At 38.0% G+C, this 523,398-nt stretch overlaps 6 protein-coding genes and 1 pseudogene across 20 annotated transcripts; 3 read left to right on the top strand and 4 right to left on the bottom strand.

The window, feature by feature from the left end:
• Nucleotides 1–1,362: 1,362 nt before the first annotated feature.
• Nucleotides 1,363–25,369, top strand: LOC132117722 (rho guanine nucleotide exchange factor 19-like). Its single transcript, XM_059527037.1, has 16 exons — nucleotides 1,363–1,576; nucleotides 14,964–15,615; nucleotides 16,016–16,540; nucleotides 16,681–16,813; nucleotides 16,915–16,994; nucleotides 17,080–17,318; nucleotides 17,439–17,599; nucleotides 17,700–17,852; nucleotides 17,957–18,086; nucleotides 18,256–18,330; nucleotides 18,406–18,495; nucleotides 18,896–19,059; nucleotides 23,444–23,602; nucleotides 23,767–23,846; nucleotides 24,589–24,693; nucleotides 24,802–25,369. The coding sequence occupies exons 2-16, from the start codon at nucleotides 14,985–14,987 to the stop codon at nucleotides 24,957–24,959; spliced, it is 2,883 nt and encodes a 960-aa protein (XP_059383020.1). The 5' UTR covers nucleotides 1,363–1,576; nucleotides 14,964–14,984; the 3' UTR covers nucleotides 24,960–25,369.
• Nucleotides 25,370–35,245: 9,876 nt separating this feature from the next.
• On the bottom strand, nucleotides 35,246–42,975 carry LOC132118677 (uncharacterized). The gene is made up of 12 exons (XM_059528640.1): nucleotides 42,597–42,975; nucleotides 40,911–41,010; nucleotides 40,544–40,600; nucleotides 40,278–40,421; nucleotides 40,050–40,136; nucleotides 39,891–39,972; nucleotides 39,650–39,786; nucleotides 39,400–39,546; nucleotides 39,219–39,320; nucleotides 38,822–38,897; nucleotides 35,459–35,535; nucleotides 35,246–35,317 (listed from the first exon to the last, which is right to left on the bottom strand). The coding sequence occupies exons 1-12, from the start codon at nucleotides 42,683–42,685 to the stop codon at nucleotides 35,246–35,248; spliced, it is 1,170 nt and encodes a 389-aa protein (XP_059384623.1). The 5' UTR covers nucleotides 42,686–42,975.
• A 4,051-nt stretch (nucleotides 42,976–47,026) lies between these two features.
• On the bottom strand, nucleotides 47,027–50,253 carry LOC132118676 (uncharacterized; annotated as a pseudogene).
• Nucleotides 50,254–95,416: 45,163 nt separating this feature from the next.
• LOC132118181 (RING finger protein 223-like) lies at nucleotides 95,417–99,597 on the top strand. The gene is made up of 2 exons (XM_059527834.1): nucleotides 95,417–95,660; nucleotides 98,410–99,597. Exon 2 carries the CDS (start codon nucleotides 98,454–98,456, stop codon nucleotides 99,096–99,098), a length of 645 nt encoding a protein of 214 aa, XP_059383817.1. The 5' UTR covers nucleotides 95,417–95,660; nucleotides 98,410–98,453; the 3' UTR covers nucleotides 99,099–99,597.
• Nucleotides 99,598–102,824: 3,227 nt separating this feature from the next.
• LOC132118180 (tyrosine-protein phosphatase non-receptor type 11-like) lies at nucleotides 102,825–138,729 on the bottom strand. Of its 4 annotated transcripts, none has more exons than XM_059527832.1 (16): nucleotides 138,545–138,729; nucleotides 124,640–124,762; nucleotides 110,054–110,248; nucleotides 109,063–109,255; nucleotides 108,861–108,977; nucleotides 108,147–108,260; nucleotides 107,702–107,798; nucleotides 107,536–107,615; nucleotides 107,226–107,381; nucleotides 106,144–106,275; nucleotides 105,786–105,940; nucleotides 105,572–105,639; nucleotides 105,344–105,495; nucleotides 104,606–104,706; nucleotides 104,159–104,273; nucleotides 102,825–102,887 (listed from the first exon to the last, which is right to left on the bottom strand). In XM_059527832.1, exons 1-15 carry the CDS (start codon nucleotides 138,556–138,558, stop codon nucleotides 104,192–104,194), a joined length of 1,779 nt encoding a protein of 592 aa, XP_059383815.1. In that variant the 5' UTR covers nucleotides 138,559–138,729; the 3' UTR covers nucleotides 102,825–102,887; nucleotides 104,159–104,191. The 4 variants fall into 4 exon arrangements, with proteins under 4 accessions (XP_059383815.1, XP_059383813.1, XP_059383816.1 ...); XM_059527830.1 differs by lacking the exon at nucleotides 138,545–138,729 and adding an exon at nucleotides 131,594–131,769; XM_059527833.1 differs by lacking the exon at nucleotides 138,545–138,729 and adding an exon at nucleotides 131,589–131,726.
• Nucleotides 138,730–141,944: 3,215 nt separating this feature from the next.
• agrn (agrin) lies at nucleotides 141,945–424,904 on the bottom strand. 12 transcript variants are annotated; one of them, XM_059527817.1, is made up of 39 exons: nucleotides 424,471–424,903; nucleotides 423,158–423,419; nucleotides 352,128–352,148; nucleotides 306,488–306,526; nucleotides 268,987–269,202; nucleotides 251,362–251,586; nucleotides 243,873–244,100; nucleotides 232,231–232,437; nucleotides 210,847–211,068; nucleotides 203,753–203,953; nucleotides 202,927–203,127; nucleotides 194,211–194,353; nucleotides 193,973–194,078; nucleotides 191,921–192,019; nucleotides 191,073–191,237; nucleotides 190,294–190,437; nucleotides 188,636–188,760; nucleotides 188,444–188,549; nucleotides 180,628–180,987; nucleotides 177,500–177,625; nucleotides 173,737–173,864; nucleotides 171,225–171,339; nucleotides 169,449–169,568; nucleotides 168,869–169,216; nucleotides 166,401–166,593; nucleotides 166,083–166,298; nucleotides 165,422–165,651; nucleotides 161,788–161,922; nucleotides 159,291–159,381; nucleotides 158,481–158,645; nucleotides 158,202–158,313; nucleotides 153,853–153,969; nucleotides 153,274–153,457; nucleotides 152,714–152,801; nucleotides 151,763–151,786; nucleotides 149,775–149,807; nucleotides 147,383–147,607; nucleotides 146,127–146,230; nucleotides 141,945–144,339 (listed from the first exon to the last, which is right to left on the bottom strand). In XM_059527817.1, exons 1-39 carry the CDS (start codon nucleotides 424,669–424,671, stop codon nucleotides 144,182–144,184), a joined length of 6,183 nt encoding a protein of 2,060 aa, XP_059383800.1. In that variant the 5' UTR covers nucleotides 424,672–424,903; the 3' UTR covers nucleotides 141,945–144,181. The 12 variants fall into 12 exon arrangements, with proteins under 12 accessions (XP_059383800.1, XP_059383802.1, XP_059383801.1 ...); XM_059527819.1 differs by having other exon boundaries at nucleotides 191,921–192,016; XM_059527818.1 differs by having other exon boundaries at nucleotides 203,753–203,950.
• Nucleotides 424,905–473,361: 48,457 nt separating this feature from the next.
• LOC132118177 (transcription factor HES-4-B-like) lies at nucleotides 473,362–475,186 on the top strand. The gene is made up of 4 exons (XM_059527816.1): nucleotides 473,362–473,741; nucleotides 473,878–473,973; nucleotides 474,076–474,163; nucleotides 474,279–475,186. The coding sequence occupies exons 1-4, from the start codon at nucleotides 473,634–473,636 to the stop codon at nucleotides 474,860–474,862; spliced, it is 876 nt and encodes a 291-aa protein (XP_059383799.1). The 5' UTR covers nucleotides 473,362–473,633; the 3' UTR covers nucleotides 474,863–475,186.
• Nucleotides 475,187–523,398: the final 48,212 nt, after the last annotated feature.

The following is a 523,398-nucleotide window of genomic DNA, read 5'->3' as shown; positions in this document are numbered from 1 at the left end:
CAAAAATTATGTGCTTGAACAAGTTAGAAAGGTGAACAAGACAACACTAATGCTAAGCCACTGAAGCTCTGTGTTCCAGAGCTGAGAGCCAATGCCAGCTGGCAAAGGCTTCAGATCCTTAATCTTTGGTTAACACGTCCATGTAGGCAACTTCTGCCCCACTTTTCAGCTCTACTTTCTGCAGAAAATCTCTGGTTCTCACATTCCATTTAATTTGATCAAACCATCAAGCTTTGTGCGAGCAACCTGCCCTTATGAAACCCTTCACCAACCAAAAATGTCCCCGACTTCCACTAGTTCTTTAGTGGAATGGATCAAGCAACTCTGATTTATTAAAGTCAGAAGCAGACAGGTGTTCTGATAATGATTTGTCCCTAACCCCACCCACTCAAAAAACGAAAAAGAATCTCCATTGCCTCAGGCTCTTTGACTTTTTTTCTCTCTCTCCTCCTTCTCTACTTCATTTTTTTTTATTGTTATGATTGCTGTGCGTTCCTACTCTGTTCAGCCTGCAGGAAGGGTTGGTTGGTACATGTCAAGCTACTAAAGTATGCAACGTGGACAGCAGCCCTTTTGCTTATTAATTACTAACAGACTCCATGTTCTACATCACCTGCAGCAGAGACCCACAAAACCAAAGCTCTTTAATGTGCTTCCACTCTTGAATAAACTCATTTCTCAGTGCAAATGCATAAATAATCGGCCCGTAGATTAACATGAATAGGTTTTGTTTACCAAACAGTTCAATGATTTTTCTTTCTCTATTCTTTTTTTTGCTGATCTTCTAGACTTTCATACACGTGCTTGCTTGATAAACGACTCTTTCAGTTCTTCTAAAGTGAATAAATGAGGTGTGTAAAAGGGAGAGGAGCTAAAGAAGTTTTAAAGAGCATATCTGAGTGAGTTTCGGCATGCCCTCTCAGCTACTTGCTATCTTCAAACTGATACTTACCTAATTATACACACACACATGCACACACTCGCATGCATGGATATTCGCATACAGTCTTCTTCCCACCCTCTATCTCACGCCCCCACCAAACTAACCCTCCTAACCGACCGCCTGCTATCCACTTGCAAAGTACTGCTGTTGACACACAGGAATCCAGACCCACACACACACTCATGCTCGTTCTCCCTCATTGGCAAGAAGGACTCTCCTCTGAACCAGACGACAGCTTGTGCCTCTCTCTTTTTCCTCTGCTGGCAGGTGTTAGAAATAAAACCATAAATAAGAGTACGAGGGAGTCAGAGACAGCGCGAGAGAGCAGGACAAATGTCTATCTTCATTTGTTGCTAGAGAGAAAGGGAAATAGGAAAAAGGAACGATATGGAGGAGAAAGCTGTGATTTTGAGTAGTTAGAGTAGCTGTCATCTGCATTTTTGATTGAAGAGAACACTCGGATCATCTGGGCTCAAGCTGCAGCATTGTTGCTTGAGTTTGAGTGCAGCTGAGGGGAAACAAAGTAACCAAGAGGAACACAAGGCAGTCATGGACACTACAACACCTGGATGACTTGGACTTGCACACTGGAGTTGGACCCTATCCTGCCCACAGTCCACTGATACAAATGAGGTACTGTTTTTTTTCTTTCCCTTCTTAATCTGGAGATCTGTTGCATTTTAGATGATGTTTTGGGGAAAGACTGTATTTTGTGTTGCACTATGCATTGGAACAACAGTCTGAGACCACATTTAAAGTCTTGGATTCAGAATCTAATTTCCTCTAGGAAATAAATGAAAGTTTTAGGATTTTGAAAACAAAGAAACAATGCAATGAACAAGAAACATTTCAGATTCAGATTTCTAGGTCACTAATCAAGTACATTTGTAGCATTAATCATGTGAACTACTTTGTACAGTCAGATGTTCTTGCTTGCTGCCACTGAAGCTCAAGAATCTGTGTAGATCTTCTTTGGAGAACATGCAAATCAGGTTTAACACAAACCTGTGGAATTCATTCAGCTTGTTTGCTGCTGTCATATTAAAAAATATGAAATTCATATCAGTTTTTCAATCCAAGTTCAATCAAATTGTTGTTCATATGCAAATATTCCTAATAAATGAAATGCATTTGAATGAAACATATTATGTTTCTATTTTATACAGGTGATCCTCAAAAAATTTGAATATTGTGAAAGTTTTTTAAATTTTTTTATGTAACATTAAAAAAAAAGTGAAACGTTCATATATTCTAGGTTCATTACATGTAAAGTTAAACATTTAAAAAGGTTTATTTAAATTTTTTTATGATCAGAGCTTACAGCTCATGAAAGTCAAAAATCCAGTATCGCAAAATATTTGAATATAATATTTTTATTTTTAATAATAAAAAAATATTTAAGGATTTGCAAAACAGAAAAGTTATTTAAAGGTGCCATATAATGCATTGATACAACATTTACATGTTTCCCGGATGTCCCCAAATTGTGTATGTGAAGTTTTCTCAAAATACCCCAGAGATTATTTTTTATATCTTGTAGAAAATGCTACTTTTTAAGGTAATGCAAAAAAGTTAATTTTTTTTGTGTCCCCTTAAATGAAAATGAGCTGGTGTTCCCACCTCCCTTTTCAGACAAGTGTGGAGCTTCAAGAGCTCATGCTCTCGTCATACCACCGGTTTTACGGTTAACTGGTGGTGACCGTGTTACCGACCTCACATTGCTTCCAAATGCAATTTTTAATTACCACATTCCTATTTACACTCATTTTGGTAGCATGTGAAGGCAGCATTAGTGAAAACAGACAGAGAAAATGGTAGCTTTAGCAACATTAGCCTCACAGAGAGGCAAAACAAAATGAGGCATGATGCTTACTTTGTCTGAAGTCTGGAGATTTGTGCATGAAGTACTGGTATTGATCCCTCTTTCAGAAGCAATCTTTGCACAACTCTAGCTGAACTGACCTTCATTTAAATTAAATTTAATATATGCATTTAACAGACGCTTTTATCCAAAGCGACTTACATTGAATTCAAGCTAACAATTTTCTCTTAACATGTGTTCCCTGGGATTCGAACCCACAACCTTGAGCTTGCTAATGCAATGCTCTACCACTTGAGCTAAAATAACACTTTGTGAGGTAGCCCGGTGTAAAATCTTAGCACAAATGAATAGGACTTTTCCATTTTTTACAGGACATTTCCTTTGAAAATTAAATTTAACCACCATGTCCTCAGCGGCCTATGGAGACTCCTATGTTCGTTGGTGCATCCCAACACACAACACTTTTAATGGCTCTTTGGCACTGACATTGTACCTTCAGCAGCTACAGCACGAAACCATAACGGCGGACCGCAGCTTACCCAGGGCTGTGTATATGCTAATAGGGCATGTACACAGCGCCGAGTATGTCGTCATAGTCTGGAACTGCTCATGTGGAGAGACTGTTTATGATTTATTGGGATTATAAAACAATAAGTGGGTGGATTTTTACCATTATAGGTGAATTGTTTTCACACACTGTGGCCACACAACTGTGTTCAAACACCTTATAAAAGTGATTTTTGCATTCTATGGCACCTTTTAAAGTATGTTAATTTATGCACATACTTGGTCAGGGCTCCTTTAGCACAAACTCCATCATCAGTGATGTGTGGCATGGAAGCAATCAGCCTTTGGCACTGCTGAGGCACCTATTGAGCCTTCAACTCGGCTCGACTGTTTCTCTTCTTTCTCTTGAAAATATCCCATAGATTCCATTTGGGGTTCAGGTCAGGCATGTTGGCTGGACAATCAAGCACAGTCATATCATGGTCAGCAAACCATGATATTACCAAAAATTCAAACTAAAACCAAAAATCTCCTGGCAGATGGCTGCATTGCTTTTGTATTTGATAAAACACAAAACACCAGCAGACATCATGGCACCCCAAATCATCACTGACTTCAGAAACTTCTCACTGGACTTCAAGCAACTTGGATTCTGTGCCTCTTCTGTCTTCCTCCAGACCCCAGACCTTGATTTCCCAATGAAATGCAAAATGTACTTTTATCTGAAAAGAGGACTTTGGACCACTGAGCAACAGTCCAGTTCTTTTTCTCCGTAGCCCGTAGCCCAGGTAAGATGCTTCTTTTGTGGAGGGTGACACTTATTGTCTTCAAGACCATTGCCATTATTCCCCATTATACTCGTTTCAAAGAACAAGAGTTACCTCAAATTTAGTCTGTACAGATGGTCATTTAATGAAACTGAAATGTAAATATTCTAATATTTTGAGATACTGGATTTTTGACTTTCATTGAAGCCTTAATTATCAAAATTAAACCAAAATAACTTTTTAAATGTTAAATGTTACTTTACATGAAATTACTCTAGAATATATGAAAGTAAAAATTTTTGAATAGAAAACAAAAACCCATTTTTTTTCGAATGCATTTGTACATATGTTTGTATTTTTACTATATCAAAATGAGTATTATTTTTATTATTATTAATTAATACATTGTCACTAGTGGTACCAGATTTTGTTCCTGATGTTAGCTGTTTAAAGAAGTGGCTAAAGCTTTATTTTACTCTACTTTGTAATCTTACGGCTTCTTGTTTACTGGGTAAAACGGTGAATGTTTAAGGTCACTAAACGTATTATTATCATTTCTATCTGTCCTGCTGGGTTGGACTGCCAGACACTTTTTTCTTGCTTGAACAGATGCTCATGCATGAAGTATAATGTTTTGATTTGCCACTCATCACCTGCATAGACAAATCTCATGATACGCCTGGGATTTGGTCCAGTTTATAAAATCCTGGTAGAGCAAGCAGAAACACTGCCCTCCAGCCCTCCTAACAGACATCAAATCAGATGCAAATATGGCCATGCTGATTGCTTGCAAACTACTTAATGTTGCGTGCATAATAGTGCGAAAGATTGAGCAGGATATGAGCCCTGAATATTCTACTGCTGCAGGGAGCAGAGATGGTAAGTGTGCATGCGTGAGCTTCTGTTGATGTGAGGGGCAGGTGACTGCATGCCTGGACAAATGAGATCATTGTTGATATGCAGTAAAAAAGTAAAAAGTTATAAAATATGAATATTATATAAATAAAAATATAAATACAATGCCATGTGTGGAGCATGTGTTTTGGAGATTGTTTTCTTTTCTTTCTGAGCGGGAGGGTGCGACGTCCTCTTTATGACCTAGCACCTGTCTGATGGAAGGCTTTATGTTCTCCTCTACACTGCTGTGCGGGAATAGCAATTATCCCGGCTGCCCAGACAAAATTATTAAAAAGCTTAAACTGGCTTCATAACGTCCAAGTTTAGGTCATTTGCCTGGAAACTACGAAATCTTTTTAACATGAGTCATGAGTGAATGCCCACATGAGGATATGGGGAAAACAAAAGAAAGTATCAAGAAAGTATCATGTCACAAAACTCCCTGCCTTATTCATTCACTTCCAGTATAGCCTCAGAAACCATTGCCTGCATTTGTTTCGTAACGCCATTGGATGTGTAAGAGATATCCTTTTAATATTAGAGTGATTATGTCCCTCGAATATGGGTTATTTTTGAATGGAGTGAGATCAGGTGATTTTTGCATCCTTCATCTCCACTGATTAAAGTTCCGTGAAGGCAGTGAATTTGTAAGAGGGGGAGATTTTAGGATGTGTGTTTGAGCATGGATGGATCCCACAGGGTGTGGTTTGATGGTGCTTTGCTTTAGTTAACATGTTGGCAGATATGAAGATCAGAGACACAGTGGGGGCGGCCAGACCCTTCGAATATCTATCGTATCCTCGTATCTATCAGTGTGCAGCTCCACCAGCATGGCTGTGCCAGTCTGTGTGTTTATATGACTCATTGCATTCTCTTAGTTCTCAGCAGCTCATGCTGGTAGAGATAAGAACAGACTGGAGAGAGCAATAGATGGCACGGGAACTGAACTGGCATGTGTACAAGGAAAATACACTGTTTTTTTTTACTCTTTAAGGTCAATGATAAGATGTCATTTTTGTGTCAGATTAATTAATTGATTCAGAAATACATTGTGAGTACACATCTATGATGAGCATGTTTGTAATTTCTGAATTAAAATTAATGTAAATAAATGTCAGGATGATATAAGTGGGTATTATATCAAAGGAAAAAGTCAAATGAAAAAATTACATTTATTAGATTTCTGATCTGATTATGAAAGTAAAATGGTTGTGTTTCTTAGTTTTGTGTCTGTGTGTGTGTATATATATATATATATATATATATATATATATATATGCATATATGTATATATGTATGTATATATAAGTATATATATATATATGTGTGTGAGTGTGTGTGTGTGTGTGTATAACTTTTGTGTATTTATATGTAAAATGTATAGATATAAAATGTGTTAGTGTTTAACATTTATTTTGTAAATGCATAGATATAATTTATCATTATTATTAACTTATTTAGTTTAGTTATTAATTCATTTATTTGTCCACCAAAGCAAAACACTGGCACCACAAATTACAAATTATATTTAAATACAAAATAATAATAATAACTTAAAAAAAAAAGATTCCTTATATATGTAGATATTTTTAAATAATAATAATAATAATGATACACTCATTTGTGTACAATGTGTAACCAAAACATGCTTTTTACTTGGTCATAAATTTACTTTTTCTTTTAATGGTTACACACCATAACATTTTTAGAGACATTTTTACTTTATCATTCTTTTATGCCGTTGATCCCAATACCATGTTACATAAATATGGTAATAATTCGGTTCCATGGATTCAATTGTATTCAATTACCATGATACAACCATGGTACTTTTTGTCACTGTCATGTCAGAAATAGTATTTGTATCATTTGATTAAATGTAATGCATGCAATTACATAACACACCCTGATGAAGGCATGTAGCCGCAACGCGTAGGTGTACCTCTCACCAATTTCTAAAAAAAGCAAGCCAAGAATGTAATAAAGGCTTTTTAATTTTTTCACTGAGATATTCGAGTGCCTTGGAGTTCTTGTCTTCAGTAATGCATGCAATGTCTGAGATTTGCATTTCATTTTATTCCATAAAGTGCTCTCTTAACTCCTCCCATGGTCTGTCTTGTGTACGAAGCACCTGCCCCATCACCTGTCAGTTGGAGGCAACAGGCTGATTCTATATCTGCACCTACATGTACCAGAGTTTCAGTCTGTGGAAAAGAAAGCCATGCCACACCCAACAATATTCCATGTCCTTGTTCTTCGCGTGCAAATATTTTCTCTCCTCACTTACACTCGTTTAGCTTGCTGAATTCAGGTCAACAGGGCCACTCGGGTTAAAATGGGTGTCTAAAGCCCCTTCACTCAACCCTGTTAGTCTGACTGGCCTTAAAGGGCTCACCTGCAGAATGAACAGATGGTGACGGAGGAGGTTTGGGGAGTAATAAGAACAGACCTTGTTTGTGTGACTGCACGCTATTAGTGCCTCCCCCAATGGTCAGCACAGATAGGATGCAGACACACAAATAAGGCCTGTTCTTGTTTCGTGAGCTCAGACAGACCAGACTCTTTGTTTGTACTCTGGTACAGCTTACTGGGCAATTTAAGTGGAATGACAGAAGCGCAGTTATTTGGGGAATGTGGAAAGTGTCAGTGATCTTTATTGGGAGTGGGGGTCGACCATGATAATGAACTTGCTTTTCTTTGGCTCACAAAAGGCTTAATGGTTAACCATTTTTATAGTGTCCTCATTTTGCTTTTACAAAAGGCCATTGGATTTCAAGATATAAGATATGAAAGAAACAGGTTATGATTGTTGTAATGTGTTGGAAGGCACTAGCACTTTTTATTTGTCATTTGAAGGAACTTTCTATGGTTTTAAAACAGGAACATTTGTCTATAAAAAGCTAATAAATTCTTGAAAGGATGAAAGAATAAAAGAATGAAAGGAAGTATGGATATCTTGATATATTTTATGTACATTATTCTTGTACAAATGTATGTCAGTGCAAGTGTAAATGTTTTCTTTTTTTTTTGTGTGTGTTGCACATGTTTGTGTTTTCTATGAAAAGTGATCCTGAAAAAGCCAAGCCCTACAGGTATGTGTAAAAGGCTTTTTTCTTTCTTTCTTTTTTTGGGCTCTGCTCTGTGCACACCTGTTTAGTTACATAGCCTGCAGGCTTTTTCAGACTGGCTTGGACCTAATGTGAATAAAACAATTTGTACGTAATTTATTACATAGATTGACCTGAATACAATCTGTCAGAGAAAAACTTAAGAAATACCAGCAATGCAGGTATAATGTGGTAATTTCCAATGTTTTTTTAAATTGAAGTTTAAAGTTAAACAAAAAAATATATTTAAATAAAATATAGTATAGCACACAGTTTTTGTTTTTAGTAAATTAAATGAACCTTTATTTTTCCTTATTTATTTTGTATAATATTCATGCATTAACTATTTTATTTTAGTTATTACAGTGATTTATAGGACTATTACACTGCACCACTTTTGCATTAAAATGGTAATATCGGTGTATTAAAATGTCACAAACATATTGCAGCCTGCTGCATGGTCATTCTCAAAGTGAAAGCATTGTTGCGATCACATTTCAAAACAAGCTGCTCTGAGATACTAGTCTTTACCTGTCGATATAATAAAGCAGAGGGAGGGGGAGCGTTCAACCTGGCTTGGTTCACCTCCCGAACAGTGAGTGAAAGAAAACAGGAAGTTAAGTGTGAATCAGTGTGACGTGAATGGAACGGTGAAAGTAGGTCATCTTTGAAATGTGACAAATTTAACGGCACATTAAAGAACAGATTGAGCTGTATAAATCTTATAAAACATGAGCAGTGCTAGTGAATGTCATTTGTCAATTTTAGTTGTAAATCATGATACCATGACCTGACAAAGAGATGTTTGCAACTCATTTTACTTTCATAATCTGATGTATTTCCAAGTGTGAACTGTAGGGAGGGACTTATCCATTGATAAATAGGCGTTACACATCAGAATGGAGACAGACACAATGTGAGTTAGCTAAAACAATGCCTAAATACTAACGCCGATGGACAAGCAAACTATTTTCAGAAGAAGAGTAAGTTAATATGTTTCGATTTAATGATTAAGACAACAAACTATTTTGTCTTTGGAATAACATGCACTAAGGAATTGCTCACAATAACACAAAAAACATGCATTTGTTTGGGTCAATTTGATTTTGCTTGATTATATGCACTTTTATTAATGAAATTAGCTTTTATTTTATTTTTTAGAAGACTTTTTGCCCTTTTTTCCTTGTTGATGCTTTTTGGGTTATTTGTTGATCAGTAAACTGATGTAAAGGCCCTCTTGCAAAAAGTTTTCTATTAAATGAACATTAATAAGTAATGCTTACGATAAAAAGCATACGTGTCTATAATTAAACCTTAAAAGAGATTTGCCAGTGCCTAACCAAACCTATGCTGGACTTTAATGTGAAGCTGTGTGGTACATGCTTAAATATCCTTCAGATGCATTATTCAATCAGAACAAAATCAATGTAATAATAGTTCTTTGTTTCCACACTCAGCACTAGTGCTTGTGTACATAAAGCTCCTGTATTTGACTGGGTGTGTTTAGCATGGGAGGTATTAATGTCGAAAGAAGGTGAGTGCACAGATGTCCTAAAGAAGTGGTAACATTTTTCTTTAAGATGAGACCGTGGGGTTCAAGGTGGTCTAAAGAAGCTCAGCTTGTTAGAGTAATACCTTAAAGCATGCATTGTTACACCTATGGGCTTATCTCTCTGTTGGGTTGGAGAGAGGGTTGAGGGCAATCTCAATGCTTTGGGAACGTGAAAAGGGATTTCGGTGTATGTCTTGATGGAGTAGGTGGAGGAAGGCCTCGGGCACTTTGAGTGATCAGGCCCCACACCAAACACAAACAAAGAAGTGTTCTTCACCTCTAGATGTCCTCACCCACCCCATCAGAATTTTAATGATTCCATATATATACAGTGTTGGGAAGGTTACTTTGGAAATGTAATAGGTTACAGATTACAAGTTACCCTGTTTAAAATGTAATAGTAGTGTAACTTTTTCAATTACTTTATTAAAGTAATGTAACTAATTACTTTTGAGTACTTTTTGATTACTTTTCTAAATTTGTGAAAATTAAAGAATAATAAATAAAAGCATATACATCAACTTAAATACAGTTATCTAATAAGCATGTGACGTATTCTGTGTACTAAACTCCTGAAACATTGGTGTTTTTTTTTAAAACTGCTGTCTCTTTGTATATGATGATAGTTTTCTCAAAATAAGTAAAATGCACATTAAGTGACACAGAGCAGTTCTAGAAATTATGTTTATGTGCTTGTGTACTCCTATATTAAGACAGCAGAGGTTGAAAACACTGCGAGATTCAGTAGGCCTGTGTGTAGTAAATGAAACCATGTCTTTGCCATTAATTTAAAGGAGGGGCGGACTGGGAATAAAAATCAGACTGGAAAATCCAAACTCATACAAACAAATTCATGGACAAAACTATTTTTTTGTATGGACCTGACATAAAAAAGGTTTAAATCTTTAATTTGGGGACATGCAAAATAATTAAAAGTTCTCTCCTGAACTGCACCTTCACTTCCATTTTTCTCTTCAGGCTCTTTATTTTGCCCTGTTATCCATCTCTCTCATGACTTTAATACTCAAGATTGAACAAAACTATACTTTACAATACAATACTCTACAATACTATAATATATTTATAGAAAAATCCTAATACTGTACACGAGTCATGTTTTTCCCTTACAAAAATTAACCTTGCTTTTATTAGCCTATATAAAAGTAAAATAACCTTGTTTTTTTTTTTTTTGCAAATGGATTTGTATTTATTTTTAAATAAATACATTTGTAAAATAATTTTACATTTTTGGTTACCACAGTTAAACAATAGTAACCATTTTCTCTGGATTTATAGTTAAATATTAAAATGTTAATTTTCGTAAGGGTTGTTTTGTTGTCTGTCGTAGCTCCCCCTAAACCTATAAAAAAAAATCTGATTTTTTTTCAGCTAAATTCCTACTGTAACATTACAACAGATAATAATGATGTCCTTTATATAGTATTTTGAGTGATGACTGATGAGCAACGTGCTGCTGCTTGATTAAATAAATTTAAAAAACAAAGACAAAAAAGCATCTTTACAGATAAAACTGACCTGAAACCCTGAACAGTAGTTCTGCTTCTCTGCTCCAGCTGTACGCTTCCAAAGTCCACTCTCTCTCTCTCTCTCTCTCCCCCTCTCTCTCTCTCTCTCTCTCTCTCTCTCTCTCTCTCTCTCTCCCCCTCTCTCTCCCCCTCTCTCTCTCTCTCTCTCTCTCTCTCTCTCTCTCTCTCTCTCTCTCTCATTGATTACTCGGAGTCTGATCCAAACCGTTTGGCGGAGGCGCGGAGAGCGAGCGAGTCATGACTAACAATTCATGATTTATTAGAGATTTAATTATCAAATGGCGGATTCGCAAATGATCGCTTTAGTACATTCGGCGTGCAATTATACAATAACAATATTAAAATAGAGGGGCAATTGTCCCGGTTCTCCCGGTGTCCAGTCCGCGCCTGATTTCCACAGACACGCAGAAAGTGCAGGAGTTATATGTTGCATCTTTGGGGCTTAATATTTACAGACACTAGTCGATGTCATGTTTTGATTCAAGTGTACTGACCTACTTTTGATTTAGTCATCCAAAATGTGGCATATTCCGTCCGCGTTAGGCATTTCGTTTTTATGACTGGATTCTACGAACCAGACTGTGTTTCCGCATCCCGGAAATTATTAGGGCGGTATGTCTCAGAATAGCCAGAAAATAAATCAGTTAAATCTGTATGTATATGTGTGTAAATATTCAAATGTAATCCCCTTTGTAATCGTTAAAAATTTCATAAGTAACTGTAATTTAATTACTCATTTTTTCTTAGTAACTGTAACTAATTACAGTTACAATAATTTTGTAATTAAATTACGTAACGGCGTTACATGTAACTAGTTACTCCCCAACACTGTATATATATATATATATATATATATATATAATTAGATATAAATTTTTTTTTTCTAGAAAAATACTTTAACAAATGTGTCCATTATAAAGTAATCCATTATATTTAAAGAATAATAAACAGTCAAAATAGACAGTATTGGGGAAGCAAACAGAGCTGTTTAGAATTAGGTCCACAGTCTGACTAGCAGCTTTAAAAGTTAAGTATTAACCTTTTACAATAAAAGTGCTGTATATTAAAGCCACGTCATGCCAGGAAATTATTAAAGATCCAGTTCAGTTTAAAAAAGTGAAAATTCTTTCATTATTTAGTCATCATATTGTACTAAATCTGTATTGTGTTCATTTTCCATGGAACATAAATAGAGACTATTTGAATAACTGTTACACAGTACTTTTCCGTACTTTTCAAAACAACAATTCATCAACAAAACATTTAGGTTTGGAAAATCCAAACTCTTGACCAAAATGATCAAAACTTGTTTTGATGAAGTAATAAGTAAATACATTCACAATATTAAATCTTCAGTGAGCTATCTCTGTAATATTTGACTAATCATGTATACAATTTTTTTTTCTTTTACCCCTTTTGATTTTACTATCAAGATACAGCAGCTGAAAATGAGCTGACGTCTTTGAGTGTGAAAGGCAGATGCCATGATGCACCCTGGATCTCTCTGCCACAGGCCAATTCATTAGACCAACGGTGTCAGCCTGCTTCAGAGCAATATAACATACAAACATAAGCCTATGACACCACACTGTTAAACCCTAACGCAAACAAGCAAAAAAAAAAAAATCTAGAAATTAGGAGGGAAAAGGTTATTTGTGGTCTTTTTGGTGTTTTCATTGTGACATTGTGTATAGTTATTAATAAAAATTTATTTTATATGAGGACTTAGTGACAGCTATACACCATGAAAAAAAAAACTTTTGCTTTTTTCAAAAACAAAAAAATTGTTCTCATTGTTATTGCTGACATTGATGAATATGTACATATTTATGGAACCATGTGGTTGCTATCAGCTTCCATGTGCTTTTGCAGCATTGTTTTCTTTAATCATATACTGTAGCTACAATGAAGAAGATGGCAGTTTTCTATTCATTTGATTTGTTGACACCCTGACTTCCAGGAACCCTCCAAAATTACAGGGAGAATGTATACAACAAAGACCAAAACATAAGGAAATAACATGTTGAGAACATGGAAAATTACATGGTGGATTTTACAAAAAATTGTCAAATGGGTAAGACATCAATCTGAATGTATGGAATAACTGTATTGTAATGGGCTGTAAAATAGTGTATTATTCAATTTGTTTTATAGTAATAGCTACGCACAGCATTCACAACATTACTCCTGCTATTTGTACAGTACATTTAATTTGTGTAGCACAATAAAGGGTTTTGCAGTTATATTTTACAATGGTTCCCAAGTTTTGATGGCATTATTTGACATATATCTAAGTGACATGCGATATTTTAGCAAGAAATACCATAGGGCAAATGTTAGTTTGTTTAAAGCATTGCCTTGATAGCTCTTTGGATATTTGCGTTCATTGTCCATTACATGAGCAGAAAAGAAAAGTCATTTCAGAGAATTAATAATACTTTATAATAATAATAAATAAAGTAATTATATTTTAATAACAGATTACGAAGACATTAAATAAAGAATACTAACTGACAAACTGTTTTTTATTTCTGTGTTTGCATGTAAAGAATCCAGATTCGTTCCTTAAATCTCACATGTCCTGTGCACCTAACAGCATTCTCTATCTGGAGAAATAAAGAGACCTTTGTTTAGAGTAGGGAAAAGGTAACCATTTGTGCAGTGTTTGTTGTTCAGATGTGGGTATAGGTTTTATCAGTACAGAGGGTCAGATTGTGTTTTTGTGAGTATGTTTGCTTGTGGATCATGTCATGCAGTTGGTTTAGCTGCGTTAACATTCAGCTTAAAAGAGAAATTGAGAGGGGGGGAGACTGGTTATTTTGTGTTCTCTCTCAAAAAACAAAAAAACAAAAAAAATTGTACTACAGATATTGTTTGAGTGTTTCGAAGATTAACAATATATTGTTTCAAAACTATCACATTAAACAATGATTTATTCAGTTTTACATTATATTTTTTGGTTGATGATATGTTTACACATAAATTGCATGTAAGGTAGTCTAAGGCACCCAGGGGCAACCCAACTAGCATCCTTGGGTAGATTTTATCTCCAAGTTTAGAAAATCTCTCTCTTTAATTTATGGGTCAGTGAATAAGGCAGACGTGGGTCATCAGCACTGACAGTTTGCTGAGCCTTCATTGCTTTAATAGCCCAGGAAATGTCATAGCTCAAGCTTTCTCAGCCTTGCCTGTCCCTCAAGGCAAGACACTGAATACTAATAAGCGTTGCTTCTCCCATGACCCAGATTTGTTGTTTGGAAACATGGGAAATATGTATGAAAAAAAAACCTTTTCCAAAATGACCTTTTCAGTCAGGGTCTTTTTCATGAAGCATTCCATCTCAGATATAAGCTGCAAGCAAGACTAGACACTTGCCCATTATTATAGTTGGAGAGGCTGAAGTGTCCTCATGTGACTGCCTTGACATCTTCATGCAGAAGCTGCACTACAGCAGCAGTTTTGAGTAAGGGATCCAGCTGTAAATGATGTAGATAAGTATAGAGGATGAGGGCTGCATGCTGCGCTCTTTAATTAGAACAAAAAGATGCAGCGGTAGCGACTGAGCCAAGTCTGCCACGGGGGGAAGAGCAGAGCCTGTTCAGAGACACTTAACTTTACCCAGTGGAACACCAAATCCACTAAGAACTGCAGCGATGAGCCAAGCTTTACTGTGCATAAATCTGTGCTAGCACAACAAAAACATTGCCCAGAGGGATCTAATCCACTATGCTCAAATTTGGAGATGCAGCATCTGTCAAGACAATAGTTATAATACCTTACATTTTTTTTCTTAATATTATTGTTTCCCAATTTCTTTGCAGTGCGCATGTGCCTCCTAAGCCATGCTCCCCGGCTATGGATTCTCTCCTCTACTTGATTTCCAGCCTCACCTCCAAGCGTTCCATTGCAGAGGCGAGAGCTCTGACATGTGGTTCCCAGGCTCAGTTGAGACCCAGGCTCTAAGTGACTCTCGGGAAAGTAGGCCTCTCCTGCGACAGCATCAACACATTGCTGTGTGTCAGCAAGAGACGTTGGCCTTCATTGACCTTCAACAGCCAAGCGTTAATGGTGTCCAATCATGCACACCGGAAAACTGTTCCTCTCTTTGCTCCAAGCCTGACAGATGCAATGGAAGCAGTCCATCTGATTTTGCCAATAATGGGAGTACAGACACAACGCTGGACAATAATTTGACCAAGGATAGCAATAAGGTGGAAGGGGATCACGATCCGACGTGGACACCCATTACTGCCTTACCTGAAACAGTTTATGAAAAACCTGAACCAGAAGTTAAGGGACTCCGTTCTCGAGACTTGTTTCTGCCTCTGTCCTCTACATATGTACCCGAGAACAGGAACTCTTTGGAGCCTCAACAGCAGAGCTCCCCTTCTTCCCCCTTAGAGTTTCAGAGTTCTGACCCATTTCGCCCTCAAAGACGCACATCTTTGGGATCTATAAAGGAGAAGTCCATAAGTAAGTGCCGCTCTCATTTAAGTCTTGTTCCTACATTCCTGCTTTAAACAACAAATAGTTTGTCATAGTGCAGGGTTACTTTCACCTCTCAAAACAAGAGCTTTCTGATACAGGAGATTATTCTGCTGGTCTCTGGAGGCTACTAAATACAGTACACATTTTGAATGTGGGAGTCTCTACTAAAAGGTTGATGAATTGAAACATGTTTATATGATAAGGGTGACGTCCAAAATCTGTGCTGCTGACAGGTCTCCCACAAAGGCTGGGACCTACTGTACTAAAGTGATTGTGTTTGTTAAAACTAGAGATGGGTGTACAAGTGGATGGTTCCACTCAATATGCCTAGTAAATAATTGTCTATATTATATTTAGTTTTGCTTTTTGTACCTGATTCTAATAGGGCGTAAGATGAGGGTGTACTCTCCAGACACTATGAATGATGGGTCTCTCAGTAGCCCAGGTGTGGAGTGTGATTACATGCTTCCAACATCCTTCGAATCATTCGTAGAAGGAGGCCTTGGAATGGTGGGTTCTACCATACCCACATCCAGTAGTTCCAGCTCTCTCCCAGGGGTAGATGAGGACCTTTCTCTTCTTTCCTTACCAACGACTCCAAAACCTTTCTTAGATCCCCTTCAGGAGGGTGCCAGATTGGAGGTGGGTGTGAATGATGGGGGGAGGCAGAGGTTGGGCCTGGAGGACTGCAGGACTCTGAAAGACCCTGCCTTTAACAGTGTGACCTCGCTGCCTCTGTCCCGTTCTCGCTCAGCAGACAACGAGCGCCGGCGCTTCTCTGCTTCTGAGCTAATTTCTCGTCTTCAACTCTCCCAGAGGAAAAACTCTTTTACCCTAAAGCTAGGCAAGTCTCTTTCTGCTCGTGTGGCCTCCCGGGACCGCCACCTGTCTGGAAACCTCAGCTCAGACTGTAAGTGACTCATCAAGACTGATTAGCCTAATGAAAGACTTTATTGTTTAAGTTTTTTCCTGTGATGTCATCACACCCCAGTGCTATATTTTCAGCTCTATTCCTTTTGTATACTTTCTCCCTCCCTTGTCTGTTTGTAGACAAACCCAGTTCCAGACATCACTTCTCAGGGGGATCAAGTGACAGTGCGCCACATTGTCCAGTGGGGTCTGCACCACCTCTGCCCTCTGCTGACTGTAATCTGCCACAGCAAAGGAGAAGTTCTAAGCAAAGGTGGCTCTAAAACTCAGATAAAGATCAAAAGCAGTGAGTAGAATATAACCGTTAACATTTTAACATTTAACATTTAACATTTCTATTGTTTTTATTTTCAGTATGAGAAAGGTTTCCATTGATGAGGATGGAGAGAGTCCTCCTAGTAGCTCTAAACGCCTGTCACGCTTCTTGCCAAACTGTAAGTCCAAAATACAATAAATGTGAAATTTGATACATATACAGTATATAGTATTATTTACCAGTTTTCTCTTCCTCTCTCTCAGTAATCTTGTATCAGGAATACAGTGACGTTGCTATAAACAGAGATATACAAAGGCAGCAGGGGGCAGAGCCAGGAACCGATGAGGAAAGAGGAGACTCTGTGTCCACTGGCAACCTGTCTCCATCCAGTTCATTCCGCTCATCTCGAGGCTCCGCCTTTTCCCTTTGGCAAGATATTCCTGATGTTCGTTCCAGTGGACAACTTGACAACTTCAGCAATGAAGAGCGTAAACTACAGGAGGTGACTCCAAGATTCAGAAAGTCTGTTTTTATTTTTATTTTTTGGCGGGGGGTTATCAACCAACACATTTTGCTGAGAAAGAAACAATTCATTTTATCTTGACTTGTTTTCTCATTTCAGGCCAAGTTTGAGTTGGTGACGTCAGAGGCCTCATATATACGCAGCTTGTCTATTGCAGTTGATCATTTCATGATATCTCCTGAGCTGTGTGAGTGTCTTGGGGCACAGGAGAGGCAGTGGCTCTTTTCCAAACTGCCTGATGTAAAAGAAGTCAGTGAGAGGTGAATAAAGAATAACTAAAATTGTGCTTTTTTTTTTGAAAGAGTAAGCCTTCTTCAGAGATGCAAACTATCCCTATTTCAATTCTCCTCTTGTCCACAGATTTCTTCAAGATTTGGAGCACAGGTTAGAAGGAGACATTCTGCGTTTTGATGTGTGTGACATTGTTCTTGACCACTGTCCTGCACTGCGGAGGGTTTATCTGCCTTACGTCACCAATCAAGCCTACCAGGAACAGACCTACCAGCGGCTATTGTAAGCAGTCTTTTACTGTAAAACTGCTATCTAACAAGCATAACAATTATTGCAATATTGCTGTTTAAGAGGTTTATTATTTTGCTTTTTTGGTGTTTTCTTAGGCAAGAGAATCCCCGTTTCCCTGGAATTCTTGCCCGCCTGGAAGAGGACCCAATATGCCAGAGGCTGCCTCTTACATCATTCCTTATCCTTCCTTTTCAAAGGATCACACGCCTCAAAATGCTAGTGGAGGTATTCCATCATGCACATCCAAATGTGATAGTGATAGAGGGCACAGTCTCTATCTTTTAAATTTTGCACAGCTATCTTAAAAGTTGAAGACTCTTATCAAGCTTTAGAGCCAGGCTTACAAAGTTAATCAATTAAACTATCTTGTGGTAATGAACTGTGTCCATTATAGAATATCCTAAAGAGAACAATGCCTGGATCACGAGATGAGGACACTGCCACCAAAGCACTTAATGAGCTCAAAAAGGTGAGTAAAGTAAGAGAGGACCATGTTTTTGGAGTATATATGAAAATGAAAACTTAATCTGGTCTGTTTCACTAGATAATAAAGGAATGTAACTCCAGTGTGCAGTCCATGAAGAGGATGGAAGAACTAATTCATCTAAACAAGAAAATTCACTTTGAGGGGAAGGTATAACATTTAGCATTAATTTTAATGTTTACTTACATACGTACTGTACTGTATATCATATAGGGGCATCATGAACCAATTTTTATTTTTTTATTGAGGTGCGAGTGGCAGCACTGGCTCACTTTGTGCCATTCACAAAGTATGATGCGACCAATAGGGGATTTTTGACTACTTAGTTCTGTCCATAAACGTTTTGCAACTGAAAGGTGCATTTTGAGGGTCTAAATGTCACACAATAAACATCACATGACTAAATTTTATTAAAAACTTTACTTACAATAGTTATCAAGTATACAAAATAATTAATTGCTTTTGGAAGTTGCATTCAGAAATCAGTTTGAATAAAATGTTTTCATATTACTGGCTAGTCAGTTTATGTGTTTGTTTTCTTTTATTTTAGATTTTTCCTCTCATCTCCCAGTCTCGTTGGTTGGTCAAACATGGTGAACTGCTAGAAGTGGACACGCAGAACTTGAGTATTTCTGGGTCCAAGTTTAAACTTACCACTCGGCCCGTGTACCTTCACCTGTTTAATGACTGTCTTCTGCTGTCCCGAAGGAAAGAGTAAGTCTAATGGGAAAGGAAAAAAGATAAAATTATAAAACTAACAAATGTGTACTTTAAAGTGTTAGTTCACCCAAAAATTAAATTAGCTTGTGTTTTACTCACCCACGAAGCATCCTAGGTGTATATGACTTTCTTCTTTCAGACGAATCCAGTTGGAGTTATATTAAAGGGATGGTTGATTGTGATTTCACTTTTTTAATGTTAGTTAGTGTGTAATGTGGCTGTTGGGGCATAATCAATATCTGCAAAGTTGCAGCTCTGAGAGTTCAATGCAAATGGAGATATCGTCTTTTTAAAATTTTGTAGTTTAATGCCTACAAAAAACAGCAGGTAAAGGACTACAGCGAGCTTCTTCCCAGGTCCGTTATGTCCCAAACCCAGATAAACCCCACACCTGGGAACACGCAACAAAGGGGGCAAGGCCATGCTGTGCTGCTTTAGAGAAGAGGAAGAGAAAACTAGGGGTGCACGTAAAAATCTGTTCATATATGAATCGTGATTCTGTCTTCTAACGATTATGATATATAGCCCTTCTCTGCATCTCTCTCTCTTGCTCTCTCTCTCGTCAGCTCAGCTCCAAAAAACTGTTCCATTTATACACTTATTTTCACATAGCAATAAGATGCATTATACATGGACGTGCGTACGGTTGCTGTACTGTATTAAAGCTTTAATTAGAATAAAACCATATATTAAAAGCTAACAGAAGCAGTAGTATTTACAAACAACAGCATATCTAAAAGTATGAGACAACAACAAACAAACATACCATTAAGAGCTCTGCTTGCACAGGTTCTGTGCGATCCTCTTCATTGATATCCTCAATCTGGCTCAAACTGATAAGCAATATAGAGGACTTCATTGTTTACAATCAGTGTTGGGAAGGTTACTTTGGAAATGTAATAGGTTACAGATTACAAGTTACCCTGTTTAAAATGTAATAGTAGTGTAACTTTTTCAATTACTTTATTAAAGTAATGTAACTAATTACTTTTGAGTACTTTTTGATTACTTTTCTAAATTTGTGAAAATTAAAGAATAATAAATAAAAGCATATACATCAACTTAAATACAGTTATCTAATAAGCATGTGACGTATTCTGTGTAATAAACTCCTGAAACATTGGTGTTTTTTTTAAACTGCTGTCTCTGTATATGATGATAGTTTTCTCAAAATAAGTAAAATGCACATGAAGTGACACAGAGCAGTTCTAGAAATTATGTTTATGTGCTCGTGTACTCCTATATTGAGGCAGCAGAGGTTGAAAACACTGCGAGCTTCAGTAGGCCTATGTGTAGTAAATGAAACCATGTCTTTGCCATTAATTTACAAGAAGGGCAGACTGGGAAAAAATTCTGAATAATTCAAACTTATACAAACAAATTCATGGACAAAACTATTTTTTGTGTGGACCTGACATAAAAAAGGTTTAAATCTTTAATTTGAGGACATGCAAAATAATTAAAAGTTATCTCCTGAACTGCACCTTCACTTCCATTTTTCTCTTCAGGCTCTTTATTTTGCTCTGTTATCCATCTCTCTCATGACTTTAATACTCAAGATTGAACAAAACTATACTTTACAATACAATACTCTACAATACTACAATATCTTTATAGAAAAATCCTAATACTGTACATGAGTCATGTTTTTTCCCTTACAAAAATTAACCTTGCTTTTATTAGCCTATATAAAAGTAAAATAACCTTGTTTTATTTTTTTTTATTTTTTTTTGCAAATGGATAAATAAATACATTTGTAAAATAATTTTACATTTTTGGTTATCACAGTTAAACAATAGTAACCATTTTCTCTGGATTTATAGTTAAATATTAAAATGTTAATTTTCGTAAGGGTTGTGGTGTTGTCTGTCGTAGCTCCCCCTAAACCTATAAAAAAATAGGAATTTCTTTTCAGCTAAATTACTACTGTAACATCACAACAGATAATAATGATGTCCTTTATATAGTATTTTGAGTGATGTCTGATGAGCAACGTGCTGCTGCTTGATTAAATAAATAAAAAAAAAAGACAAAAAGGCATCTTTACAGATGAAACTGACCTGAAACCCTGAACAGTAGTTCAGCTTCTCTGCTCCAGCAATCCTCTCTTCCTCCCTCTCTCATCCTCTCTCTCTCTCTCTCTCTCTCTCTCTCTCTCTCTCTCTCTCTCTCTCTCTCTCTCTCTCTCTCTCTCTCTCTCTCTCTCTCTCTCGCATTGATTACTCTGAGTCTGATCCAAACCGTTTGGCGGAGGCGCGGAGAGCGCGCGCGTCATGACTAACAATTCATGATTTATTAGAGATTTAATTATCAAATGGCAAAAAAAAAAAAAAAAAAAAAAAAAAAAATTATCAAATGGCGGATTCGCAAATGATCGCTTTAGTACATTCGGCAGGCAATTATACAATAATGATATTAAATAGTGGGGCAAAATCGGCTGCCAGGTCACCGGGAATTGTCCCGGTTCTCCCGGTGTCCAGTCCGCGCCTGATTTCCACAGACACGCAGAACGTGCAGGAGTCATATATTGCATTTTTGGGGCTTTATATTAACATACACTAGTCGATGTCATGTTTTGATTCAAGTGTACTGACCTACTTTTGATTTAGTCATCCAAAATGTGGGATATTCCGTCCGCGTTAGGCATTTCGTTTTTATGACTGGATTCTACGAACCAGAGTGTGTTTCCGCATCCCGGAAATTATTAGGGCGGTATGTCTCAGAATAGTCAGTGCAATTTGGGAAAGAAATCAGTTAAATCTGTATGTGGATGTGTGTAAATATTCAAATGTAATCCACTTTGTAATCGTAAAAAAATTCATAAGTAACTGTAATTTAATTACTCATTTTTTCTTAGTAACTGCAACTAAATACAGTTACAATAATTTTGTAATTAAATTACGTAACGCCGTTACATGTAACTAGTTACTCCCCAACACTGTTTACAATACAACCGGAGCACATCCTGAGCTTGAGGGGCCGGGATGTTCAGACATGTTCTAGAGGTGGTTTAGAGAACTACAACACACTGAGCCAGCTGACCAATCTCAGCCCATCGCATATTTCTGAGTAAGGGGCTTCATAAAAACAGGAAATGATCGAGGCGTCTGTCAGAGAAGGGACATATCGGTATGGAATAAAGGTAAATTATGTGAAAAATAATGTTTTTTTTTTTTAAACGAAGCATTAACATGTTAGACTGCACCCCATAAACACAATCAAACCTAGAAAAAACCCAGTCAACAGCCAGGATAAAAATTATTCTGGCTATTCCAAGCTCTGTCATTGCAGTCAGTGGGTGTTGCAGTTGAACTGTCCACATGTTGCCAAATAAAGCTCACACATTCATAATAAAACATTCATGCTGCAGACGGATCCAGGGGATGAATAAAGTCCCCTGTAGTGAATCCATGTGTTTTTGTAAGAAAAATATCTAAATATCTAAAATATCTAATATATCATATTTCAAAAGTTTTTATACACTTTTCTCTCATTTATGTTATCTGTTATATGCAGATCCGTTCCGGCTGATGATGCAGTATGTAATATGCACAGAGAGTGCTCCTCTGAGACATGCTACTCGTGAGTTTGTTTATAGGAGCAAAGGAAGCAAAGTTTCTTTACTTTAGCAAAGAAGAACCAGTCTCTATTGGTTTATATGGAAATCCTGCAACATTTTTCTTTACAAATCCTCAATTTGTATTTCTAATTCATGACTGCCATTTTGTTTTGTTCTATCTCCACATTCGTCACTAATCACGTCTAACTGTTTCAGTGTATGACAGTCAGCATAAGTGAGAATTTTTTTTTTATCAGGTTTGAAATATGGATATTATTCTTACAAAATCTCATGGATTTGCTACAGGGGGCCTTTATTCATCCCTTAGAGCTGTCTGCGGCACATTTTATTATGAATGCGCAAACTTTATTTGACGACTTATGGACTGTTCAGTTGAAACACCCACTGACTGCAATGATATAGCTTGGAATAGCCAGAACAATTTTAATATAACTCCAACTTGATTCCTCTGAAAGAAGAAAGTCATATTTACATTTACATTTATTCATTTAGCAGACGCTTTTATCCAAAGCGACTTACAGATGAGGAGAGTGGAAGCAATCAAAAACAACAAAAAGAGCAATGATATATAAATGCTATAACAAGTCTCAGTTAGGTTAACACAGTACACCTAGCATGGGTCATATACAACTAGGATGCTTCGAGGGTGTGTAAAACACAGTCTAATTTTAATTTTTGGGTGAACTAACCCTTTAATGTCCAATGCAGTATCTGGATTCTTAAGCAAAACCAGCTAAAAACCTTGTTTAGATGATATTACTCTGCTACAAAATCTGTCCCCTTTCTACCCTGTCACAGCACGTGGAAATTTATGGTGTTTGTACATGCAAAGATTGAGGACCTCAAGGTGAAAGATCTAAGCCAGAAACTTCAGGGAATCTCAGGCTTCATCTTCTATCTGCAGTTATGTGAGGGCCAACAGTTAAAACACCAGATTCTGCTCAAGTCACCCACAGAGTGAGTACATTCACAGCACTCTCAAATATTAACATCCAAAATCCAGTCACTAAAAAAAAGATCTGAGCGTTCCTAGAAATTGAGCCACACCAGGAAATATGTCCTAACAGGATGCATAAAATGAAGTTTAAAACGGAGTCAAGAACATTTTGTTTTATATGTAGGAGCAGCAAACAGAGGTGGATAACAGCCATGTTTCCCTCCGTTCCAAAGACAGCTATTGAGCAGACCAATGAGAATGATGGTGTGTAATTTCTTTGTCTCCCTCCTGTCATGCATTTCAGATTTATCTACATTTAAAAGTTAAAGCTGTTATTTAAATGGTATGTAGAAAGTGAATTGTGGTTGGTAGCATTAGATGGATAATCACCAAGTTAGGCTGCAGTGTGTACCAGATTGTTCAGATACTTTATGATGAAAGTCAAAAGTTTGGCAATGTTAAAATAAGCAGTTTGGACTGTTCGGCCTAACATACAAAGTCATCAGTTATTTCACTGACATAACATTGAAAAAAAGTGGATTATACAGTTCTGCTCAAGAATATCCTGTTTACTTGTGAACTAAGTACCTCAAAAAGAAAAAAAAAAAAAAACTCTAATGAGGATTAGTTCACCCAAAATTGGAAATTGTCTCAGCATTTACTCACTATCATGTACCTGTACGACCATATGGATTCTGTTGAACAAGAAGTTTTATTTTTTTTAATATACCAATTCTAACTATTAACAAGTTGCTTATTAGCATGCCTATTATTAACATATTGGGCGTTATAAGTAATTAGTACTTATAAAGCAAATATTCTGCATGACCATATTTTACATCCCTAATCTTACACAACACCTAAACTTAACAACTACCTTACTAACTATTAATAAGCAGCCAGTTAGGAGTTTGAGGCAAAAATTAGTTACTTGTTTCGAGAACTGAACCTTAAAATAAAGTGTGACCAAAATATTTAAACTTAATGTCTGCATTTGTCTGTATAGATCTATCTCAAGTCCAGTGCATCAAGAGCTACCAGTCTCAGGAGCATGATGAGTTAACGCTGGAGAAGGCAGAAATCCTTCAAGCTGTAACAATTACAAGTGATGGTAAGGAAAATAACTTCCTCTGGCTACACTTAGTTTTTTCCTTTGAAAAAGAGAAGCTGGAGGATTGCAAATAACAGATAAATGACGCTTTATGTTTTCAATTCACAGGGTGGGTAGAGGGGATCCGGTTGTCGGATGGAGAGCGGGGCTGGTTCCCCAAAACTTATGTGGAGGAGATCACAAGCCGCAGTGCTCGTTTGCGAAACCTCCGTGAAAACATTCGCATTAAATGTGTCTCACAAAAATTAGAGGGAGAGACTCTCTGAGACCTTGAAGTATGGAACATAGTTTTACTTAAAGGGTTAGTTCACCCATAAATTTAAATTAGCCTCTGTTTTACTCACCCTAAAAAGCATCCTAAGGGTATGTGACTTTCTTCTTTCACACAATCATCCAATCGTAGTTATATTAATAATTGTCCTGGCACCTCCAAGCCTTTCAATGGGGGTAAACCATAGGGCTAAAAAGTGTTTATTACATTCTAAATATCGATATTTATCATACAGAAAAACATGGATTCGCTACAGGATGCCTTTATTCACCCCACGGGTGCTTCTCCACCCCAACTCCTTCCTGAAATCACCATATATGGAGCTGACAATGCCTAGTTTTACTATGCATAACCTCATCTGAATATAATTTCTATGCATATTCCCATTCACGTGACACCATATTTAACACCGTTAAAGGTTCAAGACATTAAGGAAATATGAGATATGGACTATAAATGCTATTTGTGCCATACACAATTTTTATTGCTAAAAATCATCCCTAGCTCTTCCTTGTTATTTTTTAGCATAAATATATAAAAATAAAAATCCCTAAAAACAAAACTGTTTAAAATAGTTGTCAGATAAATATTTTAGAATATAGTTTGTCTCATTCCTTTCCGGCCGAATAGTATTTCAATTGCTTTAAACTATTAAAATAACATTTAATTTATCCAGTTTTGCTGATAAGGTGAACATCTTTTAGTTTTTAGCCTATATTTATTGCAGTGTAAATAGAATTGTCTGACTCTGCGAGTCACTGACAAAGTAGCCTATTTTAAAAAGAAAACATGCAAATTACCATTTTCTTGTTGTATCCTTCAGATACAGTGGTATTTTTCATAATGTTGTAGAGTTAACTTCACACGAAATTAACACCTCCGTGGCAGCTGCGGTTGTACAGTAAGCTATTATCATTGGACCTATTCAAACCGGACAATGGAACATTCGATGACTGAATCCAGCAGTGTCCCCCATAATATCGAAGTAAGTGCACATCATCGATCATTGTTCTCACTAAAATATTTTCGCATAGAATGAGATCTGCAGTTTAGTTTAGATGAATTATTGTGCATCTTTAGCACTCCTCGCTGTCATTAAAACAGCGTGCAACAGGAAAAGTGATCAAGCGCATCCACTAAATATGTCTAAATTCATATAATTTTTGTTTAACTTCTGCATAATGAGTTCATGTATTTTCAGTGCTTATATCCACTAATGAGAGTGGAATATTTAATGTAAATGTGTATATTGAAATGAAAACAGATTTTAAAATCTTTCCTTACTTCATTACTTTTCTCACGCCAGGAAAAAGAGTGCGTACGCATGGTCTAGAATGTCCGTAAGGTGCGTACATATTTATGCCAAGTTTATTTTTGATAAATCCTGATATGTGCGTACAAAATTGCATATGCAATTTCAATGCCTATTTTGTGTGTACGCAACGTTTATAAATGAGACCCCTGAACTGTTGATAACCAACACCCACTTGGGAGGTTTGAAGGGGCCAGGTAATATTTCAGTATAACTCCGATTGGATTTGTCACATATACCTAGGATGGTTTGAGGGTGAGTAAAACACACATTTTTGGGTGAACTAACACTTTAAAGCATGTTGCATCTGCTTTAACAATCCAGAGTAAATTTGTACATCACTGCAAATTTGTGTGAATATTACTTGGCTAACATTTTAGCTTTATTAAGGTATGCTGTAAAAATCTAAACTATGCATTGCATTTATGGAGGATAAAAAGTACCACATGAAAAAAATCTATTAATTTATTAAACTGAAAATAATAGTGTAAATAAATCACTTTGCAAAGTTTTTCAAATGTAATTAAACATATTTAATTATTAAAATCATGGTTGAATATTAAGATAAAATAATGTATAAATTAAATTTTACAAATGATTTAAAAAAATTGTTTTACATATCTATTTTCATTTTAATGAATTATTGATTTCATCCTTATTTGATGCTACTAGTCCTCCTTAATCAATTGATCTATCGGTAAGCCCCACCCCATTAGTTACTGTTGCTCCCTCGAACAAACATACAGAGTTGCTCACTGTCTTAATGACATCTGTCATTGTGAAAACCTTGTCCCACTGTGTTTTTGCACAATTTAAACACAAAAGGACCACCATTCAACTGGGAATTAAATATTCCATGGACACTGGGTAACTCAAGCAAGGGTTTACAGATCACAATGCAAGCGGGAGAAGCCTCATGTCATGGTCGTCATGATCTCGGATGACAACATGCAGGATCAACACGGTTCATGTATTGCAGGGTACAGTTAAATTAGTGTACATTTAACCAGTTTAATATGGAGAGACATTGAAATGTAGACCTTCGTTTATGCTGAGCTGTTTTTGACCTACACTGTACATTATATGAGAACAGTTTGCTATTTAGACTTGTACGTTAGCATGGACTCACTAACTTTACCGTTAGCTAGTTTTAACCAGAGATACCTTGCTGAAGTACAAGATGACATTAATTTTCTGCTTGAGCAGCTGAAAATTGTATCTTAATGAGTGTATGACAACAAGAAAATGAAAGCTTTTTCTTCATTGGGATTGTTGTTGAATGCTTATGGACATTTTGCTTTGTTTTGTTTGGGTTTAGAAAATGTAATAAATTCTGTTGCCCATCCTCTCAGGATACCTGGAAAAAGTGTTACAAGTACCACAGGCAGATTGTTTTCTAATTGTTGTGGCATAAACACCATTAAACCAATGTGAGCTTCGGATCTTCCAATGTTTCTCTATGGTGCTGAAACCTAAAGATGTCCGAGTTCTGCACTCCGTGCAACTGATACTCGACTGCCATTGGCTCCTCTGTGTTCAAGGGGAGGGGCTTACCGATAGATCAATTAAGAGTTTTGCACTTCAGGATTTAAGTATCCCTAGCTCTTCAAGTGATATTACTTTGGTTACTTTCTATGGCTCGCTTGCAAAGAAATGCATATGTTGTTACTGCATGTAGTGTGCTGCGCTTTCTGACAGTCCATAGACGAACAATACTCAAAATACAGCTGTCCTAGGCTCACAATGTGGGTGGATGAAATCTGGATATGTCAGCTGTTGAATTGTTTAGCAAAATAACAAGATCCAATTTAAATGGGTTAGTTTTAGGTGGTATAGCAGCTATTTCACTCTAAAAGTCTAGAAGGACTTCTCTCTAACTTTCTGGGTTAAATAAAGTGCGATGTCTTGTTAGCAGATTCACTGAACAGCCACACAGTAAAGATAAACGCTCGCTTTTACTATTGAAAAATTTGAACAAAATTTTGGATTTTTTTTTAATGATGTTGCTGTTGCAAAATAAATATTAGTTTATTCCACTCGTCTTCTGTAGAGTACTGGCATAATAACAAGAAGTGTTTTCAAATAATGAGCATTATTTATGTCAGTGATACTCCTGTTTGTGTATTTGTTGTTTTGGTAAAGCAGATTTTGTGGGCAGTTTCTTTGTGGAGTACTGATATCCTGAGCATGTTAAATCACATCTGAAATATAATCCTTAATGGTGACTTTGTAAATAAATAAATAAATAAATGCATATATTCTAGCTGAAAGTGTCTCAAGGGTCTGTATGAGACCAATACCAAAAAAAAAAAAAAGCTGAGCTTTTCATTTGTGTGTAATGTTAACCTTACTGTAACCATGATTCCCAGCCACGTATGCACACAGCTACAACAAAGCATGCCTCATAAACATCAGTTTTATTCCAGGCTCACCTCATATCCCATAGGGCAATAAAGCAGTTGGGTAGCAGATAAACAGAATAGTTTCTTTGTCACAGCTGTGACAAAACCTTGAATGGTTTCCAACTGCTGTAAATCAGAGGTGAAAGGCTGCAGAAAAGAAGCCGCAGTTAGAGACAGATTTGAGACCGGCTGCAGAGGCCCAGGAATGCATTTCTAATTAAAGGCATTTATAATAGTAAAACATTTCGTATCGATTTTAAATAATGCACTGTACTTACAGTTTTAGTAGCAAAGTAGTACAAGTTTGCAACAATAATTAGCTACTGTATCTATCTAGCCCCTTTAGAAACTGAAAAAGTAGTAGTGCGTGCACACACACACACACACACACACACCTTGTAAATATATTTTTGCTATTTTATTAAAAAGTTAACATAGGTATATCGGTAACAATTAAAATTTTAACACTATATCAAATGATGAGATTTGTTGTGTTTTGAATCAAATCTTTATTTGTAAAAGGCAAAAAGTTGATCATACTGATTTCAAAGTTAAGGATTCATTAGTTTGAATATATATAATTGAACCAAACACACATCCCATGTATCGGTAGTCACGGCACATTTTTGGTTGTGACAGTAATGTTTTGGTAGCCACCACATAACATTGCAGAATTTTAAGTAGCATTCAAAAACACTACTAAAATACTAAAAATGTGCATAACCTTACAAAGATTTTATTAATTTCCCCAAAAATGATTATGTGTTCTCTTTTGTCAGTACTGAAACAATGGTGACATGCTTCGGTCATAATTGTTACAGTAGTTACAATTTTAGATACAATACTTTTGAGCACATCTCAAATATGCTAATCAGCACATGGTTAGCTATCACAGTTATGAACGGTTGAAACAATGGAATAAAATGCTTAATTTATTTCAGTATTGTTTTTATATTTGAAATTTAGGGGTTAAGGTTTATGACAACCATCTCCCAACTGAAAGTACCCAGTAATTGATTTTACGTATATTAAACACTGATATTTTAATATACCTCAGATTTCAGATATTAAAATAATTGTATCTCAGCCAATATTGTCATATCCTAACAAACCAAACATCAATGGAAAGCTTATGTATTCAGATTTCAGATGATGTATAAATCTCAATTTCGAAAAATGTACCCTTATGATACCCTATTGTTGTCCTGGGTCACACACACACACACACACACACACACACACACACACACACACATATATATATATATATACGTATCTATGTGTATGTTACTACTGTTACAGTTGCTAAATATATTGTATATAATATATAGGGCGAGACTTGGTTCGTTGGCTGTTGATTGGATGCAGGGAGATATTAATGTGAGCTTGTAGTCTAAGAAATGGACGGGGTTGAAGCAGACTAAATGAAGTGCATCAAACGTCACCAGAAAGAATGTCATATGAATGAATAGTTGACAATAAATAAATAAGATGCATTTAGAAAATAGATTTTCATGTCATGCTGACTTTTCCCTGCTACTGTAGCCTAAAGAAGAAAATGTAAATGACCTATGTAAAATAAAAGAAAAAAAAAAAAATAATGCTACTCTTATGAGTCCAATGTCCGATCTTCAGCAAAGTTACTAGACAATCTTCAGACCAAACCATATGAAAGTTATTGAATGGATTTTTGAGTCTTAAGGGGCATTTTTGGATATAACACTATACCAATGCCAGTGGCTAAAGGGAAATAAGGTGGAATCTTCTCAATGTATTTGTGTATTGAAATAAAATTTCATAATTTGCAATGCTACTCTTTCCTAAGGATACCTGCTTTAGAGCTGATCATAAAAGGCCCAAATTCATAACTCCGCAGCCTTTGGATTATTTGCATGATAACCATATTTCTGGCATATTGCATGTTCACCATTTTTCATTCTATTTGAATCTGTCTTTTTGAATTACAACAGCAGTTGGCAACACAACATAGCAGTGTCTGGAGCGGGTCCATATTTTGGCTAGTAGTCAGAAGGTTAAAAGTTTAAGTCCTACCTGGGGTGATGCTGAAGTTGTTACCTATGCTGTTGTAGACTCTGCATCACTCCGAGTGCCATGTTAGCTTATAGACAAAATAAGGGTTCATTGTGGCTACGTAATTGCTAAATGCAGGTATATTTTGTTTCCTTATCTTCTTATACTGTTCCATTAAATCGAACACCACAAGATGCCAGAACAAAACAGAATCCTTAACAAGCAGAATAGACGCAATGATTTACATAGCTATTGTACCCTGCTGCGATGCATGTCATGGGGTATGAGGCCATTTTAATGATTAGGGGATTTTGTGCCCTTTCTTTTCTGATTGTACAAACCATAGACTGTGGTACATACTGTACACAACACCACTGCCCTCCGCTGACAGTAACATGCAAATACACAGAAAGCATCCCAGGGCAGTCTATGGTAACCAACACCCACTTGGCTTGACGAGGAATATCGTAGGGTTGATAACCCATTCTTTTGAATTTTTTTCATCATACTATGATAGCCCTATGAAAATTAACCACAAAACTAAGGTTAATTTGTGGTGTGTGTGTGTGTTTTGTAGTATAACCATGGTTAATTTTCATAAGGGGAGGCTGAAAGACTTTGCATATTCCTTATTAGTCCACCAGTAGTTCACATAGTGCAACTCTAGCGATCTATGTAGAAAATTGTCGTGGAAACTAGCTTGTATAAACCGTAAGTGTGTAAACGTAACAATGATTTGAAAGACACGTACACCTGTATGATTTCGATGTGATGGACGGCATCTCCTGGAAAGACACGGGAATTTATTAGGCGCAATCTCACACTGAGTGAAGAAAACATATTTTGGACATGTACACTCGTTCTTGCGGTGCATTATGGGGTTTAATACCCTAAAGTGCGCTAGATTGTGAGCGTTATCGTTTCCGATACCAATAAAAATCACTGTTTCCATAAATTGTGCACGATATTATGTGTATGGGGTGAATTCATACACAGCCTATTGTCAGGGTCAATGTTTAAAAGTAGCCACTATTCATGTGAATCCCAAAAAAACCTTTCCACTGCATTTCATTGCTGTCATTAAAGGACCTGCTGAGATCATTTCAGTAATCGTCTTGTTAACTCAGGTGAGAATGTTGACGAGCACAAGGCTGGAGATCATTCTGTCAGGCTGATTTGGTTAGAATGGCAGACTTGACATGTTAAAAGGAGGGTGGTGCTTGAAATCATTGTTCTTCTATTGTTAACCATGGTGACCTGCAAAGAAACGCGTGCAGCCATCATTGCGTTGCATAAAAATGGCTTCACAGGCAAGGATATTGTGGCTACTAAGTTTGCACCTACAACCCGAATTCCGGAAAAGTTGGGACGTTTTTTAAATTTTAATAAAATGAAAACTAAAGGAATTTCAAATCACATGAGCCAATATTTTATTCACAATAGAACATAGATAACGTAGCAAATGTTTAAACTGAGAAATTTTACACTTTTATCCACTTAATTAGCTCATTTAAAATTTAATGCCTGCTACAGGTCTCAAAAAAGTTGGCACGGGGGCAACAAATGGCTAAAAAAGCAAGCAGTTTTGAAAAGATTCAGCTGGGAGAACATCTAGTGATTAATTAAGTTAATTGATATCAGGTCTGTAACATGATTAGCTATAAAAGCTTTGTCTTAGAGAAGCAGAGTCTCTCAGAAGTAAAGATGGGCAGAGGCTCTCCAATCTGTGAAAGACTGCATAAAAAAATTGTGGAAAACTTTAAAAACAATGTTCCTCAACGTCAAATTGCAAAGGCTTTGCAAATCTCATCATCTACAGTGCATAACATCATCAAAAGATTCAGAGAAACTGGAGAAATCTCTGTGCGTAAGGGACAAGGCCGGAGACCTTTATTGGATGCCCGTGGTCTTCGGGCTCTCAGACGACACTGCATCACTCATCGGCATGATTGTGTCAATGACATTACTAAATGGGCCCAGGAATACTTTCAGAAACCACTGTCGGTAAACACAATCCGCCGTGCCATCAGCAGATGCCAACTAAAGCTCTATCATGCAAAAAGGAAGCCATATGTGAACTTGGTCCAGAAGCGCCGTCGTGTCCTGTGGGCCAAGGCTCATTTAAAATGGACTATTTCAAAGTGGAATAGTGTTTTATGGTCAGACGAGTCCATATTTGACATTCTTGTTGGAAATCACGGACGCCGTGTCCTCCGGGCTAAAGAGGAGGGAGACCTTCCAGCATGTTATCAGCGTTCAGTTCAAAAGCCAGCATCTCTGATGGTATGGGGGTGCATAAGTGCATACGGTATGGGCAGCTTGCATGTTTTGGAAGGCTCTGTGAATGCTGAAAGGTATATAAAGGTTTTAGAGCAACATATGCTTCCCTCCAAACAACGTCTATTTCAGGGAAGGCCCTGTTTATTTCAGCAGGACAATGCAAAACCACATACTGCAGCTATAACAACAGCATGGCTTCGTCGTAGAAGAGTTCGGGTGCTAACCTGGCCTGCCTGCAGTCCAGATCTTTCACCTATAGAGAACATTTGGCGCATCATTAAACGAAAAATATGTCAAAGACGACCACGAACTCTTCAGCAGCTGGAAATCTATATAAGACAAGAATGGGACCAAATTCCAACAGCAAAACTCCAGCAACTCATAGCCTCAATGCCCAGATGTCTTCAAACTGTTTTGAAAAGAGAAGGAGATGCTACACCATGGTAAACATGCCCCGTCCCAACTATTTTGAGACCTGTAGCAGAAATCAAAATTGAAATGAGCTCATTTTGTGCATAAAATTGTAAACTTTCTCAGTTTAAACATTTGCTATGTTATCTATGTTCTATTGTCAATAAAATATTGGCTCATGTGATTTGAAAGTCTTTTAGTTTTCATTTTATTAAAATTTAAAAAACGTCCCAACTTTTCCGGAATTCGGGTTGTAAATCAACAATTTATAGGATCATCAAGAACTTCAAGGAAAGAGGTTCAATTCCTGTAAAGAAGGCTTCAGGGCATCCAAGAAAGTCCAGCAACCGCCAGGATCGTCTCCTAAAGAGGATTCAGCTGCGGGGTCGCAGTGCCACCAGTGCAGAGCTTGCTCAGGAATGGCAGCAGGCAGGTGTGAGCGCATCTGCACGCACAGTGAGGCGAAGACTTTTGGAAGATGGCAGGTGTCAAGAAGGGCAGCAAAGAATCCACTTCTCTCCAAAAAAAACATCAGGGACAGATTGATCTTCTGCAGAAAGTATAGTGAATGGACTGCTGAGGACTGGGGCAAAGTCATATTCTCCGATGAAGCCCCTTTCCGATTGTTTGGGGCATCTGGAAAAAGGCTTGTCCGGAGAAGAAAAGGTGAGTGCTACCATCAGTCCTGTGTCATGCCAACAGTAAAGCATCCTGACACCATTCATGTGTGGGGTTGCTTCTCATCCAAGGGAGTGGGCTCACTCACAATTCTGCCCAAAAACACAGCCATGAATAAAGAATGGTACCAAAACACCCTCCAACAGCAACTTCTTCCAACAATCCAACAACAGTTTGGTGAAGAACAATGCATTTTCCAGCACGATGGAGCAACGTGCCATAAGGCAAAAGTGATAACTAAGTGGCTTGGGGACCAGAATGTTGAAATTTTGGGTCCATGGCCTGGAAACTCCACAGATCTTAATCCCATTGAGAACTTGTGGTCAATCCTCAAAAGGGCGGGTGGACAAACAAAAACCCACTAATTCTGACAAACTCCAAGAAGTGATTATGAAAGAATGGGTTGCTATCAGTCAGAATTTGGCCCAGAAGTTGATTGAGAGCATGCCCAGTCGAATTGCAGAGGTTGTGAAAAAGAAGGGCCAACACTGCAAATACTGACTCTTTGCATAAATGTCATGTAATTGTCGATATAAAGCCTTTGAAACGTATGAAGTGCTTGTAATTATATTTCAGTACATCACAGAAACAACTGAAACAAAGATCTAAAAGCAGTTTAGTAGCAAACTTTTTGAAAACTAATATTTATGTAATTCTCAAAACTTTTGGCTACGACTGTACTGTCCTGAAAAGAAGAGGCAAACCCATAGGCTAAATAAAGAAAAGGGGTGACAGAGAGCATGACAAACTAGTAAATTAAAGGATTAGTTACCCTCTCTATCTGTTCTGTCCAATTGTCTAAAACTAAGTCATTACCAATTACTCATGAATCATTCAAAGATTGTTTGATGTCTTTGAAGAAAAAAAAGAAAAAAGAAAAAAAGAAGACAGCTCAGAGATATGAGACCCTGGAATTAATTACTAATTAAAACCATTTATAACATCACTTTTAAACATTTGGTATTCATTTTTTACATTTATACTCCCCACTTCAAAACAGATTTTTAGCAGATTTTATTATACTGTCTATTGAAGATACTTCTTCACAAGCAGTGAAGAGATTTGTTTCTTAGGAGTAAAATGCAACAGTAAAATGTTCATTCGTCATCAGCAGCTTTCATTGGGCACAATAGTTCACAGCCATTTTAATTTCCATCCGTCACATCCTCAGCTTCTGCGCTTCTTCGGTATCAGAGGTGGAGGGGTGTGATGTGGCAATGAATCTCCCACTTTATCAGGCTGTGGGAGATGGAAAAAAATATTTTAAATGTATTGTATCAGTAATTATTAGGATGCAGGCCCATTTCCGTCCTGTCGTAAACACTTAAGTTAATTGTTTCGCTGTAATGATCATTAGCTAAAATACAACGACTGTCTTGCCTGTTGTAACTGAAAGATCCAGCTTTGATAGTCCTCAGGGTAAGTACAGGAGACAAGCAGAGGCTCCATCAGTTCTCCTGGAAAACACATAATTTTAATCAGCTTGAAGATTACAACAGTTTAGAAAACACACTTGATGTTGAAAGTTGGTACTATGTGGCTTGAAATCTGTCAGCATGGTGCACAAAAGCTATGATGCGACATAAATCATAATTACCATATTTTTCATTAAAAAAGTGCCTTTAAAGGTCATTTACTATAACTTGGTGCCATTTCAAATCAATTTACTCTTTAACCATTTCAACAAAATTCAAGTGATAAGAGGAACGTACAGAAAATCCAGTCTGAGAGTGTTTATCATCACATGACTCTATTCTGAAGCTGAGTCACAAGCTTCTGTATGACTACCAAAGATCACTTGATTTGTGACTCTTATCTCAAAACATGAAATGTATCTAACTTTGGCTTTCTTGGGGTATATAAAAGATCAATACATCATAATATAGTATATCCTAAAATACCTCAGCAAACTAATGAGATAGCAAAACTAATGAGTAAGCCCATTGGTTTGGTGTTACGCAATAGTAATTTCTTGGTTCTCATGATAATTAATAGTGAAATGACTCATATGGCAGAAAATAATAGCATAGGTAAGTGCAAAAGTAGAGACCATTACCACATCCACCACTGAAGTCCAGCATGTGGTTAAAACGTTAACACAAAGTGACAATCTATAGCTAAATGTGCTTGTCAAAACAGAAGGGAATATTTTTCTGTCCCCCTACGAAGGTCTGTGGTTAGAAATACTGGCTCCATTCATTAGGGTCCAAGCACCGAAGGTGATTTTTTCTTTTGCCACAAGTCTATGGCAGCCCATAGAACCTCTTTGCCAGAAAGTTGTGAAATTTGGCACACTGATAGAGGGCAGTGAGAAAAGTTACCATAGCAAATTTGGAGTCTCTATCTCAAACTCTCTAGTGCCACCACGTCTAAACTTTCAAAATGTTTATGCTAATAACTGAACCGTAAACGACTAAATTAAGATTAAGATTTTTTTCCTCTGATTTCTTGACTCATGCCGAGTCGAAAAGACACCAAAATTAAAAAATGTTAAGGTTTATTTTTTTCGCTATTTTCAATTGTTCATAAAAACTACTTTTTCGAACTCATCCTAGGCCATTGAACCGATTGTCACGAAAATTGAACCAGATCATCTTCAGACCACGCTGGCAAAAAGTTATGGAATTCAAGTTGATTAGTCATACCGTTTTCAAATAGCACGTGAACGAATTCCACGAAAAGCATGCAAAAGTGGACGTGAGGCTATATCTCCGCAATGGTTTGGCCTATTGAGACCAAACTTGGTGTGTGTTATATCAAGCATGAACTGAGACTACCTGCAATGTTTCGGCGCTGTGCTTCCTAGTGGTCAGGAGATATAAAAAAATGCATATTTTTGCTTATAACTTCTGAATGCTTTGGCCAAAAATCACAACTGGTCTCTTTAGATTTGGTGCATCATGCAGAATCAAATGATAACCAGTTTTCCAATGTCAACAATTTTGGGTGTCGGCCATTTTGAATTATGTTCTAACATGCTGTATTTTATGAAAGCATTAGCGTATCTTTACGAAACTAATTACAAAATACCCTCATGGTACTCAAAAAGTTTGGGGGCACCGCCACCTTGTGGTCAAAAATTATGATGAAATTTTGAAAAATGTTAATAACACTTTTTCTTACATTAACCTATTGTAATCAGACTGATGTTGATAGATTCCTTGGATCATGATGAGAACACCGATACCAATTTTACCAATATTGGCTGAACTTCCTGTCCACCATTTTGAATCATGTTGACGACATACTTTTTCGAACTTCTCTTAGATCGTTGATCCGATTTTCACCAAATTTGGCTTGGATCATCTCCAGACCAAGCTGGCAAAAATGTTTGGATTTCGTGTTGATACACCAGACGTTTTTCGTTTAGCGCATGAACGAATTTGCTGGAAAGATGCCAAACTGCATCTGAGGCTGTATCTCTGCAAAGGTTGGACATATTTACATCAAACTTTGTATGTGGCATTGCCACTTCACACTGACCGTGGCACATCAATTTGGTAACAGTGTCACCTATTAAGTAATAAACCATTCATTAACCTTTGATTATGAAATTTCCAAAAATACTAATAACTTTTGATTGCATTAGCATATTGTAATGAAACTGGTCTCAAAATATTCCTTGGGCCGTGCTGACAACATACATACCAATTTTCGCAGAGGAAATCTGAACTCCCTGTCCATCATTTTGATTTATGTTAAAATCCTACTTTTTCTAACTCCTCCTCAACTGTTGGTCCAATTTTCACCAAAATCGAGTCAGGTCATCTCTAGACTGTGCTGAGAAAAAGTTATGCATTTCGTGTCGATTGACAGCACAGTTAAAAATTTTAGATATGGTGCCAAAATGAGTCTGAGACTATATCTTTGCAAAGCTTTGACATAATGACAATAAACTTTGTCTGCCATTGTCACCTCGCACAGAACACATTTAGATGATTTGATTACAGCGCCACCTATTGGTCAAAAGTGATAAGCCATTAAATCATATTACTAGAGGTTGAATTTATGATTTTTCAGCCATTTCAATTACAATCATCCTATAATTGCTTTTATTACTCGTTGCATGTGGTTTGTTGCTCCATGCCATGCTTAACTCCTAATTTTGCCACTGGAGTTTTTGGCCCTGTAATTGCTGCTTGGAGCTATATTTTTCATTTGGTTTTATACATATTAATTTATATACAAGTTACAGTTATGTCCAAGTGTTTCCTTGTGAAAAAGAGGTAGCATACTTTTAAAAAGAGTGTTATTATGCAGTGATACAGAAATTATATACTAATTTTAAAAGTTCAAACTCCATAACGTTTTAAGTCACGTAACAGCAAGTTAATTGCAATTATCTGAAACAATTTTCACTCAGAATTTGCTAGTAAATGTAACAAACATATAAGTAACACATTGAATTTAACTTGACATTTTTAAGTAGAATAACTGAAATAGCAAAGTCTTGCAAAACATACTCGAATGCTTTAGTATGTCAGGCAACACATCAAACTTCTTTAAAGCTCAACAAGATTAAAACTTGATTTAAAACATGTTTTAATGTTAAACATTTAATGTGACTATTTCAAAGTGCACTGTGTTTCACACAATTTGATTATCTGAATGTATTGTTTTTATATACTTAAAAATATAGATTTTAAGTACACTACAAGTGCTGATTAAATACAATTAAGCACACTTCTTTTAACAAGGGTAGTTTTGCAAAAATATAGCTGATCAGAAACATACATACTGTACCTGTGAGTTCAAACTCCAATCTGCCAGGTAATGCAGATCTTTCCATGGCTTTAATACTCTTCAGTGGCAGACGGCCCTTTAGTATAAAACAATAAAACTCAATAAGTGCTTTGATGTTGTATAAACAGTTTATTGTCACTTAAATGGAGGTCAAAGGATAATGATTCTGGTCAGAAGGTCTTTCAATATAGATGTATGTGATAAAGGAAAGTTACCCACTCTATTTTTAAAGGAACAGTATGTTTAAACTCCACTGTCAGCACTTTGTGACTTTTTAACTACGTTTATTTTTCAATCAAATAGGGTTCACCAACTGAGGCTGCCAAATACATTTCAATGGCTGCTGATAATGCAATGTTCTGTAGAGCTTATTGTTAAGTCAGCAAAATCTGCTTACTTCATATTTCACACGTACACGATGACAGTCCAGAGACAGAATGAGGAGGTCACATGGGAAGAGCACAAGCAAACGATCCTGAGGTCCGTGCAAACGCCGGTCCTGTTGTTTGAAAGAGGTCATTTTAGTGCCATGCTGAATTGCATGGACACCACAATCTATTTCTACTCTGTAATCTTACCTGTGTGTATACGTTGCTGATGTGCACCAGTGAAAGGTATCTGGGATAGCCCATGTGCTGAATGGGCGTCCCCTCCCATTGCAAGATGGGAGACCGCAGTAAGTACCTTTTAAGCTCCTCCCTCTTCCAGTTTTCATTACATGGCACCTGTAACAGTGAAAATAAAATGTAGAAGCAACATTTTTTAATGAGTTAGATCCTATATAGGATATATATTTCTGTATTAAAAAAAAGATTAAATAAGATCTACCAGGTATGAGAGAGCACTATGGGATGGGCTCAGCTGTTGCTTTAAGGATTTGCATCTCCTGTCCTCGATGTTCTCCATCCAGGCTTTTGTTTCAGCAGCAGTAGCACAAACGAAGATCTTTGAGTCCACCATAGGCCCTAGAGTATATCATAAATATACTTTAGGTGTACTATAATCAAAATATTTTGTGACCTCCAAATATTCATATTCAGGTTTCATTAAGTGATATTTTTGCTCTTACCGTTAATCTCAAACATATGTGGAGAACTGGTGTCCTGCTGTGAGATCAAACGCACCTGAATGGCTGAGAGAGGAAGAATGCCCTGTGACAAAACACAGATGTCAGTTTAGAGTATAGCTCATGCCATTAAATATTTGAGAATACTTATAAGAATCTTACCTCATAAATAAAATCATTATTAGAGCTGTCCAAATCGAGGATTAACAAATGGAAGGAAAATAAAACCAGATATCTTTCACTCATAGCCTGCAAATAAAAATAATATGCATTTAGTTGGGCATGCACATTAAAAATATTAATTTGGCACCAAACATTGAGTAAAATCTTTTTCAAAAGTCAGTAGCAGACTGGCACGTGTATGGTGTAGTATAATTGTTGAATTGTTACCTTTGTGTCTCCAGTGTGTAAATACACTGAAGATGAGTGGATAATGTCTCCATAGGTGTGTGGTGCCTGTCCTTCCCATTCTCTGATAGGCTGAGTGTATAGCCTATGATGGAGCTCCTTTTTCTTCAAGCTCCAAAGCACCAGCTGACAAACAGAAATACAAATATCACTTGGCTTTGTTATATGAAGAGCATGTAATGTTGATAAATGCACAGATCATTGTATTTATCATTATTAGTTTGTTTTTTAAACTGATAAAGACATACTTGTGAGTTGTTGTGTTTTGTTGTGTCCTTCACAGTAACAGAGACAGGATCTGGGTCCTTACACAGATGCAGATAAAGCCAGACATTGTATTAATCTAGATGTATATGAACCCATTACTTTTTTTATTTTGATACTTTAATGCACTTAAGCTAAACATCCCACAATGTTACTTCATTAAACAAAATGCTAACAATGCTATTTTCTTTCAAGCAAATGCCAGTCGGTTTGATATTTTGATTTTTAAGTGTCAAAATTTTTTTTCTTTTGTGGCCACTCTGTACTTTGCTTTGTTTTCTATTTGTCTGTGTTAATGTCTTTTGTGGAAACATAGCTACACCCTTTGTTACTTCCTGTTTACTGGCTTACCTCCTGCTTTGGGTGCTTCACAGAGGAACAGCGATGAGGACCTTCTTCTGTGCCATTCCTTGTAGAAAATTGGAGCCTGCTTTCAGCAAGACTCCAAATTCTGAAACAGCAGATGGCTAAAAACTGTCAAATCACTTTATCTTGCAGCATAACAGATGAGGATTAAAAAAATGGAATGCAAATTGTTGTGCAATCTGCACTGTGTGATAGATTTAGTGGGACAGAATTTTGGTCATGGCTGTTCCATACAAGAATCATGTTTGGCTGTTTTGCAAGTGAATCTTAATTAACTTTAAGGTTAAGCATGCTTTATTAATTTTTTTTTAACATTGAAGTTACATGGAACAATGATTTATCATTGTTATTTAATTTTTACTTTATTTTATTATAAATTATTTATTAATTGTATATATTAGCTTCATGTGGTAAAATAAAAAAATATATATATATTAGTTGTTGATTTTTAAGGTTCAGATCAGGTGAAAAAAATCTCCTTTATGTGATAGCCTCAATAATCTATATTTTAGCCTGAGTATAGTTTTCCATGAGTAAAAAAACAAAAGAAAACATGAAGGTATCCAATCTGGATACCACATATAACAAATTATCACCCCTATAGTCAGCATGAAGCCATTGCATTTATTAACAAAGAGCACTTTGACAAATATTTTATGAGGCTTGTTGCCTAAATGCTGCTTATTTCATTCCCAGACCCTCTGTTCCCACTGCTTTTACCCATGCTGCTTGCTGGGGAAGTGCCCAGACATAAGCAGTTTACTGTGGGTGGTGAATGACAAGCTGACACCCGCCATCTGATCCTTAATGTGCTCGACTCTATAAAATACACCCACAAAACACTTCCACAGGTATATTGCAAGACCACTGCCCACCTAAATGAGTGCTTTAACTTTATTATTACTCTAAACAGACAATGTTTTCACCCCGATGCATATTAACAAACTTTATTTCCACAGATTGGCCGTTGTCTGATCCCCGTTTTTCTGCTAGTTTGGCCACATAAAGCTTATGAGCTCTGATTAACTCCCACTCTAATCCCTACATAGTCACCTAATGAGAGGATTGAGGCTTCCAGCCCAGAGTAAGACACCAGACTGCTCAAACACACTTGGCTCCTTTAATTAGCTATACTAGTTGCATTAGTTCTGCCTCATTTGGTGTGTTAGAGGCTCTAATGAGATCTCAAGCTGCAAGTCTGCTGCCCATCCATGGAAAACACCACCATTGTGAGGGGTATAAAACAACTCAGACTTATACAAGAAGCTCAAGATGTTTCACACAGTTCACACAGATGTTTCACATCAGATACATTTCAGATGGATGGAATTGAAGCAGAAGAGTTTATGCTGAAAAAGGTGTCATTTTCTAGAAATAACTTGGTTGAAACCGAAACCGTCACATGTTTTCTCACTTTAAAGACCATTAGTCTTAAATACACTAAAATATAAACCCAACAAACATTGACAATGCTAGTGGATAGCCACTTCTGTTTTAACACGCACATGATTATGAACAACTATCCTACTAATTTCTTTTAAAATCTCTTGTGGTTTTCAAAATGTTATTTAACATTACCTAACTCTCTGAAAGAAGGAAGTTCTGCTAAGTATATTCTGCCTGCCCAAGAGCCTGGTTCCAACTAAACCGCATTTGCAAAGAAATTCTTACCCTGCATTGTCGATTTCCAGGAGTTCAATCTCTTCTGGGCCCACTTCATCAGTCCCCGTATGCCTCTGGGTCACACTGCAGCATCCCATAGCTTGTCTATACCTTACCTCTCCTTTCCACAAACACGTCTCCTCTAAACTACACACTGAGGGCCATCTGGTTACCCCCACACACCCCACACCCCTATAAGCAGGGTTCAAGAATGAGTTGCACAGGAGCCAGACATTTGAAAAGACACTGGATTGAAGCCGACAGATTCGAGTGAATGAAGAGGAGCAAGAGAGGTGTATGAAACTTTCGAGCCCAGCAGTTACACATAAATTCTGCACTATTCCTTCCTGTTGGTATCAGTGGTGACGCAGCAGCAGCCAACACAACTTCCTCACTTCACTCAGTTTCATCTGCGAGGGAACTTGAAAGCACTGAATATTTTGCTTTCGACTTTGATTTTACACATAGGGGATGAAAGCAGAATCAATAAAGCAAATCCCACTTAAGATGATTATGTCTAATGAAGTCAACACACAAGAGTAGGCAAAAAAATAGTCACAACAAAAAAATCCACAGGTGAGTTTGAAGACAATGTGTCTTTACTGGTATGGAGCATGTTAGTGAGTATAGAGGTCTAATCTGCATGGTGTTTGTTTTGTCGCATATGCCACAGATGGAGGAAGAAGGAGTGTCCTGTGGTTAAAAACACAACAGACAAAAAACCCAAGTGATTGTCTGAACTTCACTCAAAGAGAACATCAAATCACTTCTTTGAAGAAGTTATGGTAAACTGGTGAAAAAACAATTGATGGTGAAGAGCAGAAGCATCATATATGATTATCAGTTGTGAGGTAAGACAATGTAACCCCCCCCCCCAAATAACTTTTTATTTTTTAAGAAATACCTTTATAAACAAGGATATTAAACTGACCAATGCAACAAAAAGTTATATTTCAAAATAAATGTTAATGTGTCATGTGTAAATGTTCGTTTGAGAAGTGTATTCATCAGAGATTCCTGAAAAAAATAAAAAATAAATAAACCATAGTACCACGGTTTACATAAAATATTAAGCAGCACAACTGTTCAGTAGGAACAGGTGTAGGTTTTGAACGGAGTGTATTTTCACTTTGAGTTTCTATCTGTTGGCTATCAACGTTCCTATTTTACTCCTTTGAACCTACGTCTGATTTTGACATTCTCTTATATTTGCAATTCACCAAAATACACAACACTATTCACATTCATCAGATTAATTTGTTAACATACGTTTAACAGATTCACTTTAACTACATACACTGAAGCATTAACTCTTAAATGCGAAACTGATTCATGTGATATACTTCAGTCCATAACCAGGTGAACTGCATACGCAGCAATGTACATTACCTTTAAATCACACATGATATACCAGAAATCAGTTTCATTTCTTTCTCTTTGGCGATCCACCAAACAATTTGGAATGGTTCTCTTTCTTTGAGTAGTCCATTAGTTCAGTCCATATGCTGCCTGTATACTTGAAGCCATCCATTAACAATTTGCTTTAATTTTAGTCTGTATAGAGAGCAATCACACTATCCCTGACAAGCGCGCTGACAATAAAGTTCTTTTACCAACTATACGTCCCTTGAAGCAGAACCACGGATCGACGATGACAAGCTCTTTCTGTAGCTCCCTGGCTTAATAAAAGGAAAGACTCTTCTTCAACTGGTGATTCTAACACTTTATTTGCATGCTGGTCACATAAGATCACCGCATTGAACTGCTGGTTTCATCTGGTCAGAGGAGAACTGGCCCCATGACTGAGCCTGGTTTCTCCCAAGGTTTTGTCTCCATTCTGAACTCAGACAGTTCTGTCAGGCCAAAGAAGATGCTTACAAGAAGGGGGACAATGTCATGTATAAACAGACCAAATATACACTAGGAAAAGGAGATCAGAGTGGCAAAGAGGAATTATTCTGAAAAACTAAGGACCTCCAGCGACTCAATACACCATCCCCCAGCACTGTGGAGAGGGTGTTACACCAGACGGTGTTACACCAGCCTGTCTGAAATCCTGTGCTGACAGCTGGCCCCCATCTTCACACAGATCTTTAACAGATCACTGGAGCTGTGCGAAGTCACTTCATGCTTCAAACACTCCACCATCATCCCCATCCCAAAGACATCCAAAAATACCATTTCATTTGAGTCATACCAAGTCATTTGAAGGACATTACTGGACCCTCTTCAATTTGCCTACAGAGCAAACAGGTCAATGGGTGATGCAGTCAACATGGGACTGCATTATGTTCTGCAACATCTAGACAGACCAGGGTCTTATGTGAGGGTCCTGTTTGTGGATTTCAGCTCGGCTTTCAACGCCACCATCCCACCATCCCAGCACTGGAGCTCCTCAGGGTTGTGTTCTCCCCCAACTGCTCTTCTCCCTCTACCCCAACAACTGCACATCTAAAGACCCCTCTGTCAAGCTCCTAAAGTTTGCAGACGACACCACACTCATCGGCCTCATTCAGGATGGTGGCGAATCTGCCTACAGAGAGGAGGTTAAGGAGCTGGCTGTTTGTCTGATGCAGTCTCAACAATCTGTAGCTTAACACACTCAAAACAGTGGAGATGACCATGGACTTCAGGAGAAACCCCCCTGCACTCCCCTCACTCACCATCATCGACAGCACTGTGACTGCAGTGGAGTCATTCAGGTTCCTGGGAACCACTATCTCTCAGGACCTGAAGTGGGACATACACATAGACCCCATTGTTAAAAAGGCCCAGCAGAGGTTGTACTTCCTTCGCCAGCTGAGGAAGTTTAACCTGCCAAAGGAGCTGCTGAAACAGTTCTACTCTGCCATAAATGAATCCGTCCTATGCACTTCAACAACTGTCTGCTTCAGCTCAGCTACCAACTCTGACCTCAGAAGACTAAAGAGGATAGCCTGGACTCTTCTTTGAGTAAAATGACCATTAATAGGAACTCACGGTTGAATGTAACATAAAACAAATTACAAATCTTTGTTAAAATCTTTATTAATGCCAAAAAAGCTTATATTTACGTGTCTTTTTGTTTGATCTGGCAGCAATGTTGCCGAGATAATTCATACCCCTTCTATTATTCAAAATAAAAGACCTTGATTACCATAGCACAAATGCAATTAAATGCCATACAAAATATCAAAAAATGAATCAACACCAATCTAAATATTTTGGAAACTTAAAAAATGTATCAAATCATTAACAAAGCATATAGTCTCCATTACCCTTAATTGAAGAAGTTTGAAACAACCAGGACTCTTCCTAGAGCTGGCCACCAATCCAAACTGAGCAGCTGATAGAGAAGGGCTTTGGTTAGTGTGGTGACCAAGAACCTGATAGTCACTCTAGTTGAGCTCCATGATCATATGTTGAGATAGGAGAAACCTACAGAAGGACAAACATCACTCAAATTCTCCGCTGATCCAGTATTAATGGCCGTGTGGCAAGGGTCAAGACTCAACGCTCTCCTCAGTGAAGATACATAAAAACACACTTGGCATTTGCAAAAATGCACCTTAAGGAACCTGTGACTGTGAGAAACAAGATTCTCTGGTCTGACGAACCTAAGCATTAACCTAATTCTAAGCATTATGTTAGAAGGAAACCAGGCACTGCTCATCACTTGCAGAATACCATCCCAAAAGTAAAGTGTGCTGGTAGCAGCCTCATGTTGTTGGGCTGTTTTTCAGTGGCAGGGACTGAGAGACTCATCTAAGTAGAAGAAAAGCTCTGTGCACCAACATATTTAGATAGCCTTAATGAAAACCTAGTCCAGAGCATTCAGAACCTCAGACTGGGTAGAAGGTTCACCTTGTAAAAGGACAATGACCCTAAGCACACAGCAAGAGTGGCTTATAAACAACTCTGTGAATGTCCTTGTTTGGCCCAGCCACAGCCTGGGACTGAACCCAATCACATATTTCTGGAGAAACCTGAAAATTTGCATCTGCCCCCATCCAACCTGACAGAGCTTGAGAGGTGAAGAGGTGAGGAGAAGAAGGACAAATAAATGGCAAATGCTGATGTGCAAAGCTTGTTGCCTCAAACCTAAAAAGACGTGAGGCTGTAAATGTGCTTCAGCTAACTACTAAATAATTGTTTTTTTTTTTTCAATTGTTTTTTTTTTTTAAATACATTTATGAAGGTGACAATTCTGTTTTTGCTTTGTCATTATGGTGTATGGAGTGTAGATTGATGTGGAAAAAAAGCAGTTTATTTTGTTAAAAAAGCAGTTAATTTGGAAAAAAAATTAAAGTATATGAATACTTTTGCAAGAAACTACACTCACACAATATATATATATATATATATATATATATATATATATATATATATATTTACTAATAAACATACAACATTTTTTTTGAAAGTCATGTTAAACCTAAAATGAATGAAATGTAAACTTTGAAGGAGCATCCATTTGAATGGAAATGATGCTTCTGTTGATGAGGAACAACATTAGTCATAAGCAGAAAAAGCCCTTATAATAACAATTGGACTATATTTGTCATCAATCATCCATCATCTTCCTGTTCCTTTTCTTTGTTCTCTTTCATTTCTGTGCCCACAGTGTGGATGGAGTATGGCCCAGCCAAATGAATCTTGGATGTTTTTAGGTTGCAGCTCATGTGGTCCATTTTGTCTGTCTGGCAGCCTTGAGCTCTTTGTGTGGAGTTTAAGCCTTTGCTCAGGGCTGGTGTAGACAATGAGCTGATAGCAATTCTTACTGGTTGTGGAAGCATGTTGAGGTTGGATATCACTGCAAGATGTTGCCAGGTGCACTTGCTGAAGCTCAACATGAGAACGCAGGGGTTTAGACTGGTATGGTTGAGGCTGATGTGTCTCTTGAGCTTTGGATATCAGTGGCTTCTGGGATCTAGGTAAAGGTGCTTTCATTGGTAACTCCACAGTCTGCTGAAGTGGGATGGTATTGGTCAAAGCAGAGAAAGAGAGGATGACGGTGGAAGGGATGGGACATGTGGCTTGAGTTTCAAAATATTTGCTGGCCCTATTGGTTGATTTCCCTGTTTGTGTTGTATTGGCTACAGTTTTTTGGTGTTAATGTGGGTGGAGCTGCTCTTTTGGTGAAGGATTGAGGAAGGCCTGGTGGTTTTGTGCCTCTTTTTGGTTATCGCCACAGTCTCACCACTATAAAGCAATAGAAAATCTGTTTGACTGTTTAGCGGCAACAGTTTCAGTCAACAGCAAGACTTTTTGAAGATTTCCAAAGTAAGGTCTGAAATGAAAGGGTGTCATATTGTTGTCACACCTCCTTTTATCAAGTGCTGACAAATTTTCACAGCTTTCACACACATGCATTATTCAAACAAACTACAAGGCTCCATCTCATTTAGAATCACATTTAAAACACATTTGTTTGTACATAATTCATCTATATGTGGTTATTTTATTAAACAAATAACTCACCAAGTGTCTCTGTGACTGTCTGTGGTATCCCATCTTTCAGTACTTCACATTTAGTATGCAGGGCAGGATTACAATTCATCTCGAGCAACCAGACCTGCCCAGAACAAGCAGCTCACAATTGAAGTTACTTCCAGGACTTATGAAGATAAAAGGCGCCTTTTGTTAAAGTGACCAGATTTCTGTAATTAAATCATTTTGTAGTTAAGTGGTCAATAATGTCTATGTATATATGTATAATAGTGTGTGTGTATCTATGTACACACACACACACACACACAAATATATATATATATATATATATATATATATATATATATATATATATATATATGTGTGTGTGTGTGTGTGTGTGTGTGTGTGTGTGTGTGTGTATGCGTGTGTGTGTGTGTGTGTATGTGTATATATATATATATATATATATATATATATATATATATATATATATATATATATATATATATATATATATATATATATATATATATATATATATATATGTGGCCGAGTGGGTAAGTTCCCTCCCATGTATTAAGAATGACAGCCTATCAGAACATGGTACTATTTATTGTAGCTGGAATATCATCTTGTTCACAGTGGTGTGTAAGGCTGTGGCCTAATGGTTAGAGAGTTTGACTCTTAATTCTAAAGTTGTGGGTTGGGGTGATCGCTTCCTGCATAGAACGGGATTAAGACAATGCTGCTGTTTTGCTGTGTGTGTTTTGTGCTTTTGTTTTGTTCTTTCCATGCTAAAGCTGGTGGTTGAGGTTGTAGATGTTCCAATTTTCTTAACGCTATCCACCCATTCAAAGAATTACCAGCTTTGTGTAAGCGTGTTGGTGTGGTTTCTTTGGTTTTGGAGTTTGTCCTTTTATATTGTTTATTTAGTTTGTTTGGTTGTGCCATTGTATGATTTTTGTTTATTGTATGTTTTCTTTATTGATTTGTTTCTTGCTCAGTTTGATTTTTGGTTACTGTGTAGTTTACTTTCACAAACTCTGTTTTGTGTTTCTTTTTCTCTCTATTAAGTTACAATTGCCTGTCAACTGAGTATTGTTTATTGATAATTTAGGAATGCTGTCTCAAATCTGGCTCTAGTATAACTCTGTTTAGTGTATTTGATTAATTGTTTTCTTTTGTATTTTAGGCTCCTGAGTCGGAAGTCTAGTTGTTGTAGTTCACTTTGGATGGGTTAAATGCAGAGCACATGAGTATGGGTCACCATACTTGGCTCTATGTCACTTCACTTAATATGCTGATTTGTAATGTTGGAAACGGGTGTGCAGCTTATTATTTGGACCTGCTTTTTTTTCATTGATTATTTGATAAATGTACATTTTTGTGAAATGTGTATATTGTTACAATATACACTACTATTCAAAACTTTGAGAATTCGTTTCTATATAAGTATCAGCAAAAAAAATAAATAAATAACTTCAGCAGACTTTCGCCAGTAGATGGCAGTCTTACCCTATTCAAATTGCTGTTTATTTTACCCTAGGCTAATCACGTATATATATTGCCTATATTATAAATATGTTTATCATACTAATTTTTGCTATTGCTGTGGAGATGACAGTGTAAACACATGACGAGATGACATTTCACATTTCAGTGAAGAAGGATGTCAAGTACTGAATATTTCTAATGCAAGACTCGTGAAGCACTGTTATAGTTTGATGTGTCAAGTATTATCCAGTTAATGCTGTACAATGTAAATGTTGTTGGTTGTTATGTGTGAATCCATAATGGTCTGGTAACCTAGAGACCAGAATGTTCCAGGCCTGGGGATGCATGTTTACCCTGACAGTACACAGGTTGCCTGGAAACTGCTTGGCAGGGATTGAATTTAGGATGCTCCATAGGGGACAACCGGCCTCTGAACATCATGTTTGCAGAGAATCATGCCAGCAGTAGAAAACGATATCATAATTGTCTTGAAGAAACTAAGGAGATTACAGAAGAGATAAATAAAGACTTTCTATTTGTAATGCGTCTTACTGCATTCAGAGGATAATTCTGAAACTAATCTGCTGTGTCTGACTCTGTAAGCCTTTCGGGCTTCAAATACACTTATAAACACTCTTTTGTGTCTCACCTTGAAGTCCTTATCAATAAATAAGTCACAACCAATTAGGTCAAAGTAACCAAGTTTGCAGTCCAGCTTGGCTGTGACAGCTTGAAAACACGGGATGATGATGTGTTGCATCCTTTTCTGCAGAATGACAAAACATTAGGTTAGGACGCAGTTTAATTATTGATCTGTTTAAGAGTTGACATTTGCCTGTCAAAAAAAAAAAAAAAAAAAAAAAAAAAATTGGTATGTTTCGAGCTCCAAGATAAAATGCTGCCCTTCATTTAGCACATTTTTATTTTCCTGTTCAATTTCATCTTTCTCAATATATTTGATGAGCTTTGCTTTTAATATTTCATATACGCCCAAAACCATTGTTACCATGACAACAGTACAGCTGCATCCTTTCAAGCAACGTGAATAAATCTACATGCAGTTATTACTTTAAAAGATACATGTAGACATCCCTACTTAATCAGATTTACAGAGATTATCAGTTAATTACTATTGATTTTAACTTATCATATAAACCTATACAAATTATTTAAATAATTAAAATAGTTCTCAAACTCACTGTAAAAGGACCTAGAGCCTAATCTTTAGGCAGACCCTTCGGTAGCATACGTCTCATTAATGTATGTATTGAAGCGATCCATGGCCCAAACGGTCTCCTCTTTTAGTAGGCTGTGGAGAGGATTTTTCTTCTGCTTGTACTGAGACAAGAAATTGTAATGTCTTACAGCCTGAATAAAAGCAATATATATATATATTTTTTTTAATGAATTTAACATGAATGTTTATCAGGAATTTTTATAAAAAATTTAATGTTAAATATCATTATTTAGTAATATATTAATTTTATATTTAATAAATATAATCATTATATATAAATTGGATAATAATTTTTTTATTATTAATTAGTATTAATTTAACTAGTATTTAGTATTTTTTTTTACTGATTGCCGTGTTAATTTTGTGTACTCTTTAATACTGTTGATTTCTGTGAATTGCTTGCCATGCTGTTCTAACATCCTCAAAATTAAAAGGAAAATCTTTGTAGTGACAGAAACTCTCTCATGATCTGATCACTGCCTCCCTGCAGAGCCGGAGATGCCTGTTAGCTTGCTCTGTGGCATAGCTACTGTATTTTGTAATGCTGACTAATTTCTGATTGAAAAGTTTAGAATATAAACATCAAGCTCTTTTTGATTAATGCCTGTGGCCTTGGCCATGGATTCGGCAGGAATATAGGACACTGAAAGCATGATTCACAGCATGATTACATGTAATTGGAGTATTTGACCTTTTGAAATTTCAGCTTTACTCACTGTTGAACAATCCGAGCTTGTGGCAAATTGAAAGGTGACTTCCTGTTGGACTGCTGCTCTATTGTGTTCTGCAGTCGTTCTCCGTATGCGGTTGTGTCTTCTGGTGTCTGCAGTAGAAAAATAGCATGGCCTTGGTTAAGACCTGTGGGCTTGCAGATCCACATGCTGGATTTACCATTGCATATTCCTGAAGACCACATCAATTTTGCATTCATTTGCATTCATAAAGCGCGTTGAGTGCCTAGAAAAGCGCTATATAAAATGTAATGAATGAATGAATTCATTCATTCATTACATGCAGTACTGTGTTTATTTCCAAAGTTAGGAATCTACATATACTTTATATATTATACTTTAAAATCTAATTTATTTCTGTGGTGGTAAAACTACATTTTCAGCAGTCAATACAACAGTCTTTAGTGTCACGTAAAATGTCATTATTCATTAGAAGCTTATAAGTTTACAGTATATAGTAGCTGGTCTCTCATGGACCTACTGCAGTCTAAAGGCTAAAGAAAGTCCAAGACAAATACCAAAACTTCAGTGTGTCAACAATTATAAAACATTACAAATCATAATGTTAAAAAAAATATAACAACATCCCAGCACAAAAGTTTTTTTTTTGGAGGCCCAATTGCTTCCCCCAAAGTAGAAGAAGGGTCCAGGGCTCTTTGGATCTTTAGGCCACTTCTCTCTGTCCCTCTCAACAAGAGAGACACTTACTGATCATGTACACACAAGAAATACAAAGTAAACTTCACTTTCTTAATACATACAAATAATTCATAGTTATATATTGAGACAAAATTGGTTGTAAAAATGGTAATGATTCTTGTAAAAATGGTGAATGTCGTTACTTGTGTTGGCTGGGGCAGATTGAAGTTGCAGTTGTGGGAAACACCTGATCCGAGAAGGTGTTTAATTACTCTCACCTCCTCTTCCTGATCCATGAGTGCACGCCTGACTAGACTTAACTCTTACAGACTTAAAATCATTCTACAATTACTGTGGCATTTTAGCTTTAAAACTTATCGATACTACCAATACTACAATATATATTCAAATAGATTTTATATCAGTTATTAAACAGAAGTATCATTTTTTATATTTTTTCTTAAACAAGATATTCTACAAACGTAACAACACCACAATAATAATATTTACGAACATAATAATAATTATTAAATAAAAACATTGTAAATATGAATTTCATACAAAATCTATTTTCAAGCATCAATTTTATTATTATTAATATTATTATTATTATTATTATTATTATTATATGATATGATATGTTTTGTATTTTAAATGATTATAAGACCATATATTCTATTCCAAGTTACAAGTTATAATGCTTTATGGCTGCTCGTATAATCTTTCTTTTATTAGATATAAAGAAACAAATAATACTCACAATATATTAAATCCTATGCAAATAATATATGTATATTATCAGCATATTAACCTAATTTTGCCTCGTGGGGGCAGCCATCATGATCATTCAAATACTACTCACTAATATCCCCTAATAAATGGACACCATTTTTCATTGCTTTGCCGTTCTCATTTTCTCATCCCTATACACTTTTATACTACAGTACAGAGTCCATGATTGTCTCCCCATCTACAACACAAGCACTCTTACACACCTGGCAGGGCTCCCCCTGTATGTTTTACTCTGTGAGTGACCTGCCTCCTCCTCTGTGTCTCCTTGATCTTCTCCTTCTCCATTTCAGCTTCATTCACATGTTGTAGCACCATGACCTCGATCCCAGCATTCAGCGTACTGGCCTTCTCCTCTTCGTCTGATTGGACTGGGTCGTACATCGTCTGCTGTGAGTCTCCATAGACATGTGGTGTGTCCTGTCTCTGTCCAGCACCTGGCTCTTCTCCGTGCTGACGGGGCTCAAACCTGCTCTCACATGACATCACAGTCACTCCGCACCAAACAGCCCAGATCTACAGAGAAAAAAACTGATTTTCCAGCAGCAGTGCCCGACTGACCACTGTGAAGCCAGTGATCCAAAAAAAGGCAACATCAGGTATGCATGGCTACATATCAGCTTGGTATTTATTGTGGTGCCTGGGAGGAGTTGCTTGAGAAAATAACCTTGAAACTGCAGTATCAAAACAATTATTTGAGCTCTAGCACACATTGCAAACAATAATACTTTGGATTTATGGTAAATGAATACAATTAAAAAATGCATGATTAAAGACATAAAATAGTACACAGTACACATTACTATGAGGTCTGGGGTGGGGTTAAGAATTGTGCTATAATAACCCCTACAAACACAACTCATATATACACTAACACTTTAAACAAGACAGACATAGATGTTTGTGAAAGATGTCTTCTCTGATTTAGAGAGATGAACATTGTTAAATTATACCATATTTATTACATAAAAAATAAATGTATACTTTACTATAGGTAAGGGTGGATAATTTTACATGCTGATTATTATTCATGTAACAATAAATATTACTGTTAGCCTTTAGCATTCATTAATAACCATTGCTATATAGATTGAAACTTTGTCCAGTGCTTTTATTAATGTTTTTTTTCATGATTTTGTGAAAATGTAACACAAAATGCTATTCTGAATGAAATCGCATAGACTTCTTCATGTCTAGTTTTTGCATTTTTTATTTCATTCTGAAGGCTATATTGTTCTACAGATCTGTGTACTAGTGTCAGACGCTACTTTTTTTGATAAGAGTTGATGATACTGTGACGAGTGGGGTGGGGCCGAGAGACGTGGGAACAGGAGCGAGGCCAGGGTGGAGTGATTGGAGATGAGTGACACCTGCTTGACCCACCAGTCTCGAGTCCCACGGAGGAGATGGAGGGATATAAAACCGGAGCGATGACAGTGAAAGACGAGAGAGGACCAGGCCTGGGTTTTAGTTTGTGTTTTGCCTTTTATTTGTGCGCGTCAGTTGTCCGTGAAGGGCTGACGCGCTGTTTTGTATTTCTTTTGTCATTATTAAATCTTATTTGATTGTCCGCTGGTTCCCGCCTCCTTCTTCCCGATGATTATGGAGTTTTAATTCTTTACAGATACAAAACGTGTAAATGTTTCTTTTTCCATTTTCCTTACCAAAAGTGTTATCTTGTCCGTGGGCTTTTTTGATTACTGTCAGTTTAAGTGCCTGATATTGCTATGTTATGAAAAAAATTTAAAAAGAAAAATAAAAAACGAAAAAAAGAAAAATAAATAAACCAACATTAGTTATAATCTTTTGCAAATAAGATAAGATAAAGATATTGCTAGCCCTAAATTGCAATACATACAGTAAATATGCAATATATAATATGAATTGCTTTATTAACTTTCTTATGTATCAAATTAAGTACAGTAGGCCTAACTTAGCAAAGGTAAGTCCAAAGACGTTAATAATAGCTGGATCTGGCAACCTGGCGGAGGCTGCCCCCTCACCCCACCAGCGTCTCGCAGCGATCAGTTTTATACCACAGACTCCTAACATTCTTGCAAAAAACTGTCTAAACTGAATTAAACATGCAGACACTCATATGAGGAGTTTTAGACAGCAGAGACTAGATTAACTAGTCATTTAGAGAGAATTTATGGAGGACCGGACATCGGTGACCTAACTATTCAAACCAGGAAGAATGAGATTAGCTAAACAGCAACTATCAATTTAGGAAATAGAAATTGTATTAAACTTACACTGATTTTGGAGGTCACAAAATATGTTTATTCTTCCGTTTCTCTTTTTAAAAGTTTCTGTCTCCTCTGGGAACAACTAAACCAGCCGTGTTTGTATGATATGGCAGTCTATCATTGTTTACAGTTTATTCAGTCCATGTAGCTAGACTTTTGGAGCATGCTAATTCAATGCTCACCAAACTAGCCAGGCCAATGTAAACAACTGCTTGTTACCTAGGAAACGGGTGTCTTAGCAACTAAAGGCTAGAATCTCAGAACAAAAGCATCACTCCAAGAAATGATTCCCAACATTTCCAACCTAACACCATTCATTATTAATTGTCCTGCAGATCACTGTTTTGGCATTACAGTAATATGACAATGTAATGAATTGTGCACACTGATGCCATTTGTCTTATCTCTCTTAAGCTATTGTGTTTAATTAGTTGTAAAAATATATTAGCCATGTGGAAATTAGATCTATTGTGGGTTAAAATAAAACACACTCAATCCTTACTGGTTCTTCTTTTCTTATTTTGTTCTGTATCATCAAATATCTTAATTTCAACATGGATGGGTGTCCTATAAAAAATTCATAGGCAGTGAGATTCATTTCTTGGCTTGTATAAAGGCTTATTCATCTCTTTATGTTTTTTTTCTTCAGGGTTGTGTTATCATGAGCAAAGCACAAAGGTATACCATCAAACAAAGAACAAACCTTCAATAAATATCAAACCCAAACACACCTGTCTCTATGCAATTACTCTTAGAAAGATGCTAAACATGCAGATCTTCATTTACATTCAAATCAAGTGTTTGCTTTTTAACTTTTCTCTAATTTAATACAGTTTGTGCATTGCAAACATATTATCGGCATCAGTGTTGGGAAGAGAAATGTATTAGATTACAGATAACAAGTTACTATTACTACTACAATTACTATTTAAAATGTAAAAAGTATAGTAACTATTACACTTACTTTATTAAATGAATGTAAATGACTACATCTGATAACTTTTCTAAACTTCTAATGAATGTTTTCAACTGTTAATAATTTTGAAAGATTTAAAGCAGGCAGGTTTAACCTTACAGTACTCAACACTCTTTGCTGTCAGACTTTCAGAACCCTTCTTTGCTTGAATTAAGATTGTATTAATTTAATTTAATTTAAAAGCACAGCCACCACAAAATCCGACTTTAACACCTCTTTTTACTTTGAGATGATTCTAAGGTTAAATACAGATTTAAATCATAAGACAGGTTAATGCTGTAGCTATGATACTGTTTTTGAAATCTTTGCATATCTGTGACAGGGAACACTGGCATCTAACAAAGAAAATAGTTAATCTTAAAACATAAAGCATATAAAATAGGAAACAAGTTAAGCATGTGTCCTAAATTCCTGAATCCATGACATTTGGGAAAGAAATCAATCACATCTATATGTGTGTGAAAATATTCAGATGTAAACTCCTTTGTAATTGTTAACATTTTCTTAAGTAATAATGTGTAATTATTATATATAGTTTTAAAATTCTAAAAACGTTTTATTTCCAGGTTAAAATTAGATTTTGCAGCAGGGACAGAGATGTTAACCTTATTGTGCATACTTAGATTCTGTGAATGCAGATAAAGATTTATTAATGTTTTATATTTAGAGGTGCTAGTCATACTGCACATTTCAGAGTGCCTCCCAGAAAGTGTGGAAATGATTGTTCTTTAAAACAACCGACTTTGGCAGACACACCCAGACACCAGTGGCAGTTAACTGTAATCCCACTCCTGACACTCATTTGACGTTTCACGACTTCCAATATTTTCTGCTAGGTCTTGCTCAATGGGTAGAATTAATCCAGTGTGATCAAGAACTCCTGGAGGGAAGAACTGACTGCAATCAGTTCAAGAAATATATAGTTATACTTATTAGCAAGTTCTTATTATGAGGGTCAGTGAATAAAAAATTATATTTCCTTATTCTTTATAAATGCATACAAACTATTTCATTGTATAAAGTAAAGAAATAAACATTGCATTTTCTATCCTGTAAATATGTTTCCGACTGTCTTTTACTTCAGGCCACAAGCTCTTAATGCAGCTTCACGTAGTTATGTTAGTACATTGCTGGTTTCAGCCACACCTTGCCAGTAGGCTGCAATCTGACGCTGTGTACAGAGTGCTGTGTAGGGGGACAAAGAAAACAGGTTTGTTTTACAGCCATGTAACTCCCCTGGCTCACCATCTGCTTATGAGTATGTACGTGTGCGTGTTTGTGTGTGTGTGTGAGAGAGAGAGAGACTGTATATTTGTTTTTGGAGGACTGGCCTATTCCTCATCATTGCCACAAACCAGGAAGTACTGAATCGTTTACATACAGTAAACCATTGTGCACTTTTTTTTTAATCCTTCTAAAACTCACCGTTATTTTGAGACATGAGGAGTGGAAAAGAGAAGAGTGTGGAGGATTGTACAGAAGAAACAATGGATTTTTATGCCCTTAACAGTTGGTGAAAGAGTGATGTCATTGTGTTATGCCAACAATGACTTGTTTCTCAGTCATCAGAACTTGATCAACCGGCGTATTAGTGAAGTAAATGAGGGGTGACGTGGTTATTTTGTACGAGGAGGAGCATTAATGAGATAAGGAACACGAGGCACTTATAATTTCAGATACCGATACAAGCCCCCCAAAAAGTATCACTAAGGATTATCTTAAATTGTTTGCAATTGCTGAGAACAGAATGTCCTCAATAATCAAGAAAATGTGGTTAGGAGTTGTGATTAAAACCCTTTGCAAACTAATAGGGGAGTTCCCTATCAGTATGACTACTACTTATCCAGCCTAAAGCTATGTCACAGCCGTTTAAACACGTGTTCATCTTGACAGCCTGTTCTACTTCATAAGCAACCCTAGGTTAACCTCACCCTCTGTTGGTTGGAATCTAGTTTGACTACATCTGAGCAAGCACAGACCAGTGCTGGAATTCTCCACCGTGTTTCCGGCAATGTGGAATTCTCTTGTGATGTCACGCGATGGAAAGCTCTTCTGATGCCTTCACTTGAACTTATTCAACTCATTTTAATGCTCAAAAACATTTTGTCGTTTTATAATTGACCTAATTTTTTTTTTATCTGATGTTCTGATGTAATGTATTATAGAAGTAATGGTTCTGAAGGGGTAACTTAAACTAGGATCATAAGAAAACACCTGGCAAACGAACTAAATTAATATCTTTTTCAGCACAAATACATTAAATTCACCAAAAATGCCAGTAATATATGACATATATTAAACTGCAAAAATATTAAACCGCACAACTGTTTTCAACATACCAAAATTTAAATTAGATAAGATAAACATTTCTCATATTATAACAGTTTATTCGCTATAGTTTAGAAAATAATAATAAAATATGAGAAGAACTTGATAATGTCAGATAACTTTGATAGAAAGATATGTAATGGATTACAATCAACCAAAAATTATCCAGAAAAGTGTTAGTATGACATTATTTATTATTTAACTATCAATACTTTGTTGGGCCACCCGTAGTAATGCTTACATTTGTGTTCAGTCTGTGGTGTAAAAAGGTCACATTAGCAATTAAAGAAATAAACTTAAGCAAAACATGGTCAGGTCAAAGTGTATGAATAATATTTGCTCCCAAATTTTTTATCAATTTTACTGTTAGTCCACTGTATGAAGAATTTTTGGTTACAATATTTCACAGTTTACTTAATTTTGCTATCCTTGCTTAATTGACTGAATAATTTTTGGTTTGACAGTAGATAATAAGAAACGTCTCTTATGCATCAGATCAGCATATAAGTATAATTTCTGAAGGATCATGTGACACTGAACCTGAAATAATGGCCATCAGAAGAAAAAATTACATTTTAAGATATATACACAAATACAAAACAGTTTTAACTTGTAACACTATTTCACAGTATTACCGTTTTTAACTGTATTTTTGATCAAATAAATGCAATCTTTGTGGTATAAGAGACTTCTTTACATAACCATTAGAAATGTACATTCAGAAAATGAACAAAAGATCCTTTGTAATCCTAAACATGGTTATTTATAGTTTCTTTACTACTACTCCAACCAATGACAAAAGAGATTTAAAGGTCCTTCTATGCTATAGTTTAAAGTTGGGTGCCAAATGCTGCATTATAGCTGCAGACAAAACCCTCTGTGACAGACTTTCAGAGGTAACAGAAACGTCAAATAAAGGGCCATTGTGTAGGTTTTGTATCAGAACTTTATTGAGCCATTGTGTCATTTTACATTTCAACTTCAAATGAATCATTCATATGACCATTCACAGCAGTTTGCGTTTGAGTACATAAAGGTAGAAAGCTCTTTTATGTATCATTGTCCTGCTGTCCTTGCACCTCACTATGACAGGGGCCTCACTGGCAGTGTGCTTTCCACAGCAACACAATGAGGTCCTGGCAGAACAGGGCAAATTGAGGTAGTTAAAAAGGAGCTCTGTTCACATGTAACAGGATCTTGCTTTGCTCTGAGGCCAGGCATTCCGGTCGACCCACCGAGGAGTCACATGAACACAATGACCAGGCCAGATTTACTGACAGCCATTAACATACACCTTACCTGACCGCTGAAAACATGCCTGACTGACCTGATACAATCAAAAGAAATGTCTCAGACACACTCAGTTAAAGTTTTCAAGCGCTACAATTTATGTTATGTTCACTTTCGTTGCTCCAATCCGCATATTTGCAAATCAGCAGTTAGTTGGAAAGAAACTATTCAAAACATACTGTTACAAAGTGAACCCTGTGGGGTTTTTTTCCATGTGAAATTTAGTTACCATGGTAACATTGGAGGATCGTAGTGTTGGGTTATCAGCATGTGACAAAAATCCTTTTATCATGCCCATTTCTGATCTAGCTTTTTACTTGGGCCACGAATAGACTCTGTGTATTAATATGCATATTGTAGAAGCCTCATTTTTCAGTACATATCAGAAGAATTATGATGTAATTCCTTGAAACAAAATACAGTGTGCAAAAACATAAAATATACAAGTGCATGTCCCAGATGTCTTTCTTGCCAAGGCCAAATTACTTTTCTTGCGGGTTTTTTGCAGAAACTTTGACTCATAACACATGGAAGAGAATTGCAAAATATCAATCTTCCAGTGCAGGATTCACAGTTTCTCTATACATATAAAAATACGACCCATTAACAACATATGTGAAAACTGTTGGGAGTTATAGCCAACGTTTGCATCCTAATGACACCTTTCTTGATAAAAGTTAGCATGACAGGAGCTTGATTTGAATATGTTGATAGGAAAATGACATTTTCTTTATCCTTCTATCAAACACACTGAAGTTCTTCTTTCATTCGGTTGGTTGAGAGGACATTAGCATGTAACGGACGGCATTACCAGACAGTATTAGACACAAATTATTAGATCTAACCATGTCTGGTAAGACGCCCATCAACAGGCCTGGCTCAGTGACCTCACACCTGATAAAGAGGAAATGATGTTAACTCACCAAATTAAAATCATCTGAAAAATTTGCTAAAGTGCTCAGTTTGGTTTATGCCATAAAACGGTTCACAGCCAAAATTGAGTTCACAGCCAAAAAATGAACCTGCTAGGATTTCAAAAGGGACCTAGATTACGTGGTTATGTAAATGCGGGCAATAAAATAAAGGGAGACAGTGAGTGACAAATGAGTCCATTTCATAGATAAGCAAAGAATAAAAAAGTACCCCATATGAGCAAACATGGGTGTGGTTCAATTCACCCACCTTAAACAAACATTCAGTGCCTAAATGACTTTACAATCATTGCTTCAACCCACACATCATGCTTTAATGTATAACATGAATATAGAAAAAACTGTATTTTTTTTCCCTAAATAAATTTACAAGTGGCAAAGGACATTATTATTTAGATTCACATGTTAAATCAAACTACTAAGGTAAAGCTCATAAAAAATAGTATCAAAGACCTATCATAAAGATAATCTACTGCTAAAATTACATGTTTAACATGGACATCTGCCAATATGGTTTTCTGTGGGAAAATATATAGTCAGGGAAAAAAGACGGAGAGGAAAAATGGGAAGAAGGAGGAGTTGAGGATGTCATTATGTCTATTTTTAACAGGAGGGTTATGATGAGCTCATGTGTCAGTTGCAGGATGTGCCACGCAGGTAAAACGAGCTGGACCAATCACAGCTCACCTGCTATCACAAAAGCCACACTGAACATAAGAGGGGGAGGGGACAAGGAACTTTCAGCAGGTCTGGTTTAACAGTCAACCGACTGGTATTCTTTAACTAAGGCTGGGTGGGGTTCAGACGTCTGAAACACAAAATGGGACAAGGACATGAAAGAAACAAAGCCCTTCGAGTCTCTTCTCAGATAATTTCTAAAGGCTTTCATCTAAAGCAGCATGTCACAATTATGAACTTTCGAACTGCTACCACATTGTTTTCTAAATGGTTTCCCGTCAGGTATAAAGGTATGTTCCACGTCAGTTCTAGACTACACCAGGAAGTGCAGAGAGGCCGTTGTGGTTTCTGTGGAAACATGGCTAATGCATTCAGTATTTACCTAATTGCCAAACAAACACATGCTCTGATGTGGCTTTCTCATCCCAACGGTGGAAACAAAGACAAAACAATTGCTGTCAAAGCAATGGGTGATAAGAATTGCTACCATGACAACAGCATGGTAGAGTCTTTCCCATATCATATCACATAAGAGGACATGTACAGTAAGTTGCAAGTAGACTAGCATTATGACATTATACACTTGAGTGAACCAACATGAGGACTTACCCATGAAGCAATGAGGTCACCCAACAAACATCGTTACCAGACAGTGTTAGAAAACAGATAGACAGTCCAGCACTGTCAGGTAAGATGACTGCTAAGCGCCAGCGGAGAGGGTTAATATTTCCAGGACACTGACACAGAAAGATCTGGATCTGACGTTCGAGGACAGCCATCATCATCATTACCAGGCAGTATTAGAAAAAATAATGAAATCCAATGCTGCCTCGTAAGATGGAGAAGACTACCCAAATCATTCTTGATAAGCAGGGATAATCTCAGTGTGGTGAAATATATCAAGTGCCACACTAAAACACATTGCTGGAACTTAGTACTAACAGAATCAAAAACTACTAATTCCTTGTTTAAAGTTGGATTGGTAACGGCATCATTTGGGGAGTCAACCACAGAAACTACACTTAGAATCAACATGGGCTCTGACTCAGTCTGCCAACTGTCCCAGACAAAGGGTATGCCAGCAAAATAACCTGCTTAAAAACAGGTAGAGCTAGTACTGCACATGGCTTTGTTCGTTTGAAAACTGCATCTGAGGTGCAGAGTGGGCCACAGAGACAGTTAATAATTGCCCAAACCTGTTCTGACTGGTCTGATTTTACATCATGGCCAGGCTGGGAGGGCTGTTTGCTTTAACAATATAATGTTGAGACAACAAAATATGCATTTCTGCTAAACGGCGCCCCCTCAAACCCAACCCCTTTGGTTCTGAAAGCAACAAAGGCCTTGCTGGGTGGCACCGAAAGATTCGCTCATCCTCACAAAACAAAAACCCCAGGTGTTTTAGTAAGTGTGAGAGAAACGGTATGACTGCGAGTGTGGGAAGGGTTAACGGAATGCTAATAATAGTTGACGCATTGTGTGATGATAACAGCGTGTAGGAATGTTATTCCAGACTGACCTGCGACCAAATTCGGCATTGAGAAAGTCCTTCCTGTTTACTGAGTAACGTCTGCAGTGCACAAAGTGAGAAATTCCATCTTTGGCACACTGATAGTCGAATGTTCTTTCACAAATGTTAGCATAATGGCTAAATATTGGAAAGAACTGGTAAAATTACTGAATGACCTGATTTTAATGATAAAATAAAAGTAGATCAGACTTTTTTGTGTGAATGTGTAGTAGTAGTAGTTGTTACGATTATAATTTTCAAATGCCTAAAGTGGGAAAAACAAACTGAAAACCATGCTAATTCTTTAAAACAATTCCCACAAGCAAAAAAAGTGACAAAAGAACTGAATTTATAGATCTCGTGAGAAAATGAGGAATGAGGAGAGTTGTTAGAGGGAGCAGAAGAAGAGAGAATGGGAGGGAAAGAGAGAAAGAGAGTGCAGATGTAAGGGTAGAGAGATAGAGCGCCTGTAACCTTACCGTCATGGAAGGGACCCTGGTAAAGTAACAAAAAAAAGCAAGTAAGGTCGGAAATAAAGACAAAAAATTTCTCAAATTTCCAGCAAGTGCTTGAAAAGGCTTCTGCTTCCCCTTGCTCAGTCAGGACCCATGAAATTAAAAGCCCAAGCAGACCTGCTCTCCCAGACCGCAGCCTCTATTTGGTTAATCATCAGCATTATAAACCAGTGCAGCAGGCCTTCTGAGAAAGAAAGAAAAAGTCGAAGAGAAGAAGAGAGAGAGAGGGAAAAAAAGAACAAGTCAGAAGCAGAAAAATGTTTTAAGCACATACTTGAGGGTTCTCGTCTATCGTCAATGTCCGTCTGTGAGAATAGGTCTCCCCTGTTCTGTTTTTCTCTCTCTTTCCCTCACATTTCAGCTGCCGTCAGGTGCAGGTTTAACCTTTCCTGGCTGTCTGCATGGGTCTCTGGGTTGAGAGTGAGGTGTGATCAGGTAACCCTGCCCTCCTGGTTGGAATGTGACTCCATGCTGAAATGGACAACCTGAGGGGTAAACTAGGCTTGGCCTTAATCAATAGTTTGTGAAGAACAAAGACGAGGAAACCCTAAACCTTACTTAAAGGCGGGCCTTGCTAGGACGACTCTAATTGAGCTTCAGGTTTAAATGGATGTGTTGTTTCCTACATATAGGAAATAAGTAGTCGATATTTTCCCTGGTTTCTGAGTTTAAATTCGCCCTGAGGTCATGCAAAACTAGTATATTTGCTTGCTCAAAATTATTTCTCCTGATAGGAATAGGAAGTGGATATGGGTTATTTGCATGTGCAGCATTTGTGGTATTTTTTTGTCCAGAGTTTCCAGAGAATCCCTTTTAATATTTCAGAATAATTATGCTAAATGTATTTTTTTATGTAAATTAAATGTTTAAAAAAAAAAAAAAAGTAAATTAAATAAAACTGAAAAAAAAAATGCAAAGCTGCTTATAGACGGTGTTACATGAACACGCTTAACGTGCACTGAGGCAGATTGCTGCTCTTAAGTACACAAGTTCAATGTGCCTCACTTCCGTGACCTCTCACCCATGCACGGTAATTAATACGCCATTTTCTTCCCTCACACGGAGGAACAAATACTACAGCATGAACCCCTGCCCGCTTCCAGCACTAACGGCTCTGTGATAAAGGCTTCATCAGCCTCCAAACATGGAGATCTGTTACCTTTCCACATTGTACGGGGGAGAGCTTAGCTCTCATAATGCTTCAGCTGGGTTATAGAACTGTGACAAACGACTCATTCAGACGAGGTAATGAAATGGACTCATTTTCCTCCACCCACCAATCAAAACCCTCCACCTCACTGTGCATCCATTGTGCAGCCTAACCGACATTTTCTTTCCATGGCAGAAAAGTTTTACAACTTATTTATCAGCAATAAAGAAATGAAAGATGACATAAGCCTGCCTTCAGATGCGATATCAAGACTGTCATGTCAAAAGAAGAGTTATTATTAATCTAAAGCACTGATCGTGACTATAAAAAAAGAAGGATAAAAGAGCAGACGACAGCATAGTGTGTATAAGCTAATAGACACTTGTTTGCGTTTCGCATCAGAACCCGACAAAACAGCCATCATCATCTCGCTTCCTCTGAAATCATGCCAAAAAACACGCAAAGACGAGTCTTACTACAAACAGTCAGGTGAGAAAAATGCTATGAATCTTCACATGCTTATAGAATGAAGAAAATACAAAATAATTGCTGCTATTTTTCCCCTTTAAAATATGAAAATATTTTTAATAATTAGAAATAATTCACAACACCCTTCTATATCAACAATGGCCTTTTCGTCAGTCATTAGACATCAGCGAGCGTCCTTCTAAAGCTGTATTTTCACAAAAGTAGAGAGGGCTCCTAAGCCCCCTCTTTATCCCCTATGAGAAGTCTGGCGGTTTGCCTCTGCCTGCCCAAACTGGTCTATCCAGTCAAGGAATGACGGTTTGTTTCTATTGTGTTCCCTTTTTCTTTTCTATTTAAATGGATTGGAATATGATACAGATTATCAGAGACCCAACCAACTTAAAAAAAACAACCCCTTCCTGTTCTGTGTCACCTATGAGTTCTTTACTTTGTACTGTACAAACTGTAAATACCACTATGTGGCTAACATGACATGGTCTGTTAGCAAACAGGAACAAAACTAAGGGTGGGGACAACGAGCGCAAACATAAACTCGTGCAAACCACGCGATACAAAAAGACATGAATAATTTGAGCTGGAAAAAAGTTACCCGTTCCGTCCTCGAACCCATCCACTAGATACCAGACACACCACACTGCGTCAGTTTCGCCGCTTCACAAGCACGTCCTTTTCTTCTGTCTTCGACTGAACGACCCCCTTTAGATTTTTGCAACCTGAAAGCCGGGGAGGAGACCATCTTTAGATGGGAAATTGGATTCCCAACATGACGCTGGGCGTAGAAACGAACGAGTCTTTGTCTCCACAAAGACACTCATTGCTGGGAGCTCGAGGTGATGCTACCTGTTTAACCTCTTTGAGAAGAGAGACAGAATTTGTAAAGAGCTTGCTTTACATGTAACAGGCCCCCTCCACTCCCACAGGTGTAATTTTCATGCCACAGCCAATCTCCTTAGCCTCTAGCGCTTGCAGGTGTGTCCCAAACTCCATGATAGGTCAGTCCCGCCCCGGAGAGCCCTCTCCTACCACCTGCCCCCGCCCAACCTGCTTTTTGTTTATGATGTCATCTCCAGTTTTGCATGATTGCACCTTCTTTTCCTATTTCAGCAGAAATACTCCATTCATGTCTATTCTAAAACAGACTCACCTGATAAAAAAAAAACCAGAGAGAAATTACAAATATGAAACCATGGCCTGTACAATCACAGAAGTAAAACTAAGAAGCAAGTGCCCTTTGCTCGTTTCATATTCCCACACCCATCTGAACTGTAACCTCCGTCATATAAAACACAAAGACAACGAGTTAGACATTATGAGCCGAGGGGACCCAGGTAAACTCAGGGTTGTGGCTATATGTCATCTGGCCTTGAGGCATCTGGTCTAATCCACCGTCTACTGCAGGCTGGTGGGCCTGACTACACACTGGGGCCCAGCGTAATAGCTGGATTAGTTTAAACAATACAGACTGACTTGATACTAATCCTATGTCTAACAAACTGTCAACGAACGTCAGGAAAATATATCGTAATGGGCAAATATGGTCCCATTCTTGTGAGAATTCATAGCATTTAGCGTTATTGTGATTTTTGGCAAACTAACATTTATTTACCTATTATACATAATATACTTATTTATATAAAAAACACAAGCAAAGCTAAAAACACTAGATATTATATTATATTATTATGACCTACACGATCAGTTGCATGACTATGAGCAGACCTGTCTTTCAGGTATTCATATAATGGATAATGAGAACATTACCGACATAGGAACTGTCAGGGGCACAAAGGAGCACATCTTAATGATGTTGTTAAGGGGGTTTAATGGGCAAGTGACTCCTCAGCCATCACTGATTGTCTGTGAGCATCGTGCCGGAACAAAAGCCTGAGGTTTTTCCCATGATAACCCGATACTTCAAGGTGTTGACCTGCCACCTTTGCCATCAAGGACACATTAATCTCGTCAGACCAATCTGAACTAGAACTAAAAGCATAAAACTTTTACTTGTGAGAAACACAATGCGGTTAATTTTATGACATATATAAGAATCTGCACTATTGCACAAGTGAAAGATGCTATTTCGATCATTCATAAATCATGCGTGAGAACATGATCATTAGGATCTGTACTTGTAGAATTAAAAAAAAAAAAAAATAATTCTAACATTGATTGTAACATTTTCACTCCAATTGCTATATTGACAATAAGATCTATAATTCAAAATTACATTTTACAACTAAAAAAAAAAAAAAAATATAAGCATTTTTAATAGTGGTCTCAGACTTTTAGTTTTCACTGTATATTAAAAATAAACTAAAATGAACATGCCATGCTACATGCAAAATATAAATTATGAATCATATATTTTTTAGATGCAACTACAAATGCAAAGTACTGTTACCAGTAATTCATTGAAAGAAAATAGATTCAATGTAACTAGTTACTCATACGATGTTCTGTCTGATACAGTATTTCTTGATCAGTGGAGCAGAGAAGTGCTGCACTAAGCTAAATGGGGACAAAGGGCTATATCCATTAAGCGGCCGACTGCTCAGTGCTTCTCTCCCCTGGCTGTCCAGTGGCAAAGGCCCCCCTGTATGACTTGAAGGAAATTGTCCTGTCTAAAAGGTTTGCTTTGTTTAGCATTCTTTCATTTGCATTCCAAATGAGGTTTGAGAGTGAACTGGCCAGGTACAACCAAAATTTATTTGGGTAGAGATAGATATCAGCCATGGCTGTCACGCAAGGCTAGTGGAGGGGACAGACATCAGCTCCCTTTGCAGGAGATCCATGCAGCAGGCTGTAGGCACTGCCCTTCGACAAGAAGAGAGCAATCACAATGATACTGTATGTTCATCTATGCCACTATTTCATATCTTTTTCTAATGCTCGTCAATAACTTCTCATAGTAAAATGTAAGCATTGGCAGAAGCACATACACTTATTTACTTACACATGTTCTGTGCCTGATCGACAGCAGATGAACATAAACAATGTAAATGTATAGTCATGTGCTGTTTTCCATATTGGTTTGCATTTGGGAACCAGAACGAACACTGGGGATGAGTCACTCCTCACTGGAGGCAAACAAATGACTCACTTGGTTTAACTTCTTTCATTCTCTTGAAACAACTTGAATATCTCATTTATACAAATCAAACATTCCATGTTCACGACAACTGAACATAATTTTGTTATTCTTTACTAATAAATAAATAATATAAAATATAAATATTACATGAGAAATGTATCAGGCTACTAAAATTGTAATTGGCATGGTAACTGAAATTAGTATACCTAAACATGTTACATCAAATTACTAAAACTGTAATAAAGCAAAACAGAAATATATATATAAAAATGAAAAAAATTACAAAATGACAGAGAACTTAAATTCAAATTAAAACTGAAAATATAAAAATAAAAGCTAATTCCAAAAAAAAAAAACATTGTAAAAGGAATAATACTAAAATAACATGGGTACAAGCTAAACTCAATCAAAAACAATTAAATAAAATAAAAAAACCTGGAGGTTATGGTTATGCTAAATCATGTTAGCATATATACTGTTAATGTCTTTTGGCTATATTTTGGAAACAGTGAGTATTCGAATATTTTCAAATGTTTAAAGCATCTGATTTTTGAAAAAATATATTTCAGCTAAATACCAGTCTTTAGATGACCTTCGAATTTTCCATATAAATTCCTTTGTGCAAAGGTACTTGTGGTAACTGCTATGTTTTGGGATACATTAACCTAAGGCGCTCATGCTGTGTTGCGAGTTTGAGTCTGGCTTGCGTCATTTGTCTATCCTGCCAATCATTTGCATTGCACTTTCTGAGTCTTTATAAATAATAAAAGGCAAAAACTAAAAAAGGTAGCATGAATAAAACTAATAATATTAAAAAGCGCAGTGCTGCAAAATGATGTGTATTTTACCAGTCCATGTCTATCAACACCTGTTGTATGTTTTTATCTCTTTGTGTCTCTCGCTCTATTTGCTTTGCTTTTGTTTTTTTGCTAAGACCAACTCCTGTGTAATTATAGAGTTGTGTGTGTTGTCTTAGCAGGAAATGAGAGCTTAGTCCAGATGGACTCTTGTTCACTAAATCTTTTTTTTTTTTTTTACACAGTTCATAATATAAACCTGCTATGAAAACAAAACCTATCATAATGTCACAAATCTCTATAACTTCCCTTCCTGCGTCTTGAAAAGCTTCTTCACCTGTGGAAATTCACCAGGGGATGGAGGTTTTGAGGGAAGGCATAAACGAATAAGCAACCACAGCCTTGCTCTGACTTGCCAAGCATTACCTTCATTGGGTAATTGGCCTCTGGGGACCGTGGGTGTAGTGCATGTGTGTCACCGAGTCCATCTGTGTGTCCCCAAGGAGAAGTTGCCATAGGTGAAGGGAAAAGAGTCAGACCTACCAATTAATGATGCACTGTCCGTTTCACCACAACACACTAGTTACCACATCAAACTGGCCCCTGCTTGACCACTCATTCAGAACTGACAAAATGACTACAAATATTATCGGAAAAAGGGCATGAGAGTTTATCATTAACATCAGCATAAGTTTATTCAACTCTTTCACACAAATTGTTAGTTGAGCATGTACAAGGATATGATGCACTGACACAAGAAGTCTGCAGTCAAAAGTGTTTGAGGCAAACAGAAAGTTCTGAAGGAGCTGATGCAATTATTCTGCCCATTTCGTTGTGTTTGTGATCAACGTTACGAAAGAAATGTTGTCATATTAGACAGATGAAACAGAAACGGAAGCACTTCTCTCCATCCAAATGGATATTCATCTAAATTGGTTCACAAGTTTAAGTTGACAGTTTATTGAAACAGAAAATTAGCAGACTTCCAGCATAACTGTTTAAATATAGCAAGCATCTGATAACACAAATTTAATGTCATTTTTGTCCAGATGTGTGAATGGTGATAAAGGCATAAAAGACAAATCTGTCACACACACACACACACACACACACACACACACACACACACAAAATGGGCAACTATTGTTCCCTCAGTTGTAAGAAACCATAGTATACAAAAGTTCAAAGTTTTTCATATAATTTAATTAATGCATTAAATTAATCAAAAGTGATTATAATTACATTTATTAAGTATCATGGTAAGGTTTCCACAAAATTGTGAAGCAGCAAAACTTTTTTCAGAATTGAAATGTATCTTGATCACCATATTTCTGAAGGATCATGTGACACTGAAGATGTAAGTAATGGCTGCTGAAAATTCAGTCGGGCAACACAGGAATCACTCACATTTTACAATACATTAAAATATAAAACAGCTATTTTAAACTGCAATAATTCCTCACAATATTACTGTTTTTACTGTATTTTAGATCTAATAATTGCAGCCTTGGTGAAGATAAAAGATTTATTTCAAAAACAGTAAAAAACAACATACTAACCTAAGTTATTTTGGGTTTATTTAAAGGAGCTATGTGAAGGTTTTTACTTAAACAAAATCTTTCAGATAGAGTTTTCATTTGTACATGTACGAGCCAACCATGATGTAAAAAAAAGAATGACACCTCGACTTTCCACCACGGTTGCCTCTATCAGCCTGTAGGCTCAATTGTGTGTGGAGGAGTCAGGCCCGAATTGGCGTGAAAATTCACAAAATGTGACGTCATGCGTGTTCTTGTCTACTTGGGCTTACAACCGTACGGCACGCCAGCCATTATAGTAAGCAGCGGCAATAGTGTTTTCAAATGGACTCTGCGGATGGAAAGAATCGACCAGCCTCCAGCACAATTCAGACACCCACGGACACTCCTCGTAAGTTAAAAAAAAAAGAGCGTGCGCACTGAACGAGCATGAGACTGGCTGCAGTTCCTCTTATGGCCACTGGTGTCAGTAACGGTTAGAAATTTGAGAACCTACGCAATGCTCCTTTAATAGACGATGCCACAATAATGCAGAATTTGTCTTTAGACTCAAACACACAAGACAAAACAAACAGTCTAGGCTATCTTTTACAACTGCAATGCACTGGTTAATGTCAAATCAATATCAGATCAAAAAAATCCCATTTAGATTCAAAGCAACCCTAGTCCATATTATATTGACTCTGCACACACACATCCAACAAAAAGCCTCTCTTTCCTGGTATGACCCTCAACAGACCATCAAACACACCTGTGCTGGGCCTGTTTTATGTCAACTAACATAATGAGGGAAAAACAAGAGCGAAGGAGTTTGTTTGGAAAACGAGGCTGGCTGTTGTCCCACAGGTCTCTTCTTCCATTGTTTCGGCTAAAAGCCTAGTCTGCTCGCTCAGCTTTTAGACACAGACTGCATTGTCAGGCAATATATGCTTTTCAGGAGCCGATGCTACAAGCAACCATTAAAACAACTCCTACTATTACACACCTGCAGGCACAATCCTTTTAAGAGAGTGTTTACTTATTACATTATCACAGAATGTTGTGGGCAACATCAGAGCCCATTCTGCTCATTGATCCTGCGTGTAGGTCTCCATTTATTATGATAAGGGATCAATCGGATTTCAGGGTTCATGGCATGCTATGTGAATTTCAATGTCACAAACGTCCATGTTCCTTTATCCTTTTTTTCAACTTGAAAAGAGCTTGTGGGCACAGATGGAAGAGCAACAGAAGGGCTGATAATGATGCAAGATCTGTTTGCGAGACTGTCTGCCCACAGGGAGCTCTGATCATGGGGAGACAGAATCATCCACAGGCCCCTCTGGACCCGTTACCACGGAGGGAGCTGGATGTACGGGCCACAGTTATGTTTTATCAATCCTACCCAGATCAAAAGAGGCTCAGCGACATTTCAAAGTTGAGAATAAAATGGCAAAATGTGATTTCGAAGGATTTCAAGTACCAGAAAATGTGAAAACTTAAGAGAACATAATTAATCCACACTAAGGCAGGTGTCAAGAAACAGTTTCCAAATGAAAGTGATGAGTATCTTGAAGGAATCCTTGTTTTTAAAACCCCTTAGATATTTTCAGGAGAATGTAGCATGGCTTTATAATTTTTCTGTGAACAGAATTTGTATGACATCGCAAAAGGTGATCTCTTTAATCAGGGCTGGATCTCAGAGCGTGGAGGGAAATCCCAAGAGGTGCTGCTGCTTTCCTCTGGGTGATAGCAATATTCACAGCAGTGAGAAACAACTCCTGACACATGGATTCCCATTACAGACAGATGACAGATTTTGATTTGAAATCTGATGCCATTCAGATCAGCCTCCAAATCTGTTGTATAAATGACTGTTATTATGAATCTCAGCATGAGTCACTGATGAATCAAATCGCAGGGGAGTGCCTTTGACTCTTATGTGTATGTGATGAATGTGACATACACAATCTCTCCAAGGCAAACTTGATTTACATATGGATTATACAACTGCAAAGCTAAAGCATGCCTCGGGTTTTTAAAAAGAATACCGGATGAGTCATTTTCATGTGTAGGAAATTCATACAGCTCAACCAGCCCTTTATCGCCTGTGATTAAGACAGTTCAAAAGAGCAGAGAACTGAAGGGCCTAATTAAAAGTGATTTATAGATGTGATCTAGGAAAGAAACTTTGAAAATTTAGTGGAAATGGGTGAGCAACCAATTAGCACGGATGTCTCTGAACTTGAGCGGTCCACACAGAAATAGCTTTAGCAAATGAAAGATGGACGTCAGTGCAGTGCCTATTTGACTAACTAACTGAAAATATGTAGTGGAATTAGTGCAAAGTACTTTTTCTCCAGCAGTAAGTTATAAATTCTGTATGAGTTATGTACACACACACACACACACACACACACACACACACACACACACACACACACACACAAAACAGAAATATTACCAATAGTGTATTCATCCACAGAAAACACGAAACAACAAGCAAAGAATCAAAGTTCTTCTCATGCTGTTCACTGAAAAAAAAAAACTAGAAGATTTACTTTATTTTTATTTTGCAAGTTTAAAATTTAAGTACTGAATTAAGTAAAATCTACTTAAGTAAGGTAAAATTATCAAAGAAAATAAGTTAATTTAACATGGCCAGTTAGAGTTTGACAAGTCATTTCTACTTTATTTTAAGTTAAATCTGCAAATCTCAAGTACATTCTGGTTTTATTTATGGATTATAAACTTTACTATGAAAGTGAAAAAGTGAAGTGACATTCAGCCAAGTATGGTGACCCATACTCAGAATTTGTGCTCTGCATTTAACCCATCCGAAATGCACACACACAGAGCAGTGAGCACACACACACACTGTGAGCACACACCCGGAGCAGTGGGCAGCCGGACCTGCGGCGCCCGGGGAGCAGTTGGGGGTTCGATGCCTTGCTCAAGGGCACCTAAGTCATGGTATTGAAGGTGGAGAGAGAACTGTACATGCACTCCCCCCACCCACAATTCCTGCCGGCCCGGGACTCGAACTCACAACCTTTCGATTGGGAGTCCGACTCTCTAACCATTAGGCCACGACTTCCCAGCAGTGAATAAACACTATTATGACATGTGGTTCACTTATAAACATAATTAAACAAGCAGACAACTTGTTATCCTTTTTAAGTTAATAATGTCCACTCAACGTAATTATTACCCAAATGAACACAGAGACCTCAATACTTTGTACACCATACAAAATGATGGTAACAATCAGTAGATAATGTTTGAGTATTAATGGGTCATTTTGAGTAGAAAATTAACTCCAGGTGTCAGAAAGTAGTAAGTTACTAAACCTAACTTCAAAAGCAACCATGAAACAGTGTAAATGCAACTTGAAAACAGTGAAAAATGTAACATTTTTAATTATTCATGCCAGAGTGCATGATGGGAAAACAGGAACATAACTTTGAAAAACATAAACAATTCCAAATAAAATATACTTATAAGTTCAAATTTAATTTTTACAAGCTTAAATTGAGTACTAATAATATAGATTTTACTCTTTTTTTGTTTTAATTCTTGCCTGAACTAAATGATTTAATGTAGAAAATTACATTTGTTTTTATACAGTATTTACTTCACCAAAATCATTTTTATCACTTTTCTTAAGTATACTTTCCAAACAGCATACTTTATGTTCACCTGCTTTACATCATGCAAATCCTTTTTTTTTTTTTTTTTTTTTTGTGAATGGTGAGGAATCAAAGTCCAATGCTCTAAGCACCATCTGACACCATTCTCCAAATACTGTCTCTACGGGAGAGCTACACTGCAGCACATTTGCCCATATTAATAACACAGCACTATCAGAGGGCTGGGTAGTTTTATTGCTGTACAAATACAGCCCAGCAGGCCAGTCTGTCAATAAAGAGCCTGCTTATGCAACAGAAAGCAAAAGAGAGAGAAATTCAAGCTTCTTCAGCACCTTTAAACCTTAGATATTTTAGTAAACTCGAGTGCTTGACATACATTTTTTTATTTTTTTTGCAATTTAAAACAATTGAACAATCTAATTTCCAAGTAATGCAGTATGATCCAAACAATCCACAATGCAGTTATTAGTTAATTAATGTTTTATCAGAATGCTTTGCGTGCAGTTTTATGGCTCAGTGTTATGGAACCAAACCACAAGGGTTGAGACTGTGTTTTAATGACAGTAATATAGACTTGGTACACTGATCAAATTTAATCTTCACTAACAACACAGCAAATTCCCGTTGAACAACCCTGCCATGACCACCTTTACAAGGTGTGCCTACATGTTGTTGACATAGCTTTTAGCTTTTAAACTCTCCATATGAGCAAGCAGCTGTATGTGGATGAGGACATTTGAATATGGCAAGCCAAATTAACTTTTATTCATTCGCAGGATATGTATTCTTGATATCAACAATTCAATTTTCACTAGTAACAATGTTAATTCTTGATATCAACAATTCAATTTCCACTAGTAACAATGTTAATTCTTGATATCAACAATTAGATTTCTACTAGTAACAATTGCTATTTTTGATATCAACAATTCAATTTTCACTAGTAACAATGTTAATTCTTGATATCAGGAATTGTATTTTCACTAGTTAAATGTCACCATAGGCTTCCATTCAAATTTAATTGTTGATATCAAGAATTGCTTTCTTACTAGTTGAAATTCCGATTTCACATATCAGAAATACAATTCTTACTAGTAAAGACCTTTATTTTTGATATCAGTAATCACACGGCTACTAGTACCGACGTCCATTCTTGATATCAAGAATTGAATTGTTGATATCAACAATTACATTTTCACTAGTAACGACACGTATTCTTGATATCAAAAATGACGTCATCAGAAATGCAGAAATGCGTTTATCATATCAAAAATGTAATTACAACTAGTGATACACATAATTCTTGATATCTTTAACTTAATTGTTACATGTTAAAATTACATTTTCACTAGTAAAAATTGTTATTTTAGTTATCATGAATTCCTTTTTGGATATGTGCATAGCAATGAACTCCTTTTTGGATATGTGCATAATTTAATGACGAGTGCAACCCTTTATGAATGTTTATGGCGGATAAACGACAAGATACAGCGCAAAAAAGAGAACGGGCACATTCGATTGCCCTCTCATGAAAATAAAACGCTCCTGTAGGCTATTTTTAATAATTATTTTGTTTTTATTTTGAAAGGGACTACTTAACTCCGCCTACAAACGTATGGTAGTGTTTATAAAGGATGCAAAAAGACATGATGGTACTATCGATTTCTGTGGCGCAGGTGGTAATGCGCCAGCTGGCTGTGTTTTGTCGCGACGGACCCGAGTTCGATTCCGCCTTTTGCCGAGCTCTTCCTTTATCCTTTTCACGTCCCGTATCACATCGGAAAGTTATGTATTTTCAATAAAACTCAACGAAATGATCGAAAAGTGAAAAATAACGTGGATATTGTGTAAGGTTAGGTCTAGTTGTAGGAGCTCCGGAAAGTTAAGGTTTGGATGGCATTTAATTTCAAATTAAATAGCATCAGTGTGCATTGCATACATTAGAAATACATCGATTAAAATTAGCAACCAGACTTATGACGTTATATTACTTAACACTTATTTAAGACACTTTTTCGAGTATATATCGAAAGCAATTTAGATAGAAATGGCTATGTGGAATATGTGGAATATGTGTACTAGGAATTTGTTACGACATTCTAGTTCACCCAATAGCGGGCGGTGTTGTGCTAAATAGAGTGTGGTGCTGAAGTGAATGTTTCTAATCTTTTTCCGCTTTTATTTATACAGTTGTTTTTGTATTTATTATTGTTTTCAGCTGTTTGTCATGTATGAATTATTCAGAACGATTTTTTTTAATAAAACAGTTTTTTTTAACTGGTTTTTTTAATAACTGGTTTACTGGTTCTTTTACGCTCGACGTGATGACGTCATTGACGAAGACGTAATGGCGGCACGTCTATCAAACATTCTAATATATAAAGTCAGAAATCATAACTTTAGTGAGTTAAAAACCTCATAATCATGAAAAGTTTATAAGTAAGTTATGCAACAACGCACCCAAATACAGTAACAGCAATAATGTGCATATGAGGATATAAGTCTTGAAGATATAAAGTAAATAAATTAGGTGTCATCAGCGCAGAAACCACTATACATAAACCATTGCGATGTATTTGTTATTAAATGAACTTACGTTCCGCCAGATTGCACCTTCATTCAAGCCCTCGGTTTACCCGCGCTCATAATTTTAGCACAGAATCAGTTCAGAATCAATCACCAAAAGAATCAGTTCGGTTCAGACGTGCTGTGAGTCAGTTGGCTTCACGCTGAATCACGCATGCGCAGTATCATCAGCTCCTCTGTTCTCAAAACGGACACGTCCGAAAGAAACGGTTTTGGTTCAGTGTACTGATGATCTGAAAACCGATGCAACCGGTTCTTGACTCGAGAACGAGAATCACTCTAACCGGCACGTGCTGCAGTTCAGTATAATCAGCGGCTCTACTCGTGTTCATGTTCTGTTTACTACAAACTCAATTTGTGAATGTGTCATCATTAACTATAAATACAGTACACATATTTCATAAATCATCCCTTATTCCTATTAAACATAGAGTCTTTAGAGTTCTTAATTATTGTCCAACTTCCCTGAAACCCCCTCTGGCCTATTCATAACCTACAATATACAGATTAGAAACATTCATCTTAAAAAAATAAATTAATAATAATAATAATAATAATAATAAATAATAGTAAAATAATAAAAATATAATAATAATAATAATAAAAATACCTTTCATATGACAATACTGAAGAAACGGCTCTTTGCTACAATGTAAAGTAGGCCTAGTGAGTATGCAGCTTGTATAACAGTGTAACATTTACATTTATTTTCCATTCCTCTTGTCCACCGATGCTTCAAAAACCGGACAACATGTTATATAAAAATAATTCCTATAAGGACACGACTCATTCATGTAGCCAACGATATTCCAAAAAAAATATATATATTATTATCTTTGGAAGTAAGTGATCATCACTTGTATCCCAGGGGTTTTTATGAGCACAACAGGATGATAAATGTTCTTATAATTATGCCTATAAAATGAGTAACTCCAAAACGCTTTTGTATTTGAACACTAGGCCATATATATGTGCAGTGCCACCAACTTTGTCAATAAAACTTCATTATCTGTTATATATTTTTTTCCTTTAGTTGTATTTTTTATTTGATGTATTAGAAGAAAGTGTATAATAAAACCAAAAATAAACACCTGAAAAAGCGACATGAAGTTATTTTTTAAACTAAATAAATGCATTGTTCACTTTCCTTTAATTATGTGAATGACTTGTTGGCCAATAAAAAGAAACAGCATAAATTTATTTTTATTTATTTATTTTTTTACAATTAACAAAATGTTTTTAAATGAATCCAGCCATAATATAATTTTCAAGTTTCACTGACAAAAGAAATAAATAAAGGAGGAGCCGTTTCTGCACATGGATGTTCTTCTGCCATCTTTGGCCAATGCTGAAAAAGGAGGAGTGTCGAAAATCTCATTAATATTAATGATCTCATTACCATAGCTATTCTAACATGTAAAAATGGCATTTCTACATATCTGTAAACGTATTTTTACTAGTTAAAATGTTATTTAAGATATCAGTAATTCTATTTTCACTAGTTGTAAGGACAATTTCAGATATCAACTGCCTTTGTTGATATCAATACTTACTTTGTTACTAGTAAAAATGTGAATTCTTGATATCACCAATTTAGTTGTTACTAGTTGAAATGTTAATTCTTGATATCAGTAAATGTATTTCAACATGTTACAATTGTTATTTTTGATATCTGAAAAATAATTTCTGATATCAATATAATTTCTGATATCTAAAATGGCTTTCTTACTAGTAACAATCACATTCATGATATCAGAAATGAACATTGTCACTAGTGACAATTAAATTGTTGATATCAAGAATTAAATTGTTGATATCAAGAATTGACGTCGGTACTAGTAACCATGTGATTATTGATATCAAAAATAAATTTCTTTACTAGTAAGAATTGTATTTCTGATATGTGAAATCGGAATTTCAACTAGTAAGAAAGCAATTCTTGATATCAACAATTAAATTTGAATGGAAGCCTATGGTGACATTTAACTAGTGAAAATACAATTCCTGATATCAAGAATTAACATTGTTACTAGTGAAAATTGAATTGTTGATATCAAGAATTAACATGGTTACTAGTGGAAATTGAATTGTTGATATCAAGAATACATATCCTGCGAATTAATAAAAGTTAATTTGGCTTGCCTATTGGCATTCCCAGGTTAAAAATAATTGATATCAAGAATTAACATTGTTACTAGTTGAAATATAATTCCTGATATCAAGAATTAACATTGTTACTAGTGGAAATGTAATTGTTGATATCAAGAATTAACATTGTTACTAGTGGAAATGTAATTGTTGATATCAAGAATTAACATTGTTACTAGTGGAAATTGAATTGTTGATATCAAGAATTAACATTTTAACTAGTGAAAATTGAATTGTTGATATCAAGAATACATATCCTGCGAATGAATAAAAGTTAATTTGGCTTGCCATAATTTGAACTATTATCACAATAGCACAGCATATAATCTAATGATACACACACACCCACCACAACGTGCCAGACCAGCAAACATCCCTATACCTACGTATACATCATGACAAAAATCAGATCAAAGAAATGCTACATGCTATCAGTTTTGATCAAGTTTCACATTTCTGAATGTAAAAATTGTGATGGCATGGCTATGTTATGCCGGGATTGCACTAGGGGTTGAACGACTTCTGATTTTTTAAAGTTGACTTTTATATGATGGAAGTCGAGTCGAAGTCGACTCGCTGATGACATCATTAATGAACAAATAAGTCTGGAGCTGTGACAAACCCCTTATGCACAGCTATGGCATAGGACACAGCGAAGCACACATGGCTATTGCTCCTATATATACATGTGCCGGAATTCGGTAATTCGATGTATCACGGTAAAGGATATGCATGATATTGTTATCGTGGATACTTCTAAATACAGTGAATAATTATATATTACAAATTATTCCGAAATTGGAATGCATTTTAAGAATAATTTTCCCATCAACTGGTCAAAATGCACAACACAGCTGTATGCTGCTTGAATGAGCGTGTACCGCTCTGATGTAAAGAAGTGCATGAGAAGCACATGGGGGAACACGTAAGAGATGCGATGAATGAAAGCACATTCACTCTCTGAAAGCAGATGGCGCTAAACTACAGAAAATGCAGCCCTTTACCCTGGAAACCCCATAAATAAAGCAGCTGTGCTACTTTCTAGAACATATTTAAACAATTTTAAATAGCCATTCAGAGTTTGTGGATTCACTATGGTGTTTATCACAGCACCAAATACTTAAATATTTAGACTTAATAGGCTATTTATTTTCAAACTTTTTTTTTTTCATTTTAATCTAGACTACAACATGCCCTAGATATTGTTTGAAAGTGTTTTGATTCTTTATTGTTCATTCACACTTTATATTAGGGCTTCATTAGTTAACATTAGTTAATTCATAAGTTAACATAAACTGCCAACGGAAAATTCTTCTGAACATTCATTAAATCTTAGGTATTCCAATATTAAATAATACGCTGTTAAAATTTGAAAGTTGCAGCTGTGTTATTTAATGAGCTATCATGAACTAAGACTTGTATTTTTTAACAAAGATTAATAACTTCTGTAGCAAATGTATCTATTGCTCATTGAATGTTAATTGTTAACTAATGAGGTCTTATTGTAAAGTGATACCGATTGGTCTTCCTTTTGCACTTTAAGCTGTGTAAAACTTTATATAATTTTCTGTATTGATTTAAATGTTCAGTTATTTTTGTTATAAGAAAAAAGTTATTTAACCTGTTATACTGTATTATGACTATTTTTTAACTAAAATAAAATACCGTGATAATACTGTATATGTGATTTTAGCATTAGCAATTAATCGCAACAGGAAAATTCGATACTGGCATATCCCTGATCCTATAACAGCTATTTTTTTATATATGTTCTTTTGCCTTTGGGTCGTTTTATTTCACTTATAGCACAGTAAAGATTACATTTATATGAATAAATTAGTGAGAGCGATTGCGTGTGTGAATTATTTCTACATGGCAGCATCTCTCTAGTTGTAGTAACGCTGTGGGATTTAGTTATTAAGAAATATATGTTTGAACTTTCAGTTTCTAAGCTATTTTACTGAGAAATCACAGAAAAGTTTTGACATGAGTCTGCGCATGACGTACGAGCTACTGTCTGTAGCCTATGTGTGTGTGTTACAGTGCAGCAGCGCATTAGATTAGAACGGTGATTAATTTACCTGTACAATAAGCTGTTTAGAATATATTCTCCTGTTCAATATTGAGCAGCCAGTAATATAATCACACGTCTTGTGGAGCTATCAGAGTATACATTTATTTGTCATTTTAACTGTTTGGAAATGGAGCGTAAATGTGGTGTGAAGTCCTTCAAATATTTATTATCCTGTTGCGTCCTCTATAGGACCAGCGACTAGTCGACATCAAGCTTAAAGCATCATGGCAGAGCATTGAAGTCGACTAGTCGATTAGTCTCTGCAACCCCTTGATTGCACGGACTGTGGCACTACTGAAAAGAAACATACAAGGGCATCTGAAAATAAAAAGAGAAATGACCAGATGTCTGTGCAATGAAATAAACATTTTTCCATGAACAATAAGGGAAAGGATCCTAAATGCAGAAAGACACGACGTAGACAAAAGTTTAAAAGGACATTCTGGTCCAGGTTCATCAACACCTGTGAGCAAAAACAACATGACCTGTTCAGATGCAAAGCACAAGCAGGTGCAAGTTCTCAAGGTGTAAGAATATCATGACATGACCATACAATTCCAGTTTATGGCTATGAAAAACTACATCATGGATTAACATAAGCAGTAGAATTTATTTATACAATGTAGGCTATTCCAATGGCTTTATTCATTCTATATTATTAAAACGAATAAACTAAAACCATTTTGCTATATAACATATTCCATCTTCAGGATCAAATTAACATTTTACATTTTTCAAACATATGCATAAATCATGAGATAATACAAACCAGACGAAAACTATTTTTATGCATTTAATCATTTAAGATTCACTTAAGATTTAAGAATAATTTAAGATTTAAGGTTGCTAATATGAAACAAAAAGCAATACAATAAAGAAGATAACCACGGACAGCAATATTGACACCAAAAAGAGGAAGCACTACCATATTGTTGAGCACCTCAAGAACTTTCTAAAACCCCAGGTGACCTACCTCAGAAGAAACTCCAGAACCCTCCAACTCAAGGCCTTCCAAACTTGGATCAATAGCCACATGATACTTCACCACAATGTACTACAAAAATACATACAGTACATAAAAATCCAGAAAGCTATATGGTGACTGCTCTGAAATTTCTGAACATGTTAACCGTTTTCTACTCAGCTAACATATCTACTCTCTGCACAAGAGGGTGTACCACATGTGCGCGTGGACTCAAGCGGGGGAAATGATGTTGTTCGTCTAGGGTGGCTGGTTTGAAGAATGCACAAGTGTTATCACCGGAGGTTATGCAAGAATAGTTTGGTGGAAACCTTTGCCTGGTACAGTGCTAGGCCCCTGCTGCACGCGGCCAAGGAATCCTGCCCTGAAAATTCCTAATTGCCCTTGCTGAGCAGGAATCTGCCAGGCTCACCTAGGATGCACCACATAGGTTATCACACAAGCTTCTTTTTTTTATATATATTTAGTTTTGAACTAATTACCCTCCCTGAGTCTGAGGTCACCAGCTGAGGGGAGGTGTTAAAGGACATAAAAAGGATGTAGGATGCAGTTTCTTTATATTAAAAAAATATATACATATATTTTAGAGAGAAGCAGGGCTTAATTTGTGCCGGAACAAGCCGGATCCGGCACCTCTGAAATCGGATCCGGCACCTCATTTTGGCAGATCCCCCTCCTCCAGGGGTTGCGTTTCCGTATGGCAGACAGATATGTGCCGTGAAAAATTAACCAAAATTAATATCTCTATTATAATTCGTTATTATTATTTTAAATCAGAGGGTTTACAAATATTTAACCAATGATAAGTATTTAAAAAAGCTTGTCAGTAAAACTTCATTACGCCATTGGATCCTCTAGCTCTAAGCAAAACCTCGTCACTTCCCCCGCCTCCACTCAGATTGACGCGCGCGCACAGCCTGGAGGAGACAGATCTCCGCTTATTCGCAAAGCAAGGGTAAACACATAACTGTTTGAATAGTACAGCATTTTCTTTACTCAAACACCATGTCTGTAAAAGCTAATGTCTTTGTGTGTTTGAAGACTGGAGAAGTACGTTTTTTGCCATCTAGCCAAAATACTTTTGTACGTTTTGAATATCCTGTGCATAAGCGCTTTATCTTTTGTATCATGAGACATTGGCCAAGTTTACTAAAACAACAAGAAAAACCAAGCACCCATATAGCAACAATAAACGTTAAATAGCCTGTAAAAAGTGATGATAGCATATAATGTGCTGCATTTGCCTCAGATGTGGACAAAACACAGATCTCCTCAATCGCCGGCCAAAGACCTTCTTAACTCCATTTGAGCTTGTTTTTCATATAGCCTAATGTTAATTGCACGTGTCTGATACAACACAAACACTGACAACGCAATGTTGTTTGATTTTTCCCCCCTTTTATTTCCTTCCCCCTCCCTCTGTATTTTAGTAGAGTGTGCCATGAAACTGTTTTATTTGTCAACAACCATCAGACATCATATTGTGTGTATTTGGTTGCTTAAACTCAACAAACCACGAAAAATAACTCATATAGACTAATACTCGCAAGGCGGCTTTATACGCGAGCTTTGGATGTGACTGCGAGAGCACATAGCCTAATATAGCATGTGGAGCACGCGAGTACCAAATGGTTTAAAATACTTAAAAGGTGTGCAAATTATACCTTTTTGTGACAGTGCAACAATTACCCGATTAGTCAAGTCAAGTGTCAGTTCTGTCAGCTGTCCCGATCAAAATGCGAGTGAGTCTTGTATCGCAGCTTGCAGCAGGTGCACAGACAAGATGCGCTGACGTGAAGCGCGCTCCGAGAGAGTTTATATGTTTTCGAATGACTGATTGAATCTTGTTTGTGTGGATTTATTTTATTATTCAAACCTACAAGCTATGTTGAATAAATTCAGGGATTTAGCTCATTATAAACTTGAATGCTGTGAGATTTATTAAAACCACATAAATGTAGGACCTGAGTAAATATAATTATTACACAGAGATTTGAAAAATAAAATTCCACAACTTTTTCAAAACGTTTTTAGGCCTGGAAATAGTTGTTTTAAAATCGCATGGCATTTTCATGACCTTACAGACCCTAAATGCAACTGATGCACGCTCTTAAAATCACTCAAACTGGTCCAGCAATGTGATTGCGCGAATGTTCCGTTACCTCTCCCTCCTGTAATCACATGCCGGATCCGTTACCCCGCTTTGTTCCGGGACCTCGTAATTCACAAATTAAGCACTGGAAAGAAGTATGTGAAGAATTTAGAACTTTTTCCCACATTTAAACTGGAAAATATGAAAAATATTTTAAGTATTTCGGGTCAGATCTGCAAAAATGAAGTAAAAATCTGTTCTTCCTAAACAAAAACTTTCAGAAGAAACTTTGCAGACATTTAGAAAAAAGAAAACCGTTTTCTTTAGCTGCACATACACATACAAGAAAAGTAAAATAAATTGGAATTACACAATGAAATACACGCAGTGACTCTGAACACCTCCGTGTCAAGGGGTGGGGGTGGGTTACACTGAATGGTGGTAAGGTGAGGAAGACGAGTATCAAATACTCAGATGAAAGAGGCAGAGCAGATTTAGAGCCTTTTTGTTTCCGTGTGTTCAAAGGAAGCAGCTGCTGACTGCACAGGGCTTAGGTCCTATTCATCTGTAGGGCGAGACAGACGCAGTATCCTGAGGCACAGAAACACACACACCACACACTTCAAAGTCTATAGAGACACAAACTGCTGCGGTGTGGTAGACTCTACTCCATAACTCTGTCATTAGCTTCACACACAAGGCTCAGAGAAGCCGTGAGCTCGCCCAAAGACTGTACCGAATCAACATTTATCAGGCTGAGTATCCGTATGAATCTGAAGTAAAAACTATTTTGATTTAAAAATACACTACATGCATCAATATCAGCCCTTTTTTATCACTGGAAATAGTCGCCTATACCAATTTATGTCTTTAAAAAAGGGAGAAATGTCGAGAAATCATTGACAAAGTAAACACTGGGGTCATATGTCAACAGGTGACATGCAAGACTCACGCCCCCAGAGGTGGCCCAGCCATCCCCCAACTGCATTTCCCATTCGCTTGTTAAAATTCAAATATTCCCTCGGACGTGTATGTGTGTGCGTGTCTTCCTGATGCATAAGCCTCAACAAATCTTCAGTTAACATTTGCATCACAAGCAAATCACTATTGTGTGGTTATTTAGTATAAAAAGAAATGCCCTTATTTCACCAATTATCTGCATAAAACCATTAGCGTAGTCAAAGTCAAACACATACTGTGGGCTAAAAAAAAGGGAGAATAAGATGAAATGGCTAGTTATTTATTATTTTCTTTCTAAGTGTGTGACTTTCAATACCTCCCAAAAATGCACACTAGAACTCAAAGTTAGACAGGAATTAGGTCAGAAAGTGAAAGACTTTATGAAACTTTATGAGGAGTAGAGCTTGCGCTTTTATTTTCCTATTCAAAAACATTTGCATAGGTTGTCTAAGTGCATGGTGTTTGGTCTGAGCTCTCTTTGCCTGACTGATGCTTTTCTGATTCCCTGTGTGTAACCAAACCAACATGCAAAGCTCGCTTCAACAGAACTGAGCACTAGCTCCATGTACAGGAGTGTACTTGCACTGACAGCCAAGGTCATATATCTGTACCACCTGCTCATGACTGTTTGGCTTCCCTGCCACTAACACAACCCTGACTATCAGATGTTAGAGCAGTAGTTCGCAATGCAGCACCACTACAATTTATCATAAAAGAGAAAACAAAATTAAATTAAATACAATAATTTTTTTTTATAAATAATAAAATAAATATAAATAATAATAAATACTAATATACATAAAAACTATTAATATAAAATTAAATTTAATGGTATTATAAGCATTATTAATATTATACAAAAAGTAACATAAGAGTGTCCATGAGAAAAAAGGGGAAAAGAAATTGTTTTAAACATGAGACAAGTTTTCAGAAATGTATTTCTGGATTCTTCTTAATTTAATATGGTTTTAAAAAATATTTGTGCCATTTTTAAGAAATGTTTAATGACTCATCAACCATACAGAAGTAATACTTAGTCTTAAGTGTCAATTATATATAATAAATAAGCTTTCAATTGATGTATGGTTTATTAGGGTCAAACAATATTTGGCCGAGATACAACTATTTGAAAATCTGGAATCTGAGGGTGCAAAAAAAATTAAAAACTGAGAAAATCGCCATTGAATTTGTCCAAATGAATTCTTAGGAATGCATATTATTAATCAAAAATTAAGTTTTGATATACTTACAGTAGGAAATTTACAAAATATCTTCATGGAACATGATCTTTACTTAATATCCTAATGATTTTTGGCATAAAAGAAAAATCTATAATTCTGACCCATACAATGTTTTTTTTGGCTATTGCTAAAATATACCCCAGAGACTTAAGACTGTGCTCCAGGGTCACATATTTCCTTAAACCTTAAATTCATGTGAATTTGTATATATATATATACAGTGCCACTTGAAAGTTTGTGAACCCCTTGCAGAATCTGTGAAAATGTGAGTACCGTAAATTTAACAAAATAAGAGAGATCATACAAGATATTTTACATAAAATATGTTTACATTTAGTCTACAAGACAAAAAAAAGAAAAAAAAAGCTTAACTTATTAAAATAACCTCATTCAAAAGTTTGTGAGCCCTTGGTTCTTAATACTGTGTGTGGTTTCCTGGATGATCCACAACGTTTTTTTGTTTTGTGATGGTTGTTCATGAATCCATTGTTTGTTCTGAACAGTTAAACTGCCTGCTGTTCTTCAGAAAAATCCTCCATGTCCTGTGGAATCTTCAGTTTACCAGCATCTTTTGAATATTTGAACCCTTTCCAGCAGTGACTGATTTAGAGATCCAGCTTTTCACACTGAGGACAATTGAGGGACTCAAACACAACTACTGAAAAAGGTTCAAACATTCACTGATGCTCCAGAAGGAAACACGATGCATTAAGGGGGGTGAAAACTTTTGGAACTTAAAGATCAAGGTAAATTGTACTTAATTTGTTTTCTGGGAAACATGCAAGTATCTTCTGTTGCTTCTGAAGTGCAGTACTAAATGGAAAAAATATATATTTCTACAAAATAAAAAAAATCTTCATCCTATTCAAAGTTTTCAGCCCCCTGGCTCTTAATGCATAGTATTTACTTCTGGAGCATCAGTGAATGTTTAAACCTTTTTTAATAGCTGTGTTTGAGTCCCTCAAATGTCCTTGATCAAGACAGTACGTGCATTTTGTATGATCTCTCTTATTTTGTTAAAATTACTCACATTTACACAGATTCTGCAAGGGGTTCACAAACTTTTAAGTGGCACTGTATATATACGTACATATATACATATGGAAGAGGTGTGTTCTGACTGCATGCATGATTTGCCTTTGTGTATTTTTTAATAAAGTAATGCATAAGACAAGAACACATCTTGTGACATAGTTGCATTTTGCATTATTTTTACCTGCTGAATAGACCTACAACCCAGTTGAGAATCAGTGGTATTTATATATACTGTATATATATATATAATTTTTCTTTTTTTTCCCTTACATTGCTAATATGTACCAGGTCTGTGAGGCAACAGTAAAAAATGAACGGCAATGCCGACCACAGATTGCGCCGAGCTTCTGCTTGATTCCCCGAATGGCTCCTAATCTACAGACTCATTTAGAATGTGATTATTAGTGGACTGAGTTAACGAGGCCCATCTGCATCAGTACAACAGGACAGATGGTCCATAGGAGGACATCTCAATTATAGTGTACACTGAGGTAAAGAAAACACCTACCCAAGATTTACCACAAACTCCATATGATGTTGAACAGGTGTTTGTGCAGTCGAGGGAGATTTCTGCCTTATGTGAATGGCAATAAGCTTCAGTTCCACGTTACTTCAGGGATAAAACACAGCCCTCACAAATTCATATTTCTTTTACATTCAGCATCATGACATAAGTGGCACTCTGCACAGTACATGGAAACAATGGAGTGACATATCAGGGGAGAGCAGCAGAAGATAAAATAAGCACCCGTCCTGGGAGTCAATCCCATAAGGGCTTTCAGACAGCAAGAGTCATTGCATCAGTCGGTTCTGTGCTATGGAAACCAGGCCTCTCTGGCTCGCTCTATTGAGCAATGCACACACAAACACGAGTGACTACTACACAACACCATTGAACTATGTTAAACTGGACTTATTAGAAGCCAGCAGACATGACATATCAAGCAGTGCCAGCACTAACCTGCAGTGTGAGATGTTAAGCATTGTTGAAAACTATTTTAAACAACATTTTTCTCATGTTGTTTCTCATGTTGAAGGACTATATTATTTATCTCAGAGACAAATTATAGTAAAGCTGAATTACTAATCACAGAATCTAAAAAAAAAAAAAAAACACTTTTCCAGAAGCAATATGATCATTCAAATATTTCTGATGCATTTGGATTTCAATACAACTTACAACATCAACATCAAAATAATCTATCATTAATTATGCGAATTAGAAAATGTTTTCATAAAGCCTGTGGCAAAAATCACTCATTTACACATCTACATTTGGGCAGTTTAATATAGTCACATCTCCCGCAGATAATTTGCTCGATACTATAAATTCTGTAATCCATCCTCCATCATGTGGCCTGAAACTCTATATGACTTTTATTCAGTGGAACAAAATGTCAAAGAGGCTCATTTCCATACAATAAAAATGCAGGGTGATCTGTCAAGTTTACTGCAAGTTTGCTTGGTTAATTAAAAAAATATATTAGGTCTAAGTTTGAGCCACAGGGCTATATGAAAACTACAAAACTGTGCCCTACAAACAACGTTTCATCTAGGCCTCAAGTTAGCCAGTACTACAACTTAAAAAAAAAAAAAATAGTAAGAACAAAAGCCCTGTACTTTCCCTTATACATAGGGCATGCATATTTAAACCTACAATCATGAGTAAATAAATAGTCCATGAGAATACCTTTTCTTTTAGCCTTTAAATGTTATGCACCTAATATACTCAAAGTATTCATATAATAGGAATTCTAAAAATTCTCTGTGGGAATGGTAGACTTATATGGAGGTTTTATCAGTCACAAAAGTGTTTTTTTTTCTAACATCATCCTAACTCACAAGCAAATCACGTTTGAAAACAATCCTAGAACTTTATGACCATTCAAGCCACTTCGGTGACATTTAGAGATTTCTGGTCTCATTCATCAAGTGCTGCTGCAGGGTTTTGTATTTGTTTATTTATTTTACTCTAATGCTAAATGAGATTTGTGTATGCATATCAACACTTTGAATGCTGTGACTCACATAACTGAGGGCTGGTACAGGCATCAGATGACTTATGTACCAGAAGGTTTACTGTACCAGAGTCTCGACGACTTTTTCAGACGAGGGTGAATCAGGGCGGACATGACGCCATGCCATCAGCCTGTTCGAGGCGAGCTCCTCGCGCCGTTGTCATTACTCAGCAACAGCGCCTCCTTCTGGAAATGATTGGCATAACAGCGAATATAGCTATGTACAGTGTACTTCATTTACATTGACTCTTTAGTATCTGCCAGCTCTGGTATCTGCATGTCACCAACAACCACAAATATCAAATGTTAAGTATATATATATATATATATATATATATATATATATATATATATATATATATATATTCAAATGTTGTGTATTCAAAATTCTAAATAATAAAATTTTCAATGATGCTTTAAGGTGATATTCAGCATATTATAAATGTGTTTTGATCACTTTCATATTAATAGACATTGAAATTGTACATATAGCGTGTACCCACATTCTTGCTTGAAGACATTACAGTGGAGTTTACTTTTTATGTATTTATATTTATGAAATGTAAATTTCCCTGTATGTTTATGCAGAAACTTGGGTTTTTTCATATTTTCATGATTAATTTTAAAATCCAAAAAGAATATTTCTATATAAAATAAATGAAAGTCACATAAAACATTCTGGACAATCAAGGTACTCCAAAAAACATTAGCCTTCTCCAAAAAGAGATCTCAGTTTCAGACAAAAAAAAAAAAAATGTGTTAGTCCTACTTTTACATTTACAAACAAACAAATAAATAAATAATTGATATGTTGAAATGCATAACTGTATAAGCTATTTCTTTGACTTTGTAAAAAAAATAAAAATAAAAAAGAGAGTGTGAACACACATAAGATACACTAAAGAAGCACAAATCCTTACTCCCAGGATTTGATTTTTTATGAGGCTCCAACTTTCCAAAATGTTAATACATAAAGCACATATCATTTAAAAGTGGGACAGTGTTTTTAATAGTCTTTGCTGCAGTTGAAATGCTACAAATTATATATATATAACAGGTCAAGTTTAAATGACAATGTAACTTATGTTTTGTCGATGTCCTATTCTAAACTGATCACTGAAAAGCGCACGGGAACCTTCTGTTGCTATGGTTACCTAAAACCTACTGTAGGCTACTTCTGTTTGAGAATGTGTGTTTAGCACATTCTCATTGCCTTTGTGATTACAGAAATATTAGAAAATTCAAATATTTGAAAAATTATTAGTTTCCAGTAGATTACTTTATTACAATAACCCGACTGCTATAGTCAAATCAAAGTTATGAATACGTTTAAATGGCACAGTAGTATTAGTCCTTGACTGCATCAATGCTCCATCACCGACAGAGGGCGCTCTGTTAGTGCTCTCAGGTGAGGTTGCTATGATGACTTGTGGACGATTATGAATTTTTGTACTGTTTGTTTATCCTTTACATTGTTGGACTCTTGCCACGTAATAATTTGATTAAATATAAAATATTTACATGGCAGGTTAATGCATGATAGTGACGCTAAACTAATTCCCAGAGCCCTGGATTGCTCTTTTCAGAGATTACGGAACGACACCTGCACTCAAACCGGTTCATCTTGTTTTCATGAGCCTGGCTTGAATGTAGCACCAGGCAGTGAGAGATCTTGTGAAAACTGAACATGAAAACAACAACAACAACAAAAAACCTTTTAGGCCTGTGTAATGTTGATAAATCCACTGCTCAAACGATAGATATTTCCATGATGAGTTATGAAGCATTTTGAGCCAAACTGATTTGATCCAGGTACAGTCACTCATTGGTCTCAAGTAGTTTTCCTAAATCTTATCCTACAGTACAGAACCAAAAGCAGTCCATAATCCTCACATAACAGCAGACACAAGCATTTTCACTCCACTAGGCCTAAATGTTTCTTAGAGAGAGCAACGAACAAAAAAACAAAAACAAAAAAACAACAAACATATTCTAAGAATGATTCACTAACATTCCCAGTAGGTTTTGAAAACGTTATTTCTGAATGTGCACTGAAAGTTCAAAACACCCAGTTTTTAATGTGTTTGAAGGCATAAAGGGAATGTTCTATTGCATCATTTCATAATCAAACATAATGGAAATGCTGCTTTTGAATGTTCTCTGAACACTCTGGTTGAACATTGCATTTATGATGTTAGCCAGACTTTTGTAAATGTATGCTGGATTGTCAGCACTGCTCAGCTGCAAGAGAGGTGAATCTATACATTTTAACATACATTAAAGCTTGTGAAAGATGTGCACAGCTCACACACAAGGTCTCCATTATTACTTAAGAATATTTTATGCAAAGTGATTTCTGACTAAGGGTTATAAATGAACCAGTGTTACGAGCAATATTTACACAAAAAGTGACACTCTGTAAATGCCCCACATACTGTATGTGCAACTGCAAAACTGAAAGAAAAAAACTAAAATGTACTGTAAAGGTTGACTGTATACAGAGAGTTGTATATATATATACAAGATATATACAAGTACAGACCAAAAGTTTGGACACACCTTCTCATTCAAAGAGTTTTCTTTATTTTCATGAGTATGAAAATTGTAGATTCACACTGAAGGCATCAAAACTATGAATTAACACATGTGGAATTATATATGGAATTGTATACATAACAAAAAAGTGTGAAACAACTGAAAATATGTCATATTCTAGGTTCCTCAAAGTAGCCACCTTTTGCTTTGATTACTGCTTTGCACACTCTTGGCATTCTCTTGATGAGCTTCAAGAGGTAGTCACCTGAAATGGTCTTCCAACAGTCTTGAAGGAGTTCCCCGAGAGATGCTTAGCACTTGTTGGCCCTTTTGCCTTTTGTCTGCGGTCCAGCTCACCCCTAAACCATTCCGATGATTGCTCGATTTATATATATAGTATATATATGTGTGTGTGTGTGTTCTTGTTTATGGTACATTTTGGGGATAGTAAAACCTTTATTGAACCGGTTTGCATTGAAAATCCATGTCAAGGGTACCAATTCTGCCTTCATAAACAAATTAATTCTGTCTAATTCTACTTGTGTCCACTTCTTAAAGGGCCACTCATCAAAGTTTTTCCCAGGAACATAGAGTAATTGTAATACAACAGATAATAAGGCATCCATCAGAGGGTTTAAAATCCACAACCGTTTGGTTACTAGTCCAGATATTCAGGTTATGCCACCCCTTTACAGGCCATACCTGTGTTTGTGGTGTCTGTCCCTGTGCAGGTCTAGCTACTAGACCAGTTTGGGGGGAATTTTCCAAAAACTGACAAAACTGTACTTGTATGTGGTAATGCTGGAACTCAAGTGCAACTGAATTTGCAAAAAATAAAATAAAGATTTCACACATACTTAACCATTTCAAGTCTGCTACAGTTTTGAACATCATGAGTCATGGCAACAGTGAACCGGAACTGCATACATGACCATTTTTGTTTGTTTGTTGTGATTGTTTATCTAGTATAAAAACTGTAATTGTAACTGTGCAGTCTTTGTTAAAAAAACTAAATGAGGTCAAATATTAGTTCACCAAATAAAAAAAGGTAAAAAGATTGTAACAGTTAATATTATAATCAATAAATATTTTTTCTAGGTTTTAATATTTATCAATAATAAAAACTTTCTTTGTTGTTTTAGATCTGTGCCAGAAAGGGTTACCATCTGGAGGTCCTTCTGTTGAAGGCAACATCATGGCAGAGAGGTGTTGCTTGAATTTGGCCTTTTACCTCAGACCAGTATGGTTTTATTTATGTTAGTGAGCTTTGGGTGTAAGGCTGGTTAATGCTGACAGTGCTCCAGGCGCACATGTGGATATGGAGAGTGCATATGACAAAACATAATGATTTCTAGCTAGCATGTTATAATTGTTTTTTTTTTTTTAAACCTGACCTTGACCTATTTTTTATGAAAGTGTTTTAATAATATCCAATTTAAACTCATGTGCAATCCACATCTCTAGTAAATATCCCAGTGAGGCACTGGCATCTTTACTTGATGATAAAAGCAGTTACACCTGTCCTCTGCTGTCAGAAACTCAAGGGCATCTCAACGGAAATCTTAATGACGTCCATAATTATGTGGAGTTTCCGTTATAGTGTGGGGCAGGGTGACAGCCATTAGTTTTATTGTTCCAGTAAAGACTCAGGCTAGAATCTGTTTCAGAAACATCATGCAAATGTACACAAACACACACTCCCCCTCGACTCTGAAGTTGTCGATCCACATGCTGTTATTAGTTAGATTGGTTAGAACAACAAGTCCAAAGCAGAGTTTGTGTGGTTGACACATGCGGTCCATATAACATTTTCTCCATTATGAGATTGGCCTACTATATTATTATGTGGATCAGTGGATCACAAGACATGCCAAACATGCACCTTGGCTCTCACTCACTGAAACACATTTGGAGAACAGAGCTCTTAACTTTGGACCCCAAGGGAAATATTTAACAAGTGTAATTAATTTAGGTAATAAATTGTGAAATGAATGACTACAAGGAATGGATCATTTATCCTCATTAGAGTGAGAGTGTTTTTTTTTGTTTCATTAATAAAAGTGCACTGACTGTTAACAGCAGCTGATTGCTATTTTCAGACTATTTTTAGATTCAAGTCCAGGCAACTGCATCTTATCTCATCACTTGTATCATGTAATTAAATTTGGAGGCAAATACATAATGATTTTTGAAGGAGATGTAATAATTCAACACAGAATTGAATCCGAAACACGTTTAGATGGGTGGTTTCAGGTGACTGAAGATTTAAACAACAAGATGTTCCTGTCAACAATTCTGAGAAATAAATTGATTTTCTTGCATTAGAGGACGTTGATGTTACTCACCACTGATTTGAAGTCAGCTACAGAGCCTTTATTTAGCTCCATCAGTGTTTCTCAGGTAATTGGGCAAGCATTGTTGTGTGCTCATGCGACCATCAGAGAAGTATCGGTCATGCATTCTCCACATTCCTGTGGAATGAGGTGCAGAGGAATGACAAGAGTCTGAAAGGGGAGGACTCGATATATTGGGGATTAGGTTATATTAGATGAACAGATTACCATCAGTTTGGCTCATTCTTAGTACTTTGTTGTCGTTGTCTGTTTACTTCCTACGGGTCGACTCACATGATAGTATGAACAGTATTATATATATATAGTTCATGTATTGATTATTCTTTTAGAGTTTTTTGCTCTCTATGCGATTGGTTTTTGTTATTGTCATCTCAGATTTGTTATTGACAGATGTCTGGCTTTCGTATGGTGTAAACTAAATGTTTTATCATGTGGCATGCCTGACTAAACATGAACTTAACCAGCTCTTTTTGCCATAGTATTGCTCAATAACCAGTACAAGAGAGTCATCGGTTGCAAGTATTCCTAAATATTCCCATCTCATAAAGTCATAAAGCCAGTTTAACAAGTATAACAAGTTTAATGATGCTTTATTAATTTCTCCATTTCTTCCTCATAACAATGTAACCAAAACTAGAATGGCAAATCACAGTAAAAGTAAATGATACCTTGTGATTTTATGGTTGGCATTGTTTGTTTATCTAATGCTAACCAGTAACAAAAATCTTTAAAGACTCAAATAAAGAAGCACTAGCTCAGTTCATGAATACAATATCTTATAGAGGAGTTCATATAATAATTATCACGATAACCCACATATAAAAATGAGACAATGTTAGGATATAACCATTCATGTGTTAACCCTCGCTAAGGCTACAATCTTTCTTTTGCTGTTATATTAGCTTTCTCTGACTAGACCAACATTTAAAACTACTTACCAACTAGTTTCATATATTTTACTGAGCATCCCAAGTTATTGACATGAAGGCATGCGGGTTTACTAAAGATAAAATGATAAATTAAAATGTAAAATGCTCAATTGTATCGAAGTTTTGGTATTTCTGAAATTCCTGCAAGTCTAATGATGATACAAACCAATCAGATTACATAAAAGTATGCAGCATGCTGGGAAATGATCGGTGGAAGTCTGAACAACAGAGAAAGAAAAAAAGAGGATGTGCAGATGAACAGAATGAAAATGTTATACTATGAATATTCTTTCCTTCATCCCAACCCTCCGCCTCCCCCGTCTCTGGCACTCCCTCAAGGCCGTGTTATTGTTCCTGCCTATCAGTGTCATTTCCATAGTGAGTGCTGAAAGAGAGTGGATAGATTGAGGCAGGTGAGAGTGGACACGAGACACTCAGGAGTAGCGCAGCAGGCACAGGCAGCCCACCTGCGTTCAGCTCCACTTTTAACAGACTCCTGAGAGGAGAACACTACATTATCAAGAGGATTGCTGACAGCTCCAGTACTGATAATGCATTTGTGTCCTTAGGGAGGCGAAGTGATGAGAAGATAAAAGAGGGAACACTGGAACAGGGAGAAAACTAGAGCTCAAGTTATCAGAACAGGTAAGAACATGTGCAGTACTTGTCGGCCACATGTGGCAGTTCTTCGGCTGATATACGGAAGGGCAGCCGTTTGGAAATAGAACTGAAGTGAAGAAAAACTGGATGGGTTACTCAATGCCCAAAGGGATGTTAACTTTAACTGCCTCTTGTGGGATTCTAATCTTGTTTGAGAAGACCGGAGAATGATGTAGAGGAAGATTTACAATATTGGAGAGCGAAGTGAAGTTACTGCAAGTCAAAGTGGAGCACACAAAGTGTTCTCAGAGTTCTGGTAGAGTGTACAATTCATAAAATGCATAACAATATAATAAAAAAAATGTGATTATAAAACCAGACTAAAATAAAAAAACTTAGGGATCTGAAATTAAGAATAAATACAATTAAAAAAATCTAATTGATTTAAATACAAGCGAATTTAGGCATCTCAGTATTATAATGCACATTACAGAAAATGGATATTCATTTAGATTTTTGCGAAAAACATCAGGTGTTATTCTTAAACGTCTAGCATTAAACTATTAGCATTTTTAAAGTGCATGAGCAATTGCATATCCAATGTAGACTAATAAATATATATATATTAAAAGAAATTGACTGATGACTAGTATGGTAGCAATATATTGTGCACACTTAAAGGTTTGTACCTGTTTAAGTGTTTAAAGTATAATGCATATATCAATAGATTAAAAATGCATTTAAAATGTGAAATTCTCAGGGTTATTTTCAGTATTGATGTCAAAACAGACATGCAAATGAAATTAGAGAGACCAAAACCTAGGGGTCAACAGGGCTTTACTTAAACCGTTTATGACCTTTCCCAGACAAAAGCACATAGGCTGTGCATTAGCTTGCTAACTGCAGTTCTGTCCTTGGGCTTCAACCTAGACATTAAATCAAATTAGTGGAGCTACTTTCAAACCCCTCCCTATCTTCCCTAATGGCTCTTGTTATCAAACAGAGGGTCTGTAGATTTAAGAGTGCCATGTGAAAGTTCAAGCATCAGGGCCTGCTGCGCAAAGGGAAGGAGAATCAGGTCAAGAACATTGTCAGCCCTTAGTTTGTTTTGCCTGGGGATCAACGGAGGCGGTTGAGTTAATGAATAACCATTAACTCGTGCACTAATGGTGGTCAAACAGTTTTGCGTTGAAGTGGAGATCATGAAAAGAGATAGACAGAAAGGACTAGGGCCGCAGGTGTTCTTGAGGCCATGGCTCGGAGTCTGGGGGGTTTCACACAGTGCTGAGAGACTGGCTGCCTGGGCACCGACCTGTTGTCCAGGAATGCCAAAGCCAGACCAATATAATGGAGAACAAACAGGAGCATTGTGCAGTGCAGGGATGCAGAAAGAAACACACACACGCACACACATACAAATAGGTCTGCCCTGCAGGGCTTGTGAACAGGCCATCTGCTCTCAACCAAACCCCCACCTGAACCTGTGCAGGCACAAAACCACTTAAAAGAGAGGCTGGATTGGAAGCACATATTATTTAGCTCAGGATGGGCTGTGTGAAATACTTCACTGTATTATACAATGTAGAGTCACCTTGTTGATAAAATTCTTCTTGGCTCCAAATGCCAAGACTAGTGGAGCGATGACTTTTAGAGAGCCTTAGTGTGCTGAAAGGGTTTGTGAAGGACAGTTGTGCTGACATTGGCAGAATAAGGACAACAAAGCAGTCTGTGTCTTACTAACATTGTAAGCACGGGTGTTTGACCTTTACTAAACTTCTGTACATCCCTAAAGTAGATTATAATAAGAACCAAAAAGTTTTTACAGCTTAAAGCCACAGAGCCTTACAAACATTTATTCTCTAGCAAAAAAAAAAAAAGAAAAAAAAGAAAATGGTTGTTGATAAGACACTTATTTACTAAACCATTTTAAGAACTTTTTTATTATTTAGTTCTTCAGAAAAATATCTATGTACTGCTGTTTTAAAAAGCTAAAAAAAAAATCTGAGGAACCAATAATGCAAAATTAAAAAACACTCTTGATCTCTAAAGAACCACATATCAAATCAAGAACCCTATACACTCTTGAAAAAAAAGGTTCCAAGGTTTCAGTGATGCCACAGAAAGACCTTCCAGTTCTTAAATGAACCTTTTTTTCTTGTGTGAAGAACATTTTAATGACATAAAAAACACCAGTGTGTATACAGTGAAAATGGTTCTTTGCTGAACTCTAAAGTCTTTTTGCATCTTTAGAAAACACCAGTATATTTAGAAACCAGTATATTGGTCTGAAAAGCTATTAGAAACTAAAATCCAAAGAATAGAATAGCCACAATAATAATAATAATAATAATGATAATAAAACGGATTAAAAGGTTACAAAAACCATTTACGAACCTTTATATTTAAGAGGGTATGGTCTAAAGCAAGGAAATGCAGCAGGGCAAATGGTGTGAAACAAAACAACGCAATACAATTTGTAACAGTGAATACACAGTAACAAGTTTCTGTGTCGAACCGATGACCAACTCAAAGTACCAGTTAGTTTTTTTTTAAAGGGCATCATACAAAGGAATGACGAATAATCCATCTTTCTTGCTTGGACTTGTTCTGTGGCCCATTTCTGTTTGCACTGTAATGTCCATACAAATGTGTATTCTCAATGCTGTCCGCATGCAAACAATCATAAATCCCCTGGCAGTAAATGTGTGCTTCATAAGCTGTGCCCTAGTTTTGCATTAGAGCCTATGGAATTAATCTAGAAGTAATTTTGAGATGTTTGTCTTGCTTGTTCCAGTGAATCCACAAGAGGAAGAAAGTGGAAGACCATATTCCTGGGAAATGGAGCCGAGCCATGTGTTGTGGCACACCCAGGTGGTCCCGCTAGAAACAGACCTGGATAGGGTGAGCTCTCATCCCGAGTGCTCCATCTGCTTCAACACCTACGACAACGTCTTCAAAACGCCAAAACAGTTGGACTGCACTCACACCTTCTGCCTCGAGTGCCTCTCCCGCATTATGACCACCTCCATGGACCCCCAACACTCTAAAATCTCCTGCCCCTTCTGTCGCCAGCCCACTACCATCCCAAAAAGGGGGCCTCCGGCTTTGACCACCAGCCAGGAGGTGCTGTGTCGCCTGCCCGTCCACCAGCAGCAAGAAGAGCCTGTGTGGCTGGATGGGGAGAGACTGTGCTACCAACAGCCAATAGATGTTCCAGGCGTGCCAGCATTCTGCATCTGTGTCGATATTGGGGCCAGTGGACAAAGCGCCATATCTTCTTCCCAAACTCGACCGCGACTTGGGCTTCTGGAACGGCTGATGGATTGGAAGCGTTTGCTTCTCTTTATATTCCTCATGATGCTGCTGCTGGGGATCGTTCTGTGGCCCCTGCAGTGCATCGTCACGACGGGCTCCATGCGTTGTGCACCCCAGAACTTCCAGATATCTACTACCACACCTTCTTCTACTACAGTCAATGTATAGGTCAGACAGACACGTCTAGATGGATATTGGACTTGCTAAATCAAGATGACTGGTGTCAGTTTACATCCATACCTTTGTGCAAAGTCTGCTGGGTGCTAAAGGACTAAAGGCAAGCATGCAGCTGGACTGTGGTAAAGACTGAAGAACTGTTATTGGGATCATGTGAAGGAGCGTGACAAAACTGATCGATGATCAAAATTGATTTAACAAATCTTTACAAAACAAAAGCAAAACCGATACAAAGTGCAGTCACATTAGGGAAGTTCTGGTGCAGATTTGCAGTCTGTAGTGTAATGATGTAATTGAAAGTAACTTGTAAATTGTCCTATTGAAATGACTGGACTTTGCCCATGAGAAACAGTAAATGTTTCCGCAACTCAATCCAATTTACTTGTACATTTATGTATATATTTTATCTGATTGTATTACATTTCATGAAGAGTATCCTGTTTACAAAAAAATAAATCTTTGTTGCTGTGAACCGCATGAGGAAGTTCAAGGAATGGTGTCATGAAATGTTTTTCAGTTTTAATAGGTGCAATATTCATGATATCGCTGATAACTCAGGTTGGCAGACAAAGGAAAGGAAAAGCAAACAGGTTCACGTGGCCCTAATTTATCACTTCCTGCTCAGGGACGGTTAAACGGACACGCCTCAAAGAATAACCGCCTGAACCCTAAGCCCTGCGGCGACGAGTGCTCTGAAAACACTCACACCAATGTAAACTACTGCACTGTGTGTGTTTCTTAGGGATGCATTATCAGTTTCCTACTTCCAGGTGTATTTATATATATATATATAAAAAAAACATGTTATTAAACCCTAAAGAGAGAAGGAAATGATCAAGAGGGGATGAAATAAGGTAAAAAGATTTTTGGAGCAAGGTGAAATGAGTCAAAGACAATTAGTAGAAAGTTCCCAGTGTATGCTTTATTATGCAGTAACTAGTCCTGTATTGTTATTTGAGATGCAAGTCTAAACATCAGCTGTATCTTTCAGGGCAAAAGGCATTTGAGGCTGAACCAGTGCAATAGGGAACACAGTCTTTATCACACAAGGACAATCAGCACGACACAATTCAGATCAAACCTACTGATCACCAACTGAGATTATAAAAGCCCACCAATATAGTATTCAAGTAAATTTAAAAAGAAGACTTGAAAATTGTGATAATGCAAGCAGATAGCTTTATAACTGTTGATGTTTTGTATAATAGTAGAAGTAATAATAATAATAAAAAATTTTAACATCGTCATATGCTAAACGGCTGTGAATATTTCCATCACTGTATTAACGAACAAATGAAATGTACAGTTTGCAATAAATCAATAACTGACCCAATAAAACAAAAAGAAATGACTGATCTATAATGCAAAACACCACACTGATGGCAAATCAACAAAAAATATCCATTATATATATACCTCCAAACAAAAGGACATTCTGACAGCCATAGACACTATACCTTGCAGCAGTTCAAATTGAATTTCAAGTCTTAATATGCCATTAGATTTTTGACCTATTTTTACAGAGGTAAAAATAAAACCAATTTAAACAGCAGACAAACAGCTTTCAGATGCCAGTAGTACATTAATGTCACATGATCAGGTACATAAATCCCAAATTCATTAAATCAGTCAGTCATTCCAAGGACAATGATTATCATATGCAGTGACATAGCTTTTACTTCATGGATGGTCTGGCAAACTGGTTCTCTAGTATAAAACCCAAACATTTCATCCATTCAAGTGCAAAAAAAGCAGACCCAGGCCTCCATCTGAACATGTACGTTAGCCCTTCAGATCGTGACATCACAGATCCCCTCATGTGGCTGAAATTAACACCACATTCACAGTCAGACACTGATTAATCACATACATTATGCCCTGCTTTATCTAAGCCAAGATATACACTACTTTTATGTTTTCGGTCTGTAAGATTTTTTTATGCTTTTTCACCAAGGCTGAATATTTGACCAGACATAGGCTGCATATATGACCTCCAAAAATACAGCCAAAGCCAATTTAAAAAAAATATATATTATTGCAATTAAAAAAATGCTTTTTATTTTTTGTTTTAATCTATTTTAACTCATTCTAATTTATTCATGTGATTGCACAGCAGCCATTACTTCAGTCTTCAGTATCACATGATGCTTCAGAAAACATTCCAGGCTGCTCAAGACATTTTTTAATCATCACATAATGTTAAAAAAGTTTGTGCTACTTAATTTTTTGTGGAAAACCTGATACATTTTTTTCAGCATAACAGCATTTAATATAGAAAAATTTTCAAATAAATGTCTTTATTGTCACTTTTGATAAATGAATGCAACCCTGGTGAATAAAAGTATTAATTTCTTAAACAAAAAATAAACCCTTTCTGACCTGGTAGTGTACATATAGCATCTTATGACATCACTGCTGACCTCACCTAATAATAGCTATGTGTGGATTACGGCCATGTTTTAAATTACTTTTTTCGCCCTACACAAATCTATTTCTTTAATCTTAGCAGTGGGCCATCTGGCCTGTCTCCGTTTTAGCTAAAGTCTCCACCGAAATGCCATTCATGTCAACAGCTCGCTCGACATCCTGACGTATCCCTTCCATTGTAGATGTTCAATAACACCTAGTTTTTCAATTGACGTTTTTCATTCGAAAGGCCTCAGTGCAATCACAACCCGCTATTGAAGTAAAGAGCTTTATCAGGCTATTTATAACACAGCAATAAACACATACCCTGTTTATATGTGATAAAAGAGCTTAATGTGTCTCTTAGGAGAAAAATGTGGAATAATATAGTCAAAAATGCATTATATCAAAAAATGCCAGGCCTAGATTTCATAATCACATTCACAAATATCACACGATAAAATAGCACTAAAGGAATCATAGTTGCAAACAAAACGACTAGTAATAAACAAACAAAACCCTATCTAATAAAGGCTCACCTGATGCTTTCAGAACAATAAAGCCTATAGGCATACAAGGGAGGAGCCCGCTGATGAAGAGGCAGCCTGATTGGTTGATATGCCTTTGATTGACAGTAGCACTTGACTTCCTCCAACAGTTCATTTGCCTGGAGGCAATGCTCAATAAAAAAGCATCAAAGCAGAAGCTTTTATGAATATGATGCACAGGCTGCTAATTTGCACATACTGTATATATTCTACCACACTGTACCAAACAGCCCATTTAAAACACCTACTTACATAAGGTATCCAAATCATTGGTCGAACTTTGACCAATCACCTCCCATGTGCACTGAAAAGAAAAGAGGGGATCCTTGAGGCAGGATGGTGTAATTTTCTTCTTCTTATATCACTGTGCCACGAGCATCACTCAGCAGAGCGCAAATAACCACTGCTTGTGAGATACATATCAAAGGTCTTTGGTTACAGTAGACGACATCCAGTAGACAAAGCAAGGTCTGGAAACAGCCATAGACAGCATGGAAAGAGCGTAGCTTCATCCAAAGTTACGTCACTGAGTGTAAATATTCATATTTCATATATATTTCACACATGTACAAACCATCATGTAGCTTAGTGCAGTGTAGAGAGGCTTGTTAGACTAGAAGTGGGGAGAAAGCACCAAGTCACACGTCCTTTGCGGGAACAATTTTGGCTAGTGTTGAGGCACTTGGTTTTGGAGTGTGAGTTTCTCAGACGTAGTCAGTCAGGAAATGAAGAGAGGAGCAGTTGGAGATTTCGGTGGATTCTCTGCTGGTGCCCCCACCCCCCCAGTGCTGTAATCAGGTGCTTCTACACAGTACCTCTGCTGGAACTGCAAAGGAAAGAACGAGAACATTTAGAGATGCATTCTTTAAAAAGGGGTGCCACTTTTACACATATGTCTTGGTTCTTTTGCAAATGGTCAAATCTGATGCATTAGTTCAGGCAGTGGAGTCATTATCTCGTGTATCTACTGTACACTGGCTGCTATAGTTAATGATGTAGATGTCAGCAAGAAGCCAAATGACTTTTTTTTTTTTTTTTTTTTTTTTTTTTACAAAGGCTGAGTACCAAGTTGTCAGTATGGAAAGAGGAGGTAGATTGGACCACTTTATGGACACGTGAGTGTTTTAGATATGACTATGTAGATATGACTTTGCTATTCAGTCCATAACTAACTATTTTTTTACATTCTGTGCCTACATTTGGATTTTTGCTGTCAGCGTAAACAAAGCCATAGATAACATAAATATTATGAATAGTTCCTAATCCTGTGAATTGTGGGACCAAAGTAAAAATCTATATAAAAAAGATACTTATTTAAATACCCAACAGTCATCAGTCACAAAAAAAGTAATGGTTGCATTTATGTGATTAAAAATACAGCAAAAAGAGTAATAATGTGTAAAATTAATACAATTTAAAATAACACATTTAATATATATTTTAAAACGTCACAAATTCCTGTGTTGGCAAATTCTGAATTTTCAGCATCATTACTCCTGTTTTCAGTTTTCAATGATCATTCAGAAATCCTTCAAATATGCGGATTTAGTGCTCAAGAAACATTTATTATTATTAGGATTTGTTTGATGAATAGAAATGTCAAAAGAACAGGAATTCTATAAATATATTTAAAACAAACAAACAAAAAAAACCAAAAAGAATAAAAAAAAACAAGAAAAAAACGAAATTATTATTATTTGAATTTATATTATTATAATTTACTATTGTTTTTCTATATTATTATATATTGTATTTGATGTATTACTTTGTTTATAAAAGCATGCTAACCTTTGAAAACATCGATAGTTGTGCATATTCTTTGAAGTATGGTGTTATTTTCAAGGCCATTTGATAAACAGTGCTGTTCTGTAAGATTATACTTTTTCTGATGGTGGGCTGCAACAAAGACACAACTCTCACCCCCATCTGTTCCTTACTGTCTTTCTCCTACTCATTCTGTTTCTGTTTTTCTACTCCAACAGCCTTGATGCAGGTGTGTGTGTGTGTGTGTGTGTGTGTGTGTGTGTGTGTGTGTGTGCACATAAGCATGGCTGCAGCAATGTGTAACACTGTGAGAGCGAGGGTGGAAAAACATACTCCCAGAGTCCCTGAGAAAGCAGCCCACATGGCTTATCTCCTGGTATTGCTGCTGGTGGAGCCCTTTGGATTTTTGATGTTCAAATTCTCATAAACACCAGAGTCATCGTTCATTCTGTGGAAGAGTTAAATAGAAGCATGTTACTGATATAAACAGGAATACTATTCGAATCCATTCGTTTACGATGCTACAAAATCGAAACTGACACAGTTATATACAAACATATTTTATGTCTTGATATACTGTATGAAGTTGCATATTTTGTTTATTTAACCTGACTCACAACAGCGTCAGAATGATTCACTTAGCAATAAATACCTTTAGAATTGCGGAAGTGTAGAAGATAGTAGAGTTAACCTAAAGAAACTAATTTAATGTTTTCCTGTAACAAAACTGTGTGGGCTATTTGTGTGTGTTTGGGTGCAACACAGGAAACCAGCACTTACACAGATGAAGAGCGAGACGAGCTCATGTTTGGCTTGGCTCTGGCATTTGACATCTGTGGGTACTTGATGTTAGAGTACTCTCTCTCCTTTGTTTTATTCCTCTGCAAAAAAAAAACATATTATAAATATATTAAATATAAATAGTAATTTAAATTACTTAATACTTAACCTTCTATTCAACAAAAAGTCCTAAAAAATGTAATGCTTTCCACAAAAATATTGGGCAGCAACCAATGTCAGCATTGATAATAAGAAATTTAGTTGATTTGCACCAAATCAGCATATTAGAATGATTTCTGAAGGATCATATGGCAGTAAAGATGCTAAAAATTCAGCTTTGCCATCACAGAAATAAATTCCATTTCAAAATATATACAAATACAAAATTGTTATTTTAAACTGTAACAATATTTCACAGTATTACTGAATTTTTATATAAATGAATGCAGATTGGTGGGCATAAGAGACTTTCAAAAACATTTAAAAAGTCTTACTGACCCAAAAATCTTGAATGGTGGTGTATACGCTTACTTTATCTATCAAACAGCAATGGAGAAATCTTAATTTATGCCGAAGTTGCACAAAAAAGTTTTAATGTTTTGTCAAACTCTTCATATAAGTAATCAACTTTGACAGTCCTAAAAAATAAATGAGAGCCGAATCCAAAAGAAGCCTTGAGATTTCATTCCGTCAGTGAATTTGTCACATTATTTCAGGTGAAATGAAGTGTGTAAGTACCTGCTCCTCTTCCAGTCTCTTCTGAGCCGTGTCAATGTATTGCTGAACAGCCATGTAGATGAACTTGTACTGGGCCTCGGTCTGAACCATCCCGGATCGTTGCTGGCGAACTCTCTGGATGGTCTTTGGGATGTCGATGTCACAATCCAACCCTTAGAGAGTCAGTTAAATTGTGTTATTTTTTATCATGACATTCATAACAGAGATAATTTAGTATAAAACAGTTACCTTGTCTGTTTATGATGTCGATAAGGATGTCAATCACAATAATTGTGCCTGTTCTTCCAATCCCTGCACTGGAATGACAAATGGAAATTTAGATTATGGGGGGAAATGTTATATTTTTAAACAACTATGTTGACATCTTATATAATCAACTCAGTTAAGCGATTCTTTATCAGTATGGCACTCTCATAATAAAGCTGTGTGAGGTGTGCTATACCTGCAGTGAACAACTATCGGTCCACTCTCTGGAATAGCGCTCTGGGTTCTGTTGACTTGCTCCAGGAAGCTCAAGACTCCTCCAGGTTCATTGGGAACACCGTGATCGGGCCAGCTCAGGTACTGATAGTGCCAGATACACCTAGGAGGCTCTCTCTTTATTACAGATGAAAAATAAAACTCATTAGATAAAACAAAATTAAGAAAAAAGACTGCATCTTAACTGCATTTGTACAAAAATGTAACGCAACACGTCACTAAAGTGATGTAGAAGGTTCTCTGCTAATATAAACAAAAAGGTCAAAGGTCATGACTGCCCTCCAGTACCGTCATCTCAACTCTCACAAGTGTGATCTTACCCTGTCTAGACGCGTGACTTCAAGCTCTCGCCGTATGTAGTCCTGAGCTGTGTGTTCCTCAATGTTCTTCACACACATCTTCCCAAACTCCTTTGTTGAATTTAAGTCCGGCCAGTACCGCACACACTTATTCTACAGAAAAAAATTTGTTTTTTAGTCCCCCTCCCAAAAAATGGTGTTGTAAATTTAGTTAAATAGTAGTGTTCTGAATTGAAATATTTTGTTGATATTTTAAAATGGAGTACTTCTCAAATTAAGCATTGAGAACGTACCGTAATTCCTCAAATAAAAGCCGGGGCCTTTATTTACCTTAACTGCAGAAGGTAACAGGCTTTTATTTGAAGCAGGCTTTTATTAGAGGCAGGCCTTTATTTCTAATTCCATCTGTTTGATAAGTAATTGTTTTAAATAACCCGTTTTAAATTAAAAGCGATAGCGTTCCAGTGGACTGAGATCATAACATTAGCACAGAATCAGTTCAGAATCAATCACCAAAAGAATCAGTTCGGTTCAGACGCTCTGTGTCAGTCTGCTTCACGCTGAATCAAACATGCGCAGTATCAGTATCAGCTCCTCGGTTCTCGAATCGGACGCGTCCGACAGATATGGTTCTCGGTTCAGTGTACTCATGATCCGAAAACCGATGCAACAGGTTCTTGACTCGAGAACGAGAAACGTTCCGGCAGTGGGCGTGTACGTTCATTATCTGTCTCTGCTGCACAAATTTTCCCCCGGCCTTTATTTAAGACCGGCCTTTATTTGTCCGCATTGACCATGCCCCCGGCCACTATAAGAGGCCTGGTGTTTATTTGACTACCGGTTTTAATTTGAGGATTTACGGTATATACATTTTTTATGTTTTTTATTTATGTTTCATCTGTTTTTTAAAATAATTAATAAAGCAAAAATGTTACATGAACAAATTAAGACATTATAATTATAATTTAGTTTTTTTGCATTTCACAACATATGTGCTGTGCGTTGAATTTAATTCACAATCTTGTGAATTTAATCTTATAACCGACAAATCTACAAAAAAAGCAAAAATAAATAAAATAGTTTCATCCAGTGCTGGACCTTACCCGTCCTCTCTCCATCTCCTTGGTTGTCATCACAATAACATGAGTGTTTTCCTGGTACACCATTTTCCAGAAGTCTAGGACGGTGTTCTGAAGGCAACCCTGAGTGGCGATGAACACTTTACCTTCATCCATATGTCGACCTTCTTCATTCATGCTCTAAATGAAAAAAAAAACAACAACAATAAAGATGATGTTCAGGATTATGAAGAACATGCAGTGTGTACAATTTTTGATCACAGTTCCAGTAACCCAGCAAAAGCTGGACATTTAGATTGACATGTAAGTATTACGAGCGAAGAGAGGGGATTACTCGGATATAGTTAGCATTGATGTAATCGGAGCCTGGCACGTCTGCATCCGCCTCCTTGATTTGCACTCGAGTGGTGTCAACTGCAACAGAGAAAAATGATAATCAAAGCAGATCAGCTGCCATTATTAAACCTAAAAAATAATGTACAGAAAAGAGAATTACTCACATGGTAGAATGTTCTTATATCTGTTCTTGTTTTTATTTTCTGGTCTCTGCCCCTCTTTCCTGGGGTAAAGGAGTTTACATTCTTGCTGCTGTAAAACCTAAAGAAACCACAAGGGACAAGATAAAGCAAGTAAGATTGGAACATGATTCCATGTATCAAGTAATGAACCCTGGAAAGTATCCATTCTAAGTTTGCTGTGTAATGAGATGTTGTGTTAAGTCAGCACCCCCTGCAGGAATGTCCCATTAATCTGGACAGTTACCGCCAAACAGGAACTGCAGTTTAAGAGGTCAGTAAGCAGAGTCTATTTATAAACAACTCTCATATCATACGATCCTCTGAGGTTTAATGAGTGTACTGCAGCGGAAACAAAACCTGGACTGAATCATCACGTCCCATGATGAACAGAAAATATGAGTAAAAGAATGAATATGGAAAGAAATACCTCAAATTCTTCCCAGAAGCCTTGCTTGGGTTTCTCTGAGTTGTCCGCCACTTTATTTAATTCTCGTACCCTGTTTTCAATGTTTGCTGCATTTATCCTTGTGGCATTGAAAGGCTTGTACATAGAGAAAGAAATATAAAAACAACAAGAAAATGTAAAAAGGAACTCATAATTGTAATTATGTAATTATGAGGGATAAAAGACTGCCACTGAATTAAAAGGATTAAAGCAAAAAACACTTCAAGCTAAACATTTAAAACAAAATATTTATACTGAAATGTTTTTTGTTTGGTTTAAAAACAAAAAAAACTATGCAATAAATATTTACACTTTTCAAAAATGTTGTTTTTTGATGTTTAGACAGAATTATCTTGTGCTCACCAAGGCTGGATTTATTTGTTATTATATAGTGAAATATTACCATTTAAAATAACTGTTTGCTATTTTAATATATTGATATAATATTTTAATGTCTTCAGATTCATATTATCTTTCAGAAATCATTCTAATATGCTGCTCAAGAAATATTTATCAGTGTTGAAAACAGTTGTGCCGCTTTATTTTTATAAAAACTTTTTGATGAATAGAAAGTTAGGCAATAAATAAATAATAAGCATACTGACCCCAAGTATTATTTTATGTACTTGTTTTTTGCATTCGTAATTCACTGTTTGTGTGGAAAATATATATTCCCTTTAGGCTTGATTTACTCACCTGTTTAAGGTGTACAACAATTCCACTCTTCTCGACCATGGGGTTTTTCTTATAATGCTCTACTAAATCTGCCAAAGTGTCAAACCTCTCCCCTCCTCCTACATCATATTTTCCATCCTGGTGAAACAGATCAGAAATGTCTCAATAGAAAGGCAGAGCTGTCTTTTCTTGAGAAACTGCTGAGGTTTTATTCCATATTTACCTGATAACGGATCATGACATGGGTAACTTTAGTCTTGCGGTCTACGTTTTCATGCTTTTCTTCATTAGTGAGGACAGAAAGCACAAAGTCTCCTGGTTTACTTTGGCTCTCTCTCACCAGGAAGCTGCCGGATTTACCTTTCTCCATCAGGAGCTTTTCAGCATCTCTCCCTGAGAGATGTCCATGATACCACCTGAGAACAGGTTAAACACAACGAAGCACAAACATTAAGATGATTCTTTCTTGTAATGGCAAATCTGAATTGTCAGCAGCCACTACTCCAGTCTTCAGTGACACATGATCATTCAGAAATCATGAATAAATTATGTGTTTTGAAAACTACATTTAAAAACTCAAGAATCATAATATCTGCATCTAAACACATATGTTTCCTGCAATGTTTCATATGCAAACCTTATCGTAATGCAAGTGCCCACACACACGTGCACGTTTTTTTTACTTGCAATGCACATTTCCAACATTCACTATAGAAACTATAGTGTAAACTATAGTTTGTGGTCAGAAAATGAGCGGGGCTGTTCGTAGAGATCTTGCAAATGTAAAGACGCTGTGAGCTGTCATGAAATGAGGATATGTGTGGGAGGCACTCGCTCATAAACTGGAAAAACCACAAAAACGAACCACATATAATCTTTGAATGTAAATACAATGTTTTTCAATTAAATATTTTACTTCGATTTCACAACCTAGAGGATGTTGCACCATATAAACACCAAACCCAAATATGTTGAGGTGAAGGAAGTTACAAAGTTCACTAAAATGAGACTGGACCTCTTACGCATACACATCAAACATAAACAGAATCAAGAAAGGAGTTAGTCATGAAATCAAGAGAAGCACAGTCTAGCTGTGCCATCAGTCTGCTACTCTTCCTTTCTAATAATCAGCCCTCTGCAGGGTTTGAACACTAGGGGGCAGGATTTCGTCTGTCCACACTGATGTGCTCCGGGTGGATCTGGAGCTACTGTACCTCTCAGACGTGGGGTCTTTGCAGTTGAGGGGGTATTTCAGCTCGATAACATCTCCATTGCGTTCCCGCAGGAGGTCGTGCTGCTCGGTGTAGTACTGGACCAATTCAGCCAGCGTGGCGAACTTCTCCCCTCCGTACAGGTCATAATAGTCCCCCGAGTTCTGGATTTTAATATGGGTGACCTCATCGTTCCTCCTGCCCAAAACAAACAGATGGGACACAACAGGGAAAATGCAGGAAGGGAGGACATGAGGGATGACAGACAGGACGACAGACAGGACGACAGACAGGAAAAGATGGAAAAGACAGATAACAGTTAGGAAGTTGGCATTAAAAACTCTCACTTTAAACCAGGGCAAATGCTGAGGGAAATATCCAACAATGGTCGAGTTTTAGCAGACAAAATAGTGACTAATAACAGCATCTATACAACCGGCTGATTTTATAGCCATCATAAAATGACATTTTGTAATATAGCTGTAATAGCTATAAAATATGCAGCTTATTATTGCAAATTAATTTTTGTAAAGAGTTTTAGTTTTATTATTATTATTATTATTATTTTAACTACAACGTGTAATGATTAAAAAACACTTCACCTCAGTACCAAAGGGACCGAGTGCATACGAGCAGAGTTTGAGTCTTGGGCAAAGAATGGCCAAGAGAACAAAAAGGTGACCTTTATACAGAAAGTACCCTAGCATGAAGTGGCGGGACGTCTAGATTATAAAATCTAGCAAATGTGGATGGCGTGTTCCAACCAGCCGCCGCACAAATTTCTGCGATAGTCACGCCACTAGACCATGCCCAGGTTGAAGACACTGCTCTCGTCGAATGGGCTCTTACTCCAATTGGGCTTTGCAGGCCCAAAGAAGACTAGGCTAGCTGGATTGCGTCCACAATCCACTTCGAAAGCCTTTGCTTTGAGACCGGTAACCCTCTGCCGCGGTTTCCAAAGCATATGAAGAGCTGCTCTGATCGCCTTATCGGCGCAGAATGCTCTATGTAGACTTTTAGAGCCCTCACTGGGCAAAGCAGATTCAGCTCTCGATCGTCCTCTGTGTTTTGTAATCCAGAGAGAGTGACCACTTGTGCTCTGAAAGGTGTGGAGAGCACCTTTGGTACATAGCCATGCCTTGGTTTCAGGACGACCTTTGAGTCGTTAGGCCCGAATTCTAGGCAGTTAGGGCTTATCGAGAGTGCTTGCAAATCACCCAGACGCTTAACAGATGCTAGTGCCAACAGCAGAGCAGTCTTTGGCGACAGGGCCTTAAGGCCTATGGACTGTAGCATTTCAAAGGGGGCCCTCTTTAGGGCTCTCAGTACCGTGGGCAGGTCCCATGAAGGGACAGTGGGAGGGCACCTCTCATAAATCGGACGACTAAGTCGTTTCTGCCCACCGACTGGCCTGCTATAAGGGCGTGTGACGCTGCTATAGTCGCTACGTAGACCTTGAGTGTGGAGGGGGATCGTCCCTTCTCCAAGAGCTCTTGTAAAAAGACAGTATCACTGATACGTCACAGGAGGTCGGGTTTTCGCCATGGTCTGAGCACCATGTGAAGAACACAGACCATTTGGAGGCATAGAGGCGTCGTGTAGACAGAGCTCTAGCCTGTGAAACTGTGTTTAGCACATGCTCAGGGAGTCCCGTGGGTTCCCGTCGAGAGACCAAAGGTGCAGAGACCACATCTCTGGGTGCGGATGCCAAATCGTTCCGTCCGCCTGAGAAAGGAGATTCCGTCTCAGAGGAACGGGCCATGGGGCCGCAGTCAGCATCTGTGACAGATCGGCTATCCAGTGCTGTTCCCAGTGCTTTGAGGAGCAAAGTTCTGTAACTCGATGCTTACCCCTCTGACTGAGCTAGAACTAGCCAGTCGTCGAGGTAATTGAGAATGCGGATTGCCTTCTGCCTGAGAGGGGAGAGAGCCGCATCCATGCACTTTGTAAACGTGCGAGGCGCCAGAGACAGCCCAAAGGGGAGGACCTTGTATTGGTAAGCCACACCCTCGAAGGCAAATCTCAAGAGCGGCCTGTGACGGGGGGCTATCTGGATGTGAAAGTAAGTGTCTTTCAGATCCAGCGAAAAGAACCAATCCCCTGAGCGTATTTGTGAGAGGATTTGTTTCAGCGTGATCATTCTGGAGCGCCGTCTCATGAGGGCGCGGTTCAGATGTCTTAAATCGAGGATGGGGCGCAGCCTGCCATCCTTTTTGGGAACGAGAAAGTAATGGCTGTAAATCCCTGAGTCGCGGTGCGCTGGGGGAACGACTTCTATAGCTCCCTTCACCAGCAGATTTTCTACTTCGGCACGAAGAACGTGAGTGTTCTCGTTGTGCACCGAAGTGGTGACCACCCCGCGAAAGCGTGGTGGTTGTCGTGCGAACTGAAGGGAATAGCCGTGTTTTATTATTCCCATGACCCAATCTGATACCCCAGGAATGGCTTGCCATTGGACGGACAGAGGTTGGATTAACTCGAGTGTTTGTCTGCCGCGGGGGGACATAGCACTCGTGAGTGTTATGTGAGGAAAACTGCTCTTTTTGTGAAGGAGTGTGTTTTTTATTTTGTGCGCTATAACAGCGCTTTGCTGTCTGGGCGCTAAAAAGGGCCCATTGTTTGCAGCAAAAACAACTTCGTCGACACCTGGAGATGGACGGCAAAACACACGGGGCAGTTTGGGGGGGTGGTCCGGCCACAGCGAGACTTATCCCCCTCCTCTTTCTTGCCTGTAGATCAGGATGACGGGGTCCCATGCGTTTAGGGAACTGAAAACGTCTTGTGGCCGAGCGAGAACGGTGTCGAGGCTTGGATTTCACAGGCTGGGCAGCGGCGGTAGCAGCGGGCGCTTGTTTGGGAGGCTGACGAGTCGGCACCTGTCTGGGGCGACTGGCAGCGGCAGATGAAGCGCGTTTTGGCAGGAAGTGTCACATGGCCTGGGACGACTTCTGTGCCTCCGTGAAGCGTTCAGCGAACCCTTCAATCGCTGGACCGAAGAGGCCACTGGGGGAGATCGGCGCATCCAGGAACTGGGCTCTGTCAGCATCCTTGATCTCCGTGAGGTTAAGCCACAAGCGGCGCTCCAGGAAGACCAGGTTAGCCATTGAGCGCCCTATGGCCTGGGCAGTGCTCTTGGTAGCATGCAGTGCCAAGTCTGTTGCACTTCTCAGCTCCCTGAGCATGGCGACATCCGGGCCAGACTAATCAGTGGCGGCGAGAAGTTTGGTCTGGAAGACTTGTAGCACTGCCATGGAGTGGAGCGCCACGGCTGCTTGCCCTGCCGATGAATGAGCACGCCCAGCGAGTGCCGACGTCGTACGGCAGGGTTTGGACGGATGGTTGGCCTTGGCTTTCCATCCAATAGCCGTGGGCGGGCAGAGATGCGCGGCCACAGACTCGTCCAGTGGTGGCAATTGCTCGTATCCTCTCTCTTCAGCGCCGTCCATCGAGGTGAGGGCAAATGACGATGAAGTACGCAAGCGCGCCGAGTAGGTGGCGAGCCACGATTTTGTAAGCTCGTTGTGGACCTCCAGGAAGAACGGGCCGGTTCTCTGACGAGGGGCTTGCTGGCGCCCCGGCAGAAACCATTCATCCAGACGGCTACGGGATGGTTCCTCTGGAGGAGACCATTCCAGACCCAGCTCATCCACTGCCCTGGAGAGAACGCGGATAAGTTCAGCGTCCATCCCGAGTTTCGTGCGGCTGGGTTCAGTTAACATCGAGGGGGCGGGGTCCAGCGAGCCCGACAGCTCCTCAGCATCTGAAGCGGCTAGAGACATGCTGTCCTCTAGCAGTTCCTCCTCAGTCCCTCCAAACAAGACCAGATCACTTGCGGCAGCAGAGGGACATTGGTCTGGCTGAATAAAGAGGACTGGGGAATCCCCTCTGGGCGGAGAAAACGAGGCACGCGGGGGTTGCTTTAATCCTCTGCCCCGCATTTTCTTCCTTGCCTGCTCGCGGGAGGCTCTCTGAAAAGAAAGCGATTCGCGAGCGCAGAGAGGCGATAATCATGTTCTCGCAATGAGGGTTTCCCCAAGCACGCGACACACTTGCTGTGCCCGTCATGTGCACGCTTGCTGTGCCCGAGCTGCAATGACGAGACGGCATTTGAAACAACGCCGTAGAAAAGGCTCTTTTAGAGAAATTTGCTCTTTCAATCTCTCTCTCGCCGGATGGCCGCAGGGAAGCGATGTATCTGCAGCGGGGACCGGCAGTCGCGTTCCAGTGCGAGGCGTATCAATGGCGAGCAGTTCAGCGGAGATCAGCGAAGCGATGTGACGTCGTCGCTGAAGGAGAAGAAATCTGAATTCCTGTGGCGAAGCGGGCAATATATAGCCAGATCCCCCGCCCATTTTGGCGGGCTTTGGTGGGCTTCGCTGCCATAGGTTCGTGCAGCACCGCTGCCAAGCCATTGGTTTGTTTTAATAATACCGCACGAAACCAATGGCCATGCAGTTTCACTGCGTGATTGAATGAGGCTTCAGTTCAGGAGAAAAAAGGAGTTTTTCCATAAGCGTCTTCGACTGAGTACGAGTGAAGTATTGAAAGGGAACCACAATTAATCTCATGATCTTTTGCAGTGAACATCATATTAATTTCCTTTTAAATGAAAAATACAGTAGTAATACAAATTTATGGGAACACAGTTATGGTTTGGTGTTGATGGATCTTTGCAAAAACTGATATTGAGAAATAAAAAAATAAACGTTTTTATTAATCAGACAGCAAAGATGCCCAATTTACATTTGAGAAAAATGCTAAGACACTGAGATTGAAGATATTCTTATCTGCTTAGACAAATTAACTTACATAATTGGGGAGGGGGAAAAAAGTTAAAAAGGAAGGAACAAAGTGTTTTGGAGCAACCAAAATTATAAACACAATAGACCTGATGGAAAATGACTGTCAGTAGACTTCAGGTATGCTATCATCAAAACTGTCAAAATCTGCACTGCAGCTTTAAACGGCAGCATATGGAAAAAGTAGAAAAGAACACCTGCATAGACATAATTAGCTGTGCTCAGGCACAAAACCACAACTTAACGCTTTGTGAGCACATCATACCTACAGCAATCAAGCTCAAACACACACATACACATAAAACTACAGAAAAACAAAATCAAGCTAAAAAACAGCAACCGATCTAATATGAGACCATGATTCCTCTCCCATTTAATTTCTCTGGCTTTCTCTAGGAATTCATCGCTCTATCCATCACAGGCCTGGCTCATGAAATTGCACTCTCCACTGTGTAATTGCATTATGGAGGTAACAGAGGAGGCAGAGCAGCACTGTCTCAGCAGTGCGAACCTAATGGCTGCTGACTGCAGCAGATGAGCGGCTCTGTGCTCTGGGTCCGCTCGGGCTACTAATGCAATCACACACACACATTTGTCTACATCAATATCAGAATAAAGTCATACTGTACACTTCTGTAGTTTTTCATAATAATAATGATAATAAATCTACAAATAACATTATAATAAGAACACTAAATAAATTAAAATGAAATTAAATTATATAACATTTAAAAAACTGGAAAACTATATCTAAATGAAGTATACAAATAAACAAATAAACAACTAAATATGAAAGTAAATAAAATTAAAAAAAAAAAAAAAAAATCAAACAATTACTTAAAAAATATTTTATGAATAATTTTTACAATTGAGACATCTCTGGACAATTGTGGAGACAACTGAACTACTTTCTGAATTTGATAGATATCAAATATGCAAATCAGGAAACACAACTTTCTTTCTTATTTGGTGCTGCATAACGCAGGTGCACTAATTACAATATAGTCAATGTAACTGCCAACTTGCTGTTCTTCTGGTATTTTTATAAAAGGCCGATAGCACCCTGTCAGATTCCTTCAAGTCAAATGTAAATGTTGGGAATGTGTGAATATGATTAAATCATTTGCATGAGGCTGTAACATGTTCAGAGTCAGAGTACAATGACTGAGCTCTGGCTACAGTCAGATTCAAGGACGCCTGCTGACTAATTTTATCTTCGAGCATGAGTCCATCATTGATTTTCCTGCTAAAAAGCCAGCCTCTGCAGAAACCAAGAGAGAAACACAATGCAGCTATTGAGCTCCTCTTCATGTCCACGCTTAAAGGTGCAGTCTGTCACTGTAAAATCACTGTCACTAGAGCAACAAATGCTTCCGAATGAAGAACATGATTGTGTCTATGATGATTCTTCTTCGCTAGAGAAACTCAAGAATGAATTTGGCAGTGGTGTTCAGCTATTTTTCTACCATATTACATTCCCTTCCATAACAAAATCAAGTGTTGCACACAGGGCCCAAAAATAACACTTACCAATTGCCAAATGAAAGTAAAATTGAATGAAATGAGTGTCTCATATTTTTGTTCTCCAGAACTACTACTTGTGGCAGCACATATGTGGACAATTTTTCACATTAGGCTCCCAAAATAAATAAATAAAATAAACAAAATCATGTGATTCTTCAAATGTTTAAATGTTTGTGCTGGTGGGTTGGAGACAAAATGAAATAAAAGGAATTGGATTACCAATTCTGTTCATACATTACAACAATGTTCAGACTGTCAAACGTGCATTTGCCACCAGTGGATTGTGAAATAGACATTTGGCTGCAAAACAATCTTCTACAAGGCTGCCTCAGGTTATACAATACAATGCTATACAATTCCATAGACTTTCACTTAATTTTCAATTCACATTCTCATCACACTGGGTCTGGATTGATTGTTACTAGATGAACAGTCACAGTGAAAGTTTAACTCAGTGTAGTGCATCGTGAATGTGAAAACAGTTTCAGAGGGTCACTTCCTTTAGCCTTATAGCCATAACAGCTGGACAGGAAACATTGCCTGACACATTTCACCTGGGCAGGACACATCGAATGTTACACTGCAGTGGAGTGACTCGGCTCCCAGCATTCTGTCTGCTACTTAACAGTTAACAATAGAGCAGACGCTGAGCAATAGTTTCCACTCAGGAAAAATGGTGCGAGACAGATAAGAGAAACAGAAGCATGGAGGAGGGGAAGATAATGCGATGGAGTCCCTAGGTGTCCATTTGGCCATATGACTCCTCCTTTTATCTCATAATGCATTTTAAGGGAAGACTTTTCCTCCTAACTTTGTAATTACAGTCTTATCTGCCTACATTAGGCTTGAGAGGCAGACTGTTTGTTTTGCTTTCAGTTGATATCTGCATAACTCTTGTACTAATGCATTAGCTCAATTTTATGCTTCTTTGTTTCATCAGATTTTCTCACTATATTCCAAACACACTTGCTATGAAATGTTATTTGAAATTATGTTATGTATTTATTTGCTTCACGGAGTCTACAGACTGCAAGTCATGATATTCGTCATGGTATCTGCTCGTAATTATTCTTGAATAAATTTTGGACTCTAACATGAATATACATTTTTAGTTGAAAAGATTATGCGACAATACAGAGAAAAATAAAACATCACATAATGAACTGGTCATTTGGACAACAGTCAAATATAATGTCTAGCAGTAATTGTACAAAAACATTAAAATTCAGAATGATGCAGCTGACCAATCATAATGAAGTATTTCTATGTGCCATGGCTGTCACCAGAGGTGGAATGTAACGAATTACATTTACTCGCGTTACTGTAATTGAGTAGCTTTTTTGTGTACTAATACTTTTTAAAGTAATTTTTTAAATCTGTAATTTAACTTTTACTTAAGTATATTTTGTTTAAAGTATTGTACTTCGCTACATTTTAAAACACATTAGTTACTGAGTAAAAAAAAAGAAATCGCTCCCTGGAAACTACGTCAGTAAATAATGGGCAGGAGGGCAAACTGGCACTAAAATCACAAGAAAGATGCAGACGGACAAAACAGGCGTTAGTGGTGCAGACACGGTTGAAAACGAAACCCCGTCATATTCTGAAGTTGAACTCGAAGGAAATGAAGTGAACCCCTGGCCATATGTATGCTCGATTATGCAGTGTAAGCTGTACTTGCCTAGGAAGACCAAACTAGCAGCTTATAAAATCTCGACAAGACATCAACCCTTCGCAAGAATGTAGAGGTAAGCTAAATAATTGCATCGTTGAATTGGTGGTTAAAATGAAGCTTTGACATGTTAGCAAGAGGTTTTGCACAAATTAGCCAAAAAGACAGTGGTGAGGAATGTGCTATATATATATATCGTCTGTGATAATATCATAATTTTTGTTTTAATGATGTGCGTGCGCATTTATAGTGCGTTCTTTCACTGTGTGATTCAGTCTCCTAAAATGCATTTAGAATGATCACAAAATTGAAGATATAGGGGCAGAAAATTCACATATTTATATAATTTCATATATTAAATCAAAATCACACAAAGAAGGTCGTCTTTTCCTCCAAAAATCATCATGAATATATACATACATATATATAACAGTTCAGTAAACAAGTTAATTAAGAGACTTGCGTTTTAGACACCATATTGCCTTTTTTAGTTCTATTTCAACAACAGAAAATAATTCCAAACACAGCCACCAAAGCACAGTTTTGCGTCTCTGAGCAACGTGATTCGGTTCAATCGCAATGACTCACTTATTAACAGTGACTTGCTGACACATACTGGCCATTTTAATTTCACATTTAAAGTATCTTTTGATTTTTTTAAAATAATTAATTTCTTATAATTTCAAATGAGTATTCAACATTTTATGCCTTGTATATCAAAACATTATTCATGCATTTGTAACTGCAGGTTAAATGCATTCTTGTCCTGCACTAAACAGTGTAATACATCTAAATGCCACTTCCAATGAATATTCTGCATTTCCTCTGCATTAAAAGATGAGTTTGTTGATACTGATTTGCCTGGTAACAGCACAAATGTTTTATTATTCAAAATAACTGATTCCTTTAATTAAAAACAACTAGTTTGAGATTAATAGACCTATCCCAGGGGTGTCAAACTCAGTTCCTGGAGGGCCATAGCCCTGCAGAGTTTAGTTCTAACCCTGCTCCAGCACACATATCATTTAGTTTTCAAATAAACCTAAATGATTAGATTAGCTGGATCAGGTGTGTTTAATTATGGTTAAATCTAAACTGTGGCCCTCCAGGAACTGAGTTTGACACCCTTGGCCTGTCCCATTTTTGACTCCCTCCCACTGTTAAAATGTAACTAAGTAATTTTTACTCTGAGTAAATTTAAAATGAGCTACTTTTTACTTTTACTTGAGTAGATTTTTAGACTGGTACTTTTACTTGTACTTAAGTAAAATTTCATTAATGTAATGGTACTTTTACTTGAGTAGAATATTTTTGTACTCTTTCCACCTCTGGCTGTCACAGTGTCTGGGTTGTGTTCCCTGGGTTTCCACTAGGTGTCCTCCGGTTCCCACGGTGTGTATCATATTATCACTTCCTGTCTCCTTATTTGGTCACCTTCCTCCTTGTTTAGTTAATTGATTGTTCCCCACCTGTCTCCAGTTTCCCCATTATCCTTTTGTGTATTTATACCCGGTCTGTCTGAGTCTGTGTTACAGAGTCCTTGTTTAATGTTGATGTTAATTCATGTCTGTCGCCTTGCCTTGCCTTGCCTTGCCTTGCCTTGCCTTGCCTTGCCTTGCCTTGCCTTGCCTAGTTTATGTTTGGATTGCTCTTCTGGTTTTCGACTCATGCCTGGACTGTTTATTCTCTGTGGATTAACCCCTAATAAATGACTTACCCGCACTTGGTTCTATCTTCTGGTTTCCTGTATCACCGATCGTGACAGAAGGACTCCGTCATTCTAGGAACCGGCGGTATGTCGTTTTTCCATTCCCCAGCCAAGATGGCGGAGCGGCGAGCCAAGTATCTTCGGTTGATCGCCCTCCGCCAAGAGGGCAATGAAGTGGGGACCCTGGCTCAGGTGTTCTGGTCCCTGGCCGAGGGCATGGGTTACAACGATGCGGCCCTAAAGGACTATTTTAATGGCGGGCTGGATGATCCAGTGTCTCAGGAGGAGATGGCGCAGTTAGAGACACTGGAATTCTGGGAATTTGTGCGCTACCTGCAGCATCGGCTTCGGTGGGATGCCCCAGCCACTTCGGTCTCTTCCGGCGGGGTGGTCGTCAGCCCAGCACCACTGCCCAGGATGGCAACCAGCCAAGCGCCACAACCCAAGATGGCCACCAGTCCAGCACCACTGCCCAAACTGGCTACCAGCCCAGCGCCACAGCACAAGATGGCCGCTAACCCAGCGCCAATGCCCAAATTGGCCAATGTTCCAGCCCCACAGCCCAAGATGGCCGCCAGCCCAGCGCCAATGCCCAAATTGGCCACCGGTTCAGCCCCACAGCCCAAGATGGCCGTCAGCCTAGCGCCACAGCACAAGATGGCCGCTAACCCAGCGCCAATGCCCAAATTGGCCACCGGTCCAGCGCCACAGCACAAGATGGCCGTCTGTCCAATGCCACAGCACAAGATGGCCGCTAACCCAGCGCCAATGCCCAAATTGGCCACCGGCCCAGCGCCACAGTACAAGATGGCCGCTAGCCCAGCACCAATGCCCAAATTGGCCACCGGTTCAGCGCCAATGCCCAAGATGGCCGTCAGTCTAGCGCCACAGCACAAGATGGCCGCTAACCCAGCGCCAATGCCCAAATTGGCCACCGGTCCAGCGCCACAGTACAAGATGGCCGCCAGTCCAGCGACACAACCCCAGATGGCCGCCAGCCCAGAACCACAGTACAAGATGGCCACCTGTCCAGAGTCATGGCCCAAGATGGCTGCACAGGATGAGAGTCACAGCTGACCCTCCGGAGTCGAGTCAGGTTCCAGTTGACCCTCCGGAGTCGAGTCAGGTGCCGGTGAACTCCCCAGAGTCGAGTCAGGTGCCGGTGAACTCCCCAGAGTCGAGTCAGGTGCCGGTGAACTCCCCAGAGTCGAGTCAGGTGCCGGTGAACTCCCCAGAGTCGAGTCAGGTGCCGGTGAACTCCCCAGAGTCGAGTCAGGTGCCGGTGATCCTTCCAGAGTCAGGGCTGGTCACCGGTGATCTTCATGGACTGAGTCAAGTCACCGGTGATCTTCATGGACTGAGTCAAGTCACCGGTGATCTTCATGGACTGAGTCAAGTCACCGGTGATCTTCATGGACTGAGTCAAGTCACCGGTGATCTTCATGGACTGAGTCAAGTCACCGGTGATCTTCATGGACTGAGTCAAGTCACCGGTGATCTTCATGGACTGAGTCAAGTCACCGGTGATCTTCATGGACTGAGTCAAGTCACCGGTGATCTTCATGGACTGAGTCAAGTCACCGGTGATCTTCATGGACTGAGTCAAGTCACCGGTGATCTTCATGGACTGAGTCAAGTCACCGGTGATCTTCATGGACTGAGTCAAGTCACCGGTGATCCTCATGGACTGAGTCAAGTCACCGGTGATCCTCATGGACTGAGTCAAGTCACCGGTGATCCTCATGGACTGAGTCAAGTCACCGGTGATCCTCATGGACTGAGTCAAGTCACCGGTGATCCTCATGGACTGAGTCAAGTCACCGGTGATCCTCATGGACTGAGTCAAGTCACCGGTGATCCTCATGGACTGAGTCAAGTCACCGGTGATCCTCATGGACTGAGTCAAGTCACCGGTGATCCTCATGGACTGAGTCAAGTCACCGGTGATCCTCATGGACTGAGTCAAGTCACCGGTGATCTTCATGGACTGAGTCAAGTCACCGGTGATCTTCATGGACTGAGTCAAGTCACCTCTGATCTTCATGGACTGAGTCAAGTCACCTCTGATCTTCATGGACTGAGTCAAGTCACCTCTGATCTTCATGAACAAAGGCAAGTCACCTCTGATCTTCATGAACAAAGGCAAGTCACCTCTGATCTTCATGAACAAAGGCAAGTCACCTCTGATCTTCATGAACAAAGGCAAGTCACCTATGATCTTCATGAACAAAGGCAAGTCACCTCTGATCTTCATGAACAAAGGCAAGTCACCTCTGATCTTCATGAACAAAGGCAAGTCACCTCTGATCTTCATGAACAAAGGCAAGTCACCTCTGATCTTCATGAGCAAATACAAGTCACCAATGATCTTCATGAGCAGTGTCAGGCCAGCACCAATCTTCTGGAGTCCAGTAATGACACCAGGGGATTACCAGAGTTTCGTCGTCCCGTTGGTCCAGCCGCACGAAGGTCTGCTCCACCTTGTGGGGCTCTGGTCCTGACCGCATGGCTGTGGTGGTCTTCTGCTCCGCTCTGGGGGCCTTCCGCCCTGACCACAAGGATATGGTGGTCTTCTGCTCCGCCCTGGGGGACTCTGGCCTCGACCACAAGGACGTGGTGGTCTTCTGCTCCGCCCTGGGGGGCTTCATGTTGTTTTTTGCTTTTTGTTTTTGTGTTAATTTCTGTCCCTGTTCCTTTCTGTTAGTCTGGCCCTCCGTCCCTCCCCCTGAACCTCCTCCGGTCTTCCTCCCTCCTGGTCTTCCTGTTTTGTGTTTACATTCTGGTGCCTGTTCCCCATGTTTTTCTTTGCTGACCCTCCGTCCCTCCCCCTGAGCCTCCACCTGTCCGCCTCCCTCCTGGTCTCTGTTCTGTGTCTGTCTTGGAGCGTCTAGGAGCCGCTCCGTAGAGGGGGGGTACTGTCACAGTGTCTGGGTTGTGTTCCCTGGGTTTCCACTAGGTGTCCTCCGGTTCCCACGGTGTGTATCATATTATCACTTCCTGTCTCCTTATTTGGTCACCTTCCTCCTTGTTTAGTTAATTGATTGTTCCCCACCTGTCTCCAGTTTCCCCATTATCCTTTTGTGTATTTATACCCGGTCTGTCTGAGTCTGTGTTACGGAGTCCTTGTTTAATGTTGATGTTAATTCATGTCCGTCATCTTGCCTTGCCTTGCCTTGCCTTGCCTTGCCTTGTCTTCTTGTTTAGTTTATGTTTGGATTGCTTTTCTGGTTTTCGACTCATGCCTGGACTGTTTATTCTCTGTGGATTAACCCCTAATAAATGACTTACCCGCACTTGGTTCTATCTTCTGGTTTCCTGTATCACCGATCGTGACAATGGCATGTAATAAATATGGGTCAGTCATCTCAGCTGTTCTTGATCATTTTGAATTTTCCTAAAAAAAAATTTGATTACATCAATGCATTTAGTATATTAAAACCACCAAATTTTTTTATAAAGCAAAAAGTAAAATAAAAGTAAAAATGGGTGGTTTTGCAATTGAGTTAATCACTGTGAATAAAAAATAAACAAAAAAAGATCAAGCAATCAGCTTTTTAGACATCTCTTTATAAATATGAATAAAACCCAAAAACAGTATAAGATATTATGCAAAAATCTTAAAAGTAAACTATAAATTCGGCATTAATTCTGCAAGAGGAATTTCAAATATAATACCATTTCATTGGTTGGATTTTTTTTTTTTAAGTTGTTGGCAATTATAGAATGTGCTGCAACAGTTCTGAAAAAAAAAATACAATCCAGAATGGTGGGTGATTGCAATTAATACTGGTACATAAAAATAAAATTAGTTCAAAGTCTGCTGATGTCAAACTCTAATAAAACCAAATGAGAGTTGTGGAGCATTATCTGAATGCCGCACAGAGTTGCAACCTATGCACTGCATTCCAAATAGTTCACTCAAGAGGTTTCACGATACAGTAGTTACGAAAGCAGCATTAGGAATTAGGAACAGAGCTATGTCTGTGTATATTCAAGTAATTTGCTGCTGAAAAGCACAAAACATATGTCCATCAATACACTAATCTTCAGCCTTCACTATTACCTAATCAGAATAAGCTGACCTCATCGCTTCAAAGCTGGGCAGATAAATCAGTCTACAGGCAGCTGGGCCCCGGCCCTAAAGGCTTGTGGTGGAGCTGAGCCACGTGGCCTGAGTTCTGGAGAACATTAGATACTGTACGGTGAGAGGTCTTACCACCATAACCACAAACAACAGGTCTGGGGCTCCACGGCCTCCACATCTTAACGCTATTTTGAAAGCCTGCTTTTCTCTCTCTCCCTGTCCATCAACTCAACCCAATCACTCATCGGACAAGCAGTTGCAATGGCTCACAGACCTGTCCACAAGCTGACAATGTTATCCTTAAGCACCAGCCCAGGGGTAACTTAAAAGCCCAGAGGTTCTAGAAAATGCGATGGAAAGTGCTGTCTATTATCGTCATCCATGTTTAAGCATCTAATACTGATCGCAACCAATAAAAATACAGATGTAATCCTCAATATGCTCTGACACATTGCACTGTATTGCATTGTACTATTTAGTGAATATTCCCTATTGTGTTTGTATTTTATAAAGTAATCTCTTGAGTTTTCACTGCATGAAATAAACATGGACTTGACATAGAAATCTATGACACAAACAAGCAATTTAATGCTTTTCCAAGCATAGAAACGGCCAGCTAGACCAAGTAGACTTCTATGAAATCAGTAACACACAGATAAACATTTAACAAGAGAGATGCAATTCATTCTCAACTTCACAAACGACATGAGAGTCCAGTGATAAAAAAAGCATAATTAAAGAGCAGAAGCGCAGTGGGACAGATGTGGAGGAGTGCACACGACAGGACAGTAAATATGCCGACCTGACAGAGAGAGTGAAGTCTCCTGGATTGCTCTTGCTGGGTCTTGCTAGAAAGCTGCCATGGACGCCCCGTGTCAGGAGCAGGTGTTCTGCCTCTATCCCAGTGATGTTGGGATGAAACCACCTGAAATGAAAGTAAAATGACATGCTCAGCAAAGAGACCAAGACTTGATGCTCAATAGTTAAGTAAACGTACACTGGGAGGCAAAATTCTGACAAATTCACTGGTACAACTTTTATGCTTCATTTTTTTACACTACTGTTGAAAAGTTGGGTCAGTATGAAGAAATTATTACTTTTATTCAGCAAGTATGCTGAATACTTGATTGAAAGTGACAGTAAAGACTTTTATAATGTTTATGATATATATGTGTGTGACCCTGGACCACAAAACCTTAAGTTGCTGGGGTATATTTTTAGCAATTGCTAAAAAATCATTAGGATATTAAGTAAAGATCATGTTCCATGGAGATATTTTGTAAATTTCCTACCAGAAATATATCAAAACGTAATTTTAGATTAGTAATATGCATTGCTAAGAATTCATTTGGACAAATACAAAGGGGATTTTCTCAGTATTTTTTATTTTTTGCACCCTTGTCAGATTCCAGGTTTTCAAATAGTTGTATCTCAGCCAAATATTGCCCGATCCTAATAAACCATACAGTACATCGATGGAAAGTTTATTTATTCAGTTTCAGATAATGTATAAATCTCAATTTAAAAAAAATTACACTTAAGACTGGTTTTGTAGTCCAAGGTCACACACACACACACACACACACATATATTTATTTATCGGGCATTTCCTTCAAGGAGGCAAGGGAGGCAGTGCCTCCTTAAAATATTGAAAGAGAAAAAAAATTCATACTACAAAAATAAAAAACACCAATATTACAAAATATGACATTAAAAAATATAATATATATCCAATCCAATATTTGTTGTATTTCTGTTTATTTAAAAGAGCTTAGGCTCATGTAACCAGAAATTTTTCTTGCCTCATGGGTTTACATTATCTTAATAAGCAAAGTAATTCAACATTAGGCTGACCATATTTCAGTTTTCCAAAAAAAGGACAGTAGGTGTAGGCGGGGCAGGCGGCTGGGGTGTGGTTGGTTGGTGGTTAACCCTTTCGAGTCGATTAATGCGTATACGCGTTATGAGTCATTTTCTCCTGATAACCCCAAAAAGAACTTAAATTACACTTTCAGTTTTGATCGTACAGATAAGATCGATACATCAATCGAATCTGTAAAGGGTCTGCTTTTTTGTATACAGACATAATAACAATAAAACTTTGTGCATTTATAAAATAAAGATAACAAACAAGGTGTGCTGTCTGCAGCCTTTGTCTGCGCTGATCTTCATTTACAAACGCGTTATTAAAATGAACTGTAACTCAGTGAATACTCAACGAAGAAACATGATAGATATATCTATAGAAAGTCTGACATGTCTACTTTTAATCTACTTTTTAAACAAGTGCTGCCGAAAACAAATATTCTGTGATAAAGTAATCCATATGAAAACAACGCGATGTCCGTTTGTCACGTCTCTCTTCATTATCTTCTAATGTGACCACGCCCCCGCGCTGAACGCGCTATTCAGATTCTAATGTTTCACTGAAGCACGCGGCTTGAATACGCCCATACAACAGAAGATAAAGCAGCGAGACTGTTCAATTTATTTTATTTTACTCTTTGTTTCGCGATGAGAGGAATAAGACATAATTCACCCCAAAAAGATGTGATGTGGATTACCTCAGGATTTGAGATTTGGATTTCCCCAGAAAAAAATGAAAGAAGCACTTTATTCAGCAGAGATCATAAACATGAGTAAGTCTCTTTTTATTTATTTATATACTTGTACTAGTTTTCAAATAACGTGTAAACATTTTACTAGTTAGACTTTTTCCAAACTATAATTCCTGACTAAATGTATAATCAAGTGAAACATTATAAAGTTTCAATAACAATATACACTACTATACCATTCAAAAGCTTGATGTAAATAATATGTGTAACTGTAAGAAATGGAACAAACAATGCTGTTCTTTCAATTTATCCCAAAAAACCTGAAAAAATATTCTCAGCTCTTTTCAATAATAATAATAATAATAATAATATTTTTTTTGTAGAAAATCAGATTGTTAAAAGGATTTCTGAAGGATTGTGTGACTGGAGTAATGATGCAAAAAAATTCAGTTTGAAAGTCAGCTTTGATTGTTCCTAATAAACTGTTTAACTGCACTCGCAAGTGAATATTAAATTATGTTGTGGGATAAATAAATATATTCTAAATAAACTACAAACATAAAATGATATATATTTATTTTGTCCTCACATTCTTTCTTGTAACTCCTTCCTCTCAGTGGCACAGATGACTGAAAGGCTCATTATGCAGCTCATTATGCGGGCCTTTGTCTTCTCAGGTGTAAATCACAATGATATTCATGATAGTTGACGCCTACTCGCATATGACTTTTACCAACAAAAAGTGTCTTAGAAAATGTAAATCAATATATTGTTTTCTGTGAGTGAGTAAACAAAATGATTTTCACATCATTTAGACATAAAAATTCTAGGCTACAAGTTCCAATTCTCAAAAGTCCCGGTAACCAATGTTCTTTATGTGTTTTATTGCCTTATTCAAGTGATTTAACATTTTTAGTTTTTCAATAACCACGCATAACATTTTTTTCTCAAAAACACAATCGTACACACATGCTGCTCACATATTGTTATAGCCCAGTTTGTGCTGATAACAGTGAGATTAGACTTGAGCAATTTAGATGTTTATAACTGAAAAAAGCACAAATGTCAGGGCATGACAAAACTACTCCAGGCCCCAAAAATACCCTTAGACCTCAGAGGGTTAAAGTAGTGCCCAAAGTAGTGCAATGACCATATCCCAAATATCAAAACTGAAAATATGTCATTTCCATACCTAAAATACATATTTTACAGTCACTGTTATGCATATTGATCATAAACACAGCTAAAAAAGCTTCCTACCAGTGGCCCTCCTGCACAAAACTTAACATCTAGCACAGTTTTATCATATGCAAAATGCTAAATGTTTCAATACAAGCATTTTAACTGTTATGCATATTGATCATAAACACAGCTAAAAAAGCTTCCTACCAGTGGCCCTCCTGCACAAAACTTAACATCTAGCACAGTTTTATCATATGCAAAATGCTAAATGTTTCAATACAAGCATTTTAACTGTTATGCATATTGATCATAAACACAGCTAAAAAAGCTTCCTACCAGTGGCCCTCCTTCACAAAAATTAACATTTAGCACAGTTTTATCATATGCAAAATGCTAAATGTTTCAATACAAGCATTTTAGTCAAATTTAATTAAGCAACATTTCAAACCTTTAACCCACGGGGAAAATCAATCCATTAACAGTTTAAATGAAGCCATAGGAGGAAAAAAAAGAGGACTTGGCAACCCTGCATTCAACACGAGCTGCAGGAGTCAGATTTGACTGATCACAGGTTGAGGAGAGAGAGATGGCTGATTCTAGAGAGATTTAAATACTCTGTGTTATTGATAGCGGCTCCCTGATGCTTGAAAATTATGCAATATTAGAATGTTTGCAGGGACACAAAAATCACGGGAGCAGGCAATAATGGTCAGAAATTTAGCGGGAACGCCATTTTAATACAAAAAGCATTTTTATTATAAAAACACACTGGCGACTGTAGAAAGTAAAAGCAGAATTCCCGACATTTTGGGCGATTCAGAATTTTTTTGTGTGCAAAAAGAGGACATGTCCGGGAAAAAGAGGAAATATGGTCGCTCTAACATCATGGCAACGTAAAACACAAAGTACCTCACACGTGAAACACTTAACGTAACGTGTAAATGCACGTCAGTAATGTAAATCAAGCAAGCTTCTAGGCATTGGCCTTGAAATAACACATTAGCAGACCAGAGGAAATAATATGGATTTTTCTTTTTTTTCAGAAAACTTCTTGCACAAAATAAATTCAAGCACTTTCAAGGACTTGCATCAATGTATGTTTATTTTCAAAAACTTTCCAGGGCCTTGAATTTTTTTTTTTCAGATTCACAAACTTTCAAGGATTTCAAGGACCCGTGGGTACCCTACATACAGTATGTATATTTGTGTTCAATTTCATGGCGAATGCTAGTTCTAATCAGTGACGATTGCAGTGTTTGAAAAGTTATTCCCTAATCCTTCAGGGTTGATGGGGGGACAAGAGGTCATGTGTAATCTGGTCTGATGTTGGGCCCCAGCTGTTTGTCAGCCAGTCTGTTCATACACCGGCTCCCTCATGTAAGAAGGCTTTGTGAATGGCCGTCCAGGGGTCAGGAGTAATTTTATGGGTGTGCTGTTTCCAAGAGTGGCAGCCTGCTAGGGGCCCCATCTCTTAATTTCACTTTAAGTGACCGCACGTGGGTCCCTTACTTTCATCTTGACAGAACTGTGCAAATCCTGACCACATTGTATGATTGCTATTATATACACATTACTGTTCAAAGGTTAGGGGTCAGCAAGATTTTCAAGAAGCCTCTTCTGCACACCAAGGCTGAATTTATTTGATAAAAAATATAGTAAAAATTGTATTATTGTGAAATATTATAATTATAGAAAAGTATTCTCTACTTTAATACATTTGAAAATGTAATTTATTCCAGTGATGAATATTCAGCATAATTATTCCAGTCTTCAGTGTCACATGATCCTTTAAATAATCACTCTAATATTCTGATTTGGTGGCAAGAAACATTTCTTATTATTATCAATGTTGAAAACAGTTGTGTGGATTATTTGATCAAAATTCTAAAGAAAAACATTTACATGTAATTGTATCTTTTCTAACATTATAATGATTTTACTGTCACTTTTCATAAATTTAATGTGTTAAGATTTAGTGACAATGCACAGTTTTCAACCTAATTCTTGATCATTACTTTAAACAAGTCAAAATATTCTACAGAATGCCTCACGTATTTTCTAAAGATTAACTTGTATTGAAAAGCAGAGGTCTTAACGAACAGATGTGAGTATGCGTCTTACCCTGATACTGTGAGTTTAAACTCTAACTCATTATTCTCCCTCTATCACTCACTTCCTCCAGTTTTTCACTGCAGAAGAAGTGTTGTAGCACCCTTGATGTTGTCTCTTATCGTGGAGGCTACCTGTGAGCATTAGTAATCACTCCCCATCACTCCTCGTCATGACTCACTGCTTATGATTCTATGTTTGTCAGAAGGTCTATATTTTCCCCTCCTGTCACATCATCATTATGCATAGTCACTAACTTCCCAATCTTTTGTAGAGTTTGCCATTAAAGCAAAAATATTCAAATGTATGTGGGTTAATAATTCATTGACATTTCTGTCAGCACTTTTCCTCCTGACAGTGACTTTCAAAAAAGCTAGTCCAAGCAACTATATCCTAGAAACTAATTTGTACACAAATTAAAGTATTGTAAAAGAAAAGAATGTAAAAACACGTAACTGATTTGCCATACCATATACAGGGAAACATTTTATTATATATTAATATTTAACACATTTAACAATAAGAAAATACACAATTATACAGTAAAACACTGAATGAACAATGGGCTTTGGAAGTAAAATGCCTGAAATAACTTATAAATTATGCTAAAATATGTATAATATTCAACAAGACAAGATATGAATGTTTAAATTAAAATAGTCCTAGTTATGTTTTTTGGTATTGTGTGTGTGTGTGTGTGTGTGTGTGTGAGACAATGTGCACAGTCTATAAATGTTTATTAGTTCTCGTTTTTGGAAATGACACTGTTTTAGTTTACCACAATGAAATTAAATTACCACAATGATATTCCTAGTAAAAAAGTAATACATTTATATATACAAAGGACATCTTATGGCATTTATTGCCACCCTGTTTGAGTTTATGTTTTGAGGGAATGTCTGATCAATTGAGGCAACCTTTTTTTTTTTTTACAGTGTAAAGGGCATACAAGAAAATAGATATTTTAATATATCTATAAATTGCCCTGTTTTATAAACATGCCCTAGATGCCATGAAGAACTGAAAGAGAGATATAGCATAAAACGAGGTCTGTGCTGTATAGATAAACATGTCATCATACATTAGCTGATAGTACATGGGTTCTACATCATTTCTGCAACATTAAAGCAAAAGACCAGAATATTCAGTTTTAGAATATTTAACTGAGACTTCAAATACTTCATTACGATATTGAAAAAAAATAAAAAATATATAAATAAAATTTGATTGAAGAAATACTGCTTCTTATGTTTGCTCTATGTTTGGTAAACATCTTAGTAGATAATTGTGGGATAGGGATCATCAGAAAATACATATACTGTATGGAATCTTCATTTTGCATTCTGTTAAACAGCAGGTGACACTAATCCCAGCTAAGCTTTTATGTATTTTCATAAAACAATGATAGTGGGCTTAGTCTGACCCCTTAACCTTTCTTTTCAGTTCCCAAAACTGCTCTCAGCTCTTGACAAATTTTTTCTCTGAAACTATAGGAACAGATGACAACAACTTCCCAGTTTCATGATAATAAAAAATAAAGATTGCATGTAGCAAAAAAAAAAAATAATAAATACAGCAGCTGGATGTGTTTCTCTTGTGATGGAGACCGTCTGGTCCTTTACTTGAACAGGTCTGTACAGACGCAGACTTTCAGGCAAGGATCTGCACCCAGGAACAAACAGCTCCAGGTCACTTCTAAGCCTCACTGAGCTCCCAGCAGCTCTTCAGGACAACACACACAGCCACAACAAACCACAAACCATCCGGCAAAGTGCGCACACACTCCTGCACAAGCAGCAGCCCCGAAAGAAATGTGCAGCGCTATTGCATGTGATTTCGGCCATGAAAACAGCATAGTCTGGTTACAAAATGATAACAGCAACTAATGCCTCATGTTCCTACCTCACCATTCTGTTCGGAGCCTGTCAGAGCCCCTGCTTTGCTTCAGAGTTTGGTAATCCACGCTCAGTACAGTTACACAAGGAGGAAGAGAGGGGGCAGGGACTTGTAGGAGTGCTGCTGGTTGGAAAGAGAGATGGGGGGTGTTTAATCTGGGATTTGGATGCATGTGAGCTGCCCTGATAGGAAAGCCAGCCAGTACAATCAGCTTTTGAGCAACTGTCCATCCCTCCTACCCCCCCCCCCCCCCCCTCTCGTGCTCTCTCTCTCTCTCTTTCTCTCTCTGAACGTGACGCAGCGTCGCCATGCTGCCTGACACACTCTTACACCCCTTATCTTTATCTGTGCTACCATTAGGTTTAAATTGAGAGTGGCTGCTTCTAGAAAAAACAACACTGCACTCACCATTGAAGGCAGCAAAAGAAAAATTAAAAAATAAAATGAAGTTGTACAGTACAAGATTATATTCAAAGCAGCTTGGGTACTAAAGCATCCTGACAAACTATAGATATTTTAATATTTGTATTTTATGATATCAGATAATAGGAATATTGGACTTACAGTAAAAACAAGGTGCACGCCCATATACTCTGGGATAAGTAAAAGCTTTCATGCTTTTGAAAGAAGATTCTTATGCTCACCAAGGTTGTATTTATTTGATCAAAAAAGAAAAAAGAAATACAGTAAGTATTATTATTATTATTATTATTTTTACAAATTACAGTATTTGAATATATATATATATATATATATATATATATATATATATATATATATATATATATATATATATATATATATATATATATATATATATATTCTCTCTGTTGCCAAATTGAAATTTCCTGAAATTTCAGCAGCAATTACTCCAGTCTTAAGAAATCTGTAGGGAATTTGGTGTCTTTGTGAAACATTTATTATTATTATTATTATTATTAGTGTGGAAGATTCTTTGATAAAAAAAAATGGTTAACAGCATTTATTTGAAATAGAAAGTTTTTGTAACTTTATAAATATCTATATTGGCATTTTTTACTAATTGAATGTGTCCTTTCGTAATAAAAGCTAAAAAATCAAAAAATATCTTATCTTACAATAAAACTTCTAAATGTTATGAAACTTTTTTTCTTGTTCTATGCATACATCTAACAAAATGTAACAAGAATTATGCATTTGCTAACTTTATTACGAAATAATGCTACTTTAAAACAACAGTGACTTCTTTTTTAAACATGTTGAAGTTTGAAGAATGGTTTATGCCTGTGCTCAAGCACTTTTAGTGTGCACTTGCCAGCTTATGCAAACAGTATGCACCGCTACTTTAGGTTGCATAAGTGAAAAATGCTTGCCAAGTAATGAAGTAATTGATTTTAAAAGAGACAGAGTATACATGTGAATAAAATGTACTGCTCTGGCTTACAAAGCTTTTTTCTAATTACAGACAAACTTTGGCATGAGTCACTATGGGACTGAGAGAATTAGGACAAAACTGATCGCCAGGAAAAAAACGGATTTCCCCAGAACGGAGCTGGACACAATATCATGTTTAGAGTTTAAACCTTAAGCTTTAGTTAAAGCTCAAGTGTGTCATTTCATAATTGCAAAGAATAATTTTGAAAGGTTTCCCTGCCATCTGCCATTTGTTGGACAAACAGACAGTTCAGACTCACTGTTTGAGCCAATGTTGCTTTGCCAGGATGCTCAAAAAAAAAAAATGCCGGTGTTTTCTGCCAAAGAGTCAGTGTTTAGACTTCCAAGGAATTAACCTACTGTACAAATTCCTCACTTTTGGCCATCTCCACATCTTAAACTTGGGCACAAAGTATTTTAAGGTCAAAAAATGGTCCGCTTCGGCTTTAAGTCTTATCACTTCTCTTTCATGCTTCATCATGGAAGTAATATTGACCTGCAACTTCCCTTTAAACCTTATAAAATCTCATAAGGACACTATAAATGTAATCTGAGGCCATTAGTGTTATAATGGTCAGATTAATGAATGCAAAGGAAGAGCGCTTCTGTTCTTTCAGCTTCCTCTTCGATAAAATAAATGCATGACTTTCTCCTCTGGTTTAATAATTAACAGCCATTGTCTAGCTTGCAGCCTGATATAAATAAATAAATACAATAGAATAAATAATATTAAAAAAATAATATAACAATTTTAGTAATAATAAAACCAATATGCAAATAAGATTAAAAATATCTAAAACAGGAATAGCCACACAATCCTCTGTTGTAACATCCATATTGGCACATACTGTTGAGTGACGCCAGAGACCCTCTAGCTTATGATAACTCGGGGGCACAAATGGGCTGTACAATGAGGGCCAGAGAGAGAGTGAGTGATATCAGGCGGAAAGTGCTGCAGCAGTGTTCTGACAGGGGAAACACACAGACCCACGTGCACACAGTGAGCTGCCTCTTCCCTCTTACATAATGTCTCAAGTTCAACACTATTTGTTGGCTATTTAAAGAAGCAGGCTCGGTGACAAAAAGTGATATATATAGTACCCCCAAATCAGCTTCAAAGACCCTCTCGCGTCTATATTGGGGGCAGACAGGTCCCTGTGGCTGGATTTTGGTACCGTTACTGATATTTTTAGAAAAGCTGATTATGCTGCCACATGTCAGTCTAGCGGTGACGTGGTGAGTCAGTTTAAACACACGGCCTTGTAGTTTGTCTCATTTTACTTCATCTGTTCATCAGCTTAATGTTATTTATTGATTTTATTTAATTCTGGTAATTTTCTCAGGATTAGTATTTTTTTATAGTTTTATTTTATTTTAAACATTATAAATATCTTTATTGTCACTTTTGTTCTATTTAATGCATCCTTGCTACATTTTTTTTTAATTAAATTCCTATAACTGATAATAACTGATAATTGAATTTGAGAATGATATCTGAAGGATCATGTGACACTGCACGCTGTAATAACAGTTGATGAAACTGTAGCTTTGTCATCACATGAATACAGTTCATTTGAAAATATTTTAATATACTGTAGAAACATTTAAAATAATACTTATTAATATTACTGGTTTACTGTACTTTTGATCAAATAAATGTAGCAATAGTAAGCATAATAGAAAATATTTAAAATAAGTTATTCCAAACTTTTTTGACCAGTAGTGTGTAGATATATACATAGTGTCAGATATGAGTATATGGGTGCCACCCAGTCAGTTATGGGACATTACGGCAGCAAATCTGTATGTATATATATATATATATATATATATATATATATATATATATATATATATATACTGTATGTGTGTGTATTACATATAATAATAAACACATACATATATTATTTAAATAAAAACTTTAATTTTGTATGCGATGCCCGTCATATATATATATATACTGTATATGGGTAAGGATGCCGCCCGCCCAGTTAAAGCTACGGGACATTATGCCAGCATATCTGAAAGTGTTAATTTATTAACCCCCAACCCCAAGTTAACTGATTAACCGCAAGTCCCCAAGCACATACATGTAAGGTCAAATCAATTCAATTCACATAACTAGAATGGTACATTCAAGGCTAGACGCGGTAGCAGCCTCTCTCCCCCCTTGAGGGAGAAATATGTTGCCATTTTTGAACTCACCCTGGGTTAGACAGCCCAAGGACATGTGAAACAAAATCTAACGTCAACGATCATATTCAAATTCTCAACAGCTGATAACAACCCTTCCAACAGAAATAGCCTCCTGGATTGGGATCAAGACCTGGCTTTGCGTCCTAAAAGGAGAGTCTAGGTGAAAAATAAAAAAGGTGGTGATTTATGATATGAACAATGAAATGCACAACATCTGTATACTTCAACACACCATCTCCAATAACTATATCATGATTATGGAGACATTAATCTGTATAATCCATGCTTTATTTGATCTGATGAGACATAATTCCTTAAATAATAAATACTGTGGGTTTAGAGGCATGCTGTGAGTCTGCTGGCCTGTTTTTAAGGGTTCATTTATAAAATGATAAATGAAAATCATAAAGCCATCAATGATGTAAAATACCCACAAATTATGCAAATGTCACACTTTTTTTAATTTGAACATAAATGCCAATAGCACAAGGAAAATGTAAACTACAATGATCCCAGTGCTTAAAAATGGATGACTGTGATTAAAAAAAATTATAATTCTTAGCAAACCTTTGGTCACAACTAACAGAATTCCTGGAAATTTGGGGAATTCTCATCTCATTTAATTTCACCACATTGAAGGCAGCTTACTATACTACCGATCCTGTCCCTTCTGTTTTCAGACAAGTCAAACTGTCAGACATACTGACACCAAATACCGACATACTGTTTGGTTGAAAGAAATTAATACATTTATTTAGCAAGGATGCATTAAAATAATACAGTTTCTATATCAAATAGATGCTGTATAAATTAATTTCTATTCATCAAAGAATATTGGGGGGGAAAGTATCACAGTTACAACAAATATATTACAGTAAGCAGCACAACTGTTTTTAACATTGATGATACAATGTTTCTTGAGCAGCAAATCAGTATATCATTAGAATGATTTCTAAAGGATCATGTGACACTGAAACTTGGGTAAGAGCTGCTGAAAATTCAGTGTTGCATAAATTACATTTTAAATTACTGTATATGAAAACAGAAAACTTACACTTTAAATTGAAATACCGTTTCACAATTTCTTTATTGTATTTTTGCTTCAGGTGGGCATAAGAGACTTCTTTCAAAAACATTAAAAACATCTTACTGACACCAAACCTTTGAACATGAGTGAATCTCTTAGTGTGGAAATTTTGACAACTGGCGACTATTTTCATGCAACCAAAATATTCATGACCCCACGAAAATAACCACGCAATGAGCCATCTCTTCCTTTTTCCTCTTTCCTGTACACGCTTACTCACATGCACACAAAAGATGCTTTATGATCTAGAGAGAAAGAAATAACAATAATGCCAAAAAAAGGAGCAGGTTGGATAAGTGACCAAGAAAAATGATTCCACATTACTTAAGGATAATAAAAATAAATCTCTTTAGGTCTTTCCAAAACGAGGAGCAGTATAAATGTTCTTTACGGCAATGTGTTAAATATGCATGAACTAAGTAACTTTGAGCTAAGTAACATGAGCTAAGTAACTTTGTTAGCCTTCTCTTTGCAAAACCTCTTGTGAACAATAAAACATTTGTACGCGTAATATATGTAAATCCTATATTTAAATAATTTTCAGTTTCCTGTTTGTATAGCACAGATAACTGCAAATCTGCAAAATGTACAGTATAGGTCCCTGCACTTTTGCATATTAGACAGATTATCCTCTGTTATGTACTGTTAAGTGAAATCAGTTTTCACACCAGTTAAAAGGGACGTGTCAACATTTACTCACCCTCATGTTCTTCTAAACCTGTACGACTTTTTTTCTTCAGTGGAACATGCACAAACGGAGATGAAGGTTTAAGTCAACATTCACTTTCATTGTATGGAAAAAGATGCTAAGGCTGACATTCCCTACCATCTCTTTCTGCTATCAACTGAAGAAACAGTCATACAAGTCTGGAAAAGTAAAGGACAACAGTGAACTATTCCTTTAATGAGATGAGAAGGACATCAGTAATGATAATCTAATGATGCTAATAATAGTCAATGGTAATTGTTGGCAGCAGAACTATTTATATAACAGATGATGTAGAGGCACAGTAAAGGCCAAAGTATCACAGACTATTACTCTGACAAATGAAAGCTGCTGGTAAAGACATAACCAGCACTGAATCCTGAAACATAGTGTGTTAACGGTTAGTGCATACAGTAGATAATGCAAGCTTAAAGCAACACTGAGTGTTGTTCCCGTGCTCTATGTTATTTACCCAAGGCCACCTGTGCAAACTCACAATAACTGATGTGTGCTTCAGCTCTTTGTGTAGGTGCATTAACCCAGGGACTCTTTAGATCTCTGTTTATGCAGATATGACACTCAGAATGAAATACAAATCATATGTCAAACTTTAGGAAACAAAACAGCGTCACACCACACTCATCCTTGCGTTAATGTCTTTTTGACACCGACTAAAGGCCTGTTAACTTCTAACTCTGCTCCAACATACAATTATAAAATGCCTCAGGGCTTACCTTACTAAATATTAATGTTCATTGTACAATAGTCGACACAGTTGTTTAGTTGTGTTTTAGAAGATTAAGTTAGACAAGCAGCTATTAATACCGCTTGCTGTATTTGTCCAATCAATTTGACTGACCTCATATATGCAAATAAGGACGTTAACCCGAAGTTTCAAACATGCAGAGTGAAATCTATAAATAATGACTAACCCGGGATAAAGTGTGAATAGTGGGGAACATGTCACAAGGAAAACTATTTCAAATGTGAAATTTTAAAGTAATACATTTTTTTGCAGTTACATTTAGCCCACATATTGGCTATATTAGAGCTTGTGTGCACATTTCTAAATTTTTTCAATCTACCATCTCAAATCTCTGTCTTTAATGTTTTAAGTGATTATTTTAGCAACGGCGTAGTAAACAAAGTAGGAGGTAATTACTATAAGTATTCTAATATAACGACTCAATAAACTAACAAAGCACAGTTTAAATACTGCATTAGAGGGAGAACTGTTACAGTGAATTTACGCTGATTAATCATATTCAGCATCCGTTAGCGAGAGCGACACAGGCTACAATCTACATGCTACTGAAATCAAGGAAAAATAATAAAATAAAAAAAAAAGGTGGGGAAATAAGACAAACTATTCCTAAACAGTCTATGGTATAAAATCGTTAAACGAACAGTATAATGGGTCAGACAGGATCAGGATCAGGATCCTGGAGTAAAGACCGAATCGACTCACTGAGCTGCGTGTCGTTCTCGATTCATTCATACATACAGTAACAGTAACACTCAGCACCCGCTCTCGCAGTTTTAATGTAGCCTTTAGCTTACCTTCGAGACGTCATGGCCGTCCTGGAAACTGTCAGATGTCAAAAGTGTATGAGCTGACTGAGGGGGAAAGAGTAATAAACCGATTCTGCCTCCGCCGAGTCACTGCAGCAGAGCTGAGCGCGAGCGAGGGGCGTCACACAGCGCCCAGCTCTCATTCACTCTCTCCGCCTCTCACTCACACACCGCTCACAAATACTGGAAAAACTTTATCCAGCCGGTTCGTTATTATCAAGCTCGTACCATTCCCCAGGACCATGTGACAGCACATAACAACGACAATATTTTATTTTCTCAGTGTATAAAGACCGGGCGGGTTGGGCTCTAACTACCTTAGTTTAACATTTGTAACCGAGCTACAAAGGTGAAATCATAATAATCTATCTTTGGTCTAGGCCTATATGTTGACTCAGGGGCAAGATCCCAGGCCCTATGCATAGGCAGTCCTAATGGGCCCCCCTTCCCCTTGAAAATATATATTCCAGAGTTTTCAAGGGCCCTCTCTTCCTTCGGGGCCCTGGTAATCAGTACTGGTTTTACCCCCAGTCCAGCGCCCCTGTGTTGACTCCATGAAACCAAAACTGGAGTTTTGTTGCTTTAAGTAAAACATTGGTAAATGGCGCTCTTAAAAATGAACAAAATGTAGCCTTCTTTAAAATAAAATTAAAAAAATAACATATATAAGAATTACACATTAAAAATTACAGTCCAGGAAAAATCTTTCTCAAAATTGTTAGGTCACTTGACAAAACAATGTATTATATAATGAAAGCCAATTTTTGCCATGAAATAAATTCATTGGTAAATCATAATTATGAGCTATGACCTAAAAAGTCAAGTCGTTGTTATTTTGTCTATCAAATCATGTGATGTAATATGTAATAATTTTTACTCTCATAAGTTATTATTATTAATAAAAAATAAAAAATAATTACTGTAATATAAATATTAACTTTAATATATAAAATAAACATTAACTAAACTATAAAAACTTGATTTCAGAACATTTTTATTTTCGCTTAGTTTAAGTACTAAAAAAAAAAAACTAATTTATGAAAAGTAAGAATGTTACATATGAATACTGCATATGAAATATTATAATGTGATCTTATGTAAAGGATGTTTTAGGACCTATTGGCACCTGAATTATTCTCTGGCGGCAGTGTCAGACATTTAGAGCTAATAACACCTCTGAGAGGCCCAAAAATAATGAAGTGATGTATACATATACAGTATACTATGCATTGATTTATTTTCCTCCAGACTTATTTTAGCAGTTCCTTCCTTGAAATGATCACCGTTATTTCATTTCCAGGCATGTTTATTATTACTCTGTTTGCTGTAATGCTGCTATATTTGTCAGGAGATAGAAGATACACAACAGCAATGTTGACTCTGCTTTCATTTCAGCAGTTTCCATTTGGGCCTGACCCCATTTGCATTGGGGTGATTTGAAGGTGGCAGCTGTGGGGACTGCAGCAGTGCCATGGCTGCCATGACGTCACTGGCCCTAAGGAAGATTAATCTGCCAGGGACGTGGTTATGCAATTTTCTGAAATGCAGGTTTTTATCTATGGATTTCTCTTATGCTGGAGAGTCTGACCGGGCATTCTCTATGCAGTATAAGAGCCAATGCAAACAAAGTGTCAGTAATTTCATACTATGATATAATGTGTTATATATTATATATTATGTTTCCCACATAAGTAAAAAGTATGCTTTGGTGAATCGAAATTATGAGATATGACATAAAAAGTCAAATTAATTGTAAAATATGCTATGTCATAATCCTCATCTCAAGATTTCAACTTTTTATGTCATATGATATATAAGGTCAGACCTGTAACTTTTGCTTTCATAATAACACTCAGTACGTCATAATTATGACTTGGTATTTTGACTTTTTATCATAATTAGTATCAGAGTTATGATAAATTAACAAAAAAAAATTCAGTACTGTAATATAAAATAAACATTAACTGAACTAACATAAAATATAAAACTTATTTTATTTCTCATGTTTAGTTTGAGTTGAAGTACTAAAATAACTAGAACTAAATAAATGACATCTAAAACTTCATAAAATCACAGAGACATAAAACAGTTATCTGCAATAAAATGAAAATATAAATATTAAATGAAAAATATTTAATTGAAATAATAACAAAAACTATAATACAATTTTGAATGTTTTTTTTTTTTTGGTGAAAATGGACTTCCATAATATATCTGTATATGTTAATTATAGTTATTTAATATATATTATTACACTCTATATTTATTGAATCAATTGCTCAGTTGATTCATTCAAATACATTGGAATGAAACAAGTGACTGTATTCATGCGTGAGTCATTGATTCAATCACTTAATGATTCATTCAAAACTGGGATGCATTTAGTAACAAAACGAGACGTAGTTGATGATTATGCTGTTGAAAATTACGTGGTTAACTTAGTTTGGAACTATTTTCATTTTTGTGTGAATTTTCCTTCAAGGAAATCATTCACTAAAGGAAGAGCCAGTGCTGCAGACAAGCTCTGTTCCAAGACACCCCTTGACCTTACAGCCCGAGGACTCTTCAGTCCAAACTAAAACCCCATGAGGAGGAACAATGGGAGCCACAGATCCCCTGATGTAGCCAGACAGCTGAAGCCTTGTTACATGCAGTAAAAGCCCCTTTATTGCACTGCTGTGAGCATGTGTACTGAAGGAACCCTCTGCTCGTCTAGCAGGGATCATTCATATGCTTTCTCCTATTCAGACAAATCCAATGGATTTTTTCCAGTTACCATTTTTACCCCTAGCACCAGAGTTCTTTGACAAGATCTATTTCTCTAACGTCTCCAGGCAACCCCGAGCTTGTCATGTCTGATGACATTTTATATCCCCTTAAGAGAATGACTGTTACATAACTGAATAATAAACTCTCTGTCTTATAAATTAAGACACTACTGTAAGAACACAATAAAACATTCTTATTTAGTGTTATTTCAGGATGCTTTGATGTTATAACAATATTTAGTACAGATACCAAAATCTTATGAACTTTTAAGAGTGAGAAACACTTCAGAAACATTCCATATGTTGCTGACATAAAAGGCTGTGCATTCAATATATATATATATTTAACTATATACATATAGTTATATGTTGTATGTAACTATACTGTATATACATACATACATATATATATATATATATATATATATATATATAGTTAGATAAATACTTTTATTCAGCAAGGATGCCTTAAATGGATAAAACGTGGATAAAAATACACAGTAAAGCCGTTTTGTCACCACAGGAATACATTTCAATTGAAAATGTATTAAAATAGAAAGCAGTTAAACCATTTTACCAATGCCAAACTTTTAACACTAGGGAGACACTGGATTAGAACATTTGGGAACTGGAGGGATTTATTCACAGACATTTTCAGGAGTAAATGTTACAGAAAGTCAGGTCAGTTTTACATTTTATTTTATGGTGGTTTGAACACAAGACACAAGTAATAAAGTTAGTAATGGTAACATCATGCCTCTCATTCTGTGCACTGCCCATCAGATCTAGTTTACAAATGCCAGACTGAGAATCCTTTAAAGACATAAATAAGATACTGAAAATAGTATTTGTACAGTAAATAGTATTTTTTGTAGAGTCCAGAACCACTATTATCGAGGCCTTCTGGAAATCCTCATAAGCATTATTAATATAATTATTAACATTTATGAAGTAATTTACATGATGGGAATGAGGCTAATATACCGGCTAAGGTGAGAGCACAGAACAATATTGACATGAAATTCTGTCATCCATGAATGGTGTATGAATTTAAGGCATTTCTCAGTTTCCATTCACACAGCAGATTTCCATGGCGGTTCTCACTGTGAGCCTCGTCCCTTGAGAGCAAAGCTACTAGAGGAGGATGTCAAAAAATAACTCCCATTAATATAAAATAGATCAAAAATCCAGTCCGCTGGAAAAGTGAAGGTGAGGGCGCTATACTAAAAGGGGCAGATGGTCCATACAGCTCGTGCAGTAATGAAGGGCTCCCGGTCTCGGTCTGATCAAACCCTAGACACATAAATGATTGATTTTCCTCGGACTCGCTTCCAGTGTATAATACTAAAACAAAACCTCAGTAACAAATTTACACTTGAAAAATCACATGATTACGATTACGATCTTGCGTTTTCCAGGGTTTGTAAAAAAAAAAAAAAAAAACAGATATGATGCTTTACCCTGAACAGGCATATTTGTAGTGGAATATTGCAAAGCATCTGGTATCAAACTCATATTTCTTACACCGAAACAGCACCACAGCATTGCATTCGTCTTGGAACAGGTTACAAAAACCATTTTTACTTGACAAACCCATGCATTACTATTTTCACTGGTTACCGTAGAACATAAACATTTGTTATGGGGGCCACAGTCATAAGATGCAAGGGGTCTACATACATCATCCCTTTTTTATAGCAAGTGCTGGCAGCATTTTAAAGCGACATTTTCATTTGATATACGATAGAAAAAAAGAAACAAAAAATGCAGTGAATACATGATTTTTGTTCAATGACGGAACATGCCAAGAATGTAAATGCTGTTTTTGTCCCCCTGATGTGTCCTGAGTCTCTCATCTCTTCCTGTGTTACAGCGCCTCCCAATGTTGAGTTGTTGCAACAACCATTTTTTCCAACGCGCGCACACACAAGAATTCCAGATTGACAAATAGCAGATCTATATATATATATAAAATTTCAATATCTCCCAACTTGAATGATCAGATGTCAAGATTGCAGTGTAGTCAGCTACATTTCTGCCCTAAATGGAATGATGAAGATCAAGAAAACCAAGGCAAAATCAACGCAACACTTTAAAAGATGCATGCAACAAGTGGTCATATAGTATATTTATATAGATATGTAATTGCTCTTTAGATATGCACAACACATGAGACGAATGATTGCAACAAAAAATAGCATCTTCAAAATTCACAGTCTCATGTATTTCGTTACTATTTATTACATCTCACAGGTCAATGATGTTTGCATAAAAAAAAACAATGGTGAATTTTGAGGAATGCTAAATGTTATGTCAGCTACTATCAGTACTCCAAGTTTCGAGCTTTCATCCTTGTTAGTGGTATCATAAATGAGGAATATCATACATGGTCTTGCTCAGTGTTTTTACCAGATGCTGTCAAGTCGATAAAGTGGAATGTCATGTTATAGACCCTATTAAATGTAGTAATGGACCACAGCAACAGCTCAGAGGAATGTATAGTGAATGCTGGACAGCAAGCTATGGCACCGAGAGAAGGCAATCCAGACGGCACAAACAGTACCAGCCTCATCTGCCACACTGTTCAAGTAATGAGCAAGTACATGTTCTGTTGTTTGTCATAGAAAGAGGACAGATGTAATACGACTTTTTGCTCGTCTTGTGACACCATGTTCGCTGACTGGTGACTTGATTATTGTTGGAGGCAATGATGGGGAGAAAAAGAAACAAACCAAAAAACTAAATTATAATTAAAAAGATGTATTTTTTCCAATATAAAAGGCAAAGAAAAGCATACAAAAAAATTGAAAAATAATTACAGCAGTAGACATGGTGTTGGGAGGAACGTGGTGCCAGACTATTTGGCAGAACAGTGTAAAATTTTGGGACTGTTTAAGGCGTCCTCAACCAGATGTAGTTCCACCCCGTCGACTATCACATCTTTCACGCAGCCGACAAAGCCTGTGCTGTAAGCCTTGGGCAACCGGCGAGTAATGGACAGCTCCTCCAGACCTCCTGAAGACAAGAGGAATGGACAAGATCAGATCAAGCGTACATGATATACTGCACAGCACTTCATGTTCACACAATAAACAGACTGAAACCATTTCAACTGATTCAAGCACAAGTGCATACAATTGATTTAAAAAGCCATCCAATCACTTAAAACATACTCAAGAGGTTGTCAGAAATGCATGCTATCACATTGCATATGAGATGATGATGATCTTTTTTCCCCCCATAAATACATATCTTCTATCATAAGCATGATTTTCATTTCTGAATTATTATTATCATTTAATTTTGATATTTTTGGACTATTCTGATATCAAAAAAGTCTACATGAACGAAATGGTATAATGATGATAATGATTTAATTTGGCGGACATACATTTTATATATATATATATATATATATATATATATATATATATATATATATATATATATATATATATATATACACACACACACACACACGCACGCGCGCAAACACACACACACACACACACACACACACATATATATATATATATATATATATATATATATATAATATTTATTTCTTGTGAATTAATAATTTATGATAATTATAAGTAATTCTTTGCAGCTTTTTTTAAAGGTGGGTATAATGCAATGTACACATGGTGTAAAGAAAATATATATAAACATTATTTATAATACTTAAAACTTCATGAAACATACAGTAAATACAAATAAATGCCTTTTTTCAGCAAGAGATCACAAAACTGTACAATTACACCAATTTCTGAAAACCATGACCATGGCCACTCGTACTGTCCTGTATGTTAATGACCCATAGTATAAATGCACATCTTTGTGTAACCTGAGATATTACCAGCCACGCAGGCGAGCTACGGCACTATATATTATTAAAGGCCGATGAACAGTCTGTGGCTTATGGAAAACCTGTGTAGAAGACTGTTAAAAACTTAATCACGCCTGAGACTCTGAAGGTGTAACGTTGGGGTGTCAGAATAAAGAAAGATAGAGACACAACACTCAGGAACAGGTGAGAAGATCAAACAGTGTTTTTGGGAGGCCAGGCTCTGGGGATGTTCCCTGACAGCCTTCCGAATGAGAGTTACGCCCGCCTCCCTCTGGGATCTGACACTGTTGAAAACCCAGCTCCGTCTCTTGCTCTTTGAGCACGGCGAAAAATGTCTCCCCTGTTGCAGTTCACTCACGTTTCTCTCTTCCTTTCGCCTCCCCGCATGTTTCCCCTTTAATCGGATTGTATGCTTAGCGACGGGAGGACTGACAGGGCTAATTTCAAGTGAATTACATCTGAATAAGCAAATAAATAATGACATTTGAAAGAAGGGATTTTCGGAGGGAGCTCTTGATGTTCGGGCTGTGTGAGGATAATGTATTCTAGCCACCGGGCATCCACAGCACCTGTTATACTGGCTGGCCTGTGCTGAAATACTTTTCGCAACCTTATAAGAAGATTTTGCACCCTTAAAATGGAATAAATCATTCTTTTTAATCTTTATAGGTTTGTCAAAAGAGAAAGAGAAAGCAAACACTTTTTGAAACACCCTACAGTAAAGGCTCATCCTGGAATTATTGATTAACCATAATAAGGCAATATTGTGTTTTAACATGGATGTTTTTGAGAGATGCTCTGGGGTCACTGGGGCAAGCTCTTCAAAAGCACTCGCTGTGGGGGAAGATCCAATTAGACATTACAAGCTAAGTAGGGACTGTTGATATTGGGTGGGTCGGAGTAGGTGTACGTAGTCAGTTTGTAAATTAGCTATGATTGTGCAAAGACTTACCCAACCAGAGAGTGCCGTCTGTGTCCAGCTGTGTGGCAGCCAAGGGTGATGACCCAGTGACAGCTGCCTCATTACCAACCTGCAGTGAGCCGTCTCGGAGCGCTCTGTGGAGAGCAGAGAAGTACAGCAAGATAGTGAGTCACAGCTCTGCATTAACATTGAAAATGGGATGTTTCTACACATTTCTGGAAGATTGGCCTGCGGTTAATATGTAATAAATTTGTGGCAAATGAAATTGTAGTAATGTGGAAAAAAAAAGATTGCAGCATTTCACTTGCAGTCATAAACCTGCAGCACGCTTTGAATAACATGCCACCAATGGGAAATGTCTACAGCAAATTTGTGGTAAACATAATTGTCTGGCACGCCAGAGGCAAATATGAATGACTGCCACTGCTGGTAAACATTTCTATGGCAAAACTGTGATAAATATAAATGTTCATCATTGCTAGCAAACAGTTCTATGGCAAACCCTGTCATATATATACTGTAAAGAAGGGCTGAATCATAAAGGATGGCCAGAGTTTTGGGAAAGTTGACAAAACTTCAAAAAAGTAATTAATTGTATGCCTTGCATAAATGTGTCAGCTAAGTAAAATTATTGTTTATAAATTAGGCTTTGTTGAAATTTACTGCTTTCAACATTGACATTTAGAAGAAATCAAATCAGTATATTAAAATTATTTCTGAAGGATCATATGAAAATTCAGCTTTGCCATCACAAGAATTAGATTTTAAAATATATTAAAACAGAAAATTATTAAGCTGTAAATTGAATAGTATTTCACAATTTTACTGTATTTTTGATCAAATAGATGCAGCCCTAGTGAGAATAAAAAAACTTTCAAAAACATTAAATAAATTCCCACCAACACCAACTTTTCTGAATGGTACTCTAGATTTTTTAAAATAGTTTTATAATATATATATATATATATATATATATATATATATATATATATATATATATATATATATATATATATGTAAATCACAAACATGATCAATTTTAGAATATATATATATATAGATATATAGATATATATATATATTTTTTTTATTATTAATTTATTAATCTAAAATGTATAATTGCTATTGAGGTCCAATAAAGCTGTTGGCAGGTCAAGTAGAGATCTGAAATACTAGCTTGAAAGGACAAGCACAAGGTAAAAATCCTTTCTCTTGAGCCCTGTAAATGTCTGCAACTACTCTATGTCAAACCTGCGGCGATGATGGAATAACTCTCAGAGTTTTACCTGCTGGCCTTAATTCGTATCCAGCGGTTGGTGTTGACCCGTACAGAGGAGCGCAGCACCACAGGCTTAGAGCCAAGATCATAGGTCATCTGCACATGGCCGTCCACAATGGCGAGGGCGATGTAATCGGATCGCTCCAATCCCTTGCCGCTCCACAAAATCAGCCCGTGAGTAGCCTCAGTCCTGATGCTCAGTTCAAATTTATTCACCAGCAGGGCCTTCTCACTAGATCAAAGAGAGACAGGAAATGCTATCACAAAACCATTGCCATTTCAGAGACGCCGTGTAAACCGCAGGACGTGCTTGAAGCCCTGACTTACCTGCTACTTTAACAACAACAGTGATGGAATTATGGGTGAAAACATAACTTCGATACAGTCAAAAACCCAGTGAGGGTTTGATAAACTAATGAGCAGACTGAAACTAGGTAAACTAGGCCACGCTGATGGGGGAAGGGCGTATGTGTGACACACTTTAGGCTATCTCCATGTTAACACTTCCTATTTTGCCTTCAAGGTCTAGATTTTCTCTTCCTGTGCAGGGAGCGCTAAGGAAGAATGCCCATATCAGCTGCCATCAAATGTGTGTTTTGATCTGGTTCCCTGGATGCAGCACTCCCTTGTAAGGCATAAAGAAGGTGACATCTGCCCGTCCTCAGGGAGGACAGAGTCACTCGGAGTGAGCTATTGTTCAGGTCATCGGGGAGCTGACTGAAACCAACACATCTCGTGTTCTGCCCCCTTTGCAAGTACACACAGATACACCACAGAAGAAAAAAACGGCTATTTTTACAACAATTTCTTTGTTCTCAGTGGTATACCTGCAGTTGTGGCATCAAGAGAGCCATTTGTGAGACAGAATAGTGAGAGTGTGGGGGCTTGTTTTCTAAATCAAGTAACGTGTAAACAGGAGTAAGACAAGTGACAACACCACAAAAAAAGACACAGACAAGACAAAGACAAAACGGAGAGGAACAAGACAACGGACACACAGAAGAAAAGAAAGCAGATGGCGTCTGCGCTCGCATCTTCACGCCACGTCGCGGCAAAAAGAAACACTTTCTCCACCGTGTGCAAACTGCAATGTTTATTTGTGAGATTGTTTGTATTTGTGTTTCCGATCAAAGTGAAAACTTGGTGAAAAAATAAGCCGCAGGTGCATTTTGTTTTATTCAGTAATTTAACCTAGAAAGAGTCCAGTCCAACAATACGTGTTGTCTTGTGGAACGATTCATCTGAAGACAGACGCTTTGCCTGAGTGACAAGTCAAATTTCAAATCACAATATTAGCAGCCATACTTACGACTTTGGAATTGGAAATAACATATCTTAATTAGTTTGATTAAAGAATTTCATTATGCTAATGCTGTTGATGAGCCTGTGACGGTGTAAAGCTGAAAAATTATTTGCTGTAATTGAATTCTTTCCCGATGAGACACGTGTAATGTGCTGACTGGACTCTTTCCACAGACCTTCCCTTCGCGCGGCCCTAGGCCAGAGCTATGGCATCAGGGCAGCTAACTGTGATTATACACCACTCTGCTGAGCTCATTATTGCTCACGTCCCATTAGGATCTCAAGCATCTAGAACATTCTAAAGAGAAGTAGGGCTTAACCCATTAAAGCTGGATTCCATTTACAAAGAAACAGATCTCTTTTGAGTATTTTGCTTGAGAGCAGCAGCTTGTGTTATAGGGTGGTGCATCATTTCTTCATAATTTAAGTGATTAGCGTGGTTTATGCTGTTCACCTATAGGTGGCAGTGGATCACATGGGAATAGTCATTAAATACTGTACCTGTTTCTAATATCTTAGCAGGTCCACAAAGAATCTGCAGTCACAGAACTCAAGCTAGATGCTTTTTTTGTATTAGCACATGTATTCTGCTTAATATGTTACAATACTGCTCCATCATTTTGGGTAGTTGATTATTTCCATTATTATTAAGTCTCTTAAGTTATTATTGCAATTTGAAATAACCCTCTAATATTCTAACATTATAAAACGTTATTTAATCCTAAACTGAATTTTCAGCAGCCATTAGTGGCCAGTCTTCAGTGTCACATGATCATTCATAAATTATGTGGAAACTACTCCTTTTTAGGATTTTAGGTTTTTAATTATGTACATTTACTGCAACTTACAACTCAAAATGATAGAGCATGTCATATATTAAAAGTAATCATGCAGAATTATCCATGTTTTGCCCCAAAATCGGCATAGAAAATGGAAAAAACCCACATATTCTATCAAGGCTTGTGTATTACAAATGATGTCAGAGTGCAAGCTGCGAAGTGCTACCTGACAAAAGCCCTGGCCTTTGGCCTCTGCAGGGTGGCTGAGTGTGGGAGGACGGCGTGCCATTGGAAACAGTTCAGGCAGAGGGGACTCACCTCTGGTCAGATGGGTTTTCCAGTGACTCAGGGCTTAGAGGAGCAAGGGAAGAAATGATAGGCATGCAATAAGCGCAAAAGGGCAAAGGGGAAGAACAAGGATCGCATAACATACAGACAAGAAGACCTGCGGCAAGAAGATGGAGTGACCTCACTAAATTATTCTAGTCTTTCAGTTGTTATGCCAGCCTAGGCAAAGAAATAACACTGGAAGACTGTATCTGTGGTACCAGTGGTATACTGACATGCTGTTTTATTGATCTTCGCTGTCACATGGTTGAGTTACTGCAATTTATCAACAATTCCATCATTCTCCACCAGTCAAGAGAGCAAGAAAGTGAGAAAAAGAGCAACTAAGTGAGCATTTGTTTGAAAGACATTCCAAAACCCAGTGAGCTGCCTATGGATCCAGCATTTTAAGGCTTTTTAGGTCCACTTAATTACTTGGTTTGCTACCCTCGTGAAAGTTAACCATGGTTTTACTACAAATAAAACCAAAAAACTCAAGATGATGGATTAGACTATTTATATTCAGTATTGAAAACTATCAGAAATACTTGTGTTAAAAATAAATCTGAGTTTGTTGTGTTTTATGTTGTTATGCTAGTAGTGTGTTGTTAGCTTAGCAACATGCTAATGTCAAATTCTACTAACATCAAATGCAAGTAAAGATTCATTTTATATAATGTGATTTTCTGCTTATGTAAAGCATTACAAATTGGTCATTTAAAGGGTTCAATGAGAGTAATTATGCTTCCTAAGAAGGCAGCAAGATAACTCACTAAGTTTGGAACAAGCTAAATAAAAGATACTTATTTTTGTCAAAAGACCAATTATATAAATAAAAATGCATTAAGGAACAGGACACTTAAATGTTTAAAATGGGTAAATTGATCCAAGGCTGCTGAGCTAAAGAGAGAAAATAAAGACAGATGAAGAGCACAGTAAATACTAACAGAAATATTACTTTATTCCCACTGATACGGTGCCACTATGCCGGCGTCCTCTGAGGAATTCATTAACTTTAAGGGCTCTGTTCAAAACCAGATCAAACTAAATTGATGACACTCATTTTGAAGGTCCGGTCAGCTTTCTTGGTTGAGATTAATTTTAATCTGGCACTTCATTTGTACAGGAAGTGACACATATTAAACCCCAAGAAGAGTGAAAGTCAATGAAGAGGGCCTTGTCCCTAACTGTTATTGATGTCAGCGGTGGCTCGCTCTCTCTACTGGACAGAGCCTCTTTAATTGCGTCCAGTTTTCTGAGAGACAAATCCTTGATTAATGTGCCACTTTCGCTTTCATCCTTGGGCACAATTATTAGAAATCACTGGGAGCGATTTGACAAACAAAGTGACGTGGCTTAAAAGCCGGGCAGGAACTTTTCATGAGCATAATACATAACATAATTCCATTTAATCAAGCTGCCAGCTTTTTAAGGGCTCAGTGCAGCCACTTAGACACTTAATTACATTCAGAAGGAAACAAATAATTTAAAATAAGAATCACTAAAAGGAACACTATAACAGATTGAACATTTCCCTAATGGGCCGGCAAAATGCCATTTAAACCCAGCTGTAAATACCAACTAAATATTGATGTATATCAAGCTTTAAAAAGTCAAATTATACTTGCAGTTAAAAGGGCTTTCATTCTTTTTTCACACAAGAATACACGTAGACATATTTCCAAAATCAGTTTAGGTATTTCCATGCATGATTCATGTGGGAATCTATCAGAGTATCACAATGCTCATCATCATTCTTGCCAAGCATGCATTCCTGAAACTGATGAAAATGCAACCTTTCCTGGAAAAAAATATATATTTATGTATAATAGACGAGCCCTGTATTTTTCCTGATTCTGATGTAAATGGGAATACAAGGAAAAAACAAATGTCTTATGTTGGGTTAAGTCAATGGTTTTCTTAAAAAAGGTTAGTTTCGCTTAATCAAATCCATCCCAGAATGTATCCGGGTTACTTACTCTGGGATCTCATTGGTCAGTTGGCTTGAGAGCAGAAAGAAGACAACAGAGTACACTCACATGAGACAGACAGACAAGAGCAAATACAACAAAAGCTGTGTATAGAGACAGACAGATTGACACAAACACACAAAACACATATCAGAGATGAGTGCCTCACTGTATGTCTCAAATTGAGATTCACCCCTTTTCAGAATGCTAGTTTGTGAAATAAGTGCTACGAGGTGCATTTCTCAGCTGTACAAACATTTTTCTAATGCGGACTCTCATGTGAATCAGTTCATCTAGTTCAAAAAAAGATTCCCTGTAGCACTGGAAGGACTGGGATTTCAAATGGATGCCTCATGTAAATGAATCTGTTCAAAAAAACAATTTAGAGTTAATCTAGTCAAATAGTTCTGCAGTTCATCATGTTTTAGAATAGATATTGCAATAGAATATATAAAACTTGTGATGGGCTGAAAAATGGATTCTTTCTCCTAGAAACCAAGAACATGTTAACGTAATTGGTGCTTGCTGGACCGCTGACACATCAGACCAACCAAAGGAAGAGAAATCATCTGATAAGTGAAGAAGGAAGCAATTATCAAGACATGACCAACCATGGTGCTTTAGGATATGTGTGATAGTTGAGATGTGTGGTTTTGAGATCCCGGTAATGGTGGAGGAAGATTCATTGCAGCGCATAAGTGTGGTAACGTCGTAGTGGAGTCATGAGACTCCTTCGGGTGCTACACTAATTAGAACCAGGCAGGGTTCATGGAAAACCAAAGAGACAGGCCAGTAGAAGTGGTAATTGATGAGATCAAAGCATTAGCTAAAACGAAGAAGCACGTTGGACCTTAAATTGGGCCAGAGTAATCTAGCTTGTCATCACCCCTCATTGACTGCTAATATAGAGATGGCATGCTCAGGGTGGATCATGATCATCGGGGAGGCTATTGACATTACCTCTTGGTGACTCCGTTGTGATATTCAATGAATGTATGACCATCGAATGCAATGGCCTCGGCGTCCCCAGCGGATTTCTCGATTATTGCTGGAAGGGAGGAGAGAAGATGGAATGAAATTACACCAATTGATGTGAGACACAGCACTATTTAATTAAAACAAAGAAGGAAAGCCTGATATATCACAGGTTTAATGCTTGTGTGGCTTAATTAAGGTTAAAAATACAACAGTAGGGCCCAGCAAGGTTAATGAGGTGATCACAAGTTCTTGGGTTTCTTGCAACAGTGCCAATGTGTGTTTGTGATGAGCATACAAATGGAACAAAGGATGATGGCTGGAATTATTTGTGAAAGTTTGGAGGTGTGGATTTAGCTAAATCTACATATGGTGCATATGATTGGCTAAAGCTGCCATGAGCGTTTCCTTTTAAGTGAGTCGTTTGTTGATGTATGCAAAGATGTATGCAAATCTTGCCTTAAAGGAGTGTGAGGGAGTTGGAGGAGAGGCCGTACTGGGTAATACAATTCTGCATTAAAAAAGTGATGAAATAAGGCACAAACCGTCCTGGCAGTGCTGTCCAGTGAATCCGTGGCGACAGACGCACTCGTAGTTGTCCAACAGAGGGTTGCAGCGGCCTCCGTTCTCACAAACATCTTTGGAGCAGGGGTGGTAGGGATACATGGACACATCACTGGATTGAATGGCGTTATCAGATTTCAGGATTGGAATTCCCATCAGAGTAATCTATTGAGTCAAAAATGTTCATGTTTAATGCATGTTTTTAGACGTATTCCTATTTTAAAGTAGAAAGCATGAAAAATGGGTTCTCTTTGTGATTTTGTACCCAAATATAGTAACTTGTGCTTCTTCTGAAACAACTTTGCTTTTCCTTTGATGTCATTAAGGCCTAACAGGCTATTGGACAATGTTACCCAAACATACAGCAAATCACATTTGGCTCTGGCTTTATTCTAGTAAGTAACATCCATTTTTTACTATCCTTTTTATTCCCAATGGGTAAATTCAAATTTATTCTCTCTGAAAATCCTGTTTCTCTCTAAAAAATATATCAGTTGATTGAAGTAAAATGGTATGTTAATGAGAATTTGTGACTTTAATGCATCTATAATAGCTCTTACCTTCTGAATGGCCCCTTTGAAGCCATCTTTGATCGCAGCAGATCTGGCTAATTTGCGGAAATCAGGGGCTCCGCCCACAAAAAGCGACTCCTTCAGATTAAGATCTGTGTGCTGATTCTGGAGAGCACAAAATTGAGCGTGAGAAATCACACAAACTGTTCCTTATCCTCTACTCGCACTTCAGACTTAATAAAAGTCACATCCTTTAATGCAAACAAAATGGCTATACATTTTTATGGGTCATCTAGGAGAGCAACTGCAGTAAAAGCAATCAGTATAAGAGTAGATGTTTACTGTACATCAGCAGGCTTATTGATTCAACTTTTACACCTAATCCTTATCCACATCAATGTGAGTGTTGTATTAAAAAACCATAATTGATTCAAGCTCAGTTCCCTGAATGGTAAATGACTCTAACGTATAAGACAGGAGGAAAAGAGTAAGAAAAAAGTGAGAGAGAAAACTGCAGAGATTGAAATGAGGACGATTGATATGGATGGTTTTTAAATGAAATAATGTAATGGATGCCTGATTGTTCCTCGGACCTTTAAAATCTTGAGCTGTAAACTCTAATTGGTGTATCGCTCACAACGCAGATGACCATGAAATGAGCGTTTCTCCAACCTGTGTGAAAATCGCTTTGGTTACAGCGGGATTTTTCTGGTTGAGGCTCTACTTAAAAATCTTTGTTTTATGTAGGCCAATAATTGCCTTGGGGGAAAGGCAAGTTAATTGCCGGGGAAAAAAAAGATGGGACATCAACAGTAATGCTAATTTCTGACGTGTGGTCCAGCTCTCATTCCAGCGTTATAAAAAGAAGAATAGCTAAGTATGGATACAGGCGAGGGCTTGAAAAGCTCTGGCTACCGACCCGGAGGCCAATCCAAGCATGTGGTTGGGCCAAGACAGCATAGCCAGGAATGTTTTCACCCAGCTGCTGTTTCATGTGGTCAGAGACGTGTGCAATGAGAAGTCTTGACACAAAGCTGCAATGCACTGACAGCCACAAGCTGGGAGAGACATTTTCACTCTCCCGATCCCTGCCAACACGAGCTGAGACTGAGGCTAAGACTGAGCAGGTGAAGTGAATAGCTAACTGCCGGTGTTATTTAGGAAGCTTCCCCAAAGGGCCCTTGAAGCATCATGCCCACTCAAACTGGCACGTGCCCCCTCCGATTTCTGAGCCAAGAATCTGAAATGCAATTTCCAAGAAAAATGAGTATCCTCGATAATTAAGTTGTACGATTGTTGTAGGTAAAAAAAAAAAAAAAAAGTGTTTGTTTAAAACACATTGGCAGAAAAGCAGACAGTTGCACAAATAATTTGCTTTAAACTAAAAAAAGAAATCATCAAATGAAAATCATCACTAGCTGTCATATAATCACCAATAATATTATACATTAATAAAAAAATTATAAAATGTATCTTTATTAATGATATACTATGGTCACAAAAAAGGTTAGGGTCCGAAATGTTTTTTTAAAGAATGAATTCAATTGATCAAAAGTGACAGTAAAGACACTTTTCATTTATAAAAATATTTTTTTTACTAGTGGGAGCAAGACACTATTATTAATTTATGTAAGTGAGGATAGCAAAATAAAGTAAAGTGACATATTATAACCAAAAATTCTTCATACAATCACTAGCAATAAACTGATAAAAATTTGGGACCAAAATTATTCAGACTCTTTGACCTGACCATGTTTTGCTTAAGTGTTTTTTCTTTAATTGCTAATGCGACCTTTTTACACCAGACTGAACAAAATGAAGCATTGCTTGGTAACTGGTTGACCTAAATTGGTATTATCTAATTGTTTACTTCAATTTAACAGCTGACAGTTATTCAACTTAATCCATTACATGCCCTTCTATCAAAGTTATCTGACATTATCAAGATTTAGTTTTTTAACCCTCGAGTACTTGTCATATTTTATTACCATTTTCTAAACTATAGCGAATAAACTGTGATAATGTGAGAAATGTTGATGTTTGAATGCATTTTACTTTGAATGTATATGTAGGAAAAAGCTATAATACTATATTCAAATAGAAATAGAATAGAGTTATTTTAAATTGCTATCATAATTTACAATATTACTGTTTTTACTGTATTTTTGATCAAATAAATGCAGCATTGGGGAACATAAGAGACTTTTAACCCTAACTCGAAAGTTAAAAAAGTTTTGGGTTCAAAAGTTACACATCTGATCATCTAAGTCACTTGGATTCTAAAAAGAAACTCTCTCACTAGACTATCATGTCTCGCACTTATTTATAGAATGTCTTTCTCTTTGGTCATGTCTTGTGTTGCCTAGAGCAGCAAGTGATCCAGGACTGTCATTGGTACCACCTCAAACAAACAAACAAAAAAAATATCTTTTTGACACCCATGAAGGGTCCAACTCCTAGCTCTGTACCACGCGCTATTCCTCTCGCATCTCTTTCTTCTCTTGATAACACTCCCTTTCTCTCCCACGCCAGCAGCATTTCTTTCACAGTCTACATCCACAGTGAGGCGGTTTAATGGCCCTCCCACGCGAGACTAATGAAGACATTTCATTGTTGTTGGAAGGGTGATGAAACAATGGTGGTCAAATGATAACTCTCTCCCTCGTCGCCCCCATACCAGCTGGTCTGAGTTGAAAGCCAAATCTCTCTCTGCCTCGTTCCTTTCAGCATATGGAATGGTTTGAAGAGGAGGGGAAAAAAGCCTCCCCTTCGTTTCATTTGATCCTCTACCAGATCTCGACTAATGGACAATGAAGCTGAAATGGACAGTTGCTTTTGGTGGGAATGAGGATGTTGATTCGAGAAAGCGATTTCAGACTTCAGTCATTACCTTGCGTGATTTCTTATTTCCAGACAGCACACAAAAAGAGCACAGGGGAAGGAAGAAAAAAAATGTTACCAGTGTAGAAAACACAGAGAATGTCAGTACATGCAGAACAGAACCCATGCAGTAAACGGTAAGCCTGAGGAATAAAATATTCACACGCGTAGCTCAAGCAAGTCACTTAGCATGCAGGTCACACGTAAATAAATATATATGTTTGCGTACAGTGCCTCAGAAACAAATGTTCAGAGTAAATCAGAAATGGCATTAAAGTTGCGCTATGTTTTACACTACTGCACCCGCATTATTTATATTTGCTTTGTGATACTGCGGTGTAGTTAGAGTCTGTTCAGTGGAACGACCGAGGCCATCGAGGCAATGGGAAAGTATTTCTCTTGGGGTTTTGCTGCAGACAGCCCTTTTGGAACAAGACCCTTCTGGTTTCTTCACATTTTTTTCCGCTCTCATCCTCTCACGCTTTCGCTTTAATAAGATTTTCTTGCCTCTACTGCTGAAATGAAACACAATTATCATACGTAGGAAGGTTTAATGACGAAAAAAGGCACACTTAAGTGCCTACGCGTAAGACTACATGAAGCTAATCACAAATTACACTATTTAGAATAACTGAAGGATGAGAGAGTTTCCAGATTATTACATGGCCTCATTGTTCTGCTGTCGTACTTCGGCTTTGACACGAAGCTGCTGGGATTGATCTGAGTGGGTGCGAATCCATAGCACAACAGATAGAGAGTCATTTCCACATGGCAATTAAAAGCAAATGGAGGGCACAGACAAAAGACCACAAGTACGGGATGTAAAAAAGGGAAGTTTCGAAAGCTTCCCACACATGCACCCCAGACCCTGCGTGAAAAGCAGCCAACTAAACTTCAAAGAATGCACCAAACAAAGCATGACTTTCCGGACAATATCTATTAGCGTCATGGTAATATCATGGTTTCTTTGAAATATACCATCATAATACCATAGCATTATCTGAAATGTCAGTACATGAATATGGTAATCATGCAATACCATGTTGTACAGTGGGGTCTAAAAGTCTTAAAATGCTTGTATCTTACACTCTTAATTTAATATATTTTAACACAGTTGACATACTCAGCATAGCAGTTTGACAAAAAAGTTTATTTGAAAAAAGTTTAGAACTTGGTTATTGTTTGCCTTTCTTTTGTATGACCTGAATGAAACTTTTCGATTTACTAATTCATTCCCTTGATTTGTTAAATCGTGCGCACGATTTAGCAAATCAAGGTAATGCAATAGTAACTCGTGCACACAATTTATTTATTTTTTCTTGCATGTCATGTGCGGGGCTCTGTAATTTTCAGTCCAAAAACTATTTTTGCTTTTGGACTCCACTGTATATATCGAACTACCATCACAGTACTTTCTGGAAAGGGACGGAACAGCTAGTTTGACTTGTTCTTGTTAAGAACAGTTATGTTTTTGGCCTTTACGGGGCAGTATTAGAAGCATAAGAGGGTTTTTATACCGGCGCTTCTCCTCTGACGGGGTCTTTGCCATTAATGCTGATCTCTCCTTTTCTGCTGGCCCTCTCCAGATTCACTGTGCTCCATTCGTTCAGCTTGATTTTTTCTTTACTCCTGTTGCACACACACAAAACGATGGGGAAATGTTTATTTGCCCCTTTTAATAGCAATATGAAAATAAACCCAAAAGCTACAGTTAGATAAATTGAAACAGAACACAACACAGTCGAGTAATTTTAATTGAATTCCATTTGAATATAACTATAGAGAGTGATGTTTACCTAATGACAGCTGGTCCTTTGCCCAGGTCATATCTAAACTCCAAGATACCATCATTCAGGGAGAGAGAGATGAAATCTCCTTTGCCATCAGTCTTTTGACCGTTGTAGAAGATCATGCCTTTGGAGTCATTGGCCAACAGAACCACACTCATGCTGAACTTTTGCCTATTAACAAATGAGGATAACTCGATTTGACACATAAAAGAGGTTTTCTTCCTTGAGACGGTCAAAAAATATTGTGAGAAACAGTGTTCGCATTCAGTCAGCAAATATGCATCAAAATTGGTGAAAATGGATGGACTAATTACTGAGTTAACAGCTCAACCAACTGAACATAACTTCTGAATCAAATTCAACATGTCCGAATCTAAATGAACTTGAAATGACTTGAACCATGAAATAATATGAGTGAGATGGAGCATAATTAAACCAGTGGTGTTTACCAAGTATTTTTTAGAGTAATGGTCTAAGAAGAAAGCATTATTAATAAGATATTTAGTCTGAAAAAAGAAGGTATTATTAATAAGATGTTTAGTAACTTAAAATATTATCAACAACAATAATTAGTAACAGTAACAAATAAACAATATATATTAAATTATTCATTGTATGATGATGATGATGGTTATAATTATTATATTATTCATATACAACACAATTGAATATAACTAACATAAATGAATAAAAAACACAAACGGAGAGGACTTTGTCCTTGTCTCAATTCAGAAGAACACTACTAATATAACACTACCATGTGCATCATAATAATAAATGCAAAAAATAAACAATAGTCAGTATGTAATGCAATACCTCAGATCCTGGCCGTAGAGATGAAGGCCCTTGAGCTCCAGGAAAGAATCTCCAGTAAAGTAAGGAATGTAGGCGCCTCCCTGGTTTGAAACTGAGAAATATGAAAAAGTCCATTATGCTTTGCAGATAACTTAATGTGTTTGTGATGTTCCTGCAATTATGAGACCAGACAGTGACAGCGTATAGCTTACCCGATCACACATACACTCACACCCATCAACACATAGCACTGCCTACAGCCCAGCATGCATCCTGCAGTAATTACATAGGATGAGCGCATGCTCAGTCTGGAAGGGTAGACTGAGATTAAAAAGCTAATTAGCTATTGTTTAACACAGCAGCAGCTTCGCTATTGTACAACAAGACACAACACTTGCAGACACCCCAAGGAAGTGAGGAGTCAAAATGGAAAGTGACAAAGGTGAAGCCGTTGTTTCTGTACTGCAAACAGCTTAAGACTTGGCAACATCCAATAGTACAGGACAACTGAACAGTCCTTATTTGTTTTTACCTGTTTATTTAGAAGTATTCCATAAAACTACAACAATTTATAGTATTTATTTAGAAATATTCAACTAAAATACAATTTTTTTATATAAAATAATCCACTTTCACAAATCTAGTAGAAAAGAAATTGTAAACTATTGACCCTTTTGTAATACACAAACATATTGTAAATTAGCGTTAGAATTAAGCATTTGTTTAGTAAACTATGACACTTTTTTCTTATATATTATGAGAACATATTTATTACTCTGAAATACACCACACTGATTTTTCAAACACTATTCACTGATTACAAAAATCTTCATTTCCAAATGGCAGCTAATGAATGAATCACACATTACTTGCAGTGCTTCAGAGACAATAGCGTATTGTATCTCCTGAGTCAAGTGTTTCCTGACTAGACTGTTACGTAATGTAAATTTGCTTCTTTCAGCATGCTGCATGTACAGTATTTATCTTCTGTCCTCATCCAGAAGGGAACACTCTCCTGTTTCTGACTTACTCATTTCAGAAGAGCCAAACGGGGCTGGACAGTGTCTTATCTGAGAGAGCCACTCTGCCTGGACACTTTGCCAGACTGACTCCCCATTAATCATGATGTGCAGCTGACTGATAGAATTACTCATCTCATTGATTCAAGAAATAAAATAAAAAACACTCTGTCTGATGGATGTGCTCAACTCATTGATTCTGTTTCACCTCAATTTATTTTAATCACTCGCTAATGGAGACTTTCTTAGACAAAAAATTGACTCTATGGTGCCTCTCGTTTGACAGTTCTGGGTTGAACAGGTGCTTGCATGTGTGTGCAATGACATGCTACAATCCTGGGGTACCTTGTGAATGACAAAAACTGGCCCGCCCACTAATAGTGACATCATATTGTTAATAAAAATACTGAAATAGTATCGCTGATCCAGACAGTCCTGATAGTCCTGAAAATTAAGTTAAAAATCAATCAAAAAAAACTTAATGGTGACAGAAATGAGTTGGAAAACATATAATGTGCGACAATCAGGTTCCAAAAGTTAAAGTCCTTTTCATTTTATTCATAGGGAATTTTTAACAATACTTTATAAACATTTAAAGTCAGTCGACTGCACATGCTTTTGTTGAATAAGCCTGAAGTATTTCAACTTATTTTGTATTGTTTAACACCGGGAATCCTTATGAGAGACTACATTACCCATAATTCTGTAAGAAATCTCCACCAGTCCTTCTTTTTCTCATTAAAGGAACAGTTCACCCCAAAACACCCATTTAATGTAGACATTTTTAAAATCCCTTTGAAGTATTTTTTCAGAACCAATGGAGCTGAAAAAAGTGGGCAGTCACTATTGCACTATATAGGCAAATATAACCTTAATTTAACTGGATCATGGCCTAGTGCATAGGGCGGGACTCCCTCTGCACCACAGGTGGTGTCCAATACGCCTGCGCACATGTGTGTTCCTAAACCTTTCATTTGGTTTCCCCTTTTCTAATGCTTGCAGTCTAAACATCTGTAGGAATTTTAATGAGGTGAGAGAGGGAAACGCAACAGAGTGAGAGTGCTAATGAAAGCTTCGAAATGGCAAAAGAACGAAGCATCTCTACCCTGGTTAGGGTCCAGCTCCCATAGGAGAGTAATCGACCCCCCCTCAACCCACCATCTGTTTGATCTTCCAGTTCAGGATGGCAGCTCAGACATAGTGTAATAAGGAAAACAATTTTAAATCACCTCCCAGATGCTGACTCTCCATTATATTAGCTGGTAGAACCTATTTTACAGTACTGGAGATGCCAACTGGAGAATCTCACTTTTACCACCCCACCATAACCTCAGCCCTTTTTTCCCCCTTGATGATTCTACCTCCAATATCCAAGTCAGACCAATCGATCCTGACAAAAATCAATACTGAAATTACAACTGAGATGTAGCAGTTATTTCAGTCCTTAGGAGAGTCGATACGCTCATTTACTGTATTTTTACTATGATGTAGTACTGTACCTTTTTCACAGTGCTTGCCTTCACGTCCCATTGGACATTCACATTTGTAACCTCCCTCTGGAAGGACCTGGCATCGTGATAACGGGTGGCATTTACTGGGCTCGCAAGGGTTGTAGGCGTCAGCACAGGTTGGACCTGTTAAAAGAAATTTATATTTTTGTTAAACAAAAGATGATAAGAAGCCAATTGGAGAGAAATCAAACAACTTCAATGTCAATCCTCATTCAAACTGGCTAGTTAAGTCACAGTGTAAGAAGGAAGAGATGAACTGAAATGAATAAGAGAAATGAATACGGTGGCAATCAGTACTGCCTTACAAATCAAAAAGAGGCAATCACCTTTTTGATGGAGTTTGTTTACTAGCCATTAGCTGAAAGATAGCATTACTGCGATAAATATCAGTTTTTAAGCATGATTTGAGCTAAAGAAGCTAAATTGATGATACCACTGTTTTCGCATTTTATTGCTAATATGAAATGTTATTAAAACATGACTTTGACAAACAGTTTGAATTTGATCTGCCTAGAAGTGTTACAAAGATTGCCTTTGAGTGAACTGATTTGAATTTCCACTTAAACATGCTCTAAAAATAAAGTTTCCAAAAGTGGGCTTCCGCATTGATGCAATAGAAGAACAATTTCAGGTTCCCAAAAGAACCTTAGTGTGAAACATGTTTTTAATAAGAATTTTTTTCCACTATTAAGAAATTTTAGTTCAGTGGAAAGATTGCATGAATGTTAAATGTTCTTCCTGGAACCATAGATTGCAATAAATATGTTTTGTTTTTAAGAGTGTAGAGGCTTTCTAATAGGAATCTATTTTGAATTATTTAATTACTTAATTATTTACTTAATTTAAATTAAGCTGCCATGCCACAGGGTGTGCTTGTGTGCCCTCCTGGTTTGAGACTGAAACTCCTTCAGGTCGGTGCTTATAGCCTCATCAGAACACTCCCATCATCACAAAGAACATAGTAGGAGATCACGCCATGGGCGGCAGCTGCTGCTTGCTGTAATGAAAGCCCCCGTCGCGTTCTAAGACGCTCTGCTAGGTGGCTCTCTCTTTTACTCTCAGTATAAGGCCGCTCTATCATGGAGACAGTGCGGCAACCCTCCAACTTACAATCCTGCTCTTTAAACATTAAAGGTTATCCCACATATTTATCCCTCTAGCCAATTTCTTTGTGTACACTTCTACTTCCAAGGGTCTTCATTTTCCTACACACCTCATTGCAGCCATTCTGCAGCACTGAAATAAAGTGGAAGATATTGAACTGTATAATTATAAAGGTTGTTCAATAAAGGCGTGTGAGCAGAACAACAGAGCAATTTACTCTGGGCAATATTTCAAATGTCTGGAGCAACACTGCAAGATGGAGAGAGAGAGAGAGAGAGAGAGAGAGAGAGAGAAAAAAAGCGTCTTCAAAGTGAACAAAGAGAACACAGTAACTTCTACAATGTGGATGATTCCTACCGTTCTTTATGCTGTGAGAAAGCAAAGATGGGCATACATGAGAAAGCCAGAAACAGTTCAACACACAGCTTCAAGCTGTAATTACAGGGCCAAGCACACCAGTGGAATATATACTACCATTCACAAGTTTGCAGCTGGTATGGTTTCTTGTTTTGAAAAAAGACTTCTTTTATGCTCACCAAGGCTGCATTAATTCGTTCAAAAATACAATACAAACTGTAATGTTGTAAACTATTTTTATTATTCATTATATAATTTTTGCTAACATTATTTTAACATAAAAAAAAAAATTGCCCAGTAAGATCTAAGATACAGGATTTTTTTTTGCATAATCACCATCAAATTTGTGGTTTTGACAATCAAAAATCCAATTTTTTTTTAGTCTTTTTCTAAAAATGACTAAAGATTGAAAATTTTTTGTGTGACATCTGAAAATGCTCATCATAAAATTGGCATTACGTACTAGGAATAAATTGGCACTAGAAATATAAAGACCTGCCTTAATGGGTATGCCAAATACTTGATGAATCTATAATATATATATATATATATATATATATATATATAGTTCCAGTGGACTGAGATCATAACATTAGCACAGAATCAGTTCAGAATCAATTACCAAAAGAATCAGTTCGGTTCAGACGCTCTGTGTCAGTCTGCTTCACGCTGAATCACACATGCGCAGTATCAGTATCAGCTCCTCGGTTCTCGAATCGGACGCATCCGACAGAAACGGTTCTCGGTTCAGTGTACTCATGATCCGAAAACCGATGCAACAGGTTCTTGACTCGAGAACGAGAAACGCTCTGGCAGTGGGCATGTAAGTTCGTTATCTGGCTCTGCTGCACAAATTTTCCCCCGGCCTTTATTTAAGACCGGCCTTTATTTGCCGGCGTTTATTTGAATACCGGTTTTAATTTGAGGAATTACGGTATATATATATATATATATAGTACAGAACCAAAAGTTTGGACACACCTTCTCATTCAAAGAGTTTTCTTTATTTTCATGACTATGAAAATTGTAGAGTCACACTGAAGGCATCAAGGGCTATTTGACCAAGAAGGAGAGTGATGGGGTGCTGCGCCAGATGACCTTGCCTCCACAGTCACCGGACCTGAACCCAATCGAGATGGTTTGGGGTGAGCTGGACCGCAGACAGAAGGCAAAAGGGCCAACAAGTGCTAAGCATCTCTGGGGGAACTCCTTCAAGACTGTTGGAAGACCATTTCAGGTGACTACCTCTTGAAGCGCATCAAGAGAATGCCAAGAGTGTGCAAAGCAGTAATCAAAGCAAAAGGTGGCTACTTTGAAGAACCTAGAATATGACATATTTTCAGTTGTTTCACACTTTTTTGTTATGTATACAATTCCATATATAATTCCACATGTGTTAATTCATAGTTTTGATGCCTTCAGTGTGAATCTACAATTTTCATAGTCATGAAAATAAAGAAAACTCTTTGAATGAGATGGTGTGTCCAAACTTTTGGTCTGTACTGTGTATATATATATATATATATATATATATATATATATATATATATATATATATATATATATATATTTCTTTTTTTTTTTTTTTTTTTTTTACAAATATTTAATATATTATGGTATTGCTAGGTTTTATTTAATTTAAACACATTTATTCAAAATAAATAAATAGAGACAGAAGAAAAACCCTGCCTGTCGATGAGAGACAGATTCGCTTAAAGGTTTGGTGCTTCAAAAGTTGCTCTGATATCACTGAATAATGTTTGATTTTGTTTTATATAATAGTTTCACTTTCTATCTATGGTGTGTATATTCAGAACTGGGGAAATTTTTGTATTCGCTGCACATTTGTCCTTGCTGCCTTCATATCATTGGGCAAACACTCATCTTTCTTACATACCCATAAGGCTAAAAACTGATTAGACAAGCATCCTCTGCCCTGTTGAATTTTCCATCAATACAGTCAAGTCCAGATATTCAGAACTCAACAGAGAGTGACTGCAGAACCTTTTATAATTCAGTAGTGTATAGTTAAAGGTGAAGGTTGTCATTGCTGCATCACTGTTGGTACCAAATTGAACAGCAATCTGTTTTTTGAGACAACACTAGCGTAACCAGTGAGAGTGTTCATAGAAAATATGTTAAAGTCAAAAGGTGCACTTACCAGAGAAACCATTGATACATTTGCAGTGGAACATCTCGGCTTCTTTGACCTGGCAGGAGGCTCCGTTCTTGCAGGGGTTCGGCATGCATGGATTGTTGCCGCACTCACCCACGCCTGAGCCATACAAAACGCTGTCGCCATTCTCTTGCAGGTTATAGAACAAGTTGTTGACATCCAGCATGCGGATGCAGCCCACCAGGCCTGTGGAAACTGACGTCCTCTCCTTCACACTGCAAGAACAAGTCAGTTCTTTTCAGTTCCTTAATACTCGTCTTAATTGGTAAATGACATGGAAAATGTAAAAAAAAAAAGCATGAAATGATTAACTAAAAAACAAAGACGTCTTCTTCTCAATTGAGAAAAGACACTCTCTGCCTGACTGAGAACAGATGGAAAAACATTCAATTAGACCCACAAGAACTCAAGTGGTGTTTCACAACATCTCTGATTGATGCTAATTTGATTTGGCTATTTCTTCTCAATCTTATTAAGTCATACATTATTAGCTGTTCTGGCAGGTTTCTTCAAACGTGAGCAGACAATTTCAGACAGTCAGTGGTTTAGGTTATTATTCTCCATATTGTTTCATTATGGCTTCTAACAAGACTAAAGAGGCTCTTGTAAATAGTGTTATTTGGAGGCGTTCTGGAGCTTCTCTTACTCTGGTATCATGTCTTCAAGCACTCCTCCAATGAAAAGATCTGTGTCCAGGTTGAGTCCATCTGTTCCTGGGGGACTTTGTCCTTCAATGCTAGGCTCATTGTCCACGCTCAGCATGGCATTTCGCCTGTTACGCACTACTACGAGCTGATGCCAGCGTCCCGGTCTTACCAGGACCTTACTGATCACTGAAGCCGTCCCAGAACCAGTGTTAAACCTTCATGGAGGAAAATCACAATTTAAAATGGCTAATGGATCTGTAATGGTCATAAGATTTGATTTCCATCCCTAGAGTATATAACAAATGTGGGTCACTTACCTGAGCTCCACATGTCCCTCAACCAGTGCCAGAGACAAGAAGTCCTTTTTGCCCTTTTGGCCATTATACAGCAATATCCCTGTCATTTCTGAAGCTCTGAACTCCATGGCAATTCGCACAGTGTGGTAGGCCCTCATGGTTTGGAAAGCGAGGTAGGACTTGCCACCAAAGGATGGTATGAAGTACTTTATAACTGAGTAGGGCAAAAGGTAGAAGACAGATAAAGCAGGTCATCAGAGGCTCCCAACCAGGACTTCAATCCCTTAACAGTCTGCTCTTTACTAATCGCGCGATAAACAAAAGTGTGCTTAAGCGTGTCTCCCTCAGATAACGCAGATACCCCTGCCAATACTACAGATATGTGCAGTTCATGTTGTGTTTGCTTTATTCCCTATAGGGTGAAAAAACATAGACCTGCAACGGTGAGTACTGTAGTTCTCTCTGGACCTTTCTCCGTTAGACATTTACATTCCAGAGAGAGAATCCCCATGCTCAGAAATGTATCAACACCTCTCTCTCTTTCTCTCTCGGCTGTCTCTCACCCTTTTCTCAGGAGAATGCAAGGCTGATGAAGCCTTCTCTCTTCATCACTCTTTAATGGCCCGATTGATCAGAGGAAGTGTTTGAGGGCTGCTTACAAGCCTTTAATTAGTGGCTTTTTTCACCTCACAGCGGTTTGATACTTACTAAAGTTCATCGATGTAATTAGTGTCAATTATAACCTGACACAGCTGCAAAATGTAGTTTCATATCCCAATACCACCAACAGAGACAATGAATTGAGCTAAAATTTCTTCAGGGTAACAACAGGGCTACAATTTTAAATTCAATCCTTATTGAATACTTCCCACAAATTATTCAAATATGCCGAAATATTACTAATAAATAATAACAGTTATAAAAAAAATACATATTTAATTGCAATCAATTATTAAAAATAATTAATATTCAAACATATCTGAAACATTCAAGTGGACTTCTGTTGTGGTTTTTATTTCACACCAAAAGAAAGATCATAAGAAATAGGAAGTAATACTTTGCTTGAAGAAAATTATTAGAATCAAATGAAATTATAGTTTTTCTGCATTATGATATTATTTTCATTATAATATAACACAATTCCTAAAAAACAAGTCAAATTAGCATAATGCAAGAAAGTATATATTTATTCTATTTAAATTAAAAACATAATGGGCCCTATCTTGCACCCAGCGCAATTGACTTTGTACACCGACGCATGTGTCATTCCTATTTTGCACCCGCGCAAAGCGCGCTTTTCCCTCCACAGAAGCTAAACTAGTGAATGAACTTGCGCTCCCTGGGCGGTTCAGCGCAAACAAGGAGGCGTGTTCCGGCGCAAACAATACCTGGTGCTATTTTGCTGTTCCATTAAACAATTGCGCCACTGACCAGAAAAAACCTAGTCTAAAGTCAGTGGCGCGTTGCGCGTTGTTCATTATGCTATTTTAAGGGCGCATGCTTGACCATAATGTATAGCGTGCACAACGCGCATACACTTTGCTCATGTAATCTACACAGATGCAACAGTTATTTTTGCAAATCATAAATTGTTACAATAAAGAAAAATTAACACATGAGATGACGGAAATCATTGTGGTGTGCCACGAAGATGTGAAAAAATAGGCATAAATCTAGCTTACAAATTATTCAGGCTAATTGTAGTAATTAAGGATCAGACCTGTTTGCCCAATAGTGGCAAGACATATATGTATATAAGCACATCTGACAAATTGGTTTGTCCGTCAAGAACCAGGAAAAATAAATCGACTCCATGGAACTTGCGCACCTGCTTTTAAAGGGAATGTTGGATGACGCTCTGATTGGTTTATTTCACGTTACGCCCAAATCACACCTATGAATAATGAAGCTACTTCAGACCAACCCATTTTAGATTTGCGCCGGGCGCAAGAGCCATTTATCCCGCTGGGAAAATAGCAACAGCGCCGAGACCCGCCCACAAAGTTACTTGCGCTTCGCGCTTAGACACTTGCGTTTCAGATCGTTAAAATAGGGCCCAATATATATTAGAAATTTTAGTAAAACACTGATATATTGAAATGTTTAAAACTGTAAAGTATTCATGATAGTATTTGTTGTACAGCCTTTTATGTTGATTAAAAAACAACATATTTAAGCATTTTAATAAAAATCACCTCTGAGAACATTATTACAATTTCCATAAAAAAAAACCCAAAATGTAATTGTCCAGACACATTGCAGTAATGAGATGTATAAGAAAAAATGGATATGAAAAATGTCTTTAATTTTCATGAAAATAACAATAATGCAACAAATAAATCTTAAATGATCCTAAAAATTAGTTTTTGTTGTATTATGCAAATCTGTTGATTATGGGGTCATTCAAATATGACCTGGCTATGATTTTAGTTGTCAGTTGTCCCTGCAATGCACACATTTTCTTTTTACGTTTTTGTAGTTCTCCTCACCTTTCTCGCACACAGCTCCTCCTCTTCCTGCAGGACAGATGCAGGTGAAGTCATTGTCCTCCTCCTCGCAGGTTCCACCATGACGGCAGGGCTGGGAGTCACACGGCCTGTTGCTGTGGACTGCCACTCTGTTCTTCAGGGAGACTGTGGTTCTGGGGGCCTTGGATGGAGTGGTGGTGGCTGGTGCAACTGTGGTGGTCCTGCGGCTGGTGAAGGGCCGCCTGGTGGTGGTTGGGCGGAGCGTGGTAAATGCAGAAGTGGGAGACAGCGTAGTGGTGATGGGAGTTGTGACTGATGCTACGGTGGTGGTGGTGGTGGTGGTGGTGAAGAAAGGAACAGCTGAAAGGCCTAAAAAATTGGGAGACGGAAAAAAGTAGGTCAACAGGTCTTAGTCATGGTAGACATGTTTAATTCTTAAATTAAACATACAGTCTCATGTTCAATAAGCTGTATCTTTTTAAGTTATTTTAGTCCTGCGGCACCCATGTTTATCAAATGCCAACTTGAAGAGCAATCACATTTAACAAAAGGCAGCAAGAGAAAAAGAAAAAGGACAGAAAAGCAATTTCAAGCAGGTTACCATAGGTGGTGATGCGGATGTTTTCTTCCTCAGGTTTCTTCACAACGATACCAGTGTCTTTAGATGCCTTGAGCTGTTTGAGAAGGGCCCCCTCAATATCCTCCACACTGAACCTTGTCTCTGTAGCACGAGAACACAACATTATTAAACAGAGCCAGAGGTGAACATATTGCACAGCAGAGTGTGAAGAACAGGCACTTACCAGCCCCCCACCCTTGCACTTGACATAACATACTGCAAATATATACAGAAAAGCCTGCGTGTAATAGGCCCTTGGGAGAATCTGTTCTTGAACCACCATGCATTTCAGGGATGTTGGGATGAAACACTCTAATAACGCTTCCACAGATGGCCCTGTTACTGGCCACCACAGACCACCTTTATGACAGGCGTTTGTGCTAGAATTGTGCTCTTGTGCCGCTGAAGAGGACCAATAAAAAGAGAATAGCGAAGGAGATTTTTATCAGCTAGTGTGATGCTCAGGGTCTTAAAAGCATGAGAAGTGATGGAAACTGAAATAAAGGAGCTTTTTCAGAAGCCCTAGCTGATAAATTACCTCGCTAAAAAGGCCACGCTCTCTGACCACTCCGGCATACAGAAAAGACGATAGTCGTATCTTCAGAGATTCTTTTACTTAACTTATACGCCTCATTCTGCTGCATTGAATTATTATTTTCTTCAAACATACAAGGGAGTTTTTATGTGCTTTTTATTTCTTGCCGCGGGCACGTTTCTAAAGGAGCGCAGACTGGGGGAATTTTGATGTGAGAGGAGGGTATGAGTCGGACTGTGTGCTTGGTGTGCTAGAGCAGCTTTAGAAATAAATTAGAAGCAGCTTGAAAAAAGAAAGTAAATAAAAACAGGATAACGAAAAACAGAATGACTGGGGGAGACAGATAATAAAAAACATTGAGGGGTAAATTCACTAAACTGTAGCTTATTTTAGCACAAAAAAAGTCTTCACTATAATGACTAAGCACATGCAGTGCAGTTTAATCAATGCAATGAAATATTTATATTAAGTTACAAATATTCTTGTCAGTGCAACACATTGTCATTGTCAATGCGAATTAGGCTAATTTTATTTTCAATTTTATTAAATGTTGCACTTTCATGGAAATTTGGCAGTAAATGTAGTTTTATGTAAGAGATGTCTGTTGTAATGGCAACTGTTATTAATCAATGGTGATCAAATGATGAAGAAAAGCATCATAATTGAGCATATGCCCTTGTATGTACACTGTAGTGAAGTACAATTTTCTGCATTTTACGGTCACGGCACCAATGTAACTGGTCCTATGCGCATTGCTTGGAGTGGGATTCAAACCAAAATCAACCGGCATGGGAGACAGGCATGTTTTCACCTTTTCACAGCCACTAGCTGTCCTCAGTTACACAAGATGTGTTCAGTGGTAATTTTGTGAGGGAGTTTGAGCAGTTAGATCAGGGGTGCCAAACTCAGGTTCCTAAAGGGCTACAGTCCTGCTGAGATTAGCTTGAATCCTTAAGTAAATGCACCTGATCCAGCTAATAAAGTCCTTCAGGACTATTTGAAAACTACAGGTATGTGTAATGGAGCAGGGTTGGAACCAAACTCTGTAGGAGTGTTGCCCTCAAGGAGATAAATTTGGCACCCCTGCGTTAGATTATTTGGTAATAGTGAGTTGGCCATTGAAATGGTATAAACAGCATGTGTACATAAAACATTATCACTGGCCCCAATTCAGATCTTTTTGAGTAAAAAATCTTTAAGAAAAACCTTTGGTGTAACTTTACCTGGGATAAAGTGAACCTCGATAAAGGCAATTATGGAGTTGCTGGGGGCCAGATTCTTCACACGGACACTCCGGAAGTCTTTATGGACATCTGACTTGCGGAACAACTCATTCAGCTATAGAAAATAAAAGCAGAAAGAAAGTAAGTCAGAGGAAAAAGACAGAGTGTGTGAACTGGTAATAAGCTCGATATGCTGATCTAGTTCTTGTTAACACCAAATTCCTCCACAGGATGAGAAAGTGTGTCAGTGGAAAAACTCTAGTGAACCCCATCGGGTCTCTGTGCACAAATTGACATTTAACTACAGCGCAGAAGTAATTACATGAACATGTTTCGAAGTCAGCGGTAAATGTCACATTACAATGCTGCCTGTTTAGAATCGGCTCGGTTTCCACATCGGTACACGTAGGAGAGTTCTGTCACCGATTTGGAATAAAGTAAGACGAGCTTAGTCGCTGCTGGTTCCCTGAATACAAAGACCATTTCACCAAAACCAAATTCATTTCAGTGCACCTAATTGGTCAAAACTAGAGCGTGGTTTCCAATTAGGATGTACTCAATCAACAAACAAACTGCGTTGTGAGTTGTTATAGCATTTTCTGACATGTGTGCACATTCTGTAAGAGTGCCTCAGCAGGAGATCCATCCAGTACCCCATTCAAGTCACCCAAAGGCCTTGTGTTTTCCTTCTCCGCTCCTTTCATACACAGCTGCACTTGAATTTGGAAAAGCACACAGTTGTCGCAGACATAATAGCTTTTGCCTCTAGGCTGACCCTGTGCAAGTTCATTGTACTTTTGGCTCCGTGCTGGGCAAGAAATGAAAGGAGATGCTCACTCTTTTCCTTCAGGCCTCACTGGAGACCCCCAACAAAACCAGGCTGCCCAACATAGCCGGATGGAAACGCTGACCCAGAAACTGGTCTTTATCCTCAGAAGCTGCTTACACAGAGTTTAGTGGACAGTGTTGAAATTAAATGAAGGGAAAGACAAGGTGGAGAAATCGAGGCGTGAAAGGGAGGGAGTGCTCCACTGAACCTGGGGGCATCATGAACATCATGAAGAAGTGGGATTAGGACATGCTCAAGGCAAGTGAAACCATTCTGTACCTCCCATGGCCCCATTTGAGATTTGGACCTCACCAAGCGAGAGAGTGAAGTATGGGGGATTAGCTTTCTGTGTCAGGTAGAGCAGTCCTAGAGAAATGCTGATTACATCTTCGCTTAGTCCCTGTCGGGAATCTCAGTCACAGCACTAGCTAACATTAGAGTGATAAGTGGAACTCGTTCCCGTACTGCCCTTCATTCCCAGACACACCCAAAATGGGTTAACAAGCTGAGAATAAATCGCCAGCTTCTTCGGCAGATGTCGGCAGGTAGTTTGCAGTGTCAGCTGAAGAATGCAAGAAACACTCAGTGAAGGAAGCTAGGCTATCAGTATGTCAAAAGCATCGGCGCGATGAGGCCAAGATACCAGCCAGTGTTGAAACTGAGAAATACAACTAAAATTATAAATAGTGACTTTTTGGAAATTAAATAAAACTAAACCAAAATAAACTAACAAATTAAATGTATAAACAAATAATACTGACAAAAATGTTATTAAACTAGCAGTGATGTATCAATAGCACATCTTGGTCCAAATTTTGGACCAACATTTGTTTATTTAACTAACTTCTTTATAATTGTTCACTTTTACTTTTTTTTTTTTTTTTGATTGTATTGTTCCTATATTCCATTACTGCTTTTTAATAAAGAAAAACAAAAGGTAGTTTTTGGCAAAGTATTAACAAGAAAAATAAATATTTGAAAAAATATATATTAACAAGAAAAAATAAAAACTGTCACTGAATTTAACATTTAAAATTTGAAGAAATGTTTAATTAATTTAATTTGTTTATATTTAACTAATATTCACTAGAAATTTCACTAGAATTTGTATGTGCTACTGAAATGTTGGTATCGTGACTAGTGCTAGCAGACTATATTTAGCATCTGGAGCTGGTTTCTAAAATGGGATTTGTGTTGATCAAAAACATAAAAAAAAAATCAAGTGTCTGTATTTTATTTTTGTTACTGCTCTGCTTTCCAGACACTAACAGATCACCAGACAAATTTTTTCAAAAGGCATATTCAACCTGTTTCGTTGGATAATTCCATCAATTATCACAATGCATTCCACATTAATTCCCAAGGGGCCATCTTGAAAAGAAAAGAGACTGGATGGAGAAGTAAAGGGTTGAAACAAACAAGAAAAGAATGTGTGATAAACAAGAAGCTAATCTTCAATCAAGTCAGTTATTCTGCTACTTTTTAGAACAGCTACAGTGTTTTGAAACAACTAAGCTACTGCCACACAACTGAAAAATAAAGCATCACTAAAGCAGCATAAACTTTATGTAGTTTTTGTAGTTTTTTGTTTTTATTAAAATGAAACTGTAACCAAAATCTGAACTTCTTTTCAAAGATGAACTGAAAGTAAACTCGAGCATAAGTTTGAGCAGCATAACTCACAGCGCTTTCGATGCTCCGGGCCGTTTCGCCGAATAGCTCTGACTTGGGGTCCTCCATCTCAGGCGTGTAGAAGACCTCCTGACCCTCAACCTTATCCAGGTGCAGGAAGCCACTGAAACGCATGGTGGCTGTGGGGCAATGCAGGGAAGCATGTATGGTTATATAAAAGACACTTCGATGAAACACAGTGCCAGTCCACTCTTAGCTACAAACACTTGTGGTTGGTGCAATGGCAGTCTGTAAGTTAGTGATGGAGCTTCTGTGAGGTTAGTTGTAGGGTTCACCAAGTGAGGAAAGAGAGTTTTGTTGAAGTGGAAGTGGAGGTATAGGGAAGTATGTGAGAATATGGATAAAGGGAAAAGGTCTGGAAGGAAGGATGGACTGGAGTTTACCAGACCGCGACTCTTCCCAAAAGCTGGCATGGAGGACTGAGTGGAGAGAGATCGGTTAGACAGCGACACCACATACATTCCACAATATATCACAGATAATAGGTTAAAAGACACTTTCATATGTCCCCAATAGTGTCGAGGTCATCATTAAACATTCCTTTAAGATTATTGCTGACCTTTCTCATTGACACTAATAAGCAGAAAGAGCGAGAGAGGATCAGAGGCCCGTTTTTACATGACAGAAATAAATAAATAATGAAAAAACGGCTGAAGGAGAGCGGGGAGCGGGCCCGATGCTGTGTTCTGTGCAGCATGTAATCAGCTGAACAAATTGCCCAAATCAATCATGCCGGCCAGGCTCCAGCTTGGCTGGGACCGGGATAAGCACTTGTATGATTATCGTGAAAGATAGCCGTAATTGTCTTCTAATCCCAGGAACGGGTGAGTGACAGAAGCTGGTTAAAACTGCATGATAAGGGTCTTTTTGCACAGACACACATCACCTCATATCTGATGGGACTTTTAAAAAGGAGCAAATGGGGGAGATTTGAATGTGAAGAGAGATGGATGGAAACAGCGATCGGATTCTAAATCGGAAACATCTGAGGACAGGAATTTCCCATGGAGCGCAAAGACATGTGGAGAAATCAGGCTTTAGATGTGGATTAAAATTAAAGTCCCGAATTCTCCTCCACAATACAGCTATGGTCCATCGTTTCTGGCGTCTACTCATTAAAACTATCCTTATCTTTAGTTACAAAGAGTCCAGATGGCTTCCTGTTGTACAATGAGCTATATAATTTTAATTTACACAAGATATTTAAATTAATTCTTAACTAACATTTTAACTTTTATGCAGAGAGGTAGGGCAGAGGCATCTAAGTTTAAATCATAGGCTCAGAATTGGTCCATAGAGGAAACAGAGGAGAATAAACACATATACATATAAAAACACATACAGTGCAGTGAAAAGGTTTTTGTCCCCTTAAGGTTTTTTTCTTTTTTTTTGTATATTTGTCACACTTAGAAAATTCTGATTTTTATATTACACAAAGATAATGCAAGTAAATACAAAAAGCATTTTTTAAATAATTATTTACGTGTCAAAATAGTTGACATGCATCAGTCTGCAATGAATTATAAATCTATTTCTAAGGCTTTGGGACTCCAACAAACCACGCTCAGGGCCATTATCCACAAATGGAGAAAACTTGGAACAGTGGTGAACCTTCCCAGGAGTGGCTGGCCTACCGAAGTTACTCCAAGAGCACAATGAAGACTCATACAGGAGGTCCTAAAAGAACCCAGAAAAACATCTAAAGAACTGCAGCCCTCACTTGCCTAAATCAAGATCAGTGTTCATGATTCAATAATAAGAAAGAGACTGGGCAAAAACGGCATCCATGGGAGAGTTCCAAGGTTCCCCTCGATTATCCCCAAGACTCTTAGGCAAATATTCTGTGGACAATTGTGACAAAAGTTGAACTTTTGGAAGGTGTGTGCTCCATTACATCTGGCGTAAAACCAACACAGCATTTCATATAAAGAACATCATACCAACAGTCAAACATTATGGTGGTACTGTGATGTTCTGCGGCTGCTTTGCAGCTTTACGACCTGGACGACTTGGCATAACTAATGGAGCCATGAATTCTGCATTCTATCAGAAAATCCTGAAGGACAATGTCCGGCCGTCAGTTTTTGACCTCAAGCTCAAGCACAGTTGGGTTATGCAGCAGGACAATGATCCCAAACACAGCAGCAAGTCCACATCTAAATGACTCAAGAAAAACAAAATTAAGGTTTTGGAGTGGCCAAGTCAAAGTCCGGACTTAAATCCTAATGAGATGCTGTGGCATGACCTTAAACAGTACATTCATGCTCGAAAACCCTTCAATGTTGCTGAATTAAAACAATCCTGCAAAGAAAAGTGGGCCAAAATTCCTCCACAGCGATGTGAAAGACTCATTGCCAGTTATTATCAAAATCGTCTCATTGCAATTGTTACTGCAAAGGGTAACACAACAGTTATTATATTTAGGGGGCAATTACTTTTTCACATACTGCCAGGCAGGTTTGGACAGCTTTTTTTCCCTTAATAAATTAAATCATTATTTCAAAACTGCATTTTGTATTTACTCAGGTTATTTTTGTGTAATATAAAAATTAGTTTGATGATCTGAATCATTCAAGTGTGACATATGCAAACTTTCTCACAGAACTGGACATGCAAATAAATACATATTAAATACAAATACATATTTTAAATATTTGTTCATATATATAAATAAAGAAATCGATAATTGATTTGAATTCTGAGGACTGAAAAAAACTGATTACATTGCATTCAGGCAGCAGGGGGTAAACTGCGCTGTTTGCTGTCTTACTCTTCAGCCTTTCAATAAAACAGTTTGATACGAGGGGAGATTAGGGCCCTTGCTCCCAGCCGCTGTGACACATCCCCAATAAATGGTGGGGAGTTACGAGACCCGGCTGATGGATATGAGAAGAGACGTGAGCACTTGACCTAGTGTTCCCATACAGAGAACACCAAACATCTGCCTGCTACTGGCTGTCCTGTATTGATTAGTCTCCATTGTGTGTAATTTCTGCTCTTATAAAACAGATGGGGCTGGTGAGAGAAAAAGGTTTGTGTGTGTAGGGACGCATCTGGTCTAATGCCAGTCAGAACACATTTTGGAGAATTGGTTTATCCATTTGTTACAGCTACTGACACTGAACCTGCTCCCCTGGATCTGGCATAAACAGGGTCCAAAATTAACTGTGTTTGTGTTTGTTTCCTTTTGGAAAGAAATAATTAATATTAACTATTAAGTCAAAACAAAATTAATTAATCCGTAAAAAAGTTAATGTTAAAAAAAAAAAGAATTATGGTTTCCACAAAAATATTAAGCAGCAGTACTGTTTTCAACATCAATAATAATGTTTCTTGAGCACCAAATCAGCATATTCGAATGATTTATGAAGGATCATGTACAGTAACATTCAATACTCAAGTGATGGCTGCTTAAAATTAAACCTACAGTATATGTATACTGTAAACATACACAAAATTCAATTCAACAATTTATTATAAAGTCACCTGCCAACTCACCATTTTTCCAAGCACACAAAAAAATCATCATCCATGGGCACACAAAATCAACCTCCATATGACATGTCTAAGATAATACATGCTCATAGACAGTAGTTTTCCCTGTTTAATTAACAACTCTGGCCCCCTCCTCCTCATCCTCTCAGTCTTCCAGAATAAAAAGAATAATTGCTGTTGGTGACTTAGTCATAGAGGTAGTCATACAGTTAACAAACGAACCCGTGCTGTTATTTAAGAGTGATTGGCGGGAACTTACAGGGGCAGTTTGTATTCTCAGAGCTGATGGCGGCCGTCTTTCCATCAGGACAGCAGCCGAAAGGTGTGTTGTCACAGGAAGACCGTTGTTCGGCTGTGGGAAGAGTGGTAGTTGCTACTGTTGTACCTGAAGAGAGAGATGAAGACGTCACACAAGCAGGATTTCTAGAATTTGATGCTTCTAGGCAGCAACTACTTTAAACTGATATCTCTATGTTTGTATAATTGCAAAAAGAATTAACATGTCAAGTTGTGGAGAAGGAAAATTATGGTGTAAATAATTACAGAGGCAGACAGCTCTATGGTTGACTCTTTGATTTGCAGTAAACAATCTGCGAGTAGCTGCGAAATTACTTTTACATCTTTCTAGATGTATTCCTACTTTTTAAACTCACATTTAGTCAAATCCTAACAATAGCTTGTTAAAACTGTCTTACTTATAGAGCCAACTTCACACCTACAAGGATATATACAGAAGATTAGCACTGTGGGTTAGAGCAAAATATCTCCTGCTTGCCAAACAAGCCATAAAGCTGTTAGATGTTCAAGGGCTCTGTGAGTATGAGAGAGGCAGCGTGTGAAAGTAGTGAGTGGTGGAAAATGACTTTTGGCGTAGAGCTGGAAAGCATCCCTGGACATCTTTTCATCGCATCTGTGGGCAAATTTATGAGCCGCTGCCCCCGAGGTGCACGCTGGCCACCACACTGCTTCAGCCATACAGGCTATTGGTTCACTGGGAGGCAGAAAGTCATCAGAAAGTCCCAAGAGATGCCTCCCACTCCAATGTCAGACAGACTTCATGTGTCCTGTGTCACAGAGCGCTCCGGTCCAGCAGTGACAAGAGAATAAATCTGAGGCCCCGCTGCTCTCTCTTATACCAGTTCAGGCAGTTAAACAGTAAAGCTAGCATTAGCTGAATAAAAATAGCTGGTCTACTTTATGTATCGTGGTGCTGAAGGACACAAAAACAAGTAAAGGGATTGAGGGATTTGTCACTTGTATGTCAACCAAGAGGCTATCATTTTAGACAGCTGTATTGGAGAACAAAATTGGAGTTTTGTGGCTCTTAGAGTCGACATCCACATTTATTTTTTTAAATGGCTAAATGGGCCAAACGAGATTAATTTTTTGAATTAATTTTTAGAACTGCAACTTACCCTATTTCTAGCTACTTGCTATTTTGTTGCTAGAGGCAAGCATGCAACTAAGGATTATTTAAGTCTGTTAACATCATACCTTTTTTAAAAAAACCAACTTAATATACTTTAATTACTCATTTTGAAAATGTCTTTGTTCCTTTCTACCATAGTATGAGGTATAAAGTTGTAAAAGGTGTAAAAATAACTAGCTGTGGTTCTCAACTGGTCTGACAATAATAAGATGCAACCAATAATATAATAAAATATAGCTGCAAGCAGCGATTACCGGGGTTCAAGCACTTAAAGGCCTTCATGACTTCTGTGCTTTCAGGGGTCTCAGCCAAAGTGAAATGTATGGCTGACACCAGAACACATCCATGATGGAGAATATGATGACACACACACAGATACACAGAGTAATGAAAAGGTTGAACTATATTCCTTAAGACACACTATTTTACCTAATAGAGGCTGTGATGTTTAGAATTTTCTTTTAAGATTTATAGGCACTTAGGTACACTATTTAAGTACCACATTTTTAAATGACCACATTATAACAGTCCAAATGCCAGCGTTCAACATTTTTTGATAATTGTTGATCTAGAGACTCCAGAGAAGTTTTAATGATTTTTAGTTAAAAACATAGGACTTTTTTTAAAAAATATCAAATATTTGAACAACAGTCGGATTGACAGCAGTGGTCCTTGAGGCAAAGTTGTTCAAAATGAGGAGATCTATCATATATAGATCTATCATATGTAGATCTAGTGTTTCTGTGAATATATTATTATTATTATTTTTATTCTTTATTTTTATTTAGGAATATTGTGTTATTTAGGGCTTTTTAACTGTTATAGCGCCACCTATAGTGCGATCTCCATTAAACTTTGCATGCTTGTTAAGAGTCATGTCACATGGTTTCTCCAAGTTTTGTAAAGTTTGTTCAGAATGAGAAGATCTATCATATGATATGAAGAGCTAGTGTTTGTGTGAATATATGAACATGTTCTACAATTTGAGGACATTAACTATAGTAATATAGTTTTTTTTTAACTGGCTTTTTTAACTGTTATAGTGCCACCTATGGTTTGATCTCCATTTGCATGCTTATTAAGAGTCATCTAACACGTTTTCACCAAGTTTCTTAAAGTTTCGAGTTTTTGTTTAGGTTTTGTTGTGCTTTTGGGTATATTTGGCCATGCCCCCCTTTTTTTAAATGAGCCCATTATAGCTTACCAAAGAACAAAATTATTATTATTATTTATTTATTTTTTTGATAATTATTGATCTAGAGAGTCCAGAGAATATTACTGTAGTGGTTTGATCGAGATCGAGCAAAAAAAAAAAAAAAAAAAATTGAAATAATTTGCAAAAGTAGGTTTTAAACATATTTGTGAGTATTTAATGAACGATTTGAAGAAGAATAATATTAAGTAAAAAAATCCTTATAATTAAAACTCACTATGTGCTTGAACCCCTAAAAATAATAACAATATTTATAGAAACAGGATATAACAAAAAGTAATGTAATATATATATTGGTCTAAAATGTCAACATAGGAAAGAAAACTAATTTCATGAGGTCTATGTCTTAAGCTCGGTTCCTGATAAACACAGAGTGTGCAAGGAGATGAAGGAATAGTGGTTGCACCGACCTCATCTGAAATGGCCTTTAGAAGAGGCTTTCTCATAAGGTTAGGCCATGTTAAAAACTGAAGCTAGTCATTTTGGTGAATTATTCACCAAAGTGATTCCAAATTAAACCGCTCACTTAGCAGTTGGATGTCAGGTGTCAAAAGCTCTCAAATAATAATGTATAATAATGAGATAAAGGGCAGTGTTAAATTGATATGCCATTAAAATTTGAGTCAAGGTCATTTCACACGCAAGGTCACTCCATACAAGGGAGAATTTCATCATCTCTTGTCATCTGTTCTTGACAATTATGCCTAAACCCCTTATGACTGAAAGATTATTGTGAATGCATTACCAAGTGGCTCTTCTCCGCTCTCCTCCATTCCGCTCACCATCTCGTCGTCCCCACTGGGCTCTCCACTGCCCGATTCGTCAAAGTCAGGGCTGGATTCCAGGGGTGGGGATGAGGTGCGGGGTGGTTTGTTGAGTGTGGTGGGGCGGTGGGTGGTGAAAGAGCTGGAGTACTTTCCTGTCTCGACCACCCTTGGTGGAGGCAGTGCCTCCACCACGAAGCTGTCCAGATCCTCGAGGATGCTTGAAGTAGTGGTGGTGGTGTGGCCATGGCGTTGTTTGGTAATCTTGACGTGAGTGGTGGGAGGGGTGGTGCGGTGGGTGGTTGGGAAGGGGGTGGGTTTGGCCGTCAGCTCAATGGATTCTGGGAGAAAGCAGGAATGGAATGATGGGTAAGCATAGATGGAAATGTTTCTGTAAGCCTTCTTTCTCACCTTTGAATTCTACCTACACTCTTCCACCCATTTCTTTTTGCCATTAAAACAAACAGAAAAAGCCTCAGCATGGTTTCAGCAGGGCGTCCTTAGCCCGAGCAATGCTTTGTATGCCTCACAGATTCATATCAAAATCAGATGCATTGAAACACCGAGAATAAACCCACTCCTGCCTGCAAAACGCATCGTGTTTCCATCATATCACTTAAGCTTCATTAAACCCCAACACCTGCAAAGAGCCCATTTTGTAGTCAAACAACAAGGGCTTAGCCTTAAAGGATTATTTCACCCAAAAATGAACATTTTGTCATTTACTTGCACCTCATGTTGTTCCAAACTTCTATGACTGCCTTACTTCTGTGTAACATAAAAGGAGAGATTTTGAATTAAGGTCCTTGTCATTCTTTTTCATAAGATTACAATGACTGGTGACTAAAGTTTCCAAGTTTCAAAAAGGCAAAGTAAAATTGGTCCAAGTGACAAATATATTCTTGTCACTGAAATCTGAATTAGTTGGATTTGTGAGCAAATGATTCTGTGAACCGAATAAGCCAATTTATAGAAAAGTTCTGACTTAAAGAGTGATTCATTTTAGTGCCATAAAATCTAATGAACATGCCAAGTAGAGCTAAAGTGGATTGTCAATATTTTCAGTGAATGATGACTAAAGAGATGAAAACCAAATGTTTGTACTTAAATACAATATTTAAGTTCTATAACTATTTAAGATGCAACAAAACTAAGGTGAGTAAATGAAATTTGGTTTAACCTGTATACAAAGCTATTTTATGGCTTCAGAAGACTCCACTTTGAAAGAACCACTTTCATTATGCATTTTTTTATCATTTTGAAGCTACACCATGTGAATACTCATTCTCTTTCATTACACTGAAAAATAGCAGCCAGTGTATTCTTTAAACCTTACCTTTTAAAAATCACACAGGTTTGACAGAATCTCCATTTTTGAATGCAATATCCCTTTAAATTACAAATTTAATCAATTGCACATGTAGAAAACCCAGGTTGCATCACCGCATCTTTTCGATGTAATTCTTTGAGGTTTTTAAAAGCTAGGTTTTCTGCAAGCTCAACCCGACCAATACACAGGCTCTTGACCAGAAGTGTTTATACACTACTGGGTTCGAGACTGCAGAATATGGTTGATCTGTGAGAGAGTGCGCTTGTGCATGTAAGAGAGTGCCTGTAGATATGAATTATATATACATATTCAGATGTTGCCCTCCTGTAGGGAGGCTTTAATCACAGACATCCAGAGCCTCTAGTGATGAATGATTGATATAAATAGGGCAGAAAAGCAGGGTTTAGCTGCAGCTTCAAAGGAAGCTCTCACTTCATGCAGGCATCCTTCGACGCTCCAACCACCGCAGCCTTGTCAACACTCTCGCAAACCTCTCCAATGCAGCCGCTGAGCTCAAACTTAAAAAAGACATTACCAATGCAAGAGTCTTCTTCAAAGATACATATTCATAAAGATTCAGAGGACAATAATAACCGTGGTGTGAAGATTTCACTACAATAGGGACCAGGGGATCCAAACGCACAATCATCCGTGGCTTTGTGCTCAACTTTAACGGATCCCTCGTGTACAGGCTAACCGCGCTTGGTCGGGAACCTGATAACATGCTAGCACCGGCTCTTAATTACATGCTAATCATCTCGCATTTGAACAGCGAGTAGCTGACGAGGTGTGAAATACGATACCTTACAGAAATACTACTTCTATCAGACTGGCTGTCACAGCCTGGGCGAGAGGTAGCGAGTGTGTAGATACGCTAGCTTTGTGCGGGAGAGCACCGATGCTATCGCTGTGTGTCACGGCATGCATCTTCTTATTTCGACTCGGCTGCACCTGTCATTCAGGAGCTCAGCGTAGCGTTCGCTGTGAAAAACAGAAAGATCCGGGGTCTGGGCTTCGAGTCGCTCGCCTCAGTTTTGGGTTTTGTGACACAAATACGCACAATGAAAGAGAGCAACTGGCAACGGGAGCAGTCAGTTCGCCTTAATCAAGTTTAACGCTCCATTTGGTTTTCAGAGAGGCAGGGTGCACAATTAGGAGATGCAAAAATCATTGTCATCTTCCGTCGCCATAGCCATATACTTACTCTTGAAAGGCTGTTATTAAGAAGGCTTTCTGTCTTTTCATACAACATTGTATTCGCGTGTGTATTTTAGGCAGAAGTGAAGTTGAAAGAGACAGAGAGAGAAAAGAGTGAGAAAAGCACAGAAAGTAGGAAATGAAAGGGGTAAAGAAGATTGTTCCAGATTCAATGTAAGTTAAACTCTATAAATAATGTGTTTAATGCAAATAGAGCACCACAGAAAATTATTTCAGTTTGTATCTCTTGTACTAATGAATCTAACTATGATTCTAGACTCAAGTCTGTCCACACTGACAACATTTTTAAGTGTAATATTTAGCTATGTGGAGCAGAATTTCACTTTGTACAGCATTGGTTCCCCCAATGTCCACAACAATATTTAAAGCTGCATGATTGTTACCTGTTGTTCATGATTTACTGGATAAGAATCAAGGGTAAGGATTTACATTTTTTTTTTTACTCTAATTTAAATCTACCTGAAATTGTTGTGACCTTTTCAGGTCTAAGAATCACACTTATAATTAGGCTACTTCATATATCTAGGTTTTTTTGTACACAGAAGGAACCCTGAAGAAAAAGTCTTGAGGGAGTGAATTAAAACAGAAAATATATTGATTTATAGCTGAGGGCTCTAGTGAGTCCTGGTCACCTGGTTGAGAAGCACTGGGTAAATCAGAATAATTTACACTAATGCTCATATTGTTATTAAAACATAAATATGCTTACATACAAAATGGGAGTAATTTGAGATGTACAGTTGTTTTAAATGCCTTTAAAGCAGTGGTTCTACTGTTGTAGTAGGCGGGTAAACTCCAGGTTATACGACATCATTCTTGTGGGAGGATTTTTCCCTATGTAAATAGTACATTGTGGGGTTTACCGCCTTTACAAGGTAATGAGAAAAGTTTAAAGATTTTATGTAACTGCACAGACAAGTTTGGTAACCTTTTTTTTTTTTTAGAACAGACAGTGTTCATTTTAACGTCTATGCCTTGCCCTGTAGATTTCTATTTTTAGTTTTTCTTTTTCTTAAACACTGAGGGATGATTTGAAATGCTTTTCTGTGGTATGACAGAGATAAATGGGTTTTGAACCCGGAAAATATTGTTTAGGACAAAAACGATAACCAAAACTAACATTTACCCCAAAAGCCGCCTGTACCATATGCTAATGCATAGACTGCCAATTTGCAGCAAGTGTACAGGTGATGACACCATATGTGAGCGCAAGGAACTGCCAAGTCTTGGTCTTGATGAGCCAAAAGTTTCTCAGCCATTCAAGACCCTGAACGCCCTGAGTCATGTACCAAGATGTGCCACTGATTGCCTCATCTGCTGCCTGCTATGGCAACACGAGGAGTAACTCGCTCTGTGTGGCGTTTCATAGCACCGTTTGTCATCAAGAAGAGTTGATGATGAGAGAGCATCAAGAGATCAGCGGGAGAAATATAGAGAGAAAGGCAGGCTTTCGGCTAATTCACATCCAGTCACACGTGAAATGAGCTTGTGATGTAACCCCTCCACCTCAGGGCTGCCGAACAGTCTGAAGCCCGGGCCGCTTTACCCCACATGTCGGAGAAGAAATTAATAAATGGTACTGCTGTTGCCAGTTCCGCCCTAGGCTGGTGAAGATCCAACCTAAACCCGCTCTTTACTTCCTCCCAGATCCCTGAATAAACCCAGAAGAGCAGCTGGATTCTCGTCATACAGGTAGGTAATGCCAAGAAACAGAGCAAGACAGAGAGGTGTTCTGGTTAATGACTACAGGGATGGATCCAATCGTCATCTCTAAACATCAGTTTGAGGTGTGTTGTGTCATAACCAGGGGCCCGTTTCATAAAACAAGTTTGCCAAATAAGCCAGATTTATTTAAGTTAGTCTGACTTATTGTTAGCTGATTTGGTTCAAAGTAACTTCAGACTAACTGAAATAAACCCAGATTATTTGGTGAACTTGGTTTATGAAACAGGCCCCAGGTCCAGAATCAATCTGCCAAATATGAGCTGTAATCAAATAACTAAAATATGTTAACGTGAATTGCTGTTCACAAAAATAATTGACTGGATGATGAAAATTTGTCAACTAATTATAAACAATATGGAGTTTAAATGGCTGCTGCCAAAATCTACAAATGCAGATGATGATGATAACTTGCTATAACCTGAATGTTAGGATGGTATTATTTGTAATTGTATTTTATGCTAAATATACTACACTGGTATACCTGAAGTCTGCAAAATTGGAACAACTAATTTTGTACTTAATGCATTTTAACTTTGCAGAAGTAGGGCTGAAGCCCAACTAAAGATATACTGCATTATATTTGATTGTGCTAAAGTGGAACTATTAAGTATACTTTAAATATCTTGCATTTAAAGAACGATATTATTCAAAGATCATACAATCCATTCTCTTCCTCTTCTCTACAGCAGCACAGCATGGTCTTGCCCCCTTTGTTGCGTGTTCCCGGGTGTGGGGTTTATCTGGGTTCATGACATAATGGACCTGTAAAGAAACTCGTTGTAGACCCTTACCAGCCATTTTTGTAGGCATTAAACTGCCAGAATTTTAATAAATCTCCGTTTGCATTGAACTTTCAGCGTTGCAATTTTGCAGATTATTTATACTCAAACAGCAACATTACACACTAACTAATGTTAATGTTAAGTTAAGTGAAATCGCAATCAACCACCCCTTTAATTGTACTTTTTATATCAGCAAGTCTCAAGTGATATGTCAGTAAATATATTAATAGATCTGAACTATAATTACTATGAAATAAATCTATTTTACTTTTTTACTTTTTACTTGTTTTGTCGCTAGTGAAAAATTCACTTTTTTGTTTTGTTTTTTTACTAGAAAAAGAAAAAAGGGAATTTGAAAAAAAAAAAAAATTGTTGTTTAACTTTATCCAATAGCCTGAATGACCTCAGTGACATCAGAGAAAATGGAACAGCATTTTATAGGAAAAGCAAGTTCACATTTTGGTTAAAAATAACAAAGAATTTTTTTTCTTTAAAATAACACTAAATTACACAAGGAATGTGAAATGATTTTATGTTGAAGGCAAAGAATGGGCGATATGCTGAACTTTTTAATATTCTGTTGGCAGAGAATCCATAAGGACCTGGTTATAGCTATGAAAAACAACGCAACAGAGTCATGTTAGATCAAGCTGCACATTTGTGGCATTAACATGTCTGACAGAGTGGCTGCATGGGCTGCTGCTGAAAATGTCTGGCACCTGCCATTGGCCATGATCCAGGATTCGGCAGCTGGCAATGTCCACCACGTGCCATGCCCATCTCAGAACAGCTCCCTGCAGAACACCTTCTGACGTGAGCTGGGATAATGCTTCTTACATACAGCCGACATGAAAGTCTTAACCTTGGCCTTCTACCAGGTCCCTTTGTCCATGCATGTACACAGCGACTGATGAATGCTTTAAGAGAGAAAGAGAGCGATGCCCAACTCTCTACACAGCCTGCTCTACCAAAAGCAGGCCTCCTGACAGCATCAGCAGGCGGATTGCAGGTGCTTCCTTCAGACTGTGCAGTTAACTCTCCCTAATCCACACAGGGGTGATGCAAATCAAACAGCTCAAATGTCGCCCAGTTCCAGGGGATTCAAAGACTCCAGCCTGAAGCCAAGCAGCATGGCTCTATCTACAGGGGAGCATCTGTCAGGCAGATTTCCTGTCCCCTTGAACACCCGCCACCAACATAACCCCCCACCCCCACACACACATACCCATCCCACACATTGACCCCATTCCTAAATATGGGCCATGCAGTTCGCCCCAACAAACCTTGTAAAACTGCAAACATTTATTTCCTTAAATAGTGCTTTTCTCTAGTTTTCCAGTCTTTTCACCTAAACATCCTTAATGTGAACCCATGTTGTGTAATATAAGAGTTTTTCATAGAAAATTGTGGGAATTTTTATTTTATTTCTATTGTATTGTTTTTACCCATTTCTTCACTCAATTTTGTTAAAAGGACAATGAAAATAAATTTTAAAATGCATTTTATGACTAAATTTATTAAAACATTAAAAATAAACAATTAAAAACACATAAAAAATTATAATAATAATTCCCTGACATTTGTGACCCTGGACCACAAAACCAGTCTTAAGTCGCTGGGGTAAATTTGTAGCAATAGCCAAAAATACACTGTATGGTTAAAATTATAGATTTTTCTTTTATGCCAAAAATCATTAGGATTTTAAGCAAAGATCATGTTCCATGAAGATATTTTGTAAAATTCCTTATGTAAATATATTAAAACTTAATTTTTGATTAGTAATATGCATTGCTAAGGACTTTATTTGGACAACTTTAAAGGCGATTTTCCCAGTATTTAGATTTTTTTGCATCCTCAGATTCCAGATTTTCAAATACTTGTATCTTTACCAAATATTGTCAGATCCTAACAAACCATACATCAATGGAAAGCTTTTACTGTAGATAATGAAAAAAAAGAAAAAAAAAAGAAAAAAGTTTATGACTGGTTTTGTGGTCCAGGGTCACATTTGTTACACATACAATAAAATTTAAAAAGTACATTAAAATTACATTCTCTGATAACATTTTGTTGAATTGGACAAAAAATACAGGAAAAAAAATATATTATTTGAAAATATTCTTTGGAATTTTTATCTTAAACTATATTATGCATTTTTATTCGTCAAGTAGCCTGTTTATCTTGGTCTATTCATGTTTATAATATTTTACTGGAAAAAAGACAATAATAACGATTAAGCCTTTTTTTTCGTTAAAGAAATCATGAAGACGGAAGTAGAGGTTCAAAAGCCAACAACTTTCGTAATTGTGACCCTGGACCATGAAACCATGAGATTTATGCATCATCTAAAAGCTTTCCATTTATATATGGTTTGTTAAGAAAGGTCAATATTTGGTCGAGATAAAACTATTTGAAAATCTGGAGTCTGAGGGTGCAAACAAACGCCTTTGAAGTTCTTAGCAATGCATATCACTAATCAGAAATTAAGTTTTGATATATTTATGGTAGGAAATTGACAAAATATCTTCATGGAACATAATCTTGAATTTTAGCATTAAAAGTAAAATCGATAATTTGACCCATAAAATGTATTGTTGGCCATTGCTACAAATAACCGGTGCAACTTAAGATTGGTTTTGTGGTTCAGGGTCATGATTTATCATTCACACTTTCTTAGATATCTGTATGCAGTGCAAAAAAAAAAAAACGGATAAGGTTTTATGTATAAGAGGCAAATCTCACCTTTGCACTGGCCTAAATGCTCCACAGTGATCTCTTTATCTTGCCTGCATGCAATGGTCCTCAGCTGGCATCTGTCTGCATAGGTGACCCCATCAGAACCGCATACCTGTCCACAAACATGTCCATGTCTATTGTTAGAAAACAAATCTTCATCACTAGAGTAGGTGTAGAGTGTGACTTATGCAAGCTCACCTTGGTCTTGTTTTTCTCATCACAATCAGGTGATGGGCACTCACAGTGAGCCTGTCCGTTTACCTCCACACATGATGCCCCGAAGTGGCACACAAGCTCATCACAGGACTTGGGTGCCTCAGGTCCTGTGGAACAGATTGACCTCTAGTTAATTCCTAACTGATATTTGAACTTTTAAGGGTTTCTGAAAGCTAACACACATGGACAAACATGTGGAAAATACCAGCATCGCAAATATATGCTGGTCATTTCAGTGTGGGCAACTTGTTAATCCACTTCTGATACGAACCCTGCAACCTCCTCCACAGATATTCATCAGAAAGATGGACTTGCATCAGGAGCAGAGACGGGACCTTGCCTGCCAAAAAAAGTCTACTCTTTACTCTGACATCAGAGCGCTGGGCTAACTGCCTGGCCTGCAGCATTGACTGGCTTCCTCTTCAGTACTTTCATGTGGCAGCTTTAATCTGGCAGAAACGCTGCATGAACTCTATGCTGGGACTGTTGAGTTCATTAAGCTCTTCACTTCCCGTCAATAGCTGATGGTGACTTCATTCTACTCTACCATGCCAACACAGGGGGTGACATCAGGATAGCATTTCACTGTCACCCCTGGTGTGCATTTGAAGATCCAACTTTGAACTCCATTTGATACAACATTTAGAATAAAGTAGTTAATTATTTGGAATTTAATAAATTTTTTATGTATATAATATTATACTGTAGTCTCAGCCTTTTAAGATAATTATAATAATTAATAATTGATCATTAAAATGAAATCAATTATTCAAAAATAAAATACTTAAGCATGATAAATACTATTGTATTAGATACTAACAGATATTTTAAAAAGATTAAAAAAAAATTCACATAATGAAAACAGTAAATGATCATAAATGATAAATGGTCAATACTATACTTTATACAATTTAGTTTGAATTATATTATTATTATATTGGTTAATAATTTGAGCAAATTAATAAATAAAATATATATTGAAGACTAAAATAAATCGTTTTAATGCTACAAGTGATAATGTATAAAAACTTATATTTATTTTCAGTCATTTTCGCTAAATATTACATTTAAAAGTGTTATTAAATTATAGGGTTTTTAAGGATTAAAACATAAAATCTGGGCATGTAATCATCCAAAACTGGCCACTCTACAGTATCAAGAGAATTTAAATAATATTATTAATAAATGGTACAGATATATTGTCAATCGATAACCCAGACCATCTCTGTTATTGTTTTAATGATTAAAATTACAAAAAGCTGGGCATATAGTCATCCCTCTACAGTAAATATTTCAACAGAATATAAATAATATTAATAATAACTGGTACAGATATATTGATAATCGAGACCGGAGAAATCATCTAAAACATACTGCCGGATTCAAACCCACATCCTTCTGAGAACTTACCACTATGCCATGGTTCTGGCATGACACTGAAAGCCTTACATGTCAGAACAGTTTTAATTAACAAATTATATTAATTAACCAGTGCCGTCATTTTTATTATTTCTACATGCAACCCAAGATTGTGAAAAACAGACCTAATTATAATTTATAAAGTCACAACCTAGTTGCATCAGAACTGCAATCCTGGAGAAATCGTTTGAGCTTTGTTCTAATTAAAATCCCGGCATTACCTTTGTCACAGCCGTTGGCTCCCATCTTGCTGCCGTCAGGGCACACGTTGCATTTCATGCCCTTAACTCCAGGCTTACATGAGCACAGCCCTGACATCTGCTCACAGTCATCACGAACCGAACCCACTCCATCACAGTTACACGCTGATGAAGAGAGAGAGGGAGAGGGCTGTCAGCCTTATCTGCTTGAACAGTTTTGATTAGATTCCTTGTCTCTTTCTCTTCAATTTCACTCTGACAAAAACATCCACACATCCGCCAAATGCATACAGGCAATCTGAAGCTGCTCCGATCTGTGACCCCACAGCTACAGCAATAGCACTCACTCTGTGTCAGCGACCGCAGCCTGGTGGAGTTCAAAGTGGGGTCAAGAAGCCCTGGGGTGAGAACGAACGTGGCAACAGAATGTGCTAATGCTCTAAGGACCCCTGGGACAGAGCACAAACTGTTTCAATCACGCTTATTTTTCTATCCTCGGCTTTGTAGCAGTGTACAAACACACAAATACATGCGTCAGAGCTTTACTGGTCTGTAGGCAGAACTTATAGGTCAAGCCACGTTGCACTCTCGAGCAGTTCCCATTACCAGCGGTGGCTTGGAGGCTTAACTTAAAACTTTCTTGTTTTGACAGAAATCGCATTTGAGGCCGGAAGGATAGTGCACGTTAACCGAGTAGGTTGTCACTTCGGGTTTCGGATTAGAAAGGAACATTTAACACATTTAGCATAAAATGCCCCGAAAGCAAATCACCAGGAAAGAGAGAAGAGAGGAACGCTTACGTGTGCAGCCACTCATGTTCTCTGTAACGATGCCTCGGAAGTTCCAGAATCCGGGCTCACAGCGGTCGCATTTGAGTCCCCCGACGCCGGGTTTACAGGAGCACTGGCCCGTGGACGGGTCGCAGGTGCCTCCGTATGAGCCGTAATGATTACACTGACACACACCTAAAGAAGAAATGGACACAATCTATAAGTTAATAGCACGTTACTTCCATGTCCCAACCAGGTGGGATGAGACAAGAAATCGTGAGCTAAACAATTGCAATTAGTCCGAACATATTTTAGGTTAAATACACAGTTAAGTGATATTTTTGGACTGCTGTCAGGGTTGCAAACCGCAATAGCACATTGCCCATTTATCTACAATTGGCCATAATAAGAAAATAAGCATTTGGAATTGGCCAGAATTTTAAAACTGGTTCATCCCACCTTGAGAAAGTAAAAGTTGATCCACTCACATTTTGGATAATTATTTTTTAATACTTATTATTATGAATCGTTATGCTTAATACTTCAAGATTTTTGTTTTAATTGGCATTGTGGAGATAAAAATGTGTATAACATGTCAGGGTCAAGCAGACCCTGTTGAAAACAGTTTTTTTTTTTTACATGTCTTTGTTGAATAGAAAGTTCAAAAGAACAGCATGTATTTGAAATGGAAATCTTTAGTAACATTATAAAGGTCTTTACTGCCACTTTTAATCAATTGAATATGTCCTTGCTGAATAAAAAGATGAACTTCTTTTAAAAAATGTGTTTGGCCTAGCTTATGTCTGACATTTAACATGACTGAATCCAACTGCCACTGAGCTAGTGGATAGATAAGGTTTCATAGCGGTTATACGTACTAGGACACCCAGCCAGTCCAACACCCAGGGCAGTGGTCTTATTGTCTTGGCAACATCCGTAAACAGTTTCGCTACAGTGCTGGGGGGCGACGAGCTCTGCTGATATGATAGCTAGAGAGAAGATACAGAGCAAATAGGGGTGGGTAGGGGAGAGAGAGAGAGAGAGAGACATATTGAGATCCACAGTGTTCTTAAGACAAATTAAACTAAACAATCCACGCTGAAATGCAATTTAGTAGGACACAATAAGAATCGCTTAAGGAGCAGAGGTGGGAGAGCCTGCATCTGGCTGCCAGATAACAATTCTATTTACAATTCCTGACACCAATTCGAAATCAGGAAAAAATGATGCTATTACCAGCCGTGAAAACAAACAATAGACCTCTCGTCGAATGTCTGCTGGGTGACATTTGACACATTCTCAGGGGCCTGTTCCCTCCATTTGTTCTCGTCTCAGATAGCGCCGTTCACACCTATGAACAAATATTTATGGACTCCGGGTTTATGGACGCAAATGCACAAGAGCGCAAATCAGGACGCGCTGATGTCAGTCCACTCTTGCTATAACCTAATTATACTATTTAAGTTTGTTGGGGTGTTTAACTATAACGTTGCACTGGAGGCAGATGGCAGGTGCCTATTTGTCTTATCTGTGCTGTCATTTTTCCCCAGTCTATCAACACTTGTTCTGTTCGAGCGCTTCTTCTCTAGGTCATTGAACTGAATGGCTGTGAGGCGGCAGGTTTGTGGTTTCGAGTTCGGAGCTAGAAGGACTAGGCTGTCGTAAATCAGGGGGCCGTCGGCGTGAGCGTGCACATCCTGGGGTATAATAGCAATGTGTCACTGTGCCTTTTTACAGCATTTTGTGGCTCCAGAGATGGGTTTTGTGCACACCTCATTAAACTTCTCCTTTCTGCACTGAGTCCATTATGACAAAGGTGCTTTTAATTTGATCCTTTCTTCTCATCTCACTGCGATTCTTCACCATCCTCTTTCTACACTCGTTTGTTCTACAACACAATCCTTTCTGACACCAACACGGTGCTACTAAAATCGAGGCCAATCAGCTTCAATGTTTATTTTTATTGAATTATTGTAGATGGTAATGGCATAGATGGGGTGAAGATTCCAAACTGTGGGGACATCACAATGTCAATATCACAATATCTTAATATATATATATATATATATATATATATATATATTTTTTTTTTTTTTTTTTAAGAAAATGCAATGTTTGTTTCTAAATTAACATGTCCAAACCACATTATACAGCAAAAGTACAAAGATTATAAATATCAATTTTAGTAGCTTTTCTTTGCCCAGCCCAGCTCAGTATCTCCTCTGAAGGTCACAATCAGCCAACAGATTGCAAGAGGCAGCTTACAGCATCCTCTGATCCTCACTGCAAGGAGACTTCAGTGCAAGGTTGTCTAGAGGTCACCGAGACCTAATTTCCAATTAGCAAAAAGCAGCAAGGTGCTCTGGAGGCCCATCAGCTCTCAAAGGCACGGGTCAGAAACTGGGGGAGGAGAGACTGCAGCGTGCATATCAAATGCAGGGCCAGATGAGGTTTCCATTGATCTGAGCTGAGCCAATGGGAAGCAGATGCCAAAAGCTCCTCACACCGGTTGAAAGTTCTCCAAAAAGGATTTATTTTCCATGGCCACCGAAGGAGTATGACTGATCTGGCTAGAGGGTCTGTGAGGCTCTGAAGCAGAAAACTCAGAGCTCGAGAAAACCATAGATAAAGGATGAGGGGTGCAGCGAGTGAGCGAGGGAGAGAGAGAGAAAGAGAGAGAGAAAAGAGATTGCATGTGCACACGCAAGTGGAGTCAAGCTAGACTTGAAGCCTGAGGGAATCTCACACTGCTCTGATCACGCTCTTCCTCTCTCTGTGGTAGATGCTCAGGTGTGGACTACACAAGCCTCCTAAGCTCAAAGAAACACTGCATTCTGCTGTAGTGACTCCAACAACCATCCTTTCAGAGCTCCTGGAGTGTTATTCTTCAGGTGACTAAGGAAAACATAAATATTAAGGTGCTTTCTTACCTGGGCAGGGACCTTGGCTCTGGAGCTGCAAGTCTATTTGCTTCTCGCACCTGGCCTTCTTCAGCTCACACTCACTGGTGTATGTGTTCCCATCAGAGCCGCACACCTGCGAATGTTCACAGAGAGGTTAACCTGGTGCGATTAATGGATTCAACAAGATTTAGCACGTTTTAACAAGTCAAATGCCGGGGCAGCACTCTCTTCTATTGGAAATGGGGAGGCGTGTGAATGGACATACTGGGCTTCGCGGCACTGGCTGACAGATATAGTCACACATGCAGCGGTCATCCTCCGTGTCGTCATCCCATGATCCGCCGTATCGTCGACAACGATCCTGCTCGCAGGTTTCAGATCCTGAACCTGAGCCTCCTGAACCGCAGTCTGTTGGAACACAAACAAATACCCTTGTTTACTTCATGGACCCTTTATTGATTGGAACTGTCCATAAAATATAAATCAACCATAATACTAATTCTAACTCAAACCCTTAACGCAAACATAGTATAAACAAATATAGCATTTGATTATTTAGTCTATTTATGGTTGGCTGAAGCATAAATGTAAACATTTTCATTTATTTTGTCTCCATTAGTTTTTGTAAAAAATAAATTTAAAAAAATCCTCTGATAAATACAATTTTAAAATAAAACTCAATTGTTATACTAATTCTAACCCAAAACCCTTAAGGTCTAACGTTTTTAAATGTGAAATAAGATTATTTAGTCCATTTACGGGAAGTTGATGCATAACATTTTTATCTGCATTAAAATTTCAAAGTTTTTTACCATTTTGATAATTTTTTGTCTTTGTTATTTCACGTAAAAAAAACGTGATAAATACATTTTGGGTGTTTGTCCACATGCACAACCTCAATTTACACCATATAAAAGAAAAAATAAAATCACTAAAACTTATCTCAGGGAGATAAACAAGCAATCTCACACGAGACCTGAGATCTGAGAGTAACAGCGGGTAAGTACTTTAGAAGTCACAAAGAGCAAAGACAAATAAGACACGCAGACACTGGGGAGCTCATCCAAACACATATTTGCATATCAGTATGCCGCACATTGTCTCCTAATAAAATACAAATATTCCCAGGTACTCAAGCATTTTGTTTTAACTTTTGCTGGCGAGAATTAATGGACAGTGCCTGGCAAAGTATTCAGACATTCCGTGCATATGGAGCAGCGAATATTGAGATTTTTTTCACGTTGTAGTGTAGATTGAAGCAAAGGCACTGCTGGAAGAACAAGATAATGACCAGCTATGGAAATACCCAGCAACTAACAAAATAAATTAAACAAGACACCAGTGTGCCACCAGCAAAGTGTCTCCCACATTTCGATTAGAAGTGAAATAACTGACAATCTGTTATCTAACACAGGAAATCAATGTAAACGGGTGTTTCACGGCCATCATGCGTGACGTCAGTAATCACACTACATTATGTCGGGTGCAATTAGTCTCGGTGTGAGTTCAGGGTTAGTTTCTCTGTGTGAAACTCCGACGGATAAATCTCGATTCTCTCCAGGATCCAAACTTTGGAGATTATGGGGGAGGAAATCGTAAGGGTTTTTCTTCATATGAGTTGCCTCATTAAACACACTCTTATCTAGGCTATTTAATTAGAATTAAAGTTCATTAGTCAACAAAGCTGACTTGTTGGAGATATAAAGCACCACTCTTTGTTACAGAGCAGCTAATAAAATGAGTGCAAAACTTGCTGCAGTTCATAACTGTCTGTTTGCCTTCTCTAAGGAAAAAAAAAATCTATTTGCTGAGAAAAAATTTCCCATCTGTCCCATCTATGCATATATATATATATATATATATATATATATATATATATATATATATATATATATATTTGCACATATATATATACACACACACTGTATATAGATGCTTTCTGAAGGATCCTGTGAATGAAGAATGAAGTTGAAAGTTGAAGTCTGTTGGAAATTCGGCTTACCATTGCATAAATAAATTACAATTTAAAAATATTTCAGATAACCAATATTTCTAAATTTTGAGGGAGCTTCACAACTTCATATTATTTTTTAGGGTCTTTTTTCTGCAGATACTTATATATGCAATTAATTAGCATTAGGGAAACACATAATCTGCATGTCGATCGATTTATTTAATAAGGAAAAACCAAATGCCAGTGGATGTTCTTTCCCATATCTCCACTGCGAGTTAAACGCGTTCTTTTCTTCACATGCAAAGCTGGGAAGGGCAACCTCGTGCACCCTGATGGGAAAATCGATTGCGTATAGGTGGAAATGCCACTTAGCATAAAAAATCTCCTTAAATAGATTATGAGCCGGTCACAGTAAAGGCTAGGGGTTGGCCAGCACTGATACATCTTATCAAAAATCCACACTGACAACCTTGCAGGGTCGATACTCATGGAGGTCATTCAATTCATTAGCCCCAGCCTGGAAACAATGAAAGCACTCGAGCCTGAAGCCCTGGCCACAGTGATACAGAGAGCAAACGCACTCACTGTGCAGACTTCAGGTTTCTGCTTCATAGTATTAGTGATCCGACACTGTGATGAAGAGATTCTGTATTTTGCTTAATGTGAGCTGAGCTGAGTTTACGCCGTAGGGCAGAGTCTTGTTAAGATCAGCCAAGAGACTCCAAGGGAAAATAATGTAGCATTTGACTATGATTATTACAACCTTTCTCTTTTTTTCACACCAGTTGCCTTTTGTTATGAGACAGCAAACAGAGAAAACAGTTACAAACTGTCTGAAGCACAAAATGTTTCATGCTGCACATACTTTCACAACAAATACATTTAATAACTCAATAATAACAACAATAATAATATACAATAATAATAATAATAATAATATATACAAAGTTTTTGAAACAAGCCTTCTATCATAAGCAAAGCTGATTATTTTATTATTTAATCTTAAAATGAATTTCAGCATCAATACTTTGTTTAATGATCTTCCAGAAATCATTGTAATATTCTGATAATATTCTGATAATCAAATGTAATATTCTATATATTTATATACAATTCTTTGATAAATAGAAAGTTGAAAAAACATGTTTTTGAAATATTTTAAGTGACTGATCTATGACAATCTTTTTTGAAAAATCTGTTGCAACATTATAAATGTCTTTAATGCACCCCTGATGAATACAAGTTTTAATCTCATTCAAATTTCTATTTTGCAAAGAACCTTAAAAACAACTTGTCAAAGTTTCTGCAAAAATATTAAGCAGTTTTTTTTTCATGTACAATAATAAGAAATGTTTCTTGAACACCAAATCAGCACATTAGAACAATTTCTGAAGGATCGCATATAGTTTGCATCATTGTTGTAGCTTCACCTATATTGATAATAAAAGATTGCTGACAAATTTATATTGCATTTTCAAGTGTTTTCTGCTAAGTCAAGAACACATTGCACAGTAAAAATGAGAAAATCTCATCTTGCAGCAGAGCTTCTACACAGCACTGTGCTGCTTATACACTCAGTGTAAATACTTTAAACTGTAATTTAAGCATATAAATAAATGTTCCACTTGCGTTTGTGTATGAAACAGACCTGATACCACAAGCAATTCCAAAGCCACAAAGCAGTTTAGCACTGCAAAGACCCATTACAGTTTCAACGCACGCTCTCATCCCCTCATCAGCGATACAGTAAATAATACGCTTAAATGAACGTTTCTAAACTCTGACTCTGATAAGCCTGACCACTGAGCAGCAGCGGCAATCATTTCCATATATGAGGCTCTCCGGGCCACCTAAGCAAAATTGTGCAAGCTAAGCAGAAGATGAAAGCGTTTACGTTCCCGGTTCTGTTGTGTGTTAGCAGAAAAAAAAAAATTCAACGTAAAAAGGTGAATAAATAAACCTGGTAGAGTGAGTGGATACGGGTGGGGGAGGAGGTGCTAATTAGTTTCGGTCCTTTGATGTCACTGCAACCCTCGCCGCACGCGAACCTTTCAATTAGCGAACACCAAGATGTACACATCAGCTGTCCTCAAAGCCCTTTCCCGTCTCTTTAACTCAATCATGTACTTACGGGGTCCATTTAGCCATGCTTTCTCCATTAAGACGCAGAGCTGAAGGAATAAAGAGTGAGCTAGAGTGAAAGCAAAGTGGGTAAACAGACACATAATAACTCCAGTAGAAAAAAAACAGATGGTACCATCAAGAGTTGAAAGGTTTTTCTGGCCGATGAGGAGATAGATGGCGGGGAGAGGAGAGAGATATGGGGAGAACGGGGAAAATAAAATGTCGAGCGGGAGTCTTTGCAGGACAGTGACCTTCAGACTCAACTGCTAGTTTGTTGCAGGTGGCTGGGATGCCTTACTGTGAGTGCATAACTCCCATGAAAAGACACACACACACACACACACACACACACACACAAACAAACACACACACAGAGAGACCTTCTAAATGTCACACTTCACTTTTGGGACGCACACACAAACACACACCTTGTCTCTCTCTTCCTTACTCTCTTTTTCATTTCTCCCCTTGAGAGTCAACATTCACATTCATCACAAGTTTCTGACCTCTGTTTCTCAAACTATGGGTATACATCTACACACACACAATTTTCAATATCAAGCAAAATTAATTGTTTTGTACAGCTAAAAATAGCTGGACGCGGTTGAGATGGAAACCAAACCCATAGAATTTAGAATTTACAAATTGCTGCCCCATTTTTACCTTCAAAATTTCTCACATTATCACAGTTTATTTGCAATAGTTTAGAAAATGGTAATAAAATATGATAAGAACTCAGAGTTAAACTGTGTCAGAACAAAATCATCTTGATAATGTCAGATAACTTTGATAGAAAGATATGTAATGAATTAGGTTGAATAGCTGTTAGCTTATTATATAATACCAATTTAGGGCAACCAGTTACCAAGCAATGCTTTATTTTGTTCAGTCTGTGGTGTAAAAAGTTTGCATTAGCAATTAAAGAAAAACATGGTTAGGTTAAAGTGGCTGAATAATATTTGGTAAATTGATCATTATTTTTTTTTAATAAATTTTACTGGTAGTGCAATATATGGAGAAATTTTGGTAGAATATGTCAGTTTACTTCACAGAAAGTAAGTCATATAGGTCTGGAGGGACATGAGGTTGATTAAATTGTGACAGAATTTTCATTTTTGGGTAAACTGTTCTTTTAAGACAAAGCATCTTCAGATTTAAACTTCAGTAGTAAAATTAGCAATACAACTGGTAAGTTTAATTAATTTCATGTCAATCAGTTCAAACTGATTCAACAATTCATCAAACGAAATCCATAACTTTTAGTTGACTCAGTCTGAAGATGATATGATTCGATTTTGTTGAAAATCGGACAAACGGTCTAAGAGGAGTTCGAAAAAGTAGGTTTTGACTGAAAATCCAGATGGCGGACAGGAAGTTCGGCCAAATAAGGAAGACTTGTTATCTGTGTTCTCGGCTTGAACCAAGGAATCTATTAAGACCAGCGGCATTTCAATAGCCAGATTTATTCAAAAGTTATTAGCCTTTTTGGAAATTTTGTAATAAATTTTGTCAAAAAATATTTTGAAATATTTTGAGTACCTTCAGGGGATGGTATTGTTGGCACATTCTGAGTTTCGTATTATTACACCAATGCATTTATTTAGTATAGCATTTTATTTCACAAAACTGTATTGAAGTCAATGGGAATTTCATGTTTTGTTCTATTATAGCGCCACCAAGAGGCTCAGTCCCACCATTTTTTTATGTGTACTCAGAGTGAGCCCATACATATGTGTGTCAATTTTGGTGAAAATATCTCAATTCACTTCAGAGTTATGGACTTTTTTATGAAAAAACTACCCCTTACTATCAAAATTTTAGCATTTGGGCATTTCTGTAAAGCTATCGACCTATGTTTTCGAGCTTCTGACGGTGGTTTCGTCACGATCGGAAAAGCGGTTTCGAAGATATAGCCAAATCGTTTTTAAGCGCTAAATCACAACGCTACACAAACCGTAAAGCAGAACCTAGGATGTTTGGTATCGTAGGACTCTGTAAGGTTTCAGGTGTCTAAAAAGATGAGTCTCGTGAAAATAAGTCGACCACACCCAAAGTTATAAGCATTTGGGCAAAAAATTCACCACTAGGTGGCGCTGTTTCGAAACTTCTCACGCTCCTTCAGGATATTGTGCTGATGACCCATACCATGTTTCGTAACAATCCGTTGATGCGTTCTTAAAATAGAGCATTTTATTACAAAATTAAAAATGGCCGACAGTCAAAATGGCCGATATGAAAAAATTTGATATCAGTCGACTCGGCATGTTGACTTGAATCTAACAAGACCAATTTTATGATTTTTAGACAAACTGTTCAGACGTTATAAGCAAAAATAGCAATTTTTCATATCTCCGGACCAGTAGGTGGCACTGCACCGAAACGCAGCATGTAGCCTCAGGTCATGCTTGTTATGATATGAACCAAGTTTGGTCTGAATACGATAAATCGTTGCAGAGATACAGCCTTACGACTGTTTTTGTAAGCGCTACATAACATTTGTTTGAGCGTTTATCGAAAACAGTTTGACGAATCAATTTGAATTCCACAAATTTTGGTCAGCACTGCCTGAAGATGATCTGGTTCAATTTTCGTGTGAATTGGACAAACCGTCTAGGACGAGTTCGAAAAAGTAGGTTTTTCAAACAATTCAAAATGGCAGCCATATTTCTATGGAAAATTACTTAAAGAAAATTACTTCATAGGGTGTAATCGAATCGACATGAGCTCAGGAATCAGAGGAAAAAATTTTGTTGATTGGACTTACGGTTCAAAAGTTATTAACAAAATATAAGTGAAATTTTGGACAGTTGGTGGCGCTAGAGGGAATGACTTAGACACACCAAAATTGGTGTACTTAATGTTGGCACTGTCCTCTATCAGAATGTTAAACAACTTTTACAACTTTCATTAACCATTACAACCATTACAACTTTCCCGCAATCGGTTCTATAGGCTGCCATAGACTCCTAGTCGGAAGAATAATAATAAGAACGGGAACAAATACAATAGGTGCCTACGCACCTTCGGTGCTTGGCCCCTAATAATTCAGTTGGCTACAATGGCTTGTTTTCTTTTTTAAATGAACAAAACAATTAACAATATATATATATAAAGACTAAAAAAAGTTACCTTTTTAAGCTATAAATCTCAGCCCTAGTTGGTTGTTTTCTGTTTCTGTGATTTGTCTCCTGTAGATGGGCATTACTGAAAGACCTGGACAGTAGCTTAGAGTAATCGTAATGCTGCCAACATAAAGAGCAATAGGGCATCCTGACAGCCTGCAGAAGTTCTTTATGAGAAGATACTTGTGTGTAACAGATGACTGCACACTCTCTCCTGTTTGCCCTCTCCCAAACTCTCTTCCTGTGGGTGTACTGATGCTTTATATGCTATTATGTTGCTATTTCCAATGCATAATCCTATTTAGTAAACGTATATTCAATTAAAAGCGGGCCTCTGCCCCAAGGTGATGCTCGGTTCTCACATATCGCTTTGTCTGTGTCTACAATGAGGCTGACTTCAGACTAGCAGAGTGTGAAATTAAACAGGTGATAAATTCACCACTATGGCCAGACGCAGGGAACACTGTCATTTTTCATTACCTCCAAATAAAAGATTGAGAGAACACTGCCATTTCTTTCTTATGACTAATGAACATGCGTATTGAAGCCAGGTCTAAACAAATGAATAAACCATGTCTGTGTAAATAAACAGCCCCTTTGGCCCCTCTGAGAAAATGTTTTACTTTGACACTATATTTTGTGCCCACGACCACAAAATCATATCGGCCATCACACAAATGGAGCACGGTGTTTGAAAGCTAAATGTAAGACAGACAAAACAGCTATGTTTCCATCAACTTAAAAACTCTGTTCACTATTCTTCTAAATACAAAGACCTGCCGGCTGATGTGTTTTAGCCGCTGCAGTGTTGCATCACTAGTCTAGAGAATAAATTGTCAAAGCAGGTGTCACTGGCCTCTGGGCAGGATCTATTGACCGGGCCCAGATCCTGCAGCCTTTAACAGCAACACGTCCGCAGCTTACAGAGCTGGAAAGAAAGGTCTGATGAGACTTAGAGGGAAAAATGACGGATTTTTTTTACTGCCAAATAGCCTGCTGGGAATGACTTAAGTGAGATATTACATCAAGACTATACAGAGACATGGCAGGGTACATTATATTTTATTATATACAAAGATGGGTAGAGTACTTTGTAGATTAAATTGTAGTCTGTTACTGATTTCAAATTACATGACAAAAAAATAGTAGTTTGTAATGTAATCCATTGCATTACACATTTTAGGTAATATAAGACTACTTTTTGATTACTTTTATCATTTTAAAATAAAATTTTTCTCAAAGTAGGGGTTTGTAACTGCAGTGTGTTCGTGAGATGAATGAAAAGCTAATAATTAAATAAATCATAAAAATGTCATTTTAAAATATCATTAATAAAGATAAAACACTTACAAAAAAATGTATCTTTTAGTTGTTCAGCTGACTAACGTCACAGAACCGTGAACATGCAAACATTTTACTTAATTATTATGTGTGTTTCATTGTACATATATTGTGAATATTACTATTAAATGTTAGTACAAGTAGAAAGCATGGAACCGACTATAACTGCATCAAAAATAGAATAAAACTGAATCTCAAACACTGACACAACAGGGACCTATGGCGAAAAGACAGAGAACACAAGACGCATACTGATGCCTGCATTTCATGCTTCAGATATGATGGGTCACTAAGTGCAGTTGTTGCAAGGAGGTTAAATTGGCCGCAATAAACTGTTTGGAGTGAATGCATTAACTCGGCTAGCCCCAAGTACAATCAGCAAATAACAGGGAGTCCAGCTTCTCACTCATCGTATCGCATACATGAACACATAAACCCACCTTCATCGCAGATGCCAGTTTTAGCCACCTCGATCTTCCTCTGTTTCTTGCAGGAGGCCAGCCGCAGCATACAGTTATTGCTGTAGGTGTTGCCATCGCTGCCGCACACGGGTTTCTCCGGCTGTCCCGTGCACTGCTGACACTCACACTTGTTCTGCACACACCGTGCTCCCCAGCTACACACAGTGCTGCCACAGGTTTCTGATCACACACACGCAACACGCACAAATCACAGGATAAGATAATTGAGACACAAAGAGATGCAAGAAACATGTTCACACCTCAATAAACGGCCTACTGAAACTCCAGACACATTCACATGGGGTTCTGCTACGTAAAAACCACCACGTAAAATCATGTAGCATGCATAACATGATTTGGAAAGAGTGCTAAAACAGTTTCTTGGGTTTTGCCAAGAAAACTGCACTGCAAAACATTTTCTTCATCAGTATTTTGTCTTGTTTTCTAACACCACATAATTCAATGATAAAAAATAAATAAATAAACAAAACATTATTTGCTTGAAAAGTAAAACTTAATCTTGAATTAAGGTTATTTTTCTCTCTAATTGCCAGTTTTCTTGCTTTGAGCATAATTCTGAAAAAAAAAATAGGGATTTATGCATAAAAAAACAAAACAGATAACCTTAGTTCAAGGTACATCAGAAAAAAGTTATAGCTGTTACAATATTGTAAACTAAAGAAAGTTTTACTGGAAATCAAAACAAATATACTACAGAAAATGATTTATTTTGCAGCAAACGCAGACTGATGAGTGAACATGTATGAGGTGATGGATGAACTGATAGTTGTTTTTCTGTACTCACTGCATTCTCCATGGGCCACCACTCTGAGATCCAGCTGCTTAGTGCAGGCTTCCACGTTCAGCTTGCACTCATTCTCATACGTCATCCCGTTGCTTCCGCACACAGGCTGCCGTGTTTCCAAACACCCTTTGGGGCACACGCACCGGCCAGTCTGAGCATCGCAGATCGCGCCAAATGAGCAGTTGGTGCAGGACTCATCTGCTGAAAAGGAAGTGTGACGTCAACAAAGAGATTCAGGCTACAGATTCACACCATCGCTCACTAGGATCAGCCTCAGCTGCCCGGCCGCCTGTCCGCTTTATTAAAATCTCTCTGCAAAGTCTGGGCTAAAGCATCCTCCCATCGTGCAGATGGGAGCAACACTGCTCTGTTTACATGAAGGCACAGCAGAGCATCGTATAACGTCATCCATTTTAACTGATGTTGTGTCTTCAGACACAGTTACAGCCCCACTGACATGACACTGCATTTAATTAACCACATGTCAAAATTTACTGAGGAAACCCTCTAAATTAAGCCATTTTATACACATTTTATACAAAATACTTAATTCTAATATTAAGATGATAGAATATACATATATTTAAAAAAACATGTAAATAATTCCATATATTTTATACAATTAATATATGGAACTAATAACATAATAATACAAACACACACACACACATATATATATATATATATATATTTAAGAAAAAATATAAATATATTTATATATACAATTGAAATTCTCATATGATTGAATACAAACATAATACATATGAAATATATGGCATTCATTACATAATTTTTTGTGTGTGTGTTTTCAAAAAATATCATTGTTACATTCATGTAATTAAAATCACATTATTATTAAACACAATTATATTACATATAACTGCATTTTAATATATTTTATATGAATAAAATACATATTCTATTTGAAATGTATTAATTATACATTTATATTTAATATTACATTTGATTAAATTGTATTAATTTCTTATACTTATTTATAATTATATTGATATTAAATTTATATATTAAGAAATGTTTATATATATATATATATATATATATATATATATATATATATATATATATGAAATATTACAAAATGATTACATAAAATGAAGAATTTAAATATGAATTTGTGATGTATCATGCAATGCAATTATTTACTGGAGATATAAAATGGTTCTAGTACTATTTATTTGCATATTACAAAATTTATATATGGGTCAGAGAGTGTGATTAAGGGTTTTAGTGTGTGTGTGTTTTTTTAATTAATCACAGTTAAGGTGTTAAACTGACATCCCTAGTTCTCAGATATCTTGCTATGATTACCGAGAGCCCAGTTAATCAGTAAAACAAAATGTGGTTCAAACTGGAAGAGAGGGAGGGAGGAAGCATGGCCGATGACAATTACACCTGGGGGATTGTATTAAAGCAACTGCTATCACATTCAATTAGTGCTGGGGTAATAACAGCACCTGATTTAGTGTTAATGGAGAGAGGTCCTCATGCATAAATCTCTCGTCTCTCTTCTACCAACCTGTTTATTGCACGTTAATAAAGTGACCTAACCTCCGCTCAGAATCTGCGCTCAGTCAACCTCAGGGACTGCACTTGGCCATCTTATTAAAAGCAGCAGCAGCATGCAGCCCAGCGGCCGCCCAAGAGCGCTTCGTCGTGACAGTCCAATGCAGGCCAATAAATCACATTCTCATGGCTGCTGGTATTCTCCTTTATCAGTATGTGTGATAAAGGCATTTCTTTATCAGTTGCAACATGTTTCCATGCTTTCACGGCCTCAGCAGAGAGGAGCGCAATAGATACGACAGTCGGTTACATATAAACAGTGATCCAGCATACAGAGCTGGACCTGAGATACTAGTACATACACAGGCCATTATGGCAGAGCTTAGCCTTATGGGAAACAAGAAATAAAAATTGTGCCATAATTTACTCACCCTCATGTCATTCAAAACCTGTACGACGCTCTTTCTTATTTGAAGCACAAAGAAAATGTTGAATAATGTTTCTCTCTTTTGTATGCAGTTACAATGAATGGGGACTAGAGCTTTCAAGCTTCAAGAAGAGCACAAAAGCACCACAAAAGTATCATAAAGGTATAAAAAAGATTTGTACCATTTGGGTGTCAAATATATTTCTTCACACTGCAGCTTTGTGTTGAAAAAGGCTGAATTTTAAGTCATTGCTGAGCCGAGTCATCGAATCATTGAGAACTGAATCAGCTTGATATGCAAACTAATCATTCGGATTAGATCAATTAATTCAGAATGTCATCATTACTTCTGTAATTTATGTTTTCTTAGGTTATTGCAGTAAAATGTCAACTTTCATTCAATATGTTACTTGCTTATTGTCCTTAATTGTGAAATACTACCAATTTCTAAGTGAAAATTATTTCTACATCTAACTTTTTTCAGTTTAGGAAAGCTAGAATGAGTGTTTATATATATATATATATATATATATATATATATATATATATTAGTGCTGTCAACGTTAACGTGTTAACGCATGCGATTAATTTTTGTCTGGTTTAACGTGTCAAAATATTTAACGCAATTAACGCAGCATCGGTATTTTCTGCCATCCGTTGGCTAGCTTTACATTATATGATCACGCTCTTATTCATTTAAATGCTTTTAAACATTTCAAGCGTGGCAAGACAAAAGAGAATGCGCTGTCTGTGAATGCCCTTATGTGAAACATACACACGTAGGCTACACACACACACACACACACACACACACACACACACACAATGCATAGACAGGGCGCCAGAATCCAGTTCTCTTAAGCGCTTGAACTAACAATAAACATCCCAAAGTGCCAGTTTTGTCGATTATCCTCATAAGAGCAATCTTAAATGATTTATATAAAGTCTAAAATGAACAAAAAGAGTTGTGAGAGAATGAGGCGAGATCCATAGACAGTATATAAACGGTGAGATCCGCGTGTCTGTCTGCTCTTAAAGGGACAGCAGACAATAAAGCTTCATGTCAGTAAAGTTAAAAGAACAAAGGGAACAGAGAAAATGACTCGCTGCTCTTGACTAAATAACTTTTGTAGCTTTAATAAGGATTAACTATTTAATTTATAGTTTATGCAGTGCAGAATGCATATAACTTTGATAACTTTATTAAATTTCTGTATATGTCCTAACTGTTAAGACAGGAAGGGCAGGAGTAAACATGACATTTATTATGTTAGCATTGTTTTAAGTTTACTTAAATTAAAAACTGTTATATTTTTGAAGCCTAATAATAAATGTAAAAAATTTAAAAAAATCAGTAGCTGTATTAATATCAGTAATACTGGCCTTCATTCATAAAAAGATGCCATTTAAACAATTATTTAAAATAAACTGTCTTTATGTTGTTTCTACATTAATTTGATTAACTGTGAAATTATTACATTAAAAAATATATTAAAAACGTACAAAAACATTTCTTTTTTTATTGCGATTAATTGCGATAAATCACAGAAAAAATGTGTGATTAATCTAGTTAAAGTTTTTAATCGATTGACAGCACTAATATATATATATATATATATATATATATATATATATATATATATATATATATATATATATATATATATATATATATATATATATATATATATATATATTTTGTGACGAGTCAGCTGCCTCCTCCCTGATTGTCACCGGCACCCCGTCCTAAATCGTCGCCCTTCACCAGGCTCCCGACTGGAGTGGGTGTGTGAAAGGAGGGGCGCTGGACGAGTCAGGGCTGGCGGCGTGTGATGGGGCACACCTGAAGGAAATGGAGCCTCATCACCGCCGCTGTTTAAAAGCCCAACGCGCCTCTCCTCGGGAGACCGGTCTCTTCCCCATGCATGCACACTGGTGTCCTCGTGGGTCCAGGAAGGGTGCGTTGAGGGACTCCCACGCCACCAGAGACGTGAGCTACCAGACCCGCGATCCGGATGGGAACCGCACCCGTTTACACGGCCGTCGGGCCAGGATGCCGGGCTGTCCATCCCCTGCCAGCACCGCGGCAAACGAGAGAGATGCGGCCGCTAGAGGAAGCCGCCACCCCTCGCACCCCGAACTGAAGAGGGGAGCGCGTGCGGCCGCCGGACTCTGCCCCTTCCCTGAACCTTTCTCCATGAACACTGCCCGACCCACACGAACCCCGCAGCATGACGAGGACACCAGATTCCCTGTTTATTTTGGACACTCTTCCCCTTTGGCCACCTTTATCCCCTGTTTTATTTGATTTTCTGTTAATAAAAGCCTCTCCGAGGCCTGACGCCTGTCTTGTGCTCCTCCCGTCACAATATATATATATATATATATATATATATATATATATATATATATATATATATATATATATTTCAAATGTTCAGTATACAATTCCATTATAATAAAAATTTGATTACAAAAAAAGTACTGACTGGAGATTTACTGGAGTATGTTTTAAAAGAAAATTATATTTCAGTCTTTCCACTTAGAAACTTCAGCCTTAATTTAATGTGTTATTTGTGCAATACTACCATTTTCTGAGTAAAAATAGTTTCTACATCAAACTTTTTTCAGTGTAGGAAAGCTAGAATAGGTGTTTTCAGAACTTGTATGAATAATGGTTTAAATGTTCAGAATTCAGTTTCATTCTAATGAAAAAGTGTTTTTTCTTCACAAAGAAGTTTGGTGATGACAAAAGTTTCATTTCTGGGTGAACCATTCCTCTAAAGGTGAGAGGTAAACTGCTCTCTTTTGCCCAGAAAAAGGAAGGAACATTGTTAATGTCAGGTACAGAGCAGCAGTTTTTGTGAACAGCCGTTAAAACTCCCTGGCGATTGGTGCTTGGGCAAGGGCACTGGCTCTATTAGTCTGCTCCATCTCCTCCTAGTTTTTATTTACTGCCCTCTCACTCCTTCCACAGCCTCATGATTTTTCTTCCGCTTCCAGCTCAGTGTCTTGCAGGTAACCTATATTCCCCAACTGTGGCCTGTAACATTTCAATCACCAGTAAAAAGTGCTTATTTGCTGCTGACTCGTTGGCTGTTCTTTCATTTCCTTGCATATAAACATATACGTATTGGTTCTCAGAGGGGTAGATATCAAATACTTCATTACAACGGCATGCTTTCCTGTAGCTGTGCGACAAGGTCAGCTGCCACTCAGATGTGAGGGAAAAAATCAGAATAATAAACAACGTCAGACACATCTTTATCAGACTGCACCTGAACTATAAAGATAAGGGCATTTATGAGTCTCCGCTCTATTCGGAGGGAAGAAAATGAAATGAAATTTGGCCACGAGCACATCATACACCCACTCATTGGTGCCTTTCTACCAACAGCGACCCACATACATGCTTTCATGAAAAAAATCCACACGAACACAGCTGGGGTCTTAGTGAGGCAGAGGCTGTGGTCTGATTGGGCCTGGATAATTAACGGTGATTATAATAGAATTCACTTGTGGTGGAGAGTGTGGCTGTGTACACAGCGCTAAATGAACAACATTTCCTTCTGTATGGTTAGCTGTTTTTGCAGCCGCTGTTTATTGCCCTTTTCCACTGACACCTGTTCCAGCGAGGGGCCGGACCCATCAACATTGATGTGATGCTGTAATGGGTGGATTTTGTTCAAACTACAACGATTACTTCCAGCTGGAAAAATCAGGTCAATCCTGTTCAAGGTGGTTAAGCTTGTTTATGGAATTCCACAGCCGGTTAAAAGACGGACTATCATCTCTAAATCGCTTGTCCAATATAATCTAGCAGGTCTAAACCAGTCACACAATTTCGCAGTTCAGCTGATTAACTATCTAGTCTTATTTTTATAATTATATACTGGGTTCCCATGATTGATTTAATGTAATAATAAATATACAGTTTATAAAGTATAATTAAAAAGCAAATTACTTTTATCTAAATATATATGTTTAAGTTTATTGTTTTTATTAAGAAAAAATATTTGCTGCTTATAAATAGTTAATAGTTAGTGAGGTAGTTGTTAAGTTTTATTTGGTAGGATTAGGAATGCAGAATTTGGTTATGCAGAATATGTGCTTTATAAGTATGAATAAACTGCCAATATGATAATAACAGGCTTGCTAATAAGCAACTAGTTAATAGTAAGTAATATAGTCCCTATACTAAAGTGTTACCATTCTCTTTTATTTACAGGTTTTCTATGATTGTGGGAAGCCTATTATTACCTTCTACACATAGAACATCAAGCTTGCCATTTCAAAACAAATCTGTCAAGCTCAAGCATTTCTAAACTCCTCAGTTTCTGATCCTGAATCATCAGTTTTAAGATTTCATCCATGTATGCATGAAAACTGACTTGTTTGGCCCCAACCAAACCTGTTTCTGTGGGTTAAATCTCTGTGGGTAGTTAAGCTTCTGTTCCAGAAGCCTGTGAGGAGAGAGATATCACTCTCATTTGTCATTTGCTATCTGGCAACATATATAGCATGATAGGCGGCGCTGCAATAAAGGGCAACTGTGGCCTATAGCGATCCGAGATGAATTCTACTGCTACAAAATGACCCTCGGCATCCATTTCGAACTCTTCACTGGAGGCACCGCCAATACACACACATCAATACACTGCAAACACAAGACACTTTTATCGACACAATAGCTCCACCTCATTCTCTCTGAACGTAAGTCGCCAGTGAAAGTGACTGGCTTTACAAAGGGCTCCTAGTTTAGCAAAAAAAGCACCCTTAATATTCCCCTCCCAAGCACAAAGACAGCCATCGAAAATGATTTACAAGCCTATTGTGAAGAACACACATAAACATGCGTTTGTTTGGAGGGCGAGCAGGTCTCTGCAGACTTATCTGGAGCGCACTTACAAAAGCCAGACAAAAAAAACCATGACTCATGCAAACAATTATTGTGAAGGATGCTGCCCTCTTTAATTCTAACTTAAGTGCATCGTTTCAAAAAAAGGTTGCGGAGGAGGAAAATTACAGTCCTCTCTCGAAATATCGGTGGAGTACTTAAGTGCAGGGGGTGGACGGGGATGAAAGGCATTCAGGGAGTGAGTGGCATCAATGGGTGTGTGTGTGTGTGTGTGTGTGGACTCACCACATGGTCCTTTGTGCTGCATCTGTATCTTTTTCTGAAGGGCACATCCCATGGCCTTCATTTGGCATGAGCTGCTGTAAGTGTGCCCGTCGCTGCCACAAACAGGGTCTTGGTCCTGTGGACATGCGTCTGAGCATTCGCACACAGGCTCGCTGTTCTTAACCACGCACACGGCTCCGAACTCACAGGTCTTCTTCAGACAGGGGCTCTCCAGGTTAAGATCTGCCCCAAAAAGCAAATAAACAAGTTATCATTCTACTTAGATGATGATGGTTAGGACAATGAAGAAGGGAAAGAGTTAAGGTTGATAGACTCAGACCTCATTACACTTCCCAGAGCTTAATCAGGATTCTCTACACATTGTGTTTTTACTATTACAAGAGTGACATCCGGATCCTGCATTTAAATCTCCACCACCCATGTTCCACATTTACACCTGTGAGACACCAAAATGCTGCTATGATTATCTCTATATTAAACATTTTGGGATCCGGAGTGACTCCAGTTGTCTGTTCACACACAATAATTTAATGGATTCAATCCTGCATTTGAACACTGTTTACCACTATGAACCTATAACCACTGCAGTGAGACACCAATCCATTGCTATAGTTATCTCTATAGCAAACATTTCAGGATCTGGAGTGACTCAAGTTTTTTGTTCACATTGTACAATAATTTAATGGATTGACTCTCACATTTAATTGTGGTTTTCACATCCATTACCACTGCAGTGTGCATGTGAAATGTCATTCCTCTTTTACACCTGTGAGAAACCAAACCGTTGCTATGATTAACTTAACACAGTCTCACTTCCCAACTCGTCATATATTGGCACTTGGTCATGACACTTTGGTGTCACTTTTTGACACACAGGGTACCCCTTTAGCATAATTTTTCGACGTGCAAGGTTCTCCAGTGCTTTAAACAAGAAACTCTTAGCGTCAATATGCTGACACAAAAGGCTGTTTTTTTGCCATTATTGCATATGTGTTGGGGTGTGATTTTTCAATGTAAACAGTCACAACTAGGGCTGCACGATGTGTCGTTTAAGCATCGATATCGCGATGTACGAATCAACGATAGTCACATCGCAGGATGTGCGATGTAGGTTGTCGTAGTTGATCCGTTATTCATTAACTGTCCGGGCCAGCTGCTCCCCGGCCCTTGACGAATGTGATTCGCGGATTAATTGCACAGCTTAACCATCATAGAGTGAAAGTTTATCATTTGCATGTGTTTTTAAGTCCTGTCAATTTAACAGGGCAGAGAGAGAGAGAGCGCGCGCGAGAGAGAGAGAGAGCGCGAGAGAGAGCGTGCAAGAGAGAGAGAGCGCGAGAGAGAGAGCGAGAGAGAGCACACGCGCGAGAGAGAGAGAGAGCGAGAGAGCGAGAGAGAGAGACAGAGGGAGAGAGAGAGAGCCCCGCCCGCACGCTCACCGTCTTCAAACAACACGAGCGCTGTCTTGCTCTCTCTACCTCGCGCATATTAATCAATTGACACGATGGTACTGATATTTAAATCATTTAAAATGAAAATGTAAGTGTGCTCACCCCATTTTTGTTTGTAAGAAAAAATTTGATTAGATTTCATATCGCAATATATATTGCAGAAAAATAAAATATTGCAATGTCATTTTTTCCCAATATCGTGCAGCCCTAGTCACAACAGTTTTATTTATATTACACTATTTACACATTTATGAGCAGGTTACCCAAACCCTTCCACTAAACCTACCATTTGTCAATAAGACACAATATATTACAGGAAAATACAACTACCGTCATAATTTATTAAAAAAAAATATTAATATTCCAAGTCTTTCGAGGCAAAATGATTGATTTGTCCACCATGAAGCTCTTCCTGTGTGATGTGAGCGCATTAACAGAGCGGGATCATTTTAAGCAATTAAAACCTTACTTTTTACTCTCTTCTTTGCATAAAGGTATCGTATGGCTTCAGAAGACTTGGAATGCAACATGACATGTTTGTAACGCTTTTATACTGCTTTTTTACGGTTGGATTTTGCAATATATACATGTGACTTTACTTTTACGTGCTCCAATGACAGTTCAATACTCCAATGTTTATTTAATACAAATGCATGAAAACCATTAAATTAAGACAAACAACTGAAAATAATGGAGGACCCTGTACTTCAAAAAATGACGCTAAAGGTGTCCTGACCAAGCGTCAATATATGACGAGTTGGGAGTGAGACTGTGTTGATTATCTCTGTATCAGAAATTTCAGGTTTTGAAGTGACTCCAGTTTTCTGTTCACATATGGTAGAATAATTGAATAGATCCACTCCTGTATTTAAATGTGGATTTCACACAACCACTGCAGTGGGTGTGTGTGACCTGTTTTTTTAGAAATAGTTGATTTTGGACACAAAACACAACCTTTTTTCCCAACCAATAACACCTGATGGTCTGAGAAAATGTTCTACGAACTGCTTGCTAAACAGATATGCACTCTGACTTTGCAGCTGTAAACATGCAGCTTATTGGAGCATCCATCAGAACACTAACTACTCACATCTCACTTCATGCATCATAACCAAGCCTCCCTCAAATACAGACAGAAGGAAAAAAAATAAAAAGATAAGTAAAACACAAAGCATCATCCCAGAAAAGGGAGAGCTCTAGTTAATAATTCAGTGTGCTGGGCTAAAGCACAGATATGAAATATGAACATGAAAGAGAGTAGCTGGGAATCTCAGCGGTGCCACAGTAGTTCCACAGTAAGTTCATTAACTGCTGCAGTTAGTAGACAGAGGACTGAGGGACAGTGGGACTGAGCACAAGCCCTGTTTTTGATACCAACACAGAGGGGAAGAGAAAGAGGAGAACAAGAAATAAGAAGTGGGTCAGCAGTGAAACCAGCACAGCTCACCATCCTCTAGAGAAGAACCTTTCGTCACCAAATAAGGCTTCATTTTGCCCAATCAGGAGGAATCTTTATAGAAAAGGTAAAGAATGTATGCAAAAAAACGTTGGAGGAGGTTTCTAGGGGATATTCTGTTAAAGCAATGGCCCTCATTTTTATTCCAAACCTGGGTGATGTTCTTTATTCTAGGTAAAACAAAACATTGAGATCAGAATGTTCACGGTGCTCTTTTCCTTACAATGGAGTTTAAACAATGTACCTATGAACACTGCGCGTAAATTCTTTGTTGTGATTTGGCATGACATGAGAATGAGTGAATGTTGATATAATTATTATTATTATTTTTTTTTTACTTTAACTGTTTTTATAAACAAATACACAACATGCTGCACATTTGTATGCTTGGGCTCCATAGCTGAGGGTTGAGAAATGCTAGGAGTAAACACTAAGATTAAAGACATGTCAAAATAAAGGCCAGCCCTTCAGGCACATTCAGTATTGTGTGAGAGGTAAAATGACAGGGTAATGGCAAATGTTTGCAGGTGAATGCTGGTCAGCGCATGTGAGTGTGTGTATAGAAGATTACAAGTTTTTGACTGTTGTTTGTGAGTATGTGTGTGTGTGTGTGTGTGTGTGTGTGTGTGTGTGTGTGTGTGTGTGTGTGTGCGTGTGCGTGTGTGTGCGTGTGTGTGTGTGTGTGTGTGTGTGTGTGTGTGTGTGCATCCCCTGCCCATGCTACGCATGGTGTTTTCACCAAAGTAATTTATTCCTGGATTAGATGGTATCGTTTCCAAATAATATTACAGACACTCAGATAAATTTAATATGGCACATACACAGCTATCATACCGCCTTCAGATAAATCAAATACGTCCCTCTCCGTAAAAATTACTTTCTTTTCCAATATGATACGAACAAATAAGGACAAAATAATGAAAAAAAAAAAAAGATCATCATTGAGCTTCTTGAAGTGAGAAGAGATTTGCTGTGTTCCAAAGCACACTGAGCTGCTTACAGAGGCTGCATTTTCAAGAATGCTAGTTAGGGCAATATGATAAAAAAATTCTAATTATGATTTTTCTAATAAAACATGCAATTAAAAAACAAACAAACAAAATGTGTCAGGTTTGCTAAGTGCCTCTTATGAAAATTAATTATAGTTAATATACATTATAGTTAATAATACAGTAGGCTTGTAGCATTCATTAACAAAGTGTTGTAAATACTATAGTGAACTAATAAACTGTATTATACTTTTCTTTTTACTACAGTCAACTGTAGTGTATTTTAGTATATTACACCCTATAGTTGTAGAAAACGTAGTACAGTATTGGGTAAAGTAATTTGTTTATATTAGTATGGTTGTTATATTACCACAGCAACTATAGAATTAACAAAACAAATGAATTAAAGTACTTTACTATAGTACAGTTTAAAAACAACAAAAGTATTTACTGTAATTAACTATAGTATTTTTCATGTGGGTAACTATAGCAACTATGTTTTTTAGGGGGGTTTATATGTAGCAAAACCATGGTTAATTTGTTTGTACGGCTGCATAATTTGATCAAAAATTAAATTTTTTACTTTTTATTATTAATGAAGAGTAATAGATAAAGAGTAGTTCGATACCTAGTTTCAGTGAAATTAAAAAGAAATCAGTCCTAGAATCCATTTCAACAAGTAAAAATAAAACAAATACATGATGGCAGTATTCATAATAAACTTATTTTCAGTCAATACTGATAAATATCAATAAAAATACCATATTTTCCGGACTATAAGTCACACTTTTTTTCATAGTTTGGCTGGTCCTGCGACTTATAGTCAGGTACGACTTATTTATCAAAATTAATTTGACATAAACCAAGAGAAAACATTACCGTCTACAGCTGCGAGAGGGCGCTCTATGCTGCTCAGTGCTCCTGTAGTCTACCACTGAAAACATAGAGCGCCCTCTCGCGGCTGTAGACGGTAATATTTTCTCTTGGTTCTAAATAAATGCGACTTATAATCCAGTGCGACTTATATGTTTTTTTCCTCATCATGACATATTTTTGGACTGATGTGACTTATACTTAGGTGCGACTTATAGTCCGAAAAAATACGGTAGTTCAGTATGAACAAAAATCTACAATTTGGCTGTATATTTGGGAGTGCTAAACTTTTTTACACAGTGGTGGTGTTAGCTTAGCAGCATGTTAACCAACAAATGTATTGAAATTGTCATGCAGCGCTATTGCTATGGTGCACAAACTACATTACAACTTCTAAACTGGTTACTAACAAGATTCCATGGAAGTTAAGAAGTTGTCTTAGAAGGCAGCTGACTATGTAGACAGAAGGCATCTCACTAGGTTTAGCACTAACAAACAGAGCTAAAGACTTAGCCTGTGTCTTAAATATTACTTAGCAAGAGTGAGACCCTCAGAGAGTCTCATGTCTTTAGTAAACTGCGAGAGACCGGAGGGAAAGATTTGAACATAACCCTTCTCTAACCTCTTCCTGGCACTCACCTAAACCTGCCTCACATCTGAAGGCAGCAACCAGGGAGAAGTGCATATCAAACACACATGAAGCACAGCATGCATCAAAAGACCATGATTAGTACTCCAAAGCATGTTTTCCATGACAGAAATCAAGCGGTGCCACACACATCTACTTTAAACCCACACATCCAACTGCTCGGCTAAGCCAATGAAAATAAAAACAGAAGTGGGAAGTAAGCAGGTTACCTTCCTGACTGCTGTGTTCATGTGCCAATCTAAAAGTGTCCTACAGTAGAAGCTTCTCTAAGAGAACGTTTCCGGCTATTGATTTTACCGCTGAGAACGACTGCTTAAAATACATCTTGAACTGGCACGTAACTGTGTATACAGTGGATCGCTGCCTAATTTCACAGCCCTTGAAAGCGGGCTTTTCCTCCAGATCTTCTCTCTCACGCCTCTCCATCTGTGCCTTCTAAGCACCCGGCTGAAGGACAAGGAGATCAGGCTCATCAGTAAATCCCTCATGGCCTTCAAAATGCTTCAGTGACCTGTTTCCTAAGGCACGCATCCTAGAACCCGAACCGCAGCCTTCGATAATGCTTTGTCCCATGCCACCAAAGATGAAAGAATCGCTCTCCTTTTTTAAAAGAAAAATATGAAAAAAGTGGATATGAAAAGAAACGTTCACTTGTTCAGTTTCTCATTTTCAGTTTTTCGTCTCCAGGGGATGGGGAAAAAATATTTCAGATTTAATAAGTCAAGGAAGAGAAAATTCTCTGAGAAATAATGTTACATGCAGCCACAATTACATACTTCATAAAAAAAGCAGTCTGGCTTTGGTTATTGAGATGGCTTGCATATTCTCTCAGTAAAAAATGAGCCCTTTTCGGAGCCTCTTTGAAAAAGTGGGCTGCCATCCCCAAGGCCTGTGCTGCAATGCCAGTCTTCAAGGACTCTGCCACTGGGACGCGATGCACATACTGTACAAAGGAGCACATTTGAATTTTTTCAGAGGTTAACATATGTAAAAGAAAGAAAAGCTGTGTAAGCGACAGTGGAAAGTGGTGGAGGATGTTAATTAGGAGCCTGTGTGTGGAAAAGCGGGTCTAATAATGAGAAGGTGTGAGAAATAGTGGGACTCGGAAGAGCTGCTTAATTGCCTGAGAATCAGGCCTGAGAATCTCTGCACACCTCCGACCCCTGCTGTGTTATGTAATATGTGTGATGTGGCTCTGCCTCCTGCTCTACATCCACACTGCAATTTTGTATTATATTATGCATTCGTTCTAGTGGCGATTAATTACTGCTGCCACTGAAACATGATGTTAAGGACTATTAGCACATAGTACAAGATTCTCCTATTGAGACGGCTTCCCTACATGCTTTTAACCTGACATGTCGCCGACCCAAGGGACACTCCCACTCACATCTCGCCACCGTTGTGTGCTATTTAAAGTGCAGGTCTCTTGAGCAAATGAAGATTTCTTTAACTTGGTTTGCAGGGCTGTCAGAACGCAGACAGTCAGCCAACACTCACTTCAGGGGGTCCGGTAAACTCCTTCAGCTCAAAGTTAGTGAGTTTGGCAGTGTGAATGCAGAGAATTATTCCAACGATCTGCTGTATGCACGCTCATGCATATGGATATCTGTAGCCTTCGTATAGGGATTACAGGGCGTGCGCGAATCGTGATACAAACAGTCGCACAAGCTTCTCCTCCAACTCTCTGGACCCTCGCACCTTGCCAATATGAGACAAGTTTGCGAGTTTCAGCAAGCTGTGCGCGTTTCACTTTATGTGTGTCTGCATATCAGAACCAACGACTTCCCCCACCATGTCCTCCTCGGTCTTTCTCTCTTTCATTCCCTACCTTCCCCTTCAGCTTGAGGGGAAACATTTATAAGCGTGTAGGAGAAGGTGCAAGGAAAAGGTAGAGAAGAAAATATTAGCATGACACAAGCAGAAATCCCCCCAGAGGCGGTGTTTGGTTTCTGAAGGAGTACTTATCACCAAACAATGGCTTCAAGGGCGTAGAAACATTCTCCCCACGCATTAAGAATTTAACCAACGAACTAATTCCGTTGCCCTCCCCGCACCGCAAGGGAGGAAACGGATGAGGTGAGACACCGTGAATCTGGACAAGCAAGAGGACTGGAAGAGAGAGAGAACAAGAGACAAAGAGAGGGAGAGAGAAGGGAGGACAAAATAAACCACAAACATTAGATTAACTTGCTATCTAATGCTGGACACATTGAAAATAAAGAGGGTTGGTGAATTTCTGAACTTAGGAACTCGCTTTCAGTTTATGAGTGTGAATTTGAATTGAACTGCCTGCATAGCAAAAGATTTTGAATTGAAATTTGAACAGGAATGAAAGGAAGAGAAATACTTAACTGCAATTCAAAGAAAATCAACAAACAAATCACATCATTACTAAAAAAGCTAATAACGGACTAATCGTTCATATAAAATATAAATAATTATTACTATATAATAAATTACTAATCATTTAATGATAAATAGTAATTTATAAATGTGTATAATCAAATTAGATTTATAAATATTATAAATTACAAATATCTATTCCAACACCATGGCCAATACAATTAGACAATTCAATAAAATAATAAGAATATTGACAAATAAATAAATAAACCATTGTATACATATAATTTATTAACAAAATATTATATTTTTTATATATATTTATATAATACAGTATATATAATATTATATATTAAAAAATTATATATATATATATATATGTGTGTAAAATGTAATCACTTTTTTTTATTAAATAATAATAATAATAATAATAAAAAGTTATAAACCTATAAGTTTATGCATAGTAATAATAAAAAAATAAATTTCATTCAATTTTGACTCTACTTTAAATTCAAATCACAATTCTGCAACAAGTTTGCTACCTCAATTCAAATTCAGGAATTGAACTGGAATTTTGAAGTCATTCATAATTCAGTTCTGAATGACACAGAAGCCTGAAAACTGAGCACAGAGCGAGATGGATCCATGGATTCCTTCAGCAGAAGGGCATCACACAGGCAGACGTTAAGACGAGCATTGCACATAGCACTCTGAACAGAGAAGAAAGGGAAGCAGAGGACGATGAGGGAATGAGGAAAAACGAGGGGGAAGGCAGACGTACATTACAGAAGCATGCTCTACAAAGAGCCTCCTAACAAACACACATAATAGAAGCTGGCGAGGGCTTTCCAACTTACAACAGCGACCCAGATACAACCCTTCCTCACACAGCGAGGTGCAAAGGTTCATGCTAATTATAATCATGCTACCCTGGCTCTTCAATCTACTGGTCTAATTGGATTCATTACGCACATCTCACTAGGCCCTCCAAAGTTCAATGGGTGCTTAACTTGTTATTGTTTCTTTTCTTTTTTCAAAAATAAAAAAAATAAAAAAGTTTATGCCGTTTCAGCAAGAGATGCTAATCAAATAAATATGCAAATGATAAATATTAATCAGAGTGCACTGTCACCTGGGGCGTTGAATCCCAGGCATCTCTTTTCACGGAGCTCTTGCTCAATGACATTGTCAGTAAGTCTGAGGCCATTGTTAGTCTTTATGAGTTACTGCCATGGGAACAGAGAGACAGACAGGCAGAGACAGAAAGCTGGTATATTCTGAGGGTCTGTTCACTTCACACAAGCTATGAAACATCCCCTGGACTATAATGACAGCTGTGTATTTAGGTCAGCTTCATTTGCAGGATCCATCTTGCTCTGCTTAGAGAAACGGGCTGCTTTCTTTCCTTATCATTAGGAGTCCATTACAGCTGGCACACCCACCGAGTTATGGAGTTCTGAAATTACATTGGATGGAGCTGAGCCATGATAATGCACAAAGATCATCATTCAAGGTCTCATAGACTTCAGTCAGAGCAGACGCTTTATTTAATTTAATGTAAACGAAAATGAGGCTGTGAAAGACCCAAACAGCCCATTAAATATATTGTGCTGGCATATACCTGGATAGCGTTAATTCAACCATTGAAAACCTGGAAAACAGATTACCAGTGCACATAACAAAAGTGTGGTGGAAACTGTGAAGATGAGCGCAGAACCTCATTTAAACTAACAAAATACATAGTGTGGGTATATATATATGAATATTATGGTATTAACATATGATACCATAACTTTACTGTCTGCAACTTTTCATGACTGCCCTCATAAGACAATGCTTATATACGGCAGATTATATATAAAAAGAGGGCCAGGCTAAAATAAAATAAATACAAAAAACAATCACAAAATAATAGTCAGTCAGAACAACTATGATTTGACTAAAACTGCTGTAAAAAAAAATACAAATGTTTAATGCAACAAGTAGTACAGTATATATATATATATATATATATATATATATATATATATATATATATATATATATATATATATAGTACAGACCAAAAGTTTGGAAACATTACAATTTTTAATGTTTTTGAAAGAAGTTTCTTCTGCTCATCAAGCCTGCATTTATTTGATCAAAAATACAGAAAAAAATGTAATATTGTGATATATTATTACAATTTAAAATAATTGTTTTTAAATTTATTATACTTTAAATTATCATTTATTTCTGTGATGCAAAGCTGAATTTTTAGGATCATTATCACATGATCCTTTAGAAATGATTCTAATATGATGATTCATTATCAAAGTTAGAAACAGTTCTGCTGCTTAATATTTTTTCAGAACATGTGATATTTTTTAAGATACTTTGATGAATAAAAAGTAAAAAAAAATAAAAAATAAAAAAAAGAAGCTATGTTTTTAATAAATATTTTGTAATAACAATATGCACTACTGGTCAGTAATTTTTTTTCTTTCTTTTTTTAAAATAAAATCAATACTTTTATTCAGCAAGGATGTGTTAAATTGATAAAAAGTGATAGTAAAGAAAATATATTATTAGAATATATATTATTAGAATTTTTTTTTTTTCAATAAATGCAGTTCTTTTTAACCTTTTATTCATCAAATATATTAGACAGCAGAACTGTTTCCAACACTCATAATAAATCAGAATATTAGAATGATTTCTAAATGATCGTGTGATAGACTGGATGTTACATGTGTGTGTGTGTTGTCACACAGGGCGTGTGTGATGCATCAGTGCAGTAGTACTGGGATAGTAGTGCCTGTAGGTTAGTAGATATTGCATGCTGCATGCTGCTTCTGCTTGCTACATTCTGCTTACAGCTACTGCCATTGACTAGCCCTTGTGCAAGGGCAAAAAGAGGAGCCAAGTGCGTAAGTCTCCCCCTGTTGGTACATAGCCTCTCCACCGCCAAGACTCCTACAGTTCCTCCTTGCGGCCACACATGGTAACTGGGCCCTAGCGGACCCATGCTGAACTGTAGGGGATCTCGGAGCTGCAGTGGGCCCCAGAGGCGTGGTTTGCAGGCCCACCAAGCAGTGGACATGCTCTGGCACCCGCCAACCACAGCCCCAGCTATGGGTAAATAGTCCCGCCTATAGAGGCAAAGGCTAAGGGAGCAAACCCTGAAAAAAAAAAGACAAAAGACCTCAACGACGGAACAGGCGGAGGATGATGTCTGACTTAAGTGGAGCATCACAACGGCTGGGAAGGCGGATGAAGGCTGCAGCAGTGATGGGTCCCCAGTCGTCTTGGACTCCGTGCCACTGGATCCTGACCCAGACCTGCCAAGGACCGTGTGGTGGTTGTCTGTGCACCAGCCTCCACACTTTAAACAATGCCACGCACAGGCATCCTCCACAAAGGGAATCCACCCTACCACCCCGGATAAAGTCCTATGGCGACCAGCATGTGGCGACGGGGGTAGGTTTGTGTAGTCTGGAAGCCCCTAGTCATGAGCTGGCACATCAGGTGATGGGTGTCAGAATCAGTCGCTGGGCTCTTGGGACGAGGCAGAAGAGCTCTTCGGCAGCTACACCCATGACTAAGCAGTCCTATTTAGGATCCGCTCTGCTTACCCCACATGGGGAAGGGGCTAGAAAAGGTGCCCTAAAAAATAGCCTGCCTCATACCTCCCGACTGGATTACCGCATCCAGAGGGAACACCCCATTTGTGGTCAGAAACAAAAGAAATTTAATTTTGGAGCCTAGAATGTGCGCACTCTGATGGACAGCACCTCCAGTGACAGACCTGAGAGACGAACCGCCATCATAGCCAGAGTACTGCAGAGATGCCGGATTGATATAGCTGCTCTCTCCGAAACCCGGCGGGCAGGTGAAGGGCAGCTGAAGGAGGAGAAAGGTGGCTACACTTTCTTCTGGAAAGGAAAGCCAGCCGATGAGGCTAGAAACCATGGAGTTGGACTTGCCATCAAAAACCAGCTTGTCAACCACCTCTCCCTGAACTTTCTGTGGGGATCAGCGAGCGCCTCATGACAATCCGTCTGATGTTGGCCAACAACCAGACAGCGACAGTAGTGAGTGCCTATGCCCCTACCCTAGACTCCGATGTGGAAGAAAAAGAAGCCTTCTACGCCTGCCTGGAAGAAACCCTGTCAAAAATCCACAGGGAGGACAAGATCATCCTCCTTGGAGACTTCAATGCTAGGGTAGGCTGGGACCAACATCTCTGGAAGGGCACTATTGGCCAGGAGGGCATCGGGAATATCAACTCCAACGGAGTGCTGCTTCTGAGTAAGTGCGCTCAGCACAACCTCGTCATCACCAACACTCTCTATCCCAGAAAAACAAATTCAAGGCATCTTGGAGACACCCTTGCTCCAAGCATTGGCACCTCATTGATTATGTCATTGTAAGGGCCAGGGACCACTGTGATGTGAACGTCACAAGGGCCATGATAGACTCTGACAACTGCTGTAAAGACCACCGCCTTATCCGATCAACAATGTCTATCAAACTTAAAAAAAGGAGGAGGATTCAGAAGAAGCAGACACGGCGAAGACTGAACCTTGACAGCCTGAATGAAACTGCCATCCAGCAGCTACTTCAGGACTCTCTCTCAAGAAAAGTCTTCAGCAAGAATATCCTGATAACATTGAAGAGAACTGGGGCCTTCTCAAATCCACCATCCATGACTCATGCAAATCCACCCTTGGGTATCAGTCCAGAAAACATCAGGACTGGTTTGATGAAAATGACACAGAGATAGAACAACTTATCTACAGAAAACGAAAAGCCTTCCGAGAGTGGAAAAATGACATAACATGTGAGGCCAAAAGGGCAGCACACTCCAGAGCCAAGTCTGATGTTCAGAGATTGACGAGGGAGCTCAAGAACAAATGGTGGACAGAAAAGTCTCTAGAACTCCAGAGACTGGCAGATTCAGGTAACACCAGAGGCTTTTTTAGTGCCACTAAGGCTGTCTATGGCCTTAGCCACCGCTGCTTAAATCCCCTGCACCCAAAAGATGGACAGACTCTTTTAAAAGACAATGACTCCATCAACGCACGTTGGAAGGAGCACTTTCAAGAACTTCTGAACCGTGACAGCTCATCCAAACCAGACATCGCCGACCATATCCCACAGAGTCCCCTCAGTGAAGACATGGGGGAACCTCCTACCCTAACTGAGGTTCACAATGCCATCAAGAATCTCAGGAACAACAAGGCCACTGGTCCTGATGGGATCCCCTCTGAGATCTTAAAGGAAGGAGGACCAAGGCTCTGGCACCACATCCACCATCTACTCATCAAGGTCTGGGAAAGGGAAGAGCTCCCCTCAGAGCTCCGGGATGCCCAAATTATTACCATATTCAAGAAAGGGGATAGGGCTGAATGTGGAAACTACAGGGGCATCTCGCTCTTATCAACAACAGGTAAAGTCCTTGCTAGTGTCCTCGCCAACCGCCTTCTACCACTATCTGAGGAGATACTCCCTGAATCACAATGCGGTTTCCGTCCATCTAGGGGAACAACTGACATGATCTTTTCTGCTCGCCAACTACAAGAAAAGTGTCGGGAACAGGGACTGCCTCTGTATATGGCCTTTATAGACTTGACAAAGGCCTTTGACTCCGTGGATAGGCAGACACTGTGGAGCATACTATCAAAGTAAGGATATCATGCCAAATACATCCGTGTACTGAGGCTACTGCATGACGGCATGTCAGCCACAGTGCTCAATAGTGACTCTGAAGCTGAGCCATTTACCGTAGAAACTGGGGTCAAACAGGGATGTATCATTGCACCTACCCTATTTGCCATCTTCATTGCAGCCATACTCCACCTTACTGGCCAAGAGTTGCCACAGGGGAGCCCAATCCTTTACAGGACTGACGGCAGGCTCTTCAACCTTAACATGTTCAAAGCCAAGAGCAAAGTCAGAAATGCCACCATCATAGAGCTGCAATACGCCGATGATAACGCCATTGCAGCACACTCTCCTGAAGACCTCCAGGGCATCCTAAATGCCTTTGCCAAGGCATACAGAGCCCTAGGTTTGGTCTTGAACATCAAGAAAACTCAGGTTCTGTATCAACCACCACCCAACCAGCCATCACTCCAGCCTATCATCAAAGTGGATAACACCACTCTGGAAAGCGTGGACCACTTCCCCTACCTTGGCAGTATTCTCTCTTCCAAAGCTGATATAGACGGTGAAGTTAACCATCGCCTAAGCTGTGCCAGCGGAGCCTATGCCAAACTCAGGACAAGAGTCTTTGATGACCGAGACCTGAGGGCTCAAACCAAGGTCCTGGTTTACAGAGCTGTGATTCTCCCAACTCTGCTGTACGGAGCGGAATCCTGGACCACCTACAGCAGACTCCTGAGAGCACTGGTACGATTCCATCAAAGAGCCTTAAGAAAAATCCTGAGGATCAACTGGGAACACAGATGTACAAACTCCAGTATTCTGGAGGAAACGAATATGCCCAGCATCACTACCACCATAATGCAGCACCAACTCCGATGGACAGGACATGTCATCCGCATGCCCAACAACCGTCTCCCTAAGCAGATCCTGTACTCCCAGCTAAAAGAAGGACAGCGAGCCCCTGGTGGGCCAAAAAAACGCTTTAAGGACAATATCAAGACCAGCCTGAAAAAGTTTAACATCACGTCCGGCGACTGGGAGAATCTCGCGTTTAACAGGGACTAAAAAAAGTGAAAAAAACAAAAAGTGAAAAAAAATTTGATTGCGAGTCCGACTCTCTAACCAATAGACCACGACTTCCCCACAAAGGAAGAAGCAGCGCAGAGAAAAGCAGTGCAGGAAGGTGCAGCACACCACGAAACAGAACTCCACCGTGCCGCAGATGCAAAGCGGCAACACCGCAAGGACAAACAGAGAAAGGCTCCACCACCACACATCACCTCAACCTTCCAATGCCCACATTGCACCAGAATCTGTGGATCACAGATCGGCCTCTACAGCCACCTGAGGATCCACAAATAAGGCGACCCAACGGAGAGGACAGTCATACTCGTTTCGAGTGACCGCCGAAGAAGAAGAAGAAGTTACATGTGACACTGAAGGCTGGAGTAATGATGCTTAAAATTCAGCTTTGCATCACAGGAATAAATAATTTTTTTTAAGTATATTCAAATAGAAAACTATTATTTTAAGTTGTAATAATATTTCACAATATAACTGTTTTTTCTGTATTTTTGATCAAATAAATGCAGGGGACATGTTCTGTTCACTTAGTTTTGTCATGGCTACTATTGGCCGGCAGCCATATCACCCTGGAGCCCAAGACCGGTTTCCCACTGAAGCTAACCAGGGCTGAGCCTGGTCAGTACCTGGATGGGAGACCTCCTGAGAAAACTAGGTTGCTGCTTGAAGAGGTGCTAGTGAGGCCAGTAGAGGGTGCTCACCCTGTGGTCTGTGCGGGTCCTAGCGCCCCAGTGTAGTTATGGGGACACTATACTGTCAACAAGCACCGTCCTTCGGATGAGACATTAAACCGAGGTCCTGACTCTCTGTGGTCATTAAAAATCCCAGGAAGTCTTTTGAAAAGAGTAGAGGTGTGACCTCGGCATCCTGGCTAAATTCGCCCATTGGCCTCTGACCATCATGGCCTCCTAACAATCCCCATATCTGCTGATCGGCTTCATCACTCTGTCTCCTCTCCACCAGTAAGCTGGTGTGTGGTGGGCGTTCTGGCGCACTATGGCTCCCGTCGCATCATCCAGGTGGATGCTGCACACTGGTGGTGGATGAGGAGATACCCCCTGACAATGTAAGTGCTTTGAGTGCCTAGAAAAGCGCTATATAAATGTAATGATTTATTATTATTATTATATTACTATTAACTTGTGGGAACATCATATGATCATAGCCTAACGATATTGGATCATGGGTTTTCAAACTTGTCCTGGGAACCCACAGCACTACACATCTAGTTCTAGTCTTAAAGTTTGTACTTATGAGCTAATAAAATGAATTGGGTGTATTCGATTAGGGAGACATAAGCCCCTTTCACACTGCCATTCCGGCAAATACACAGGTAAAGTGTTCCGGCAATTGTTCCCGGGTCGCTAGATTTTGCACTTTCACACTGCCAGTGATTACCCGGGATATGTGCGTGCTTTCACACACCCCGTAAAGATCCCGTAACGGCACGTGACATCAGAGCGTGACGTGTAATGTATGAGTCGAAAACGTTAGGCATGTTATACTTTCACTGAAGCAAGCGAACGATCTCAGCGTCAGCGAGGAAAGTGAGGAACTAACTGATCTCTGATTCATTACAGTTTGCACATATTTTTTCGTTGCGAACGTTGATCTTCCTTCAAAACAGCCGGTAAAAGAGTCATCACTTTGACACGGCATTAGATCTGGCTTTTGTTCACACAGCGTTCATCCCGGGTCGAACCCGGCAATGTTACTAGGTCCCCGACCCGGGTTCAATGCCGGAATCAATGCCGGGACGTGGTTGCTTTTATACAGAAGGTGACCCGGCAATGTTCCGGCAATATGGCGGGTCGGACGTGCAGTGTGAAAGGGGCTATACAAAGGCTGCATCTGAAAACTGACTTGTTACCTCGCTGCCCTATCAGGCAACAACATAGCAGTGTTTACACGCTAATGCAGAGTTCATACTGCACAATTTTAGGCCCGATCGTCAGCCTCCGACAGGTTCGGCAAAATTGCAAATGCCTGTAATCATAGGCATATCGGTGCTCGTTCACGCAAGTGAAAAGATGATAGAGAGACTATCACTTAATTATCATAATGTTGTTTTCTTTTTGTACTTTTCACAAATCAGTGCACAGACTATTTGGTCTCACGTGAGAACTCAGGTCACACAGTCGTGATCTTGTTATTTTCTTTGTCACTTCTCACGTGTTTTGTTGTGAAACATAGTTTGCGGACAGGACAGAGTTGTCGGCGATTGTTCCTCTTGAAAAGTCATGCAATATGTAACCCACTGTCCATCAAGCAGACTGAACAGTGTCTGAACGATACCCCAGATAGTCATGCAGTCTGAAAAAGCTGTGATCTGACTACTTTGAAAATCGTGTGAACTTGGCATAAGGTACCTCACAAAACTGATTATGGACACACTAATGAGGTAATAGTTTAATGATCTACAACAAAAGAGAAATCATTGGTGACAAAGTGAATATTTAATTAGTACAATAATAATTTCTCACTGGAAATGACTTCAAAAGTATAAAAAGTTTGTCAAAAATGTACATTTTGCACATTTTTTAAGTTGTAAATGTACAAGTCCTAATAGTCATGTTTAAATTATTAAACATTGCTTAATAAAGTAAAGCATGAACTACTGATTTCTGTTCAATGAATACCTTTAGTGTTTAGTGGATTACATGGAACGTTTGTATTTAGGGGTTTACTGTAAAATAAGGTAACCCAAACCAAAAAATATGGTAGCCCATATATATATACTCGTTGTGACCCATAAGAGCCCTAGATAAGTACGATCTGGGCCCCATCATTAACCCATGTGGGTCCTAAATGGGATCTACCTGTGCTACCCATACGGGCTTGATATGGAGCCCACCAAGAGCCCATCATCAACCCATCTGGGCTAACCCATGTGGGGCCACCATGGAAACCGAGGACAAAATTAGCTGGGTCCCAGTTGGGCATATATCAGCCCAGGTGCAACCCCTTTGGGCTGCACGTGGGTGTGTTGGCTGGGTTTATACAACACCATATTTTAAAGCTCCATCAACAAAATGCAGGTAGACTTTCAGATGAGGAACCACAGTCTGGTCTTGTGTATCTTTCTACTTTCACAGCATTTTCGGTTTTCCTTAGGAGCTGTAGTCTCTTGTTGACCTTTCTCAGTACTACACATTTCTTTGATTATACAGCGAATCGTCTCTTGAGAAGAGCTGCTGACACAGTGACCCAGCTCTGCTTGTCTCCAAAGACAACAGGAAGCAGATGAAACCATGTCAGACACTGGAAAAAGTACTGACATGCTCAGCGTTTGAAATGACTCTTGTACACACACAGCTTCTCTGCTATTGATTAGCGTGTGACAAGAGGTCCATTTAGAGGTTTCCACTGCGGGAAAGGCGAGCTTTGTCACGCTTGAGTGTCTTCTAAAGGACCCCAAACGCACTTTAGTAAAACATAGCCTTCACTTGGGTCCTTGTCAGTATGAAGGCAGTCTATAATACCTGCAGGAAGCTACTGTAGCTGTTCGAATTCCTATTGACAACATCTAAGGGGAGCATGCTACAAAGCAAAGCCTGAAAAAGTCTGGATGGATATAACAGAAAGAGAGAGAGAAGACAAAGAACGTGACAAAAGCAAAACAATACGACCAAGCAAAGCAACTTTTTTTTCTGCATTTACACATCAAACTGAGAGCAGGTGTCCAAAGCACAAGACTTTCGCTCATCAATGCTCTGTATCTCGCTTGGCATGAAAGGCAGTCAGCCTGGCTCAGGTCTGCTGCAGAGCTTTTGATGTTTAATTAATGTTCTGTTTGCGGAATATGCAAATGTAAATAAATTTATTAAAAAGACATACTGTAACTTGCCACCAGCAAAAGCCTGAAAGGACCAAAACATTTACTTTGTCAGAAATAATGAAATAAAACCAAAGACACGAGCACTACTCCTCTTTACATGTTAATTTATGCATCTTTTCGCTGAAGACTGGAAAACAATCCTAATGAGTCATAGAGGCTGATAGTGAGAAGAGAATAAAGAAAAGAGAGGGAGGGGGAAAAAAAAGGAAAGATTTATCCAGCACTATAGATGCCACACATGTGCTGCCAGGGAGTAGGTAACACATAGCATTCAGAATAAAAGAGAGGGATATTTTTGTACTGCTAAAATGCGCTCAAAATCTGAACCTTGCCAAAACAGCCCTGGATACAAGTCCCATAATTAACACACTGTCCAGGTCCTGTTTTTTTCCCTTTCAAGCCATCTTTAATAACTTTTGCAATAATTTTGAGGTGTTTAATGCATTTAAGTATAAAGTGGAGAATGGCGAACGAAACAAGCTACCTCCGAATTACTGTAATTGCATAGAATTTATTTCTTGATTGTTAATGCAGTACAATATTAATCATTCAATATTTTTGTCTTGTTTGTAAGTAAATATTCATGAACAACTTTAAGTTATTATTAGTGCTGTCAATCCATTAAAAACTTTAACTAGATTAATCACACATTTTTTCTGTGATTAATCGCAATTAATCGCAATAAAAAAAGAAATGTTTTTGTACGTTTTTAATATATTTTTTAATGTAATAATTTCACAGTTAAATTTAAATACTTGTTTAAATGACATCTTTTTATGAATGAAGGCCAGTATTACTGATATTAATACAGCTACTGTTTTTTTTTTTTTTTTTTTTACATTTATTATTAGGCTTCAAAAATATAACATATATAATAAAAATATAGTTTTTAATTTAAGTAAAGTTAAAACAATGCTAACATAAACCCATAATACATGTCATGTTTACTCCTGCCCTTCCTGTCTTAACAGTTAGGAAATATACAGAAATTTAATAAAGTTATCAAAGTTATATGCAGTCTGCACTGCATAAACTATAAATTAAATAGTTAATCCTTATTAAAGCTACAAAAGTTATTTAGTCAAGAGCAGCGAGTCATTTTCTCTGTTCCCTTTGTTCTTTTAACTTTACTGACATGAAGCTTTATTGGCTGCTGTCCCTTTAAGAGCAGACAGACACGCGGATCTCACCGTTTATATACTGTCTATGGATCTCGCCTCATTCTCTCACAACTCTTTTTGTTCATTTTAGACTTTATATAAATCATTTAAGATTGCTCTTATGAGGATAATCGACAAAACTGACACTTTGGGATGTTTATTGTTAGTTCAAGCATTTAAGAGAACTGGATTCTGGCACCCTGTCTATGCATTGTGTGTGTGTGTGTGTGTGTGTGTACGTGTGTATGTGTCACATAAGGGCATTCACAGACAGCGCATTCTCTTTTGTCTTGCCGCGCTTGAAATGTTTAAAAGCATTTAAATGAATAAGAGCGTGATCATATAATGTAAAGCTAGCCAACGGATGGCAGAAAATACGGATGCTGCGTTAATTGCGTTAAATATTTTGACACGTTAAACCAGACAAAAATTAATCACATGCGTTAACGCGTTAACGTTGACAGCACTAGTTATTATATATTTATTTTTCTAAGAGAATAAATAAATGAGGCAAGATATAGATTTTCAGCTATTACTGACTAAAAAGCATCAAATATACTCGTGTAGTTAAACAAGTCAAATTTTACCATAGACCCCAATGTCTGACTTATAGTTTTTTATTTTATTTTATATTTTGAATCTCATGGATATTCAGCTCCTATGGTCTTATGGGATGTCCAAATGTCCAATGGTAGCACACATTGCGGATGCAATGGGTCATGCATGTATTGCTCGCCTGCATATTTGTTTACATCCTATGCTTTACTGCTACTGCTTTACTTCTTATTTACTGTATAGGAGGGAAGTACGCACTAGAACTCAAGGGAGAATGCCAAAAGGATGCACCACACAAGTACGCAAACGTTTCAAGCAACGCAAGCCCATAAACTTTCTTCTTCTATGACCAGCCTTCAGTCTCCACTGAGCAACTTATAAATATATTTAGTACCTTTCATTGTAATTTTTGAATGGCAGAATATAGTTTTATGTCAGATATTTGACAGTAACCCTCTTGCCCTCTAGCAATTGTTTTCTGCTGCCAGAGTGATGCCAGGCCACTTTAAATATGGGAATGCTCACTTCCACATTTACGTTTTTACATCTGCGTACTTGCATAGATTATTTTTTTATCCTTAAGTGTAACAGAGAAACTAACATAGCTCCTATAAAGGGGACTACATGCATGCATCCATGCAAACTGGTTGCGGGGCAACAACAGGGACAGAACGATTGGGAAGCACTCAAAAAAAGAGAAGAGCTCCATGACCTCACTTCCCTTCCAAATAGTGCCATGAGGACTGGAGCTGCACGATGAGCCACTCCAACCACCCTCCATCACGCAAAAAAACACAAGAGACAGAGACAAAGATGTACAGGTAGAAAGAAAGACATCAAACCAGCCCTTTCAGGGCGCCCTGAGGGAGACCCACAGGTCAGAATTCCAATAAGAAAGGTCAGAGGTTGAACTCTTCCCCGCTCGCAACGAATGGTGTGTCCGGCGGCGGCCCTGAGCAGACGTCACATGGACAAAGACAGACAGAGTGACACACTGGAACAGAAAAAACAGTTTAAAGACAGCCAAAAAAGGACATAAAAGGACAAAGGGGGAAATGACGAGACATTTGAACATGGAAGGACTGGCATGGATGACTGGCACTGGAGGGGTGAGGACATGAATGAAACATGAAGTTAGCGTTTCATGTGTCATCAGAGCCGATGGCAGAATGAGAACGGCGTGGAAATGAAAGAGAATGAGCACCTTCCACAAGAGTTTCCACAGGACAAAACCAATCACAAGCAGACATACTATGCTAATTAAACAACATCTATTTTTCTAACATAAAATTACAAGAACACATAGAAAACCATTGCAGAATTCTCCACACTCACCACAGGGCCCTTGTTGCTTGACAGGGATATCTGTTTCGGTCCGGCACTCTTCGAGTTTCCTCTCGCAGTCGTTGGAGTATGTCTTTCCGTCCTTTCCGCACAGGGGCTTGTATGTGCCGTCACATTGTATGGGGTCGCAGGAACAATAAAACTCTCCATTTTCCAGCAAACACATGGCATTGAACCTACAACCATTCGGGCAGCCCCCTGGAGACCAAATACACACATATACATGCGTCAACAATGTGAAGAACGGCAGTAACCTTCCTGGTGCTAATCAACACTGACTAGAGGCATCTCTCTTTCTCTCTCGCTCAATCAGACATCGGATATTGACTCACTTAGGGCTTTTGAATTAATTACCGTTCCTGATTATTTAATCAATTATCTAATTCCATTCAGATTGATTTAGGGTGTTTTTTTCCCACTCACAGTCATGTTAAGCTGTCACAGACATGCCGTGGTGGTGTATAATTACAGCAGCCTTTCATCTGTTTGAGAAAATTAAGATACCTATTATGCTATTGTACAATCTGAGCTTGATTTATGTTTGATTGCATTATCCCATCTATCTTTAAGGATGTGGCGTACATGTTAATGAAACTGGACTCACAGAAAGCTATAGGAATGGAATTGGAATTTCGTGAACTACTGTACATAAAACAGCTTTCGTAATCCTATTACTTCCACAGTGTGACATATTTGTGAGTAAAAAGAATATTTAATGAGATCAAATCTAGGGCAAGACTTGATTTAATCCATCAGGAATCATTTGGATTGCGAAAACTGGGAGTTTCACATAAGAACGGACCTATGAGAGATTGCTGAGGAGAATTTGACTCCTTAAAACACTGCTGGTGTTGTGAAGTATCAGTAACCCTGCTCTGTGACACTTTAAGGTAAGATCACAAATGTAGCAAGTTATCACAATATTTTGTTCTAACTAATAGAGAAAGCCATTTTTAAGCTAGTTAGCATTGTGTTATGCTCGTAGGCTAAAATGTAGCTAGTAAACCACATCTTACCAAAGCTAAAAAATGTAAGGTGACCAGATTTCTGGTCAGATTTCTAAACATCCCACTTTTAGTATTCTAGCATAGCGTATCTTTTGAGTTCAACTTGGAGGGAGAATTCCCATGGGGAGGGGGGGGGGGGTTATTCTATATATATATATATATATATATATATATATATATATATGTATATGTATGCACAAGCAATTTTTAATACAAAATTATATATATAAAACACCACAGTTTTGACTGACATCTGGACATGCCTAGTAGTTACTGTCATAGGGAGAGTGGGGTAAGATGAGCAAGTGGGTAAGTTGATCCACACTTTGTATCTTGGCAACTGTACATTTTTACTGTCATGTGACCATATATTTGGAACCACCCATTATTTTTGCCAGACTGTGAAAAGAAGAAACACATGGGCGGAGTGGAAGGCACCCATTTACTTTAAAAACAGTTTCTTTTTTTTTCTTTTTTTTGACATTTTAGCATAACAGATGTAATGGCTGTTACATCAATGTAAATTTATCCATGTATAAGAAATATTTATGATGCATATAGATGTGATTTAACAACATATAATAGCTAAAAATTAGCCTGAATTGGTAAAAAAGCTAGTGTTTTTCCAAAATTGCAGCTATGGAGGTAACCATAAGAGTTAACTTTAGCTTGAAGTAGTTAAACCTCTGAAGTATAAACTGGTATTTATTGTAATATTACACACACACACACACACACACACACACACACACACACACACACACACACACACACACACACACACACACACACACACACACACACACACACACACATCTGTTTCTGTTTTTGGGAAGATTACAACGTTGGTGTTCAACATATTGTTACATAAATGAAACAAAACTAAAGACTGAATTTAAGCTTAATTTACAAGCCCGATTCCAAAACAGTTGGGACACTGTACAAATTGTGAATAAAAAAGGAAAGGAATAATTTACAAATCTCATAAACTTTTATTCACAATAGAATATAGATAACATATCAGATATTGAAAGTGAGACATTTTGAAATGTCATGCCAAATATTGGCTCATTTTGGATTTCATGAGAGCTACACATTCCAAAAAAGTTGGGACAGGTAAAAAATAAGAGGCTGAAAAATTTTAAATGTACATATAAGGAACAGCTGGAGGACCAATTTGCAACTTATTAGGTCAATTGGCAACATGATTGGGTATAAAAAGAGCCTCTCAGAGTGGCAGTGTCTCTCAGAAGTCAAGATGGATCACCAATTCTCCCAATGCTGAGGCGAAAAATAGTGGAGCAATATCAGGAGCAAAGAGGAGTTTTTATACTTATATTTGCAAAGAGGAGCAAATATAAGGAGTTTCTCTGAGAAAAATTGCAAAGAGTTTGAAGTTATCATCATCTACAGTGCATAATATCATTCAGAGAATCTGGAACAAACTCTGTGCGTAAGGGTCAAGAACGGAAAACCATACTGGATACACGTGATCTTCAGGCCCTTAGATGGCACTGCATCACATACAGGAAAGCTACTGTACTGGAAATCACAACATGGGCTCAGGAATACTTCCAGAAAACATTGTCGGTGAACACAATCCAATGTGCCATTCACCGTTGCTGGCTAAAACTTTATAGGTCAAAAAAAAGGAGCCATATCTAAACATGATCCAGAAGCACAGGTGTTTTCTCTGGGCCAAGGATCATTTAAAATGGACTGCGGCAAAGTGGAAAACTGTTCTGTGGTCAGATGAATCAAAATTTGAAGTTCTTGTTGGAAGACTGGGACACAATGTCATCCGTACTATAGAGGACCAGGACGACCCAAGTTGTTATAAGCGCAACATATTCAGGACAACATTCCTATTCCTAAACTTGAGCAACTTGTCTCGTCAGTCCCCAGATGTTTGCAGACTGTTATAAAAAGAAGAGGGGATGCCACACAGTGGTAAGCATGGCCTTGTCCCAACTTTTTTTTAGATGTGTTGATGCCATGAAATTTTAAATCAACTTATTTTTCCCTTAAAATTACACATTTCCTGTCTAAACACTTGATATGTCATCTATATTGTATTCTGAATAAAATATTGAAATTTGAAACTTCCACATTGCATTCTGTTTCTATTCACAATTTGTACAGTGTCCCAACTTTTTTGGAATCTGATTTGGAATTGTATTTCAAGGTTAAATTAGTTTTTAAAAAACAAATATGAAAAGGAAATTTGATGATTAAATTTGTTTTTAAAAGGGGTAAATCATCATAAAATTTCACAGGTTTGAATTAGATTCAATGAGATGGTGAGTTTACACACCCGCCGACTTGGGTCAATTACCCCCACCACCCTGGGGCAAATTGAGCCACTTAATAATTTTTTTTTTTTTTTTTTTAAGAAGCCATATTTTTAGAACCCTTTGCCATAGATTCATTGTGATTAATTTAAATTGATAGGAAACATCCTGAAATTACTTAATACTTTTATTGTACTTCTGCATTTCCTCTTATCTTGAATATCACATAAGTAAAAAATTACTCCATCTTACCCTGCTGTGTTTTTATATAAAACTATAGAAAACTGTTGCAATGCTGCAAAACTACTAACTTTTCTCACTATAAGAATCGCAATGTACAAAGAATTACAAGATCATCAATTCATTATAACTTCTATAAATAATTGCAATTACTTTGGTTCTCTTCCGAGAGCTCTCTCGTACTGCGTCTTAGCTAAGACGCTACGGGAAAAGTCTCTTTTCACGAAATACTGAAGCAAAAAATTATCCTTAATTTTGTATTTTTGTAAAGCGCATTTGCAGCAGTACACAGCCATAGGCGAGACGGCTCGTTCGCTCATTGGCTTGTTCTGCGGCAACTGCACAGCCTATCGAGCGCAGGCTGATGCAACATCAGACCAATAAGGGCGCTTCGCGCCCTTCTTGCCACTTCCCGCCGAAACGGGTGTGGCCCAACCTATAAAAGGAGCTCGAAAAGGCTGACTCACCTGATTTTTCATCATCAGCCTTCCACTGCCGTTCCTGCTGCGCTATCCGGCGCCCATATCCTTTACATCCTTATTCTGTTATATCCTGTGTGTGTGTTCGCCCTGCGACGCACATTCACAAAAGAGCTGCGTCTTTTTAAAGATGCCCTCGTGCGGCTCGTGCAGAGCCCCGCTCAGCGAAGGAGATCGTCACGTCATCTGCGTCTCCTGTCTGGGTGAGGACCATGCAGCTCTCGCGCTTGCTGACGGCGGATGCCCTCATTGCGAGTTAATGCCTATGGTGACTCTGAGGACTCGCCTGGCATCCTTCTCAAAGCCTGCATCATCCGCTGCGCCGCAGCGCCGTAAGAAGCGCCGCTCGCAGCGCCTACCAGAACCGCCTCCAGCTCGGCCGAGCTCGCCGGTTCCCTCCGCTTCGCCGGCCTCCCCTGCATCGCTTCCCGATGCTCAGCGTCCGCTGCTTGCCGACGCGTCATCTGAGGAAGTGGATCTCAGGCCCGCGTCGGAGGAAGAAGACACGTGCTCTCTGCTTGCTTCGGGCAGTGAGGGTTGGGCGAGCTCCGTGGATCTCGCGCACGCTGCTCAGAGGCCCAGCAGACGGGGGGATATCGATAAGGAGCTGATGCGTGTTCTCTCGCTGGCTGCGGCGAGCCTCGGCCTCGAGTGGTCTGCACCAGCGCCCCCTTCACGTTCCCGGCTGGATGGTAGCTATCTTCCGGATGAGCGCTCTTCCTCAAGCTCAAAGCACGCCCCTTTTCTTCCTGAGCTTCACGAAGAAGTGGCGAAAGCTTGGGACGCTCCATTCTCGGCGAGAATCCGCTCATCTGTTTCGCCAGCATTCTCCACACTGGACGGTGCTAAGAACAGAGGCTACCTGTCACTTCCGCCGGTGGAACAGGCTATAGCAGCGCACCTTTGCCCGCCCTCTGCTGGACGGCGGACTAAGGCGGCGTTGCCATCCAAAGCCTGCCGCATGACGTCATCGCTGCTCGCACGGATATTCTCTGCTGCTGGGCAGGCTGCGTCTGCGTTACACACCATGGCCACGCTACAGATTTTCCAGGGCGATCTTCTCCGCAAGCTGGATGAGATGGGACCTGAAGCGATCTGTCTCGCGGATCTGAGGAGTGCTTCGGATCTCTCCCTCTGCGCTACTAAGTCCGCTGCACAGGCCATGGGACGGGTTATGGCTTCCGCTACGGTGGCTGAGAGGCATTTGTGGCCGACGCTTTCTGACATCAAGGAGTCTGAGCGCGCTGCGTTCCTTGACGCGCCGCTAACTCCTGCCGGCCTCTTCGGATCTTCCGTCAACGAGTTTGTGGAGAGATTCGCCGAGGACCAGAAAGCTTCGCAGGCGTTCAAGCACTTCTTGCCGAAGCGCTCCAGTTCTGCAGCTAGCCGCTCTAGACCGGCCCCACAGAGCTCTCAGTCACGCCCACCGCCTCCTGCTGCGTCATCGCGACAGCGTCAGCAACGCAGATCGGGACCCGTTCTCGCTCTTCAAGCTGTCGCACCGCGCCGCGGGAGCCGCAGCAGAGGATTGCGGTGAAGCCAGAAGCCCCGAAAGCATCCTAGCACTGCTGGGAAAGCGCCGGTGTTCGAGTTCCGCTGCGGCCGAGCTCTCACCCAAGCGCGCCGCTGTTGCAGTTCCAAGAGTTGTGACTGCCTCAGTGTCTTCTACAATGCGCAAGCCTGCACGAGTGCCCGCTTGCCTGCACACAAAAGCCGTTATCACTACCGGCTACCCGGATGTTTCACAAAAAGAGTGTTTTTTCTGGTGTTCCGGCCACGGCCGATGGTGCTATAAATGTTGTGACGATGCCCACTCCTCAGTGCCCATCTCCTCATGTAAGCACAGCCCTGCACACAGGGCCTGCGCCCATAATGTCGACTCAAGTCGGTCGCGCACACTGCATAGTAAGCGTGCCCACCCCTCAGTGCCCAAAATTACTATGTCACACGCGTCATGTGGTTTCTGTAAAAACGAAACCCGTGCACGCTCGTCCGGCCACGGCCGATGGTGCTATAAATGCAGTGACGATGCCCACTACCCAGTGCCCATCTCCACATGTAAGCACAGCCCTGCACACAGGGCTAGCGCACATAAGATCGACACAGATCGGTCGAGCGCGCCGCATAGTAAACGTGGCCACTTCCCAGTGCCCACATACACTATGTCACATACGGCGCGGGGCTTCTGTAAAAATGAGGCCCGTGCACGTACATTCTGCACAGGCAGACAGCGAGTTGAAAGTGGTAAAAGTGCACACATGCAGCCCACGGTTACTCGCAGATATATCGAGTCCCACGGGACCCGCTCAGCCTCCCCCCAGTCGGTTAAGCGCCGGAACGGGGTCGAGGAAGAGCGATCTGCCCGCTGTGATCAGCGCGCTCCCCGTCTCAGATGCGCAGCACACTCGAGCGCCGCCGTTGCCCAGTCAACAGAGCGCGTTTCGCATCCAGCCCTTAGCCATTCATGCAGATGCATGGTCAGCGCTTCCAGGGGGTTCGGATTGGGTGCTAGGCATTATAAAGAGAGGCTACTTGCTACAGTTTTCTCGACGCCCACCGCGCTTTTCAGCCGCGTCGAAACTACGGTCAAAACAGAAGTAGCACACATACGTCGGGCCGAAATATCAAAACTGTTGAGCAAAGAGGCTGTAGAGCCTGTGTCTCAAGCTCAAAGCGAGGGGGGGCTGTACAGCAGATACTTTCTGGTGCCCAAGAGAGACGGGGGTCTCAGGCCCATACTGGATCTAAGACAGCTGAACAAGGCATTGATGAAACGCAGTTTCAAAATGCTCACGACCAGGAAGCTCCTCGCGCAGGTTCGCAGAGGGGACTGGTTCATGTCAATAGATCTGAAGGACGCGTATTTTCAAATACAGATAGCGTCAAACCACAGGCGATATTTGAGATTCGCCTTCGAGGGCCAGGCATACCAGTTTACAGTCCTGCCATTCGGCTGGTCCGTAGCTCCTCGTACGTTTACGAGGTGCATGGATGCAGCGCTCGCTCCTCTCCGACTCAGAGGCATACGAGTGCTGAATTATTTGGACGACTGGCTGGTTCTGGCCCGATCACGAGCGGAGCTCGTTGACCAAAGGGCCGTTTTACTCGATCACCTCGAGAAGCTCGGCCTCAGTGTCAATTGGGCGAAGAGTTTGCTGAACCCCAGTCAGACGATCCTGTTTCTGGGTATATTTCTGAACTCGTGTTCCATGACGGCGCGGCTGTCACCACAGCGCGCGATGGGCATTCAGCGCGCAGCGAGTTCTTTCCGCTGCAGCACGGCCGTGTCGCTCAAACACTGTCAAAAGATGCTGGGTCTCATGGCCTCAGCATCTCCGGTTCTGCGGCTGGGCCTGCTCCGCATGCACCCCCTGCAGTTCTGGCTGAAGGCTCGGGTGCCGCGCAGAGCGTGGGCGTCTGGCCGGCTGCATTTCAAGGTCGATCAGAGCTGTGTTGCGGCTCTAGCACCTTGGACAGTGAACGGCTGGTACCGATCAGGTGTAAGCCTGGGGACTTCGCCGAGTGTGAAAATGGTGTCGACGGACGCCTCCACTTCGGGATGGGGAGCGCTGCTCGAAGGCAGACCGTCCTTTGGCCTATGGTCAGAACGGGAAAAGCTCCATCATATCAACTGCCTGGAAATGCTGGCAGTGGAGAACGCGCTGACGCGCTTTTGTCCCCATATCAAGGATCACCACGTCGTAGTCCGTTTGGACAACATGTCCGTGGTGTCCTACATAAATCGCCAGGGCGGTCTCGGGTCCCGAAACCTGTGCAGGCTGACGGAACGCCTCCTGGTTTGGGCTCAGCGCAACGTGCGCTCGCTGAGAGCAGTGCATGTGCCTGGACTGCAGAATCTGGGTCCAGACAGGCTGTCCAGAGGCAATGTTCCTGCGGGCGAATGATCTCTACACCCGCAAACAGTCCGGCTGTTGTGGGAGAGATTTGGCATGGCGGAGGTGGACCTCTTTGCGTCCCACGAAAACGCTCACTGCCCCGCGTTCTTTTCCAAGAACGAAAGCGCGCTGTCACGGAGATGGCCGTGCTGCCCGATTTATGCGTTCCCTCCCGTCTCCCTCCTTCCGCAGGTGATAGAACGGGTGAGAGAAACGAGATGTTCAATACTGCTTTTAGCACCTCTTTGGAAGAACCAACCATGGTTCCCAGATTTGATGCAGTTAGCAGATGTCGCCCCGTGGCCGGTACCGTTGAGGAGGGACCTCCTCTCGCAGGCCAGGGGCTCGATTTGGCACCCTCAACCGGAGTTGTGGTCCCTCCATGTGTGTGCACTCAACGGTTACCCGCTGATCTCGCAGTGGGAGTGCTAAATACCATCACTCAGGCTAGAGCTCCGTCGACACGACGTCTGTATGCCTCGAAGTGGTCGGTGTTCTCCAGCTGGTGCACAGCTCGAGGTTATTCACCCCTTAGTTGTGAGGTGACGGAGGTCCTCTCCTTCCTACAGGAGCTGTTGGATAAGGGCAGAGCCCCATCCACGCTCAAAGTTTATGTGGCGGCCATCGCAGCGTTTTCTGAAACGGCGTCCGGTCAGTCAATAGGAAGGAACGATTTGGTCATCCGGTTCCTCAGAGGAGCTAGGAGGCTGAATCCTCCCAGACCTCCGTCAGTCCCTATGTGGGACCTCGCGGCGGTTTTGGAGGCCTTGAAGGGTCCCCCTTTTGAGCCTATCCAATCGGTTAGCCTTCAGCATTACGTTCATGACAGTATTCTTGTTGGCTCTCGCTTCTGTGAAGCGTGTGGGTGATTTGCATGCGCTCTCGGTGAGCCAGTCGTGCTTGGAGTTTGGGCCCAATGACTCAAGAGTCATACTCAAACCTAGGCACGGTTATGTGCCGAAATCCCTCAACACACCGTTTCGGGCTCAGGTTATTGCCCTGTCTGCCCTGCTGGTGTCAGGAGAGGATGGAGACTCGAGTCTTCTTTGCCCTGTCAGGGTTTTAAGAGCTTATGTGTCTCGCTCGGCTGCCTTTCGGCAGACGGAGCAGCTGTTTGTCTCGTTCGGTGGACGTTCCAAGGGAATGGCTGTTTCGAGACAGACTCTATCCAGATGGATAGTTGACGCCATAGCGTTAGCTTACGCTTCCAGGGGCCTTCAGTGCCCGTTGGGCGTCAGAGCACACTCCACAAGAGGCGTCGCCTCGTCGTGGGCATGGTCTACTGGGATCTCCTTGCAGGATATATGTATGGCGGCAGGCTGGGCCTCGCCGTCTACATTTATCAGGTTCTATAACCTGGAGGTTCCCGTCTTGCAAGCAAGGCTGCTGTCAGTATGGTCGAATCAGGGCCCTGAGGGGAATTCTGAGTTCACGAGCGCTATGCGCTGCCGACTGTTATATGGGCAGTATTGCGTAAGACCCGCATTGCCACATTGGTCAGGCCTTGCCTCGGCTGTGTGATGTCATATTGCCGCATCTACGGATGCTGCTAGATATGGGACGGAGGGCTTCCCCTCTTTCTGTCCTGGACTCTCTGTGAGTCCCTCAGGTGACTGTGCACTGTAAATCCTGGGCGTTGCTTCAGGTTTATTGGTGTGTGATCCCTGCGCGCACGGCGTTTTACATTGGGTTCCCGTAGCGTCTTAGCTAAGATGCAGTACGAGAGAGCTCTCGTAAGAGAACGTACTCGGTTCTCTCTAGAAGAGCGAACGAGTACTGCGTTCTCTGCCGTGCGTACGATTCACTCTGGTTCGCTTCGGCGATGAAATAAATCAGGTGAGTCAGCCTTTTCGAGCTCCTTTTATAGGTTGGGCCACACCCGTTTCGGCGGGAATTAGCAAGAAGGGCGCGAAACGCCCTTATTGGTCTGATGTTGCATCAGCCTGCGCTCGATAGGCTGTGCAGTTGCCGCAGAACAAGCCAATGAGCGAACGAGCCGTCTCGCCTATGGCTGTGTACTGCTGCAAATGCGCTTTACAAAAATACAAAATTAAGGATAATTTTTTGCTTCAGTATTTCGTGGAAAGAGACTTTTCCCGTAGCGTCTTAGCTAAGACGTAGTACTCGTTCGCTCTTCTAGAGAGAACCGAGGTTACGTTTAGTAACCGAGTACGTTTTCAACATTTTGCAATTGCAATTACTTATTCTGTTATTTAAAATATGTTTCTATTAATCTGTTAGTCTGCATAGATTGAGCGTCTATTTGACCGCAAATAGCCATTCCTTTAAAATCACTAAAACTGTCACTTCAGTTCATCGCGATAAATTTCTTATTTACATACAGAGAGCTGAATCTCAAGCGTGCAGGAAAAAAAGTCCGTCATTTAGAGGTGAGAGAATGCAATGGCCAATCACAGGTGTTCAAGAAATCAACAGATACGACTGTGATTGGCTGCATTCCAAATGCGTACATGACCCTTTCCCAAATTAGTTTTGCTATTATCCTATTATTATAGTTGTAACTAAGAGTGCTATTGATTGCGTGAGAAAATTAATGTGTGGCGTGAGAAAAGTGTCAATTCCGTGAGTCTCACGCTGAGTGTGTGAGAGTTGTCAGCACTAACAATGCTGACCTGCAATAAAAGGCTCCATCTGGAATTACTGTGAAAGCTGTTTGCTTCATATAAGAACAGACCTAAAAGAGAGTTTTCAGTTTATTATAGAGTAATCTCTCTTGAAAACTGCTGGTGTAAATATCAGTCCACCCCACATAATCGTATCCCCTCTGGAAGTCTTTGTAATGTCTGGTAAAATTTTTTGCATATTATCACAATATCTTGTTCTAACTAATGAAAATATAGCCCGTCTATGTTAAGATAGTAGGCTATGCTAAAGAAAATAGTAGCAAAGTTAAAAACAGTGACTAAACATATCCCTTTCTTTTTTTTCATTTAGCCTTCAGTTAGCAGCTAAGCTTAGCTTATCATATTACTAACTTTTTAAGAAAGACTCTTTTGATTAGCAATAACATGATACATGTCTGATCAGGATTGGAGGGATCTTGAACAGCTCAGGCATCTACTTTGAGGAGGTTTTGAGATATGGAAATAGAAAATTCTGGAAATAATAGCAAATAACATGCATTACATTAACACTAATGATATGAGTGACACATTTTGATTTAACATATTGACTGAGCAGATCCCAAACACATGTTAGCATTCTAGACATGTATCTAACAAAGTAAGACATTTATTGGTGACAAATGCTATCGTTTCTCCAGTTACACCGGCACAAAAACAGTTGCTCTATACTGGAACAACAGTGGCCCACAAACTGCTATCGCTCACGGCACAAACATAGTTCAGACACAGGCACACACACATACACACTAAGCTACTGTTCGCGCACTATCACAGCTTAACACACTCTCTCTGCGCTTTGCCACAGGGCTTCAGAGCGAAGCAGGGACGATCTTTTCATCACCCGTGAAGATACAGTCTTGCCACAATACACCTGCCAGAGCCCGACAGGCAAATTGGATTTGTGGAGATTGGTATCGTGTAGGCATGACAGTACTGCTAACCTGACTTAATTTGTCCAGAGCCTCCTCACCGCAGCCATGACAAAATAAATCAAATGCGGCCGTAGAGCTCCTTTATCAGACACGAGCATGAGCTTCTGGGTGTCTGTGACATCACTGCTTTAGGAGGAACTCACCTTTCTCCTTGCAGCTGCCTGAAGAGACCTTCTTGAGCTCCAGGTTGTTCTGCAGGGCCATCCCCTGCATCTGACACTCGCTTTCGTAAGTTTTGCCATCGCTGGCGCAGATGGGCGTACTGTCAGGAGGGCAGGAATCGGCTGGTGCGAAGTTAAACTGCTTGTAGGTCTTCGGGTTCACCCGACAGGCCACACTTCGTTCATCGTTCAGAGTGTCACTGCAAGGATCTGTGGACAACAGTGGGAAAAAATTTGTCCTTGAGCCGGGATTCGAACTCAGGACACTCGTAGCAATGCAATCTGTGCAGACTCACTATTATTTTAACACAAAAGGTAAAACCGTAATGTTATGAAGCTAGACTGACATGGAAGAGAAGAAACGTTGCATAAAGTTTATATTTTTGTTTTCTTTGCGCACAAAAAGTATTCTGGTCGTTTCATAATATTGAGGTTTAACCACTGATGTCACATAGACTAATTTAACAATGTCCTTATTATCTTTCTTGGCCCTGAATTTGGTAGTTACTTTGCTGTCTATGTAGGGCCAGAAATAAATTTGTGTTACTTGTGTTGTCTTACAGATTTGGAACGACATGAGGGTAAGTAATTAATGACAAATTATTGAATGAGTGAACTACCCCTTTAATCAAATAAATGCAACCTTCTTTCAAAAACACTAAATACATAAATCTTACCAACCCTAAACTTTTGAACAGCAGCCCATGTACATTTGTTCCTGAAGATATTAACTTTTTTGATAAAAGTTGGATTTAAACTCACCCACCAGTGGGCCCAAAGCCATTACATATTTAAAACCGTAATATTCTATACTAAACCTAAACTAATCTTGACAAACTATATATCATTGGAGACCTTAGAGATTGTATTTTTCTTATTTGACCACTGTTTTATATTTAAATTATGTAGTGACAGTAATTCATTAATTTGTGACAAGAAAATTTAGCAAATAAAAAAAACCCACCAAGAAGTTGGCTTTTGTTACAAAAAGCTGATACATACACATACAATCACGAAAGTATATATTTTTTATTTTTTTTGGCTGCCAATAATTCAGACAAAACATCATTCAGAATAAATTTAATATGTATATTTGTATATGTATGATTGATGTAGCAACTGTTCAGTAAAATATGTAATGCATGTCAATTTCATGTATGATCATACATGAAATAACCTTTTTTTTTGTGAAGTTTCTGTAACAACACTCTAGTAGCTATGTTTGATTAAAAAATCATTTACAACCTATCTAGAATGTTTTATTGCTGTTTGAATAAAAAAAAAATTGTAAATCAAATCAGTCGTCCATTACAAATCATACCAGGAGCATGACTAGTACCTAGTGGACATTGTTGGTATAGCGACTAAAAATAACACAGAAACCTCATTTTTTGTGATATCAATGTCAAATTTGGAACACAACTTCTTTAGACTTAAGGCTTTTCATTTGACATGAAATTAAATTCAACACATATTTTATTTAAATTTTTTAAATAAAATATAAATACATTAAATTACTTTTTTTATTACAACAAACTTAAACACCTATAACTTTTTTGTTTTTAATTTTTTAATTTTATTCAACTTCTTTCACATGTACAAGAAACTTCCAAGTGTGTTTTTAAAAACGAGCCCAAAATTAGGTTCATATTCCAAACCGTTCCAGAATTACATTAATTTGAATCTGGACACGCCCTTTTCAGCTCTACCCCTAAAAAGGGGGTGACACTTAAGGGGTTAAGGACAGCACAGTTTCTGGTGTCTGAGCACATGCTCTATCCACTACTCTACAGCAACAATGCCATTTTTTGACTAGAATTGTCTTCTTTTTCAAAGCATCTTCTAGGCACTATTGATGGAGCTGTTGTCAGTGGTGTGTCATTTATTGAGAAGAAATACTGAAAAGTGAAAAGATAAGGGTGACAGCTGACGGGACAGGAGTGATGAGTATGTGGGAGCTGATGGGTCTTTGTGGCTGCAGGGGGCTCTGGGCCCTGGCCCTGTATGGCAAGATCATAATTGTAATAGAAATGCCATGATGGTTATTGAAATATGTGTGACAGTTTCGCCAGCCTCCACACTTTTCAGAAACAAGATGGCACAAAGGACTTATCAGCCGGTGTCGTGCTAAGACAATGCCGAGCCGCGAGCGAGTCCCACAATCGCGAGAGAGAAAGAAGCACGGAGACAGAGAGGAAAAAAGACAAGAGAGACAGAGACAGAAAGGACAGAGGAAATTAGACAAGAAAGACAAAACACGTAAACAAAACAAAGAACGAGAGAAGAGGAAGAACACAGGCGAATAAAGAGAAGAAGAAAATGGGAACAAAATAAGCGGGAAATGAAGACAAAGTCACAGAGATAGAGAGAAAAATGAAAGCAAATAACACAGATGGACATATGCACACTAGGGATGTATAAAATGACATATTTTTTTAGAATCAACTAGCTAGTGTCTTTTTCCTGAATGACTGGTCAACTAATAAGTTGTTTGCACATGACGTCACTGATGAGGCGCAAAATGCAGCTGGAGGGCAGGAAGCAATTTTTCTCCATACGTAGGAATCACTAGCAGAAAATGTTGTTTATCAATGCTCAAATTGGCCAAACTGAGAAACCACAAGAAGCTTTAATCATGTATGAAAATGTGCTGTTCATAAATGTGGGAAAACTCAAGAAACTGATAGAAAAATGCAGAAAAAACTGGCTTGTAAATCTGCGTTGTACCAGTGGGCCCTGTTTAAAATTGTTTGATTTGTATGTTCATTCTATTTATTTATTTGAGCTATTTACACAATGTCTCAATTTTTTTCAAGTTTATAAGTGTCCAGGTACAGAAACCGAACAATCAACTGTAAAATAGCACTGCATAGTCTTCACTGTAAAAATAAAAAAAACAGTCAAAACAAAATTTATACAGACACCTTCAGCATTTCTCACATTATCACAGTTTATTTGCTACAGTTTAGAAAAATGGTAATAACATATGACAAGAACTAAACTGTGTCAGAACAAATTCATCTTGATAATGTCAGATAACTTTGATAGAAAGGTATGTAATGGATGTATGTAAGCAATGCTTAATTTTGTTCAGTCTGTGTTGTAAAAAGTTTGCATTAAAAATTAAAGAAAAGACACTTGAGTAAAACTTGGTCAGTTCAAAGTGACTTAATAATTTTTGGTCCCAATTAGTTTTTAATCAGTTTTACTGGTAGTCCACTGTACCAAGATTTTTTTGGGGTATATATGTCACAGTTTACTTTATTGGTATTGGTTAAGTGGTACTCACTTACATAACTGAACTCTAGTGTTCTGCACCCTCTAGTAAAAAAAAAAAATATCTAAAATTATTTCTGGTGTCTGAATAATTGTTGGTTTGACTGTGGATTAATTATTGTTAAAACTACTTCAAGTTAATCCATCCTAAATGCACACCCAATAGTTATAGCACGAACAAACAAACAAACAATAAATAAATATTATTTTAAATCGAGACAAAAATTTATATTATTATCCTCAAGTAAATGTATTCTCTTTAAAATATGTTTCTATGCTTTTCTGAAAACAAGACAGCAATTATAATTATTTTTAAAAACCAAACAACAGCAACAACATCATCATCAACAATAATAATAATAATAATTTTCTCTCACATAAATTTATGGTGGGGGTGGCAGATTAAGACAATTATTATTTGTAGTGACAGATCATACAACATGGCATTTAGAACATTTATACGTTTTTTTATGGTCTTATGGTTTTGAATGTAAATATGCCAAAATTAATCAATGCATCCAAAATTTACACGAAATTAAACTCGATAGTTCTAAGGCATTAAGCATAAAAGCCCAGAGAGAGAGGCGGGCTGACAGAAAGTGTTGCTGCTAGGTCTGGGACTTGTGTATACTAACACAATAATAGGACGGCTCTCAGATGAGGGGAGTATGGAGCGTGACCAAAAGGGTCCAGCACAATACGGGCAGTGCCTCCAACAACATCTCACCACGCAAGCCAGCCATTACCACTGGAGAAACCATTAGCTCCCATTAAGAGAAGCCGGCTGGAGCCAGCATTCAGTGTATCGCTGCCTAACAGTGCCATGCAGGGGTGGCTGTAATTAACCAGGCACACTGAGCACCGCTCCAGCAGGGAGTGTGTATGAGGCCGCTCCATTAGTCCAGACCCTGTATCTTTGTGCCTGACAGTTGCTGGCCAAGACCTTAATGCATGTGTTGGAGGAAGAGTAGCTGTAGCCACGGTTTACGGGAATGAATGTGCATACAGAGCTGGCCAAAAATGTGTCTTTAAGTGTGCTTTGAAATAATAATGGCCCCTGTCCTGCTGTACGATTGATTGTGTGTGTGTTTTTTTGTTTTGTTCCTCAGTTCTCTGTGTAAAACAAAATGTGTTGCAACACTGCAGGATTAAAAATAATAATAATTATTATTTTTCATGGAAAAAAAATATGCACAATAAATTTACTTGAGATGCCGAAATAATGTTTTTTAGGATGTTTAGATGTGTTTTCACAAAAAAAAAAAAAAAGACAAAATTATTTTTATTTTATTTTTTGCTTTTAAATATTTTTATTTTCTAGCAAACACACTGTCTTCTCAGGTTATTTAAATGTTATGATTGAATTATGATTTTTGTTTCTAAAGTAAATTTTATCCAATGTTTAAAATATTTTTACAAATTTAAATTTTAAAAAATGTAAATAAAATAAATAAAAAATAAAATAAATAAAGTCCACAAGTTAATGTATCTTCTTTGCATGTTTTGACATTTTCTCTGAAAAACAAGACTATGCTGTCTTTGCTGGATATTTAAATATGCTTTCCTGAAAACAAGACGCATAATAATTATTTAAATAATTTTAATTATTGCTTCTCAGTTATTATTTTTTGTTTTGTTTTTGTTTTCAAGATGTTTAAATGTTTAGCTGAAAAAAAAACACACAAAAAAAACAAGGAGAGACACCCACCTTTTTAAAAGCATCTTTATAAATGTTTTCTAGGAAAACATACATAAAATAATGTTTATTTATGCTTCACAAGTAAAGATGTTTTCTTGCAAAAAAACACAAAAACAAAAAAATAGTGATTCTGTTTCTCAAATAAATGTAAAAATGCTTTAAGGATGTTTAAATATTTTTCCTGGAAAAAAAGGCAAAAATCCGTATTAAGAAGCTGATTATGCAGTGAAACATCACTTAACTTATGTTGTATAGACAGTTTAGAGGTCAGCTTTCTTATTTTCTTTTATTTAGTTACATTTTTCATATTTTCTTATCTGAGTGTCCCTCAGTGATAAAAATACCATTTGTATGTACTGACTGAATCAGAGTCAGTGACCGCAAGGATGGTGTCTCTAAGTTAGATTTAGAGTTGCTGTCTGTCCTCCTTGGTGCTTTGCACTCTCGAGGGGGTTAAAATGAAAGACACTCTCCCAAGAGCTGCGGAGAAACATGCTCCACACGTCCTCTGGGACCCGAGGCATTCATCCAGTCCTGCCGCCCAGAGAGCCATCATTTACAAGAGGTGACTTCCGTCTGAGTCTGTCTGCCTCACTCTGCCGCAGGAAACACCCCAGACAAGACACAAGACTTGCTTTCAGAAAGTTTATTAAAAATACAGCCAAAATCAACTTCTGAAATAGTATTTTTGTCTTGTGCCTTAGTAAAAAAAAAATTATAACAATATATATATATATATATAATCAACATTCATAAAACACTTGAGAAGTGAAACTGCACAAGATAATTAAACTTGTTTTCAAAGAAAATATTAGTATATAAAATATAGCCCCATGGGCAAAAACCTTTCTAACTTTTGTTAGATTTGTGCATTGGAACAATTCCAATGGCAATGAAGTAAGAAAAATATACTTAATTTTAAGACAAACTCTCTGAAAACAAGTCTCACTACTTTTATACATTTTTGCTCCAAGTAATTTGATCTTTTTAACTTAAAAACAAGGCAAAAATACAGATTAAGAAAATGATTCTTTTGCACGGCTGACTCAGAAATAAGTGTTTGATCTTCGTTAGACACTCAAAACAAATGAAAATGATCTAATGATCAGCCTCTGAGAGTTCAGGGTATGTTGGACCAAATATATGGAGACAGAAAGCAGGTCTTAGCCTACTGGAACTTTCCAAACATGCCAGTCTGTGGGGATCTTTATTGACTTGTGAATGTAAATGTGTCCAGACTTTATCATGGAGTATAGATGGATAAAAGACATCAAAATAAAACTCTGCAATGTCAGAGAGGGTCGGAATAAGCTGAAAAAGAATCTGACAGCTCATCAGGCAGCGTGGAAGGGAAATGTCATTAGGCAGTCCAGAGTGGGAAGGGGCTTTTCATGAATGACACTCTGTCCTCATGACTCAAACTCCTCACTAACATGAAACAGCCAGGATTTAATCACAGAAGAGGAGCTCAGAAATCCCGACAGTTAGCATGGTGAAGTGTGATGTGATGGGAGCTTTCAGCAGAATAATTGATCTGTTGATTTTTTTTAACTCAAAATCCATCCATAATACTCTTTAACAAGCATTCAGAATCCAAAATCACATTAGGAATAATGCAATACAAGTGATGTGTTCCATAATCAGATACTTATTTTTTTATTATTAATATTATTCTACTTTAATTTCATATTATGTTCTGGTTGTTGTATTTATATGTGTACACTGGAAGCTTCGTTATCAAGAAAAATCCCTTCCCTGGCAGCAAAGGGCTTTCTGATTCTGAATTATTAAATAAAATAAAATAAAATAAAATAAAATAAAATAAAATAAAATAAAATAAAATTAAATTAAATTAAATTAAATTACTTTTTACAAATACATTATGTCAAAGTAATTTTTCTGCTTTCTAACTATTTCAAATTATGGAAGATAAAAAATAAAACAGAATAAAATATATATATATATATATATTAATAATTTTATTATCATTATTATTTAAATAATAATAATTAATAAATAATATTCCATAATAGTAATAACATAATATGACAAATAACTGTATATTTTATATTATGTATATTATTGGATAAGCAATATGTAAATAAGAAGTAATAATTAATATATAATACTTAAATAATAATATAAAATATTAAATGTATAATATAAAATAACGTATTACTGTACACACACACACACACACACACACATATATATATATATATATATATATATAGAGAGAGAGAGAGAGAGAGAGAGAGAGAGAAAGAGAGAGAGAGAGAAAGAGAGAGAGGCTTATATGTTTTGTTTCAGAAAGGGGATCACATGTATTTACAAGTAACACTGCCCAACATTGACCTCAATCCTAAAACGCAGCCAAAACGCCCTGTGATCACTTTGAAGGAAGTTGCAATGCAAGAATGGCAAGATGGTAACAGAACTACACGTGATAATCACATAAATGGAATGCTTATGACAATTTAAAGGCTCCAGACTCACCGCAGCGGCCTTGGTGATGCAAGCGGATGTTCTTCTGAGTGGCGCAGGCTTTCATATGGAGCTCACATTCGCTTTGGTAGTCCAGTCCGTCGCTGCCGCACACCACGTTCTTGGGGACGTTCTCACAACTCAGAGGACACATGCACTTAGCCGACTGACCGTCGGATGACTGGATGCAGGTGCTGCCAAAGCTACAGGTCATCTCACTGCATGGGTCCTTCAAGGCTGAAACATGGAAAAGAGAAAGTGAATGTAGAAAATGCCTGAATAACATAATCTGACATGAAGTGGTTCTTAGTGTGTTGCTATGTGGTTGCTTGTTTTATAAAGTATGCTTGTACCTATTCATGCATCTAGCACACATGGTACAGGAGGAGTTATGTGCCAAAGTTTAATATTAACGTTAGCACAAATTACACAATGTTGGACGTGTTCGTGTAATTGGTTGGCTGCTTGTCATGTTCACACAACAAAGTCTGTTTAAGGTGGGAGTTCATGGGTGAGCGCCAAACATGAACCCTATTACTGAGAAAATATTGGGTTAAAATGAGGCACGGTCTCCCAGCACCTCCACACGGCTCAGACATCCCCCGTGTCAATACAGATGGCAGAGTGAAGTGGCTTAACCCCGGCTGAAGAACAGCTCAGTGCCCAACACTTGAATATTTGGTCACAGCTGGGTGGGTGTACAAACAAGTCACTCTAATTCACCACAGACCATTTCAAGCAAGCTTTGCATTCACAAAACATTCTCAATTGCTATGCTTCAGCGTACCCGTCCTTATGCTGGAGGGACCTAATCAGCTTTTTTCACTCTGAAAATAAGAAAGCCACATTTTTTTTCTGAAAAAGACTTTGTCTATTTCTTATTAAACATTCCACCACTCAGGACTGAAGGTGAAGAAATGATTCACACAAAAATGAAATATATGTCATCATTTTACTTATGCCGTTTCAAACCTGACACAAACAGATCTTAAATCCTGGCTTCTCCCTTTCATATAGTGAAAGTGTATTGAGGGCTGTCAAGTTTCAAAAATGACAATGTGTCTTAAGAGTATCATAAGTTGTCCGTTTGACTCATTCATTTTATTTCAAGTGCAAGTCTACTGAAGCCAGTTTGTGTGATGAATAGACTGAAATTTATAAGCATAAACAAATCACACATTTGAATCAGATTTTGCCAGTGAATCAGTATTATTTTAGTATTATTTTTATACTTATATATTGTAATATATCATATTTAAGAATATATATACATTTTTATATAATGTATATATAATAATACCATTTGTCATGCTATTTTTAGTACTGTATTTTTGTCATGTGCTTTAGTCACACTTTTGAATTTTTGTTTTTATATTTAGTTGTAATTTATATATATATATATATATATATATATATATATATATATATATATATATATATATATATATATATATATAAATTTTCAGCTTAATTTCAAATAACGGAAAACTATTGAATTAGTTTTAGGTAATAATAACACAGCAACAAATCAGTTGATGCCCCTGACAAAACCAACAGATGATTTTTTTCACAAACTGGAATGATCTGGATCTCAAATCCAGTTTAGGGACTCAAACATTTGACGTATACAAGAACTTAAATTTCAATCTGTTCATCAGAAAGCTATTGCATGAAATTTTTAATATAGCGCACAAGACCATTTTTACTACTTTTAAAGAATCATGTTTGAAGCTTAAAAGCTTCTATTACCACTCACTGTAACTGCATAGAAAACCACGACCAGCATAAATTTCTCCTGTTTGATTATGCTAGAAGAAAGAAAAGTCATACAGGTTTGGAATGACATAAAGGTAAGTAATTGATGAACTAATCCCTCAGTTCTACATAAATGAGAAAGGTGGACGTTTTAATTTGCAATACACCAGGGCAATTTAACTGGAATGAATGCATAACTGTTTCTGATACTCACAGGAACCATCTGATTCTTATCATTATCATTTAGATGATACATATTCATGAGGCATTGACAACATGGAGACGCTGAAGAGTGAAGGGACCGTGTCACTTCAGAGAGGGCTAGTTTCATTTCCGACCGTTCCCACACTCTCTAATTCAGTCTCACTATCTCTGTCCCTGTTTTCACCTCTGCAATGTGTCATATCAGCCTACAGTCTCCTCTGTCATTTGTGCGGTTTACTTTGTGTAAATCTGTTAGGAGAACACACTTGTTTAATTAAAGGTTTGTGCCTGTCTCTAAGGACCGCGCTCCACTTTTGCAGCATGACACACACACACAAACCCACTCGCACGCATGTGATAAACCTGGCAAGCGACATCGAAAGTCTGAAATCAGTGGTGCTTTCGTGTGTTGTGTGATCAAAGTGTTCATTCTCTTTTCTTCTTCTCTCTCTAAAAAAAGATGACTGTGCCTCCCTCGTCTTTGCACGTCTGAACCTCGCACTTCATCAGCTTGGGCTCGCTAACTAATCAACCACTCGCACTTCCAAAAAACTCAGTTGTGAATGTTTGTGTGGAGGAAGTGCTAATACACACAGGTCGTGTTTTACACTTTGTAGCGATGCTGAATTAAGGAAATTTTTATGATACTGTACATTGGTGTACAAAAATCTATAATAGACAAGTCAAAAGTCCTTATATCTTCACTTCTTTTGTAATAGAAATAAATAAACTTAAACACACAACTGCAGTTAAATGCTGTACATCTCAGTTAGTGGTTTAATTACAATTTGATTACATTTTAATTACAATTATGTTAATATGGTAACACTTTAGAGTAGGGGAGCAATTCTCACTATTAACTAGTTGCTTATTAACATGCGTATTATTAAAGTATTTGCTTTTTATTAGTACTTACAAAGCACATATTCTGCATGACTATATTCTACATCCCTAATCCTACCCAATGCCTAAACTTAACAACAACTTTATTAACTGTTAATAAACAGCAAATTAGGAGTTACTGAGGCAAACGTCGTAATTAATGGTTTGCAAATAGAGAGAACTGGACCTTAAAATAAAGTGTGACTGTTAATATAATACTATTTGAATAATTTAAGACTTATTTGGCCCTTAATTGTTGAGAACCACTGGACTAGTGGGACTTTGTCATTTGACCATATGTATAGAAAAAGCCAAACAGCTGACTGCAATTGAAGATGTACAGTACATGTGAAAATTGACACACATTTTTTAGCTACTACTAATATAAATGTAAATACAAATTTTAAAAATAGTTTATATTTGAATTTAATAATATTTGAATGCAGTATTTTATTTTTTGAAACCAAATTAATTGAAAATCAATTAATTTATTGCCATATGACTCATCCCTAACATGTTGCAAATTACTACCCCTCTCTAACCTATACAGTTTTATTTTTTCCCTAAAATGATAAACAAGTCTGTTCAGTCTATGATGGCCTTTGAGATGGGCTGACGCATTCTGGTACTTTCCTCATCCTCACAGTCATAACTAATGGCAGCTGAGCTCTGACTCATTAATTCTGCTTCGACAGATTGGCCTCATCCCCAAAAGCCTGCCTCTAAGACATCTGATTCCATCAGTCTGATGTAAAGTGGTTCTTTAAATCAGTTCTGATGCGTCTGTCAGGAAGTATACATTGAGAGGAGTCCAATGATCTGCATAAACAGCTTCCTTCTCAGTGGCGCTCTGTTTGTTTTGTGACAGTACGCAGAATTGCCTCCGCAAACCCATTAAATAACACTCGGCACTTTTCCACCTATTGTCGCCGAGAGTTGATGAGCGTCGAGGAAAAGGAGGAGCTGATTAAAATGCAAAAGGCCACTCAGTATAAGGTGCATATGCGGCTCTCCGCTGTGTTAGCACAGATAAGCTGCCCTCTCGGGCTGAGACAAGCAGGCAAATTGCCTATTAGAATGTAACCGGCGTCGAACGGCGCCCTACGGATCGTTGGGGTCACAACAGTGATGAGCCACTTCCTCCTTATGCTTTAGTGCTCATTTTCAAGGATAGAAATACAGTATCCTGAGGAAAGAGTGGGAGTGTATAGTTACCTATTGATGAACTGGAAATGTCTCTCGCAGCCAACTAACTGCTCTCCTCCAGCTCTGAAGAGGTTAGGACAAGAAGAAACGTAGGAAATAATAGGACCTATACAACGAATTAATAAGATATAAACAGAGTGAGAAGAAGTTGAGACAGCGAGGAAGCTTCCACTGATCCGCCTTTCAGACAGTGCTGTGATAATGTGTTAGTGCTGGATGTATTAATGCGTAATGCGTGCAGGGAGCTGTCAATGGTCGCTGCGTGATCCTGACAGGATCGTCTCGGCACAACCCGCCCTGCACCGCGAGCCCCGGGCAACCTCTCCAGCGTGACAGAAGATGTATGTGTATGTATGAGTGTGTGTATGTGTTAAGGAGGTTTGAGAAGAGCTGCGGGTGGTGTCGCTCTCATTTCCTCTGAATAGTATGGATTCAACAGAAGTGAACCAGTATTAACAGTATTTGGTGGCATAATAGCACCAAAAAAACAGGAAAAAATGTAAGTTACAGTGAGGCAATTACATTAGAAGTGAATGGGAGCAATGTCAAAAATACCAAGTTCTGTCATGAAACTCTAGATAGTGCAGGCTGATGATTCATTAAGCCAAACTGATGATATTCACAGCATTAAACTTAAACTTGGCACAAGCTGATTGGTTCATGTTGCAAACGAAGCCAATAAGCTTGCTGCTTTAGGTTTAAATGGCTGGTTAGCATCCACTAGAGCATTTAGCAGCACGCTTTCAGAGTTATATTTGTAATTCTTCCTAATTTTCTATCAGAATGCATGCTACAGATGCGAAAACACAGAAAATTGAACCTAATCCGAATTTTTTTAACGAAGGAAGAAAGTTTCGGAGGCAGTGTGTAAACGTGACTGACATAAGCATTTATTTTTTAATGTGGGAAAATTTCGGACTCAGTGTGCAATGACCTTTACTCGGAAACCCTCCACCTTCCCCAGCTCCACTTGTATATGTAGATCTACTACATGTTATTATATATGCTACTTGTGCAGTTGCAGTATGTCTGAAATACTCACAGCACTATATATTGGCAGTAGCAAGTTATTTTACTTGCTTTGCAACAGCAGCGGCAGAAATACTCTACAATAACAGCATCAATTCAGCAGTGTAGCAGATCTATTCTGCCAAGACCGAATACGTTAACACTGTCATATTCATTACCATGCTAAAATCTTCCAAGAGGTGTCATGATAGAACTTGATCTTCAAACAAAATAACACTTCTTGCTGGGGAGGTACACTAAAGTTCTCCAATGATTTCGTCCAGATAAAATCGACCTCTTTTTCACAAACAACCTCAAACTCGCATTCAAATTTGCCTCCATCTAATCAGCAATCAGTGAACTAGCCAAATCTCCACTAACATGTTTTCTTCATCACAATTTGGAAAAGGATCTGTAGCTGTAGATTTGGCAACTAGCTTTAGTACTCTAAAGAGGTTTAAATCATTTTTACAGATGATTAAGCATTTAATCAAGGCATTGCTTTGTCAAGGCAACAAAGTTGTAAAAATGTATGTAATTCTACAACAAAAACAAAGTCTACTAAGCCTGGAGAAAAATATCCATTTGCATTCCCAAGCATTTCTGTTTTTCACTATATTTGCTGTGATGTATCAATAGAAAAAACTGGATGAGTACCAAAAAATGGAGCTGAACCTCCACAGATGACCTCCAAACCTATTGTCCCACCCTCTGCTGTTGTCATCCCTCATACGGCGAGATGATTTGTTCTTTTGATGTATTTCTTCAAAGGGCTTATTTGACTGCAGCTGTCTTTTTTTTTTTTTTTTTTTTTTTTGCATGCCTCAGTGTTGCCCTTAGATAAAGAAAATTAGGCACAAAAATGGATAATACTCATCTTTTGTGGTTGATTTAAAGGCCAGGCACTCCTGTTCTCCTGTGATAGCTGTCAGTGCATAGTATTCCTTGTGTAGTATTCCCAAAGTGAGCCACTCCTGACCTCAGGCTTGTGAAGACACAGAGGTAACAATCGCGGGCAAGACCAGCAGGACGACATTAGCTCATATGTTTAATACACTACCAAACACGTCTATCAGAGGCAAGGTTTGTCTCCAGTTAGCTTCAACAAGCACCCCATGCAGTACACTGCAAATGCTAGCACAGGCTTCAGATCGCAGCTTAAGACTGGATTTAATTCAGTACACGTGTATTCAGTATGCAAAAGACAAATCTATGCATCTGCACAACTGGAAACAGATCACAGCCAAGATTAATTCAAACATAATCCCTGCTTCTATAGCCAGCTAAAAAGTGATATACAATTATGTTCAAAAGGTTTTATACATTCCTAGATGTAGAAAATGATTCCAGAAAAAAATAAGAATTCAGGAAGTGAAAACTGGAGGCACATGGTATACAGAAGAAAAAATTACAAAAATATGAATAGGGCTAGGTCATTGATCTTCAAGTTGGTTGTTTAAGTAAGAGTGCTAGACAGATAGTAGTCTATATTTAATACAAATTACATAACAGAAAATCTAAAAGTCATCATGTAGTTAGTAATTAGTAGTTAGTAATAATCTATTGGATTACACATATGGTAATGCATTCTTTTTGATGACTTTTAGATTACTTTTGACCTAACTGTAGTGGTAGTGGTATATGAAAATACTTTTCGTCCTTTGTTATCAGCTTTGAGAAGTGTATTAAACATTATATTACACCAAGGTTTCCTAAACTGGGGTTCATGAGGTGGTGAAAAGCTAATAATTAAAACATAAAATGTCAAATTTAAACTACCAGTGTGGCCTTTCCAATTTCTGTCTAATTATAGTAACCTGACTAGTGGCTGGTGTGTGCAGCACCATAAAACTGAAAGACGTTCCAAATCTATATAAGCAGTAGAATCTTTTAGAAAGGAAAATTTGAGAGAAAAAAGAATTAGGGTGAATCAATACATTATTAAGAATTTACTTCAATTGTGTAAATAACATGTAATAATGTAAACTAAAAAAAAAACTAACAAAAACTTTGATCTGTTTATGTGCTCTTTAAAATGTGACACAATGTAATTACAAGTACTTAATTTTTGGACTCTGCGGATTACAGGATCCAGATTACATGAAATCAGATTACATGTACAAATTTCTCTAGCACTGGTTGTTAGGTATTGCCAGGTCAAAAGAGCACGCTCCCAGTCTCTTTAATTTTCTGATCTTTAAAAACAGCTTTGGTTTCTCCAACAGTTCAAGTCTAAGGTATTTTTTTGCCTGTTGTTCCATCTGCCAGGTGAAAATCATAAGTCTGGCTGCTTACAGAACTAGCAGCACACCTCGCAAGGTTGCAACATTGAAGGTATAATTTAAAATTAATTTCCTTAGCACAAACAATGTGGGTCGAGATACATTTTGAAGTTTAATACTTAATGTTAAGGGTATGTGAAAATTCCCAAGTAGAAGCAGTAGTGGTCTAATAGCGATACCTACTTCAGCAAGCAAAACTAATTAACAATAGCAAGGCTCAAGCAGGCACTGCACTCCAACAGAAACAGGTCACCAGATTCAAAGCGACTGCTTTGGGATTTTCAGGAGGTCATAGTTTAATGATAGTGGGCAAGGAAAAGGGCAAGAAACCTTGTTTTGTAGGCTACATACAGCTTCCATAATGATCTTTCCCCACACTGCTCTGTTACTGCAGTTCTCAAACATAATGACAAAGATGGAATTGTTTGTTCTGGCTAAAAGCAATATTCTAAAATAAATAAATAAATAAATAAATAAAATGTTTTCTTTTTTTTCTTTCAAACAAATTTTGAGTACAATCAGCAAGCACATCTGACGCTAATCATTTTCTTTTCCTTCAAGCAAGCCCTTTCAAACACGCACACACATTTATCAGCTGGTATTCATGCGTTCTGCAAGTTGATAATATACAGTCTGTCGGGAGAGACGGAATTAGATTTTCAAGTGGTTTAGCAGCTCCATACAACAACATGTGGATAACCAGAAAGTATTAAAGTGCCCCTATTATTGGTTATGAAAGGTTCCTATTTTGGTTTTGGGAGTCCTCAAAAACAGTTTGACATGCTTGCGAGGTCAAAAAAAAACCACTTTCATTGTCTTATAATATGCATTTATCTTTTCCTTACTTGCTCAACAACTCCCAAATGATCCGCGCAATGATTCATTTTTACAAACCCTACTTTGCGTGACGCTAATCTGTGGTGATTGGTCTAATTGGTAGATTTCATTTTCATTCCATCATGCCTGTAATGCCTGACAAAGCAGCGTTTGTGAGCACAGTGCTGCTTTGTGTACAGCCGTTACCGGGGAAACTGCTATTTTACTGCTCCAAAAGCGGCACCTAGTGGCAAAGAATGAATTAGCATTTTCATTCAGACCAAGTTTTCCCAGGTCTGTGTGTGCAACAATTGGGTGGTCAATATGCTAATGTTTCATGATGATGTCAACATGAAACAGCTTGGGATTTGTTTTAAAAACGACTCTTTTATATAATTCAGTTGACTCTTTCTTCTGAGAAACAATAACTTTATACACGGTGCAGATTTAAAACTTTACAAGACGTTTTCATTCACTTAGAGCTGCATTACACTGCATGAAAGGTAATTTTAAAAAATCCATAATACTAGCAACAGCAAAAACAGCAAACATGCAGAAAATATACTTTCATAAATATACTAAGGGTGTTACGGCACACAGGAGTCAGGTTCGGTAAACACTTTGGTTTTGGGGTCACAGTTTATGAAGAATTCCACACAAATTACATTTTGGGAAATGTGTGAATTGAAGTTTGTGTGCAATTGTGGAATAGAGATCAGTCAAAACTAAAAACCAGTTCCAATTTATAGCTGGTTGACCAGTGCATCTCTAGAACCCGAAACTTTCCCACAATGCTGATTTAAAACAAGTACCATCTGAACTCGCCATTCTTGTTTTAGGTTGGTACGTAAATCATCTCTTCCTCTCCTCTTTCCTGTTCGCTGGGTAGTAACTGATTACATGTGATCTGGATAATGTAATCAGTTTCCAAAAAATTAAGTACATTTAATACTTGCTCATAACCAGATTAAAGTAACTTTTTTTTACAGATTACATGATTACATATTTACACTTCATGTATTGATTCACACTAAGTCATTTTTTCTCTTAAATGATCCTTTTTTAAAAAAAAAATCCTACTGCTTAGAAAATACATTTACAAAATATTCCAGTTTTATGATACTGCACAAACCAGCCACTAATCAGGTTACTATAATTATACAGGAAATGGAACGGGGAAACAACCAGTTTAATTAGACATTTTTATGATTTAATTATTAGCTTTTCATCACCTCTCGAACCCCAATTTGGGAAACTTTGGTGTAATATAATGTCCAATAAACTTCTTGAGGTGGATAACAAAGAATGGAAAGTATTTTTTATGAGTAAGATTATCTAAAATTAATCAAAATGTACTCAGAATACACTTTCTAATAGAAAAATAGATAGATCAACTTGTTTTACTATATAAACAACCGATTAAACAGCTGAGATCGAATACTATTTGATCCCTACAACATCATGAAGAAATGAGAAGCGTATTTAAAAGAAGTCTCTCTCAAAGTGGCTGTCCTCTCCTGCACCTGTGTGCTCCGTGGAGACTGTAAGACAAATAAAGAGTTCTAGAGAGGGTCATGTGAAGTATCTCCTTGTCACCAGAACCCCGCTGGCTGATGGGAAGAGCTGCGCTCTCCTGCATTAACTGGAGAGAGGTCGGACAGACACCTCAGTGATTAATGCAAAGGGCCTAGAGTGAACACAGGCTAGGTATTAATGAATGGCTTTGTACTTATGCATGCTTGAATGTGCAAGTGTGTAAAGTGGCGTGGGTCTGTGTACGTGATTCAAGGAAAGGTCGCAGAAGAGAAGGACATTGTTGGAGGGAAATGTAATTATGGGCCGAAATGAACTCATCTTGTTTAGAGGTACTAGTCGTTTGGAAGAGAATGTCTTGTGAGCAAAATAGAAAAAGGAAAGGTTTAGAAAGAAGACAAATAGCAGCTTATTATCATGAAGACGACGGGAAAGGTAATGGTTGTGGCGTTGGTGTGTTGCGGCTCTGTGCTACACAAACAGGAAGCTGAATGTAACAGTCAATAATCATTATCTGGCACAGCGAGCGCATGTATTTAAGTATGGGAGTGCATTCAAACGTTGTTTTCAAAGGTAAAATATAATCAAACCCAATCAGCTGCGATTGTTTCTTTAAGATGCCTTTATGATTAACTTTCAAAAGCACAGAATGTGTCCTGAAGCATACTGCGGCCATCAAATATCAAGGCGCATCGTAGACATACTGTACAGACATATTAAATACAGTGTAATATATACTCTATTTAATTAAAATAAGTGCAATAACGATCACTCACTTCGTCAGCAAACTTGATTCCAGAATTTTTCCCATTTATTTTCTCCATAGGGATTAAAAAAAATAAAATTAACCAAACCAACCAGCTCTGAGATGAATCACAACATTACAAACTTTTTGAAGGCAAAATACAATTGAAAATCAGAGAAAAAGCCAAAGGCTGTGTACGGCTTTTATGAGGCAATGAATTACATAGCCCATGAAGCACTGTAAACGACATAACTGAATTTGTAGAATCAGACATCTATGAATTAGATCTATTTATAGACTTACAAAGCACAAAATGCTATACAGTTGAAGTTTATTACTAATTAGATAAATATATACACAGGAGAGATTCAAATTTTGTTATTGCTGAAATAAGTTTTTCTATAGAGAAATTCAATGGGATTTTTACTGCAGTGCTGTGATTTTTCCACTCCAATGATCAGCTTGGCTCATGAATATTAATTAGATGACATCATTTTTATGCAGCCACCTACATTTTTATTCAGTGCACTTTGGTCAGCAAACAAAGTGCTTAAATACAATTATTATTGTCCAAAAATTGGACAGGGGGTCCTCAGAAATTTGAAAGTTGTAGAAATGTTCTAACCGTTGGTAAGTCCCTGATTGTTGCACTTAATACTCCACTCGAGTGTAGTAGGGGTTAAAAATAACAATGCATTATTCAGGCCAGTCAAATGCATGAATACATGAATAAGTTGTAAAAAGCGTCTCCCATCTGGTATTAGAAGCAAGAGCGTGGAAAATGTGCCTTTTTAAAGTGCCCGTCCGGCTGTAATCTGCCTAATCTCACTCAAATGCTACATCCTCCCCCTTCGGAAGTGAGCAGGACGGCAGAGAGAGAGAGAGAGAGAGAGAGACAGAGACAGACGAGAAGAGCGAGAGAAACAGATTTGTATAAGAAGTATACTCATTCTCCAAGGGATAAGCAGCAAAATGAAGCTCTGGTGATGGCCTTGATCATATTCTCGATGACATCTGGGTATTTTTGTGTGAGCCTATATAGAATAGCTGTGTGGAAGTGTTGGTACAGTATACAGTAAAGCAAGCTGCATGTGATATACCAGATTTGAGCCTGATGGAACCCAATATGGAGGTTTGAAACTACATTAACAACTTATGATTTAAAACCAAATTGTATTAAAATGCAAAATCGGCAATTGTTTCGGGTCAAAGCATCACATTTGCAGAGCATGTTTAGGTATTATTGCCCTGTGGAGATCCACATAGACCCCTAATACTATTTACCAGAAGCATGCTGGATCATGTTAGCAACATTTTTCAAATGAGAAGATCACACTGCTTTTCAGACGAATGAGGTTTTCAGAAGAAATGATGGATGTTGCAAGATCACAGAGTATCTGCTTTCAGAATTCATTTAGTGAACTCCATTATTGAAGAAGACTGTCGATCTTGCTATAATTGTTTGCCGGTGGACAGGCCCAGACTGTGTAGTAGACGTAACCCAAGCTAAATTTAGACTTGTGGAGCGAGAGCGTGTTTTTTTCTGCAGATGGAGTAAGGAAGCCGTGAAGCCGCTGATGAGTGTGAATTGAGTCTCTTGTCACGGAGACAGGTGAATGTGTTGTGGTGAGCATCTCCATGCACGAGCACGGGAGCCGACGTAGGGGTGGAACAGGGCGAGCAAAAAACCAATTTGCAAGAGGCAGGGCTGGCTATGTGCCATCGGCGGCGGCTGCCGAGCTCAGTGGCCGTGGAGGTGTCACCAGGACCCGAGCTGTGCCTGAATAACGATCCATCACGGGGAACAATCAGCCACACTGTATGTTAGTTTTCACACCACGTCTCTAATACGGGAGAGAAAACAGCATTTACGCACACCTAAACCATTAACAAATCAGCAGGTGTGGCTCATCTATGGCAGAGCCCCACCAAAATGTTCATCCAAAACATAGACCTCTATATAAGCCTAATCAATAATAAATTTTTTATGTGTTCAGCATTCTGCAACAAATATTTAAATATAAAAAAATTTAAAAAGTCGTAAAGTAAGCAGTATATATTAAAATCCCGCACATAGCTTTAGCAGGCAAGTATACATGATACTAAGTGGGGCAGATGGTGCTTGACACTTCCCTAGCTCAACAGCGCCTCACAATTTTGCAACGTAAATCTTTGGTGAAAAGGGTGACTGCAGCGCGTTCTAATTGATAGTCATTAGGGCAGATTTGAGACTTCCCCGCTTATTTTCACGTTACCGTAGTGAATCTTGCTCCATCAAGACAATATCAATCTGATTCAGCTTTGTGTCTGCATCAGGTCAGTAGATAGTTGAATACATATCTGTTTTGTTCTATGTGGAGTAGTGGATCAAATTAACAAAATAGGCTATACCTTAAATCCTTCTTAAATGTGCTCACATGAATAGCCTCTATATGGTTCTGTTGTGTTTGTTTAGTTTATTCTGAGAATATGATCATCTTTCCTCACCCGAATTGATCCACAACTTGTAATATTCTAAATCAACATTTGGAGGTGATAAATACTATATTAATTCATTCATTATACTGCATTTTACATGTGTGACAGGCACAAAGTAATGTTACACATGTAAAATGTTTACATATTTAAAAATATGTTAGTACTCCTCTCTTCAACACGTGACTTGATTTTAAGTATGAAGTTTATACTGATTTGCAGTAGCTGCTCCTGACCGTATATTTAGGTGGGGCAGATTCTGGGTTGTTGCGCTAATATATGAAAAATTAGCGCAACAACCCAGAATCTGCCCCACCTAAATATACGGTCAGGAGCAGCTACTGCAAATCAGTATAAACTTCATACTTAAAATCAAGTCACGTGTTGAAGAGAGGAGTACTAACATATTTTTAAATAATCTAACTTTAATTTTTGCCTTGAAAACAAAAAGCAAACATTAGCTCTATTTCCTAACAGAAAACCCTAGAAACTTTTAAAGCAACACTCACAATAAACCACACCTTTTAGCATCAAGCTTCAATAAATAATTTCAGAATAAATTATTAAATATATGAAATATATATGAAAGATTTGTTGAAAGGTGACACTATGATGACACTTTCTGTGACACTAGTGCGGCAACCTTAAAATGGAGTAGAAAAGGGCAAGTGTGATAATGAATAGAGCATAATATAGGCAATAGCATATGCTACAACAAGGTTTAATCTGGTCGCAGTCTGGGGTTGCCAAATATAAAGAGACACAATCCTCAAAACAGAGCTTCCCACTTCCACAATATGGAAATATCTGCTAAGTGTGTTACTTGTTTTTGACAACCTGGCAACCATGTGCACGCATGCTCTCCACTGTGGATAAACGTGCTTGCTTTCTGAAAACACCGGTTAGCTTGCAATTTAGCGATATCCAATATTCTATTATCAGAAAAGTGTCATTTATCAAGTGTTCATTTATGAGAGAGAGAGAGAGAGAGAGAGAGAGAGAGAGAGAGAGAGGCTGTGTGTGTATAAACTACCACCATTTTGCAGTGTTTCTCTATTAACCGTGAATCTGTGGCTTTAATTGCTTTAGAAACAATGATGTTACCAGCTCCTTGTTGAGAAAGATAATTCAGCTCTTAATTTTATTGATGAAATTGCAAGGCAGCGCTAAAAAGAATGCATGTGCATGCGCAGCATGAATCTATCTATCTATCTATCTATCTATCTATCTATCTATCTATCTATCTATCTATCTATCTATCTATCTATCTATCCATCCATCTATCTATCTATCTATCTATCTATCTATCTATCTATCTATCTATCTATCTATCTATCTATCTATCTATCTATCTATCTGTCTGTCTGTCTGTCTGTCTATCTATCTATCTATCTATCTATCTATCTATCTATCTATCTATCTATCCATCTATCCATCTATCTATCTATCTATCTATCTATCTATCTATCTATCTATCTATCTATCTACATACATACACAAACACACACACACACATATACATCCAAGCATTATTTATCAATCATTTCTTTGAAAACATTCTGTCCTTTTCTGCTGAGATGGATCACTACTATGACGGGTTCAAACAGTATATCTCTGTGCTACTTTGCCTCGGGGTACACTCAGAGAGTTGCTTTAATATTGACTAAGATGTGTTTGCTGAAAGATCATAAATCAATAGTGTCTCATGGCTGCTGCTGCAACTGTTACGTGCTTGGATGAACGTCAGTTCTGACATTATAAAAAGGACAGTCAAACATACATGTAGCACGCCATGACGTGAGAGCGTGAGAAGCAACCGAGGGAGTAAAACAGCCCACATGTGTCCAACAGTATCAACACCTGGAGTTATAGCAGGTAAAGGATCTGAGAGAAGTGAGCCATACTTCCCAAGTGAAGGAACACAGTTTCAGCCGTCAATAACGGGACAAACATATTGATTCCTCCATTAAGCAGCTTCCCATGATACCCTGAGGTTAATGCTTTTCCTCCCCCGCTCTTCTGTACAGCAGAATAACCTCATTTAGACAACAGGAGCCGACAGTTTCAGCCTCTGCGGTTAGTTTAAGTTGTAGGCCTGGTTTAGGGAGTGAATATTTGATGCACAGATTTTACCTCCTCCGTGCTGTGGGTTCTCAAAAGCGGTTTTCATCAGCCGAGTCAGGCTGGAGATGAAGAGACGTTAATGGGTAAAAAAAAGACAGAGTGAGAAAAGAGATCGCTCCTGGCAATCACAGTAATTCCAGACGTGCTCTGCACACATATGATCAATCCTTTCATTGATCAATTGCTCTGGCCCAATGCTCCGCTGCTCCACTGCCAATCCAGACGAGTTCCAGCATACGGCCCGCCTGAAATGAGCTTCACACACACTCCACTTCTTTCCTCCGCTCGCTGGCTCTCTGAATGACTGACTGACTCACTCACACAAACAGCTGGAGACTCTGTTTACCCACCGGAGTTCGATATTATCAAAGCACCCACGCTCCCCTGCTCATCTTTAGAAACAGGGCACCTCTCTGTATTTCTTTTTCTGTATCACCTCTTACCCCATGCCTGGGGTGCGAATTAACCCTTTGCCACCTCTGCCAATGCAGTGCAAACTGAACAAAATCTAACCAGCTATACACATTTTTCTTTTGGTCATTTTTGATTCAGTTTCCAAATAATTATTAATCAGCATAGCCATTTTCAACACTGACACTGATTATAAGAATTTTTTCTTAAGCAGGATCGTGTGAGACTGTAAACAGGAGTAAAAAAAAAAAAAAAAAAAACTATTTTGCCACTACAGGAATCAATTACATTTTAAAATGCATTACAATAGAAACCAGGTATTTTAACTGGCAGGAGAATTTTACTGTACTTTTGATTAAATAAATGCAGCTTTGGTGAGCATATAGACTTTTCAAAAACATTAAACTTACTGTTATAAAATATTTAGAATAAGATTTACTATTAAAGTGGTGGCCAAAATTATTAGAACACTAGTATTTTTCCCAGCATAAGTCAGTTATTTCTATCTTTTGCAGTAGTTTGTCAGTAGGAAATATCAGTTTATATTTCCAATGGCAAAATTAATGTTTGGAATTGTAAACTGATAGAAGGTAGATAGAAGATAGAAATAACTAAAAAACATTTTTTAGCTGGTGAAAATACTAATGTTCTAATAATTTTGGCCATCACTTTATGTAATCTAAACATATGGCATATTTATTACCCCCCAAAAAGGCCAAGGGTTAATTTTGGATACCACCGGAGTAGAACTTGGCAAAATATGGCTGCTAACCTGACTCTCATGTCCCATCTCAACCTCTCTGCCCAGGAGAAACAATGAACCGTCGGTTATCTATGGACACTGATCCCATTTGAGCGGCAGAGAGATATGACCCCTGATAGCCACACTGTCAATTTCATTAGCGCAATAGCAGGGAGGCTACTGCCCATTAAAGCCCTGCTGCGGAGCCAGTGCCGATTAGCATGGTGCCGAACTTCAACTGCATTAACACGCCAGGACAGTGTGATCTTTAATGTGCTTCTCAATGGAGGCTGGAGTTCACTGGTAGGCTGGAGCTTTCATTCCTCAAGACTGATCATTTCCTTCTAGACAGCATGTGAGGTGGCTAATTAGAGCTCTTTGAAGGCTTTGTACGACATGTTCTACCGAATCATGTAATTACGGCTCAGGATGGCCAGGCCCACTGCCACAGAGCCTCGCTTAATGACGAGCCACATTTCACATATTAGTTATCATTCGTGGAATGAAACTGATTGGAATAAACATGATGAACAGTGTAGAAAACATAAAATTCATATTCTCAACTCCACAGACCATCTATCCATGTGGGGATTCATGAATATGGAAACCTGTCATAAAATTGAGATAATTATTGTTTTTGGCATGCATCAAAAAAGCTTGAATTTGAAAGTGGAAGGGTGTTAATATAATATCTCACTTGACCCTGTCATGTAGTAAATGCAACTTTTGAGGATGCTCCTAGTTAGTCTAACTAAAACTTAAAAAGAGCCAGCTAATAAATAATAAATTACAAAAATATGTTCTAAGTTCTCAATAAATAAGTAAATAAATAAATAAATAAATAAATAGAACTTTTCATGCAGTTCACAGTATTTTTTTTTTTATTCAGGTTGAATATTTATGTTTTAAATATTTTAATTTAAATTGAATTGGAAATGTTTTTATCCCGAAAAAAAGACTAATGTATTATTATTTGTTTGATTGTTTGTTTGTTTTTTTACTAATTAATATTTTACCTTTTGCTTTAGCACATTCCCTGACAAAAATAATGTGCTAAATTATTTTTGATTGAATTATAAATGTTACAAAGAACACGTTGTCTTAATAATATCATGCTTACAATATTTTTTTACACACTATATAATATTTATGCATAAAAATGTATGGCTGCCTTTACATATGACGAAGGCTGTTCTCATCATATTTTGGAGTTCCTGGCATACAAAAAAAATAAAAAAAAAATAAAAAAAACCTTTCTGGTGTAAGACAATTGGTTTCACTATTTAAATGCACTGTAAGAGCAACCAAATATTTTTCTAGTAAACTCTTTTGTGTTCCACAGTGAAAAAGAGAGTTTGAAATGACATAAGGATGATGATTTTGCCTTTAATTTAAGATTGACAGTCAAGAGGTCCTCACAAGTACAGATGGTTTTTGCATGTGACTAGACTCACCACAGGGGCCTTTGCGCATCACCTTGATGCGTCTCTGTGTATTGCACTGGGCCTTCTCCAGCTCACACTCATTGGAATAGGTAGAGGAGTCCGATCCGCACACAGGCGCCACCACAGACATGCATACAATCTTCTTACAAACACACTCTCCTTTGGAGGGGTCAGTCGGGTCTCTCTCACACAGCGCTCCAAATCCACACAGCTTTCCTCTGCAACCTATAAAGAGACACAGACATAAGAATCAATTTTAGAAAGCCACAATCATGTGACAAGAGCACAAGACAAGAGTTCTAGAAGACTACAGTCAGATGAGGGTGGAACAAAAGACCCTTGTAAAACAGCTCATGCAAACCATCACTCAGTTTAAAAACTCTTTTTGTTAACACATGACCTTTAGAGCTCCTGTCTGAAGAGGCGTACAACATTATTATCGATGCTTTCTTTTTCAAAATCAATGAGGGCACTGTCTCAACACAAGCACTCTGCTAGGAGGACCTGGTTTTAGACAGTCCGTTAAAAAAACGCAAATTGACATAATTTAACATTCTATACCTGCATGACATTCTTTTGTGGAACACAGAATGTAAGCTTTCAAGCTTCAAAAAGGACACAAAAGCATGATTAAAGTGGTCCATACCACTCAAGTCTTCTGAAGCCATATAAACAGATTAGAATTTGACTCATTATTCACTGAAAGTATTGACCTCCTCTCTAGTTTTCCTTGGAACATTAATGAGAGTCCATGAGAGAAGCTTCGATGTCCAATTAGTAAACAAATCATTCTTTTGAGTCAAAACTTTTCAATGAATCTGTTCCTTTTCACAAAACCAGTTTGAATGATTCAATCACAAATCAGACTGATCTTGTTTTTGAAGTTTCAGTCTGTTTCTTCACACTATTATGTTATTTCAAATGACTATATATAGAGCATGAGTTGTATATGGACCACATTTATAATACTCTCATTGTGCTTATATGTACATTTTGAAGCACTAGTCCTTGTTCAGAGACCATTTTCAAAATTTCTGGGGTTCTCAGAACTGGAAGTCATCATACAGTAGTCGGCTAAACCTCTATAGTGGTAAACTGATATGACTACAAATATAATTTTGCCATTCCATTTGCCCCAATCCACAAAAATCCAAAATAGACTTTCCAAAAGAAGAAAAAATATTGAGAGATTGATTACATTGGTTAGAAGAGAGGAGGATGACAAATTTGCCATCACTCCCTCAGTTTTTGAAACTCTCATGCAGCCAGTAATATACGGCATATACATGTATATATAGACATGTATGTGTGTGTGTGAATAATTGATTTCCAGTATATTAAAGAGTTTTCAATTTTGTGATCTAAGGAGATGTACAGCATTACAGTTATTTTCTTATTCAAAATCAAAGCAAGCACAAGTCTATGCTGAGAAGACCTGGTCTTTGATGAGTGATCTTTAAAACACACACACACACACACACACACACACACACACACACACACACACTTGTCTTGCACGTTCACTTTTCCTTATCACGGACTACCAGAACAGGTCCAGACAGGGTGGCATGACCACTCGAAATGCTCCAGGATCTGTCTAGCTGTTCCTGATCACTGACTTTACTTAATACAAGAACACACAAACACATAAAACACACACACACAACTTTCCTTCGTTTCTGATACTCACAGGTGAGCATCTGTGTTAACTCCTCTGAGACGGTTTCGTTCTATTGCTTTCCTGTCTCACAACTGCCATCAAAACACAAACTTCCATAATTCCCCCAGGCAGAGTCCACTATGGAGCTGCAACAAACTGATTGACAGCCACCAGGTAAACAAAATGGGCTTTTTTATTTTTATTTTTATTTTTTTTCAGTGTCCAGCTCCCTACACAGAATCACACATGTGGAACGTGAGCATGCACACATGAGCTTGAGGTGTTAGGAGAGTTGCATCTAAACTCCGCTGTCAATCCGACATGCACACCTGCCCACTGTTGTCTCCTTATACAGTGCTTGTCACCTATGTGCCTGTTTGAGATTCATCTTAGCGCTGTGGCGGCCCGGCCCTTTGTTGATTCTGAGTAAATCAGGTCAAAACCAACAACTTGAGGACACAGTCATAGAGACTTCGTGAAAGCCTGCGGATCTCGCTGGGACAAGGCTGCAAAGGACGGCACTTCCTGGAGGCGCACTCATCAGTCTCGTATCTAGAGACTAATTAAAGAGGCTGGTGTTATTCCTATTATCTTACACTGTATAAATTAACGTTCAGAAGAAATCCAGAAAAAAAAAAAAAGAAAGAGCAGATAATAAGACAGTTTGTTTTCTCAATCGTCATGTAACTTTGTTCCCTAAGTAATAATGTTGTAATCAAATAATTATAATTATTGTAAACCAATTAACCTTGAATGGACAGCCGGAGAATTAAATAGCTTGCCTTAAAGAAATTTATGAATAATATATACTTATAGGAATATATACTGTACTTTAGGAATGTTGTAATATTAAAATACTGGTCAGTACAGATATGTTTTAATGTTATGTCTGATAACTGCCAACATTAAAAATCCATACTATGTAGTGTATATATGCACTGCTGTTCAAAACAAATATTTTCTAACAATTTAAGTCTTTACTATAACATCCTTGCTAAAGAAAAGTATTATTTTCTTTTTTAAAAAAGGAAAAATTCTTTATTCATCAAAGAATCCTGAAAAAAATATCCAAATTAATAAATAAAATAAGCAGCTCAACCGTTTCCAACACTGATAATAAATCAGCATATTAGAATGACTTCTGAATAATCATGTGACAATGAAGACAGCACTGCATCACAGGAATAAATTAAATTTTAAAGTATATTAAAATAGAAAATGTTATTTTAAATTGCGATAGTAAAATATTTTCTATTGGCTGAAAACAATTATGCTAGTGTTATATTAAAAAAAACATAACATACACCAATATGACACCTCTAAAATCATTTTGCAAAACGATTCCCATCTTTCTGATTATTATGTGAGCCCACATAATAGTATTTCCATCAAATTAATTAATTTACAGAACTTTAATTAAAGCAATTAGAGACTTTAGATGCAAACACTTTTAATCGAGTAGATATTAACAGCCACAAATAAGAAGTCAGTGTTGACTCACAGTGACTCACATTTCCCCACAATCCCTGTATTAATGGCTGTGGACTGTGTGCATTGCACAGAGAAAGCATGCGTTTAAACCTATAATGTAATAATAGAGTAGACCACCTGGATCTAGGGTCAGCGACTGAACGGTCTGTGACTCTGAGCCCTAGAGAAACACACTACACTGCAGCACACAACCATACTAAATAAAGACTGTGAGCGTGACAGGTGCTGAGTGTTGAAGCGATGCATATTCTTGTTTTAATAATGCATATACAAGTGAAACATCTACTACTTAACGCATTTTGAAAGGGGGAGCGAATTTGAAGTCCATTCCATCACTGAGAGTAAAGCTTTTCCACAGCATGCGATTCTCCAGTGAGACACGGAGAACCACACAAATTTTCATCCATATGTCTAGTTTATCAATTATTTAATAATTTCACATTCCGCATGACTTCACGTCAAGTGTTTGATTCGCGCTGCAACACCTGCGCCTTTGTTGAAACTCATATTAAGTACTCTTTTATGTGTGTAGCACACTGAACAAGCAGCCAAAATCTACACAGATGCTCCATCCAGATTGTTAGCCTAACCAAAAATAACACAATAAGAAAGTAAAAAAAAATCTTTAATGTAAATCCTTTGTGTATATTCACTATACACCAGTGTACTGAAAATAAGTTTATGCTAATTTCTGCCCATTTTTACATTTAGATTACCGTGTCACACACGTTTACTTAGCTATCTAAATGGGGAAATTACAGACTTCTATTGTTTTCATATACAGATAGTTATACACTTGTTAATCTAAACCCAGCCCTAACACTACCCCTCACAGAAAATGTTCAGCATTTTTACAATTAAAAAAAAAAAAAAAAAAACTCTATTTTTATATCAGCTTTACAAATGAGGACGTCCCCAAATAGTGATTTTTTTGGCAATTTTGTCAGGTTTTGCTCACTTTTGGGTACAAATTTGAAAACTTTTGAATGATAGTGCACATTGTAAAAAAATATTTCTATTTTAAATAAATGGTGTTCTTTTTAACGTTTTATTCATCAAATAATCCTGAAAATGAAGAAAAAAGTTAGAAAAGTTGTTGGAAAACAATTTCCATCTTTCTGATCACTATATGAGCTGACAAAATAGTATTTCCATCAAATTAATTTACAGAAATGTAATTTAAGCAATTAGAGACTTTAGATGCAAACACTTTTAATCGAGTAGATATTAACAGCCACAAATAAGAAGTCAGTGTTGACTCACAGTGACTCACATTTCCCCACAATCCCAGTATTTTTTTTTTTTTAATTAGAATCTATTTGTCATACTACATATCATAATATTGTAATGTCTAATTTCACTTGTAGCATTGATTGATTCTAGATTTTTTAGAGTTTTATTTTATATTATTTAGACAAAACAGTATAGATTTTTACTATCACCAATTTATCAGTTATTAGCTATAAAAATAAATATTGGTTTATCATTAACAGGCAGAATTTAATAACTGATGCATCTCTACTACTGATTTGCAGAAATTGTGGCAATTATGCATTCTGTGAAGTGAAAACCTGCTAGTCCTTCAGCACAAATTGCTCATTATATATGCATTAGGTACTCATGTCTTTCGCAACCTGTGTTATGCAGAAGTGAGAGCAGAGTCTTCCTGTGGCTGCACATTTATACCATGATGTCAGCCTAGGCGTTTTGAGCTTCACGCTCATTTTCCAGCCATGTGGTGCCACAGCCATGAGCGCTGGAACATGTTGCCATGACAACAGCCCTAGAATCAATGGGGAAAAGACGTTGCTGGTTTTACAATGGGCCCCATTCGCACATATAGATGTGCGTTAAATTGTGCGAACGGAAGCTTAAGGCTTCAGATACAGTATATTTGTGCTTTCCGGATAGGACTGTTTATGAATAAACTTAAATTAGAAACTGCATAGTGAATCTATATATACATACACAGACACACACACACACACACACACACACACACTCTACAGGCTTTATATATATATATAGCCTGTAGTTCTATAAAATACAAATGTCTCTTGCTCATTGCATTAAATGTCAGTTTTGTGTTTTGTTAAAGTGCTTTATTTTGAGAGGAAGGATTCATTATTGGTTGCCTTTAGTTTAAAACTGAGTCACTGTAATCATTTCACTTTAATAATATTAACAATAATGCTAAATGATGGTCCAGTGGAGGTACATAAGACAAAAGGTGATACTAAAATGCATATTAAAACACATTATTGGGTTCCTAAATAAATTATTGAGGAATAATGGCCTGTTTTTGTCAGTGAGGACACGCTCATCTCCAGGGAGACATCCATTTTCTGAGAAATTATTCTAAAAATCTCATTTATAACTAGACTACCAGGGGTATGTGTTATACACCTCTGCTCTGTGCGTGAGTAATGGAGAAAGACTTTGGAGACTTTGACCACTGACTCACGGTAAGGCAAACACAGCATCAGTTTTGCTCTACAATAACGAAAACAGACTGAGGGAGCGAGTGATTGGTGTCTAGTAGAATAAGCAGCCTTCAGTATAACAGGTTGTATGTAAATCCCAGAGGCTTCCTATACAGATTTCTCAGTGTTTACTGTCTGATAAAGTTAGCAACTACTCTGCACTGCAGTTATTAACAGCAGTTATTTGACTGGAGTTTCAGTAGATATTCACTGTATAAGAGTACATGTGCAAGTTTGGAACTAAGGACTTAAGTTTTCCACAATCTAAACTCCTCAGACTGTTTTCTGGTGGAAACTAGTCTAACTGCTCTTACAGCTTGTTCAAAGATTGTCTAGCCTAATTGTTCTCCTAACACAGTCAAGCTATCTTAGCCTGCACAAAGCTAGTTTAAGCTGCTATAGTTGGTCTCCTGAACCAACCTGAAGCTAGTCTAACCCTCTGAGGTCTAAGGGTATTTTTGGGGCCTGGAGAAGTTTTGTCATGCACTGACATTTGTGCTTTTAACAGTTGCTTATACACATCTAAATGGCTAATGTCTAATAACACTGTAATCAGCACAAACTGTGCTATAATAATATGTGAGCAGCATGTATGTACATGTACTGGTCTCCCTTTCTGTCAATACCTCCTAGAATCCATAAAGCTGGATTACGAAAAATATACTTTCCCAGCCTATGCAAAAATGGTTTATAATAGTCTTATTGGTCTCCAATTCTAGTTAAGTTCTCCTAGTTTTCACAAACCTGGTTTAAGATGTTACAACTGATCCTGCTTGAATTTAAGCTTGTCCCACTGGTCTCCCATTCTGCTGGCTTAGGCGGTTTAATTGATCTCCCATTCTGGTCAAGCTTAAACAAAGCTTATTTAATCTAGTATATCTGGTCTTCCAGCGGGTGGTGAAAACTGCTTAATGCATCACCAGCACCAAGTTAACTTCCATTGAGAACATTTATCACAAGCGCTGCCTGGGCACGGCAAGGAACATCATCAAGGATGACTCTCACCCTAACCATGGACTTTTCACCCTCCTTCCATCCGGCAGGCATTACAGGAGCCTACGCTCCCGCACTAGTAGGCTCAGGAAGAGCTTCTTCCCCGAGGCTGTGACACTTCTGAACTCCACACCACCAATCTAACCTGCACCTGCTCTCTTACTGCACTGGTCACAGTACTTTACATGTATGTATTGCACTACTCATATTTTGCACAAACTGCACATTGTTCAAGCTATTGCACTGTAAACTGTCTAAAGTTGTTACTGTACAAAGCACAGTAAAATATCTCTATAAAAATATAATTGCACTACTGTTATTTTGCATAGAATACATTGTTTAACAATTCTATTGCACACTCATCCAACTGTATTTATTACCACTGTTCTTTCATTGCTGCTGTTCATAATGTATATATAATCCTACATTACTCTGTCCATAATGCACATATAACCCTACATTGCTGCTGTTCATAATGTACATATAATCCCTACATTGCATTCCTATTTATATTCTGTACATACTCTGCTTAATACTGTATATAGCAACTCCACTGTACATTCTGTAAATCATAGCTTCACATACTCTGCACTTATATGTATATAAAACACTATATTCTTACACTTCTGGTTAGATGCTAACTGCATTTCATTAGCTCTGTACTTTAACTCTGCATAACGACAATGAAGTTGAATCTAATCTTTAAAAAAATCGAATCAAATCTAAATTTGTTTGAGCAAATAACTGTTTAGCCTGCATAAAGCTGGTAAGAGATGGTATAATTGGCCTACCAACTGGCCAAAACTGGTTTAGGCAAGTCTAACAGGTCTCCCAGCATGTCTAAATCTGTTAAAACTTGTCTAAATGATCTCCCATTTGGGTCAAGATCTCCTAGATCCTAGATGGTCTAAAATGGTCTATTTGGTCCCCCAACCTGGTCAAGCCCTTCTAGTCTGCACAAAAGTGGTTTAAGAGGTATAACTGGTCTGCTAACATGCCTGAAACTGGCTTAAGTTTGCCCACTTGGCTATCTGGTGTTCAGCTGGCTTTGCTGGTCTTTGCAGACTGTCCAGATGAAGGGACTCTAAAGCTCCTTTCAAACCAGCAAACCAGACAAATGTGGGAGACCAACAAAATTTCTTTGACTGGCTTAAGACTTTTTTCCCCCTTACTGGGCTTCCCTCTCACTTTCACCCTCTTCCTCTATGTCTTTCCATTTCATTAAGTTTTATTAAAAACTAAAATGAAGGGTCGGGGAAAGGAAAAACAAATATAAAAGCTGGTGTTATTTTGTTTCTTTGTAGCTATAGATAGTACACTGGGCAAGGGCAGGTCACACCGAAGACACCCTCTATTTTCTCAATTTCCACATATAAAAGCCCAATCAATTCTTCTCTCTCTCTGTGCTCATTCCCGCCAGCTTGAGGCCTTGACCCCGGCTTAAACCTCGCTGAACTTATTTACCAGCGTTAACTCTTGGTTAAAACTCTCCCACACATCACAGACAAAGGGCAAGGGACAGAGAAAAGAGCCCGAATGAAGAAGTGCTATACATGAAAAGAAGATACATAGAAATGTGATTTTGCTTTCCTTCAGCCATGTTTATGGCAACCACTTTTAGGAACGAGACCCCACTGGACTACCAAAGGCTAAATCTTTGATGACAGGGTGGTCAAGGATATTGATGGAAGGCCCTTTTTCTTAAAGAATAAACACTCCAAAGGTTAGCAAGTAAACTAACAGAAAGTTAACTAGATATTGTCAAACCAGAATCATGCACACATGTCCCTAAATGACACATGAAAACAAGATAAAATGGTTAGTTGGTTCATATGTCAGACAGTAAGTGGGCAGTTCCTCTTCAGGAACTCGAGCTGCGTCAAGCGCTTTGGGGAAACGCCTTTGGCAAGATCAACTCTGAATATTGTGTGCAATCTGTTCAATGGAAGGGCGTAACGTCACAGGCGGGGTGACGTAGCGACCAGGAAGCTATAAAGTCACCTGCCACGCAGCTGACTTCAGTTTCGCGTCTTTCAGCAAGCGCTCTGTGTGTGCATGTCTAAAGTCTGTCTTGTGAGTCTTATTTATTGTTGTCTGTCCCAATAAACAACATAATGCCAAAGAGCAAAGACACGACATTTGAAGGGCATTCCAGATCGCACTATAGATTGTGTGTTCCTCCCTGCCCACGCTACATCACGGGTGGGGATACACACAGTCTATGCGTGGTTTGCCTGGGATCGAAGCACGCTGAGTCGGCTCTCGAGGGAGCCGACTGTCCGGCCGATGCGGACGCTTCAATCCCGGAGGGCTCTCTTCGAGAAGGGAGCCTTTGGCAGCGTTCCTCGCAATGCCGGTCCCGCTTTTGCCGAGGCGGAGCGGCACCGGCATTCGTTGGATTCGCAGATCGATCTGATGGAGGGAATGGAGACGGGCACGTCCTTATCTCCTACCTTACCCATCAGATCTGCCCGATTCCTGGGTTCGGAAGCCCGAGCTTCGGTTCTTCCCCCCGAGCATCGGGCTTGACGCTCTGCCTTTCTTTCTACGAGGATATTGACATGGAGGGCGTCGGCGAGCTTGTAGTTGCACAAACATAAAGTTGCATAAGAACCAGTATACAACAAACAGTGTTATGCCTAACATTATACGGGCAGCGTTAATGAGCAGCTATTTAATTTCCGAGGGGATTAATATTGTTTGTGTGACTAAGCTATTCGCGCACTGTCGAGGCAACGCGTGTATTACATCATTTTCAGTTTTGATGTGAATTTTTCCATACCGGACCGCTTGTCTGGTTATTTAAACTCCATTTAATAAGGAGGAGTCAGTTCTATCACTTCAATGTGTACTTTATCACAATCTAGACCGTCTTTACTTGTCTAATTGTTTGACTACATTAAATTCTGAGAAATTTAATGACTTTGAGAAGTTAATATATCACTTCAATGTGTATTGTTCACAATCCAGACCGTGTTTACTTGTCTGATAGTTTGATTGCTTTAAATTCTGAGGAAAATAATGACTTTGAGAAGTCAATATATCACTTCAATGTGTACTTTATCACAATCTAGACCGTGTTTACTCGTCTGATTGTTGGATTGCATTAAATTCTGAGGAATCTAATGACCGTTATCTAACTTCGAGAAGTTCAATATATCACTTCAATGTGTACTTTATCACAATCTAGACCGTGTTTACTTGTCTGATTGTTGAATTGCATTAAATTCTGAGGAATATAATGACAGTTATTTAACTTGCGAAGTTAGATTTACTGGATAGACTGCTGGGCGGGAGCAGCCCCCTCCGCGTACAAACAGAGCATTGCCCGCTTCGGAACCAGAGGCTGAAGCAATGCACTGGGTCAGCGACTTTCCAGCCTATTCCATACTTCAGGCTGGGAGGTCCACGGCCAAGTAGTCATGATGTCACGGTAGTCACGGTTACAACTATAGAGGGCGGCCCCTACTGGGGTAGAGCGGTGTCCACCTCATTACACGGTGCCCGTCTCACCTCAGTGCCCTCGGGAGGTGGGTCTGCCAACCCTGCCAGAGTTTCAGGGCGCAGCGGCTTCCAGCGAGCACTGCTCTCAGTTATTTCCAACCCTTGAGCGTAGCGGAGCTGAGACACTCGCCGCCCCTTCAGGGGCCTCTTACACCAGAGGTCAGTCTCGAGAGACTGATTCCCTTAGGACATTAGTTAATAGCGTGGAAACTACTGCCAAATGTATCTCAATGGGTCCTGCACACAATAGAAAGAGGCTATCGGCGGCCATCCACCGCCGACATTCAATGGGGTTACACCGACAGTAGTCGGCCCCCAGCAGGCTCTGGTGATGGAACAAGATGTGAATACCCTATTAAGGAAGGCGGCCATTAAGGTGGTCCCTCCTCTAGACAGGGAGTCCGGGTTTTACAACCGGTATTTCATAGTTCCAAAGAAGGATGGGGGGTTGCGTCCGATCTTAGACTTACGTCATCTAACCTCTCAGTAATGTCACTGAAGTTCAAAATGCACACTGTCAAACAGGTTGTAGCTCAAATCAGATCCGAGGACTGGTTTGTCACAATAGATCTCAAAGACGCATACTTCCATATATCCAACCTTCCACAACACAGGAAGTTTCTGAGGTTGGCTTTCGGGGGCAAAGCCCACCAATATCGAGTACTTCCCTTCGGCCTTGCACTCTCACCCCCCATGTTCATGAAATGTGTAGATGCGGCTCTGGTTCCCCTCCATATGCAGGGCATCCACATTCTGAACTATATCGACGATTGGTTGATTTTAGCTCAATCAGAGCAGATGGTGGTTCGACAACGAGATGTCGTTCTCGCACATATGGGGGAGCTGGGTTTGAGACTGAACGCCAAGAAGAGTGTACTTTCTCCAGCTCAGAGAACCACCTATCTAGGCGTAGTGTGGGATTCGACCACGATGCAGGCACGTATGTCTCCTGCTCGGATCGAGTCAATCCTTACCTCAGTCAAGAGAGTCAGAGAAGGCCAGTCACTCACTGTCAAGCAGTTTCAGAGACTGTTAGGGTTTATGGCAGCTGTGTCCAACGTGATACCTTTTGGCCTCCTGCACATGAGACCCCTACAGTGGTGGCTCAAGACCAAGGGATTTTCCCCGAGGGGGAATCCATTACGAACTATCAAGGTCACGCAGCAATGCCTTCGTGCCTTAGACATGTGGAAGAAACCTTCCATTAAAGGGCCCGGTGCTGGGAGCTCTTGGTCGCCGTGTAATGCTAGCGACAGACGTGTCCCTCACCGGTTGGGGTGCGGTCATGAGTGGCCACCCTGCCCGCGGTCTGTGGAGCGGTCGCCATCTGACATGACATACCAGTTGTCTAGAGATACTAGCTGTGCATCGAGCATTGAAATATTTCCTCCCAGACCTAAGAGGTCACCATGTGTTGGTGTGCACCGACAACACATTGACGATCTCTTATATCAGTCACCAGAGAGATCTGTATTCGCACCCCTTGTACAAGCTGGCACACCAGATCCTTCTGTGGTCCCAGGACAAACTCCTCTCGTTCAGAGCAGTGTATATTCTTGGGAGATTGACTGTAGGAGCAGACATACTGTTGAGACAGGGGCCGAGGCCCGGGGGGCTTCACCCCGAGGTGGTGAAAAAGATATGGAGAGTTTTTGGACCTCTTTGCGACTCAAGAGACATCGCAATGTCCCCTCTGTTTCTCTCCAGTTCATCCAGCTCCTCTGGGACTGGACGCTATGGTACAGACCAGGCTGAGGCTTCGTCTGTACGCCTTTCTCCCTATCGCTCTGCTCCCGGGAGTTCTGGCGAGAGTACCCCGGGATGGGGTCCCTCTTCTATTAGTAGCCCCGTTCTGGCCGGGCCCAGTATGGCTCGCAGATCTGATCTCCATGGGAGATTCCGATCAGGACAGATCTACTCTCTCAGGCGCATGGCAAAACAATTCACCCTCGCCCGGAGTTGTGGAAGTTGTGGGTGTGGCCCCCGAGGGGGCACAGCTCATAGCTTCCGGTCTCTCAACCGAGGTTGTTGAGACCCTCCTCCAATCCATAATCTAAAGCATAGCTGCTTACCACGTCCCTTTCAATGGTCAGTCAGTGGGTAGACACCCCATAGTTACACGTTTCCTCCACGGTGCACTGAGGCTGAGACCTCCAGTATGGTCCCGTATTCCCCCGTGGGACTTGGTTGTGGTGTTAGAGGCTCTCTGTAAAGCTCCATTCGAGCCAAAACAAGATATATCAGATAGACATCTGACCCTTAAGACTGCCCTGTTACTGGCTATTACTTCTCTAAAGAGAGTTGAAGACCTTCAGGCCCCCTCGGTGACCCCTAACTACTTAGACTTTGCCCCTAGTACGGCCAAAGCATTCTTATACCCTCGAGCGGGTTATGTTCCTAAGTTCCCTCTGTTACGCCACAGCCTATAGTACTGCAGGACTTCTGCCCTCCTCCCTTTCGGGAGCCAGACCAGGAGAAGCTAAATTGTATGTGTCCAGTGCGAGCACTGGACGCATACGTCCACAGAGCTGCCCTGTGGAGAAAATCTGACCAAATTGCTTGTTTGCTACGGTCCTCCTAAAAAGGGTTCCCCTGCCTCTAAGCAGACCCTTAGTCGTTGGATAGTTGAGGCTATCAACGTCTCCTTATGAGTCCTCTGGTCTTCCCCTTCCTTTGGGAGCCAAGGCTCACTCTACTCAGGGTATGGCTACCTCTAAGGCCTTTCTAGCAGGTGTGTCCCTCTTGGACATCTGCAACGCTGCGGGATGGTCCACGCCCTCTACATTTGCCAGATTTTACAATCTCGATATGCGAGCCGCTCCTGGCTCTTCTGTCCTCTTGCCTTAGCTGTGCTCTTCGGATACACACTAGGCAGGGGATTGGTAGTCTGGCAGCGTTGGCACATCATTCCCCAAAGCGCTTGACGCAGCTCGAGTTCCTGAAGAGGAATGTCTCTAGGTTACGAATGTAACCCTAGTTCCTCGAAGGAACGAGACGCTGCGTCGCAGAGCCATACTCCCGGCACCCCTGCCGGCACTTGCTACCCTACTCGAAGCTGAAGTCAGCTGCGTGGCAGGTGCCTTTATAGCTTCCTGGTCGCTACGTCACCCCGCCCGTGACGTCACGCCCTTCCATTGAACAGATTGCACACAATATTCAGAGTTGATCTTGCCAAAGGCGTTTCCCCAAAGCGCTTGACGCAGCGTCTCGATCCTTCGAGGAACTAGGGTTACATTCGTAACCTAGAGACGTTTATAATCATTATAAATTGTAGTGAGTAGTCAGAAGTCTGGGCAAAAACTAGAACTTCTCAAGACAAAATATTAAAGATGGAGACCTGAGAGCAGGACCAACTCTTTCACAATCTCATCTCTGGCACAAAAGAAAGCAGGCTAGCATTGAAATTATTACAATTTCCTGAAATATACATGAATAAGTCACTGGTGCCTGGCAGTGATGCTACGCAAGATTCTATTATTTAAAGCCATCCGGAGTGAGAGTGTTGAGGAGTGTGTCTTCCTCTCTCACTCTATCTGAATCCTCTTTCATGCACATCCTCCTTTGCACCATGTTTACCCATATTCCCAGTGCTCCATCTGATCTGCCCTGTAGTCCGTCCACATCATTAAGTGCTTTCGTTCAACAGATTCACTTAATTTATCCTTTTCACCCTTGCTCAGTCTGTTCTTCCTCCTCTGACTTTCATCAACCTCATGGATATTTTTTTTTCACTGAAAAGGTGAGAGTGAAATAATATTGAAATGGGGTAAAATGAAGAGGTGAAAGCAATCCATTGAGATATTGCACTTGGTGAAGGGGGCGGCATAGGAAGTGTTCAATAAAGGAGTGGGATGGGGGTCTGTGGCATCTCTTCTGAACTAAATTCAAGCCATAGCCAGATGGCTTCATGCTACAACCCCAAGAACACCAAAAGAGCTCCAGTATCTGTATACAAATCTGCAAAATTACAGTACACTAGGGGGCGAATTCACTAAACATGGCACTTCAACACAAAAAAAACTGTTTTTATTTGACTAACCACTGGCAATCCAGTTTAACTAGGTGTTAATGCACTAAAATAGCACTGTGCAATTAACACTGCACAATTACCGCTTGCAGAAAACAGAATTTCATTTAAATGAGATGCTTGTGTACATTTTGAATTGATCACGGCTGCAGTAATTCATGAAATTAAGGTTGCACCAATATTAATTCCATCTAAAAATGATAAGCCTCTTTTAACATATTTTGATGTTAAAATTTGAAAAATCTGTAAAATGTTATCCTACTGTGTACAAAAATATATTTATTATCATTACAATTTAATACAAATGTAAAACATTATCCTAACTGAATTTTTTTTTTTAAATCATAGAATAGTCCATTAAATGATGTGATGATGTGGACAAATCTAAATAAAAACACTAACATTGGCTAATAACTAATATGGTGGCAATATATTTTTTGTTTTAATGGGCATACATTTAGACAGTGTAATTGAGCACATTTTCTGCATTTTAAGGAGCAGATTTAGGTGTTTCATAGCATTCAGGTGGATCATAGCGTTGTATAGTCTCGGTAAAGTATGCTAAATCATGGTAGATGGCATCTTCCACAACTTAGCACTTAAAGTGATCTGAAAGATGGGAAACTGCATAAATTCCTTTATTTAATCTGCCGCTTTAACAAAGCAGACTGTGTGTGCAAATAAATCAGTAATTTTGAGTAAATTCCTCTTCCATGTTTCACAATACATTTAGCCATTTGAAATAGGATTTCCGCCAATCGTCATCAACTTCAAATCCTGCCATTGTATAATTTCCTACATTTTCTTTTTTCAGTTTGATTGAGATGCTTCCAATTTTAGCCCCCGATTGAGGAAACCTGGCCATTTACGGTGTTGGATTGCTTAGATTAGGATTTCACTTTTGGTTTTTATGATGCTAAATAAATCCGAGCCAGTCTATCTGCAATTTGTTCCTGAAAACCCCACTTGTCATCAGCATAATTTAGATAAACAGAGCTGGGACATAACCACACCCTCGAGTTAGGGTGGTGGTCAGCAGCTGTGGCCTGCTGAAGGGGCAGGAGAGGGGTGGGGGTGGTGGGGGGTCTAACAGCAGGGCTGGCGAGTGCCCATCTATGCCACCTGGCCAGCCAGACAATGAGCTGCTTGGACCCCTGCAACCCCACACTTCTCCATCTCGCTCAACACCCTGATCAATAACCTCGCTGCCGATCAATACCTCCACAAATCACTTCATTTTCTCTTTTTCTTTCTCTAGCACTTACAGCTGGCCATGGCGGGAGAGAAAGAGAGAAAGAAAACTAGCAGGCTGCCTAGGAAAAATGTTACCTACCCTCCAAACCAAAGAACAAGTAAGTGCTAAATAAAACCCATTAAAAGCCACCCAGTATTTCACAATAAGAGAGCTTGTTTTAGCTGCTGTCATTGTTTTTCCTTTCTATTCCCCATTCTCCCTCTTCCTTTCTTACTTAATAACTCTAAAAGGTAAGTGCAGAATACGATCAGGCTATTTTCCTGATATCAAAGCGAACTGGAATTTGCATCCATCAAACTCAACCCGTCTTCTGTTCTATGAGAAAAATAGTTCAATACATCATAATTCTCCACAGTTCGAAAAAGGCAAATATACATTAAAAACACAGAATAAACCCAACGGTCAGGAGTTTTGCCATATAAAAACAAGAATGAAGTTAATCATTATCAAAGCCCCTGCAAGGTTTTAAGCTCTCTAATTTTTATACTGCCCCTTGAGTTTGTTATTATGTTGTTCTGTGGCTTATGTAACCCTCAAAAGTATGTTTTTGCCATATGGATTGCAGGGGAAGCTATTCTGCATTTCCTTTTTGAGTTTCCAATGACTGTGGTTCACATGCTTTCAAGAGATTTGACTCAACTCATTGTGCAGTCAATGCATTCTCATATCATTATAGAAGAGAATTCTGAAAAATTCTTAGAACGTCTGCGCTCTTTACAAAAGACAATGGGGCAATGAAAACCACACAAAAAAGCATGTTAGCGATTGTCACATACACCTTGCCGCTTCCCAGTAAAGCATTTTCGGCATTTGCTGATTGAATTGCATTCCACTCTAATTTGCTAGATTCTTCCCCTCAAAAGACGACCACATGATGAGGCATAAATGCAGCGTGATTTATAACGTTGAAATAGCTACGTGCCATTATTTATCCTTGCATCGATAAAGCTGTCTGTTGTTGTGTCTGGAGTCACAAATACGACCAAAACTATTGGAAAAGGAAAAGGTAGGGAAAATGTCCACCTTTCCCAGCTACTTGCATGGTTTGAAGGGTTAATATAATCCTTGTCTTCCTCCCCCACTTGACGTGACCTTCTTCTCCTCAACTGTCCCCACATATATCACTTTTACTGGGGACTGCTGAGTGGGATTTGACAAAAGAAAAGGGATTTTGCTATCGATGTCATTAACCACTTCAACTCTGGGGACCCACCGGTGGGTCCAATATTGCATATGCCTAATTCTCAAAAAATCAAAATAACAGCTCAAGTGGTTAAAAAAAGAGTGCCTGTGATGTGAAAGTGTGGGAGAGAAGCTACGATCTGAGCGACTGTTAGCAAAAAAAATGGAATGAGGGTGACAAACAAGACCCTCAGGCGAAGGGCAGTGCGTCATGAGCTCCAGATCAGAGCTCGGCTCGGTCTTTGACGCAGACGTCCCAGCAGGGCATATTAAAGCCAATTACCATGGTGAAGAAACACTGCCCATCCACCCCATAGTGTATCCATCCCCCAAACCCAACCCTTCGGTGGCTCTTGGCAGCAAGTTACTGCACTGTCCATGGCTTGGTGGCAGCTGCAATGGTGGTGCCTCAATTCCCTGACAGGTTTCCATCATGTAGTGAACAGATGGAGTTCTACACCCCCATCACACCAGTTACACTAGCAATTCTCTCTACTTGTGATAGAGACAGAGATTGAGAAATAGCGAGAGGAGGAGAAGGCTAACACCCACCCCACCACAACAAGATCTGACCTTGCTTTAAAAAGCCTCTTCTTGACGCTGATTTTCGCTCAACATATGCGCTTTCGCTGCAACTGAAGTCATGGATTTGTTCACCCAAAATAAAGCGAATGCTTCTACAAGGCTTCTCCTATCATTCATGGTTGCCAGCATAAAAGCTACTGCATTTGTTAAGGGCATAGTTCAACCAAAAATTATTTCATGATTTACTCACCCTCGTGTCAATCCAAACCTTTATGGATATTCGTCTATATTCGTCCAATCATGGACTCTTGGCTTTCATTATGTGAACTAAAAATCTTCAAAATTTCATCTTTTGTGTTCAGCAGAAAAAAAATAAAGTCATACAGGGTTGGACAACGTGGAGTGGAAAGTAAATGGAGTGGAAAGAGAAGGAGACCAGCTGAGGTCTTGAGCGCCCCAGCTTTTGAGAGGAACCCAATGGAAAGTTTTCCAGAAGATTGACAGAATTGTTTAGTGATTGACAAGGTCTTGAGGGTCTCTGTAGAATCAATGTTGGCTCTTGTTACAGGTACTGACGCTTCAAACCACCCAGCGTAATATCGGCCCCTGGGCCTCCATCACTCACCCTAAAACACAGTCTACTGAGCAGGTTTAACATCACAAAATTCTCCCCTACATGCACTTGTTTAAAGAGGCCAAGAGATTTACACTAGTCCTGAAATAGATCCAACAAATTTAAACTGATATTACATTACTAATTTTAAATTATTTGCAAAAAAATAAAAGTTATTTGGCATGAAGACCAAATACTGATCCAAAAGTCATTCTTTCAAAGCTACTACGCACAAGCCAAATGATTTCATCAGAAAGGGGGAATGAAATTATTTGTTATACTCTTCAATAACCATAAAATTAATAAAGAGAAGAATGAAAAATGTGGTGTTACTGTTGTGGTGATAATGTAATTTGAAGGTTGTGTAATTTGGCATGTAAGTTTCAAGTACTGCTAAATGGTAATGTGTGGGGTTCAAGAATTTTGGAACCTAAAAAACAGATCGTAGACAAAAAAAGTGTGTGGTCCCATAATAAGTCCAGCACACCTATGGTGAAGTGTTTACTCCCTCTTTCTTTCTTTCTTTCTTTCTTTCTTTCTTTCTTTCTTTCTTTCTTTCTTTCTTTCTTACTTTCTTTATTTCTTTCTTTCTTTCACTTGATTCAACTATTGGAGTAGCAATCAGACTGAGGGCCACAAACCCAAGGCTTGACTTTAGACACAATTGGAAAGTAATTATACATGAAGAGCCAGTTTTCTAAACCTTCCCTCCTTTTCTTCATCTCTCACTCTCAGTTTCATCTCTTTTTTCCTGGCCTGTATAAAAATGCTCTCTGATTTGTAGCATGTGTAGTGAAGGATGACAGATAGGATTGTGCTCTGAGTCACAAAAATCCTGGCAGATCTCTCCTCCTCATGCCCCCACCTCTCCCCAATGGCACAATGAAGTAATTATGCAAAATTAAATATATCCTTGGTTGATTAGGGTGCCATATTAAGGGAAGTTACCAGTAGGGATAATGTCGAAGCGAATTAGGTACAAAAATATCCTGCTTGTGAGTAGTCCCACATAGGCTGACTCCAGAGCAGAGATAGTTAATGGCTGTTTTAGGCAGCAAATGTCACATATTCAAGAATTTGAGGTGATCTGCATTAAGTGTACTTGAACTGAATGTATTACCCGTTTTTCATTGATTGATGAGACTAGCAGTCAGGTAAAGTGAATGGCCATTCAGCAATTGCTTATGATAGATGAAAGGCACGGAAAACAAATAACGTGTTCTCGTGGGCCACTATTGGACATGGTTAGCCGCTTGCTAGCGGTTCACTAACCACATAAAGAAAGTAAGGAGATATGACTGAGGATGATGGTGAATGATTTGCAGATCCCGAGTACCACTGACAAGCATCTAATCTTGTAAAATGTGTGGTAAGTACTGCTGCTCTGTAGTATAGAGTACATATGATTGTACCTCTTGAAAGTGAAAGTAAAAGAGAGCGTGCATTCAAAAGCAGCTTCCTGGTGCCCGAAATTTATATACAGTATAATTACCAAACGATATAATTACATGATAAAGTATTGAAACACACACATATATATACTGTATATATATATATCCCGCAAACCCGCTCTGACGTCCCAATCCAAATCAAATGATTTGCGATACACACTTTGAAGTACCAACCTGAATCAAATGATTTGCGATGCATGCTTTGAAGTCCCGATCTGAATCAAGTGATTCGTGATACAAGCTTTGAAGTTCAGTTTTGAAACAAACGATTTGTTATACATGCTTTGAAGTCCCAATCTGAATCAAATGATTCATTATACATGCTTTGAAGTCCTGATCTGAATCAAATGATTCGTGATACACGATCTGGTTGAAGCGCTTAGAAATACTGAATCATTTTATGACGCAATGGTTTAACTGACTGGCTTAAATGGTTCAAAAAGCTTGTTGTGTTCTTTGCTCACTTTCTCTTTATAACTTGTTGTTTAAATAACAGTGGACATTAAATCACTACAATAAATAGGCCTAACGTATGCCTACAATGTTTTAATTAAACTGAGATCTCGCTAAATACAGTGTCCTACATATTAAAGGTATTTCATAAAAAAATTCATTTTTTTTTCACAAATCGCACACAAATATATTTTCCACAAATAAATATATATACATACAGGTGCATCTAAATAAATTAGAAATATTGTGGAAAAGTTCATTTATTTCAGTAATTCAACTCAAATTGTGAAACTTGTGTATTATATAAATTCACTGCACACAAACTGATGTAGTTTAAGTCTTTGGTTCTGTTAATTGTGATGATTTGGCCTCACATTTAACAAAAACCCACCAATTCACTTTCTCAACAAATTAGAATATGGTGACATGCCAATCAGCTAATCATCTAAAAACACCTGTAAAGGTTTCCTGAGCCTTCAAAGTGGTCTCTCAGTTTGGTTCACTAGGTTACACAATCATGGGGAAAACTGCTGATCTGACAGTTGTCCAGAAGACAATCATTGACACCCTTCACAAGGAGGGTAAGCCAAAGAAGCTGGCTGTTCACAAAGTGCTGTATCCAAGCATGTTAACAGAAAGTTGAGTTTAAGAATAATATGCACAACCAACCGAGATAACCGCAGCCTTATGAGGATTGTCAAGCAAAATTGATTCAAGAGTTGGAGTGAATTTCACAAGAATTGGACTGAGGCTGGGGTCAAGGCATCAAGAAGCACCACACAGAGACGTGTCAAGGAATTTGGCTACAGTTGTCATATTCCTCTTGTTAAGCCACTCCTGAACCATAGACAACATCAGAGGCAAAGAACTGGGCTAAAGAGACGAAGAACTGGACTGTTGCCCAGTGGTCCAAAGTCCGCTTTTCAGATGAGAGCAAGTTTTGTATTTCATTTGGAAACCAAGGTCCTAGAGTCTTGAGGAAGGGTGGAGAAGTTCATAGCCCAAGTTGCTTGAAGTCCAGTGTTAAGTTTCCACAGCCTGTGATGATTTGGGGTGCAATGTCATCTGCTGGTGTTGGTCCATTGTGTTTTTTGAAAACCAAATTCACTGCACCTGTTTACTAAGAAATTTTGGAGCACTTCATGTTTCTTTCTGCTGACCAGCTTTTTGAAGATGCTGATTTCATTTTCCAGCAGGATTTGGCACCTGCCCACACTGCCAAAAGCACCAAAAGTTGGTTAAATGACCATGGTGTTGGTGTGCTTGACTGGCCAGCAAACTCACCAGACCTGAACCCCATAGAGAATCTATGGGGTATTGTTAAGAGGAAAATGAGAAACAAGAGACCAAAAAAGCTGGTCTGAGCTGAAGGTCACTGTCAAAGAAACCTGGGTTTCCATACCACCTCAGCAGTCCCACAAACTGATCACCTCCATGCCACGCCGAATTGAGGCAGTAATTAAAGCAAAAGGAGCTGCTACCAAGTATTGAGCACATGTACAGTAAATGAACATACTTTCCAGAAGGTCAACAATTCACTAAAAATATGTTGACGTATTCTAATTTGTTGAGATAGTGAATTGGTGGGTTTTTGTTAAATGTGAGCCAAAATCATCACCATTAAAAGAACCAAAGACTTAAACTACTTCAGTCTGTGTGCACTTGAATTTTTTTTAATACACGAGTTTCACAATTTGAGTTGAATTACTGAAATAAATAAACTTTTCCACAACATTCTCATTTATTGAGATGCACCTGTATATATATATATATATATATATATATACACACACACATACACAGGGTAAAGAATATAGACTTTGATACTTTATTGTACAAAACTAGGGAAAAGGTGAAAAAAATAAAAGAATGAGAAATAATGGTTAATGTTATTCGCAAAAGCTGAATGCAACGTTAACAGTTGTGATTTGATATAATTATCTCCACCACCATCTAAAAGTCAGACACACAAACAGCCTCTCTTCCTTCACAGTGAGGTCATTTTCTCCATACGTCTCTCTCTAAAACAGATCATATTTCTCTCTCCCTCCCCCGCACTGCTGCTGGTAGCCTGTTGACACTTATTAAAGCTGAACGAGGCTGTGTGTGGCTCAGTCGGGTTTGAATGGAGAGACAAGGTAAGAGGAGACACACCTGTATGAGGCCCTAAGACTTTGCACAAGGCCAGAAGGCGATGCACAGGGGCCGCGAGAGGGCCAAAGCCAGACAAATAAAAGGTCAGCATGAATGTTGCATGAGCGGTTTGGTGCTGGTGTTGCCATGCCGACCGCTCTGGGTCTTTCCTGGCTCAAGCTGGGCCTCATCTGTGAGCTGACTTGATGGATTGGAGACACCTGAAAAGAACATGCATATTCATCCGCCTCGCATTTGTGTTCATCATAAAATACAGCTCTAAACTAAAACAATTACACATACTTTTGCCAACAGCAGGTGGGAACGAGTTAAATTAGCAAGCGAGCACCAGTGTGTGAAGTCAAATGACTTTGGAAACGTAATGAAATCACATCTGCTAGGTAGCGCTCATGCTGAGTATGCAAGCACACATTATATTTGATCCACAGACATCGTCTAAGGTCGTCTGCTGCAACATAATTGCATTTTCTAGCTACGCCACTCATTCTGTTGTTAAGGGTTAAGCACATTTTGCCACTTGCATTGATCTCTTCCCACAAATCTCTTCCAGAGACCGGCTTAGACTACTGCCTCCACAATGTGCCCCTGTTGTCAATGCATTGATTTGAAAGTCAATATGGGCATTTATTACATTTTACTAATCTTAAGCTAAAATCAATAACGTAAATGCTTAATGCTAGAAATGGTAACGACGATCGAGAGCAGCCTAGGAATACTGAGATCTCGCAGCTGAACAGCACACGACACAAGTCTCACCTTAGAAGCTGAGGAAGATGACATCCATTTGTGCTCCAGTCGATGACAGAATGCTAACAACATGCTTATGCAGTCAACAGTCCTGCACACAGTAACATGGCGAGCAAGTATGGCAGAATCAGAGGTGTTTGAGAAGGGCAGCCTGGAGGCTGAGGTATGTAGGTGTACAATAAAACATTGATAACTATTAAAATCAACTCGACCTAATCCCTATTTTTAAATGTGTTTACATTCAGGTTCCGCCTAAACAGTTTATGACTTTACCTCGGGTAAAAAAAAACACATTTTAAGCAGTTAACGCAGCCTGTTGTCTATAAGGTATAATTGGTGTAATACGGCACATAAACAAATGAAGCAGTCCAAAATGGCCGCCATGAAGGTAGTTTCACAACAAAAACCTTTTGTCACCGTGGTTACCAGTGTAATATGGCAGAAGAAATAACATGCGTACCTCCCGTAGGGTTATTTGAGAGGTTAGTGTTCCACTTTAAAAGAAAAAGGACAGAATGAAGCAATGCTAAGAGTTCAAGACAAACTGATTACTACTGAGGTAAAAGGCTCTGGTCTTGTATGAACACTGCTGACTGTAATCTACAGCGATTCAAGAGAACTGAATGAAAAAATATGTGAATAGTCAATATGTGAGCATTCACACAGTGGCTTATTCAAAGCAGAAAATTAATGCTAATAATAGTATTTATTTATTTTATTTGTGTGTGTGTGTGTGTGTGTGTGTGTGCATACAGAGTGTGAAACACACTACCTGATTAGTTGACAGTTCATCAAATTAGTCAATGATTGAGGTTGACTATGTGCATTAATTTTATAATCAATGCTAAATGCTTCTTTAGACTGTTAGCATGCTAAAAACCCTAAATGGCTGCATGATTGAATAGAAGCAAAACCGAAATTGCGATATGGCTTAGTGCAATTATAAAATCACAAAAGCTGTGACTACAAAAATACATGTACTGCATGTTTCAGTTAAATTTGGTGCTATGTTCTTTATATGTGAGCAGCTCATTATAAAATGTTTTCAGAGTCTCAGAGTTGTTTGGTTTGCAGTAAATGCTGCTCCACACAATCTAATTTCTGCTTGTGCTATGAGTTTGGGTCACTTATAATGTGCATTTGGGAATGCAACAGATCTTTCCATACTTGCAATGAGAAGCACCTATGAACCATCTGTCATCAACAGAAGAAAAGCTTTAAGGACTTGCAGTTAAAAAACACTTGATGGTTTAACATTAAGAAACTAAGACATTGTACGTTTGTTTTTTAAAATATTATTTTACGATGAAATATATTTACAGTATATTCATATATTTAGGCCTATATTGTTATCCTTAAAGGGATAGTTCACACGACATTTAATAAATTGTTAAAAATATTTTCATATGACATTAAGGTGAGCGACAATTTCCATTTTTTGGTGGACTATCACTTTAAGAATTGTGTCAGATTAGGTTTTAGTGAATGCAAAACTAGTCTAGTTAACTGTTTGTGACACAAATTTGTGATTTCCTGGACCAAAGTCATCTAGGCAAACTAGAGACTAATCAGTATCGAAAACAAGTCGCTTTGCATATTCCCGCACTTCATATAGGAACAGCATAGCCAAATGCTCTCAGCACAAATAAATGACATTTACTGTAGAAGGCATCATCTGATTAACCTGTCACTAATTAAATGGGTAAACAGATGGGAGTGTTTTCAGGAAACAGACGTAAAAAGCTTTTAGAAGAAGCTGGACAATCTAAGCAGAGCTACACTCAGGTGTGACAGCACACACACGTATACACACACAGCAGACTTGTGAGGACTGACAAATCCCAAAATAAGTTGCAAAAAGCCTTGCTGTCAAACAAAACGGCTTGTATTTTTCGCATGTTCCGATAGCATTAGCGAAATGAGTTCTCATGCGGTGCTGCCTGGGGTGCAGATCTACACTGACTCTGTATCACTTACTTTTTTCCTTCCCTCTCTCCGTCAGTGCATTACATCATCTTTTAATTATTTATTCTAACTCGCACACATACACCCAATCAGCCTCACTGAAATCTTCCTCAACTCTGCATGTCAATAATGAACCTCTAAAAATAGTCTGATACTAGACACCGAAAAAAAGCTTCTGCTGCTCATCAAATGAAAAACAGCCATTTTAAAATCACGTTTAAAGTCTTCGCCCAAACCAAAGAGGACTAAAATAAGAAATATGTTCTTATACAGACAACGACTCAATAATGAAGAGTGAAACAGATATGCACAGTTGACGGTTATACCCTGGTGACTGATACGGTGCTGGCAGGCAGTACGCCGCTTATTAAAAAGGTGGCACTTCCTGTTTTGCCGGTAGTCACCTGGGGTAGAGGACCATATGGCGACTCTAGCACATAATCTCTTTTTTTGTGAGGCTTCCACATGCAACACAACCACCCTCTCCTTCAGTTCACCCTCCTCCCGATGATGTAATCGAAAGCCAGAAGCCTCTGCGATGGCCGTTCCATCTCGTATGCATGAGCGAATATGTGTTGGCTGATGGGAAAAAGTGCAGTGAGAGGTGCCAAGAGCAACGAACACTTGACTTCAATTTCGCCATTGAGCAAAGCAGCTTAAACTAAAGGTGGCACGGGCAATCCAATATAGCAGCGGGTTGTTAGGCATCACATCAAAGACTGTTATTTCTTCTTGTATGGAGGCCTCAATCCCGAGTATCTAACAGTGTGCCGCATGTATTCGGTAGGACACTGTGGTCTGGAATTATGACTGTAAACTAGAAGGTGCCAGGTGATGTGAATCTGTGATCTCCTACTGAGACCTGCATGGCCAATATCGCAACAGGCCAGGGCTAAACTAGCCATATCTGCTTCCACGCACTGCTTGTTTCCTTTTCAGCTGTCTGAGGGTGGCTGTTTCTCTTCTGTAATGGATAAGACTGCAGTGTTTCCAAGTGCTGCTTTCTGACTGGAAAATACATCTGCACTGACCCCTCAAATTCATTTCTGAGCATCATGCGTAATCTTATAAATAAAGTCTGAAGGACTATGCAGCAGAGAGAGCTTTACAGAGTAACCACAAAGACAGTATAATAGATCACAGGAGTTTAGTTCGCTGTTGCTCGCTTGTGTTCTACTGGAGACAAAATAGAGGAAAACTTCACAAACAACAGCCACTGTGCTGAAAATTTTCCATAACTGATTATGATTACTTGAGCTCTCAGATCTGCACAATTACACCGCATAAAAGAGTATGGATTGCCGTGCAAGCTTCCAAAAAAAGACCGACGTTGCTTTATGGGTTTCTAGTCACACAAGAATTGATGCACAAACGGTACTTTAAAGAATAGCAATAGATGCCTCTTTAGAGAAATTCACTGAAATTCATTCTGAATTATTCAACACCTGTATGAAATATTACGTTCAGTGCAGTGGAAAAAACATACCTACAATTAAGCTTTTCTGAAATGGTCTGCATAAAATACAGTTAAATGTATCGAAGGCTGGAATGAATACTGACCAGAATGGGCCATTTTACTCAAAAAGTTATAATATTTTATCATTCTATTTACCATCATGTCGTTTCCATTATTTATTTATTTTTTCTAAGAAAAACAAAATGAGATATTATGCAGAATGTCTCAGGTGCTCTTCTCCACATAATGGAAGTGAATGGGGGTCATACACCGTCAAGCCTCAGAAAAGTAACACGAGAAAAAAAAAGCTTCTTAAGCCACTGGATTGCTCTTTCATTCATTTTCAAAATCTCAGTATTCACTGATATTTAAAATATTTATGTATGTTTCTATGTTTGCATGTATGTGTTTAAAAAATATAGGTTTGCAGTAGGGCTGCACAATTTAGCCTACATTTTTGTTATTATATATCACAATATGACAACAACAACAAATTATAATTGTAATATTAATAATAATAATTATTATTACAATAGTATTTTAGTCTGTTTCTCACGTAATGCTGTATCACATGGACAAGTCACATAGATTTCTTTTTTGACAAAGGGACACTCTGTATGGAAAAGTGCAGCATGAACATTCTGCTTAATTTTAGATGGAATGGAACAATATGACAATGACAGTGATGACAACAGAGTGAACTATCCCTATCCTTTAAATAGAAAAAGAGCATATTTTGCAGTCCAGCTAAATTTAACTTGCATTTGAAGTTTGAAGACACTGGATTTATATGATAGTAAGAAGTGCAATCTTCCTAAAAAAGCCATTCTATAAACTGAGCCACTAGACTGAAATACGACTTCTTTCTGACCACAGTGACCCTGACATCTTCCATTTTGACAACCAAACTGACAGCTCAAAGAAAGCAAAGACTGAAGAAAGCAGGGATTTCTGCCGCACATCCAGACTCACCTCAGCTGGGCCTGATCCAGAGCGTGTGCCCCCTTCCCTTCCTCAGGCATCAATGACAGACACCTCAATCTCATCCAGCCGAGCCTTTGCAGACGTTCTCAAGAAACAGCAAAGCAAAAGACTGGCTGATAGAAAGAGAGATGTATGCAGCCCTTCGAGAAGAAGACGATGAGTGAGATGGTTTAGACACAGACGCAAGCAGTGCATGAAGAGAAATGCAAACGACATCTGCATGCTTTCTCATGTTGGGATAAGATGCGGCATCTGAAACAGCCCTCCTGCTGGCATCTCCCCATGACACAAAGTGTGACTGAAATATTGATATGAATCTAATGATGAGGATACTGTGTGGTATGCCTAACTAGCTCTTCTCAAAAGCAGCTTGAAAATGCAAGAACATTTCTTCTTATAGAGTATGAGTATGAGTATTTCCTCGCGGCAGGGTCCTGAAGGGACCAGCCAGGAGCCTAGCCCGCGGCCTCATCAACGCGTTGGAGCCCCGGGATCGGTAAGCAGTGTTGGAGCCTGGTTTGACTTCTGCGAGGGCCCCTCAGACAGGCTAATTCATTTCAGGAGTCACAAAACCAGCATTCCTATAGTCTGAGCTGAATGTCCAGGCTGTACTAATGGAGGCAAATCAGATCCTATCATGATGGACACAGCCTCAGAATGAGGCATGCTGGGAAACAGTACTGGGTAACAGCTGGAAGAGATCTTGCCAGGCTCCTGCCGGGCGGAACGTCATGCTTAATGTGTTACATATTAGGAAAACGATGGGAGCATAACCTTAAGTTAGCTTTGTTACTCTAGAATGACTTCAACATTCTCATTTTGGCACAAGATATCCTTATGACTGATTAAAGATGATTAATCAAGACGTGGTTGAATAATAAGCAAAAGCATTTCTGTGTAACTTGACCATATTTCCTGCCATATATACAAAGTATTTTGATTATGCATTCATAATGCATCTCCTAGATCACCAAAGGGGTCTTGCACACATCTTTGTTTATGCACCAGATGACTTTTCTACCCTTCTGTCTTTTTTCCAGATTATTTTTGCCCCAGCTCTTTTTCTGTTGGAGAGGTGTGTTAAAATTCCCTCCCAAATCGCCACCTTTCCAGCAGCTTGGCTCTTCTTTATGTGACACATACAATCACTTTCATTATGCAAATGATCTCGATGCAGGCTTCTCCAGAGTTGCATGGCAGAGTTGCAAAAGGATGCATACAAAACAGCCTTTATTTGTGCTCTTTCAATTAAGGATTCCAAGATGTATCATTAAAAGCAAACAGAAGGGTAAAACACGTCCTCCCAACAGTTATCTTCTAACCTCTTTTCCAATATGAAGAACAACTTAGTAATAAAAACTGTGCAAAAAAGATGTTCATGCAGAAATTATGATTCATGTTGGTATGCGTTTAAAATGTAGAGAACAAAATGTAAAAAAATACAACTACTATATACATTTCATTTGATTTATTTGCTTATTTTTTTATTTAAATATTAGTGCTGTCAATGATTAATTGCAGTTAATCGCATCCAAAATAAAAATTGTTTACATAATATATGCGTGTGTAATGTGTATATTTATTACACATGCATGTATATATTTAAGAAAAATATTTTATATTTGTATATTAAATATATATATATAGTTTGGGGCTATATACATGTATGAATATACATGTACAATATTTTCAAAATATATATTGTATGAGAGTGTATTTAGATATACATAATAAATATACACAGTTCTCACACATATATTATGTAAAACAAAAACTTTTATTTTGGATAAAATTAATTGACAGCACTAGTAAATATATATTTTGAAATATACATATTCACTATCATTTGAGGGATTTTAAAATAAATACTTTATTTATAGTGAAAAAGACAGAAAGTCTTTCTTATATATTGAAGGCAACTCAGTCTCTAGGTTTAAATGGTGAATTCGATTTTTAATAATCTTTTATATAACAGACTTCATTGTTTTTTTGGATCTATGTTGTATTTATGATGTTATCTTGACATTTAAAGGTGTTTTTTTATGTGTGTGTATTTATGCATGTTTTTACCCTTCTTTTTAATGTATGTATATATATATATATATATATATATATATATATATATATATATATATATAAATTATGTTTACAAAAAAGAATTATCTCTGTGTTGTTTTTACACTTAATCAGGTGACTATCATGTGACAAATTACTTAAATGTGTGTGTTTATTGTCTGACACCATGATGAAGGCTTGTTAGCCACAATGTATTGGTGTACTTGTTTTAATGTAAAGCCATGTGAGAATAATAAACTAACAAGCAATGATTACATGATTATATGTAACAATTTCAAAAACATAAATGGTGGTAATAGCATTTCAGAAGCTATAAAGAGATTCTGAAATATTTATATAGAGCCACTGTGTACAATACCCATTAAAAGTTATTTCAGCCCAGGGGCGTAGATTACACTGGGGACGTGTCCCCCCCACTTTTAATATAATGGAAATTCGTCCCCCGCACTTTTTCGGTCAAGTGTGTTCGTATAGAGGTTTTCAAGAGCTGGTGTGAATAAATATAGATTTAAACTCAAAGAGACAGGATAGTCTGCACATAACCTGGTATTTTATTTGGACCCAGAAGGCGAGATGAACATCACGGAGCACTAAACTCTCATGCAGTGTGTGTTTCATTCATACTCAAAGCTGGAGGGCGCTCTCGCGCAGAAATTCATACCAGGAAACTCCTAATATGACAACGTTGTCCAGCTATCGCTGTATGAAAACAGTTATTTTCACAGAAAAACAGACACTTTTGGAAACACGAACACATTAAACATACGATTACGACAATATGGGTTTTCAAGTCATCTCCAGCAGGTGATAAATAAAGTATATGAACAATGCAGTGCTGTTACAGTATAGAAACTATTCTGCCTTATTATGTGATAAAAAAAGTTATTATTTGTTATTGTCCAGAAGTTATAGATTTCTAAGCCAATTCAAAGCTTGAAATTACAGAAATGTTTAAGTTACCTATACACTACCAATCAAACGTTTTTGAACAGTAAGCTTGTTAATGTTTTTTAAAGAAGTCTCTTCTGTTCACCAAGCCTGCATTTAATTGATCCAAAGTACAGCAAAACAATTAAAATTTTCAATATTTTTACTAGCCTATTTAAAATAACTGATTTCTATTTGAATATATTTCAAAATGTAATTTATTGAGATTTTAAAGCTGAATTTTTAGCATCATTACTCCGTTCACACGATTCTTCAGAAATGATTCTGATATTCTGATTTGCTGCTCAAAAAAAAAAACAAAAAAAAAAAAAACACTTATTATGATAATGTTGAAAACAGTGGAGTAGATTTTTTTCAGGTTTCTTTGATGAATAGAAAGTTCAGAAGAACAGCTTTTATATGAAATAGAAATCTTTTGTAAAATAACGACTTTATCATTACTTTTGATCAATTTAAAGAATACTTGCTAAATAAAAGTATTAATTTCCATATAATGCTCCAAAAGCTTTTTATTTCAAATAAATGCTGATATTTGGATCCTTCTATTCATCAAAGAATACTGAAAAAATACACTCATATGTTTTAAATATTGATAATCCGCAAATCAGCATATTAGAATGATTTCTGAAGGATGAGACAATGAATACTGGAGTAATGATGCTGAAAATACAGCTTGGATCACAGGAATAAATTACATTTTAAAATATATTCAAATAGAAAACATTTTTTAAATAGTAAAAATATTTCACAATATTACTGTTTTTGCTGTATTCTGGATCAAATAAATTCAGGCTTGGTGAGCAGAAGAGACTTCTTGGTTGCACTTTATTTTACAGTACGTGTACTTACATGTACTTATAGTGTACTTACAGTGTATTTATCTAAGAAAGTTCTGGTAATACAAGGTAACTACATGGGGTAGAGTTCGGTTTGGGGGTAGGTTCAGGGTTAGTACCTAGTTATTACATAGTTATTGAAATTACTATAATAAGTACATTGTATGTACATGAGGAACAGGACTGTAAAATAAAGTGCTACCGACTTCTTTAAAAACATTAAAAATCTTACGGTTATAAAACTGTTGACTGGTAGACTATAGATTACAGAAATGTTATATTGTAATGTTTTATATTATATTGGAATGGCAGCAAAATGGATATAAGTGTCCCCCTCACTTCTGAAAAGATGCCTACGCCCCTGTTTCAGCCAATGGACCCAACTGAGAATCAAAACGAGAGTCGACATCTCTCATTTTCTCGCTTTCATCTTCTGACATTGATACTGAAATCTTTCCAGCACTATATACAGTAATACAAAAGCAGTGTCTGCATGGAATATACTCAATGCGCTTCTTGATGGAAAGCGACGCTAGTTCACAACTTTACATGCACATGAACACACACTCACACCTGCACAGATAGCCACATCTATCACTATCCCTCATGGCGATGGCTGGCTCTTGGTTTTCAGCAGGCCACTGCCGTAAAAGAGTGAGTGTCAATAGAAATGTTGGCCTCCAGCCTCGCCGGGCTGTCTAAGCACCTTGTCATAATTGTGTGCAGTGGCGCGGAGCACACATGTCAAACAAGCCATTAAGGGGAAGTCTGGGAAACAATACAAATTAGATGAGAATGAGTTGGACTCCTTTTGAGTATACAGTATGTGACCAGCGGCAATGGACAAGCACAAATATACACAACTGGGCCCAAACAACTGTCCAGAGTGATATCAGGTCTTGCATAACAGGGAAAAGGGACTGTTCTGCTTCCATGGGTGCAAAGACCTTGTCTATTTTTGTTAGAAGGCGCACGAGAGAGAAAAGGGGAAATATCATGTTTTGGGGGCTTAAACAGAGATTTATGGTTTCCTGCACTCTTCATGCAGACCTACTCCATCATGTCAGCAGCAGTCCAGGCACAAACACAAACTGTGCTGCTCCTGCTGCCACTGGAACATTTGAATAGAATTACAAAACAGTTTCGCATTACAGTTACACTAGACTGGACAGAGAAGCCGGAGAACACACAATTTAGAGGACAGTGGCCCTCCTGCTGTGAGGATATGCTTTTATGATGACATTCAAAAAATAATACTGTGCAAAATCTGACTAGAAAGACACATAGTCTCTTCATGAAGAAAAGTGAGGCACTATTACAGGACACAACACATAACCCATACAAATATGAACTATTGAGGGTCAGAAATAAGATGGTTAGCATAGCAACAATGGGCCCGTATTTGTCGATGTTAACTACTCACTCTGAGGGATAAAAAGCTATTTTTGCATGGCTATTCAGACATGTCTGTGTATTGCAGCCTTTTTTAATTGCTTTCACAGATATTTCTTTATATTAAATTAGATATTAATAGTGCATGTTCATTGGGATGCTGTGTGGTAAAATAAAATAAAATAAAATAAAATAAAATGTAAAAATGGTAGGATAATATTATATTTATAAATGAACATTAATGCAGAGAAATACTTTTTGCTGCCATTAAAAAGCCCAACTAAAGGCCAATAAACAAATAAATGTGGCTATGTCATATATTGAAGGTAACAGATGGTATCTAGATATGTACTATGGCACTGAATAATTACTATATACAAGTATGATGGTATTTAGAAGTATACTATTGCTGTATGCAATAAAAAACAAAGCAAAACACTGTTATACTGTGATAATTTGTGCAAATAAATATATACATCAAATATTAAGCTGAAAATTATGCATTACTGTTTGCTCATATACTATAATAGTATAACATCCATAAAACAATGATAAATGAAAACTTGACATCCTAAATAAATGTAAAAAAAACCCTGTTGTCTTTCTCTTTATTTATTCTTTCCCTTTCTAGCTTGTACTTATTTGAGCAAATGCCTGAAACTTGGTATTACTTCTGTTTGCCTCTTTAAGAGGAATTTTGCATTCCCCTTCCGCTTTATGTATTCCCCAACTGTAAGTCGCTTTTGACAAAAGCGTCTGCAAAATGACTAAATGTAATGTAAATGTAAATGGTTTGCAGGATCTGTTACATAACTCAAGTCTTGAACAATTATACTAATAGAAAGACATGTCAAAGTCTATGTAATAAAAACTGAAGTGTATGCGACATAATTGGTTTCATAATGAGACTAGAGAGCATTCTAATTTTAACGGGTGCGATTAACAATTAAAAAACCGATAGGGATTGCCCCCGCATTATGGTCCCATCAAGTCGTTTTGCATTTCCTTGCAAGCCTGTCAACAACATCTGAATCCTGGATCTATTTGCTAAATGATCACATTAATCATACAACACAACATCTCAAGGTATTCCTGCCTCATTAATACATCTGTGAATGCTTCAGAAATAGTACTCAATGTTCATCATCATCCCAGATGCATTATTGCTATGCATTGTAATTATTATAATTAAATCCTAAACTACGTCAGTAGATGTCTTCCTCACACAAAAAGTGCTTTAGTGCTCTGCATTCTGCTGATTTGGTTCATGTTAATATTCAAGGGAGTTAAAAATGTCAGGGTGATACAAATGTTCTGAGAATGGAATTTCTATATGTAAATAATATAAAATTCATAAAAAAAAAAAAAAACAATTCAGGTGGATCCAACTATCCTGAGAACTAAATTCCTATAAATAAATAAATAAATAACATAATGCATAATACTTAAAAATAATGTATATAATAAATGATAGGCCTATATATAAAACAATTTATGATTTAGGAATGGCTTTTCTAAAGTATTTTTGTCCAACAAACAAGCAGAAAAAACTAAATCAGAAAGAAGCCCTACAGACTCTCTTGACTGAGTGTCAAGTTCTTTTAAAATATGAGATGTTTAACCATTTTTATTACCTCAAGCTGCAAAACATACACTCACGTAAGCTGGAAAATGTAACTATATTTACTTGAAGGTTCCACCATATGACAGTATTAGTATCAATACAATGAAAATTGTCTTGAAAATGGTATAAATGTTCTTTAAAATCACATGAAACCAACACGAATACAAAGAGCACATCTCTAGGAAATTTCAAAGTGTTTTTCTTTTCTTTATCGTGGACACTTTTACTTGTCATTGACCCAAATGCCAATTTGACTTGAACACAAAAGACTGTGAGTGTATATTTTCAATCTGAAGCCCAGGTAAAATCAGAGCCGTGACAAAACTTCACTGATGCGAATGTCAATATGAATTGCTTTCCTCACAATTCTCTGGAAAAACCGGCCACATTTTACATCTACTTCTTACCCTCAATGCATAAACTTGCCATCTCTATCCTCCAGAGATCAATAGCTTCCATTTCTGTGCTGTACGCTGCTGAGTTGTGTCAAGAATATGTTAGACAGATTAATATCAAAACAAGCTTTGCCCACACCTTCCTGATTTCCACTCCATGACAAGCTCTACTGTTTGTTGCTTATGCAAGCAACTGCTGATTCTACAGAACTACAAAGACAGCCGTTCTCGAGAATTTCTTGCAGCTTTATTTATGTTCAGACAGCACAGAGGGCAACAAAACTTCCAGGCGTAATGTCAAACTCGAAAACTTCCGTGAACGCTCGAGTTAGGTATAACAGTTAATCCCCAGATGAATTTATGCCACATATTTGATATCTTGATACGCGCCGTTCTCTGCAAACCAAAAAAAAAGAGGAGATGAACATGATTTTTCAGTGCTCTTTTGTGTGAAATCCATGACATGAAAAGATTTAATTAAGATAAGAGACTGGTAATAATTAATTCTGCTTCCTTCTGTCGAGAACACAGCGATGGCTGAATAAATTACACAAGCCCTGCCTTTTATTTATTATCGTTTTCCCTTTCCTAAGATGTTGTTAGAGCTTTTCAAAGCTAAAGAAAGTTTGGCTGGGTCTCTGAAAGTTAGTCCACAGCTTGGGCCCACATAAACATCTCAGTCTTACATCCCACCACCTACTCGATTCAATCTGCCATTATGTTTTTTTTTTTTCAGGTACAGCTCGGCCCAGAGGGGGAAAACTTGCTGTGACAAACGCCGAACGGAAGGCTGCATTCAGATGGAGTGTATTCATTACCACACGTTGAGATGTGTAGGAGTGGTTTGTCCGTGTCTTACCATCTAATTTCCAACATGATCCAAATTAAAGCAGGAATGCTAGGTGACCTACTGCGACAGGCTACATCTTCTCATATGTAATGCTCAAACCGGTCAAAAACATCTGACCTGATGGTAATAAACTACCCGACACAATCCAATCATTGTTTCTTTGACTAATTCTAAAAATAACATTAACATGCGGCCAAACCAAGGTCATTCCAAGTATAGAATCCCCTCAAGTTTATCACTTGGCGCGCACATCGTCGTAAGTGGGCCGAATACAAACAAACGAACATTTGTTTTACCGAAAGCAAGATGTTTTCCTCAAGCCAACTTTCTAAACCGATGCAGAGATAATTAACGGGACACAGCTCTGCCAAATCTTACACAAGTTTGAGAATCTGGCAGTGTTTGGTTTGCAGACATGGGTGACTTAAACCCTGAAGGACATCCGCTTAACAAACGGCCTACAAAACGACGCTAATTAAAGGTCGCTTTGTTGCTTTGTCAGGTTTCAGCTAGTGATTAAACATCTTTTATTAAGTTGGAATGGGCAGATGCACATACAAATACACTTCAAAAGTGGGGGAAACTTCAATACAGATTGGTTTCTGTCATTTGAAAGGGAAATACTTATATTGTGCTTGTAATAGCAGGATACTTAGATGTCTGTGATGTGATTCCGTTTAATTAAATATCTGTGAATAATTTGGTCTGGGAATGTCATTACGTCCTTGGAACGGGGGACATGTTTTCCATCTCATGCTCATTTTCCTAATGCACAGGCTTTTATATAAGTACATCTCAGTCTTGTAACGAATTAATATGGCAATGAAGGACCGGGGATGGAAGTGTAATTGGACAACTGATCTCCTTTGACGCTTAATGGCCTGAAGACAGCAACCGCGGGGCAGGGGATGAGATTGCCGAGAGGAAAGCTTTTTTGCAGGCTTCTGTAGGTCTGTCACATGAAGTACTGTCCATCTGAGAACTCGCAGAACAATTGGAAATGTAATTAAGAGCTGGCTGCGGCTTTTAAACGCTCGGCTAGAGCGGAAACAAACAGGCGGGGATGATGAAAAACATCCATGTATTGAAAATGTGCAGTGTGATCAATAGCCCACAGTTCGGAAAGCATCAAAGGGGAAATAAAGTTTTGAGACTTTGCGCCTCTGCGCCTCGCAATTTCTCTCAGAACTGCAGGTTTTCAAAGCAATCTTTAATGTCATTAAACTTCTATTAAAAAGCAGTTAGAAGTCTCTATTTCTCTATGAGTCAGATGTATACTGTACATTTTAAGTAAAATTTCATGAGTTTCCGATCTCTTGGTAAGGAGTAAGGTTAATAAAAACATCAATCAGATATAATTACCAAGCAGTGCCGCATGGACAGTGTTTCAAGGAGATAATAACTATTGTCTTGTAGCTGCAGGGGAATAAAATTCATCTCAAAGCCCAGATTTTCAACACAAGCCTTTTCTCAAGCCCTCAGACAGACCATCCTACGAAGCAGGTGATTGGGCAATTATTGTGCAAATCGAGCCTAGACCCAACAGAGACGTTTCTTCAAATGCAGTTGTAATCTCAACAAAATTACTGGAAAAAAACTGGTGTTTAACATTTTCACCAATATACAAAAGTCATGATCCAATCATTAAAAAGTGTAAAAATGAAAACATCATTGTTCTCAGAGCGTAATTACGGTTTGTTTGCTGCTCCTTTGGTCATTCAGGTCTGGTTCGTTGCTAACAACCATGCGGAAAACTATCAAAATGTATGCACGTGTGCACTTGAGTTAATTAAACCACATGTAATTTTGGTGCATTAATACCAAATACACCCACACATGCAGCTATTTTGTTGGAGTATTTATGACCGTGTCCATAATGAAGCTCCCTCCAGCTCATAAAGAGAAGCATCTCCACTGCCAGCAGCTCAGGAGTAACCTCAAAAGCCCATTTCATGTTGTTGCATATAAATATTCATTAACTGGCTGTTTCTCCCAATTAATCTGTGCAGAGATATGCCATTTGCCAATAAATTGTTGTTGTATAATTAATGCATCTCAGTGCATGGTGACAACTAGAGAAACAATACCTCATTTAATATTGAGATTTATATTCATAAACTTGGCAAACGCAATCGGCTAATCAGCTTGAGTAATAAACGAAGCTGCGTCCCAGGGGGATGTGGGAAAACTTCAGCCGCATGCCCGAGAAGTCAGCCACCCCACATCCCACTAGTCTAGATAAATCAAGATGTCAGGAGATTTCTACATCAAAGCAGATGTCCCTCTCCCTGCTTCTCGCTGACCATGTTAACAGGCTACACACAAGCCGGCGGTGGGAAGCGACAAGGCGAGGACGCCCACTTCAAACAGCAAATGGGTCTGAGCTGAGATCATTATCTGGGCAGGTTGAAAACACTCCGGTCTGGGGAATTCTTATGGGACTTACCATCAGGAGGAGGAGCCGGTGTGAAGTGAACAGGTTTGTCTGTGGAGGAAGAAGAGAGAGAGAGAGAGGCACATTAGTTAAAAGGAAGACATCTGGACAGTCCCAGGCGGTCTGCAGTCATTTCGAATGAGTGGGTGGACAGCGGACTACATGACTCTTTCACAGAGGTTAAATCTCAAAAAGAATAGATTAAGAGAGATCAGATGGAATATGAGATTAAAGGAATATTGCAGGTTAAATACAACTTGAGCTCTATCAACAGCATCTGTGGCATGACATGCTGTCAAATTTGTTTGCAGTAATGCACTTACAGCACTGAAATATATGTTAAAAACAAAATTTTTCAATAAAAGTTTGGGGTCAGTAAAATATTTATAATTTTTTTTTAAAGAAATTAAAACTTATTATTTAGTAAAGGCACATTATATCAAAAAGTGTTCAGGTGATCAAAAGTGACACTAAGATATTTACAATGTTTTATTTGTGTCCCTGGACCACAAAACCAGTCGTAAGAAGCAGGGGTATATTTGTAGCAAAACATTACATTGTATGAGTCAAAATTATCGATTTTTTTTTAATGCCAAAAACCTAGAGTATTAAGTACTGTAAAGATCATGTTCCATGAAGATATTTTGTCATTTTTCTACCGTACATATATCAAAACTGAATTTTTGATTAGTAATATGCATTGCTAAGAACTTGATTTGGACAACTTTGAAGGCGATTTTCTCAATATTTATATTTTTTTGCACCCTCAGATTCCAGATTTTAAAATAGTTGTTTCTTGACCAAATATTGTCTTATCCTAACAAATCATACATTAATGGAACGCTTGTTTATTCAGATTTCAGATAATGAATAAATCACAATAAAAAAAAAATGACCTAGTTTTATGGTTCAGGGTCTCACACACACAAGCACACACACACACACACACACACACACACACACACATATATAGGCCTATATTTTGTTTTCAGCATTAATAATAATAAGAAATGTTTCAGCAGATTATATCAGCATATTGGAAAGATTTCTGAAGGATCAAATGACACTGAAGACTGGAGTAATGCCTGCTGAAATTCTGAAAATATTTCACAATAATGATGTTACTGTATATTTGATCAAATAAATTCAGTCTTTTTAAACATAAGCGACTTAAAAAAAATAATAATAAACATATAAATAAAACTTCTTCTTCTTCTTCTTCATTTTTTAACTAACCCCAAACTTTTGAACTAGTAATATAAAATTGCATTCACAGGCTGTAGCCTACATCAAAAAAGCCACAAAAATTGGTTTTCATACAAGACTAAACCAAATGTTCTTGGTCAGACGTTGAAATGTCTTGTTGGACAGATGAATCACCAAAACACAACAAAAAACAACAAACAAATGAAACATTTGTTTTTGGAGATATTGACTTGATTCTCTTGTGATCTTGACAACAATGACTTAATTCTTTCATCATTTTAAAAATCATTTCATTAAAATCTCAGCTATTTCCTACTGATTTTTTCTTAAGTAACAAATGTTTTCTGATGTTTTTTTTCGTGGCCATTTTTATGTTCATACTGCTGCAACATGGATAAGAATAATTTAGTTTATTTCAGCAACTCATTGAAGCTGAAACGTTTTTATGTCTGTCAGTGATAGAGCACTCTACTGTCTAACTATAAGACATTTGTGAAGTAAGCTACAACTTTATAGTTTTAAACAATGTAGAGAATCTGAACATGTGTTTTTAATTTTCATTTTAAGCCAATTCAAGGGAATGGAACATCTGCATGTTAATGCTTCAGAAAATCAACATTGCCAAAACAACTTACGTTGAGGTCACAAGGAAATCGCAAGAAAACAACAGAGGAAAACAACAATGCATGTCTCTTTAGGACTTCCGTACACACAGCGTACACACAGCATACAAAAGTGACAAACACCCACAAAAGACTGTTATAAAAGAAGATACTTTGAAGAATGTTTTAACGGATTTTAGACGCAATGAAAGTCAGTGTGATTCAACAACACTGAATCCCACTGACTTTCATAGTAAGCATAAAACAAACATTGAGACATTTTTCAAAATATTTTCTTTTGTGTTCCACAGTAGGAGAAAGTCAGGTTTGGAATGACTCAAGGGTGAGCAAATGATGACAGAATTAAAGTTTTCGGGTGAACTGTCAGTTTAAGCTGTTACACTAATAAATGTTAAAATATTCAGACTACAAAACCAGCCAAAAGTATTGGGCTGAAACTCATTAAAACCAGCAACGACTGAAAGCAAGAACTGCCACAGAAGTTGGAAGCGACCCCACTCAGTCTAACATTCCTCCAAACCGAAGTGATTTTGAAGACGCTGAACTCGCGTACCTTATTACTCTTGACAGAACCGGCGTTTCAACAACACAGCGCATGAAGCCATCTAGCTAAAGTGCAGCTACAACACCCTGCTTCTGCAGGCGGGAATAACCAACACCACAAAACTATCACATCAATTGCCCAGCCAGCCGGTTGCACTTACACACACACACACACACTCTCTCTCTCCCACACACAGGGACGGAGCTGGAATCTCTGCTCCTCTCTTCACCAGCACCCCCAACTGCCAGGATGGAGTTTAATTTTAGGCTCACTTCAAATTGCTTGTCAACAATTGAGCGCAAGGAAGATTGGAGAGCCGGCGCTGGAGAGAGGGAGAGAGAGAGAGAGAGCGAAAAACAGAGGTGTGAGGGAACCAGGAAGCGAGAGAGAGAGGGGAAACGGCTTGCTGTGCTTCTCTCCTTGAATAATGAAGTGTTTGTTGAACTGGTCCGAGAGTCAATCATGACAGTTACAGCGTTTCATCCTCCGGGAAACATTGCTTCCAGAGCTGAGGGTGTATAACACACACACAGACGTGTATAATAGATAAAATATATACTGCTCACACACTGTAATGCATAACCCTGTGACGCCCCCAAGCACAGCTTTTCTTTCTTATATGTCCAGTGGCAGTAGAAGACAAAACAACTGTCTGTGCAGGTCTCACGGGAACGTTTGTTTCACATGTAAATGATACGTGGCTGAGAAATTCAACACTACGTTCACCTCAAGCACATTTGCTTACTTAAAGAGTCATCTCTACTCATTATTATGCTGTTGTAAACCTGTGCTTTCTTCTGTGGATCACAAAATTATATATTTATGACTCAGTAGTGTCTCAGTTCATACAATGAAAATCAAAGGAGACAAATGCTGTTTGGACTCCACTGACTTTGAAAATATCTTTCTTTTGGGTGAAGATTTCCTTTAAGGGAATTGGCAGGGACCTGGTGATAGAATATTATATTGATACTTGGTTCACACTGCAATAACATTGCAATTCTTTATGTTAAATTATTCAAAGCTGTTGTATGTGCTAGAACAGCTATGCAGGAAATTGTTGCGAGGGACAGTTGATGATTTTACAGTTGAATGGTTGTTATACAAACATTTGGCCAATTAGTATTTAAAATGTAAATGTTAAATATTGACAAAGCAATATTTTAATTCATGATACTACACCGACATTTTCATGCCAAGAATTGGCAATATTTTCAAAATAATGGAAATTAAGTAATTAAATACAAGTAAAATCGGAGCATATCTAGTAGGTGAAATTGCAATAGATCAATGAAAACTCTATGATTTCCGTTAAATTAAAATTTGCAAAAATGTAAAGGTTAAAGGGGTCATATGATGCTTTTTTAAAGATCATATTTTTTATGTATTTGGTATAACAGAATATGTTGACATGCTTTAATGTTCAAAAAACAGTAATTTTCAAATAATGTACATTATTGTAGGTACTCTATGCCCCGTCTCTCTCAAACGTGTTGTTTTCTACAAAGTCCCTCCTTCTGATAAGCACAGTCTGCTCTTATTGACCAACTGACCCAGTGCATTGTGATAGGCTGAACACCGCAAGCACTCATCGGAAATGTAATTCCCCTTTCCATAATCGCGAGCTTCATCTCGCATGCACATACAGACACACGATGCACAAAACTCTGCATTTGAACAGTAAATAACAAATACTTCAACTAATAACAAAATACAATACAGTAGCTGATTGAGAAGCTCCAGATTGTCGTAGCAAAGTCAGAATTACCTCCTTTCCTAGGTTCACGAAACGGTCATCCATAAAAATGTGTTGCTGTTCTGTTGTAACTTGTAAGAAATCTTAAAGATTCCTAAATGCATCTACTTTCAGAAGGCCAAATAAGGCTTTTGCTTTCGTCTAGATACACACAGCATCTCCCTGACATGACTGCTTCAACACTAACTGTGGTTACTGAAACCACGCCTTCTTTCTTTGTGTGAACATTTGGGCAGCATTACGCAAATATTTCCACATAGTGACATAGACATGTGGGGGCATGTTTGAATCATTCGTTTTAGGGGGGCGTGTCAGAGTCTTAACTTTGATAAAGAATATCTCTTTGGATTTGAGACTTTAGTATTTACTGTACAACGTTACAGATCTTTTTCATGCACCAAGAGCTTGTAACACTCCAAAGAGAAAGGAAAATTTTTAATTGCATCATATGGCCCCTTTAAATATAGCTAAAAACAGGAAGGAGAAATGTATTGCACGCTATTTTTTCTATTCAACCAAAATTCAAACTGAAAATGAACCAAGAACATAACTGCAGAAGTACTGAAGTAATTAAGCATACTTGAGAAAGAAGCAAGTGAGTTAATGATTGCAAAATAACTAAACATAAATCAGAATATTATAAAATCAAATGAATTCATGTCTCACATATTACTATTTAATATAAATTTAAAATCAATACTTTCATTTCAAACGTGCAATTAATAAATTATTTTTAAATCCCCATGTAAAAGGCACAGTAAGGCAGATACACTGCAATATGTGGCCCCAAACAGACCTCCACTTGAACTGTCAGGCAGTATGCTAGCCATATGTTTTCATTCAGTGTCTGTTCTCTTTTCCTTTCTGTTTTATTATCTATTTTACTGATGTGTATGTAAAGGCTGATGGATTTGGTTGTGGAGCTGAGCAGCTCTAGTCCTGTGTGGCCTCTCTTCTCTGTGCTTGCTAAATGAAAATGGAAATGACTAACCTTTGGTCTGTATCCTACTCCAACAAGCTTTCAAACGCTACAATGCACCTCTCCATGTTAATAGTACTTCTTTCACTCCGTCCTGTTTTTTACTCTTCTTTGAGGAGCAGGGATGGAGTGCTCTAACTGAGTTTATGTTTAAATCTAATGGAATCTGTCTGGATTAAATCGATTTTGCGACATGGTCGGCTTATAAATGAACCTCACACTCAGACTCCTTTATTGAGGGATGGAGAGGGCACATTTTTAGAATTTCATGAAGGGCCCTTTTCGTTCTTTTAATATAGATCTAATGTAGAGGCACCGTGGATCTCTTTAAGTGAGTGCACAGGTAAGAATATGAGAAATGAGGTAGTTAATGGTTTACAGAGGGTGGAAGGGGCTGAATGCTCTGTTTTTTTATTTTCTCCTTTCATTCAAAAATACTAAAGATATTACTATCTAAAAAGGTGTCAATTATTGTCTTTATACAGAACAAAGTCCCATATATTCTTCTTTGCAACTATTTAACAGTGATTTAATATCAACTCAGATGGCCTGAGGCCCTACCAAAGGGCTCATTTAAATTTTGTTTGGTACTTCGTGACCCAATTTGTCAAATATTTCCATTAACAATACACCAGTCTGCATTGTAATTTCACATGGCATCTTACAAGCTTAATGCTGGAGAACAGCCACTGAACTCAAGTGTGTGTATGTGTGTGTGTGTGTGTGTGTGTGTGAGTGTCTGTGTGTGTGTGATAACCGCTGTACAAGCTTCCTGTTAAAAAGTCATCTAAATTTCAATATCATTAAGAATTTAATGAGATATCAGCACTGATGCATAGCAAGACCATTTTCTCAACGATTAAACTTATTTCACTAGCAGAGCGTACTAACAAAATCTTACAAAAGCTCCGCAATCATACTATAGTCTTAGATAACGTGTTTCTATGTAACTGATAATTCACAGAATAAGAAAACCCGGGATCCAATGGTGCAAAAAGGCAGATAAAACAGGACAGCGATAGTAATACATCTAAAACGGGAAAAGAGCAGCATTACCTGCTGCTCCATTTCATCAAAGCACATTGTGACATGCTCTGGAGCACACGTTTCGTCTCCAATCTTTTCTTTGTAGCACAGTGCCAAAACGATCTGGCAACACACACTGGCTGGCGGGGCACCCTAAGACACCAAAGCGTTTGCAGATTCACTCAAGCAGATACAGTAAGCACTGAAGCTAATGCCAAGCTTTCACATCCAAAGGCATTTAATCTGCCCCCTTTATCCCACTGTGCAGTCTAAATACCACTGCTTCAGGGATGACAGAGCGCCACCAAGCAGTGTTTTTAGACACAAGCATTCAAGCACTTTGTAGGATGAGGACAGTTTATCTGTGTCATCCTTAATCATTTCACTGTCAGGCAGGGGATCGAAGCCAACGCATTAGGGATTAGTTTTTGATTGCCATCGATCCTTATTGAACCATCCATCCGTCAAAGTGTCTCTCCTCTGCCTCCCTGAGCATCACTGTAAGAAATCTCTACAGAGCACACAAGGGAAAGGACCACTAATCTGTAACTTATCAAGCCACAAAAACTTTACAGGGTCATGCACAAACACGAACACACAAACACATATATATATATACATACGCTGCAAGTCATGTTTCACTAACTGTGACCTACAGTTATTGAGGAAGAGGAGTACAGCGAAGCCGAGCGTGGAAGTGGCCAGCAGTATGAGACAGATGTTGCAAGGAATCATGAAGTACCGCACGACCAGCGACACTTTGTGCTGGTACATGCGGTCCCGCTCCGGGGGCGGCGTGGGGTACTGACAACTGGTCATACTCCACTCCGCGCCGTCCCTAAAGTACGCCAATTCGGCAAGCGTTCTGAACAGACTCAGAGAAGAAAGATAGACAAAAGAACTCTGAAAATGGCTTCAGCTTAAACTCCAATGGCAATTCTTATCGCAGTTCCTTCCTGAAAAACGTAGACAAATACTTTCGCCAGTCTCCAAGCGACACATTTTGTTCCCAAATTACAGCTGCTCTGGAAGGGTGCAGGTCCTACAGTCCCCAAACCTCCGGCAATCCCTCCATTTCTCTCCCAAGCACAGGGGTGGTTTGTCATTAAAGGTTAGAATGTGAGTTCTCTCGAGAGTATCTGACAAAAAACTCCACTGGACCCCTGGCCTAGATTGGCAACACGACGAGAGAGTGCAAACAATCCCTGCTGCACTTTGTACTTTAAATCTGCAAGCGCAGAACTCCACGGCTTGGTGAATTAGTAATGAATTGGCTCTTGATTTGTCTTAAGGGGTGCTTGTAATTTTTTATGGCACAATGAATTCTCTTCTTTCAGGACGTGCTGCCACCTGTCTGTGCCCGACAGCAGCATGAAGATGCCAAGCTTCTCTGATTGTGGCATGTGTCAGGAAGCACTGCGGGTGTGGCTAGGCATCATGCTAGCCGTCTGTCCATGGAAACGCTCAGTTGACCACAAGCTGGAATTGGAGTCATTAGCCTCTCTCACACACACAAACGCACAAACTTTTGGAGATTGACCCCTTCCCAAATCGTCCGGAGAACTGCAACACTAGGCTCGTCTTCGGTCATAAAAGTCTTAACTCTTCTCCCCCTGCCCCAGGCTGAATCTCCTAAATGAATGAATAATTAGCCCACAGAGAGTCAGCAGCTGTCTTTGGCAAGCTCAACCATATGCCCCAGTGAGCAGCAGGGTCTTTTTCCTCAACCCCTTCTCTATCATTCAACACTGGTCCTCTTTGGTGACCTCCCCTCTTTTTCGGACAGCACCCTGAATAAAGCGTACAGTCAAAAGTGGTGGTGTCTGGTGAGCACTCTTTCCCCAGATGCTCCTGTCAGCGCAGAGACAGAAACAAGAAACGCGGAACAGCTGAGATTACCACAGCAATGCGCGCAAAGCAAACCAAACAACTGCTTCGGACAGTGCTGTTAGTCCTCAGTCCTTTTTAGTGGATAACTCCTGAGACGAGACAAGCTCCTGTTGTGGACTCAGCCAAGTTGTTTGTCACTCTGGAAAAAGTGGCTCTTCCGTTCTCATTTCTTGTCATTGGAGTCAGAAGCAATTTCTCTCTCGGTTTAGCTCTCTCAAGCATCCGTTCCTCTTCTGGTGTACCTCCTTGTGTCCTGGGCTTAAACTCGCTCCAGCTGAGCTTCAGAGGAAGTGTTCACTGCCAGACAAAACATATACTCTGATCACCGCTATTCATGTCAGAAAATCCCCCAGGCAGCAGGTACTCAGTCAGCGCAAGTCTGCGTTCAGCCAGTGCTTCTCAGCCAAAGAGCCAGGGAGCGGCATGAACAAACGAGTGGAGCCTTAGAGGAAAAAAGCAGGAAAAAATAAAAAAAAACACTGGCTGATGACACTTAGTACACCTCTCCGTTACATTTAACAATGCAAAGAGTGTGTTTTCTGCATCCTTACGACACGGACGCTCATGACTCCCTCTCTCTGCCTCGAATGAAGACAGTAAGAGGGGAGTGGATGAGGGGCTGTCTCTAACAAAGGGTTGGGAGGGGTGAGAAGGGGGAGGCAGTGAGGGAGGGAGGGGGAAACCAAGAATAAAAGCTTTTGGGAATACTTGGGAGTGTTTTAAGAGGGGGGGGGGGGGGGCTGGAACGACAGCGAAAACACAAAAGGGCAATTGGACCAAAAACATGTCAAGCCTTTTGAGTTCATAGTGATTTAAAGGAGAGCGCTGCCAGCAATTGTGCAAAATTGTAATTGCAAACTTTGTGGTTTAAATGGGAAAGGAAAAAATGTGAGTAAAACGGAATCTGACATATTTAGTCTTGGATTTGGTGAGATATTAAGGAAAACAAACCATTTAAACTTTAAGGACAATTTTAAGGAAAGGACTTTTAAAATTTTATATGCATATATACTGTGTGTGTGTGTGTGTGTATAATATATATATATATATATACATCAACAGTAAATCCTCTCTATCTATATATAAAAGAACAACAGTAAGAGAAAATGCAGAACTGGAATGAACAATGGTTCCAAATAAATAAATCAATGCAATTAGAAGCAACAGGCAAAAAACCACACAAAAAAAGAAAAATATTCATCTTCTTGTGACACCATGCCATGCTTTTATTCATCTGTCACACTGTGAAAAATAAAAGCAAATATTAATATTCAGTAGAAGTGAAAATTAATATACTGGCAAAAGATCAGTGGGAAATGTGTTTTTAATCCATAGCATTATTTCACAAGGTTTCTCGCCTATGAATGTTTATTTTATGCTCTAAACCACATAATGAGGTCAACAGCACAGACAGCTAATGCTTCTTTTTAAAGCCCCCCACCTTCAACACTGACTGGCATATCCACAATGGATGTTCATCTTCACAAAGAAGCCAGTACATATTATCAATTATTTATACGCTCGGTTTCTTAACCCACCCCTTGCTGGATACCCGTCATGCGCACACACACATATACATTTTTACAAGGTTATACTCCATTCCACACCAGGGGCCGTTTATCTCTTTGGACACAGCCTATTCGTTGAGTTTATAGGGGGCCCCTGGAATCCAGCCCCTGATGTACATAGCAGAGAACACAGGGTCAGCCGGGCCTCCAGCACAGGGCTCTAGGTTCACACACCAGCTGTGGTGCTGCACCCCTAAACAACACCCACAGTCCACCAGGGCCATTAATCTTCCTTCAGCCTGACACACAGACTAAGAAATGCATTTAGCAAAGACAACTGGGCATCTAGTGACATTCATGCGGGCTATAATGACCTGAAACCCCCATCAAATAATGCGGAGACAGAAGAGGGCGCCACATCCGGTCGATTCTACACACCCTCTATCATGACTCGAATAAGACCTAATTTGACTTCAAAGCACTCCGTAATGCATCTTTAATGTGCATGCTATCTTGGAAGGTTAACATCTCTCTCAGTGTGCTCTCTCAGCTGGCAACTTCCATTAAGAAACAACCACAAACTCTCTGCACTTTCATGACGAGCAGCCTCAAGGCTTTTCATCGGCTTCTGCTTGTTCCTTGTGCTATGTTTCTGGTGTGATGCATGTGTGCTCATTTCAGGATTGAAGGGATAGGAATAAAGCATAGAGCGGTGCACTTCATGTATTTTAAAAGAGTGGTGGATATTAAAGTGGAAGATATGAGAAATTCTTCAGTGAAGTTTCAGACTCAGATTTTTGCCAGAGAACAAAATCCATCCATCCATCCATCTATTCATTCAAATACCCATCTCTTTGCCCATACATTTACCTGTGCATCAAACTATCCTTCTATTCATCTACCCATTATATCCATTCAACCCTTCATTCCTTCAAACATTCAAACAGTTTCCTCCAACCCTTCATAATACCTAATTCTTAGACATTAAGGTTTCTTCACAGCAGCTGGCTGAATGTCTTATTGTATGAACTATCATTAATAAATAAGGCTGTTTTGATTATGAGCAGATCCCCCCAAGTGCTCAACTCATTACACTTCACTGCACATGCAGTCAAGAAATCTGTCAGAAAAAAATAGACGTGAGACAACGCTGGAGAAAAAAAGGGAGGTGGAGACCGCCAGCAGACTATGAGTGAGAATGAGCTAACTGCACCTCCAGCCAGATCTGCTCTGGTTTCCTACAGCTGGGAGTTCCTTACTCCACCGCGCTGTCACACAGCTCACAAGAATAGAAAGCGACACCACCCCACCAAAAAAAAAAAAGTGGGAAAGTGGGGATTTTTCCTTCGTGCTGTCTGCCGAGTGCCGATGTAACTGCAGCAGAGACATTACCCATGGGAAATGACATCAGCGTAATATAACGTGAGAACACATCTGCCGACTGGCCTGCTGCTCGGTGAGGCACACCGCCTGTCGACAGTGCATCCAGGTGTGAGCTATCACACAGATGAAGCTGTTTGTTCAATATCTACAGTCAATTTCTACAGACTCGGCTACCCAAAAACCATATGGCGAGATTCCCATCCTGATTTCCACAATGTTAATCAATTTAGCAGTTTTGTTGTTAGCAACTCGAGTTTTGAGACTCTCTCATATGGATCTTTTCGGTTTCTTACAGCCCATTGGCTTCATCTGACAGATGTCCAAATCATCCAAATCAATTCAAACTGTCCATTTTGCTGCTCTACTATAACTGATCCTAATCCAAACAAGTCTGAGGAAACGGATGGATAGTTATTATTCAAAGCTTATGTTTGCTTCAACTGCAGTTTAATGCTACCTTGATGAAAACGACAGCAATTAGTGCTGGGGAATACAATAGGTGATACCATGCGACTGTGGAAATGTGTCAACCAGCTGACATTTTATTCTAACTTCATTATATAATTGCTTATTCAGTAATATTTATAAACTATAAACATTGATCAGGTACAGTAGTTAACTTAACTGGTGCATTATAAAAAGCCTTTGATGCAAACGTTATTATCATTTTTTTATGAACAGCCAAACTTTTCAGTTTGTGTCCAAAAAAATTGGGATGCACCATTATTAAAATTCTGACCAATACCAGTAAGATAGAATTTAAATAATGGCTGATAATCAATTAAATGGCCAACATTTTAATTTGATACTACTTGGTCTAAACAAGTTAAAATAATTTTGTTTAAATAAACATTAGCTTCACATTGCTACAAATGTACAGTATGTTTTCCTAAAAAAAAATTTAACAGTCTCTTTTATGATGTTTTAGGACCATTCTTCTATTTGAATAATTCAAAAGGAGTTCGGCTACATAAATGCGGATTTTAAATCTGATCTTTATCTGTTAGCAGAGTGTAAGAGCCGGTTCCACTCTAGTTCACTGCTATCTTTATATTGTAGAGGTCACTGGAGAGCTCTCTCTATCTCTCTATCTATTGTGTGTACAGTATGTATGTGTATGTGTGTGTGTCCTCAGTGAAATCCACTAAAAACCATGGCAGATAAAACACAATTACCCTAATCCTTCTTTCCTTACCCAGTCCTCACCCTAATACCTATTAGTCGATGTGTGCTCAGCACACAGCCGTATACCGTACATCACATATTGATTTTGGTTGAGGATACCCACCGCCACTCAGGTTAAGTGCTTTAGGACTGATGAAAACCACCATCACATAAATCCAGCCTTCTCCCATATATCAAGGAAACAGTGAATAAATCATTCCAGAGGAAGATTTTATTACACGTTTCTCTTTCATTGCTCACAAAAGTTAATTAGGTTCTTTAGTTATATTGTCTAGTGATGCACAATATATCAATTCCATATGGGATATTGACAGATTTCATTTTTATATTTAGATTACCTTTACCATCATTTAAAACTCACAAAATGGGAAAGTTAATAAAAAAATGAAAATTCTTTCATCATTTACTAACCCCCCAAGTTGTTCCAAACCTGTATGGTTTCTTTTTATTCTGCTGAACACATAAAAAGAAGATATTCTAAAGAATGTTAATAATCAAACATTCCAACATTGTTCAAAATATATTTTGTGTGAGTGTGTGTGTGAGTGTGTGTGTGTGTGTGGGTGTGTGTGTGTGTGTGTGTGTGTGTGTGTGTGTGTTCACAAGAAGAAAGAAACATACAGCTTTGGAACAAGTGGAGGGTGAGTAAACGATGACAGAATTGTAATTTTTTGTAAAGTTAAGCTTTACGTTTTTACACTTAAAGGCAGGGTAGGTAATACATGTATAAACAACTTTCTTCCAAATTTGTTTAAACTTTCTATATATATCAATGCATAATTAAAATGTAAGTACTAAAAATCGAGTGACTCTAGACCGTTTAATCTGTATTAAACACAGCTCATTATTTCCACGAAACATAGGATTGGCTTAGGCGACTGTCACTCTCTCGCAACCATGGCAACCACCCTTCTGCCACACATGACCTGCCCACTTGCGCGTGCACGTTTGATTTGAGGAATTCAAGAGGCACGGATCCTAGGAATACCAAAACACTGGCAGAGAAACAGCAAGCAAAATTCACAGTACCAGCCTATGCAGTTAGTGAAGGCAAACCAGGCAAAAAAAGGAAGACAGTAACAGTACAAGAAAAGGCAATGAACAAAAAGTCTTTGGATAAACAAAGAAATAAAACGCGAGTTAATATCGGAGTGGCTTTCCAGCGATGGCGAGAACTGAGGGAACTCAAGGGGCTGAAAAGTGACTCCTTGATGGCTTTATTTCTGCTGGACAGGTAAATCTTTCTTTTTGTATTTTGATCATACATATTTTTTTCATGAAGCATGTGTCATTAGCACACGTAGCTGCGTAATATAGCTAACATAACATTACTTAGCGAGCCGTAGTAGAGGCTTTGGAAGGAGCCCAGAAGGGAGGGGGTGGAGTGAATTGAAATAATGAGCTGTCTTTAAAACAGTCGTGAAAGGTCTACAGTCACTCGATTTTTATACTTTCTTTTTCAGAGTACTTACATTTTAATTATGTATTGATATATAAATAAAGTTTAAACAAATTAGGAAAAAAAGTTTTTTATACATTTTTTTACCTACCCTGCCTTTAAACACTTATAATTTAATAAATAAGTACAATGTAAATTTTAGCAGATAACAAAATAAATAATATTGTATTTATTTTGTCTAAATATGCTTTTATCATTTAAATTTAATAATTAATTAGATTTATTTTTCATTTCCATTTTTATAATTAAAGTTGATAATTAATAATATGAATAAAATAAAAAGATAAAAAATGAGACTGTAGAATGAACTGTAGAATAGAATAGAATTTCTTCAACTGATGAGAAACAAGAAGTTCAAACTAAAATTTAGCCTCTGATACCCTGCAAATCTAAACACTGTTTGAAACACAGTTGAAGTCTCTCTAGAAGAGACAATTTGAGATTATTTAGTTCGTTTTCCCATATGAAAAATCTGAGAAACAGCCTCAAGCCAGTTTGCACTCCATTTAATCTCACGGATATCTAGGAGAACAGATGAGATATTAAAAGAGATCTACCATAGCATGTATATCCAGATTCCCCAACCGCTTCCCTCCCCACCACGAAACCACCTGCCTAAGCAAAGATGTGCATGCAAGGACAATTCTTCTCCCACAGCTGGATGTTCAGCTCTGGGTGGAGCGAGCTCATTACCCTCCCAGTCAGACTGCTCCTCACTCCGGGACCAAGCTGTTGAACACAGGCAGGAGCGCAGCTGCCCCAGGCTGAGAGCTGGGTCTCTGGGAATGGGCCAGGCTCTGCGTACTAATGGAGAAGATCTAACCAGCAACAGCATTTACAGCCACTCATTCATCAGCATGCTGTTTTCCCCTCTCATCATGGTAACTACAATAATGATTGCAGCATTTAATACTTGCCATGCTCCAGCACCCCAGCATTCATTCTTTATTTATTTCCCACGATGCTTTCTTAATGGTCCTTATGGGGGCAATTGAGCTGGAACCGTGGTGGGGTACTTTGAAGGGCTGCTGAAGCAATGTGCCAAAACAGAGACTGCACGACCAGCAGAGAGTGACTGTTTTTTGGAGACTTACTTGACTTTGGCTGTGTTTGACACCGGGCTTCATGGGAGCTGGCATCCATGACAGACAGGGGCTGTGTGATTGAACTTGCAGGTAATGCAGGTGGCAGCAGAAGCTGTGGAACTAAACTTGAGGACTATGGAAAGCTTGGTCCAAATAGAGCAACACACAGCAGAGCTTCTCAACTGGATTTGATTAAGATTGCACGGATATTACAAAAGCAATGAGCTGATTTTCACTTGGACTACAACTGATAAATGCCATATATAAAAAAACCGACACTATTTTGTTCAAATAATTAAAACATTTTTTTAAACTATGCAAGTTTATTCAAATAATTAAAGTACACATTTTTAAATTAAAATCCAATATCTGCCAATATGTACAGTACATCCAATGAGAACTGATAAAGATTATTTAGGGATGTCTTAAAAAAAAAAAAAAAAAATAAGATGATTATAATTATCATGTTAGTTATAAGGCCTTTTACTGATTAACAGAAAATATAAATATCTTTACTATTTTGTCAAAATAAATACATTTAAAACTATGCAAGTTCATTAAAATAAAGTATTAAAAAATATTTTTTAAATAATTAAAATATGTATAAATCCAATATCTGCCAATATGTTTATTTAATGAGAACTGATAATGATTATTTAGGGATGCACAAATACATAAACCAATAAAACTATTATAATTATCAAGGCCCGATAGATGCCAAACATAAAAATCTATACTATTTGGTAAAAAAAAATTAATGTGTGTGTGTGTGTATACATACATATATATATATATATATATATATATAAATGAAATAAGTAAAATATTTAAATATTTATTTATAAAAGTTCAGCCAATATGTATATTCAATAACAAGTGATAGTGATTATTTATGGATGCACTGATATTACAAATACAATTTTTATGTTATGGCCTATAACCAATAACTTATTTACACAGTATAATTGAATAATATTGATATGTATAGTAACTGATATAGAAATCTATAATATTTCATCAAAATAGATAAAAAACTAACTGTTAGAATATGTTGTTGCTGCAGTTTTTTTTAAATAATTAAAATATATAAAAAATAAAATTTTGATGGATTTGCATAGCTTACAACAACTGAAAACATTATAGTACTGATATATCATGCATAATTTTATTTACATACTGCATATAATATTATTATTATTATTATTAATTAATTAATTAATTAATTATTTAGTTATAAAATGTATGGTTCTAAACATTGTTATAAAAAATGCTCCAAAGAACTCCACTGGCATTATTTTTCCCCCTGCTGAACAGACTTTAGATGCAGCAGAACCACTATCCTACAAGTACATCACACTGTAGAGAGCAGATGAGCACTTCTGTAGCTAAAAAACTTATAAGTATCAGATAGATAAGTGAGTGCTGTTATTAAATGTATATAAAAGGATGCATTATGTGTTTAAATGTCATTAAGTTGTTCAACGAATGAAAAAAAAAATGCCATGCTGTTCTGAGCTTCTGCCTGGTGCACAGTTTCATCACGGAAACGTCTGGTGCAGCTCCGCAGTCCATTTATCTGCAAATCTACGCTTGAGACAATGCTTGTTTTCAGTTCATCCTCCACTATCAATAGCAGCACAGATTCGCTTCACACAATTAACCTCTGCAGAATAGAGGCCAAATTCAGCCTGTTTTCCATCTACCTATAAATTAAGCAGAGGTGGAGAGGGAGGAGTGATTGGATGACATGCAGAGCATCCCATTTTAGAAGAGCAAACACACTGGAGGACCAAATGGAAATTGTTTCGCATACAGTATAGACAAAACCCAGCTGCTCCTCAGCATATCCCAATGAATCAAACACTGCAAAGCAGCAAGTGCTCGGGGACCAAAGGAAGCTGTTCTTCAACCCCATCTGGACATTTTTTTTATCCATCTACAGCTTATTATGATTGCTGTCTCCAGACTCATACACATAAACTTCCACACACAAACTCAAGTTTTGGGTTTAACCGAGAAAAGAATATCTCCAGTGTTTTATGTCTGCAGAATACTTCACAGTCCGCTTTTATGAATATTGCATTTCCTTGTGGAGGCCTAACAAGCTTGAGCAAAATATAAAAATCATGCTATATGGAGACCAGCTATTACAAAGTATTACCATTAAGGCATCCGAATAATACTATATAACCTCTACGGCTTATGTTCTACCATTATTCAGCTGCATTTCCGAACACACTCCGCTCAAAATTATGCACACGCACAAAACGAAGCTTTTTCTCTTATCAGTTCTGACAGTGACAAGCTATTATACGCAGGGACCGTTTCATTTGCATTTACAGTAATGAACTCTTTCTCTTCACCCTTTCATTCTTCCGTCTTTCGGCTCGTTCTCCAACGTGCCGGATCGTCTTGGAGGGCAGAAGGGAATCTTAATTGGCATACATCCTCATTTCTCGCAAGCCATCCGAAGAGAAAAAAGGAGCTTCAATTATTTATATTTCAAATCAAGAGCCTTGCAAAACCGGCTTCCACAAAACAGCCTTTTCATCCCTTCTCACATCAATCAGGCAGATTTCAGAGAGTAACTGTCAAAAGTGGGAGAAGCTTTATGCAGTTGTGTATCTGCAATCAGGCGCTGTGTGTATGAGAAGACAGGACTGGATTTTTCTGTTTTTTGAGGACTATGAGAGCATTGAATCCCCTGTCGAATCACTAGAGGCACCGGGGCCCTGGAGCTCACGGGGTCTTTTTGACACAGGTGTTCCAGAGACATGGGAAACGGGGTTGTGCCATCAGCTGATACAATCTGTCAGCAGTCTGAGATACTCAACACAGGAAGACGAGCTAGATTCTTCTCACCTTGAGACTGACTGCCTGCTCCTTTCTTCTCTCTTCCACAACTCTTCAAAGGCTAACTACAGCTAGTTGTACACTTTTTGAAAAGAAGAAGAAAAAAACTCTTACTGACTGCCGATTGATAAAGCCTTGCATTTTAAATATATCTGCTCGGACAGTTGTGTGCATTTCTCCTGCTTTTAATTCTCCACTTTACGAAACGCAACAGACTCAATCATCTGAGAACGAGATCCACTTTGAAAAAAAGCAGAGCAAAATACACCCACACAGCTGCTTTTTGGAAACGTACGCCAATGATTGCTGTGCGTTTAAACATAACAGATGTCTCATCCATTATTCACCTGCAAACCAACAAAGAGCGGCCACAATAACAACCGTGGACAAAGAATTTCCTCCAAGATTCTACACGGACCCTGAGGAAAGAGGGAGATAGTGAGGGAAGACAAGGAGGAGAGATTGTAAGAGAGAAAAATAACAATGCTCTGCGTCTGGCGTGAACATGACCTCAGACTTGGCCAGTGCAAACATTTGTTCTGCATGTAATCAGCAAACGTAAGCATGCTGCCAGAGAAACTGACTGACTGAAGAAAAAACATTGTGCATGGTGAGAAGAAACAAAGTGTGATTTCACACTATACTTCATGTTGAATCAAAGTGAATGAATCTGTGAATCACTAATGAAGGGTTTTTTTTTTTTTTTTTTTTTTTTTTTTTTTTTTTTACAGATTTAACTGATACATTGAAAAGCTCTATATTAAAAACTATTTTTGTTTCACTCAGAAGTAGACATGTGCCGGTATTTGGTGATGCGATATATCACAATAAAGAATATGCACGATATTGTTATCGTGGGCAGTTCAAAATACTGAGAATAATTATTTATTACAAATTATTCTGAATTTTGAATGCATTTTAAGAATACTTTTCCCATCAACTGGTTTTGTTTCAATTTGAAACCTACATATCCCTACTCGCAAGTCAGGCATCACTCGGCTCTTAAGCAAGCTTTACTCTACACAAAAACACTATCTAGCAAATGTATTCTGGAGAATACCAAAAAAAATATTTAAATGAGACTTTTCCTGAAATAGATAAATAAAAAAATAAATAAATAAATACTGATATTTCCAGGTTTTAAAAGCCTGTGGGAAATTTCATACTATTATGTCGAAATAAGTAAAAAAACAAAATATAAAAAAATTTAATTTCTGCATCACAGTATTATATACAATATGTACAATATTAAATATGAATAATAAATATATTTATTTTTACAAATATATATATTTTTTAATTATGGGTCCAAGGTCTAAATAATATAAATTATAGCTGCAAGCAGCAATTACGGAGCCAAGCACTACAGAAGCAAGCCTCAGACCAACTGCAGGAATGAGTAATTAAAACCATTAATCCAAGGAATCTATCAACATCAGTCATCAAGCAAAAGTTATTAGCATTTTTATACATTTCATTATAACTTGTGGTGGCGCTAAAGAGTTTGAGTTAGAGACTCCAAATTTGCTATGGTGACTTTTCTCACTGTCCTCTATTAGTGTGCCAAATTTCACAACTTTCCCGCAAGGGGTTCTATGGGCTGCAATAGACATGCGGCAGAAGAAGAAGAATATCACGCTAACTGATACTGCACCTTTGGTGCTTGGCGCCTAATTATAATAATAATAATTGAATAAAAGTAAACTGTGCCACTACTTATTATTCATATCAATGACATATAATGGTCTGATTTACAAGAATTTATCCTATTCCTTTATCACAGTAATGGGTATGAAGAGAAAGATGGAAGAGGAAGAGCCGTAATTCAATCGTGACCAAATTAATAAAATATTAAGTATTCAAAACTAAAAATTACTCATTTTAAATGTTTAGGTGAATTTCAGCATTAAAACATACTAAAGCAAATAAGACAGCTGGATACTCATTGCGATCTTTTGCAATTCTCACATTTAGCACATTTAGTAACTATTATGATTTTAAATATTTTAATTGTGCTTTAGACAATGGCAAATGTAACCTACATGTTAAACAACAACATACAATGTCGACTAATAATAATAAATAAACACTAAGAGGGGAGCAAAATTTGGACTGAGTAATCAAGCCAAGTGGGAAACACTGCAACAGTAGGCGAACCTCATCAGACATCATGTCTGACAGTCTCATGGAGACGTGTGAGGACTCCACAAAGCTCTGCCTCACAATAATCTTACGCCAAAGCTCTGCAACAGCTTCCCTTTAGATACCACGTCCGTTCCGTCACTGTTCTGATGAAAAACCAGGCTTGGTGTGTGCAAGCAAGTCAATTTTGCCTTCTCTGACCTGTCCAATGTGTTCACAGGTCCGTGCTTGTGATGAGGGCATTGCACGGATGAGGGAAGAGCGCATCTTCTTCCTTTGACCGAAGCCTCCGTGTTTTAATGAGCAACTCACGGGGCACGGGTCAGCCGCAGCAACACAGCCCCCCTCCCAGGCATCCATTCACCAACACAGCCTTGCCTATTTCCTCCCAATTACTTCTGCTGCTCTCCTGTGTGATGACTTCATTGCATTTTCTGATTAGACAGAACATTGTGAACGTGTGGCTGCTACCTTGTTGGATTGAGGATACTCAAGATTCCCCCCACCTCCTCGGCTCTGATGATCTACAAACCCCCATTTCTGACAATAATTCCTACATTTGGCTATCTGAAACGAGTACCACCCCACCCCCAGCTCCCTCAGGATAGCGCAGGGGTTATGTGACTCCCCTCACCAGGCAACAAATTGGCTCCATGTTCCAGTGTTCCGGAGGGCCGTTGCCATGTGACACTCCTCAAAAAAATCCACTGTCACAAGCATTGAACACTGGATGATCTCATTCATTCCGAGGTTGTTTGTGACAGACAATCTCCGAGGCTCTGAGAAATATAATTGAGTGTTTGGTAGCCTTGGGTTTCCTCTGGAGCTCTATACGCCAGCCTGGACCCATTTTTATACCACAGGAGCATAAGATGTCTTTCCAACTAGGAAGACCTATTTACATTGAACGCTATCTTAAAACAAAATGGTGTATCCCTAGGGACCCTTTCACACTGGTAGCTAATAGCAGGTCCATTTTTCATTCACTCAATCGGCTTTTGGGGTCATGTGTCTGAACTAGCATTCTAGATGCTGCTGATAACACTAGCCCCCAAATACACCACACATATAAAGACTAGGCTTGCTACGATAGTGTTGATGGTGTTACCGGTTTCAAGCTGCAACACTGGTTACATCACTTGCCCACCGTGTCACCACCCCCCATCATCGTTTAGAATTTTTATAGTAATAAAAAATTAATGAATCATTTTGTTCAGTTAGAGAACAGACACTACAATTAAAAACTGGAAGAAGAAGAAGACTGCTCAATGCAGCGTGGTGAACGACAGTCGCATGATCACACATCCGCAGGAGAAGTCAGATTTCATTTATCACGTTAGGAGAGTGAGGTGAGAAAGACAAGATGATGCCGGAAAATTTAGATTAAAAATGAAATGCAAAAAACTCCTGTTGTAAAAATATTTTGGATTTTGTTAAACCTGTTGACGTTTATCTAAGGAAACATTCCTTACTTATTTGTTTCCCCTATGTTTGCTAATTTTGTGCTTATTTCATATTGGTTTATTTTTATTCTTTTTGATAAATAAATTAAACATTCTGTGTAATATAAGTGGGTTGGTCATTGTACTGTTCTGTTGTTGTCCATTCAATCAATTGACGTCAAATTGACACTAATTCGAAAAAAAATTATTTGATCTATATAGACATTTCATTTGAAAGTAGCTCATTTTTAGTTAATTGACATTTAACTTATTTATTTTACCATTGGACATTTATTATTAGTTGTAGTAGTAGTAGCAGTAGCAGTGGATCGATAACATTAACAATAATAAATATAGTCAAAAATAATAAAATAGTCACTTAAAATGCACGTCACAGGTAAAATGCACCACAATAATAACAGTAGTAATAATAATAGTATATAATAATAATAATAATGATAATAACAATCAGTAGTAGTAGTAATAGAAGTTGAACAATTACATTATTAACAATAACAACAGTAAAGAATATATTAATAAATAAATAATATAGTCATTTACATTTGCCTAAATTTATAATGAAAAAGTAATGCACTGATTATGAAATGAATAATCGATCATTACTAAAACAATACAATACAAAACAATTTCACAACAGATGCAGAGCATTTTGCAGCTCAATTGCAAAATGTTTGTATTCTGGAGTATTTGAAGAATGTATGTGGATATCATTGTTACATCCTCCACGCACAATGTTCTCTATTGGTATCGATCTGGCATTAAGCTATCAGAGATTGTATCATACCAAAGCTGAAGAACTTGGATTCTATCCAACACTAATGTACACATAATTAACATAATTAACCTGTGTCTGGTGCACAGCGGTGTAATGCAGCTTCTATGCAGTGCAAAAAAAACACTATATTTTGGCTCATAGCCATGAGGGGCCCCCCATAGAGGGCCTGCGGCATCTGTACACCAGTGAGCCGGTGGTAGAAATCACACTTGGGCTGGACAGAAGCAAAGACAGCTGAGAATGTGTGCGAGGTGAAGACAAGATCAAAAGAGTGGAGTGGAAGAACAAAACAGACAGATAAAAAAAGACAGTCTCTCGAGGAGAAATTAGAATGAGTGGGGAGAGAAGAAGAGGTGAATCAGACAGGAAAGAGAGGCAGAGTGAGGAACAGAAGGGTGAAATTACAAAGAATTGAAACCCAAACTAGATTCGAAAGAGACTGACGGATAACTTAAAAGAAACAGGGGGACAGAGAGAAAAAGTGCAGAAAGAAACCGAGCCCTGCACGCCATCAGTCCAGCTGGTAGGATCCATGTGTATGTTTCCGTCTGACACCCACAGGGGACGGCCCATCTCCATTGTGCACGATGACCGCTGACCACAGACTGCTGACTGTGGACACCAGCCAGAATGCATCTGTAGCCAGGCAGTGACCCAGCCAAAACCAATCCTCCGCTCAGCTCAAAGGAAGTGAGGGAGAACCAGGGGTTGGAGCCAAAATACTCGCAAACATGCCCACATGAAGACGAGACAAAGCACGCAGAGGCACATTTCAGGGGAGAGGTTTACCATCGCAAGGTCAGAATACCAAGCTGTGTTTGACAGTGATGAAGCACCGGCATTACAGCCAGAGGACGGCCAACCGGGAGACCACCGCGGAGCATCTCTGACCCGTCTGCTGGCCAAATGCGCGGATCAATAAGTTGACCTGACGCTCAGTCTACCACCTGCCCACAACAACTCATTCTCTGAGAAAACAGTCGCCCCCTTTTCCTCCATCCCACAATCAAATGCTCCTCATATTTCATAATCCTCCCTTCACTCCGGTATCATTTCCACCGCTATCGATCAAAACAGTCTGTCTATAATTGCTAGGTCTATTTAGCGACTCCGTCAGAGAGTGAAATGCAAGAGAAAGAAAGGAGGAAAGAAAGAAAATGCGTAGTATAATGAACAAGTGAACTCATCTTCCTCAAGACAGTGGCACTTTAGTAAAGGTTATTGTCTTATAAAAGGCTGAGAGCCTGGAATAATTCACTTGGAAATCAATTTTCATCACACCATTCATACATTAGCACACCATGATGGACTGTGAGAGAAAAACTACCACCTTCTCTTTTCTCTCCATATTGGCTTTTTTTCTTTTTTTCTCGCTCTCATATCACGTCCGATGCTTCGTGCCGACTCTTTCCGAAAAAACGAATTAACCTGTAGATGAACTGGCCCGTTCTTAATACCTCAGGATGACAAAGAACCGGACACATGCTAATCCTTGTTAACACAAGATACAAAGTGACACTCTACAATGAGGTTCAATGCGACTAGGGGTGGAAAACTCATCTGTGTGTTCTAGACATGCAGGCCTTGAGTTATTTTTACCTCTTATATACCATGGTATATATGTGATGCTTACTTTTGAGATCCCCAAAAGAAAAATATAATTTAGCCTACTCTTCAAATGGTGTCACTGAGGAGCACGTCCAGTATAAACAGCTTAGTTGATTAGAATGGAAACTGTATGTTTTGATGTTCCTCTCGTGGCTGATGTAAACATACTGTAAGTGTTTTTTTCCGGTTGCACAGCAACATCACAATTTGATGCACAAACATGAAATTCATCATATATAAGGTCACAGGTGTGCTTATTTTACACGGGCTTCAATTTATAATTTATAAAGCTTGTTATTTATAATGCATTATAGGGTTTGGAGTCTGTTTTACACTCAAAAGTTGCATAATGTGAAGGGTTTTTTGTGTGTGTGTGAAACTTATTAATTTCTTATGAATATGTTTTTATTTTGACTTAAATCTAAATTATATATTTATATGTACTTTACATATAAATCTGTATACACATAACATTTTGAGTGGGGCCCTGGATTTTATATTACACATTAGAGAATTAATAATGTTTATATATAGATACGTAGATAGAAGTATTGTGGTTGATGAAAAATTACTTACATTTTTGTTTAGCCTTGGTGACTAAATGACGAATAATAAAACATGAAAACATCACAAAACATGAAAAATAACAACAGACACCAAACTTTTGAACTGCATTATAAAATATATATTTAATTTAAATAAACAAAACCAAAATTTCATTTGACTATTGTAATAATGTTTATTTTAAATTGTAATTTTATTTCACAATATTACTGTTTTATGTTATTTTTGATCAAGTAAATGCAGCCTAAAGACAGGCAACTTTTTTCAAAAACATATAATAGACACCAAACTTTAAACCACAGTATAAAATTTATATCTAATAAATATAAATACAATCTAAATTCGATTTAACTATTGTAATAATATTTTTATTTTAGAATGTTTATAATTTATTATGATAAATAGCATTCACTTCTAAAAGAAGCACTAATGCAAACATTCATGATGCCCCTAATCATCCCGGGGCCAGCTCGTTTTTGTCTGCCGCCCACCATCGCGCCCAGATGATGATGATGCGGCTGTGTGTTCAGGACTTGCGTGTACTGATAGCAGTAATGAGGCCAGCCAGTGTTTATGGGTTAGTGTAAATGTTTAATGCGTTTTGCTGATCGAGCTTCTTTCTCTCAAGCCCTCAGAGGGGCAGTGCAGTGTTAAATGCCCACCCAGCGGCCCACCGCCTCCTCCCTTCAGCTCTGCTCTGTCCTCAGGAAGCCAATTACAGCGCCGTATGACAGCACATTCAAAAGTACCAATTAACTCCATCAGTCCACGCTCCTAAACGCATATCAAAACAGCCTCTTAATGGACAGCCTGTTGAATTCAGTCTTCCTCATCCACTATTTTCCTTCGTCTTATGAGACCAGCATGTCATAACGACTCCGAAAGGCTCTTTTTATTATTCTCACTGCAGGAACAGAACAGTATGTGGTGAGTGCACATAATTGTTTAGCCTGGAGTGCACATAATTAATAAGAGAGTAAGAGAACAGTATTGCTTTGTTACATCTCATTCTATTAAAGAATTACAATTAAATTAAGTGATAGATAAATTAAGAGTGAAGCCCTTTTATTCAGTTCTGAGCTTATTGTTGGAATGCTAATAGTTTGTTTCACCCTTTTCTTATCAATTAGCCAGACATAGTCATTTTTTTCGCCCTAGGTTTTTAATGTGCTACTGCATGCCAAGAGGGACAGTAGCATCATCCACTGTAAATAAAAAATAAACCCCCAAACCAATTTATCCAATTTGTTTCACAATGGATTAGGGCTTGATATGTATGATAAGGAGAGAATTTGCCCGAATAAATTGAGATGTAGAATGCGCAGATTTCATGTTCCTTACAAAATCCCAAAATAGCCAAAAGTGATTTTCCAAATAAACAAACAGCTTTTGTTTATTGTCTATAACTGCCATTGTTTCAGCCATAATATTAGCATGCTGGATTAAGTGCACATTTGCATAGGTTGTCAAATCCCAGATCCTTCTAATAATTTACACAATGAACCAGGCTGCAGCCTGGATTCTCAATTTGAAACTTGCTTATTGTAAGCATTAGGTTTATAATGTTTGCCATATGTATGCTAGTGCCTTCTCTAAACCACTTTTCACACATTACTTCCAAAAAAAAAAAAAGATGTGTACATAGATCTTAAAAAGCCATAGCTGACCTAAAATGTTTTTCATCATTTGCTTATTTTCCTCATGTCATTCAGTGCCATATTACTTTCATTTTCTCTTCTGGCACATACAGTATAAGGAGAAATTTAGAAACAAAAATTCCAATGCTTATATTAAAATGAATGGGGGCTGAAGCTTTCAAGCTTCAAAAACATCCCAAAAGTACACAACTTATTCACTATATTCCTAGTTTGTAGCTTTATATGAGATAATTCACCAGTAGCAACATCTGATTTATAAACAAGACCTTTTTTAGGGTCTATTCAAGTGAATCAGATGAAATTGTTCACAAAATGATTCATTCACGAATCAACTCTCGACACAATGATTGGGTTACAACAGTTGAAGTCGGCATGAAATTAAAGTTGCTATTGTCTTTTTTTTCTCAACTGTGACATATATCCAAAAGAAATTACTTCTTAAACAAGATAACCTTCATTTTTCTTTTGTGTTGAAGTAATTCAAACAGGTTTGGAATGGCATGAGGAATATGAGGCTAATATGTATAGGCCTAATTCCAACAGAGCGAGTGATTCAAGTGTATCACTATTCATATCTGTCATGCTTCCCATTCAATCTCCGTTTTGACACATACAAGAGTGCAAGCATTAACAACTATGATGGGTAAGTCAGCATGACAGCCAGAAATGTGTCAACAGCAAAATTAATCAGTGTCAAAATGCTGATTGAGATAATGAAGTGTAAGCGGTGGTGTGTGGGGGTAACTAACGGGATCCTTTAAGCAGCAACTCTCCTATTTTTACAGTACGCTCCCTCACGACAGGGCTCCTTCTTTTAAATGCTGCCATTGTGAAGTTATGATATTCTTTACACATTTACAGCGTCACGAAAGAAAAAAATAAAATAACAGCAGCCACAGTATTAGTCATACTCACTGAAATACTACCTAACAGTGGCCCCACAATAGAAACAGAATGTGTAATCTGAAGAGCTTTGACCCAGCTGTCTACACTCTGCTGCACAAAACATATTTCCCAGTGTTACGTTTTGGTTGATGTTAGGTTACAATGCAGAACAATAATTTCTAGCAACAACACATTCAATGAAACATAACAAAATATGATGTGCAATACACATACCAAAAATTACCACAACCAAACAGCAATGTTGCATAAACATCTTATTATATTACAAAATGAAAGCATTGTAAAACCTTGAAATAGACTCCAAACAAAAGCAATACAACAAACATTTGATCTGGTTTGTTTTTGTAGTAAACTATTATTTTTTACTACAAAAACAACCCAGATGAAACAGCAATGTTTAACTGTTATTTAATACAACCATATAGGCTAGTTTGTCCAGATTCAAATGACTTTCAGCTAGCAATCAGAACAAATACAAATACAACAAACGTTTGATCTGGTTTATTTTTGTGATAAAACATGCTATTTTTACTACAAAAACAAAACTAGTTTGTTTTTGTAGTAAACGGTTATGTTTTAACTACAGAATTAAACCAGACAAAACAGTAATGTTTAACTGTTGATACAACCATATACCTGTTTAAAAGATTTACATGAGTTTTAGCTAGTAATCAGAACAAATACAAATACAAAAAGACAACATATTTCATAACTGAAATCTCTCACTAAAACTTATTTTATGTTATCAGCAAACAGTACACGTGAAGAAAAAGTACTGGCAATGCCAAATATTATGCCAGGTTGCATGAGGAAGTGTAACAAACATTACAAAAAGGCAAGCTAACAACAGGACATCCTTTATGGTGCAAATAAATATGTAAAACACAAGTATGTCTGATTTTGTGACAAACTCACTTTATGACAAAAAATGGGTTAGCTTGGTGCATCTTTTACACTGTCTCTTGAAGCTGGCTGAAGGAAGGAACTGGGCGTTGCTTTTTGGTGACAAACTGGTGATGGGGGCTGGTGGATCAGGGTCAGGGTGAGCAATTCCCTCATGCCTGTCTGTTGCCGAAAGACTGGCTCCGTCAGGCAGCCTAATGGAGACCTCAGCCCCATTTGAGCAGACCCCCTGGAGCCTCCCCTCACACATCAGAGGAAACACTGGAGATGTGTGCATTTAATCAGGGGAGCAGATATGAGAGTAGAAGGAGGGTGGAAAGAAATCAAGGGGGTTAAATTATGGACAGGAGCCAGGATTTTCTATTAATGTACAGCACTGGGGATCATAGATGTCTGCACACCAGATGGACCCCCCACTTAACACCAAACCGGGCGGGGGTGAACCTTAAGCTTCTTGCCTGAATGTTAAACAGTCTTTTACTGCGAGTGAGCTCATCTTCACATTTCAGCCATGGTGACCTCTAGGGTCATCGCTCATCATCCGCTCAACACAATCAGCCTTATCTTCTAACAGCCCTGTACGGTATTGTTCCATCCGTCAACCATAAAGAGACATGAAATCAATGGGGCATTTGTTACATAAAGCAATTGCATTCAGTTATCCGTCTATGTAACGATCTCTCCGAGAGTGTGAGTAGGAGTATAGATTATGATGTGCAAGGGGGATCTATAGGTTGACCTCTACAAAATTTAGGATCTGGTTGTTATGTACCTACAACAGCTATGAAATCAATACAGCCGCTAATAGGCAGTGAATGTCGACGCTGGTGCAGCTGCGCCCCCTTGTGGATACACCTACAAATATAGTTTACCTCATGGAAAATGATAGTGATAGTGCTAAAGAACGTTTCAGTGCACATCCATTTATAACATAGTGTAAAGAACATTTGAAAAAAGCACACACACACACACACACACACAAAAGCACTATAAAGACCATTTTGTGCATTGGAAAGTTTCCATTGCAGTTCTTCATGGAACCATCAGAACCAACAAAAAATCTTTGTTGTCTATGTAAACTGGAGGTGTGAAGGTGGTATAGCTCAAGGTGGTGTAGGTGGTATAACTCATCTAGTAAAAACAACATGTCTTATCAATCTGTTACAAATAAAATTTCTAACACCATTACATAATTTAGCATTTTTAGCAATATTTTGCTATGTTTTACTAGTAAAATTGTCTGCTTTCTCATATATCACTCGGCAATATATGTTAACAAGCATATAAAGTCAACAATAATAAATTCAGTTTAATAATGCATCTTTCACTAAACTCTAATTTATCTGAAGGTTTTTGGCACAGTTCAGTCCACATGTATCCTATCTCAGAGCAACCTTTCATCCTAGGTATGCAGAGGCCTAACCTGAGCCGAACTGTCCGAGGAGGGCATGATTTTAAATGGTCCACATGCACGAGAAGCAATACCTTCAATGGCCACCAGATGACAGTAGGTGTTCTGTGCAAGTAGATTAAGTGCTATTCTGGCTAGTCTCTTCCACACCTGCCATATGGAAAAAAAAGAAACAAACGATTTCCTGTACCTTTATGTCTTATCTTTATTTTGATAAGGATGTTTATAACATGATATGTCTCTTTGAGTAATTTATCATGACTTGGTCTTATCAAAAGTGGGTAATCAGAGAGATCTGTGGTGGCTGAGGAAGGCTGGCGAGGTCTCAGAAGACTTTGTGGTGAACATCAACACCAATTAGTCATCATAATGATGCCAATTTAAGAATTCAGATGACCAGGAATGAGGAATACATAGCTTATTTCATCCCTAAAGCATTACTTACTGCCCTGAGCACTGTACAGAACAACAAGACAATCTAACTTGCCCTACAAAGACAAAACGGTAACTATGCAATCTCAGAGATTGAGAAAATGTGAAACAATTATTATTCAATAATATTTTTAAAAAATAAGGTAGGATAATATTACATATATATATTACATATGTAATAATTTGAAAACAATTGTTATAAGATTGTTATATATTAACATTAACATTATTACTATTATTAGTAGTAGTTGTAGTAGTAGTGTTATAGCTTTAAAACAACTACAATAATAATAGTTTTTCATTATTTTAATACATGTTAAATTATTATTAATATTGTTACAACTAACAACTAAACCATTTTACTCACAATTACTGTGTTTTGCTTTTGTATGGCAGAAGCCCTCAAGCCTTTCAAAACATACCAGAACCTATGAGTTTTCATCACTTCTCTCAGTGACTCAAAACAACAGTAATTACCAAGAGTGAACATTCAACACACACAATAAAACAGACTATTATGGTTTCTCTCATGCTGAAACAAGCCTTGAGGTCTTCACAAAAGAAAAACCCCAATGTGGAACAGGCGGAGGCCAATAAGGCCAGTAGGATGTTTGTATTGCACACTACACTAAGAACATAGCCAGACTTGGCTAAACACTGTCAGATAGTAAGTTCCAGACGTTCCTCTGCTGCCCCAGGAGGAGCTGCTGGTAAATGCATGATGATCCTCATGGATGAGCGATGGCCCTCAGCCAATTAAACAAGCCAGGACAACAACTGCTACAAAACTTCAATTTGAGTGCCAGTCAGACATGGTGAAAGGTGTTAAAAAGTGAGGGAATGAGAAATGAGAAAAAGAAGAGAGGTGGTTGGGTTTAGAATTACGTTAAACTTGAACCGGAGCCTAAATTTCACGGCCTTGACCGAATAAGGTATGCCTTCGGTTGAACGGTGCTAAAGAAAACATGGAGAATGAGTGGAAGCAACTTTTGAGTAATGAGAAAGCCCTGAGGGAACGTGTTGATGACTTCTGTAATGCATTTTTGTGCTTATTTTATCACAGGTGAAATGGATTTGCACAAAGTGTTAAAAGGAGCACTTTTACTGGCAACAGTAAGCATTTTCAAATCAGCCAAAATATTTAAAGGGATAGTTTAATGTTAAAATGTTGACAATATTAAATCATTAACCAAAGATTATGATATTTCAAACCTGTATGACTGACTTTCTTTTGTGGAATTTCAACGGGTACTGGAGCTTCACAAACGTACAATAAAAGTATCTTAATATAAATTGTGCCTTATCAAGTCATATGATAGTTTTGCGTGAGAAACTGATGCAAACTGATGCACTAAAAATCATGAGAGTACATATTATCATTTCTAAAAGCCGGTATCTCCGAACAAATTGTTCTTTGGAATTAAATATTTTTAATGTATCAACTGAATCATTTAGTAAAACCAGGCTGAATGACTCGTTTAAGAACTGGAGGACATTTATAGGTGTTTGGAATTACAAGCATTCTCATTTTTCTGTAGCCTACACCTTTAAAATACAAATTGAATTTGATATGACATCTGTTTGCAATTCAGCAGATGGCAATGATAATGTAGAAAATGCAATAGTTGGAAAGCATCATTATAAAAGCTTAGCAGCATTCTCACTGGATGTTTTTGTGATCTCTAAAGACATATCTTGTTGCAGTTTTTTTTTATATGGATCTACTAATATAATGTTACACACGTCCTCTTTCCAGGTGTTTCGCTTTGACAGGCTATGATCACCACCCATCATCTGTGTGGATGGAAAGTCCTGGCAACTCAAAGTAGAGCCTCACATAGAGTTCAAACTGTGCAAAAGTTTTCTTTTCTTTTTTTTCACCATATACCATCACAATCTAGATTGAGTATTACTCTTATAACATACTTAATCACACACACACACACACACACACACACATATAGAGGTTCACTGTGTGTGGAATAGTAAACAGCCAATTAAAGCATGCGGTGCATTTGCGACTAGTTCTGTAGCTATGGATGTAGCTGTATATGGGGCCACTGGGATCCCATTCAGCTCTGTGTGCTGGGGCAGCTGGCGTGTGCAAAACGCAGCCCAGTTCTAACTGATATGCAGTTAACGCAATGACAGCTGATCTCCAGACAGTTATAGGGCCTAGCTACAGGCTGAAGAGTTAAGTCATAAAGATATTTGATTCATTATTTGATATCATTATTATTTACAAACTCTCATGTCATTTCAAACCTGTAGTAGGTTTATTATTTCTAGCAAAATTAAAGATAAATGTAAAACATTACAACTGTAGTACAAATAGTAGGTTACATTACTGGTGGTGGGGGGTAAAGGTTTTGATGTAAGTGGTTTATTCTAACATAAAAATAAAAAAAAATCAACCTGTATGTACAAACATATAAGTGCCTCCAGATAACACATTCCACAATTCTAGCCAAAAAAAATAAAAATATTAATACATTTTTTAAGTGATTTTTTTTTTAAATCACAAAAATTAAGCTAAAATTAAAAATGAAAAGGCCTAAATAGAAATGAAAACTTATTTTAACACAATGCATAGCACTAATTTTGTTGTGTTGTGGCTTGTTTCCATTGTTTTGTGACTTATTTCTGTTGTTGTGTTAATTTCATTGTGTTGCGAGTTGTTTTTCTGTTGTGTTGTGCTAATTTAGTTCTGTTACGGTAGGGCTGTGCAATTAATCAAAATCGAATCGCGATTTGAGACATTGCGATTTTGCTGTGATGTGGACACGATATTACTCTATTCCAAAGCATATGCATTACTTCCAGTCTTCTGTGGCAGCCTTACTAACCAATAGAGTGAGCGCACCTCCGTTCTCCCCTATCAGCACTGCTCTAACCAACTGCGTAAAAGCCCACCATAAAAAAAGAAAGTGGGAAAGAGAAAAAGAGAGAGTATGTGTGTGATTATGGCGTGTGCAGGGTCGATAGTTAGGCAAATTAATACTAAAGAAAAACTTACGTAATATGAGATTACTTGGCTTCGAAATGACAGACACCAAACAAAAAAGGTAACGTTAATTTACAAGAGCTGTGTCACAACACATATCAGGAGCTAAAATCAGTCTAACGAATCTTTCCTGTGAAATTGAATAATTACGTAAATTCTGTAAAAGTAGTAATACAATTATAATATTCCCTGCTAAAAAAATTATATATATATATATATATATATATATATATATATATATATATATATATATATAAATAACCCCTCCCAAAACACAATAGAACATTTGATGGATTTAAGGGTTATAATGGGAATTATATTAGGCTTTAATGTAAACTTTAATGGTGTCTACTGGTATTTGATGGATTCTATTGGTGGGATGTAATCTGTCAGATGGGAAACAATAGAACAACAGTAATTCCTATGGGAATAATGCCCAAAACACATTAACAATACCCATACTGTGCTACACACTACTGACAATATTAAGCTAAATCTTGACTTTGCAAAATTAAAATCGCAAATCAAATTGCAAGCGCAATATCTGTAAAAAAAAAAAAAACGAAATTCAATATTTCCCCCAAATCGCACCCTATGTTGTGGCTTGTTTTTCTATTGTGTTGTGCTAATTTAGTTCTGGTGCGGCTTGTTTTTCTGTTGTATTGTGCTAATTTAGTTGTGCTGTGAAATATGCTTTTAATATCCAAATCCATTAAAGGATTTTTAGGCTGCATTAATTAGGTAAAACTGGAACCGGGAACACTTCCCATAACACCCTATGTACTTGCTACATCATTAGAAGAATGGCATCTACGCTAATATTTGTCTGTTTCTCTCTTATTCCGAGGTCACCGTAGCCACCAGATCCAGTCTGTGTCCAGATCAAAGGGTCACTGCAGTCACCCGGATCCAGTACGTATCCAGACCAGATGGTGGATCAGCACCTAGAAAGGACCTCTACTGCCCTGAAAGACAGCGGAGACCAGGACAACTAGAGCCCCAGATACAGATCCCCTGTAAAGACCTTGTCTCAGAGGACCACCAGGACAAGACCACAAGAAACAGATGATTCTTCTGCACAATCTGACTTTGTTGCAGCCTGGAATTGAACTACTGGTTTCGTCTGGTCAGAGGAGAACTGGCCCCCCAACTGAGCCTGGTTTCTCCCAAGGTTTTTTTCTCCATTCTTTCACCGATGGAGTTTCGGTTCCTTGCTGCTGTCGCCTCTGGCTTGCTTAGTTGGGGTCACTTCATCTACAGCGATATCGTTGACTTGATTGCAAATAAATGCACAGACACTATTTAACTGAACAGAGATGACATCACTGAATTCAATGATGAACTGTCTTTAACTATCATTTTGCATTATTGACACACTGTTTTCCTAACGAATGTTGTTCAGTTGCTTTGACGCAATGAATTTTGTTTAAAGCGCTATATAAATAAAGGTGACTTGACTTGACTTGACTGTGGCTTGTTTACATTGTGTTGTGCTAATTTCATTGCATTGTGGCTTACGTTGTGCTGCGGCTTGTTTTGTACTGTTGCTTGTTTATATTGTGTTGTGCTCAGTTTGTTGAGTTGTGGCATGTTTCTGTTGTGTTACAACTTGGGAGGAAAAAGTAAAGATCTTGCAAGCTTGCTGGTTTTGAAACAAACCTAATCCTTTAAACCATTTCCAATAAGAAAAAATAACTCACATATAACATGATAATTACCTAAATCTGCATTCAGCAGGAACTCCTGAACAATCCCGTTTGTTTAGTGAGATTCAGTGCCAAGTGAATCAGTGAAAACAGCATCAGTCATTGTGACAGACAGCAGTGAGCCACTAATGAATCAAAACATTTAGCTGCCAGCTGTGCCAAAGCCCAAGCACTGCTCGACGGTACTCACTCCTCACTACTGCATAATTGCAATCTCCCAGGTGCCCTAGATAACATTAAACATATTCTTGCCATTTTCACTGTGAGATAAAGAGCACAATGAATCTGACATTGTTCTTGGTTTTAAATATTTTTAAGAAATTAAAAAATAAAAAATTTAAAAGTAAATTAAAAAATATAATTATTTAGAAATGTTAGCAGACAATCAATTGTAATTAAACTATTTTAAATACCGTATTTTTCGGACTATAAGTCGCACCTGAGTATAAGTTGCATCAGTCCAAAAATACGTCATGATGAGGAAAAAAACATATATAAGTCGCACTGGACTATAATTCACATTTGTTTAGAACCAAGAATCAAGAGAATACATTACCGTCTACAGCCGCGAGAGGGCACTCTATGCTGCTCAGTGGTAGACTACAGGAGCACTGAGCAGCATAGAGCGCCCTCTGGTGGCTGTAGACGGTAATGTATTCTCTTGGTTCATTTCTCTCGGTTCATGTTAAATTAATTTTGATAACTAAGTCGCACCTGACTATAAGTCGCAGGACCAGCCAAACTATGAAAAAAGGTGCGACTTATAGTCCGGAAAATACGGTACATACATATAAAACTTGGAATATTTTGTTCCAGAACTCTGTAATTTGGGACACAAGACATAATGAGATAGGCTTGAATCTAAAAATTGACATTTGTCACACAATGGAGATACTTCTGGAAATGTTTTATTTAATTTACACTTAAAATAATGAAGCCTATGAAACACTTTAAACTGAATGAGACAATGTATTGCATTAATGGAACATCTCTGGACCAGTTCAAGACTTTTTTTCCCAAATGTCACTTAGAATTTCAACTGCAAGTTCTTCTTTCCAGGCAGATTTAATGTTCTTCATATGCCGCGTTTCCACCGAAATTACCGTACCGTACCACACAGTGGAACAGTGCCATAAGACAACTTTCCAGAAATGTGTCCAGATACATGGGTGAAGCTGTGACAATTAGAAATGTTAGACTTCACAAAGTCTCTGTTATTTGAAGATACCTAAAGAAGTGATTAGAAGGAAAACTGTACACAGCTGCTGAAAGAAAGCAAATTTTCAATTTACATATAAATCTCCTACGTTTGAATCTGACATTGTTCTGTACATGACTTCCTCTCCTACCTAAGGAACGCATTTGATCAACGCAGGCCCTGCGAACAAAACATGCAATTTTCCTTTGCATGCATTTTTAATGGAGCTTCTCAGAAATGACTGAATGGCTGCTCAGTAATGAATGAGGGGTGGAAAAACATTGGGGACTACTACAACCCGAATTCCGGAAAAGTTGGGACGTTTTTTAAATTTGAATAAAATTTCTTTCACCGATGGAGTTTCGGTTCCTTGCTGCTGTCGCCTCTGGCTTGCTTAGTTGGGGTCACTTCATCTACAGCGATATCGTTGACTTGATTGCAAATAAATGCACAGACACTATTTAACTGAACAGAGATGACATCACTGAATTCAATGATGAACTGTCTTTAACTATCATTTTGCATTATTGACACACTGTTTTCCTAACGAATGTTGTTCAGTTGCTTTGACGCAATGAATTTTGTTTAAAGCGCTATATAAATAAAGGTGACTTGACTTGACTTGACTGTGGCTTGTTTACATTGTGTTGTGCTAATTTCATTGCATTTTGGCTTACGTTGTGCTGCGGCTTGTTTTGTACTGTTGCTTGTTTATATTGTGTTGTGCTCAGTTTGTTGAGTTGTGGCATGTTTCTGTTGTGTTACAACTTGGGAGGAAAAAGTAAAGATCTTGCAAGCTTGCTGGTTTTGAAACAAACCTAATCCTTTAAACCATTTCCAATAAGAAAAAATAACTCACATATAACATGATAATTACCTAAATCTGCATTCAGCAGGAACTCCTGAACAATCCCGTTTGTTTAGTGAGATTCAGTGCCAAGTGAATCAGTGAAAACAGCATCAGTCATTGTGACAGACAGCAGTGAGCCACTAATGAATCAAAACATTTAGCTGCCAGCTGTGCCAAAGCCCAAGCACTGCTCGACGGTACTCACTCCTCACTACTGCATAATTGCAATCTCCCAGGTGCCCTAGATAACATTAAACATATTCTTGCCATTTTCACTGTGAGATAAAGAGCACAATGAATCTGACATTGTTCTTGGTTTTAAATATTTTTAAGAAATTAAAAAATAAAAAATTTAAAAGTAAATTAAAAAATATAATTATTTAGAAATGTTAGCAGACAATCAATTGTAATTAAACTATTTTAAATACCGTATTTTTCGGACTATAAGTCGCACCTGAGTATAAGTTGCATCAGTCCAAAAATACGTCATGATGAGGAAAAAAACATATATAAGTCGCACTGGACTATAATTCACATTTGTTTAGAACCAAGAATCAAGAGAATACATTACCGTCTACAGCCGCGAGAGGGCACTCTATGCTGCTCAGTGGTAGACTACAGGAGCACTGAGCAGCATAGAGCGCCCTCTGGTGGCTGTAGACGGTAATGTATTCTCTTGGTTCATTTCTCTCGGTTCATGTTAAATTAATTTTGATAACTAAGTCGCACCTGACTATAAGTCGCAGGACCAGCCAAACTATGAAAAAAGGTGCGACTTATAGTCCGGAAAATACGGTACATACATATAAAACTTGGAATATTTTGTTCCAGAACTCTGTAATTTGGGACACAAGACATAATGAGATAGGCTTGAATCTAAAAATTGACATTTGTCACACAATGGAGATACTTCTGGAAATGTTTTATTTAATTTACACTTAAAATAATGAAGCCTATGAAACACTTTAAACTGAATGAGACAATGTATTGCATTAATGGAACATCTCTGGACCAGTTCAAGACTTTTTTTCCCAAATGTCACTTAGAATTTCAACTGCAAGTTCTTCTTTCCAGGCAGATTTAATGTTCTTCATATGCCGCGTTTCCACCGAAATTACCGTACCGTACCACACAGTGGAACAGTGCCATAAGACAACTTTCCAGAAATGTGTCCAGATACATGGGTGAAGCTGTGACAATTAGAAATGTTAGACTTCACAAAGTCTCTGTTATTTGAAGATACCTAAAGAAGTGATTAGAAGGAAAACTGTACACAGCTGCTGAAAGAAAGCAAATTTTCAATTTACATATAAATCTCCTACGTTTGAATCTGACATTGTTCTGTACATGACTTCCTCTCCTACCTAAGGAACGCATTTGATCAACGCAGGCCCTGCGAACAAAACATGCAATTTTCCTTTGCATGCATTTTTAATGGAGCTTCTCAGAAATGACTGAATGGCTGCTCAGTAATGAATGAGGGGTGGAAAAACATTGGGGACTACTACAACCCGAATTCCGGAAAAGTTGGGACGTTTTTTAAATTTGAATAAAATTTCTTTCACCGATGGAGTTTCGGTTCCTTGCTGCTGTCGCCTCTGGCTTGCTTAGTTGGGGTCACTTCATCTACAGCGATATCGTTGACTTGATTGCAAATAAATGCACAGACACTATTTAACTGAACAGAGATGACATCACTGAATTCAATGATGAACTGTCTTTAACTATCATTTTGCATTATTGACACACTGTTTTCCTAACGAATGTTGTTCAGTTGCTTTGACGCAATGAATTTTGTTTAAAGCGCTATATAAATAAAGGTGACTTGACTTGACTTGACTGTGGCTTGTTTACATTGTGTTGTGCTAATTTCATTGCATTGTGGCTTACGTTGTGCTGCGGCTTGTTTTGTACTGTTGCTTGTTTATATTGTGTTGTGCTCAGTTTGTTGAGTTGTGGCATGTTTCTGTTGTGTTACAACTTGGGAGGAAAAAGTAAAGATCTTGCAAGCTTGCTGGTTTTGAAACAAACCTAATCCTTTAAACCATTTCCAATAAGAAAAAATAACTCACATATAACATGATAATTACCTAAATCTGCATTCAGCAGGAACTCCTGAACAATCCCGTTTGTTTAGTGAGATTCAGTGTATTCTCTTGGTTCATTTCTCTCGGTTCATGTTAAATTAATTTTGATAACTAAGTCGCACCTTGAATAAAATTAAAACTAAAAGACTTTCAAATCACATGAGCCAATATTTTATTCACAATATAACATAGATAACATAGCAAATGTTTAAACTGAGAAAGTTTACAATTTTATGCACAAAATGAGCTCATTTCAATTTTGATTTCTGCTACAGGTCTCAAAATAGTTGGGACGGGGCATGTTTACCATGGTGTAGTATCTCCTTTTCTTTTCAAAACAGTTTGAAGACGTCTGGGCATTGAGGCTATGAGTTGCTGGAGTTTTGCTGTTGGAATTTGGTCCCATTCTTGCCTTATATAGATTTCCAGCTGCTGAAGAGTTCGTGGTCGTCTTTGACGTATTTTTCGTTTAATGATGCGCCAAATGTTCTCTATAGGTGAAAGATCTGGACTGCAGGCAGGCCAGGTTAGCACCCAGACTCTTCTACGACGAAGCCATGCTGTTGTTATAGCTGCAGTATGTGGTTTTGCATTGTCCTGCTGAAATAAACAAGGCCTTCCCTGAAATAGACGTTGTTTGGAGGGAAGCATATGTTGCTCTAAAACCTTTATATACCTTTCAGCATTCACAGAGCCTTCCAAAACATGCAAGCTGCCCATACCATATGCACTTATGCACCCCCATACCATCAGAGATGCTGGCTTTTGAACTGAACGCTGATAACATGCTGGAAGGTCTCCCTCCTCTTTAGCCCGGAGGACACGGCGTACGTGATTTCCAACAAGAATGTCAAATTTGGACTCGTCTGACCATAAAATACTATTCCACTTTGAAATAGTCCATTTTAAATGAGCCTTGGCCCACAGGACACGACGGCGCTTCTGGACCATGTTCACATATGGCTTCCTTTTTGCATGATAGAGCTTTAGTTGGCATCTGCTGATGGCACGGCGGATTGTGTTTACCGACAGTGGTTTCTGAAAGTATTCCTGGGCCCATTTAGTAATGTCATTGACACAATCATGCCGATGAGTGATGCAGTGTCGTCTGAGAGCCCGAAGACCACGGGCATCCAATAAAGGTCTCCGGCCTTGTCCCTTACGCACAGAGATTTCTCCAGTTTCTCTGAATCTTTTGATGATGTTATGCACTGTAGATGATGAGATTTGCAAAGCCTTTGCAATTTGACGTTGAGGAACATTTTTTTAAAGTTTTCCACAATTTTTTACGCAGTCTTTCACAGATTGGAGAGCCTCTGCCCATCTTGAGAGACCCATTCTGAGAGACTCTGCTTCTCTAAGACAAAGCTTTTATAGCTAATCATGTTACAGACCTGATATCAATTAACTTAATTAATCACTAGATGTTCTCCCAGCTGAATCTTTTCAAAACTGCTTGCTTTTTTAGCCATTTGTTGCCCCCATGCCAACTTTTTTGAGACCTGTAGCAGGCATTAAATTTTAAATGAGCTAATTAAGTGGATAAAAGTGTAAAATTTCTCAGTTTAAACATTTGCTACGTTATCTATGTTCTATTGTGAATAAAATATTGGCTCATGTGATTTGAAATTCCTTTAGTTTTCATTTTATTAAAATTTAAAAAACGTCCCAACTTTTCCGGAATTCGGGTTGTACAAAGGGACCTGTCCGTCAGTAAATTTGTGAGTTTGGAAAAAACTGATTTCTCATTTGGCTGCAACAAAAGGCTAGGTGAGGTTCAGTGTGAGACATAAAAATTAAGAGGGGGGGGGTCATAATCTATCAGAAAAACCATCAAGCATCAACCAGTGGGAAAAAAAGGAAAGAAACAGAGGAGGATCTAGCTAATGGGACAAAAGTCACTGAAGGCCCACACTGACCTTTGGTGGAGTGTTTATTCGATGGTGTTTATATGTGGCCCTGCCATGTGGACAAAAGAAATGGGGCAGGGTTTTTAACACCTCAGAGAGAACTGGGTAACAAATTGCCTCATTGAACCTCAAGAGCTGCTGGAGTTACAGGCACCATCAGCCACTCACTACTGTGAGCTTTTGTACAGTAAGCTTGGTAGGATAAAGGAAAAGCCACTTTCTTGTGCTACAGTGATTTTAACATGGTCAATGGGGGAAAAAGTGAAACTTTATAATCCTGACAACTAGTAAAATCACTCCAACAATGTATCTCTATAAAACAGCAACTAAAATAAATGTTCAATTCAATATGATTAAATATTCATTTATTTTCTCTTGCAAAAGTAATATATAAATAAATGTATTGATTTGTTAGTTTTTAAAGGTATACTCCACCCCAAAATATATATATATATTTTTTTGTCATTAATAAATTACCCCCATGTTGTCTTTCGGAACACAATTTAAGATATTTTGGATGAAAACCGGGAGGCTTGTTACTGTCCCATTCTGATGATGTCCTTTATACTTTTTTGGACTTGTATTTTACTTGGCAGTGAATTGTACAGTCACAAGCCTTCCGATTTTCATCCAAAATATATTAAAATGTGATTTGAAGATGAACATATCTTTTACGGGTTTGGAACGACATGGGGGTAATTGATCAATGACAAAATTTTCATTTTGGGGAGGAGTATCCCTTTAAATAATTTTAAAGATAATAATAGTAATAATAATAAGTAGTAGCCTAGTATAATTACTATTATGAAAAACAATATTTTAAATTTATCATTTAAATTATAAAAATGAAACATCACTAAAAAAAATTACTAATGCAACAATAATGTTGTAGTATAAAATAAAATGTCTAGTATTTTAGTAATAATAATAATAATCATAATTTAAAATTCAGGATGTATACATAAAACAAAAACAAAATCCCCAACTAATGTAAAATGATTACATTAATCATAAGAAGATCACAGAGATGTGAAAATAGCTATGTATTATTAAGCAATAAACAACTATTATAAACAACTATTTAATAGTTAACAACAACTAAAAAAAACATACAAATTTATTTGTAAAAATATCAAGCGTTTCAGAAAGCTTTAACCTCCATTCTAAGAGGAACAGCATGTTCTGTCAATGATGGCTAAATGACAGCCTGTCTGCTGCTGAAGAACAATGAAAACTTAGTTGTGTTCAAAGTAAAAACTTAATAACCGTGTCTCTTTATCTCCTCTAGGATTATGGGATGTGTGGAGCAGCAATCACAGCCAGTAAACAAAAGAGCTACTAGCAGATACTGATGAGAAGTCAGGCTGTTGTTCTGTAGAACTAACAGTAATTCACTAGCTTGCCTGTGGTTGAGGTGTGTGTGTGTGTGTGTGTGTGTTTGCATATCTGTAATGGAGGGAAGAGAGAAGTCACATCTCTGCAGTTAATGAGCTCTCCAGGCAACAGCTGCTGCCATACAGGGCACCACACACGTACACACAGACTCAGTCACCCTAAACCAAACCTACAAAGCCAAATGAAACTGAAGACTCTGTGACTGGACACTGCTGACTTTATTAAGATAGCAGGGTGAGAGCAGAGTATTTACAGATAAATTCAGAGGTTCACAAAGTGCAGGTACCTCAGAGAGTTCACAAAGTCAGCTCAGGGGTGCGCAGGAGTCTATTTATCATTGAGACGGACACAAAAATCACTTTCCCAAACCTCTTCATTCAGTGCAGCTAAATGGTGGAATGAGCAATTCAATCCTAACAGATGATCTCTCTCGACAAAATGCCTAGAGAAAAATTCTTCCATAGCACTGTGCTAATTTCTTAAAATGAATAAATAAAAAATTATTTCTCTGTGCTGTAAAAAATGTCTTTGTTCTTAGAAAATAAATGAAAATGAATTAAATGTTTGTTGTTTGTTTGAATTTAAATGTTTTTTTTAAAACAAAACAGCATTTCATTTGTTGAGCTTGAGTGAACTAAGTGAATTTAAACACCCATCTGAATTTGATATATAGATTATCTGTTTATGACATTAAAAATACATTTAGAATAAAGGGGAACAAACCCTTTTATAAACTTTTTGCTACTGAAGCAAAATTAATCTGCAAAATGAATCAGTAGAAAAACTATGAATCTCCCGGTAATAAATGACCAGTGTGGCGAGTGGGGCGGGGCCGAGGGACGTGGGAACAAGGAGGGAGGCCGGCAATGATTGGGAAATCAGTGACACCTGCGACCCACTGCCGGTCTCGAGTCCCACGTAGGAGATGGAAGGATATAAAACTGGAGCGACGACAGTGAAGGACGAGAGAGGACCAGGCCTGGGCTTTTAGTTGTGTTTTGGTTTTTATTTGAGCGCACCAGTCACCCGTGAGGGGCTGGTGCGCTGTTTTGTGTTTATTTTGTATTATTAAAATGTAATTTGATTGTCCGCCGGTTCCCGCCTCCTTCTTCCGGATGAATATGAAGGTTTTTATCGTTACAACCAGTATATTTTCTGTTTTATATATACATATATGTGTGTGTGTGTGTTTGTGTATGTTTGTAAGGTACAAAAGGGCTAAAGGCACACCTTAAGAAAAACGTGGCTAATCACTGTGCCTAAAATTTATAATTGCAGGAATAATATACATGCTTGAATCGATCGGTAATGGAGCAACAGATTTTGTGTGAAAACAAAATATTCAAGTTCTTTATTTTTTTTAAAAATCTTATAAATTTATGAGGTGGCAAGGGGTCATTTTACCCCCCACACAGGGTAATAGGCTCACCAACATGGGGTAAAGGGCACACAGTATTGATACAAATTCTTCAGCTAAAATAATGTTTTTTTGTTGATGTTTTTGTTTTAGTTAATATTCGTTCAGAACAATTACTTTAGCTAAGTTTGTACTGTTTTCTGCTTATTTTGAAAAATAAAATAATTAATTTTTGTTCAATAAATATACTGTCACTAAAATATGTTAATATAAAAAATATATTTTAAAATACAGAAACAAAATCATTTTAATAAGTAAAGATTCTGAATGATATGATATGATTAATATCATGTTTTTAAATAGGATGGTTTCATTCTAAACATGGTGATTATCTCTAACATGGACACCCAACATAATATATGATATTTACCATCTGAATCTAACCATGTTACGTCAACAAATGGAAAATCTATATCAGCCATCTATTAATTATCATGTTAATGACTGTGCCTTTTAGCCCAAACAGCAGGGGCGCTTTAGACCCCAAATACCATACTATTATTCTTTCGTTATTTAAAAACTGTTGCTTTAATTATCTTAAACAATTTTGAACATTTTTAAGAAGACCTTTGTATCAAAATACATGCATTAATTTTAGTTATTCTAATTTGCTACTTCAATCTACTACATTTAAAAAAAAACATAATAATACAGGTGCATCTCAATAAATTAGAATGTTGTGGAATAGTTAATTTCAGTAATTCAACTCAAATTGTGAAACACGTGTATTAAATAAATTCAATGCACACAGACTGAAGTAGTTTAAGACTGGTTCTTTTTGATTGTGATGAACTGAGAGAACCATAGCCTTATGCGGATTGTCAAGCAAAATCTATTTAAGAATTTGAGTGAACTTCACAAGGAATGGACTGAGGCTGGGGTCAAGGCATTAAGAGCCACCACACACAGATGTGTCAAGGAATTTCCTGAACCAGTTGACGCGAATTTAGCGTCTGGCATGATACGCGCATTATGCGCGAATGGTGCTTTTTACGAATTCGCGTCTGACGCCCGAGTTGAAAATTTTGAACTTTGGCGTCCATTTGCGCCGCCTTAACCAATCAGGAGCCTGCTTAGGAGTCACTCATTCAACATGGAGGAACGACTGATGTTGTCAGTGAGCAGTCACCTGGAGCTATATGACACAAGTTTATATTTCTATAGAGACAGAAATAAAAAGAACCTCGCTTGGAAGAGTGTGTTGTTAATACACATTTAACTTTTGAGTCACGTGCATGTTTATTGAACCGTGCTCTTCCCGCTTTTTTTTTTACAACTATTTTCCCCCTAATATACAGCTACTTTTCACTATACACAATATAATGTGTTTATTCAGAGAACGTGTGCAGGAAAAAGTGGAAAAGCCTCGAATGCTCGATCAACATCAGCCATCTTGCAAACAGGCAACCACCTAGCACTTGCCCCTCCCACAAGAAGCGGATTTCGCCTCGGACGCACATCAACTTCGCTTCAAACTCTTGCTTTCTACACGTGTCTGTTTCGCTCTAGACGTGCGAATGCATTCAAAATGTTCAAGCGGCAAACTAGACGCGGTAGACGCGAATTTGATGCTCTATTCGCATTTGGTGTGAACGCAGCATTACCCAGTGGTTCAAAGTCCTCTTTCCAGATGAGAGCTAGTTTTGTATTTCATTTGGAAACTGAGGTCCTAGAGTCTTGAGGAAGGATGGAGAAGCTCATAGGCCAAGTTGCCTGAAGTCCAGTGTGCTGAAGGTCACTGTCAAAGAAACCTGGGCTTCCATACTGATCACCTATATATATGCATCATGAATCATATTTGTTGTAGCATTCCTCATTTGTAAGTTGATTTAAATCTGACAAATAGAAATATAATTGTAAAACTTATTTGATAAAATCAACTTTTTTAAATCTGAAAAAAATACATAAAAATACCTGTCCCACATTGTTTCAGATGTAGTTTGTCTATAGCCACACAAACATCTAAATAGAAAAAGTGCAAGAACCTATGGAGGGTCTATTGTGTTTCATTGAATAAAGTCTCTCTTTTAGAACAGGAGTCCATTCATTTTCAACACTGGCTTCTTTTTTTATCCCTTTATCCGTCTCTATTTCCTCTCATCGTGCTGACTTTCGGACATGGTACACACTCATTGATTCTTCTCATTCAGTCTCCTGGGAGAGAAAAATTCCCCTGTTTCCGTTTACTAAAGTGGGGACTATTAGTGCACAGGGTGAACGGAGAAGGGCCTTCCATCTTTTAACCACACTCCAGGGGTTTGGCTGCAGATTGTGTGCGCGGAGACCACATTGATCTTTCACACACTCATTACCGCCATTTTCAATTAGAGCCTGGCACAGCTATCAGCAAATTTTTGAAAAAAAGAGGCCCTGCTCATTCTTAACAGGCTTTCAGATTCCTCACAAGCCACCTACTCAAAGAGGTTCTCTATCCTGGCCTTTTCCCTCAGACAGGACTGCGGTGGATTACGCCATTCGCTTAATACGGGCGACAACAATGCCGGGTGCACGAAATGATTACAAATCATCATAGAATGCAAAAACAAGTTAAAAATACATCTTTGGCTGTTCGCCCCACTAAGAGAGGAAGTTTATAAAGCAATCCCACCGATAGAGCGATAGATACGTTTCAGGCTCTGCAGAGCAGCAAAAAGGGGATTTAAGAGTAAAACATCTAAGCAAGCCAGAGATTAAGCATTCAAGAAGTTAGTAAAAGCTATGCTTACCTGCATTGATCATTCTATGATCTTCACGAGGCAAAAAGGGAGAAAGATAAAAAAAAAACACTGTTTAGCATTGGTTAGTGGCAAACACTGGGAAGACTGGGATGCATGAACATGGGACAGAATGAAGTGGGACATATAAGCTCAAGTTAGAGAGGCAATATCTGATGAAGCTGAGCTGTTAAATTTCCCATCTGCAGATTACCTACTGCCTTTGACCAGATAATATTTAATAAACTCTAGGATTAAAATCAGAAATGCAAGAAAACTAATAATAAATCAGTAACTAATGTAAATGAAAAAATAAAAATAATCCCATTAAAGCTATATCAAGGTCACTACAAAATAAAAATAAATAAATACAAAATGTTGTATCAAATAATTTGGAATAACAGGAAAACATTTTATATGCATTTTAAGGACTGTCAAAATGTGAAGAAAATACAGCAATGCAAAAAAAGGATATGTTATTAATAAAACAATATTTTTATTTTATATTTTTAAAACTAGTTTAAATATACAATTTATAAAAAGAAAAACATTCAAAGTATTATATTCCATTTATTTACCCTGAATTACATATCATAATTCATACACATAATGTCATATTTGAATGCATTGTAAGTCCTTTTGGATAAAAGCTCCTGCCAAATGCACAAATGTAAATACAATAATAACAGTAATAAAAAAAAATCCTTGTGTCAAGAGTGGAATATTTACGCATTACTGAAAGGAAAATTTTTGGGACAATTTGTGCTTAATTTTCATGAAATAAAATTAAATAATAAAAATATTTTTTTTCAAAAATCACAACAAACAAACACATACATACAAATGATTCACTCATTTTTGATTTGGGGATAAAATGCGACCTGGTTTTCTTTGTGAGATTCAACCAAATCTTTTATCTTAAGATAAAAAATCATCGCTGCTCTTCCAGACAAAAGAGTAGCTAAATCATCACATTCCCAGTGGCTTAAAATCACACCATTAGGTGAGTGAAGCACCTGGCTGACACACAGGCACAAATACTTGTTCCATGTGCTCACGCTGTCGCTATATCAACCTCCACTGTGATGCAGATTGTGGGTAACTGACACCAACTGCAAACCAGGTCTCATCTATAAAGCATGAGCATGTGTGCGAGAATAAATTTACCTACGCAAAATATAGCACACCGCCACTCCACAATAGGCCATTACTGAACTTGCCATAGGAAAAGCCTTTAACAAGTTCTGACACACTAAAACTTCACTTAAACCTACACCTGTGACAGTTGCATTCATATCAATGTTTCATATCAGGTCTCAGCTAAACAAAATCTATTATATGTGTAAGACAGACCAGGATGTTTGTCAAAAATGCAAGAAAAAAAAGCTAATGATGTGTCTTGTTCATGACTCACTAGGCTCCCAGACAGCGGTAAGCTTGAGTCTGAGCTGATAGGAAATGATGGAGAAGAAAACAATGACTCATTTATGAGCATCTCGGCTATTATAACTTCTGTAATCCGGCATCTTTATAAGTACAGTACATGAGCTTTCAATATGTTCACAGCAGGGGGCTTCCCATCCGACAGGAAGGTGGGGTGCGTTGTTCCACACTGCATGCTGCTTTCGTCACAGATTGCAGACACGGTGTGCATAATCATGGAAGAACATTATTGTATCTGTATACTTCTTTTGGGGACCAGGAGCTTTTAAACTAGACCAAAAGAAGGAACACTAGAGATCTGGAGAAATATTCAGAAAGAAATGGTGTAAATTAAATAAAGAAAATTTTACCAATTTACCAAATTTTACATTATTATTTTATTTTTAAATACTGATTGGTAAACTGTAATGAATTCTGTATGTGTCACACTGTCTGGTCTCTGTTTCCCTGAGTTTCCACTAGTGGTCTCACTTCCCCATAGGCACCTCACCGTAGGCACTACAATTCCCACAAAGCCTTGTCCCTTCATCACAGTAATTGCACTCCTGTTAATTGCACTCAAGGTGTCTTCACTTGTTAATCATTATCCTCCCTATATTAACCAGTCCTTTTCTGTTTGTCTGCATGGAGTCCTTTCTTTCCGTCACCCAGTTTCCTCGCCTTCTGAGTTCCTCGTCTTCCGAGTTCCTGTTCCTATTCCTGTTTCTATTCCTGTTTATTTATTTGTTTGTTTGTTTGGATGGATTTTTGGTTTTGACCTCATGTTGCATGTTGGATTACCCTAATAAACCCACACTGCGTTTGGATCTCTCGTCTCCTGCGTTTCACTGGGTCTCTGATCGTAACAGTATGAACTTCTTTGGGCTATTTTGCATAAAAGCCATATTTGAACACAAACCCACATCTATCAAAATTAGTCTGTGATAAATATTCTGGGCTCAGTGGGTTAGGTCACAATAAAAGTGAAAGATTCTAAAAGTTGCTTAGGAGTCACAGTAGAGAGGGCACTTGAACTCCACTGCAGCATTAATTCAGAAAACAAAGAGCTTATTGAACTTGCAGGGGGGCACTTGTATCACCGAAGAGCAGTACAACTCCAGTTTCCCCTGAACAGACCCCCAAACACTGAGGTCTGCCAGGGACACAAGTGCATGGATAGACAGGGAGAAGGCAGAGGAATCTAAAACCATGTTCTGGTAACATCAACTGCATCCATGTTTTTACATTGGCAAAGCCACAGTAAGAAATAACTGGATATCTCTGAATATTTTGAGGTCTTCTAAAGTACATGCAAGTGTATTTCTAAAAGTTAGTCTTTATAGTGTATACATTTCAAATTTGCAGTGTTCTTCTTAAAAGAGCAAAACATATTGATGATATTATCCTGCACTACAAAGATTTGTGTAATAATGCTCTCTAGGTAAATGCTTTCTTGTAAATGTTCTCCAGAACATCTAATTTGTAAATATCTAAATATCTAAATTTTATTTTAAATCAAATGTAGTACCTATTAGACAGTATGCGATTTCAGATGGAGCCTGTCTCTCCTTCTAACACCTAAACCAACTAGCAGCTAGTAAATAGCAAATCATGACAATATAAGACTGCATCTTTGGTAAGTCCCAAAACCAGACTTCCTGTTTTAATCCTTTTCAAGTGGGGTCTTAAAGTTTCACTTCAGAAAGAACCAAAAGCAACATCATTAGCTCACTGTCACAAGAGAACACAGCTCTGTAATTTATACAGACCATGGATCAATTACCCTTTCCTGACACTGCTAACTCTCATATGCTACTTGTGCTATCTGTGCATTTCAGACCCTTCTCTGCCTGCAGTAGCCTTGACATTACTTAACTCCAGAGCTAAAAGGTCATGGACCCTTATTTGCATGTGAGAGAACTTCTAAGACTATTCTACATTAAGTGCCCTCTACATTAGATTTCCTTTGGAAGTAAGACTTTTCAGACTTTCCTCTTTATTTAAATCAGCTCATTTTTTGGCTTGACATCACATAACTGAGTTAAGCGGAGACGTGGAGTCATGTGGATTATTAACTATTATCCATTCAGCATTGTTCAAGTGGGCTAGGACTTGGCAAAAATTTCTACTTCATTTAGTTAAAGTCTACTTAATTTATCCCATTAAATCCTCTTAAACTCAAACAGGCCTTGAGAATAAGCAGGTAACATGATATGGGTACATCTAGAACAAGCCACAGCCTTTTAAAACACATACTGCTCACACTAAAACTACATCAGACTAGAGCTATACAAATATGACTAATAGATCAAGCGGTTTGACAGGTGGACAGACAGACAGATGGACAGAATTATATTATATAGATAGACAGAGATTATATAGATAATTATAGATAGACAGAGATAGATAGGTGGATATACAGAGGGATAGACAGATAGCTAGGCAGATAGAAAGATAGCTGGATAGACAGGCGGGCAGACAGACAGATAGATAGATGGATAGATGGACAGAAAGATTGCTGCATAGATGGACAGACAGACAGATAGGCAGATAGACAGACAGACAGATAGCTGGATAGACAGACAGACAGACAAATAGATAGACTGATAGACAGTAGGACAAACTGATAGATAGGTGGATAGACAGACAGACACATGGATAGATGGATAGACAGACAGAGAGATAGATAGCTAGATAGACAGACACATAAGCCCCTTTCACACTGCGATTCCGGCAAATACAAAGTGTTCCGGCAATTATTCCCGGGTCGCTAGATTTTGCCTTTTCACACTGCCAGTGATTACCCGGGACATGTGCGTGCTTTCACACATAACTCGTAAAGATCCTGTAAGGACACTTGACATCAGGGAGTGACGTGTAATGTACGAGTCGAAAACAATCTCGGCTTCAGCGCGGAAAGTGAGGAACAAACAGTTTGCACATATTTTTTGTCGCGAACGTTGATCTTTTTTCAAAACAGCTGGTAAAAGAGTCACGCGATAACGTGTGTCATCACTTCGACACGGCATTAGATCTGGCTTTCGTTCACACAGCGCTCGTCCCGGGTTGAACCCGGCAATGTTACTAGGTCCCCGACCCGGGTTCAATGCCAGAATCAATCCCGGGACGTGTTTGCTTTCACACAGAAGGCGACCCGGCAATGTTCCGGCAATTTGCCGGGTCGGACGTGCAGTGTGAAAGGGGCTTTAGATAGATGGACAGACAGACACATAGATAGACTGATAGACAGTAGGACAAACTGATAGATAGGCGGATAGACAGACAGACAGACAGACAGACAGACAGACAGACAGACAGACAGACAGATAGATAGATAGATAGATAGATAGATAGATAGATAGATAGATAGATAGATAGATAGATAGATAGATAGATAGATAGATAGATAGATAGATTGATTGATTGATTGATTGCTAGATAACATTAATGACAATTAAAAAAAAACAAATATTACATTTAGAATAATAAATTGAAACATAACCAGATAGATAGACAAAACGATAATATAAATGATGAATATAAAAACTCTTAGAAAAATAAAATAAGACTGACAGACAGAAACAGAGACACAGACAACACAGACAGACAGGCAGATGGATAGAAGAATAAATGATACATATGACAATATAAGACCCAAATATTACATTTAGAAAAATAACAGACAGACAGAAAGATAATTCATGTGTCTCTACTCTATGAATCTCTTGAAAACATTGCATATTGCTTCTAAAGTCCATCTTCATTTGCATTCACAGCCAACAGGGGGTATAACTATATGATATGGATGGAAATGCAAAAGGACCTGTTTCACTCAAAGCACGTTCTCTCACAATACTGTAATTTCACGCTATACAGCTCTAATTCCCAATCATTTTAGGACTGTCTTGTTTCATTTAGTGTGAGTGGTCGGATTAAATAATCCATCATGGGTGTCTTCAAGGCGCCATGAAGAGAAAATCTTGGCCTTTAATCAGTTTAAATAAGTGAGAGGTTTCATATCCTCATAAATCAGTGAATTTGGGCACAAATTATAACTTCGTGACAAGTTGCCCACTCACTGTCAACATATAAATTAAAGTGATCGATTCGGTGAGGCTACAACACAAATTCAATTTACTCTAGGCTATAAATGGGCGTGGGACACTCGGCTCATTAAAAGCAGCTAGAGCAAGGACCAGGGGTGACTTACTTTGAGTTAGACACACAGATTCAAACAGTGGTCATGACATGGAGCATCTGAAGACCAGGGGTGACTTACTTTGAGTTAGAAACACAGATTCAAACAGTGGTCATGACATGGAGCATCTGAAAGATCTCCAGTGAAAAACTCCCCACATTACAGCACATCATGCCTGGGAGCAGAGAGACAGTGGGGTTATCAGCAGCTTTATGGGGCCGATTCCTACAGCCTGGCCCTCTGTGAGTGATGAAAGATATACAACACACAGACAACCCAGAGAGAGTCTGTTCTCTTTATAGTGGGAAGTGGGAAAGTCAGCTAAAACAGACAGCTTACACATTTCCCAGGATCCTTCTCATTCACTCCATTACCATTAGCACAAAAACTGTGCTATCCATCCATCCATCCATCTGTCTATCTATCTATCTTTTTTCAGGGCTGTCAAAGTTATTGTGTTGACTTAAGGTATTTAACAGATTTGATCTGTTAAAAAATAAAAAAGCTATGCTTTCAAATTAATTTCACAATTTGCTTTGGCATTAGCACAGTAGAAATACAATATATACTTAAACTATTACATAAAATAAATTAACTTTTTGTGACCTACATTGGGCAATATAATTTGATATAAAATAAAATAATATAATAAAACATACATATAATAAAAACATATAGAAACAAATATAAGATAAAGTTAAAAATAACAAAAAATTATGAACACTAAGTTATAAATAGGTCTTTAAACGTGGACATATATACCATATTTTAGACCTTTTTTTCAGGGCTATCAAAATTATTGTGTTCATTAACTATATTATTGTAATTATTATTTACATTATATACAGTACATCATTATAGAATTATTTCCATACACTATTTGCATTACATAAATAATTATAGGTATTATATTATATTATATCATGTCATATAACAATTTTATTATATTGTGTTATATTATGTTGTTACATATAAAATACATAGAAACAAATATATGATAAAGTTTAAACTTCCAAATATATATATACATAAACACTAAGTTATAAATGAATGGGCCTTTATACATGAAAATATACAGTTACCATAATATTTTAGTTCTCACTAGTAGAACATCATATTGGGAACATTTTAACGTTTGAAAGGTTCCGTTCTATGGTAATGAGGCAGAGTCAAATGAGAGGTATAGGTTAAAGGCCAGAGAGCATTCTGGGAAGACGTGCTCTCCCACAGACTCACAAATCTCATTACACACTGGTATGCACCAACAATTTTAAGACTCAAAGGTAAAAGAAAGAAATAAAAAAGGCTGCTAACTCTCTCACTGGCATGCTGCACTAGCTGACAAACCTACAAAAACATCCATAAGTTAGAGGAATTAAAGCTGAACAATTTAAACAAAATGTCCCTTTTTTCTGCATGCCATGTTTTCATTAAGCTACGCTAGCATTAACACTTCTCAAATGAAGGTGCCCACAATGAAACTGCATTCTTCCTGGACCCCCACCTCCTGGCAGGATTTTATTACTCTAATCATTTTTCATGCACTGCGCTAACAAGGGTGAAACCACTTGTGAGAGAGCAGCTCCATGCCTCCAACCAAATAGACTAATTTAATGGCACTAAAACCCCTGCTATTACAGCAAACTGCTTTTAATCTTCCCAATCAAATGGCACATAAATTTGTCAGCTCCGTTCAGTGTCCTAGCAGCCGCGGGGGCATGACTTAGCATTAGCATGAATCAGCACGACCCCAGGTGAGATACAAATGCAGCCACACACACAACAGCCTGAGGATGACTGGCTTATTGGGGATCAAAACTAAATTGAGCTTTTGGGGTGTTAACGTAGCTCTCATTGCACGTAGGAACAGGTTGGAAATGGTTAGTTATGCCACATTTCTGTTTAGCAACACATCTGGAGCAATAAAACTTTCACCTGTGGAAGAATTTCTGGCTTGATTTGCACTGTTCAAGTTCGTGTTAGATAACAAAAGTGTCTGCTAAATGTACAATATTATAGCTAGGTGGTATAATAAATATTTATATCCTATTATGTTTTTAGCAGACACTTTGATTATGTAAAATGTTAGGAAATTCAATCATTTAAAGAGATAGTTCACCCAAAAATAAAAATTCTGTCATTAATTACTCACCCTCATGTTTTCCAAACTTGTAAAACCTTTGTTCATCTTCTGAACACAAATTAAGATATTTTTGATAAAATCTGAGAGCTTTCTGACCCTGCATAGACAGCAAAGAAACTGACACGTTCAAGACCCAGAAAAGAAGTAAGGACATCGCTAAATTAGTCCATGTGACATCAGTGGTTCAACCGTAATTTTATGAAGCTACTAGAATACTTCCTGTGCACAAAGAAAACCGAGAGTACGATCAAAAATATCTTAATTTGTGTTCTATAGATGAACGAATGTCTTACGGGTTTGGAACTACTTGAGGTTGAGTAATTAATGACAGAATTTTTATCTTTGGTAAACTATTTTCATTTTTGGTGAACTAACTTTAATGCATTTTTTTATTTGCCACTTAGGTTTTCTAAACGTGTCATTATACTGGTTTCAGGATTCTTCCTTTTATTACAAACACAAAAGCGAAAAAATAGAGATAATTTAATAATGTCATTACTACAGCTTTTACTGTCATATAATGCTTTGATTACAACAAAAATTGCATATAATTAAAAATCAAAGATTTCAACCCAACTTTTGATATCATTCTTCTAGAATGCTAGACTGCATTATTTTAAGCCATGCTGAAAACCCCCATCAAAGTTGAAAATTGTTTATATTACTTTAATAAAAAAAACTAAATCTCCAGCAGATCCCAAGCATACATAAGCATAAGGTCAGGTAAGCATGATTAAATGGCGTCGCTATTCATCAGACCTGATTAGAGCCAAGGTCTCCTCCTGACTCTCTCTCATCTGCCTATAGATAGCAGCAGCCCCTCGAAAAGGTTGCAATCAATCTTTATCATTTTGCCTTGTCTTGTAGTTCAATGAAAATTAATGGAGTCTGCACCTTATTTATTTTCTGCTAAAGAAAACAGTGTAAAATGACATTCAGCTTAATGGGGTTAAGCCACCTTTACTCATCATAAAGTGGCATTAATTGGGAAATCCAAATCTTCTGTCCCATTTCAGAATGGTGGATCTTCTGCACTGCAATAGGGAAAGAAAATAATGTGAACATATGATGTAACACGTAACACCGATGTCATTATCCAGTAGACCACTAGAGGCGCTACAGGCCCCGGAGGTCCACCAGCATTTGACTGATAGAGGTCACCTCAGAAGCAATCTCTTTAAGTGTTCTCACTGGCAATAAAGAAGGAGATTAAACACAGGCTTTAGCTTCAGTCACTGGACAGAAGACAGAAAACCAATCAAGCAAAAACAGCTTTTTCTTTACTGGGCTTCTGCACTGTCAGAGATTGTTACTTGGTATTTCTTCTTCCTTCAGTGTATCCCCTCCGTTTTATTTACATAATCCAAAGTAAGACCCTCGACCCGCTGACAGATCAAAGGGTCATTATAAGTAATGCAGTTTCAGCATTACATTAACCTAATGAAAGCAGTGACTAATGGAATGCTTCCCAAGATGCACTGCTCTTTCTGTGTCTCCCCACTGAGGTCAGAATTACTGCTTAGAAGTTCAAAAAGAAGTGGATAACGGAGGCAGCTGCTGAATCCATAGTCTTTGGCACCTGCAATGCATACAAACTCACTTACTTTTCCTCTTTGCATCTGACTTTGTCAATTCAGCTCTGATGAAGTGGAAAGTCTGAGGCGTCTGAAAGCAGTGCCAGCTTTACAGAGCCATAATAGGGTTGCTTTTTAGAGGGCAGCAAAGTGCCATTTCACATACCTGGGAGAAATAAAGATTGCCAAGTGACTCATATGCCCACTGAGAGTCTAAATGCAGTATAAATGACAGCATTAGACAGTAATACTAGAGGAGCAAAGGACTGAACATCATAAAAAAAGCTCAGTGACTGGACTAAAACTCTGAGTTATGACCGTAGAAGAATTGTCACTCTGCTAAGTAGGTAATCACACAGACTTCAACCCACCTAAAGCTTGGTGACAACATATAAATGGTTTTTGAAAGATAAAAGGCATTGCTTTCTTGCTGAAATATGAATATGATTATCAAAACTATGATTATCCATCCTTTACAAAGAACTAGAAATGCTTGCATTCATGTTCCAAGATCAAGTGAAAAGCAAAGACTGATCAATTCACTAAAAAAAAAAAGTTCAACTTTTTGGTCATGTAAGAAACTTCCTTAAAATGAAATAATATTTAACGTAGCGTAACATAACGTAACGTAACATAAATTAATGTAACTTAACGTAACTAAACTAAACGTAACTTCACTTAAAAAAATATTTTTTTTTTTTAAAAATGTAAGAAATTGAATATAAAATAAAATAAAATAAAATTTAAATCAAATATGGGTATTTCAAAGAATAACATTGTGCTGCAATATAACATTTAAAAAAGGTATTTGTAAATAAATTAAAATAAGTAAATACATAATAAATTCTTTGTTTTTACCTCAGTGCTGTTAATAGAGCTGTTTCGATTAGTTTCAGTGATGATGGCTGAGCAGAGCGTTTCTTTCAAATGATTAAACAGATCGTGCTATTAATAATGCAGAGAATAACACAAAAATAGAAGTAGAAAATAACTGTGTTTCGATAATAAAGGTCGTGCAAAAAGATGTCCCTCTCCAATGTTTGTTTACAATCATATCAGCTTCTTAATGGTTTCTAAATTAAATTTCAACATACAAGCTTGCAATTAACATGTTCACTGGGGCAGAAAACAGATGTTGCAAAGTCGTGTATCATTATCTCAGTGGAAATCAGCACTAGACTAAACTTCCACTTGTTCCATATGAGTCAGATGATTCATACATGTGAGTGTTTGTGTTTTCAGGCCATGCACTATAGTAATAAGGATCTCGAGCTTGGGTTTCATCAACAATGCTGCAAGTTTTAGAAACATTCATCCTTCATGAACCTACAGGATGACATGAATTAGACTCTGCCGGAGTTCATCAAGTTCAGAGGGCCATATTTTGTATTAACTGCTGCAGTGAAGCATTAAGACTGAGACAACGAAAAGCTTTTTTGGCCTTTATGAGGCCTTGTGCTCATTTGACCATTCAAGGGAATCTGTTGCTTGACAATAGAAGATTTGTTTTTGCTCATCTGTAAACCAGTTCAGAGGGCAGAACATCAAGTAACTTGGGAGTAATCAAATGTGCCCGTAAGAGACTATCCGAATTATTATTTCTTCATTTGTTTTCAAAATGAATGTGGACAACCTCTCCCTGGATGTCACTGCTGAGAAATGTTTCACTCTTCTAGAAAAAATGTACTTCCATTTATGGAAACAAAGTACTTTGGACACAAGCAAGACAATATCAATTTAAGAAGTTCTGGGCTTCAGTGTCACACACAAGATTAGAAATAAACAAACCCACAAAAGCTCCTGAAAAGCAAAATGTCTTATAAAGTATCCCACTCATGATGACACCATAATACTAAAGTTTTATCTTAATTCCCACGAACATCTTGTTTTAAGACAAGTTGTTATTGTGCTAAAAGTGAAAAATTGACTTTTTTTCAATGTAAAAAAAGTCCAATATTCCAAACAGTCAAAGGAAATTGACAAAAAGTAAATTTCATGCTTATAGGAACCCTTAAAGGGTTAGTTCAGCCAAATATTAAAATTATGTCATTAATAACTTACCCTCATGTTGTTCCAAACCAGTGAGACCTCCGTTTATCTTAATAAACGGAGGTCTTATGGGTTTGGAACAACATGAAATATATATATATATATATATATATATATATATATATATATATATATATATATATATATATATATAGTACAGACCAAAAGTTTGGACACACCATCTCATTCAAAGAGTTTTCTTTATTTTCATAACTATGAAAATTGTAGATTCACACTGAAGGCATCAAAACTATGAATTAACACATGTGGCATTATATATGGAATTATATACATAACAAAAAAGTGTGAAACAACTGAAAATGTCATATTCTGGGTTCTTCAAAGTAGCCACCTTTTGCTTTGATTACTGCTTTGCACACTCTTGGCATTCTCTTGATGCGCTTCAAGAGGTAGTCACCTGAAATGTCCTTCCAACAGTCTTGAAGGAGTTCCCTGAGAGATGCTTAGCACTTGTTGGCCCTTTTGCCTTCTGTCTGCGGTCCAGCTCACCCCTAAACCATCTCGATTTGGTTCAGATCTGGTGACTGTGGAGGCCAGGTCATCTGGCGCAGCACCCCATCACTCTCCTTCTTGGTCAAATAGCCCTTGATGCCTTCAGTGTGACTCTACAATTTTCATAGTCATGAAAATAAAGAAAACTCTTTGAATGAGAAGGTGTGTCCAAACTTTTGGTCTGTACTATATATATATATATATATATATATATATATATATATATATATATATATATATATATATATATATATATATGTGTGTGTGTGTGTGTGTGTGTGTTTGTGTGTGCGTGTGTGTGTGTATTTATATATACATAATAAATATACATGTATGCGTACATATATTATGTAAACAAAAATATTTACATTGGTTGCAATTAATCACGATTAATAGTTTGACAGCACTAAATATAATATAATATAATATGTAATATAATATAATATAAGACAGGAAATGAATTAACATGAAAAATGTGAATTCTATTTTCTATATAAAAACAAAAATCTTTGCTGCCAGTTTGCTAAAATTTTCCCATCAAAAACACTTTTTCTCCCGCTCTCTAAATATTTTCTCTTTTGTTGTTATGGACATCCAGAGTATTGATCCATGAGAGGAAATGTTGCATCCTCACTCCCAGACTTTTCCTGCTTCAAGCCCTCAAATGATGTCAGCATCCCTTCCGTTAGAAAACAATGCAATTTATTCTTCCCACACAGAAGTTTGATCCCAAAGCACAGCTAATCCATTTAATAGTGATGCTGAGACTGGAACTTTGATACAGGAAAAAAGAGAAGGGTTGGGAGAGTACAAGCAATGGAAAGAGAGCGAGGAAGAGGGTGCTCTCCTGCTGTGCAAGCATGGTCAGCTTGCCCCAGAATTTCGGGCTCGTCTCCGGTTTGCATTCGGCAAACGCACCCTCTGCAAACAATAGCCACTTATGTTTCCATAGGGACTGGAGCTTATGTGTAGGCTTGACTCTCTCTGCTCAAGAGAGGCTCATTAAAGTGCTGAAGAGCTCCAACAACATGGTGCAGTTTGCAAATCAGCGAAACATGCCACACTGACCGCACAAGGTGATTTAAATAGTGAGGTGAAAATACTGCAAATGAAAGCAACCACAGCAGATGGCCAACCAACCATTAAAAAAAAAATTCTGGGAATAAATTCAAAAAGCGAGAGACCACTAGTAAATAAAATAAGTATTTTTTTATTAAATATACATACATACATTACTATATACATATTATCTTTCTATATAATAAATATATATATATTTTACTTATAATTCTTTTTTCTCGAAGCCAAATTGTGTTGATTTTTAAATAAATGTATTTTTATACTTAATTTTTCAACAATTAATCTATATAGGTAATATTATTATAGACTGCATGCATCTGAATCAAATATTTATAAAACAGATGCAAATCTAAATCATATTTAAACTTTCAATTGTTATTTTCACTGGAAGTATATTTGAAACTAGCAACTAACTAACTAACTAACTAAATATTTACTATATTTACAGTACAGACTTTTAATATTGATTTAATATTTATTCACTTATCAAATCGAATTTTGAAATCACTTCATCCCGTTAATTCTGAATCCCAGACTTTTTGGACCCCACCATATTTATTTCAAAAGCATGAAGACATAATCGATTAAAAAATGCGGCACATGGTGCAAATCTGATAAGATTACAAAACGGAAGAGCTACAAATTGTTATGTATAGCTCTGCGAGGTCTGACATAAAGAGAAGCGAAACCCGAGAACTTCTACCTAAATAATGACAGCAGGAATTCAGGAAAAAGTGGCAGATATCTGGTTTATCCAGTGCCCGTTCTCACATTACAGGCTAATAAAGTGTGAGTGCTGGAAATGTAGCTCAGAGCTGTGGATTCTTTCCCTCCTCTGAGAGGAATGCTGAGCAGGTTAACACAAGAACACTCAGACATGTCTGCACAGGTCCCCTTCCTCTATACATTTACTCCCACACGAAGACGGCACCTTCCCAGCTGACATCTAGTTTTTGTGCGAGGCCTTTTGAAGTGACTGAAGTAACTGACCACCTTGCGCTGACAAGATGAAAAAGACAAAAGTGAGCTAACGTTACAAAAAGGAGAAAATCTAAAGAGCCGGAAGTCATCCATAAGGGACAGGAATTCTAACTAGCATTCTGGCTTTTGTAGATGCCATGAAGAATGGCAAAGTGACGCATTCTCCAGATATTATTTCCCCTTGCTGTGGAAAATGGGTGGGACAATGGATCTTGTCGACTTCCATTATGGGTGAATGGATGGATTGGCTGAGCGCCGTCACCCAAAACGCTCATGTTACCTGCACCAGACAAGAACACCCACAAGCTACCAGAGTCACCAGACGACACACAGACATTAAGCACACAAAGAAAAAGACGTGTGCCCTATGTGTATCCAATATACACCAACACACAGACAACACATAGTCTAAATGGTTGGGTCATTATGTGCAAATTAAAATTACTATTTTTATTCCTAAAATTCCTTTTTTATTATTTTGGTGAACTATTCCTATGGCAGGCTTTAAAGGCCAAGAATCATGAGTAAAGTCATCAGTCATCACTAAAACCTTTTTAAAAGTAGACACCCGCAATCTTCAGGCTGCACACATGCAGTGTCAAGAAATCTAATAATTTGGGTTAATTTAAATTTCTTTTGTCCTTGCACAATTCTAGACCCCTAATACGAAAGAAAAAAATAAGTTAAAAGGTGAGGAAGTATACATAAAATGAACAGGGCACCTTGGCAGATCAACCAAGGCCTGTGGGTGGAACCAGAATTGCTGGAATTCCTGCCTCAGACGGCATGTGCCTAATCTCATTATCTGAATGAGTATGAAATCTGCATTCCTGCACCCTTTCACCTCCCCTCCCAGGCCTGGTCCACTTAGTCTCTCCCTCTCTCTCGCTATGACAGCGGACACTTCAAAAGACTCTCTTGAATGAGTCTCGAGAGAAACGGGGTCCGGCACAGAGAAGCCACTCATCCGTAATCTATAGAGGACGAGCATCTCCACCAGTGATCAAGATGACCTGTCAAACTCAGGGCCTATCACTACAGGCAAAGAGAAAACATGCGTATAATGACACCAGCTGGATAAGATAAAGCACTTTTTAAAGCTGCAAAATGGACTGGAAAGGATTTATATATCTGTCAGCTCTGACTGAATGTGTTTTTTCAGCCAGCGACTTGTCAAGACTGACACTATGTTTTTTTGTCTTCCATTGACAGGAGACAGGTTCAAACTGACCTGCTTTAGCATGACCTGCTAGCAATCCCAGGAGAGCAAGAATTCATGAGAATGTGAGATGTAGGTGTTATGAGCAATACATATAAAGAGGGAGGAAAAACAGAAATAAAATAAAATAAAATACCTACAGTTAATTTACGGGAAATGCAGTGAAATGTCAAACTACACAAAACATATCATAAAAAGAATGCACAGAACTGTAAATGTCAAGGTTAAATGCAAGGGTGAAACCTAAATTAACAAGCTAATCAGCATGATATAAAAGGTGAGCACTGCATCAGACATGTCCTCTGAATATGTTGCAGGCTCTCTGTCTGTGTCATTGGTCTGGGTGAGTCTGTCAATTTGGTAAAGGTGACTGTCTCTGTCATTGCCACACAAAAAAAAAAGAATACATAAAAATCAACATACAGAAATAACAATAGGTAGGCTTTTCATAAGTTGACTGAGCAGCACAGAAATTACTCTATTTGTCTTTAAATATGCATAATTTTGTACATTTGAATAACAAAGACATAATTTTGTTACCCTGTCACTAATACTGTGTTTTTTGTTTTCTATTACACTGTATAATATAGTAGCAAAAACACACATTTTTAACACACATACACCCCACAGCAGCAAGACATACTTAAAGCAGTAAGGTGAACTTTCCCAGCCACAGCTCTTTAACAGTTCTGGGAAAATTAATAGTTAAAACATTTCGAAACCAGGGCAGGGGGAGCATAAGAATCCTGTAAACCAATACAAAGGCTGAAGTGTTTGGCTCTGACACTACGTCACTCTGCTTTAATGAAGTGGCCCCATTAGCGCTGAGTTAGCACCAGGCCAAGATAAAAAATTATAATAATAAAAAAAAAACAGCTGATGGAGATTAAAAACTGCATCATTCACTTTCAAGAATGCACAAAGATAAATATCAGCATTCTGTTAGACTGCACCCTCCGCATTATGTTTCATTATGATCTAAGCCGGTGCAGTGCCAGCTGGGATACATGCTCAGTAACAGGACGAGCACTTCCATGAGGTAGGACCCAATAAAAGAGCCATTTAGAGCAGGGAGTGAGGTGCTAGAGAGGGCGCTAGGAGGTTTACAGGAAAAGACAGGCTTCAGCAGATGAAAGGGCCTCTCCCTCACGTCTGCTTTATGAGACAGAGGACTTGTTTTGACTGTCTCCTAGCTTTTAATATACATGATAAAGGACGTTCTTAGAAAGGACGGCTTAAAAGCACAGGCCCACCACTGACAAAAAAAGCACACAGCTTCCTCACAATGACGACTGTGTGTGTCTCAGCACTGCTTCTTATGTGAAACTTCCTGGATAAGTACAAAAAAAAGACAGGATGCTCCAGAAACTGTGTGTTTCTACACTGTTACATGAAACAAATGGAAACAATGTGTCTTGGAGTGAAATATTGGAAGTAGGCCTATGCGTCTGTTTGGAAGTGAATGGCTTTGTCTCTTCAGTTGTTTTCTCTCATTGGACACATTTTTATGTGTATTGATTCATCCGCCCAGCAGACACTGAACAAACGCTACAAACGTTTGGCTGAGAGGAGAAGAGGGGGCTGTCTGTTCACAGCAGGACTGCTGTACACTGGCCAACACTGCGTATGAAAGCACTTGAGAACAGACACTCGCATTGCTATTCCAACCCATTCTCTCAATGTCTTTCTGTCAAGGCGTGACAGGTGCACACACCAGTTTACAACGGGGTTGGGATAAAGGAAGTACTGCTGAAGAAAACAGAAGAAAGGAAATGGTGGCTATCAATATTCAATAACAAACAACATGATGAAAGTGCAACCAATTACACCCTCTGACCTGTATCTAAATTCTGTAATAATTCTTACCATCTTCAAGAATGGATCAGCCCGGTAAATCTGGCAACCAAATTATTAACTCTGTTCCAAAAGCTGTCTACTGAGGTACACAACAACATGACAACCTAACAACATAAATGAGTGATTTGAAACTTTACATAGTCAACAATTTCAAGAACGACACAAGTACTGTACACAAGAAACCCACAGCTGACACTATGGGATTAGCATGGCTAATTAGCTTGTTGCTAAACTAATGACAGAAAAGAGTACAGGAAAGAAAATGGTGACACAATAACAAATATTAGGGCTGCTGTTTTAAAGTGTACATTTCTCATGAAAAATTATGCAATCAAATAACAACATAAACTGAAATGTGATCACCTTGCTCTGATGTTGGGAGCTACATCAACAAAACTTTTCTCTCAGAAGCTGCAAATAAATTACACAAACAACCATAATGCCACGTAAAACACTGAATTACATGTGAAATTTTTAAATAAAATAGCAGAAAATGTATTTTCTGGTAAAACACTCCAGTAATCTTTTTTTATTTTATTTACAACTTAAAAAAAATTGAAATTAAAGATCTACTGAAATCCCTAATAAATATTAATAATGGACTGCAGCACTAATGAGAACAATGAACATGTTTAGCACTGTTTGTGCATAATGTTGCTTTCTGACAACATGGTACTCTATTTTATATTTATTTCCTGCCCCAACATGATCAGTCATGGAAGCAAGACTGAAGGAAAAGCATGAGGGCTGCAATTACAGCTGATGGAGATGTGAGAAAGCACCGGGTGAGAAGAAAAAAGGAGTGATATAGAGACAGATGACAGCTTATTGGGGAATGATGAAAGTCAGCAAGTGTCTTACCTGAAATGGTAGTCCGCAAGGCCAGTGATGGAACATGAAAGAGAAGGAGAGAAAAAAAGAGTCATGTTGGAGTACAGAAAAATCAGGCAACCAACTTATTATCTCTGTGCCAAAAGCTAGCGAGCTGCCTTGAGGTCTGTAGCCTACATAAGCAGCATGCTAACAATAATGGTACCATCAAGTTAATTTTTTGTAACACTACACTGGCAGGGATTCAAAAGTACCCCTTACAACAGACACAACTCTCAATGAATTCCAAGAAAGTGTATGTGTATGTATATATATATATATATATATATATATATATATATATATATATATATATTAGTATATATTAGTGGTGGGCATAGATTAATTTTTTTAATCTAGATTAATCTCACTGTAATCTTGGAATTAATCTAGATTAATCTAGATTAAAATGGCTCATTTGAATTATGCTGAAGGCATTCAGAATATGTGTGCTACCCAAATAAAATAATGACTAAAATTAATGTTTAGTCTTTGAGAACAGGTTTCTCAAGCCAGGTGGTGCATTAGACCAGAGGCTCATCTCCTGTTTCCAAAATGCATCACAAACTGCTTATGAAAGCTGTAAACTAATTCCACATTGCACAAGATGCAAACAACCTTACGCCTGTTTCACACATAATACATCTGCAGTGCGTATGCGTTTCGTATTTTTTTACGCACCCATATTAACGGATTCCAATTGCGTTCCAGGAGCGGTGCATCTGCAGCAGTGCAGCGATCGTTTACGTACCGAGTAACGGACTGCAAACGCGTCCTGTGTGAAAGCACAATGAGTATGAGTCCGTGCTGCTTCTGCACCACATACGAAATGCACACGGACTCCATACGAACTGCAGACGGGGAATGTGTGAAACAGGTGTGCATCTTGTCGAGGTTTCCATTGGGAAGCTTCTTTTAAAAAAAAAAAAAAATTTCCCTGAAGCAAACCTGGCGGCATCTTAGCTGCATCCATGTTAGCACGTCACGTTTGATGTGGTAATTTCACAGTAGGCATACACACAGGTTTAAAGACTCGTTCTCGCCCCCTACAGATTTGGCTAGGCATACATCCGCGCTAAAATATCAAGGTTAAAGTCATCATAGCTCGCGTAGTATAGACCCAGCTCCCAACCCAACTTTGAGAATAGATTAACGGCGATATTTTTTTTATCGCCCGATAAGAGTCTCCCGTTAACGCAGCACATTAACGCTGATAACGGCCCACCACTAATATATATATATATATATATATATACTAATATATATATATATATATATATATATATGTATATATTGGTTGCCAGATTTCTTTTCTTTTTTTTTCATTCCTGTGAAGCAGCAATTACTCCAGTATTAAATGACACTTGATCCTTCAGAAGTCATTCTAATGGAACTCAAGAAGCATTATTTTTTTCATTTTCAAGAAACATTTTTTCTGCATATATTTCAGTTTCAATTTCATATTTTACAAGTTATCCTCAGAGTATGAGCAGCCAGTTTGGAGTGTCTAAGATATTATGCTAAATATTCAAAGCTGCTTCCAGACAAGACCTCTCAGGAGTATCAAGACGTATAGAGTAATTTCCCTTCAGATCTAGGTATATGGGATGGTGGATACTTTCTTTTATCCCTGAAGGGATATGTAATGCAACACAGCTGCAACATCAAACAAAGAATGCTATATACATCCGCGCAGTAAGGTTGAACAGTTGACAGTTTATGTCTTCAATATACTGTCCTCATCTGTAAGTCGCTTTGGATAAAAGTGTCTGCTAAATGAATAAATGTAAATGTATTGAGGTTTGCCAAGCTCCATCCTTTTCTCAGCTGCCATCTTTCAACTCTTTGACACTCTCTGAAATATTTACAGCAAGACCAGACACATGTATAATTTCCTCAGCCGGCTCTACCGCAAGCCAAACTCCAGTAACCAGGACAGTCGCCTTTTACTGTCGTGCATATTTAAAAGCCGACTGAGATATACTTGAGCTCCACGCTTGGAATATAAACGAATGGGTTCATGAAAAATTATATTAGTCTCTAAAACAGTAAATGGAGAAGAAAATTAAGAAAATTAGCAAAGAAATGATAAAGGAACAAATCCTGACTAACACTCCCTCGAAAATCTTTGACATTAACCCAGAATGGTATGGATGATCTCCTTTTGAGAGAAAAAGGAATGCTAAACTCATAAACCTATTGATAATACAACTAGGCAGATATATATTTTACTAGATTTTATCCATAGGGAATGTATTATTTCATGATTAAACATCAGGATATAGGGTCGACTCACAGAAAGATCTACTGTATAATATGAACTCTAAAATGTTAATAAAATAAATTTACCTACATAGCTATTTGAGTATTACTCGAAATTAACCAATAGCTCACAAGGCCTTAGTGATGTCATCAGGAAAGGAAAGTCGTTTCAGAGGAGGTTGAGTTAGAGGATTTTAAAGAAAGACTACAAAAGAGACACATTTTGAATCTTTGGAATACCATACAATGGAAAATCAGACCCAAGAAAGGCGAATTAAGAAACTAAATTGAGTGGATTTGAATTTCACATTGACTTAAAAACTGTGGATGAGGAACCCTGCAGATGAGCAATTCTGCATATAAGCATCAAAGCTGACCCTGTATAAAGCACGGGCTGACCTGAAACACAAAGCACATCAATGTGCTAAAAGGGAAGTTAATAATGGACTCAGGTGCTTAGGGCTCTTCTAAGAGAAAGTGTGAGAAATTGGGTAGGTCCAGGGGGGAACATATTGAAAGGCTCCTACTAGTACTTTGCAATGGATCACACATGAGGTCAGCACTCCTTCAGAGGGTTTAAACACACTGTTTTTGTGTGTAAAGGTGTGAGAGAAAGGGGAAAGGGGAGGAGAAACGAGGGCGTTGATGCTCTTCCTCTAATAGGCTGCTGATGCTTGATGCAGAGATAACCTGCACAGGGGCAAGATGCTAGACAAAATATGACTCTTCCCCCAGCCCCCCATCGACATGATACGCATCATGTCTGGTCTGCATGTGCACTCTTTTGTATGTGGCAAAACACAATTAGGACAGCAGACAAAAAGCGTCCTTCAAAGATCTGGGTTTGTTTCATCCAGGCGTCTGAAAAGGGACCAAATGGGACAGTAGATAAAGCTAAATGATCATGTAGTTCTAGAAGAGTACAAAGTCACCTTTACAAGCTCACTAAATGAGACTGATCACAATAAAGTAGAGTTAAGATAGTTTAAATGTTTTTTTTTTCCTCCCAGACTCTTTCGCCTGAACAAATAAGCGGGGAAAAAACGATCTTGGAAATCACTCAAATCTCTTGTTCTAGTTTCTACTGGCTTATCAATCAAAGTTGCAAGATCTGGGGTCATCTCATAAAAACACTCACTGCAAAAAACAGAATCAACTTTCGTTCCCCAGTGAAAAACAAGGGGCTGCCAGTCACGATCCTCCAAGGAAAGGCGGCTTTAAGGTGGCGATTTAAAACTGGGGACTGAGCCTGAGCCATCAGGGAAATTGCAGTGCAGGGCAGCTCACTTTGAATGCACTAAAAGTAATCAAGTTGCACAGCAATCTTCATTACAAGGAGAGCACTCTACTTTATTAAGATTCAGAGGAGGGGATGTGCCTGCACTGTGCACAAAGGAGGAATTTATTGATTGCACTTAATGCAATAAGTATCCAGGTTCCAATGCAACTTCTTTGTCTGTCCCTTGCCCATTTAGGTTAGTCAAAAGAATAATGGGCCATATACCCTGGCAGGGATGGATCTCAGACTCTGTACTGCATTACGTACCATACAGCTGTAGTCTTAATGGAAGATGAGTCCACAGAAGAAAAGTGCATTTTCTGCAGCACTGCTCTGCAGCATGGGACTTGTAAAGAATTTTACAATTAAAGGGCAAGATTTAGCTAAGTGGGTCCATTAATGATTCTTTCACAAAAATCTTAAAAGTTGTTCATTTACCAGACTTTTTACAGTCTTTTTAGAAGCAGAAAAATGCAATACAATAACTGACTATACAAGAAACAAAGTTGTGGTCACATTAGTGAAATCTAGGGCGAAATTTGGCCAGAAAACATGTAGTGATGCATTAGGCACGGCTCACTTTCAGAGTTAGCTGCTTTCTGTTGGTCAACAGCAAATCAAAACACTTGATCATGAGGATTCCTACTGAAATGACTATAGCACCTACGAAATTTTGCAGTGCAATACTAAATGTCACTAATTACTAACAATATTTAAAAAAAAGCATAATTCTTTAATGAATATTTATCAAATACTACAAAAACAAAACACAATATATCTGATTCACTAAAAAGAAGCAGTTTGTTAAGGCTGATTTATACTTCTGCATCGTAGCTACGCCATAGTCTATATGTAGTATGGCGTAGCCTGATGTGCACTTCTCCAAAAATCTAACAGTATGTCAATTCTACGCGGACTGCAAGCACTGTGATTGGTCTGCAAGAACCCCTCCTTCCATATGTTTATGTGCACTTTAATATATTTTAATGTTACACGTACTTATATATAATAAAACAAAGCAAAGAACAAGTATCTTATCATTTATTATACTACAGTACACAGCATTATACATCACTAGTTGTCCGCGACAAACAGTGTTGATCTGCCGTGATAAAAGTCCTTGTGGAGACAGAAAAGAATGCCATCTTCTCCTGTTCCGTTGTTGTCTCCATTTGTAGGTATTATATAATAATTTAATGATTTGATATTTATTTGCCAATCCTCTAGGCACACCTTGGCAATATAATCGCCATTGGCTAGTAAGATTTTTAGTTTACTCGCCAGACTGATATACTATTTTACACACACAAACACACACACACACACACACATATGATTCCAATCAGCTTATCTTTGTAAAATGGCACAGCTTCTTAAATCTTAGCTTTTTAATCAGTCAGTCAAGCATTATATTATGGTATTAAGCACTATGTAATGATAGAACTTTAGTGATTAGAACTAAAACTTAATAACCATGTATGAATGCATATTTGTCACTTAAGACTGGTGGTGATGCTTAAGATATTTTTGGTCATTGAGGGTTTCTGTAAAAAAAAAAATAGTAATAGATCATATTAATTATTATTAAAAGATAATACTACTACTAATTCTACTACCATACTAATATACAGTTCACTATGGATTGATAAGCTGCTGGGTTCATGAATATTAATCACGTTGTCTGCGTTCGGTCGAACTGATTTGCTGAAATCAAAACAGGGATGGTAATAGATGAGCGACAGCCAATGAAATTGCCATTTCGCAATTAGCTCCGCCCACTACTGGAGAAACCGGCATATTTTCTGCTTGTTCGAAAAAGTTGTACAATTCTAAATGAACTCCATTATTTTGACAGGAAAATACAACAAATAATATAGTTTACATATAGCATGTCGATTCAGCGTGGTAAGTCTTTCGCTCTCTCTCTTTGCATGTGTCAGAAACAGTGCTTTCAGTAAAACGACGGAGAGTCGTGTGCCTTCACACAGAGTTTACAGTTCGGCAAATACAGGTGCGCTGTGCGTCCATTGAGATGAACTGAAAAGTACAGATCGCTTGATGGAGAGAGAACTCTGAAGCACTCAGTCAGTGTTTAGCGAGTGAAAATGTGCTAACCTTATAATAGCCTTGAACACACACATTGGCGAGTAAAATCTAAGAATTTATTAGCCAATGGCTAACAATAGACATAATTTAGTCGCCCAGAGTAAAATTTTGTAGCATATGCGAGTGATTTACTCGCAATGTAGAGGGCTGTTTGCTGCCGTCGTGGCTATAATGTTTCTCCAATGAGCCACTTCTTCTTCGGCTTTTGTCGCAGTACTGCAGGTTACACCAGCAACATGCACAGTGTCTACGGACAATGACGCAGAAGTATAAATGAACACAGCTTATTCTACACTGGTCATGCTATTTCTTTTACACTATAGATTGAACAGCTGTATTGCGGCACTGCTGAGTAAGTAGTACAAGAATCTTTGCAAGGTACTTTAATATGGCATTCTCTTCAAATTGGCGAAAAAAAAGGTTCATGCAAGAACCAAACGGTTTTTTTTTTGTTATTCAAAAAAAGCACCGTTCTGCTCTAGCAGACTGTGCAGGTCTGTGTGAAGTGAAGATAAAACATGTTGATGCACAGCATCCTGATGAAATGGAGCAGTATCAAGTGACTCGTCAATAATGGTATCAATGGCAGGCCTGCAGTAAGGAAGCTGATCACATAACCAGATAACCAGATAATTACTGTCCTAACAATTATAACAAATATGAAGTTGAATGATCCATTTGTATTTGCTATAATAATCCATTCTATGCAACATTCTGAGACGGGATCAAAACATAGCATTAGTCACGATATATAACGCTCAAAAAGGAATGATGTATGGGGCTTAGCGTAAATTAATTTACAGGAACCCCATGAGGATTTTCAAATGTGAAATACACATTAATGCCCTTTGCGTGTTTCATATCCTAATCTACCATTTCCAAACAGCAGCTGCTGTACCTCTCTTGAGGACAGAGCAATGAAAATAAATAAATGGTCTAAGACTGCCCTGCTGCTGTGATCCATCAAAAGGAGCCATGTGTTCCAGTTCACTCCAGCTGTTCCGACCTCAGCCTAACACCTCTGGTGCCCGTTTTACACCCCTATCAGAGTCACCTTTAGCCCTGTCCGGTCAACTTCTTCAGACACACTTACCATATTACACATATGATTTTGAACCAAAATTAACCACTAAGTGTCAGAGATGTTAGTTATTTATCTTAAAAATACTATAAAAATGCCTGCAAAAAGTACTATGGTACTGTTCCTTAAAATACACCATGGTACTGGGTAGTCTCAGCCACAGACACCCCCCACCCCCCCCACGGACCATTGGCTAATGTTGTGTTTACAACTGTGATGACGAACGCTTATCATGATCAACTAAGCGCTGGATTTTCAAAAGTATGTGAAATATTTAAAGTTTGCGGCATAGAAATCTTTAAAATATGCCAGGAGAGTTTTACATACCGGCCTGTTATTGTGGTGACATTTCCACGAACGTGAATGATGAACTCGAAACATGATGATGAACAAAACGAACTGTGATTGGTTTTTTAACATGTCAGTCAATGGGCGGGCCTTGGCCAATGAAAGCTGCCATGAATTCCAGACCTTCAGTCTGAAGGTCTACGCAAGACTAGGTACTGGGTGAATTCCATACCCATAAACTTTCAAAGAAAATGTCCAAAACGAACAAAATAAAACATAACAATACTAAGGTATTTTTTATGAAAGAAAGATGTGAAGAGAGTCTTTTATTCTCAACTCAAAAGATAATTACTGGCAAACCGGCTAAGTTGTAAGATGAAAAACATGTACTTGCAGGATTTTATTGTGCAACATCTCATGTTGGAAAAGTATAACCTTAAATTTACTGTGGCTCATGAGAGCTCTGAAAAACAAAAAAAATATATCAAAAGTATTTTTTTTTTAATTGTAGCCAAAGGCAGCCTCCTTTCACAGTAATGGTTTAGCGGGTTTAAACCAAAGTGAATCAAATGATTAATGTTGTGCTTCTGAGTCTCTAAACTCAGGAAGCCCTAAATCAAAACCATATTTTGCTTTTAACAGCTGAACTAATGAAATTATAACAACAGCAGACCCACAAGTCTTCCTTTTTTTGTTGGAAGGGGAAAAAAACACTTCCTGCTCCCTTATAAACTAACAGTTTACTACAATGAGAAAGTTTTTTATTTCTAATGTAAGAAACTTTATTACATTTTAAAGCAACTTGTTCTACACTATATTAATATGTAATTTATTCTTGCGATGAAGACGTTACTACACTTTCAGTGACACATGATCCTTCAGAAATCATTTTGATTGGCTGCTTAATAAACATTTTGTTATTACTGTGAAAACAGTTGAGCTATAAATATAATTCTACTGTAGTGAAAATATAACATTACAATTTTTCAACATAATAAATATCTTGATCAATTAATTTCATCTTGCTGAATAAAAGTCTGAGGTTGCAACCGACTGTATGATTTCATTGAGGGAGCAGGGTTATGTTTGCATGGCTGACGGGCAATTCATCTGTGTTTTCATAAATCATGAGTGAGTCATTTGAATCTGTCACAGTCTAAACACTCGTCCACATCAGCGCTTTATCTCTACCTCTTTGAATGAGCCTCGAGCCGCCCTGAGGAATGGACATTCCACTCCTCTTACTCTCACATCGGTTCATAAAATTTCCATTCATCTGTCACCGGAATATCGACATCGACTGGGAAAAAAACAGATGAGAATCTGATGTTTGTAAAGACCTGTAATCCTCCTTTGGATAGCTGTTATTTATTAAAGTAATCTCTCAAGATCAGCAATGACTTCCAGGAACACCTTTGAGTCCAATATCATTTCTGAAATGGATCAAATCAGGTGGGTCTCCGGTTACATGACATCTGCAGAGACTGTATATAAGTCAAAATGATTTTTGCGAAATTGAAAGATTAACTGTTAATTGAACCAGTGATTTAATTGAAATTGAAAAAAATAAAATAATAATTATCAACAGTATAAATGTAGCATTTATGTCAGCATATCTAAGAGTAGACAGTCTAGCCAGATCAATATATTATAGCTTTTACTGTGGCCTTTTGATATGGGAGACAGTTTCCTGAAGCAATTGCTTTATTCTTGGATAGGAACAAGAAAGTGATATGTTCAAAGTCACAAGTTGCTGAGTCTGTCTGTTTGTTATCAAGTTCTTATAACCATATGCTTGTAAGTGTAAGATTTGATAGCCTGGGGACATACTGTATTACAAAAACATCATAAATCAAGAATCTTAGCAGTTTAGTAACCATGGTGATTTCAGGAAACTTGAATTTGTCATATCTTAGAAGGTAATACAGCCCTTGAACTATCTGAGATGAAAATGAACTAAATCTCAGCTGCAATCTTATGTATCATTTGTCATATTTACAATAAAGAATGTTACGTTGATGTAAAGCACCACAATGGCACAATCCAAATAATGTTGCGGTTGGTCCAGTGTTCATGTGCTTTATTTCTGAGTCACATCTACAAAACACCAGGTTCCAACGCTTGCCTCATTTCCTGTCACAAGTCGAAAGAACAAAAGCAAAGAATAGCAGGTTGTACTGAAAACATGTGAAACGCTGAAAGATGTATTGTTTTTATTATTCAAAAATACCTAGGTATTTCCTATACTCTTATTCCTTACTTTTGCACAACTGCACACTGGGTGTCTGAATGAGAATTCACACACAACCTGCCACCCCTTACGTCAAATGTGCCCTTTGACCCCAGTCACGAGAACAGAGGCCTGTAATCTCCTTATGTCTCTAATGAGTCCCATATTGCCATACTCGTTCAGTCAAACAAACCTCCCAGTGCACAGGAAACAAGTGCAAAGTGTAAGGAAAAGAAGCAGAGGGACAAAGAAGGGGGCTCTAACTTAAGGAGGGGACTAATCTAAAACTTTAAAATAAATAATTCAAATATTTACTTAAAATAAAATAAATGTAATCTAAAATATAATATTGTTTTTTAATATAATTTAAAAAATTCAGCTAATTACCAAGCCCATATTTCTCATTTTTAATTAGCTTAACTTCATGTACTAAAATAACTAAAACTTAATTAAAAATGCAAATACAAAAAACAGACATATAAAAAAAAATCTAAATTAAAATTAATATGGAAAGTTTGAACAAAAAAGCAATCCAAAATATTTGTAAAAAGTATAATAGTATTTCAATAATACGAAAATAAAACTGGTTTGAAGTCTCATAAAAAACGTAATGTAACAAACAGTAATATCTACTTTTTACACACCTAAGCCCCAAAAAAGTATGTAATAATATATTATATATATATATATATATATATATATATATATATATATATATATATATATATATATATTATTATTATTATTATTATTATTATTACAAATATCTAATTAAATATCGAATTGTTATTATACAGTAATTTAAATACAGTAATAACATTTTACTGTACTGTAACTTTAAAAATAGTCTTAATGAAAATCACTCTCTTTTGACACATTCAGCACAACATATAACCATGGTTATTTCTAAATAAAACTCCAGACAATAAAGACACACATGGCACACATGCTTTCACACCCTTACAGTATAGCCTCTGTTTCTGCCCAGCCATTCAGAAAGTCAGCCGCAGGTCACATGACCAACAAATATGGGTCACTCCAGGACAACAGCGTTCTGAGATTGCACTAACATTTTCAATTATTCAGCAAACAAACAATGGGATGACATAATGCAAAAATAAAACCCAGACAGACACTTAGTCTGCTATCCAGTGGCAAAACAAAGGAAGTGGTGCTGTAAAAGACACCATTGTTCACCAGCTCACTTCTTTTTTTCCTGATGTATTGATATTCTTTGATGATATAGACCACCCAGCACAAAGAAACAAAGAAACATTAGTCCAAATGAATGCAGCACTAAAATGCAGCAAAATAACATTGAGACTAATTAAAATTTACTGTTAAATTACTGTTAAATTACTGTTAAATTACAGTAAATGTTTCTACTTGCAATCCAAAACAATGTGGTGCTAATGTTGGTATTTAAAGAGTGAATCTGACTCACAACTATTCCAGATACTAAAAAAGTGGTGAACTTTTTAAAAAAAGAAAAAACATTTTTTTGATTGTATCACAAATCTTCTACTGAATCTAGAATGTGCTGTTTTGAATAAAACATAGATGTTTTTATCACTTCGGTTAACGCTTTTACACAAGTCAGTGTCTATGGTATCTGCAGCAACTGTTACTTTTTCATTTGTGGCACTTAAAAAAAAACTAATTCCTCCATGGAAAGAACTGGCAAGCACTGCAACATGCAAAGTTTACACTGGCATAACAGAGACAAAAAAGGGAAACGTGAAAGAACTTGCAGCAGCAACCTCAACAAGGGGCTTTGTGCAATACCTGTTGAAACATCTCACAGATGGTTTAGGCAAATCTCCGAAGAAAAGCAGAAGCCTGTCAAAATGCTCTCGCACGGGTCAAGGCCTCGGCCTAATTGATTTCCTGTGGAAACTATACATGCAGGAATATACCATCAATCATGCCAACCTTAGTTCACATGGTGACAGAGTGCCCTGGATTTCAGTCAGTGTTATTTTAAAATCATCAAGATACTATTACACTTCATATTAATATTTTGCATTAATTTTAGTTACACTTTTTTTTTTAATTTTGTTGTGTTTCATCATTTTACAATATAGTACTTACACATTTTTATTTCAATAAAAAATTGTTGTTACTTTAGTACATCAACATAAACTGCATTATAAAATGACAGATTTTTTCCTTGCAACTGGCTAAAATAAAAACAAACAATTTAACATTTATTTCATTTCAACTAATTAAAAAATATTATGTTGTTCAAGTTAACTATAAGAAATAGAATAACTTCACTGCAAAAATAATAAAATAATATTAAATAATGATCATAATAAAATCAATATTTTAATGAACTGTTTTTGTCTTATTTTCCAGTAATTTTAAAAGATATTTTACTTGAGAAGCAAAACTGCAAAGCTTCTTAAGACTGAAAAGTCATGTTATTTTATGCATAAATATTATTAAAATAATTAGAATTGGAATAAACTGAAATCTTGGATTTTTATTTTTTATTTACACTATTTTTTAAGTGTATCCTTGCCTCAAGTGAGGACAAATCTGTGTTATTCATAAAAGGTAAAGTCAAAGCTTCCTGAATATGTCCTCCCAGTTCTATTAGTTTTATTAAGGCAAGATCAATGGGAGGCAGTCTGCTCAAATAAATCAGTTTAATAATGCCAGACTGGAGCCAGTTATGGCCTGAGCGAGCATACATTTCAGCACTAATTATTCAGGATAGAAAATGTTGAAGTGAATCAGATGATCCATGAATACTAAAGTATTTGGCACTGGGAAAATTCTACCCTATCTCAGTCATATAGTGAGTCAAAAAAGTAACAACCCCCCTATTGTTATGTGTTTATGGGTTTAAATGTATAATATGATTCATCTTATATATGAGAGCAAAAGAGAGAGCGAGAAATTCTGTTCTACGTTGGCACATCCTCCACTTTGATTTAGGAGAAGAAAAGAAATTTGTACTTGGAAGTAAAAAGGTCTGCACTTTCACAACTTAAAGAGAACGAATGAATCTTCTCACACAAAAACACACTAGATTTTCCCTTTCAAGAGAAAAGTGAGGGAAATACCAGCGGGACAGGGGAGTACAGGGAGGCCGAGTAATGAGAAAGGAGTTCATTGTTCTGAAGAAGTGACTGTAGAGTCAATCTGACACAGGTATTCAGCAAATAAGGACGGCATTGTACTGGCTAACATGGAAAAACTCCAACATCCAAACACCTGTTAGAGCCGACCAACTGTTAGGATTTAAAATGATTTTAAAACTAGACGACATTTTTGCAATTTTGCAATGCATTTTTAAGACACAACAAACATAGTGATCATGTTTTATTTACCATTCCAGAGAGATGTTAGTGTGAAAGCAGAAAAGAGGAGGATCTGATAACTTTGTTCACATTGACCCGTGTCAAGCTATGTATCCCACAATCCAATGGGAAGTATCAGCTTTCTGCACATCTGCAGAAAGTCCATCGTAAAGAAAGTAAGTGGAGGTAAACACTCTCCCTTTCTCTGTTTTCTTTTTTTCTTTTTTGATAGTCAGACACCACAACTATGAAAAGGTGTAAGGACTCCCAACGGGGCCATTCGCATTACTTCCAGCCCCCACCCAACATTTGCCCAGCGTTTCCATTTCAAGCCCTTTCTGCGCTCGCCTCCTCCCAGGGCCGGCCAGGAGAGATACAGTTGCATTCATCCATTGTGTGGCAGCGTGGTGTATGCAGGCTTGCTATTCTCTCTCGACTGCGATTGACCGCTGTGATCCAATTACAGGCAGGAAGATGAAGTCGTCCCCCTTTTCCAGCCCTGATGGCTGAATCTGATCTCAACAGCAAGGCCCAGAGGCTTCTGGCCTTTCCCTGTCAAAGTTCACCAGCAACCGAGACGATCAAGACTGCATGAGGAAGGGGAAGGTACAATAACTTAAGGATACACTCATATTTTGATACTGGCTGGCAGCGCTAAGCCATTACTATTATGATTAATAAATGACTAAATAAATTAAAAAAATAATAATGATTATTATTAATTACTAACTATGATTATTATGATTATTATTGTGATAAAAATAAATAATTACAAATCTGATATACATCTGATATTCCACACTGTATATATTAATTCTGCACTGACAGAATAAACAATAAATAATTGGGGACCTTCTTTGTTATCCACTAAACTTTCCGAAGTAAAAGCTCAAACTACTGTTGTGATTCATGTCATTACTAGTAAGAAGTTAACATTTTAAGAGGACTTTAAGTTAATAGCTTATTCCAACAGCTCTGGGTTGTTTTTTTTACAGGGAGAGGAAAGGGTCAGACGGACCACACAGTAAGGAACGGTGGTGGGTCTAAAAACCTCCATGGCCGTCACAGCTTATAAGAGCAGTCGTCGCTCACCTCATTGTTCTGCAGACAGCTTTGTGAATCTGAAGGGATGTTAGCAGGGAAGGCTAAGTTCATATCCATGGAGACAGAGCTGTCATTTCTCTAAGATGCTTATAACATCCTGTTACAGAATAAAATATTGTTTGACATCTGCTTCTATCAAAGATTAATGTAGTGTAAAAAAAAAAATCTAAAGGTACAATTACCTGGGTGCAATTCTGAATTATGATACTGTCTTTCTGGAAGACTGAGAGCCTTATCTTATATAGATAAATCAGTCTTCCTTGATGTCCTAATCCCATTTTGTGGCTGCAGCAAATTGCTGTCACACCTTTATCCATCACACATCATCTCAAATATGTCCAAAATGCTATTCAGGACATCCCGGTTGGCCATTTTCACTGCCTACCTTCAAACGGTGCCAAAAAAACTTTGTGTTCAGATGTATAGAACCACATTTTCTCTTTTAAAAACAGATCTAACACAAAGTCTAACAAGAAAAGACAAAGTTCAACTCTTTTCAACACCTTACATCTTAAATTACAGCTAATAGCTAATTTAATGTGTGCTTGTCTTTGCTAATGAGGCTTTATTATTGCAGTGAGGTAGCCATTCTGTTCCCATACTCAAACAGCAATAAAGCGAAGGAAATCATGATTCCACCCTGGATGTATAAGCACCAAGTCTGGGGTTTGTTTTCAGTGTTTGGAAATGGTAGACAGAGAAGCATAATGATAGCATAAATCATGTTTTGGAACAGAATACTTCAATTAAAAAATCTTGACTTAGCTATTTACCTCTATTTTTGAAGAGAACAAGGGACAATGTTATTTTGTAGTAGTCAATATTATGTCAAACGTGCTGTTGATTGAACTTTGCTTGTAATGAACCTGAAAAATTAAGGTGCAAAAGAGTGTACTGTGAGAGTTATTCATGTACTGGGAATATCTTCACCATTTAAGAGATTAAAACCATAGCGGCAGCTGTAAAATCATTTGTGGGAATGAAGATGAGAGCAGCCCACTTAGCCCCAACAGCCCATCAGTCCACCACATTGTAATGACATCAGCCGGCAGGGTCACATCCTCCCAGAGCTCTGAGACAGAAGAGAAGAGAAGAGAAGAGAAGAGAAGAGAAGAGAAGAGAAGAGAAGAGAAGAGAAGAGAAGAGAAGAGAAGAGAAGAGAAGAGAAGAGAAGAGAAGAGAAGAGAAGGACAACACACAAGGCTTCTCTCAAAGAATCTAAGTAAGAATTCAAAAACAAAGTGGGAACAAAAGGAGAAGGGGGACAAATCTGTAACATTCCACATCCTGTCTTCTCTTATCTGGCCGGGGGCCACGCCGTTTGAAGATATGCTCGAGTTCAGATATGAGGAGTCGAGAGACCCAGGAGAAAGACAGAGCATTCTGTGAACATGAGCAAAGCTTTTCTCCGGCTATTTATTATGCTGCAATATCTCCCTCCAGACTAAGCCACTGGAAAGAAGTTTCTTTGCAACTCAAGGCATCTGCCAGAACCGCTGCAGGCGTTTTATTGTTTCCTGACACCTTAAACAGGCTTTTAAAGGAATATTCCTGGTTTAGTAAAAGTTAAGCTCAATTGACCCTATTTGTGTCAATGACAATTACCATAAAAATGTCCACTTTTCCCTACCTTTCTCTACCAAAGTCTGGGTTATAATGAAAGTTAATGAAGACAAGTTGTAAGCATTAAAATACCCACTGTTTCAATAGTATAGCCACAAGCCTTAAACAACATGTGTAGTACCATGATTTTAGTGCTCATAACAATGGAGCACCATGAAAGGATCATTTAATCAGCCTTATAGCTTAAATAATACACACATTTTAATGAAATAATTAAAATAATTGCTTTTATATAAATATAAGTTTTATGTTTCTGTTTTTAAATGCTCTAAAATTGGTCCCATTCACTTAAAACGACTCAACGTAACCTTAGGGGTGTGTGATATAACGATTTTTGATTGCGGACGATATAAAAAGTCTCCACGATCTCTTTTGAAGAAATATCGTAGTATCGTGCTACAGCACACATTCTATCAGCTACAGTTCTGGCGCCTCTGTCATATACTCTACAACGCCACACGCATTCACAGCAGTGTTAACTCAGCGCTAGAGTTACTCTCTTGTTATCTGCATGTGCTTTTAAATATTTCATTCGCACGCTGGTCTGACCTGTGTTTTTTCTTAGCGCCACATAAACCCGAATCATGGTATACAAATAAAACACTATGACAGAATTGACAGACAGCTGACAGAATTTTTATTTCTAGGTGAACTATTTATGTTAACAAAACAACAAAACACAGAGAAAAATCACTCACTGCTCTTGACTTAAGAAATTTAATACAGTTACTTTAGAAATCAGTTATTTTAATATTTCTTCAATACATTTCTTGAATGCTCCTGCTAAATACACCTATTGTACCTGAAAATAAAGCACTGTTTGTTTTATTTGTATATTATGTGTAGTTGTATGTATGTGTATCTTTCTCATTCTTTTATCTTTGTTATTAAAAAATAAGAACAAAGATTTTTTATCTTTGGCCTAAAAATCTAGCATTCTTAGTTTTTTTTACCTTGAAGGGCTTTGTCTTTATAATAGGGAAATAGTTTGGCTGTAATGCTCAGAAAACTTGCAAAATAGTAAAACCAACATTATAAAGAATTGTGATAAAATCATTAATTGTGATATTTCAAAAAAAAAAAATTGATATATTTTTTCCATTTCGTCCACTGCTACGTAACCTTGATTTTTACTCCTTTTAAAAAATAAAAAGGAAGATTTTAAGTAATTTTTTGTAGTAATTCAGTATGAATGGGCAAATTTGGGTTAAATATGCAAAAAAAGAGTGTAGCAATATATGAGCCACAACACAGAAGTCACTTTCAAACCAAACCAAGTTTCTGTTGGTCAATGTGACAAATCCACGCAACCATCTTGAACGAGTCATGTTGATTCCCGTTGAAAAGATTGGGTTTCACTCAGTGAAAATTTGCTGCACCTTTATGGCCTTAAAATGATTTAACTTGAATGAAACCTGGATTATTCCTTTAAGGATATATCATAATCTGAGACTTTTCATGATTGAAGTGGTCAATTTAGAGTAACAAGGTACAATTATTACCAACGAACCACATAATTCACTTCTGGACATGAAAAAGAAATGTTCGCGACAGGGTAGAAAAGACTGTTGATGGTTGACTGAAATGAAAACCAGCTGTTTTTATTACTACAGTCCACATAAGGTAGTAATTGAATCTTTTTTTTTTTTTTTTTACTAATGATGTGACAGGTGCACCAAGCTTTTTGTCATTCGTTGGAAATGCAAAATCTCCTGACATGCCTTATCAATTATAGAGACCATATGTTGGAGAAGTCTGCTTTCCATTACTTCCAGTTAACCACCAGCCTGTTGCATTATGAACTTGGACTTGTACCAGCTCTGGTTGGATCTAGTGATTGACACCAGATGTAGAACCAGCCGGCTTCCTTTTTTCCTTTATTCTGACTGCAAGGGGTGAGCCGAGGTCTTCCTCAGACCAGCTCCACGAAAGCTCTGTTTCCTGGATCGGTTGCGGATAAGAGCTGTCAAAAGTAGCATATTTGGCAACAGAGGTTAACAGTGCCTAGCGGGGTCTGTTGCATTGACATTTTCCAGGGTTACCAGGCAACTGGTGGGAAGGGCGGCTACCGCAGCATGCGCCGAGTGTGTGTACGTGGTTTAGGTAGCTAATTTGGACTCCAATCAGTTAGTATTTCCTGCCACATGGAGGCTAACAGTGGATTGTGGTGGGAACAGAGCCCAGAAGCTGAGCTAACGGGTAGACATTTCATTAACAGCACAGTTGCCGATGTTGAGAAGACCCTGGGTGACCATAATGAGTAATGAATAGCAGTAGTGGGGAAATGAGTGAGTTATCAAGGTCAACTGGAGTGGTTCAGCTCCAAGCGCAAAAGGTAGACTGCCTCTAGTTAGGGATAGCCAGGTCTCAATACTCATGCCACGTGTTGGTTTAAAGGTGCATTTTTGGTCATCTTAAAAAACTAAATCTATAGAGGTCTTGATGGTTATACAGCCACGTATTGGTGTGGATATAAAAGCAATATTTCTCTGTTGAAATTGCCAATATTTAAATACTACATACAATTTCCACGTAGTTTTTGACTGCGGTGGGACAGAAAAACAAATAGTGCATGACTGCGGTGTGATGGGAAAAAAATAGTGCAGAAACTTCTGGCATCAAGCACAAGTGGTATACGTTAACCTACAGCCCTATGAAATCTGTTTTACTTTTCTCAAATCCCATTTTATTTTTTTCCAAATCCCTTTTTTTCTAGATTCCGTTTTTTTTTCTACTTTGTATTGGTTCAATTAAATTTTATACATAAAAAAGCATGTGTAATTGATTAAAACTCATACAATTGAACATCAAGTTATTAAATTTTAACAAAAATAACATGTTTAGGGCCCTGTGAAATGTTTTTTCACACATTCTGTTTCATTGTTGCCAAATTTTGTGTTTAAGCTGTCTTATTATTTGAATGCATAAAAACAGCTTAATTTATTAAAATGTATTTTTTACAATAGCCTTACGAATTAGTTTTTCTCAGAAATTCTGTGTTATTTCAATTTTTCTGGTTATCAAATGAAGGCATAAAACATTAATTTAATTTATATTTTAATGAAATGAAAACAAACAAAAGAATACTATTACTACATGGAAGAAATGTGTGATTATTTCTTTAAAAAATAACGTTTTTACAGAGTTAAAATAATGTAATTAAAAATTAATTAAAACAGATACATGTAGGAACAGGCAGGATTCATTTTTAAATAGTATTTCTGTGGCTTAAAAATCCAGGTACTACTCAATATCGCGATTTGATTAAAGTGAAATGACCTTCTTTTGATTCATTCATCATACATTTCGCGTTATACAGCAAATTCTCATTTTATGACTGGAATCGGCTATTCCACCTGTGTTTTCTGCATTGCGGAAATAATAGGGCCCTAGTTAATCCTACTACTAATTGCAACTATGGCTACCTTTCCAACAAACGTGTTAGGATTACTGTGTACATGTTATATCATATTATAATAATCATTATGGCCCCATTTTTAAATTGATCGTACACCAAATTTTCACCTATGCTTGGCCTAAAGCATCTAAAAATAGGTGGATTACCATGATTAAGTGTGCAATATTTACCTAGTCGGCCACCATGTGGACCATCATTACATCAGTTAGCATGTTAACTTTTTATCAGACCTACAATACTAAAATTTAAGTATAAATAACAAAAAAATATTAGAGCGAAAACTAAATAAAACGTAGATTAAAAAATCTAAATCTTGTTGGAGTTTGCCTGTGTGGTTTTAATTATGTGAGAATACAACATTATACACAGTATATATTAGTCAATCTATTATTGATTTCTTTCAGCGTTAAACATTTCTGAAGTGGGAAAAAATACTTACTGAACCTTTAACACCTCGCAAATGAGAAGCCTGCTGATAAGAGATCAGTTTTGAAAGGGCCACTTAGCATGGTTTATTTAACAGGGCTCTCAGGGGAGAAGCCGGCTGAACTCAGCAGGAGAAAGGAATCTGTGGCCTTCAGAGCAAGCATATGGTCATTGTCTGTACTTGACAGACAGGGGGAACAAAATGCTTTAAATTAGGCAAATCGGCATAGAGGAAACAGAGCCTTGAAAGTATTCCATACACACAGACTTCATTATTAAAGAAAAAGCATGACACAGAAAAATCTTCACATTATAAATAAAATATCTCTATAGAGTGATAGTTGTACTTTGTTCTATATGTACTTTACTGTACTTGCACGAGTGAAGAACTTGTTCTAGTCATGTAGAAAAACAAGGCATCTTATCTATAAGACTACAGTTGATTATGCTTTTTATGGTTTGATTACACAATTTCTTCTTAGTGTCCTATAGCTTAACACCTTAATACACTGAATTAGATGCTTGGCTGCTGTAGATACAGTACACTGCATGTAGCCTACCATCAAATTCATTATTGCGAGTGTGCATTGTCTTTTGTCCAGTGACAGCACATTTTATTTACTCTATCCCTCCCTTCCCTGCAAACAATATGTCTTGATGACTTTTTCACCTGGCATTTTCCTAATCAAAGTTCATCTGCATGTATTCGAATGGTGACTAACCCAGCGTGTAAACACTGACTCACTAACCTCTAACGTCTGACCTCAATCACACTCTCTTATCAAGAGTAGTCTGCTTTTAAACACTGTACTTGGCAAACAAAGCATCCCTCACGAGTCTGAAAGCAAATCACATTTCCTTAAGATTTTGATTTGCGGCAAATAAACGTAATATTATTAAGCCTATCATTTATATTTATTTAAATAGATCATAAATTAAGTGAATAAATATTTTTTAACAATTAGGCTGCAATATAGTAAAAAACGTCTCAGGTTACAAATGTAACCATGGTTCCCTGAGAGGGAACGAGACACTGCGTCCTCTGAGGGGACACTATGGGGAACACCTCGTCGTGACCCGTGTCTGAAGCATACTTTGAAAAACGCCAACGTGTTGGCCGGCGACAGCCTCTGAAGTCACTACCAGCGCGACTATAAATACGCGCCCGTAGGACCCGTCACTTATCTTCTTCGTGAAGCTTGCACCCGAAGCATGGCAGGGAGCTAGAGGACGCAGTGTCTCGTTCCCTCTCAGGGATCCATGGTTACATTCTTAACCTTAGACGTTCCCTTTCAAGGGAACTTCGAACTGCGTCCTCTGAGGGGACACTATGGGGAACAGTATACCCACGCCGCCATGCTGAGGGGAGTGCAGACCAGAATCATGGCAAACACTAAGTACCAACTCTACCGCTTTTCTCTTCACCGGGAGTCGCCCCTGGGACGGTCTGACGGCTGCCTTATGACATTATCCCTTACGGCCAAAGGCCTAAGCTACATACCCAACTTATCCTGTAGGGCCCTGGCCGGGGGTAGAGCTAAAGGCTTGGAATCACAGAGATTCCTTTAAAGGGATATGGCTAAGAGCCTGGCACTTTCCTCTACCAAGTCTTTGCCTGTCACACAGGGGCTACTGCTAGCTTTCGCAAAACTTGCCGAAAGGGCTGTCCCCACAGCACTCTAGTAGCGGCGCCCTGTTCTAGATAGGTATCCGAGGATACCTAGGTGGAGTGGTGCCCAAGATGAACGAGGCTTAAACCAACTCAAGAAAAGGGCACGAAGCAGCAGTGCGAAGCCCTTACCATCTAGGGTTTTTAGAAAGAACGCAGAGACTAGCGTGCGAACTTACCACAATGTGGATTTCAGAAAGTGTGCAAAGACTTCACATGCACACTTACCATAACATGGATTTACAAATACTGTTCTAAGGAGGGGCTCTCGTGGAACTCTGTCAGAGCAGCTCGTAGAAGAATGGCCCGGGAGCAGAGCAATTGGAGGCCTCAGCCCCTGCCTCAGCAGGATGCCTGCTCTCACAGAGCGTCTCAAACAGTATGTGGTACTGGAGCGCTCTGAAGAACCGGGAATCAGTCTCCCAAGAGAGGAAGACTCCGAGCTCCGAGCAGCATGCTCATAGGTGACCCTTTCAGATAAGGGGAGCGCTGCTGAACTACCTGAGAATTGCCCACACAGCCCCATAAGGGGGCTTGGGGTGTACAATAAGTACACACCGGTTGGATGAAGCCCAAGGAACACCGGGGCGAATCATCCCAAGAAAGGGAACGAAGCGGAGCGCGTAACCCTTACCATACAGGATTTTAGAAAGTGCGCAGAGTCTTGCGTGCACACTTACCACTTTACGTGGATTTCAGACAGTGTGCAAAGCGTTAACGTGTACACTGACCACCATGTGGATTTGAGAAAGTACACAGGCTTAGCGTGTGTACTGAAAGGTTACCTGACAACCACAGTATGTGGGAGCTCACATTCAGAGAGGCCTGTGAAGCCTGCTACCTGATAACCACAATATGTGGGAGTTCACCTACAGAGAGGCCTAGAGAGGCCTACTATCTGTTACCAGATAACCACCTCAGTGGAAACTGAAAGCACTCGACTCCAGGGAGGCCTGGTGAGGCCTACTACCTGACAACCACAAATCGCGGGAGCTCGCTTTTTAGGAAACGTACAGTATGTGGGAGCTAAATCTCCAGGGAGGCCTGGTGAGGCCTACTACCTGGCGACCACAGTATGTGGGAGCTCGTCTTCAGAGAGACCTGATGAAGCCTACTATCTGAAAACCACAATGTGCTTTTTAGTGGAACGCACAAAATGTGGGAGCTAAATCTCCAGGGAGGCCTGGTGAGGCCTACTACCTGGCAACCACAGTATGTGGGAGCTCGTCTTCAGAGAGACCTGGTGAAGCCTACTATCTGAAAAAAACACAATATGCTATTCCGTGGAAACGCATAGTATGTGGGAGCTAAATCTCCAGGGAGGCCTGGTGAGGCCTACTACCTGGCGACCACCGAACGTGGGAGCTCACCTTCAGAGAGACCTGGTGAAGCCTACTATCTGAAACCACAATATGCTATAGAGAGGAGACGCACAGTATGTGGGAGCTAAATCTCCAGGGAGCCCTGGTGAGGCCTACTACCTGGCAACCACAGTAAGTGGGAGCTCATTTTCAGAGAGACCTGATGAAGCCTACTATCTGAAAAAACCACAATATGCTACCCTGTGGAAACGCATAGTATGTGGGAGCTAAATCTCCAGGGAGGCCTGGTGAGGCCTACTACCTGGCAACCACAGAACGTGGGAGCTCACCTTCAGAGGGACCTGGTGAAGCCTACTATCTGAAAAGACCACAATATGCTATTTAGTGGAGACGCACAGTATGTGGGAGCTAAATCTCCAGGGAGGCCTGGTGAGGCCTACTACCTGGCAACCACAGTATGTGGGAGCTCACCATCAGGGAGGCATGATGAAGCCTACCACCTGATAACCACAATATGTGGGAGTCCACCCAGCCCCTCATGTTGAGGGAAGCGATGCTTGAGGTGTATAACAAAGACACACTGGTTGAATGAAGCCCATGGAACCCAGGGCTAATCGTCATAAGAAAGGGAACGAAGCGAAGCGCGTAACCCCTACCGTACAGGATTTTAGAAAGTGCGCAAAGTCATGCGTGCACACTTACCACTTTACGTGGATTTTAGAAAGTGCGCAGAGTCTTGCGTGCACACTTACCACTTTACGTGGATTTCAGACAGTGCGCAAAGCGTTAACGTGCACACTGACCACTATGTGGTTTTGAGAAAGTACACAGGCAAGCGTGTGTACAGAGAGGTTCCCAAGCATCGCAGAGGCGCTGGATCGCACGGGAGCGGTGAGCTCCAACCCTCTTTTCTAGGCGAGGGGAGCATCACCTGAGGCAGTAAATACAGAGCTTCTTGCCGTAACCACCACCTCCCCGGATGCGACAGGCGGCCCCTCAGGGTGACCTGGTCGGACATCTATGGAATTCCCGGCAGTGCTGTGCCAATTCTTTGGCCACCTAGCTACTGTAAAGGAAACTCACAGAGATTGTTAGTAGACATATAACCACCAGCAACATAACGTCCATAAACAGGTAGAGCAAGGGTTACGTACTCACCCACCCTTCTGTACTGGAGTCCCGCTGCGGGGCGCCCCCTTCTGGTCCGGACCGTCAGTAAGGCGGTTGCTATGAACATAGAACCAACCAAAACATCATAGGTCCAGGAAGGAGACTGTTATGTGAGAGACTGTCCACCTAACCTCGATCAGGTGGAAAGCTGGTGGCTACAGGGGAATTAGGCAGGGGAGGACAAAAAACAGAGGTTAAAAACATCCGGAGCCACTAGGTCATCCTACCGCTCTGACCCGGGCGAGGACGCTGCCTCGTCTGAATCACGTCCCTCAGACCCTGCTTACCGTTCCGTGACCCGCGGTTCCTCTTGCCCCTGCCCTTAGGCGGGGGAGGAGCGCGAGCCGCAACACTAGCCTTCTGTACCCCTCTACGACCCTCAGATTGAGATGGGCCAGGACCCCTGAGTTGCTCGGGCTCGGACCTGGACCTTCGTGGAATGAAGGATTTAAAGGCCGCTGAGCGCGCCCTTGCCTCCCTGAACTTCCCGACCACCATCTCGACGGAGGTACCAAAAAGCTCAGAAGGCGAGACCGGAGCTTCCTTCCCGATGTCAGCCAGGTTCACCCACAGATGTCTCTCCGTCACCACCATGGCCGCCACAGACCTGCCCATGGCAGAGGCGGCCTGCTTGGTAGCTTGGAGAGAGAGGTCTGTGGTGCGGCACAGCTCGGCTACCTGGTCAGGTGAAAGGCCCTCACCTGTATCCAGGTCCTTCAGCAGGTCAGCCTGGTAGGCCTGGAGCACCGCCATCATGTGCAGTGAAGCCACAGCCTGACCAGCTGCCGCATATGACCTGCCATTTAAGCGGGATGTATCTTGGAGGGGCTTAGATGGCAAAGCGGGAGATTTAAGAGAGGACGTTTGCCCCACAGAGAGATAGCAAGCCAGCGTCTCTTCTACAGGGGGCATCCTCTCATAGCCGTTCTCATGCAAGCCCTCGATATTAGCATAGCTCGTATGCTGAAACCGGTGGATGCGAGAGGAAAACGGCCTCTTCCATTCCTTTTCGACTTCTGCATGTAAGTCAGGCAAGAATGGAAGGCTCACCTGGGCTGGAGGGCTATGGTCAGACAAGTACCGCTCAGCGAGGCGACCTCGTGGCGCCACCTTACTGGCACGCTTCCATGGCAAATCTAATTTTGCCGTGGCGCGATCCATAACCTCTAACAGCTCCTCATACGCGGGACAGGAGGATTGAGAAGGCTCAGCCTCAGCTTCTTCACCACTCTCAGACATCTCCTGCTCTTCCTGGGTAGAACCCAGCAGAGCACTAACTTCAGTGTCAGAATGGGTTAATGATACCACATCTGCCTCCCGAAGTTCGCTCTCGTTCGCCGCCGGAGAGTGTGAAAGGGAAGGTCCCTCTCTACACTCCTCAGCGAGATCCATTTGTGATCCCCACGAGCTCATTCTCCTCCGTGCCTTGGCAACGGCGGGACCTGAGCCGCGGGATCCAGATGGCTGTCCCTCTTTCCTCGAAAAGAGAGACAAACGAGAGTGGAGCTTTCTCAGAGAGAAACGCTCGCAGTGCACGCAGACCGCCCTTTCAAGGACATCGCGCGCGTGCTCTTCGCCCAAACAAGAGACGCAAAGAGTGTGTGTGTCATCGGGTGTCAGATAACGCTGACACGGATGCACACACTGTCTAAACGCCTTGCTAGTGTTAGCCATGATGAAAACAGTAATAGATCGCTCTTACCGTTTTGGTCGTTCCTCAGATGCACGCTTCAAACAAAACAGTCAACTGAAGACGAAGAAGATAAGTGACGGGTCCTATGGGCGTGTATTTATAGTCGCACTGGTAGTGACGTCAGAGGCTGTCGCCGGCCAACACGTTGGTGTTTTTCAAAGTATGCTTCAGACACGGGTCACGACGAGGTGTTCCCCATAGTGTCCCCTCAGAGGACGTAGTTCGAAGTTCCCTTGAAAGGGAACTAATTTGGTCAAAAGCATTTATGAATGCATTGGGAAACAGTTCTAGGATCATCTTTCCTTTCAAATACCAATTAGCCTTGATTTGCAAAAGCCCACTGAGCAGCACCACAACATCTTTAAAGTTTTGACAGCAAGTTCCCTCATTACACACCGTGTTGCTTTTATCCACAAAAGAAAAAAGCACTTCTGTTCAATTCTGCAATACTCGCTACTCCACATTTACAAAGGCTGGCTCAGCGGCTCAGGCTAGAACAAATTATCTAAACACTGAAGGAAGTTTATAGCAGCAGAAAGTCTCCATGCGTGTTGTTTGAGCTCCCTGTTATTTTCAGCTGTCTCTATTTCTGTTTGTTTCTCCATCACACACTCAACAAACCATTCACTGAACTGTTGGCCAAGAGTTTGCCTTTGTATATGACCTGGCAGCTACAGCAGAAAGAAAAAAGAAAGACACAGAGGAATAAGAGAGCATAAGCACAGCAACTCAAAACTGATCTTGGACATATTCGGATAAAAATGCCCCCTTTCGTTGTCTATCTCCATTCTATATTCTCTTGAAACACCTGTGTCCACACCACCGGATTTTGCAAAGCCTTTTGTGATGCAGGTAGCAATTAATGCAGTCCGTGTACGACTCCTTTCTGCAATCTTTGTTTGAACTCGTGACTAAAAGAAGAAAGGATCCAGTCCCATTAATGGAGGACAGGCTTAAAGCCCCCATGAATGAAAGGCAAGAACGAGCTTCGCTGCCGTCTTTTTGTGGTTCCTCTGCTCTCGGCACACAACAGTCCACCATTAGAGTACACAGACTCCATCAAACAAGGCAGGCTAACAGTAAACTGTACAAACACAGTTATCTTTGAACTTCTGTGGTAAAGAGGGCAAATGAAATCTCTCGCTTTTGATTAAGAATTGGAGAGACCACAAAAAAAAAAAAACACCTGCTCTTTCAGAGCTTCCACCAAACGTCCATCAAGCACGGAGCACTGAATGGAGAAGAATGCTAGAAATGTGTAAAAAAAAAAAAAAAAAAGAAAGAAAGAAAGAAAGAAAAGCATTACGAAATTTATTTTGATTATTAAGTTCAATTTGACTGTATAGAAAACGAAGTCCTCCACAACCATGAAGTAAAATGCGATTATCATCTAATGCAATTAGAGCAGATGCTATGAAGTGTTTTCCTTGACATTAATACCGTATTTTCCGGACTATAAGTCGCACTTTTTTTCATAGTTTGGCTGGTCCTGCGACTTATAGTCAGGTGCGACTTATTTATCAAAATTAATTTGACATGAACCGAGAGAAATGAACCAAGAGAAATGAACCAATAGAAAACATTACCGTCTACAGCCGCGAGAGGGCGCTCTATGCTGCATCCTCTCGCGGCTGTAGACGGTAATGTTTTCTCTTGGTTCTTGGTTCTAAATAAATGCGACTTATAGTCCAGTGCAACTTATATATGTTTTTTTCCTCATCATGACGTATTTTTGGACTGATGCAACTTATACTCAGGTGCAACTTATAGTCCGAAAAATGCGGTACCAGAGTGGAGTTAGTGTGTTGAAAGATGATTCCAAGAGAAGGTTTAAAGGTGAATCCAGAGGTCATGCTGGGTTTGTTAAAAGAACCATAAAGAGAAAAGGATTTCCGTCAATGGTCACAAACAGAAGCAAACCTGCAGACTTCTGTGATTTATGCTGTGTGGGGCTACAGGACAGGGACAACTGAATATGTGAAACGAGACAGCAAGGACAAAAGGGACATGGACAGAAAAAATGGTTGAACAACCAGACTCAAAAATACACATCTATACATAAGTAGTGGTGACTACTGAATTCATTTTGATTTCATCCATAATAAAATGTTAATTCACATTCATTTGTTATGCATGTCTTGAAACGTTCATTCGTATTTTATATGCATTCACATATAAATGTACAAGAACATCTGTTAAGGGTGAAGTGTGTAATTTCTTTGCCTTTTAGTGTCATGAAATGGAATTGCAATATAATGACGTTTCAATTGGTCAGCCAAAAATACATTTTATCCCCAAATCCATGCCATTTACAACAATAAATTACATACTTCATATTTAAGCATTACATACTTCATATTTAAGCAGTTTTTGTTCATGACTAATGAACTTTTAGGAAATAAAAGTAGGTGCAGCTCTAATCCCTCAGTGACTACTTGCTATCAAGTCTGAAAAACAGTCTCAAACAACTAAACTCCTGTCTGCTTGAACAACAATTGAGATTAGCTTCTTTAGTTAAAAAATTTAATATTTTAAGCTACTTCTGATCATTAATATTGATAGGTTTGTGACTTTTCTCTCATGTTCAGGCACAATCTGTCAGTAGAAATTAAAGTTATGTTATGTATATTCATTTCTCCTTCTCTCTTATGATGCAGGGGCGGAACTATCCAGTTTTAGAGGGGTATGCAGCAAAACATTTTGGCGCCCCCCCCCCCCACTTCTAAATAAATAATTGCGCCGGACATCATCATGTATGGGCTTTTAAATAATAAAAGCCACTGTAAGCCTACCATAATTATATGATATATATGTACACACACACACACACACACACATACATACATATATATATATATATATATATACAATAAGTGTGAAAATTTGCTCGTTAACGAAGGCGATCATTTTTTTTTTCAGTTTAACGTATCAAAATATTTAACGTAGGGGCGGGGATGGACACCCACTCACAGCTGCTGCTTCTGACACTTGACAAGAAGTGAATTTATTGAGTCCCAGAATGACTGAACATGAGACATTTCAGACACGCGCTGACTTCACTCTATTATCAGGTGCAAGTCGATCGAGCGTGGAAAAGGTCCTGTGCTCAAAGACGCCGGTGCGGGCTTTCTTTGTGCGTATATCAAACTGCGAAATAAACTGTGCAAGCAGTGTTGTGGTCAGTTAATTCAGGGAATTACCAAAAAAGGCGATTAAAGCGGACTTAAACTGTGCATGCATGTAATATATTATATACAGGATATATATATATGTATGCACGTCTATGAAATCAGACCAGCACTGTCTCACTCATCTAACACATCCTATTTAACTCGTCAGTTCATGTTTATTTGAGCACTTCTGGCAGTGAACGCCGCCTGCAAAACACTAAAATAAGTATCAAAGAAATAATGCAGTTAAACAAGAAAGTAGCCTAAATAAGAAAGTTAAATGGACGCGAGCGACGCAGCGCGACAAAATACTCATTATAATCAGTGATGCTACACTGGATGTAGCACAACACGACATGATAAATCCCCGTCCGGTCTGTGAGGTACTGACACAGAGTTCAAATGTCATGTATAGACACTAGACAGACAGACTCAACCTGTCGCAACGCGGTTGTGTTGCGTCCGGTTTACTTTTCCGCCACCAAGCGAGCTCATTAACTCCTCATCTGCACGCGCTCTCTTTGAAATAGGAATCGTTGCCATATTTTTTGTTACCATCTTTTATTTATCGATGTATCGTTTGTATTTGGCCAGTTTGGAGAGAAAGCCTCACCAAACCTGACCAGCCAGCGTTTGCGATCACGAGAACTTGTGCAAACGCCGATGGGTGACATGAATGCAGATGACTCCAGATCGGCGATGTGGTATTTGCTTTCCCAACAAGATCCATCGCCCAACACTAAACTAATTTGATGAATGCATGTGTTTTCCTGCACTCAAATCTGCCAATCTAAAGGAAACGCTGTGTTTGAGGTAATTTGTTAATTACCATAGACTTATAATTTGCAACTATTACAGTTATTACACGTATATACAAAACTTTGTATTATGCTTGCTATAGAGTTTGTGACGTCACGTGCACTACCGCCGGTGGCAGTAGACAACCGCGGTAGCAACCGACCACCGCGGTGAAGCGGTTGTCACGGCAACCGTCACAGCCCTATATACAATGCACATTATTATTGGCACAGTTCAAATTTTCACAGTTCGGTTTGTTTCACGGTTCAAGAGTCACATTTCGGTACAGTTCGGTATGTGCTATGTTTATGGAGAAACTATAATTTAAAAAAAATCTAACTACGAGCAACAGCAAAAATAAATACAATAGAGTAAAGAGGTCTAGTATTAGTTTTTAGGTACAGAAATTTTATAAAGTAATCAAATGTAAAACAGCATCTCATATTTGACTATTAATTAAAGATTGTTCTTTATTAAAGTTACAAAAGCTTTTTTACATTTTTTTTATATTTTTTTTTAGATATTCTTTTTATTAAACATTTTAATTATTACAAACAAAAACATATTAAAACAAAAACACAGCACAGGAAATAATTAACATATTCATGAACATGTGGACAATTTACATACAGCATTTCATCATATGATTGTACCTAAATTTTATCCAGTTTTTGTTTATGACCGTTTAATATTTAGACACTTAAAAATATTCTCCCATTTTTTAAACAGGTGCAATTTACCATTGCGACAATATCTCAATCTTTCTAGAGTTACAACTTCAGATATCATAGATTTCCACATCTGAGTAGAGGGGGCATCACTACCAACCCATTTGACCATTATAGCCTTTTGAGCCAACATTAGGAGAAACTGAACAATCTGTTACAAAAGCTTTTTAATCAAGAGCAGTGAGTGATTTCTTTGTTGTTGCTGTTCGATTAATATAAAGACTGTCACTTTAAGAGAATGCACTGATACAGTGGCCTACGTTCAGCTGGCTATGTCTGCTATAGGATACCCACCAAGACGGGCATTTCGACATAATTTTTGTCTGTATTTGTCCATTTAAAAAAAATACTTCAGAGAGAGCTTATATTTGTGCACGTTCTGAGGCGCGGGTTTGCGCGCTTCGGATGAGCGCATGCACAAATCTTATCACTGCGCGTGCGAGCTCGCGTCCTCTGCCTCTTAAATGTTTAAACTGACAAAGCTTAAATTAGTTTAGTTTAAACACAGATATCAACGTGTGCTGTTTAGGTCTCATCTGTGCACACGCGCTATCAGCACCCCGGGTGATGACGGAATAAATGACAGCTCATATTCCAGTTTTTTTTGTTCAGAGCTTTTTTGTTTTATCCATCTTTTTCGAGTTTCAACGACAACACACCATAGACGCACTAACGTTACTGCTGCTTACTCAGCGCTCACGGCGCCCCACCCACTCGCGAGGTTCTATGTCTAAATTCTATGATGGAATAATATGAGGGCACCGGCGCCTGTTAGTCCTCTAAAATGTATATATTTTTTATATATATATATATATAACTTTTAATACACATTTTTATTTTTTATTATTTACAAAAAAAATTATCCATCGCTTTGGCGCCCCCCATGGTGCGGTGCCCCTATGCGCCGCATATGGCGCATACCCACTTTTTGCGCCACTGTTATGATGCATTCATAGAAATCTCCTAAAATTTAATCTGCATTATGTTTGGGATTTTAGTGAGAGAACCACACCTAGATGTACAGTAGTAACAAGGGTTTTGCATCTGCTCCAACTATCTGCTTGGTAAGTCTTTGGAAATGATTTTAACAGCTTTTCCATTCTCGAAACCACATTGTTTTTTTAGATCCTTAGAAAACTCTGTGTCCAGGGTGTGATTACTTTTTGTATGAGCTTATTATCTACTAAGGATGTGCAGAATTATGTATATTCAAAATAGACTCATTAGAAAGAATATTGGGAGATTACATTTTTTAAAGTTGGAGTATACCTAACAAAAAAAAAAAAAAAAAAAAAAAAAAACTTCCACTTGCAACTCATTCCTTTTATCTTTAGGTTTAAATTATATTTTCAACCCACGCTGTATGTGTTCAATAAACACATAAAAGTATACCTTTATTCTCTGCTTTTTATGGAAAGTTAATGTTACATTTTTAATTATTTTCAAGTACTGACACTGAAGTTTGCATCTTTGAAGTTTTATTAATACAGGATGACAGATAATTCTCTCACCACTGTATCGAGTGCTTGAATTTGGCTTCTCTCCCCACATTTCATTGGCATCTGCAAGTGTACAATAAATTGCTAGACATCCCAATTGCCAACATCCTTTTTTTTTCAGAATCTGCAACAATGCTTTCTGCCCACATGCCTCCGGTAATGTGAAGGCGTGAGTCAGGGCACAATCCATTCATATTGATGCCCACCTAAAGGAATTTTATTATCCCTTTCTCTGGGGTTCTGCCAGGGTTCCGCAAGCACCATTTTGCAGGAGCAGTGTTTCTTTTGTCCCACAGATGTCAGAGTAATCAGATTACTGCAAACCGATAAGGGCACTCATCTCCGAGTCACTGTTATGGCAGCCTTTGAGCTGCCTGCCTGAAAGCAAGCTTTTCACTGGGGAGGATCGGACAGTAAAAAGGCTGAGCATTTTCAGGCCCATCCGTCAAACTCTGACAGGGTATGGATGTAAGCTTTAAATAGTCTGCTTCCAGGGCATACAGTACGTCGGGAGGAAAAGGATGATGCTTCCCTCTGTGTAGATATCTGCAGCTTAGAGGAACTGAGCACTTAGATGAGGCTCTTTGAAAAAGCTAAGATAAATACACAAGGGGTCTCAAGCACACTTCCTGACTCGCTCCCTTTTGCTCTCTCTCTACCAAACCGTTGACTCTTTTCAATCTCATTTCAGCACTGGAAAGTACTCCACCTGTATAATTTAAAAGAATCAATGTGTCAAATTAGGTGATTGACTTTAAGTTGTCAAAAATTGTTCTGTTGCTATAAGACCACTGCGCTGGAGATTAGCCTTTTCATGAAATGAATAGTTCAACCAAAAATGTTAACTTGCTCATAATGTACTAACCCTCAGGCTATCCAATATGTCCATGGGCTAGCTTGTTCATCAGAACATATTGGAGAAATTAAGCATTATATACTTGCTCACCGATGGATCCTCTTGCAATGAATGGGTGCCGTCAGAATGAGAGTCCAAACAGCTGATAAAAACATCACAATAATCCACAAGTAATTCATACGATGTAATCAATGTCTTGTGAAGTGAAAAGCTGTGTGTTTGTAAGAAACAAATCCATCATTAACTTTAAACCACTACTTCTGATCAAAATATGAGTGCATAAATCATAAAAAAAGTGTTGTAATGCTCAATTTCTACAAATCCGTTTCAATGAAGAAAATAAAAACTCTACATCTTGGGTGACATGAGGATGAGTACATTTTAAGCAAATGTTCATTTTGGGGTGAACTGTTCCTTGAAAAATGACACACACAATGACTTCCACACAACACCTTTCTGTTGACCAATCAAATGAAAAAGACCACTGGCAAATATCTGAAAAGGATGTGTTTGCCATCTTTTGCCCCCTGCTCTCAGCAGTTCAAGGGGGAGGGGAAAATGTCACTTAATTTAGGGTCTTTTGTCCCCATCACCGCTGGGGGCCCTGTGAGAAAATACAGCCGGAGGTGCAACAATTGTCAATAGAAGGTTTGACTGTTTACACAGTTTTAAGTGACTTTAGTGTAGAGTTGGAACTTTCCCCTTACACACCAAAACAAATCTAAGACCAAATCCTTCCAAAACTGCAGGTGACTAAAGAACACCAACCCTTTTGCGCAGTTTCCATACTTTCCAGTAGGAAAATAGCAGTGGTGCACCTACTGTATGTATTCAAGAATGGACCCTAATTAAAAGATATTACAAAAACAAACCACTTCTTGAAGGATCTTTGATGTGTTTCCAAACAGTTCTTATTGGAATCTCTCAAACAAACACAAGCAGGGGTATCAGAGAGGCATGTTAATGGAATCCCCAGTGCAGGACAAAGCCAAATAAAGGTCCAGTGGTGACAGGCACTGAGCTGCCTTACCCATTAAATGCAGGGCGACCATGCGGCCCGCATCAAAGGTACCGACAGTCAGCATATGCAAGCATTTACAGCCCAAATCTGTGCACAAGACTTTATCATCCACAGCTCATGAATGGACAACAGGTGGAGAGATGTGACTTTGATCACAAAATAAGAATAAGTTTAACATTTTAATTTAAGGTTTATTGCTACTATAACTGCAAGGAATTTCACTGAAACCTTTACTGATAGTCTAATATTAGCATCTAAAATATAAATCATTAATAAGTAAATAAAAAAGTAATAAAATGAGTACCTTGAACACTGAAACACCTTATTCATAAATGACTAAAAAAAATCAATAAATTAGGCTGTGCATGTGTTTTTATTATTTTCTATGGAAATTAAATATCCCACTTCAAATTTCATTGTTTTATTTTTATTCTATATTCATAGAATATTTTTATTCTATATTCATCTATATTCTTAGTCAAGTAATCAAGCTATGCTAAGCAATTTAAAGAAACCTTAAAGACTGGATCAAAGCCTGGTTAGGAATTCTAGAAGGTTTTGGGAGCAACAACCTCAAACACTAAGGAGGAAATCTCTGTGAATAATCATCAGACATGTGGCCTTGTCTCTTTGACCTGGGCTCATTATTTGTTCCAGATTAACCCACGGTCCCTCCCGGAAAACCATGTTCCGGCTTCAGAATCTTGGAGTCCTGTCCAGCTGACCCCATTTGAGACAAGCCATACTTACTGGTTTCTGGTTTCCAGAAAAACAGAATGAAGTGTGCAGGCAATAAGAAAGTGCAATAAAACGTGTGGGAGTGACTTGCTAAATGTCACTTGAGCTTGTCTAGCTTCCCAAACCAAACACTTTTCCTATATTTCTCGCACTCCTTCCCAGCTTCTTCTTCCTCTCTTCCAGCTTCACAGACTCAAATCACACTTTGAGGAACAGGCTGCAACAATAGTCCAATTCTTCCACAGCACCACAGGCCCTCCTCTTAATCCTGTCCCATAACCCACCTCCTCAAGTGAACTTGGGGATCCTGCACTAGGGAGCCAAAGCTAATCCCCCCAGCCCACTCTTCCTGCCATCATTGCTGAACATGGTCAACACTATCCCCCCCTCCTTTACCGAGGGGCCTAAGGGAGCAACGTGGGGCCTTTATCTTAGCTCTATTGGCCCTGTTGGGAACCCCTAGGTGGTTGCCTATAAACTGCGAGCATTCACATTTCCTTTTTCTGTTGCTAGAAAACCAGGTAAAGGAATCTCAGACCACCACTGATGAGTACATGTGGAAAATTAAGTCGCACCCAGTCAAGCACAACAGTGGTGTTAATGTCACAGGATCAAAAAGGAGGCACAAAATCAAACTCCTAAATATCCTCCACTCTTTGCCTGGGGGAAACGTGCTGTTGCAATGTTTCAGTTCCTGTATTTCACTCAACAAAACAAGGCACAAAGGAGGCTCTTATATAGCACTTTTTTACCACTAACTCTTGTAAAATAACAGCAGAATTAAATCCTCACAGAAGAATGCTAATAAAGGTCACAGTCAGCCAAAAAAAGCCACTTTTAATAATGGCTATGGGGCTTTTATTAGGACAGCATCTGATTTGAATGATCAATTTGGCATCATTCTCTGACAGTCTAGTGGCTGCATGTAATCCAGCAAGTGTAAAACTACACTTGTGCAACAATCTGCTGGATAAAATGGTTGGATATAAAATAAGAATAGATTTTAAAAACCAAATATAATAAATCAAAAATGTATAATTAAAAACGTAATATATAATAATTTAATTAACATTCAAGTAGCAATAAATTAATAAACTACTATGCTATACATATGCTAATATGTACAGTTCAAAATATAATAATAAAATTATTAAACACATTTTTAAATAAATTACTAAGATTATTAAGAATTATGCCATTTATTTTATTTAAATCTATTAATATCTATTAATGTGTATTATTTATATTTGTTATATATATATATACATACACACATATAATGTTATAATAATTTATCATTTTAGTTGTTATAAACATTTATTAAGAATTTTTTTAACAATACTATAACTATAAATAACTTTATATATATTTTTATATATTTTATTTCTAAAATATATAATTCAAAACATGGTAATTCTAATATAATTTAATAAACATTCATCCAGTACATTTATTTAAATAATAATTAAATCATGTATATAGGACTAAATTAAGAATAATAATTCATTTATATACACACAAAACTAATAACAAATTATAATTTAAAAGAATTATCCAATGTCTTATATTATTGTTATCATTTCTAATACAAATATTTTGTTTGTTTTAATTTATTAATAACTATAATGTTCATAATTTTCACATTCTATTAATTCTATAAAATTATTCTACTAAGAATATTTCTATTATTGTTATTCATTTCTCTTCTGCGTTGATTTGGATGTTCAGTGTGTTTAAAGCAACATATGGAGCAAGAAGCAAAAAAAGCTTTCAATTTCCCACCCCTCACTGCAACCAAAATCATGCAACCGTGCTCCGCAGCCCTCGCACGCTCCGAGGATGCATGGAGGTGGCCGTAGCCGCCACCCCATTTAGCAAGGTCATTTTTCATTTGAATAACGTTGTGCTTGGGAACAGATGGGGTGTGCCACATCAGGCTGGCGCTGAATAGAAGGATGAAGCGACAGAGGGGGCGATCGTGCAGGAGCTGATTATGTGCAGGGGGCGTCGAGAGAAGGCTGCTGCTCGCAAGCAGATATGAAGTCTGGGCTCCATTCATGACACTCTACTGTAGACAGACGGCTGCTCCGGGCAGGGTCAATTATTCTTTTCTCTAAAGGGACAGCGATCCTAGGAAAGAGATCACAGCTTAAGAGAGCGAGGGGATGGGGAGGGACGAGGGGATAGGAGGGAGAAATCACTTCAGCTCCATTGTCTCCATGTAAATACACCCTAATCAAGATTCCACTAGCACAATCCAGCTAAAAGACAGAAAACAAGGAGTTCGAGGGGGAGTTGAAACAGGAAAACGGAGCTCTGAAGGGAACCTACAAAGAAGTGAATGCCACACTTCTTACATCTTCAATCCATCCTTTCACTTAAAGAAACCTTTGATGAACGTTACACCACATGTATCTCTAAAACATTACTCACTCAACTCTTAAAGGGTTAGTTCACCCAGATAGCAAATTTATGTAATTAATAACTTACAATCATGTTGTTTCAAAACCGTAAGACCTCCGTTTATCTTTGGAACACAGTTTAAGATATTTTAGATTTAGTCCGAGAGCTCTCAGTCCCTCCATTGAAGCTGTGTGTACGGTATACTGTCCATGTCCAGAAAGGTAAGAAAAACATCATCAAAGTAGTTCATGTGACATCAGAGGGTCAGTTAGAATTTTTTGAAGCATCGAAAATACATTTTGGTCCAAAAATAGCAAAAACGCAACTTTATTCAGCATTGTCTTCTCTTCCGTGTCTGTTGTGAGAGAGAGTTCAAAACAAAGCAGCTGGATATCCGGTTTACGAACGAATCATTCAGTTCACCAAATCGAACTGAATCGTTTTAAACGGTTCGCATCTCTAATACGCATTAATCCACAAATGACTTAAGCTGTTAACTTTTTTAATGTGGCTGACACTCCCTCTGAGTTCAAACAAACCAATATCCCGGAGTAATTCATGTACTCAAACAGTACACTGACTGAACTGCTGTGAAGAGAGAACTGAAGATGAACACCGAGCCGAGCCAGATAACGAACAAAAAATTGACTTGTTCACGAGTCAAGAACCGTTTCTGTCAGACGCGTCCGATTCGTGACCCGAGGAGCTGATGATACTGCGCATGTGTGATTCAGCGTGAAGCAGACCGACACACAGGCCGTCTGAACTGAACTGATTCTTTTGGTGATTGATTCTGAACTGATTCTGTGCTAGTGTTATGAGCGCGGGTAAACTGAAGGCTTGATTCAAGGGCAATCATCGCAAATGACGCCATTATACATCGAGCGCAAAAGAACCGGTGAACCGTTTTCTTCAACCGGTTTATTGAATCAAACTGTCCGAAAGAACTACTGGTGATCCGAAAACCGATGCAACCGGTTCTTCACTCGTGAACGAGTCAGTCTATTGTTCGCTATCTGGCTCGGCTCGGTGTTCATCTTCAGTTCTCTCTTCACAGCAGTTCAGTCAGTGTACTGTTTGAGTGCATGCATTACTCCGGGATATTGGTTTGTTTGAACTCAGAGGGAGTGTCAGCCACATTAAACAAGTTAACAGCTTAAGTCATTTGTGTATTAATGCGTATTAGAGATGCGAACCGTTTAAAACGATTCAGTTCGATTTGGTGAACTGAATGATTCGTTCGCGAACCGGATATCCAGACTGCTTTGTTTTGAACTCTCTCTCACAACAGACACGGAAGAGAAGACAATGCTGAATAAAGTCGTCGTTTTTGCTATTTTTGGACCAAAATGTATTTTCGATGCTTCAAAAAATTCTAACTGACCCTCTGATGTCACATGGACTACTTTGATGATGTTTTCTTACCTTTCTGGACATGGACAGTATACCGTACACACAGCTTCAATGGAGGGACTGAGAGCTCTCGGACTAAATCTAAAATATCTTAAACGGTGTTCCAAAGATAAACTGAGGTTTTACGGGTTTGAAACAACATCAGGGTAAGTTATTAATTAGATAAATTTGCTATCTGGGTGAACTAACCCTTTAAATATGTCAGTCATTGTCTATAGTACAAAACAAGAGATCTTCAAAAGGTCACTCTTTATGAAACAGGTGCTGAAGAATGTAAGCTGGCACACTGCGGCATAATTTCCAAACTTCTGAGAGCTAGGTTCTGGGAACCAATTTGACTTTTTTTACGTTTTGTCTGCCAGTTCCTCACACCCCTCCCCCATGAGGTCAGCCTGTAGTCCCTCAGACTGGTCATCCATCTCACATTGAAACCATGAACCCAGCACATTCCTTCTGCCACCCCGAGAACAAAAACTCGAAAAGGAAATGAGGGACAGAGGGAAAACGGGAAAAAACATAAACCACAGCAATTCATGAGGTGCTAAAATTCCTCAGAAGTCTAAGTATGAATACAAAGTCATAACTAGTGATGCACCGACATTAAAAATTCTGACCGATAAATAGTTGACATTGGAAGTGTACAGTATTGTGATTACACAAATTAAAATTAAAATCTGTAATTTTAAATGCTACAGTTGAATTTTGACTTGACTACATTATAAGGTAAAGCAGTGTTTTTCAACCTGTGGGCCGCGGCACCCTAGTGGGTCGCGATGGTATTGCAGGTGGGCCACCAATTACTATTAAAAGACATAATAATATTGTTCATATATGAAAAAATGTCTGAGTCATAGCATAATAACATCATTTCATATAATTAAATAACAAAAAATAAATATTAAACTGTAACTATGCTTCCACTATTCGAGCTCGCTGATTGGTTTAAGAATAAACCGGCAATTTATCTTAGATATTTTTGCTGCATATGCTACAGAACAACAGCAGTTGTGCCAAGCGGTGCCAGCCCGAGTTATTTTCTGTTCATTACCAATTCATTCAATTAAGACAGTTAACAATCTAGCTTCTGAGTACTAAGTTATTAACCCAACAATAGCGGGGTCATTTAATTTTGTTGCAGTGGGCCGCGCAAACATATGTGTTTCATTGTGTGGGCCACGAGTTGAAAAAGGTTGGGAACCACTGATGTAAAGTATATAAATCAACCTTCTACACTGTGAGTAAATCACTCGCATATGCAACTAGATCTTCATACTGGTGATTAATTATGTCTAATATTAGCCAATGGCTAATAAATTCTCAGATTTTACTGTGTGAGTTGGAGGCTAAATATTAGTTTATTTGCACTCGCGGACACGCTCTGACTGAGTGTTTCAGAATTTCACTCTCTGTCAAGCGATATGTACTATTTTTCAGTTCATCTAAATGGATGGGCAGCATACCTGTATTTGACGTACCGTAAACTCTAGTGTGAAGGCACACGAGTGAAGGCCATTGTGTTCTCTCACACATGCAGAGAGAGAGAAGGAGAATCGACATGCTATATGTTAAAGATATTCTTGGTTGTAGTTTCCTATCAAAATAACAGTTCCTTTCGATTTTTTCAGCTTTTAAGAACTGTTGGGTTTTCCGGTAGTGGGCAGGACTAATGTGCAAACGGCAATCTCATTGGCTGGCGCTCACCTATTATTGTCCCTGTTTTGATTTCAGCAAATCAGTTTGAGCAAATGCACACAACCTTATTAATATTTATGAATCCAGTAGCTTGTTAATCCTTAGTACGTTTTATATTGTTCTTATTAGTAGAATTTGTATCATTATCATCAGCACCTAGAAAGGACCTCTACAGCCCTGAAAAACAGCGGAGACCAGGACAACTAGAGCCCCAGATACAGATCCCCTGTAAAGACCTTGTCTCAGATGATCATCAGGACAAGACCACAAGAAACAGATGATTCTTCTGCACAATCTGACTTAGCTGCAGCCTGGAATTGAACTACTGGTTTTGTCTGGTCAGAGGAGAACTGGACCCTGACTGAGCCTGGTTTCGCCCAAGGTTTTTTATCTATTGTGTCACTGATAGAGTTGACTTGATTGCAAATGATTGCACAGATACTATTTAAACTGAACTGAGATGATGACATCACTGAATTCAATGATGAACTGCCTTAACTGTCATTTTGCATTATTGACTTGACTATTATCTTAGCAGTATTTCTGTATTCCATATGTGGTTTTCTAGTTTTAATTCTAAATGCTAAAGTTCTATCATTAAATAATACTTGATTAACATATCATAATACTTGACTGACTGATGTTAAGAGTGTACTTTCAGATATAAAAAAAAAACTGTGCCATTTTACACACACACACACACACACACATATATATCATCAGTCTGGTGAGTAAACTAAGAAATTTACTAGCCAATGGCAATTCGATTGCCAAGGTGTCCGTAGAGGGTTGTAAATGGATATTCATTTAGCAAAAGATCACATATAAAAGTGTTACTAAATTATCCGTTTTTTGAAGATTACCTTTAAGCAAAAGTAATCTAAATGCAACCTAAATTTAATAATACAGTATCACCTAATGTTTCATAAATATAAAAATAATAGAAATATAACATGAAGCATCATACCTTGAATCATGAATGGATGAACGAACAAACGAAATTAAATGAAATGTAATTTATTTACTTTTTTAAATAAATAAACTAATAATATTTAATAAAATAATACAAATAAAATTAAATAAAATAAAAAATTAGGCAAAGATAGTAAAATTGATCTGTCAACTGAATGAATGAAAAATGTAGTCAGTCCAGGATACTTCGGGAAATAAGCATTAAAGAATGGAAGCATGCGCTCACCTGTCCTGGATCTGACCTGCACTCCAGCCACAGGTAAAAAACTCTCAGAAAACACTTCAGTGTCCTTAACATGCACGTAGCCACTCAAAAACGCTGATGTAACAGATAGCATTGGTCTGAACTAGTCTCTATCTACCTCACTTAAAGCCCAGAGGAGAAGTAGGAAAATTCCAATGAAATTCCATTTGGACCTCCACTTACCAAACACTTCACAAAATCATACTTAACAGCTAATTTCATAGCTTTGCCTCACATAAACGCACATAAATGATTTCCTATCAGGCATGGCCTCTAAGCTTCATGTAAAATTATAAATATTTGAAAATGCAATATATGAAAGCATCCTGTTTATTCATATGAGTCATATTTTAACATACTCCAAATTGCATATTGTCAAATGCCACTTTTTAACACATTTCACCCCTTGAAGTTAATGAAATGACTCAAACCTTTCAACACACGAGTCAGCAAATGACTCGCTTTCTCTTACTCATCACACTTTTCTCTCCAAGCTCATTCCAGTTGGTTAAATTGTTCTGCACTATTAAATTTGCTGAAAGAATATCAGAATTGATCCTTAAACCCATTATGCTTAAAGCACCCCAGAGAAACTAGAAAAAGTATGAAGATTCATTCTGGAAATAAGAATGAGACAGCCATTTTACACAGTGCCTGTATACTCAAATAACGCTTCAAAGCAATAGACCACCCCCCTCCCCCTAATTTTTTTTATTCATGCCATTTCCATAAAATAACCTGTAGTTTTTGTGTACAAAGAAAACAAAAAGAACAACTTTATTCAACAATTCTTCTTTCAACAATCTGTTGGTCTTGGACTGACATTAGGGTGAGTAATTAATGACAGAATTATCAGAATTTTAAACTACCTCTTTAAGCAGTTAACCACTGGTTTAAGAGCCTCTGCAGCTCGACACCTTCTGGTATGTTTTTAGAAATCTATTTCCTCAGGGTAGGCCACTGACACTTCACTTTCACGTTCCAGATATAGTCAAAACAGATAAGCTGATTTAATCTGATTGAATCTGACATGAAGACACTCATTTCAGGAAAGACAATCAGAGTCATTGTTCTAGGCTGTCAACGTCTGGGCTTAAAATAATAAATAAATGTGCCAGTGTGTGTGCGTGCCAGTTCTGTCTGTGTGCGGTTAGTGTGTACATACAAACACAGAGAGTCTGAGGGCCTCCCTGCTCTCTCTCTCTCTCTCTCTCTCTCTCGGGAAACGACAGAGAGCAAGCGAGAGATAAAGGAATATCCCACCTGTAGAAACCACTTCCTTCCAGCTGGCCAGATGGTGTGTGAGAGAGAGGCAGGGAAAGAAAACACTAGCCGTGGAGAGCAGAGCAGAGCAGAGCAGAGGTCTCTGGCTGCTCTCACCATGACTTCATGACTTCATCCCAGCATGAGCCGAAAAACCACTGCAGAAGAGCTGGCCCCGTTCCAGTTTCTCTGTCCCCTTACCCTTTATCCTCCTTCCCACACTTTATACTATATTCTCAATTCCATGTCAATCTAATCTGGGCTAATATGGCTTGAAAAGAAGAATGCGCTACATGGAACAAGCATTGCTAAGAAATTGCACCTGTTCAATTGGATAATTCTTAGACTAACTGTTCTTAAAAAAGCTGGAAAGTTTAGGCTGCTATCAGGATAACTTGACACAATCAGGATTTTTTTAGGGTCATTTAAATATTAGTTTAATATACATATGAAATGCAATGCTTCGAGACCTCTACACTCTTGTGGAATTGTTTTAATTAGTAACTAACTTATAAGTACTATTTGAGTCACAAAGCAACAGCTAAAGATGCCTTTTTTTAAAGCAGATTAATGTATGTAAATAAATAAATTATATATTTTTATGTTTGTTTGTTTTTTCATATTTATATTTATTCATATTTATATTACCTTAAAACATTTTTGTAAGAGAAACTTTACTGTGAAACAAGCTAAAGCTCTGCAGCCAAAATATTAAAAACTAAAAAATAAATAGATAAATAATAACAAGGGAATAAATAAAAACGAAGCAATAAATAAATATAAACAAGAAAAAAAATCCATTAAAGTACATAAATCCATTACATTTTACTAAAGAAATTGTAACAGAAGGGATAATGAAACATTTAGTCGAACTTAAGTTTTGTATTTGTATCTATGGTTCAGATTATACTGTATTTTTGGTTAATGCATATTTTACTTATTTTTCGGATAAATAAATAAATAAATAAATAGGTGCCTGAAGAATTGAAAAAATACGAACTGGGGACATCAGACAAAGGGGAAAATGCAAGGAATTAAACTGATTAAACATTATGAATACACATGATTTTACTTTTGAATACATCAATATTTTCTACATATCGTTTACTGTAAAACATGGGAAGATGTCGCCACTTCAGATTTCATGTTGTTGAGTAAAACCACGTTTCCAAAGCACCATTTCCTCTGTGTCATTGACAATTCCCAAATCCATGCCATTTATAATTGCTGAGCTCCGAACTATGAACAAGGGTGTTACAAGTACAATAAGTAAATTATTTTCTTCAAAGGTCAAAACTTCTTTACAAGACCTGTCTTACTTGAAGCGTGCAGCATTCCAGCATTTTCAGCTCCATAGTGACAGAGTAGTAATGAGGCCGTTTTCTTCCACATGGTCACTGGTTTACAGAAACTGACAGCTCGGCACAGCAGGCGGCCATTCTCATGGGCATGTGTGTGAGAAAGCGCGAGGGAAAGCCAGAAGGACAATCAGGAAGAAAGAGATGTGGACGTGTACGTCCCTAAAACTATGTGCCAAAGTCTTAAATATCTGCTACCAGTTGTGTGTGTGCTTAACCAAGATGCCCTGTGTCAGATATCTCTGTTTGCCTCTGAAAGCCAGCACTTCCTTGCAACTGTTAGCTAAAACAACAGGATTACTAGGCGAATTAATTTGAGCCAGACAGATATCTTGACTTAAGAGGCCTTCAGCAGAACAAAGATGACCAGATTGCTGGAAAAGGGTTGCACTGCTTAACTACAAAGAGATCTGGAGCCTGGAGATTTTCACATATGCTCATTCAAGGTGCTCATTCAAGGTGCACTTTATTCGTCAATGACGAATATCTGTATAGTCAAGATATCTGTCTGGCTCAAATTAATTCGCCTAGTAATCCTGTTGTTTTAGCATTCGTCAATGACGAATAAAGTGACAAATATTTCAAGAGATTAACATACACAGTTCTTACAAATTTGTATTGTTGGATCGCATATGCTTATAAAAAATGTTGATACATTGATTTCAAGAAAAGTACAATATCATGTAGTGCAATCATAAAGTACTTATAAACAACATAAACCATTAAAGCATGTGAGTTTACATTTTTCACTTCAAAGATTTCTACAAATAAATTTACCATTCAAAAGTTTGGACTTGGTAAGATTTTTTATGTTTTTGAAAAGCATCTTGTGCTTCTATCTGAATAGAAGCATTAATTTATATAAATATTAATTAATTAATTAATTTAAAAAAACTATTACTAACCCCAAACTTCTGAACGGCAGTGTATGATGAATTTAAACACTATCATAATAAACACTATTCAAATATTAATAGGCATTAAAAAGAATTTGTAAAAAAATAAAAATTCTAAGAAATAACACTCAAAAAGACTATGCTAGATTATATTTTCTTTTCTTCATTATGATATCACAACTGCTGCATCACCTGATCCTATTTTTATTTAAAAACATACACAACATAGCAGACATATGAATGTTATTCTATGCATGAATTAAATCTATTTGTAAAAAGAAATCAAATGATCCAGACATTGACCCACAGAAAAACCAAAATGTTTGGAGGAGATCTTAGATTACAGGATGGGTACACAGACCTATTCCCTCTCAAACTCCATGTTGGGTTTAATAAGTACATGTTTGAGTAGAGAATTAGGTCGGGTCTGCTGCACCTCAGCAGCAGGTCTCGGGTCTGCACCTGGTGGTTATTACACTGGCAGCTTTACAGGCCAGATTCCAGTGTAATTACAGGTATGCTCAACAGGGCTCTGTAATACAGAGGACTGTGGGAAAGCTAGTGGCACATCTACCTCACTTTCCAAGAGCTACCGTTTCACATGCATTAAGCATTTATCTTTAATGGTCAAACATATCGAAGTCATTCAGATGTGGACAGCCCTAATGTCGGCCAGATGATGAGAGGAACCCATTATGAGAACCAAATGAGCTGAAAATAGAACAAGATGCTACCAGCAGGAAACAATCTAGGCGAGAATGACGAAAAGGAGGTAAAAGCAAACAGGAAAGGATTGTATCCCAACATTCCCATGGATGTGACCATGCAATAACAAACAAAAAAATATTAACATCCTGTGATAGGCAAGTCTGGGATAACTTGAATCCAGCTAACACGAAACAAAGAAAAAAATCAGAAAGGCTAAATTGTTATTAGAACCGTAGGGGGGGGGGGGGGGGGGCATGTGGGAGGATCAGCTATGGATTTAAGAAGCACAGGTTCCTCCGTGACCTTTCAAGTACACTTAGAAGGACAGAAAACCAGCAATGCAGCTCCAGTTTAATGATTGACCAATGCCAGCTCAGTGCAGGACAGTTTCATGCTGATGCTGGCCCATATGAATGAATTCTTCCTTTTCAAGGAAGGCACACATTGCACACACTCCATTAGCATGTGTTATTTGGGCTTTTGTGTGCTCTTTGTGCTTTACACCTTACAACTACTGACATTCCAGTAGGGGCAAACGAAACGGTATCGAAACCCCTCCGTCACGGGTTACTTCACTCAACAAACAAACTGTAAAAGTGGATTGTATAGCCCTGAGTGAACTCTTGACCACCATTTAGCTTGACAGGTGGTTGTCCTGTGTGCTATAGATTGGTAGAACATCTTGAATCAGCAACCAACCAGCTACCATCTTAAAAGAGTCAAGCTAGATTTGGGAACTTGGTGGTCCAAGACAATCTAGAAAGCAGTTTTGACCAGTTTACAACAGACATCTGGTCAAATCTGGTTCAAAATTGTTTATAGCTAATCTAAGATTGCTATATCCCATTTGAACACCAGCTATGACCAACGAGAAACCAGTGAATAGTGGATATTCCATCAAAGATGTCCTCGAAACAATTAAAACTAAGCAATTTGCTTGGTTTCTTTTAGGTGTTTTTTTATTTGTTTAATTGAAAAAGCATTGAGTTTGAGAAATGACCAGGGTGTTGCAAAACAATACTTGCATTTCTATTACAATTTTGGAAGTTATAGTTAATTTAAGAATGATCATGTGACTTTTACGTACACCACGTGACCTATAAATGTGAAGAAAAAAAATCCATTGCTGTTTTGTGAAATATTCCTTTTTTGAACCACCTCATGTGAGCGTAAAAAATGTTTGCGATATATGGGAGTTCTACATGATATTGACGTGTTTCCATTGGGCTTATTTTCAATTCACAGTTTCAGTTTGTGCAATTTGAAGGGTCATGGAAACACAATTCATATTTTATTTTCAAAAATCTTAATTTGCCTATCAACACACTATACAAAATAATTGCAGAGAGACAATATCTGGTTCAAGAAACTGTCTCATACATTACAGCCCTGTTTTCATCTACCTATTAGAAGGCTTTTTTTCTACCCAAAGTTTGACACCATGACCATTCAATTAGCAATGCGTTTTTCACACCGTCAGCGAAGAACTCATTTTCACTGGACCCTGACATTAAAGTCGAGCTTAAATGGGAATCATAGTCTGTAGCAGGTTCCAGTGTCTAATGAAAAAGGAATTTAAGTTTTCCTCAACCTCAGCACTTGCAAGCGCCTTTTAAAAAATGAGCTCTCAAATTTAATTTAACCAGTGTTAATGCCTGAAATAAGAAGGTGATGAAACTTTCTTTAGTCTCTTGTGATCTTACGGTCATTTAGAATGATCAATGCAAACAAGCTTAACAACAACAAAGCGCAAGTTAAAACATTGTCCAGTGACTAAACGTGTCTCTCTGGTGCCAGATTAATCTCTGGCTGTAACAGTGAATGGTGGTGGATTAGCCACATTAACCGCAGCAGCTGTCTATTGCCTCACATTTAGACCCCTCTCAAACCTTGCCACAGATCTCAAGGAATCCACAAGTGTAGTCTCCCCATCCATTCTACCCATTGTGTCTGGAATTTCAAGGGGTTTTCCCGTCTATTGCCCATCTAACTCCTGAGAACATAGTGACCAACCGAGTTTTTTTTCCTCCTCACAGAAAGCACACATCTTTTTTCTAAAAAATTGGATCTAACTGGACAGAAGTAGCAGGTACAGACTCTTTGCATTTTGTTTAGTGATGGATGAGTGGAGTCCAAACTGCTGTTACCGGTATTTCAGTTTTAATTAACTTTTATTTTTTACCCACAACCAAGGTCTTAGGTTAAAAAAGACTCAAAATAAAATATTTTTAAAATAAAGAAAGAATTTTAAATTGAGGCCCCAACGTAGTAAAACATCCACAAAATTACAAAAAAGGACCAAATTCAAACTGTTTTTTTAATTATTTATTCAAAAAAGAAAAAAGAAAATCCAATATACATAATTACTTAAAATTTAAGTAAATACTACTTTTTTTTGTATTTTTTTTATAAAAACATCTTGCATCCCTGTAGAGATAACATGGCAAAAATAATACTTAACGGTCAATAAAAATGCAGTTGCCTCACATATTTCCTTAAATCTAACGGATCTAACATTGAATTCCTCACATTTTCGGACTCTGTGTAATGAAATCAGTCTGACTTTGAGACTCTTGACATGTGTTGCTAAAACAATGATGTCTGCTGAAGAGATTAAACCAGACTCGGACTCAAACTGCCAAGAAAAAACTCTTGTCCTTTCTACAGGAAGAAGGAGAATATAAAGTAAAAAGAGGTGAGCAGAGGGCTGCAAAATACTCTTATCCCTTTGTTTCACAGCTTTCTCATTCCCAAAGCTTAATTAGCATTCCGAGCAAGTGTGGAGGTTTCAGGGTTTAATTAAAATCTTAAAATGTAATAACTTGGGAAAATCTAACAGGTATAATTCTCAGCCTTTGGCCCTTCCTCCTTACTTGAGTTATCTTTTCGCTGTCAGTTTCTCTAGCCTCTCAGTCAATCCGTTTTCTAATCATATTCCACAGAGAAAGTCCCAGTGATACAACATGCTAGAAATCATCCTACCAAAAAACACCTTCCCATGACTACCCAGACAAAGAAGTGCTTGTGCACAGACAGATGAATAAAGTGATAAGCCTATACAAGGACTCAATGGAGACCAAAGTTCTCTTTGCATTTAAGACTAAATTACAGACAGATTTAATTACAGATTAAATAACCTCAGAGAAAAAATTAGATACTAATTCTGGCATCTACAATTTACACATGCAACTAGAATCACCCTATTACAAACAGCCATCCAGTGACGCATCACAGTTATTTCCTATAGATCATTCCGGCCCCTGGATACTTGTGTTATGGTGCCGACAGGCTTTCAGCTCCATTCACCGATGGCTGGTCTCCCAAATCTCATAAAACACATTTGGAAATCCCTGGGCTAAAGTCTGACTCAGGGAGATCAGCCTGAAATAACACAGGGGTGATTTTTTTAATAAAGCCCCTTTCTGAGAGGGCCCTTCTCCAATGATTCTCATCCTAAGACCATTAACAAGGGGTGAAGGAAGTCCTTCAGCTCAATTATGCTCGTTCTATTAATCATTACGTCCTCAGGGCTGAGTGCAGGCGGGCTGACCTACGTGCAATGGAGAATCAGAGACACGCCAGTCCTCCTCCTTACACAAACAGCCAGAATAAAAGGGAAGTGCGCCTGAAGACCTGCTACTCTCATTCCCAAATCGCCACACACACACACTCAGCCCAGAGAGTTTGACTGGAAGACCTGCACTCATTATCACGATAGACCACTAGCACTGGACTCTCTGTCCTCAGGCTAAAGCTCAACTTGAACCCTTGAACCATGTTGCCCTCGTGACAGAGGGACAGATCGGAGGAGAAGTTACCAAAAAATAAAAGAAAATTAACAATGTTGCAGTTCATTAGATATATTTAAAAACAAATTCTTACAACAAAAAATTACTACAAAAATCTTATCCTCTTTCTAAAATCAAGCCGATCTCAGATGCCTGTCTTTGTGATGTCACACATACAGGCCCCTCCCATGACTGTTTGATTGACAGTAGCATTTCAGCACAGACTGGACTGGCATCTCACCTTAGACCTGCCCTGAGTGAACTGTCTTCAGTCCACCATTGTTTCACCACCGGACCAGATGTAGACAAGAATGTCTCCTAGGAGACTGAGGTGTTCTGTTGTTGGATGAAATAATGAACATAGCAGTCGTCAGTTACTCCCATCATTTGAGCCGCTGAAGATGCAGTGGATTACATTTGATTTTGAAGGGAATGCACCACCGATCTTCTTAAATCATTTGTAATCAAGTTACAGAAAAAGTGCATATAAGGTTTTTTAATGAATCTTTGCAAATCGTCTTTCCTAATAATGTGCTAAATAGCAAGTTTCACGATAAATGCGGCTAAAGTAAAGGGGGCGGGAATTTCGATTGGATTGAAAGGGATGGTGTAGACCTGGAATAATCTGATCAACAGACAAAGAAATGAAGCATATAAACTTCTTAGAATCTAAAACTGTTTTGGATTCATTCCAATTTAAAAAAAAGTGCACGTAACCATATATATTGAAGCAAAATGAGGAGGGATTTGTTTGAACACCAGTGATGATCTGAAATAAACGCACTTAATAAAAATTACAGCAGGGAAGAGATTCTAACATCCATTTATTAATATTAACCTATTCACAAATCAATCATTCTTTTGAACCAATTTAATGATTTGGTCTCTAAAGGGTGGATTTGTTTTTGGTTTTGAGATCATTATTAGAGATTATCATTGAAAATGTATAAAAGTATGAATTTTAATATTCAAAAATTATTGTGTCAATAATTTGGGGGACAGCAAGAACGATAACAATGATTTTTGTAATAATATCAGTAATTAACTCAACATATGAAGCCACAGTGTTTCATTTAATGACTTTTGGAAACACTTTTGACTAACACCTCAAAAGAATTTTAGAACAGGTTCGCTGCAATGAACAGATTCACCAAAAGGAATCTGACTTCTCATTGCAACTATAAATCAAGCTTCTTCATGCTTTCATTCTCTTTGAAAGTTTCATCACTTCTTCCTCAAGTTCAAAAGCTGCTGCAATGCTTAACACATGAAGCCATAACATATTTTTCTATCCAACTTGCTTTCCAGCTGTTCTTTTTCATAGTTAGTCTTAATTCACTCTATTCAGAGATCAGAAATGCAAGGATCACAACGGTTTGAAACAGGACCACTTTGATTTAAACGATTATCCTCCAGTACGAGGCAAGATTCCACTATTGTGTAGTTTGGCATTTAATGAATTAGCATCCACATACACATACAAAGTCAGAGAAACACTGAAAAGCAGCATGTTCTCACATGCCAACTTCACAGAAAGGAGAACACTTGATTTGTTGATTTAACAAACAATGCCAAAATCTCTGCTAGCAGGTTTCCAGATTCCAACTGTGGAATAAGACAGGATTTCAAAGATTAGTTCACTCAATAAAACCATTTATATAAACTCTGTTAGGCTTTCTATTTATTTCCATTAAAAAAGTCCTGCTCTATTTCATTCAATGAAAGAGCCCATCAAGCTCCAAAAGGACCAAAAAGCATCATAAAACAATCATAAGTTGAAAGTCAATATGACTTGTTTGCTGTATCCCAAGATATTTTGTATGATGAAACAGACTGAAATTTAAGTCGGTATTCATTAGAAGTCTTGTTTTACAGCTTTGGACACCATTCCCTTTCATTGTATGAAAAACAGCAGCTCAGACATTCTTCTAAACATCTCATTTCAAGTTCCACAGATGCATTTGGTGTATTTTTGCCAGATGAACGCATTAACCCAAGTACCTTTTCACGTAACAACCCAAGTGGTCTGTTTCAGCAAAGAGCAAAGAGGGTGGGAGTGAGAACGTGATGCCTCTAGGCCTCTCCTATAAGCATTCCAGTCTACACTTGTATCAAGAATTTCTCATTGCGTTCTCTTTTTATCACATTTCACCCTTCAATCTTGTCATTATAAACAGCGTTTTTTCCACCCTTAAGAAAACTTTGGCTTTGACGGCTGTATTCTAAACTTCAGCTAAGAATCTCTTCTTTTCTCAGTGCTATCTAACCTGTCAGAGGTGAGGAGAGAGGAGAAGATACACTCAACAGGCTGGCAGGTACGATCTTGTTCTTTCCACCTCACACACTCTCTCTTTTTTGCTGTAGGTCTAATACTAAACAGTGACAAAGGAAAGATAAAAAATAAACTTCACTAAAAAGTAATGCTTTATTAAATAATTGATAGATAACATGAAATTCCCAAATCAGTTTAGCCAACTCAAAACGAACACCATTAGGCACCATTCATAAGTCACTCAGCCTTCAGGGCAGTACTTTTTAATTCAAGGCCTGGTTTATTGTATACATGTCTAACCATGTCAAAAGCAAGGACAGAACCACTGTTTCTGAATGTTTTGAAGTACAGGTCTCTGTTTATAGTCTCATAATAAGAATTCGCAAGCTGCGTGTTTAACAAAACCATTGGCCATTCTGAGCACAGCTGTTTGCTATTTGTAGCTTGTACTTGAGCATCTTGTGTGCAAAACAAGATCCAATCCTATTACAATATAAAAAGAATCACATTTGTTAAATAAAGCACATGGCCTCTCATTAGCCAGAGCAGCGTTTATTTTCAGTGGCCTTACACTTAGCCCTTCAAGTGCGAATGCAAAATACGGTACTTGCTAAATTGCCCCCTCATCAAACCTTTTAGATTTTAGCAGCCTCAAAAAAGACAGTCTCTCCTCAGCAGTGGCTTGTGCCAAAAAGCACAGCACTAAAAAGTAGAGAACAAAAGAAAAAAGAAGGAGAAAAGGGACGTTTTGTGCCCTGAAGGAAAATTGTTCTGATTTGTGCTTGATTCTATTGAGCACTAGAAACCAATGAGGGCTCGTGAGTCACTTGCCATGTAGTCGCAGTCTCATGGTGGACACAAATATGGCTGGCATATACCAATGTCTAATCAGTCTGGTTTACTTAAAGGTATAGCTCACCCAAAAATACGAATTCTTTCAGAAACAGAAGCTCAACCGTAGCTTCACGCAAGAGCATCACTGATTCTCACGCATCAAGCAAACAAGCTTGCGCTTCCGTTGACCATATTTAATATGCATTATGTGAGAGGTCAATATCCATATGAATAAAAGCCTAAATTAAATCTGTTGTCTGTGTCTATGAGCTTTTTGAAGCCTCAAAGTGTTGGTGTAATGAAATTTCAATGGAGGGACAGAATTGTGCTTTAACACTAACCAAGAAGTAAACTGTATCTTATCAAATATCTTGTTTTATGTTTTCTTATGGGTGCAAAATAATCAACACCTGCTACTTTTATTCAGATCACAGCATCTAAATACACTATAGTGTTGTTATCTGAATAAATGTTAACCACTTCAGATGTTCACCCCTAAATGATATATAAAACACCACAAACCATGGTTTCAAACTTTTAAAAGGCAATCAAGCTATCTCTTCATATTAAAGTGGTTGATTCTCACGCAGAAGAAGCTGAAAACTGGACCAGACTTGATGTCAATATTCAAAAGTATAGACAATACAACCTGCCATACAGAGAGGATCTAGAGTGCAGATTTACAGAATCCATTAGACCTATAAGAGTGATGTTAGCTTCAAATGCTCTGTATTCCAGACTAATGTGTATTTTCTCTGTTTGTGTGGCCGCCAGCATAACTAAAAGCACTGCTGATTTACAAAATGGAAAAAGGAACTCACCATTTATAGAAGGACGACCACTATTTCACATTTACATTAATAAACCAAAAGCACTCTGAAAAGACACAGAAGTTTGGACATCAGTCTGGCCTTATTGATTCAATTGTTCTTTCCCACAGAGACAAACTTTGCTCTGATGGTCTGGCTTTGAGAAGGTTGAAATAAGCAGTGACTGCCATCATTATACAGATATATTATACAGATATAGCTTGAAGCTATGCGGTTATGTTTTAGTATCTTCACTCTAACTCTATAAATGATTTCCCTCAAGGAAAGGTAGAGGTTTGGACTTTCACTCAGGTTAGTCAAAGGCCCTGGAGGTGCTCAGTTAGCGAACAGACACACCCTCCTTCGAGAACACTGACTGTCAATGGCTGATTACTAGTGACGGTACACATGATACGCTTAAAAAAGTTGAGAGAAGAACAAAAAAATGTAAAAAGTTTCATTTGGAATGCTATGATTGCTGTATTAATATAATGTAAATGGTTTATGTAATGTCACAAAATGCGAGCTGCTTCATTAGGTACAATAAAGATGCAGTTGGAGCAGAAAACACCACCTGCTTTTGCAATCAGGACCGCCGTCACCACCACGGGAGATTTTTAACTCTCAAATCTCTACACGGCCAGAAGATGTAAGTTACAGCTTTATGCTGAATCAGGAAAGTGTTTTTTTTTTACCTTGAACGCAGTGCTCCACCTCCTCCAAGTTGCGGAGAGTAATCCGCATCAGGCTTGAATTGAGCATCAGTTCATTCTTGTGGCTCTGCCACATGTACTCAGGGGCCAGGTTGACAAAGAAAATGCGTGTATCTCCGGTGGCCACCTGACTGTCGCAAATATGGGGGTCTCCGAAACCGCAGATCATCACCTTGTTTCCCCCATCCAGCAGCACCTCTCCATTCACCATGGTCTTGCCTTTTAGGTAACGCCATACCCTGACCTTCAAACAGGGGAAAGACAACATGAGATTAAGAAAACACTATTTTCTGCAGATCAAGGTCACTTTCTTGCACATTTCAAAGCGGCCACCTACCGCCAGTTGCATAAGAACCTGCGATCTAACTCTGCACAACACTTACAATGCGTTTATGATTCATATATGCTTGAGTGATGGTCCAAAAGCATGAGGCCACATTGAAAATATCTAAAATAATCAATTATGCTATGAAATGAATAGGAAAGATAAGATTCTAGACTATTTCTATGTCACACATCAAAATTAAGTAAACATGTGTCTCTTGTGAACTGGTCAGATGTCAATTGTTATGTTTACGATATATTTTAACATTTTAAAAATGCAAAAAAAGAAGCAGTTTTCATTAGTATCAGACATTACCGAATAAGCTTTGCAGTGTTTTATGAAATGATAGTAGGAAGAGCTGCCATTTCAGATTACTCTTCTTTTCACACTTTTTATGTCCTAGTGATTAGTTTCTGCAAGACTTTGATATACGTGACCGCATTCAGTTATTTCTAACAGAGAAAGCACATGATTAGATGATAATTGCAGATAATTGAACCCGAAGCACTAATAGAGCTTGAAAGGACATCAAATCACTGCAAAGGCTGTTCAGGTTTCTTGTGTTTGAAAGATCACATTACAGGTGGATCAAAGTAGGACTGTGAAAATTTTTCATCAACTGAGTAAAACCAATGTCCACACGTTACAAAAACCCATTAGAAAGATATTTAAACAGGTCCCTTTTATATACAATTATTATACAATTTTAAATGGTTGCAGCTACTTGGTGTTCATGATATACTGAGTTAACCATTTAGACAGCATTATACATGTCCCCATGATATGAGTTTCAGACCAGGACAACTCAAATATTGGGCTGGTAGCTTTCGTCTATATGTCTAACAGGTGATATACATTGCAACACAGTTGCACAGTAACCATTAAAGTATACGCTTAAACGAAGTACATGTTTACCTTTTTTGCTTTCACTTTAATGCAATCGACGGGTGTCTGGTGCACAAAGTCTTACCTTGCAGGAATAAGTGTTGTGCACCGGATCCATGTTCAAGATCTCCTCTACAGTCCCTGTTAAAACTATATTCGCCTCTTCTTCTCGTTTTTCCAGGTCCCTTTCTGAACAACTTCCATGACAACGCTGACTCAAAAGCACAAAAACAACAGCAAACGACCAAACGGGCCAATAAAACGCCTTTCTGTGAGAAAAGCCCATAGTCAAACCAAACGGATAAACGAGAAAGTTAGAAACTCTCAATGCAAACGCCGGACGAGTTCTGCAGCAAGTTTGATGTAAATAATAACACGACCGCGCGCTTGTCTCTATCTTCTTTAAACTTCACTGCATGTGATCTGCGCTCATATCTGCGCTGAGTGAACGCGCGAGCATCAGCCGGCAGACAGAGAAGAATAGAGAGGAACGAGGAATGCCTCTGCTCACCCCCCTCGTGCGCACACTCGCTGTCCTTTCAGAATGACGCTCCTTTCACAGGATATTTGCATGCAATCTGAATTGCTGATACGAGCGGCGGAGGGGGCGATTCCAAGCGCGCTGGTGAGAAGCGGGTGTAAAACGCCACCCCTTGGAGAGATTGTGCCAATTCGGACAAATCAACCGGTCCAGAGGATTATAGATAAGAGTGAAAGAATAAACTTTCAACTAATAGTGATCTTTTCAGTTACACTTGTATGAACATACAGAGATGCTCAGTTTGAAGTCTTAAAACCTTTAGAATTTTAATGCTACTGGCTGGATTGTCACCAAAACTATCACGATTTACGAGTAAATCAAGATTGAATTCTGAAGTTAATACTATTTTCACGTTTTGTTTTACAACATACTTAGTCACACTTCAAAAGTGACCTTTACAGCCGCTTTAAAAAAAGCCTGCTAACAAAATATATATAATATATATAAAATATATCAAAATATATTACAAAATTATATTAAGACTACAACGGCACTCGGATTTATCATGCATGTAATCCCACATTATTGTGGTAGTTCAAGTCCATACAGTATATAGAAACACATTTTATTTTAAATATTCTCGCTATTAACAAGCCATTAGCTGCTACTACTTTTGCCTCAATAAACTCCTAATTTGCACCTTATTAACAGTTAATAATAATTTAGGGATTAGGGATTTACAACATGGTCATGAAGAATATGTTCTTTATTACTGTCAATAAACAGCCAAATGTTAATAATAGGCATGCTAATAAACAACTAGTTAATAGTGAGAATACTAAAGTGTTACTATATATATATATGTTTATACCAAGAATAAGTATAAAAAAAACTATAATGAATAAACCTGTACACACACACACACTATATACCTACTCTATCTATATATTATAAACTTTTTTACCTTCTTGTTGTAATAACAATTCAAATAAGCATTATGAGGTCAAATTTGGCCAGCATTTTAGGTTAAGTGGGTTCTCCTTTCAAGTGTTGTAATAAGAACTATGCAATTACAACCAGTCCCAATAATTACATATTAAGTTAATGTTGTTCATTAAAATTACTTGGTATTTACTCATGCAATTACAGTACACTGTAAAATGCACTGTAGAGTACAGCATAACCAAATAAACAAAAACATTTAACCTTAACACAAATATTTGTACCTTTTCATCAGATGTTACTTTCATCTTAACATCTATAGAGGTCAATCAGTAACAGTGTTACTAATACAAACATCATTCTGAGACACACACAACCGATAAAACCCTTACAGTCGCTCCCAGTTCTAAACTGACAGTGCATAAATTTCCACCCTTTCAAAAGCTGTAATTTTACTACCCGTCCATCTATTCCTGGAAAATGACAGGGCGTGGAATCTGTGGTTGCACTGATATATTTGTAGGAATACTTTCATTTTAATGGCACCATGTCCTGACCCTTAATTCTTAAACCACAATACCAATGGTTTTTTAAAATATTATTTACAATCCAGGTTTGTGGTTTGAGAAATGGTTCTATTATTGACAAAGGTGTGAATTATTACTTAAGAAAGTGGCTCAGTGAAGGATATTTTTATATATTGCAGGTAACTTAACATTTTAATACATTATTAATCAACTTCACAGGCTCTCCAAGCTGATGTATAACCACCTTTCTTCCATGTTCAAACAGTTGCATGGTCCTAAAATCAAATTACTTTTTTAATTGGAGAATGCAATAAAATAAACAGGGGACTCATATTTTAGCTGGAAGTTTGAAGTTAAAAATGTTTTAATGATGAATTTGTTTCTTACAAACACAAAGATGTTCACTTCACAAGGCATCAGTTGATGAACATGGAGTCAGGCTATTTGTGAATTATCGTGATTTTAATTTTTTTTCAGCTGTTTGGACTCTCATTCTGACGGCACCCATTCACTGCAGATGATTCATTGGTGAGCAAGTGATGTAATGCTTTTAAATTTCGTCAAACTGATAAAGAAACAAACTAATCTACATCTTGGATTGCGGGTGAGTAACTTTTCAGCAAATTTTCATTTTTGAGTATTCTTTTAGGTGGCTATTAGTTTTTATACAACCAATAAAACAAATCTCATCCTAAGACTGAAGTCCTATATACCCACCCACTCACTCGCTCGTTCACTTTCCTGTAAAATAATGAAGTCAGCCCACATAAAGCCCATTACAGTCAAGCTCATTTGAGAAATATCATTCAAACTGAAATATCACCCCAGTGGAATCACTCCATCTGCTTTGAAACAAGCGTAGGAGTTCAACATTTCTGGAAAACTATTGCAGCACTTCACAATGTGAAGAGAGTAATACTGCCTATGGATTGATGCGAAAGAAAAAGATTGCACGTAAGCCACAGACACCACTGTTGAAATTCAGGTAACATAAACCATCAGCTTCTCTGTCTCAGCTTGAGAGCTTTTAACATCACAACAACAGCTAGCTCCTGCCCGCAAATATGTCACCACAAAAGGTTTCGAAAAAAATTAAAATAAAATAAAATAAGTATTAACAAGCTCACCCAGAGGAGACACTTTCTTCAGCACCATGCCAGTCAAAGCATAATCGGCTTGACAGACGCAAATATTGTTTTAAATTCAGTTTAGTGATATTCCCTTTAGTCATTTGTTATTTTGATTTTGCTTCCTAAGCTGCCTGGTGGCATTCCCGGTGTTGTCGCTATGCTATTATGGGGGATTTCTACTTTATTCACAGAGTGATGAATGATTGTAATGTGATTTAATGTGCAAAAAATTAAAACAATTCATGGCTTGTGATGCTAGCGGAGATGCAGTAGTTCTTGCTGAATTATGTACAGCTGGAGTGTTTGGACTACGGTCTATTGGAAAAGCATTTTATTACCAAAGGCATCTTCATCTAAACAGTTCTTACAAAACATACATGCATAAACAGGGTTACTCAGAGGAGCTTTCTGTTTTGCTGTTGTTTTTGCAATGGAAAGCATAATAATTCATGAGTCTGCATCGATTTATTAACACGACTGTGAAGAATTACAAAATTGCTGAAGCACTTTAGTGCTTAGAGGAGAATGTAAATGGTTTAAAAAGCAACAGGATAAATGAATACATTGTTGATACATTTATCTTATATAATGCTATATACTGTATACATATATATATTCTCTGAAGGTAAAAAATAAAATGTGAAACTCTTCAGTCTCATTTGTAACGCTACTACGGTTTGTTCCTTGTGTGTGTTGCATCTGCATTAATGTCGGTCAGATGTCTTTTTATGTAATTTAGGGATTTTTAAAAGCTTTGTGGGTTCTGTTTTAATGCCCCTCTTTGCTTTCAACTCCTAAGTATTACAAACATTGTGTATTTTTGTAAAGACTAGTGTTAACCATAAAGAGTTTTGGCCAAGCACATGATTGTTCTCATATGTGGTCTCCAGTTCTTCTCTCTGCATGCAACTGCCTCGTACTGACAATAAAATCACATCCTTATTTTTCATTTGAATCCTTCAGTTCTCTCCAAACATCTCAGTGTGTCTGCTGAAAGTGAAACATGATATTTTGACCATTCTGACAACAAGCTGCGAGCGACCCAGAATCTCTTTGACGTACCACTGAAAAACATCCCACAGTGCCAACGCCATGATAATGCCAGTCGACAGCTCACAAAGAAGACATGTGACATCTGTATCACAGCAATATGCCCAACAATGGCACTATATGTCACTGCTACACTGAATGAAATCCATATGTGAACTTGCAAGAATATTCGCAAAGGACTGCTTTCAATAAAACTAAGTCCAGGTGGTCTGGACTGCATTCAGATGTCCAAGTGAGATCAGACATGAGTTCACCACACTCTTCAAAATAAAGGTTCCAATAGTTGTTGGGGTTTTTTTTTGGGGGGGGGGGGGGTGGTGCCGCATTTTGGTTCCATTCTAATAACCTGATAAGCCTAATAAGGTCTGAAGAACCTTAAAATATTTTTTTTTTACTTTAATAAGAGTCATTACCCATCATACACTATGCAACATTCAGTGGAATCTCATCAACTGCCCAGTATCTGCAGACTTGCTTTGATTTTCTGCAACTAGCTCTTGACTGTAAATATGGCCAAAAGTTGTATTCCAGCCTTTAGCAACACAATGTGCTGAATAGTAATCAAAGCACGGGCCAATGTTGACCACTTTATTGGGATAAATGAAGCCACAGATCATTGAAAAATTAGCTGTGTGTTTCAATCTTTCATCGTCTCACACGGAGCGAGTGCTGCAAGCCAAACAACAAGAGGGAACGGAGCAAACACACAACGATGGCAGCTTATGGCCAGATGTTGTTGTGCATGGAGGTGTCAAGTCTAAACAGGAAGCAGTTTCTCACACCTGGTGTAAAACTGGTTGCTTGGCAGGAATTTCTTCCTCAGTTATTTCCCTAGCAAATTACCACATTCAGTGCATCAAAAAAAAAAGAACACCTAAAAAGCCCAGCTCTGGTCTTCTGTGTTTGATTGGTTTGAGTAGAGATGAAATATTTTCTGTGGTATCTCAGGGCACTAAACAAACAGACAAACACTGGCCATCTGGATGCATTGTGGTCTTAACTTAATGCTAGCACACTACTGCATTCCCAAGTTTTCTTTTAGAAGAAAATAGTATACTGTTCTACAATACTGTGTGCTCTGTTGTACTGTATACTGATGATTTTTTCAAATGTAGTGTCCTGTAGGTCATCCAGGTATTTCATGCATGCAGAAGATTTGCATTCCTTGGGATACAGAAAATGTGCATACTGTTTAGTGTATACATGCTATATATGTGACCTGGACCACAAAACCAGTCTTGTCACTGGGGTACATTTTTAGCAATAGCCAAAAAAAAAACATTGTATGGGTAAAAATTATCGATTTTTCTTTTATGCCAAAAATCATTAGGATATTAAGTAAAGAACATGTTCCATAAAAATGTTTTGCAAATTTCCTACCGTAAATATATCAAAACTTGATTTTTGATAAGTAATATGCATTGCTAAGAACTTCATTTGGACAACTTTAAAAGCGATTTTATTAATATTTAGTTTTTTTTTTTTTTTTTGCACCCTCAGATTCCAGATATTCAAATAGTTCTATCTTGATCAAATATTGTCTGATCCTAACAAACCATACATCAATGGAAAGTTTATTTATTCAGCTTTGGGATTATGTATATGTATTTAGAAAAATTGACACTTAAGACTGGTTTTGCAGTCCAGGGTAAAATATACAGACAAATAGTATGAGTAGTATTGTGATATGACATGTTTCAGACTCCATTACGCATACATTTTACCACCCTCATGTAAACACGCCTGCATTACTTCAGCACAACCTTGATATATTGACATCCACTTAACCTTTTAACTTCTGCTTGTAAAGTGTCAGGCTTCGCCCGAGTATCACAAAATAAACACATTTACTGGTATCAGTCTCCATAATATAATGTGCACATGAAGAGATCTTCAATCTCCACTGTAGACCATACATGGCTGAGGTTATGAAGAGACCTGGGACCTCACATATTAAACTTTGCATACATTTAATCTTAAAAGTGTGCGTAAGCACAAAAGTAAAGAAAACTTAATGTACATCACAATGTACTCAATTGCCTCCCTGAAATAACCATATATATATATATATATATATATATATATATATATATATATATATATATATATATATATATATGAGCATTTTTTCTTATGCATAAACTTATCCTCATGCAATTTTCATATACTAACATCCAGAAGTATGGTCCAAATTATCCGAACATGACAAAACTGACAGTAATGTTATCTGTGCCTATAAGAATATTGCAATACTGCTAAAACCATTTTCGTAATCAGCATCATTGAACATCCTTAAACACTATGTGCTTTTCAAGCAATGTATTATTGCAATGTATTAAAATATGAATTAAGTTTATTGTTCTTATTCCACTGACAAATTATTTTTCAACTAAGCATATGCAAAATACACTACAGGGATGTTTAGATATTACTACAATGATACCTATGCATGGTTAAATATGATTGGAAACGACACAGAGTAAAAAACAAACGGATAACTAAAATAATAATAAATATTACCGGTTTATTTATCCTACATCTCAATAACTGTTGAAATAGCCTAGTAATTTCAATGCATTGCTGAACTCGGATGGCATTTTCCACAATGCTTGGCATTCCATATGTGGGGTTTATGATTACCGTCGTACCGAAATTATAACAGATTTGATTTTTGATTTTTTTAAGTCACATGTTGTGAATTTTTTGCCTTTGCCACCAACAAAACACTTGTGTGGTCTGTATAATCCTATTTAACCAATTTGTACAGACAGATGTGTAAAATGTATAAATATATTAAGTATTTGTTCTCTTTCATCCGTGATAGAGCATGCCTTTTAATCACAGGTGAAGTAATGTGAGGTGAACACGCCTTTCAAAATTCAAATGACGCAACATAATTTCATCAACGTAGTTCTTCAAGCCAATCATTTTTCAATATCACTCTAGTGAGCCTGTTTGAAGTTAACTCTATCCAACAAGTGAAATCTGAAAGAATATGAAAAACAAGTGAATTACTGTTTTATATTATCAAATATAAATTTGTCCCATTGAAGGAGTGGATTATGGAGTTTGCCTACACATAACCTACAGGCAGATACAGATGTTCATTCATTTATTTAATGGTGTTTAGATTTCTTCCGTTAGTGTTGAGGTGTTGATTATAACGCACTGATAATCTAAACTACTTTTTTATCAAGAAGAGTTCATTTGCACACAGGAGCATGATCATTACTTATCTACTGTAAGGACTTTTGAGATGGACTGAAGATTGTATTGATTTGTGTGGTTGCTGTAGGTGGCAGGCCGAACGAACTATGGTCTTGAGCAAAAGCATTCTTAAAAAATGTGTTCTTTGCTGGTAACATGTTCATATAAGTTGCCTAAATTATTTCTATGCTTATGGTTTAGGTGTAATGCAGGCTATATTGTTTGTTACAGGATTTGTGCGCATGGTGGTGATTTGTGCTAATTGGTGTTTTTGTTTCCCTCATGTGTTTAATGATGCTGGCCATTTGTCTTGTCTTGTCAATACAATGATTCTCAGCATTTGTAAGGTGTAGTCCTTGTTATATACAGTAGGCCTACTGTTGATAATGATTGTCTGTTGGATATTTTAAAAGTGGCAAAAAGCAGAATGATTGATTTTTATATTTACTATTTCTGTATGTTTAGACTCATAGACCCATTATCTTAATTATCATTATGTAGCAAAGTTTTTAAAGAGATTTTCTTTTTGTTAGTTTTTATTATTATTATTAATTTTCCATTTGTCCCAGACCATACTTTTCTAATCCAACTGTAAATGAATCATGTGAAGTAGACCGTTTAAATGTTAAATATAAACAAATTTTAAAATGAAATATTTTTGAGAAAATAATTTGTTAAAATTTTTATAAGAATTAAAAACATTTAGTATTCTTGATGATCAAAGAGACAATAGTGTCAGTGAAGAGCTGAGATGAAATACAAAAAAAGAAAAGATTAATCAAAGTAAATATCTCATGAACAATATTTGAATTTTACTTTCAATCAAACTGTTATGTCAAATTGTACAAAAATGCTATTTAATTGTTTTCAGAACACATTTAATTCTAAATGAATGTTTAACAAGACAAAATCTCAGTAGTTTTATTTAAAGTTTTCAATCTAATTTAAATGCTGTGTTTTCATTAAAGGATGCTGTTCGTAAGCAAATTAAATAAGTGAAAGTTTGAAAAGTACATTTTAAGTAGAGCTGAATTTGAATAAAACATCAGACAGAGAGGCGCCGCCTTATTATTCAACAACAACAACAAAAAAAGCTCATCCTTATATTGCATTAGTTTTTGAAAACCTGCTTATGTTTCTGAAAGGGTACCATTTTTCAGCGTACGATCAGCGTGGGGAGACGTTTTGATTAGAACTAATTTACAGTGGCGTGAGAGAGTGGAGTGGCCCCAGTGGACACATTTCCTAATTGAGTGAATGCGTTCTGCCGGCTTGAACACTCTGTTAATATATTGCCACATAAAATGGATCTGAGCTCTAAATTATGTCTACTCTTCTCCTTGTGCTTTCTGCAAACCACTCAGGAGACATGGACATATAGCCCCTGCAGGCATTGACTAAGGAAAAAAACTCTTTGAAAAAAAAAAAAAAAAAAGTTTGTTTTACTATGACAAAGGTTGTGCTTAATATACAATGTAATCTTGTAAATCCTGATGTGCACTCTGATAGTCTGACTCAACAATTATAAATAGTGCTGTATGGGAACAGAGACAAGACATAAACCGTGATTTGCTATGGGAAGGATCTTGGAATCACTTCGGATGATTCAGCTGGTTTTGACGGTGAGTTTGGCCAGTGTCTATGCTGTAGGTTATCAGTCTTTACTGGTGATGAGATAAGACTTGCTCCTGTCTTCCTTTTTCAGTTGACGAACAACACAAAGTCCATTTAAGGAACAGAAAGTGTCACATAAATAAACTGTTAATCAATGATTGTTAAAGTAGGAGTAGCATATAGAAATCACTTATCAATCCATAAAAAACTGAAATTATATACAAATACATTTGTTTGCTGTAACTCCAGGATTTTAAAATAAGCAAAAACTTGGTAAAACCTTTTCAAAGCAGCTGTAGTGTTGCACTTTTTATGTCTTCTAGCTTTAGTCGTTCATGAATCACTGTAAGGGTGAACAGCATGACTAGACAGAGACTTCAATAAAATCAGTGGGGTCAGAATGGAACAGAAGAACTTGAGAGCTCCACACAGCCCACTCCGCTACTGGGCCGTAGCATTTCATTAGGTAACTGCAGAGACACGGCCTGCTGGAAATGATTTTTCTGACTGATGAACTGCTGACACCAGCTGGCCCTGTGATGAAGTAGATGTCCTTCTCAGACTTCTGTGAAGCAGATAGATGATTTGCTGCATCATGCAGTGACAGAAATGGTGTGGCAGAAATCAGAGAAGTGATCATATGTAGTGCACTGCCCAAATAGTTACTTTGGATACTGCCCCCATAACAGATAAACAGCTGTTGCAACATGTTTATAGATCCAGACGATACAGTGAATCATATCAGTACTTATCATTTAAGCAAACAACTCTCAAACAAAGATGAGTCTGAAGAACGTAAGTATCTTTGTCTAGTTTGCAGTAAAACAGAGCAAGATAATAAGACTTGTTTTCAGAAAAGAGTTATACAAAAAGTCTGTCTTCATTTAATCCAGTTGTCTACTTGTTGATAATTGATTTAATTAAACAAAAATGTTAATTTCCTGAAAATGTCCTTAACCTCAAGCCATAAAAAATGTCAATTGGCACAGACTTGGTGAAATTTAGCATTACATCATTTGCTCACCAGCTCCTCTGCAGTGAATGGGTGCCATCACAATGAGAGTTCAAACAGCTAATAAAAGAATTATGATAATTAAATAAAAAAAGACACATGGATCTCTAATTGACTTTAGTTCATTATAACGTCATGTGAAGAGAAAAGCTTCATCGTTAAGATATTTTTAACCCTTGCTTCTGGCTAAAATATACATAATATTGTTTTCTCCAGTGAAAAAATTGTCTCGTCTGAATCAGGAGAGAAGTATGCACAGATTAGGCACTGTTTACTTATTCTAAATAAATGTGAATGGATTTGATGTGAGAGGATCACAGGGAATAAACATTATAACTGGAGGAAACATTTATGGTGACAAGCAAAGGTTTAAAGTTTAAAAGCCTTGATGAATTGGTAAAGATTTTCACTTTACAAGAAAATTGATGGACTGGAGTTGTATGAACTTGTGAATTGTTGTGATGTTGTTATCAGCTGTTTGGACGGCACCCATTCACTGCAGACGATCCGTTGGTGAGCAAGTGATGTAATGCTCAATTTCTCCAAATCTGTTCTGATGATGAAACAAACGTATCTACTGTACATGTTGAATGGCCTGAGGATGAGTAAAGTTGTGACAAAACATTCTGATGAATTAATAACTAGCCTATTTAATTTTTCTCTATCTTGAACTAAGGTTTTATTATGTCTCATTGTCGTGTACAGGTTTGCTTCTCAAGTATCTAATATTGTTATGAATTATGTTTTAAAAGGGTGTTTCGATTTGTATCCCGCTGGAAAACAAGATAAAAATTAACATAAGAAAATGATTTTTGCAGTGCATCTGTCTGTCCATCAGAATAGCAGCAGTAGCAGCCAGGGTTATGGCATGTTGTTCACTCCACACGTCTGCCACTGCAGTGCTCTCTGACCACAACGCCTGCAGCCCTGAATGTCTCAGCAGTAAAAAATGCCTCAGCTGTATCCGGGGCCCGTGCCACAGCATGGCCAATGCTCAAAAAGCGGCTGTTACACCTCTTGACTGTGCCTTCTAATTTCCTTACTCAGCGTCACTGAGCCTCCAGCTATCCCTCTCAGCACCTCGGCACACGAAAGGCCTAGAAGAGGAAAGGGGGCAGTGCTCCTCCCTCTTAATAATCCCTTTTTCTTATCTCTATTCCACTTCTATACCTTCCATGCGTCAGCTCCAGTGCACCTAACCCACAATCTGTCAATCAGCACACACATTCAGGCGTTATAGACATTCCCTCAGTGCACCCACGTCAGAGTATATGGAAAAGACTTATGACTACCTCTTTGTCATCTGGGTGACCATTCTGGGATGCAGATATAAATTCAGACTTTTAAGTGCTAAATCTTAGAGGACATAAAAAGTTTTTAAAAGTGTTTGCCCATATTGGTCACCTTTTAGAGAATCAAACACCTACAGCTTACCACCGACTGTGAATGGAAATTTCGCTCAAAAATTAAAATGAAAAAAAAAGGTAAAAAAAGATATTTTGAGAAATGTATGTAATTTTGTTTGTTTGTTTGTTGCTTTGTTTATTTTTTTTATTTTATTTTTTGCCCATACACTGGAAGTGAATGGACACCTAAACTGTTTAGTTACAAACATTTTTCAAAATATAATCTTTTGTGTGTCATAGGAGAAAGAATGTCATACAGGTCTGGAATTACATGAGGGTTTCATTTTCACATTTTTGGCTAAACTACAACACAAAAGTGCATAAAAAGTATAATAAAGAAATGCATTCCAAGATTCTAAAACATGCAAAGCATCATGCAAATAAAGTGTAGCTACTGACTGGTTGTTCATATGGTTTTAGGGGAAACCATAGTATCCATTTACCTACCAATGGATTCTCTGCATTGCAGTGCCATCTTTTTTTCTTATTTTTAAAAAAAAATTTAAATCTTGATGTACATAGCTTTTGAGACGGTCACACCCAGGATAAAATATATTTTTAATAATTGTTCTAATTGTATGAGAATAGGAAAGTCCACAACAGAACTTTAATGAAAACAAGTGATAACATGGAAATCACATTCAGATTAAAAATGATATAAAATCCTTTTAAAGTACCCATACAAATAACACCTCACAGACTGAACTGGCACTTCGTGGTTATCTGTTCCAAACAAAGACATAAATGAAAGGGAGAGAAAACATTATTTCAGCCATACAAAAATGTTCAATGTAATGCACAATAATTTTAGCTTTCATTGTCCAAATGTGGTTTTAAATTAAGAAAAACTCTCAGGATGCTCCCTGTGCTGTCATTATTTATGTCGTGAGAATTCTGAATGATAGACAGGCAGTCTGAGATTATACATGGCTGAGAACCAGAGTAAGGCAGTAATTTGGCGGTCTGAGATCCAGGTAAAAGATGCCATCTTCACAGTGCACATATCACAAACATGTCTGGCACTGACAGCAGGATCACACTTGCTTTAGGGCTTCTTATGAAATGCAGAATATAAATATGGAAACTAAGGGAGTTCTCAGAGTAAAACCTCAGAGAGCCCAGCAACAGAACTGATTTGGTTCAAGATCTTAAACATAAGCATCGTTAGGTTCTTCTGAACACAGTAGGCCTGTCTGGCTGTTCAACATCCAGCACGTTCTTTGCTTCCATCTGCTGGTCAAATAAGTTAACTACAATTTTTAGTCTTAAAGGGATAGTTCACGTAAAAATGAAAAAAATTTGCTCACCTCATGTTTCTCTCAGCAAGCTTTTTTCTTCTTCTGTGATATATAAAAGTTGCATTTTTAGATGATTGATCTTGCTGATTTTTCCATATGAAAACGAATAAGGACTTGACAGGGCCTGTCAAGCTTTACAAATGACACAGGTCTTCTGAAGTCGTATAATAGCTTTGCATGAGAAACTCAATGAAATTGAACCTCTTTTACAGTGTTAATCTTCCCCTCCAGTGAGCTGTACTGAGTGAGCTGAACTGAACAAATCATTCAGACCGGTTTTGTGATCTAGGACAACCATTTCATCAGAAAGATTTAATTTAATCAAAGAGTTTGTTTACAAATTGGATATATTAAAAATATATGAATATTTTGTGGATATGTCAATAATTTAATTGAGTAACAAATTCAATTTTGTCTATAAATTCTGTATTTATTTATTTATTTATTTTGTACAGTCCTAGTTCTCACCTTTTGTTATTGGACAGAATTTAGATTTCTGATTAATATATACTTTAAGTTCCATTGCAGAGGTGTTTGAGCCTTTGCTATTGTTGGTTCTAGTCTATGGAGAAAATTATCATCTTCTGTTAGAGATGTGCCTTCCTTAGCAGTTTTTAAATATCTGCTTAAACATCTACTGTCAATAGCTTCTACTTCGTCAACTACTGTGATAGTGTGCTTTGTTGTATTGTGGTTTCTAATTTTGTTTCGTTTTTAGTTGTATTGTACAGCAATTTGGATCAACCGGGAGATGTGTGACAATGCTTTATAAAGAAAGAAAGACAAAATGTACCTTTAAGAAAATCAGTAATATGGATAGCAACACTGCCCTTCAGTGGTCACTTAGAGAACTTTACTTATTGTAGAAATAATAAAAAAAACAAATAATAAAAAAATAACCAGTGCTAATGAAAGTGTATCTTGAATATGCAAATATGTATAAAAGCTGTGGCTGGCTGGCGAACTGATGAAACAAATATAGAGTTAAATAAAGTTCAATCAGTGGAGGTTTCAATTGCTTGACGTAAAGGAATTCTCATTTAGTGTAGATTGTTTTGTACATTTAGAGAAACTTTGCCTGGTGTAATCATCAGGTTCCTTCATCAATTTATTGGTTTACAATATTACATTGTCAGATAAAACCACTCCTCCACTTCTGCCAGTGTGTCTGAGAGTTCATTCAAACAGTCTCTCAACTCTAGCTCCAGCATGATGGATTGAATGGCTGTCCTCTAATCTTGGCAGCAGTCTCAAATTAAATAGGAGCTTTATATCAAGCTGGTGTCATTTAACATTACGGGAGTGAAACACTCAGGTGCGGGCAAAAATGACAACCAGTGGCAAGGTGCCAAAGCTGACAGTGACCTGAAAGCAGAAGGAGTGAGGGAGAGGAAAAATGACAAGCCCTTCAAAAATCCTTTTTACAATGTGGTTTTGATTTGTCTGCCTGCTCATGTGCTCTTTGCATACTAAACAGCTCTATGAAAGACCCAGAGCGGGGCTTGTGAGATGTGCTCTGGTAATGGGAAGTTCAAAGTAACAAAGTAAGTTCAAAGAGTTCAGAGATGAAGTGTGAGTTTTATGATGTGTGACTGGCATCAGTATACACAAAATATGTATTTTGGATTGAGCACAGAAAGCAAAACCTAATTTCCATGCCCTTATCACATTGTTTAGTGTATGTACAAGTTTCACATGGTCATACAAAACAAAAAATGTCAAGAAATAGTAGTTGATTTCCATGCCTAGAAAAGTCATGTACTGTAAATGAACAAACGTTATAAAAAGTTATAAAAATGTCTTTAGTCAATGTAAATTTTTCTAATTGTTTCTAAAAATTTAAATGTTTACATTCACGTTGGCTTGATGATTTCCTTCAATATTTTAACAGGTAACCTAAAATTAGCATTTTGTAAAGTAAAATGTTTGTTATAAAAGGCAGTGATTTGATTTGTTGCCCGTTTCTTTGGGAAAACTTGGTAGCTGCTGTTTTCTTGTTAACAACTTTCCATTTCAGTAGATCAGAAGAGGGCAGCAGAGATGTGTGTTTATGAATACTCACAGGCCAGCTTGACCAGAATTGGCAACAAAAACACTTGTTTTGTTCTGGAATTTCTCTCTGGGAATCTTAACCTGTAAATACTGACAAAAACAGTGTAGCAGACAACTTACATAAAATCCATGCAATTATCAATATTAAAAAGCTTAGTTTTATGATCAAAGCTCTGCAGTTTTTATTGTTAGTAGTTTCTTAACAACAGGTATTTTAACAAAAATATCATGTTGAATTCTGTTGATAATTTGAATTGCCCTGGAAATGTATAAAATATGATGCATTAGGCTTTATTGGGTTAATAAATGCAGGTATGTGTCTAATTAATTATGAGAACAGATGCGACTGAAGCAAAAGTATTCTTGAAAAGATATTTCAATAAAATCTTTTCTTCAGTCAATGTATTTTCTTTCTTCAAACCATTTAACCTGTTTCTGAGCTTTGTAATGGACTCTAACTTTCAAATGATATTATCAGATCATCATATTAGTAGCTAAATTATCAAAAGATTAAAAAAGTGAGCATTTTAAATTACAGCAAAAAGGAGGAAAATGTATCCAAAAATGGTCCAATACAAATTTTGCTATATTCCATGTTCTGTGAAGCAATACAGTGTATTTGTATCACAATGTTTGACATCAACAAAAAGTGAGCATTGTCTAATGTCTAAGGTTTGGAATAACATGAGGGTGATTAACTTTCAGAATTTTCACAGTGAACAGTCTCTTTAAATATTTCACTGAAATGGAACTCTTTGAATGCTTTGTTTTTGAATTAAGCGAAGGATTTGTTTCCTGTCAACGGATAAATCGGTTATGTCTTGAGAGCACAAATAAGCATTCTACTTTCAACAGCCCTGAAACCTCCCAATGATCCACTGCATTTCGGGGACACAAACAAAGCAACAACTTTTAGAAATGCTTTATGTTCTTCGTCATGCTTATCTGCAGGCCCTCGTGTGAACATGAGTGGAAGGGAAACAAATCTTGGACCTGTTGACCTACAATCTTCACATCCCGTCTTACCCAGTCTCAGACATCTTTGATGCCACAAAAACAAAGAGGAAGTGGCATCCATAAGCCTTTGGAATTTATGCGTAAACCCATAGAGATGGCACTCCATCAGAGTCGCCATTCATGTGAGCAATCAACTTTATATGGGAAGCTGAATAGAGAAGGATTTGAGGCAAGAAAACGGGGGAAATTTGTCTGGATTGTCAGAAGGAAAAGCGCTGCATACTTCTCCAAAAGACTTTGATGTCACACAAGATGATTGAGAGATGGGAGGCATGGTTTGATTTAATTTGCCAGAGAATGGTTGGAAGGGGAGGAGGCAGATTTATATATAAAAAAAAAATCAGTTCACAGAGAATGACAAAAAGAGCACATTTCAACAAATGTATCAATCTGCCAGTAAGGAGCCCAAGAAAGAGGGAGTGCAGAGGTCTGAATGACGTGAGAGGCTGAGGAAGAGAAAGCAGGTTGTGAGAAAATGCTCCGGATGGCACCTCTAAAGAAAAAGCTTTCTCTCTCCTGCTGGGCCCAGCTCGGCTCCTGTCCCCCGTCACAATGTGGGGCCTGCGGAGGCCCCCTGCCCCCTGACTGCCCTTGCTGCACTAGGAGAGCATTCCCAGCCTGGCTCCAGAACCCTGGCATATGGAGGCCAGACTGAGGGGGTTGCTCTCCACTGTGGCCCCCCGGCAGCAGCTACACTGTCTGTCAGCAGTGTGGAGCCTACTCCTAGAGAGCCGGACACGAGATCTTACTGCAAGGGTCAGTGCTTTACTGCAAGGGCACACTAAAACTGTTGTCAGAGACAGCATGAAGAGTGAAAGAAACATGAAATATATTCGGCTCTCATTTTACTTAAGAGCAGGGGTCTAGTTTGGACTGTCAAAACTGACAGAGCCTAGGCGAGGACGACAAGCTAGTAACACCATCGAATTGCCCCCCTACCTGTTAAACTTCTGATGTGAATTAAAAATGCTTTTAAACTGGGAGAGAAATCTCAAGCTTCTATTGGATTTTCCATTTGGTTTTTAAATCACACTTTGATTTATTGATCGGATTACTCTACTTTGATTGTATTTACTTCTGTTTTTAAGGTTGTTGTTATGTTTTATTTCTTTTTTTTTCTTTTTTTTTTACAGAAATGCAAAATGTAAAATAAGTAGGGATGCATAATATATCAGTGGTTAAACCAGTATCATCAGATAAATGTGGCTTTATAAAGTTAAAGAACTGGTCTGATAAGTAAAATAGGCCATATGTATAATGCAGTTGTTAAACAATGTAAATTAAAATAATCAGAGCCTGAAAAACCTAAAACAAAATGGTATTAATGGACCATTTATTCCAGTTTATTCTTTGTTTTTGTGAAAGCTAAATTTTTTCATTTAAATTTTCCAATTATCTGCCAAATTGTTAATGTTAGAGCATACCTAAAAATAAACATGTCAAAACATTTGGAAAGATTTTTATATCAACCAGATATAATTTGAGATTCTGCAAAATAAGAAACCAGGGGGCAGAGATGAAGTGGGGTCCAGTCAGGAACTAGCATTTCTCTAAATGCCTTTTGTATAGTTGCAGTCAACGGCTGTCTGTAAACTAGCTTCAAGTGTCCATCTGAAGAATTTCACTGTAACTGTAATGCATTGGTTAATGGCCCCACAAAATGGGCCACACATGCCGTCCCAACAAGAGAGTTGCAATCTGTACAACCTAGTACACTTTACTCAGGAGAGCTATGCTTCTTGGCCTGCCCTCAGCCCTTCAGCTCCGACATTAACTAATGTTGGTTCACTGCAGGAATATGCAGCCATTCTAATGCAAATGGCAGATTTAACCAGCTCCTTATCCTCAGTGTCTGAGCCTCTGTTCAACTTGATCTGCTGGGAAAAGCGAGCCGAGAAAAAGAGAGAGAGAAAGAGCAAGAAAGCGAGGCAACAAAAAGTGGAGTGTGTAAAACATTATTGTCAAAGCACAGGCACAAGCAAGTTTGTTTCTTTACTTTGCCTTTGTGAATCTTAAGTAACTGGTGGTCAAATATGAATGCTGAATGTATGCTTGTAATTATGCGAATAAGTAACATTATGGTTGGATTATGGTTGGAAAGCATGACCCAGACAGCAAAGTGCCGAAGGAAGTGAGAACCCGGCGGAGAGTTTTACACTTTCTCAATGCAGAGCAGCAGAAAGGCCAGGTGGTCATTAAAACTGCTGTAATCCTCTTCATGAATAGATCACGGTTTCTCTCACTGTGAGGAAAGCTATGCATGAGCACTACTGCAGAGAGAGAGGGCGAGAGAGAGAAGAGTAGTGTTTGATGCTGGGCCCCCAGGTCCTTTAGCACAGTGGCTGAACCATGTTTCTGAGCGGATGTGTTAACAGTTTCAGGCTCAATGGAGGGAGAAATCCCCACAAAGAGAGGTGTACAAATATTGTGGGAAATCCGTCCACTCTTTAATATTTCATGAAGCCCCACAATCTATTCATTGGACTTCATTCCTTTGGAGGGGCCCTCATTCAGACTCACTCCACCGCCTCAATGGGCAGCTCTTAATTGAGTGCCCGCTCAGTTTCCAGCTCCCTGGCAGATTGTTCTTGATGAAAAGACCCTGGCTCTTCATCTTTCTCCTCTTCTGCCTAAGAGTGGGAAGCAGAAATGAGGGCGTGCCTTGCTGGTGGTATGTGTAAGAGGGAGGGTTAGTCGGGGGAGGTGGATGAAAAATAAGAAGCAAAAAGTAAGGGAGATGGCAAGCAAGACCATTCAAGAGTTTGCATGTGTTGTGAGGCGAAAATGCAAGGGTTGTCTCTTATCCTAGGCGAGATAAGGATCCCATGCACTGAGAAAGTCTATGCCAGTACAATACAAACTGCTGTTCAGATTGAGGCCTTAGGGCTGAGCAATGATTCAGTCAACTCATTCGGGCTCCCCGCTGCCTCTGGCTGACAGAGAGGCCTTTCAGCACCGCTGACAGCACCTCAGAGAAATCCCCCATTTGCACCCTGGGAGCCCCGCATAGTCTGGTGTCAGCCCACACCGCGTCTTAAAACAGTCCGCAAGATAGATGCTGCTGTGCTAATCAGTCGTTTGTGTGCTGTACGGACACCATGCTGGGAATCTCAAGATGCTGAAGAGCACTGAGCACCTTTTTGATCTTTTCAAGGGTTTGTTAGATCAACTGTTTATTTACCACACAGCGAGGTCCCTCTTTCATACCTTACGTCTTGAATGGGTACAACAGTGAAGTAACCTTCACACTTGTTGCACCTGTTCCCAAGCTAGACAGAGTTTCATTGATAAAACAATAGACATCAAAGCAAATCTTGCAGACCTGCCAAGGTCTCACGTTGTAGGTCTTTGGTGAATTGTTGGTAGGCATGTAAATGATATTCTGTGAGGTAAAACTGGACTGAAAGGAGTAATAAAGTGCTGTGCAATGTAAAGACTGATATGGTTAAACCAAAGTGACATTGATTACAGCTCCTCGCACCGATTTAACATAGATAAATCTTGTAACAGACCGAGACATGGGACTCGAACTGTGTCAAGCACCCCATAATATAAATCGGACCTGGCCCCATGTGACAGTGACCCGACTGTGAAAGTGTGACCATGGGTGTTATCAGGATCCTGGATATGTCCAGCTGCATGCATGGCCCCTGATCCCATGATTACAGGTCATCCGGTAAGAAAAGCTAAGCCTGGCATGCTCCAGCTGAGTCCGCTCACACTAACCCTGATGTGTGTCCAACAGGCTTAGGGCAACTCATGAGGGATGGAGGATGCCTGTTGAGAGGAGTCCAAGGGAGAAGAAAATCCATCGGTACCACCCCCTTCTATCAGCTCTTTCCTCCCCACCATGCCTGGTTTGCTTCTGGGTTCTAGTGCAAGGAACTCTGGTGCATGCATGGAGTATGGATTTCTCAGGGAGAGAAATTTCTTAAGGCTGATGATACACGGGGCAGCTTTCTGATCAATGTTGTCGACCAGGTGAGACACAGGACCCACGACTGTTCTAAAGTATCCATATATAAAAATTGTTACCATTTCTTGATGGGAAAGTGCACAAGAAACATTGCTCAAAAAAAGTTGCCCCGTATATCCACCGGCAGCGCCAGGGGGGGTCTTGGGGGGTCTCAAGACCCTGCAAAAAAACGCTTTGACCCCCCATTTGACCCCCCCATCCTCTTCCTGATTAAAAAATATATATATACGGGATAAAGATTAAAAAAAGTTTCTCTTCAAACTGCGCAGAACAATAATAAATAATAATTATTTAAAGGCCTAAAATGAAGGGCAGCCATCGACAATGATATTACATCGAGAACCGGTGAACCGTTTTTTTTTTTTAACTGGTTTATTGGATCCAATTGTCTGAAAGAACCGGTTCACTTGAGCACCTGCTCCTTTGCCCCTTAAGTGCCCTTTTGTCAAAGCAAAATGTCCTCGAATTTTTTTTGTAACATACCCTTTTGTGAATGCCTGCCCACGCCCAATCATAATATTAGTACAATTTATTAATAATAATTTAGCCGTAAATAAAATGACCAACATGATGACCTTTCACCCGACGACGACGACCTCATCCGACCGGGACGATTCCTCACGTAGCACGCGCATTTTTTAATTGTGATTGTATTGTAGGATATTTTCAACACCGTTGCAGCTGGTAAGTGGTGTTTCATTCTCAGCGAAGTGATTTTGATGTTTATTTACTTATTATTATTTTACAAGAACGATGTGATGTGAGAACATGCAGATATGTTGTTTATATTGCTGTGTGTAGCCTGTAGTGCAGAAGTAACACTAGCGTGCTGTTTGAGGGAGAAAAGTTTCACAGGCATCGAAGGGTCTGGTGTTTTTTATGTTATTTGACTAAACTTTTATTATATTACAGTACTTATTTATTTTTTAACACGTTGAGTGCCTTAAAAATAATTATCACAACACTGGTAAGGCTTATTCAGATTTTCTCATTCTCTGAATTATCATTATAAAAATAAAAACAATTCAGAAATGAATTAAAATATAATTATATTTTAAATGTGACCCAAATATTTTTTTTTTCTACAACAGCAACAGTGTTTACAACAGCAAGACCAATTTAGCCTGTAAACATAATAATATCTCTCTGGAAATAAATGTAAAAATATCAATGTCAATAAAAAATGCATAATATACCTGACATCAAAGTGCAGTGTGAAGGATATGAATAACAAATGTAGCCTGTCATTTGTTTACATCGCAAAGGTGTATAATTTTAGACAACTACAACAGTAATAATAATATTAATCACTATATTCCATTGTATCAGTTTTTTAATGTTTTGTATCAATATTTAAGGTGGACTTATTGATTAGGTGCAAGAGTAGTAGTGATGGTTAAAACAATAGATTAATGCTGAAATAGTAAATTGAGCCCTGTTCCTAGATGGACAGAGAGTGGAAAGTAATAGATCAAATGAGGAGATGGAGATAGAGGAAGAAAAAGAGGAAAATGTAGAGGCACAAGTGACAGAAAGAGAGCAGAGAACAGCAAGCCAAGAGACAGAGGCTGGTGAGAAAGAGGGAAATGTAGAGGCAAAAGTGTTTTCTACAGTTTTTACTATAACAGCTGTTCTTAATTATTCTGTAGAACAGAGAAGAAAAAGCCATCAGGTTGGGACAATTTAAGACATTTCAGTTTCTAATCCCAGAGCTATTATTATTAAATAGCTAATAGCTATTACTATTAACTTAAAATTGTCTTCTCTATTGTTTCTTTTTCAAAACTGCATCAAAGCATTTGCTGCTGTATCAATACATAATCATCCACATCGATACGAGAATCAACAAGGAATGCATCACAATATATTGCTGTATTGATATTTTGAACAGCACCATTTAAAGCCTTGTTCCATGTGCCCCTTTTATACTTTGAGCACCTGCCCCTCCAAAGGTCTCTTCACGGCCCTGTTTAGAGCCATGTTAAAAAAGTTAACAGCTTAAGTAATTTGTGGATTAATGCTTATTGGAGACGCGAACAGTTTCAAACAATTCAGTTCGATTTGGTGAACTGTTTCAAGAAGATCCAGTTACATCGAATGATTCGTTTGTGAACCGGATATCACTACACTTCAGTGTTTTGAAATCTCACACAACAGACACGGAAGAGAAGACAATGCTGAATAATGTCATAGTATTTGCTATTTTTGGACCAAAATGTATTTTCGATGCAGTAATATGCAGTTATTAGCTGTGTCCACTGTATTTTTTGTTGGTTTTTATGAGACCCCCCTTGAAATGACCAGGACCCCCCATTGCCCCCCCAATCAAAATTGTCTGGAGCCGCCACTGCGTACATCATCAGCCTTAGTCTTCCTTTTTTAAGTTTCTGCTCTTCACATTGATGGGGATGTCACACAACATGTCTGACTTTTTTAAATAAATGTAACAGTTGACCAAAGTGGGTTGCCAGGAAGAAAACTATAGGAATACCTTTAATGTGAGCTAATTTGACTGGAAACATAGGGAATTTCATTCAAGAATACAGGAAGACTTATTTTGCATTGAAGTCTGAGAGTCAGGTTTAGAATATTAATGTGAGACTTTCAAGAGGCAGTCTAAGTGGTACCTCGTCTCTGTGTCCAATCACACATTTTTTTTGATGAACTTCAAGAATGCACTGTCTGAGAACTTAAAAGAGCTGTAGGAATTTGACTTCAAAAACATTGCCTTGATCCAGAGAGTGGTTAAATCCATCTCAGAGCTGATAAAGTGCCACCACCTCACCCTGTCCCCATCACTACCGAGATAATGACAAGAGCATGCAACACTCAGACAGCTTGCCCAGCTCAACTTTTCAGTAACATTACAGGTGCTTTCAGAGTCAAGAGCCCAGCATAGAGATGAAGGAAGTCAGGGTTAAGCACAGTAACATGATTGCACCTTTCTTGTTAACCTAACAAGCAGGTGATTAATTCGAGGAGCTAATATTGTGGTACCCAAGTCAGGAGGAAATACCTCCGGTGGCCTAATCCACACAGGCTTGGCCCAAGACACTCACTGTGCTAATCAGCAAGGCTCTTTGTGTTGGACAGGTATTAGCCAAAAAGTGCAGGTCTGGCCTGCAATAGTTGTGGGCTTGAGAGGAGGCCTACCTCAAAGACCCCGGAATGGGAGGGGCGGAAGGAGGCCGCTATTATCAAGGGTTTCTCCTTTTTATTTGCTAGGCTTGCATTTTCTATCTGTATGCAGTGGACATGAAAGAGTCTGGGTCTCAGAGTGGTCTTTGTGCCTCTTTATATTGGACGGCATCTAAATCTAAGCAGCCAGACTATGTGCTGTTCTGATTCTCAATGAAGCCCATTCTCTCAAAGCAAGTTTGGAAACACTGTTTGAGAGTCAAGATGTCCTTGTTCATTTTTTTTTTGTCCAGTAAGCCATCAAATTAAAAAGGAATCAGCTTCAGAGTGTTTAAAGTGGTGTTGGGTATGTCTATTACATTGGCCGGCTTGACCCACCTAGTTTGGTGACCAATAAAATTATACTGCCAAGAGGCAGCTTTCATGTTTGGAATATTTATATCCCTAAAACTGAGCAGCGAGTGACATAAATAAACACAGTGGAGGTTCATCTTATCTGAGCTACAAAGGGCACGAGTGTGTCGCTGCCAAAGGCTGTAGTGAACTTTGACCCTGCTGGGTCACAGAGAGCGTTTGTCCCTCCATAATTGGACAGAACGGTCCTTTCGCTCTTCATTTAACCTTTTCTGACTGATTCTTTCTTCCCTAGTAGCCACAAAGCCCCTGGTCCTGACCCAGTTGTTCCTGGCATATTTTTGCTCCCCCAACCCAGGCCTTTGAAAGCTGGAGAAAAGCTGGAGTGTGCTTGGCCTGTAAGGAACAATGGCAGAGTTAGTGACCGCTGACCTCAAGGGCTTTGAGATTTTTTCCTGGATCAGGAGCTGCCTTTCTCCATGACTAGTTGCTGCTCTACAGCTCAGGAACAGAATGAGAGTAAACACTTGTTAAGAAGTGATTCTTCTTCTCCTTCAACCTTGCACCAACACCCCCCCCCCCCCCCCCCCACCACCATCTCCTTTTTTTCTTTCCTTTTTCAGTCTCTTTGGTTCTTTTGTGTCCATGTGTTATAGAAGTTAAGGCAGGTCCTCTCTTCTGGCAGAATCCTGAAAGTCCATCACTGTCACAAGCACAATGTCCATCCGTCACAGAACGCACACTTAGTAACTATATGTATTTACGACTGTGGAAACTGTCAGATCTGTTGCCTTGCTTTTATTTTCTACAAAGAACAAGAAAGAAATGTTGTGTATTTAGGAACTGGTAAAATAGAATCCATCAGTGTTAACACACAAACACACAAAATATATATAAAAAATTGTGGAATAATAATTTTGAGGTAATGTTGTATTTTGATACAGTTGGGTTCGACACTGACATGAGACAGAAAAAGTGCAATGGATTGTCCAATAGAGACAAATCTGCTGAAACACTACTATTCTGATATTATGCAATTAATGAAACAATTAAATTTAGGTTAATACATTTTGTCAACTTTTGCTTTCATTTCTTTCGACAGAACAACTCAAGCTGCATGAACTCTAAGTTTGTGTATTTATAAATAACACAGAAATAAGAATACATTTTTTTGATTCAGCATTTCTTTTTGATATATTTTTTTAAATACTTTAAAAAAATCCCAGAATTTTATTATTATTATAGAATTCCCTATTATTACTAAGAATGCATTCTTGAATAGGACTTCATTCAAGGATCTTGTATTCACCGGATTATATCTCCATTCCTATTGCAGTTTCCAAGAATGACACCCCCACCCTATGAGGGCTGGTCGTCGAGGTGACCATAGTGCTGTCCTCTCGCGTGTCCAGAGGCTGTACAGCAGAAGCAGACTGAGAGGGACCCATGAGAGGTCTGTGAGTGGGCAGAAACATATGGGCTGAAAGAGAGACCCACTGGGGCTGGAAGCTCCAGAGACCACAGGAGGCTTTGTCTTCGGCCCTGCCCTCCATACCACTTAATTGTGCAAAACAGCATTGTACAGTATTGTCAAGTGCTGCCTGTCTTTAGTGTGTGGACACCCATGAAAAGAGACCCTCTCTCACTTTCTTTTGCTCAGTAGGTGTTTTAGTGCTTCTCTTTTAACCCATTCTTCTTCGTCAAATCACCTCGCTGCTTCCTTTTGGCCTTTTTGTCCAGTTTGAAATGTTCTCTTGACTGATGACCAGAGAGGAACTAAGTGAACTGATTTCCATTTCTGCATTGTCTAAGCCATGTGTCTGTAAATCTGTAGGATAGTCCAGTAATACACCAAAAATCTCAGTCCTGCGGCCTCTTTATCAGTTATGGAGTCTAAAATAGCTGTTGTCTTACAAATTGTGGTCGGTCAAGGCCAAAGTCCTATACTAGAATGAAATATTAATTGGGTTGGTAAAAAATATAGATTTTTTATTTGCTTCAGTAAAATAATTAAAAGGTTCAGAGTAGTTTGAGCTGTTTTATTAATTAAAATCTTTTTTTAGCCATTTGGAAGTTTCTATAATTTCTCAAATATTTTCTCTAATTTAAAGTAAAAGCCTGAAGAAAATTTCTGTAAAATAATCAGGCATTATAAATTAAATTATAATTTCAGAATGAGATAGAACCAAATCAAGAGCTTGTGAACTTAAATCAAATCATGAAACTGTATCAGTACCTAGTCCTAGATTTCCATTAATGTCTATCAATTGTTTAAAAGTGCACTCAGTATTTTGTCACTATTATCACTTTACATTAATAATTGGCTGCTAATAGTTCACTTTGACAATGGTTTCACTAAAGGAACATAAAAAATATGGGCATATTTAATTAATTCATTTTTAAAAAAGCAACCAAAATTCTAAAAGACACTTTGCTTTCTACTTTTTGGTCTACATAACAATGGGGATAATTCAGACCTAAAGATTCATAAAGAAGCCTTCTTTACGCCTGAACTATTTTCATTTGCATTTTAAATAGACAAAGCACTACACATCCCAATATTCTAATTATATTACTCAGAGGTCAGCTGTTTGGAAAAATTACAAATATTATAATGGTACTGATTTACTGCTGAACGTGAGGTGACCCATCCCCTTTAAAGCTTCCTGTCTTGTTGTGCCTATAAAGCTGTCCCTGGCCCTGTGAGGCATGAAATACATTCCCATTTAATTGACAGAAATCTAAAACAGCTGGCTGGCTGCTTTTCACAATATGGCATGTCTGCACACTTTTACTTCTTTATAGTTCTGTGTCTGGAGTGTCACAGATGTGACCCTGTCTGCAATCGTAACCACACTGTTCTTTGCACTCTTTTCTTCACAAATACTTTCCGCCCCATTTCACCTGTCTGTGACACACCCTCCCACCACACACTCACGCACACACACACACACACACACACACACACACATGGATAAGTGCGCCCATCGCCACAGTGGTTGACCCCTAAGGCACCCAGGTTTTGTGTAATTTTTATTGTCAAGAATTGTCAAGTTATGCTTACTTTATTTTACTCATAAATTAAAAAAACTCCATTAGAAAACACCATAGGAAAATCTGTAGGGCGCCCATAACCAGTGTTGGGAAGGTTACTTTGGAAATGTAATAGGTTACAGATTACAAGTTACCCTGTTTAAAATGTAATAGTAGTGTAACTTTTTCAATTACTTTATCAAAGTAATGTAACTAATTACTTTTGAGTACTTTTTGATTACTTTTCTAAATTTGTGAAAATTAAAGAATAATAAATAAAAGCATATACATCAACTTAAATACAGTTATCTAATAAGCATGTGACGTATTCTGTGTAATAAACTCCTGAAACATTGGTGTTTTTTTTAAACTGCTGTCTCTTTGTATATGATGATAGTTTTCTCAAAATAAGTAAAATGCACATGAAGTGACACAGAGCAGTTCTAGAAATTATGTTTATGTGCTCGTGTACTCCTATATTGAGGCAGCAGAGGTTGAAAACACTGCGAGCTTCAGTAGGCCTATGTGTAGTAAATGAAACCATGTCTTTGCCATTAATTTACAAGAAGGGCAGACTGGGAAAAAAATTCAGACTGGAAAATTCAAACTCATACAAACAAATTCATGGACAAAACTATTTTTTTGTATGGACCTGACATAAAAAAGGTTTAAATCTTTAATTTGGGGACATGCAAAATAATTAAAAGATCTCTCCTGAACTGCAACTTCACTTCCATTTTTCTCTTCAGTTTCTTTATTTTGCTCTGTTATCCATCTCTCTCATGACTTTAATACTCAAGATTGAACAAAACTATACTTAACAATACAATACTCTACAATACTACAATATCTTTATAGAAAAATCCTAATACTGTACACGAGTCATGTTTTTCCCTTACAAAAATTAACCATGCTTTTATTAGCCTATATAAAAGTAAAATAACCTTTTTTTTATTTTATTTTTTATTTTATTTTTAAATAAATACATTTGTAAAATAATTTTACATTTTTGGTTACCACAGTTAAACAATAGTAACAATTTTCTCTGGATTTATAGTTAAATTTTAAAATGTTAATTTTCGTTAGGGTTGTGTTGTTGTCTATCGTAGCTCCCCCTAAATCTATATAAAAAGAAATCTGATTTTTTTTTCAGCTAAATTACTACTGTAACATTACAACAGATACTAATGATGACCTTTATATAGTATTTTGAGTGATGACTGATGAGCAACGATCTGCTGCTTGATTTAAAAAAAAGCATCTTTACAGATAAAACTGACCTGAAACCCTGAAGACTAGTTCTGCTTCTCTGCTCCAGCTGTGCGCTTCCACAGTCCACTCTCTCTCTCTCTCTCTCTCTCTCTCTCTCTCGCATTGATTACTCTGAGTCTGATCCAAACCGTTTGGCGGAGGCGCGGAGAGCTAATTATCAAATGGCGGATTCGCAAATGATCGCTTTAGTACATTCGGCGTGCAATTATACAATAACAATATTAAAATAGTGCGGCAAATCATCTGCCAGGCCACCGGGATTTGTCCCGGTTCTCCCGGTGTCCAGTCCGCGCCTGATTTCCAACACGCAAAATGTGCAAGTCATATATTGGATTTTTTGTGCTTAATATTTACAGACACTAGTCCATGTCATGTTTTGATTCAAGTGTACTGACCTACTTTTGATTTAGTCATCCAAAATGTGGCATATTCCGTCCGCGTTATAGGCATTACGTTTTTATGACTGGATTCTACGAACTAGACTGTATTTCCGCATACAGGAAATTATTAGGATGTATGTCTCATAATAGTCAGTGTAATTTGGGAAAGAAATCAGTTAAATCTGTATGTGGATGTGTGTAAATATTCAAATGTAATCCCCTTTGTAATCGTTAAAAATTTCATAAGTAACTGTAATTTAATTACTATTTTTTTCTTAGTAACTGTAACTAATTACAGTTACAATAATTTTGTAATTAAATTACGTAACGCCATTACATGTAACTAGTTACTCCCCAACACTGCCCATAACTAATTCATTTTTTGGGATTTGATGTCAGTCAAAAAGAATCTGATAAAGTGTAACATCAGGTTTGCATAGGTATTGCTTTTAAGGCAAAATCGGATTTTCTTTTTTTTTTTTTTTTTTACAAACATTAAAAACACACTTTATCCTATAAATGCTCTGGCAAAAGCCCACTGTATTCCAAAATGCTCTAATACAAACATACCTCATCTGTCAAACACTCTCGGTTTCCCTCGGAATCGTACCCATAGATTCATTTTCCCTGTCATGTACACAATGACTTCAGTGGCACTGGAATCTGCTAATGGTTAATCATCTGCCCTGCCACACTGGGGTTTTGTGATTACTCTTGAGAACACTGGGGTGCTAATGGAAGAGAGGCCGGGCAGGCCTGACCCTGTCATTACCTTAATGTGGGCCTGAGCTCTCCCGCCTTGCCTCCTGCCACCATCACATGAGCCTCACACATGCTAATGCCAGCCCTTTGATTGTTGCGCTAAATGAAAATTAATTGATTCTCATTCAAGTCTTTTGTCAGCTCCCTGTTTTCTCTACCGTGTGCTCTTTCTTTTTGGACCTGGCCACTCAACAATACACACCGCTGCCTTCTCCCCAATGCATTCTAAAGCATGTAAATGTACTTGCCATTGCTATGCAGACTGCAGAGGTACAAAAGAGAGTGAGCCGAGCAAATACAGCGCCTTGTCAGTTGGTTATGTATGTATGTCGCCTTTTGGTTAGCAATGCCCTACCTGTAGGTTCTTCAGATTCCCTTTTGTGCATGCTAACACGCTGTGAGGAGTACAGTTCTGGGGGACAGAATGTGAAACTCTGTGGGTTGGTCTTCGGTCACAATGCGTAGTCCATGGTGTCCTGATGGGACCACTTAATATGGAGAACAGTGAAACAAAAACGAATTCCGTTATGTCTATGAATCATTTGCGGTCACACTGTAGACAAACTGTTGACAAGTATAAAAGATTCAAATTACTTTTTTGAACCAACAGAGCAGAAGCTTCTTTTATAAAAGTTCCTCATGAGGCCTTTCTCATCTCATGATGTCTTGCCAAAATGCACGGGAAAGTTCTTAACTGAATGTAAAACCATTTCAGCACAATTCTTTTTTATGTCATCATTTGCTCACCATGTTGTACTAAAATAAACTTAATCTTTACTTTTTGTCATTATATAATTGACACTCAGTATAATGAAAGTGAATGAAGACTGGGGTTGTTGCCATAAAATGACATAAAATCACCTTAAATGTATCATAAAAGTTTTTACTCACTGAAAATCTTCTTCAAACCATTCTTTTGACTGATCTTTTCAGTGAGTCCGTTGATAGTATAGTTCACAAAACTGGTATGAATGATTCATTGAGGAATTGGACTGACTTGAATTTAGCTCAAAGTCTCTTAGCATTCAATACAGACAGTTTACAGAATTATTTGAATTCAGAAGACTTGGGACGAGATGTTTGAGTCACTTTTATGGTGCTTTTTGCTTACAGTTCAGCTGAATGGAAAATTCAACCATAACATTATTTAATATTTCCACTTTTGGTTTAAATGAACATGATTGACGAGTAAGTGACTTAATGTTTAATTTTGATGAACTATTTCATTAATGAATTCAGCTGATTGATTTCCTTGCATGCAGTTTGTCCACAGACCATTTAACTCCAAACATCCAGTGCCCTCATGCTTTGCTGCAGTTCTAATGGACTGTGATAAATTAATGTGCTGCAGATACACAGAGGAAAGAATCTCCTCAGTCTCTTAACATTGTCCCTCCAGCCTGTTTGTTTGTCGATCGATTGCCTTCCATTTTCCCTCTTGATTAACCAACCCTGCTCTGCTCTGCTCTGCTCTCCTTTTCTTTTCCAAGGCGAGGGAAGCAAATGGAGGGCTGGTGAAACATTAACCAGGTTGTGGTGGCTGACACTGATGGAATGAGACAGGAGTGTGATGTTCCCGTTGTCCAGTCTAAGGAAGGATTGTCCTCCGTTCCGGCTCGGTTGTGTGGGGTCACCTCAGAGGTCACCGTGGGCGTAACACTAAGATTAATTTAAGGACGGGGATGGTGAAAAGTCACCAAAATGGCCTTTGATTTATAAAGCTGACACTAACACGAAGCCTGTGACGTGTTTAGGAATGGCTGAGTGAGGAAGTGCAACAAAATAAGCAGGTCTCTGTGAAAGATCAGCATTTGCTGCAGTGCAATTCAGCTATTGCGGTCCGTGTTTTTAGATGGGCGGCATGAGAGCGAAGTAGGTATGAATGCCAATAAAAGGAGTGCCATTCGCAGGGCCATCATTCATGAGTGAGGGCTCCATGCCTCCACAAGCTTGCTCCCAGCTCCCCACACTCGTCGCCATTGTGACACTCTGGCAGAGTGGATCTTCTGTAGTGGTCGGAATCAATTCATTGGCCTGACAACACAGTACCAAACCAGGCTGCCCATGAAACCGCCATGAAACAGCCCTGGCCCCATCTGTCAGGGCCTCTGAGGCACATTGTGCCTGTGTGAATGTGCATGGGAGGGAAAGAGGAGGTTAATCAAGGTTTGGATGAGGAGGAGGAGGAGGGGAGAGAGTGTGTGACTGAATGTGTGGGAGGGGTGCATGACCATTATGCTGATCTGGCTGTTTTGCTGCTATTCAGAGCCATTAGAAGAATACATTCTTTGGCACTCCTTTGACTTGGGCAGTGTTCTGTCACCTATGCTGCCCAGTTTTCAGCAGCAAGGGTGGTCACAGGGCAGGGGATTGTGGGAATCAGGTTAATTAGAGAGGCCGGGGCGTTCGATGATGAGCGTGAGTAGGAGAGAGGCGTTTTAAGATAATCAAGCAGACCCTTGGCTTGACCTGCTCCTTGTTTAACCAGCCCTGTTGTGATGTTCCCGACAGATCTGATCTCTTCCTGCTGATGATCCCCAGCATACCTTTCATCAGATCTCGCATTGGTCTTTGCGCACCTGCGAAGTCCCAGCCTCTGCTTGTTTTCTTGTTTTGTCATTGATAACGCACAAAAGGCCTACAAAGCCTCGCGACTACATGTTTTCCTCCTAATTAGAATTCCTCCTTTCAGTGTTCAGAATGGCAAACCGTGTCGAAGAAGCGCTCTTGTTCATTTCTCATTCCTGAACCTGAACCGCCCCTCTCCTGTGGTGTCGCACAGAGATTCATGTTGGCTCTGCCGCACAATAGGATAAGTGCTGACCCCTAACCCTCTGGTTGACCTGCTCTATTGCGAGAGTTAGGGAGCGGTGCAGATGTGGGTAAACTTCCAGAGATCTAGAGAATGCTGCGCACTTGTTAAATGGCTGTTTCCCCCCTCGTTATTTAAAGAAAACTCCAAAGAGAAGTGGAAGATGGTTCTAATTAGAATGTGGGGTTCAAGCACAAAGGCTATTCCAAGAGGACAGATATATTCAGCTGATTAGAGTTGCCGGTGCTAACTAGCGGCCTGAGTGAATGAAGAGTATCAAGGGGTGTCTAACAAAGGAAAAAAGTGCATAACTTAATTAACAAGGATCATCGCCTAGCAAAATCAAGGCTAAAATAACAGTTCAAACTGAGTACAATGAGGTTTTTTTTAGTTAGTTCCTTTAGAAACGACACACAAATATTATTCACATAAATAACCTGTTACAGGTGTGTGCACCAGTAAGTTAACCTCTGCCTAAAATATATATATTATATTGCTTATTACTTATTGCAGGTGTGCGCTTTGGACTTTGCAACGCACTGGCATCTCCGTTTCTCTCACTGCAGCACTTATCATTAGCCACCAGAAGGTGGCAATCTACACCAAATCATTCTTAGCTTGGTGTAAATACTGCTCATTTACAGCAGTGAATCCCAACCGGAGCCACAAGGGTATAGTTTCTGTTCCAGAGGATCCTCAGAAAGATGATTTTGTTAGACTTTAGATATCAGTGGACAAAAATAATAATGAGTGTTGATTAATAACATAGAGATCTATGGGAAATCTAAGATAAATAACACAACATTGCTCAATTTTGTGGGCTTCAACTTTCTGATAAAAAAACAAATATATATATATATATATATATATATATATATATATATATATATATATATATATATATATATATATATATATATATATATATATATATATATATATATATAACTTTATTTTAGATAGTTAGCACCAAATAATCAATCTTTTAAAACAAAACAAACTAACTTATGTCTAATTAATATATAATATTAATAATTTTTGTTTGTTTGTTTTTTTTTGTTTTTTTTTCTTTCATAAACCAGAAATGATGGTTTCATTGGAAGGACTTACATTTCTACAGGTAGTGGCTGATTTTATTTATTAGTCTGTTGATTATTAATTGCAATGTTATCAGGCCCTTTGATATTTTAGTTCTTACAAGAACCTAGGAGATCTAAACAAACTGGAAATTTAGCAAAGAACAAAACAACACTAGCCCCTTTGTCTTTCATTGTATGATTTTGAACCACTTTCAAAAAGTCTTATGTGTTCCACAGAAAGAGAGAAAAAGTCAAAGTGTTGGTAAATGATTTTTTGTGAACTATTCCTTTAAAATAAATGTTGTCTAACACACAATGCAACTGATATTTCAGTAAAGCTGTATGTTTGGACTACCCTGGTTTTCTGCATTGCAAACACAGTATGTTCTGAGTATGACCCTGAAATTCAGTCATTCTCAAGTAAGTGATTTGTTTGCAATGCATTGCATCTCACAAAATACCTATTTCTAAGCTGTATCAGTTAACACTTTCAGATAAATGTCAGAGAGCCTGTTTATTAATGAATATCAATCAAATATTTACCAATATGAGATGCAACTGTCTTAAGTCTGTCATTTGTGGAACTGTTACTATATTACTACATAGGAACCCTTGTTTCATTGAGACTGGTGTAGAGTAAAGATGCTGACTTTCATATAGAGAAAGTGACCTCATCTGAGAGACAATGCCTAGGAAAGCTAATAGCATACCATTTAAATCAACCAAATGGGACAGGAGGAGACTCCCTTTAAACTCTCTCCATGTCCACCTCTCAAAAATGTGGAGGTGTCTTTTTGAGCAGCCCGATCCTGGGGTTTCAGACGGAGATACAGGGAGCTCTATGGCTCGGGAATGAGAACCTTTTATTTTTTTCACCGTATCGGCATCATAAATGTCTTGTTTCCTATTGTGTGGGAACTCATCACTGACATTGTTCCTGTGGATGCAGACACTGGTAGCCAATAAGTGGAACATGGTCTCCCATGGGGCTGGAGTCTAGCATTCCTGGCATTTCCAGTCGTCTGTGCTGCATCAGGCATGGAGGACTGGTGTACTCATCACTGATTGTGTTGGGATGTTTTTTCTGGCATGAAAGCACATGTGCGACCTTCATTGGAATGTCATTGTTTTTCCCGACCTGTTCCCTTAGTGATACTTTTTAAAATAACATCCAAAATGTTTGGTACTACAACATGTTTTTGTAAAAATTGCTCCCACATTGAGTTGAACGAACTGATTTACTGTTTCTCAGTTTTCCACGAATCCCGTATATATTGTTGCTAGTATGGTGTAAACATTCTGAAAGGAATGTAGGGGCAACGTTTCAGTTGACAGCTGCTTGTCATGGTGAGTATATTTTGCAGGTGAAGAATTCATCCTGTACAGTGAGAGAAGGGTTCTCACAGCCTGTGTTTGCTGTTTAGCTGGTGTGAATTCTACTCACAGTGTTCTGATGCCCTATAGGGTCATGGTGAGATCAGCCCTTCCTCACACACAATCTAACAGTCTCTCTTTCTCTTCCATTTCTTCCCACACACACACATAACTGGGGTGTATTAGTGTGATTCATGCAAATTATCTGTTATTATTAATTGCACATCTTTAAAAGTTGTTTTGCAGCTGTAGAGACTGATAGTGTGGTCATGTGCACCAACACCAGAGAAAAATAAAAATAATGCATATACATAATAGAGAACATTTAAAGATAGTGCTTTGTAAATGCTTGGAGATTCGTGCTCTGTACTCTGTTTAGCCTGACATGGAAAAGTGATGTATTAACAGTAGTCTGCCAGTAAATGAGTAAGTGTATCCATGTGTCCTGGCAAGCACTGGACTCCATTTATAACCACCCATACACAAGACAAAATCCTAGTGTTGAAGCAATTTAATAATTCCTGGCAAACAAACTTAATTTTGCTATACAAGATTAATCTAGATCATATATATATATATATATATATATATATATTAGTGGTGGGCATAGATAAATTTTTTTAGTCTAGATTAATCTCACTGTAATCTTGGAATTAATCTAGATTAATCTAGATTAAAATGGCTCACTTGAATTGTGCCGTAGGCATTCAGGATGTGTGTGCTACCCAAATAAAATAATGACTAAAAGTAACGCTAATTCTTTGAGAACAGGTTTCTCAAGACAGGTGGTGCATTAGACCAGGGGCTCATCTCCTGTTTTCGAAATGGACCGTTTCCTAACAACCTTACGCCTGTTTCACACATACTCCGTCTGCAGTGCGTATGCGTTGCGTATTTTTTTACGCACCCATGTTAACGAATTCCAGCGTTCAAGCGGTTGCGGTCCGTCATTGCGTTCCAGGAGCGGTGCATCTGCAGCAGTGCAGCGATCGTTCATGTAACGAGTAGCGGACTGCAAACGCGTCCTGTGTGAAAGCACAATGAGTATGAGTCCGTGCTGCTTCTGCACCACATACGAAATGCACACGGACTGCATACGCACTGCAGACTGAGTATGTGTGAAACAGGCGTGCGTCTTGTCGAGGTTTCCATTGGGAAGCTTCTTTTAAAAAAATTTCCCTGAAGCAAACCCTGCGGCATCTTAGCTGCATCCATGTTAGCACGTCACGTTTGATGTGGTAAGTTCACAGTAGGCATACACAGGGGCGCCGGACTGGGGGTAAAACCAGTACTGATTACCAGGGCCCCAAAGGAAAAGAGGGCCCTTGAAAAGTCTGGAATATATATTTTCAGGGGGGGCGGGGGCATTAGGACTGCCTATGCATAGGGCCCGGGATCTTGTGCAGCGCCCCTGGGCATACACACAGGTTTAAAGACTTGTTCTCACGTTAACACAGCACGTTAACGCCGATAACGGCCCACCACTAATATATATATATATCTGTGTGTGTGTGTGTGTGTGTGTTGAAATGAACAACCAGTGTGATTATACTTGAAAAAATTAAGGATGCAACAGAATTCTTTAGAGTGTTTTTCTAATTATATATAATGTGTCTGTATGTATGTATATTTTAATATTTTTATTGATTTTTATTTATTTATTTTTGTTCAAGGTTTTTTTTTTAGCTCTGTCACAAATTTTTACATAAATTATCTGGTACATTTAGATATTTTAATATTTCAAGTATGTAGTGTTCATAGTTAGCCATATTAGAGGTAATAATAGCTAAATTTGATTAATGTGTGGTTATTTGATAAATGTTGTTTCTGGTTGATGGTAGTGGCATTTAAAGCTAAAAATTTTTTTGAAAATCTAATCATTTCTAATCATTCAATGTTACATTTGCAAGTAACACCTTTATAAATAAAATAATTATAAATATTTGATCTGACATTATCCATTGACGTTTGCATCTGATATGTTGATGATAATAAATTTTTTGACTAAAAAAGAAAAAGAAAAGATCAGGAAGTTGATTCAAATCATAAATGAATAGCCTACCTCTAAACAATGAACTTAATTTTTCACTTGTGTAGCCTGTTTTGTTCCATGTACTAAGAGTCAGAGCTCAACAGTTTTTTAATACACTTTTCCCGTTTTATGCTTCTGTTTTGTTTGGATGTTACTAACTCTACCATCAAATCCAATCTGGTGTCTTCCAAAGGTCTTTTGATATCATCTCGTCAGATCTTCAGTTGGCTCTCACTGTAAGTCAGAAGTGCCAAAATCTCAAAGCCATATCACAAGTGCTTCGAACCTGAAACAAATGAAACAAAACTTAATTATATATGAGAGTGTGTGTGCATATTGTATTGTGTTACAGAGTAGCCAAAGGCCACCAAAGCACGCTAGGGACCTGACGCTACGCTCTAGCACAGGAATCTCCCAAATCACTCATGCAGCAGGAGGTAAAGCAACACATTATTGGTTTGCGCACTTTCCCAGGAAGGTAGGCAGGTCTCCTACCCTTTGCTTTAATATACTCAACAACAGGGACCTAAGCCCGCCACAGTAGTGTAACTCTCTTCTTTTTAATTAAATATGCTCACGCTGACAGTGAAGACCTTTGCACCTTTTTTAATCGAAATATTTCTCCACATGTTTTCAGAGTATATGGGATTTTTTAATTGTCGGTCATCTTTTACATGCTATAAATACACAAGAAAAGCATAGGTTAGTTGATAACGCACATTGTTTTTTTGTGCACTATAAATTCAGTGCATATGAGAAACGGTCTTTCTCTTGGCCCTGTATCCCAAAGGAAATGATTACCCAGGATGATTTAGGCTTAGGCAGACATTTGACTGAGCGCAATTAGGAGTGGAGCCGCTAGAAGCCTGAAACCTGCTGTGCTCTAGAACTGCTTTCCAACCGCACACTGTTAAATCAATTCAGACATTAGACACTCTCACCAGCATCTTCCAACAATATCACTGAGCCAGGAGAGACCTGCACAGCCCTGTTCATGACTATCAGGCTCAAAGAAACAACTGTCACATTATTTGTTAAAGGCATAGTTCACCCAAAAATTAAAATTTTGTCATCCGTCATTCCAAACCTTTATGAATTTCTTTCTTCTGATGAATGCAAAAGAAGATATTTTGAAGAATGTGGGTAACCAAACTGTTGACTTCTATAGTACTTTTTTCCAATGCTATGTAAGTCAAAGGCTGCCGTCAGCTGTTTGGTTTGGAATGACATGAGGGTAAGTAAATGGTGAAAGAATTTTCAGCTTACTTTTTCAACTACATGCGCCTCATGTTCCTGAAAGAAAAAAATTCTAAATAAACCACATCTAGACACTTTTGTCTTCTTTTGGCACAACATTATTTTTTTTTATCACGAGTCAAAATAAATAGTAATGCTAAAAAATATGGCTGCAGCAAACTTATAAGCAGATGGCAAATTCTCGTTATTTAAAGATTATTAGCTTTAATCTAGCTAAAGGAGCGTGAAGGCTCAATCATCCTGAAGGCTTTTTCAGCCGTTTTGAAACAATGGAGAAATTCACTGAACTAGAGATGACCCATTGAGAGGGAACCATTCAGTCTGAAGACCTATTGACTTGAATTGTTTTAAAAGCTGAAAAATACCATCACTTCAGGTATGTCTCAGATTGTGACGAGTGTGTATGTAAATAAGTGATGTCAGTGGGATTTTTCATGGACCACTTTGTGACCTGCTGGGCCGTGGCAGGTGCCTGAAGGTAAATTCGGCTAAATTCCTTTGAACTGTTGGCTCAGCTGAATAAGAAGGCTTTCCACTCATTATAATTTTGACTAGCATAGCTTTTCTGGAAGCTCAAAACGGTGAGTGCTAAATATTTAAAGCCCAAATAAAAACACATTTGTTTTACTGTTTAACTTGATTACATACCCAGAGAAAATAACAGTTTTGTCTATGCGGGTCTAGGCTGTATTGAAGGATCACTTATTGCTAATCAGTGTTTTAGCTAGTCACTGTGCTCCTGTCTCAATGGGGTGAGGCTAAGAGAGCACACGGCCCAGAGGTGTTGACGGGGAGCTTCACCTGAGGCCATGCTTAGTCATCAAACAGACCGAGAGCTTCATGAGCTCTTCTAAATGCACCATTGTCTCCTCCCCGCTGTTACTTTCAATTCAAATCTGTCATCATGCAGTTAGTTAGGAGGAGAGAGAGTGTAGAGCTACTGTTAGCATCTGTTCATTAAAGCGCCTACCCTACTCTGAGGAGAGGTTAACTAGGGTAAAACCAGATAGTAAGCGCTGATTTTGAGTGCAGTGGATGGAATAGATATGCACTGCTTGTACAAAGTGGCACAATTGTAGGCTATGAAGTGAATAAATGCAGCTGCAGATGCAGAATTGATTGGGAGCTATTTGTCTTTATTAAAGGCTCTGTTGATTTAGTGTGCTTGCATTTTTGTAATGTTTCAGCAGTATTATATATTTTGAAGACCTAATTTGGATGTAATATATGCCTACAGGATATAAGTAATTATGTCATGTCATGCATTTTAATGTCCCTATCATATATCTTGATATAAAAACCAAATAAACTATGGGTATCATATTACTTTTTTTATTACAAAATCATAATTAAATTAACATAAGTTTGGATTTTCCAGAAATGTTACAAAAATTATATATATGCACTTGGAAAGTTACTAAAGGAGACCATCAAAATAATAAAATGTTTTCTTGAGTCCTCTACTCTGCTATTTTGTAGATGATAAAAAAATGGAAATTGTAATGAAAAAAAAAATCTTAGTAACAGCATAAGTAACCAAAGTATTTTATTAATTCTTTGAATGTGTTATGATTTGTTTTCTGGTATTTTTAGATTTTTGTGTCAATCATTTAAATTTGATAAATATAAATCAATATTCTTAAAATTGTTGTTAGTATCAAAATTATCCTTCAATAGAGTGCTGCAGTGATTATGTATTTTTGAGGGCCAACCCAGAAGTTAGCATCACCCTGGTTCTCTCCAAAGAATCCCAATAGGACTTTTCCATCTGCTTTTGGATTATTGGAATCAAGCTCCAACAAATCTTATGCACAAAACATCTTAAGACTTTTTGTTCATCATGAAAATCCAGAAATGAACACTACTTTTGAAATCACAACTTCAAAAAAATTACAGTCCTAAGCAATAATACAATTTGCAGAAGGAAAAGTCAATATGTTTGGTTATAAACAAACAACACCACATTAAACAACTCTTTATTTAAAAGAAAGAAAAAAACACTTCCCTCAAAGAATGAGTAAAATAGTTTTCAAGAAGCTCTTATAAATGTACTAAAACACGTTCAATTTATTGATTAACTACTTTTATTCACTTATATATCCTTAGAAAGTGACAGTTCTGTCTGTGAATGTTTAAGGCTTGCTATGCTTTGAAGCATTACTTTTGAAACATCTGTTGGGGAGTAACTAGTTACATGTAATGGAATTACATAATTTAATTTCAAAGTAAATGTAACTGTAATCTACCGAGATAAAATGTGTAATTAAATTTTGTAATTGTATTTATTTGTGCTTGTAAAATGTTAACAATTACAGAGGGGGTTACATCTGAATATTTTCACACACATACACTGTTTTAATTGATTTCTTTCCCAATATGAGACACCAATGTTTCAGGAGTTTAGGACAGAGTATAGGACACATGCCTATTCATTCACTGTTTTATTTCCTATTTTGATTTATGTATATGCTTTATTTTTTTAAGATTTACTGTTTTGTCCAAGGCATTGTTAGATGCCAGTGTTTCCTGTCATAGCTATGCAAAGATTTGATTTCAAAAACAGTATCATAACTAAACTATATCTTATGATTTAAAATCTGTATTTGACCTCAGAGTGATCTCAAAGTAAGATGAGGTGCTAAAGTCGAGGCGAGAAAAAACATTACAAAATCACACGGGTATTACTGATGTTTCAGATATTTTTATGTTGATGAATAAAATATGTCAAGTTTGGGTTAGCAACCGACACATTTTTGGTTGACTTAAGGATGATGGAACCGTAAGTGCTAAAATGCTAACTTTTGTTAAATACAAAAGTTGAAACTGTTAACCTTATAATGAGTTGCTCTCAGAACAGTGAAGAATGTGAGAGGGAAAAGCATCACAGGGATCATTAAAGTAATTGGCTGGAGCTATGCTGTGGAGGCATCCATGCTGTTGTGTTGTGTTTTCTTGGCTGGTCTGTTGGCTCCAATCGGACCTTGTGTCACAATGTTGCTCATAGCCCACAGATCAAGGGCCTGGACCCCGTAGGCTGCCCACTGGGCTCCAGGTGGGCACACTAATGAGCAAAGGCCCCAGCTCGACTGCAGCCTCCCTGGGCAGGAGAGGCCAGAGGCCGAGGGGTGCGGGGTCACCCATTCGCAGGGGGCTTGAGCTGGGGGAGAGTCAATGTAGTTGACAGAGAGTCCATTTAGGTTTGGGATACAGACTCTAAGGCTGTGTCCATTGGCGTGGAGTGACGATTTGTCAGCAAAAAGGCTTATTTTATGCATGTGCTATCTATAAGTTCTCCAATGCTGATTGTTGATGTGTTTATGAAAATAGTGTTGAATTGTCTTCTTGTCATCACCCCCACCCCTCAGGCTTTACAGTATTCCCAGTGTAAACACTACAGCAGTGATCTCTGTGCTGAAGCCCCTCAAAAGGAGAGAGGAACGACTAATGGGAGTCTTTGTCTCTTCTATCCAGCAGAGCCTTTGTTGCTCTGATCTTACAGGAGTTTATTTTATCCCACGAGTTCATGGTGTTTTGAAAGAAACAGCCCATCTCCTCCACCACTGTTTGGCCCAAAATAAGATGAAAGGCACTGTAAGACCCAACTTTCAAACCAAGGTACTGTCACTGAAGAACATGAATGCGTAGACCTTCAATTATGGCTTCATAAGTTCGTGTCTTCTGCTATCTTGTCTGTCATGGTGTCCTACAGAGCACCAGATGAGAATGGGTCATGGCCATGGATTTCGTGGTTTGTTTAGCCTGTCTTTCATGGGGGTAAATAGTCCCGGTTTGGCTGAGGCACCAATAACACGTGGTGGGTGTCCCGCAGTGCTGGTCAGTCAAAAGGGAATAAACTCACTCCATACAATGTGCTGCCTCAATAAAAGCTTCTTTGTGACTGGAGAGAAGGGTCAACTCACTCCTCCAGCCAGCTAATAAATGCCCACATTCTCTACCTTTTTGATTTTGTTTTGGCAAGTAGGCGCAGACAAAAGTAGAAAGACGTTTAATTATTCACAGGGAAATAGATAAAAGATTAATTTGCATCGATTTTGCTTCCTGACAAAGAGAGACGTTTTATGGACTCAAGGACCAGAATGCAGGCCATTTTCTCCAACCAACCGAATGGAACAAAAAGATGAATGGCACTTTTAGCATGGTTATCAATGACCAAAACCTGGAAACGGCCCCTTTGAACAATATTGGTTTTGTGCATTCTGTGCATTGTCTGTGTCCAAAGTTTATGCCGAAACCTTCAGAGAAATGCGTGTGCTTTAGCACAAGAGAAAACCAGATGAATTTAAATAATTCTGTGTTTTACGTTTACAATGCAAGATTTCAGTAAAATCAGAGGATTGATGATAGCATTCAAAATATTAAAGCAGTGACAAATGCTATTTTTTCTGGTCCATTTTAAGCTTTTAACTCTTCCAAATGCATTAACCAAAGCGTTTCAATGATTTGTCTTGCTTGTTTTTTTGTGTGTTTTGTGTAGAAGGAAAATAGATTCAGCACAATCTTGCTTATTTGCTTACATGAATCATTTGTACTTGATGGCTTTATTTAGAATTTCTATGAGAGAACCGAGCAATATTCAGTATATTTATCTAATAACTAATTGTATAAATATATTTTAAAGAGCCGTTTCTATTCCCCAAAAAAGAAACATTTAAGAATCAGTACAGTATATATTTTAATAGCATATAAATAAAAGTTGTTGTTTAGTGTTGAGAAAAATAATATATGTACAGTAGCAAACTTTCAGCTATAGAGCTTTGAAAAGTGACTCAATTTAGCTTTCAATTTACAAAGAACCAAATCTAACAAACCCAAGCTTACCTAAAACTTTAAATACTACTCTATTATCTTGTTACTTTTTTCTTTTCTTTCTTTTTCTTCAGTCAGTAAACATAACATCTCCCTTGTGAGATATTTTAAGCAGATGCACAACACTGCAAACCTGCCTTGAAAATAATTAGATCTTGTATACGTTTTTCCATCCTCTTTGATGTATTGTTTCATCTGCGTCACTCCAAGTCTTCCAGGAATTTGCAGCTGGGATGGGGAGGGTCTGTACAGGGAAGGCCTTATCTGTCATGATGTGAAAGAAGTGTGCAAGTTTGTCACAGCTTAGTGTGCGGGACCCAAATCACAGCTGATTCCTCATAGAGTAATTAAAGCGACCGGCCTCAAGATCTACGAGCTTGCCTCCTTATGTGACGGGAGGCTTCTTAAAACCTCATGAAAAGGGCTCCTCTTCTCATTGTGCTCATTGTCTCTAAAGCCTGTTATTAGTGCAGGGAGTCAAATGATGTTGAGCTGCTGATGAGGACATCAGAGAACTTACAGGTGTAAGATCTGTTTTTAATTGGATATCTGCCTAGCTTTCATACTGTATGATTGAATGGACACAGCGGTGGGAGACAGCAGGACTGTTACGGGTGTGAGATGCATCCAGATCAACTTAATATGAGATGTAATTATAAGCTTCTCCTAAAGACACTGTTCTTGAGCTTGTTTAATGGCACCAAAATGACAGTCCTGTTAAAGTGAATAATTATAGAGTATGGGTGTGCCGGGTAACACCAGTATTTATCTCAGATCAGTTCTTAACAGAAGGAACAGATCCAAGAGGGCTCACCTAGGCTTTCATGTTCCTAAATACTTTTATAACTGTTGTAGCGTGAGCTCATTGCAAATGTCCTGAAATAACGTGAGATGATATTCTGCATTCTGTATGTGTGTGTGTGTATTATTCATACACACTGCCTTTTTGTTTAGTTTTTTTGTTTGCATTTGTGTTTGTGTGAGAGTGCATGTGTATGTGTGTGTGTGAGTGAGTGTGAGTCTGAGTGTGTGTTTTTTTACTCAGCAGGGCTGCTAATTTTTTGATACAAAATACAGTAAACAGTAGTATTGTGAAATATTATTACTATTACAAATAACTGTTTTGTGGAAACAGTAATATTTTTTTTTCAGTCCAAAAGAACAGCTTTCATTTATAGAACAGAATCAAATGAAATGTATTAAATACATTTAGGTTTTTTTTTTTTTTTTTTTTTTTTACTATGTTTTTAAAGTCTTTAATCTTTCTGTTGATCAACTTAATGCATTTTTTCTTAACATTTTATTTTATTTTTTTAGATTAAATCTTACTGACACCAAAGCTTTGAACAGAATATTAGAAACTTAAATATTAGAATTTTGGAAACCTCAAAATATTATCCACCAACCATGTTAATCTACAAGACTTTTTAAAGTATTTCTTGTGTACTAGTTTCTTCTGCCAGCAATTCTATAACAATTTCAGAATTCTAATCAACCTAAATGAGCTGATAATCAACAGCTCGCTGTTTTGATAGAACATTAGCATCTTGATTGTAGCCGAACTGAGCTACAAGCAATCATAAAGGCACTTATGCTGTATCATTGTTTTAAAATGAAAGAAGATTGCATTAGCATTGTAGTCCCTGTAAACTCCTCCAAACATTTATTTAAGATTTAAATTAGAGGTTACAGTGATTCTCGGAATTCAATTTGCCGTTTTGTGTTTCCACAATCTGTCTCGGTCCACCCTTTTAAATCAACATCAGCAAGAATGATCAAAAGTGTCACTGCACAGCTTTTACGCATTTGGTCCCGGCATTGTAGTGAAGTGACCCATTCCAAGTAACCCATATCAGTCTGGAACTGAGGTTTATAAAGAGTCTATTGGAACTTGCTCTCAAAAGATTTTTGGGGGATGCCACGATGTAAAGTGCTCAAAGAAATAGTATTTGGAGATATCAGCAGGCTCTCTGAGGGAAAACAAACTAAACCGACCAATATAAGTTGACTTAATCTGATTAGGCTAACCTCATCAACGGCCTCTTAAAAAAAGAGAAGAAAGCCATGAATTGGTCAGAAAGGCTAGGGGATGGGGGATGCTCTTGCTTGCTCTAACAGCACCAAAGAGTCTCAGTGAATACCACACAATGTAAAAGACATGCTGTTCCGCAGATGGTAAAATGACAACGATCCATTTGAAAGGCAAAGCAAACTGAATTGGTCAGTTTTTTCCAGGTACAAGAGCAATGAAATTGAATGCTACACCTTATATCATACCACTGCTAAAACTTTACTTTGAAGTCCTGAGGACTAAATGCAGCCACCCTCAAACACGCTGGAAGAAATATCTTAATATTTTAATTAATTAATGTGGGATTCCACCTCAAGACTCCCCACAGGCCCAGTAATAAAGATGAAAGACTCTGACAATATTATCCGACACATAGATGTATTAGAGCATTTTAATACAACAATGTTTGGTTTATAGAAATCCTTAGCAACAGTGTGTTTAAGATATCTTCCCTGCCAAGACTAACGCTTTAGATCTTTTGCCAATATTTTCTCTCATTTTGGATATGGTCAACTAAAGAACCCCAGAAAATGTTCTGGAACCTATAGCACCAAATAATAAGTGAACAGAATCTTATTCTATAACTGTATAAACACAAAGTTGAGAGGTGTTCAGTACTGAAAACAGGATCTATTATTGTTTAGCACAAGCCCTGTATGTTTATTTATTATTATTATTACGTGACATGCATCTGAATGCTACCAAGAGAGATACAAAGTTCCACCAGAAGAACAATTTACAGTAGCAAAACAAGAAGCCATGAGAGGAACTTGAAGAAATGTAGCAATTTTATTTATAAATGTGGATTGTTTCAGGATGTTTCGTCAACAGAATGTATTGTAAAACCGATTTCAAATACTTCTCAGAGGTCTCAGTGGTCCTCCGGTTATTCTCTCATCATCTTTATTTTACAGCATCTCAGATTATGAAAGAATTCATCATGGAAAAACTGCGGTCAGTGTGACTTTGAATTCTTAGATATTGTGTGGCTCATAATAAAAGTTTTTAAAAAGGCAAAATACTAAATTAAAGTCAAACGTTTTAAAAAGGATATTAAAAAAATACTCAAGTCAAATGCTTATTTGTTTTTATGCTTCAAGCTAGATGCCGGCCACGTGACTTTACAATCTAATACACTGTTTTCATCATAACATGCATGTCAATATTCAGGGGCTATCATTCAACTATTTGCATCAAAAATGTATAAAGTCTTCCAGTCTGTTTTTTAGGACTCTCTGCAAAACTCAAGACCAGAATCGAGCCAAGGAGCAGTGTGATCATAGAGCATGTAAAGGGATTGGCTCTACAACAGTGGCTAATACAGGCATAATTGACTGTTTTCGGCATTCTGTGAACAGATTTGGATAGGGACTGAGACTCATTACCCAACAACAAATGAACTTTTTTTCAGTCCAAAGAAACTACAATGCACGCTCTGATCTTGGACAACAGTGTGCTGGTCAGTGTTAAGTCTAATTACAAAACACACAATGCCTTGATCTTTTTCATCTCGCTTTCCTTTTCAGACTAAAAGTTTCTGAAGTCAAAACACATCTCACAATTTTGGATTTAATCCAGTGATCTGAATTCCAAGAACAGTATTTTTAATATTACTTTATTTTTATTTTAGTGTCTTTAGTCCACATACACTACCAGTCAAAGTTGCTGTTCAAGAAACATTATATTATAATAATTATTATTATTATTATTATAATTATTATTATTATCAATATTTAAAACTGTTGAGTAAATTTGTTATGATTTTTTGATGAATAGAAAGATCCAAAGATCAGCATTTATCTGAAATAAAAAGTTTTTGTAACATATTACACTATACCATTCAAAAGTTGGAGTCAGTTTAATTAATTCTTCTTTTTTGGGGGGGGGGGGGGGGGGTGTACTGCCCTGAATCTTCTATTCATCCAAGAAGCCAGAAAAATTATACTCAGCTGTTTTCAACATAATATTAATAAATGTTTTTGAGCTGCAAATCAGGATATTAGAATGATTTCTGAAGGGTCATGTGATTGGAGTAATGATGCTAAAAATTAAGCTTTGAAATCACAGGAATAAATGACATTTTAAAATATATTAAAATTGAAGACAGTTATTTTACATTGCAAAAATATTTCAAAATGTTACTGTTTTGCTGTACTTTGTATCAAATAAATGCAGGCTTGGTGAGCAGAAGAGACTAAAAATCATATTCAAAAACTTTTGACTGGTGGTCTTTAGATTTTAACTCTATATATGCAAGAAATGTTTGGACAAAGAGTCTGTAAAATTTGTGTCCTGGCCATCTAAACAATTCTCTGAGCTCTATTATGGAGGTATAACACATACAAAAAGCAGGATTAAGGGCTAAATAATATACCTCAATCCCAAAGCAAATAGGGCAAATTTGAAGGGGTGAGCGCACAGCTGGCCCCTGAGACCTCAGGATCCTGGGCAAACAGGCTTCCAGCATGCCCCAGCTAATCTCGGCAACAAATGACATACAAGAGTCCCTAAACAATGGTCAACAAGCAGCCAAACAAGACTTAATAAATTCTCATTGCTATGGGATTTCTCTACATTATTAGATACATAAGTAGAAGACAGACTTAAATTAGAGGAGTTTTTGTAGCACTGGTTACACTGGTAGTCCTGTTTCATGTAAATTTAAATTGGTGTAATTAAAAAAATGTATATATAAGGGGTGATATTATTATTATTAATCTGTGCTATTAACTCTCACTGTCATATTGCAGATAAAAAGGCTGTTTTATAAACAAGTTTTTGGATGCAAAACTCTTGCAATGTTGTGTTTACTATAGGAAGTTTCCTCTTTCTCAATATATCGATCCTCCAAAGTGAATAATATGAGATTTCAAAACACAGTTGTCTGTTACTTACAAATCATTTGATGTCATTTCTAGTCATTTGTGTTGCGGTATAGCGTTTGTTACCTCTGTGCTCCGCCTCGTGGTCAGATATGATATCGCACTTGACTGTTTAAAGTTCTAGTAAAACTTTCGATAGATGGCGCGCGAAACCTACAATTTAGTTCTTCCACTCAGTATCCCATCGGAAAATATTCATTGCTCTTGCTAAATTATATTTTCACCAACTAATTACACTAAATAATTTAGATTTTAGTGTTTGTGTTTAAAGTGGTTGCAATTAATCTGGGCCAGTTCCTTTTATAATTTACTGTCTTTTTCATTTTAATAAAAGTAAAGAACTCAATAATAAGAATAATTTACTTAAATATGCAGACGTGAGGGATGTATTTTGTCTTTCTTGTATTTCGTTCATTGCATTGCTTCTGCAAACATTTGTTTATAGTTACAATTCTCAATCTGTTTGTTTTTTGCATTGTCCTAATACTCTTGCAACGCACCAACAAACATGAACAAAACTCCAACAAGTTTAAAAACAGCCCGGCAAAAGAAAAACTTGAGTTCATAATTCAACAGCAATAAAAAGCAGCCGCGAAACTTGCTCTCTAAACCCCGCAGCCTGCGAGTTTAGCAACGGCACGTGCTCAGAGGACGCAGCAGTGCAGTGAGCGGGCGCGCAGACTGGCTGGCACGCGGACAGATGTAGCAACACCTCCCCCGCGCGCTCTCTGCACTACTGGAATGATTGACGCATAAGATGTTCACCCAGCCAATAAGACGAGACTCCGCTTAATTTGCATAAAGCAGTCGGCTTCCCATTGGTTTCCTGCGTGCTGCTTCGAACCGCCTCGCGTGCCTGTACAGCTGTTTTCTTCTTTGAAGCGCAACCAGATCCTCAAAGTTTTTTTCGGTTTTATTTTCTTTCTAAAAGGACTGGTTCCTCGTATTTCTTAAATAATATGAACGTATTCTCACGCGCAGTTAAACAGATACATATAAAATGCTAATACTGTCAACGTTTATTTGTCATATAGGCCTACACAATGTTACACTAATGCGTTTTACAGAGAACAAAAAAAAACAAAAACAATATACGGAACATCAATAAGAGTTAAATATTTAAAGAAGAAGAATTATGCAAGTCCCTAAATAGTAGGCTACAAAAAGTGCAAGATTGCAAGAATCAGTGTGCAAGTATGTCCAATGCCAAATCCAGAGCAATTCAATATAATCTTGATGATATTTCGCAAAATAATAAGCATGTAATTGCTTACTGTTAATGCTAGTGAAACGATAGTAATTCGAGGAAAACGCATCCAGAAAAAAATGCGTTATTTTGCCCCAGTATAAAATTAGAGTTTTGCAACGTTGATAAAATTACATTATTTGTCAGTTGAACCATTCCGACAGCGAGTGCACAGGAATGCTGGTCGCGCAGTGCGTGAATGCAGAAATACGTGACTTGGCTATAGCCTATAAAAAAAAATAAAAAAACACACAACCTTGGTGGCAAACAGCTAGAGAATGTGGGTCGCTATGTCATTTTTAGGGGGGCTATAGGTTATAATAATAATAATAATAATAATAATAGGCGAAATCCATTTTACATATGAAAGCAATACTTTATAAAACGATCAAGTTGCCATTTTCATTTGAAAATGTAACTTTCAATATAATACATATTCCGGTGAATCTGTCAAAGAGGGTTTGCATGCAGCTAAGGAAAGAGGGTTGTACTAGAAATGCAAAAGAGTATTCCCCCAATTCCCCTTATCACTTCACAGCCAGGTCGACTCGACTGCACTCGCCTCTTTGTTGTTTGTCCCTCCAGGGCTGATTGAGCAGCGCGTGACTGACAGCCCGCGGGGGTGTTGTCCAATCAGCAGTCTGCCCGCGCCCAATGGGTGAGTCCGCGCGCCTATTGGCTGAAGCGAGTGTGGGAAAGAATGCAGAGAGGGTTTCACACGAACTGGGAGCATGCGATCTATCTATAAATACCGCTGGCGTGTGGCAGTGGGAGATTCGACTTGCCCTCTGAAGCGCTACGCCACACACGCTCGTGTCCTCATATGACAGCCTGCAGACTATAAGTCATATAACGTAGCTGATAAGAGGGACTCACACTCTCTCTCGTGACAATCCCGAGATCTTGGCTACGCTCCGCATCTAATCCTAACAGACCGTCTCTGTTTTTTTTATAAATCCATACACGGAATATAAACACTTTTCTTGGCTTATACCGGACCCAGCTTTGGTTTTGATCATGCCAGCCGATAATATGGAGAAGCAGACCGCATCACCGATTGCTGGTGCCCCTGCCAGTGGATCTCATACTCCGGACAAACCAAAGAATGCCAGCGAGCACAGAAAGGTAAATGTCATATAATATTTTGGCACGTTTTGCGTTTGTAGGCTACTTTTAGATGAATTTCAGTTGTCATTTCCATCTTTTTATTTAAGTAGCGTCTTTTTTATAATAATTAATTATCTTTGCATTTCATCTGCAGTCTTCGAAGCCAATCATGGAGAAACGCCGCAGAGCGAGAATAAACGAAAGCCTTGGCCAGCTGAAGACCCTGATTCTTGACGCTCTTAAAAAAGATGTAAGTTGTAGCTACGAATCTGTCTATTCTTTTAATGTGTCAATAATCTAATAATCTTTTTTTTTTTTAACAAAATGATTAACCGGTGCTTCTCATTCACAGAGCTCCAGACACTCTAAATTGGAGAAAGCTGATATTCTTGAGATGACTGTCAAACACCTGCGCAATTTGCAGCGTGTTCAGATGACTGGTAAGTTATAAGTCAGATGTAGCTATTAAAATGCATAACTTTAGACATATAATTTAAAAACGTTATTTAATTTCCTAAATGCTCAGTATTAATGAACGTTACCTTTGCTTTGCAGCAGCTCTGTCAGCTGACACAAACGTCCTCAGCAAGTATCGCGCGGGATTCAACGAGTGCATGAACGAGGTGACTCGATTTCTCTCTACCTGCGAAGGGATGAACACGGAGGTTAGGTCGCGACTTCTCAACCACCTGTCCGGTTGTTTGGGACAGATGATGGCCATGAACTACCCTCAGCCCGCCCCAGCTCAACAGGCGCATCTGGCTCAGCCTCTTCACGTGCAGCTTCCTTCAACTTTGCCCATCAACAGCGCCTCAATGGGCCCTAAACTCAGTCCATCGGAAGCGGTCTCACCCAAAGTCTTTGGAGGATTCCAGCTGGTGCCAGCCACCGACGGACAGTTTGCTTTTCTTATCCCCAACCCAGCTTTCGCTTCTGCTACAAACCCGGTCATTCCCTTGTACGCAAACGCAGGTGTCCCAATGACAGTCAACGCCAGTCCCCTCCAGGCCAGCTCGGCTCCCACGGTGGCATCTCCTATCCAGGGAATGACCTCCTTCGCGGGCGTTTCACAGTCCGTCAGTCCCGTTGGTGTTAGTGCCGGAGCAGAAAGCAATGAACCGGTGTGGAGACCTTGGTAGACTTGCTCATCCCATTCGAACTTTTAAAACAGTTTTTCACGATGAAGAAAATATGTTCAGTTTCGTTCTAAGGGACTTTGTTGACCTGTTGGTCAAGGCGTAGCTATGTTTATTAGCTGATTCCAATATTTGGATGTTGTTAATGAATATGCTGTTGTCAATTCAACAGCATAACACTTAATGTTTATAAAGTACTTTTTAAAATAAAAGAATTTAGTTTTGTACAAAGTTTGTAAAAGATTGTGTTATGCCAAAGCTTTCTTGCTGTTTTTTTTTCATGATAAGTGTTTTATGTTTGATGCTGAATAAATCAAAATAACGAAATATATCGTGTTTAAGCCCTTTTTCTATTAAGATCAACACTTGGTGTAAATCTATAATACATATAAATGATAGAGTAATATAAGGTACAAATATATATATATATAGGCCTATATATATATATATATATTATTTTTTTTACTTTTTGATATTACTTGCATTATGATTCTTTAAATTGACAAGTGACCAATTTACGATTTTAAGCAAGCCTTATTAAACTTTATTTGTTAACAAATAAGAGCAAAGAGTTTTCAAATGCGTAAAACTTAAATTGCATCTGTTCAACTTTTTTTATTTTTTTTTATTTAAAGTCTCAATTAAGTTTTGTGGCTACCGCCTATTGCTTTAGTTCTACTTCTGGCGGGAAGAGATCACCCTAAAGTGTCACAGGTTGAAATGACAAAGGCAATAAGAGGGTTTTTTCTTTTCTTTTGCAAAAAGGTAATTAAACATCTGAAAAGGGTCTCATTTTGTATGCAGCGGGATCTTTAAGAAGTCCTAAACCCCCATTCATTGGTCTGGGAAATACGCTTTGGGTTAATGTCACTAACAGATTGCCTCAATGAAAAGAGAATATGGAAGAATCCTCTCTTCCTTTTGTGTAGCCTACCAGTCGCTGTATTGCTGCACCTGAATAGCGCGTGGAGTGCTTTCGCGCCTCTTTTCTGACTAAACTAATGAGTTACCTCAACACCAAACATCTTTCCTAGTTAAAATGTAAAATGATAAAAACATTTAAAAAAAAAAAAAAAAAAGACGACATGCAGGTCTTTCGCAGGAGAGTAGCTATAACTCCAGGCGAGTCGTTTATGTTATCACAGGATGTAAACTTATCTTCCCTTTGAGCGCGAGCACCGGAACTGCGAGACGTGTGTGTAGTGCGGACTGTCGGCATGGCGTTTGCCTTGTGTCTGCCACTTGCAGTCAGCAGCCCACTTCGTTTTCGGATTGGGTTACACACACCCTGGTGACCGACGGCCACAGGGTTTTTTCCACTTAACAACTCCATCGTGTTAAACTACGTGTGAGACCTACGGCATTGTAAAGTTATGTATTAATACGTCACCAATTCAATAACATATTCTATATAAATTGTTCTGCTTTATTTTGCGATTTGCCTAATTCACTCCAATCCATCGAGTGTTCATATATTTCTCCGTTAACTGAAAAAAAAGCCATTTTAAAATCACAAAATCAAAAAAAGGATGCCTAAACAGAAAGTTTGTGATCATTTTAATAGGCCTACATCAACCACAAAAGTCGCGTTTTGCCAGCAGGTTGGCTATATAGGCCTACAGTTGTCACGAAAATCTTTACACTGAGTTTAAATCTAAACACAAAATTAGTGAAAAAAATGTTCACAGAAAAAAAATAAGACCCCCTGAAAGCCATTTAAAGATTCGAACACTGTTCAAAACCCTCGGGGCTAATCTAAATCGCACAGAAAAGCTTGTTTTCGCACATGTGCATTGCTGAAACACTAGTTGGCAGTGTGTGGGCTCCGTGGCTTCTCTCTCTGCCTGCGTGTCTGAGTTAATAGTTCAGACTCAGAGATGCCGTTGTGGTGCTGAGGTCGTGAGAACCGAGCGAACTAGACTGCCTGCGGCCGGGCAGAACGCCAACCCGTAAATCCCCGCTGGCAGGCCGGGTCGTGCTTTGGCCGCACCGCCTCTCTGGAGGTGAAGAGGCGCACACGCGTGGCCGCCAAGATGCGAGTTTTGAGCCAGAGTATAATAATTACAAGAGCCACTGTCCAAATCCAAAACACGGAGACTTTTGAAGCAACAGGGAGAAGACTACTTCTCATAGATGCATTTGTTTTATACAAAAAAAGTGTTATTTATAAATATATAAACTTGTTGACAAGCAATTATTAGTATTTAGAATAGCCTGTTGAGGGCATGTTTTATGTGGGGTTAAGGGGCATTAATTAAAATTTTATTGCATAGCCTAAAATAGCAATTTTATGTAATATACTATTATTTTATATAATAGCCTTTAAAGTTTGCCTCTACAGTCAAAACTGTACACACACGTGGTACAGAGGCTGTTCTACTGATACAGAGTTGAGAGTTGAAGATTAGCTTCTGAGTGTTTATATTAACAGCCATAAAAAGCATTCCTCTCAGGTCTCAAGATAAAATACCCCAATCTAACAGAAATAACAATGAATAAATCCCCGTCTTTTTAATCAGCTTACCCAGAGAGATACGATCAGCTCTTATATTTCAGGTCCCAAACTCAAACTGGACAGTATCATTCATCAAAGAAAGGAAAGCGAACAAAGAGTGTATTCGGAAAGTATTCTAGGTATCTGAAAGGATGCACTACAACCACAATAAAAGTGTTAAAAACATGAGTAACACATTTTATAAAGCAGAAAAATGGCTATTTTGACCAGCTCCATTCTTGGAATGTTTTTGTGAACTGTGAGTTTTTGTTTGATCTGTTCATTCAGAAGATATTTCTCCAACACCTAACTTATTTTATACTAACAGAATACTTTAGCATTATGATTCTATGACTAGACAGTACTGGCCAACAAAGTAGTTTGTGTGCGTATATGTTTTTCCTTCCTTTGCGTTCACAACAAAACCAGCTAACACATATACTGTAAGTAACCCTGTCTAAATTTATTCTAGTTCAAATTCACACTCACGAGGACAAGGGGGAAATGCTCAGCATGCTTGGATATGGACACTGTGGGAGAAAGGTGGGGGGCAAGAAAACATGCTCCAGAAAAGAACCAGCACCTGTTGCCCAAGAAGTCATGAAAGACACAGCCATCAGCAAAATTGTGCTGGAGACCCAGACTAAGATCCTCATCCCAGAACATCTCCACAAGTGAATTTCATGAACCCATGAAGACTTTAAAGAAACACTTCACCCAAAAATTTAAATTAAGTTATCATTTAATCATATTTTATGCCATTCCAATACTGTATGGCTTACTTTCGTTGGTGGAACACAGGCCCGGATTGGCTAATCGGGAGCACCGGGTAAATTCCCGGTGGGTCGGTATGTTTTTTTGGCTCCGAGGGCCGTTGTTGTCATGGCACTGGGTTGAAATATATATATAAATATATATATTATATTATTATTATTATTATTATTTTACCGCAGCCCCACTCTTTTTATTTATTATTTTACTACCGTCCCACTATTTTTTATTTAATATTTTCTCGCAGAGTGCAGCCTGCAAGATAATGACGTGATTATCTGTTGACTCCCTGGCCCCGCCCCCAAACACGTCACCTTGCAAGTTGCTCAAAATATAAAAAAAGTGAGATAAAAATGGATAACAGAAAGCGCAAATGCGACGCTGAAAAGTCCAGAATAAATAAGAAGAAAGCTTTGGAAACTGACGCGGACAAATGTTCTAAGCTGAGCACATTCTTCCTCGAAAAAAAAACAAAAAACAAACGGAGACGACGAGGCCGGTAAGTAAGCTAACGTTAAGGTAGTTAGGAACAGTTCAAGATGCTAGCGACATTGCAAAACAACGTTGTTTGCAAACCACCGCTCATGTATCAAACTTTTTCTTGTAGCTCTTCAGCAGCAGCCGCCTCTAGTCCAGTTTGCTGCTAACAGTGAAGAGCAAGGCCCAGTAACGTTACTAAGCTCCAGTCATGAGCCCAACACACCAGAATGGGCAGTTAGGATTGTCATTCAGAAGAACTAATAGTAATGAAGAGCCCTTCTCAATGAAAATGCCCTTTGATAATTAATGATACCTGATGATTCAGCAAAACATTAATGAAACTGAGATGATACTGTCATTAGAAAGTGCAATGCATTTTATTTTAATCTTTATTTTTTATTTTGTTTTATATATTTGTTTTTATTTAATTTTTTTTCTTTATTTCAATGTTTGGATATTTATGAATACTAAATCTTAAAGAAAAGAGATTCTTACACTATCCTGTCATTTACTGTTCTAATAAATCTTCACTATGAAGCAAAACTTAGGCTATTGTTTTTGCACTGAATTGGAAATGAAGATGTTTTTAAAAATAAAATGAATTACAAGGCTGTAGGGAATTATATTCTGAGGTTTTAATTACATTATTTTAATATAGTCAGTTGTGAACTAAAGTGGGCCGGTCTAAGGCATGAAACTCCAGGGCTGAAAAGGAGTCCCAATCCGGCCCTGGTGGAACACAAAATAAAATATTGTTGAAAAAGCTTTTTGACCGTATGGTAATGTAAACCAATAAAACATTTATGTGTTCTGCAGAGGAAAGAAAGTCATACCGGTTTGGAACAACATGAGGTTTAGTAAAACTTTTGGGTAAACTATCCCATTAAAAACACCTCCTGGACCTATGTCAATCAAGAAACTTTGACAGTTGTTCTTCAATTTTATTTCTTTCTTTCTTTCATTATCTGTTCTTCCACTGATATTAATAGCAAGCAGCCCATCTTTCCCTAGTGGCAGGAGTCGTGTGGTGGGGAGGGTGGACACTCATATGGACGCACTGCCGGCCCTTATCAGATATCACAGCTCAAGGAGCCGCAAGGTCCTTGTCACTTGTCTGCAGGAGTGTTTCTGAGTCCAGGTTTCACTTTTCAGCACAATCTATGGTTTCAAGTCATGGTGTCTGGGCAGTCTTTGAAGCCTTTGCGAATAGTATAGATGCCAATGGAGAAAGTTAAGGACCACCCCCTGACAGTCAGGAGGTCATTCCAAGTATTTATAATCCCATCTCCTTGGTGGCCTTGAAGAAGACAGACTTTATATTTGGACATGCTTTTTATTTATGTTTTTGCATCTTGAGGACCATTTACTTATGAGGATCTGACTGGTCAGCTGTTGGGCTATTTTAAGTGAAGTTCTTATATTACAATCAGACTTCAGAGAAGTTAATATATATATATATATATATATATATATATATATATATATATATATATATATATATATATATATGTTTGGAGTTTTGACCAATAAAACTCCCTCTCATTGGTCTTTAAATATTACTGACATGGACTGAATGATCAAATGTAGTAGCACTCTTATGGAAATATTATATATGTAATATTCTGTATTTATTTAAATCTGACTAAATCGCTGTATAATTAACTGTGTTAAAGTGTCAAGTAACTATTACAATTGCATTCACCTGCCTCGATATTCAATAGCCTATTTAACAGTTTCAGGTAAAAGATTTGAGGATATTTATTTCTGAACAGAATGCAGTGTATTTTTTTCAATACCTTAGTACAAAAGTCCCCATTTTGGCACAAACCTACAGTATACATAACTCTAATTTCTTATTAGTGTGGATGACAAGTGGTTAACTGAAAAGTCAAACAGAGGGCATGATCTTTGGGTTCTCTCGCAATGAGTGCACTGTCTGTAGGATGCAGTTCTGAGGTAGTGAAATCAGTCCTCTCAGCATGGCATTTCCCCTGCTCGTTGAACTCAGTAATACATTAGGGCAAACTCTTTATTGCAGTTGAGTTTCAGGAAGCCTAGTGAGTCATGTTCACATTAGGTGTTTATGTGCCAAATGGTAACCATGAGGTCCAGTTTTTTATTCACTTGTTTGTCCCAGTTGTGCTTCTTGCAAACTTTGTTAATGATTGGGCTGTTGCCATACATTTTCACATCCTCTTAATAGTTGAGAAAAAAAGCAGTTCTTGTGTTTTTGCCAGGCTGGTAATGTGTCCGTAAGGGTCACAGTGAGGGCACAGTTAGTGGGAGTGGGAAATCTGCCCACTGCATGGGTGGTGAATCAGCCGCTGTCTCACCACAAGCGCAGACATGCCCTAGATAGACACCTGAGAGTAACTGCTCACAGCTCTGACTCATGTCAACCCTTTCAAACCATCTGTGAGAATGTGTGTGTTTGTGTGTGCTCATGTCAAACACAGGATCTTCACTGCCCTTTTAATGCACAGCCAAGAAACAAAACAACAAAAAGCACAACAATACATTAACACAAATGGCGTAGTACCTTTCCTGTTGGGTGGTTTGATGATGGCCTGGAAACAAGATAAATACAACATCAGTCTTCCAATCAGGGGTTTTCTCTGAATTTTTTTATTTATTTTATTTTATTTATTAATTTATTTTTTGGTTGGTTAAGAGTTTTCTGTATTTTTAAGGGTTATTTATTTATTTATTTATTTATGTAGATGTGTTTTTATTATTTCTTGGTGAAACATTCATTCATTCATTCATTCATTCATTCATTCATTCATTCATGTGTTCATTCATGATTTTTATTATTTAATTAATTCATGCATTCATTTATGGGCCACCTTTTTGGAAAAAGTTATCATTCATTCATTTTTATTATTTCTTGGTGGGACACATTCATTCATTCATTCATTTATGGGCCACCTAATACAATAAAGTATTATTTATTTATTTATTTATTCATATATTTAAAATAACCATTATCTTTTTTTTCTTTCTTTTAAAAGTGATGTGTGCATTTATTGATTTGTTTGTTTGTTAATTATTAAAATATTGTTATGAATAATGTTATTAAATAAAAAATATTTGGGAGCAGTAAATTAGTGTGTGTGTGTGTGTGTGTGTGTGTGTGTGTGTATATATTTACAGGTGAAGTGTGTAATTATGGAATATAAGAACCCATTATTTTCATTATTTTTTTATACATTTTCTTTGAAAGGTGATGTGTGTTTCCATTTGTTGTCACTAGTGGCACAAAAATGATACACTTTTAAAGACCAATCTGCTGATGTTATCTGTGTTCAGATGACAAGGATTAGGTGTGTGTTTATGATAAATCGCTGAAAGGCAGTCTAATCTCTCCACTTATGTATAGCAATACACAATAAAGTGTTATATGAATGCCTCATTCATTCGCTTATCCAGTCGTGTGGCTCATTGTCTTCATACAGGATATCCTGGTATCTGGCAGGGCACTATCAGGCACAGGGTTGCTAGGGTGCGTGTCACAAAGAAAAGTAAAGAGAAACTACAAGACAAATCCCCTCACCAGATGTTACCAGCTTTTGAAAAGGTGCCTGGGAGCTTTCTCGTCCTGCACTTTCCCTCCCCTCATCTTGTCAAAAGATCAAATTGTTTTTCTTCATCTCTTTATCATGCAGCCTCATGTGGGTCTGCCTTTTTAAAGGCTCTTGACTCAGACTGTGACAGGTCTCTGTCTGTATGGGGCTGCTCATAGTTATGAGTGCTTGTCTTCTTTTTTTATCTCTGTTCTGTCTTTTCTTCTGACGGGAAGGTAAAGTTTACTCGTCTTGTTTGCCTTTCACTTCTTATGGTAAATACAGAGTTGTGTGCCTCCACTTGGAGATTTTATGGTGTTGATTCTCATGCATGAAACAGTCGAGTCAAGTGTCAATAAGAGAAAGACTTCACTCCAAACAAAAGCAGCTAGTGAATGGAAGGGTGAAATGAGAGCACAGCTGGGCACACATGCACACAAACAATACAGGGTGATACTCTCCACATAAAGTTTCCTTGGTGAATTAATCCTTACTAGTGACCTAGTGAATGTTGATTCAGCTCTTAAGGTTTATATATATATATATATATATATACTGGTTGCTGGCTAGTGAGTAAAATTTTCCAAATGTACATTAAAAAAACTGGTTTAAGGTGGATACATTTTTAGCATTTAACATGTTCATAAAATGCATTCCTGCATCAAAAGTCATGTGACTGAATTCAGTCAGATGATTGGCTACTATTACACACTGTCACTCTAAGACATTTGTGCTGTATTCAAAAACTGAAAAATGCAGCCTTCGGAGAACACATTTCAAGATAGGAGGGCATTAAGGCATTAGCTTCACTTCCTGACTCATAATACCTTCATCTGATTGATTTTGAAGGGAGCATAGATGGATCCTTTGATATCCCACATGCCTGTGCATTCCATCTCGTGATGGTTGAGCTAAAGAAATTAAAATAAAGATGGCATTTGAAAGTGGCCTTTGGTGGTCAGTTTGTAAGTGTATATTAACTAACTTTTTGCACTTCTCATGTTATTTCTAATGAGAAATCTGCATTATAGTAAATAAATATTCCTATCTACTATTAGATCACCAGAATTATTCAGTTTTGTTGTAGATCATTAAACAGTTAAGCTGCCTCAGAATTCTGTCCGAAATCAGTTTCATGAGGTGCCTTTGTGCAGAAACGCTGTCTGCAAAGTCATTGCCTGATAAGGCAGTAAGGCAGCAAGTCAGCTGCCTAGGTGTTTGGAAGCAGCCAAGGATTCTGCCTCGAAAAGCTACCAAGCTTCCCCAGCTCCAACTGTATAAATCTGCTAAGGCTTATTATATATATATATATATATATATATATATATATATATAATATATATCAGGACCCTTGGTAAATATGATCAAAGAAGGCTGTGGAAAATTAATCTGCATTGTTAATCCTTTTGATCTTTTATTTAAAAAAATCTAACCTTTCATTGGATAATAAGAATTTTAAATGGGGAGAAATATCATTATGAAATAATTTTTTTTCTCAAATACACGTTGGACACAGTTATTGGCACCCCTGGAAATTCTTATGATTAAAATACATGTGAAGTATATTCCCATTTATATTCACAATTCTGAGCACTCCTGGGTGATTTTGAACATTAAATTATCCAGTGATGGCTTCCTGTTTCACAGAAATATAAATAGGAGGGAAAACAAAGCCCAAATTCACCTAATCATCCATCACAAATTAGTGAAGTGGCTTTAAGAAAAGAGCTAGAGCAGTGAAAATTTCAGTTTCCACCATCAGGGCAATAATTATGAATTTCCAATCAACATAAAATGTTACAAATCTGCCTGGAAGAAGATGTGTGTCTATATTGTGCAATGCACAGTGATAAGGAGCGTTTGAGTGGCTAAAGACTCTCCAAGGACCACAGCTGGAGAATTGGGAAAAAATTACCCCATGTGTACAATGAAATATACTGTTGTATTTTTAATATTGTGGGCCTATATTTCTGCTGGAGGTCCTGGACATCTTGTTTAGACACACGGCTTCAATGATTCTATCAAATACCAACACATAAAAAATCAATAAGTGACTGAGTTATTAGAAATCTTATAATGGGGCATGTTTGGATTTTCCAAAAAAGATATTCCAAACACAAAACTCAAAAACAAAATAAAAATGGGTCACTGAGCACAAAACCAAGCTTCTGCTATTGCCATTCCAGTCCTCTGACCTGAATCCTATAGAAAATGAGTAAAGTGATCTGAAGAGAAGAAGCACCAACATGGAGCTGGGAATCTAAAGGGTCTGAAGTGATTCTGGATGAAGGAATGGTCTCTGATCTCTTGTCAAGTGTTCTCTAACGTCATCAGACATTATAGGAGGAAAGCTGTTTAACTGGCAAATGGAGGTTTCAAAAAGTATTGAATAAAAGGGTGCCGTTAATTGTGGCCAGTGTGTATTAGAGAAAAACATTGATATTATCCAATGAAAGGTTAGATTTTTGTGATTTAATATATATATATATATATACAGGTCCTTTTAAAAAAAATTGCATATTGTGATAAAGTTAATTATTTTCCATAATGTAATGATAAAAATTTAACTTTCAATTTTGGGTTTTCATGAGCTGTATGCCAAAATCATCAGTATTAAAACAATAAAAGACCTGAAATATTTCAGTTGGTGTGCAATGAATCTAAAATATATGAAAGTTTAATTTTTATCATTACATTATGGAAAATAATGAACTTTATCACAATATGCTAATTTCTTTAGAAGGACCTGTATATATGTATATATATATATATATATATATATATATATATATATATATATATATATATATATATATAATTAGGAGGAGGCAGTATGTCTAAAATACTCGCTCGTATCGCTATTCATTGGAAGTAGCAAGTTCCTGTACTTGCATACATTTACATTTAGCCATTTAGAAGACAATTTTGCAATAATCTACAGCAGCAGCAATTCAGCAGCAACAGGAAAGCAGATCTTTTCCTAGACCTAGTTGATGATCTACTTCAGGCATGTTATAACAATCTCTTAACTATTGTGTATCTGCCTGAACTTCAATATTGCAATATTATAGGACAAACCCATGACTAAAGTAACAAGATTAGTATAAGCAAACATAGCAAAATCCAATAATTAAGGCATGTGCACGAGAAGGCAGATCTTTTTATAGTATCTGATATTTAATATTCAAAGTTTCATATATAATTTGACATTTACTCCTAATATAACTCAACGTTTAGCAAGCTAAAGATGCTTGTTTTCACTTGCAGTCAGTTTCTTCACCAAAGGGCATGAACTGCATGGTGTTAGTCATAACCAAGACAAGTACCAAATCAGAGCATAAGACATGAGTGAAAATGTGAGATTTTGAGGCAAGACGGTCCTCTCAGAATTGAAAAAAGGCTTGTGCGAAAGCTTGTTTGCGCTTGTGGTTAGGAGACCGTTTGTTTGAATTGCATGGGAGTGGATGTGGGTATGAGAACACAAGTTACCAGGGTTTCCGCTCTGAGCATCAGTATTCGTGCGCTGCTCGTAGGTTCCTGCGTCACTGTATGCTCTGATGACGAGGGTCCCTGGAGCAGAACCACAAAATTTATTTTTTTCACCTATCCTGCTGACTACCACATTGTGTCCTCCCTTTTCTCCCCAGTTAATCAATACCTCTTTGTCCATCTCTGTCCATTGATAAATCACTCAGGTCAAATGCTTTTTTTGTGCTGCTGTCAGTCAAAGTGAAGGTATGACTTTGTTTTTTCCACGTTTGACAATAGCATTGCTTTTAACACACACTCATTGTTCACGGTAGGGCCATGTTTAGGGGTCTTTATCAGTGTAAAGTTGATTTGCCTCTCTCTATACTACAGTATCTGATCCAATCTTGGGTTTAAATGTGAGATAACTTTCTCTAAGTGCTGTTTTGGAGGTGGACCAGTACATCCACTGTCTGCTGGGCCACACTCTTGCTTGATAGATCTGTGCCTTCCGTCCATTGACATCAGCGCTTGTTATATCTTTCAAGGGTCCAGCTCTCCAGTATCTGTTTATCACATTTAACATCATATTCTTTTGATGTGGCCACTTGCCATGGCCTCCATGTTTCCATGTCCAGCTCCAAACAAGCTTAGACACAACAGTTTAGCAGAGGAAGACAGCCCTCTGCAGCCTCTCACTTCCTATAATGTCTGAGGTGATTCCGATTTATGGAAAGTTTATTGTTCGCATGCTGCTTTGTACCGCTGGGCCTATCAGTCTTGAATGTTGCACTTCCCATGGAATATTTTTAGACCAGACATTAAATTCAAGACAGTCTTTGATGCACTTTTATTTATACAAAAGGTGTGATTTAGAAGCAGACAAAAGCGTGTTTGAACAGCCTATTGTCTTCCATGACATTTTATGACAAATCAATACATAAACTGTCAGACGGCAGCATTGGGTCACTTCCTGAGGGACTGTTTGCTCCCAGTGGGGTGTGTGGCAAGGGGACAGTGGGGGCATTTTGGGGTCCCTGACCCTGCTTATTTAGGCTGGTTGAGAGTCGACTGGGACTGGGGCCATTGAGGAGCCTTCAATGGAGGCGGCCATCCAGTAGACAGGAGCACTGATAACCAAAGGGATGGACCAGGGTTAACAAGACATATTTAGAGAGCATTGTCATTTCTGGTGAATGAGTGGACTTTAAAAAAAGAAATCTTGGAAGACGCTTCTTTCAGCCTCACACCATGAAACCTAGAGAAACTTTGACTTTCTGTCCAACAGAGGAAACATCTGTGGATAGACAATAAAGAATGTGTATGTATGAATAAGCAGAAGAGACCACCAGCTATTCAGCTTCACCTCAGTTTTCCGTTCTGGTGTCTGCTGAATTAAGTTTTTTTACCTTCAAAGGTCTGATTATATTAAAACTTTTTTCAGATTTTATTTATGTGTATCTATCTGGCAGCTAGACAGTTTTCTTGCTTATTGTAACCAATAGCTTATTTATTTAAGCCCATGTGTCTTACAGTTTTTTTTACAATCGCTATAACCAAAGGGATGGACCAGGGTTAACAAGACATATTTAGAGAGCATTGTCATTTCTGGTGAATGAGTGGACTTTAAAAAAAGAAATCTTGGAAGACGCTTCTTTCAGCCTCACACCATGAAACCTAGAGAAACTTTGACTTTCTGTCCAACAGAGGAAACATCTGTGGATAGACAATAAAGAATGTGTATGTATGAATAAGCAGAAGAGACCACCAGCTATTCAGCTTCACCTCAGTTTTCCGTTCTGGTGTCTGCTGAATTAAGATTTTTTACCTTCAAAGGTCTGATTATATTAAAACTTATTTCAGATTTTATTTATGTGTATCTATCTGGCAGCTAGACAGTTTTCTTGCTTATTGTAACCAATAGCTTATTTATTTAAGCCCATGTGTCTTACAGTTTTTTTTACAATCGCTATGACAGTTTTTTCAATACCATTAACAGTTTTCTAAACTCTTAACACAGTTAGCACAACATCCGTCAATGTAGGCTATACAATTACAGTTTTTCTCAGTCGCTTTGGTACATTTCTCGAATCAAACTCACAATTTGCAAAACAGTAAGTGCATTTCTCAAAACAACTCGTACAAATAGCAAAACACCATGGATTACCTGCAAAAGCCAGTCTCTTGCTCAAAATCCTTTGTTCATCTCTCAAAAATAAATATCTGTGTCAATGAACATGTCAGTGCCATTGAATGACAAGTCCTTGTGTCATAGTTTACGGATAAGACAGTCAAATTGTTTAGTCATGTTGTCAATATAACAGTGTATTCTGGAGAGATGTTCTGATGTAAACTATGGCAACATTTTGGAGGACAGTTACTGTATTGAACAGTATGCAATATGCTTATGTATGCCATATATCCATTTCAAAAGTACAAATTTACACATTACTGTATGTGGGATATTGATTGAAAGAGACTGGATAGAATTCCCAGTTATACTTTTACTAGTGGTCTGACCCCAAAAAAAAAACCTGTACAATGTCATTGTGATATAGAAAAGGAAAAAGAAATATGGGCACAAAGATGAAAATAAGAATTTTCATGCCACACAATTCATGCCACATTGACAAAAAGTCTAATAATAATGTGTAAAAAAAAAAAAAAAGTGTGCTTGGCAGTTTATGACAACTAGATTAACCATTTTGCATTTAATGACTTATACGATGAACTAAAGACCCGATGTTTTGGGGGGTAAGTCTATTGCACAGAAAACTATATAATACATTTTGAGCAACATGACATTAGCAACTGATAATGTAGGAAACAACAGAGAATTGTACATAATCATTTGCATGGATGTACCAAAGCATTTGCAACTTGTTCAAAGAAATGAGAAACTGCTTTTTTGATGTGCACAAGTGACACAATGTGAGAATTGAACATGTAGTTTTGAGAATTTCAATTCTGATCTGAGAAATGTACCAAAGTGACTGAGAAAAACTGTAATCTTCAGTTGGAAAGCTATACTTTATAGACAGAGGACAACACAAGAGTTACAAATTCTGAAAATTGACTTATTTTCATCTTTGTGCCCATATTTCTTTTTCCTTTTCTAAATCACAATGGCATTGTAAAGTTTTTTTTTTTTTTGGGTCAGACCACTAGTAAAAGTATAACTGGAAATTCTATCCAGTCTCTTTCAATCAATATCCCACATACAGTAATGTGTAAATTTGTACTTTTGAAATGGATATATGGCATACATAAGCATATTGCATACTGTTCAATACAGTAATTGTCCTCCAAAATGTTGCCATAGTTTACATCAGAACATCTCTCCAGAATACACTGTTATATTGACAACATGACTAAACAATTTGACTGTCTTATCCGTAAACTATGACACAAGGACTTGTCATTCAATGGCACTGACATGTTCATTGACACAGATATTTATTTTTGAGAGATGAACTAAGGATTTTGAGCAAGAGACTGGCTTTTGCAGGTAATCCATTGTGTTTTGCTATTTGTACGAGTTGTTTTGAGAAATGCACTTACTGTTTTGCAAATCTAAAGGACGATTCGAGAAACGAACCAAAGCGACTGAGAAAAACTGTAACACATTTCTTGTTGCTTTGATACAAAATCCATACAGTTAACACCAGTTTAAAATGCTTGAACTTCTTTTACACACAAGCTCAACCAAGACCAAAACAATGTAATTTTACAATCAAATTTACAAATGCTTTCACACTGTATGTCAGAACAGATAACGTCATGTTCTAAGACTAACTTACAACTAGCTTACAAATGTAGAAGTTTGGGCAGATTAGATCACATTTATTTATTTACTTTTTAAATACAGTTTTTCTCAGTCACTTTGGTACATTTCTCGAATCAAACTCACAACCCACATGGAAAGAACCTATATGTGGATATATGCACATATATGAAACCTATATGCAGTGTATATGCACATATATGCTGCATATATGCACATATATGATAATATATATGCTGCATATATGCGCATATATGCTGCATATATGCATATATATACTGCATATATGCTGCATTTATGCCATATATATACTGCATATATGCGTATATATACTGCATATATGCTGCATATATGCGTATATATGCCACATATAGGCAAAACTGAGGTGCATATATGTGCATATACAGGAAATATAGGTCTCCTGTATTGCTCCTTCATATCCACATGTAAGCCCTATACATACAAGATATGTCTTCTATATAGCTAATGGCAGGATCTGGTCGTTTTGTAGCTCATATCCCATTTTTGACTGTCATACACGATGCCTAGCTCATATTATCAAGGCAAAAACTAAGAATTAACGAAAAAAATTATGCAAGAACTTATGTATGTGTGAACATGTGAAATTGGTATCACATGTAGTTGGCATGTTATGGAATTTAACTATGGCAATATATTAACATGATATACAGAGCTGGACAGTAACGGAGTACATTTACTTGAGTACAGTACTTAAGTATAATTTTGAGGGATCTGTACTTTACTTGAGTATCATTTTTGGGGAGTACTCATGACTTTACTCAACTACATTTGAGAGGCAAATATTGTACTCTTTACTCCGCTACATTTATATCCATAACCGTAAGTACCCGTTACTTCTTCGGCCCCGTCCACACGGAGACGGACCCCCGATCTTTTTTTCCCTCGTCTCAAGAAATATCTGCGTCCACACGAAACCGATGTAGTATACATGCCAGACCAGCATGTGGCGCTGTAATTCTGCCACAGACATACACTTAAAACGGAGAAGAAGACATGGATTTGCTGCGCGTGGTACACAAACGAACATGGAACAATACATTTATTAATCCTTGTTAATGTTAGCGTTCAGTGTTTGTTCATGTTTTTGTTGCTGTTACGTGATGTAGTGGTGTTTGACTAGGGGCGAGACGTGGGCTGATGACGCCATATTTTCAGAAAATGTACAGATTCGCCGTCGAGAAGAAACGCAAAGGCGGCGTTTTCAAATATATCCACTCTGGGACCCGGTTTCAAAACATCGGTTTCACTCTTCCAAAACGCCAGATCCGTGTGGACGAAAACGCCTATCCGCTAAAAAATTTGTGCGCCGAAAAAAAAAAGAGGAAAAAATAAAAATCTCGGACACCCTATCAAATGTCACTGGATAGTGCAGGAAGGAAGAGGAAGAGGAGGAGGAGGAGGCGGCGGAGGAGTATGATGAGGCGCGTCATGACAGACCTTCAAAGAATAATAAAGATAATTTTTTTTTTCTGTTCAGTTTTTTGTCTTATTTTTGTTCTTGTACTATATTTTTTGTTTTGTACTATTTGATTGATCTTGAGTAAATAAATAATGTACATTTCTACATTTTGGACTTTTATTTATGTTGCCTAGCAGCTATGGATTTTAATTTTACTATTATAGGTGAACATATAGGTACATATATACGTACGTGCATATATGTACCTATATAGGTATATGTATGCACATATATATATATGTACATATATGTGTAAATATATGTGTGCATATATGTACATATATGTACATATAATATAGGAAAACGGCCAATTTTATATATGTCACATATATTAAAAACCTATATCAAAACTTATATTGAAACATATATGTTTATATAGGTTTTTTCCATGTGGGAATTTGCAAAACAGTAAGTGCATTTCTCAAAACAACTCGTACAAATAGCAAAACACCATGGATTACCTGCAAAAGCCAATCTCTTGCTCAAAATCAAGATCAAAAACAAGATAGTCAAGATTCCCTTGCACAATTCATGCCAAATTTACAAACAAATCTAATAATCTGAAAAATGTGCTTGACAGTTTATGACAACTAGATTAACCATTTTGCATTTAATGACTTATACAATGAACTAAAGACAAGATGTTTTGAGGGGTAACACTATTGAACAGACAGCTATATAATACATTTTGAGCAACATGACATTAGCAAATGATAATGTAGGAAACCGCAGATAAATGTGCATAATCAATTGCATGAATGTACAAAAGCAATCGCAACTTGTTCAAAAGAATGAGAAACTGGTTTTGTGATGTGTATAAATGACTAGATGATGTGGAGCTGTAATAACAAGATACTATGCTTCTAACCACCGGTTGAGAGTTGTAGTTCCAACCACACAAGTTTGCAACGTTGTTTGCGAATGTTGATTTTGACCTATGTTTTGGGAAACACTGAATGCTTGAACCATGTTGGTAATGATGGAAATCATGACCATAGTTGGCTAACGATGCTTTTGGGAAATGCACCCCTGATCGATTCAGTTCAGAGCGCTTTTGTCAGATTGAAGGATTCTTCAAACTCATAACTTACATTTTTTTAACCATTCATTAAAAGAACCGACTCATTGGTTCGGAAATCAGATGATAACATTTACACCAGAAACTAAAATTCTGTTTAAGAGAGGAGAGGGGCGTTCACATTACAATTTTTCTGAATTGCTAAAACACATTTCTTGAAACCACTCAAGTTCTCAAAATCGGAAACACAAATTCAAATGCTTAAACTAAATTCACGAAACCTCTGACTCTTCCATGATCCATCAAAATCAAGCAATCACTGCAAAACCATTTCACTTGCACTCAAAATCAACCAGTGCTCTCAGATCACACACACCAGTCAATAAAATATCCACTACAGAGCATTAATTTGACACTACATAGAAAAATGGAGAACACAGCATCCAGAACATTTAAAAAAAAAAGTATATTGAATTGAGTAAGCAGTTTTGCAATTCTGTAAAAAAGTATAGTAATTGCAACTGAGTAAGTTGAATACATTGTATAGGCCTACTGAAGAACAGTACTGTGCTGAATATTGAATAGTACTGAATGTTTGTATATATTCAGCACTTGGATTCTGCAAAAATACAGCAGTCCAACTGCAAAGGGCAAAAAAGTCAAATAAAACTCTAAATGAATAGCATGTTACAGTACACTCAAATACTGTAAGTTTTACTCTTTCTCTCCTCATCCTCTTCCTCATCATCTTTCACTTCTTATATGTACTCCTCCTCCTCTCCTTCTCAGATTGTTTCCATTTATTGTTCGTATCATCATTCAGACACCTGTGCCGCTTGTGCACTCTGAACTGGCTCATATTTTGTACAGTTGGTTTGATCAAATCATTAGAAACAAGTGTGAACAATTTTGAATTGTGTGTAAACGATGTGCTTTAGTTGTGTTTAACTTTTGCCACTTGTGTTTAGCATTTTGCAGCACAAATGCATCACAATGTGATAAGTGTCTAAGTGAATGAGAATTTGTTTAGAGTTTTGCAAAAAGAGTGCAAGAGATTTGCAAATAGAACCTAACTGCCTGAATGATTGGTTTAAGCTCTAGTGAGAATTTGGTTCAAAATATGGGTTTAGTGTTTTAGCAATTCAGAAAAACTATAACATAGACTGTGTTACTTTTCAGTGACACCATCATTAAGATGCTTTCTCCACACCTTTACCTTACTTTACTTTGATAATCTCAAGCACCTGCGCAGTGTTTTAAACCCTGTAAAATTTCCTCGTATGCGCTTACATAATCGTTATCGGGCAGAAATCGAGGTGTGCTAAATTTCTTTCTCTAAATGCCTTAATCAGAATGGGGACAATGATTTAAGCATTAAAATGTTTCAGAACTAGGCTGGTTTGATTCACTAGAAATAATCAACTCATCAGAGTAATAGATTTCAAAATATGCTGGATCACGCTCTGTGTTTGTGATTCACACAAAAAAAAATAACTTATGAGAGTCATTCATTGGAAATCAAATACACTGGTAGACCTATATGTTTTTGATTCATTAAAAAGAATTATTTATTTGTAAATCAGACTATACTGGTTGCGTTATGGTTTGATTCATTTTAATGAACTGGCTCGTAATAGTCATTCGTTCTGAACTAACTGAACAACACTGATCAAGTTGTATGGTTGTTTATGCTTGCAGCCCACCAGAACAACAGAAAAAAGCACATTCAATGCAAAACTGCAAACTCAAATTCATTTAATTTATTGGTTTATTAATTTGTGCTATCTGTGATGGATATTATGTTGCTTTGGGTTAAAGAAGATGTACTCTATAGAGCAAAAATAGTTAGTCTGCATGTCATTTTTTTTTCTTTCCTTTCCATTCATTCATTTTTTATCCATTATGTCATGTGGAGTTTAAGAAGAGGGCTCTTATCCCTATTCAGAGTTCACTCCCAGCCCCCCATGAGACAAAAGTCTGTGATGACATCACCTAGTTTTCTCAATGAGTAATCCACAGGGACAGCTCACGAGATGTCTTATTCAAACTCAGATTATCTCCGCAAATCCAGTTAGCAGCGAAACTGTGCCACTTCCTCACAATACTTTTACTTTTGCTTCATTTCCATCCTTTTTCTTATTTTCATATGTGTTTTTCTCTAGTTGCTGTTTGTGTCTTTGAGGAAAAAATGTTGCAAAATGCAAATAAGTTTTTGCTCAATAACCATTAACTGCATCCACTTTTTGAGTGTTTGTCTTTGAGCCAGCTAATTTATTCAGACATTGTTGTTTTCCCATTCAGCTCAGAGTCAGTGTGCGACCGCAGTTACCTTGTCACTCATTTATTTGCTTGTCCAATTCAGAAGATTATTATGCTAATCAAAGTTAATGCCACACGTGAGCACTTAAAGGAGCAGTTCACAGAAAAATACCACATACATTTACATACAAGTCTAATAAGGTAAGGTGCTGCTGAATGGTTCGACAATACTGAAAAGACTAGCGAGTATTAATGAGTGTGAGTATTAATGAGAAAACAAAGTTAAATAATCTGTGTGATTTGTTTTAGATTTAATAATTTTCTTTTGAATATATATATATATATATATATATATGTATATATATATATATAGTTCAGTAAATAACCACAATCAAACCACATCCATGTTTTAACATGTATTTTCTAATTTTAGTTGTTGTTATGCTCGTTTCCTTTTACAAGTATGTTCACTCTCTCTTCTCTCTGCGACAATTAAAGTATTGAGTTTCTGCACAAACTCTGGGGAGTAAACTGTTTCCACTTTAACCATCCGAAGAATTCAGATGCTTGGCACCGGCTACATTTAACTACACTGAAAGGCCCCACTACATTGGTCTCTGATCATTTGTCTTACCATTCCATGGGAAAGACTGGCATAACTGACTGATCTGCCCAAGCTGCACTTACTCATTTAGGACAGAGTTGAAACAGATTAAGACAGGTTTCAGGAATCTGAGAAGTTTATTACAGCAGTAGAGTTTGACACTTTCTTATACGTGGTCACAGTTTCAGTCAAATGTATGGAAGCTTATATTAATTGCAATGCTGAGAAAAAAAGTCAGAATTGTGAGATATAAACACAATTGCAAGATATAAGCTCAGAATTATGACTTTTGCCTTTTGAAATCAGAGTTTGTCTCTTGCAATTCTGACTTTTTCTCATAATTCTGAGGGGGAAAATGATAAAAAAAAATGTAAACTCTGAATTCCGGTGTGTTTTTTTTTTCAATTCTTCATTTACATCTCAAAGTTGTTACTTTTTCCTTACAATTCTGAGACAAAATTATAATTTATGACATATAAACTTTGCAAAAATCGCAAGATATAAACTCTTAAATTTTGAGTTTATATCTCACAATTCTGAAAAGAATTCAAGACTAATGGTGATTTAAGATTTATTAAATAAATAACTTAATATATATATATATATATATATATATATATAGCATTTCAGAGTTTCAACTTTGCACTGCTATTGCTATATTCTCTAGAAAGGAACAAGCTGTCAGTAATGTCCGTATAAATGTAGGAGCAGGTGGTGAAGAAGCCTTTGTTAATCACTTAATGATGAATTCTTCACTTTACATGGTGGCTTTGGGGCCTCTGTTTTACTCCTTGTGCACAGGCTGTAGAAACTTTATAAAAAGTTTATTTTAGCATGAAATGAGTAGGCACAGATAAATGGCCTGCTCGAGGGTTTTGTCATCCAATGCAGTCAGGGCTATTGGGGGTCTTCTGACCAGGCAGGTTGAGACCATATGTCATCATTCCTGGGCTTTGTGTGGGCGTGTCTCTGTGGCAACCGCATCAGCTGTGGCCATTGTGTGGCTGGACTCAATAGCCCATATATTCATTGCTGGGCTATTGCAGGCCCTGAAACAGAAACAAATTGATACATACAAGCCCCTGCCCCATTGGGATCACATGACACATTTGAAGTGAACAAAAAAAGAACATTTTGGCCTGTTAAAAATCTTGAGAAAAGATTGGTTTCCATGGAGACCAGGCAGCCGGCCTGCTACGGCCCATTAAACTCGAATCAGATGTAAATTTCCTTTGCCCCGACGTCACTGTCTCGCAGCCCCCTTTGCAGCGTAGACACAAATTAAACAGTTTGTTTGCCAATTCACGTGTCATTTTAATGGCTTTTTATGCGTCTCCCCTTTGTTTAAATGAACAGAATAACAAACCGTCATTGATTTATAATATCTAGCCACTTAAAGGGGCCTGTTCACAAGGGCTTTCACATGAACAGGCTAATTAAAGAGGATTAGAGGTGCAAACAGAGCCTTTCATTCAGATACTTGTCATTTATAGATACATTTTATTCCTGAGGCTGAATATAATCATGTATAATCCTCACATTAATGTCCAAATATTTGGGAGGACCATTGCTGATGGCTAGATTTAGGTTTGTGTCATTTTGTATTTATCTTCATAAATACATGCGTACATAAACAAATAAGCATAAAATAAAGTTTAAAATATTTAAATCAAATATTTATTCAATCAATAATTTGAAACACAAATATATAAAAAGCATAAAAATATATAATAATTACATTACATTTATTTATATAAACATTAAAAAAAAAACATGAAGAAATGTAATGTCAGATGTTTGGACCATATTGCACACTACTGATTTTAATAAATAATTTTATTAAAAATGTCATTTAAAATAATACAATTATTTTTCTTTTGAAATCATCCACTTTACTTCCAAAATCCAACCTTTGTACTTCAAGATGCCATATGTGTGTGTGTGTGTGTGTGCTCTTGTTTTTGTGACATATCAGGACACAACTCTGTATAATGACATGGGTATGACACCGGTATTACATGGAGAGGGTGACTTATGAGGACATAACCCATGTCCCCATTTTTCAAAACACTTATAAATCATACAGAATGAGATTTATTTGAGAAAGTAAAATTGCACAAAGTTTCCTGTGAGGGTGAGGGTTAGGGTTAGGGGTAGGGTTGGTGAAGGGCGATAGAATATACAGTTTCTACAGTATAAAAACCATTACGCCTATGGGATGTCCCCACTTTTTACAAAAACAAACGTGTGTGTGTGTGTTTGTGTGTGTGTTAGAATTCATAGTGATGTTTAGTTTGACACAGATTTCTAGTGCTCCTCTCTGTGCTTCTGTAGCAGGCCATAAATCCTGATCTCTTCAGTGTCTCATTAATGAGTTCAGGTCGGGGCGGCATTTCTTCAACATCACAAAACTGGCTGATTTTACAGCCTTCTGTGTGCTTGTTTCTCTACTGTTGCTAAAGAGACTATTCCCATCCCCTAACGGCCCTGAGATCACTCTCACAATGGGCAGCTTTTCTGTTTTCTGTTTCCCCTTTTGTGGATTTTTAGTTTTTTCTCAGAAGCTGGATGGCAGTCAGGAAGTTGTGGCATGGAACACTAGTCGATGTCTCCTCCAGAACAGGAAGTAATGTGCCAGTCTGATTGAGCAGAGAAAATATTTTTCTTGACTTGTTGGTGGGAGATTTGTTCAAGTACGCCGGGCTGTACTGTGTGTCTGTTTGTCTTGGGCCCAGTGCACTTTCTCTTTCCTCTTGTTGTTCTAATCATTAATGTCATTAAACAAGAAGGTTTATCCTGTGATGAGATGAGCTCGCTGGTGTTGCCTCAGCTTACAGGATGGCATTCGCTCTTTATATCTGATCTGGCTCTCAAGCTATTAAATAATCAGTCATAATAGTTTTTAGTCAACATGTTTTGACTTTCAAGTTTTCTGCCATTTTGTTATATTTTAAAATATAATTAGTAGCACTTCAGAGTTTGAAAATTCAACTTCCAACTTATCTCCTTTGTTTGAAAATTCATTTGAATAAAAAAAAAGAAAAAAAAGTTGAAAACACCATAACAAAATGATGTTCTTAGTATTTTTGTCTTGTTTTACTGTGCAAATATTTCAATTGAATCAGTCTAGACAGATGAAAAATTGAAATATGATAAGAAGTCCTGTTTAGAGCTGAAGGCTTGGAATCACGAAAGATTCCTTTAAAGGGATACGGCTAAGAACCTAGAATGATCTTTACCAAGTCTTGCCTGTCACACAGGGGCTACCGCTAGCTTTCGCAAAAACTTGCCGAAAGAGCTGTCTCAACAGTTCTCCAGTACCAACGCCCTGTTCTAGATAGGTATCAGAGGATACCTGGGTGGAGTGGCGCCCAAGATGAACTGGGCTTTAACCGACTCAAGAAAGGGCACGAAGCAACCGCGCAAAGCCCTCACCATATAGGATTTTAGAAAGAATGCAGAGTACTAGTGTGCGAACTTACCACAGTGTGGATTTCAGAAAGTGTGCAAAGACTTCACGTGCACACTTACCATAGCATGGATTTACAAATACTGCTCTAAGGAGGGGCTCTCGTGGCACTCTGATAGAGCAGCTCATAGATGGAATGGCCCGGGAGCAGAGCAATTGGACAAAGAAATGTACAGATGAAGCCTCGGCCATGTCAGTCTGGCCAACCTCTCCAAACTCTGCTTCATCACCTTGGTGCGAAGGCGCCATTCCCCGAGCCTCAGCCCCTGCCTCAACAGGATGTCTGCTCTCACAGTGCATCTCAAAAACAGTATGTAGTACTGGAGCGCTCTGGTGAAAAAACCGAGAATTCAATCTCATATGAGAGGAGGACTCCGAGCTCAGAGTAGCACGCTCATAGGCGACCCTTTTTCTTTTTGGAAAAGGGGAGTGCTGCTAAACTACCACGAGAATTGCCCAAACAGCCCCTCATGTTGAGGGAATCGATGCTTGAGGTGTATAACAAATACACACTGGCTGAATGAAGCCCAAGGAACCCAGGGCTAATCATCTTAAGAAAGGGAACGAAGCGGGAGCGCGTAACCTCTACCGTACAGGATTTCAGAAAGTCTTGCGTGCACACTTAACACTTACGTGGATTTCAGAGAGTGCGCAGAGTCTTGCGTGCACACTTACCACTTACGTGGATTTTAGACAGTGCGCAAAGTGTTCACGTGCACACTGACCACCATGTTGTTTTGAGAAAGTACACAGGCTTAGCGTGTGTACTGAAAGGTTCCTAAGCATCGCAGAGGCGCTGGATCGCACTGGAGAGTCCAGCTCCAATTTTCCAACCCTAAAGCGAGGGGAGCATCACCTGAGGCAGTACATACAGAAAGACTTCCGTAACTACCACCTCCACCTTCCCATTGGACGTCGCTAAGTGGCCAGGAGGCCCCTGAGGGGCCGCCTGGCCGCTTGGCGCATCCGGCAGGATGTCCGGCCAGGTCACCCTGAGGGGCCTCCTGGCCGCTTAGCGACGTCCAATGGGAAGGTGGAGGTGGTAGTTACGGAAGTCTTTCTGTATGTACTGCCTCAGGTGATGCTCCCCTCGGACATCCATGAAATTCCCTGCAGTGCTACAAGGAAACTCACAGAGTTTGTTAGTAGACATATAACTACCAGCAATATAACACCCATAAGCAGATAAAGAAAGGGTTACATACTCACCCACCCTCCTGTACCGGAGTCCCGCTTACGGGGCACCCCCTTTTGGTCCGGACCATCAGTAAGGTGGTTACTATGAATATAGGACCAACCAAAAACATCATAGGTCCAGCATAGGAGACTGTTATGTGAGAAATTTTCCACCTAATGTCGATCAGGTGGAGAGCTGGTGGTTACAAGGGAAATAGGCAGGGGAGGATAAAAGCAGAAGTTAAAAACATCCAAAGGAAGGGAGTAACTACTTAGGTATCGCTCCGATCCGGACGAGAACGCTGCCTCGTCTGAATCACATCCCTCAGGTCCTGCTTACCTCTTCGTGACCCATGATTCCTCTTGCCCCTGCCCTTAGGCAGGGGAGGAGCGCGAGCCGCGACACTAGCCTTCTGTGCCTGTCTTTGATCCTCAGATCGAGATGGGCCAGGGCCCCTTTGTTGTTCGGGTTGCCTCCCTGAACTTTTCGACCACCATCTCGACGGAGGTAGCGAAAAGCTCAGAAGGCGAGACCTGAGCATCGAGAAGAAACCCCCTTTCTTCCCTCCCGATGTCTGCCAGGTTCACCCACAGATGTCTCTCCATTACCACCATGGCCGCCATAGACCTACCCATGGCGGAGGCGGCCTGCTTGATAGCACGGAGAGAGAGGTCTGTGGTGCGGCGCAGCTCGGCTACCTGGTCAGCTGAAAGGCCCTCGCCTGTATCCAGGTCCTTCAGCAGGTCAGCCTGGTAAGCCTGAAGCACTGCCATCGTGTGCAACGAAGCCACAGCCTGACCTGCTGCTGCGTATGCTTTACCATTTAAGCGGGATGTATCCTGGAGGGGCATAGATGGCAAAGAGGGAGATTTAACAGAGGATGTTTCCCCCACAGAGAGATAGCTAGCCAGCGTCTCTTCTACAGGGGGCATCCTCTCATAGCCGTTTTTGTGCATGCCCTCAATATCAGCATAACTCCTATGCTGAGACCGATGGATGCGAGAGGAAAACGGCCTCTTTCATTCCTTTTTCGACTTCTGCATGTAAGTCAGGCTAGAATGGAAGGCTCACCTGGGCTGGAGGGCTATGGTCAGACAAATAACGCTCATCGAGGCGACCTCGCGGCATCACTTTTCTGGTACGCTTCCATGGAAAGTCTAATTTTGCCGTGGCGTGATCCACAACCTCTAACAGCTCCCCATACGCAGGGCAGGAGGATTGAGAAGGCTCAGCCTCAGCTTCTTCGCCACTCTCAGATATCTCCTGCACTTTCTGGGTAGAACCCAGCAGAGCACTAACTTCAGTATCAGAATGGGTTAATGACAACGCATCTTCCTCCTGAAGTTCACTCTTGTCTGCTGCCGAAGAGTGTGAAAGGAAAAGTCCCCCTCTACACTCCTCAGCAAGATCCACCTGTGATCCCCATGAGCTCATTCTCCTCCGTGCCTCGGCAACAGCGGGTCCCGAGCTTTCCTCGAAAAGAGAGACAAATGAGAGCGGAGCTTTTTCACAGAAAAACATTCGCAGTGCACGCAGATTGCCCCCTCAAGGACATCGCACGCGTGCTCTTCGCCCAAACAAGAGACACGAAGACTGTGTGTGTCATCAGGTGTCAAATAACGCTGACATGGATGCACAAACTGTTTAAACGCCTTGCTAGTGGATGCCATGATAACAATGATAGATCGCTCTTACCGTTTTGGTCGTTTCTCAGATGCACGCTTCAAACAAAACAGTCAATGAAGACGAAGAAGATAAGTGACGGGTCCTACGGGCGCGTATTTATAGTCGTGCCGGTAGTGACGTCAGAGGCTGTCGCCGGCCAACACGTTGGCGTTTTTCAAAGTATGCTTCAGACACGGGTCACGACGAGGTGTTCCCCAAAGCGACCCCTAGAGGACGCAGTTCGAAGTTCCCTTGACAGGGAACCCCAGATTAATTAAGGTGTGATTTCAAACACTGAGGATAAATCCACCAATGTAAAAATGTAACGCAACAAAATAATAACTAAATGAAAACGTTACTTAGAACACAAAGATGAAATTTTATATGGCTGAAATCTTGTTTGGAAAGCTCTCACAGGTGTAGTCTGGCAGGTTGCCATGTCCATTGATATCCCACCATTTCTAGCTTGTCCCAGATTGAGCTCAACCGATGTGAATTTGACAGTCCCATGACTGATTATAGTAGCAGCAGCACCAGCGTTGCTAATTTTCATATCTTATTGTGTTCTGCATCAGCCCTCCCAGTGTGACAGAGACTTCCATTAGTGGATCATCTGTACCGCGGAGGCTCGGTTGCTCTCTCTGTGTCATCCATTCATGTGCTGTGTGATTTAGTTGATGGAAAGGTCACTTTTCAAGTGTAAACAGTGTTGCTTTATCATTCTGTTTTGATCAGATTCATTTATCGACGCTACTGTTGTTAGCATGTGAATGTGACATTGATTCTCAGTAAAATTTTCTGTGAAATTAGGAACATAAACACTTCGTAGCATTCGTTATAAATCATCTCAGTGACAGAATTCCCAGAATTTGAGAGCGAAATGAAGATTTATTAGATGTTTGTGAAGAAGTGTTCATCAAAATGTCATGCATTGTCTGTGACATTTCAAAAGCTCTACACGCCGTAGGTCATAATAGGAAACATCTCAGGAATGTCGCAACTCTTCAATGCTAATGCGAAGGAATGTGACCGTCTCAGTCATTTAATTGTCTGCATTTTATTCATGTGAAGAGGAAAGAGAAATGGATTTGGTTGGTAGACCATTGGCATGTCTGGTGTTCGCTGTTCTTTCACTTGTAGAGTGCTGGTGGCCCAGAAGAAGCCATGTTTACGCCCTCTCAGCCTGAGTGACAACCCTCCATGACCACTGAAAACCCTCTCAACAACTATTGCAAAATTATAATTGCCCATCTGGTTGTTCATTGAGGGTAACAAGGGTGTCCTCTTGGAAATAAGTCAGGGGTATTGAGGGAAAGTTAAGAAAAGGCAGAAGATCTCCAAGGTCCATAGGCTCCAATTATACTGAGATTATCCTTTCACGTTGACTGATCTCGAATTGAATAAAGTTTGGGCTGCATTACTGACAGCTGGGTGCACCACTAAAGGGGCTGGAGGCGGATCAGGGCCCCGGGTTACGGCGTTAGTCTGGGTCTGACCCTGGAGGTTAGTGAGGTGACATTATGTAGTGACAGCACTGAGGCATCTCCTCTTAGCTTTCTTCAAAGCTGGCGGGATAAATGCAGAGGGCAATCACATTAGGCAGCGCTTTCTGTTTCTTTTGCTCACCCTCTTTCGCCCTGAATTTTAAAGCAAAACTCCAAGATCCTGAAGTGCATGCAGGCTGTTGTCTTTTAAAGTTAGGTTAAGAGATGTGGGTCATGAGGCTGAGCTCAGGCTTCTGATGTCATCCAGCACTGACGTATTTGCATCTTTTATGTCTGTCCTCGCTTGTGAATTAAGAAAAAAGTACAAAAATAATCATGTAGCCACTGGATTTTTAATTTAATTTTATTTTTCATTTTTTTCATTTACAAAATGAGAATCCTAGAGGTACAGTATCAGAGCCATACTGGCTGCCGGTCAATATTACAGGATTTTTATTATTATTTTATATATATATATATATATGTGTGTGTGTGTGTGTGTGTGTGTGTGTGTGTGTATATATATATATATATATACATATATATATATATATATATATATATATATATATACGTATATATATATATATATATATATATATATATATATATATATATATATATATATATATATATATATTAATTGTCAGTTTAGAAAAGCTTGGAGTCAGTAAATGTTTTACTTAATTTTTTTTTAAAGAAATTAATACTTTTAACTTAGCAAGGGTGCATTAAATTGATCAAAAGTTTATTAATTGACAATGAAGAAATTTATAATCTTATAAAATGTCCTTATCCCGAAAAAATTAATCAAAGGTTCCACAAAATTATTAAGTAGCACAACTGTTTTTTAACACTGAGAATAATAAAACAAATATATATATATCACCAAATCAGCACATTTGATTTCTGAATAATATCTGATGACTGGAGTAATGATGCTGAAAATTCAGCTTTGAATCACAGAAATAAATTACATTTTAAAATATATTTAAATAGAAACAGTTATTGATGATCTTTATAGAAATTGCTGCAATAAATGCTTCTGGCAACAGATTCCATGCATAATTATTGTTGACCCAGGCCCTTAACATGTGGTCATATATTAGTTAGACACTGATTACTGTGTGATTACGGAGCGTGGATACAGCGCCCTGACACGCTGCTCCCAGCATTCCTTAGCGGGCACCTCTCCAGGTTGTGAAAAAGGTGCTCCTGTGTGCCACCTTCCCTCTGGCTCTACAGTTTCACGCTCCATTCGGAACGCTTAGATCTGCTGACAAGTGTTGCAGAGGCCTCTCGTTTTTATCATGGAAAATGGCTGTGGGATTCTCATGCCATCGCACAATGCCTAAACAAGCGGGTATGTCTAATTCAATTAAGTACACGAGGCTGTGCCAAGCCTCTCCACTGCCGGTGTGACAGTAATAATGAGTCTGGGCTTTGAGCCGTGCTGCTGGTGGGGCGGGGTGTATGTAGGTGGGGTGGGCTTTGGTTGGGGAGGGGGGCACGCTCTCCTTAATTCAATGCTTCTGGCAGACAGTATTTGAAAAACAGCTTGTAAACACTTATTTAGGCTCTTATAAATTGAATATTCTGCATTCCTGTACGACTGTATGATAGAGGATTGAGAAGAGACACAAGCAGGCATTATATATTACACTGTGATTCTCTCTCTCTCTCTCTCTCTCTCTCTCTCTCTCTCTCTCTCTTTCCACTGTGTGGCACAAACACAGCTGGCCCCTCATCTTTGCATGCCAGGGGCCACACTGATTCAGAGCGGATTTGAAAAAAAGTGGCTCATAATCTGTGAAAGTTTCTTTGAAGACACATCTATAGAGACCAGTGATTGTTGCGGAAGGCACTGCGCTTATGTGCATTTCCGTTATATAGTATGTCACAATCTGAATATAGCACACAATATAGCCTGGATCAATACTTTTGATAAGAAAGATGATATTGAATTGATAATCTGGGAAAATAATAAAATAAAATATAATAATAAATAATTAACAAACAAATAATTTAATAAACTGGGGGAATTTCATTTATAATAATGAAATATAAAATAAATCTGGTAAATTGATGCTCTTTTGAGATCGTCTAAGGTGTGTTGTTGATTAGCACAGACAATAATTTTAACTCATTTCGAGTTTATATGTATGATTATTGATTATTTGAATTGTTAATGATTATCATTAAAGGAATGTGTGACGAGTGGGGCAGGGCCGAGGGACGTGGGAGCGAGGCCGGTGGAGTGATTGGAGATGAGCTACACCTGTTCGACCCGCCGGTCTCGAGGCCCACGGAGGAGATGGAAGGATATAAAACTGGAGCGACGACAGTGAAGGACGAGAGAGGACCAGGCCTGGACTTTATTTTAGGTTTTGGTTTTATTTTGTGCGCATCAGTCGTCCGTGAGGGGCTTGTGCGCTGTTTTGTGTTTATTTTGATTATTAAAGTTTCGTTTGATTGTCCGCCGGTTCCCGCCTCCTTCTTCCCGATCATTATTAAGGTTGAATTCATTACAGAATGCAATGAAAAATACACAAAATCCTCCTTTGAAAGCATCTGTGGCATTCTGCTGATTGTCAGACAATAATTGTGCACCACTGTAAAAAAGAAAAAAAAGTGCATTGTGTGGTAAAGTTAACTGATTTTAAATCATGTTATTCAGTATGATTAAATGGTCCTGCCTGTTTTGAGTTACACCAACAAAGAGTTTTTGGGTAAGGAGATATATCCACCAGACATGACCCATACTATAGGCTGTAAAGCTTATCAAATTTACTATGCAAATTCTGCATAAGATATTATCAGAAATGATACCTCATGCTTGTAAATAATGTTTATTTTTGCATCTTTCAATCATCATTGTATGGCATTACATTATATTTTCCCCTCAACAATAAACTACATTGATCATAATTAGCATTTAAATATAATCTTAGACATATTATTGGAAGATATAGATTAATGAACTGATATTTACATGCATTTTAGTCTGTTATACTGTCATAAAGATCTCAGTGATTTGCATTACAGGCTATTAGAATTTCATCTTTATGACCATACAAATATCAACAACTGCACCAAATTGCATATTTTTGCAATTAGTTTGGGCCTCTGAATAGAATCATATCACATTCTCACCATATAATGCTATATATATGAGCCATAAATGTATTAAATATGATACTCAACAAAAAAACAATTATGCAACTCTCCTTGAAAGCATCTACTGCTTGCTGTTGATTGCAGGCATTCCTTCAGTCTATAAAAGCAAAAGAGTTTACAGTGATGTGTAATAAATGTTCTCAATCAAGCTCATTTTTTATTTCACCCAGAATATTCCTTTATTGATAATAATTACTGATTAAACTATATTTATATGTTGTTTCATGATTGGAGAACAAGACATGCTTTAAAATAGGTTGATGAATACTTTTATATAGATTCAGTTAAATAATTCCAACTGATTTTGTTCTCTGGTTTGTCTGTGTATAAAGTCTCCCAAACCAGACTTTTTTCCCTCTCTTAGGCAGTGATGTTGACGTACTGACACCTTGTTGACTCAACTGATCCATCACTGCGATTAGTTCTCTTTAATCTGGCTGCTCTAAATTGTATCTTAGGAACCCTTTGGCATAATTTTAATAACAATAAATAAACAAATGCATTAATAAATAAATAAACAAACAAGACTCTAACACTTCAAGGCCAAGGGAATACTTTGAATGAACACTAAGCGATAAAAGGAAGGAGCGGACCAGTGCAAAAGTCCTAGAGGACAAACCATTACACATTGCTTAGGATAAACAGCATTCTTATGCATTCCGGCACTTTTGACTCCAGTTAGCAAACATCAGGGACCAGGACAGCTTTTAGCTTCAGGAAAACTCTCAGAAAAGGCCTCCCGCTGCTCCCGTGAAGCACTGATTCTCAGGCGCTTTCAAAAAAGCCTCTTAAACGTTTGACTTTCTCACAGAAACAGCTTGCTAAATGGCATTTCTGTAATGGACTCCTGCTAGGGTTCATATGCGTTGTATACCCACGCTGCCCAAAGTTGTGTCAACACTATTAACATAAGAATGCCCTAAAAGAAAGGCGAGAAAAGTTTTTTTTGGCGTAAAAAAAATCTGAAACTATAGAATTCTTTGTTTTCCTGGCGGAAAAAAGATTTGAATCAAAGACATTGATGGTCATTTTTTTTTTCTGTCTCGGATGGAAAAAGTGGTGCTGAATGAATGTCTTATTTACATGCCAATGGAAAGGGGATGTGGTTTTAAAGGATGGGAAAAGCAGGCCCTCTATTATGGGGGGTGCTGGTATCAGGGGCCGGGGACAGAGCGGGAGCCTCCCTGCCAGGCAGCGGTTAACAAGGCGTTGGCTGAATTAGAGAATGGCAATGAGTTTTTAATTGGTGACACATTATATTTATCAAGCTGACAGCCAGAGTCCTGCACCGGGGCCTTTCTTGTTTTGTCCCATGCTGTGCATTACTTCCCCCTAGGTGCCCCTGCACGATACCCACTGTCCGGCCGGTTCCCTCACGTGTGAAAAAAAGAATCAAAACATAATAACTGAGCGGCAAGTTGAATGATAACATTGAATTATTCATTAGGGCTGCTTAAAGTGTTGGATAAATCGAGGCCCCCTCAACCCCGACAAAAGCCTGCTCATTGTTATCGGCCAAATCAGCACGGCAGTTTAAGGCCTCACATAAAGGCAAATCCTTTTCAGTCCTGTTTAGCGAGGCTGACAGAGCTCTTTGCGCCACAGAGGCTAAAGTTATTAACAAGTGTTTAATATTTGTATGGGAGTGGTTTATCATCTTCTGTAGTCTATGATTGCGAAGCTGGCGAATGATAACTATCAGCAAACACACTTTATTGGATGAGCATCAGAAAACTGAATAACTGAAAATATGATTAAGCACAGACAAATTAGGAATTATTAATAATTATGTAAGTAATTTACAGGTTTTTTTTTTAATTTAGAAACCAGTTTAAGTCAGTCTCTCAAGTTGTCTATAAAGTTAATTATTAAAATGAGTAATAATTGAGTCATAATAATGTGATTAATTTAGTGATATTGTGTGTTTTTTATTTATTTGTTTGTTTATTTTAAAAGTTATAATAATTCATTTATTTGCAAAAATAATAATGAAAATGATTCAGTTCCAGACCAATTTATTTTTAGCACAAATAAAGGAGAATTTACGTTACATTTGATATTTAATGTTGAAATTAATAGATATAATGTTGCAGTGGATATATATAAAGTATATTCTGATCTATCCAATTAACTTTTTTTCCACATCTATGTGTTGTTAAATTCATCTATTAAAAGTGATTAATAATCAAACAATAATTATGCATTTTAAGCAATTTTGGATCTCAAATTGCAGATATTTTCTTATAATCAACTTTAAGTCACAGCTTGATTAAGATCCATCCATAATGATTCACGATATGAACTGTCGACATGAACACATAAAATAGATCAAAGGAAGTTTAGCTCCTTTTTTCACAGTTTGAAACTTAAACACTGGCGTGTTTGAGGAGCAACAGGATTGCATCAGAACTCAAACAGATTTGAAGAAGTCTTTTGTTGACCCTCAGAGGAATGGATTTCAGGGTAAAGCGCAGTTCGCCTCTTCATAATAGACCTGAAGAATGGGAGCGGGCGAAGGGGGCCTAATGAAATATTTAAGATTTTGGCTAAAAAGGGCCTTGAAAGTCACAACAAAGGATTTGCTGAGGGCTCTCATTGTTCGGTGGACTTGCGGAAGCCACGGCCGGACCACTACAGATGTGATGAGGGCCCATATTGAGCGGGGCTGTGCAGGCTCTGTTCACAGCTGTGTCCTTGCGCTCCCGACTGGGCCACCAGCCCTCTGTCTTTGTGCCCCATTGTGGCCGGCACAGAGCACCAATTTTACACAGAGCTGATTGCACAGCAACGCCTTTGTGTCATGGCTAAAACAGAGCCCCACCCAACCTCACCAAGACCCTTGCTTGTTCCCTCCCCCACTTCTGTCTCTGGCATCATTCTGATCCCAAATCTGTGGTCATATCAAAGATTACAAGGTGATTTTTTGGATCATATGAACACTTCAGATAAGCAGAATTGTCTTCAGTCTATCCTTGACATGTCCCCCTTCAAAATCTGCCTATTTAGAGCTTAATGGTTGTTGATTAATGGACCCTCCATTCAATGGAACATATGCCATTTTGGGATTCTATAAGAGCTTTATTTTTGGTGTCACAAGGGTCAAGGCAAGCTTTTTAACACACTACACGTGAAAAGGAGGTGATGCATAATTTACTCAAAATGCAGCTATTCACTGGGTGGTTTAAGCTCACAATAACAATTTCACCCCAAACTGAGGAAGGTTGCAAAACATCATTGTAACCTCTTCAAATGCTTGTCAGGTGCATCTGCCCATGATTCTGCAGTTCTTTCGAATTAAATTATCCTTTTATCATTGCCTGCTTTGCAGGAATTGCAGAAAGAGCAATGTGGATTGATAAAAAAAATTATTATATGTTTTGTGACAAAGAGAGCTAAACTAAGCTAAGGAAGCCTTTTTCTGCTTCAGAGCAGAAAATGTGGTGTACATTAAAAATGTGTAATTATTGTGAAAAAAATTAAAGCGGCAACAGTGCAATATGTAGATGTAAAGTGAGATATACAATTATAAGATGCATTTGTTGGATTTAATGTTGAAAATGAGAGATGTATGGTTGCTATGTAGATATTGAACGTTGCAATTGTGAGATCTAACACGGTCGTTAAGAGTTTGAATGTTGTGATAGGGATATATGAAGTTGCTCTTGTAAGATAAAAAGTTGCAACTGTGCCAAATCAATTTGCTATTCTGAGATGTTACGTATTGTAAGAGATTGTTGAAAATGAGATATATAAATGTGCAGTTGAAATAAACAGTAGCGATTGTAAGGTATTCATGTGCAAGTGAAATATGCAGCTATGAAGTTTCAATGAGCAATTGTGAAAAAATAAGTTGCAATTAAAAGAAATGTGTCAGTTGTAATATATTATGAGATAAAAAGTTGCATTTGTGATATGTTGTAAATGAAATATATAAATTCACAACTGTAAGATACAGAACCAAACAAATCCTGAAAGTTAATTAAGTTGCAATTATGAATAACAATTAGTCAGTTCTGAGATACTGGACAAAGCCACAGTTATAAGAAATAAAGGTGAAATGAGGAAAATAAGTTGCAATTAGGAAGCTGCAATTAATAGAAATATAATTGGGTTCTTATATGAAGTCATTAACACTTTTCATTTTCATTCAGAAACTTAGCAGAAGAGGAATCATAACGGTTAGTTTTGTTCAAGTATTAATTAGTGATGCATACTGAGACTCTAGGCTCTTAATAAGCTTGCATTCCCCAGGTTAGATTCTACACTGCAACTTCTCAAAAACGCCTTTGTCACATTCTTCTCTGAAACAGTCCTATCTCCCGCTGGGGAATAACTCGAGTGGGTTGTAGGTTTCCAGCAATGTCCATAATAACGATAACGCTCACTATGGAGAATGCGACTGGGATATGTAACCATTATACAGCAATTACGCTCTTTAGCGTCCGTCTCGTTTAGGATACTCATAGAAGCGCAGTGTTGATGGCAGCTGAGCGGGAGCCTAGGGCAGACAGAGAATTATTCATGGGAGATATGGAGTCCTCCGTGTGGGCTGAGAGGATTGATGTAAACCAGAGCCTCTCGATGCCCTCCTCATGCACAGCGGCCGAGCCTCATCTCTGCCGTGTGTTTCCCCTCTCTCCACAAAGACCTGTCACGTTTAATGGCCTGTTGGCTGAGTGGGCTGCTGTAGCCCTCTCCAAAAGAAAGGCCAGGAAAGAAAGGCTCATAGACAACTAATGCAGCTTAATATTCTTTAAAAAGGTCGAGGGACAATTAAAGGAGTGTTTCCCATGGTTCTCCCCCAGCGGTTTCTGCCCGCCTGCACAGCAGCGCGGCTGTTTGATGGAGTCTGAATACATCTTATTGATGGGGTCAGAGATTAGAGGCGATTGGGCCGGCTCTGAAAGGGGCCGTGCGTGGCCTCTGAGAGCGGTTTTTCAGCCAGGCCTCTCCGCCGGCTTCACACACCAGCACATTTGCTCCACTTCTCTGCCTGCAAATGCCTTTCAACAGAGCTGGCCTATTCACAGAGGCAGTTTGTGCGGCTGCTCTGTGTGCTCGGAAATTTTTGTACTTTTTCTGTGTACATTCATCTTAAGGTGGTCTCAGTCATTTGAATTTAATTTGGGTTACCAAAATCAAATGAGTAAGTAGTATTTGGCTGGTCATGTGATCTTAACATGGCTTCCCCCATGATGCGATCCACTCCATGTAAATAAATAGATTAAGTGTCGTGATATGACTGGATTCGTCATCTCATGATACACACTACATTCTCACTGAGTTGCCATTGCACTGGACTGTTAAACCATTTCCTCTTTCTCTAAAGGAAGTGGCATCCTAAATGTGGATGTGGGCAAAATACAATGTCTTGAAACGCCATTCTAAAGTGTAAGAAAGTAAAGTATGGTTTCAGTGTGTGCCTCAAAAAGAAGGAGGGAAAAATACTGAAGAAAGCTGTGAAAATTGTACTCTGAAAAAAACAACAACAAAAAACACGGTGACATTAATGGTAAAATACCAGCAGCTGTGGTTGCCAGAACGTCACCATAAAAAATATGGTAGTAACTTAAATTCACAATAATAGACTGTATTTCTTTACCTGTTGTAATGTTAATATACCAACTTATTGGAGTACTAATATTTGTTTCAAACTATTGTAAAAACAAACACTAAAAACTACACTAAAAACAAACAGCAGGTGCTGATGAGAAAGTCACATGATGAATCAGAGCACATCACAAACTGATTTTCCACAAGCTGATGAAATTATAAAAAATGCAATGATATATAGCTGTAAAAACTGAACTCGCACTATAGATATTAGTAAAGTTAGTATATATTATATATACATACACATTATAAATAATCTCCTGAAAATAGTATGGAAAATATAATGATAAACATATATAAATATAATACAAATAGAAATACAGTACTTACAATATAAATATTACCAATGTTGTTATGAATAAATTAGATCAATGGTAATTTATGAATATAAATACCTTCTGTAAGGCTGTTGTTCTAAGATGAAATGTTTTTCTCACATTGCTATGGCACTATCACTCAGTCCGAGATGTTTCAGTGATACTCACAGCAGACTGATGTGTTCTGCCCGTTCAGTTGCCTGCGAGGCTGCCCATCGATCTGGCACATGTCTGCAATGTGGCCAGTAGAACAAGTGTGAATATGCAAGTACACTTTCACTGGAGTCCATCCCACAGTCCTTCTCACCCCAAAGTCCTCTGCGTTTGAAAAAAGAACAACAAAATTGCCTTGTACTCAAACAGGCCAAACCATGAAATAATAAAGCTGCAACTTTGCATACTGCACAAGCAAAATCTGTTCCTCATTTGTGACCCGAATATCTTGCTCAGATACTGGCCACTCTATTTAATCAGGTCATCTCTGATAGTCGGCTGTGTGCAAACTATACCTTCCTGTTCGTCTGGAGAAATACTTTGAAACGCTCCTCATTTGGGAGTGTGTAGATGCGACCCTAAGGGGAACGGGCGCACAGCTGTATTATACAAAGCTGCTGTAATTAAGGGAAAGCTTTGGGTCAGTGAAAGCACTGGTTTTGTTTGGCTAGGTCCCTACATTCAATGGCATCTATAGAAGCATCAAAGAAAAGAACCCAATTACTGCACTGAGCGTTTTGATTTCGCTTTCCATTCTCTGTAATTAGGAGGCAGCTTTAAAATATTTAAAGAGTCTGCTAGATTAATTTTTTGTTTAATGTATCATTAGGCCAAATGGCATGCCCTGCCCAGGTGCTTTATGGCTTAGTATAATAGAGGAACTTTGTATTGCTCAGCGCTTGTTATATATTGTTAGTGTGTTGTTTTACCTTGTTATATGTATAGGTCTAGCTCCTTGGTTTCTGAAGTAGTTGAAAATGTAGTTTAAAAGGCCAGACCTTCTGTTTTGTTTACTTCCTAGTATGTGTAAGGGACCATACCATAAATACAAGCCTTTTAGTTTGCCATTTATCCTTACAACAACAACAAAAAAAAATGTTCTTTCTTTCTTTCTTCGTTCTTTCTTTCTTTATTTGTTTGTTTATTTATTTTGGGAGGTTTAGTCAATAATTTCAAATAAGAGAGACACATTTCAAAAAACATCCACACTCAAAGAGTAACCTGAACGTGTGATACAACAGGCTACATTATTATGTCTACAAAATACATTTCTTCAACTATTCACTTCTTCAACTATAGCCATTTTTGGACCTGATGACTTTAAGAAAACACATAAAACACATTTTCACACTCTCATTTGTTGAATTTGTCCACAAGCAATATTCCACAATGGGTATGTACAGTATGCAACCCAGGGGAATTCTGTCACTTTTTTCCTTTTTTAAATTATGACTATTCCTGCTACAGTGTCATTTCCACCATATCTCAAAATATAAAATTAAGCGTTTTTGTTGGAAATGACAACAGTTCTCACATAATTTGACAAATTATAGACTGAAAATTACACACAGTAAAAATACTACTGATTTACAAAGATTTTCATTTGTTTTCTCCACACATTTCTAACACTTTTTCAAAAGGTCCCATTAGTTGAAATAACAAACGCTAATTCATAATAAGCTATATCTTTTTATACCGTATTTATTGATCTTTCATTGTTAGTTTACGTTAGCTCAGGCCCATTAAATAATACTAACAAATACAAGTTTTTATTTATTTATTTATTTATTTATTTAATAATGGATTAGTAAATGTTGAATTTACCATTAACTAATAAATGCTTTAGGAATATTTTCACTTTAACTAATGTACTTAACATACGGAATCTAAATTGTAAAGTAATACTTACACATTATGTATCATATTTTATCTCAAGCTCTTCACTGTCATTTTTGTCTCATTGGTAGATACACGAAGTACTCAAGCTTTAGAATGTTTCTACAACTTTTCAACAAACTTTTGAACAGAATGAAATCTAAATATAAATTAAACCCTGAGACAAAAGTGTCTATAAATATAGTCAAAAAAAAAAAAAACACTGAATTCCAGTACTCAAATAGTCTCCTGTGTCCATAGTAAATCCTGTGTGTTGACACTTCCTGTTATCTGTGTAGATGCCCCCGGTGAAGTTTGCGATGCACAGTTGCTGGGGACGTTTCTGACATTGGCATGGGTGGGTGGGTGTTCATGGGAAGGAACTGTGTGAAATGTTAATATCTCACAAGTGGCCGAGGCTGGTGGTCACCACATTAATAATATGCTACTACACTGCTGGCATCCGACCCAAGGAAACATTCCTGCTGTAATGGGCAGCAGATGGGCCGGGGTTTCCGGGAGGACAGCTGAGCACTGGCCGACACAGAGGGACACCCCGACCTTCCCGACCTCCCTACTGACTCATCCAAGTTTTGGAGCTTTTGCAGTTAAATTGCACTTTGTTTCATACCCATAACCCTCTGTCTTATAATTGCATGCTATTACGTCCAATATTACACATAATTTCAGAAATTAAAGCATATTTTCTTGACTTATGAACTCCCTTATGTTGGAAGCAGTGCTTTTAACTCTTTTGTCAGGTCTTGAAGTAGCAACATATGGTGCCATTATAGTGCACTGAACATACATTTCAACGTGCTGCTTTGCTGCTTAACAGCTCTCTGGGGACACAAAAGGTCACTCAGCTAAAGTCCTGCGATTACACTAATGAGTTAACTCTCAATGGGAATGGCTTATTAGGACATTTTGGAAAGCTGTCAGCATGCAGCTAAAGAGGAGAAGTGTTTATGTTACTCAAATGGCTTTTTCTTTTCTTTTCTTTTCTTTTTTTGCTACTTGTAAACATAAGTATTAAACGTTTGTGATGAGACAGTGATTGCTAGCAGTGCATGCTTTTTTCTTTCTTTTTTCTTCTCAAGCTTCTTGTTTTTCTTCCACATAAAACTTTGGAAGCTCGATGGAATGTAAAATTTAAAAATTATAATATTTGTTGGGGGGGGGGGGGTTATTGGTGAGGTGAGGTGGATTCAGATGACTTTATTTTTTTCAAGATGGCAACATATGTTTTAAACAAAAAAATACAGCAAGATTTTTCTCTACTCTACTTCTTAATGATGAATGAAGAATATGCATCAGGCGTTTTCCCCCCAAATGTTTTTATTCAATTTATTAAAGGTGCCATAATTGAATCATTAATCAGTGCATTAACTAATAATGAGCAATACATTTGTTATAGTATTTATTAGTCTTTGTTAAAAAATAGTTAGTAAAAATACATCTATTAGTTCACGTTAGAGCAATTCAGTGAAATAATATTAACAGATACAACATCAGCAAGCAGTTTCAGAATTCAGTTTGAAATTTAATTTATTGCTTTGCATCTTTTTAGGAAAAGCCCATCTATACATATTTAGATGTTTTAATTTGAGCCAGTAAGCAAGCTATAGCAAATGCACAGCAATACGCCCCAGCCATGTCTTGGCACTGGAACATTGTGAAAACATAGAAGTGGTCTTTAGTCATGGTACAAAATCCTAAATTCTGGTGATGATTTTTGCACAGTCAGTTTGACTTGGTCTTGTCCACTTTTAGTTACAAGCACGTCTTGTTAAAAGCACCTCTGTGATCTGTGGTTTTGCGAGGTGACCTTGACATGGTATCACATTGCCAGGAATATATTTTGAAAAAGAAGCTTCATTCTGACACACGGACTTCAGTCTTGGCCGGTGACCAGCGGTCGAGCAGCATTGGCAGCGGGACCGTGAGAAACAGGGGGGCGACACCCAAATGTCAGCACAGCTGCAGAACTGCTGAGCATAAAAGCCTAATTACAGAAATATGCAGCCAGAGGCCTCCCAACAGTGAAAACAGAGCTGCGTTTGACTGGCCTCTGTCAGAGAGCAGAAGTGTAATGTGTTCTCCGATCAATGACGTGAGATTTACTGTGCGAGGAGCTCCAGGATTCCTCAGCTGCCGTCTGACATCAACCCGCACGTGCGTGGGTGTGACGTTAGGTTTCTTTTCTCCAAAACTTAAACACGAGAAGAAAAAGAAATAATTGTAGGTATAATTAAAGTTACATAAACTAGCTACTACCTAGACCCTAATGAGTAACAATGGCACCTGTGAAATGAACATATTCCACATTACATATAAATATGTAATTTTATCACTGAAGAATTGTATTTAATGTTTATTGCTAGAAAAACAGTGTTTTAAACTGTTGTATTATTATTATTATTTGTAGAAATTAGATAATAACAAAGCTCATATGAAATCTTTTTTTAAAGGTTAAGCACCTCCTTTCACCTTTTTTTTTTCAAGCTTTTTTTTTTACTTTATTTTATTAAGTTTGTATCATTTTATCATTTCTTTTCTCTTCCATTTTGTTGCAGGCCCTATTTTGTAATCTTATATTGTATTTTATTTACATATGTATTTCTTTGTTTACCTTATTTCACCTTTCACCTCATTTTCTCTTAATTTCTGTTGTAGGCCCTATTTTGTAATATTATTACATGTTACTTTTGTAATCTAATGTTTGTTTATTCCTCTTCCATATATCTTCCATAACAGAGGCATCACGTTGACAGAATGCTACTTGTGCTACTTATTTTCCATGCATTTCATTTTTAGAATTTCACAACATCTCATGTCTTGTCTTAAAGCAGAAAAAATTCCATGGTTTCTCAAATTGTAAAATGTAAAAAAAAAAAAAAAAAAAATATGACATTTTAAACCGGAGTCCCTTTTCTACAGAACAAGCCTAAACCATGAACAAATAGTTCTCGGTTATCAGCTGCTTTTCCTGTTAGCCCATATAACCCATTTCACGCCCGCTCCCATCAAATGTACTACAACATGCTTAGTTGTGTTTTACCTCTCAGTTTCTTACTTACCAATCATCAGATTGTCATACTCCGTGCTCTGCATTTTCCCCATAGGGGCCTGGCTTTGAAGTGTGCACATTATGCTTAGGTCATGGCAGCTTCAGATTTCCCCTTATTTATGTACTTTTTAAGCAGAGAGCTGCACTGTTAGTCGCATTCTGTTGTGACTGATAACAAAACCTGAAAAAGATCGAACACAAAACAACAGGGTGATGACTAATACTTATTAAGATCCATTAAAATGATACAAATGTACCAAGTTAATAGACTTCTTTAAAAACAGTTTAACTTGCAATACCTGAAATTTGTTTCAAAGCATTATAAAGTAAAGTAAATTACTTTACTTAAGATGTGCTGTAGTTGCTACTTTCATTTAGTTTAAATGTTTTTCATGCTATATTTTGGAATCTACCACTACCAGTTGCTACCTTGATTTAGTTTGAATGCATTTCATGGTATGTATTTTGGAATCTACTTTTATTTTAGTTTTATTTAAGAGATGTACTTGTTGCTATATTGAATTTTTTTTTTATTTATTATAAGCATATCGAATTGCACATATTTGTCTAGTATTTGTTTTATATTTCTTTTTACCCCTTGCTACCTTGATTTTTAAGTTTTGTCTATATTGATATATTCTTGTTTAGAATAATAAGCACAGACAGATTATACAATACTTTGATTTTGTCCAAATTTTCTGTACCCCCAAAATCACCCTCATATTGTTCTAAACATGCATTGATTTATTTTTCTTTTTGATTTTTTGCAGAACACACATATACAAGATGTTTTGAAAGACTATTTTCATCTAGTTTAATAGACTAGATGGTAGTCTAGAACAACACTGGACCCCATTGACTTCCAATGGGCAATAAAAAAAAATAAAAACAATCAACATTTTTCAAAACATTTTAATTTGTTTTCCACAGGGGAAAAACAATTCATACTTATTCATGAAGGTGGATAAATGATGACAGAATTTTCATTTTGGGTTAAAAATCCCCTTAAAATGTACAAAACGTGTTGGTGTACGTGAGAGACAGAGACCCTCTGTAAGGCAGACTTTGTGATTTGTAGCATGTGTATACGTGCTTACGTGCGGCCGTATGCTAGACTCATGTTTACACGTCATATCTTTGACAGACAAGTTTAAAGAGAGGCAGGAGGCAGCGTCTGCGGTCGGGAGGTGGTCAGAGGAGAGTTAAACAGTAAGCGAGGGAGAGGTGGGAGAGAGGGAGCGTGTGAGAGAGAATAAGAAAAGGGATAAAGAGCCTGTACTTGTGCCTTTCAAGGTGTGTTATTTGTTCAAGGCTGTCCAAACATTTACAGAGTGCTGGCAGCCTAGGAATGCAGAGGCAGGGCCGAGGCGGGTGAGCTTCAGCCGTGGGAAACCGCTGCTCTCCTCAACCTCTGCCGGCTCCTTCCCCCTCGGGCAGAGTGTCAACATACCCGTTGCCAGAGATTTGTGGGACTGATAGTGACAAGTCCCGTCAGCAGCCTTACGCACACACACACACACACACCCATAAGCACACGCACACACGCTCCCAGCGGCACACAGGCCAGCTTTCCACCTCCCTCTCGCGCTGACACACTTTTAACAGTTAGACGAGGAAGCACGAGGCACCCACAGACCAACACACACACTTAAAAACACGTAGTACAAAGACCTCTCTCATCCTTCAAAGATATAAATTTTTGCAATGCACTTTTTTTGTAGCCGTCCGGATTGGTTAACAATACACGTACAATACATGCAAATCACGTATGATCGAGGACAAACTGGAGGGTTGGAGATTTCAGCTATTTTTCAGCCACTCCAGCTCATGTCATGGCTGAGGTCATATTAAGGAGATATTATTATTGGACTGAATGCTGAACGTCCTCTGCTCCCTGTCATTTAGTTAATGGCTGAACACATTGTGTTTTGTGTGAGGTATATAGTGGGATGGGTGTGGTTGGGACACAGCAGCTAACAGTGAATGGTGATAAAGCTCTTCAGACTGCAGTAAACACTCTCACATGCTGCCGGAGTAGGAGTGTCCACTAGCTGTCTCATGAGTGTTTGTTTGATACAATGTGTGTGTGTGATTGTGAACAAAAAACTCATTTATATATGTCTATAAATGGATGGATGGATGGGTGGAATGCTGTATTGTGAACAGTTTTTTCTTCTTCTTTTAAGCATAAACCTCATTCAAATTTATTAGATTTATATTTCTATTTGTTTATAATAAAACTCTTTTTTTGCACATAAAAAAATGAAGGTTGTCAAAGGGGATTTGTTATGCCCCATTAAAACATTAAAAAACAAACAATGGTATGTTAGGGACCATTTCTGGTTGTCCAAAGAACCTTTCAGTGATCAGTGATCCAAGAACATTAAAAAAAAATCCACTATAAAGATCTAAGCTCTTGTTTTTATGAGTATGGATAGATAGTGGATATCCAAATGGAGATAGAATCCAATGGAAAACTAAAAACTAATAAAAATTTAATGTAAAGGTTAATGGATGGAGGAATATAGGATGGATGGATGGATGGATGGATGGATGGATGGATGGATGGATGGATGGATGTCTCTGGTTTCCTCGTGCATACGTCAATGTTACCACATCTGAGAGCTTCAGATGGTCACCACCTCAGATCAAAGTCCATTGCAAAGATAGCCACAGTCAACAGACTCAAAGTATTGCAGTTCAAAGGAGTCTTCAAATGGTTAAATATTTGTCTACTACTCGTCATCGAGTTATACGAGTGGCAGCAATTCCATGCGTGCAACTTTTTGTTAAGCATGAGAAACATGTCTGGTCGAAACCCAAAGCAGGAAGCCTGTGGTATCTGATGGCTCGGGGCAGGATGAATGTCACGTTGCTGGCTGGAGCAGAGGTGATATAAAAACAGTTTCAATCTTACATTCTAATATGAATGAATGGCCAAATCACTATAGGAAAGGGGGACATTACGGAAGATCTGAAGAGCACATAATAAACTATTGTAACGTTTGTCTTAGTTGCATTATATTCAGTATTTACTGGGTCATGTAGTGTTGGTTTTAGAGTGACAGAAGGAACAATATAAGGTGAAACTTGTTTTAGCTTTCCCACGTCTCTGTCTATACGTGTGCACTGCTCCTCTTGTCTCCAGGCTGCAGACACCTGCCTTCATTGCTGGGTAGGTCAGGTTACAACGATGAGGCAAGATCTGGCCAATCGGCTCCTGTGAGAACGACGAATGAAGGTGGTGGGAACTCTCCTCCCTTCTTTCTCTTTCTCTCACTCTCTTCCTCTATCTCCGCTCTGACGGCTTTAAACGGCCTTACCTGGGAAACTCGCACAAGTTAAGGGAGGGGCCAACAAACTGCCCACCTAATGAATACAAAACAAAGCCTTTTACTAACAGGTGAGTTACAGAAGTCAAGTGTGTTCAATTTACTCCTTTTTTCCTCCCCTTATTTCATTCATGGCATTGGGCTTTACATCAGCCTATCTTGGCACTATTCAGAAAAGAAAGAAAAGAAAGAGAAAAACTAAATAGAGGCAAAGTGTGGGAACTTTTCCTCCTTCCTTTATTTTCCAATCTGAGTGGTTTCATTGTTGTTAACCCTGTAGATGCTGGTTGGAGTTTCACACTGTGGCATGTCGGCACATTCTACATGTCTCATGTCAATTTATATGTAAATATCTTTCTTTTTCTTTCTTTCTTTCTTTCTTTCTTTCTTTCTTTCTTTCTTTCTTCCTTTCTTTCTTCCTTTCTTTCCTTCTTTTATGGTTGAAGGATATTGCTGATTATGTTTGATTGATTCTTGTTTTAAGTATAAACCTCAACAAAAACAGCATAAATAAACCAATAAATAAATAAATGTAACACTTGACAATATGGTTCTTCTTTTGACATAACTTTATTTTATTTATCATGAACTAACAATGAAAAATAGTTTTTATTAATGTATTATATTTTATTAAGAATGTATTAAGAATGTATTCATTTCTGATGCATTAATGAAGTCAAAAGCTGTATGTGTTACATATTAGTTCAGGGACCCATTTTTATATTTATTAACTAATGTTAACAAAGATTAATAAATACTGTAAAAAATTCTGTTTGTTAATGTTAGTTACAGCAGTAACTAAAAATAACTAGTTGGACTTCATGGACTAGACCTTATTATAAAATGATACTAAAAATAATTTTTTGGACAGATAAAGCTATTTAAAGTAAGAAAAGAAAAACTTCAATCAAATTCATTTAACATATTGTAAAAAATGCATTTTCAACTTTATATATTATTGAAAGCTTATTTTGCAGTTTGATTTTATTTATTCATTCAGTTATTTATATGAAGTCTAGATTTTACATCAAGATTTCTCAAGGCATTTCAGTTAGAGCTCCATTCATGAGCACTGCAAGAATTCTGGTTTCACACAATCACTGGGGTAGATCTAATACTGCCACCCTTGGGTCATAGAAAGTAATAGAAAAATAAATAAAAAATATATGTATGTATGTATATATATATATATATATATATATATATATATATTAAAATAAAAAATAATATATATATATTATATATTATTTTTCTTTTTTTCTTTTTCTTGAGAGACCATAAAACACAACATATGTCTTAAGCGCCCTATGCAATGTCTCGAAGCTAACTGCTACTGATGGACACTACATTATCACAGACACAATTAGATCTAGTATATGCAGAAACACAGACATCACACATAATAAGACAAATAAATGAAGGTGTGTATGCCTTTAATGTGAACGAATGGTTACGGTTTAAAACTCAGTATAATTGCAGTGGATTATTTTGGCCATGACGGTTTTCCCCTATTTATTGTTTAGTTATATGTTTTTATCTTTTAAGCACTTTTTATACAGTTATTCTACAAACCTCATTACACTTCCTGACTAATGATCTGTGTTTTGCATTGATGCATCTCCCACAGTCAGTGGAGGATTGTTAGGAATGTGTAGAGTGTGTTGTTCTGGCGGTTGATTAAGAGCAGGAAGGCTGAAGGTGTGGACAAAAGTGCTGTTGAGAGACTCCGAAAAACACTGAGAGCATTTACATGCACAACAATATGCTGATAACCATCAAAAAGCAACTCATTATAAAAAACCTGACAATGCAAGAAAACAGGACAAAATTTGAAATGACTGTGCTTTTCTCTGGTTTTGACATAAAACCATAAACAAAAATGTGCACGTAGGTAGTTTTTTACATGCATATATATATATACAGAACATACACACACACACACACGCACATATACATATTACGTGCATACATACAGTGCATATTAAATACAGTATACACTTATAAGAAAAGGCTGTAAAAATATGTCCCAATGTACTGTAAAATATGAAGGAATTTTCAATTTCGTATTTTAAATGATGCATTATGTTATGTTTTTTAGTTAACAACTGTTGAAAATTCACAGGAATAAATAACACTGAAAAAAAACAAACAAACAAAAAAACTGTTTTTACTAACCGCAAACTTTCGAACTGTAGTGTATTTATGAGAATATACATACAGGTTCTATTACTGTCGTGTTTAACAGTTCAGAGAGACAGACTATGCAAAACCCTGCTATGGTTCGATTATAACTGCGCATGTAAATATACTAGTGTAGTTAGTCTCTGTCTGCGCGGGCTCCGTCTCAGACTGACAAGTACAAGCTCAAATTGTTTTTGTGGTCACTGCAAGAACACCCAGACACTTGTCAAACTGGATTTGGCTGACTCATGTCACCGGTACGTTTCTCTTGAAAAGCACTACCTACACAAAAGGTGTGTCTGCTTTTGACAGACATGCAAATGGTAAAAATTACAGTGATGTAATCTTACAACTAGTTCAAAGATGAATTTCAAAGACACTTATGAAGGGCAAACTCAGCACCACAGCAAACTGTCCAGTCAGCAGAGCAGCAGTCGGGTAAAACAGTCTTCTGTTGAGCTACTAAATAGACAGAGACGCCCCAGACAAATCCAAATTGGGACTTTTTCTCAAACGCACATGTTAGTCACCAGAATCTGTCGTTTCTGACCCCGGTGGGAAACCAGAATATGAGCTGAATGAACAGTGTCCAGTCACTGAGCCCCGTCCCCAGAGTGCATCCCAGGATCAATTCCGCCAATACGGATCTGTTGTCTCCACACCACTGGACAGCCCTCTTCTCTCTCCATCCAGACTCATTTACATGTTGTTATTGTCCATCGTCTGCAACGTAATCTGATCGCTTCTACAGCACACACAAAACCGACATGAGACACAGGCCCTGTTTCCCATTGTGAGGCCTTATTTCCCATGAACCATGGACAAAGGTGAGAGGGGAAAGGAAAGGAGAAAGCAGAATCGACGTGAGAGAGCAGGTGGTGCCAAAACTGACTCTGTGTCTGAAGTTACTGAACCCAAACCTGTAGCCAGAGCAGCAGAGATCAAAGCAATGTATGCTTTAGTATTCCATATGCCTCTGTCTTGCAATTCAATGAGAGCTGTAAAATTACACATTGGCGAGAAAATAAAACAACGAAGCCAGTTGGAACTGCAATGGTTTAAATCAAACTGCATGAATGATGGTCTGACTATAGTGGATGGATGGATGGATGGATGGATGGAAGGATAGATGCATGACGTTTCCAACATGACTATGTAATGTGTTAAATCGAGCTAGTGCAAGATGAGCATTTGTGATTAAAAGTGTATTTTGTTGTTGTTGTTGTTGTTGTTGTTGTTTTGG

Source organism: Carassius carassius, chromosome 37 (assembly GCF_963082965.1).
Source record: "Carassius carassius chromosome 37, fCarCar2.1, whole genome shotgun sequence".
Classification (NCBI taxonomy): domain Eukaryota; kingdom Metazoa; phylum Chordata; class Actinopteri; order Cypriniformes; family Cyprinidae; genus Carassius; species Carassius carassius.
This window is presented reverse-complemented; position numbering and strand designations above follow the sequence as displayed.

What these genes read in the sequence shown, in the direction of transcription:
- LOC132118181 (XM_059527834.1), top strand. Translation starts at nt 98,454, where the DNA reads ATGGAGCCGAGCCATGTGTTGTGGCACACCCAGGTGGTCCCGCTAGAA.
- LOC132118177 (XM_059527816.1), top strand. Translation starts at nt 473,634, where the DNA reads ATGCCAGCCGATAATATGGAGAAGCAGACCGCATCACCGATTGCTGGT. An exon ending in TTGACGCTCTTAAAAAAGAT is followed by an intron (nt 473,974 to 474,075) that starts GTAAGTTGTAGC and finishes TCTCATTCACAG; the next exon opens with AGCTCCAGACACTCTAAATT. An exon ending in GCAGCGTGTTCAGATGACTG is followed by an intron (nt 474,164 to 474,278) that starts GTAAGTTATAAG and finishes TTTGCTTTGCAG; the next exon opens with CAGCTCTGTCAGCTGACACA.
- LOC132118180 (XM_059527830.1), bottom strand. Translation starts at nt 131,754, where the DNA reads ATGCATCCAAATCCCAGATTAAACACCCCCCATCTCTCTTTCCAACCA. An exon ending in ATGTCATGATCCGTTATCAG is followed by an intron (nt 108,978 to 109,062) that starts GTAAATATGGAA and finishes CTGTTTCACCAG; the next exon opens with GATGGAAAATATGATGTAGG. An exon ending in AAGTCACGCGTCTAGACAGG is followed by an intron (nt 105,941 to 106,143) that starts GTAAGATCACAC and finishes TCTGTAATAAAG; the next exon opens with AGAGAGCCTCCTAGGTGTAT.
- LOC132118677 (XM_059528640.1), bottom strand. Translation starts at nt 42,685, where the DNA reads ATGGGATGCTGCAGTGTGACCCAGAGGCATACGGGGACTGATGAAGTG. An exon ending in ACATATGTTTGAGATTAACG is followed by an intron (nt 39,787 to 39,890) that starts GTAAGAGCAAAA and finishes GATATACTCTAG; the next exon opens with GGCCTATGGTGGACTCAAAG. An exon ending in ATAGTGCTCTCTCATACCTG is followed by an intron (nt 39,547 to 39,649) that starts GTAGATCTTATT and finishes TCACTGTTACAG; the next exon opens with GTGCCATGTAATGAAAACTG.
- LOC132117722 (XM_059527037.1), top strand. Translation starts at nt 14,985, where the DNA reads ATGCTCCCCGGCTATGGATTCTCTCCTCTACTTGATTTCCAGCCTCAC. An exon ending in CAGACCTACCAGCGGCTATT is followed by an intron (nt 17,853 to 17,956) that starts GTAAGCAGTCTT and finishes GTGTTTTCTTAG; the next exon opens with GCAAGAGAATCCCCGTTTCC. An exon ending in TGTAACAATTACAAGTGATG is followed by an intron (nt 24,694 to 24,801) that starts GTAAGGAAAATA and finishes TTCAATTCACAG; the next exon opens with GGTGGGTAGAGGGGATCCGG.
- agrn (XM_059527817.1), bottom strand. Translation starts at nt 424,671, where the DNA reads ATGGGCTTTTCTCACAGAAAGGCGTTTTATTGGCCCGTTTGGTCGTTT. An exon ending in TGGACAGCACTGCCAGGACG is followed by an intron (nt 152,802 to 153,273) that starts GTTTGTGCCTTA and finishes CCTCCCTTCCAG; the next exon opens with CAATAATCGAGAAATCCGCT. An exon ending in AGACGGCACTCTCTGGTTGG is followed by an intron (nt 144,340 to 146,126) that starts GTAAGTCTTTGC and finishes TCTTGTCTTCAG; the next exon opens with GAGGTCTGGAGGAGCTGTCC.